This window comes from Xiphophorus couchianus, chromosome 6, assembly GCF_001444195.1.
Source record: "Xiphophorus couchianus chromosome 6, X_couchianus-1.0, whole genome shotgun sequence".
Classification (NCBI taxonomy): Eukaryota; Metazoa; Chordata; class Actinopteri; order Cyprinodontiformes; family Poeciliidae; genus Xiphophorus; species Xiphophorus couchianus.
In genome coordinates, this window is record NC_040233.1 from 9,874,800 (window position 1) to 10,314,441 (window position 439,642).

Genomic DNA, 439,642 nt, shown 5'->3' on the forward strand with positions numbered 1-439,642 from the left:
TGGTTCTTGTACAAAAACGGGCATAGTTTTCACTCTGGTGATTTTCTATGTATTATTATTAATGTCCTTTTTAATAAGGTCTACAAATATGTGACTTCATGCTGGATACATTCTATAACTTTATTCAGTAACGTCGGCTACTCATAAGTCGTTTCCTCGGAGGTACGTGAACGCATCACCAGTGTCCGCTATTTGCAGATTCTAAGCACTCGACTCTTATTGCTCCCGGCTCCTGATTGGCTGAGCCATTCAGAAAGGGGGCGTGTTTGTGTCCTGGTACCAGACTGCTCTGCAAGCAGCTAAAAGGAAGAGAGATTTCCCATCACACACACACACTTGTCTTTACAACATAAACACACTGCGAGGGACGAATTCACACGGTGAGTGGCTCATTTTCGCCTATAACTAAGATTCGAGGTGTGTCATCGCGTGTTTCGCGATGGCTGCGTGTATTCTCGCGCTGCGCCATTATCAATGAGTGATGCCATTCGAGCCACGGTTAAAGCGTGATTTAGGTCTCGCGATGCAGGGACGTTAATGTGGGCCTCGCATTTCTCTGATCAGGATGCGTGTATCCTTCTTAGACGTTTGCTGTTGTTGCTGGTTCTCATCCTAATGTAAGAAGATAGTGGGCGTGTGAGGAGGAGAGGGACAGGGGGTGGGGGTGGGGGGCTGTCTCATGCAGAGGTCCGTGGATTCGTGCCTCTTTGTTATGGTGGTGATGCCGCAGTCGGGATGGTACAAGACTGCCCCTGGAAAAAAAAAAAGAAAAATCCCGACGCTGTAGGAATAATGATGAATTCCCTTTATATCCATTCTTTGGTTCCTAGGAAGCGATTCATGAGTGTAGAAAGTGTTGTGACTTTGCTGCTCCCCCAACCCCCAATTTGCTTCTGCTACTGTAATATTCTTATATGGGACTACAGTAAGAGGCAGATTATAAACTATGGTGATTTGTTTACTGCTGCACACACGCCAAAGTCAGAGGCCTGTTACATAAAGGATTTTCCCCCCTGATGTTACAGCAGTAATAAGAACAGCCTGATTTTCTATAGAGAGTAAGCCGGCCATTATACAGTAATACTCCCATCCCCACTCTCTACAAACACACATATAGGCTACAGACATCTGCATGCACGCACACACTGTGTTTTCTCTGTGTTAATACTGCTTTATCCTTGCTCATATATTTTTCCTTTCTGAGTGTTTTTGTGCTCTGTTCGCTCTGTGGTTGACAAATAGTTAATGGCAATGTAAACTCAATAAATAAATAGCTCGTTTTGGTTCTGGTGACCCAGTTTGTATCTTTGCATTGCCATTTCTCCCCCTTGTACTTCCATTTTGTACCTATGCACTCTAAGCATGCTGAATCATTTTATTTTTTTTATCATAGTTAAGTATTTTTTTTAACAATTTTGGAGTTTCATATTCATAAAACCATCCAATCTAATGTCATATAAACTACTGTATATCAGAATCGCTATAATCCCATTAATTTTAGCTATGATCGCTTCTAACATGTCTCAGATTATGAGCTCAGATCAAACCAAAGTATATTATATACTGGAATAACAAAGCCATATGTCTTCATATGAAAAGAATATAAAGTTATTTTACATTTTTGGCATGAATGACTAAAACTGCAAAGGTGCAAAATGTGTTGCGTTGTAAAAACCTCCACCTACTACATCATCGACATTTTGCGTGGATACTAACAGGGCCAGCCGAAGGCCAAAGAAAACCAACTACAGGTCGCAAAGGGAAAACCCAAATTTCTATTCAAGTAGGTTAGGCAAATGTAACTTTGATTTACTGCACTATGGATTAATCAGTGGAAGGTATGGGTAAATGAGTAAAAACAAAATCCTTCTTACTATCTACCACATATTGTCTTCTGCTTATTAAAAATTGGACGGCAGATCCGGGAAGGGAAACGCACCCCTTTACGCAGCAGCACTTCTACTCTCCAGCTCATTCTCAGAGATGCAGGGGCATTCCCAGGCCAGAAGGAATATATAGTCCCCTGGAGGAGCTGCTCTACTTACAGCTCTCCCCAGATGAAGGAGGTTCCCACCTTTATCTCTAAAGTTGAGGCTGGCCACTCTTCAGATTTCAGCTGTGTCCGGGATCTCCTTCATTCAGTCTTGAGTCAAATATTATGATGAGTGAAATGAGAACTTTGTTTTCTGGGTCAGCTCTTTCTTAACCACAGTAGACCAGAGCAGCACCCTCATCACATTAGACACTGTCCCAGTCTGTCTCCCCTCCATTTAGCTTTCACTGCTTGAAGTAGAAACTTACCACCTTTATATCGTTCCTATGATTAATGCCAGTAAAATTGGGTGATCAAAGTTTTCATTGACTGTGTGGAACGTAGAGTAGCAGAGGATGCCCCCCATCCCACATGTGGATGTGTACTGCTGTTTAGCAGAAAGACTGTTTGGATATATCTCCAGTTGCAAAACATGGTAACAGCCATGGTATGAAAACTGAAGGAGTGTCGTCCATCACTCCAACTAAGGGAACTGTGTTTTCAAAAATAGCAGATAACCCAACTAAGTAAGCTGCTCAAATTGTTAGATTTACTTTACTCTTTAAAAAATGTAAATGTCTTAAGAGACATTTGCTAAGGTTGAAGCTGGCCACCCTCAGTATTTGTTTAATATTACCGCTTCAGTCAAAAATCAAAATGACCTTACGCAAATGTTATAGTTGACATTATTATAAATGTAGTAATAAATATTCAATGTACTTTTAGCTGTAGTAGGAGTCATTTTTGCTTTCTCTTTTAAATATGAGCAATAACAGCATATAGTATACATTTTGGTTTAAATTAATACATTGGGTATGTGAAACTCTGGTATTTTTTGCTTGGGTTTATAATATAAGGATCTCATAAAGGACCCCTGGCTCATCACAAGTAATCTAGGCAGACAAAACATATGATGCATAAAACTGAAAACATTTTATATTTATCAGTCTAAAGACTTTTTCTCTAAGTAATATTTTGTTGTTGAATAGGTTTCAGAAGCAATAGTTCACCTTTCTACATGGTACAATTACATATACTGTTAAAGTAATGAGAAACTACTTAAAATTATGCCAACATAATAAAATATATCAGACTTATATTTGACTAGCATTACAACAGTAATGCTTAGAACTAAAAATATTTATTACTTTCAACTTCCACACTTTAAAATCATTCAAAGTAACAAACACTTTGTTGTGTAACTGACATAACAACTGACTAAAGACTATGTTGGATGTGTCATGCAAAAACATTGATAAACAATTCTGATATAAAGGACATATTATGAGTTGATATATTTGATGTTAGTTGGAAGGCCAGCTAAACCAAATACTTGTTTGGTACCTACACAGCTTTGAACTGACACTGGATACTAAAAAATATGTTAAAGTAGAAATGTTTGTGTGTTTCATGAGAACAACCTTTCGTGTGGTGTGTTCAGAAGCACTTTACTGAAAATAGTTGATATAAATCTGGGGGAAAAACTGGAAGCACACTTGCATGGCTACACTATTATATAAAAAGGGTCTAATCTGGAGTTTGGTTTATCTTCTGAAAGCCTGACATAAGTAATATCTTCAGAAAAGTCTGTGGTCTGGGCAAGGATTCCAGTTGGGTGTTTATTCGGGGGTTTTCTTGTCATCTGACGAGCAGACCATTTGTCATTCTGTGTTATTCATTTTAGGTCTTCCAGTTAGTTTTCTGAATTGATTTGAGTCTGTGGTACTTTCTGTACTAGGCAGTTCTTCAATTTCTTACAATTATGTTCTTTGAATGTTGATTTGGATCACTGTCTTCTCCTTTTCACATCAGTGTCCCACAGTCAGACACTGAACACATCCAGTGAAATACTGGGAGTGAATTTAAACAGCATGGCTTACTTATCTCAACATTCAGCAGATTAAGTCTATTTGTTTCCAGCGTTGTTTCCCTTCAGCTGCCTTTAAAAGGAATCACAACTGATCTTTAGGGTTCTTCCTGGTGATAATGGTAGAATGGTACCAATTGATCCGTTACCAATAACTGCATCATCAAAGTAGGCAATCATTTAGGTTGATCCTGGAGCAGGTGGACAAAAGTGTTAGGTGTGACGTGTGGAAAAATGGTCACCAGCAAGAATGAAAGAAAATATGTACAAGACAGTGGTGAGACCAGCAATGTTGACTGGGTTAATGTCAAAGGGGAAAAGACGGGAGGCAGAACTAGAGGTCGCAGAACCCAAGATGTTGAGGTTTTCTTTGGGAGTGATGAGGAGAGATAGGATCAGGAGTTAATCAGAGGAACAGTTCAAAGGAGCTTTATGGATGTGGAGAAAGAAGACATGTTAGTTGGTGTGAGGGTGGAGGATGCAGAGTATGTTGCTAAATGGAGACCGGTAGCTGGTGAACCAAAACTATCTATTACACTTGTACTCTGTTACTAATTGAGCTCTTTTTTTGTTGGGTGATAGAATTTTAGAATTTCAGCTTCATCTGTCTTCATCATGTCTTTTAGAGTTGCTAATGCATTGTAGATTTTGGATTAACAGTGATGCATGTGCTGCCGTTACTCAGAAATCCATAGTGAATAAATTATTTAGACTTTAATTACTCGCTTTATACAAGTTTTAGATTTTACTCCGACATCTGCATGCTATAATTCTTATGTCCCTATGTGGCCCAACTAGTTACTGCTGCGACCAAAATGGTGGGCTTTTCAGATTTGTGTCATCACCTATACACAGATGTTTTTCTGATCTTTGCGTCTTAATGCTTTGATTGACCCTTTGGTTTTGAATTTGGATCATTTTGGGGTTTTGTTGTGTTTTGGTGTCCACTATTCCTAGCTTTTCATGTTCTCTCCTCTGTGCTGACATTCTAATTAATTTTTTGTGGTACATTTTTAGGCCCGAGCAGCAAAGCGCTGGCGAAGGCCTATTGAATTTGCAGGATTTCTCAATTCTTTTTTAAATTATTTTTCATTTTGATGTCGTATTTGAGCGAACTCGTCCTACAACTTTCGAGATCTAGGCTTCAAACTCAGTCAGCTCAGTCTTGAGGGTGTGAAGGTCAAAAGTTATCAAAGGAATTTTTGTACATCGAAGCATGTGGGCGTGGCAAAGCCTCAAATCTGACCATTTGCCATGAAACATCAAAGTGGAATAACTTCCCCACATAAGCTCACAGCTGCATCAAACTTTATTTGTATCATCACAGACCAGAGCTCATCACATTCACATGGTCAATTGGTGACATCAGTTTAGTCCCGCCCCCTTCCAACAGAAAGTCGCCTGTTGGAAGGAGCAGTTGGAACAGTCTTTCTTTCTGTTGGAAGAAAGACTGTTCTAAGTCATACATGCATTATCCTATTTGCAGTAAACTTGTTAGGCTTGACCTTTGTTAGCCTCTAAAGAGCCCAATAGCTATAAATTGCAATTCAGTTTGACTGCGCTTGTGCGTCGTCAGGGAGCGCTGCGGAAGACGTCAGTGTGTGTTGCCTGGTGGACGGCTGTGGGGACTGCGTGAGATCGTTGGCGGTGGCGAGAGCATGGCGTTGCTGGAACCCCCGCGGTTGCCATGAGGCCAGAGGCGCGCTTCGCTGCGAGGGCCTCCAACGCCGCTTGCGGCTTTAATTTAGTTTAAATTCTCACTAGTTCACTTGTCCTACCAATTACTTCCAGCAGTTAGAAGCAGGTCAGTTTCATTACTCCCTTGTCAGCTACCCTAGCTGTTTTCATTTCCTCTGTTGTGCTGTCTGCTGTGACCTATTATGTTTAGTTCTCCAAGATGTCCCCCTTCCTGTCTCAGTTTTGTAACAGTAACTTATTTTTGTGCCAATTAATTATTATTATTATTATTTTACTCCAGCATGAGACTGTTTTTCCTATCCCATCACATTCCTTGACAGGTTTTTCTTCTCAAATATAAATTGTCAAATTGCTACTGATATTGCTTACATTTGTACCTCTGATAATGGCAGTAAAGTTTGGGAATTAATATGTTTGATAAAATTGGATTTCAGATAAATAGGCTTGACCTCAGGAAAAACTACAACTCTTTTTGTAGTACTTTAATGCTCTGTGCATGAAAGAAACTATTCTTAATTCTATTATTTCTCACTGTTGTTTTTATAGATGATATATGGTACATTGCTTTGTGTGTTTGTGTTTATGTCAATATTCATATTTATATTTGACAGTTCAAGTAATTATACAACTTAATACAGATCCATTGGTGGTATTTCATACTTGAATAAGTAACTGGTTGTGACTCAGCTAGTTTTTTTACTTTTTTTTTTTTTTGACCATCAAATGCACAGCAGTAACAATGCAAGTTAAGAGTAAATGTGACCTTGCTGTGAACTAGTAGTTGACTAAATTGACCAAACAGAAACTTTGGTGGAAACATCAAAGGTCATGCTCTCCTGCTGACTGCAAGGCTGAAATTGCTATTAGAGCTGACATCAGACAGCGCAGCAGAATGAAGGATGGGTCAGTACAAAATGTCCCTCCATCAAATCCACTAATGCATTAAAACACGTTCCCTCTGTGCAGGACACAAGCAGGAGGTCTTCATTCAGAGTTGAAACCTTTTCTGTTATCAGAAGGAACCTTCTATGTGGAAACTTTAGGGTTATTCTAAAACAAAGGGATTTCACAGGGTTTGACTATTAGGAATATGCTATTTTAATTATTATAGATTAGCTTTAGTTAGATTAAAATTTTATTATGTTGTTTCTACAGTTACTCACTGCACTTATAATGAATTTAGTTTCGTTTGAGAGAGCTCTTATCTAACATATTTACCAGTTTTTATGTACATTCTCTCTAAGGGATCTGCTTTTGAATAGTTAGATATGATTTGGAGAACATCCAACATTACAAACAGTTCCCTCCCGCCTCCTCATGAATTTTCTCCTCACTGGGAATCTGTATCCAGAAGAGCTTAACTGTGATGCCAATTTCACCATCAACAGCAACATATCAGACCCAGAATCTCACACAGTATGGATAGGTTAGGTTAAATTTATCTATTATGGAGATGTTTCTTTTGTTTTCAGGTTTTCATCTCCCTGTGACTTTGTTTAATCTTAATGTGCAGTTTTGACTCTTTGGATCACTTTGCAAACACCGCCCCCCCACTCACCCCCACAGAAAACAGCCTCATTTGACAGATCTGTGGAGTTAGTAATTGGGTTGGTTGATGTGCTGACTGTCTGCACCTTTCTTTTCAATACTGATGTCCTAGATGTGCATTTATATGTATGTGTGATTGGTGTGTTGACACAGTGTGTTGTCAGCAGTAATCTAAACTGCTGCTAATCAGACACTGTGCATGGATGTGTGTGTGTGTGTGGGTGTGTCGGAGCCTGTGCACATCAAGAGGGAAACACACAGGAGCTGCTGAGTCACCATAGGGACTGGCTGGGCAGTCATCGCAGAATTTTGTTAACTGGTTAGACTCTAAACTCACTCACTCATTTATAAATGAAGTGGTTTGTTTTAATATTTTCCTTCCTTTATTTATTTTAGGCACTGTTTTACTATTATGCTATTTTTATCAAATAGCCTTTCTGCCTTGAAGAAGATATTAACAACAAATTGTTGTAAATTTCAGTAACAAGAACATTACATCAGAAATAAAGGCTGAATTAGAAATGTGAATGTTAGCAATTCAACTCCGCAACCAGTTTGATTTATTGATGGTAGTTATTTGTCTGACAGATTTACTGGATGCCAACCAATGTGTCGAAAGGATAAGTTTGAATTTTGAAAACAATTCTTAAGTGTATCTCAATAAATTAGAGCATTCATACATTTTGAAAATAACCATCCAGCAGGTAGTAAACATACTTTTCATTAGACCCACATTTCTGTATTAAATAGTCTAAGAAATTAAATGTTTTTATTGGATATTGACAGAAAATTAACATGAATCATTTATCTATTGAGATAAATCTAGTCACATATATCCTATGTCACTGCAAATATATGCAGTTTCAGTATTCTGTGTTATCTTATTACACATTTTATTCATTTGTCATACTAAAAAGTGCTACTCAGATATGTTTCTCTATACATTCAATCAACTTTACTTTTTGTTTTGTTTTTCTGTTTCTGTTTCTCTTCAAGTTGGTAGAATTTTCTTCAGGAGACAGAAAAGCAAATGGAGGGGAAAACCCACCTCATGCTGCAGCAAAAATAGGTTCTGTTTGTCGAGACAGAATATCTGATCCTCTCTAGAGAAAATCTCACAATTTGTTCACAGAAAATAGTGCTCACACAACTGAAGAAGCTCTTTTAGCACATGTTGCAATGTTGAAAGAAAAATCATAAATACAAAGTAGAAAACAGAATCTAGCTAGACAGAAGTTGTCAAAATAGTTGTGCTCACTGCTTGGTGGCAGAAACATGTAATCTAAACCCTTTTGTGCTCTATGAATGGAGATGGCGCTCAGCGGCATTTTTAGCCATCAACAAGCATCCTGATTTTAGGAACAGTTAGTTCCCGAGGGCCATTGACCTCTCCATTCATTGCTGTTACATCATTAGTGCAGCTTTTGGTATTGTAGGCCTACTGTGAATTATCACTGAGCTGGACTGTCCCGTACCTCTGCTGGAGAGCTATGCTGTTTCTCACTGAGTGAGGAGCTAAAATTATTGATTTTGTTTGTTTGTCTAGACAATAATTTCTTAAACTTAATAAATGCAACAGATGACCTTGATGAAAGTTATATTTTCGATAATGAAGTGTGGTGAACGTCCTCTTATTTTTCATCTCTTTGTGTGCATAGTTAGAAAATTGTATGCCCTGGATTCCTACATTGTCTGGAAAAGTATGAGAAAAGCAAAAGTACTGAATGTAGTATCAACCATCTTGTTTAAATCAAGAGTAGTCAGTAAGCTTATGCTACTTACGAAATGTTGTGCATTATATTTGTCACGGCCAAATGTTAGCGAAAACTTCAACGGAGTCCACACCTTCTTTGAAGCACCTTATTTGTTCGATGTACAAAGCAAATAGCGTAGAACAAGGGGCTTGTGTTTACCAGGTTACTCAATATGTGCGATGCCTGAATAAGCTTCAAACTTGGCTTCTCATCAAGTATAGTGACTATTTGCTAAAACAAAAGGGGTGACCTTTGGCAGACCTAGCCAGATCACTCTGGAAGGACTAAATGTAAATCCCTCTGGAATGCTTTGGGGTCCCCCAGAATGAGTTTGAGGTGTCGATGATAACTTGATCTCAGAAGTTGACAAAAACCATGAGAATTGACAAAGTACTGAAAAATCTGCCCTGCGATAGACTGGCGACTTGTCCAGGGTGTACCCCACGCCTCACTGGTGCCAGAGATAGTCACCAGCCCCCAGTGAGGCAACATGAGGATAAGCATGAATAGATGACAGAATTATATAATATCATCTCACAATATCACTAGTCTGTCAAGCCAGACGTTGATTCATTATTTTACCAATGATATCTGATCTAAATAAACTTGGCACAAAGTGGTCCGAAGTACTTTGTGGTGATAAAAAGCCAAACTATGTTTGAGGAAAAGATCAAATCCAACTCTCAGGCCACTGACTATGCTGTCTTATGAAACCCCTGCACTGAAGCGATAAATAATGCAGCAAAGAGAGCAACAGAGATCAGGAGGCACCATTTAGGATTGGCTCATTTTTATATTGGAACAGCACTGAGTAAATGCTGTATGTGTGATGAATGCATGGGAAGCAGGGGACTATAAAACTGTGAAGGATTAGGGGATAGATTATAGGGGAGCTAACCATCGATGAGAATTGTTGTGGAAAAATGTCTTTGTGTTTGAGACCCAGTGAATGACACAGGGAAAACACTGGTGTAGACAAAACTGATGGAAGACAGCGGGATGAAAGAGGCTCAAATTGAAAGTGAGAGCAGAAGTTGTGTGAGGTGTTCGCTGTGCATACCCCTATCTGTGAAACAATGGCCCACAGTCCTTCCTGAGGCCTGCTAACAGTCTACTGTATGTCTTCCTGCTGGCTGCTGGCCATGTGGTGTGTGTGTGTGTTACATTTGCAAGACAATGACAGCTTGTTTGCCTGCAGTGCAGATGGAGGGGTAAACAGAAGCAGGGAACAGAGAGAAACGGGGTTCTTGCAGTTAAGGTGTCAGGATGCAGGGTTCGTGGAATGGATGCTGATTAAAGGTACTGTATATTGAACTCTCCATTTGAGTTTTCTTGATTGCCTTCAAGCGGCTGTCAACTCAAAGTCAACACACAGTTAACAAACAGGACTAAACAGTGGCACGCATAGCTCAAAGTTGTACATTTTGTTTGGAAAAGGCGTTAAGTGTGCCAAAACTTTGAAAATATGAAACAAAAGCAAATATTGCCTTCAAACAACACAACGTGCACCAAAGTGTGTAAACTCTTCCAATCAATCGGCAAGCAAAACACGGCATTTGCTTGCCATTGTAGCCTGCTGTATTATATTACTTTCATGCCCATGCCTTTATCTAGGCTGCGTCAGACTTTTCTTCTTGCAAAAAATTGGATCCAGAATCAGAATGCTTTGATGCAATTTTTACTGATTCCATGGTGATTTCTGTTTGGTTACCATGGTTAAAACAATGGCGCTTGGACTGGTTGAAGGACATCTGTGTTCACTGTTTTGGCAAAAGGGTGTGGAAAATGTGTCGGTCCAATGAGAAAGAGTTAACATGTTTGCAAGAGGTTTCTTCTGCTCTCCTGACATAGTGATTATGAAAACTGAATGGATTTCTTTAAGCAGGTCATAGCAATCAAAAATAAAACCTTTATCAAGCAAGTGGTACAAGCTTTAGCCTAGTCATTGATGCTAAACACCAGTTTTACTTTCCCAAACTTGTGTGTCGTGCTAAACATGGATTATGTATATGCATAAAGCCTCCATATGAGGTTAGCGATAAACACGACAACAAAACACGAACAGTGAACATCAAATCGTATCAGCCTCCTCTTTTCAGCCAAATAGTACAACTTACAGAGAATTTCTTGAAACTGATTAAGGAGGTTCTGCTGCAGCACCACAAAGATGTAATATGCCATTGTTTTTGTATGATGCATGATTCGAGTGACTCATTCGGGGTCAAAGGTTAAGTTAGAGATTGGGCTTGTTATGGAGGTATTATGCTGTTGGAGGGAGTGGTGCACTTCACAAAATATCATCATGGAGAAGGAAGATTCTGCGTAAAGATTGGTAGCAACATCTCAAGACATCAGCCAGGGAGTTTATTTTTTGTCCTTACACAAGTCAAATAATTCTTTTGACTCTATTTATTAAGAAAAACTAAACCTGCAATTTGCCTGAACACTGTGTGAAATGTGCTCACTTGAATTAAGGGGAAAATCATTGGAATGAAGCAGCCACATGTAAATAGTAGCAGAAAGGAGACATGGAAGTAGCACAACACAAAGATGAATAAAGGTGATCACTTTCAAATTCCTGTTTTCTCCCCTGCTTCAGGAGTATGGACCTGAGTCTGCGAGATGCTCTGGGTGGAGGTGGAGGCGGGGCTCCAGCTGAGCCCCTGCTTAAGAGAGACTTTGTGGCTTCGCTGGAGAAGGAGAGCTACGACGACAAGGTGGGAGAGACCGTTTCTAAGACCGACTACAGACCCTTGGTGGCTGGAAAGGACACCAAGAGTGGTAAGTTGCCTTTAGTGTGCATGAAGAGCTGTGAGAATGAGCTGTGATCCTGTGCCCTCTGTGAAGCTTCACTTTGAATGAACGAACTGAGAATGAGGCGGCTTATAGGCTTTTAGGAAAGTCAGCTGTCCAGTTATTTTTGCATCACTCTGTTTTCCTTTTATCAAAAACTGGCTTCAGGCTTGACTGTGATTTCCTGCAAACGAGATTCAACATTGGTTTTATACCATGTAATTGAAATACGTTTTTTTAAAAGACACAATTGAACAGATGTTAAGGCTTGTAGAAATATAATTTTTTTTACATTTTTCTCTTGTTTTTAGTGGGATAAAATATAAACACATACATAAAGTGATACACGATCCACAAGTGATGCATTGTTTTCAATAGAAAATATAAATGGTATACATGCCCCTTTACTGTGAGGTCACTAAATAAATTGCAGTGCAGTCAATTGGCTTAAGAAGTGACTACATACTAGATATAATCTACTTGTGAGACATTTATATTTGAATGAGTTCGGTTGTTCTGACAAAACCTCAAAAGTCAGTCAATAAACAGCATAATGAAAACCAAGGAACTTGACCGACCTGGTGGAAAAAAGCTGTGGTGAGGCAGTTCAAGGTCAATGTTTTAAATCACAACCAATAAGTAATTTTTAAATGTTTCCTTTATTATGATGGGTGACTGAAAACTCCTGTACTTTCTGAAACTAGACAGATTTAGTGAAGTGAAGTTGAGTGCAAAAAGTGGCGTGACAGTGTAGAGAGATTTGTTGACAGTGGAGATGTCGTGCACTCTTGGTGTCGGAGTGAACAATGAAAAAGGTCCAACGCAACAAGAGAGAGCTGAGCTTGTATGTTAAGACTGAAGTGATATTGGAGTAAAGTGCAGGGTGAAGAGAAGGAAAACACGTAACATCGTGTTGCAACCGATGAGGATAATCACAGCTCTTACGGGGGGAGTTGTTCAAATATCAACAGGAAGAGGGTCCTAATAGACCGTCGCTGTTTGTATTCTGATGATTTCACATGGAGGTATGCTCTATTTATCAAATTTAAAGATATTACAGTTGACCCTTTTCTTGTTTTGCTGAGAAATATTTATTACTTTTTTTCATTACAAAATAACAAAATTATCTTGGTTTCTTGGCTGTTTTGGTAAACGACAGTAAGGTGGTAACATCACTCTAAATGCAGACTTTTTTAAAACATTAGCACCAGTTCTTGCTAGAATATCAAGCCAATCTAAAAAAATTTAAACTTCATTAAATATTCTCAGAAAATGTGTGTTATCTTAAATTTTTGGAAAATTGAATGCGACACTCTACTGTTGTTTTTGTTATCACATTATGAATCTAGCTATTGGTTTGATCGGTTTGTAGCAATGTGTTGCTTGAATCTCCATGTCAGTATAGATAAAGAAATCTCTTGTAATATTTTTTTAATGTGATTGTGAGTATGTCATAATCTTATTTTATTAAAAATGATCAGATAACATGGATGGACCTTACTTGACCTCTGCTTATCACATAGTTGGTTACATTCATGTTGTCTAACTATATAATCGAAGGATTACATGAAGAAACCAAACAGTGATGGATGATTGATAAAAGGAGACTATTCCCTGACATACCAAGGCACAGCTGGCATGACAGTGAACACATTGTCAGCCCCAGGAGCTGGTTTTTGGAAAGCAGGGTGTTTTTGTTATGTTGTGAGGACATGAATATGCTTATACAGTGACATTGCAGGAACTTGACTTGGTCAGGGGAAAACAACAACAACAAAAAATGTAACTGAGACTACTGGTTTATTTAAAGTCCTTCTTAGTAAAGAACATGTATGTCTCCTATTGCATAAAATGCACTGACCTTCATCAAGGGCATCGTCTTTGAATCTTAAAATAAATCCAGGGACACACGCAGCAATCCAATACACACCTGATGTGTCATATAGGCTACAATAAAGTCTTGAAATAATTAGATACCTTTAGTTGGACAATATGTTTATAGTGACATATTTTATGCATAAAGCTTAAAAATAAAATAAAATAATTTGTTACATTAAAATAAATTGGGAGACATGCCAAAAAGAAACCTTTTTGTTCTACCATCACAAATTTCAAGCTGGAGTTTGCTGAACTCTGGAGGTACCTTAACTTTATATGTAAGCTTTGATCAGATGAGATTTATTGATCATTTCAGCCACAAACACTCCAGCTGGGTGTGGCATGAAACAAAAAATGACTGTGGAAAAGCACTTCATGACCACTGTTAAATATGGTGTAAAGTCTGTTATGCTTCTCGCTCATTTTCTCCTCCATAGTTTCTGGACAATGCAAATAAGAATTTGGTGGAATTGTCTAAAACCTGAAACGGTGACAGTGGGTTTCTAAACAGAACAATAAAGTCAAATATATTGCCAAATCAATAAAGAAATGGTTCATGAGACATAAATCCAACTTTCTTTCTTTCATGGATGTTATAATCCCCAGGCCTAAATCCTATAGAAATCATGTGGGGCAAGCTAAACAGATGAGAGACGCAGAGAGAAGACCTAGAACTATCTCATAGTGTCCTCTAACCCTGTGAAATATTTCAGATGACAAAATGTTTTTCTAACGATAAAGGACTAATTTTAAATGATTGACTAAAGTCTAGCTTTCCCTCCCTCAACTTTCGCTACAAAGTTCCCTCCAGCTGGTGGAGGAAAGGCTTTTTCATTTTTCCCCTTTCTTTCAAGAAAGACAAATTAAAATAATCTTTTTCAGATATTTTGTCAATTTATTGCAAAAACATTTCAAGTCCTATGCAGAAGCGAAAGCATCAGCATCCATGACTTTTTAAGATGGTGCACTTTAAAAACAAGCTATGTGTATTTGACTACGCAGATAGCACAGCTAACTAGCCATCTAATATCAGCTTCTTGAATGTGTCGTACTCTGTAAGGAGCAGAACAACAAAATGTATTGTGTTCAGTGGGATAAGAGGATAATCAAAATAACTGAATACATGTGATAATCTTTATAATCAAAATGGTATGATACCCTGAGAATCCTTTTCCAGTGAATGTCGGGTCCCAACTGTTAACAGCGGCTCTTTTCCCCACAGAGTAAATGTACGCTATTTAAGAGGTTGGATTTTTTTTTTCTGTGTGCGATTATGCCTCTGTAATAAAAGATGAGTGATGAATTTATGTTACACATCTTTACCAGAAGGAGCCAACAGACATCTGTAAGTGTTATTGCAAAAAAAAGAAAAAGAAATGGAGAGAAAATGTCTAAAAATATTTTCATGCATAAAAACCTTTGAAGCCTAATTAGACTTGTTTTCTTATGTGGATGCTGTGTACATTTTAGTCCTTTTTTCTGCTCGAGTACCTTTCAAAGTTAGATTTATGACTTTGACATTAGAATCATATGTTGTTGTTTTTTTTCTGGAGTAGCAGCAGCAGCAGCAGCAGTATCCTGCAAGTAAAGTTTCAGCTGTCTGGGTTTGTTTCTGCTGTGCTGGGACGGACTCTCTTTTGCTGAGGCATGATGACACACTGCTGCTGTATATGGATGTGTTCGTGTTTCTTTTACAGTATGTACGTGTAGCACAGGTACGGGAGGACCTCGCTGCGTTGACAGGTCGAGCTCTGGTGTGCATGTTTTATGACACACTGCAGCAGCATGTGACTGCAGCACCGCGTGCAGCATTAGTACCAGCAGCAGTTCGGGTGAGGTCACGCAAATAAACACACACCTCGGCTGTCGCTGTAATTAGAGTGTGTGTTGGCTGAGTTCAGCAGATATAGTGAAGTAAAGATGATGTAAGTGAAGTTTTTTTTTTAGCACCTCTGTAGCAGACAGGATTGCTGACGGATGTGACATTTAAGCCAGTAGGACAAGGAGCGACTTTTTATCTGTTAGCCCAAATGGCTTTTGGTCTCAGCATTGTCTAAAACCTGAAATGTTGACAATGGGTTTCTAAACAGAACGATAAAGTCAAATATATTGCCAAATCAATAAAGAAATGGTTCATGAGACATAAATCCAACTTTCTTTCTTTCATGGATGTTATAATCCCTAGGCCTAAATCCTATAGAAATCATGTGGGGCAAGCTAAACAGATGAGAGACGCAGAGAGAAGACCTAGAACTAGGTCTCAGGTGTGACCTACATTCTCTGTGATTGAGGGAATCACAATTATATGGTAGGAACCAGGCAACAGTTTTGATTTTCTAATTTAAATACGATTTAAATATTCAGATATGGACTGTATTAAAAGACAATAGTGCCAGAAACATCTGGGCATTTCTAGATATGTTGCCGCTCTGAATCTTAAACCACAAAAAGTAAAAGCAAAAACAAAAACAGCTAAACTAAAAATAATGGGGAAAAGCCATGTATTACTGTAAGCTTTATCAATCTCAGTGGCCTGTATTTTACTTGGCCCTGTCTGCAAGTTAACTACTTAGTCCCTGCTACACTCTGCAGCTGTTAATGTGTTAAGATGAAAATTGTAGTGCCATGCAATCACAAAGAAGTCTGTGCTTGATAGCTCAGAGGGGAAGCGGTGGTCTCTGAGGTCTTAGTGTTTCCTCAGTCTGGCAGTCACAGTAACTGGATTGGCTTCATTAATTCAAAGGCCATGGGACTGCACAGCGATTACAGAGCATCTGGAATGGGCTGTTATAGAGTTAGCGCTGTCAAGAAACTGTCTACACCCAGACAAACAATAATTCATCTCAAGATCCATTTGTTTTCTGTTCTAGCTTTCTGTTTCTACTGTGATGTCCTCCCATTTCTCTTCATATTGAAGATTATCTCCCTCCATGTATCCTATCAAACAATAACAACCTAAAATTTAGCTTATTACCCATTTAGGCCCATATGAAGAGTCTCAGACTTACTATCTGGATCAGACCGCAGGGACTGAGCACATTTTTATTACTGGTCTTGACTCTGAACTCATCTGTATTAACAGCTGAGCATCAAATAATGAAAACCTTCAAGGTTTTTGCTTTGGATTATTACATTATTTCCTTTGCTCTCAGAAACAAGGTCATTCCACAAAAACTGCCTGGGTGAAAGTTATTAGCCTTTCTGATGCTGTTCGTCATTTTTATATCCGTTTATCTTGCAGGTATTTGCTGTAGCTTTTTACAAGCTTCTGACAGCTCAGTCTCCTTTAACAAATAGTTCAGCAATCTCAGATTTGATGGCCTTCTGGCTCGGAGCTTTGTCTTCAGTTCACGCCACAGATTTTCAGTGGAGTTGAAGTCAGGACTTTGTGCAGGTTAGTCAGTAGCTTTCACTCTGGTCTTCTGTGGGAAAGTCTTCATCAATGCGCTTTGGATTGTTATCATACTGGGAGAAAAAGCTACAACTCAGACCCAATTCTGCTACTGACTGCTTCAGGTTTTCTTTCAAAATCGTCAGTCTGTCTTGAAGGAGTCTTTTCTTCAGAAGAGTATTTTGTTTTTTGTCTGAAGCTTTGCAGTCCAGTCCAGTGCCTGTACCAGCTTGTCCCGTGTTTCTCTCTTGTAACGTTTCCTAATGATACTTCTGACTCCAGTTTGTGACAAAGTGATATATTTTCAATATCGTCAAATATAGTTTGAAGTCAGCTAACCACAGCTTTACAAAACCAGAGATAGGACATCAACTACTTTCAGTTTTTATAGTGTACATCATACTAACTTTGTAGCTTTGTTGTTCTGCCTCAATTAATAAAAATTATCAATTTGTAATGGCATGAATTCCCATGCTTGAAGAATGGCTTGAAGAAGTAGCTGTTTCTTCAAGGTGCAGAAGCTTTCATATCTCAATCTTCAATCAGTTTAATAGCATATAGTTTCTGTAGCTCTTCAAAACGTCCTGCTGCTCCAAAGACACAACAATTTTCACAGATTCAGTATTGCCACCTGGGTCCCTGGCTAAAAGGTCCCAAAAAATGTTGTTTGCAGACTGTTGCTTGTGTAGTACAGTCTTAGACCAAGTCTGTTACCTCACAACTCCCAAAAAACCTCATCCTTTAATAAGTTGTTTGCTGTTTACATGTCTGCCCACAGTGTCCAGACCTATAAAGCTGAACCCAGTTTTAGATTTACAGTTGTTGGATTCGCAAGATTTTCCTGCTCCTCCTCTTTAACCCCAGTCCTTCTCATTACTGTCTGCTTCCTACCAACCTGGCTGCTATCTATATATCCTTGCACTTTGACCCCACAGAGATGGAGCTCGCAGACAATATGTGTGTTTGTGATCTGCAATAAACTGGGGGCATGGATTGTGGCAGTAACAGGGGCAGAGGCAGTGTGATAGCACAGGAGCAATTTAATACGTTCTACTCTAGATTTTCAAGCTAAAATGTCAACATTTCCAAACTTATTTTGTATTAGTACCAGTCCAACCATCATAATGGGTTCGTGGTAAGTTATATTGCTAGCATACATGGACAGCTCTCCTTTCTACTGTACAATATGTTAAACTAAACACAAAAGCAAATATGAGAATATTTTCTGTTGCAAACATATTAGTTAAAATTGGACTAAACATTAATCTGTTTATTATATTTACAGTTTTATTCACTGGATGTTATTGTTTCCTAGTTAAAAAGCAAACAGGAAATGTAATAATAGCCTAAATATTCTCATAAGCATGTCAACAGTAAATCGCTCACCATGACCTTGTTGGAGAATCATGACTTGCATGTGAATGCAGTGTCAGCTGTTCTCTTGTCCTCTGGAAGCTGCACTCAGTGAACCAAATTACATATATGTTCATATCCCTCACAAAATACAATTCATCAATTCAAATGGAGCAACTTGGACAACATTTGAATACTGTGGTCTGAAGGAAAAAAATGTTATTTTACTCTGCAGCTCCACTCAGTTCCAGTAGCTGTTGCTTATTTTACTGAGTACCAAATTGGTGTATGTAAAAACGATGAAGGTGGAGCCCGAGATTAAATCTCTATTAATCGACTCTTGTCAACAAATTAGTGAAACTCAATCGCTAATTCAAAAGCAGCTCAACTACAAAGTAGTAGTTGGGTTAACTCAAGAACTCCTGAGTTAACCCAAGTTGAGATCAAATAAGACTTTAAAAGATAGATACATAAAAATGGTTTGTACTTGCATAGCACTAAATGCTTCACACTACAGTTATTTATTCACCCAGTCTTATGCTAATGCTACATTGTAGCATGTAGTAAACGACAGACTTTGGTCAACTTCTCATCCTAGTTTTTTTTAACAAGACTTGCAAGAAGTATGTAGTAATTATCAAAATGGAGGATCCTAAATAACCTTCTGTCCTTCAGGCTTCTAACTCACAGTTTATGTTTCATTCAACTCATGTGAAACGTATCAAGCAGAGTTTAATTTATGCAAGTGGAAGAGTTAATGGTGCAACACGTAGTGCTGAACTTCACTGATTTATTTTCCTCTGAACACTGTGGGAAGCCCAGCAAATTATTTGACTTTAAACCGGACAAAGATGTTTGTGTATTTTTTGTTTTTTTTCTGCTTGAAGAAGATTTGAAAGAGTCCCCTGATAAGTGATGCGGAAAGAACATAAAATCCATTCATCCACCTGTTTTCTGTACCTTAATCCCTGCAGGGTTGTGGGATGCTAGTGCCTATCCAGTCAGATGTACTATTTTTTAAACAAGAAGGTGTTTGACTAAGGTCTGCGGCTGGCTGGTGTCCTTGGATGACTGTCTGGGTTCAGACGGTGCCTGCACTCGAACAGTGTCTAAATATCTGACATGGAGGGAGAGAGAAAAGAAGAATCCTTCTAGCAAATTTCCAAAAATAAACTCCTCAGACACAAAGTCGTTGCTCCCCTCCCCCTGCACCTCCCTCCGGTAGTTTTTTTCTCACTGCAGTATCACCCTTTTTTGCCTAAATGTAATTGTTCCTTATTCAGTAGCATGTAGCATTATTTAAAAATGTTACAGCTTCAAAAAAAAGAAGAAAAAAACATAAGATTTTGTCATACATTTGTAATAATTGTGGAAATTCTGTTTCCATAAGATTACACAAAGTGTTTTATACTTCTCTGTAATCCTGTGATATATATTTTTTTTTCTTTTTTACTCAAAGTTCTCATAGCATGGCAATCTCATACCTGCAGATTCCTATCTAAGTTCAACCAAAGTGTTTCATGATAAGGTAATCATGGTAACAGTATAGCCATGAATGGAGCAATGGATTTCATGGATGAATGTGTAAATACTGTGATTTCATTTGTCCTCATTTTTTTTATTTAAAGAAAATTGAGGTTATTATTATTACTGCTCAGTGTTGCTCTCCTGTCACTGCTAAGACTGAAGAGAAATAGAAACATTTGTAAAACGTTTAATGCTAACTTAAGGCTTAATGGTTTTAAAATCCAGCACAAATAATTGTAACCCCAGGACTCCAATTTCAAGTTATCTTACATTGCATATAAGGAGAAAAAAGCAGGAAATTGCTTTAGTTTTGATCGATTCCAGTGAAAATGGACATAAAACAGGAAAATGTTGCTGTCGAATAGTAATGGAAGAAAACGATTGTGTTGTTTTCTGTCTTCAGTGACTTTGCAGTTTCAGTGTTCTCTACATGTTTCTCTCTGTGGGTGTGTGGGTGTGTGTGTGTGTGTGTGTGTGTGTTTCGATCCTTTGCACCTTCACTGGTGCTTGCTTCATGCTGAATTATTCAGGATGTATTTACAATTACACTGATGTGGTGCCCGGTACTAAAAATATGTGTCCTCGTTTCTAATGATAGAAAACAGCTTTAAAGCATTATGGTATGCGAAACCAGTCATGCTGTGTGTGCCTCTAAGGAAATGCTGTAATGTTCACTTACCTTAAATTACATTTCAGCACCATGGACAGATACATATGTCTCAGTTTACTTGGAAAAATTCTCTACTGTCCATAAGAAAGCTATATATTTCAACTTATGGCACAACTATGCTTCATCGACCTATCCTTATACAAATATAATGGCAGTTTGCCCTGCGCTGTTTATGTTACATATAAAGAAACCCCAAAATTCTGTTTAAAACACTTAGTGAAAGTGTTTGCATGCCCTTTTAGTTCTGAAACACTTTTGTAAATATCTTAATTGAGCAGATATTGTGCAAGATTTAATATTTATGAGAATCGTAGACAAATCATACAGTTTCACATTCTCAGAGGCCTGAGATGTTTGAGTTATGCAGATTTCACACAGCCAGCACTCTATATTTGAAATCAAATATTCATGTAGTGAAATTAACAGAATGTACTCTTGCAAGTGTTTGTTTTTTATTTTGATATGATGAAAATTTAAATGTGTAGACAACATATCTTTTGTCTCTGAAAGGATGTAAAGGACTGCATAATTCCAGTGTCTTCTACTTATTTATTTCATAACACCTTTTCCATGTGATTCCTCCAATCTAAATCCTTTAAAACCTTAAAAGGATTTTCTTTGATTTATGAAATGAGTGCAGCATTAAAGAAACTTGGAGAACATGAAGAATATTGCACTGGCTCCCTGATTTACCTCTGGAAATGACCTCAATTAGACTTTCAAGCTGATCTACTTCATCATTTTGACATAAATAGTAAATGATATCAATCATAACATCTGTGAACATTAAAAAAAGCATCAAAAGTAGTTATTTCTATGCATTTTAGGCTTAGTTTGATTATCATAGAATTGTAGTTTTGTGTATTGAGAACTTTATGTCTACTGATATTTTAAATCTGATTATTTATTTATGTTGGCGTTCTCTATTTTTTAGTGGCAGGTCTATTAGAACATTTCTGTTTTTTGGATTTGTACTAATAAATGTCAGTTGTACACTTGACAATATCTGGTAATTAATACTATTCTTCCTGGCTTTTAGATTTTAATCAAATTAACTTTTAAAGTGCTTAGTACGAAGTTCATTATTCTCTGTAATGGACCCGGGTGAGTTTCAACTCACGTTGTTTAGTTAACAGCGTTTTTATCGAGCTGCTCTATATGAGCTAATGGAGTCGGTGCAGCAAATTCTCCCCTTACTGTTAAATCATATCGTCCACAGCAGAGTTTAAAATGTGTGTATTTTTGATCTATGCCTCAGCGTATCTGTGTGTGTATCAATTCTCTAAGTCGCATCAGCTGACAGCACGCGTTACCAAGGGAACCGCTGATGCTGTCTTCCTCTTGTGCGTAACCATGGCTATGTCCCCTTCAGCGACGTGTTGTCTGCTCACCTCAATGTCAAGCGATGTACCATGCGCACACGCTCAGTGTGGAGAAGGTGGTTTTAGTGAAGCAGCAAACAGCTGACGGGGCGACGCATGAATATCTACCTGCAGAGTTCAGGCCGCCTCACTCGCTGTGTGAAGAGTTTTCAAATAAATATGAGATCTGGGTGAAGGATAAGTTACTCCAAACTAATCAGAGTTTATTTCTTAGAAGTGCTCTTGTAGCTTATGTCTGTTTAAATGATCCCATTATTCCACATTAGGCAGTGCTTGTAGAAAACCGTAAGGTCCAAAAATTCCTTATAATGTTTATCATTGCTGCATGCAAGTCTGTAAAGTCAAAAGTTTGGCACTAATCTTGAATTGACTTTCTTTAGGTTCTGGATTGATGTCTTCTATGATGTCCTCTGTTGGACGCCAGGACCCCCCAGGACAGCCCGCCTTCGGCTCTGACTACCTGTCCGGTGAGGGATTAGAAAGTTGACGCTCTCTGCACTGCTCATTCACTGAAACATAGCTGAGGAGATTAATATTAATGACGAAATATAATTAAGCTCTATTACACTTTTGATTTCAGATTTGTGTTTGAGGAATATTCATCAACAGTTTGCTTTTTTAGCAGAAATTAAATTTTGAATAGTCTGAATCCTCTTCTATCAAAAAGATATGGAGTTAGAAATGCACAACATATTGGCACCAACATCCGTATTAGCCGATATTAGTCGTGATAAATTAAACTGATATTAACAGTAGGTATTTATTTCCATCTTGTGGCCGTTTGTTTCTGGAGGTGGAGGGGAATCGATTGGTCATGTGGTATTTGTTGGTCATGTGACACTGATAGTGATGCAGCGCAAGATTGTGGGGAGTTTAACTGAAGCAGAGGAGCAGCGATGTTGACATGGTAGTAAAAATTACATGAGATTGGTCAAAATTGGTTATCGGCCAGATCAAATATTTTCATGACGGTGCATCCCTATGGAGTCCTTAGGTTGGTTCATTCAGCATTTATGTTAACAGTCATGGCTGATAATTCTGACAATAATTGTGCATTATTGTTAACAACTAATATGTTTACAGCATCTTCCAAAAGTATTCAGCTTTAAACATCTCTCATAGTACCTGTAATGAAGACATCTTCATTATTGGGACTATTTTTACTTAAATCACTGTATAGCACTTTTAAAAGTACTTTTTGCACTTTATTAACAAGCACTTTATTTAGCACTGCACTTTAAGCATAGATTTGCACATCAATAACAATTTGCACACAAGAAGTTTTAATTGTGTTTATTGAGTATTTTTAGAGATTAGCATGTAGCCTTTTGTTCTGGGCTCTGCACAGCTGCTCCTCATTGACGAGTGAGGTGGTTCCCTGTGGAGGGAGGATAATTGTTACTCAGAGCAATGAACTACTGGTGGGTAAAACTGAGCAAATGTGTTGTGCATAATCTGTTGGGTGTGGAGTGCTAATGTAGAGTGACTCACCTGTCTTTTCTGTGTCCTCTCCAGGGTGTCCAGACACCATATATAATTTCCGGGAGAGGCCATTGAAAAGTGTGGGGGGGAATTGTTTATGGGTTTTGTGGTGTTTCTTTATGGTGTAATGATAAAACATAAAATATTTATAAAAAGTAAATGGAAATGTTTGTATTTAGTAAAAGGTATTTTAATGAAATAGGTGGAGATTGATGAGTTGAGATTCTCCTGTGAATTAAAGGTGGTTTGGTCCGTCACAGCTGGAACTATTTAAGACTGCAGTTTCACCTGTGGAGTGTTGTTGATTTTGTGTGAAGAATAAACCACTGCTGTTTCCACCTGACTCTGCCTCAAAGCTTCATCCTCACTGTAAAATCCAACCGCAAAAGGCTGCCTTGTTACAGTGCCATCATCCAAAAACATAAGGTAGCTGCAAATCTAAAAGACTTGGAAGTTCAAACAGCTGAGGAGTTGCAGAGACCCATTGAGAAAAATATTGTATTGGGACATTATTACTGAAAATTATACATAAAATACTTCCAAATAAGAAGTATTGCAAGTGCTTCTTATTATTTCACATTCCAATAAGCTATATCGAAGTTTGTGTTTGTTACATGAGAAAATATGAAGTAGAATCCTTTTGCAGGGCACAACTTTATATTCCCATACATTTACTGTTCATGGAAATTATTACCTTGCAAAATCCCATATGTCACATTGAAACTGTTAACAGGCTGAGCGTAGCTTTTTAAAAGCACAGCTAACAGCACTTCAAGTGCAGTTCAGCAAGAACATATTGCCTGCTGAAATAGTGTGCTGTAAATACAAATCCATTTTCAGGCTGCTCCAGAAATTTCCCAGGTGGATTCTTCCAGGACTGAGGATTGTAAATGCAAAGCAGAGCACAGTGGTGTTTCTTTTTTTTTTTATACTGGAAGGATAAGGGAGAAGAAGGTTGAAAACTGAAAAAAAGCACATTTGTGAGCTTTAAAATGAAGCATGTATAGTTCTAATATATAGGAATACAATCATGTCTTCATTTGAAATGACATTCGCTCTGTCCGTTTGTTGGTATGTGCCATCATGTGCCGTTAATCTGTTTCACTTCAAACTGTTGGTTATGATTCAGTCTTTCTGTTGCTTCTCTCTTTGGCCCTCTGTCCCTATTGTTCTTCTTCCCATTTTGCTCGTCTCTGTCTCCCTCAGGTCCAGTGATGGGTGGGATGACAGGACAATGGAGCCTGAACAAGACAAAGGACAGCAGCATGCCTGATTCATTTCTAGGTCCACTTCACTTTTTTAACCCCTGCTTTAAATGACGGCTCCACCTGCGCTCTAATTTTACATTTCCTTGCAAAAGTATTCAGACCCCTTGAACTGTTGGACATTTTGTCATGTTAGAAACACAAACCTCACTTTGTGCTCAGATCAACAGAGCCGTTCTTCTTCTTTTAATAAAAAAAAAAAAAAAATACATAAAACTGTGGGAAACCATTTGCGTTCAGGTTTCCAGAGACAATATAATGTAGAACCTAATTTTGCAGTATTTCCAATTGCATGTTTTTGAAAGTAAGTTTTCAGTCAAGACTTGTGAGTTTAGTCCGACATAAATATTTTGCTCTGTTAGATTGAATGGAAAGCATCTCGCATATATTTTTTTGCATTAAAGTCAAGATATGCTAATTTTGCATTTCTATATCACATTAAAACACACATTTTGTGTTTGTAACATTCCAATATGTGGAAAAGTTTAAGGAATATGAACGCTTTTGCTACGCGCTGCATGTGATAATTTTATTGCACACGTTACGTACCAATTTCGTTCGAGGTTTTAGGGTTTCAACTTACCTGGACAATAATTTTAGGGGATTTTTAAGGTTTGAAAGATATTTTGCCACATGAACAACGTAGAGGGTGAAGGGCGCAAGTCAGAACCTTGTTGCAAGCCGCTGCTTTGCAATTGTTGCACTTGTGCACTGTTTACACTTCGCATCTGTGTATTGCTTCAGTCTCTGACCTGCCCATACGTATGTGGGTCACTGCATTACAGGTTCTATCTTTGTCCTAGAAATCTGCTGCTCCACACACATTCGTGCTTACCTTCTCTTTTATTTCTGTTTTTATAGCTTTCGTTTTCCCTCATGAATCTTCAAACGGATGCCTAAATAAAACATCAATCACCCCCTTTTGACATCTATCTTCGCTGTAGTTTTAAAATAAATGTCCATTTTATCAAACGACATGAGCATACATTGTGACTACATTGTCAAACATTTGCAGTTGAGGCTATTTCACATTTTCATTACAGAAAATGTGCGCTATCTCTAGCAGAGCTAGTCTAATGTAAATACAAATATTTACAATTATTCTTTTTAAAAAAAAATGTACACAATATCAACATATTACATTCACACAGTGTTTCTATAAAGGAGACAGAGTACAGAATTTGATATAACTCAGTAGTTTGTTGAGCTGATTTCTTTCAGCAATGACTTATTTTTGTCATCTGTAAGAGATTCACAGCCTGTCATTTTGTTTTAGATTGGTTCTGCAGCAATTTGTCACTACTGAGGCTGGTTCTACTGAATCATGGACTGTATTTGCTTTTTTTTGTCTTCAAAATTATTTGGATCGAAAGTGTGTATATGTGACTTTCATCAAGACTGTCTTTGTTTGCCTACTGACTGATAATCTGTTTCTGTGTCCTCTGTTTCTCCAGCAGGATTCTCTCAGTCTGGGATGGGTGGGACCATGGGGTCCGGCCTGCCACCATTCCAGACCACTATGACCTCTAGTCTGGGCCACACTGGGATTAGTCCTGCTATGGACACCCAGAAGAGCTCCGGCCTCTTTGGTGTGGAGAACAAAACCGCCACTAGCATCAGCGGAAGCAACACTTTCAAAACCAGCGATCCATTTTCGTCCGGTGGCCCAGGAATCCACTCAATGGATCCATCTGCAGGTATCAGAATGCTGCATGTGCGGCTGACTGGGGAATAAGGAATTGGAGGCATTTAGAAAGAGGATGGAGGCATGAAATACAGGGCCTTACAAACATATTCACACCCCTTTACTATTTATTCGTTTTACAACCACAAACCTGAATGTTTTTATTTTGAATTTGTGTGATTCTTTTGAGGTGTGTCTCAGGAAGCTTTGTCCATTCTTTTTTTAATTTAACATTGGGTCTATTGGCTTTTTTGGTTCGGGTTTGCGGCCATGTCTTTTTAGATTTGTTTGTGTTCCACACACTTTCTATTTTGAGGTGATGGATTAAAGAGAAATGTTCAAACATTGCTCTAATCTTCTTCATAACTTTAACCCTGACCTGTTATCTATTACCTTTTTGCTTTCTTATATTTTCTAACAAACCTCTTTCACCTTCACAGAACAGCTGGTTTTATTCTGAGACCAAATTACACTCAAGTGATCTCTGTTTAGCTGCTGGGTGACCTTTAAAATTTGCTGATGCTTGCCACATTTTACAGATTATTTTTTGTAAAAACCTTTAAAAAATTTGTTTCATTCCACCTTACAATTATGCTGTATTTTGTGCGGGTCTGTCACATAAAATCCCAAATAATTACATTGAAGTTTGTGGTTGTGTCGGTATGAGAAGAAGTTCAAAAGGTATGAACACTTTAGCAGGGCATTGTGTGTTAATTTGTTTAACCTTTTTGCAGGCTGGAAAATGACTCAGATTTAGGTTATTAAAGAACTTAAGATCAAAGCTCATTTCTCACACGCTGTAAATTTAAACTGACCGCAGTGAAAAGTGGAGCTGGCTGGGTCTGTGTTGCAGGGAAGGGACAGAAAAAAATCAGCTTGATCACACAGGGCAGGCTTTCAGCAGCAGAGGGCAGTCTTTTCTTCTTGTTTCCATTGTCACCGGAGCACCCTCAGCTCTGTTTCTCTAGTCTCTGTCTGGCTCACGGCTTTATGTTCTGTCTATTTGTCCAGCGACAGTAAGCAAGTTTTTACGTCTTTTTTTATTTTTTATTTGCTGCACAGCAAAGAAAAAGCAAATCTTCGTAATAGGGCTTGAAGGGGCCTTTAATTATACATTTTTAATGTGTAACATAATTAGTTGCTCGTTGATGAAACTAACAGCGGCGCGTCTGCTAATTTTGTTGTTGCCGAGCAACAAAAGCATATACTCAGGGGGGCGTACATCATGAAAGCTGCCATTTTTAGAACGGGGGAGAGAAGCCATGCAATGCCGCCAATACTGATTTCATCATCGAGGCCTGATTTTGAATTCCAGTCAGACTCGCCTGAATGTGTGTTTCACATTCAAATGAGCAGCTTTTTTTGTAGCTTAGCATCCATGATTTTGGATCACTTATTGTTGATGGATTAGTGAGACTCAGATATGCTTAAAAGAAATGTTAAATTGTTTCTCCCAAAAACCAAAATATGAGCAAGGGATCCAGCATGTGTTTACCCTGCGATTTTGTCACTGCAGCAGCATTGCTGGAGGTTTCTGCTTTAATGATCTTTTAATAAATGAGACGGGCAGCTCTGTTTGTTTCAGTCTAAAAATACCTTCCTATCCCCCATTAATTTTTCAGGAAGAGATTGAAGTGATATAACAACGTGCTGCTATTTTAAAACTCTGAGCTGGGCTGACTCGGCCCTCATGCAGAACACCTGCAGTCGTTGTGTGGAGTCGAATCTGTCGACGCTCCTAGTAAAGGCATGTAAAGCGTTAAAATGAAGTATTGTTTTGTCGATGTAATGTTTCATTACTAAAAAAAAACCTCGGCCTTTAATTTAAGACTTCTCTCCCATGTAGAGAATAAACAAATAAATAGTGTGTTTTTTATTTATTTATTTTTCTAATCAAAATTACTTGTAGCACAATTGTTAGTACCCGCCATTAGACTATTTGTTGCTGAAAAGTTTCTGGCTGGTCAAAGCAAATGGATCCGGTTAAAGATCTCATAGAGTTTAAATTGGAAGTGGTTGATCAGAAAATCTTACTTTGGCATGTTTTTATCTTTTCCTGCCATTCTGCTAATTGTGTTTGGGGGCAAAGTAAAAATAAGTTCTACTTTTGATTATTGATCTGACTATACGGCAAAGTTTATGTGAGTTTTTTTTTTTTTCTTAACATCAACACACACCTTATTGACTTGAATGGCATGTTCTAACATTTCCCATATTTGGCAGAGTTGCATTTGTTTAGCATCTCATTAGTACCCAGGAAAAACAGAAATCATAGACTGAAAAATTTAATTTCCTAGACATTTGGATTAGTTTGAAGTATAAATGTAAATTATGCGTCGGTTTAAAACAGGGGGGAAAGGGGTCCCAACAATTGTGCTGTTTTTTTTTCTGTTTAACACATCATTAATAAAGATGCAGATAAATTTGTCAAATTCTGTCAGAAACAGTACATCTTGAAATTAGGAATACTAAATCAAATATTTTACCTGAAAATGTAATGTAGGTTATTACATTGTGGATTTATTTGGAAGTTATGATCATATTATAGAAAAACAGGGTGAGGAAGAGTTTTTTTTTTCTCTTTGCAGTGCTGGACATAATATCAAAGAGCTTCATCATAAATCTTTTTGCTTGTAATTAATAACTGATAAGCTATCCCTCTCATACTGCAGACTTTTGCCTTTTAATCTAATATGGCTGTTTTTGAGTAAAAGTTGAATGTGAGGGTTTTAACTTTTGCAGGATTCTGAAAATAAATGTCCCCAACATGCAGCTGGTCATCTCATCATGCTCTACTCTTTGTGGTATTTCAGCTACTGGCAGATTTACCCACTGTGCTCCTGCGGCGCTACTCTGCATTCAACCTCAGCATGAACCCTCTTTTGCACACATTTTGAGCTTATCTCTTGGTTTTCTGAAGCAACAAGTGCTCAAACATTAATGTAATTTCTGGCAATTCACCAGAGTTCAAACTAGGAGGAGCACCCATTAAAAACCACATGACATTAACTATAGATGACGATATCCCAGCTGTCTGTTTATAGCAGATTGGAGCTTCACGTCACAGGGAGAAAATAGCAACTTCATTTAATTTACAATGTAGGAAAGGGAGGCAGATTTAAAGGGAAATGTGCTGTTTTCTAGTTTCACTAATATGTAGTGATGTAAGACCCTCTAAAGAGCAAGCTGGGAGCAGAACAATAAAACTGATCTAGAAACGTATTGTAGAAAAACTCAAACAAAGTACATTTTATACTTGCTGTATGTCTTATTTTTGATATTGGTCCAATCATATTTTTCTTTTTTTTTTTGCAAACCAGACCTGTAAATTGCTTATTACAAAATAAGAAATGTAATTTGAAAAAAAAAAATGCAAATAGATGCAGTGCCTTGTAAATAATAAAAAAAATAAATAACCACACTTATTTGGTTATTTATAAGTGTGGTTATAAATAACCACACTTATAACTTTTCAATTTTTTCACTTTGAAATCAGAAAAGTGTATTTTGATGAGTTTCTATGTGATAGACCAAAATAAAATGGTTTATATATACCATATATATATATTTTTTTTACAATTGAAACTGTGGTAAACATTTGTAATCGATCCTTTTTACTCTGATACCCCTAAATAAAATTCAGTACAGTAGGCTTCAGAAGTCACCTAAGTGGCAAATAGAGTCCACCGGTGCGTATTTTATTACGTATTAAACAAACCTCTGAGAGTCTAAGAGGTTTGTTGGAGAATATTAATGAGTTAACAGCATCATGAAGTCCAAAAAACACAACAGAGACTTCAAGCATAGAGATGTAGAGACATTTAGAAAAGGATTTGATTTCAAAACAAAAATCTTATTCCTAAGAACACTGTTTAATCCATCATTCAAAAATGTACCTGCCAAAACATGACTGTCCACCTAAACTGACCAATCACAGAGGAGTAATCAGAGAATCCATGGTGACACTTGAGGAGCTGCACAGAAACAACGAGAAGTTATATGCAGGGAACAAATATTTCTAAAAAGATGTTCTACTGTCACATGGGACCAAAAATGTAACTTTGTGGCTTACATGCAAAAGACTACTTCCTAGAGCTTCACCTTTCATCAGGACAGTGACCCTACACAGACAGCCAGAGCTTTCTCTTACGTCTCTTAATCCATGTTTCCTTTTCTGTTTCCTTCACAATTGGTTTATGTTGGACTGTCGAATGAAATCCCAGTAAAATACATTGAAGTTTCTGGCTGTATCGTGAAGAAACGCACACAAAAAAACTAATATGAATATTTTTGCAAGGCACTGATTCAAAAGATAAAACAGACAAATAAAGTCATGTATACTTTGCTTTGTCAAAGCCTGTATGTGTCCTCATTTTGTGGTTCTTTATACCATTCCTTTTGTTTGAGATGTCCTTTCAGTGTGTCCGTGTGTACATTGGTTGTTGTTATTCTTCAGACATGCATGCGTTTGATTTGATCATGCATGCTGCATCCTGTTTGCTATGAGCTTGATTTATTTGTCTTGTTCAGCTTGCTCATGGTCCCGTTGCTCCCAGTGTGCTTGGTTTGTTATGTTATCTGTGCCTGCTTGATTCACAGGAGCCGCTCGGTCCCTCGGATTGCAACAATGTTGTCTAAAAGAAAAGGATGAGTCACATCCAGAGTTTAGCTTAGCCAAATTTAATTATTCAGATGTTTAAAGCTACTCAATACAACACGATCTCTTTATTAATCATCTCAAAGTCATTGTTTAAAAGAAAATTGATTACTATCCTATACAGGTATTTGAACTGTCTATTTTGTTGGTCCAAAATTCACAGAGGAATATGAGGAACAACATCAACAGTGATTTTAGATGGACAATCGTTGCTGCCTGTCAGTCTGGGAAAAATTATTAGGCCATTTCTAAGTGATTTTAAGTCCTTTAAGGTACATTGAGAAAGATTATTTACAAGCTAAAAACATTTAAGAAGGTACTTAAGTTTCCCATGTATTGATGATGATCAACAAATTCACTCCTAGGCTTCTACAAAAGTAGAGATGCTTGGTTATGATGCACAGTCCCATAATCAGAAAAACGTCAATTAGAGTAGTCATAGCAACTGTCAAGCCAGGTGGTGAAGGGTTGATGATATGGGCCAGTTACATGGACACAGGAAATGTTTCTGTCATTGAGTTAACCACAACCTACTCTGCTAATTAGACTTTTGAATCAGACCTGAATTCATCTGTTTGAGGCTGAATATTGAGTGAATATTGAATATTAAGTAAGCAGAAGCTACGTTGTACAGAAAGGTCTGCTAGACTTGCTCTGTAATGACGTGAGAGCGTTCAGGTCATGTAGAAAACAACTACTTCAAGCTACTGAGTACTGAGTTCCCTGTCACTATTTTAACTACATATTGATCACCTATACATTTATGTAATATTTCCTAGGAGAAAAGAAAAAATTGTTGTTGAGATAAAAAAGTAAATTGGATGTGTTTAAATGAGACAATATCACCTACAACATCATCATAAATCCTTTTCCCAAACAGCAGTCGGACTATAGAAAGCATCAGTTACTTGGAGCTTTGTAGAAATATTTTGTAGTGAAATGTGTCCAATTCTAAGCATTGATGATTTGTGTTTAAAAAACAAAAATGCAGAAATTTGTTTCATATTTAAAACATCTACAACTACAACATTCTCAGACACAGATGGAGGCAGTTTGTCAGAGTTTGCTAAACGTTTTTTTTTTAGATTGTAGGCGACTAGTTGGCCTTATCCAGGCACTTGAATTGTAGATATAAGCACACTGAGCGGAGTCACATTGATTAGTTTTCCTAAAACTTGTTGTTAAAGTGAGCTTCACTCACTTCACTTTCGTTTAGTTTCAGATCCGATCCTCACAGGAAATAAAAATGTCTTTCGTATAAATGCTCACTTAACTACATCCAAGCACAAAAAGTAGAGCCATAAAGCCAATCTTATTATAACATTAAGTCATGCACCATTAACCCCGTTTGTCTTAGCATGCATCTTTTGTGAATTGATGTCAAGTGGACAGCTCTCATTGTATTTGACGGTGATCTTGGCCACAAACAAATACTTTTGTAGAGTAAATATATCCTGGACTAGACTGATCTTTACTTATTGCCTATGCTGTTCACATTTTTACCTTGTTTGATTCTTTTTGCTGGAAGAAAGAAACAGTACAGCTAAGACTAATCATAATGTAACTTTTAGAATATCGATAACATAATTTAATAGCTTTGTAGGTTAGGTGGGAAATTTTGGTTTTCCGTTTGTGCAAGATGTGGATCAAATTCAAAGTACTAAAGTTACACTCTCACTAGGTTGTACTTGGTGCGATGGGTGTTTTAAATATCTGCTCAAAGATGAAAATGGAATCAAATTTACTATAAATTTGCATTTAACTGACAGATGTGATACATGTCATTATCTAAGCACCTTTCAGATTTGTAGCGTAAAATATAAAAAAAAGTTTGGAAAAATATTTGTATTTCCAGATTGCATTCCTCATCTCTTTAAGTAAAAGTTATTTCCATCCATCCATCCATCCTTCCATCCATCCATCCATCCATCCATCTATCCATCAACTTTTATTACATGTATCTTGGTATTTTTTTTGTTTTGGTTCATTAATTTTTTTCTGTTTCTTTTTGCAAACTGAATTTTAAAGTGTTTTTTATTACAGAATGAAAAATTTCCTATGCAAAAAACAAACCATACTCAGCTAAATACAGTGCCTTATGAAAAATAGTCACACTCCTTGAATCAGTTTTTTTCTTCACATTTTGACATTACAATCAAAAAGGTGCATTTTGATGAGGTTTTATTTGATAGAACAACTTAGAGCAGCAGACACCTTTTTTATGAATAAAAATTTGGAAATGTGTTTTGTATTTGTAATCAATTCTCGTTACTATGATGCCCCTAAATAAAATTCAGTACAGCTGATTTCAGAGTCACCTTACCATTAAGTAGAGTCCACCTGTGTTTAAATTATGCAGTATTAATCCAGATATTCTGTGAAGCCCTGAGAAGTTTGATAGAGAACTTTAATGAATAACCAGCATCAAGAAGACCATCCATACATTCATCTTTCCATCCATCTTTTTCTTCAACATTTTTTGTTTGTCCCACATTTAAAGCCTGACCACTGTAGAAATATTTAACATATGTCATAATAAAAAATTTAATTAAAATTTTAAGCAAAATATTAGAAATTGGTGTTTGGAAAAGTGGGATCTCTGGCAACTTTGTAATGTGAGACTTTTTGCTAACCATTGCCTGTGTGGGATCTAGTATTCATAGGTATTACATTGGTTCTCAAGCTAATGTTCAACTTCTGCAAGAAAACAAATTGACAAATACAAACTCATGTGTTTGAAGCTGTCTGCTTGCAGTCAATTCACCCAAGATGCTTTAACTTGTACAGTTAAGTAAGTTAACATATTAGCCTTAGGATCATTAAAAATCAGTTCATTTAAGGTAGCCACAATCTGATGGCTGTTTAGCCTATATTTCTCTGACAGTATATGATTGGTTCCTCCTCTTATAAAACCCTCCCCCCTCGGCAGCTCCCGTCCTCTCTCCCAGTGGCTCAATGGACGACAGCAGTCCCACATCCTCCAACTCTGAGCCCCCCAGCCCAGAGAGAGTGGGGACAGGGGGAGAGACTGGCAAGCTGCGGCGGCGGAAGAAGAAGAGGAAGGGCAGCGATGAGGTCTACGACTTCTTGGATGAGCGGGAGAATAACACTGGCCGATCAGACAAGCACAGGATGCAGGAAGAAGAGGACGACAGAGATGAGGAGGAGAACTGGGAGCGGGAAATCAGAGAGAGTGGAGGAGGGGGTAGGGTAAAAGGCAGGAAGACCAAGAGTCGGGCAAGACTTCCAGAGGAGTGGGGCGCACCCCAGCAACCTGTCTCCCCCACACCGGCTACCGTTGCCCCAAGGTTTCCCCTTGACACAGCCCCTGAACAAATACCTACAAGTTTCACTAACTGCTCCCATGTTAGCCTTGTAGAAGATCCATCTCCACGTGCCTATGAACCCATGTGTGTAGTAGATTACCCTCTGTCTAATAAAGATGGGCCAAAGCCAAATGAAGAAAAAGTTTCAACCAGTAAGCCTGAGGCTAACAGTAGTTTTACCACTAATACTGCCACTAAAAGTGGGGATGTTAGTGAAAGTCTAGCGCTACTGACAGGGGACAATCTGAGCCCAGTCTCCCAGACCTTCTCTTTCCTTGATTCAGTCCTCCAGACTCCTCCAGGCTCTACCCCTGACTCTCAGACCACGACCCCCATCACCAACACCCCTTCTGTTGCCACTGCGTCTCTAACTAGGTCCATTCCTACGGAAACTGCCATGCCTGCTTTGCAACCTCCCTCTGCTTTCAACCCTTCTAAAAGCACTCCAGACCCTGCTTTGACTCCTTCCACCAACCCAACACCCCCAGCTCCTGCAACGGTTACATCAACCCTCAATGTCAATGCTGAGCCTTTTATCCCCTCAGGCACATTCATGTCCTCCACTGCTGCTTCTGCTGTTAGTTCAGCAACAGCAGCGTTACCAGGTACTCCTGCTCCCATGACCACCACCTCTGCTAGTCTGCTTTGTTCCTCCTCCGCTCCCTTTAAAAATGAAGCCACCCCCTCCTCATCATCAGACACTCCCCAAAAAGGTGTAGGCATGCCAGTTAGTTCACCCAATCTTTCTTCCTCCATCACCCGAGCAGTCCCTCCCTCCTTTCTTGCACACTCAGAGCACCAGGAGTCCTCGTCGACACAGCTTCCCCTTCTGGAAGGTTGGTGAACTACAGGAAAGATAAGAATGACCTTTGGGACTGATTTTAACAGAAGTGTTTATAATTATGCTAGGATAGTCGAAAGCAGTACTGTTTGTCTTTTCGTATGCATGGCTCTGTTTGTGGATTGAGCACCAGGCCTGTTTGGTGGTTGATCCTTTCCTCTTTGGATGTGTAATAGCCAGGGCCCGACAAATTGATCTTCTTGTATTAGTTTTCAATATATTCTTATTATTTAGGAAAAGAAAATCCTCAGTACACTGTTGGAAAGTGAAAATCGGACAGATATTGGAGTCCTGACATGACTTCTCCATACTGCTGGCATGCGTATGGGACAAATGTGTATGTAACAATATTTGTAGTAGTCGGGCCCTCAATAACCAACCCATAAGGGCGTAAACTCTCTTATTTGATGTTCCTCAGCCTGCTTATGTGTATAAGTTTACATGATCATAACAAGTGTATTACCTGACCTGCTGCTTCAGATAGCTGCTCTGCTTGTTCATGTGTCCACTGTTTCATCTGAATATCATCTGCCTGTCTAACCCCTCTGCCATTTCCTTTTTGTCCATAGATGCAAATACCTAACCTAAGTTCATGCATGGCAAAGTCAATTTGCTGTTGCCGTTTTTTAGTGTTCTGGACACTTAAATCTTAACTTACTGTTTAGTGACAAATTGGTGCTGTAAGAGAGCATTAATATGTCTTTATTGCCTTGCAAAAGTATTCATATCCATGAACCTTTCCACATTATGCCACACTACAACAACAAAATTCAGTGTATTTTATTGGGACCAATTCAAAGTTTCCGACGACTGTGAAGTGGAAGGGAAATGATACATGGTCCTCAAATTGTTTTTATAAAGAAAGAATTAAATGCACCCATTTTTCTCTCGCATCCAAGCTGGGTGGTGCTTTTTAATGGTCTGTCAAATCCCAATAAAATGGGTATGAATAACTTTGCATAGCTCCATGTAACTTTATTTATTAATCAACATAAACAGAGTATAACTTGAGAAAGCACAACTTGCACAATGCTTTACTAGTTTTTAGGCAGTTTTACTACAGACATGTCTCTTTTTTTCATGTTATTTTACAACCGATGATGAAGAAAAAGGAGCACAGTAATATTCACCTGTATGTGGAAGACTAGTGCATTGTTTTTTTACCTTGATGTTTGACCAGTCAACTCAGCTTTTATGTTAAAGTGTTAAACATTTTCTTTATTTGCATTCAGTTTATAGATTACATAAAATCTATAATATATGATTTTATCGGAATCATCAAAAAATTTCACCTAAGGTTTTCTGCTCTTGTTGATGTCATAGAATAGTGCAGCTCCTACAAATCTTATCATCCACACGCAAAATAAAAACTCTAAGATGATTATATTCTTGTGCTTCCATTATGTAGTTATGTAGTTTTCACCTGAGCATTCAAACTGAATCCAAGTATTGTACAGGAAAAAATATTATTGAATGCAGTTTTATTCTTTTTGTAAAAAGTTAAACCTAACTACAGTTCATCTAGGTAAATGCACATTTAATCTTGATTCTCATTTTCTTCACTGACATTTTAACAGACGTGTTTAAGGTTAAATAGTTACAAATCTCTTAAAGCTGCAGTATGTAACTTTTATTTAAAATAAAAAGTTATACTGTGATGTTTAGTATTTTGTGTAGTGGAATATGAGACGGATAATCTGAGGAAAAAATCTAGCTCCTCTGCCTCCTCCTACTATCTTCTGCAGAAATACACCGATCGGTCAGAAACAAGCAATCAGAGTCGGGAGAGGGGTCAATCACCCTCGTTTATGTGCTGCTCTCACCTCGTCCTTGCTCTCTAGCTTCACTATATCTCTATCCCCTCAACAAAGCCTGCCATGAATGCTCAGGCTAGTTAGCATGGCCATTGTTGACGGTGAATAGGCAGTTTTCCTGTAATGGCAAGTTGTTTCTCTGCCATTAACACATAGAGCATCATGTACAGCAGCTTGACTGACAGAATTAAGACCCTCCTCTTGACTTGGATTGGTTGTTTTTGACCAGGAGCGTTGTATTTCTGCAGATGGCAATAGGAGCGCTGGGAAAAGGTGGAGGAGCTTGATTTACTTCATTCTATACTGTCACGTTATAGTGACAGTTAACAAATATGTTAAAAACATATTGTTTTATTAAAATAACATACTGTGGCTTTAACTTGTAGTAAAACTTTAACTTCAAGACGTTTTATTACGTACTCCTACAGCTGACATACAGTATGTTGTGGTAGAAGCCTAACACTAGTTTATTCTTAAACATGACAGTGTTTTGTTTGATACAGTCAGGTTCATTCTGGGAGGACTAAAAATGTTTATTTTTTCTTTCTGTCTGCCCTCCCCACTCCCTTCTGTTTTTTTTCTCTTCATGACGCCGCCAACTACTTGCTTTCCATCTACAGGTAAGACGTGAGTTTGTCTGCAAATTTGAATATTGAAATTGAGAAGAGTACCGTAAAGTTTGAAAGTACTGTAAAGCATTTGAACAACGTGATAAGACTGAAAAATGTCTGAACTGATTAAGAACAGCTGACTCATATTTAATGATGGGTCAGAGAGTTTCTAAATTTGCTTTGTTTTAACATGTAAAGCTAATGTTGCACATTGTCTAAATCAGTGTCCTTTTAAGGAATTTGGCCTTTTCCTAGATAAGGAATTGATTTTGTCAAGATCAAAATCAGATATTATCTGATGTGAAAATGGTTTTAAAGTTGCTGCATTGTGAGGTGTGGCTAAAAGGATTTTCGCTCCCATTTATGAAATCACAGTTTTCAGAAAACTGTGATGCACTCTTTTATTCACAACTTTGAGTTTGTATGTACTTGTTTTTGTGAAATGGCTGACTGCTCCACTGAAAGATTCTGTTTATGCCGATTTTTTACTGAGTACATCAAAAGCTGTACTCAGTAATTTGGTTATTATCCTATAGTGCAATGGTAACTGTTTTTGAAAACGGGTACTCAAAAATGTAATAGTGAAATGCAGTGTTTTTGACTTAATGGTTTTGCAAAAACTAAATATTAAAATTATTTTCTTGTTGTTCACAAGACTATTTTCTCATTCATGGTTAGTTTTACGTTACTGAGTATTTCAAACACAGATCTCCTTGTAATGGATGTGAGTCCATTGTTATAATCATTGACATTGATATTAATTACACAGATAATGATTTAGTGTTACTGCACAATGTCATGTCTGGTGAAATTAGATTCCCTCTAATGCTTTTTAAAACAATCTGAGACATTATCTGAATGGTTCAAGCTGTCTGGTGTGATTGTTGGAGGACTGAAATGCTGTTTATCTAGAAAATGGAGGAGGATATCTGTTCAGTTTTAACACTTGAGGTTTGTAGTCTTGCATATGATTTAAATGAAAATGTGTTTTAACTGAAGACATCAACTTTTTTCTCAGCTGGAAGTTTTTAGGCCTAATCCTACCTAAGCATCGGTTGAACTGGTTAAAAAAACAATCAAACTAGGAATCGAGATCTAACTAGAGTGATCTGTGCTTTTCTTACTGACCATCTCATCTGAAAATCAGTGAAAAAAGTTGTTTGAATACTCTATTTTTATTCTCCCTCTCCATCAGTTGACTATTTATACACCTTTATCCCTTCCTTTTCTCTCAACTACATAATTGATGAGCACAACTGCTTTACCCCTGAGATGAGAAAGTGACTCCCAAGTGTTTTTTCTCATGCAAAAGTGTGTATGCTGCTTTGCAGGAGAAGACGTAATGGTCCTCTCTGCTGAGTAGTCTCTGTTCGGCTGTATATTGTCCTTGCATGTGTGTGGAAGGGCAACCTTGTTTTTCTGTACATTGTTTTGTCTTTAAAAGCCAGTCAGAGAAATTGAGATTAAGTGAAATCCATAAGATGGAACTCCACAGGGGACCAATGTGCGCTGTGGATGGCTGTGTAAAGTAGCAAACAGATCCTTACAGTGCAGTAAGTGTAAGCTGTAAAGCACGGAGGTTGTTGTTGACGCTCAGCCCTGCTCGTTGGCGCCATCTGGTGTTGGCCGGTGGAACTGCCGCTGTGGCTGTTCGCTGATGAAGATAAATGGCTTGAGATTCTCAACAAATTGACCCACAAGAAATATTCCAGATGTTTTGCCCTTGAATAGCAGACAGATACAAATGCTACATCAGGAAACTGAGGTTTCTGTTCAGAAAAAATAACTCCAGATTGTGCTTTTGATTTCAAAGGTAAATAAAATAAATTAAAATCCACTTCTACTGTGTGATGAGGTGTTGATTTTCTAAAGTCATTGTTTTAGATTTAATAAACAATTTGGAATTGATTGTCTGGAAGAATATCAAGCACAGTACTTCAGCAGAAATGCCATCATCAGAAAAGTATTCTCTCAGCAGACTGTCCTAAATCAGGGGTGCCCAAAGTGGGACCTCGAGGGCCGGCACCCTGCATGTATTAGTTCTCTCCCAGGTGGTAGTAACAACCTTCTCAGGATGTCAATGTTCTTCTTAGGCCTTCTAACGAGCCATCGTTTGATCCAGGTGCGTTAAACCAGGGAGAGAACTAAAACATGCAGGATGCCGGCCCTCGAGGACCCACTTTGGGCACCCCTGTCCTAGATAATGTTGTGGAAAAAAATTGGACTCAGGCAATTTCTAATTAAGACCTTATTTTAATCAATTATAGTATTTTTCTGAACTGAGCACCGTCCATGACGGACAGCTGCGTACTAGGTATCCTTCCTCCAAGCAGCTGCTAGTTTTATATATTTTACTTTCATTTATATAGAATAAATCTCTAGAAAATAAACTTGCATTTTCAAGAAAGACCTATTACTACATTCTTCATAACCATCATCGCTCCCAACAAAAGCATTAAAGTTTACATACCTGCTGATATTAGCGGTTTTTATTCACTTTCAATAACATTCCTGCTGTTACTTACACATACTTGTGTATGATGGGTATTTTTGTTTACCTAAAATACAAAGAAAGAACCACAGACAACGTTTGAGTTTTCAACCAAGCTTTTGCAAAAGGAGAAGACGCAGCGAACTGCTCCTCTGAACAGCTCACCATGTGTTCTGAAACTTTGCAGTAGAACTTGCCTTTTATTAACACAAAACAAAAGAAAGGGGGCTGGTGCTGATAAAATCAGCAGTCACTCAGGAACTAACGCATAACAAAAGGTAGATTTACACTAAGAAATCTCTATGTAGGGGGGCACACAGTATAAACCAGGGGTCCCCAAACTTTCTCCTGTGAGGGCCACATAACTTGTCCCTTCTCTGATGGGGGGCCGGGGTCAGTTTGTAACAGAAAAAGTGTGACGATTGTAAGAGTGCTAAACATAAAAATGTATTGTTTTTCAGAAAGCACAATCAAATAACCTTTTCTGGATTCTTCAGAGAACAAAAGTCAGGAAATAACACTATTTATGAAATAAATAATAACCAAATAACACTGGGTTCTCCACATAAAAAAAAGGGTTAGGGTCAATTATATGCATGTATAAAATAGTTACTAACTAATAGTTAATAATAAATAAAGTTCATTACTAAGGAACATTTTATTGCAAAAGTCCAACTTATCAAATAAAAATGCACATTTATGAAAATACTCTGGTATTGTTCAGGGGGCCGGACCAAATGTGGAGGCGGGCCGCATCTGGCCCGCGGGCCGTAGTTTGGGGACCACTGGTATAAACAAACACATGTTTACGATTAGGGAAAACTCATCAGAAAACCATCTTCAAAGAACTAGTTTTAAGGGTTAAAGAAAGGTTAGCCCTTTCTCACACACATGTTCACTTTAACCTATAAATGAACCTATAAATGTACTAGTAATACTACTAATGTAACAATGATAATAAAATTATCCTAACATGTTGTTTGCAGTTTTTTTCACCTATAACTCTTCTGGGGGTTTTTTAACACAAAAACACATTTGTACATTTCTTTCTTTAAATTACTCAGGTGCACTTTTCTTTTCACCTGAGTATGCTACGATACTTTTCTTTGTAAATTATTCTTATTTTTATATTTTTTATCTTTGTGTGAATATGCATGATTTCTCCTTGTCTTTCACTTGCTGCTGGTACACTTGAATTTCCTGTGTGGGACAATGAATCTATTTCTTCTACTTCTATTCATATTTTCATGTCTTGCTTATATTGATGAGATTTTATGCAGGCAAAGTACTTAAGGTGCTAAGCTAATGCTAGCTTGTTTACTAGCTTTTTATATGACTTGTTGATAGCTCCAATTAGCCATATGACAGAATGATAGGATTTACAGAAAACAAATTCTATCTTGTATTATAAAACTGTAAAACTAGAGACAGAACACCAACAGCACTTACTAGGAGAAGAGTTTAATCAGGTACTCTGATATTCATTGAAAAAGCATCAGTGGGGATACAGATCAGTTACTTTGAGTTTGATTTTACATCATTATTTGAATAATATTATGTATTCCAAAACAAGACTCTGTAACAGAACCAGTTTGCATGTCACTTCATATTTTAGTCTTAGAGACAGAATTGCAAATAGTTCATCACTGCATCTATCATGGCGTTTTATAGATGTAGAAGAAGTATCTAGATATCTTTAGGTCAGACTTCTGATCTCAGGGGTTGCTGCAGAAGAGTAACTATTTGGGAAATTGTTTCACTTACTATAGTAAAACAAAAAACTAAGCAGGTTATTTAAAGTAAAATGATATATCCAGTCAAGTAACTGATGGGTGTTTTAGTAATATTCCTGCACGTCATGCATTTTAAAATACCATAATGTATTATGAAAAAGATTTGTTGCTCTTCTGCACAGCAGAAATCAATCAACATTCAAGTTGGGTTTTATCACTTTGACATTGTAAATTGTGCTACAAGCAATCAGTTTTTGTTATTGTGTTTTCTGTATCAAATTGTTGCATGTGGGGCACGTTATAGAGACCAGATTAATTCCTCTACAGCTGGAGCTGTGCCGCAGTGAAATTTTAAGGGTGGATTATTTTTGCTTCTTGTCCTCCTTTTCTCCCTCTATCTTGTTACCTCCTTTTTTCCACGTTTCTTTTTCTGTCTGTACCTCCAACCCCCCCCCCCCCCCCCCCCCGATGCTGATGCAATTACAATTTTCCAACTAAGTTTAATCTGCTGTTTCTTTAACGTCAGGCTTCTGTTCCTTGATTCCTGTCCTGTCTTCCTTATCTCCTGTGTGGACCAAGCCACCTTTCTTACTCTTTCTTTTTCGCCCGCAGAATCGTCTCCTTCCCATCTCTCCATCCCCCTCCGCGTCTTTGCCCTTTATGTCTCCTCCATCCACCTCACGTCTTCCCCTCTCCCGCTCAGACTCCCTGTGTCGCTGCAGTACTGTAATAATCACCGCATCGACGAATTGGGTTTAGATCTCGCTGGGTAGGGGCAGGGGGCGGGAGGTTTGTTGGGTTGTTGGTGGACTAGGAGGGCGTCGTCAGGGAGATGTGGGAGGCGGTTGCCGTGGAAACAACGAGACTCTGCAAGTGAGGGTTGAGGAGGGGCGGGATGGTCGAGAAGGGTTGGACTGGGTGTGACAGGCAGTGAGCTCAGAGACTAAAAATAGACTCACTCTGACAAGATCCTCCACATCCCCACAGCCACCTCCCCCCTCCCACCCACAGTCTTGCTCACTCCTTCGCTCTGCCCAGCACCATGGGCAACCAGCTGTAGTGTCTCCTTTTTCTGTTTTCGTCCTTAGTCAGTCGATGCGATGCAATGCAATCTGTGACCTTCAAAGACGGGACTTTTTCTATTTTTTTTTACCGCAATTACACACCGCCTGAAGAGTAATTATTTGTGTGTGATGCATTTATTAGCTCTCTTTTTCTCTTAGCGTTTCCGGTATGTAATTTGTTGCTCAAAGTTTTAGAAGAAATCAACATTGCTCGAGTTGTCAGAGATATTTTGTATTGCATCTGGTCAGATGTAGCAGTGAATTGATAAGATTAATAGTAACATCAGCTAGTTCTCCTAATGTGTCTCTCACACGTTATCCTGTAAGATGAACTCCTGTAGAAGTGTGATTCATAACAAGAACAAATCTAACACGTGAAGGAGGCACAGTCAGTGTGGTTGTGTTGGTGCATGAACTGACTAATTAAAATAAGTGGAGGGGTCTTAGCACACATGGCTAACATGCATGACTAGCACGGCGCTGCAGAAAGGCTATGTGTGTGTGTTAATAATAGAGCTAATCTTATCTGTCAGCTGTGCTCCCAGCTCTGTGATGCTCTGTTTAATGGGACCACAGTGTTGATTTGAGCCGCAGTATTTAACATTATTGTTGCTGTTATAATCTTGAAGGCAATGTTACCTTTTAGATATAGCTAGCGAAGCATCTTTTGTTAGGATGTAGCATGCTAACACATGCTTTAAGACATTAACATTTTATATATAAGGTCATTTCAAGGTTGAGCCATTTCTTGTTGTGATTTATTCAGCTCCTGTTGGGATGTTATGTAATGGAACGGACAACACGTTTGACCTTGACTGGTAGAAAAGGCAGAAGATGTGTATTTGAAAAACGAGCCTTAAATGTCAACTTTGTAGTCTTATGATTTATCAAAGACAACATGTTCAGTCCTTTGATCACAGTTCATGCAGCATAAATTTAAAATGCAAATTCTTTTGTTTCTCTTTGTGGACATTTCCACAAACATATATATATATATTCTTCTTTTGAAAGAATTTGCTTGACTTTAAGCACGATTAATAGTTTATAACGATCTGTCCATGTTAGCTGTAGCCTCATAATATTGAACTACTTAAAGTCTCTCCAACTGAACGTTTGGCTGAATGACTTTTAAATGTTTCTGAAAAAATAAACCTACATTAAACATATTATCCTCTTGTCTTAACCTTAACCTACGGCGGGGCAGTCTCATAGGCAGGCTAGATTTGACAACTGAATTTGACTTTCCTCTTAAAAGAGCTGAGACATAACTTGAACCTGGTAAAAAAAAAAAAAAATACTTGTGAACATTTCTGGAGTCAACTAGCCCAAATGAGGTTGATGGAAATAGGGTGTAATATAAAACCTTCTGAACATGAAGTTAAAGCGTACATGACATTTGAATTTGTTTCCACAATTAATCAGTGAAGAGAAATAAACTGAAAACAGTGGTTAAGTACTTGGGCTTCAACTGTTTACAGGTACAAAATAAACTAACAATATGATTCTAATGCTGGCATAATTTGTTGGCTGAAAAGCTGGTAACAGACATCTTTACATTATGCCACTATTACTTTTAACAATAAAGCTTAACGCTTTGAAGCAAGAATATTTTTGATACAAAGGTGTGACACCCTTTCTCTCTAAGCAGCTGCAGTGAAACATGGAGCCATTTTTACATGCACAGCTCTCCATTAATATGGTGGCGCCTAAGTGTGTCAATAACATGTCCTAATTAGACATGATCCAAGATCCAGCTCCCCGCCCTGGATCTTTTCTGACCCAGTCAGATCCATCCTCGTAACAAACACACTTCCCTTCTAATTCCTCATAAGGTTGGACTACTTAAAATTTTATAAGATGCTCTTAGGAAATGATCTATTATTGTTTTTGGGTTTTTTTCTAAATTGTCCAGTGTTTCTAGTTTTAGAGGCATGTCTATATGAAGCATTTGGAAAATAAGCAAAAAAGCAACTGCAGTCTTAACGATTGGATATAATGCTTTTAACAGATAGAAGAAACCACTGCAGTGTTAATCATGTCAGAAAAGGGCTCTAAATCAGCCGGAGTATACATTAAAGGTCCCTGTCAGTTCCACATTTACCTACTGGCTTACATTCCAGCACAAATCCAGTTTGAAATGTTATTACTTAAAAAGTTTTACAGTATTTTACATGTGACATGATAAAATGGTAACCAGTTCTTTGTGTCTTTTAAATTTTATACTAGATTGCCTCCTCTTAAAAAAAAAAAAAAGCATCCTTGGGTCTAAGATTTAGGGCTTTTGCTTCTTAACCACCTAATTCCTTTGAACGTTCACACCAGCAGCCTCTGAGCCGGTTTTAACCTGCTAAATATCCATCCTGTCCTGTATTATGAAATCAAGCAACCCTCTAATGTCTTCCTCTTCCTGTCCGTGGCTCACTGTCCCTCTGTGATTACAGTGGGCAAATTGTTTATGGATGATTATGTAATGAGATTCATTCATTGTCAGTCATGCTTGACGAGCTGCTGCTCCTGGTGTTTCTGCTCAGTCCTGGGTGTATCGAGGGGAAAAAGTGGGAATGCTGCGAGACGGAGGAGAGATGATAGTGGAGTTTAAAAAGCCTTTTCTTTTATTGGGAAAAAAAGTCCTCTTTTCAAGAGTATGCTTATATCTGACTTCTTCTGAACTTACTCTTGGTCTTTTAACTTTTGCTTACATGTTCACTGGTTGTCTGAGTCCCCTGGCAAAAGTATACATCCCCCCTAACTTTTTATTTTTATTTTTCTTCATGCTATTAATAGAAATTTCAATTTATATTTTTAGACTTTGTGGAATAGACCAAGGTTGCGTACATATGTCAAGTGGGAAGAAAACAATGCAGAGTTTGCAAAATCTTTTTCGTACAGAAATATCTGAAGAGTGTTTTATGCATTTATTTTTAAGAAACAAGTGTGGAACTACAGCTAAAGGTTTTAGGAATTGTGTCTAAATCAGCCTTGAATGAAGACTAAGTGTTTTTTTCCATTCTTTGTGAGAAAACTCAACTGAACAGCAATTTTAGAACATTAATTTAGATTTTGACTGGGCCGTTTTCCACATGGCTCTGCAACTCCTCCCGATCTTTGCAGCCACGAACCTCTTGGCTGCAAAGATAATGAAGAAGGCTGTGGCTCATCTTGAAGAAGTTGTGTAATTGTCAGCAAAATAAAAGTAAAACAGACTTCACCCAACCTTATTTTCAGACGCAGAAAAAAGATTTCTAGCTATCGTTGGAAATGTGTTGCGTACAAAATGTGTTGTGAACAATGGTGTTATAATATATTCTCTGATAAATACTCACTTATGGATCTTTACTGAGAAAACATTAAAATATCAACCCAAAGCTTAGCAGTTTTTTGTTTGTTTTTCCCGTGAAGTTCACGTCTCTGTTTCAAACTATTGGTGGTAATACCTTTGATGCTAAGGATTTTAAATAGTAATTTATCTTTCCACCATACTGTTATGTACTCTAGAGGTGTAAATGTTTCAGCTGGACTGTGAGGATTTTAATTTTTTTATTTTTACTCTTAAACTGGCATTAAATCTTGGTAGCAGTATTAAAGAAAGGACAGGACTGACACAGGACCAGCAACTGTTTCTGGAACAAGACGAGACATTACTCTTCACTAATTATCTACAGTAAGACTATCAAGTAAGTAAGAATATCAAGTGTAAATAGATGACACTTTGGGTCTTTGCAATCCTCTAACAAGTTCAGTTCTTCTTAAAACAGCTGAGATTCCCTTGTGGTATTTTTGGGAGCAGCCAAAAGAAAATACGGTTTATTTTGTGAAAGAAAATGTTATCTTCCATGTGGTTGTACGGCTCTAAGCCTCTTGATCTGCGCCGACCACAGGCTCTTCATGATGCTGCGCGGCTTTGAAACCTCAGTAAAATTTCTTGACTATACCTGGATTTTTCAATTTGCACTTCCTTTGTGTATAATAATAGCGAAATACAAAACCTCCTGATGTTAGCCCCACTCACAAACACACACACACGATTTGTGTGTGCTAAGAACTAAAAATGTGTGCGATATGGAAAGAAAAGGGTGGAAGAGGAGACAGTTTGCTATCAGAGGCTCGTTAATCCTGCTTGAAAAGTTGGATTATAAATCCTGAGCAGAGTTTGTGAGATTATTAAACATAATTTAAAAACATTTGAGACACATTTAAACATGGAGGTTTGTCAGTATAAATCTAATTTTAAAAGGTGGAAATTGTCAGATTTTTTTTATTTATGTGCTTAGTTGTAACATGGAGTCCTCTTATTAGTTGCATATCTGCATATGGCCTTAAGCTTTTACTATTACACAACCAAATACATAAACAGTAAAATTGCTAAGATGTGAAAGTTTCTGAAATCAGTTGAACGTACTCCCAGTGTCTCCCACTGCAGATGTTGACCCAAATCTGTGTTCAAAAAAAGCTACAAAGTTTCCTTTTTGCTAATTTGGTGTCAGAGGATAAATCGGTAGTTTGTCATATTTAGAACATTTCTAAAACCTTCCAGTCATAAACCACCAGGATGTTTGCAAATATCATTTTTCATCCCATTAATGAAGAAACATGACACCCTTTGTAGGCTGGCAGTTTGTAGATAAACTTTGCTGCATAAACCTTTTGTCGAAGATCCTGTTTTTAGTTTCTGCTATTTATTCATTTAGAATAGAATAGAATAGAATTACTTTATTCATCCCAGCAGGGAAATTATTTCGCAGTCACAGCATAGAGACAAGACACACAACAACCACCACTGAGTAGCAATTGTAGACAAGATAAAATAAAAATAAAATATAACATGTTTTCAATATAAAAAGCAGCTTAGAGCAGTCCTTGCAAAGATTCAAAAATGCAGAAACAGTATGTATATGTACAGCAAGTGTGCCACAGTGCAGTTGTGCGAAATTGGACTGATTAGTGCAGAACAATGATTTAGCTTTTATTGTACAGTGAGATGGCATGTGGCAGGAAGGATTTCCTGTATCTGTCCCTACGACAGCGGAGCTGGAGCAGTCTATGTGAGAAGGTGCTCTGCTGTCTGTCCACTATGTGGTGGAGAGGCTGCTGTTTATTGTCCATAATAGACAGAACCTTCTTCATTTAGATTAAGACTGTTTGATGGTTGGATCATTAAGTGCATGTATTTAAACACTTTGCTCTAAAAAAAACCCCCATTTATTTCAAAGTTGAGAGTTTTTAAAACTTTATAATTTTATAAAAGCAAAAAAAGTCTCATGCAAATGTCTAACCAGTTATGGCTAAATTGTGAAACCCACCAGAATAATGTAGACTTTTTAATAGCAGCTAAAATGCTTTCTATTATTATCTTTTGCATGACCACTGTCTGGCTTGCCTATTAAGCACGCTATACACAGAAGTAAGAGGTAGCCGATTAATTATTAATCCAATGGATAAATCTTGATGCATCTTGTGTCCAAAATTTTGTCTTGGCTCACTCCAGTCTATAAAAGTCAACCTAAAACACTTACTCTTTTTTTTTAAATCCACTTTTTCCTTTCCTCGCTTCCAGCAATATATTCCTTTTGCATCTGCCCATGTTGCATGTTCACTTTTAATAGTTTTTGTCTGATTTGTTTTATTTAATTTTTTTTCCGCTTTAACATGTGGTTTGTTTTTTTGTAGCAAAACCAACATCCCATTTTAACGAGTCTATGCAGGGCTGGAACCCAATATTCTGATTGGTTTTTCAGACTTCAGGAGCGGTGCTTTATGAATGTCAGTGAGCATCAACAAAATGAGTCACAAGAATATAATTTTAAAATTCAGACTCTTCTCTAGTGCTTCTCTAATTGTACTGCCTCTGAGGAGTTTCTGAATCCTTTATTATTGTTATAAGGCTCTGTTACAAGGTTGTACGTTTGATTCCAGCTTTTTTCTGCCACAAGTCAATGTGCCCCTGTACAAAGGCACTTAACCTCAAATTCCCACTCACTTTGAGCGGTCAGTATGACTGGAAAAGCTCAATATAAGTTCAGTCCATTTCCTGAGTTAGGACACTGTTTACAATATTTTAATCACTCAGTTGAATATCTAAACTAGTCCAGGTTTTCCAGTTTTCCTCGTTAGTCCAGTTATCAAAGAATAGTTAACAAAATTCTTACATTTAATCAGTATACATAAATAAGGCATTTTGAAAAGTGACATTTGACTTGATTTTTTTTTCAGTATGTGACAATTTCACTGTTGGCAGAAGGAAAAAAGCAAGTGCTACGATTTGAATGACTTTATCGAGGGATAATTTGCCGAGGTTAGATGAGTGACTGACTCCTCCAAAACAGAAGTTTGTAGACATTACCTGATCTGTAACTGTCTTTATCATGATCATGATCCGAAGCAAGAACAGTGGTAAACCTAATATAGAGCAATAGATCTTTGCCCAAACCCAAATATTTTCTATACTTCTTTAGGTCATTTTGCAAAGAAGGCCCCAATATGCCACTTACTGCTCCAAGACATGACATCTACATGTAGCTCCATCACATCTTGAAGTGAGATGTCACAGCACATTTCCAGGCATCTGGTGGAGTCCATCCCTCAGTGGGTCAAAGTGGTTGTGGCAAAAAAAAACAATATCTGCTGTTGTTCATAGCTTAATGCCTAATCTGTGAGTATTTTACATTTTTATCCAAATGGAATAAACTTCTTTAGGAGTCAACAAAATGAGTCACAAGAACATTTTTTTATTCTTGCCTGAGTCAGTCAGTCAGGATTATAACAGTCTTCAGTTATGTCTTGCTAATCTCTCCTTGTGTCTCTCACTATGAATCAACATGTGAACAGTGGCTGTCACAAAGCAGCAGAGCAGCTGTGACAACCACAGATCAGTTGGTGTGTGTGTGTGCGTGTGTGGGCGTGTGTGCAAATGTGCTTCTGTTTTTGCCAATGGCATTGTGCGTGCGTTTGTGTATGTAACTGTGTACACACTTGTCTCTTAGTTTGTGTCTGCCTGAGCACGTTTGTCACCGGGGGCTGGATGCTGAAATTTAGCTCCAGCGAATGAGGGAATATTCAGGGTGGTCATGTGACTTTGTGATGTCAAAAAGAGAGAGAGAAAGAGAAAGAGAGAACAAGGTGCAATTTAGCCCCACAGCTGATCTGTGCAGCGCTCACAGAGAAGCTGAGACAACCAGACACAAACACACGCACACTTTCGCTTTTTCACTGCCATGCACTTCTTTCCTTTCGCCTGTAAGCACACATGCACTTTACATGCCTGACATCCATGCAGTTACACACACAAACAACTGCAAGGAATCACTCTAAAGTAGACAGGGGAGCATTTATTTTCTCTACTTCTCAAGATCACAACTGTTTGGTAAGTGAAGACTCCTCTGCCTCCTGGACAGCAGTAATAGGACACTTGAAGCAGAAGAAAGCAACTAAGGTCACAGGAAGAGGAATCAAAAAGGACAACCATAACTAAGGGAGCAGAAAAAGGCTGACAAGCAAACAGGTTGGAGAGAAGATCAACAGAGGAAGACCCACTGCAGTGCATGAGAATGTCTTTCCTTTCTGGCTCACCCTGGCAGCAGCCTGGCATTATTAATGGAAACAGTGGGTATGGACAACCTTCCAGCGGGTATCAGCAGCAGCAGCAGCATCAACAACAGCAGCACAAACCTCCCGGTACTCTCTCCAGTGCCAGCATCCCTGCCGTGATGGCCTCTTCTCCATTGTCACCGTCCAGTCCAGCTGCTCCCCGCCACGGTGACTGGCATTGCCAAGGCCAGATGGCACCAGGAGGAGCCACTGCCACAGCACAGACAGGATCCAGAATAACTTTGATGGAAGATGAGGGGAAATTAGGCCGAGGCAGCACTGAGGGGAATTCATCGGGGATGATGGCATCAGGAACCCCGAGCTTCACCACACCGTTGTTGAACATAGAGGATGACTGGTCTAGACCAGAAAGGCCAAAGGAAGATGGACTTAAGGTGGGAGTGGTTGGGGGTGTATTAGGGAGCGCAGGACAGAGCCCCAACAGCCCCCTGTCGTCACACTCCTCCCCAACTTCAACATCACCTTCCCCTTCTCTCTCACCAGGGAGAGTCTTTTCGAATTCTGTCCTTGATCCTAAGCCATTTGGACAGAGCGATCTCCAGCAAAATATGGACGGATTTTACCTTCAGGGATCACAAAAAGCTGTCCAAGGACACATCTTCTCACCGGTCTCAGAACATCAGGAAAAAATACCATTAAATCCATCCATCACCAGAGATACAGTTTCACATGAAGTAAAGAAAGAGGATGAGAGGATAACAACTGGAAGCTTGTTGAAAACTCTGAAGGAAGATTCTAATGCAAGTAAGCCTGGAAATCAAATACTCAAGCCATACTTAGGAAAGTCAGGTATAGAGATACCTGCTCCTTCTGTGTCTGAGCTAACAGGTAGCAAAGCTAGCACCGCGTTGCCCACAGGACATGCACCTGCATCTCTGTCTCCACCCAACAGAGCTGCTGGTAATGCAGGGCTGAGTGTTGTAGGAGGGTACAGGTCAGACAGAGAAAACTTAAGCCGTACTCAAACGGGAGCAGCAACATGTGTTCCACCAAAAAGCAATGTATCCGAGAAAAGAGTTGTAAGTCCTGGTCCGGAACGGGCTTTAAATCACCATGAGGATACAACAAACAGAGACACCAAAACAACGAGAGGTAATGACATCCCTCAGCGAACTGCAGTGAGACGTGCAATGTCTGACTGTTCACATCTATCTGTTCCCATGGTAATGGCCGGGGCATACCCTACTGGCATGGCCATCACACAAGTGATGGCACCCAGCACGCCAGATTTCATCCCAATGGGAACACCCTGCCATCCCAGACCCTCTTACCCTCATGTAGCTGTCCGTCGATCTCTCACGGTTACAGACGGTTCTGAAGGCTCTGCTTCAACGGCAACAATGATCTCAACTCCTTTAATGATGTCACCTGTGGTGCCATCTTCTCCTCCCCCTAAGAGACATCATGGGAGCTGTGAAACCAATGTTCTTCTTCCTGTTCCAACTCCTGTAGGAACACTGGCTAGAGGTACCCAGGACACTATGACAATAACCACCGGTAAGATATTTTTCTTGTTTGGTATGTGGCTGGGGTCAAATGAGAGACTAAAACATGAGCTAACATATTAGATATGAGAATATCCTCATGTTCACAAGTAACTTAATCTTTTAATGTCTGTTGCTGGTGTCAACCAATTAGAACTAGAACTATTATGATACTAATTTTAAAAGTTCAACTCTGACACTGCATAACCTTTTTCAATGTAGATGTCTACTGAGGAAATAACGGTCCTCCTAATGTTAATCAGAAAAACTTATTGTAATGTGTTAATCAGGAAAGAAACAGTAACTACTAGACAATTCAACTGTCTTTGGAAAGTCTCCCATTTCTGTGTTTTTTTAGTGATTTTGCTTCATATTTTCTTTGATCAGCCACAATCAGCAGGGTACATTGCCACTGGTTCTGACTTGTTTCTGCTTTCATTGGCAGCCTCAGTCTGGGTCCACTGTTTAACAGTGAAATGTGTGTTATTAAATTTTTAGCCATATTGGCTGCTAATTTTGTTATGACTTGGCAGATAAGTTATAGCATGACTTTGACTCTTCTTGTTTATCGCTTTTATATAAAGTATCTCCACACAATGCCTTTGCTGTTTTGAGGAGAAAGATTTTTCTTTGGATGTACTTGCCATGTCACCAGAGTTGAAAACTTCCAACAAAAGTTCATTGTTTTGATTCTCAGCCATGATTGTCTAGTTAGCCTCTCCTACAGAGGGGAGGAGCAAAGTGTCAGTGTTTCTGTAGCTCTGCTGTCCGTAGTTGAAATTTAAGCTAATCTTCTACAATTATCCTGTAAAATGACATGTACCTCAGACATAGGTTGGGATCTGTTTGCACTGCAGGCTCATTCGTCTGTTTGGCAAATGCATCGAACCCAAACTCATCAAAAGTAAAATTCACACAATAAAATGTTAAAAAATTAAAAGCAGGAAGATGAAGATTTGTTTCTGTTGTTTCCCTAAAACAAAAGTACAGATTGTTCTGTGAAGGCCATTACACTGAATGTAAAACAGCAAATAGAGTTTTTTTTTGTTGTATGAATGGGAAATCTGAATTCAAACAAGTGATCTGACTTTCATAACAAGAGATAAGTAGTTTTAATTTGTGATGTTTTGTAGATTGGTGTAGCCTTTCTAACAATCATGAACAGGGTTAAGTAAACAATAATTTCCATAAAGACATAGAAAATTAAAACCCCACTATTAATATTTTCTTTCCTGACAGGATCTTAACAAGTTAAATCAGTGGGAGTGCTGATTTTCCTTAGGGCTCGTGACATTGCTGTATTTCATTTAATTTGAGAATTGTCAAACAGTAAGTTAATTATGTTTTAATATTCTCTGGTGATGGCTGGGAAATTGTGTTAAAGCTCATGTTGAAATTAAAAGACTGAGATTTGCATCTTTAATATTATAAATCTAGTAACATGCATCAGTTTTCTTCATTTAAAACTGAAATGTGCTATTTCCATTTCCATTGTTTATTTTTGTATCTTCGGTCTCATGAAATCATCCAGAGCACGGTGTTCTGCTTTTCAGTCTACAGCCACCAGGAAAGCGGGGACATTGATTAGACATTGACTCAGACTGTACTCATTCAAATATAGAGCAGCTATTTCTAGCATTGTGTCTGTCTGCGTTTGTGTAGGCACTCTCGTGCGCGCGCGTTTATCTGTGCGTAGGTGAGCAGCGTTCACTGACGTGAATCTTACAGATTTTTAAAGGCAAACGCCTACATAGACACACAGAGTAAACATCACGTCCGTACTCTAAGATCATTCATCACCAAAAGGAAGTAACAGACTAATACACACATACAAAAGGTATGTATACAAAAAAGAAATAAAAAGAGTGGCAGACAGAGGTAATACCTTTGTCGCACAGGATTAGCCCCCACCTCACCACTGAGATGTTTTCTCGAATTTTGATTGGTTTTCAGGATGCGTTGCGTTTTGGTATCAATCAGAGCACCAGGGTGTCTTTCAGACAAGTCATTTTTCATATTCATTTCTCATTATATAGCCATATTTAATAGATTGCAATATATCTTATATATGTATATATACATATATTATGTTTTCAAGCATTTATTTCTGTTACTTACGATGATTTTATTCTTCCAGCAAGTTCATGTTCTAATTGACTGAATATGACCATACATCAGACACATTGTTTATAATTGTTTGTTTGGTTTTTGTGTGTTTTTTTTGTTTGTTTTGTTTTTTTGGGGGGTGGTTTTGGTGCTGGGGGTTAACGGCATGGTGGCTACCAAACAGGAGTCTAGGGTGTTATTGAGGTTCTACATTTTTCAAAATTTGCTCTCCACTTTTGACACAATCTGGCTCCTGTGTTGAAGGGTCAAGACTTTGTGATGCAGAAACCTGAACCTGTTGTAGAATTGTGCTTTACGTCTTCTGGTTGGTTTTGTTTTATATTAACTTATGCAAAAGGAGGAGCTTTTCCTGAGCAGCATTCATGCTAGAACCACTTCTGACGCAGTCGTTCATATCCTCATTTTTTCAGCTACACTGTGCGATTGATAAACCATGTATCTATCTTTGGTCTTATGTTTCTTATAAAATGAGGGCAGATGGCAAATCCAGACAAAAACAATCTGAGGGCACAAAGTTATAGCTCGTTGCTCGTGACCGTCTGCAGCTTGTTATTGTGCAGTTGGAGGAGAGTGAAGGTGAACTGCTCCAGGTGTAGCATCGGAGCCAAAAACAGGCCAACAGGAGGGGCGTCCGGCATGTTTGCACCCCTTTATTTCCTCAGAAAAAAAAAATCACAAATCCATAAATCAAAAATAATTGTATTCATTTAAAAAGGACACATTTAATGCTCTGATCATTAGCTTAAATGCAAAGCGAAACACTTTTCAGAGTGAAGTCTTGTCTGGGATTCTCTCACTATTCTCTGTGGTCAACAAACCCAGCAGCTGCACCATGGACTTATTGTACAGAATCTGGCCTTGCTTTCTTTTTGAAGATAAGAGCTCAATTTCTGCAGCTCTTATTGCATTTTGTGAGCAAAACTGCAGGCGTAGTTCGTCCCACATACAACAAAAGTGTCATGATCTGTGTTTTTCCTTGTTTATTTAGAGTTTTCTGTGTCGTTAAGTCTCTTCGTTGTCCTGTCCTCCCCTTGATTGTTCCCAGGTGTGTCTCGTCTCTGTGATTACCCTCCCGTGTATTTAACTCCACCTGTGTTCCTTGTTCGTCGTCGGGTCCTCGTCTATGTCTAGTCAGTTCGTCGTCAGTGTTTCCTTGTGCCTGCTGTTCGTTGTTTTGACTGGCTTTCCGTAATTAAAACATCATATTCATCATACCTGGGTCCGCTGCATCTGCCTCACCACCTCACACCACACCGCTTCATGACAGAAGGACCCGACCAGACCGAACGGTGAGGCTCGCTATTATGGACCCAGCTGGAGTGAGGTTCCCTCCGAAAAAGCAGAGCGGACCGAGGCGGAGATCCAGCAGGGAGGACAGGGAGCTAGCTGAAGCTCTCGCCGACCTGCAGCGGGAGCTTTTCCGGGGAACAAGGCTGGTGTTAGCACCCCCCGGGTACGGCCCCCGTCGATTCCTTCGTCCGGGAAGCCAGCGACCTGAGCCGCCGGTGGAACCGGCCCCTCGTCGCTTTCCGGAAACACCTCCTCCGCCGTCTACCCGGAGACAGCGACGTGAGCCGCCGGTGGACCCGGCCCCTCGTTGCATTCCGGGAACACCTCCTCCGCCGTCTACCCGGAGACAGCGACGTGAGCCGCCGGTGGACCCGGCCCCTCGTCGCTTTCCGGAAGCACCTCCTCCGCTGCGAGCTCGGAGACAGCGATGGGAGCCGCCGAGGGACCCGGCCCCTCGTCGCCTTCCGGAGCTGTCGCCCCCGCAGCCGGTTCCAAGGCTTCGCTGCGGCTCGCCCCCGCAGCCGTTTCCAAGGCTTCGCTGCGGCTCGCCCCCGGAGCCCGTTCCGAGGCTTCGCTGCGGCTCGCAGCCGCTTCCGAGGCTTCGCTGCGGCTCGCCCCCGCAGCCGTTTCCAAGGCTTCGCTGCGGCTCGCCCCCGGAGCCCGTTCCGAGGCTTCGCTGCGGCTCGCAGCCGCTTCCGAGGCTTCGCTGCGGCTCGCCCCCGCAGCCGTTTCCAAGGCTTCGCTGCGGCTCGCCCCCGGAGCCCGTTCCGAGGCTTCGCTGCGGCTCGCAGCCGCTTCCGAGGCTTCGCTGCGGCTCGCCCCCGCAGCCGTTTCCAAGGCTTCGCTGCGGCTCGCCCTCGGAGCCCGTTCCGAGGCTTCGCTGCGGCTCGCAGCCGCTTCCGAGGCTTCGCTGCGGCTCGCCCCCGCAGCCGCTTCCGAGGCTTCGCTGCGGTTCGCCCCCGCAGCCGGGACCGAGGCTCCGCTCCGGCTCACCTCCAGCCGGCGCACCCGAGGCCGAATCAGCCGGCGTTCCAGCCGGCGCACCCGAGGCCGAATCAGCCGGCGTTCCAGCCGGCGCACCCGAGGCCGAATCAGCCGGCGTTCCCGCCGAGACCCCGACTCCCGAGACTCTCTACGTTCCCTCCGAGACCCCGACTCCCGAGACCCCCTGTGTTCCGACCGAGACCCCCTGTGTTCCAACCGAGACCCTCTACGTTCCTTCCGGGACCCCGACTCCCGAGACCCTCTGCGTTCCTCCTGAGACCCTGACCCTCTGTGTTCCTCCTGAGACCCCGACTCCCTGTGTTCCTCCAGAGACTCCCTGCGTTCCTCCCGAGACCCCGACTCCCGAGACCCCCAGTGTTCCGACCGAGACTCCCTGCGTTCCTACCGAGACTCCCTGCGTTCCGACTCAGACTCCCAGCGTTCCACCCGAGACCCTGACCTCCAGCGTTCCACCCGAGACCCTGACCTCCAGCGTTCCACCCGAGACTCTGACCTCCAGCGTTCCACCCGAGACCCTGACCTCCAGCGTTCCTCCAGAGACCCTGACCTCCTGCGTTCCTCCAGAGACCCTGACCCTCTGCGTTCCCTCCGAGACCCTGACCCTCTGCGTTCCCTCCGAGACCCTGACCCTCTGCGTTCCCTCCGAGACCCTGACCCCCGAGACCTTGACTCCCGAGACCCCGAGGACCAAGACCCCCTGCGTTCCTCACAAGACTCCCAGTGTTCCGACTCAGACCCCCGGCGTTCCCACCGAGACCCCCTGTGCTCCACCAGAGACCCTGCCTCGGGGGGCTCATCATCGCCACCTCCCGGGCCGCGGACAGCCGCTGGACCGCCTCCTGGGGTCCCGCCTCTGTGGTTCCCGCCTTCAGCGCCGCGGACGGCCGCCGGACCGCCTCCGTGGTTCCCGCCTCCAGCCCCGCGGACGGCCGCCGGACCGCCTCCGTGGTTTCCGCCTCCAGCGCCGCGGACGGCCGCCGGACCGCCTCCGTGGTTCCCGCCTCCAGCGCCGCGGACGGCCGCCGGACCGCCTCCGTGGTTCCCGCCTCCAGCGCCGCGGACGGCCGCCGGACCGCCTCCGTGGTTCCCGCCTCCAGCCCCGCGGACGGCCGCCGGACCGCCTCGGTGGTTCCCGCCTCCAGCGCCGCGGACGGCCGCCGGACCGCCTCCGTGGTTCCCGCCTCCAGCGCCGCGGACGGCCGCCGGACCGCCTCCGTGGTTCCCGCCGCCGCGGACGACCGCCGGACCACCTCCGTGGTTCCCGCCTCCTTTGCCTCCGCCCACCCTGTGGGTAGTTTTTTGTTGTTTTTGGACTCTTGGCCCTTCTTGTTTTTCCGCCCACGATGGTGGGTTGTTTTTTTTTTTTTTTTTGTTGGTTTGGACTCTGGCCCGCCGTCCGGCACCCCTCCACCCACCCTTGCTGGGTTTTTTGGTTGTTTTTTTTTTTTTTCTTGGGCGTCTGGTAGCCGCCCTTGAGGGGGGGGTACTGTCATGATCTGTGTTTTTCCTTGTTTATTTAGAGTTTTCTGTGTCGTTAAGTCTCTTCGTTGTCCTGTCCTCCCCTTGATTGTTCCCAGGTGTGTCTCGTCTCTGTGATTACCCTCCCGTGTATTTAACTCCACCTGTGTTCCTTGTTCGTCGTCGGGTCCTCGTCTATGTCTAGTCAGTTCGTCGTCAGTGTTTCCTTGTGCCTGCTGTTCGTTGTTTTGACTGGCTTTCCGTAATTAAAACATCATATTCATCATACCTGGGTCCGCTGCATCTGCCTCACCACCTCACACCACACCGCTTCATGACAAAAAGAGCAATCGATGAATTGAGTTACGGTCAACTTGTTTTAACACATTGCCATTGACTTCATGTGCCACAATACAGATTGTTTCCTGCAAAAGCTTCAAAAGTTTTTCACCTTTTATGTTTCTTGCAACAAAGTCTAGACTTTGAAAACTGATCTGCTGTCAAAGTTGCTGTAAATAAATCTTATTTGTTGATAATATACAATTAACTTTTTTTTTAAGTTATATTTTGGATTTCAGGGAGAAGCAAATCTAACATAAAAATTCAGATTTTTAACAGTGACGCTGATACTTATTCAATTAGCAGGTGCTATTTCAGTAATGACATACTCACCCCCCACAGGATGTACAAATACAGCAGCTTTTCGAACTATTTAGAGACCTTGAATTTTTTTACATTCCGTCACATTATGACAAATTTCAATGTATTTGTGAAGTGGAAGGATATTTATACTTTTTACAAATAAAAAGCAAAATTTTTACAAATTCAGCATAATTTTTTTAGAACAACCAAACGTATCTTACAGCCCATTGCCTAAATCTGCCAGACTGCGAGTTAATTTGAAGTCCTCTCTATATCTTTTGCTCTCTCCCCCACAAACAGTTATTCCATCAGCAGCTGCAGCTGATTGCCGGCAGCTGTACGTTTTAGTCTGCAGTTTTTCAGTCTGCAGTTCAATGCCGGATGAGTCACTAGGCTGATGCTGTTGGGTGCAGTGGCACAGCACTAAAAATTACAATTTTGCAAGCAACAAATCACCAGTTTGCTAATCTGAAGTGTTGATATTCCAACCTCTGCTTTACAGGCTAACATTTTGAGGTACAGCTTGTGCAAATGAAGCAGACTGCATATATATTCAGAACAGATATAGCATTGTAACTCTGATTGTCAGTACGTTACCCATACATTATATATTTATAACACAATGTGAGATTTACGGGTTTGATTTTAAGATTTTAATTGATCTAAGTTAGTGTTAGTTGGGTTTTTTTGTCACATATCAGAACAATGCTTTGCACATTATCGGGTAAGACCAGATCATGATTTATGAGACCTTTTTGAACACAGTGTCAAGGAGGAAACGTAGCCAATGAGCTCAGAAAAGACAGTAGTTGCTACAAATCTGTTTGGCGGTGGTAATTTGCTGGAATTTGTTTTTGTTGCCTGACATGTCATTGTCTTTGACAGTCACCAGAGAGGATGTTCTAGACGTCCCTTTGCTGATTTCTGGTTTCACAGACCTGGACACAATGTGCTTGGATCACAGAAGGAGCTCTAGAAATGAAAGAGGGCCGTGGGGGTCGGAGGGCTCTGGCTGTTCCATTATGTCTTTGAAATCTCTTCTTATTTTTCTTTGCTGTTCTCTAAAGAAAATGGATTCTAATCACACATATTTCCTTTGTTAGACACCAAAACACTGCAGGGAGTCCTGATCATTAAAATTCATGAGACTACACTGCAGAGAGGGTTTAGGAAAGAGTAGGAGCAAGTTATGAGTTTTCATCGCACTAAGCTTAACGTTGCCATGTTGGAATTGGCTTCATTACAGCTACAGGGGAAGATGAAGAGGCAGGTCACTTATGCAGATTTTAAATGGCTTTAACTGAACACCAAGCGTGTGGCATTTGCTTTTCCATCGCCAGACAACGGCTGCACAGTTTCTTTTCTTTCCTCAGATTGAACACAGCCATGTTTGCTCACAGACTGAGCAGGCATGAAGGCACAGGTCAGAATAACACAATAAGTGTATGTCAAGTAATGACAGCAAGCAACAGGCTGCATGTGCTATCAGGTAGTCGTGAAGAAGACCGCAGCAAATGAAGACGAATCAAAGAAAGGAGAGAAAGGCAGGAATGATGCAGACGGTTGAGTTCAGATGGAGATGAAGGGACGCCGCATGCCGTGGCTTGGCCTGTCCACTCTCGGTTAGGTAACAGACATGTTGGCTGCCTCAAAGAGCGCTGGTGCTTTTCTAACCCTTTCTCTCCCAGCTGTCTGTCTTTAACCATCAGACTTATGTAAACATTGCGACTGAGTTTTTCTCCTTTTGATTATCACTTTGCTCCTTCCTTTTTTGTTTCTTCTCATCTCTCTAACCAGATATTTTTAAACTCTGCTCCTGTACCACTAAGTATGAGTAGAGTTTATTGGAAAATGACAAGGACCAAATTGTCTATCTGCATGCTTTCTACAGTGCTCCGAAAAAATCTATATATATTTCTCCCGTTTCAGGTTTCTCCTGTTGTTTCTTTATGTCGCACTTAAACATTTCAGGTCATCAAATTTGAAAAATCAAGAGTTCCCAAATGAAGACTTTATTAATTTAGTCAAACTGAACTGATAATTTTCAGAAAAGCAATATTTTGTGCAACTCATCCCGACAACGATCGAATCTTTTACATTGCTTTGGAGAAATGTTTTCACATTATTCTTTGCAGATTATTTTAATTCAGCCATACCAGCTGTTTAACTTTACAGTTTTTGAATCATATTGAAGTCCAAACTTAGACAACTCCTAGACTTAAAACAAACTTTTATATCTTGGTTACTTGTAATTATGTTTAGTCTTATCTTTTTCCCTTGTTTTGTCTTATTATAAATGTAAAAATTTTAATTAATTATGTCTGTATGTAAATTAATGTACACATTTGTGCTTGAAACCAAACAAAAATACTACAGATTTTGTGTGTCTGGAGTGAAGCTCACTCCAGAAATGTAATTTTAAATTGTTAAGGCCTTCGGCGGTGCATTGCCGGCATTGTTCGGATCTTGCTATTCAGCCCAGATGCACTTCAGCTTAATGCCATAAATTATTGCTGGACATTGATTTTAAGTATTTTTTAACGGAGAGCAGATTTCCAGTCTCCATTTGTTATCATCCTTAAGATGTTTCTTGGGAAATATGGGATGGAACTTTGCCTCGTTTCAGGTCATCAGTAGTTTTTGCATTGGATCCTCCCATGGAAGCCGTTTTCCCCCGTTCTCTTTCGTGATGTTGAAACATGAAGCTAAGTGAGGCCTGCTGTGCTCTGCATGTTGTTCTGGTTTGTTTTGTGACGAGTCATTGATGCATACTTAATGAAATGTTGGTGACTTTGTGACTGATGGTACCGGTGACCTTGTTTCTCATGTGCTCCTGAATTTCTTTAGAACCAAGCTTTATGTGTTGCATTTTGAGATATTTTAATCTACTTAATGTTGCTAGATGGGTTCTTTTGAAGATTTCTTGATTCTATAGGATTGTAGCACAGTGTTAAGGCTCGACAGTCGCTAGAAAAATTGAACCAGAAAAAACACAATCAGAATTAATTTGTGATTTATCAACAGCAGTAATTACCTTTTACAATTGTCCAAATTGCTTTCTTTTGCTCCCGCGTTATTATTAAGGATTATTAAGGTTTTTCATCCTTAATAAAAAGAGAAATAATAATTTATGTATAAAATACAGCCACATTCCTGGACTGTGATTGACAAGAAGCATCAGGATTTGAGCTTTATCAGAGACTCTCCAATATTTAACTGTGTGAGTTAAATATGTGCTACTCCTTACATTCAACTGTTTCTTCTCTACAACTTTTCACAGTTGGAGAGAAGATTTAATCTCTACAACTTTGAGGTTAGAAAGAGTTTAAAATAGATCTTTTTGGAGAATATTTCAAATGCAATGTGTTGTTCGCAGTTTGAATTAAAATAAATTTTTAAAAAGCTAGCATTTGAAATCCTGAAGTGAGCAGAGATGCTAAACCTCTGTGCCTCCCACACCGCCTACTGTCAGGACTGGGGATGACCGCGCTGACATGGATTTTGAGGAGACAGCCTGTCACCATTGTGCGCACTTACATAAGGCCGTGCATTAGACTAAATGGGTTGTCCTGTTTACCGAGCAGACCCAGAATCATCAGCTGCCACGACCTACATAGAATCTTCCACTTGGATGTTCAAATCTATAAATAACAGAAGTGCAGATGAAACCAGCAAGTGATGCGATGTGATACTTTTCTGTCGGTGAAAGATGTTTCACTTATCAGAACCGCGAGGCGAATGTGCTTTTGTTTAGTGAAGGAATTTATTCAGGCTTTCAGTTGTTCGATGCTTGAAGTGTTTGAGTTTTTTTGTTTGTGTTTTTGAGTGTGAACATATGTGCAAATGTAAGCATTAAAGAAAGCGAGAAAAAACTGCATAACCATGTCACTAAAGTCATTAGGGTATATTTAAAATAAGTTAGAGATAATACATCTTTACTCAAGTCAGAATGAAACACGTTCGAGTGGATTCATTTCTAGAACATGGATATTTATTCTGTGATATTATTGACTGTATCAAGGAAATTTAAATTAGGAATGTTTTCATTTCGATTGAACTGGATTTAAAATGTGTTTCTAAATAATCATTGACTAAGAAGCTTAAATACGTCAAACTGAATTTATGCTTAAAGCGCCTTTTTCATTTGAGATAAACTAAAATTGTGATGGACAAATTAACATAATTTCATTTTTAGCTTTGAATTTGACATACGTGAACATGTATCTTTAATAACACAGTGAATGTTAAACTTTTCTTCTTCTTTAATCGGTGCTCTTAACGGTCGAACAGTGAGAATGTGTGCTAAGCTTTTGTGATGGAAACCTGCATCCATTTATTCCACAAATCATGCATTAATTTCCTCCAGATCAGAGCAAGACTAACGAGTTCAAGACACCCCTTGCCAGACTTTGCTGCTTTTTCTGGCACAGTCCAAAAAAATCCTTACTACTTGTCTTTGCAGTTATCTGTAGCCGCTGCTGTCAAAACCTGCCAGTGCCACATGATCGGTGCTCTTGTAATTACAGAATTAGCATGTGAATGCACCCATTTCAATCAGCTTTTTACTTGTCTTACATGTCTCTTTTCTAATCAATTCTTTGGTGAGCTATTTTAGGACATTGTAAAATGTCACCCTCGTTTTTATCCTCTCAACCATTAGAAATGAAGTATTTTAAGCAGCAGCAAAACTCGCAAACTAATCAACTCAGCCTTCAGCTCGAAGCCTTTTGTTTATAAGCCAAACACAGGCCTGTTTGTGTCACGTAAATATCAGATTTCTTTGAAATATGACCACGATTTTAAATGCATTTCCTAAACAATAGATAATATATCTGCCCTTATTTGCAGATTAGAGAAAATGTTCACATATTACAAGTTTTACACTTGAAGTTTTCAACTTAAATTATTCATTTCTTTGTTTAATCAATTCCGAATCTCATTAACCTGAAATAATTTATATTCAACAACTTACATATTAATTTCCAGAGAATCTACCAGGATAAAGGAACAAAAAATATACAATGTATGTTAAAGCTTTAGGCATTTTTGTGGTAAAATGTCTAGTTTTGTTACTGTTGACTTCTGATTTCTAGCATGCTGCTTAATGTTTCGGGTCAAAACTGTCCAAAATGTGGACTTATTTATAATTTAATACAAACGTAACTGTTTGGTAACAATGGCTTTAGCAAGAAGATGTAAAGGGGTAAAGGTTAGCTTAAGTTTTATTTAACCCAATTTAGTTTATACCAGATCTGTTTTTTATTTACATTTTACAAGATATATTTTAAATTAGGTTGGTCCCGTTTTCTGAAATCTCTCTCAAAAACTTGGCATTTTACCAGCTAAACTGCATGTACTCAATGTATTTGGTATTATCAGCTATTTTCTCAAAGCTTACTTTATTAAATTAAAATTAGCCCAACTTTGACCACAGAACTCTTTCCTTGGCAGTGAAATCTGACAACAAGGAGAAGCAGGAGAAGATGGACATCATCTCCAGCAAGACGGACAGGATCAACAACTTGGACAAGAAGGAAAACAACACTGACAAGAACCAGAAGCCAGAGATGATCCTCAAAAGTGAGGAAAAGATGGAGAAGCTGAACGACAAGGCTAGCGAGAAGCCGGAGAAGGTGGACAAGCCGGAGAAGACCAACAAGGATGAAAAGAAGGAGGAGGATAAGAAGCTGGCTGAGAAGAAGGAAGAGAAGGGAGGAAAAGGCCCAGCCAAGTCTCCCACAGGCAACGGCAGCAAAACCGTGCCAAGCGCCGACAGCAAGAGCAAGGTGAGCGTCTGTAACACACCAACCCAAAGTGCCCTTCACACACACACACACGCCCACACACACCCCTACGCACGCCCTGGTCACAAACTCACATCAGTCAAGGTGGCAGCTGATCCAGTGGTAACAGAAATGCTCTTACCACTCCAAAGTAATCTTTGATCATGAAGATATTGAATGTGGGTGTTTTCTGGATGTGCTGTAGTGTGTGTGAGTCACACCTCAGGCCACTTTCCATATCATTTGCTCTCTGACGGTTGCTCAGTTCTTTTATTTGGTGCTTTTATAATTTACTGCTCATCACCTACACAAGGTGGGTTTCTGGTTGATCTTTTATAATCTTTTTTTTTTTTTTTCTTTACGGTTGCCATATGAACTCTGGCTATGCTGCCATATTTCTGTTGCTGCTGAGATTTCACCGCTGCATCCCCCCTCTCTTTGCCCCCCTTTATTTATTTTTCCCTTCCCTTCCCTTTTGGGTTTTATTTATTTATTTTTTGCTACTCTGCCTTTTTTTCCCCCCCCATTTGCATTCACAACCCAGCCTGATGTGGGTCCAACCAAACAAAACTCAGCCAAATCGCGTCCATCCACCCTTTCCACCAATGATGTGGCCAACTCTGCCAAACGCCCGTCCCCCACTGCAGCCAATAAAAAAAGCCCTGTGCCCAAGGCGACCACACCCACCACTGCAAAACGTCAGCCAATCACAGGCTCGACCAAGGCTGCCAAGGTGAGTTCAAATCCTTTGTGTCATATATGAAATGATACGACGAATCAATAAAACCTTCATGATGATAAACTGATCAGCATGTTTTTGCATGGTAAACTTTGGCATAGAGGAATAGTAAAACGTCTCAGTAACCAGCCATGCAGTGTCCACTCAAACTTTGTAAAAACTTTATAATCAGGACATTTCGCTTCTGCTTGAAAAAGCTCATAAAAGGTGTTTATTTTTTACTCACACAAAATCTCCCGTCTAATAAAACTTTAAAAGTGCTTCTTTTCCTGTGGGACGTCAGACATCATGGACCATCCCTCTGTCCCAAATCTCATTTCAAATTTCATAATATTAAAGCCTCATCCCACCTGCTTTTCTTCATGAATTTCAGGTGTGTGCCTTAACATTTTATTAACTTTCATCCTTTGTTTTACTCATTGCTGCCTGATTAGAATTTTATAGCCCTGTGTGCACACAGCAGGAAGCATGCGTACCAAAGAGGCAGAAATATACATTTATGTTCATACGGTCACACAAAAGGATTAACATCCTCAGAGGACGCTGTGCATGGAAGCTTAAAGGCCACTTATACTCAGCGCCTCAGTAGGAAATTATGCAAAAACCATGGCGAGTCTTTATCATGTTTAACTGAGATAGAAAAAATCCTCGACAGTAGAGCTAATTCACAAAGCCCTTGCTGTAGATTAAAACTCCTACCTCTGCTTGTTGCATTTGACTTCTGATCTTTTGCAATAACAATCAGTGTTGTTTAAAAATGTGCTAGCGAGTGGCATTTTGGAGAAATTTGAGTTTAACGGTGTTGAAGTTTGTTTTTGTATGACAAACTGCTCTACTTAGGAGTATAAATGGCTTAAAGGTTCTTAAGCACAAAATTTAACTTTTTAATGGAGAAAGAGAATATTACCTCTAAAGGTAAGAGCGTGGTCACTGCTGTGCTTTTGTGTGCTTGGCTGTCGGTGCGATTCAGCCCCTTGCTTAGATATATAAATGTCTCTGTGGGGTCTCATTATTGAAAATCTCCTTTCTCTCTTACTAAACATGGCTTTATCTGTGCTTTATGCTCAATGCAACAAATGACTTGGTGGCAAACCATTTAAATTGGTAAATAATACCAAATCTGCACATAGTTTCTACTGTTAATCAACTGCAGGCAATAAGTGAATCCTGTGGTTTCGTGTGTTTGGTAAACGACCTGAGTGAAGTGGCCCAGCCTCGACTGCCTGCTTTGAATTTCAGACTCCAGAAAATGGCGGCGCAGAGAAACGCCCACCCGTACCGAAGGCCACGCCCACTCCTCGGCAGGCCCCCAGTAAGAACGGCACCTCTGCAGCAGCTGCGAATAAAACCACAGGTATACACAGTGTCATCTCTGACAAGACATCTAGAGTTTCTATACTTCCTTCCACACAATTACTTTATAAAAACATTGTTGTCTCTGAGAGTCACTCTAAGAAAACCTCCAACTGTAACTGGAGCAATGAGTCACACTGGCACCCCTCAGGCAAAAAGCTCACCGCATTGCTATCACATGTTGCACTTTAGATTCAAGTGCAACCTTTCCTAGACACCGCACTCATATTTTTATCTGCACATCACAAACAGAATCTCACCTTTCTAAGAAAGGAAGCTGCGAATCAGTCAGGGACACGTTTGCGTCAAACTGCCATCTTTTTTTCCACCCCTCTTCTCAGCTAGCAAAAGTGACAAGAATGAGAACAAGACGGGGGAGGCCAAGAAACCCAAAACTACAAGTAAGAAAAGTAAAGTTTTATTTTTGGTTACAATAGTAAGAGCTATAGTAAGATGTTAAATAGCATAGTTGAGACTGAATGTGATTCTATATGTCCTATTTCACAGTCGTTAAAAGGTAATTCTCTTATCCCCTCCAGCGCGTCCTCGCCCCGCATCCACAGCCACTCCGGCTACCCCATCTGCCTCCACCAACGGTGAAGGTGCCGCCACCCATCGCCGCCGCGTCATCACGAAACCCCCGGTGCCCAAGCAGACCCCTCTAGAGAAGAAACCAGCGGCGCCTCGCCCTCCCCGAACCCCCCGACCCATCAATGCTCCGACGCCAGATCTGAAGAATGTGCGCTCCAAGATTGGATCCATCGACAACATCAAGTACCAGCCGGGAGGCGGGAAGGTAAGGGGAACAAAAAAGGGAGTCTGCACCTGAGAGAGGTTAATAAATAATTCAGAACAGAGATGTTCCTGTCAGGATTCCTGAAAGGCAGAACAAACAAGCTGGTAGTTTGTAATTCAAATAGCAGGCAGGTGCTACATTATAATAACATGGTTTGTATTCCAAAAGGCCTTTTCTGCTGTTTCTACATATTGCAGTAATATTACAATTACGTGGATATGTGTTGATCTTCTTCGATCAGGAAATGGCTATAAAAAGCAGCTTCTATATATGACTAGACATACTGTATGTGCCTAAATAATAATAATTAAAGAACTTTAATAAGACAACTGGAACGACAAACCAAGCTGGAAGAGGGACAGAAGTATTGCAAGTGAGGCAGATAAAATCTTCACAACTGCACTAAATTATGCAAATTATGCTTCTGACATACAGTGAAAATGGGTGTATATTTAAGAAACACTATTATATAAACTTCTAGAACTGATACAAAGGCCAAACACACACACACACACACCCCACACACACACACAGTAAAAGCTGGAGTGAGATGTTTTCGTAATGAGCTGCAAAGCTTGAATACAGAACCGAGTCCAGGCGTTGCGGATCGTATGGCTGAGAAAATAATAAGGGCTTCTGTTTTAATGCCACCCTTTGACCACCACTGTGTTCTGGTCTTAAAGTAACATCAATTAGCTGGTGCTAATCAGCATAGCTGGTCAGTCTTCTCTTTTAGGATTGTTTAATTAAATTTCATACGCCTCTGCTTGTATCTGTTGCTCTATAGTGTAGAATATTTACATCACAATAAAAGAAGCTTTGGCACTTATAAAGGAAACTCAGCCATAGTCGTGACAGTGGAACACATAAGATGTTCAAATAAATAAAATTTTAAAAAGTCACTCTTTCATTGAAAACCAAATCACATAAATCGTGTGATCCTTGAGTTAGTGGACTTTTTAAAAAAGTAATTACCATGATACCTTACAGTTTAATTAAGTGGTGGTGTAATTTCAGAACTAGATTGGGATTATTTTCTTTTGAGAATCATTTTTCAAACGGGGCTTTCTGAAACAGGTTCCATGATTATAATTGTTCTCATAATGAGGAGATAAGGAGCTATAAATCTCTCTGATAACATCTTTCTCTTTCCCGGCATCGGTCATCCGCCGCCCTTTTATTCCTTCATCTTTCTGCTGGCTTCCTCTGTCTGTCAGCTCCATTCAACATGCTCCATTATCGGTGTTCATCGGTGTCTAATTCTTTGATCCACTATGTTTCTCCCTCCCTGTGAGAGGCTATAGCACACATGGGCAGACACATGGGAAAACATTTAAACATGCACATGTTTAAATGCTCAAATGAAGACTAAGCAGGATTCCTTCCATGCCAAACACTTTGCCTGCACGTCAAATTTTGTCATGTGTCAGTGCCCTCACTGGGTTGTCTGTCTCTGTCTCTTTGGTGTTTGTGACTGTTTGTCTTGGGGAGAGAATTGTGTCACTTTGAATCATGGACATGATCCCCTTATCTGCTTGCCTTGCCTGGTGATATTCTGTCAGTGCAGCTCATCGTCGTTTGTCCATGTTCTCCAAGTTTTCTGTCACAGAACCGGGTCTTTTTGGCTACACTTCAAAGGTTTACAGTCACTGGTTGTGGCAATGCATGACGTACTAAGGCTAAACTTTTAATAATGCATTTGAAGCTTTCTTTTTTCAGAGTGGAATGGTACAATTTCAATGCTCTTATAAAAGGTATAAATTTCCCTCAAGAAGTTTCAGGCAAACAAAAGGTTATGGCATTATTCTAATTCATTTTTCATCACTCACCATGTTAAAATTGGTGGATATTATTAAAGTTAGTTTATTTGCATATAGCCCATGAACTTACAATGAGTTTTAAGATTTCGGCCATCCCACAGGCCTGATTTTAATCTGCCCAGTCTAAACCAGTTTTTATGTTTAGGATCACTGCCCTAACTGCACACACCGGAGTGTCTGAGCTTCACTACTTTGAGTTCTGTGTTTTGGGATGGGCAATGACTTGCAGTAATACAGAAATACATTTTTAGATTAAAGAATGTTATCTCACAAGATAAAACTGTGGTCTGTTTGAGTTATTGACTGATGTCAGAAATGTATCAGCCAAATGCCCAATATTTCTAAAAAAAAGTTTTTATCATGCAAAATTAAGGATTTTAGGGTTTTTGTTTTTATTTTTTATTTTTTGCTTTTACTACATAGTATTGTACAGTTCTAGGTGATGACAATGATGATTGATGTCTCCTCCCATCACCAGATAACTGATCTTTAGCTATTAATGAGATACATCAAACTCAAATTTATTCTTAACTCAATTGTCTGCTATCTTGGTGTTCTTTCATTGGAAGTAAAAGCAAAAATGAATTTCTTCTAATGTTTCATATTCAGGCATGGGAGACTTACAACATCAACTGTTCAAAGTGTTGAACTATTTTGTTTTAGTTAGTACAAAATCATTGTTGTATTCTTACAGATGTCTCTTCATATGTTTTTGCACTTCATTAAATTATGCAGTTCTTTATCCTTTTATTATACTGTGTATATATTTATGCCTTTACTTTTCCTGAAGATAGTGAAAGCTCATTTCAGCTCTTTTGTAGTTAAAGCATATCTACCCCCTGTGAAGCAGTTTCTTGTTATCTAACAGCACAGGAGCAAATGTTGTCCTTCTGTTCTCCTTAAAAGGTGCAGAGCTCTCTGTCAGATCAGTTCATGCGTCATTAACCTTCTTTTGCCTGGTCGTGCTGTGGAGCTGCAGGCCAGGATGCTGCAGTCTGTGGCTGGATGGAGCAGGGTTCACAAACCTGCTCACATCTGTCAAATCCTCCGCAGACCCACAGAGACGCCATCTGCACTCAATTTATCTAAGAGAACAGCAGGAGCACATCTCTTTTGGCGTCACTCCTTTTTATCTTCACTATGACCTCTTGTTTTCCCCACAATTATCAGGTGACCAATGTAATGTTAGATACATTTCTTTAAACTGTATTGGCCTCGGATTTTCAGGCAGATGTGTGTATTTTTACAGGAGCCCCGGGGGTGAATCCTCTGTCATCTTATTTTTTTTGTCAGACATGCTATTTGTTACCTTCCAAAATTAACCACTGCCCTGAATCACACTTACAAAAACGGTGTATACACCAAATGTTTCCCTGTTGTTCTTGTTTTTGTTTGTTCTAATTACCGTCCATCTGAGATTTAGTTGTTTTTTTTATCTCAATACTTTGGAATGGGACTGGTGGTGTTGTATTTGCTAAATTGCAGACCATTGTTGGGATGCCGCCTCATTCTTTGGCTGGTCTCATGCTCTTCTGTGCAGCTGTTTATACCGCCTTGGAAGAAATATTCACACACATTTGAATTTTTTCACATTTTGTCACATTATAACCTGAAACTTCCATCCTACCTTATTTAATGGGATTTTAGGTGACATAGCAACACAAACTCATAAATAAATACAACTTGTAGCAAAAAGGTGAGGATTTTGATTTGTTTAAGGATAAAAATCAGAAAAGTGTTGCGTGCAGTTTGTATTCAGCCTCCTTAAATCAGATACCCTTAAATAAAATCCAGTATATCCACCTGTTTTCAGTCCCCTTGTGTGTAAGTTACGGCCAGCTCGTTTATGAAGGCCTGCAAGGTTTATAAGCATCAAGTAACACGCCATGACAGCTTGTAAAGAAATTTAAAGATGAGTTTATGGCACACAGAATCTGGTTAGAAGTATTGGGAGATAAACCCAAGGTTAAGCTAAGAAAAAAAACTAGAGGCAGATTAAACTAAAAACTGAACACACAACAGGAAAATTTGACGTTTCTGTCCCAGACACTCTCCATTCGATTCAGCAGAATTAGATAAGGATGACAAAACCTGCAGTCATGAAATATCACCCCCCCAAAAAATGCAGTGATATTAAATACAGCAAATATAGCATATTTACAGTGACAGTTATTGAGACTGGAGGGTTGAATATATACTCTTACCACAGTATGTGCTAAATTCTGTTGTTCTGTCACATAAAATCCCATTAAAATCTTAATAAAACACAGATTAAAAAAAAGACCTGAAAAAGTCCAAATTATATGAATACTTCAGCAAGGCACTGAAATTGTTGCTTACCACTGATATGATTCAGTTTCAATAAATCTGAACTAACCTTCTGTTTTTTCATTGCTATCATTTTGAAGGCGCTCCATCTGCTTCAGTTTCTTACCATTTAAATATCTTCCCTGATCCATTTACACAGACTGTGTTTGTTTAAAATGTTTCATACATCCAGAGGTTCAGTCTGTGGACTAGATGTACTTGATTCATGTTGTGTTTCCTCCCACCCACTCCTTGATGTTCATTGGCTGTAACAACCCACACACACACACACGCCTGCACACACCGGATTTATCCAGCTGCTCTCCTTTTGATCCACCTCATGGCCCCATGCGGACGTTTGCTCCTCCACATCGTTGTGCTTTGGTGTGTGGTTGGTTGGAGGTTTTTATTGACTAGGGGCCTGGTTGTCTCCCCAGGTCTCCTCCACCCCGAACAACAAGACATCTGACCCCGCCACCCCCGCCGCCAAGGCCAGAGTGAGTTTCTGCCACCTCACACACCACTGCATTCTCCATAAAATGCCAATCATCCTATCTACATCCACTCAACACACACCACAACTTGATGTTCATATAAACATTACAAGCTAAATTTTGTTTTTGTTTTATGTCTGTGCTATTTCCACTGTTTGTTATTAGAGTTATATACTCCAGGAATGGATGAAAAAAATCTGAACTTAGTAGTAAAAGTGGTAGTTTTCATAATAGTAACACATTCTGCTGTCTTGTGTTTGTGTCGGACAGTGTTGAGCTTTATTTTGATTACTTTTAAGAAGTGAAATATACCGAAACTAATCAATCCCCTTTGCAGACTCTAAAGTCATCTTGTATTTTATCAACTTGATTTCTATAAGTCGAAGTAGTATTTATGATTTGGGCCCAGAGTCCAGACTGGAATCTGATGAAAAATTTGTGGAGAGAACTAAAGATTAGGGTGATGGCAAGGAGGCATTCTAAACTCAAAGACTTGAAAGATAAATCATCAGAATCCTAGTGGAAACATGCAAAAAGCTGCTACGAAGAGTTAGTTGTAAAGTTAATAAAACATTTTCTACCGACAAAGGTAGAAGTAATTCTTGATACAAATTTTTTAAATAAAATGTAAATAAAAAGGTTCTTTTTTAAATCATGTTTCTTTTGCATTATTTTATTATCTTTAACATATTGTTGATTTCATTGCACCACAACCAATGCCACACATCTAAGTCAACTAATTCAATTTTTCACACATCTGCATCCACTCACACTGTCTGCAGGACGACCATGTGACCCACATTGTTTGATGTGACATCTTGTATAAAATGGAGTCGTTCAAGATGTTTTCTCTGTTCTTCTGTTGTCTCCGGCTTTGCCTCCAGCGACGCCTGATTTAAGTGCAGACATGAATAAATATCTCTGTTTTTTCCTCCATTTTCTGTGCACTTGTGCACGTCAATCCTAAGAATAAAAAATGTTTCAAAATTTCACTTTTGATTAGCAGGCTAAAGGACATCTGCCAGCATGTCGAGCTGAAAATCTGAGACAGTGGCTTTGCTTCCCGTACTGTATGTCTGTGTTTTTTCTGAACCATTTCTTTCATCTCCCAGTTACAGTGACAGTGAAGACAGCTATCAACTTTGAAGGCAAAAAAAAAACAAACAAAAAAAACGCCTAAGAAATAAACAATGTGAATTCTGGGTTGTTTTTTGTGGACTTTTTACATTTACTGGCACAAATCTATTTTACTTGGATTTTATGTGACAGGCCAACACAGAGCAGTGCACAATAATGACAAGAAAGAATAATTGGGTTTAGCATATTTTTTTACAATAATAATCATAAGTGGGGTTTTTTTTTACGAATTCAACCAACCCTCCCACCCACTTTCATACTTTATAAAATCATCTTTTGCAGCAATTACAACAGCAATTAGTATGTCTGTACAAGCCTTGCACGTCTATAGACTTGCAGAATAGCACAAGCTCAGTCAGATTAGACAGCATGAGTGAAAATTAGTTCTCCGGTTTTACCACAGAAAATTAATGTGATTTAGAGTTGAGCTGTGCTTTGACCTGAATCATTAACAATCTCTGCTCCTGTCCCAGAGCTACAACAGAGCTGCTCTGTTGATGACTTAGGTGGATGTTCATTTCTTATTGTTTCATAGCCTAGCCCTGATTTTAAACGTCTCCACAGCTTGACTTTACTTTGTCTCACTAACGCTGCTTATTCACTGATTTTCTCTAACAAACATCAAACTCTGACAAAAGAGCCTCTCTCAAAACATCTGGACTTATACTGAAATTACGCACAGTTGGACTTTGTTTACTAAGTACTTGATTTCTGAAGAGATTTGATTGTAATTAGGGCTATCAGATCAGGAGAGGCTGAATACGAACGCACACCTCAATTTTTTTATGTTTTTTATGGTTTTATGTTTTGAAACCTTTTCAAACCATGCATCACTTTTTTTCCACTTCTTATACATTACTTTATTTTGGCCTGTCAGAGAAAATCCCTAAACAACATTGAAATATGTGGTTTTGACATCACAAAATGTGAAAACAATATTCAAGACACAAAGAACTTAGTAGGTACCATAATCTCTGTCCAAGAATTTAGTTTTTCACATCATCAAATTTAAAGTTTTGACTCGTTTTACCGCATGAAACGAACGAATAAGGTGACTGTGGGTTCAGGTGTCTTGCAATTGAAGGTTGTGGGATCAATTCCTCCTTTCACATTTGTCCCTGCTTGGGCAAGGCACTAAGCTGCCTGCTAATCTGTGTATCTTGTATCATTGTGTTTTTGAGTGCGAATGGGCGAATGTGGCTCTTGTGTAAATCACTTATAGCAGTTAGTATGACTGGAAAACCGCTGTAAAAGTTCAGTCCATTTACCATTTTAAACAGGCTTTGCCTTTCTTTAATGGTAGAAATGCTGTAGAATATTATCTTATTGCAGTCTCTATGATTGAAAGTTACAGTTTTAGTTTACGATTGCTCATAAACATTAAGGATTAAAAATGAACCGTAACACCACAGCAACTTGATTTGTCTGCTTGGAATTGATTATTTTTTATATTTTTTTTAGTGCAACATAAACGAGAAAAAACACAGCAGGAGAAGGTGTTTATCCCCAGCTGCTCCTGTGTGTGTATGCTCACGTGATTAGTGTATGTGTGCTGGCTGTGCTTAGTGAGTCATCCATCGCCTGTTCCACCTGCGTCATCATGTTGTGTTTTATCCAAGCGAAGGAGACGTAGACACAAAGAGATTGGAGGAACCCGCCTTACGTCTGCTGCTGGGCGTTTTTATTTCACACTACAAGCACAGAGGCAACAAATGAAACGTTTATCTTTATGTCGAATACGTAGTAGAGATTCATGTGATTCATTTCTGCCACCTTGCTTGGCTTTATTCTCAAACGTCTTTAGTCAATACTATTAATAAAGTGTCTCCTTTAACTCTAATTCATTGCCTACACTTGAGTCACCTCAGTGCACAACAAAAAAAGTGTTTCTTCTGTCATAATATACTTTTATTACTATTGAAGATGACGTGCTTCTTCTTGCCAACATCAAAAAATTTTGCAATTTGGAGCTAAATTTACTCCATTTTTACAGCGCAATAAATAATTTGTAGTTCAGAAGTTATTTTCTTAAGATTAGGATTTATTAAATAAAACCTTTTGAACATTTTGATCATGTGTTTATCAAGCAGCATCATATCCATGTTTCATTATTCTTGATTGAACCAGAAACACCTCCAAGCTTTGGAGTATTTCTTCTCACCTCATTTCAGACGACTTTGAATTTTCAGATGAGATATTCCCTTTAACCATGTGTAAAAATATAGTAGTTTTGCTGTGCTTACACACAAATGTAAAATGTATAACATAATTTAAAAGCTTTTACCGAAAAGCATCAAATCTTAGCACTTTCCTACTATAATGTATTGAATATCACAGTTAAATATATTGTATTTCTATTTTTATCTTGACATGGATTAATAAAAGACCAATAGCAGTTTTATCTAGTTTTTTTTGTTTGTTTTCTGTTGAGCAACATGTGTTTCAGATCATTTTAGCTACTTTATCAGTTGGGCTACCTGTTTGTTAGTCATCCAGCATTCAGCTGCTTTACAAATATGCCCAACAGAGTCTGTTTTAGTGTGTGTGTGGGTGTGTGTGTGTTTGCTTGAATTTATCTTTCTTGTAAGTGTAACAAAAGTGTAGGAGTCTTCTTTCAGCCATCTGATCAGCAGTGTGCAGCAGTAGAGTGGGTAGGGGGAGCAGTGAGAGTAAGCAGAATACAAAATCAAAAATCACCGTATTCATTAAATGTTCATCATGTTTCACCTTGAAGGTGAAGGACAGGTTTGCTTTGGAGGTCAGCCTCTTGTCTCAGGTTTTTTTTTTTCTTCTCAGCCAAACAAATGTGCATAGCAGCAGGTTGTTTAAAAAGAATCATGGGCACAAGCTACATTATAAAGTTTTGAAAGTTAGCAGCCTCGTCTGTCACTTTCTGTTTCTTTTGTTTTGAGAAGCACCAATTCTAAAATCACTGATTCTTTGTTTTTGCTGCATGTGCTCGGTCTCATTTTCTGTGCTGTTTTAATGTAGTTAATGCATTTTATGGAAGCACTCTTGTTATTCTGTCAGAACGCACCCCCCTTTACAGAAGCATTCCCTAAAATGTGCAATTAACAATGCTTTCAAGAACCACTGAGCTAACAGCAAAGCAACTGAATAACAGAATCTCTTCCATAGTTTTAGTACAAGTCTACTTTGTTTTTGGCCATCTAAAGCCGCCAGCTGATCTGCTCTTTTCTGCTGCTCCTTTCTTTCTTTTTCCTCTCCTTTTTTTTCTCTTCTTTTCTCTTCCTTTCTCTCTTTCTATCTGTCGCTTTTGTGTGTGTGTCCGCCTGCCTGTCTTTAGGTTCAGATAGTGCACAAAAAGCTGGACTTCAGCCACGTCACCTCCCGCTGTGGCTCCAAGGACAATATCAAACATGTCCCTGGAGGTGGCAATGTAAGTACTGCTGGAGCCAAGGGCAAGACTCTGGATCGGTTGGACGCATTTGCATCTCTCCTTTTTTTTATATACATATTATGCACAACCCTCACAGCTTGCTTTAAAGCCAAATTTTCAAAGAGATCCATTCACTCTGATGCAGAATGGACATTCTGGATCCGTCGATCTTCGCTGATTGGGTCTGATCTAGAAACTATTGGAGTATCCATCAGAGTGAGGAGGAAATTGAGTTCAGCTATAAAGCCGCCTTCTTCTATATCAAACGTTTAAATGAAACTGATCATCTTCAAAGTAGCCTGGAATTGAAGCATTGTAATTAGCACATCAGTGGCCCCCACTGTTTGCACTTTTGATTGATTTTACTTTTGAGCGTCCACCCCTCCGGTTGTTCTTCCCATCTGCTTTAAACACCTGCTGCACTATCCCATTGCATCTCTTGGCTGCTCTCAACAACGGCTTTGCCAGCTAAGGCTTGTGAATAAAACACCGAAGGTTTTATTGTATTAATATATATAGCGAGGATTTATGTACCAAGTCAGTCTAAAGATTTAGCAAGGCTAATTTTCCCTCTGTTAGACTATCTACCTGCACATATTGTGTTCCATTTTACATTGATTTATATAAATGTGTGCATGTTGTGATCATTTGATGCCTGAAAAAGAAATCCGAGTGTCTAAAATAAATCCAAATCCCACGGGAGGCCCACATTTCCTACAGTACCATAAATAAAAAGCAGCAAATGCATCATGATAGACACTTTTGTGAGACATATAAAAACAAAAAAAGAACATGACAAATAAAGTATGTTCAAAATGTTTCACTATGAAATTTAAGCTGAATGGTATTCTCCTGCATTTTGCATACATACAGTAAAAGCATGATGCTGACACCTCAAAAAGTACATGGGTTTTGCTGTAAAGCTGAGCGAACGCTAAAGTGCTACGTTCTGCGCTGGATCTGGTGATTTAATGGGCAGCATTTTGATTTGTGTTCTCCTCCAGGTGCAAATCTTGAATAAGAAGGTTGACCTGAGCAAGGTGACCTCAAAATGTGGCTCCAAGGACAACATCAAACATAAGCCAGGTTCAACTTTAAACTCTTCTGTTTTTCCTCCCTTTAAACTATTAACTGCCTCCATTGTGCTCTCACGGCCACATTTGTTTTCCTGCTTCAGGCGGTGGTGACGTGAAGATCGAATCCCACAAGGTCAACATCAAGGCCAAGTCTAAGATCGGATCCCTGGACAACGTGGGACCAGGCAGCGAGCAGACAAATGGACACAAGGTTAAATTTAAACACAGTCTGCAGTGTTGTTTTTTTCATAGACAGCTAAGATTCTCTGGTCCTGCTGACTCACTGTGCTGCTACTGCCTACCGCCACTAGGTGGTGTGAGAGTTTGAGAGTTGGCTGTGAGAAAAACTTCTTTTTTTTTTTTTTTTTTTCTGCCCACCTGTCTGTGTGTGTCCTTGTGCTCATCTATATTTGGTCGCAGGAGGAAAAAACAGGAGAGAAGACATCTTCCCCCGCAAGTGGCGCTCCACAACAAACAACTGCACCGGCAGGCGCTGCTAAGGAGAACGGCATGAAGGAGCCCACACCTTCTCCTTTCGGAGGGGACGGTCTAAAGGAGCCCCTTAGCATAGACAAACGCATCGCTGAGAAAAGTGGGTGCCAAATCCTACACAGTGCTCATTTTGGCAAAATTGAAAAAGCTTATTTGTGATTTTAACTTTTCAGTTGTTGCTTTATCTGCCAAGCTTTATTCTTGCACCACACAGTAATGTGACAGATGGCCTACACTCAGAGGAAAGAGGAGATAACAGCAGACTTCTTGTTTGTGGTTAACAACCCAGAACAAGGGTGTGTTTGAACACAGAGCTGAATCCTCTACTGTAGTGCCTTTCAAAAATCTTCATACTCATTCATATTTTTCACTGTATATCATGGTGCAACCCCTAATGTCACTGTACATTGTTTTTATTTTATCTGTTAGGCCAGCAGAAAGTAGTGCATATATTTCTTTGCAAGATAGCTGAAACGTGATGGAATGGAGAGCACATATGATCAGCATTTTTCTGGTGTTGCTACTCATTCTGATTGGATTTAGGTCACGGCTTTAACTAGCGTGTTCCAGCACATGAATTTGGTTTGATCTAAACTAGAGCTGGAAAATATTTGCTAATGAGAATAGGTGAACTTTTTGTCCTGGAGGTTAGGTACCAGAAATGAGCTTTACTAGCATAGAGAACTCCTCCAAGTCGGTCAGATATTGCCTACTATCTTGGAACCAGTGAGGAGTGGTTTTGGTTGTGGTTGCAATTCAGAAACCAAATGTGAGCAATTTGAAAAACTATCTTGGTTTTAAAGCATATTAAGTTAAGGTATAATTGCAAATGCATCCCGGAGTTTACTTTTTTATGTTTTTTTTTTTTCTTTGAACAGACCTACGTGGTGTACGTGCTCTGCTGCAGTGATAAAAATAGCCAACAAATGAAATTATGAGGAGACCTTCAGAGTAAAGATTAACAGGTCTTTGAAGATAAATTACTCTTCATTACTGCAACAGGCCACCAGACTGTGAGATCAAAGACAGCAGGAATCTTCTACCTCATGCTGGTATCAGACTTAGCTTATTTGATTTATGGCTGCAGCATTATTTTTCCTTATTCAACCTTTATTTTACCAGGACAATCCCACTGAGATTAAAACCCTATTTTCAAGTGAGTCCTGGCCAAGACGCAGGACTTTACCTGCCAGTGCCTTTCTATTGACCCCGGTACCATAAAAAAATTAACTTTTTGACCTGCCATTTCAATGAAACTCCACGAAACAGCAGCAAACTATTATCTACAGACCATCTATCCAGTATTTTTTAAGCTTGTCGTTGCCATTTCATCATCTCTCCAGATTCTGTGTTTCTTGTGTTTTCTGAGTCTGTTGTTTTTGTTTTTCTGCAGACTGAGTCCCTGTGAGCTCCAGATAGTGGTGGGACATGCATGACGCTCACTGACCTGCCAATCAACTGACCAACAAAATTACCACGGCACAGTCACTTCCCTCTGGCCCGGCCCTTCACCTCACCCACTGCAGCATCGAATCAACCGACTGCCTCTCAGTCTTTCTCTGAGGTCCGCCTGCCAGTGTCCTCCTACCGACCCTGATCTTTGACCTCTAAAAGCACCCGAGCTGACATTTTTCCCCGTAACCTACAAAGAAGACCACTTGTTGTTTGTCTACACAGCTCTTTGTGGGGTTCCACCAGCTTAATATCTTGTAACCACAGATATAGTTAAGTTTTACCCCTGTTCACAAAATCTAACAACCCAGACACAGAAAATACCCTTAAGCAGAGTCACCTACTTCAAATATTGTTCAACCTATGAGTCTCAGTGCTGACTTTTCTCGGATCTCCTTGAAAAGCCCTCACCTTCCAAAACTCCACTGATGTTCTAACCGTGTCAGTAGAACTGTACTTCACTTCCAGTTCAGTCCTTCAGATGTCACTACGTCTCATCTAGTCATTCTTATTGGTATTCAACAGCTCACACTATTTAACCACACTCATTATCATATGGTTAATATGGTTTATTCAGTGAAAAAAATAACTGCAGTAATGTTTTTAACTCCGTATTAAAATTTTCCTGATAGACTTGGTAGAAGTGGTTGCAGAGTACACCATGGAGTTTTAATCAACTTAGAAGTGTTCAAAATAAAGTTCAAAATAAAGTTCAATAGCTTATCTAGTGTATTTTTGTCAGACGTAGGCGGCACATTAGGATGAAAGAAGCACCAAGAAACCAGCTTATGACCAGAATCAACCTGTTTTTCATTTTGATTGTCCACTATAAGTCGGAAATTTAAAAAATGGATCTTTTTCGCGAACATACCATATTTAACAACTTTCTTCAGTGTCAATCTTTTTACTAAGAGAAGAAAACTTAAAGTTAGCTATTTTCACTAGAGATATGTTTAAAACTGTAGTCAGAGGGATGTGGGAAGCTCTTTAAAGGGAATCTATATTTTCTATGACATGCCAAGATGTGTCTGCGTGTTATTCAGGTTGCGAGAGAGTGATACTTTTCAAGCAGATAACAGTAAGGCCGAACATATGTATTCATAGTTGCCGTGTTTTATTCTTTCAAGCTTTCAAACTCGCTCTTTCAGTTAGACATTAGAAAATGTGATTACCTCAAAGTAATGTTGAAAGAGGAAGGATGGAGAATGTTTGAAGCTTCTCTGAGTGGTCTTGGCTTTAAATTGATTATACTGTTGTAAGTTAGGGTTGTAACAGGAAGACCTAGTCCCTTTGATTGTTACTTTAGGTTGCTTCCTTTTAAATCAACAAACATAAAGGAATTGGTATACTGTGTACTTCCTTTAACAGTAATTGCAGACAGTATCTATCGTCTGGTTATGGAAAATGACCTGGCAGAATTGATGTTATGATCTAGAAAACAAAGACCAGAAGCTTTTCCAGTGGCTGTCACAAGCATGTGTTAACCGCAAATACGCAATATTTAGAATAATTCTTGTGCCAAGTTGTACACAAAGATGAGTACTGAACAGTCTGGATATAATGCTTATGAAGATGCAGCAATCTTTAGTTAACAGTCGTTGTTTTTTTTTTACCGTATTAAGCATTTAATAGAGGTTGGTCTAGTTCGGTACATTTGAAAAGGCAAAAAGAAAAACAGATCTCCCACGCCAGACTCATTTAAGCACTTCCAGACATTCAGACATACAGTATATATTACTCTGTTCAACACATCTTTCTGCCTTTCTACTCATGACGCTAACCTTTTTATAGTCCACCACACTTTCCTGCACTCCTGTGAGACAGCTGCTACTCTGAGACTTGTCTGGTCTACAATCATTAGAGAAAAGCAGGCATACGGTCCCTTTTTTTCCTTATGAATCTGTTGCCCCTCCTGGTTATGTGCATCACCAGATTTGAGGGTTGAAAGCCCTCGCTGTAGGCAATGAACCACTAACACACTCGCATATATATCTATAGGATAAGTTCGCACACACATACACATCGGTGTGCCTGAGCACCGAACAGTCACACACTAAAAGCCACCACTTTGTGGTTGGGTAGTTCACACTAACATACTAATATTGTTGCAACAATGGTTTGTTTCATTGTCATTGTTGCATATTTTCCACACTGGCTTCCCATGTTGCAGCGTCTCTGTATCTCTTTCCTCTTCCTGTGTCTTTCTCCAGCTTTCTGACAGCAATACAGTAACATTATAAATGAAGGCTTCTTGTCACCTGTGCATTTACGTGACACAAAGACAGAAAGAGGACAGAGAACTGCTGAAGTGAACAGAAGTTCAGAGTTAGGAGACAGTTAATCTATAGGAAGAGCTACCTAATAACTAATAACATAGCATTCATGTTTAAAACTTTATGGTCATTTAGGGGTTTTCCTGTACACAATAAAATCCCACCGCTTACAGTGAGACTCAGAGGAGCAGATCGTTAGGTTTCAAGTTTTCTGCTGCTCTTCTTAGGACATATTTTACCCTGACATTTGTATTGTAAATAGATGACAAAAAAAAGTTTTTTGTTACATTTTTTTTTTTTGTGCAGCATGTTTGATTTACGTTGGATGCCGTTTAAATATACAGAATGTTCTTAAATCATACAACGCTGGACAGCAGGAACTGCCCAGCTCTAAAATGCAGCAGTATTTTAGTTAAGCAGATCCCAGAACAGCTCGTATATTTGAAGTTTTCTTTCTAAAATACTTCTCATTTTAAAACTAGGAGAAGCTAAAAGCAGTTTTGTTCACATCGCCACATTTATTATACACATACATTGATGCTTTTTGGAGCAGCTGGCTGGGTTGTTTTAAACATATTCCCTTAAAGTAAATTGCTGTACATTATTTCTAGTGCAGGCTCCCCTCGACACTGTGATGTGGCTTTGATTTAGGCCAAAACATTTCCAAAATGTGCTACGCGTCACAAATCAAACATGAGTAGGCTGTGTCCTTCCTGCTCACAGTGATTTCAAGGTTGGGATGGTCTCTGGTGAATACACTGAGGGATTTGCGACATCTCTGTGGCGTACTGTAGTTGTCAGATGTGTGAAGTGTTACTACTGCATTCATCCTGTAGAGAGCGCTGCTTAGCCTCTTGAACACTGATAGTCTGGCTCTGTGACTTTACAAAAAAAGCTAACTGACAAACATCCCCCACCAGATTCCCCTATACTGTACTTATTTAAGCTAGCGCTCTGTTATTGTGTCTGGAACACTAAATATTATCAGCACCACATGGCTCGTGTAAAGGTTCCTTACAGGGAAAAAAAAAAGGTTTTGTGCACTTTGAACACAGTCTTGTTCATTTCTTGATGCACTCAAGTGATATAACTGTACTCAAGTTGCTTTACTGTATATTGGTAAAATCTTGTCAGCTGTGTACTGTACGTCTGTGCTTCTGGGAACAAAACCGTCTTGGTAGTTTAGTGAAACTTACGGTGATCAAAGAGCAAGTGATCAAATAGTCAACAGTTAAGTCTAGAAAACTTACGAACAACATATAGGCGTATTTATTATCGTATCGTTCCTTCCAAACAAATCCCTCGAGTTGCCTGAAAGCAACACACGTCACATGACACATGCGTGGATCATATGTGAAAATAATAATAATGTGAACCTTTCTTTTGTTTTTTTTTTGGTTTGGTTTGGTTTTTTTCTTTGCAGGCAGAATAACTGAAATATCAAAGCACTTTGATAGATGTAGGTGCTGGACTGTGTATAGAGGAATAGGAGAAAGTTGTAGTGTTGTTGTGTCTCAGTAGCTCATTGTAAGAGTGCGCCGTCATATGAGGAGATGAGCTGCTGTTTAGTGGATTTTAGTGGAACTTGGGTTATCGGTGTTGTGCTGCTGGCTTTGATAGTCAAACACTCAGCTCTCCAGGCTGCCCCGATGATATTCTTGTCGACATTCTCCGGGATTTACATTCTGGCCAAACTGCAAGGTCACATTTACTGACTGGAATCGTATATTTTTTATCTTCTGCTCAAAAGGCTCAATGAACTTTGAGCCACCTTTCTTTAATATAGTTTACACTAGGATAGACGTAACAACAAGATGGGTTAACAAAATGTACGTTATTAGCAGAAGATAGTAGCTTTCAAACTTTATTTACACGCATAAAAACTGTAAATACTAAGTTTTCCATGTGCTGCCAAACTGACAGACATGTTCAAAAAGTTGTGCACCAACACTTGGACTCAGTTTGGTTTGTTTGTAATGGAAAAATAAAAAAAAATGTTGTTTTTTGTTAATCTAATGTATTAGCACAACATGACTGGTTTAAGGGTACAGTCAATATGCATTTAATATGACTGCCTTACATTTAATGTTTGGCAATAGTTGCACTTAAAGAAAAACTGTTTATCTAAAATCTTTTATAAACAGAGTACTGCAATCACTTTTAATTAACATGTTGCTATAATGTTTAAAAGTGCAAAATGTAAGAAATACATTGTTATTAGCTTACAAGCTAATACAACTTAGCCTGGTTACTAAGTCTCTACCAAATTCAAACATTTTCTTCCTTATTTACATTAACTTTGTTTTGACTGATATCGTAAGAAATTGTTCAATAAATGACTTGGTCAAATCAAGGGAAATTGGGAATATAAAATCAATATTTTTCAAAAGCAGGAGTGTTTTTGTCATTTTATCTTTTATTAAATAAATAATCTCTACATATTTATTGCACCAGACCACTAAAAATCTAATTCTATATAATACTTATTTGTAATGTATAGCTTTCAAACTGATGTTATTATTGCCAAAATCTACAGTTGAGGTGATCAGGAATGGTCCATTAAATCTACCAAGATTATAAAGATTTAATAGAATTGCATTACTTATTATTCAGTACAGCATCACTTAGTGAAAGATGATATGGGAAGAAGTTAATGTTGCTTTGCAGCTTGGACAAAAGGTAATAACCGGATTCACTCTAATATCAACTCACAATGGTTCCGAGTAGCCTTTTAACAACACCCTTCCACTAGTATCTCACACTGTCCCTTGTACATAATCAACACTGTGTTTTTATCACCCCAGAAGTATTTAATTAAAGTTAAAAACAACAGAAAAATGAAAAAAAAAAATCTTACGTTTTAACGGGATGTTGTGGATGTTGCCAGTTGAACATACCTGTTCATGTAAACCTGCAACAGCTTAGCTCAATAAAAGTGTTATTGTACGGGTGAAAGCATAAGTAAGGAAACATACTTTTTTTCCTTTTTCAGAGTCTGCCTTTTTTCTCCAAGAAAAGGGCTGATGAAGTTTCAAGAATGTTTTTTAAAATGTGTTCAACACATCTGAATATATGTGTGAGGTTGTCTCTGTTCTGTTTTCAGAAGATCGATTAAACACGACGACACTAATTACTGGTTTCAGGAAGTAGTGACGTAATCGGTGTGAAATGCACCGACGCGTACTGGCCTGATCTGTCTGATGTCTACCACAACAGAGTGAGAGTAATGAAAACCAAACTTTGTGTTTTGGCATGTAGTATGGACTCATGTCCTGTATTAGACCTCCCCTGAACTAACACAGTGACATAACTACCAACACAGGACTAAGTTAGGGCAAGTCTTGGACCAAATTGTTTCATCACCGTCAACAGAATTATGAAAAAATCTAAACCTAAAGTCCACGTTAAAAAAAAATTAGAGGTGAAATTGACATGTAGCATAACTGAATACGTAGTGTGTTGGTAGATATGTACCTGGAGCCCCAACCTGTCTCAGTCCTACAGAGGTTTGTCAACACTCCAGTACTGAAAAAGAAGCTGATTGTTTTATCTTTTATTCCACTCACAGCAACCACTGGCTGGCTGCTCAGTAAAACCAAAAATCTGATTAAACATCAAAAGCAGAGCTTTCACTTCACACTAAAAGCTGTGCTTCGGTCCCCTGCTCATCCTTAAAAACCAACCACAGACTTCATATTTTTCAACAGCAGACAAAGGAGCCTTCCTTTCAGTACTGCTGAGTGGACACTCTGTAGCGTGTGCTGTATTATTGTTTAGAGCACAACACCGTTGCAAGAGCATGCAGGAGACAACAAACCAGCAGTTGGTTGTTAGAAGCATCCGTCCCATTAGATAGCTCTCATCTCCCCCTTCAATTCTGAATATTTGGTATGAAAGAGATGTTCATTGTGTTTAATTGTTAACTAGTGATGTGAATATTAATCATAAAATAAAAAAGATGGGCAAGAAAACTCAGTGTTGTTGCTTCATTATTTCGTGACAAACTGGGTTTTAAAGACGAATGTGCAATTAATAACATCTAGATATGTAGTGAAGGCATAAGGGCATAAAAATTGTTAGTGTTTTTAAACACTAAGGAATTTAATTTAAATACTTGAACTGTTTAAATTAAATTTAGTTTTTTGTAAGCAAGAATTCATAATAAAAATATACGATCAAATCATTGTGACCATACACGAATAAATTCACTGGAATATCTGATGAAGTTTATTTGTCAGATTAAAAGTGATTTAATGACATATTAGACATACTTTTTATTCAGTCCACATTTCTGTACTTAAAATGTTTTGATTGGTCTGATGTAATATTCTGATTTATATGTTTTCATGATGTTTCACTGTGAGATGAGTTACTGAAATAAATTAACTTTTAAATAATGTTGTACCTGTACAAGCAGATTCCAATTCAGTTAAATTTTATAAGAGAAGTGTCCATCCTTTAGAGCTGCTTTGGACTTTCTAAAACAAACAAAACAAATCTGACAAGATTCTATAAAGCTTGATGGCAAAAGTTATTATGCATTTAGGTAGTTTAGTTTTATACTCGGGTAAAACATCACATTTTGAGATGACAAGGTCTGATACTGCTACATGTTTGTACCATAAGTAAAGTTACTGATTTTTAACTTGGGATTTTCTCTTTATACAAGACATTTGTCAGGCCTTTTAAAATTATTTCTCAGTGTTTTAGATAAACACCACTATTACAATAAAATACTTACCCAAAAGAATCCTTGCATTCACAGTCATAACTTCGTGCCACGTGTTTAATCTGCAAAGAGGCGCTTTGGAGAAAACTAGCGAAGAAGCTGATGAGATGCAGGTGTGTTGGGGAAACTGCGCCATCTTTCGGTCAAACATGGAACTAGCGGATGTGAAGATGGACGCATATGGTAGGTCTGAATTTTGGGGGTTGTTGTAGACACTGTACTTATTCAGCTGTAGATACTTTTTGAAATAATGATGTAGTTGTTGGAGTGAAGGCCGAATAGATTTACTTTATGTGATTCAAAGGCGCCGGCTAACACTTGAAGCCGTGTTAGCCGTTACTAGCTTGTGCAATAAAACTGTAGTGTATTTTAACGTCCAGAAATTTAGTCCAAACTTCTAGAGTGAACTTGCTGTTTTTCCACCAGATACATTAAAACAAAACAGGGAGGAAATTGACTTGCAGTGCTTTTCGTGCAGAAACGTGATGTTCCGCACATTTAGCTACAACACTTTTGACACGAAGCTGAAGTTGGTTTCCGATTGCAGCTTCCGATTCGGGGGAATGGCTTAACCCTTTCATGCATAGTGGTCACCAGTGATGGGATTTTCGGCTCCTTTTCGAGATGCGGCTATAATGGCTCTTCTTACTGTGGAGAGCCCGCTCTTTCGGCTCCCAAACGGCTCCCCATATATATTTTTGACGTTATTAATTAATTAATAGCTTAAACCTAATTTTATAATATTTTGTTTCATTATTGACATTGTTAAGCACTTATGATGAGTACAACTGGTGCATAACAATGCCTTATAAATAAACCTTTTATTATAACCAGTTAAATTATCACAAAATTGCACCACTTCCACAAAAATAACTTAAAATAAATTAAACAGTTAAATATAAATACAAACACTCACCACAATATGAAAAAAGCAGCTTCATAACAGAAAAGGTGCCACAATACAAATATCAAATAATATTCAGTGTTATGTGTGATTGGTCAGATGTGTGGAGCACAGGCTTGACATGAGGGCAGTGGACCGACCAAGGGAAAAAAACTCTCCGCTCTAGCACTGGCAAAAGAGCAAAACACGCAAGGAGAGGGAGAAGGGGGGGAGAGACAGCGAGGCACCGCAGGACAAAAAAAAACGATGTGGGGAAAAACGATCGGCTCTGGCACTTGCAGAGCACAAGCACGACAGGGAGGCGGAGAGACAGCGATATACTGTAGAAAAAAACCCGGCTCCCAAATAGGATCCTAAAACGGCTCCCATTGTGGAGCCGGTTCCAATCGTTCACTTCAAAGAGCCGGCTCTTAGAGCCGGTTCGTTAGCGACCGACACATCACTAGTGGTCACTACAGTGGACAGCTATCTAAAAGCCATTTTCTTGTGCTTCCTGTGGATTTTTATGTTATAAATGCACACAGACCACTGAAGTGGACACTAATGCATCATAAAATATACCATCAACTACTGGCCATCAGCTGCAAATGCAAGAAATTATTTTTGTTAAATACAATATGGCCGACAGACAAAAAAGCATGAGAACCGACCCGGTCCCTCCTTCTACTGTAGACGACTCTTGCACGTAAAAAAAATATTGTGACATCAGATAACCCCTAAGGAACAATACTACTGATGTATTTTTCAAATAACAACTTTGTATTTGGAGAAAATTACAATTGATCACATAAAAAAAAGAAAATTAAAAAAATATATTTTTACAAAAAAATTTTCCTACCTTTTTTTATGCCTTAAGAAAAAAAATTTTAAAAATGGAAAAAAAATTCTGACACAAAGGATCATTCATGCATGAAAGGGTTAAGGGCGAGTCCACCTAATTTTTCCACCACCTTCTACACATTTCATCTACTCTAGTTGAAAAGCTACACATAGACTTTTCAAACCTGGACTAGGTTATTGTCAACTAATAGCAGAATATTTAAAACCAAGTTTGTGATTTGTGAAGCCTTAAACTCATTTCAATAAACAATTCAGCACTTTTGATGCAACTGGAATTGCTCCAGTTCCACAACTAGGAAAAAAAGGATAAATGCTTTGAAACGGTTTGTGTTTTAAAATTGAACAAATTTGAAAATATTTTTCTTACCATATTTATAACATGCTAACAAATGACAAACTATTTGTTAGCATGTTTAAGTTGCTCGCTGTATAAGAAACTTTGGTCAGAACATAAAAAACTGAAATTTGGTGTATCATGGATACAGCCATGATACACCATATTTGTATTACAGTGAAATAAAACACTGCCTGCAGACAATGAGACTACAATGTAAATTTTCTTGGCAAATAGTGATGGTAACTCAATTTTCCACCATGTATTGACAGCAAGTTGAAATGGTCCCAAAAGTGAGCTGTCCCCTTTCTTCTACCCTTGCTCCTGATGGCTGGATGGCATGGCATTGCAACCTTGGGCTCAAAGATAACCTGTGAAATTCTTGCTGGCTGCCTTCCGAGCGCTGATGTTTCAGCTTACAGTTGAGGGTCAGTGTCTGACGCACAGCAGAGGGACAAAGCGTTCCTGTATTCAGATAAGCAGCAACAGGTGAGGGTTAAGGAATAGACAAGATGCAGTAATTCAAAAAAGGTCTCAAGGGATGAACATTGAAATTACATAAAATCCAGTTTATTTAGAGGGGTATTAGATTTTATTTATTTAATAAGGAGCTACTGTACTGACAACACTTTTGTCATAGTTCTATTTTTACCTAGTAATGATTTTTATTTTAAGTACAGTCAGTTGTTGCTGGTAGATGTTTCCACAATTTTGAGTTACCACAGGTGTGACATTTGGAATTTAATTAATTGTTAATTAATGTTCCATAATTAAATATACAACTGTTTCTGGGGTTTATCAGTAACACTGTGTAATGCACCTTTTACTGACTTTGGGTCTAAATAGTCTCTGAGGGAGAGAGTATTCAAAAGATAATCAGAATGTGGTCTAATATACTTATTGATTCCATGAATCTAATAGTTATAATAGTGTTATGGCAATATTTCTACATCCAAAGATCATATTCATTTGGTCTAAACTGATTCTACTTGATTCATTCAGCGAAAACTTTTTTTTGAGTAAATTATATTTGATTATACGTGTTTGTAAAAATCTATGACAAGTCATGTGCTTTTTTAAATCTATCTGGGCTGGAATTTAGGATTGAGAACTGGAGACTTAAACCAGGACAAAATGTCAAGCAACAACATCATATATACGGACAATGTTATAGTTCTGTAGTACATTTGTCATTACAGGAAGCAACTTGCCCAGTCTTACTATCTGGCTTGTCAAACAATATCAAACAAGTCACAGTAAAAGTAAATTGATTTCCTTTTGTTGAGAGGATATTGCTGATAGAGTGTTATCTTTCAAAGATTAGGAGGTCTATTGGATTTACAAAAGTTGCTCTAAATCTGGATGAAAACACAGCCGTTCACTTGTGGGTATTCATGCTCCTCCAGCTGAAAGTTGTCCTTCCTGTTATCCATAGGATGAATGTTAGTGTGTTAGAGTAGCCTTACTGATGTATAACTTGTGCCTGGGTTGTAAGTTTATAAATTGAAAGCTGGTGTCATATTGTACTTATCAGTACTATATGTTCCATACAGCCTGAGAAAACTCTGGTCACTCCAACAATTTGCCTGGCGTCTCAATATAGGATTGGCATAATGCAAAATTTTGCAAGTTATCTTTAGAACTTATTAAAACCTTGTTTGATCTTATGACTGGGAACTGGGTATTGCCTAGTTTGTGTCAAGCATATCCTGGTGAAAAGGGAGAGTCACAGATTCACCAAGTATACAATACACCTAAACATGACAGTTTGATAAACCAAGTTTCCGTGAATTTTTCCTACATTCACAACGGCTGCCTTTACTGCTTGTGTTTGTTCTTCGAAACAAAAGCTCCTGTTTCTCTACTCAAGATGTTTCAGAAAATTTAGTAATGACATCAGACTTGTATAGTGCTTTTCAACTGTCAAAGGATTCTCGGAGAAGCTTTACAAAAAAATCAGTCATTTCCATTCACACACTGATGATGGTAAGCTAATGGATTGTAGATTTTTTTTAATAGCAGAAGATGAAGTATCTTATGAAAATAAAAGAAGAAAGGATACATTTTGGGTGGATGTAGAAATATACAAGCAAATTGTAAAAGCTAACTTTATACTTAGTTTTTTTTTAACTGGGCATAAAGAGAATGGCCTGATTTTAATATCGCTGTCTGGACATGCCTCAAAATCTGCAGAGAAAGGAAACGAAATGCTGAAGCTTAAAAGGTAACCCAAACATTTCTGTTGAAACCTTCAAGCGTATCTGAGCTCCATTCGTGGGTGAGTCAGATTACTTTACTGCACCTTAGAGATACTGAGTTGCATTGAATTTATTAACCTTTTTGATGTATCATACCAAGAATCTTAAATTAATTAGATCAGAACTAGGGGACAAAAAGATAAATACTGTGAGCCAACTCTACAGACCTAAGTGGGTGTACTATCTGACTAGTAGTTTGAATTGATAGAAAATAGATAATTATTTCACTCAAGGAACTGTATTATTCTACAGAAAAAAACCTTGTTTCATCTAACTATTTTAAATTGTGACCATAGCCAAACATGTTTATTTAAAAATTGTACCACTAGACTGCCTCTGATGTGCCAACACTATCAGTAATCCATGCTGGGCCTTGCAAGTGTTTTTTTGTGCTTGCTTCCCCAACATATCCATAATGCACACTACATCTTTGCCTCAATGTAAACTTCTGAACTACTTGACTCTAATCTATTCCCAGCCTTAACATAGCAGATTGTCCTCCATGAAAGGTCCCCATTCCCAGCTGTCCAGAGTCCTTGTATCTCTGACTTCTGTGATCACAAGGGGAGATGTGAAGCACCTTGTCTCTCTTAATTTCGCAATCTATGACAACTGTGGTTTCAGATGAAGTTTCTATTGTTAGAATGCTTGTTATGTTCTGATGGTTACTTGAGGAGGTGTTGAATATGTGTCCCTGCCTCCATATGCCCTTCTGCTGTCTTGCCCATCTCCTTGACTCCACTTCAGTAATAAACTTGTCTGTGACTGCAGCATCACTGCATAAGCTCAGGTTTGAAATCTACTAAAGATTAAAGAAGTACCTTGGTGCTTGGGACTCAACGTTGCTTCAGAAATAAAAGTGAGAACAGGTAGGGCTCGATTGTTTTACATTTTAGATTTCTTAATTTGTGAAATGTCTAAGTATCATATGCTTGTTAAATCAATCTACTTTTTTGTTGTATCCTAGTTAAACTGATGCTTGTAATTCTACATCTCCTAAGTTAAGAATTGGTTACAGTTAATGAAAAATAGATATCTAAGAGCTTAAAGAAGTAGTCAAAAAGCATAATATGTTTCTAGGCAAAAATCTATGCCTTTCACAGATATTATCTAGGTTGTTTAAGAATGTAACACTTTCTAAACCTTTTGATTAAATGTTAAAAGCAATAATTTACTATGTGGACGGTTTGAAGAGCTACAGAGTCTAATTCCCTTATTTTTATGTGTTTTTCGATTGAAACATCAAAGACCGATACCATGAAGCAGCATGCATCAGAGGACTGGGACATCCTTCATACCAGCATCTCACTAACAGGTAACGCCATTAGGTACTGGGGATCATACTTGGAGCATATTTGCATTTGGTAAAAATTCAGTAGAGCTGATTTTTACAGTTTGTTCAGCTGGAGGACCTCAAGTAGTAAAGCTTTGATATTTAATAAAAATAGATCTTCTAGAATGGCTTAACTTTTTTTTATCCTCATGGAGTTAGTGGGTCCATCATTTGGTTCTGCTATTTTACTGCATTTCATCTTTTTATGTAACAATCGGCATGCCTGGATGTATGTTGATAATATGGTGCAACTACAAAACCTCCCAAATCCCTCTATTTTCCTGAGATAATGCAAAGGGTCATAGGAACTAAAACCAAGTCATCAATCCCATTGCTTTGTCACTGTTGGTGAGGTATCACTTGGCTTGACATTTAGTTAAACTTGGGAAAAAATCTCTCTACCTAAGACAAAGTATTTTGTTAATATTTAAAAATCCAGTGTTATTGCTTTTCTCTATGCACAAAGTTCACATTTTCTTTTTTATGATGTTGTGTAAAAAATGAGTCATCGCTAATGTCTTTATTTTATATGTCCTATGATCTAGATTGTGTACTAGTTCATCTGTTTTTAAGGTTTTGTTTGGGGTTTGGATGCTTTTTTTTTTTTTTTACTTATTCTAAGTATTGTTTGGTCGACATATCAACCTTTTATTCATTTGTGTTGCATAGAATACTATACTATGTACTTTACCAATGAAATGTTCAATAGTTCATAATTATTGCACAATATTGCATAATTTTAAGATAAATAAGATAACATTATGGACAAAATGTTGAAGTGCAGTTTTCCACATTTTTCAGCAACCCTAGCAAAGATGTATAAGAATTCTTAAAACAAAAAAATATAATGGTTTGGAGGAGAATGGTATTGATAATTTTGCTGCTTCCTCATAAGGAGCTTTGGAGACATTTTCTTACAGCCTTTAAAATCCTCTTCATTGTTTTGTTAAGTGGATGGGAATATTGGTAGTGAGATAAATCTCAAATAATTATTTGGTTAAAGCTTAAATTGTTTTAAACTTTTTAATTTCTGTACTGGCTGTGGACATGGGCTACTTTAGAAAACTAGTTATTCTCGTATTGCCGTTGTTTGTCCAATGAAGATCAACATTTATTTCAAAGGCATGTTCTCTTGTCTTTTCCATTTTGAGTGGCAAGGAGTAAATTACTTCTGTGTTACTACACAATTATTCCCCACAGAAACAGGATGTTGTGAACTTCTAATAAAATACTCAATACTAGTCAATTTTAAAAGGTAAAGCACCAGTAAAAATGCTTCACTATTTATTTTATAAAGTTGATATGGGTGCCAATAATCTTGACAGTCCAAAAACCCAGTTTTCGCATGATTTATTTTTCCTCAACTGAATGACAGTCATCATATTATGGGTTGAATTTTCATTAAATTTTCCATGAAAGTTTAGGCTGCTGCAATAAAATAATTTAGTTCTTACAAGGTTGCAAATAAATATGGAGAGTACTGAATTTATAATGTTTTTGATATTGTAGAATATTAGATAATTTATAGGTAGATTCAAATGTCATTAGAAAAGGATATAGTATTGTTGCTTCCTCAGATGATGCAGTAGATTACACTCTAGCTGCAGTATAACTGATGTATGAATATAATGGTGCCCCGTTACTACCATGTCAGAGTGACTTGAGTTTCTATATTTAGTTAAAACTAAGAAAATAATAAAAAATCATAGTACAATGCAAGTAGACAATAGGAATTAGGCTACACTGTAAAACTGTAAAATAATGTATTAAAACCCTATGAATCAATACAACCATAAATAAAATGTGTATAATATATGAATTTAACAATGGCAAAAGAGATGCCTTTGTCATTTAGTTTTTTGTAATTTGGTACTTGAAAGTGGAGGATCAAGAAACAGTCATGGCCCACTTTTAGATGCAAATTCATTTTATTCTACTGAACAAACTACATGCATAGGGAGACACCAGTAAGATAAGAAGTGCCTCAGAAGTAGGGTTTCATTCCATCTCCTTTACTCTTCATCGTGCCCTTTCTGAAAAAAAGAGAGAGAAATATATTCAAATAGTTACATAGCTATTTTATTTGTGATTCCTTTTTTACCTGTTAAATGTTCGCAACATTGCAACACATGCTTCAGTCTTGGACATGGTTTACTCAAACCTATTGTCTTTATACTTACAAGATTTTGTTGAGAAAGGTTCTTGCTACTATTTTAAGTCTCATTTAAACATCTGTATATAATAGTTTCGCACTGAATCTTTGGGTATTTTAACCTCAACACATCACTTAAATATTACAAATTCTAACTTGAACTAACCTTTGACCCCACATCGCGGCTCTTGGCACGTAGTTTGTTGACCTGAGACTCTGCGATATCAGCTCTTTCCTCAGCTTCATCAAGCTCATGTTGAATCTTGCGGAACTTGGTGAGATTATTGTTGGCCTGTTCCTCCTGTTTAGCAAAGTGACATATTCTGGTAAGTGTCACATGCTTTTAAGGTAATCATCACAAAAGTGTTTTTTAATCAACTGTAATAGAAGTTATTACAACTTTGCAAATTTATTGATATACTCTTGTTCCGGGTGAAATGTAATTGCATGAAGTCTAGGTGCTGTATTTTGCCTGTTATCTACTTCAGCTATGAAGCATTAATTACAGATTGTGGTGATTTATGAAACCGAAGTACTTACTGCCTCCTCTGCAGCTTTCTTGTAGGATTTGACTTTTAGCTGTAGTTTGTCCACCAGATCTTGCAGACGGGACAGATTCTTACGATCTTCCTCTGTCTGAAATAAATAAGAGAAACATTTTTTGTTTTTTTAAATTAAATGTTAAATAAAATGTTGGAGTGTCTTTAGGTCATACCTCAGTTTGTCAACTTAGAAGTAGAAGCAAGAAGTAAGTGATCAAGTAATCTCATGAGATGCTTTGGTGACTCCTTGTGATTAATTGTTCATGTCTGGAAAACTTGGTGGATTTGAAAGCCGTTTTTGGCATTTTGTTTGACTAACTTCAATGTGCCAATTCATATTTTGGTGTAGCATAAAGATGGGTACAATCTTAAGATAGTTGTGGACAGGTTTAGTGAAGTTATGTCCATTTGTTTGTTGTCTAACTGTTCTAACATTTCTTAAAAGAGAAAAAAAAACCATTTCCCTCACCTGATATGTCAGCTCTTTGATGCGTCGCTCATATTTGCGAATTCCCTTGATGGAGTCACTGGACCTTCTTTGTTCAGCCTCCACTTCATTTTCCAGTTCTTTGATCTATTGCAAAATTTTTAAAAATGGTGTTTATGAGGAAATTATATGAATCCAGGATGTCAAATATTGAACCAGAGAGATGATTTAGTTGTGTTTTATTCATCAAGAGATTTTTGAAATTACACTCACCCTGGCCTCGAGCTTCTGGATCTGCTTCTTGCCTCCCTTCATGGCGATCTGTTCAGCTTCATCCAGACGGTGCTGCAAATCTTTGATGGTCTGCTCCATGTTCTTCTTCATGCGCTCCAGGTGAGCGCTGGTGTCCTGCTCTTTCTTCAGCTCTTCTGCCATCATGGCAGCATCAGTGATGGCCTTCTTGGCCTTCTCTTCAGCATTTCTGCATTCCTGCACAGCCTCCTCCACTTCAGTTTGAAGCTGAGCAATATCACCCTCAAGCTTCTTCTTCTGGTTAATCAGGCTGGTGTTCTGTTCACATGTAAATTTAAAACTTTTAGAATCTTCAGTAATATTTATACAACTTGTGAAGAAATTTCTTTAAATTGTCTCACCTGTGAGTGCAGTAGCTGCACCCGCTCACTAACATCCAGCAGCTCTTGCTCAGCAAGTTTGCGGCTTCGTTCAGTTTGCTCTAAAGCACCCCTCAGTTCCTCTACTTCAGCCTGAAGCAAGTTGTTGCGTCTTTCAACAATGGCAAGGTTTTCCTTCATGTCATCATTGGCTCTCAAGGCGTCGTCAAGTTGGAGCTGGGCATCCTGAAATAGTGACATTTATGGTGAGGAAAATTGATGAATAACATTTATGGGTAAGAGCATGGAATGTGAAGATTGAAATTGCTAGAAGTTAATATGACTTTGCCTAACCAAGTAATGTTGCTTTTCAAACCATAATTAGGAGAAATAAGTCAGAACTGGTTCAGAGCAATAATATTATTTTCTAGATCTTGGCAAAATACAATGTCATTGGAATCTAATCTTGTAAATTGTTTGATTGCAGTTTTTCTAAATCAAACAATCTGGATTATTGAATTCACAAAAAACTACTGCTATAATGCAGACCTTAAGATGTGAATGAACCGATTTGAGTTGCTTCTGGGCCTCAGCCGCCTGCCTGTTGGCTTGGCTAAGCTGGATCTCCATCTCATTGAGGTCTCCCTCCATCTTCTTTTTCAGACGAAGGGCTTCATTCCTGCTGCGAGTTTCAGACTCAAGGGAGCTCTGAAGAGTATCCACCATCCGCTGTTGGTTTCGCTTTACTTGTTCCATCTCTTCCTCTTTCTCAGCCAGCTTCCGCTCAAAGTCCGCTTTTATTTGGTTCAACTCAAGCTGGACTCTGAGAATCTTTCCTTCCTCATGCTCCAGTGAGGCCTATAGAAACAAGATGAGTTGTTTGAAATAATTTTTTTACCAAATACCAAACACTAGAATATTTTAATTCTAGTAAACGTTTTGCTCTGCACTTTACCTCTGCTTCCTCAAGAGCGGTCTGTATCTCAGACTTTTCTTGTTCCAGCTGCTTCCGTATCTTCTCAAGCTCATGAATGTTCTTTCCTCCCTCACCAATTTGCTCAGTGAGATCAGATATTTCCTCTAAAATGTAATTGACACAATATGTTAATTCTACTTTGTAATGAATTTGTCTGATGTTTTATTGATGAACAACCAACCTTGTAAGTTCTTGTTCTCCCTTTTCATCGTCTCCAGATGTTCGAGAGACTCTTCATAAGAGTTTTTAAGTTTGAAGAGTTCGGTGCTCAGAGATCTGGCTTCTTTCTGAGAACTCTCCAACTCTGACTGAGACTCTTCGTATTTCTGTTTCCACTCAGACAAGACCTAAAAAAATGAGGAAGATGTAAGTATTTTCTCTTTAGGTGTGGTAAGTTCATACAGCAGTCTCTGTATTTTTCAACCTTGTCAAAGTTCCTTTGCTTCTTGTCCAGAGCAGCAGCAGCAGCATTAGACCTCTCCACATCCACCATGAGATCTTCAATCTCATTCTGCAGCCTGTGTTTGGTCTTCTCCAGAGAGGAGCACTTGGCATTCACTGCTTCAACAGCCTCCTCAGCCTCCTGCAGACGCTGAGCCAGCTTCTTCCTGGATTATTGAAGAATCCATGATTGGGATTGGCTGCTTTCAAACTTTTTAGAGTCACTGAAATTCAAATGTGCTGTACTCACTTGGCTTCCTCCAGTTCCTCGGTTCTCTGGATGGCATCAGTTTCGTACTTGGTTCTCCACTGAGCCACCTCAGAGTTGGCCTTGGACATGCTGCGCTGCAGTTCAGCCTTGGCTTCCTGCTCCTCCTCGTACTGCTCCCTGAGGAGGTCACAGTCATGGCGAGCAGACTGTACCGCATGGGCTAGTGCATTCTTGGCCTGAAAATAAAGCATATATAAGGATATAGTTACTGTCAATAAATCATCTTTATTTTATGGAGTCTCTTGGTTCCCACTTACCTTGATTTCCTCTTCCAGTTGTCTTTTGAGGTCTTCAATTTGTTGTGTGTACGACTGCTTTCCTCTGGTGAGTTGAGACACTAAGGAATCCTTTTCCTCAAGCTGCCTTATAAGTTCACCTGAGAATGAATTTAAAAATTAGGTTTTCAATTGATAAAGTTTATATATGCTATTCAAGAGGTTTAAAGTGCATGTTTATACCATTTTCAGTTTGAAGCTTAGCTTTCTGCATGGTGAAGTCATTGATGGTACGCTGTCCCTCTTCTGATTTGGTTTTATATTCATTCAGCTGATCCTCAAGAGACCGACACATTTTCTCCAAATTGTTCTGAAAGAAAGTAAATACAAGTATGAATAATCATCACTATGTGGGACAAGACAAGAGTAATATTTTCAGCCAACAAGAAAACATTGGGTTACTTAATATTGACCTTACCTTGGCCTTGACAATCTGCTCCATATTGGAGACCACATCATCCAGCTCCAGTCTAAGCTCGCTCTTCTCCTTCTCCAGCTTCTGCTTGACTCTCTGCAGGTTGTCGATCTGTTCTCCCAGGTCAGCAACAGTGTCGGATTGTTTCTTCCTGAGAGTGGCAGTGGTGGCTTCATGGTGCAGGGTGGCCTCTTCGAGGTCTCTGCGGAGTTTCTGGAGCTCGGCCTCCCTCTTCTTGTTCATCTCAATCTGGGCGGCTGTGGCTCCTCCAGCCTCCTCCAGTCTCTCACTGATCTCCTCTAACTCTCTAGCCAAGTCTGCTCTCTGCTTCTCCACCTTGGCTCGAGCAGCTCGTTCTGCTTCAAGCTCTTCCTCCAGCTCTTCAATACGGGCCTAGAACAAAAGGATTAAGGTTGCATATGCATTTAAAAACACACAGTCCTTGTTAATATTTTGTCTGGTGAGAAGTTTTACCTGTAGCTCCTTCAGTTTCTTCTGGAGCTGAGCACTCATTGCTTGTTCATCCTCTATTTTTCCATTGAGTTGGCTTATTTCAAAATCTTTCCTATGGATGATAAAAGGTACAAGGTATAAAATGATGCCTACTTAGAAAGTAGCTAGTGTTTTTCATATGGGCTTCTTACTTTTTCAGCCTCTCTTCAAGTTGCTGCTTGTCATTTTCTAAGTCCATGATACTTTCTTGAGCCAACTTTAAGTCTCCCTCAAGCTTTCGCTTGGCTCTCTCAAGGTCCATTCGTATTTTCTTCTCTTGTTCTAAGGATCCTTCAAGCTGCAAAGAGACAGGCAAATAATCATTTGTAGTCAAATAAACATAATACAGGATTCAGTTGTAGTGTTTTAGATCTTACATCGTCCACTTGCTGCTCCAGCTTCGTCTTGGCTTTGGTCAGAGTGTTGACTTTGTCTTCCTCACTCTGCAGGTCATCCAGGGTTTGTTGATGAGCTTCCTGTAAAGCTTTTTTCTCCTTTGTGAGCTTGGCGATGATTTCGTCCAAAGCAGCCATCTCCTCTGTCAGGTTCTTGACCTAGAGGCCAAAAGGTTTTCAGTGTGTACCAATGGTATTTGCCATGTGTTTTGGTGTAATTGTTGGTCATTGTGGTACCTTGTTCTCTGTAGCGTGTTTCTCTTTCTCCACCTTTGCCAGAGTTAGCTCTAAGTCGTCAATGTCCTTCTTTAACTCAGAGCATTCATCCTCCAGCTTCCTCTTCTTTGCAGTCAGTTCAGCATTCATCTCCTCCTCATCCTCCAGTCTTTCTGTCAACTCCTTGATTTTTGCTTCCAGTTGAATCTTACTCTTGATCAGACCCTCACACCGTTCCTCAGCATCAGACAGATTATCTTGCTCCTTTTGTCAAAAGAAATTAATATGCTTTACAGAATGGTTATCATAAATTATGTTCAGACATTAAAATGACAGTTTCAACATACAGTTTGGACTTGGAGCTGCAGGTCGTTCTTCTCTTGGAGAAGAGAGACCATTTTCTCCTCTAGTTCCTTCCTACGGGCTTCTGATTTTGCATAAGCCTCCTTGAGTTTGGTAAACTCCTCCTTCATGTTGGCCATCTCCTTCTCAGTCTCAGCTGATTTCAACAGAGGTTTGATCTTGAAGTACAACTTCATCCAGGGCCAATTCTTGACCCCCATGAAGGCACGGATGTTCCACTGAATCACAAGTAGTGCATCCCTGTGTGGATTGGAAATTGTACTTTTTAAGTTAACTTGATGACAGAATTGTGTCTGTAGCAATGTTTCCTTTATTATTATTATTATTATTATTGGGGTAATTAACCTTCGTTCAACAATCTTTTGGAATTCAACTCGAGCCAGAAGACCTCGTGAACGAGCTTGGATGCCAGTGATAATTAATGCCAGCCGATCATCTCTCATCTCCTCTAGTTGACCCAGAAGTCCAGCCTTGAAAAACACCTTTTAATAGATACAACAAAGGTTTAATCACTGATCTAAGCAGTGCATAGACTTCATGTTCTGTTAATACTTGACCTACTTTGGTGTGCCCAAGTTTGTACTGGTTGTGGTCTATATCCAAAGACCCCAACAATTTCTCAGCAGCTTTTTTGTTGTCAATAAATTGACCCTCAGGAATTGCATTGGGGTTTAAAATGCGATATCTTTAACAAAACAACAATGTGTCAGCATCAAATCTTTTGAATTAGATTTTTAATTTCTCTTCATCAAAAACAACAAACCTCTGCTTGAAGTCTCCATAGAGGATCCTGTTAGGGAAGCCTTTCCTACAGATCCTGATGCCTTCCAGAACACCATTGCAGCGCAGCTGGTGCATCACCAGAGGGTTCTCCATGGCCCCAGGAGTCTTGCTCTCGTTGGGGATGATGCAGCGTACAAAGTGTGGGTGGGTAGACCTTAGATTGGTCATCAACTTATTCAGGTTCTCCTGAATATTCCATAGACAACAAAGTTGAATACTCATTTTTCATATTTAAATGCAAGAATGAAAAGTAAATCCACTTGTTTCATGAAACAATGGAATAGAATCAAAGATAACAGGAAATGTAACAACCAAATAATACATAAGAAGGTAGAAACATATACAAACGGTTAAATAATAGAAGTAAAACTTATATAACAAGCAAATGTGCTAAAAATATTGCAAGTAAAGTATCTTAAGAGATTACTCCCACAAGAAGACTTGTTAGGGATTTGTCTGGGATATAATGTTGAAACTACATGTGCCTTTAATTCTCATTTCTAAAATTGAGGGAGAAAAGATTAGAATTTATATGTTTGTGTGGGTTGTATTTCTTTTATCAGTTTAAGCTGATAAACTGATAAATAAGCAGTGTACCTTTGAACTTGAAAATGGGTAAACAGCATTTACTGGTGTTAATATCATTACCAGAATGTTAGTATCAAGATAGAAATGTGTACATGATACACATTTACACATGCCTATAAAATAACATTTTTTGTGGAAATGTATGATAGCTATATTTCTTAACTGAAAATAACTGGACTACAAAACAGAATATACATGATGTTTATCAAATTTTGGTTGATGGAGAGAATATCTGATTAATACTATTAAAAGTGAATACAATTTAAAACGAGCCAGGGATAATCCTTCTGGATACATTTATAAAGTTTTTGTGAGTACACTGCAATATAAATTTAAAAAGTCTTACCCTGTGCAGAGCAGAAACAGTTTGGAAAGATGAACCTTTCTTTTTGCTTCCTCCTTTGCCCTTCCCTCCAGATTCTTGAGCTACATACAAATAATCAATTTTGTCATTAGAATAGCAATGTAAGGAGTTAGTGATGTTGTGGTAGCAATAAATGCTTTATATTGTGTCTGTTGAATGTTAATGTCCGCATACCTGAATCAGCTCCAGAATACCCAGCAAAAAGTATAGCCAAAAGCTTAACCGTTGACTTCTGGAAAAGACCAACAACTGTTTCATTCAGAGGATCCTTGTTCTTCACCAGCCAGTTGTTGATATTATAGTCAACAGTTCCAGCATAGTGAACCAGGGAGAAATGCGCCTCTGGTTTGCCTTTGACAACTCTAGGCTTCTGGAAGTTGTTTGATTTTCCCAGATGATTGTCATAAAGCTTAGCTTTAAATGTAGTATCGGAGGCTTTGGGAAACATGCACTCCTCCTCGAGGATGGACATGATACCCATGGGCTAAGTAGAACAGAAATACCAAAGTCACAATTTCACCAGAACAAACATGATAATTTATGATGAATGTCACTGAAAATAAACAATACAAATCACCTTTTCTATCAGGTCAATACAGGCCTGCAGATCCATGCCAAAGTCAATGAACTCCCACTCAATACCCTCTTTCTTGTACTCTTCCTGCTCCAGCACAAACATGTGATGGTTGAAAAATTGTTGCAGTTTTTCATTGGTGAAGTTGATGCACAGCTGCTCAAAAGTGTTGAACTAAAAAAGAAAACATATCTTTGTTGTTTCATTTAGATTACTTTTATAGATCTGTTTACTACTTGCAAATAAGATAACTTACATCAAAGATCTCAAACCCAGCAATATCCAGCACTCCAATGAAGTACTGGCGAGGCTGCTTGGTGTCAAGAGACTGATTAATTCTCACCACCATCCAGAGGAACATCTTCTCATAAACAGACTTAGAAAGTGCACCAACAGCATAGTACACCTTAACAAGGAAATTATGACGAACACTGTTAAAACCTAACGATACATTGCATATAAACCTAAATACACTCAAAGTTCTTTGTACTTACCTGGGCAACATTTTGTCCCTTGGTGACCCACTCATTCCCCACTTTGACTCTTGGGTGACAGAGACCTTTGATGAGGTCAGCAGAGTTCAGGCCCATCAGATATGCAACTTTGTCAGCATCTAGTGAAGTATAAAGAATATGATTATGTGTATAGAAATACACAGATCCATTGAGTAATAGTATATTGCTTTTAAATGGAAATTTTATTAAACTACATTTGATTTCACCAGATCAAAAGGACTGTTGAACAAAGAGACTGGAGCTTATGAATTTATTTTTGTAGTGACTTGACTGAAGAAGTTAAGATTGTATAATTATTGTTCCCTCTTGTGGTGTTAATATTTATTTGTTTTGAGCATTTTAAATCTAGTTATCCATAATGCAAATATACTATGATAGTTACCTTCAGTTCCATCTGCTTCTGCCTGCTCTTCTCTCTGCTTTTGCTTAAACTTCATGTTTCCAAAGTGCATGATGGCACCAGTCATTTTATAAATACTGTTCTTCTCTTCTTGAGTGAAGCCTAGCACATCAAAGGCATCCTAATCACACGTAACATTTGATATCCAGTTAGTTTTCATCAATTGTTTTTTCTGAATGCTGTTTCTGCTAATATTTTAAAAAGTCAGCTCACATCAGTAGCCATCAGCTCCTCAGAGTCATTGATGGAAGCTACTGTCGTCTCTCCTTGGGAGATGAATGCGTAATCGTAGGGGTTGTTGGTGATGAGTAGCATCTCTAGAAATTTAGGAAGTACGTTAATAGTAAAAAGTTTTTTTAGGTAAGACTGTTTAAAAATGCAAATACAGAAATCAGTTTGAGCAAAGTTCGCACAATTACCCAGAAGTTCAGGCTTTACTTGAGACAGGATCTGGTAGAAAATGTGGTAATCCCTCTCAGCTTTGAGCTGGTAGGTGACACGTGACTTTTCCAGAAGATCTGTTAGGAAAACAACCTATTATTCTCAGCAGAAATGGGCCATCACTGATGTAGTCATGGTATGTAGTATGTATGTAGTATGTAGTCACGGTACGTACAGGTTTCAATGTCAGCAGAGGCAAGCTTCCCTCTATTGTCGAAGTGGATTCTGATGAATTTACCCTAAAAGAAAAAGAGTTATTGAATTTCTTGACTTTATCACAGAAATTACTAATTCAAGATCCACAGTCACTTACAAATCTGGAGGAGTTGTCATTCCTGATGGTCTTGGCATTGCCAAAAGCCTCTAGAGCAGGGTTAGCCTGAATGATTTGATCCTCCAGGGTGCCCTGATTAAATCGAACAAAACCACAATATCCACTTTATATAAACGGAGTAAAAGCTTTATATTTTTTTCTGGGATTTAAAACAAGAAATTTAAAACAAACCTTTTTTTCACTTGCAGCATCTTTTTTACCAGTAGGCACAGCAGCAATGCTGGCAAAGTACTGAATGACACGCTTGGTGTTTACAGTCTTTCCAGCTCCAGATTCTCCGCTGTGTAAAAGATACAAGAAAGGTTTCCTGCCAAGATCTACAACTTAGTACCACTAAAGAAATATAAGGTTGCAGTCTGACTCACGTAATGAGGATTGACTGGTTTTCTCGATCTGTCAACAAGAAATTTTAGCAATAAAGTCAAAATTGCCATAAGGGATGTGTGAACAAAATAAGGGGTTTCTGTACCTGCCAGCATGTACTGGTAGGCATTATCAGAGATGGAGAAGATGTGAGGAGGAGCTTCACTCCTCTTCTTTCCCCTGTAGGCAACAACCACCTCTTGGTTGTAGACTGGCAGCCACTTGTAGGGGTTGACAGTCACACAGAACAGCCCAGAGTAGGTCTGCAGGTTAACAGGTAACAATAACATAAGATAATGAAATAATTGTCTTATTGAACATATCTAAAAGACTGCATTTCCCTGCAATGTTAGTTTGTACATTGAAGTTGAGCTTTCTTACATAGATCATCCATGCTGCGTATCGCTCTTTGAGGTTAAACAGCACAGCTGGCTCATGGAGGAAGGTGAACATCGCCATATCTTCAATTTTATCAAACTTTGGCGGGTTCTGAGGATGTACATCGCACTCCTTCACTGTGACAGTCTGTAAAAGGAAACAACAAAAACTTTGTTTTACATCTAAACTGAATCACCAGCATCAGAATAATATCTTTATTCCAGACATGTAAGAAGGTCCATAGTAAAAAGATAAAACAAACAAGATAAAAAATGTTAAAAGTAAGAATCAAACACCTCTATGGATTATTGATTTTACATATTTTAGTACTGAATATAAATTCTCTTGCCTTTCCAAATTCTGTTTCAGCAGTGACTTTGTCACCATCACGACTTTGGACGGTTGCTTTTACGTACTCAACCTCTGGATCAGGTACGAAGCACTCTCTCTTCATGTCAAAGGGGCGAGTCTGGGCCTCCAGACGCTCCTTATCCGATTTCCTTAGATAAGAAGCAGCAGCCCCAAATTCTGCCATGGCGGCATCACCCATGTTTCAACCTTTAGAAAAAAAAAACATCATCTACTATTTAAAATGCTTTTTAATGCATATTGCGATTACCCATTTGAGAATCAAGAAAAGAAATCAACAAAAATACTTTAACCCCAGAAATATTTAAATCTATTTTGAAAATAGTTAATAAAAAATACAGATCGGTGGCAAACTTTGTTTTACCAACATTTTTAGTAATTACCTTAACTTTTAAAAAAACCCATCATTTTTCCCTTTAATTGTAAATATAGCAATATGTGGGCATTCAAAGAATATCTCCATATAAGTATAGCCTTATATTGATTTTACTCTTAGTGTTAGATTACTGTCACTAAAATTAATTGATTTTACCTGAGCTTTACTTCAGACCTCCTGGATATGTGAAATCTTGCTGCTCCACAAATAAAAGACAGAACAAAAAAGATCACAATTCTGCAAAAGTGGAAACGGTAAGTTTGTAAAACAATAAGAGATTAGTTCTGCTTACAGACATTAATCACAGACATGGTTTAAAATTATTTTTAAGCCTAGCCTACTGTGCTGCTGGCCAGCCACAACAAAGCAGATTATTACTTGAGTGAATGTTCTTACCTCTTATTGTCAACCCTGTCAAGAGAATGATGGAACCAGTGACTCCCTTTGGGCTTTCTCTCCATTAATAAAGGTTGGAAGTCAACCAAATATGGGTATGAATATCAGAGAAATGGCATCCAGTTTGCTCGTCACAAAAGCATTCTCCAAACTGGGTTGAACCCACTGCTGCTATTTGTTGCTCTCACCTTGAACAAAAGACTTGTATGCCAGAGTGGACATGACAAAGAAAGAAAGAAAGAGAGAGGCAGGAGGTGGGGAAGCAAACTCTGACTGCTGAAGCATTTTGTCTCTCCTAGTGACTTGCATGTGTTATTGTTAGGTATTTTTAAATAATAATGAATGGTAAAGTAGTTTATTAATTTAAATGTATGTCTTGTTTAGGTTTTTCTGAATTTTTGTGCCTGGAAGGATATTCATTTGTTACTTGAACACCCATCTCTGACTAAAGGCCAGGAAGATGCATGGACATTGGGATATTATCTTTCTATCTGCAAGTTGAGAGAAACAAAACAAAGTAGAGCAACACAACTTGTGAAGCTTCACACTTTTTTGGATCTTAGATTGAATAATAGTCTCTTCAGTGATTGGTTATAAAATAGAAATGGAGAACAAAGAGCTGCAGCTGTTGTCTGCAAAGACACAAGACAAGGACAAGGTCACAGTTGTGAGGTCTCTTTATTATCACTCAACACTACTCGTAGTTAAGTCTACAATAGACATCCTCAGAGACAATACTGTCCCATTCAAGTTCATATTACATAAAGGGATACTGAACATGGTGATGCAATGTGTATCTCGTGAGTGGAGTGAGTCACTTTCTTCAAATGAAGGACAAATGGTGTTTATTTCCAAATTGCTATTCCTGCTGTGGTTACCCTAGATGGGTGGAGCATAGTGATGCTGAGTTCCTATAAATACTTGGGTGTCTTAATTGATGACTCCTTTACTTTTTAAAACTGAACAAGCTGAGACAGAAACTGGGTTTTTATTATCACAATATGTAGTACTTTTCTTTCAATACAAAAAAAACAAGCAATTTGTTGCTCCCATTTTTTGTTGGACTATCGTGACCTTTTGTATATGTGTGCATCTGCCCAGTGTCTTCACAAGAACAATGCAGTTTAACATTCTTACCGTTTAGAGGAAACTGCAACACCTTGACCGATCATTGTGAGTTATATTCTCTGGTGGGAAGGCCTTCCTTGAGTACCTGCAGGCTCCAAAATTGCTACGCTTTAAGTACAAGGCAATTCTTGGTGTTCTTCCAATGTATCTGTGTTAAGTGACACACAGATATACACAAAAGAGCATCAAGCAATACCCTTTATGTTTGAATGGTTGGTACTTGCTCTCTTTTCCGAATGTTTGCACCAAACTCATAAAAAAGGCATTTGCTTACAAACCTCCCAAAACATAAAACCAGCTGTAAAATGTCTTACATCTTGACAGCTTGATTTCTCCGATCAAGTCAGAAAACAATAGATTTCTCAAAAGTAGCTATTGTTTTCTGACAAATGTTATCAGCATTATAATCTCTTGTGAAACATTAATTACAAACAAAATCAGCAGTCAAGGTACTTTATAATTGAAAAATGTTTTATTATCCTGATTTTTATTTCTGCTTCTTTTAAATGCATTTGCTTATTTAAATAGGAAATTATTTATTTGTGACCTATAGTCCAGGCGCATACACAGAGAAGGCATTCAGAGACTGCCCTTGTGCTGCTTCTGTTGACATGGCATTGTTTTCTTCTTTTTATTCTTGAGCACAAAGATAACTTGTGAAATTCCTGCTGGCTGCCTTTGAGGGCTTGGTGGTTCAGAGGAGAGCTTGGGGACAGCTTGTGACGCAGGTTGCCAGGACAGTTTTTGTTTGTTGTTTGTCTTCTTATTGATCGGCAGCAACAATTGATTATAAGTAGCTAAAGGTATAAAACAGTATAATTTGCATATGTCATTTAATTTGGGATGATTTATCTTTACAAATTAGATTATAAATTAATCCACATTTAGCCCAGTGTTAGAATTGTTTGCAAGTTTAAGTGTGAAAATGAATCAAGAAAGACAAACTCAGATATGAACTTGCATTTATTTATGGCAAACAAAGCCCTTGGTGTTCAGAATTTCTTGGTTAGACAGAATTTAGCCAAAACTGATGAAATCTTTGTGAAAACATCTATCACAGTGGACATCACATCTTACTCCATCAGGCCATGTCCTGACTTGCCTTTGCACTTGGATTAACATCTCTGTTACTTGTCCCTCAGTCTATTCCAGGCTCTTGGAGAGAACACTTGTCCCTTCACTGAAGGTCTCATTCTCAGCTGTCCACAGCCTTTCTGTCTCTGACTTTTACTATCACATGAGCATCCCAAAGGAAGGTGTGAGACACCTTGCACCACTTAAGTTGAGGAATCTGAGCCAGCAAAGCTATTAGTAGTATTTGCTATTTGACCTTGTGAAAGGTCACTTCTAAGGGGAGTTGATTGTTCTCGTCCTTTTCTTTGCCTCACTCATTTAGACTATGGGCTTCTGAGTGGACTCAACCTGAATTCTGAATGTGTTCAGATGAGGAAAAGAACCAACATTTCATGAAATTATGGAAAGGTATTTATTTTTTATTTGTCTGATTACTAGTCTATATGATTCATGGTAAATGTCACTTGAATATACTTTGCAGTCATTAAATCACCTATGTTTTATTTTAATGTCTGATTTTTTTGTATGTATTGAGAAAGATCTTACAGGTGGGCAATTCGTTACCTGATGATTTGCCTTCACCAAGTAAGCTCCTGTACTGACACAACTGGGCCTTTTCTGGCACTGAAGATGCGTGCTCCTCTGAGAAAAAAAGTTCAATTAAGTAATACTAAGGTTGGTAGTTTTAACTTTTTTTTTATATGACATTTAACCATGTTTGTTTAATCTACTAAGATTGACAACAAAAGATTTCCCCCCAAAGATAATTTATTTAGAACCTAATGAAATTTAAAAAAAATGAATGGGTAAACATTTTATAGTGATAATGAAACATATGCATGTAAACTAATTACTACATTTATTGCTTTTCATTTCTTGCTCATAGTAGTGTTGTTTCACAGCCACTTTTGAGAACCGTTGTCTGTTAATGCTGAAATCTGTGGTGATGCGAGATTAATAACACTACTCTAATTGTAGTGTTAAAGTTAGAAACTACAAATACATTTTTTACTGGAGATTTAGCTCTGTTAAAAAATTTATGCAGCATACAAACAAATGTCTAAAACTGAAATAACCAGGAATTTAATTTCTAGTTTAATTACTCTTGTCCAAACCAGTGATCCCATGTGACATTTGTAAAAGCATGCAGCCATTGACGCTCCCAAATAAATCATTGGTCTCAATGAAGACAGCTGAAATCTACAGTGGGCTGTGTGTGTTAACACATATCATTTTTATTATTATTTCATGCCAATCTGCTTCAGTTCAAATAAATAACTTTTAAAGTATTTAATGCACTTCTTGCTATAGATCTGAAAATATTTTGTAGAATGGATTACTAACCTGCCTTCTACAACATCAGATCTATTAGTTACTTTAACTACAGATATATGAGGCAAATCTTCCCTCCTAAAATGCAGAGATTTGCAGCCACAAACCATTACAACAAAATCCCCAGAGTAGCAATTGCTAAATTGTTATAAGTAGACAAAACTTGTATGTTTGTCTATCTACTAATTTATTAATTTATGGGGCAAATCAGAGATTTAGTTTAAAACCTGAGCAATTCTCCCAGTTTTCGAACTATGGATCAGCAAATATATACATTTTTATTTTCTTATGAAAGTTGGATGATTGGTTTACTATCATTGGTTTACTACTGTTATCTAAACTAATATTTCTCAATGTAATTTACAATTGTAATATAGTTTCTGGCAGTACTTGTTCAGAAAAAAAGCATAGTAATACAAATAACTGATTGAAAGTAAGTAAGTGCATAAAAAAATAGGTGTATATTGTCAGGTATTTGCAGTGTTGTATGTTCTAATCAATATTCTAATGGTACAATAATGTTCTATAATTAGTTTATCCAGTCAGTCTGATTTATTGTATTAAGCTCACACATTTTTTTGAATTAAGTGTTTTTCTTCTGGTCAAAACTATAGGCAATAACAAGTCAAGAGGCTGTTTTAGATGCACATTTGATTTATTCTACTCAACACAATAGCATGCTTAGGGAGGCACCATTATATTAGCAACAGGTGTCTCGGACACTTTATTGTCTGGAGAAACTTTATTCTTCATCAAGTCCTTTCTGAAAAAAAGAGAACACAGGATAAGTGTTGAGTGGTGTTTGAACAAAGTATTAGAGGAGCTACAATGGACTACTTGGAGTAGAAAACAGATGTATAAAAAGACATGCAGCCCTTTTTTTTAATAATTCCATTTGTTTAATAAAAAAGTAATGAGCCAGATCATTTTTGTAGGGATTTTTTTTACTTTGTTCAAATTTAGAAGTTTACCAACAATGATATTTTTTAGCATTTGGTAGAAATTCCAAATACTAATTTTGGCATTTCTATAAATTCTATAACTTGGGTCAGATATTTTGGGTGTCTTTTCACAGGTTTCTCACAAATGTGTCATGCGACATTGTCCCATTACTCCTTACAGAACTGGTGTAACAGTTTCGTAAAGCCAGATGGCTCCCAAACACCTTTTCAACTCTGTTTTCTGTGACACACAGATGACACACTGTGTGTCATCTGACCACACCTAGATGCTTTTTTTTTTTTTTTGCTAACTGGCAGCAAGTTTGGTTCATTATTCTTTTCAAAGACCCATTTGTACTAAAAGTGTAACTTCCTTACTGATGACTTGAGATGTTGCTTTAATGTCTGCTTTTGTTCTGGTTTTGATGGGCACATTTCACATCAAACACATTCATAACCGCGATACAGAACCTATCTCTGTGTTGATAAGCATGATTACATAACATTTCTATTATGATTGTATTTGTATCAGATTGTTTGAACAAATGAATGCGGGTCTGAAGATTATATCATGGAATCAAATGAAATTTTAGATTGGTTGCAAACTAAACGTGATACACAATATTTCCTTTGAGAGATTAAAAACAACCACAGAGGTGTAAAAATAACTATTGTTGCTTGGTTGTTTCAGTTCAAAAAGTCGGAAATTATTTCAACAAGAGATTGTCAAGGTCAAACTTTTTGCTTTTTTTGTTTTTTGGATTGAAAATGAAAGCATTTTTATGCTCTGGACATCTTTAAAAACATATATTTGAAAAACAGTTACCATTTTTGTCTACATACAAACCTTTGACCCAGCATCACGGCTTTTGGCTCGTAACTTGTTGACTTGAGACTCTGCAATATCGGCTCTCTCTTCAGCCTCGTCTAACTCATGTTGAATCTTGCGGAACTTGGTGAGGTTGCTGTTGGCCTGTTCCTCCTGTTGGAAAAGCATCACATATTCCAGATAAGATAATTCCAGATGTGTATGACTGTTATATAATGATCCTATTTTGAAAGATCTATACTCACAGCTACTTCTGCAGACTTCTTATAGGATTTCACTTTGAGCTGAAGCTTGTCCACCAAGTCTTGGAGACGTGCCAGATTTTTACGGTCCTCTTCAGTCTAGGTTTAATAAAATAAGATGGACATTGGAAAAAAATACTTTTTTAGTTTATGAAAACTACTACACTGTAAAGGTGTGTTCTAGATTAATAGCTACCTGATAGGTAAGTTCCTTGATGCGTCTCTCATACTTTCTCACTCCTTTTATTGCATCGCTGGACTTCTTCTGTTCACTTTCCACCTCATTTTCAAGCTCCCTGACCTGCAGATTCCACAGCAAAAGTCATTAAACATCTTATTGGTTGAGATTCAGAAAACATTTGATTTGCTTGCTCAAACACTTTGCGTCGATGAGCCTTCCTCTACTTACCCTGGCCTCGAGCTTCTGGACCTGCTTCTTGCCTCCCTTCATGGCGATCTGTTCAGCTTCATCCAGACGGTGCTGCAAATCTTTGATGGTCTGCTCCATGTTCTTCTTCATGCGCTCCAGGTGAGCGCTGGTGTCCTGCTCTTTCTTCAGCTCCTCTGCCATCATGGCAGCATCAGTGATGGCCTTCTTGGCCTTCTCTTCAGCATTTCTGCATTCCTGCACAGCCTCCTCAACTTCAGTCTGTAGTTGAACAATATCACCCTCCAGCTTCTTCTTCTGGTTTATCAGGCTGGTGTTCTGCATGATTTCAAAATGAGATATTTATGAGGTATTAGTTCATGTAGGAAGTATTGTTACCTTTGAGATGTAGTCTCACCTGTGAGTGTAGTAGCTGCACCCGCTCACTAACATCCAACAGCTCTTGCTCAGCAAGTTTGCGGCTTCGTTCAGTTTGCTCTAAAGCGCCCCTCAGTTCCTCCAGTTCTGCCTGAAGCAGGTTGTTGCGTCTTTCAACAATGGCAAGGTTTTCCTTCATGTCGTCATTGCCTCGCAGAGCATCATCAAGTTGGAGTTGAGCATCCTATAAATGAATGTGAAACAATTTTTTTATCAGGTTTGATGTTTTTAAACTAGGGCAATACCACAATTACGTTTCCTATTACTTACTGACCTTAAGATGTGCATGAACAGACTTGAGTTGTTTCTGGGCCTCAGCCGCCTGCCTGTTGGCTTGGCTAAGCTGGATCTCCATCTCATTGAGGTCTCCCTCCATCTTCTTTTTCAGACGAAGGGCTTCATTCCTGCTGCGAGTTTCAGACTCAAGGGAGCTCTGAAGAGTATCCACCATCCGCTGTTGGTTTCGCTTTACTTGTTCCATCTCTTCCTCTTTCTCAGCCAGCTTCCGCTCAAAGTCCGCTTTTATTTGGTTCAACTCAAGCTGGACTCTGAGAATCTTTCCTTCCTCATGCTCCAGTGAGGCCTATAGAAACCGGATGAGTTGTTTGAAATAATTTTTTTACCAAATACCAAACACTAGAATATTTTAATTCTAGTAAACGTTTTGCTCTGCACTTTACCTCTGCTTCCTCAAGAGCGGTCTGTATCTCAGACTTTTCTTGTTCCAGCTGCTTCCGTATCTTCTCAAGCTCATGAATGTTCTTTCCTCCCTCACCAATTTGCTCAGTGAGATCAGATATTTCCTCTAAAATGTAATTGACACAATATGTTAATTCTACTTTGTAATGAATTTGTCTGATGTTTTATTGATGAACAACCAACCTTGTAAGTTCTTGTTCTCCCTTTTCATCGTCTCCAGATGTTCGAGAGACTCTTCATAAGAGTTTTTAAGTTTGAAGAGTTCGGTGCTCAGAGATCTGGCTTCTTTCTGAGAACTCTCCAACTCACACTGAGACTCTTCATACTTCTGTTTCCACTCAGACAAGACCTAAAAAAATGATGGAGATGTAAGTATTTTCTCTTTAGGTGTGGTAAGTTCATACAGCAGTCTCTGTATTTTTCAACCTTGTCAAAGTTCCTTTGCTTCTTGTCCAGAGCAGCAGCAGCAGCATTAGACCTCTCCACATCCACCATGAGATCTTCAATCTCATTCTGCAGCCTGTGTTTGGTCTTCTCCAGAGAGGAGCACTTGGCATTCACTGCTTCAACAGCCTCCTCAGCCTCCTGCAGACGCTGAGCCAGCTTCTTCCTGGATTATTGAAGAATCCAGGAATGAGATTGGCTGCTTTCAAAACTTTGTACAGTCACTGAAATTCAAATGTGCTGTACTCACTTGGCTTCTTCCAGTTCCTCGGTTCTCTGGATGGCATCAGTTTCATACTTGGTTCTCCACTGAGCCACCTCAGAGTTGGCCTTGGACATGCTGCGCTGCAGTTCAGCCTTGGCTTCCTGCTCCTCCTCGTACTGCTCCCTGAGGAGGTCACAGTCATGGCGAGCAGACTGTACCGCATGGGCTAATGCATTCTTGGCCTGAAAAAAAGCATATTAAAGGATATAGTTACTGTCAATAAATCATCTTTATTTTATGGAGTCTCTTGGTTCCCACTTACCTTGATTTCCTCTTCCAGTTGTCTTTTGAGGTCTTCAATTTGTTGTGTGTACGACTGCTTTCCTCTGGTGAGTTGAGACACTAAGGAATCCTTTTCCTCAAGCTGCCTTATAAGTTCACCTGAGAATGAATTTAAAAATTAGGTTTTCAATTGATAAAGTTTATATATGCTGTTCAAGAGGTTTAAAGTGCATGTTTATACCATTTTCAGTTTGAAGCTTAGCTTTCTGCATGGTGAAGTCATTGATGGTACGCTGTCCCTCTTCTGATTTGGTTTTATATTCATTCAGCTGATCCTCAAGAGACCGACACATTTTCTCCAAATTGTTCTGAAAGAAAGTAAATACAAGTATGAATAATCATCACTATGTGGGACAAGACAAGAGTAATATTTTCAGCCAACAACAAGAAAACATTGGGTTACTTAATATTTAGCTTACCTTGGCCTTGACAATCTGCTCCATATTGGAGACCACATCATCCAGCTCCAGTCTAAGCTCGCTCTTCTCCTTCTCCAGCTTCTGCTTGACTCTCTGCAGGTTGTCGATCTGTTCTCCCAGATCAGCAACAGTGTCGGATTGTTTCTTCCTGAGAGTGGCAGTGGTGGCTTCATGGTGCAGGGTGGCCTCTTCGAGGTCTCTGCGGAGTTTCTGGAACTCGGCCTCCCTCTTCTTGTTCATCTCAATCTGGGTGGCTGTGGCTCCTCCAGCCTCCTCCAGTCTCTCACTGATCTCCTCTAACTCTCTAGCCAAGTCTGCTCTCTGCTTCTCCACCTTGGCTCGAGCAGCTCGTTCTGCTTCAAGCTCTTCCTCCAGCTCTTCAATGCGGGCCTAGAACAAAAGGATTAAGGTTGCATATGCATTTAAAAACACACAGTCCTTGTTAATATTTTGTCTGGTGAGAAGTTTCACCTGTAGCTCCTTCAGTTTCTTCTGGAGCTGAGCACTCATTGCTTGTTCATCCTCTATTTTTCCATTGAGTTGGCTTATTTCAAAATCTTTCCTATGGATGATAAAAGGTACAATGTATAAAATGATGCCTACTTAGAAAGTAGCTAGTGTTTTTCATATGGGCTTCTTACTTTTTCAGCCTCTCTTCAAGTTGCTGCTTGTCATTTTCTAAGTCCATGATACTTTCTTGAGCCAACTTTAAGTCTCCCTCAAGCTTTCGCTTGGCTCTCTCAAGGTCCATTCGTATTTTCTTCTCTTGTTCTAAGGATCCTTCAAGCTGCAGAGAGACAGGCAAATAATCATTTGTAGTCAAATAAACATAATACAGGATTCAGTTGTAGTGTTTTAGATCTTACATCGTCCACTTGCTGCTCCAGCTTCGTCTTGGCTTTGGTCAGAGTGTTGACTTTGTCTTCCTCACTCTGCAGGTCATCCAGGGTTTGTTGATGAGCTTCCTGTAAAGCTTTTTTCTCCTTTGTGAGCTTGGCGATGATTTCGTCCAAAGCAGCCATCTCCTCTGTCAGGTTCTTGACCTAGAGGCCAAAAGGTTTTCAGTGTGTACCAATGGTATTTGCCATGTGTTTTGGTGTAATTGTTGGTCATTGTGGTACCTTGTTCTCTGTAGCGTGTTTCTCTTTCTCCACCTTTGCCAGAGTTAGCTCTAAGTCGTCAATGTCCTTCTTTAACTCAGAGCATTCATCCTCCAGCTTCCTCTTCTTTGCAGTCAGTTCAGCATTCATCTCCTCCTCATCCTCCAGTCTTTCTGTCAACTCCTTGATTTTTGCTTCCAGTTGAATCTTACTCTTGATCAGACCCTCACACCGTTCCTCAGCATCAGACAGATTATCTTGCTCCTTTTGTCAAAAGAAATTAATATGCTTTACAGAATGGTTATCATAAATTATGTTCAGACATTAAAATGACAGTTTCAACATACAGTTTGGACTTGGAGCTGCAGGTCGTTCTTCTCTTGGAGAAGAGAGACCATTTTCTCCTCTAGTTCCTTCCTACGGGCTTCTGATTTTGCATAAGCCTCCTTGAGTTTGGTAAACTCCTCCTTCATGTTGGCCATCTCCTTCTCAGTCTCAGCTGATTTCAACAGAGGTTTGATCTTGAAGTACAACTTCATCCAGGGCCAATTCTTGACCCCCATGAAGGCACGGATGTTCCACTGAATCACAAGTAGTGCATCCCTGTGTGCAACATTTTGTATTAACGCACTGCTGAAATGTTGTGAAACTATTACTATTTTATATTGCATTGCATATCTTTTATACTGCGCAATATTTGTTTCTCACTTTCTTCATATAAGTTATAACATTGTAAGTCCTTCTAAATCAGTTTATTTAAAATTAACATTTGTACTTGATTTTTATTACCTGCGTTCTACAATCTTCTGGAATTCTATTCTTGCAAGAACACCTCTTGATCTTGCCTGGATCCTCGTTATAATGAGAGCTAGACGGTCATCTCTCATCTCTTCCAGTAGACCGAGGAGCCCAGCTTTGAAGAACACCTAATTTATTTAAACATGTAGATACTTAGTCATGTATGGGAGTTTTCATGTTTAAGATTCTGGCTCATTTAAACTTTCTAAGTGTGTGATTAGGTGTGATCTCAATATCGGATCTAAATATAAAACAAAAAAATAAATCATTTGAATTGGCTAACTTTTACAGATATCTGACAAATGTTTACACAACATAGATTTACTTACCTTGGTGTGACCCAATTTATACTGGTTATGATCGATATCTAGGGAACCTAGAAGCTTCTCTGAAGCCTTCTTGTTATCGATAAACTGTCCCTCAGGTATGGCATTTGGGTTTAAGATGCGGTATCTAACAAAAGTAAAAGATCACTTGCGTAATTTCTTTGGAATAAAATGCTCAACTTCAACTACCACTCATATTGAGGTTTGTTAAATGGTATTCAAATATTTTGTAAAACCCAATGAACTTCAATTCAACAATAGAATTTATGAAGAAAGACATACTCAAAGAATATAAACAGTCTTGGACAAATAAAAGTTGGAAAAGAGTTTTTTAGGTCCTTTCACTTTGAAGCAACACGTACTTAATAAACTTTTTTGTAGACCAGTGTCTTTTGTAATCAACTAAGAGAAGTTTGATTTATGTAAATTATGTTCAAAATGCAATATTTGTAACAAATACATCCAAATATGGTCATTTTTGTTCTTTAGCATTTCTATGTCTGACTTCTAATCAACAGCAAACCTCTGCTTGAAGTCTCCATAGAGGATCCTGTTAGGGAAGCCTTTCCTACAGATCCTGATGCCTTCCAGGACACCGTTACAGCGCAGCTGGTGCATCACCAGAGGGTTCTCCATGGCCCCAGGAGTCTTGGTCTCATTGGGAATGATGCAGCGCACAAAGTGGGGGTGGGTAGACCTCAGGTTGGTCATCAACTTATTCAGGTTCTCCTGAAAGCACATATTTATTGTCAATAGGTTTCTCACATCCATGTAGATGGTGTCTTTTAGATATTTTATGACTGTTAAAATCAAAATAATCTTACCCTGTGCAGGGCAGACACAGTTTGGAAAGATGAACCTTTCTTTTTAGTCCCACCTTTGCCCTTTCCTCCAGATTCCTGAACTAAAAGTTATTAATACAGTATTAAATAGAAGGAATAATAAAAACCATATGTAGATATATTGTTTTCAAATGACCCAGTTGAAATAAAGCAAAAATGCACATTTCTGCATTTTCTCCATGTCATACTTATTACCTATCCACCCATTGTTTAAATTGGTGATCTCCATAGCAACTCACAATGTTCATGCTGACACAGAGGAACAAATATGCTAACATCTACTGCTGCCCAGACATTTATCAACAGTTTAGAGTACTTTATTTTTTGACTTTAAACTTTTTTTATGATTTATTTCATACCACATCTCCATGTTTTAGCACCATGAATGATGATGAATCAAACTATCATGTTTACATATATTTGGGTGCCTAAAGTTGAGTTAATATCATTTAGTTAGATTCGTTAGTTACCATATAATAATTTTGTTGTCTGATGGAATTCTGCGTGAATGGTCACATGACAAATACGTTTCACGTTTGAGTTTGATTCATTATTAAGATCTTTACAAGCAAAATGGAACCAAAAAACCGTATATGTCCTTATATAAAGGGTCATCTACTAGGCTCCCTTATTTAATAATAACATGTGTTTTAAAAGGAGTAACTCATACCTGACTAAATACATACCTGAATCAGCTCCTGCATAATTTGCAAAGAGAATACCAAGCAGCTTGAGTGTAGACTTCTGGTACAGCCCAACAACAGTCTCATTCAGAGGATCCTTGTTCTTCACCAGCCAATTGTTGATATTATAGTCAACAGTTCCAGCATAGTGAACCAGGGCAAAATGTGCCTCTGGTTTGCCTTTGACAATCCTGGGTTTCTGGAAGTTGTTTGATTTTCCCAGATGATTGTCATAAAGCTTAGCTTTAAATGTAGCATCAGAGGCTTTGGGAAACATGCACTCCTCCTCGAGGATGGACATGATACCCATGGGCTGAAAGGGTAATAAAAGTGGTTTGAAACACAAATGACCTTTTACTTTCTCCATATTTTTGATATTCTGATTCTCACCTTTTCAATCAGGTCAATACAGGCCTGCAGATCCATACCAAAGTCAATGAAAGTCCATTCAATTCCTTCTTTCTTGTATTCTTCCTGCTCCAGCACAAACATGTGGTGGTTGAAGAACTGTTGCAGTTTTTCATTGGTGAAGTTGATGCACAGCTGCTCGAAGGTGTTGAACTGGAGAGATATTGAGAGTAATTAAAAATGAACTCTTAGAATAAAAAACTCTGCAAGTATGCATTGATTCCTATCTAAACTCACATCAAAAATTTCAAACCCAGCAATGTCCAGCACTCCAATGAAGTACTGGCGAGGCTGCTTGGTGTCAAGAGACTGATTAATTCTCACCACCATCCAGAGGAACATCTTCTCATAAACTGCCTTAGACAGGGCTCCAACAGCATAGTACACCTCAATAAGGGCGTGACAAGGACATTTGTTAAAACTAAGTAATGTGTCATCAAATGATACTCATAAAGCTTATATGTCTTTACCTGGGCAACATTTTGTCCCTTGGTGACCCACTCATTCCCCACTTTGACCCTTGGGTGACAGAGACCTTTGATGAGGTCAGCAGAGTTCAGGCCCATCAGATACGCTGCTTTGTCAGCATCTTTGGAGAATTAAGGGCATTAATATTATTCAAGGCTACCATCATTGTTTGAGCTTGGTAACACATGTTGTGTCATTGACTGTAAACGGTTTAAAAAGTAGAAATGTCTTACCTTCGGTGCCATCAGCCTCTGCCTGCTCCTCTCTCTGCTTGTTCTTAAACTTCATGTTGCCATGATGCATAATAGCCCCAGTAAGCTTGTACATACTGTTTTTTTCTTCTTGAGTGAATCCCAGCACATCAAAAGCTTCCTGAGTAAGACATGTTACAGTGGTGAACTTTCTAGTTGACATTTAGTGTTGTTTAAAAAATGTTTGTCAGAATGCTCGTCTTACATCAGTAGCCATCAGCTCCTCAGAGTCATTGATGGAAGCTACTGTTGTCTCTCCTTGGGAGATGAATGCGTAATCATAGGGGTTGTTGGTGATGAGTAGCATCTCTACATTTACACAATTAAAATATAGTTATATCAGTAATGTTATACTTTAGAAAACATAATTGCTTTGAATATGTTGCCTACACTCACCCAGAAGTTCAGGCTTTACTTGAGACAGGATCTGGTAGAAAATGTGGTAATCCCTCTCAGCTCTGAGCTGGTAGGTGACACGTGACTTTTCCAGAAGATCTGTTGGGAAAACAACCTATTATTCTCAGCAGAAATGGGCCATCACTGCCTTGAAGTATGTAGTCAAGTTACGTACAGGTTTCAATGTCAGCAGAGGCAAGCTTTCCTCTATTGTCAAAGTGGATTCTGATGAACTTTCCCTAAAAGAAAAAAGAGTTATTGAATTTCTTGACTTTATCGCAGAAATTACTAATTCAAGATCCACAGTCACTTACAAATCTGGAGGAGTTGTCATTCCTGATGGTCTTGGCATTGCCAAAAGCCTCCAGAGCAGGGTTAGCCTGAATGATTTGATCCTCCAGGGTGCCCTGATGCCATCAAACAAACTCACAATTTCAAATTTAAAGCAGAATAAAAAGCTCTCGTTGACATCTGTGACATTCTGAATGCACTGCATTTTTCTGATGTATAATATGTAAATATTAATACAAAGTGTATTTAAATGTAAATATTCATATTAGTTGTGGGACTCGATTAAAATTTTTAATCGAGTTAAATACAGGGTCTGTAATTATTAATAAAAATGAATCATATTTTAATCAAAAACTATATATGGACCAAATAAGTAACATTTTCAATTCAGAACCCTTTATGCTGCTAAATGTTTGAATAAATAAATATATAATCTCACTGAGAAATATATTTATTGTTTTTAATCTTTTATGTCTGTTATTTAGGTTATTCAATCATCAGATTGGTGTAAAGTGCCATTGTACCCATTCAGCTTTCAAGTGTTTATGGAGTCATTGGTCATTCATGTATTAAAAAAAACAACTGTGTAGACTGTGAATGCTGACTTCAACGTCAGGGACATCTGTGCTTGCAACATGTCTTTCATTGAGATGATACTTTAGGCTTGAATAGCTTTGGTGATACATCAGCTCCTTTTTGCACAACTTGCAGTCAACAATAGTCTTTTCCAGCTTCAAAATTGTCTTTTGAAGCAAAAACTAATCTATTGGATTGCACATAAAAAAGCAATTTTTTGTATAAAAACTTCTAACACATTAAAATCTATCTCATTAATGAATTAAAACTAGTGCATTAAGTCCCAGCCCCAATATATATATATACACTGCTCAAAAAAATAAAGGGAACACTTAAACAACACAATATAACTCCAAGTAAATCAAACTTCTGTGAAATCAAACTGTCCACTTAGGAAGCAACACTGATTGACAATCAATTTCACCTGCTGTTGTGCAAATGGAACTTTGTACAGAACAAAGTATTCAATGAGAAAATTTCTTTCATTCAGATCTAGGATGTGTTATTTGAGTGTTCCCTTTATTTTTTTGAGCAGTGTATTTTTTTATTGCAGCAATTTTTAGCTAGAGCTTTTTAGTTGCAATTTTAAACAAACCTTCTTTTCACTTGCAGCATCTTTCTTCCCAACTCCAGGCGCAGCAGCAATGCTGGCAAAGTACTGAATGACACGCTTGGTGTTTACAGTCTTTCCAGCTCCAGATTCTCCGCTGTGTAAAAGATACAAGAAAGGTTTCCTGCCAAGATCTACAACTTAGTACCACTAAAGAAATATAAGGTTGCAGTCTGACTCACGTAATGAGGATTGACTGGTTTTCTCGATCTGTCAACAAGAAATTTTAGCAATAAAGTCAAAATTGCCATAAGGGATGTGTGAACAAAATAAGGGGTTTCTGTACCTGCCAGCATGTACTGGTAGGCATTATCAGAGATGGAGAAGATGTGAGGAGGAGCTTCACTCCTCTTCTTTCCCCTGTAGGCAACAACCACCTCTTGGTTGTAGACTGGCAGCCACTTGTAGGGGTTGACAGTCACACAGAACAGCCCAGAGTAGGTCTGCAGGTTAACAGGTAACAATAACATAAGATAATGAAATAATTGTCTTATTGAACATATCTAAAAGACTGCATTTCCCTGCAATGTTAGTTTGTACATTGAAGTTGAGCTTTCTTACATAGATCATCCATGCTGCGTATCGCTCTTTGAGGTTAAACAGCACAGCTGGCTCATGGAGGAAGGTGAACATCGCCATATCTTCAATTTTATCAAACTTTGGCGGGTTCTGAGGATGTACATCGCACTCCTTCACTGTGACAGTCTGTAAAAGGAAACAACAAAAACTTTGTTTTACATCTAAACTGAATCACCAGCATCAGAATAATATCTTTATTCCAGCCATGTAAGAAGGTCCATAGTAAAAAGATAAAACAAACAAGATAAAAAATGTTAAAAGTAAGAATCAAACACCTCTATGGATTATTGATTTTACATATTTTAGTACTGAATATAAATTCACTTGCCTTTCCAAATTCTGTTTCAGCAGTGACTTTGTCACCATCACGACTTTGGACGGTTGCTTTTACGTACTCAACCTCTGGATCAGGTACGAAGCACTCTCTCTTCATGTCAAAGGGGCGAGTCTGGGCCTCCAGACGCTCCCTGTCTGATTTCCTTAGGAAAGGAGCAGCAGTCCCAAATTCTGCCATGGCGGCATCACCCATGTTTCAACCTGGTTTAAAAAGTAGCCTTCTTTAGATTGTCAAAATTATGTTAAAAAGTTACTGTTGAATGTTTCTGTAAGGACTTGTTAAGACGGCAATTTTATTCTCTGACAGGATTAAAAATTGGATATCATATGTCAAGTTACAGGTTTAAAACTGATTAGTCATTTGAATTTATGATTATGTATTGCTGTCAGATCAGTTTATATATATATATATATATATATATATATATATATATTATATATATATAATATATATATATATATATATATATATATATATATTAGAGAATGCTCATTTTTAATTGCTTGACTTGTTTTGAAACAAGGAGTCAACAAGGAAAGTTGCCTCTAAAAACAATAATACAACTTAACTTTGAATTTCTAATTCATCTAATATAACAAAAAATGTATTTCAATCATATTGTCATCAATATTTTTCATTGTACAATAAAAATCCTTTTGTAGCCAAAGCTGGTTTTTACCTTGGGTGGATTAGACTCCAAAATAGCAGAATCAGTCAGAAAAAACAAAAACCAAATCAATTCATGCTAATAAAAATCACCATTTGTTATTCCAAATGAAAGATTTCACATTTATTTGAAGTTTTAACTAGGTTAAGAATCAAATTGTACCAAATAATGTTAACAATGTTTATCTTACCTTTAACTCTTAACCTGTAAGCACAGAAAATGCTCAGTGTCGTGTCGGACAGAAGCCGTATCTCCTTAAATAAAGCCTGTTGATCCGCCAAATATGGCATAAATATTTGGATAAAGATTGCACATAAAAAAAACGTCCTATTTGGGCAGGATGGACTGCTGCTATTTGTTGCTGTAACCTTGTGTCAAACAAGGCGAGGACAATACATGGTACAATGAAAGGGGAGGGCAAAAGGTGGGGATCAAGGACAGGGTTGATATCAAGTGACTCCTAATTTAATCATGTGAAATCATATTTAATTTCTTCATGCTATTATTATAGATTTATTGATGGTTTAATTAAAATGTTTTTATTTTGGAGTATAATTCTGTTGGTATAAATAATTTCTAAGATTCATTTAAATGGAATGTTTGCATGTTTCACCTTCTTGTAGCTTGGGTTTGTTTAAACCTGAAATCTAAATGTTATTTTCATCTTTTTTATTAACTTAATATGTTTTGCTAATATCTATTGGAGAAAAATATGAGATTTTATATCGAGTGTATCTTTTTAAATTCACAAATTTTTTAATAACAACATGCTGCAACTGTGAAAGTGGACTAAAATCAAGGAATCCCTCTACTTTCCTTCACTGTCTCTATTAGTGTGCTGAGTAGGCGTGTTTAAAACCTCACACAGAAGAATGATGGACAAGGAGGGTTAATGACAAAGATTAAGACCAATTTGTTCCTGAAACAATGTTTGTGGAAGAGATCTTGACTCGTTGTTAAGATTCCTAATCTAAAAGATAAACCTCAGCAAAGTAGAGCGGCATCCAAAGTCACTGCTGAGACAATGAAGAATTGCAGCTGCCATTGAGTGAAATCTCTGGTCAGAGACTTTAAATTATCACTCACCACTGTTCTGCCCCGCAAGGTCTACACCCTTTGTCTCATTGTATCATGGCATTGTTCCCTCTCCTTTGGCCTTGTGGACAAAGATAACCCTGTCAAATTCTTGTCTAGATTTTTCCTCTGTGACTGTGAAGGACAGCCTTTGAGGGCAGTGATAAAGTTGAACTGCAACTTTATGTCATGATAGATGTGAGGAAACAGGTGCACTGCACTGAAAACGCTCTCTCTGGCGAAGAGAGAACGTATTCATATTTCTTGCATTATTTTAAAAATTTTATTGCGTAATATTATTACAGTTCAACTAAATTAGTATTTCTTTTCTGTTTAAAAACTGAAACTCAATTAAGCAAGATTTAAACAATAAATCTTGCTTCTGGATTTCCCTCACAATTGGTGGGATTGACCTAAAAAGTAGTCACTTAATACAGCCTTCTTGTGTTTTGAATACAGGATATGATTTTATATGTTACATTATTTTTTGAATTAATAAATTGACTAAATATTGCTTTATGTTTTTCAAAAATTAAAATAGCACAAATTAATTTAATTGCACATGTGGAGTTTTATAGATGTGGACTGATATAAAAGGAAGAAGTAAGATGTTTAATGTAGCCTTCTTGTAGTTTGAATTTATGTAAGAACTTTTTTGGCCTTTACAAATGAGAATCCTTTCACCTGTTTAAGTGGGTAGGATTATTTAAAAAGTTTTGAAAGATAGAAATCTTCTGACTCCATCACACTTAGTTCTGTGTTGAAGTGTGATGCTTTGCGAGGCATCAGTAAACAATGCAAACGTCTTTAAGAATTTGATTTCATATTATTGGATTATCATTCCCAGCTGTTTCCATCCCATTGGAAATGTTAACTCATGTCACCCCACTGACTTTCATTCCAGCTTCAATCTATAACTCCTCTTAGGTGGGTCCAATTGTTCCTAAGCTGAAACAACAAATGGTGTCACCTCAAAATCCATCTGGATTTAATATTTGCCACAGTCCTTGAGCCTTTGTAAACATCGCTGTCCTATGTCTTAAGCAATTAACAAATTAAAGCTTGTAATACAATTGTAACAACATCTAAATGCTACTATGGACTCAGGGGGACATTTAAGCAAACATTAGAGAGATTTGTTTGTATTGCATGGATGACAAGATTCTTTTGTTGTCCTGTAATCTTTCTGTAGTTATTGAAAATCTGTGGAGGACGGAGCCATGTGAGATACAGATCAAGCACTCGGTGCCAACTTGCATCCATCTTCTGCCTCACTTCTTCATATGCTGACAGTCTCTCTGTGCCACTTTGTACAGCTACAAAACCCAAAGGAAGGTAAGCTGACATTTCCCGATAATGCTACTTAAGCATCTTGGCATACCTGCATGCTTTAAGTTTGATATTTTATTTATTAAGGTGATGTTCCCATTTTAACTAAAAATCTGTTTCCCAAAACAAAAATGTAGCTGATTGCTTACTAACTTGTTGCAGTAGTGATTGTTATTATGTTTGATTGGATGTTGCATTGTATGTCTTTCAATTAACATTAAAAAATACAGCACTATTTAATTAGCCCTTAAATAATTGACATATACTCTTACATTTTCAGAAATATAAATAGCTGAGTTAGAAGAGCATTACTTTGATTGTTTTACTGCAAGTGTTTTTTATTATTTTACCAGCATCATGAATTAATATGGATGGAATGATATACATTCCCTTTGTGCTAAAATTTAATGCCTAATAATACTACTATATATATATTTGCGTCACAAGACTTATTTAAAATTTGTTAGTGTTTAATCTCTTTATAAATAAAATCATTGTATTTTTTTTCATTCACAGTCCAGCTACATTATATGTATGTTTGTTACAGTACATCTAGTTGTCACAAAGATTTTCTGATCCATATGTCTGCAGCAGACGAAATCAGCATTGTATAAACATGTTGTACTGTATAAATGTAAAATGTTTTCAGTGCAAAATAAATGTATCAAATGTTTGGTTTTTTAAGGACGTATACTGGACCTTAGATGCTTGTATTATCTTCAGCTGGTTTAACGTATAATTTCGCCCCTTTTCTCTGTGAATGTAAACATTACTGGTATACAGGGAGAAAAATGAAGTGAAGTTACATCCCCAACTCACCATGGCTTTTATTTGCCCCAATGTTACTAACACTCCAGATCTTCTTTATATTACTCTGATAAAGGATGTACGCACCTGCAGACATGGTAAAAACAAAATACCCCCTCTCAAATCAAGAGATTTAATTCCTAGATATCCTGTTTTACGAGGTTCTGAAGCTACATTAATCTAGTATAAAGTGTACACGAACACACTCCACATCATTTTAAACAAAGAAAAAGCAAAAAAGTTTGTAACAAACACAAAGTACACTCCCAATTCTCTAGATACTTATAATTAGCCCTAAAATTTAAAGTTACGTTTATCTTTTTCCCATGAAAATAAGGAATAAGGATTATTTGGATCCTTATGTAACAGTAAATCTGTGCTTCATATTAATTAAATACTTTGGGGTTTTTTAGGGGGAAGTGTGTTTGGGGGACCCACTAGGCAGTCAGAAAATATCTGCAATACATCTTGTCAACACAAGGGGGCAGAATCTGACCACTTACTTCATGTCCCTTTTGTTTGTGAACATAGGGCATTTATTAGCTGTACAAAGATGGTAAATATTTACCTCTATTCAGATTGCTACATCCATTGTTTTGTCATAAACTGAAAATGGAAAATCTCTTGAGCTTCTTCTTGCTAGTCTTCCATAAAAGCCAAATTTGTGGAGGATATTACCTAACAATTTTCCAGTTACAGATTCTCCAGTTACCTTCTGCTCCTTGTTCCTTCTTTAATTATTGCCCAGCCTGTCAGTTTATGTCATGATCTTTAGGTCTTTAGGTTTTGACTTCTTTAATATTATTTAAAAGATCTTGTCTTATATAGTTAATTTCCCTCTGAACACATTTCTGTGGGTTCCTTGTTGTTAGTAAGGAATTGCCTTATTAGTTAATTCCTTTATGTTTAGTTTCTTAGCTCTGTCTTTTTGCCATTATGGATTTATTGGATCAATGTTAGTCTCATCCCCTGGGTTTGTACTGTATGTATTTGTTCTCCTCAACAGCCTCCCAATTAACTAATTACCACACGTGCTTTCAGTGTCATTCTCTCTTTCCTTTGTATATAAGCTCACAGGTCTTCATTGTTCTTTGCTCCCATTCCTCTTCCACTACTGCATGTCTTACTCATAACCATGACTTGGTAGTTCTCACTCTGTGAGATGCTCAAACCTTGGGACATTTTGTTCCTGGGTTACACAGCTTTCAACCTCTCAATAACTTTATCTTCAATATGTCAGCTGTTTACATTCGTATTCATGATGTTGGTTGTTTATTAATGTTTTCTGACAAACCTTGGATGTTAAATACGGAAATTAAATAATACACAAATCAACAGTATTTATTCAGTGACTCCTAAAAGCAATGGAATACACTGTTGGTGTAAAGTTCTCCAAATACATTAAAGATTGTGGCTTAAGCATAAAGTGCATACTCACTGGTCATTTCTATATTTTGTAGTTTAAATTATGCTATTGGTATTCTGTTGGTCAGAGTTGTCATTGAACATTTTTTTCTGCTGTAAACAATGAAAAAGGACTCATTTTGTTAATTTGAATGCATTTTGCTTTATTCTACAGTAACATTGCAGACAAGGGGGACATCACAGAAGATCCCAAAGGTCTTAGGTGGCCATCACTGTTTCATTCCTCATCTAGCCCTTTCTGTGATGAAGAATGACAGAAAGGGAACAATAAGTGATGGATTAGTAACTAAACATTGAGTAAATTCAGTAAGGGTTATACAAAATGGCCCACAGAGTTTGAAAAATATGTGTTGTAAAATAATCATAACATTGTTTTCGTTACTTTCTTTGTAACTGTAGAATGTCTTTTATTGAGGCACAATGTCTTAAGTATAAATTGTTTCACTGAAAATAATGTAAAAAGTAATGGGACTAGATAATGCAGATCATAATGAAAATAAATGAAATAAACACACAGTACTGAATAGAAGCAAATTTATGTTACACAATATCTTTTTAACAACATTTTCCACTGCTAATCTCAAGGGTAATAATTTAATCCGTCTAAATCAACTACCTTAACACATATGTGGATAAGTATACTAACACATTGAATGCTGTACTAACTGCATAAAAGCTATTAATGCAAAAAGACTAATGAAAAAAACAGTTGGACAGCTGCATAAAGTCCTGTCGCTGATTGTTTTCTGCTCTTTCTCATTTTGTTTTTACCACCATCTAACTCACTATCTAGCCAACACTCAGACCTGTACTTGAAAAGTAATCATCTAAAATATAATTAGCTCCACATCTAAACCAGATGTTTTCATACACTGTGTAAAAAGATTAATTTTCTCTCACTGTCTGACAATGAATCTGACTAAACTGTTTCTGGTTTTTGTCAGTTAGGTTAAACAAAATGATGTTTTTTTATTTAATAATAATGATAACTAGATTTTTTGAAACGTTTTTCTTTTTTATTATTACTTCTTTCAAAGTCAAAGCTTTACATGCCACAGGTTTAGTGCGCATTTAAACATTAGGAACGCCCAGGTGACCATATGGACTTTTGAAGTTCTAATTGGTTAGGTCACAACATTTTGTTCATCCAAATCATCCAAAAATATCTAACAGCATTATGTAATATACCCACAAGTGTGGTTTAGTCTTTGGTATGATTTCCAGATGCCTGTATTCATTTGTTCAGAGGACTACATATAAATATAAACACTTTCTAATGTTAATCCTTCATGTTGTTCAAAAAGAAGGCAGGTTCCAGAAAATGACTGAGAAGCCCTTTGGAAGGATTCCTGAAACATCTACCCAAAATGTAGAGTTTAAAGCCAGTCCCACCAAATAAAGGACGTTTATTTAAACTTTGGATCTTAAAGAAAATAAAATTCTGAGAAAAACGCATATATGTGTTATATTATTTTGGCATTTAGATGGTAGAAATTGTTCTGATAAACATAACTGATCTAAAACGGGAACAATTGAAGGTGATTTATTGTCAAAAACACTTAGAGAAAAACAATATTTTTTATGAGTTCAGATTTTAATGGCCCATGCTTGCTCCTGTTATGAAAGTACTTACTTCTACCATAAGTTCAATATAAACATTCTTTTTCTTAAAGTGTTACAAATAGCCAGATAAAATTCACTAACAAGAAAATCACAGAATAAAATGTATCTGTAAAACAGACTGGTCTGATTTATTTCGTTTGATTTTTTTTACACACTCATTCACAGGCTCACTCTATCACTATAATTAAAACTTGGCCACCTTGATAAATATCACTTAAATAATTGTTTTTGTTGATAATTACTGAAATAGATGTCAAAATATATTAAGTGGATGTTTTTGCATGTAGTTAAGGTATTTTATTTACACTGATTTCAAGGAAAAATGTCAGTATTTAACCACAGAGTCCATTTTTTACTAGTTCTTACCCTTAGTATTGAAACTGCAGAAGCTAGAAACACTGCATTCAGGAAAATAAACAAAAAGTGCATTGCCACATTGAATTATTTTTCGTGCTCAAATCTGGAGGAGTCTCTGACCTTTGACCCCACATCGCGGCTCTTGGCACGGAGCTTGTTGACCTGAGACTCAGCGATGTCAGCTCTCTCTTCAGCCTCGTCAAGCTCATGTTGCAGCTTGCGGAACTTGCTCATATGAGTGTTGGCTTGCTCCTCCTGCAAGATACAACAACATCGCACTCCTGAGCAAGCTCTTTAAGGTCTCTTTTGCAGAAAAACTGTCAAACACTGAAGCAATAAAGCACATGCTCGTCCTAAGTCTACCACATTTCTAGGAAATCCCAAACTTACAGATTCCTCAGCAGCTCTTTTATATGCCTTCACTTTAAGCTGCAGTTTGTCAACCAGATCCTGCAGACGTGCAACATTCTTGCGGTCCTCCTCGGTCTGCATAGATCATTGAATGGGAATGTAAAACAGGATTTATGAATACTACGTTCTCTTTAGTCTGATTCTTCTAGTCTGAATGTTTATAGTCTGATTCTTCCAGTAGATGGAACATATTTAAACTCTTTTAAGTTCAATTAAAAATGCTTGGTAAAGATGGATCCTTACTAATTGTACAAATATTTCCAACTTGAAATTTTACCTGGTATGTGAGCTCCTTGATGCGTCTCTCATATTTGCGCATTCCTTTTACTGCTTCTCCACTTTTCTTCTGCTCTGACTCCACTTCGTTCTCAAGCTCCCTCACCTGGACACATCAGGACAAAATATCTTTATTTTCTCTGTTGTATCAAGAGCAAAGGAGATAAGTGTTACACACGCAGCGTTTGTCCAGAGTGGAGAAATGCTGTAAATCTATAAAAAATGTTTTATCTAAATAACAGGTACATAAGGTTTCAGTCATAAATGGTTCTTTGTTTCAGCTCAAATTTGTAGTATATGTTCAGTGATTTCACTCACCCTGGCCTCAAGCTTCTGGACCTGCTTCTTGCCTCCCTTCATGGCGATCTGTTCAGCTTCATCCAGACGGTGCTGCAGATCTTTGATGGTCTGCTCCATGTTCTTCTTCATGCGCTCCAGGTGAGCGCTGGTGTCCTGCTCTTTCTTCAGCTCCTCTGCCATCATGGCAGCATCAGTGATGGCCTTCTTGGCCTTCTCTTCAGCATTTCTGCATTCCTGCAGCGCGTCCTCCACTTCAGATTGAAGCTGGACTGTATCCCCCTCCAGCTTCTTCTTCTGGTTTATCAGGCTGGTGTTCTGCATGGTTTCAAAATTAGATATTTGAGAGTTTGTGAAGCTGTTATTTTTTCATACATTGAGTGTTGTTACCTTTGAGATGTAGTCTCACCTGTGAGTGTAGTAGCTGCACCCGCTCACTAACATCCAACAGCTCTTGCTCAGCAAGTTTGCGGCTTCGTTCGGTTTGCTCTAAAGCGCCCCTCAGTTCCTCCAGTTCTGCCTGAAGCAGGTTGTTGCGTCTTTCAACAATGGCCATGTTCTCTTTAAGGTCATCATTGGCCCGAACCGCCTCATCCAGCTGAATTTGGCAATCCTTTACAGAATGGCATTAACCACATTAATGCATATAGATAGTTTAAGAGTAGAAAGTGAGCTTATTCTGTTTTAGTTTACCTTCAGATGTGCATGAACAGACTTGAGTTGTTTCTGGGACTCAGCCGCCTGCCTATTGGCTTGGCTAAGCTGGATCTCCATCTCATTGAGGTCTCCCTCCATCTTCTTTTTCAGACGAAGGGCTTCATTCCTGCTGCGGCACTCGGCCTCAAGAGAACTCTGCAGGGTGTCGATTGTCCTCTGCAGGTTCCTCTTGCACTGCTCCATTTCCTCATCTTTCTCAGCCAGTTTACGTTCAATATCAGCTTTGATTTGGTTGAATTCCAATTGGGCCCGTAAAATCTTGCCCTCTTCGTGTTCTAGGGAAGCCTGGTGGAAAGAAATGTACAGAGGTTTACAGCACATAATGACGTTCTTTTGAAATACCTTTTATCCCTTAACAAAGGTATATACCTCCGCTTCTTCAAGAGCAGACTGAATCTCACTCTTTTCTTGTTCCAGCTGTTTTCGAAGCTTTTCCAGCTCATGGATATTTTTTCCACTCTCACCAAGTTGCTCAGTGAGGTCAGAAATTTCCTCTGTGTGACACCAAGCAGAGTAAAAACATTGGGTGATATAATTACACACAGAACATTTTTTCAAACTTTTGCATGGCAAGCAGTACATCTTACCCTGCAGATTCTTGTTCTCCCTCTTCATGGTCTCCAGATGGTCCAGAGACTCTTCATAGGAGTTTTTAAGTTTGAAAAGCTCAGTGCTCAAAGCTCTTGCCTCTTTCTGGGAGCTTTCCAGCTCACACTGAGATTCTTCATATTTCTGCTTCCACTCAGACAAGACCTGCAGAGGAAAGACAGGTGAACAATAATCATTATTCTCTTTACTGGAAGAGAACTTGAAGCGTAATTTAGTCATATCCACCTTTCAACATTAGCTAGTCTACAAAGAAACCCTACATATATTGAATCTACTTCATGGTATGTAAACTAAAAGGACTTTACCTTGTCAAAGTTCCTTTGCTTCTTGTCCAGAGCAGCAGCAGCAGCATTAGACCTCTCCACATCCACCATGAGATCTTCAATCTCATTCTGCAGCCTGTGTTTGGTCTTCTCCAGAGAGGAGCATTTAGCATTCACTGCTTCAACAGCCTCCTCAGCCTCCTGCAGACGTTGAGCCAGCTTCTTCCTTGAGAAATTGTCATTAAAAGCATTTAATGAACCTGAAGTTTGATAAATAATGCATAAGAAAATGTAAGCACCAGTTGCAAGGTCATCCAACAGACAAACTTTTTGATCGTCTTACATCTTAGTAGGAACATAACACAAACAAAAAGCTGATCTGCTAGACGAAGTGAAATGTCTGTTTTAGTATTGTGTAATGGTTCTAGATTGAAGCTCAACGTCTTACTTGGCTTCCTCCAGTTCCTCGGTTCTCTGGATGGCATCAGTTTCGTACTTGGTTCTCCACTGAGCCACCTCAGTGTTGGCCTTGGACATGCTGCGCTGCAGTTCAGCCTTGGCCTCCTGCTCCTCCTCGTACTGCTCCCTGAGGAGGTCACAGTCATGGCGAGCAGACTGTACCGCATGGGCTAATGCATTCTTGGCCTGTTACCAAAAAGTAATTATGCAACATCCATCCATCCATCCATTTTCTGTTCACCCTTGTCCCTAATGGGGTCGGGAGGGTTGCTGGTGCCCATCTCCAGCTACGTTCCGGGCGAGAGGCGGGGTACGCCCCGGACAGGTCGCCAGTCTGTCGCAGGGCAACACAGAGACATACAGGACAAACAACCATGCACACACACACTCACACCTAGGGAGAATTTAGAGAAACCAATTGACCTGACAGTCATGTTTTTGGACTGTGGGAGGAAGCCGGAGTACCCGGAGAGAACCCACGCATGCACAGGGAGAACATGCAAACTCCATGCAGAAAGACCCCGGCCGGGAATCGAACCCAGGACCTTCTTGCTGCAAGGCAACAGTGCTACTAACTGCGCCACTGTGCAGCCCTAATTATGCAACATGTGAAAATTAAAGGCACTGGATAGTCTGTCAGGCCCAACCTTTCATTTACCTTTGTCTCCTCTTCAAGCTGCCTCTTCAGATCTTCAATCTGTTGAGTGTAGGACATTTTTCCTCTTGTCAGCTGAGACACTAATGAGTCCTTCTCCTCCAGCTGCCTAGAGAGTTCACCTAGGGTTTTTTTTTAAGTGGTAAAAATTGTGTTAATGTTTCTTTTGGAATTTGTACTGGACTATAAATTCTTTGAGCTTAAACATTATTCAGACAAAACATTTTTCTTTGTTTATTCACAAAGACACTGTACCATTTTCTGTTTGAAGTTTTGCTTTTTGCATGTTGAAGTCATTAATGCAGCGTTGCGCCTCTTCAAACTTGGTTTTATATTCGTTCATTTGATCTTCAAGAGTTCTGCAGGTTTTCTCAAGATTGATCTGAAATTTCAGAAATGAATACAAAATATAGCATCTATCTTTTGTATGTACCATTTTCATAAATGCATACGTGAGTAGCATTAGTTCACCTTGGTCTTCAGAATGTGCTCCATATTGGAGACCACATCATCCAGCTCCAGTCTAAGCTCGCTCTTCTCCTTCTCCAGCTTCTGCTTGACTCTCTGCAGGTTGTCGATCTGTTCTCCCAGGTCAGCAACAGTGTCGGCTTGTTTCTTCCTGAGAGTGGCAGTGGTGGCTTCATGGTGCAGGGTGGCCTCTTCGAGGTCTCTGCGGAGTTTCTGGAACTCGGCCTCCCTCTTCTTGTTCATCTCAATCTGGGCGGCTGTGCCTCCTCCAGCCTCCTCCAGTCTCTCACTGATCTCCTCTAACTCTCTAGCCAAGTCTGCTCTCTGCTTCTCCACCTTGGCTCGAGCAGCTCGTTCTGCTTCAAGCTCTTCCTCCAGCTCTTCAATGCGGGCCTGTTGGAGGATAATTCTTATGTTTACAGACTTTATTCATTGTTTTGCCTACTTTTCAAATGTGTTATGGTCTGTTGATTACTTGAAGTTCTTTCAGTTTCTTCTGAAGCTGAATGGCAATAGCTTGCTCATCCTCAATTTTGTTATTCAGTTGACTTAGTTCAAAGTCTTTCCTGTTTTGAAAAAGCAAAGTTATAAATCCACCATACTGGGTATATTTTTAGATTATTCTTTGTTTGGATCAAATAAATTGTTCAAATATTTCCTACTTTTTGAGACGCTCTTCAAGTTGTTGCTTGTCATTCTCAACGTCCATTAGACTTTCCTGGGTCAACTTTAAGTCTCCCTCCAGCTTTCTTTTTGCTCTCTCAAGGTCCAGTCTAATCTTCTTCTCTTGCTCAAGAGATCCCTCAAGCTGAAAATTATCAGAAAATTAGACAATAATCTTTGTTATACTAACAGATGTATACATTAGTTGGAATTCTGAACTAATTCGGAATTAGTTCCAATTAGTGGACCATTAAAGTCTCACATCGTCCACTTGCTGCTCCAGCTTTGCCTTGGCCTTGGTCAGAGTATTGACTTTGTCTTCCTCACTCTGTAGGTCATCCAGGGTTTGTTGGTGAGCTTCCTGTAAAGCTTTTTTCTCCTTGGTCAGCTTGGCAATGATTTCATCCAAAGCAGCCATCTCTTCAACAAGGTTTTTTACCTGTAAATTAAGCAAATAAGAAAATTAAGACTTGGATTATGGACTAAATAATTCCTGTTTGTTTTAACTTTAATAAAAAGTCACAATTCCGAACCTTGTTCTCTGTAGCGTGTTTCTCTTTCTCCACTTTTGCCAGAGTTAACTCCAAGTCATCAATGTCCTTCTTCAACTCAGAGCATTCATCCTCCAGCTTCCTCTTCTTAGCAGTCAGTTCAGCATTAATCTCCTCTTCATCCTCCAGTCTCTCAGAAAGCTCTTTGACTTTTGCTTCCATTTGAATTTTGTGTTTGATTAGCCCCTCACACCTCTCCTCTGCATCAGCAAGATTATCTTGCTCCTAAATGGTCATTATATTTATAAAATCGTTTGAGCAGAATCATTCAATATAAGTATGTTATGTCTTATTGAATACACGTGATGCTGGGAGACTTACAGCTTGGACTTGGAGCTGCAGGTCATTTTTCTCCTGGAGAAGAGAGACAGTTTTCTCCTCCAGCTCTTTTCTGCGAGCTTCAGATTTTGCATAGGCCTCTTTCAGTTTCAGGAATTCTTCCTTCATGTTGGCCATTTCCTTTTCTGCTTCAGCAGATCTCAGGAGAGGTTTGATCTTGAAGTACAACTTCATCCAGGGCCAATTCTTGACCCCCATGAAGGCGCGGATGTTCCACTGGATTACAAGTAGTGCATCCCTGTAAAAAATTAATTGCTGCTGTTATAGTAATTTTCAAAGTTGTGAAGTTCTTGTATTTTGTGTTATTTTAAAGGTCCCAATTCATACCTTCTTTCAACAATCTTCTGGAATTCAACTCTTGCAAGTAAACCTCTAGATCTCGCCTGGATTCCGGTGATAATGAGTGACAAGCGATCATCCCTCATCTCCTCCAGTTGACCAAGAAGACCAGCTTTAAAGAACACCTTTAGGGACATGGAACAAGATGTAACTATGTAACGATACCTGTACAATGGTACAGAGGAAAACGGTTGGAGAGACAACTCTGTCTTACAACCGTTTTAGTTATGACAGTTTGAAATTGTAAATCGAATACATGCCAAAATTGGAATAGGCTTAAGAGTGTAATCTTATACTTCAACTATATAATATATTAATATATATGGAATCACTACAAATCATTTTCTGCAGTCTATTGAAAGGTAAATACAACATTTGGTCTGTAGTTCTGACTTTTTAATGTTTTATTTACCTTAGTGTGCCCAAACTTGTACTGGTTATGATCGATATCAAGAGATCCAAGAAGTTTTTCAGCTCCTTTCCTGCTGTCAATGAACTGTCCCTCAGGGATGGCAGCAGGATTCAAGATACGATATCTGGGAAATTATATATTTGTTAGCAGGACATTGTAGAGTACAACTCCTGGGATGTACTAAGGTAATACCCTTTGGATGTACTGATGTAATACCTCTGCTTAAAGTCTCCATAGAGGATCCTGTTAGGGAAGCCTTTCCTACAGATCCTGATGCCTTCCAGGACACCGTTACAGCGCAGCTGGTGCATCACCAGAGGGTTCTCCATGGCCCCAGGAGTCTTGCTCTCGTTGGGGATGATGCAGCGTACAAAGTGAGGGTGGGTAGACCTCAGGTTGGTCATCAACTTATTCAGGTTCTCCTGTGCATGACATTAACTACAATGCTGAATATTTAGTCTGTGTTAACACCAAAATATCTGAGTTACTGAGTGGAAATCAGTTTTGACTCTCAGATATTGACTTTACTTACCCTGTGTAGGGCAGATACAGTTTGAAAGGATGATCCCTTCTTCTTGCTTCCTCCTCCTTTGCCACCTTTTCCACTTTCAACTATTTAGCATTACAAAAGTCTATACATTAGACTAATAAACACAGAAATAACTTCTTCAATCTTTGTTCTGAAGGTTGAGCTATAATGTCCCTTTACCTGAATCAGCTCCTGCATAATTTGCAAAGAGAATACCAAGCAGCTTGAGTGTAGACTTCTGGTACAGCCCAACAACAGTCTCATTCAGAGGATCCTTGTTCTTCACCAGCCAATTGTTGATATTATAGTCAACAGTTCCAGCATAGTGAACCAGGGCAAAATGTGCCTCTGGTTTGCCTTTGACAATCCTGGGTTTCTGGAAGTTGCTGGATTTTCCCAGATGATTGTCATAAAGCTTAGCTTTAAATGTAGCATCAGAGGCTTTGGGAAACATGCACTCCTCTTCGAGGATGGACATGATACCCATGGGCTGAAAGGGTAATAAAAGTGGTTTGAAACACAAATGACCTTTTACTTTCTCCATATTTTTGATATTCTGATTCTCACCTTTTCAATCAGGTCGATACAGGCCTGCAGATCCATACCAAAGTCAATGAAAGTCCATTCAATTCCTTCTTTCTTGTATTCTTCCTGCTCCAGCACAAACATGTGGTGGTTGAAAAACTGTTGCAGTTTTTCATTGGTGAAGTTGATGCACAGCTGCTCGAAGGTGTTGAACTGGAAGTTGACAACAATATTCTTTAGTACTCATCCTTCTTACCAGCATTGCTTTCCAGTTGTTGCACATATAGCAAAATTATATGAGCAGATGAATCTCACATCAAAGATCTCAAATCCAGCAATGTCCAGCACTCCAATAAAATACTGGCGAGGCTGCTTGGTGTCGAGTGAATGGTTGATTCTCACCACCATCCACAGGAACATCTTCTCATACACTGCTTTAGCCAGAGCTCCAACCGCATAATACACCTAATAATAAAGAAATGCAAACTTACAAAAACATAGTAATGTTCATATTCCAGTGTGCGTAGTCTATGCATGATATGTGACGTGTCTCCATATAAATAATAGAAGGTGACTTAGGTTGTTGTGCTTAATTCCTACCTGTTGAACATTTTGTCCCTTGGTGACCCACTCATTTCCTACTTTGACTCTTGGGTGACAGAGACCTTTGATGAGGTCAGCAGAGTTCAGGCCCATGAGGTAAGCTGATTTGTCAGCATCTAAAATTAAAAACATGAATTATAGTTTAATTAATATAATTTTCCTAACAGTTTACGAGTTTACAAATTATAGAACTCCTCTCTCACCTTCAGTGCCATCTGCCTCGGCCTGCTCTTCACGCTGCTTGTTCTTAAACTTCATGTTACCATAGTGCATTATGGCACCAGTCAGTTTGTAAATGCCATTCTTCTCCTCTTGAGTGAAGCCCAATACATCAAAGGCCTCCTGCATGAAAATGTTTTATGTTTTATTACCTATGGGACTAAGTATTTGCTGTATAATATTAAGCGTATATAATACCTGCTATAAAATGTAGTTACAGTACAATATTATGTGTCAAATATTCTAATTACTCTGTAAAGTAAGTCCTACTCACATCAGTTGCTATCAGCTCTTCTGCATCATTGATGGAGGCTACCGTCGTCTCTCCTTGGGAGATGAAGGCGTAGTCATAGGGGTTGTTTGTAATGAGGAGCATTTCTGTAAAGTAGGCCAAGAAGATGACTTATAACTACATTATGCAATGATGCAAAATCAATTTGTACTGATTTGAAAATCTGATGTTTTTATTTACCAAGCAGCTCAGGTTTCTTCTGAGACAGAATTTGATAGAAGATGTGGTAATCTCTTTCAGCCCTAAGCTGAAAGGTTACTCTGGACTTCTCTAGCAGATCTGTAAAGGCATTTGCATCATGTAGGTTGAATGAGTCATTTTTTTATGTAAAAGCAAACTTAAAGAAAAAGAAGGCACCACTTACATGTCTCAATATCAGCTGAAGCCAGCTTTCCACTGGCTGCAAAATGAATACGGATAAATTTTCCCTAAAATACAAGATGACAAGAAAAGTTATGTTGTGATTTATGCAGTGGGAGAAGAGTCATTACAGAGAGGAACTTACAAATCTGGAAGAGTTATCATTTCTGATGGTTTTTGCATTTCCAAAGGCCTCTAATGCCGGGTTGCATTGGATGATTTGATCCTCCAATGTACCCTACCAAAATGAAACTTACTGTTAAAGAAGTGAAAACGTGCGTCTAAGAGCTGACATTCTGCAATTTCAGAAGTATTACCTTTTTTTCAGAGCCTGTGTCCTTTTTCCCACCTCCAGCTGCAATGCTGGCAAAGTACTGAATGACTCTCTTGGTGTTAACAGTTTTCCCAGCACCAGATTCTCCACTGAAGACACAAAGTAAAAGGCTTTATTAGGTGGAAAAGATGGCATCCAACACTATTATTAATAACACAGATTCACATCCACTGTTATCAAACTAAAACGAACTAATCAATGTACTATATATTATACGGTTGCTTGTAAACATGTTCTTAGCCTTTTTTTAAAACATTTAATCATTTCACTTTCACAACCTTCTATGTATTTATCGGGATTTTGTGTGATAGACCAACAGAGAGTAGTGTATGTGAAGAGGGACAGGAAAGGAGAGGAAAATGTGAAAGGAAAATGTGAAAAGTGTGCCATACATTAGTACATTTGTTGGCAACCAACTGCATTCATTAGACACCTAATCAGTAAGTAAAGTTTGCCTCTGTATAAAAAAAATCTTGGTATAAATATAACTGGTCTGGATAAAACCTCCGAGGACTATTGAACAAACACCGACATGTTTTTGGAGGCGCTTAAAGCCGAGGTCATAAAACAATCCCAGGTTTGGACATCTCACAAAGCTCGATCCAGACCTCAATCCAAACTCTGAAAGAGCATAGCAGGGATGCAATCCTACCAAGACATGGTTGTCTATCTAAACTCACAGGCATGTTGAGAAGGGAGTTATTTAGAAGCAGCCAAGAGACCCATGGTAATTCCATGACAGCTGCAGAGATCCACAGCTCAGCTAAGAGATTTATTTGACAGGCTAGCAGGTAGTTGTGCTCTGTACAAATCTGGTATTTATAGAAGACTGTCAAGAAGACAGAAAGCTATAAGAGGTCATGTTGGTAGTTTGCTACAAGCCATTCAGAGGACATCATAAACATATCGTCAGTACAGACCAAAATTAAATGTTTTGTCCTGCATTCAAAGATATTGTGTACTGGAAAACTGACATCCCATCCTCACAGTTACACATGGTGGTAGCAGCATTATGTTATGGGATCAGGATCTGAGCATCTGATCAGAGTTGGAAAGCTGGATGGAGTGAGCTACAGTTGAGCTGTTTTCAGCAAACCATATCCATGTCATACAGTGGCCCAGTCAAAGTTCAACTGAAATTTAATTAAGGAATTTCTGGCAGGAGTTGAAAACTTATGTCTAGAGACAATCCATGCAATCTGATTGAGCGTGAGCTATTTTATGCTAAAGAACAAGCGAAAAGTCTGTAGCAGCTTTGCGAAAGGTGTAAAGCTGCTACAGACATATCCCAAAAGACTAGGAGCCTAAACTGTAGAGAAAGTTGGTTCTATATAGTATTGGTTAGTGGGAACTACATACTCCACCTTTCTGATTTTTAGTTGTTTTAAAATCTAGAAGGTCTATCACTGAAAATCCTTGTGAAATACAAAGAACGTTGTGCTTTATTGTTATTAGAATTTAAAAAGTTCAAGGTGTTTGAATGCTTGAGGAAGGTACTATGTTCCTTGCTAAAGATTCTTTACTCAAGATTCGGTACCAATCACATTTTTTTGGCAAAAATAAAGGCAGAAACAAGAGCAGAAAATCTACATTTTACCAAAGTTCTGACATGGTATTTTTGAGGATTCCAAATTAATTAACATACGTGATGAGAATGGACTGATTTTCTCTGTCTGAAAAAAGAGAAGAAATGATTACTGAAGGGCTTACTCTTTTTGACCCTCACTCAACTGAAAATGTGATGCTCATTGAAAATAAATGACCTGTAAGCATGTACTGGTAGGCATTGTCAGAGATGGAGAAGATGTGAGGAGGAGCTTCACTCCTCTTCTTTCCCCTGTAGGCAACGACCACCTCTTGGTTGTAGACTGGCAGCCACTTGTAGGGGTTGACAGTCACACAGAACAGCCCAGAGTAGGTCTGAGAGAATTTGAAATGGAACGTGAAACATTTTTTTTAATGATCTGAATTAGGATTGGTGTATAAAGGGGTGGAAAGTTAGCCTTTTTTCCACTTACATAGATCATCCATGCTGCGTATCGCTCTTTGAGGTTAAACAGCACAGCTGGCTCATGGAGGAAGGTGAACATCGCCATATCTTCAATTTTATCAAACTTTGGCGGGTTCTGAGGATGTATGTCACACTCCTTCACGGTGACAGTCTGAAAAATCAACAGTTTCTGTTAACAAGCTGCTTTCACTGGTGGAAAAAATAAGCTGCCTTTAAAGCAGCATCACTTCTGCGTACTGACCTTCCCTTTCGCTGTCTGAGCAGTGACTTTATCACTGTCACGACTTACGATGGAAGCCTTTACATATTCCTCATCGGGGTCAGGAACAAAACATTCCTTCTTCATGTCAAACGGACGGGTCTGGGCCTCCAGACGCTCCCTGTCTGACTTCCTCAGGTACGGGGCAGCTGCCCCAAATTCTTTCATGGCAGCATCACCCATCTTTCACCTGGGCAACTAAACAACAATTTCTCTTAATGCATCTTAACTGCTTGCGTGTTGCAGGTAAAGTAATTTTCTCTAATATATTTTATTGTTTTAAATTTTCTGATGTTCTTACCTTTTCGACCACTTCCTGGAATACTGAGGTGAAGAAGGCCCTGAGGGAAGAAAATACAAATGGGAAGAGATAACATCAGTAAGGTTTCCATATCTAGCTAAGTCTGGCCTTTTGTCTTCATACCTTACCTTGAGATAGAATGGTGACCTGTTGGGGGCTTCCCTGTGACTTCTCCTTTTAAATAAAACCCCTTTGCCTAATATGGAGGAGAGCTTTAGGGCCAGGAATGTTATTGTGTCTGTGTTTGGTTAGGGGGTTTAAGACGGGGGGGGGTTAATGAGTGGGAGAGCAGTCCAGAAATCAGCAGGTCAGGGTCTTATCAGAGATGGGGTCCCCGGTGAAGCCATATTAGGCACTGCATGTACTGCAGTGATTATTCATAAGTATCCCCAAGCAGCCAGAGACTAGAACTAAACCTTTAAATAGATACAGGGACTGATTTCCCATGTTTATCCCTTCCAAAATAACAGTTCTGCATAGAAACATTTATTTATTTATCAGAAGTTATTGTGAAAGGCCGAGATACGTATAAAAAAAGTGAAAACAGTTAATATTTAAGCAATAAAATATAACAAAGGCTAAATATTTATACAGTGTTTTTCTACTGGTTCCAAGTGTCACTGGTAAAAAAAAAATACTCTAAATAAATGTAAAAAATGTAAGTGATAAAGATTTTTGCAGAAAAGTAAATGTTGGTTTACAGTAAACTCTAAGTAACTGCCAAGCAACTCAGAATCACTTAAATTGCATAAATGAAATTGATTAAATACATTTTTTTAGCACGTATAATTAAAAAATAAAAATGAAAGTAAAAATAAACATTTTAAGAGTTGTAGCAGTGGGAAACAGTTTCATTGGTGACATCTGTTGCTATTAGGACAAATAATTCTGTACATGTTAATTACCGGTGTTGTTTTTGAAACACAAAGGAAGATGTACATTGTTTCTGGGGAAATACTTCAGTGAAATATCTCATTTATTGGTGTCCATTACTCTCAGGGCTTAAGTGGAGTCCCAGTGCGGGATGAGTCACACATTGTCTTTGGTTATTACAGAGTGGATGGACCTCATGGTAACAACAGCAGTCATCACGTAGTGAGTGAGTGGGTCTAAATAAAGAACATTATTCTGAAAGATTAACCAGACAACAAGAGCGATGCGGCACAGACAAAGGTCTGTCACAGGTGGACATGCTTTGGATTCTCTCAAAGGCAATAAATATGTCGAGCAGTGAGGAGCTGCAGCAACATGATGAGCTCCAGTGTCAAAGCAGGAGCCTGTTTGCATTATCACGGTGAATCTAGAAAAGCTGGCCTCTTAGTTACAGGCTTGTTGACATAGCATTGTGTTTTTTCGTGGACAAAGATAACTGTGCGAGATTCCCATGGAGAACCGCAGAGTGTGGAGAACAGTCAGGATCCAGCTTTTGTCTGCATGTAGGATCAGCTGTTTCTCTGGTGTTGGTCTGAAATGGCTCGAAACTGACAACCGAAGCCTCTTCTGATTCAATTCCAACATTTATGATAATTTATGCATCGATTCATCATTCATTACTTGGACTGCATAGCACATTTAGCTACTTTGAGCCATATCTGCAGCCTCTTCAAAGGTTAAGAGATAAAAGGAGGGTCAACGGCCGCTGACAAGTGCTGAGATTATTTCCATTGTGACAACTTCGCCGGGCCTGCTCCGACAGCTGGCGCCAGCGTGCCAAATGGAAGCGAGAGAGTTCATGCAGTCTGCTAGCAAGCAAAAATAACCCCAACATCACACATCTGATGTCTACCCTTTAAATAAGCACAATTTGATTTAAATCAACATGATTTAAATACTTTTTTTATGTCACGACAAATCTACACTGTCATCACTTGTGTCTAATTGAATAAAAACATTACAGGGTGGTGTGAAGAGCAGCTTGAATGTGTTTGTCCCCAACTGTAAACAGATACCTCATCAACCTTGTTATTTGTTAATTAAAAAAGTTATTTGTTAATTTAGGATTTCTATTATTTGTAAAATGGCAAAGAGTTCTGCCACTTAGACACTATATATCATTAACTTAGTGCAGACAATAAAAAAGGTTAATTATAAAAATCTAAAACCTTTTACTTCAGCTTTCAGTTCAACCCAAACTATCGTCTAGCTGCAGAGACACCAAACTGTTCCTTTTTGGGTTACTCCTTTATCAGTGTGAGCTCTGATATCCTGTTAATCTTACTGATAAGCCCTCCACACACACACACACACACACACACCCACACACACGCCCCTCCCCTGTGCTGTTTGTGGTTCGCCACTATGAGCAGAGGTGTAAATATGTCTTCATTAGCGGGTAGATACCTGCTTGTCAGCCAGAGGAGTTTAGGAGAGGACATGTAATGGGAGAAGACACAGGGCTTCCTGAGGTTCACCTGTCTGGGGTCTCCTCGCTCACCTCCTCCCCCTTTATATCATTGCAGAATTTCCCACTGAAACATCAGAGAGTCAGACATGAATAATGGCCAGAAAGCCTCTGGACAATCAGGCAGAATTAGCTTTTAAATCAGATAGAAGTCATCTTTGTTTCTATATGACTCCATAATTTTGAGCTCAAAATAAAAGGGGAGAAGTTGTGTATTTGGTTGTTAAAAATGTATTCAAGTTAAGGTTAATAAGGTTTAATTTATTGTTTCGCTTCTGCATACTTTCCTGTTCCTGTTGACTTATTTCTGGTACCTGGAAATAGATTATTTTGTACTGAATCCAAGAACTCCTGTCCAGTTCTTCGTAGGAGCATGCAGAATTTAGCTGTGATCCAGTGACCAGCTGCAAGTGATCATGTGTGAAATTATGGTGGATCTACGCATGAGCATCGGTTTATGGTTGACCTCTGCTCAAGCTTTTAGGCTTTGGTTGACTCTAATTTTAGAGCAGGACATTTGCTTTGTCTCTTAGCTATATCTGCACCACAGCTTTTCAGTTTTTAGTTCAGTTTTTCATTTTGCACTAAATCCCATGTCCCTGTTTTTTTTTCTGATTTACGTCTACACCTTGCCCTCCTGTTGCATCATCACCAAAACCTGGTTATAACTAATAAAAAGCTTACATACACACAGCATGTACATGAATGTTTTTATTAAATTTGAGCATTTTAGGATGCAACACAGGAAAAATCAACAACAGAAGCTCAAATATATGCAGACACCCACACAAATATTGCTTCTTGTCATTTATGTCTAGAGTTAATTTAAATGTGTTGGCTTTGGAGGAGGAACTTGGCTTTTATTCTTAATCCAAAAATGTCAAGTATGGTGGTGATATCATCGTGCTGTGGGTGATAATCTTTTATATTCATACTTAAAAACTAGACTACGTATGTAGATCTGGGAAAAGTATGACATGAAAAACTAGTACAAACCGTGGAATAGAGCCAGTGCATATACTTGAGATGGTATTTATCATTTAGATTATGTGTGAAATCAAGAAAATTAACAATTTATGGAAACAAACAAAAGCCCAACATAAATTCAGCATTCAGGCCTATAATAATGTTTAATTCAATCAATTTGTTTATTCATATCAAATAAAATTGAGCTGATATTGATCTTTGACTGGGTTGGTATTTATTATGTATATTATTTTTGCTGAATCAAATAAATAAAAACTGAATCAGGGGAATTTCAAGACTATGGACAACAAAGGCTATTTCTATTCTATTCTAACTCATAATTGTGTAAGAGAAAAACAAATTATCTTATTCTATGTTAAGTGGCTTCATACTGGGAGCTTTGTTTGCCATCCCACATATCAATTTCAGCATGTCTTATATCTAATTAAAAAATTACAAATTTGAAAAGTGCTTTCTAATTTCTCTTCAACATATTGTTCAGGATAAGATTCAAAAAGACATAACGACAAGAATGAGCATTTCTTAATGTGGTTTTATTAAGACTACAGCTTGTGAATAGTGACAGTGAAGGGGATCTACAGTACACAGCAGGCAGAAAGACGTCAGCAGACTCCAACGCTTCACTCCTCATCAAACCCTTTCTGTTGCAGCCCCGAAATTTGGAGATGGAGAAAAAGAGAAACAGCCATTTAGTATTCAGCGTAGTGTGGCATCAGCACACTCTAAGTGTGCATAGCACATGGAAGTTTTTTGATAAAATTTGCATGCTTCCTACCTTGGGGCCAGAGTCACGGCTCTTGACCCGCATCTTGTTGACTTGAGACTCGGCGATGTCAGCTCTCTCTTCAGCCTCGTCCAGCTCATGCTGCATCTTTCGGAACTTGGAAAGATGAACATTAGCCTGTTCCTCCTGGTTGAAAATAAAACAGGAAACAGAAATATTCATTGAAGAATTCATATAAATATTTTGACACATCTTCACACTTACAGCCTCCTCAGCAGATCTTTTGTAGGCTTTGACTTTCAGCTGCAGTTTGTCCACCAAATCTTGCAGTCGGGCGATATTTTTTCGATCTTCCTCGGTCTATAGATGATGAGAGACAATGTTAATATATCAAACTGCTGCTAAATGACCCTTGCATAGCATTGTTGGATACTGGATATTGCATTCAGCACACCTGATAGGTCAGCTCCTTGATGCGGCGCTCATATTTACGGACTCCTTTCACAGCTTCACTGCTTTTCTTCTGCTCCATTTCTACTTCGTTTTCTAGTTCCCGCACCTTAATAACATTTTGTGCATACCTTACATTTTCCAGTTTTTTGTTCGTTTGCAAATATACTATATATTTTCAGTACATATGTGCAAAAACGGATGTGCTCACCCTGGCCTCGAGCTTCTGGACCTGCTTCTTGCCTCCCTTCATGGCGATCTGTTCAGCTTCATCCAGACGGTGCTGCAGATCTTTGATGGTCTGCTCCATGTTCTTCTTCATGCGCTCCAGGTGAGCGCTGGTGTCCTGCTCTTTCTTCAGCTCTTCTGCCATCATGGCAGCATCAGTGATGGCCTTCTTGGCCTTCTCTTCAGCATTTCTGCATTCCTGCAGCGCGTCCTCCACTTCAGATTGAAGCTGGACTGTATCCCCCTCCAGCTTCTTCTTCTGGTTTATCAGGCTGGTGTTCTGCATGATTTCAAAATGAGATATTTATGAGGTATTAGTTCATGTAGGAAGTATTGTTACCTTTGAGATGTAGTCTCACCTGTGAGTGTAGTAGCTGCACCCGCTCACTAACATCCAACAGCTCTTGCTCAGCAAGTTTGCGGCTTCGTTCAGTTTGCTCTAAAGCGCCCCTCAGTTCCTCCAGTTCTGCCTGAAGCAGGTTGTTGCGTCTTTCAACAATGGCAAGGTTTTCCTTCATGTCATCATTGCCTCGCAGAGCATCATCAAGTTGGAGTTGAGCATCCTATAAATGAATGTGAAACAATTTTTTTATCAGGTTTGATGTTTTTAAACTAAGGCAATACCACAATTACGTTTCCTATTACTTACTGACCTTAAGATGTGCATGAACCGACTTGAGTTGTTTCTGGGACTCAGCCGCCTGCCTGTTGGCTTGGCTAAGCTGGATCTCCATCTCATTGAGGTCTCCCTCCATCTTCTTTTTCAGACGAAGGGCTTCATTCCTGCTGCGGCACTCGGCCTCAAGAGAACTCTGCAGGGTGTCGATTGTCCTCTGCAGGTTCCTCTTGCACTGCTCCATTTCCTCATCTTTCTCAGCCAGTTTACGCTCCATTTCACTCTTAATCTGGTTAAACTCAAGCTGAACTCTCAGTATCTTGCCTTCCTCGTGTTCAAGGGAACCCTTTGACACAGATCCGGACTCTGGTTTGAAATCTGACTTTTATTTTAAGCTATGTATTAACCTAAGTTGGTTATAATCTTACCTCTGCTTCCTCTAGGGCAGACTGAATCTCCCCTTTTTCCTGCTCCAGCTGCTTTCGAGCTTTCTCCAACTCATGGACTGTTTTCCCACCTTCACCAAGTTGCTCAGTGAGGTCCGAAATTTCCTCTGTTAATGAAAGTGCATCCATTCAGTTTTGCCTCGCCTATTTTACATTTGTAAGTTCTCATTCAGTGATGTATTACCTTGAAGGTTCTTGTTCTCCCTCTTCATGGTCTCCAGATGTTCAAGAGACTCTTCGTAGGAGTTTTTAAGTTTGAAGAGTTCAGTGCTCAATGATCTGGCTTCTTTCTGAGAGCTTTCCAGCTCACACTGAGATTCTTCATACTTCTGCTTCCACTCTGACAAGACCTGGACATTGAGATTCAAATCCAGATGTAAAATCTCATTCGACACATTACATTTTCTACTATTATACTTTTTCTTTGATAAAAGCAATATTAGGTGAAAATATGTTTTTTTTATCCAGATGTTATTTACAGTTTCATTATATAGCAGTTAAATATATCCAAATTAAACAATAATGCAGAAACAATGATGTATCGTATTGCTTGTTATGCATTTAACCAAAACATGTTGCTCATACCGTACCCTCCCCACTGCTTTCTGATATGCTTCATCTCATTCCTCATAACGGAGCCTACCACGAATGCACAAGCTAGTTAGCATTGCTACCAAAGATGGCCGATAAAAAGTTTTCCTATTATGTTAAGTTGTTTCTCTGCCATTAGCACATTTAGCAGTGAGTACACGAATGTGATTGGCAGCTAAGAGTCATGACTTGTTCTAGTTTTGTAAGCAATCTGGTTTTCTTACATATTGGTAAATAAATAATCACACACTAAATTATGTCATGTGCTTGTTAGTTTTCTCATACATGTGGTTATTATTTTAATGTGATGGTGGACCAAACTTGTTTGTGTGTTTTTAAAAGAAAATGTCTAACATACTTTGTCAAAATTCCTTTGCTTCTTGTCCAGAGCAGCAGCAACAGCATTAGACCTCTCCACATCCACCATGAGATCTTCAATCTCATTCTGCAGCCTGTGTTTGGTTTTCTCCAGAGAGGAGCACTTGGCATTCACTGCTTCAACAGCCTCCTCAGCCTCCTGCAGACGCTGAGCCAGCTTCTTCCTGGATTATTGAAGAATCCATGATTGGGATTGGCTGCTTTCAAACTTTTTACAGTCATTGAAATTCAAATGTGCTGTACTCACTTGGCTTCCTCCAGTTCCTCGGTTCTCTGGATGGCATCAGTTTCGTACTTGGTTCTCCACTGAGCCACCTCAGAGTTGGCCTTGGACATGCTGCGCTGCAGTTCAGCCTTGGCTTCCTGCTCCTCCTCGTACTGCTCCCTGAGGAGGTCACAGTCATGGCGAGCAGACTGTACCGCATGGGCTAGTGCATTCTTGGCCTGAGGTCAAGATAAATTATATATGGCTTAAGCTTTTTTTTTGTAAAATAAATTTTAAAAATCATTCATACTGTATTATCCAGAAATGATTTCACACCTTTATCTCTTCTTCCAGTTGTCGTTTTAGGTCTTCAAGCTGTTGATTGTAGGAATTTTTTCCTCTGGTGAGCTGAGAAATAAGTGATTCTTTCTCCTCCATTTGTCTTGAAAGCTCATCTGTAGATGTCAAAAATGTTCATATGTACACACCTCTTTATAGAAAACTATTAATTTTCTAAATGGAAAATAAGACTAACCATTCTCAGCTTGAAGTTTGGCTTTCTGGGTGGTGAAGTCATTGAGAGATCTTTGGTATTCATCACATTTTGTTCTGTATTCATTTGTTTGATCCTCTAAAGTTCTGCAAGTTTTCTCCAGGATAGTCTGAAAAGAAATGGTGCACATATCAGAGACCTTGCATAGTACTTTTTTGCTGAGGTTGTTGTTGTCTAGAAAGCTATCAGAACACCACACATACCTTAGACTTGACAATCTGCTCCATACTGGACACAACATCATCCAGCTCCAGTCTAAGCTCGCTCTTCTCCTTCTCCAGCTTCTGCTTGACTCTCTGCAGGTTGTCGATCTGTTCTCCCAGGTCAGCAACAGTGTCGGCTTGTTTCTTCCTGAGAGTGGCAGTGGTGGCTTCATGGTGCAGGGTGGCCTCTTCGAGGTCTCTGCGGAGTTTCTGGAACTCGGCCTCCCTCTTCTTGTTCATCTCAATCTGGGTGGCTGTGGCTCCTCCAGCCTCCTCCAGTCTCTCACTGATCTCCTCTAACTCTCTAGCCAAGTCTGCTCTCTGCTTCTCCACCTTGGCTCGAGCAGCTCGTTCTGCTTCAAGCTCTTCCTCTAGTTCCTCCACACGGGCCTACCATTGGAGTGGTGTAAATTTGTTGCATCAGTACTTTGTGAACTTGTGTAGAACCATAATAATGATCATGTAATGGCAAGGTTTTACCTGCAGCTCTTTTAACTTCTTCTGAAGTTGGCTGATTATAGCCAGGTCATCTTCCAGTTTGCTGTTCAGCTGACTGATTTCAAAGTCTTTCCTGCAGGATTTTTTCTTGTTAGTTTTAGGCTACAAAAACAGTGACCAATGGTGTTTTGTGAATAAACTCATTACATAATATTATAGTAGGTGTATACTTTTTCAGGCGCTCCTCCAGCTGCTGCTTATCATTTTCGAGATCCATTATGGACTCCTGGCTCAACTTTAAGTCTCCCTCCAGCTTCCTCTTTGCCCTCTCAAGATCCATCCTAATCTTCTTTTCTTGCTCAAGAGATCCTTCAAGCTAAAAACAAAGAAATAACTGTGTAACTGCTTAGCATTTTACAATGCAGTTTAGAATAGTGTCAAGTTACTGTATTTCAATTCTATTCATTGTCATCTTACATCGTCCACTTGCTGTTCCAGCTTTGTCTTGGCCTTGGTCAGAGTGTTGACTTTGTCTTCCTCACTCTGTAGGTCATCCAGGGTTTGTTGATGAGCTTCCTGTAAAGCTTTTTTCTCCTTTGTGAGCTTGGCGATGATTTCGTCCAAAGCAGCCATCTCCTCTGTCAGGTTCTTGACCTAGAGGCCAAAAGGTTTTCAGTGTGTACCAATGGTATTTGACATGTGTTTTGATGTAATGGTTGGTCATTGTGGTACCTTGTTCTCTGTAGCGTGTTTCTCTTTCTCCACCTTTGCCAGAGTTAGCTCTAAGTCATCAATATCCTTCTTTAACTCAGAGCATTCATCCTCCAGCTTCCTCTTCTTAGCGGTCAGCTCAGCATTAATCTCCTCCTCATCCTCCAGTCTTTCTGTCAGCTCTTTGATTTTTGATTCCAGTTGGATTTTGTTTTTGATCAGTCCCTCACATCGCTCCTCTGCATCGCAGAGATTATCTTGTTCCTGTCAAACATGAGTTATTAGTGGGGGAGGGGAGACTCAGCAACATCTTCAGAGAAAATTCAGAAATATTGTTATTCTTACAGTTTGGACTTGGAGCTGCAGGTCATTCTTCTCTTGGAGAAGGGAGACCATTTTTTCTTCCAGCTCTTTTCTGCGAGCTTCAGATTTTGCATAGGCCTCTTTCAGTTTCAGGAATTCTTCCTTCATGTTGGCCATCTCCTTTTCTGCTTCAGCAGATTTCAGGAGAGGTTTGATCTTGAAGAACAACTTCATCCAGGGCCAATTCTTGACCCCCATGAAGGCGCGGATGTTCCACTGGATTACCAATAGGGCATCTCTATTTTAAAATATATATATATTTCAAAACACTTTTATTGAAAATATGACCAGAAGCAGTTAACTGTAACGTGTAAAGAACATTGTAAGTTGTATGAAACAAACCTGCGCTCCACCATCTTCTGATACTCTACGCGAGACAAAAGACCACGAGACCTGGCTTGAATTGCAGTAATGATTTTGGAAAGACGCTCATCTCTCATCTCCTCGAGTAGACCCAGCAGTCCAGCCTTGAAGAACACCTAAATACGGCATTTAATTTTAAAAAGTTACCTATTATTGCCTGTCCGTGTCGTAATTCATATCTTTTGTTCCCTTTTGTCTTAGAAAACCCAGGCGGTACCTTAGTGTGCCCAAACTTGTACTGGTTATGATCGATATCAAGAGATCCAAGAAGTTTTTCGGCTCCCTTCCTGCTGTCAATGAACTGTCCCTCAGGGATGGCAGCAGGATTCAAGATACGATATCTAGGAAATCATATATTTGTTAGCAGGACATTGTAGAGAACAACTCCTGGGATGTACTGACGTAATACCTCTGCTTAAAGTCTCCATAGAGGATCCTGTTAGGGAAGCCTTTCCTACAGATCCTGATGCCTTCCAGGACACCGTTACAGCGCAGCTGGTGCATCACCAGAGGGTTCTCCATGGCCCCAGGAGTCTTGGTCTCATTGGGAATGATGCAGCGTACAAAGTGGGGGTGGGTAGACCTCAGGTTGGTCATCAACTTATTCAGGTTCTCCTATAATATGGATATGCAAAAATATATAGAATTTGGATTTTTAGCCATACATTTACAGGAAATTAAGTATACCGGAAGTGTGTATACTTTACCCTATGGAGAGCGGACACAGTCTGAAACGATGATCCTTTCTTCTTCTTTTCTTTTCTACCCTCACTGGCTTCAGACACTACTTTAATGTGAAATGTGTAGAGTTAGTATTTTACGTTAATGCAAGTATGCTACGCTTATCCATTTTCTACAAAGCAAAATACTAATGGTGGAATACCTGAATCAGCTCCTGCATAATTTGCAAAGAGAATACCAAGCAGCTTGAGTGTAGACTTCTGGTACAGCCCAACAACAGTCTCATTCAGAGGATCCTTGTTCTTCACCAGCCAATTGTTGATATTATAGTCAACAGTTCCAGCATAGTGAACCAGGGCAAAATGTGCCTCTGGTTTGCCTTTGACAATCCTGGGTTTCTGGAAGTTGTTTGATTTTCCCAGATGATTGTCATAAAGCTTAGCTTTAAATGTAGCATCAGAGGCTTTGGGAAACATGCACTCCTCTTCGAGGATGGACATGATACCCATGGGCTGAAAGGGTAATAAAAGTGGTTTGAAACACAAATGACCTTTTACTTTCTCCATATTTTTGATATTCTGATTCTCACCTTTTCAATCAGGTCAATACAGGCCTGCAGATCCATACCAAAGTCAATGAAAGTCCATTCAATTCCTTCTTTCTTGTATTCTTCCTGCTCCAGCACAAACATGTGGTGGTTGAAGAACTGTTGCAGTTTTTCATTGGTGAAGTTGATGCACAGCTGCTCAAAAGTGTTGAACTAAAAAGGAAAACATATATTTGTTGTTTCATTTAGATTACTTGTAGATCTGGTCATTATTTGCAAATAAGATAATTTACATCAAAGATCTCAAATCCAGCAATGTCCAGCACTCCAATGAAGTACTGGCGAGGCTGCTTTGTCTCCAGTGACTGGTTGATTCTTATGACCATCCAGAGGAACATCTTCTCATAAACAGCTTTGGACAAAGCTCCAACAGCATAGTACACCTGCGAAATTTACAGTCAGCCACATTTTAAAAAGAAAGCTTCAAGTTTAGTTTAGAGCATATTTGCCTCGGAGGATATAAAATGGAGATATTATATATAAACCCACAGATTAAACCATTTTAAGACTGTCTCTCTTCTTTTACCTGGGCAACATTTTGTCCCTTGGTGACCCACTCATTCCCCACTTTGACTCTTGGGTGACAGAGACCTTTGATGAGGTCAGCAGAGTTCAGGCCCATCAGATACGCTGATTTGTCAGCATCTAAGAGAAACACACAAACAGCAATGCTGAATACACATCAAGTTTCTGCATGTTTACAAATGTCAGAGTTCTTTTCTCACCCTCGGTGCCATCGGCCTCTGCTTGCTCCTCGCGAGCCCTTTGCTTAAACTTCATGTTGCCATAATGCATGATGGCACCAATGAGCTTGTACACAGAGTTTTTTTCTTCTTGAGTGAAGCCCAACACATCGAAGGCATTCTGAAGAAGAAAACAGTCACATCTCAGTAAACCACATATTATTCATCTAAATATTTTGCAACAAATGTAACATTTCCATTTAATTATGTTTCTTTTTCATAAACTAATGTCTAGTAAAGATGGAGAAACTTACGTCAGTTGCCATCAGTTCCTCTGCGTCATCTATGGAGGCCACTTGAGTTTCCCCCTGAGAGATGAATGCATAATCGTATGGATTGTTTGTGATCAGCAGCATCTCTGAGGATGAGATAGATCAATATAACATCAGGCAAAAAAACATTACAACATAATTAACTGCTTTTTCTACTGTACTGTGCTAACCCAGGATTTCGGGTTTCTTGTTGGAAAGAATCTGGTAGAAAATGTGATAATCTCGCTCGGCCCTGAGTTGGAAGGTCACACGAGATTTCTCCAGCAGGTCTTCAGACAACCAGAGAGAAGTCACAACCATGAAAAAAAAAAGAGACCGGCAAAATTTGTGGTTGTAAAAACCAAAAGGATACTTACATGTCTCGATATCAGCAGAAGCTAATTTTCCTCTGGTGTCGAAGTGAATTCGGATGAATTTACCCTGAACGGACAAAATAAAAAAAATATCAATTTGCAAAAAATGCTCCTGTCGGTTAGCTCCTTTTCCTCCCCCCTTCTGTTGCTACAGAATTTTTTCCCTCTTGTTCAACAAGAGGAAAAAAATTGTCTATTACCTAACTTAAGATAAATCAGGGCTTCAGAAATACAAAACAGTCACTGTGTTGAAACCAAACCTTTTACATGATTGGGACACTAAATAAATAACACAAAAATAATCAAGAATGCAAAGTGGGCACTCACAAATCTGGAGGAGTTGTCATTCCTGATGGTCTTAGCATTGCCAAAGGCCTCCAGAGCAGGGTTAGCCTGAATGATTTGATCCTCCAGGGTACCCTGTCAAACAAACACATTACAATTACTGAAAGATCCAACATGAACCTCTAACTACTTCCAATTGAATCAAGTGATGTTAAACTCAAAAAGATTCATTACATTTTAAAGTTTGCTTACATACTTCAGGGAGAAACGAAGGGTAGCTTTAGTTTATCCCTTTGCTCATATTACTTTTGCTTTGCCAGAAAAATGACTCAAGTTTTATTATTTTCCAGCTGCATTGAGCTCGGAAAAAGCTCGTCACATACCTTGTCTTTTGCATTGGGGTCTTTCTTAACACCTCCAGCTGCAATACTTGCAAAGTACTGGATGACTCTTTTGGTGTTCACAGTCTTTCCTGCACCAGATTCTCCTCTGTAGGAGCAGAGTTACACAGCAAAACAAATCCATTCCTGAATGCAGAATAAGATATTGATTTTAGATCATGTTCTACTACATTTAAGATGAAATGTATTTACATACGTGATCAGAATTGACTGGTTTTCACGGTCTGTCAAAAGGTTTTCGAAGAACATTTTTATCAGTGAGGACAACAAACCCCATTGAGAATGCTTTCTGTAGGACATTGATTGCCTTTACCTGCCAGCATGTACTGGTAGGCATTATCAGAGATGGAGAAGATGTGAGGAGGAGCTTCACTCCTCTTCTTTCCCCTGTAGGCAGCAACCACCTCTTGGTTGTAGACTGGCAGCCACTTGTAGGGGTTGACAGTCACACAGAACAGCCCAGAGTAGGTCTGAGAGATCATAGAAAATCACACTATTTCACCATCTTTTGGGTGGATAGAATTAAAACTTCCTGAGCCTTGCACTAATGAAAGTTTATTGTTTGTTGCTTACTCACATAGATCATCCACGCTGCGTAGCGCTCTTTGAGGTTAAACAGCACAGCTGGCTCATGGAGAAAGGTCAGCATGGCCATGTCCTCAATCTTGTCAAACTTGGGAGGGTTCTGTTGCAGAATGTCTGCCTCTTTGACAGTAACAGTCTGGAGCAAGGAAAGTTTAATACATTGGTCTTTTTATTTGTTTTCATACACCGGCTGGAAAATGAATTCATGTCCCTCAATTTGGTTTGTCTCCTTAATTGAGATCTTAGGGGATAAAGCAACACAGAACAGAGCATATTATAGTGATCCTTTGCATATTATGGCAAAGGATAGTGATGTATTGTTTTTTAAAAAAGAAAATCATTAAATAAATCTGAAAAATGTTGCATGCATTTTTATTGGCCCCCACAAATTAACTTATTTTGCCGCAATTAAGCTGAAAGTCTTTAGCTCGAGCTCTGTCTAATTGTCGAAGTGTTTGTGTCTAATTGTCGAAGTGTTTGTGTCTAATTGTCGAAGTGTTTGTGTCTAATTGTCGAAGTGTTTGTGTCTAATTGTCGAAGTATTTGTGTCTCATTGTCGAAGTGTTTGTGTCTCATTGTCGAAGTATTTGTGTCTCATTGTCGAAGTATTTGTGTCTCATTGTCGAAGTGTTTGTGTCTCATTGTCGAAGTATTTGTGTCTCATTGTCGAAGTGTTTGTGTCTCATTGTCGAAGTATTTGTGTCTCATTGTCGAAGTATTTGTGTCTCATTGTCGAAGTGTTTGTGTCTCATTGTCGAAGTATTTGTGTCTCATTGTCGAAGTGTTTGTGTCTCATTGTCGAAGTATTTGTGTCTCATTGTCGAAGTATTTGTGTCTCATTGTCGAAGTGTTTGTGTCTCATTGTCGAAGTATTTGTGTCTCATTGTCGAAGTATTTGTGTCTCATTGTCGAAGTGTTTGTGTCTCATTGTCGAAGTATTTGTGTCTCATTGTCGAAGTATTTGTGTCTCATTGTCGAAGTATTTGTGTCTCATTGTCGAAGTATTTGTGTCTCATTGTCGAAGTATTTGTGTCTCATTGTCGAAGTGTTTTTTGTCTCATTGTCGAAGTGTTTGCGAACATTGATTTTCAAGTTTTATACATAGAAACACGTAGAGTTTCTGTGTGACACATAAAATCACAATATCACAATCACATTTTAAAACCAAAAAATTTTAAAAACATAACGGGGTATTAATGCAGGCCACCATTCATGTAAACGATCTTTTACAGCCTCATTTTATTTTTGTAGAGCAAATAGAGAGTGAATGCCTGATGGCACCAGAGCGACACTAATTTGAATCTCATTCTCTATACTGAGCATGCACTGCTCACATCTACTAAGGACATGACATGTCATATCACTCACAGATTTGAACGCAGATAAACACTCTCACACACACACCCAGGAGTAAACCTAATGCCTTCTCAACAGCCCCAACTTCACTTCATTCCGTTTTGGTAAAATATCTCAGAAAACTCACTGACAGCTGTTTTTATTTACCAGCTGAATCACTGATGTTAAAGAGCGTATTATTTATAAAGTCTATGTATGCCTGATACGCTAAAGCACTCACCTTCCCATTCTGCGTCTCCACGGTGACCTTATCTCCTTCCCGGCTGACGACGGTTGCCTTCACGAACTCCTCCACCGAATCCGGGACGAAGCATTCCTTCTTGATGTCGAACAGGCGCGTGGAGGCCTCCATTCGCTCCTTCTCCGACTTCCTCAGGTACGGGGCCGCCGTCCCATACGCAGACATCTCTGCATCCCCCATGGCTGCAGTACTGTGGACACAAACGAAAGATTGAGAAGTACTTGTTTAGTGTTTGTAATCTATTCACAATTACATCTTTGTACAAGGGGTTTATTGACAATTTAGCATAGTAATGGGAAAATAGTCACATATTAGATTTTTTTTTAAATGATGTAATTACCATGATGAACGTGAGAAAGTATAATTTACCTGTGGGTTCAGCTCAGATGAAAGATGAGATCAAGTCTTAAGGCTGAAAATCACTGAAACATCTGCAGGAAATGGAAACATTTAAACATCTAGGCATTACTTCCTAAATGTATGAAATTATTTGAAATGATTTGACTTTCATCAGCCTCTTGTTCTATCATTATATATGTAATTGGTTAAAATGCATGTTTTTCACTTTGATGAAATATCAAATGAAAACCAACAGAAAGCCGCAGCAGTGGTTCATACTTACAGAGGGCAGGTGAAGATGAAGCATCTGCTGGGCCTGCAGGGGAGACGGGGATCAAATATATAACCCCAGATAACCCGCCTTACAAGGCCAAGGGCACCACCCTGACCCGATAACACCACACACACTCGTACACACTCATCGTTATCATCAGGTGCACAACTCAACACATACCACAGTGTCCCCACACACATACATGGACACCCTGTGGTAATCATCATCATTTCTGTCACTTTGTGACAGAGCTCGGCTTGGCTCTGCAGACGCCTGGCTGCCCTCTCCTCCCGTTCGGTTCTACCTTCTGTGTCCAAATAATTGTATTTTTCAGGGAAAAGAGCCAGGAACTTTCTGCTGCATAGCTCGCCCGTGACTCACCGCAGCATGCCATCGCTATCTGGGATTCGGCCGCACTTTTCCCTGTCACCTCTAGTCCGAAATACTCTTTTCAAGTGGGGACCGCTCACGAACAGAAACCAGGTTCCATGGCAGCGGGAGACATGAAGGGTTTAAACCTTGGTACAGAAAATTTGCAGAATATCACTTTATTACACTCAAATTTATTTCGTAGATTATTTTGACTATGTGGTTGATGGACAACTGTCTGGAAAAGTTAGATCTGAAGCCTTTTGCAGTTTGTAACAAGCATTTCTTGAAACCAGGACATCTTGTGCATTAATTTGTGAAGATCTATCACATGCAGTTCTAATAAATAATATTAAAATTGTGGCTTTTATGTCACAAAATGTGAAAAAAGTTTAATTAATTACCGTCAGAAGGGCCTTTTTTTGTTCATCTTTAATCCTCCTTACCTCACCTGATAATTGACGGGCCTCCCAGTTTCCTAACACGTTTGAGTGCATCTTCAACTAGTTGTCATGCACAGTTTATAATTGAAGTTAAGGCGAAATGACGAGGAGGGCCAACACAAATGCTTAAAGTAACCTTACCTCAAACATGACTGCGGAGAGCAATATTCAGGTAAGCTCTGAAATACGTAAGATTCGTGTTGCATTTTAGAGGTGTTGCATGAGTCTTTGTGTGGCCACAATACTGTGTCTATGAAACCCACAATTCTCTGCGGTGAAAGCTGTCAAGTGGAGGAAGAAGCGCTTAAAGGATTAGATTGTCTACATTTCTGGCGTGTGTGAAGATCCTGCCAGGAGGAAGACAGGACACTTCAGAAACCTCTTAAACAGGCTTCTGGAGGTCAAATGAGGTCTAAACATATCCCTGAAATACTCGGTGGGTGAAGAAATAAACCCTTCTTAGATAGAAGGGTTTTCCTCAAGGTTTCACCTTAAAACAAGCTACGTTGAGTAAAATTGCTTCTACTCACTGTTAATAAACACCACAGGAAGGAGGCTGGTTCTGTGTCCCATAGTAAATGTGTTTTGTTGAGAAATATATGAATCAACTCTAGAAGTAAAGAAACTACATTTTCTGACTGAAGCTGTTAGAGGGTGTGGTTATTACAGTGAAACATTTCCTGCACTGACATGCAATAAGGAAAAAGCCATCACTGAGTTCAACAAAGAAAGAGACAGATTACAGTTTTGAAATGCACTCGGCTGTCTGATGAGACTACACTAACTGATCTGCAACAAGAGAAGTGTGGCATAGTTAATGTAGACCTAATTTAGCCTAAAGTACTGGAGCTCATTTGTTTACCCACTAGATTTCTGTCATCTGCACTGTGGCCCCAGGAGATGAATTTACATGATGTCGCTTGCTGTCACTTTGTGCTAATTGGCTTTCCAATTACTCCTTGATTTACAGGGTTGGCTGTTCGTGTAAGTTAATACGTCTCTCACTGTAACATGTTCATCATTGCCAGGTTGTAAGCCTGTGGTGGTAGATCATACAGTATGTAGCAGGCAGTCCATCAGCAACCACTTTAGTGGCAGAATTATAATTACCTACTGAATTTCCCCTAGTAGATCACTAAAGTACAACTAAGACAGATGGACACACCTGGGAGAATAAGTTCAGGGTGATGAAAGTTTAAATTTGTCTGCAGCCAGATTCTTCTTACTAAAACAGGAAAAGTGTAGTAAGCACTTGCTTCAGACACACTTGAAGATAAATGTTTGGCCTCTGGATGGTGACAACTTCAGGGATTTGTTTTGTCTCATACAAGCGATTTGATTTATTGCTTTATTCTCCCAAATATGGAGCCCCAAGTAGACAAAAATCTGTACCTGAATCCAGTAGATTAAAGTTATATCTGTCAGGTTGATAATAGGATCTGAAAAATCGGATGATATTCAAAGGATTTATCATCAACTGCCTTTCAAAGCATTGGTTTATGGTTTGACTGAACCCTGCTGGACCCTGAACTCAGAAAAAATATTTTCTAAGATTTCCATTTGGTACAACTTTAATTTTTGAGGTGAAGGGTTTAATAATGGTGTAGGACCTACAGTAATGTTGTCTCTTATACTCCATGATTCTCCATGTTTGTTAGGCTCATGTTTAAAATGATGCCAGTCTCATTTGCCAAAATTAATTTGATAGGCATCAATCCAAAGGTTCTAAAATATTGCAAGAGAGTCAGTTTGAGGGAGAATTTTTTTTTTTAAATTACATTTCATTGGGCGGCACAGTGTTGACTTGCAGCAAGAAGGTTCTGGATTCGATTCCCGGCCCGGGGTCTTTCTGCATGGAGTTTGCATGTTCTCCCTGTGCATGCGTGGGTTCTCTCTGGGTACTCCGTCTTCCTCCCACAGTCCAAAAACATGACTGTTAGGTTAATTGGTCTCTCTAAATTCTCCCTAGGTGTGAATGTGTGTGTCCTGTCTGTCTCTGTGTTGCCCTGCGACAGACTGGCGATCTGTCCAGGGTGAATCCGCCTCTCACCCGGAACGTTAGCTGGAGATAGGCACCAGCACCTCCCAACCCCACTAAGGACAAGGGTGTTAGAAAATGGATGGATGGATGGATTTCATTTAAAATGGCACATAAACTTCTTGATAACCAATGCAAACACCTTTATGGACAGCACAATAAACAAAACCTTCTTGTAATTGTTCATTTTGATGAGCTTCAGGTTGTTGAAGTTGGAAGGCCAGCTTGCCATAACTTTACTCTTTGGGTTCCCCCTGCATATTCTCCATTAGTTGTAACTCAATGTTCATACTACAGTTCTTCTAATGAGAAGAAACATGTTTATAAAAGTGAAATACTACTTTAACCCTAAATCTTCCAAGGATATGTTGCTTGCACTGTGTAGACGTGCCGTGTGTTTATTTGTTTTATTTTTTGGTATGGTCAGGGAAAACGTGTCAACTTTATGCACTATTATTCTTTAGGAATTCAGCAGGTGGTCACTTGATTATGAATATTAATAGAGGTTTTGTTTGGGATCTTGAGTGACCTGACTGCCCTCTGCTGCAGACCGCACTGGCTGTGTTGTTGCTATGTGCTGGCCACGCTATCAGAGGCATTTTCCATCCGACAGCAGCTGAGGAGATAAAAGTTCATTTTTACCACAACTGCTTGGAGCCAGATGCCATCATGGAGGACGGCAAGACTCATTTGTGTTTAGCAGCACAGCTGTTCACTCCATACTCTCAATGTTGGATAGAAAGGTTGGTTTCAGTTATTTCTGCCTTGGAAAAGTACTCACTCCCCCTAAACCACGTGTGTCAAATTCAAGGCCCGGGGGCCAAATCTGGCCCGCCGTAGCTTTTTATGTGGCCCTCTAGACTCCAAATTATATCAATAAGTCCCCCGGGTTTTTCACAAATGCACAAAATCAACATATCCCTGTATTTTTTTCAAAAGTGGCCAAAAACATTGGGTTTAAGTGACTGCCGCCTCAGCCTTGCTTGATGTCAAGTTATAGTCTGTGATTTATATGGTGAGTAATAAAAAGTCACATTTAATGTCATACATTAGTGCAAATATTGTAAAGATTTCTTACAAATGTGTCTAAATTAGCTTCACAAAATCTGTGATTTTAATTGCAAAATAACAAGAACAATCACAAAATTCTGGACGGACTGATCAGCATGAAAACAGGATCATTATTATTTAATTTTAAGAAACACTTATTGAATGCTGAAACAAACAGCTACTTATTGATATTTCAACAGTTCAATGATTTTATACATTCTGGCACAACCGGCCCTTTAAGAACATTGAGATTTTTGATATGACAAAAAATGAAAATGAGTTTGACACCACCGCCCCCAAACATTTTAGCATTTTTTGCATATTGGTGCGTCATGACATCAGGCCTGTGTTTTGGGGGATTTTATGTGCTTGATGAACACAAAGTAGAACTTTCCACAGCTGAAAATGTGGAAGGAAAACTAGACATGTTTTGTTTGTTTTTGCATTTTAGAATAAAAATCTGAACGGTTTGGTGTAAGTATATTTCCGGCTCTCTTGAGCCCGTTACCTTGTAGAACCACCGTTCACTTTAATTGCAGCTGCAAGTCTTTAGAAATTTGCCTCTAACACAGGCTAAGTACAGTTAGCATAAAATGTAGCATAAAATAAATGTGTGCCACATTTTTCAGATTTTTATTTGTGAAAATTTTGAGAAGTATGTATTATTTTTGACACATTTAAGTTTGTAGTTGTGAAATGACAAAAGGTTAATGTACACTGGACTGACCATTTTTTCCTGAATTACCGTGCTAATCACGTTACCCAGCTCTGCAAATAGCATGTTTAGCATGAACACAGTAAAGCACATATTTGTCTGTCTTTTTTAAAGGGAAGAAGCACAAGGCGCTCAGCGTGGCCATCTATAGTCGTCCTTTCAGGCTTTTTGTTTGGATGATTATTAGCACAGCAGAGACAGACAGGCCAGCAGCTGTTTGGGCTGTCAGGCTAAGTTTTATGGAGGATTAGAGGTTAAATCCTACAGCTGACAGTTCCTCTGCCTGGAGGCCACACACAGACAGGCCCCGTTATGGAGCTGCCCAAAGAGAGCCAAAAGCAGAGGTGGGTGTGGAGCGCTTCCTGTTTCATTTTAATTGTATAATCAACATTTCTCCCCCTGAGGATGCTTTTTTGTTCTTTCTCTCTGTGTTGTTTTTTTCTGTGCATAAATTTGTCTCTGGATTTGTATATTAAATAAATCATGAACTATCAACCTGTTTACTGATAATTATTCTATTCTTTTCATCTTTTCCTATAGGGAAATCATTGCTCACCCCGAGTCTGGTTCTATTGGAGGTATATTCAGTTTTCAAGGGAATGATTGACTTTGTACCAATAATGTTTACTGTTCATCTTTATTTGCAAGATATTTTTAATATGAACTATGTTGTAGTTGTTGTTGTTGTAGAGATTAGATACAGGGCAAAGGGTTGTTTATGGAAGATCATAGTAAGGTTTGACGTTTGAAATAAACTGAAAACCACAAACATTTAGAATAAATTATAATACCGCAGTTTCTCCAGGAGGTGGCAGCACTTTGCCGCAACTGTCTTGGTAGAAAAGGAAACTTAAAAAAAAAAAAAAAATCAAATTTGCAGACTGAAGACATTAGTAAATTATTAATTGAACATTTTAGTAACATTAATATTAATAGTCCAGCTTGTTCACCATAAATTAAATTTGTATAAGATATGCAGACTTTTTCTCATTCATATTCACTACCTTCCCTTGTTTCCCTTTCCAGCCCAGCATTTTTTTTTTACTATAATGTAGTCTAATCTGTAAGACTGGATTTAATAGACTTTTTAAGAAATTTTTTAGTAAAGTCCCTTACGATAACATTTATTGGTGCTAAACCAACTGAATTGAATTGTAGTCCAACTAAGATGCCAGCAGATGTCGACAGCAGTACAGGAACCTGTGTTGGGCCTCAATAAGAGATCATTCAGGCTGAGAATGAACAAAAAACTAATAGCTCACCTTAAGTCACACTTATTACCCACCAATAATAATCAAAGTGTCTCAGTGCAAATATGTTCTTTCTTAAAAGATATTTCAACATATTCCATGCTTCATTTTACCAGATCTTCATGTCTTTTGGCAGTTTTCATGCATGGATGTGGCTAGTGAAACACAATTTAGATGACCAAAGAGATTACGGTTAATCCCAATTAATATATGAATGTCCGTAGCCAGGAGATTAAATTTTCACACAGTTTTACATTTGAGATTTTTGTTGTTCTTCTTTTTATTTACTCAAGTCATCTTAGTCTGATATTAAAATTTTGATCATCTGAAACATTTAGACATGACAAAAAGGATTAAAAAGAAAATTGTAAGGAGAAAATTACTTTTTCAAAGAACTGAAAGTGACTACAGTCATGCTTTAGCTCTTCATCACAAAATTTTGCAGATATGTCCTTGTTCTCCTGACTGTTTTTATGTAAAAGAAACAGATCTTAACCAGAAAGATGTCGGCATGTTGTTATAAACATGATACTGAACACGATCTCAGTGTTTCGTACTGGAAAGTATCACTTTTAATTCAACTATAGTTGAGTTGCTGCGACAGACTGGCGACCTGTCCAGGGTGTACCCCGCCTCTCGCCCGGAACGTAGCTGGAGATGGGCACCAGCAACCCTCCCGACCCCATTAGGGACAAGGGTGAACAGAAAATGGATGGATGGATGGATGGATATAGTTGAGTTGCAATAAAAAAAACTACAAGTGTCTCTTTCTGCATGATGACCAGCTGCTCAAATGCTTTTTGGAACTGAAGAAAGTGCTTTCATTACGGGACAAAGTTAGCATGCTAAGTTCCTCAGCATGCTGTCAGGAAACAGGAGAAAGTAGACATTCAACACGCAGGAAGCTGCTCCACATCTATTCCTGTCCTGGCAGCAAGAAAACAGAAAGTTATAGTGAGCATGGTGCAGCTGAGCCACACGTTTCAGAACTACGATCACAAAGAGACACTTGTAATTAACAACAGCACATCGAGGGAAACATGCAGCTGTAAAGTGTTGAGTTATATTTTATTAACAGTGCCTTGCAGATGTATTCATGTTGTGGTGGTGTGACTATAATCTTTATTATATTTGAATATAGAAAGTTATGTGAGAAATTAGAAGAAGGGAAAAGATGCATGGCTGTTAAAATGAAGAAGCTGAGGTGCAGCTGGGAATAAAGTTGCAACACTTCTGAGCTGTGCCACATATTCTCATTTGGATTTAAGGCTGGACTTTGACTAGGCCATTCTGGCATATTGATATGCAGAGTTAGGGTGATTTTTCTGCTGAGCTGTGTACAAGTTTTCTCTGAGGACTAGCATCCTGCATGTGGCTCCATTCATCTTCCCTTCTCCAGGTGACATAGAATATTTAGTTTTTTTCTGACACGCATAACATTTTATTTATTTATTTTTTTTTGCATTTCAGCCTAATTTGGTCTCTGAGGAGCTTTTCCTATGCTTGTAAAGTTCTCTACATTCCTTGTGTCAAAACTGGATTTCTTACAATGAAGGCACTCTTCCACGAAGGTCAGAGGTTAAGTGTGGACGACTATGCCTTTTGCTGATTATGCTCATTAGTCGATGAAATGAGGGAGAGGGAGACGTGCAGGGGAGAAAGGACGATAACCGTGAATTCTGTGTGTGTGTGATTGACAGAAACCGACTGCTGCAACAGCTGCGTATTAGAGCAGACAGTGCAAAGGTTGCTGCTATTAATACACATAAACCTAGGAGACACTGCATGTAATTTACCACATTCGTTTAATATCTTCTTAGCTAAGCTATCATCACTGCATCACATTATTTCTCCTTAATTTGACATTGTCAGAAATTGTCACATCTGTGCTATGTGACACATTTAGGTCTCAGGGTGTGTGTATATGTCAGACAGAGAAGATGCTGTGATGGTTTATGTTCAGCGGGCAAGGGTCAGCGTCAGAGAACAGCGGGACGGCTACAGTTACGATTGAAATAGAAAAGTATTCTGAATCTATAAAAGCAGTATGCCTGGGATGATAACAGAGGTACAAGATTAACATGTTGTGCGGAAACAAACAGGAGCAACCACAGAAAAAGCCAAACGTTCACAGGCACTCAGCTGCAGCTGAGGCCAACCACGTTGAGTCAACGGATGGGGTAAATTACATCTGAGTCAGCTCTGAAGATTGCTGGAGCGAAGACCACCGGGGCCAGGTTTCACAGCGGGCAGATATCTGGAGTCTAAGGAATGCTCAAAGCCAGTTGTCACTTCGTTCACGTTGTGCAGCAGACGCCACGCACACGGATGCAGGTTCACGGCCAACAACCAGAGACGTCCACTGTTTCCTATATGCAACCAGCAGCTTCGGATTTCCGCAGGATTGGCCGTCGAGGCAGCGAAGGATCTGATCTGGAGTTTTAAAACAGAAGCTCGCTTGGAGAAACGGATCAAGGGGGGGAGGGAGTTCCTTTCTGCATCCTTCTGGTCATGACTTGTTGTCTCTGTTTGCAACAAAGGTAAATCAAAGCGAGCGATGGTTTACATACATTGTATAGAACAGCATTAACATTAAAATATTGCACACTGGTGAATCTGATTGGATTTACTTATGCTAAGACTTATGCTGCCCTCCAATGCTGACTCTCCTGTTTTAGTTTGGGCCTGGACTCAGTGCTGGTGCTGCTTTCAGATGTTCCTCAACAAGGTGCTGGTGGTCCTGACAGACCTGGCTGCCAGGTTGCTTGGTAACAAGCTGTTCAGGCAGCATTTCCACCTGCTGCTCTCAGCTGTCCTGGTGTTCGGCCCTGCGCTGAGCCTCTGGGTTTCCCATCACAGCATCTTTGCCAGAAGAAGTCACTTCCTCTACAGGTAGGGCCACTTCCTGTTTAACCCCACCAGTTGTAATGTTGTTGTTTTCAATTTTCTCCATTTGTAGTTCTCATTGTTTTTATATATTATTAATGTTGTTCTCTTCTACCACGTGACTACACCGCCTTGCCAGACATATGAATTCACATTTTACTCTTTTTCACATTTTGTCATGTTACAGCCACCTGCTTCACTGTATTTAATCAGAATATGTGGTAGACCAACAAAAACTAGAACATCCTTCAACTACAAATACACTTGCGAGTCGTTTGGGATACGCCTACCATGCTTTGCACGTCGTCACCTTCCTAAAATAAGGGCCTAAGTTATTTTTTGCCATAAGTGATAACTTAGGCCATCAGTTTAGGGAGGTGACAATACGTAGGGACTATTCTTCTTTGCCGAGCAGATCAAACTCAGTCAAACTTCAAGTCTTGTTACTTAGGCCCAGATTTTGACTATGCCTTAGTTTTACGCACACTATCTGTGTGTTGTAGGAGTTTTGCTGCTGCCTCACTAATGTTTAAAGAAATGGGTCACTGAAAAGTGTCTACAGAACTTGATGAGAGGAGATGCAATCAAGTGTGCTCTATAGCAGGAAGACATCTAAAACATGCAGAGCAGTCAGTGCTGAGGACCAAGGTTGGGGACCATTGAAACTATGTAAGAAACATGTTATTATAGTTGAATAACACTATAATAGGTGGAGTGTATGGAGTGTGTTTACTAATTAAGTGACTTCAGAAGGCTTTTTGTTGCACGAGATTTTATTTAGGGTTATCAGATAAAAGCAGTCTGAATGCAACAATTTCAGATATTCGAAAACCGTTCATCTTTAACTTGCCCTTTTACAGTTATGTAGAAAATTATACTAGTCTTCTCAATAAAATAGACTGAAGTGTGCAGTTGTAATTTGACAAAATATACAAAGTTTAAGGGTCAGACTATTTTTACGAGCTACGAAGTTTTTATATTGCGTTTATGATAGTTTTAAATCTAGACACGTGAGAATCATCTGTTTTCCTTTTTTTTTTTTACAGATTTATGTTAAAGTTTAAAGATCCACCAATCTACCTATTAGTTCATTAATAGTGGAATAGAAGATGACAAAAGGTTTCCACTCTGTTAAAACTGAAACACTAATGCAAGTTAAAATGGCAAAGAATGATTTGTTTCCATTAGTTACAAGTGATGCTTCTGCTTTGTTGACTCGTACTTATCTGGAAATCCAGATTCTGTGTCTTCTGCATTTTTTTTGGAGTCTTGGGACAAAATTTTGCTCAATATGAACATTTTAAAAATACAAAGACAATAAAGTCTGCCTGGGTCTATTTTTCAAAATAACGTGTCAATATAAACTCAGTACTGGAGACTTAGATTTTATAAAACCCTCCTACAGACACCATCTGCTCCTCCTCTTTGTCCTCCAGGTTGTTCCTGCGCTCTGGTTGGGGCTGGACGTGCGTTTTTGTCGGGTCCTTCATCTTCCTCTTCTCCTTCTCCATCCGCCGCTCCGTCCTACACTCGCTCCGTCACCTCAGCAGGCTCGCCGTGGCTGGAGGGCTCTGGCTTTGTTTCTGCACACTGCTGGACCTCCTGGAGAACACCACAGGAAGCTGCTATGAACCTCTGCCCGCTGGTCCAGAGGTCACCGGTGGGCAGCCTCTGCTGGTGCTCAAAGAGGGGGAGAGCAAGTCCGAGTGCCTGAAAGCTGGGTTGGTGTGGCGAGGTTATGAGGTTTCAGAGGACGTCTTCCTTCTGTGTCTGTGCTGCCTGCTGCTGGCAGAGGAAACGTCAGTGTTTGGTCCGTATCTGAGGCTTGGGGGCGTCTCAGACGCCCCACTGAGGATCCTCTTTTTGCTCTGTGTTCTCCTTCTTGGACTGTGGATCTTCCTGCTGCTCTGTCTCTTAGCCTACTTCCCCCTGTTCCCCACTCAGCTGCTAGGAGGGGCGCTAGGCTGCCTCAGCTGGAGGGGACTGTATCAGGGCTGGTACCGCATGGGGCCCAGCTGGTACTGCCCAGGAAGGCCTGGTCAGGGACTGCTCAACATAAAGACCAGCAGCACTGGGGCAGAAGACACACTAAACCACAATCACTACAATTAACCGATAAAAACAGATTCAACGCTTTGAGCTTAAACATTAAAAGTCTTTAAATCTTCAACAAAAATTTGCCTGGAAAGTTTCGACATTTTCTTTCATTCTCTATGTGTAAACCTGTCATTACGTTGCATTGATGGTGCTTCAAACATTTTCCTTACATATGTTGCACAACTTAAATGGGATAAATTATGCAAAATTTGCATTTTGCACATTTTTTGTACTTTCATTTAGGTCTCAACTGCTTCCAGATAGAACCCACCAAGACATGTTTATGGCAATAAGTTAATATGATTTGGTGTCTGGAAAATGAGCCGTTTGAAAAACCTTCCGATTGTTAATTCACATTTAACGGGCACCGGGCTGTTACCTACCAACCCAAGAAGATCCACCATGTTTAGTCAGCGGGTTTTACTGTTGAACAATGGCTGCTGGAAAAGACAATATTCTGCCGTCAACTTACCATCCAGAAACCACTTATGCAGGAGGATCCATTTCTGTTTTTCAAGGATGAAAGTTTATACAATTGCGCATGTTTGCAGCCATTTTCATGTGAGAGTGTAAACATTGTTTGGGGGGCGTGGTCAGCAGCAGCTTATTTGGATATAAAGTGACAACAGACCCTAAAACAATTCTGAAAGCAGCTCAAAATAGACAGATCGGACTAAAATCTCAATATTAAAGAATTTGTGCAAAATGTAATGGACATATCTGAACCTGTTCAAGTAACAGATTTATTAAAAAGACATAAATAAGTATTAGAAGAGAAAAAAACCCATCATGTATGTTTGGATGTCAGTCAAATATTTTTGCATAGTAATTTTATAAAAGAAAAAAGCTGATAATGTTGGTGACATGACTTTGCGTTTACTTAAGATTGTGTGGTTTGGACCCCATTTAAAAAAATAACATCTTCATAAAAACAAAAATTAACCACTATGGTATTTAATAGTTTACTGATAAAACATCTTCAGAAAGACAATATATACAAAATATTATTCCACTATGCAGCAGAAAATAAAGGCTACCATCAGTTCAGCTGGTTCTTCACACAAACCTTACAGCTACATCTCAGAGATGCACACCATTCATCCAATCCATTTCATCTGGATGCTGAAAACATTTCCTATTCTTTTGGTAGCTCCATACTGCCACCTTCGTCCCACAATCCAGTTTAAAATTCAGCAAACCAACAGAGAGAGAAACATAAGAGTCCTTAAATAAAAACCCAAACAAAACTGATTTCTTATCTGCATAATGGGATCATTATGGAGACAATATGAAACTGAAAGAAACATTGAGTTTGGTGAACACTGGAACCTGATGTTTGTTCCTCGTTGACATTAATAGGTGAAATACCGCCACACAACATCCTCTGAGTGCCAGTCGGCTCCAGGTATTCTAGTTCTGCTGAACAGAGACCACCTGATCTTCACAGTATCCGTACTTCTTCACCAACTTCCCGTTTGTTACCAAAAGGCTGACAAATCTGATCCACTCAATGTCTGTTTGCAGTGTCTGCAGAGGAAGAAGAGTGACTGAATCTACGACCAGCCTTTCTTTGTAGGACACAGAGCTCTGGCCGGCGTGTTCTAAGATGTGTTTGCTGCGACACATTTTGGACGTATAAAAATGACTTAAAAAAAAGAACTGAAGAATTGGTTGATGGAAGAGACATCAGGAAAAGGTTGGGATAGGGGAGTCAACAGAGTCCAAAGGTTCCCACCGACAGTTCATCAAAGCGTCATAAAGCTCCTCACTGTGCTGCATAAAGTCCTTGTTCCACAGCTCCACGTCACATTCAGGGATGGGCTCTGGAATAAATCCCACCAAGATCATCAGAAAAGAATTATCCGCGCTGCTTCTCTTCCATAAAGGTTTAATAGACAGGTATTGTTTATGAGTTGAATCGTTTCCAGTAGAAATAATGATTATTCGAAAGCAATCAAGGGTTTTTACCTTCTGTGCTGTCATCATCAGCATCTTCAGCTTGCTCCTGGCCCTGCTGGACACAGACCCAGGATTAAAATAAAACTATTGTCACCGGACCACAAAAGAACAACTAAATGTTTCATCAGAATTCTAAAAATACATCAATACTAATCTGAATATATCAAATTTGCAACCAGGAAAACAGATTGTGCTTTTGTTTCTTCCGTTAGCATAACTGAGCGAATGCTATTGCTACCTACAGGCATTGTTGACAGTTAGCTCCAATACGTTTATATAACTATATTGTTGTAAGTTCATCAAATTACAGCCTATGTTTTAACAGGTTTATCCGTAAAATAGTTTGCAGTCAACTAAGTTGCACCAGTTGATCAGTTTGTATTTCTTTTACCTGTACAGCTCCTGTCATGTCGGTGGACATGGGAGGCATCCCCATGGGAGGCGGGGGCATCATGTGACCTGATGGGGGGTAACCATAAGCCCCATAGTTATAGTTGTAGCCGCTGTTGTAGCTGCTATTGTAGCCGCTGTTGTATCCACTGTTGTAGCCATAACCACTGCTGTTGTAGCCACTGTACTGGTCATAGCCCCCCCACTGAGGATAGTAACCGCCCTGACTTCCTGCTGCGTGGCTGCCGTAGTAACTGGACTGTGTCGGGTTGTAGCTACTGTAACTCTGAGTCTGGCCTCCTGGGTAGGTCGTCTTTTGGCTGAAAAACAACAACAAAAAAGTAGATTTGAAATATTGTCAATCTAAAACTGTCTGAACTGAATTATTCTGTAAAACTTAAAAATGCAGAAAGCCTTGACCTTAAGCTTTATTAATTATAGCAGTTTAAGTTTTACATTTGAATAGCTCCAGGTCAGTTCACCCCTGAGTATGTCAGTACTCGGGGGTCAGTTTGTCAGTATGTAGCACTTATTTCACTTATTAAATTACAATTTTATCTGTGAACAAACTATTTTCTGGTTAAACTATTAATTAATGAATTCAAGGCAAAATATTAAATCCTAAAATTATAATCTGGTCATAATTGACACCCCAGAGTTTTAACTACTTTCATAACCCTAAAATACATCTACAAAATTACAATTAAATGTTTTAATTCGATGTATTTAAAAAAAAAAGAAGAAAAAAGTACGACATAAATTTCTAAAATGAATATTGATATTTTTGTTTTTAAAATATCCTTTTTTTTCTCAATAACTCTTCATTTTGTAAGGCAACACTGTAACTAAAACTAGTACATCAAAAACAACAATATTTACAATACAGACTTCTAATAAGCAGCTAGCATTAGCTAACCAAATATTGACACAAAATGAAGAACCTGGACCTCAACATCTAAAAAAGCACTGATTGTTTTGCACAGAAATAATTGCAGTTGATCTGACTCCCTTCTGATTCTAACAGTCTGCAGGAAAGAATAAAAAATAAATCTATACACAAAGACCAAATTGATATCATAGGGTTACTACACGTGTTTCACTTAGACATTTCCTGAGCTCAGCTTTGCAGAGCTCCCAGGCCTGCATCTTAAAATATTTAAGATTCAAGTTAGAAATCTTGAGGAAATATTTCTACCCAGGACATGCTTTAAATTTGTAATCTGTAAAAACAAGAAACTGGAAAGAAAGATTAGGAGGCCAAAGGACAGAATGAAAAGGACAACAAGTAGGAAACAAACAAAAAATGGAGCTTGACATGAGGGTTTAAGGCTGGAGGGATGTATGGAAAAACTGAAAACGCCTCTATAGCAGATAAATTAATTTCACATTCCTCTTCTAAGCTTGCTTTCTGTTTTGTGCTTGCTTGTTGCGTCGTACCTTTTTGCCACAGCGATGCTGAGCCTCAGGGTTTTCCCCCCCAGCATGGTTCCCTGGCACTCCTCTATCGCCGCCTTCTGTTCGCTCTCGTCAGCAAACTTGACGAAGCCGTAGCCTCTGAAAAACCAGACCAAAGTTACGCCTCCTCTGCCCACCGGTTTGTGCCACATACTTGCCATGTATTAGCCACTTATGAGAAACAGAATATAATGGGTATTATTATGGTAGAACTGAAACTTGCTGTTTTACTTTTAACATGAGGTAGCATCACTTGAATTGTGAGTTGCTCTTGCTTAGCCTATATGGGGAAAACAATAGTTTTAGCATAAGACGGCAAGAAAACATTTCTTCAGCCTTTTTCGAAAACAGATGAAGATGCACTGGTGGTCAACGTCCAAAGCACTGCTATCCGAGTAACCAAGTTTAATAATAAAGCACAAAAAAAATTAATTAACAAATTAAAAACGCACAGAGTGATTGACGTACTTTGAATAGCCGTACTGGTCGGTGACTACTTTGGCTCCTTTGCAGGAAGGGTACTTCTTAAAGACCTGATGCAGCTGAAAGTCGTCCACTTCAGAGGCCAAGTCTCCCACAAACACTGAGAACTCCGGCCTGAAAGAGCAAAAAGGAAAAAAATAAATAAATAATTAAAATGTCTATTTGTGCACACATACTGGTGTGAGGAAGCACAAAGGACTTAGTGATTTATTCTAAACAATACTGTCAAGTAGCAAAATGTAGCTTCATGTTTGACAAATAAGCTGAGCTCAGGTTATATGTTTATGAGTGAACTACGAGAATGTTCTTAGTTTTAGAATAGCAGCTAAATTAATGAGGTGAATGGTCTGAATTACCTAGACAAAGACACACCCAGAAAGCAAGAAGGAAACCAAGTAGCTGAATTTAATCTTGATCATCCACGACAGTAGAACAGACAATTTAAAACCATAATCTTTTTCTGATCAGTAAACGCACCACAACTAACATAGACTAAAACAGATCTTGTAATCTATGTTTATGATGTCATTAGTGCTACATTACTTGTGTCCAGCCAACTTGCGCAATGTGTGCAAACACTAAGTTTGGACGTTGGAGCTATTTTGGGAATGAGGCTCGTCCTAAAGCCCTGGGAGAAGCTACTGTAACAACTGTTACAGTTGTTACAGATGCAACTGTGTTACATCTGAAGAAATGTAGAAGTATTACACAGACAGAAGGTGTGAAAGCAACCTCTAAAGGAAGGTAAAGGTATGATACACAAGTCAGATCTTACCCTGCTTCTGGACGTTTCCCATATGTGGCATAATTTAGCTTAAACTTCCTGGGCTGCAAGTGTGAAAAAAAAAAAAAAAGAACACAGACATTAAGGCAACCTCAAACACCAAAGACGTGTAGTATAGCACTGATAATGCTGGAAACAAAAAGTGGCATTATTATTGTTATTTAGATTTACATACCTCCACCACCCAGACCAGCCTTTAGCCCCTTCCTCAGTTAGTTCCTACCAGAGACTCTATGAACAGGGCAGCCCATAGCTTGGCCGGCCCACTGGGCCAACAGTACTTCAAACCAAGCAGTGCCAAGGAGCTCATAGCTCATAATGTCACGTCACACACCACATGAAACCGGCATCTTCAGGATGGGAACATTTGTTGCTTTACAGCAACAGGCCTTATTGTCCAGCATTTGTCACATAAAGCCACATAGACTATTAAAATGACACAGGTACTAGCGGGTTAAACTGATCAGAAATATTCAAATGTTCTACTACTATACAGATGTGCATTCATAAAACAAAGTACATCCGAGGCGGGCAGAGCTCCACTATCCACAATAAAAGAGTTAAGCACTGAAAAGGCCCAAATCTAACGCTGAGAAAAGGAAGATGGCAAGAAACTGTCAATATATTGATAACAATAGAGAAACATTTATTTCTGGTACGAGAGCTACTGAGGAAAATGTGAATATTTTGCTGCTAAATCAAACAGCTTACCGGGTTTGATCCTGGGACCAGTTTTCCGTTGAGTCTTTGTACGCAGCGGTCGACGCTCGCTTCATCTGCCAGCTCCACAAAACAGTAACCCGCAGAGCCACTGTGGAAAGACAGAAAACGAAATGAAAAAAGTGAAGCAAAAGGAAGGCAAGTGGATAAAAGAAAGGAAACGTTTGTTTTTACAGGCGGATGAAGCCGCTATGGGGAAGGAGCAAATGTGTAACTGAGAATAAGTTAAGAACAAGTTAACTTGATATTCAACAACAAGGTAAAAAAACTGCTTGCTAATTTAAAGGCTTTAACAACAAAATCATGTCTGATCAGTAGTGTACTGTATCACCTACCCTGTTATCCTGTGAGTGATGATCTTGACTCCCAACGGTGACTCTCCCATACCACTAAAGGCCTGCTTGACAAAGTTCTCATCCATATATGGGTCCAACTAGAAATAAATAAAAGAGGTAACTATATTACTGTCAAATAAAAATGTATGACTCGGGATAAGGTTGCGTGACATTTAGAAACAATCTTTACCAAATATTACTAAATAAAACGTTGCGGCTTTCAACAGGCTTTATTATTGTACATGTCAACAATCTGTAATCACTTGCATGATTTAAGCATGAATGCAGAAAACGTTTCACAAAGTTTTGCAAAACGTCCAATCCCTAGTATAGATAACAATGCATTGGCATGTTTTTAACCAAGGAAGGGAAAAATAAATGAATAAAGCACAGTTAATAAAGTAAGGCATTACTGTCATGAAGACACTAAACAGTAAGTAGCTCCTGTCCCTACTTTGTGTAAAAACAGCAAAGAAGCATCAGTGAACAAAGTATTCATAGTCCTAAAGTTAGTCATAGTTAGTCACTCATGTAATTTTGTTAATTTTATCGTACAGACTGTTCTTAAAAAAAAAAAAGACATTTAAATTTGCTGCAGCTATTTTTGACTTGAATAGTTCCACTTGGATAAAAGACGATACTTCACTCTACTAATAAACTATTTTCGGCCCCTCCAGAGTTATGAGATCTTTAACGCTTTACATGTCAGTCTTGTTTAACTGTTAGCTTATATTCAGCTAACGCTTCCAGCGGCATGACAAAGCGCTTATCCACAAGTTAAATATATTCACACTTTTATTAAACCGAACTTTTAGATAATTTAGGTTACCATTTAGTTCTAGAGAGGAGTTTTGAGCCATACATACTAAGCACTTCGGCGGAGGCATATCAGTCTTCATGGTTCGTCAAAGCTAACCAAGCTAGCTATATGCGCGGCTAAACTAACGTTGGTAAATAAAGCCAAAGATTAGGACTTACGTCACCCATCCACAGGCTGTTTTGCCTGTTAAACATCATTGAATGTATTACCGACGTGACACTGTAGAAGAAACTGTTGAGCGAAAACAGACAAAGTCCTCACTGCAGAAAATTGCGACCCACACGTCGACTGACTGTTTGTTTCCCTTAGAGGAGCGAAGGTTGCGCGGTGCTTCCGGTAGGAAGTTGTAGAACTAAATTTCAAAATAAAATGAAACTCACAAACTTTCATAGCAAAATTACTAACTAAATAGCTACTAAGAGCTACTAAATAGCTCAGACACTAATATGAAAAAGACGAGTAAACGGGTTTCAAAAATGTAAATAATGAAGCAGTTTCTTTTTATATATAAATATATGTTACTTACATTTGTTTATTTGGATCCTCATTAACCATTGCCGAAACAATGGCTACTTTTTCCTTGGATCCACATCATTAAAAAAAAATTATAGATTTGTTACAAAATCAGATACGCGCAATTATGAGCCATACCGCAGAAAAAGTCAGGTTTTGCGTTGAGCTAAACTTGAGCTAACCACTGAGTCTGTAATCTATTTGACAAGGAAGAGTTAAATATTATTTTGTAGGTTACTGTCACAGGAAAATGTTATCGTTATTGAAATATTTATGGAACGTTAACAAAGAATGTTTGGTCAAATTTTAAAATAATCAATTGAAATAATTTTTTGACAAATTAATTAATTTTTAACGTTTATTTTATTTATTTATTTATGGAAAATAATATAATTTAAATAAAAACAGGAGTAAATTACAGCTTATTTTTGTGATCCTTGAAACTCAGAAGGTTAAATAGATAAAAGGAGAAACAGGAGTATTAGGTCGGTTTACTGACTTTTAAACTCTGAATTTGATTAATCATAGAAAGTGCAATAACATAATTAACACAATTTTAAAGCTACTTTTGTTTATTTTTAAATAAGAAGGTCCCACCGAGATTTGAACTCGGATCGCTGGATTCAGAGTCCAGAGTGCTAACCATTACACCATGGAACCACACGCTGTCACTGACATGCGCTTCATGTTAGAGTTAAGGATGCGTTCAAGTACTTCTGGAGTTGTGGGAATGTGGCTTGATTCATATATTCAAACGTTTCCGCGTCGAAAAGCGGCGACCGTACTGAGGATAAAACTACTAACGAGTAAAATTCATGTGGAGGCCAGTAAAGAAGGGTCAAAAATCACACTTTGCTTTTACTTTTCCACAAAGAGGCACAATTTAAAGAGAAAGTAGCAAAATACAATGCAAACCAGGTTGATAATATAACACTCTCACAGCTGGAAAAAAAAATGCAGGTTATGTGCGTAAAAGTTATGGGGTTCCCCATTTGTTTTGTTTTGTTGTTTTTACAAACAAATGTAAGAAAAACAACTACAATAAAATAATCAAAAAGCATCACCTTCTGCGTGGTAACTTATGAATGGCCTTTAATGCAACACCAACTGACGCGGTAACCATGGCAGCTGCCATTCTCGGGACAGCAATGACATCAATACAGGACGAAATATTCAACAGCGTCCTCTCAGGAGACGTAGAAGACTTGCAGCAGGTTCTGGAAAGTTACGATGCTGCCGAAGAGTCAGAGGAGATCAATTTGTTTGGAAAAGTGGACGAGATGGGAAGAAATGCCCTTTTAGTCGCTTCCATGCTCGGAAAGAGCAGCGTTGTCCGTGAACTGGTGAAACATGGCGCCAAGTTGGACGAGCAAACCGTCAGAGGTGAGAGAGGGAATGAACTGGATCACGCACTGGGGTCTATTATTTCACTTTAAACCAACAATATGCTTCAGTTTAGTGCAGAGCATAACCAGATACCAAAAACACGTACAAGTTTGAATTCTTTGGCAGGATTGACCTTTATACATTTAATATTATACAGATAAGCCACCACCTTGTTATACTGCCGAGTTATTTTTTAGGATATACATCACTGCATCTTGCTGCTTGTTGGGGCCATCTGGACACAGTGCAGACTCTGCTTGAACTAGGAGCTGACTTAAAGGCCAAGACCTTCAGAGAGGAGACACCTCTGGACCTGGCCAAGAGATACTCCCAGACAGACTGCGTTGACCATCTCACACAGGCTGGTATGTGAGATCTACCTCAGCAATGTAGATTATATTGAGTGGAAATGACTTTAAATGATGTTTATCCCTGTCCAGAAAAGGAACTGGAAGATCTTATCGCTGCCGCAAATGATCCTACAGGTATTGTATTTATGTCGGTATCACAATATTTATTTATGTCCAGATTGTGCTTCAGGTTTATAACTTTTTAATGTATTCTGATTAATTATTTTTAATATTTTAATCTCTTCTGTAATGTTTCCTGGGTTTTTTTTGTTTTTTTTAACAGGCACAAAGGAGACTGATGCAGCAAGTCACCTCACCCCAAGATTAAAGCAAAGGAAAAGCACAGCTAAACGCTAAGTTTAGCTCCTAATTTTAAGAACATTAATTATAAACACAGTAAAATATTGGCATCTATCCATCCATTGTCTATACCTGCTTGCCCCTGCATAGTCACAGTGGGAGCTCCTAGCTCCAGTGGTCATTGGGTAAGAGGCGGAGTACACCCTGGACAGGCTGTCAGTCCATCACAGAGCAATACAGAAGAAACAGCGCAGGGACATTTTAGAGAGAGCAACTAATCTAACAGTCGTGTTTGTGGACTGTAGGAAAAAGCTTGAGTACCATGAGTACACACACATGCATGTAAATATATAAACAAGATGTTTACTAAAATATTTGCTTTGAACACACTTTAAAACAGCAAAGAAAAAATGTGATTACAGTTAAGAGTGCCTTTCATAATTATTCATCCACATTCAAGTTTGTCCCATTTTACCCACAAACTTTATTGTTGTACTTAAAAAAAACATATGGTTTTCTTTAAAAAAAAAAAAAAAAATCTGGAAAGTGTAGCAAACGTCTCTTGAGCCGATTTGTGTGAACATGACTGTTTAAATCTGGATAAGAGACATTTAACAAAAAGAAATCAGAGTAGACAGCTCTTCCTTTCATGCACACAGTTTATTGGAAATTCACAGAAGCAAAATGAATTACTCATGGAAGCTGTACATACCGTTTACCAAATGAGAAAAAAAAAAGTCAGACCAAAAGCCAGTCTACAGTCTTTTTTTAAAACCATAGGGTTGTCATTCACACTTTTACTTTTTTTATTTTAAGTTGAGGAACACATTAAAAGCCTGCATGATTTTTATATCTAGCTTTCATGCTGCTTAAAAGCAAAATAGTCAGCTCAAGCAGATTTGCAGGTTGATTTTTTTTATGTCATTTCTGTGGTTAATGTAAAATTTTACCATGTTATTGGAAGGAATAGAAGACACTATTGACAGAGATGAATTGTATTTACTTCAGCAGTAACTAAAGGTTGTTCTACTTTAGCTGATCAAAAACCCCCTTCATGTGCTCTGTATCGCTTCTACTTTGGCTTTTGCATTCTTTCAATGTGTAAATCACCCAACTTTAAAGAGAGCAAGTGAAACACTGGCAGAGAGGTAGACACAAAGGTATGAGATTCCTATAAACCCAGTAGCCATGCAAAAAACAAACTGAAAATGAGCACAGCTACTAAATCCCCCAAATCACATTAAAAACGACAGAAGTAGTGAACACCAGAAAATGTCTCTCCAACACCTTCCAGATATCCAACTACAACATGATGCAACTCCCAGTGTCTGGTTGGTAGGACTACTTGGAAAAAGACACAGAGGTACAGGTGGTGCTCCTTTGAGTAGTCCACGCTCACGGCTACAGATGGTCCACATGTTGTACGTCTGCGTTCAGAGGTTGTTTCAGTTCTAGTTTGTACTCTGCAACATCGCAACCTAGTAACAAAATCCCCAACTTGAAATTGTGGCGGCTTGATTGGAGGCTTAAACGTGTGCAGCCTTAAGGAAAGCCGAGCAGCAGTCTTCAGAGGTCAGGTATTCCAAACAATGATCTGTTTTGTTTTTCCACATTTATAAATGTATGGATTTTAAAAGATCTTTTTCATATCTAAAGTAGTACTCCCAAGCACGTCACAACACAGTGATGTGAAAAAGTGTTTCTTAAAGTACACATGCACGAGAGTCGCAAAGGGGTGTATCCAAAGTCACACCCCAAACAGTGTCCATGTTATTTTCACAGCAACTGATGGCGGCGAGCATTGCTGTCTGCATTACTGATGTAGCTTACAGCGGCAATGTGGTTTTGTCCAAGCAAAGGCACTGGAAACATAAAACTGAAATAGCCAACCCACTCCAGATCGTTCCTCACCTCTATCGACAAGTTGTCAAGCCTCGTCAACCAGTGGCAGACGAAACCGCTTCAATATTTAATTTCTGACCTAAACGGAGTTTAATCTACACATCAACACAAATGCTATCAAAACAAGGTAAACATGAAAAGATCCTTTAATAAATGTACCTTCTTCAGACACTCGGGTGAGATCTCTGCTGGTATTTTTCGACTGAACACAAAAAGTCAAAAGTGACTCAGGTACAACCGACACAGTGCTGAAAGACAAACAGTAGTCAAAGGAAACAGGGATTCATCAAGACCAAAAATCCAAACCATGCATGCATACTTCAGAGTTTTGAAGCCACTTGTAGGCAGAAATGAGGAAGTACTAATTTCTCTTTCCAACTAGGATCTGGTTTCTCTTACTGAAAAATCTTTCTGACTTTGACAAGTCTATTGCGTGGTTTCCAAGGTTTCTAAATCGAGAACCATCAAAACAAACTGTTTGGACTGGAGAAGTGCTGGGGCTAGGTAAAGGACTACTTCACTTCTTTTGCTGAATGAATTTTGAATAGATAAGTAAAAAGTACCCATTTTAAGCATTTATTGTGGCACAAATTCTGGTTATTAAAAGTGTTGAGTTATTAAGTTCAACATCAAATTCCTTCTTGTGTTATCACTGCCACTCCAACAGCTTTTGTTAGTTATTTTTTGCTTTAATAAAGGTTTTTAAACTGATTTGCTCAATTATCTGATAAACATGGAACCCTCAACACAAATCTGGTCGATCAGCTTCTCTCTTGGCCACAATATGGGACCTCTACTCATAATTAACTTATTCTCAATTAATCCATCTTAATATAATGTTAATAAAAGATAAAGGATTTAAATAAAATAATAAAAGGATTTCTTAACACAATAACCCATAAATTTACTCAAAATCCAAAGTTTTATTAGTTGCAGAGATGGGCTAATGTCTGATGCTCTCTGAAACATTCCTCTCTAAATAGTGTTATGCTCTTTTGAAATATGAAAAATAAAGACATCTACGATGGTGGAAGCAGAGGCCAAACTCCAGAGTTTCTCCTGCAATGTTCAGCTGTACGCTCCAGAGATTTTCACATTAAAGTTCCCCTGTTCTCCTGTGAAGGTGAAAGGAGGAGACATGGAAGGGTCCATTGTTTTCCTACAATTCCTTGTGAGCATGCGGTTTCACATAAGATGGATGAATGATGCATGTAGCTGTGGAGGAGCGTGAATCAAGAACCATTGTGGTAACCATGCTGGTCACAATCCTGTTCAGTGGGCCAGGTTTGTGTAGACAGCAAATCCCCGCCCAGCTTTCAAAAAAAAAAAAGAAAAGAAAAAAATAACATGAACGTTTGACCATAAACGTTTCATGTTTAATCATCTCTTCTTCATGTAAGCCTCAGCACAACATGCCGGAGCTGCCAATGGTTCTGTGGTTGTCTTTCAGTGCTTTGAAAGGTCCCAGTTTGGAAGTTTGGCCAGTATGTTCTTATGATCCACTTCAACACTGGCCACCAGTCCTCCTTCGTTCAAAGGAGTTCCACTGAAGTCGATGTTCTCCCCTTTCAGAGTGGTCATGTGGCCTCCTGTAAAGGAGATTAATGGTTATTAGACAGATAAGTGGAGAGTCTAAATGAATTTCACCCATATCAGAATTGTGAGGAAAAGACAAACGAGTTACATCAGCCAATGCGTTTCTGTTCTCTTTGTCAGTGTTCAAAAATATAACAAACTGGGTCATTTGTAAATTAATTGTGTGTTAGAATAAATCTGGTTCATATTCCAAACACAGGATATTTGACATTGGGTCAGGGAAATGTATTGCACGACTTATGATACATACAAAGAAGCTAGCTAGCTAGTAAGAATATATTAGCAGCTAGTTAGCGGTAGCCTCAACCATTTCAGAATGCAATGAAGATGTCCGAGTGTGACTCAAACAAGTCCCGCAAGGAAATAGAACAAACCATAGGACATAAGAGATTAAACAAGCCTGTCAAGACAACATTTAAACTAAGATTAACATATTAAAGGCCAACTTGCATTTAAAAAATAAATAAATTTAAGACATTTTAAGGCCTTACTTGTAGATACATGAATTCAAGACTTGCTAAGGATGCGGGTACACCCTGGATACATTCCCTACTGGGAAGAAATTTGAAACTAGAGTTTTCAGAGGGTTTAAGTATCTCATCCCTCTCAGTTGAAGCCACTGGTAATAATATAAAGAAGGTATAAAAGTTTGTGGAAAAAAAAGAAATAAAGAAATAGCTATGTTCTAACCAAGTGCGTTCAGTAGTGCGGCACCAGCGCAGATGTCCCATTTCTTAATGACGGTGATGTGGATGTAAACATCTGCTTCATCTATAGGCTCTGTCTGTCCTGAATGCATCTTCAACAGCGATAGCACCTTGTATCCTGTTAGACAAAAAAAACATACAACACTGTGGCTGAAATTCCTGGTAGCCTGTCTATTTAAAGAACCTTCTTAACACAAACTGCTGCTGTTTGCTTAAGGATTATAAAGAAAAATGACAATTCAATAACCCTACTTTAATCCAATTATTTGAGAAAGGCAGAAACTGTTTATATTGTGAGGAAAGACAAATGATACTGAATCAACACACTACACTAAGCCATACGTCCTTGAGTTGGTGACAGTGGCTCTCAGAAGTCTACACAACCTGTTTAAATAATTTGTTTTTCAAATTTAAAACTCAGAAAATGTTTTTTTTTTTTATTATTTGGGTTTTTACTGGCCGCATTGGCCACACCTGGAGGATATGCTGCGAAACTGCTGATTCTGTGAAAACAATTGTGCACCAGACACATGATGAAAAATTAAAGTATCTATGTTTGCAGTTATAGGAGTGCTTTTTAAAGCATGCCTAAGTGATTCATTAGCAGCCGTAGCAATACTTCAAGACCACATTAAATTGTGAAAAGAGTGTGAATTTGGAGATTGAAAAACACCAGCCTCACCATTTCCAAGTCCACTTCTGAATTTGTTTACATTGTCCAATCCAGGTAAACAGTGGACATTAAAAAATGTTTGACTTTGCACAAGACATACGAGTAGTCAATGATGCCTCCTACTTGCACCATATTAGCTTCCTCTTTTTCCCACAAAAACACAAAAGTTTTCCAAGGCTTATTTACATCTTTTTGCATATTTAAATAAAAGTGTTTCTGGTGATTCCCCCTGTGCACTCAATAGCACATTTACTGGAATCTCTAAATAAGATGTGCTTGGATACATGCATACTTCTTTTTCTAGTTCAGCTAATACCAGCCTTTAGTAGACAATCGACACAAATCTTGCGCAATAGGCTTCTGGTCATCGCAGCAGCAGGCAATGTGTTTTATGTTCCTTAAATGCCAAAATGAAAAGGACAAAGAATTATCTGCTCACCTGCGCCACCTGCTGGGATTATTGTTGTGCTGTTTCCAAAAGCAGAGTGAAGAAAGTTTTTTACTTCTCCAGAATGTGACCGTGACACAATCACTTTTGGCGAGTTGAGGTTGTAGGACGATCTGTACTCCATGTTTGTTCCCTGACCTACCATCGCCCAGGCTAAGGAGGCAATAATAGAGGCAGAAGCGGGGTAGAGAAAGAGAACAAGTACATATATTTGCATTTTTTTTCTAGCATAAAGTCACTTGAGATTACAATAAGGCTTTTTAAAAATAAGAAAATACATCCAAAGGGCGTACTTAGTCAAAGGTAGGGATAAAACATGTCTTCACGGATGCCCCAACTTACCAGTAAACCCTGTAAATGGCTGGTGTATGACACCAATGACTGGTTTACCCTCCAAAGCAACACACACCATAGTGGTCACATATTTCACCAATTTTTCTGTGGAAAGATAAAGTTACAGGGTAAGAGAGAAGACAGGCATTTGTGTCCAGCGTATCTGTTGCTGTAAGACTTGCTGCAACATTAGCATTAAAAATGCAACACTTGGGATAAATGAGCAAACTACTACTAATATATAATAATAACAACAATAATAATAATATATTTGAGACATTCTGTGCCGTTCTAATCACAAATAATTAGAATGACTCCAAGTTAATATACCAGTACTCAAAATTAATTAACAGAAACAATATAAAGAAAGGCCTGACGCACTTTTATGGTGCAGCAACATCAAATGTTTCATTTTTGACAAACTGATTTTTCCAGGTAGGGAGTATTTCTGAATAGAAATTATTTTTCTGAAACTATTAGAGTGACAGTGCTGGTTGTTCTCAGAGGCTGAAAAGCAAACTCTAGAACCAGTTCTACACAAGCATCTTGTTCAACACAGCTGGGGGGAAAAAAGGAGTATATGGGGTCATCGGACGACTCCACTGTTTTCCAAATACAAGCAAAACAAGGGATGATGAGGTAATAACGTTGGATTTGAATGAAATCCCAGAAATTGTGGTACCGACCCACCTGTGTATTCTTGAGTAGCATCCAATGGATCAATCCACACAGTGATGCTATCAGCAGAAACCTCCCTGCCTTTCTCCAGTTTCAGGATGCCATCAGGTATGTTCCTGCTCCAGGATACCGAATCTGGTTTGCTGTCACTTTCCTCGCTGTATACCTAAAGACAAAAACATTTGGGCATAATCACTTGGATATGGATATTTTCATTTCAACCACACACAACATCAAAGCATAGTTTATAATAATACATTTGCTCACAGTGATTTCAGGAAATGTGTTCTTTATTAGGTTATACATCTTCCGGTGCGACTGCAGGTCCCCCATAGTCAGAAGCTCTTTAGCTCCCTCCTTTGTTTCTCCCTTTGACTTCTCGTTGAGTGTGTTTTCTTTGCGTACTCTTTTCACCTAGACAGAAAGGAGCTACATGTTCAACCAGCAGATACAGCATGAAGAGAGAAATCAAAACGGAGTTAGGCGCCTAGATGTTGGGATTAGAAAAAAAAAGCGAGGCCAGTGGCAGCAGTGAGAGGAAGCCAGAGAGAACCCACAAATACACAGGGGAAGCCTTTTAAATCATTATCACTGATAATGTAATTAATATCAGGTACATTTAAACAGTTATTACAGTCTAGCTCCACTTGCATATAAAATGTTTCGACACAGTAGTCCATACACAATATGAAGAAAAGGTTTGTCTTTACCTCTTCCCCACCCAGCTGTGCAGCCTCCACAGAGACGGCTAACAGGTCTCTCAGGTCCACCTTTTTCCTCTGCCTGCAGACACAAGAAGACAGAAGAAAGGTTAATATCTGAATTTTAAAAAAAATGCTGTTTTAAAAGAAGATAATTGAAAATGTAATGTTTTGAAGCAGCAACAAAAACAATCTTTTTGAAATCTGTCCATCTCTTAGTATTCAGAAAAAAACTGAAACTATTTAAAAGTACAAAACAAAGACCACATTCACACTTGCCAGGTGCAGAGTCACTGTCAATTAAAGTGTGACACACTGTCCTGTCGACTGAAGTCTCTTCAACAAATGTAGCAAATGTCTGACAAGCAGGGCTGCAGTCGGATAGACTAAAGTGATCTGGGAATGAGTTTGCATGATCTCCCTGTGCATCTGGGTATTCCAGCTTCCTCCCACAGTCCAAAAACATGACTGTCAGGCAAACTGCTCTCTCTAAATTCTCCTTAGGTGTGAGTGTGTGTGTGCACGGTTGTTTGTCCTGTCTGTCTCTGTGTTGCCCTGTGACAGACTGGCGACCTGTCCAGGGTGTAGCCCCCTCTCGCCCGAAACGTTTGCTGGAGATAGGCACTAGCCTATCTGACGGTTTTCAACTAACCCCACTGGGGACAAGGGTGTTAAAAAATGGATGGATGGATATATATAGATCTATATATCTATATCTATATACACATAGATATAGATATATAGATAGATATATATTTCCCCCCCAAGTATCTATGTTTGCAAGCATCCAGACAGGTATGATTAAGCAAAAAACACCAGTTTTGATCTGTTGAAATCAGCGACATTAGGTAATACCTCAAAGAGAAAAGAAATAGAGAAGTAGAAAAGGCTCAAGTAGAAAGGACCTTCCCACTTTAGATTCAAATTATACATCATAACATCCGATGGACTTGCAATAAGAATTGCGTCAGATAATGTTACTTTACTGTACATAAAGAAAAAAATAATCCAACCTGAAATAGGACAGGTGGTTGGAGAAGACCCCGGCATACAGGTGGTAGATGACACCGACTCCCAGCAGGCAAAACACCGCCATACCGAGCGGTGACAGCCGGATACCCATCGGAGCCATTGTCATTGGACGTCACTCTGACGGTTTTCAACTAAATAAACGTGGGAACCAAAGAGAAGAGATGCTCTCCGAGTTTATCAGTGAATATAGCTGACGTGGCTGACCAGCACAAACACCGAGAAGAGCTTCAGCTTCACAGCCGTTGTGTGGCTTTGAGGCAAATATCTCCGGATACACACAAAGAAATGTCCCAAACACGATAATGAGAATTCTTTAAAAAAAAAGAAACCCCAGAGCTCTACCACCAACACAGGGTAATGTATACGAGCCGACTAGCCGTTCAGCATCGTCTGACCCTGGAAATGCGCCGAATAACTCAACGTCTCCGTCCGAAACGACATTCCGTTTCTTGGACGCAATTAAATGCAATTAAACGTCGCCGTCAACTAGCAGAAACAAGCCACGACTTCACTGCTCTGGAAGCGGAAAAAGAACAATCACATCTCTGTTCAATCATTTTTTTTTTTTCCTGAGCTACGGTCAAATACCCCGACACTTCCTGTTCCGGGTTGCCGTCGTCATAGAAACCGGAAATGTCTCCGTGCTGTACGTGAGAAAAACTACAGAAAACTACGAAACTACGCAGCCGAATGAAATGACACTTCCTAGTGGTGTCCGACATGTAATATATAAAACTTAAGGATACAAAAATAAAAACTAAGCAAACAATATGTAGGATACATACAGTGCCAATAAATACTATTCACTCTTGGATGTTTTACCTTTTTTATTGCTTTTGCAATTTAATCATGAACAACAAAACGTTTTATTTTTCTTTCAAAGAACAAACAAAAATCCATTCAAATGTGAAATATAAAACTGATTTCTCCCCCTCAAAAACAGACAAATGTAATATAAATAAACTAATATAAATAAATCAAAAATATTCTCTATCTGTAATGTGACTAACCTAATTCAACAGAGGCCCAGCCAGCTAGTAGTCTTAAAACGAGTGAAAAGAAGATTATCTGAGTGTAGTGACTGTGTCTCCAGTTACAATCAGTATTCTTGGCTACCATTACAGCATAATTGCACACCAAGCAAATTAGAGAAAAATGTTATGAAAAGGATTTTTCATTATTTGGAGAAAAAAATAATCAGTTTCAGATTTGGTGTTAAAGTCTTTTTGGAAATTTATTTTGTCAAAAAAAAAAGTTGATCATGATTGGTTTGTAAAAGCAATAAAAGCATAAACATCCAAAGTTATACTCTTATACGCCCTGTATATCTCTACACTGCAATTCTCTCTTTTTTTTTTTATAAAGTCAGGTTGTGATTATATGCAAGTAAGCTTATATTGTTTCAGAGCAGAGTAACAGACTACTCACACTGTAAGGTAATCATGTTAATGAGAGTATAAGTCATTAGGAACTTTACTCTTAAGTCTTTTTGGACTGGAATTACTCATGTATCTTTAACTCTTTGATCCCAAGAGTCTCTTGTACTTTAAAAAACAAACACTTTCACTGTCCCAATTAGGCCTTTTGAATGCTATTTTCTATTTTAAGACTTTCTTACCACAAGAGCTTTACTCTTATCGACAAGGTGGCAAACAGATCACTCAAACTGACACAGACAAGACACAGAGTCTTAAAGGAAAGATCCTGAAACAGTAACTTTGTCGATAAATTTCATTTTATGAAACAAAACAGACTCAGTAACAGTGAGAAACACCTAATAAGTTTTGATACGAGTTGAGTTGTTCCATCATAGTTCAGGTTTAGCTTTACACTCTGTCCTTATGGCATGATATTTTTTCATCCCTGAGTGTTCGGATACAGCCGTCGCATCATTTCTCTCTTAAATTCTCTTGTCTTTAATGTCCCTGCGGACCAAATGGACATTGTTCAGTCTATACGTCTCTCTCTGTGTCCTCATCAATGCTTTTATTTCTGATGTGCAGATCAGAAATTTAGGAAAACATCTCCTCAGATGTTGATTTGTCTTTATCAACATCTCACTTCCCTTCTCGTCCTCCATCGGTTGGCCATCTGACAGAAATGTGGTACGGCTTCAGCTCCTCCTCTGACACGGAATCAGGCGCGTGGCTCATGAGGTCATGACCCCGGAATGACTTAGGGAAGGCAATGACATCACGAATGCTGGAAGCTCTGACCAAAATAGAGACCAAGCGATCCAAACCTATGGGGGCATGATAAAGGAGTCAGCAAGCCAGCTGCAGCTAAAAAAGACAAAACTTTGCCTGTAAAAATATACAAAAAAAATGCTTTGGCAAACAAAACGTTCCTGAATTTAAACTGTTTCATTAAAAAACAAAAACCTTGGCAACTGTTCTATGCTTGAATTTATCTCCCGATTTAATAAAAATACCTGAATTTGGACTTCGCAAACATTCTTTGACTCTGTGTAATTTATTTTACATTGAGTCCTCCTGACTTCATATTAAATGAATTTCCCTAAAATTACTCCCTTTAACATCTCTTACATAGTGGAATATTCATAACATAACAGTTATGACCATATAAACTGCTAAAGATGATCATTTTTACCAGAGAGGCACAAATGATAAAGTTACATGACCAAATGATTTACTAACCTTTGGGAATTGCTATGTTGAACATTTGAATACAGAGATGTTATGTTTAGGTTATGTTATGACCAACTAAGACATATAATTACTCTGGTATAACATTTTCGACAAGAAAAAGAAACGATTTTTTCTGTCTTTTAGAGTCATTCTAATGAATGCTGAACATTTTTTGATTAATATCTAGATCACAAGGGCTAAAGTGTCTAATTGTAATGTAAAATTCAGCTTTTCCCATAATTTCTTATTACTGATTTCATTGTTTTATGCTGCTCAACTCTTTGTCCTGCTTTTAGTATATTAAATCAGTTGACGCAATCCAATGTTTATGATAGCCAAGATTCTTCTGACTTGGGGTCAAATGGCGCCCTCTGGTGGCTCTAATGTTAATCTCCAGGCATGAGCAGAGTTACCAAGAGCGATGCCTCCATGAGGTGGCGCTCCAGAGTCTAGAGCCTCCAGCAGATGGGAAAGGAGACCGGGATCCTCCTGTCAAAGGAAAAATTAAAAAGTAATTATAACATATATGAGCCGATATTAATTTCTCTCTTTATTAAGTAAGGAAAGCTAACCTTAAGGATGTTCTTTAAGACATGGAGCTGCTCTGAGGCTTTATGGATCCGAATGGAACCTCCTCCAATCTCACTGCCGTTCAGTACCAGGTCATAATGCTGCCCTCGCACCTACGAAACACCAAAACACCACACTGAGTATGGCCTGTGCAATATATTATTTTCCACAAGGGCAACTATTAAAAAAAGTCATATGAACACCTTGTGTGGCTCTGTGAAGAGCAACTCGCTATCCTCCGGTTGCGGAGCAGTGAAAGGATGATGAGCGGACTCCAACTCCTTGGGTTTGTCTTCTTTTGGTAAGAAAAGAGGGAAGTCCACGACCCACAGGAAGTTGAAAGCATCCGGGTCAAGAACCGAAAGGCCATGAGCTTCTAGGAGCTGCGCTGCCTTAAGGCGAAGGCTGCCGAGCATGGGGCGCTGACAGCAGGGCGAAGAGAAGTTTAAAAGAGCATTTTTAGTTGTTCAGTTTGTCTTAGAGCCAGGACCTTACCACAGCGTGGAGAGAGCCGGCCGCCAGTAGCAGCAGGTCTCCTGGTCCGGCTACAGTCTTCCTCAGCAGGTCCTCTGTGACGGAGACGGGCATCAGCTTCTTCAGGGGAGACTTTAACGTGCCGTCTTCTCTGACCAACACCAGACTCAGCTCCTTTACAGGAAAAAAAAATATTTAGAAAAAAAAGAGGCTTAATAATCCTTTGTGGATTTTTTATTGCAATGATTGACTTTAGATGAGGGAGTCGTTGATGGGGGGGGTAGCTTCTGGTGTTTGTCTTGTTAATGATTTGAATAGGAAATGCAGATTTGGAAAATGTTTTGGGGTCTCAAAGACTATCTAGGATTTAGTAACAATTGAAATCTAATCATTAAAAAGCTTTATTTGATAAAAACAAAAGGAGATATGAGCCTACCTGTCCAAATTGACTCTTGGCTGCTTGCTTCAGTTCCTCTAAATCTTTCCCAGTGAAAAGTTTCTTTCAGCAGACACAGAACAACCACAAATAAAAGCAAAAACGGCACAAATGACATATCAGCACACAAACATTGGTATTATAATAAAGCATGTCTTATTTGAATTAAATACATTCTCTGTAAGTTTTTCTTTATTGAACTAAATCCTGAACTGTGTAGCACAGAAGAGCATTTTAATAGTATAAATAATATAAATATTCATACAGCTCCACTGGGGACACGTATGGCCTGAACCGAGCCTTCTGATTGGCTGAGAGCTGATCTGAGGAATTCAATCTGAGTGGAGGAGAAAACGTCGCTGATGTCTGTCAGCTGGGAAAGAAAGAAGACAGAAAAAAATACATGAGAATAATATAAACACTTTCTTAATTACCTCAATCTTTCATCTGGTTAAACACAATTTAGGCTTGATTAAGTCACCTGCGCCCCAGATTCATGATAAATCCGAAATTCTGTAAATATGCAATTTATTGGTAATCCACGTTAAGGTTCGGTTCATCTAAGCCACAAGCACTCACCCACCTTCATGCCAAATCTAGTGTCCGGTTTGTCCACACCGTAGTCTCTCATCGCTTCATCATACGTCATCGTCTGGAAAGGGACCTTTAGAGAACCTTTCTCTGCTGGCCAGGAATACTGCAGCAAACCCTCCACCAGCGATAAAATGCCGGCCTGGTCCACAAAAGACATCTCTATGTCCACCTGGAGCGGTCAGCGAGAAGATCTGATAGGTTAGCAGCTCTTGTCAGCTACAGCTCCTTGCAAAATACTGAAATATTTCACGTTTTGTCACATTCAAACAGCAGATCTTTGGGTTTATTGTCCTAGGATTGTATGTGACACACTAACTCAATAATGTAGAGTAACTTGTAGAAGTGAAAGGAAAACAATACATTTGTGTGAGACGTTACAACAAGCAAACATTTGACACCTTCACAGAAAAGGCCGAGCATCAAACTGCTGCATCTCACCTGAGTGAACTCTGGCTGCCGGTCTGGTTTGGAGCCTTCGTCCCTGTAACATCGAGCCACCTGGAAGTACCTGATGACACCAGACAAAGAGTCGGTATTTTGTATTTATGAATTAGGAAGCAATTCAAGCACGGTGGGATTTTAACTTTACCCATCTTCCCCATTCTGTATTTTTATGAGATTTAACAAATACAAAAGGTATCTGAAGTAAAGCAAACTGCGGCTAAATTATAAATGCGCAAAAAAATAACAAAGCTGTTCATAAAATAAAGTAACTCGATAATTTCCTATTGTTGGCCAACTTTCAGTGAGAAATTTTCTCTTATCTAGCGAAGCATTGACTGCTTATTTAAATGTACAATAAGCTACATGTTAATGCGATTTAAATCAAGCTAAACATTTTCCTGTAAATCATTACAAAACCTTCTTCATGTTGATGTGATGCCTTTGCAAACAGATTTTTTTTTTTACAAGTAATTACAATTATTTTAAAGCAGCAAAAGCATTAACTCAAACCTCCTGTTTTTGATTGATGACTTAAGCTTGATTACTAATTATTTCCTTTATCCCATCAGCTGAGTTAGAACAGGCATCAACTGAAAGCGTGGGAACAGACGTCAAAGTCGGGGAACAACAATATTCAATTCTCCTTTCATCTGTGATTTTGGTTAAAGTTCTGCTAAATGTTGCACCGCTGCAAATAAAAAGTTCAATGTATCTGATTGAATGTGTGGGAACCAGCGGGGAGGTTTTCTTCCACATTAAAGGTGCAGTGAGCTGGTCACTCACCGGTCCACTCCAGCCACCATCAGCAGCTGCTTAAACTGCTGCGGACTCTGAGGCAGAGAGTAAAACAGGCCCGGCTCCCTGGAGGGGACGACGAACTCTTTGGCGCCCTGAAACAAAAACACGAGATTCTCAGTAACGCATCAGACACGTTTAGATATTAGTTTCAAAAAGTGACACGTACTTTTGCCACAACAACATTTCAAGCTTTTCGAAATGATTTGTTTTAAAGAAAAATATGCATTCCAGTCGAACTTTTATAACATTTCGCCAGGTTATGGCAACAAAAATGTCAGTGTATTTTTTTTTTTATTATTTATTTATTTTTTACCCCTCCAGGGGGTCTTTTTGTGGGCTCTAGTGTCCCTTATATGACAGTAGGCTGACAGGAAACAGGGAAGGAAAGGGGGAAGACATGCGGCAAATGTCGTCGGGTCCGGGAGTTGAACCCGCGGCGGCCGCGTCGAGGACTCAAGGCCTCCAAATATGGGTCTAGCTAACCCCTACGCCACCATGGCACGCCCAAAAGTCAGTGTATTTTGAGGGATTTTCTGAGCTACTCCAACACAAAGTATTGCAATTCACTAATAGTGAATCAGTAGGAAAATGATACGATAATACATACAAAGAAACATACAAAAAGCATAGTGTCCATTTGGATTAACCTCTCTCTACTCTCATACCTCCAATTGCAAGTTCCAAAATGAAACTTGTAGCCGACAACTAAAACTGAACCCCCAGAGCTGAAATAAGATGGTGGAGGCGTCGGGGTGAAGAGGATTTCCTTCAACAGGGATAGAGACTTAAAAATTGCTGTTCACAACCCTCCATCCAATCTGACCGCACTCAAGTTATTTTCCTTTAGGGCCCCGATTGTAATCAATTTTATGTTCAGATAAAACCACCCAAAAGAATCCACTGAAGATTTATGTTACACTATCAAAATGTGAACATTGAAGGGGCCTGAATATCTTTGTGAGGTGCTGCAATGATATACAAATGACACAGGATTTTTTAGAAGTTGTTCTTCTATGATTAAGAGAGGTGAGGACCTTCTTACCCCGGGTGTTCTTTTGAATAAAGTAGGTGTTTCAACATCCACAAAGCCTACATGAAGGAGAGGAAGAGAACAATAAAACTACACAGAATTGAGGTCAAATTTGAAAGAGAATAACTAAACAGAAACAAGTGAACTTCACTGTCCGTACCGTGCACATTACAGAGATACTCCCTCATCTTCATCACCAGCTGAGATCTCAGTCTGAGATTCTTCTGCATCTGCGACGACCTCAGATCCAGGTAGCGATACTGCATCCGCAACGACTCAGACTTCTGCACCACCCGACAGACACGACACATTTTGAAAAGTCACTCTAATAAAAGCTTACTCATTAGCTGAACGAGACGCTTACTTTGACAAAGTCCTTTATCTCAAAAGGCAGCTTCCGGCACGTGTTGAAGACTTCCGCATTTTCCGCCAGCACCTCTACGTCTCCTGTTGGCATCGCCTGGCGTAAACGCAACGAGATGAGAAGTCAGACCCATCCAGAGAAAAATGGCTGCTTTGATGCAGGTTTGCAGGATATATCTTAAAAAAACAACATTTCATCATCTAACTGTGCTGCTAATGAGCGCTGATTTCCTAAACGTTTTCTGCTTAGGGATTTGTGTTTATGACGCAGATTTTGTTAAAATCACTCTTAGTGCAAACACTCCTGCAGCCATTTGATACATTTAATCGATCTGTTTTTTAATGTTTATCTGGAAATCACGGTAAAACAGCAGTGACTGATGACAGCCAAAGGTGATATCACTAGAGGACTTAAATATTCTCTTCCTCCCAATCAACTCTCAGCAAAAAAATACATTAAATAAAAAGTGATATAAAGTACTTTTTTATTCAAAAACAGTATTTTTTAAAAGAATACTCAATTTCACTATAAAAAATATTACAAAAAAATGAATTTAACAAACAATATAACCTGATAACACGCTCAAACCTTGTTCTCCTGCCCGTCTGGCCTTCTTCTGACTGTTCCTGTAACCTTGACGACTGACTCCACAGAGAGATCACACAGCGCTGCTTTCATGCTGATGGCAGACTAAAATGGGAAAAAAAAAAATTACGTTTAGGGTGGGGCTTCTAATAATTTTTCAATTAATTCATACATTTTCTGTATTATTTATTTTTTCAGTGACATCAGCAACTTTTTACAGCTGGATTCAATTTCTTACGTCTTTCTGGGGGATTAGAACTTGAGTCAAACCGCTGAAATCTCGCAGGATGATAAACAGGTCTTGTCTGTGGTAAGCAGAGAGAAATTATTACATTTATTTCAAACACCTGATCAGTGAAATTGTCCAAAATAATTGTGTTAGAATAGAAGAACATTATTTATTGTCACTTGAGAAGTTTAATAACGGCTTCTAATTTTAGTTTAGATAAAATTTGTTGACATATTCAAATATTTGGTCTATTTCTGATCATTTTTTACTCTGTTCAGGTAAACATGAAGTGGAAATAAAAGCAACCAAAAAAAGCAAGGAACACATCAGAATCTAAAACAGAAAAACAAATCAATTTGATTTTTATTTTTGTTAAATTACTGATTGTGATCAGTAACAATGATAACAATCATTGACTGATGAAATTTTACCACCAATGACTTTGAAAAATGAACAAAAATGTGTGCCCCTTTTTAATTTCTTTTATTTCCAAAGAAAAATTTAGAGCTTTCTTTATACTTTCACTTCACAATAATGCACCGCTTTGTTCTGGAGTATCATATAAAGATCGCAAAAAAAATGAACTAATGTTAAGGCTGAAAAGGTTAAACAGTAAGAAAAAAAAGTCAAAAGTACACTGCATCTCAAGTAATGAAGAGCTAATAGAGAATAGAACCTGAGATATTGGACCCAGCCACACAGCGTGACCTTCTCTCCTACATGATGTGACCTCAGCTCTCCACAAGTGTGAGTCCTGAACGACAGGCTGCTGGGACCTGGCGACACGACAGTAAACAGCTTTCAGGAATTACCGTAAATTAACACAGTCAACCAATACCATAGTACGCCAACACTGTCATTATTCCATTATATCCATGAGTTAAGAAGTACCTGTGGTGGCAGAGGGAGGCCTGTGGAGTCTGTTGGAGCTGCTCAGCTGTCTGACTGCTGATCTACGCACCAGGTGTAGATCTACCTGTCTACCTGACGCTTGGTGATACCACGCAGCACGAGCTCTGGCTCCTGTAAGGACCCTCTGAAGCAAAAACCTGCATTTTGCTGCCATTTCTGACAAACCCAGGGACGAGTCAAGCCATACAGTCACCTATCTCAAACTATGGGAATCAACGAAGTCCCGTCGGAGTGTCTGTCTGTTTAAAGCAGGCTACAAATGGCTCCTCTTACATGGGGAAACCCGTTTGCGGACATTGTAATATCACATTAATAAACGCTGGAGGCTTAACGTGACGCAACTGCACGCTGCCGCCGTCACTTTTCTCTCCTGCCCCTAGTTCCGCGTTTCACTCGTCTCTTTCTCGGCGGGTTTCACCAGGTCTCTACTCGTGTGGTTGGGTTTATCTGACTCCCAGTCGGTACTTGAAAGTAGTTCCATTCATGTAAGAATCAGGCTACGTAAACGGAAGTAACGTCATGACGTAAGACTGAACTATTCAATCGACGAGATATTCGATGGAAGCACGGATTAGACTAAAAGTTTCACTCTTTAAACGAAAAAAAAAAGACTTCAGAATGATAAAACCGTATACATAATTACTACAGCAAACACAAAGATGGAAGTAAAAGTGATCAAAGAAAGAAAATAGAACACTTTCGTGTAATTTATTGATTAGATGAGGGAGTATTTTATTTATTGATTAGTTTATTAGTGTGTGCAAACTATGTTTGCACACACTAATGTGGGAAAAGCCTCAAAGGAGAAACAATTGTATTTTAGCACCTCAACAAAAGCCTATCATTTTATTTATTTATTTATTCATTCAAACGGTTAAATACTTTATTTTTTATTTTTACTTGATTCAAGAGGTTTGACACTTTTATAAGCAATTCCATAGGTATACACATGTAATATGACACCTGGCCACTGTCGAAAACGGAAAAGAAAAGAAAACATGCCACCCAAGTAGGAAAACTGAGAGTTGATATTCCTTTTTCAGGAATTTACCATAAGTGAGTACTAGCCTAAGCATCTTCATATCTACAGTCAGGAAAGTATTTTAGAACAACTGGAATTGTGACAAAGTAGGATGAAAATCATTCTTTTTCTATATTAGAAAAAAAAAACATTGTTAGAACATAAAATAAAATATAGGGAAAATCTTGATACCAGTAGGTAGTATTTAATGTACTTAGTTTTGAGAGGTATATATTTTTTTAAATGGCAGAAAATAAAAAAGCGAAATTCCTACGGTACAGCAAAAACAACAAAAAAAAAGCATTGAAGTCAGTTATTTAAGCGTACGGATGAGGGCGCTGACGTGTCAAATCCGAAACATTTGTCGAAGAAGAGGGAACTGAACACAGTTTGTTTTTTCTCTGCCACCTGGTCCTGTTTGCAGATCGAGCTGACATGTCAGGCAGCAGGATGATGAGAGCCATCAGAGTCAGTGAGTTTGGAGCTCCGTCTGTCCTCAGGCTCTGCTCCGACGTCCCGGTCCCTCAGCCGGGACACAGACAGGTGAGGCATCCCGCTCTGAAGGCGCAGTTCACTGGCGGACAGGTGGCCGGAAGTCTGGCCATAACCATAACAACCGCGGAGGAGCTGCAAAGAGGTTTCAAACATTATGATGTCTGACATGGCTCTTTGTTTTGTGCAAACGCAGGTCAAACCTCACCGATATGTTTGTTGTTGTAAAATTAAAGTCAGTCGAAACATCCTTTCAGCAGTTTGTCTTTCCTGCTATGGTTAATTATTGATAAATGTAACTGGATTTACGTCTCTTGGAGGATGGGGGTCAAAGTGCAAAACAAAAACAAAATTGTCATCATCCACTTGTTTGTATTCCGAAGAAAAGTGGGACGATGCCAATATTTTAAAATCAGGCCAGCTATCATACTACATTTCGCAATGCTTATTTAGATTTTCTTGGCAATAGTTTAGATAATATAACAAATTTCCCATCGTGACTTTGTCCAAATCATAATTTATTATCCTAATCTTTGTAAAGCCATACAATTAAGTCCATATTCATTCATACCTGGCAGATTAAAGTTTACAGTCTTTTACTATAAATCTGAATTTGTGAAGGAGCTAAAGATTAGGGTCATGGCAAGAAGACCCTCCTCTATCAGATGTTCAGATCTCACCCCAAAGCATAAATCATCAGTGGAAAGATGCTAAAAGCTGGTCAGTAATTATAAGGAGGGTTTGACTGATGTAATGCCAATAAAGATTTTTCCCTTGATTATTAGGGGAAGTGTAAATCATTTTTGTCATTTGTTCAAATCAATTGTAATTAGATAAACACGTTTGTTTTCACAATCAATTAGCAGTTGCTTTTTCTTTTGATAGATGCCTGTCTCATTTTCTATCAGAAGAAAACTTCTTGGTTGAATACAAATCATTTTAAATACATTTAGACTTTATTGTAGTCATTAAAGAAAAATGTGTATAATAGATTTGGGCAGGGGAAAAAAACCCAACTTGTATTAATTACAACTTATTTAGGATCTTTGTGATGCAGGTACTGATCCGTGTCCGTGCCTGTGGAGTGAACCCCGTGGAAACGTATATCCGATCCGGATCTTACGCCCGGAAGCCCACTCTGCCGTACACACCAGGCTCAGATGTAGCCGGAGTGGTGGATGCTGTCGGAGAGGGAGTCACTGCAGTAAAGGTCACAGTGAAACACACACTCCTCACAGCACACACAATTAAAGTCATGGAAAATGTAGGATATCCCACTACATAGTCTGTTCTTTATTAGAAATCTTTACCCTTTCTTATATTTTCTCTGGAAAAAATATGTACAACAACGTCAGCCTTGTTTTACACTAAACGTGTCAATGATTTGTTTTCTAGATGGAAAAACAAAAGTTAACACTCTACCCATTAATAGATAATTTTCCACCCTTAAAAATATCTTCACAGTTTCTTCACTGACAGCGGTCATCTCTTAGACCTTTACCAAATCGGCCCCAGAGACGGTCCACACATCAAGCAATTGTTTGTGTTTTCCAGGCAGGGGATCGCGTCTTCACCACCGCTGCTCAGTCCGGAGGTTACGCGGAGTATGCTGTAGCAGCGGACGACTGTGTCCACAAGCTGCCTGATGCACTAGACTTCACACAGGGAGCAGCCATAGGCATTCCTTACTTCACTGCCTACAGAGCCCTGGTTCACAAGTAAGACCTTCACAAGAGAGGAATTACTCAGAGTTTAAACCAAAGGTCTGCACATGTTACAATTATAAACCATCATACTGGGGGGAAAAACCTGGAAAGACCCTCCAGAAAACTGCGAAACATGGATTATAAAAGAATGTTAAAAACTTTAATAATCCATGTATTCTGCCACAGACACAAAGAAATGAAAATAAAAATTTTCACTTGTAATTCTTCAGCTTTCTAAGTCACTGCTGACAGATGACGAAAGAGTTCGTTGGCATGTTTTCACATCTTCTCTAAACTCTAATGTCTCTTTGGGCACATTTGACTATGTTCTGTGGAACTGTTTTTGCAGAACCATTTGTTCTGTACATAATGTTGCAAAAAAGAAAAATTCAGATCATAACTTTTAAAATAAGAAAGAAAGCGAGATTTCGGGCTGCAGGCATCTGAAAAAGAAGCCAGAAAAACTGAGAGTTTGGCAAACAAACCGGTACAGCGGTTTCTGCACATGGAGTAACACTGCCCTCTGGTGGAAAGTATCGTTACAGCATTATTCTGAAACCTCCACCTGCAGAAACCTTCAACATCTACATCTTTTGAATTCAGTTTAATTATATAATAGCGCCAATACACAACCGATAAACTACAAGTCAATCACACATACATCCTGTTCCTAATTTGATTTACTACAACAACCAAAAAAAATAAAAAAAATGTTCAAATTAGTTAGCCATGCCAATAAAAACTATTATCATAGAAGTTAATTCAGTATTAAGAGTTGCATAAAAAAATGAAATCACATTTTGTAGTTTCATCCAACCTTGGGAACATTTTGCAGGTTAGCTTTAGTTTTCGGTGTTTTGTTGTGTACTGCAGAGCTCACGCCAAAGCTGGAGAGACGGTCCTCATCCATGGAGCCAGTGGAGGGGTGAGAGCAGCTCCAGGTTTTCTGTGTGAATGTAACTGCGAGCTGTGGCTGTCAGTGAGGGCTGTTTGGTTCTGTGACAGAGGACAAGAAAGTCCAAGAATGCCTAAAACAGACAGAAAGACAACTCAGAATCTGAACTAAGATGCATCACATCTCATCATGTTGCAAAAGTTGCTCATGCAGTGCGGTGAAAAACGAAGCAAAAAGGTATGACTATTAATAGATTAATAATTTGGTTTGTACCATGTAACAGTTTCCATTGTCAAATTTTTAATTGTCAGGAAATATTACCACAAAATATAAAAGTTGAAAAGATCAGTTGCCTGTGCTGCATGAATCCTTTTTGAGTTGTGGTCAGGGGTCGCACAAAGTCAGCCCAAATGGACCCGGGCCACACTGTAGGTTTTTTTGTTTGTTTGTTTGTTTGAGAAGTGGAATAAATATTACTTGTCCTTATATTAGCCAGCTGTATTTCCTTCCAAGTTTTCAAGAAAAAGAAAAAGTCTTCATGATTTTTATTTATTTATTTTTACCTTTGTGATCAATTAAAAAGAAGCAAAGCAGAATTGTAGTTTTTTATCTTTAGCTTTTGTGCCTATAACCTGCTGACTTTAGCCATTTGTTGCTACTTTTAACTTTGGGTCAGCATATCACGAAGCATGAGCACGGAAATGAACGCATTTGTGTTTCTATTTTTACTGTTGCCATGCAGGTTGTAATGTGACGCTATAAAAATGTTTCTAATGCATCCAACAGGTGGGTGTGGCAGCGTGCCAGCTGTCCCGCGCTCTGGGCCTCAGGGTGCTGGGGACGGCGGGGACACCAGAAGGGATGAAGTTGGCCCTCGGCAACGGGGCGCACTGTGCTTTTAATCATCGAGAGGAGGGATACACAGACAGAATCATGGTACCGACATGAAGGAACGCCAACGGGAACTATTTCCCGGTTTCTTCTGGTTTTGCTTGTTTTGTCCTCACTTCGATTTTTCAGATCATTAAACGTTGTAGGTTCAGAAAAGCATGGCCTTAGGCACTGCTCCTTGCAGAATCGGTTTCATTGAGGCAGACTGGAGGGTTTTTCAGTATGAACATCCTGCTGAAGGTTATGCCGCAGCATCTAAATCTAAATCTTCCGCAGAGTCTTGGATCGTCAAAATGCAACATTTCGTTTTGGTCATCTGTGGTTCTGGCCTCGGTACTCGCTCATTTAATGCCTTCCCCCCCCAGTGTGCTTTTGATTGTTGAATCGTGATCTCTGATTGTCAATCATTCAAACTTTATTCATAGAGCACTTTTCATACACTTAATTGTATCACAAATAGTTTTACTGTGAAATTTATTAAATAAACGGAAACATATTTGTGACCTGGAGGAGTTGGCGATGGGTCCTCGATTAATTTTGGTCAGACACTGCTGGGAGGGTTCTCCACTCTTCCATGGTTTGCATTTGTGGGTAATGGTCCTTAATGTTCTTAGATTTTTTTATTTATCAATTGTCATTTACTTCTTGTTAAGTGATATTGTCATTTTTACAGGTCAGGCAGTAAGTGGGCCAATAAAGTGACTCAAACAAGCGATTAATCAAAGTTAATTCATAATTTAATGAAAAGAAAAACAATATTTTCATATATAGCCAAGTTGGTTTGTATCTTTTTTCTCTTAATAAATTAAATGATAACTGGAAAACCTTTATTTGCTCAGGTTGCTTTTGCCAGATATAAAAATTAGTTTGATGATCTGAAACACCTAAGTGTGGCGAAAAAAATAATAATAATAATCGTGTTTGAAGAGTCAAAAACATTTTTTTTTCTTTACTGCACTATAAGTGTTACAGAAACATTGGATTGGGTGTTTTGTTTGCTCCAGGAGGCCACAGACGGTCGAGGCGTGGATGTGATAGTGGAGATGCTTTCCAACGTCAACCTCGGCAAAGACCTCCAGCTGCTGGCGTACGGAGGACGAGTCACGGTCCGTACGACGTCAGTCTTCTTCGTCGGTGTTAAAAATCATTCTCTGATTGCTCTAAATATGGCCAACTTTACTTTGTGTGTGAGAGTGAGAGTTGGTTCTGCTCTTTCTCTCTCCTGGAGGTTGTCGGTTCAAGAGGCTCTATAGAGATCAACCCCAGAGACACCATGGCCAAAGAGAGCAGCATCATAGGAGTGACCCTTTTCTCCTCCACACCGGTACACAACAACGTCCTAACTAAAAGCTCCCACCCACCATCTAACAAGCTGCACTTCTCTTAGCAACACTGTGTACTCAGATCAGTAATGATTCCTCTGTCTGCCGTCAGGAGGAGAAGAGGGAGTGTGCAGCGCTGCTGTTTGCGGGGATGGAGGGCGGCTGGCTGCGGCCGGTCGTCGGCCCCCAGTACCCGCTGGAGAAGGCTGCCCAGGCTCACCATGACATCATCGAGAGTCCCGGGGCATCTGGGAAAATTGTCCTGACTATGTAATGTGTTGGATTTTATTTAGTTAATTAGGATTATATCCGCACGCAACTACTGACAATAAAACTACATCGGACTAATAAAAAACAACACCGTTTTAAAACGGAAATGTGGGTTTAATACTGGCTTAATGGTTATTTAAAAAAAAAGTTATTTTAATGTGACAAAAAAAGCCTAAACAAAATTCATATTCTACTTTATTGAATCACTTTGTGATTGCAACCTGCCAAAACGTAGAACAAATCAAGAGGTTTGAACACTTACAACAAGACACTTTTAACTTAAATTACATTTGATTGATGCTTTGATCATACAAGTTATTTTATCTCTGTTGGAAGCAGTCGTATACGCTGTAAATAGTGAATTAATAATAAATTAGACTAATAAAACAAACAGGCTTTCTGCAGATTTGTTCTGAACCTGTCACACACGACTGACGCTCAAAACAAGTCAGCATTTGGTGCAACGCTCAAGACTCTGACTCAGACAGGACACCTGTGTTTCTCAGGTGACATGAAGCTCTACTGAGCATGCTCAGAAGGTGACAAGGTAACCCAAGATCAACACACCGAACATGTTGAGGTCTCCGTGGCAACCGGTGGATGAAGGAAATTTGAGTTTTAATGCAGCTGTCAGACCTGCGTGTGTGTCGCACTCACGGAGCAGGATGGGGACGCGGCATGCCGAGCGTTCATCAGCAGGGAGGGAATTTTTGGGCTTTAATTAAAAAGGTAAGGACTTTGTATCTTCTTAAATGACGACCTGCAAAAATAACCTGAACACTGATCTTTATTGGCTTTGGTAATGGAGAAGATGGCTCACATGCACAAAGAAACTATTTCTTATATTTACATATCGTATTTATGAGCAGAAACCGCTTGTATTTTTAGGTCTAGTGCTCTATTTAGTTAAAAAAAACTGAAATGTTTCATGTTTTTTGGCTATATTGTCGATGTCACTGAGATCATGTTGGAGCCTCTTTAAATCTGACAGCTTGTAGCTAGAGTAAACCTAATCAACAAAAACTATTTTCAGGCTTTCAGAAAGTGAGCAAAACCTGAACGTTGCATTTGCTTCTAATCAAACTGCAGTTTTCAGCAGCTTCCATCAGAGCGCGATTTTAAGAACGTTGCAGTTTACGATACTTGAGTACTTGTTGACGTAAAGATTATTAACTGAGCAGGTTCTAGCACTTGTCTAATTGTTGGAAATCTTAATACTTTTAGTAAAGTGAAAAATAACTAATCAGCTAAATATAATTTGTTTTTATTTGATGAAAGATAAGAAATAAAATACTTTTTGGCTGAAATATGTCATCCAAGCTACCAAAGACCGGTAATTTTTCACTCTGATTTCAAATGTGAATTCACTTCCTGTTTGAGATTTGCTGAAAAAGGAAAGAAGACAAAAAAAAAACAGACAACTTTGCCTCCGGTGAGCTTTTGAAGTGCATTCAGGCAACATGAAGACAGGAAGTCGATTTTTAGATCCCCCAAAAACCCACAAGACTGAAAAACTTATAGAAAGGTCTGCATTACAGGAAATGACAAAAAAAAAAGTGGCAAAGCTGCAGAACAGCCGCCGAGCTCAGCCAAAACCGACTGTAGATGCCCACAAATAAAACTCGAACCAGATATTTGCATACAATTAAACCCCAAATTATTCATACCCTTGGCACATTTCTAAAGATTACTTTCATTCAAACTAAGAAGTTTGTTTCTGATAGAAAAGAAAAGATAAAGATAAGATAAAACAATATGGAAATAATTACTCCTTTCTCAATAACCAATGGGAAAATCTTTAGTGCCACTACAGCAAGCAAACCCTTCTTGTAATTGCTGACCAGCATTTTGCATTTTGGACGTTTTCACTGGTATTTTAATGTTTTAAACTTTGATGATGCGCTCTAGTTATTTGAGGTTGAAAGGCCTTCTTGACATCACCCTAATCTTTAACTCTTTCCACAGATTCTAGCAGATTCAGGTTCGGACTCTGGCTCAAAAACTGTGATAGAGGGTTGCTTCCAGTCAGAAGAAACACATTAGTCAAATAAAAGATTACTCTACAACCTGGAGCTGAAAGGGGTCTGTAGAAATTGGGGCTTAACTTTAAAAAAAAGAAAAAGAAAAAAATGGGGTGGTGTGCAGAGGACAAAAAAAAGATGATAATGATAAAACACAAATATAAAAATTGAAACAAAGATGTGAAAACAAGAACTGTACAACTCTGCAGCTTGAACCAAAAGTAAGGACCTCATAAAAAGTCAGCCTACAAAACCTCACAACAAAATATTCAAACTTAGATTAAAAAAAAAAGTTCTAATGTTCTTTTCATAAATAAAATGTGTCACGAAAAATTCTGGGATTTTTTTTTATGACCTTTTCCTTTTCCAGCTGCTTTCTAGTAAAGGAGACGGGCCTCAAAGATGTTTTTTTTTCTCTTTGGTTGGATTAGCGTTAAGCAACATAATCGTCTGATGTATCATTTTCTCTGTTTCCCTTTTCGAAACTGTCATGTTTTGGCAGCTTGCGCTGGATCAGCATCATGCTGAAAGCCTCCTTTTGGCGCCAAACTTTCAGACCAGGCATCGTCCTGTCAGTTTTTGCACATTCCCAGCTAAATCTAAAACTTGTCCCCTCAACATGTGGTATTTATCCTTTTCACAGCTCCTTAAAAAATAATCCTGCATGTGCACATCATGGTCAGAGCTATGCATTACAGAGTGTTTTTTATGACTCCCATCTGATGCACGTAACTATATTTTAGTCCTATTTTACCAATTAGACATACGGTAATTAACAACAGTTTCCTTCCCCCACCCACCATATTAGAAAATTATAGAGCTCGTAAACAGCTTTCTGAGTTTCTTTGGTATTTCCTCTACATGTGCAGCTGAGGTGCTGACAAGCAGATGTGGGCCCAGTCCGCGTTTCAGTTTAATCCTCTAATTGCTTGTTTACGCTTCCTTAACATAAATGGGCAGCAGATGACCACAATAGTGTGATGGGGCCATTTTCTTGTTCTTTTTTCCCCCCAGTAAACTAAGGTAGAACTTTAAGTATTTTCTAACTTAATTTTGCATGTTCCTATAATGACTCTTTTTCCAGGAATCTGGATAAACACATTTGAAATTTTTCTCTAATCTACCAGATTAAAAAAAAAGAAAGAAGTATGGCAAAATAAAAAGGCAAGAATCAAATTTAAAATACTTCAGTCCTCAAAGAGTAATGGAGGGTTAGGTTTACCTGATTTAAAGGATTATTATTTAGCTGCTCAACTGAGAGCCATAGCTCTATGGTTAGCAAAGGATCAAGAGACAATATGGGTATATATGGAGCAAAGAGCCTGCCCAAATCTGTCCCTAGAGTCACTGCCCTTTACAACAAGGAGGGTTCAAATCTCAAAATTCAAAATTGCTGGATTAAGGAAACGATTAACATTTGGTCAAGAATAAAAAATAAATTTAATTTTCCTGACTCTATATCAAAAATTGTAAAAATAGCGAAGATTCCAGATTTTACCCCAGCTACTATGGATACAGGGTTTGAGAGATGGACAAAATGGGGACTGGTATTTATAGCACAGCTTTTTAATGGATCAATAATGAAATCTTTTGAACAAATCCAAAGGGTAATCTACAAAAAACAGATTTTTACAGATACTTGCAACTTAGACATTATCTCCAGAATCATAGTGAATGGCAAAAAATCTCAACAGGTATGACCAAGACTGAAAATTTTTTATTATCGATAGCAAAAGGTGAATCAACAAAAGGCATGATCTCAAAACTATACAAAAGCCTGCAATATGAATCCAGTGTTAATAATAAGGAAATGAAGGAGAAGTGGGAACTGGAGGCTAATATAATAATAACAAATGAAGAGTGGGAAGAAACATTTAGATCTGGACACAAATTAACTAACAGCCCAACATGGAGGGAATTTGACTGGAAGGTTACGATGCGTTACTTTAACACCTCGGTTATCTAATTCTAATTCACTTCAATTCAGCTTAGTTCAATTCAAAAACACTTTATTTATCTTAAAAGGGAAATTAAATGTATTGACTCATATCATCCAAGCTCCTTCAAATAAGTTGTTAAGGACGGTGACGCTCTGGACAGGAAGTGACGCCAGGTAGCAGTCAGTGTCGCGTCAACGCTAAATAGGCTTCTGACTGCAGACTGTTGCTGTCTTTCTCTCATAACAGCACAAAATCGAGGCAGCAGAGATAATATTTCACAGTTACATGTCCTTGTTGACACTATCTGTTGCAGGCAAGCACTGCTGATCCGCGTCGTTTGCTTTGGCTGTTCCTCTTTAAGTCTCTGTTCGGCTGTACGGTCAGAAAGCCGGGCGAAGAGATGTTGGAGTCTGGGATGTGTCCCTTAAGCATTGCGCTTGACGGAAGACATGGTTTGAATTTTCTCTTTCTCTCTCTGCTCTTCGGTCCATGACGCCTCCTTGTTTACTCCTCTGGTGCCTCAGGTAATATTTGAGCTTCGAGATGGTAGTCAGCTGCTCCCAAGTTGTAAAAGCAGCGCACTGTTCCTACACTGTTATGCATCATAACAACTGTCTGAAAGGGGGGAAAAAAGGTAATAGTAAAAAGTTTTTCCAGTTGCACTGCATTAAAAACCAGAGGAAATAATGATTCAAACATGCAATGCCTCATCCAAGAAGAAAATAAAAATAAAATTAAGAACATAAGTCTACAAAAAGAACAAATTAGAATTGACGTAGCAGAGCAACTCCCACATGCTGCCGTCATGAGCGGCGTGCTTCGAGCAAAATGAAAATAAACGTATCCATGGAGAAACGACACGTTTTTAACCATTCACAAGCTTCTTTTGTGATTCTGATTTGGAACATCCAACTGTGTCCAAGTTGTAATCATCTGCATGTTTAATCTCATGTGAAGTTTGAGGATTTGGTAAAATGTCATCTTTATTATTCTAATCATTTGTGCCAAACACCTGTACTACAGGCGTCAAAGCTAAAACCACCACCGTGTTTGACAGCTGGACATCATGATGTTCTTATTCCTAATTTTGGTGAAATTACTCCATCTTTGTTTCCGTTGGCCTTAAAGCATTAAATTCAGAAAGCATTTCACCTGGAAATATCCATATACTGAGTTTTAAAGCGTGTATTTTTCTTACTCACCATCTCAGTCTATGTTGAAGTAAAACTTAGTGACCTCACTTTTTATGGTCACGTTCTCAGTTTACGATCAATTTGATCCTTAGTGGTTGCTAGTTTTTCCTTTTGGTTCAAAATGTATGAATTTTGCTTAAAAGTAAAATTTTGGCCAAAAACCAACCAATCTAAATGAAGACCAATCATAGTTTAGTCAAAGATGATGCCATGATTTTTAACTTGCTCAGTAATATTTAATATTAAATGGGTTTATGTCCATATTTGAGACTGAATGTATGATTTTAAAAATGTGTGGATGAGAGAAAATTCTTGTTAATTTAAAATTCAAAAACTTTTTAAAAGATTTAACACTTTTAAAAAAAATTAAATCCACTTAAATAATCTGTTTCATCCATTCACTATGAAATCCATGCCAACGGTGAATTTGTTAACCTCTGACTGACTCTGAGCCAGTAAAGCTGTTCAGGTTTTTATCGGAGGATCAAATACATTTCCTGTGGTGCGAAGATGCAAAGACGTTGCTCTGCGATAAAAGAAGCCACTTTTTCTTTCTGTGGTTGTTCTGATGGCCGATTCTGGTAAGAGTCTGTACTGCGACGTAACACAAACTTGTTTCATAACAGACGGCTCGAGGAAATACAGCCCGATAGCAAAGGTGCTTCAGCAGAAACCCGATAGGCCTCACTCTGCCCCAGTGTTTGGCTGTCAACCATCACTCAGCATCATGTTTGTCTGCCTAGCAATAAAACAGAAAGCTTCTCAGACTATACCCTCCTGCTTGAATGTTTAAATGCTTGATTTGAATATTCAAATCTTAGAAATGCATGCACAACTGCAGTATAACACACACAGAGAGAGTCCATGATGTCTGAAAACACAGAATGTCTGTATTTTCACACTTTTATTTCACAAATAAAAGCCTCAACTACATCATCTTCCATAGTTTAAGCAAATACTTTGTTGGTTTAAATCAGCTTTCATCATCGGGTTTGTTTTCAAGATATTCTGCACTCTTAGTTGTGCAAAGACGTCTTTTTAGCGTTTTCACAATGTATTTTCAGATTAAACACGATGGTCACAATAACGAAGCCGCATCGGATGACAGCCACGTGGAAGAGATGCTGCCTTATCATCATGTCGCATCTCCTGTAGCACACCATGACCTGTGAGAACTCTCAGTTGGCCCAGTGACTGCATTCCCAGCAAAATGTCATGAAGTTCTGCTGAAAAGAAAACAGATTTCTGAATTTGTGTCCAGGTGTTTTGCTGATGTTCCTGCTGCCAGTCGTCGAAGCCCAGCGTGTTCCAGCGTGTCCCGTTTCTTGTGCGGTCTGCTCTGAGGATGCAGTCATCTGTCAAAGGCTTGCTGACATCATTGGTACAATTCACACCATTTCTTTCGCAAGTGTCCTGCTGTTTTAGAGGAGTGTGTGGCTGCTACCGCTGTGTGTGTGTGTGTCGTTGAGCAGATGCTGCCAATTCGACCCAGGCTCTGCTGCTAACTGAGGGCTCCATCTCTGTGGTCCAGCCGGCCTCGCTGTCTGACCTCAGGAACATCACAGTTATAGGTCGGTACAAAACGTGGATGGGTTGGATGCACAGACCCTAGCTTGCAGAAACATTCACACTCTTTGAGCATGTTTCTTTTACATTTTGTCTCCCTGCAATCACAAACTTCAACGTGGGGGGATTTTACACGAGAGACAGAAGCCAGGTTATGCATAATTGTGAAGTGAAGGGAGAAATCATACCTGATTTGAGATTATTTCATGAATAAGCATCAGAAAAATGTGGAGACTTTTTGTTGTTGTTGTTGATGTTTTACTGGGACAAAAATACAGATAGAAATATGTTGATAATAGTGATAAGAAGTCCCACTAGCAAAACATAAGTTAGGACTTTAAACTGCGCACCATTTCCCATGCTGACTCACAGAGCTGGCAGCATCATGCTTTGGGGAGAAGAGAAGAGACAGAAGACTTGAAACATGGAAGATGTTCTCTTGTCCAGCAGGAAGGTGGCACTAAGCATACAACCAAAATCTATTCTTATATTAGAGTGATTCAGTTCAAATCCAGATCTTACTCTAACTGAGAATCTGTGCAAAAACTCAAAACTCTATATGTTCACAAGTGCTCATCAAGACCGACTGAATTTGATTTATATTACAAAGAAGTATAGAAACGACTATTTTCTCTACTTTGTGTTGATCTGTGACATTCAATACTTATGCAACTCATTCAAGCTTTTGCTTGTAGCATGACAAAATGTGATTCAAATACTTTTGTAGAGCTACGCATTACATTTGTGTACATCAGTAATACAGGATGCGTAAACCTTCACATCTGCAGGTCTGAGTAGCAACCACATCTCAGAGCTTAGTGAGGACGCCTTCAGAAACCTGCCTTTCCTCCACACTTTGCTGTTGGACCACAACCTCCTGACCAGCCAGGCTCTGCAGGGTGGAGCGCTGATCAATCTCAGCCAGCTGGAAGTTCTTGCCCTGGGCCACAATCACATCGACATGGTGCGTGTCTTCACGGCGCAAATCAAATATTTTATTTCATGGCGACTGAAAGCGAAGGCCCCGTCTTCTCGTTGGCTTTCATGACACATTGCAGAACTAAATCGTCAAAGCAGTAATGTGCTCCTCTTGCTGGTGTGCAGATCCAGGCTGGTTGGTTTACAGGCACAAAGGCTCTGCTCAGCCTGAAGCTGGAGGGAAACCTGGTCACCAGACTGAACCCTGGATCCTTTCCTCTGAACGACTTCAGGAGTCTGGAGACTCTGGATCTTTCGGATAATTTGATAGATTTTCTGGACAGAAACAGGTAACGCGATTTTTATTATATTAAAGTTCACCCAAGTTATATCATCTTACAGTACAGACCAAACGTTTGGACACACCTTTCTAATTCAATGGGTTTTCTTTATTTTCATGACTATTTATAAGGCAAAGAATTCCACTTATTAACCTGACAGGGCACACCTATGAAGTGAAAACCATTTCAGGTGACGACCTCTTGAAGCTCATCAAGAAAATGCAGAGTGTGTGCAAAGCAGTAATCACAGCAAAAGGTTGCTGCTTTGAAGAAACTAGAATATAAGGGGTATTTTCAGTTGTTTTACACTGTTTTGTTTAGTGCATATTTCCACATGTGTTATTCATAGTTTTGATGCCTTCAGTGTGAATCTACAATGTCAATAGTCATGAAAATAAAGGAAACTCATTGAATTAAAAGGTGTGTCCAAACTTTTGGTCTGTACTGTTATATGTCCGACATGTTGTGCTTTCAGCTTCCGAGGTCTGGTTAGCTTGAGGAGCCTGGATCTCTCCAGAAACCGTCTGAGTTCAGTTCCTCCAGAGGCTTTCTCCTATCTTGTGTGGCTGTCGAACCTGAACTTGGACCTCAATTCATGGAACTGCACGTGCGAGCTGCTGGAGCTGGCTGCCGTCCTGACGAGCTTCATTCAGGAGCCGGACAAGGTGCGCATGCGCCATGTCATCATGTAAACTCATTACCTGTAACAATAAAGATCTCAGGCCACAGGTTTCTTGAAAACTAGCATCTGTACTTCCACCTGTCCTACAGGCGCTGTATAATGGCCGTCGGATGATGTGTGTGAGTGCGGACAACCCGGCTGTGACCACGGTGCTGGAGCTGACTGAAGCCAACTGCGTGCCGTCCAATCAGAACATCACAGTGCAGATAGAGGCGAGAGGCAGCGTGGCGCCTCGGCAGTACGCTCGAGACCTGGCCATAGCTGCAGTCATCTGCTTCCTAGGTCAGAATATTTATCGGTGCAGGGAAGGAAAGCTGGTTCCCTTGTTGGTTCTCATACTGTGGTGCAACTCTTGACTGCTGGTACTTAGGCTGACTTTTTTGTGGTACTCAAACAGGTTTGAAATCTCTCAGAAAAGTGGTACTGGTACAAACTGCAGCAGCTTCTAGATTTCTAGAATTGTGCCACTCGTGGTGTTCAAATTTTGGACAATTATTCCCTCTGGTTTTGGATGCTGTTAATCTGCCAGGGTTTTTTTTCTAACTTCTTTTTTTTTAACCAAAGAGCAGAGAGAGAAGGAGGCAGTTCAAACCATCTCTTCTTTATTATGGGCAAGAGTCATATCCCCAACTTCAACGTCTCTTTTTCCCGGCTTCCAAACTATACAGCCAGGCAGAGATTTAAAAAATATCATCAATACATACCGGACAGGTAAACGATTTTGAACTGTGAAAGGAAGGTAGAGAATCCAGACAGACAAAACCAACCCATTCCTGGGGTAAACATGCAAACTCCCCACAGAAAAACCGAGGACCTTCTTCGTGTTGTTCAATGATCAATTCTCTCTTGTTTAAAAAATAGCTGGCCTGGTTCTTGGAAAGTGTAGTCTCTACTAAAGCAGTCCTTGCTGTAAAGAATTGAGAGCTGTGGTGTAAAATAATCCAAGACATAGTTGTCAGTGTCATACACAGTAAAACATCACATGCTCTAACAAATCTGAATCCCCCCGAAATTGTGGTTGTAAACATTTATTGTTTCCTGTTGTGTTTCTCTGCAGGAGGAGTCGCTTTGACCCTGCTTGCAGTCTTGATTTGTTACCACGTCTCTCAACGGAAGAAGAAGAAGAAGAAAGGAAGCCAAAGACCAAAGGAGGAACTGAACAAAGGCAGAACAACTGCTAACCATGTAGATCAACTCGGAGATCGGGAGAGGATGAGGGATTTTGTCTTGCAAGCCAACAGCAGTCAACAATGGAGCAAAGAGTCCATGACGCTGAATGAAAGGATGGATCACCACAGAGATACGTTTAAGTCCAGAGCTGAAGAAAATGGTAGCAATGTCCATTGCCCTCATTGCAACACTAATGGGAAGATGCCGGACCAAATGAGAAAGGGTAAGTGGTTAAACGGAGGACCTGAGGCTGGAGATGTCCAGGAGAGAAGGAAATTAAGGATGATGGTGGAAGAGGAGAGAAGGAGACAACAAAACTACAGCTGGAATGTCTCTAACAAAGTTCCTCCACACATCGCCGACTCATCTTTTCATCTGCTGAGAGAAACGTCAGACAATCTTCCACCCTACAAGGCTGACGGTGACATGGGCAACCCCAGGACTGATGAGGAATCGAAGAGCAGACGTTATGAGACTTCACACTGCAGGAATTGCCACAGGACCTTCAGACCTGAGGAGAATATGACACACAGGATGCCTCACTCCAACCAAATGGACATCTATGATTTCAATGGCAAGGTAAGGAGGGAGCTGTTTAGAAAGATGAACACAGAGCTAAAAAGAGAGACAAAAAATGTAAAGTTTGATCTGACACGTTCAAGAACTAATCGAGGCGAGGAAAGTCTGGAGGAGGAGGAGCAGGAGGAGGCAACTTCCAGAGGCAACGAGAAAAGCAGCGACAGGAGACACAAAGTCCAGTCCAGCCGTTTGATGAAGGTCAAATTGAACTTAAACCCCTTAAGAAAAAGCAAAGTCCATCCGAGAAAGAAAAATGAGCATGGCCACACCAAGAACACAAGCTCCAAGAGGAGTAAAGAGAAGAGACGGCATGGAAAAGGCGAAGAGGAGGAAGGAGAAGAGAAATCTGGTAAGAGAGCTAAGAGTAGCAGAGAGAAGAAGAGAAAGTCCTCCAAAACAGAGAAGGCAGACGAAGGAGAGCAAAAAAGCAGCACATCTAAAAGAGATAAAAGTGCAGAAGGTGACCAGAAAAAGAACCCAAACATCTCCCAGCCGCCTGACGGTGACACTGTCTCTGCACAAGACCTTCAGACTCTCCAGTACCAGAGTGCTGGACTGGCATTGGGTGGGGCTCAGCTGGCTTTCCAGCATCCCTTCTCCTTCAGTCCAGCTGACAGGACTCGTTCTACCAACCTTTCCTTGCTAAACTCACCTGGCTCACTGCTAACTGGAAGCACCCTGTCTCTTCAAGCAGGGAAGGCTTTGCTCAACACCATGTCCTCAGGATCCAATCCACTGCTCACCCATGGTCTTGTTAATCCCATTGCTCCTGGTGTAACACTCAGTGGGCTTAACATAGCTCCAGGTGGTGCCACAGAAAGCTTCGCTAGACTACCTGCAGTATCGACCAGGTCCTCAAATCCTCCTCTTCTAGCCAAGACGATACAAGTCAATCCTTTACAAGCAGGTGGAAACCCCCCAGCTCCATTTCTTACCTCAACATCTGATGGTTCTGTCCTGAGTTTAGCAAACCCAGCTAATGATCCAGTTGCATTGGGTTACAGCCAGATGCAGGTTGACAGTTCTGCATTTGTAGCAGCACCAAAGCTTGATCTAACTCACAGTCAAGACATTCAGACCGGAAAGGGACCGATTCAATCGACCACTGAGTCACAAGCCCCCTCTACTAAAGACGACCTCCCTGAACAGGATAAAGACGAGACTTTGGGGGATACCTCAGAAACTAGAGTGGAGAAAATGTCTGTCAATATGCCACCTGAGGGTGTGGCTCAAACTGAAGGACCTCAGGTAGGCGGATCAGAAGAACGTCTAAAGGCAGACAGTATGTCTGTAATGGATCAATCAGCTCCTAGTCTGTCCATACCAGATGAATCCTCCCCAGCTGCTGGAGGGGCGGCTCTCTTGCAGCAGGAGTACCTGTCAGAAGATGGAGGCTCCTCACCGAGGAGGAAGCTGAGGCTGGTTCTTCCAGAAAAAACATCAAACCGGCCGCCTACAGCTCTAGAGAGAAAAATCCTCTAGCAGCTCAGATCATTGCTTCCTTTTTAAATTTGGGTGTGTAAAGATCTGAGTAAAAAACAGCGAATGGAGGAAGTGCAGTTGATATTGATGAACTGCCCAAAAATATCCAATTGGTATTGGTGGGGGCAGGGGAAGAGAAACCAAACCTGTGATAAATATTTTTCGCCTTCCTGGCACTTGTTGAGAAAGTTTGAGATCCTAAAGTGTATGTGCTAAACGCAGAAAATGTTGGCCTTTGAGCGGAAGGGATAAGACCGAAACCATTACGGATGGTTGGCTGGCACGGCTTGTCCAGAGCTGCAGCTGTTGTGTGATCTACCTGCAGGGTAGGGGTACGTCCAAAACCAACTCGCTGTTTTTTACTACTTCTGTTTCTTCAAAATGTTTTCCACGGTCAACAATCAGCAACCTTTGCATTAAAGAAGAGGTTACAATTGTATGTTGATTATTCACATTTTATTAGTTATGTTTACATCTTTCTCTTTTATGTTTTCAGTATTCTTCTTCAGCACCCTCTGATAGGCCACATGTATTGTTCATCTTCTTGAATATTTAAGAATAGCTTTATCGTTGTTATTGTCGTATCCAGTTCAATAAATCATTGTTTTATAACCTGTCTCTACATTAAAGGCATTTTTTTGAATCACAAAGCACTGCTCATAAATGGAGAAGGTATTGCTGCTGCGTACAGGTGCAGTAAGGTTATGTACAAATATCCAGCTGCAGGCAGATAAAGGTATTGCCAACTATTCAGCAATAAACAACAGGAAACAATGTTTTGAAGTAATGACTGCACATCAGTGCAGCATCGACTTTATTCTCAAACACATTATTAGAATCTAAAAATAAGAAAATCTTCATGGTTGATGCCCAGAGTCCTTTCATCTGCCAAAATAAAACACATGAATACAAAGAGATATAGAGCAACAGAGAGATGCCTCTTTCCATTATCCTCAACACAAAAACAAACCGCAGTTTGATAAAAAATAAAAAATGAAAACACAGCCAACCCGGCAATAGTTACAGTTTTTTTGTTTTTTTTTAAATAGTCTCTGAGCACAGAGAAATAGAGATGATAAAAGAGACCATGCAAACCAGTCAGCCACTCTGCGGTCTTTATTAACACCTCACACTTTCTTGGATCCAAAGCCGTATTATCAACAGACATATGCCAGGAGGAGAAGCTGGCTTCATACAAAGGAGTACTTCTTTTATCAACAGGAAATGTTTAACATTTTATCATTTCAGGGACTAAAATATTTCAGATTTCTTCAAGAGAACAATGAAAGTTATTTCATCTTACACATTTATTCACATTTAGAGCCTGGATAAACAAGCAAAGAAATCTTTAAGGGGGCGGAGGGGCTCTTCTGTTTATCTTTAATAAAGCAACATAAACTGGGGTTTTAATCAATATCTTCCCTTTTCAGAGTCACCCAAACCTGTGGGAGTTCAGTCCACGCTGCTTGGACTCATCATTTAAGCTAAGAGTCCGAGGAGGGAAACACAATTGGAGTAATATTTGGTTTATATTGTTACGTTTTTAATGCTGTGCTCTTTTGGCTTTGACTGCAAAGAAAACACAGCGACTTTCAGCTCAAAGAAAAAAAACAAAGGCTGGCTTTAAATTTTTCCATTTAACCCATTATGTTACAGCAATTTACACATGGTCTACTACAGAACCTCCTGGCGCTGATTATAATCACCGTCCTCAGTAGAAACAAGAAACTAGGTATGAAAAGCTTCTGCGAAGACAGAAAATATTCAAATGTTGGGGGTATGTACACCAGTCCTCGTGGTTCACAGCACAGGATCTACCCACCTCTTTTCAGTCACTCGTTTTCAGCAGAAATGGGAACAATTACGCAGTGAGTGATACAGCCATTAATAGATGCTTATGCCACGTTGTAAACACTGCTATACTTTAAAGAGATAGTAGTAATATATACAAACTCATTCGGTTTTCTTCTGGTTGGGTTTTTTTTTTCTTCTTTTAAGTGCTGAATTCAAGTTTTAGTTCACACTTTGATGACAAGTCCGCTGCGAGTCCATTCGTGTTTGGAGATTTGATTGGGCGTTAGGTCAGAACCAGGCCCGACTCAGTGCTGGAGTTTCCGTTGTGGCAGCAGAAGGGTCCATATTTGGTGCCGTTTTGTCCCGAGATTAGCTCAGATACAAAGGCTTGTCTCTCTGAAGACTTCTGGAGGAAAACAAAGAGATCAATCATCAGCTAAGATTTATCTTTCTAAAGATAAGCGCTTACTGGTCTTTTTAAAGGTTGAAAATAAGCTTTAGAAATGAATGAACAAAAACTTATAAAATAATTTTGACAAAACCTTCTATTCAATTGCCTCCATAAAAGGTTAACATCGGTGAAAATGACAGAAGGGTAAAAAAAAAAATTTCTGGCTGTCTGAAGAAAAGTTGGTTTCACCATGAGAGGAAAATGTGACAAAGAGAAGTGGAAACATTGAACAAATGAAGCATGTGGGGTTCTGCTACCTCAAAAAAGTGAGAAACGGATTAATACAGCAGATCTCTGAGGAGTGATAAGAAGACTGTAACCATTCTCAAACATATAACAAGCCAAAATCCCATTTTTTGTAGATCGTTCTCTTGAAAAATCTGTCAAATTTCACCCAAGCAGGGGCGGAGCTAGAAGGTGGGATGTGGGTGCCCACTAAAGTTTGCTTTGGTTCCCTTTTTTTTCAGTTGTACAGCCATTTTCACTGTTTCCTTATTAGCTTCAATAAGTATTATTGGCTTTATAGTTGAAAATATTCAAAATGAAACTTGACCATCATAAAGGTTCAGGTTTGAAATGTGTTGTATGCCAATGATCCTGTGACAGGAGGTAACATTAAACTTACACAACTCTATATAAAGACACAAAGAGGCCTTTTCAGTGTTATTAAAACTGAGTACATTTATTTCATGCCTATTATGCTAGACATAGTTTCATACTTGGGACTTCTACACCTCTGAGGATGAAGAGACCTTAACCCACGGTAAACTGTGGTGTTGATACCAACCCATTGCCATGGTATTCAGTGCTCCAGTCCAAGGAAGGGTGGTGGTTCGGTGTGTGACGGCCCAGCTGGTGGTAGTCCACTGATGGAGACATTACTGCTCCACTATTCAGCATTGCTCCGCCCATTGACTGGTAGTCAGACTGGAGGGAAGGATGGTAGCCCTGGAATGAAACAGCAAAACAAAACAAGTGTGAGATGAGGTCCTTACATTTTTCTGCTCATGTATAAGTAAACACATGCCCCACCACAGGATTAAAATGGGAAACAAATTTAAGTACATAGCTTAAATATGCAATGCCATGCAATAGTGTTCACAGTTTTTGCACATTTTATGATGTTACAACGGTAAATGCCAACATATTTCAACTGGGATATAATAATAATAGTTAAGTGGAAGGGATACAGTTCATAAATGCAACTAGAAAGGTTTGGTGTTCATTTGTATTCAGTCCACGTGAATTACCAAGTCTTTCCAGTTCCAGCTGTTAAATTATTGTGTATGTATCTTCCAGCTTTGTACATCTGGAGACTTATTTTTTTTCCTCATAATTGTGAAAAACTCAAATTAAGATTGGATGAAGAATATTAATTTTCACGCTTTGCAACCAAGGGTTCCACAGAATAGTTGTAATATTAAAACTGAGGATGAATTACAAACATGGACACTATTTGCATAGGTCACTTCTAAAGGTAATTTGTTTTCACCAGATTTTATTTAGTTGCATCAGAGTCAAAAGAGCTAAATGCAAATGGTTGCCATACTTTTTAGATTTTTTTTACTGCGTCATTGAGCAGGTGTTCATCATCATCTTCTTAAGCCTGAATTAGTTCATAGCTGAAGTTTTATGTCAGCGGTTCTTAAAAACCTTCCGATTCAGAAAAGAGGCTTCCAGATGAACAGGGATGTAAACGTTCGCAACGTAAGCAGAGTGAAAAGAAGTCAAATCAATCACAGGTTCATCAGCGGCAATTACTGAGGTTTGAGCATCTTGCCGATTTCATCATATGTGAAGGAGGTGGGCGGAGTAAAAGGGAGGATGAAAATGCAGGAGGTGGAGCAGGAGACAGAGAAGGAGGTGAACATTTCTCCAACCTGAGGACACTCAGGAGAAACAGGGACGGAGAAACGAGGGTGTGCGACGACAACGTGCAGACGTCAGTGTTTGTGCGGGGAGGAGAAGGAGAGAGGGTGTGAAAGGGAAGTTAATCTGAGCGTTGTGAGTGAAAGAGGAGAAAGGGGAGGACAGCAGGTGGTTGAGTTCTCCCCCCGCTCTTGTCCCCCTCTCCTCCTCTAACTCACCTATTCATCTATTGTCGAGCAAATTCTTCTCCTTTACTCCTTCACAAAGACCCCATCTGCTTCCTTTGTCTCTCCCTCCCTCCCTTCCCCCAACAGTTCTCACTCTTCACCCAGAGTAAAAAAAATATATATATAAAAAAATTTGGAGCTTGGTCACTGTCTCTTCTTGTTTTTCCCTGTGTTTCCTTCCTTTTTTTATTTACTCTTTCTAAAACTGAGGAGATGGGGGATTATGAGAATCGGGGATTTAAAAGGGAACTAGAAAGTTGGTCCAATTGGAAGTAAGATTCAGTGTGTTTCAGTTCTCAATGTGACATACGGTAAGGTTATCTCCTTGAAACTGTCTTAATTAGGAAGAAATCTTCTAATGATCCCAAAATAATCAATGATAAGATATCAAAGAAACTGACTGACTTGCAGGGAAATAGGAGGAAATGTTGATGTCTGAGAAAAAGATCAGATAAAGCGAAACCCAAACGCTGCCACAATCATGTTTTTCTTTTCACTGCCAATACAAAACTGAAGTCAAACGGAGAAAAATGCTAATTACAAACAATATTAGTTCTTCAAGGTCCCAATTACTCCAGACTAAGCTTACCCTACAGCCTCCATGACCTTTTAGTTTGGCAAACCTGTAAAACTCCAAAGTCAAGGTAATAATTGTGCTTCTGCACTCTTAATACCTACCAAATGGGTAAGATTTTCCAGTTCTGTGTTCCTGGCAGTCCTACCACAAGGCTATCTGTGCTGATTTATTATCTGAACTAAGATTTTTGTCACAATGGAAGGGCTGTGCACCTCCACCGACTGACAAGGCATCGACTGAGGTGGTAAAACCACCAGGATGAAAAATCTAATGGCAATAGAACAAAATCCACAATCTGTGTTTTTCTGCCGACCACTTTGCGCGGATGTCACCAAACAATTGAACCTTGAAGTTGCTTCTTTTATGCATTTCGTTGCTACTGTTGTAGAACTGTTTTATAAACCCTATGAATCTCCTCCACCATCCTCCTCTAATCCCTAAATATGATGCCAGGCCTTCGCTTTAAGAGGCTGATAAACACATTTTCCATTTGAAGTATAGCCTGATAAGCTCACACATTCATCTGGTTATCAAGTCTATGCAATTGGGAGGTGTGTGCCCTTTTTAAAGGTTGTGAGTACATAGACGACAGAGTAGTAGCAGGATGAAAGACGCATATTGGCAGTTTCTTCAAGACGTACACGGAGTCCTGCCAGTCCACTGAATGCATCATGAGGTTGTAGTCTTGGGCTGATGCCACGGTGATTTATCTGACTAAACAATGCAGATGTGTGTGTGAGTGTGTGGGCCATGAGTTATGAATGATGCTACCAGGCTCCTCCACACAATACCAAGGACGTGTACATGTCGCCATCAGAGACCCAGAGCTAATGCGGAGTTCTAAATTCTTGATGCACTGATCCATTTTCTTCCATTATTTTGATTCCTGTTTTCTTATTTATCTCCACCAAATGCAAATCAAAGCAACAATTTGTTTATTTTTCCTGTAAGGCAACAGCAGGACGCATCTCCAGATAGGTCACACCAGGACGAGATTTTTTTCAAGCTAAACCTATTTGCAATTTTCAAGAGTTTTTTGACTGTAAAAATTTGCTAAGATGTTCGAGCAGAAATGTAACAACACCTGACCTAGAAAAACAAAGTGTTCTCATTGCGGCTGCTGAGTAAAAATGCATCTGTGTCACCGTGTGCACACAGGGCTTCTCTTTAAAGGAATTCCCGTCTCAAAAAGTCTTAATTAAGCAAGATTGATGGAAACAGAGAACGGTGATGGAAAGGAAGATGCTCAGAGTAATGATGCGTACTTTGGTGGTGGCTCCAACACCCTCAGCTTTACTGCTACCAAATCACCCTTTATGACTAACATCAAGTTTTTCTCTCTCTCTAAGATTCACTGTTGTTATCAAAGTTTTTATTATTTTAGAACACACATGTATACAACCTCTCCCAACCCCCCCGCCCCAAAATTTAAGATTCTAAGATTCACTGTTAACGATTTCCAGACAGCTGTTTGATCTGACCTGCTAAAACCTGTATCTCTGACGATGACGACACCACATAAAAAACTAAACAAAATGTCCTGCAGGTTTGTGATAAACGGTCCAGTCCAGATCTAACCAAAAATTTAGGTTATTTCAAGATTATCTTCATGAAAGTGTACTTAGTGTCACAAGCCTTTACCTAATTTCTATTAAATTTGTAAAAGTGCATCAAGTTACCTGCTTTTTGTTTTTGGTGCACTTACACAACAAAAACAGTAGTAAGTTTGTAGTTTTTATTAAAAAGACAAAAAAATAAAAAATTTTCAAACGCCGATCATGGAGCTGATCAAGCGAAAATCGTCTCATTTCGATCTTTTACTAATTAATTGGTGCGCCTCTGTTTGAAGGCGCATTGAATGCATGGTCAAAGGGCAGGTTTTTATTTTGCGTTTTCACTTCTCGTTCTAGTTTTAATCATGACAGAAACTCGGCACTGTGTTAAATGGGTCATTGTGTGAGTACGTCTAACATGTATGCAGAAAAATATTTCCACCGCATTTCGTTTAATTGGGTGGGCGAAGAAAACTCAGGGTTTAGTAACAGTGAGGCGTTTAAAAGCTAAGTCAAACAAATCGCAGAGATGCAAGACAATATCTGGGGGAAAAAAAGGTCTATGACAAATTCTGTCTGTGAGAGAGAGCAAGACTTAGAGAGTGTAACAGAAAGGCTAAACATTTTAATTCCCTGAATTATCTTTTTTGTATTACAACCACTGTGTGTCATGGGACTTATTGGATTCGAAAATGCATCATCTCTATTTAAATCATTATTGATTTCCTCCAAAAATGACACGGTCACATGGCAGATTATCATCTGAGCACTTTTCAGTTCTCGTTTTCGTCACAACAGAAACTCTGCATAGTGGTAAACGGGTCATGAAGGGATTAAGTTTAAGAAGTGGGTGCACATAGAAGTCTCTACAGTATGCATGCAACGTTTTTAATTTCAGATAGATCTGACTGTGAGCGAGTTTTTCCCCCAAACCTCATCAGCAATTCAAAAAACGACATCTGCAGTTTTTTGACCGATACTATTAACAAACACAACTAGTGAAATTTAAATAACAGGATAATTAATTAAAGAAAACGACAAAACGACACTTTCAGTGGGCCTGACCTGTGTGATTGCAGGGGAGTGTGTCATTCCCAGAGAGTGTCCACCGAGATGCTGGTGCTGATGGTGCGGGCTGTGCAGGCCGCCCAGGTGCGCCTGACTGTGGAGGGGGGGGCTGACCTGGAGAGGAGGGGTGGAGGCCGCCGCCACGTTCCCCAGGGACAGGGCTCCCTGGTGGGGGACGCTGGCCCGCGGCACCGTCCCTCTGGAGGACAGAGCCTGAAGTTGGGGATGGATCTGGTGGTGAGGAGGGGGTATGTGCGGGCCGAGGCCGGGGCTGGAGGAGTGGGAGGGGTGCGGGTACGACATGTACATGCCTGGGTGCTGGTGGGAAGGGAGAGAGTGGGGGTGGGAGGTGATTGAGCTGGGGGAAGCGTGCGGACCTGGGTGGCCGGGATACACTGAGGGTTTGGGTGTGAACATTGAGGTAGGTGAGGGGGAGGAGTTGGAGGCAGAGTGAGGGGCTTTCATCTCGGAGGGGTCACTGTAACTCTGCAGGAAAGAAAACAGGAAGATTTATGTCACACTTGAACAGGTACAGCATAGGTCTGTGGGCTACACAAAATGTGTTCATTACATTTTTCATAAAGTCATTCTTAGATAATGAAATTTTAGTCGGCTTATTTTGAGCTCCTATCAGAGTGAACTATTTTAGGGCTCTATAACTTTAAATGCAAATGAGCTGCTGCTGGCCACGCCCCCCAACTCAACATTTCCACTCACACACAAAAATGTCTGCAAACAAATGCACAATTATACAATTGTCCATCTTTGAAAAGCAGAAGTGGAGCCTCCTGCACAACCAGCAAGAATGCAGCGAGTGGTTTCTGAATGGTAAAAGAACAACAAAACACTTGTCTTTTCCAGCAGCCGTTGTACGGCGCATACAGTGGTAAAACCAGCTGATCAAACGTGCTGCAGCTCCTTGAGTTGCTAGGTGAGAGGCTGGCCTTGGCTGGGGTTGCTAGGTAACGGTGCAGTGCTTGTCAGTTGTGACTTAACAATCAAGAGGTTTATGAAACGGCTCAGATGTATGAAAAATGAAATGGAGACTGGAAATTAGCCACAGCAAGCTGTGAGTAAATGAATGGGTGTAATAACCTGTGAGACGAGGCTGGCTCTGTAGGCAGCCAGTTGTTTCAGATATTCTTTCTTAGCCGTTTCTGTCCTCTTCTTGTACACCTGAAACACAAACATCCACCAGAACCATGAGACCCAGTTCAACACATTAACATCATAAACAGCTTTAACTGAGCTACAGCTGTACATATCAGAATTACAATTGGATTCATTCACCACAATAACATAATACTCTTGTTTAAACATCAAAGGGCTTATTTCGTTAAACTGACATGTTAATAGCAGATTACTTTAATTATGCATTCCCAAAACACCCTCTGCAGTTCTTTGATTCTCGACACTTTCATTTCAGTTGATGTGTCACTTAAAGGAGCTTTGCCTGTGCAGCGATGACTGACAGTCCCACTGGTACTGTTGTAGTTTATGGTTTATGATATATTTTTTTTCAAAACTGTTGATTCCTGTCACAAACATCGTGTCGCTGCTCATTTCCCATCTCACGCAGTCTGCATTTGTTTCCCTTTCATGGTTGACAGAATAGGATAAACATGTTTTCTCTCACATTGATGCTGGCGGTTGTAAAAGGCACAATGAGACACAAGAAAAGTATCAAGCAGCTTCAGAAACATTTGAGTAACAGTGCTCCAACAGCATATGATGGTTGCTAAAAAATCTCTCAAACAGAGATTGGGAATTACCGAAGTTCAAGATGAAGTTCGAGCTTATTATTTTTTAAGAATGGGACAATAGATATTAATGAACATTTACATGTAAACACATTAAGTCACAACCAGGTGGCTAATCTCCATTTCTAATCCCACTGGGAGGTTGACGTTAAAACACAATAATCTATGTTTTGTGTTAATGGAATATGCTTTAACATTGTTTGTTTTTTTGCAATTTTATATCTTATCTTAAACTTCCATATCTAGTTTTAGGTTATGTTCATTTAAGATGAAAGCTGAATGTCAACTGGTGCATTCACAGTTTGTTATAAAACTTGAATTTAGAAATGTTTTGAGGTCAATATAGAATATAAACATTTCAGAGTAAGTAAACAGGCCTAGTGAGAGATTTGACAAAAAAAAGTATTCTGATTAAAATTGTATTGTTAATTATTGCAATGGCTATCCAATTCAATTCAAAAATACTTTTTCCCAAAAGGGAAATTAAATATTGCTGTAATTCAAATTCTTCAGAGTTACTGTAGATGTTGGTGGCTGTTGGCAAGAAAGATCTCCTGCAGCAGTCTGTATTACAGCGAATTTGAAGGAGCCTCTGACTGAAGACATTCCTATAATAAGCTATTATACCCGACTGAAGCGGAATCTAAAATCAGGCTAACAGAAAACATAAAGAAAAAAAAGTAATTAAAGAATAATGGTGTAATCATAAATACATCAATTTCAAGAAAAATCTGAAAACACTGAAGCTTTTTACTTCGATGTGTAAGTGATTCCAGTTCTTTGCTAGGTGGTGAAAAGGTTTAGTCCAGTAGAACAGCTCTACCTGTTTCTGCTCCTCTCCCAGGCCGTCCCACATGGAGGCCACGATCTTTGACACCTCTCCGAAGGTGGCGTTGGGGTTCTGAGCCTTGATGTTGGCCTGGGTGTCCCTGAAGAACAAGGCGTAGGCTGACACTGGCTTCACTGGCTCGTTGGGGTCCTTTCGCTTCTTCTTCTTTGGTGTTTTGGGTTTCTTCGAGATGTCCACTGCAGCAGGTCGCTTTTCCCCCTGCCGAAAAGAAACAGACTGACGGTTGTAAAGTGTCCAGACAAGAGGGCAAGCATGCATGCATCGTAATCTGAAGCAGAAATTCACCCGGAAAATAGAATAATGAAATTAAATTTTAAAAAATGGTTTTTATATATATATTTTTTTACCCCTCCAGGGGGTCTTTTTGTGGGCTCTAGTGTCCCTTATACGAAAGTAGGCTGACAGGAAAGGGGGAAGGAGACGGGGAAAGACATGCAGCAAAGATCGCCGGGTCCGGGAGTCGAATCCACGATGTCCGCGTCGACGACTCAAGGCCTCCAAACATGGGTGGCGCTATCCTCTACACCACCGCGGCACGCCCATTAAATAAAAGTTTTACAAAATAATTAATAATCATTTTTTTCTGTTAGCATAACCTTTCCTGTGACCTCTGCTGTACCGGTTTGATGCTATTAGTCAGCAGTGAAGATGAATCAAGGGGGAAATCCCATCTAGTCAGCAGAAGTGCTCAAGCAATTCACATTGGGTACAATTTTATCAGCGAACATTTCCATGATACCACAGCTACAGTGTCATGTCAGCAACAATTAGACGGCACTTAATCTCAGAAACACTTTGTTAGCATAAAGAACGCCTTACAGAACCAATAAATATTATTTTTCTAAAGTTGGAATCAGAAAATCAAAAGCCCTGCATAATTATTGTTCCTGGGTTTTTTATAATGCCATTTTACATTCCATAATTTTGTATAACATAACATAACAATTTTTTATTCATTTTTTAAATTATTATTATTTTCTCTGCATGGTCTCTGTGAGTATCAGTAACATGTTTGACTTTTTTGGGGGTTAAAATTGAAACCTACATTAGTTTTAAAAAAAACAAAACAAAACCTAATGACGTGATGACAGCTTTCGCAACTTAAACATAACTTTGTCAACCGAGACTGGAGTGTTTTGCTGCTGGCATGTTTATTGATTTAGTTTGCAACAAATCAATGTCCTTCTACAGTATAGGGAGATCTACAGCTTCCCATGAGGAGGAGGTTACTAGTGGAAAATGTCACAGGAGCGTTTTGATTATAAACGCCTAAACACACAGGAAGCCAGCTTCAGCTGCAGAAATCCAGCAGGTTTTCAGAGAACGCTGGATGTATGGGGATCACTTTGTTTTGACAGGTCTGTTTGCTTCTTGGCATCATGGGGTTTGTAGTTTTGCCACGGCGTTAAAATTACTGCAACTGCTTAGCCAAAACTGGAAACCATGGAAAGAACGAATGTTGCCAGTGCACTTCTGTGAAAAAGGAAGGAATTTATTGCAATGTCTAATATGTCTGCAAATTCACATCTTAAGGCTGAAACCTGGTTTTTACATTATTCAACTCTGTATGAATACTCCCCAGATTCATTTTGTCTAGTTTTGTAATTTATCACACTCTGTTTCACTCTTAAATTTAAAACATTTCTGTCACTGTTACATCTTTCATTTCCCAATAAACCAAAAGCGTAATACTGTTGTTAATTAACTACTTCCTCGGCACAAATCACCATTGCAACACCAAACTTTCTGACAGGGCGCCATTGTGGAGCTGGTTGATGAAACAGATAAAAACAGGCTGTGTTTATATTCTCTTGTTAATTAGCCAAACAGGCCAGTTTAAAGTTCACACCAGAATAGCTTAAGCTTCTGAAAAGTGGCAAAAACACAGGGGACGCATTTTTCAATATTTAATAAATGATAGTTAGATTTTATGTGGTAGAATAAGTCTTTTGTTAATGAATTCATACAAAATCTTTCAAAATCCACAACTTTTAACATCCTCCAGAAATAACTGTGACTGACTCCATGAATTGGTTATCTATAGTTTCAAGAAGCTGTTAGGTACAAGCAACACTTATCTCATCTTTTTATTAAAACATTAAAAATGAGCGCATGCAAGGTGTGTTATGGTAAGAATGATGCTTCTGTTTTGAGCCTGACTTGTGAGTTTCAACAGCTCGACACACACTTGGTAGTTTGTTACACAAGAACTTCAGCTTTTATTGGACCGAGGTTACGTTACCCATATATAGTTACCTTTTACAACATGGTAGTAATGTCAGAGTGCAGTGACACTGTGACGTTTCCTCTGAGTGACACGGAAAGGTTCACTAGTTGCAACACCATAAACTGCAGCTTTAAAATCAAGAGGGAAAAACTTGATGTGGCTGGAGCTTACCTTCACAAGAACCTTGAAGTCACAGGGAAAGAACCCTGAAATACTCTGTGGGTTAACCAAATTACTCTTAATTTAATTCCTAAATTAATAAATCGTGATTAATGATGTAGAGGGAAGCTGGCTGGTGGTCAGAGTGGAGACATACAGTATTTATCTTTGTTTGTTGTTGTGTCAGTAAACACATCTAACTAAGCACTAATATTAACAACACTCAGTGGTGAAGACATTACTACAGCTACAAAGACAAAGTTTCCTGATTTTAGTATCTGTGAGGTCTCTTAAAGTGAAGTTTGGGGAAGAATCTAAAGGGACACTTTCCCTGCTGCAGCAGTTTTAAAACTATGAAATTATTTGGATTTTGACCTTTCTGGAAGTCTCATAGGTGAGATAAGAATCTAATTGCTCTAATAAGCCAGGGGTGTCAAACTCATTTTCATTTGGACCATATCAAGGGCTAGCTGTGGCAGAATGTACAAAAAATATATCCATTAACAAACTGTTAAAATATTAATAAACAGCCGTCTCCTGCATTTCATCAGTACTTCTTAAAATTAAGTTTTTAAAAAAGCTCCAGCTGGCTGGATTTGGCCCCTAAAGGCCTTGAGTTTGACACAACACATAGAATGCGGTTTATATTGACTAAAGCTGCAAGAGTTGTGCTAATAAACATGCTAATTGCCAACATAAGTGGCTAAAGACAGCAGATGTCAACTACTATATGTCTTAAAATAGCAAAACCCTGGTTTACAGCAACTTCGATATACACACAGTGTGACGTCCCCTCTGGTGCAAATAAACACTCCAGATGACTAAGTAGAATTTTTTTTAAAAGGTCAGAAAAATTCATACCAGAAACTGGCTACAAGAGTGTGAAATTTAGCCTCTTTGCACGCAAACATTGTTTTTATAAAAATTTGTGAAAGAATGGGTTGCTATGAGGAAGTCAGTGAACTCCAGCGTTGATGCCACTGGCTCAGTACAGATATGTAAATGTAGAGGAGAGTTTAGGTGTTTAAGAGCGCTTGCTTTTATTTCCCATGAGTCATGAGGTAAGTCTCCCTTATTTTATGTTTTTACCATTTTACAGCACCTGAAACAAATTGCTCGATATTCTTCAGCAGTAATGGTTTCATTTCTCCAGAATATGAAGAGTCGGTGGGGTGCAGCGAGCTTGTTTCCATGTGAGACAGCGAACAGTAAGGGAGCCGATTTCTATCTAGTTGATATGCAGACAGAATGAGTCTGTTATGACACATAACATCATAAGTCCCTTCTGCCTACACACACATACACATACACACACTTGCAGCATAATAAAAAATGGTGGTTACATGTCTCACTGTTCACAGCTTATTGAGATATTATGAAATGACTCCCACAGGCAGCGGTTTCTCTGCTTCTGAGGAGTATGTGTGAGATTTGTTTTGTATGGGTTTTGGGTTTTTTTTTACCCTGAGTCCATCGTCGTTGTCGTCCTCATGGGCCGAGCTGGGAGGAGACGGAGTGGTGGATTTACTTCCAGGAGGTGAAGGGGAGTTATGGGTAGCAGGGTTCCCATTCATCCCCAGTTGGGATTGGTTGATTGTGGACAGCTGGTTTTGTTGGCTCAGGCCCGATTGGCTCCTGGGTCCAAGCGCCGCTTTGATTGGCTGCTGGCTGCTGGTGAATCGAGAGTCTGAGTTCACCATCTGCTGCATCTGAGCAAAGACAGGAAGCAGCTATCAGAGACGATTATTACATCTACGAGGCCTTGAAAAAGTATTCACACCTTTTAATTTAAGTTAAGTTTAGGTCGCAGCCACAAGTCTTAGAGCGTTTTATTAGGTTTTTATGTGACAGAAAGGAAAAGGATACGAGGCTGAATGTGCATTTTAACTCACGCTTAAATAAAACAGCAACAAACAGCATTTCAAAGTCACCTAGTTGGTAAATAGAGTCAAGCTGAGTGAAACTGAAGAAGGTTCTCTTATCAGATGACACCAGAACTGAACTATTGTGTTGAGGTGTTGTGGTAAACTAACACTGCTGATCAAGATCGAGATAAACCTTATTATCCCAAAGAACCTATTTGTTAGTTGTTTTTTGTTTTTTTACCAGCCGAGAACAAAAGTGAAGAAAATCAGAACACCATCGACGAAACGTTTTGTTTTCACACAACTGTGTATTTGCGTCCTGACAACACCGTGACTCATGGTGGTGGCAGCACCAGGATGTGGCAATGATTTTTCTCAGCAAAGACGTGGAAGTTACTCAGCATTAACATAAATATAATAACAAGCCATTTGTTTTTTTTATGACTGTAGTCTATTGTAGGGTGTAAAAGATGTGATTTAATAACTGTAAAAAAGGTAGGAGGAAAAAAACATGGTGTAACCCTTTTACCCAATTTTTACTAACTATTTATTTAAAACCGTTTTCTTTAAACAAAATAATTACCTTAGCACTACTTTTCTGTTTGAAATAGAGTAAGAAGAGGTGAAAAGAGCCAACAAATAAATTATATTACTCAAAATCAAAATGATCATATTTGGTTTTCTTATAACCAAATAAGATATGAATAATCTTATTTGAATAATCAAATAAGATATGAATAATCTTATTCTCCAAAATATGAATAAATCAGCAGCTAATAACCTTTTAAATTAAGCTTACTAGAGTCAAAAAACGTGCAAAATGCAAAAATATTTAAATGCTTTTTGAGACTTTCTTGGTTTTTAAAAAAGGCATGAAAGCAAACGAGTCACAGCTTTTCTCTTTGTTTGCAGTCAGTAGAAATCAAAACACAGTGACAGACACAAGCACGCAGGACTTGTTGATAAGTTCTCATGTTTTTGGTTATAAATTGTTGTGAATCAAATCCTTCTCAAGTGTCACACAAACCTTTCCTAGTTTGCTTTTAAATCTGGCCTAAGTCTTAGATTCTGTGCCGCGCTGAAAGAGAGTCAGAGGTGCATAACATGCTCATCATGTAACAGAACTAACTCTGAACCAGTCCGCCTCTTCTTGCCAGGGTCTGTGCAGCCGACCAGGATTCACTAATAATGAAATCTGATAGTAACCGTGGCAACAGGAAATACAGGTCTGAGGTAAAGGCAGGATGAGAAGTCATTTAAAACATCAATTCCCATTTTCCCACTCATGTGTAAGTACATCAATAGAGCTTTTTAAACCCCATTTGCCACACTCTGCAGAAGTGGCGACGTGTCTGGAGGAGACGCCGAGTCCACAGGTGCAGACTGAACAAATACGGACAAGTTTATTCTCCGCGCCCCCGAGGCCGAGGCAATTTATCAGAAAGATGTTTACTGCGGGATGTAAAGTAACCAGACAGCCCAGTTCTCACTTTTACTGTCACACCTGTGTCATGAATGCATAATGTTTTATTGGCTTTTAAAACAAAAGGTTTCAACAAAATTGAATGGCACCTTAAATAAATCTTGGGGAAAAGAAAAAGCAACAGGCTTGAAGTGATTTATATAGCTGTAAAACTATAAATAAACCTTTTATAATAATTTCAAATAAGACAAAGGTCATAATTTGTTGATACAGTTTACACATTGCAGTAGGTTTGCTAGATAAAATGCATCAGTGTCATAAAATCAACACAGGAGTTAAACATATATGAGGTTTGACGTCACCCTGAAGAAATGAGGACTTATGGGAAATGGTCCTCTTAAAAGCAATACATGTTAGGCTTTCACTGATGTTAAACAAAAGCACAACAATGACAATGTTTGATTTAATAGCTGTAGCACATAGTGCTGGATTTATTGCTAAATTATACAATTAAGTCGAGGAGTGAACTACTCCATAGCTGTTGTGTGTGAAATTATTTAAATTCTCTAGTTATGAATTCATCTAGTGTTATCAAAAATAATAAGAAAATAAAATCAGCTAATTATGCAGCGATTTTATAGCGTAATATTTTACTGATTCCAAAAGGTTTCAAGCTAAAATCAGAAGTCGTAAATATGTATCGTAGTAACCAAAGTTCATACCTTTAGTTGCAAAAGTACAAACTCCTTTATTATTTAACTTCTCCGTATTTGACATCAGATCGACTTGTGTGTAATTTAATATAAATGCGGCTGCTTTATGAATGCCTCTATATTGTTAGAAGACATTTGTGAACAAAAACATCAAGAAGACCAACCAACACCTCAGACAGGTCAGCGAGAAGTTGTGGAGGTGTAAAAGTGAGGTTAGGATATAAAACTTTTTAAACATTTTATATCTTGTAAACATGGAGGGAAAAAACAGTCTATGGGTGTGCAAATTGGTAGAGTTATACCCAATGTAATTGGAATAATGGTTCTAAAATGTATAAACCTGTATACACAGGTTTCCATAAACCTGCATCATTTTTGATGCTCCACAACATTTGTGTTGGTCTGTTACATCTAATCTGTAAAATAACCGTCAACCAAAACATAAAGTATGATTACAGTCTTCTTCAGACCTTTTACTGCTTACTTATTATATTTTAAAGCACAAACTGGTCAAATGGAAAACATTCACCCTTCAGTTCAGTTTTAAATAGCATTCTGTGAAGTCGAACGATCTCAATTTGAGTCAGTCTAGCGAGACTCTGTCCACTTCTCAGGAAAACAAAAGTTAACACCATCAGCCTCGGTGTGGGAACATTCATCATCACAAATAATGGATGATGGTGTGTATTTCGAGTTTCCTCTCAGTATAAGCATTGAATAATAACGGATGTGGCGGGCTGTGCCCCCTCTGGGGAACACGCTACCTGAACCCGGTTACTGGCAGTGGCCGCTGAACGCTGCCGCTGTGGTATTTAGATGGAACGCAGGGTGACATTTCTCGAACATGGGATGAGGTTTTAGGCTGCTGCAAATGCTGATGGAAATAGTACAGAATAGTATCTGTGGTTTGGCCCCTTCGAGAAAAACATTTATTCGTCACATGAGTTAAATTATTGAGAGAGGAAATGTCAAAAATATTGACAGCAAGAACAAAATATTCATATATTTACTGAAGTCATAGGACATTTGCTACAGTGGCTAAAATCATTTCTAAAGTATATTTTTGCGACTAAATATATTATCGATTTGAACAAACATGCAGGGTGAAATGACTCCTGGGAGGCAAAAATAAAAAATAAATAGAATTTAACCTCCCTGTTGACCTAAAGGAATAATCGATGGAAAAACCTGCTAGATTTCCCCTTTGAGGAGACCGGAGGGTTGGGGAGGTGACGGGAGAACCCCTGATGGGTAATGACTGAGTCATGTTGGGGTTAAAGCTCTGGGAGCAAACGGTGGCCGCACATTGTTACAAAATGTGTGGTTTGAGAAAGAATTTCAGTATGAGAACGTGTTCTTGCTTTCACTGAAAAAGCCCTGATTTTGTCACATGTGGACGCACGAGAACAGAAGCAGATATTCTAAACTTAAACGTAACTTAAAAATAATACGATTTGAATGTATTCAGTGAAACGAGATGCACAGTTCAAATGATTCAGCAGGGGAACGGTAGTCATTACCGAGGGGGGTTTCTACTAACACATGTATATAAAAAACGGCTAAATATGCGATTAAAAATAATAGTAAAAATAATAAAAACAAATCACTCTCCTATCTACGTTTGCAATATAATCAATAACTAAGAGGAGGAAAAATAATGCAATGAAACATTATTTCATATAGTACAAATATTACTATATTGCAATATAAGTAAATATTTTACAGATTTTCTACATGCTGTTTCACATTGTCAGAGAATATTTCATATTCTATATTTTGCAATTATTAAAACTCATATTTAAAATGGTGACATATAAGCCTGACACAATAAGCAATCAATCAATTAATCGCATAGTAAATTAAAATGAGCTCTATATCTATTTGGACAATAATTATTAAAGAGACGCTCCCCTTTAATATTATTGAAAAGTCGGCATTTTGAGAAACGCTGCAAACATTCGCCACGCAGTACGAAGTTAGTTTGCATTACCTGCCACTTCGGCCTGTTTTCTCTGTCTAAACTCACTGATTATATTTGTTTTTAAATGAAATTCTGATTGCACATTATTGTTGTTTTGTTAGTTTATTTTGGATATTTAAAATGTTTTCCAGTTCAAGTGGTAAATATTCCTTGGAACTTAAAGATTTTTCTTTGGCATGGTGCACTATTTATATGCATTTGTTACATAAAATGGTTTCAAGGTGTTATTTTTTATTGCAATAACTTCTCGGACAATTTATCGGCCAGCAAAATTTGTTGTCGTGACAGGGGCCTACTGACATCTGATACCATTAGTATCTTGTGGCAGATGATTAATGTTTAATGCTTCAGCAAGGCAATAAACCATTATTATGTGGAAATCCTCATTGAATTGCGTTATTATTTAGGGGCTCAACTAATAAAACTTTGATCTGGACATATATACAGTATATAGACAATTTACTCACCAAGAGATTTAGATTATAATTCTGGATTATAATTCTGAAATACTTTAGTCGCAAGCCCCCAAAAATTACTTTTTGTCAATTTCAAATACTGTTTCAAAAGCAAAAAAGGCCTTAAAACTAAAGAGAAGGTAATTATTATTATTGTTAGTTTTTTTATTTTCTTCAGAGATGATCTATTTTTGTTTATTTAGGTTATATTTCTTAACTTAAACATTTATATTTCCATTTAAACGTTTTTTTCCAAGCAGATGAAGAAATAATGAAGCTGCATATGACCTAAAAGGGTTTCCATTGTGTGTTTTTTTGTGTGTGTGTGACTTAGGAAAATATCCGAGTCAGAAGCTATAAACTAGAATTTATTACATCAAACTCGCCAGGACAAAACTACAGAAAGCTGTGAAGTAATCATTTCAGCAGCGGAAAAATAATAAAAACAAGTGAAGTCTACATTTCTGTATTAACTACAACTGAATACTCTTGCTCCTGTAGGAATAACACACACACACTCTCTTTGATTTGACTCTTTCTACCCACACCGATTAGGCTGAGCTCGGCATGGCTGCTAGGCAACAATAATTCATGGGCTGGCAGTAAATGTATGAAAATATAACAGTAGGGTCTGGAGACCGAAGCAGACAGAGAGAAAGTAGGACTGAGAATGCAAAATAAGACCTTCCTCTCAAATAATCAACTCCACTGCAAGACAAGCTGATGAAATCCAAGCAGCAGAAATGTCTAAAATGTCATTTTAAAAACTGTTTTTGTGTTTCGCAGCCGCTCTAACGCCAACCTCTTGCATTTTTCAAGCCGAGTCCCAATATTGCAGCAGCCACATTCAATATAGAGATCAAGGAAACAGAGTCAAGAACTGAAAGATCACGAGTGGGAGGTGAGAAGTTTCAATCTTCATAAAAACAGGAGCAATCTTTATTACTGACTTTGTAAACCTGAGAATCTGATCTGAGCAGAGTTTCAATGACAGAGAAGTCTCGGGCGTAGCTTTCATTTCTTTACTGTATGACAAAGACAGTCATAGCCTGAATGTCACCACTAAAAGCAAGATTTTCACTTTACCGTGAAACGAAGACTTAAAATACGAAGCAAATGTTTGACGGAGCGGCTGCTGTCATCGGCTTTCAAACAGAACAGCGCTCCCCCCAGGCTGCATGCTGCTACGTTGAATTTAAAAAAAAAGAAACTGTAAAAAGAATACAGTTTAACATCACCGGAGGCCGGAGGCTTAAATCTGACGACTCGCTGGGATTCTCATTGAGCTTTTAATGAGTGGAGTCAAAGAACATTTGACCACAAAACAGGGCGATCGCCGTCTCTAACGCGTCTGTTGTGTGTTAATGCGTTAGGGGAGCAGCAGGTGGCCAGTCTGAGTCGATCACAGAGTGAAATTGTTTCAGAGACAAATAAGAGAAACAAGGTCACAATCTCAAACTTTCTGTTGGATTTTACTGCTGGTGCTCAGCATGAATGGAAGGCACAGATGATCACAGTGCCAGACTTTGGATCAAAGGAGGAGATTCTCCTCAGAAATACACAAATAATAAAACAATTCATCAAAATCTGGTCATGGATTTTTCTAAACGGCAACAAAAACAATTGAAAGTTTCATTTGAAAAAGAGAAAAACCCGTTCTTTATTAACACAAACATCTACATTTGAGGTTTGTCTTCGCTTCTGTAGACATCCGAGAAATATACAGGATATAATCTATGCAGCCGATTAGGAAATTAGAGGAATTTAGAAAATATGTCTTTATTCTAAAAAACCCCCAAAAAACAAGCAAAATAGAAAATACAATTATTTTCATAATTTGCTTTTAGAGATAATGTTTTTAAAGGTTGAATAGAGAAGTCTAATTTATTTTAGATGCAATTGGCTTTAAACTAAAGGTTTACTCAGGAGAAAATTTTACCAGATTATCTTTTATTTATCACACACTTGAACATTAAACAATTGTTTGTTTGTTTTTTTAAGAACATTTAGTTCAGCCCTGCTACGCTGCTCACAAAGTGAATGCAAATATTGTTTATTATTCAGCAGTTGCTCTCCTGTTCCCTCCCACTGCAACCATCAGGAGAAAACCAAACTGCATGACTGAGCGGCAAACATCCTTCAAAACGCTGAGTAACAATGTTTTCAATATGTGCAGCTGACGTAATCGGTGTTATTTTTGCCATTTTAAGTGGGAATAAATGTAGGGTAACCTAATTTATTCCTCACCATAAATTACAATGTTTTATAACAACTGATAGAAGCAATAAAATACCTGAAAATATATTATAAATTGTTTTGACTGGCACAAGTTTCACTCCAGAGCGACTTGGAGTTCGGAAAATGCGATACTGTACATTACTTTTAGTTTTGTCAAAACTGCTTTCATGTATACAGTCATACATAGGAATGGATATGTGTGCATTTTACTTTAATTTTTGTGTTTTTACTATTTATTGCATGACTGTTGATGCTACTGGATTTGTGTCACCAAATATCTATAAATATATATTCAACAGATTAAAATATGAGCCAATGAGTACCTTTTGAAAATAACATTTATGCGGCTATTAACATATCTTTCAATCCTGTATCAAGATTATTTTTTTCAATTAGTGTGACGCAATATTATAATCTTAAATGTAATTTTTCCAAAAGATGCAAGCAGATAATCATCAGAATTACTGAACTTACTGAACTGAGTGAAAGAAACAAATCCATTTTTTAAAATACTCTAATTTATTGAACTTGACTGTATGTCCAATTATATTAGAAAAACACAAGTAGCTTGTCCTAGTTTTTTTTTTTAATTACCATTGTGCTTTTAATCTTTTTTCCATCACTTTTATTGCTATTGTAAAAAAAATCCAAAATATATCCTGATTAGTTTCCATGTTGCTCGTCAACAGAGTAAAACTCTGCGTGGATGAGGTTCTACTCACCACAGAAAGCGTGCTGGTCATAGGCCCACCGTCCGGGCTGAACGTCTCGCCGTCTTGGGCGGCTCCATCCTGGCCGACGGTCATGCCGCCCGGCAGGTGGTAGTGCCCTGCGGCTGAGCTGGGCGGCTCCATGGGCTGGTACGGTCTGGGGGACGCATCGTGAGGAAGGTGAGGGGGCAGCATGTGGTCTGGCAGAGTCGGCGGAGTGATGGGTGGGATGTTGAAATCCTCGTCACCGAAGCCGTTCATCGAATAGGACTATCGAGGGGGTGAAAAAAGACACATACAGTCAGAGCGACGAGTAACTCAGCCGTTTGTTTGGAGCGCATTAGTGAATCTTCACCGATCTGGGACAAAAAGTCTAACTCAGAGCTTGGCTGGATGGGCGATGTTGACTTCAGCAGAGTGACAACTTGGGAGAAAAATCAATGGGAATCACATAGAGGACCATAAGAGACAGAAGTGTCATGAAACATTACTGTCAGAGATAACGGATAAGAGAGATTGTAAAAACTGCCCATTATAATTACCTCCGAGAGTTTGAATTCAGCCTGAACTACTCTGCGCTCTTTCATCTAGTCACTCCTCTTCAGCCTGAGCTCCGTTCACACGCTAATCATCACTAATCACTTCAAATGACATATCCCGTCTTGGAAAAAAGGAAGACAAAAAAAAAACACAAACTGATTCTCACTCCGCTGCAGAGAAATTCGGTTATTTATACGCACCGACCAGTTTTGAACAGGAGAACAAAAAGAGAAGAGAAAATCGGGCGGGCCCTTGTTTAAAAAAGAAACATCAGAGATAATGTGACAAGCAGAAAAAAGAGCAGGAACGGTCGTGTATGCGATTTAGAGAGAGACACGAAGAAGGAAATGGAGTGAGAGAATCATGCAAGAGGAGAGGAAAGAAACACACAGTAGAAAAGAGAAAGAGAAGCCTTCTCATACTAATCTGACAGAGGAGATGGTTTATAGAGACTGACAGCCTTTTCTGCTTGGCTGGCCACACCAGTCTCTCCATCTCGCTTTCTTTTTGCCCCTCATCCCTCACCATCCTTCTACTTCAACCCCTCTTCTAATCTCATCCTCAGTTTCTCTTTCATGTCTCACTCTTTCCTTCTCCTCGACTCTTTGCCGCTCCGTGTCAAACCCCACATGCAGCGCTCGGTTGTAATTTGTATGACTTGTGAGCTGGCTGATGAGTTAGGGATTGAATGACGTGCGCGCGTGAACAGTTCATAATTCACAGCTGCTGAGCCAAAGGTCTTCTCAGAAAAGAGCAAAACAGGAGGACGTAGGACGCGGACGTCGACAAAAGTGCAAAATTTGAACTTTTCCATTTGTTTTCAACCAAACTTCAGTGTTTGTCGGGTATCGTAAATTAAATTCATTACACTTTACAGTTGCGAAGTGTAAGGAAATCAAAACTTGTTTCTTTTAGTTAGCAAAAAAGAAAGAAAGTGAAAAATCTGAAAAGTGCGGCATGCATCAGTATCAAGTTCCCCTGATTCAACACCTTCTAGCCCCGCCTACAGACATCTAGCTGCTGGGAATTTAGACGTCTGCCTTTCCAGCTTCACATTTTCAGTTTTTCCACTGATTCTCAGTTGAACTTTGACTATTCCACTCTTACATTGACATTGCAGTGCAATCTAAGACATTGCATTGAACCTTTGGTTGTATATTTAGGGTCACTGATGGAGTGGAAGATGAACTTCAACCTTAGCCTCAAGTCTTTTGCAACCCTGCAATGCCACATTATGTAATAATTTCATAATATGTAGTAATCTAATTAAATCTGGGTCTGAATATGCAACAATATGACCAAACGTTTGGAGTGTTCAGAGATTTAAATATGTATGATATGAAACATGATTATATTTATTAAGATCAATACAAACACTGGTTTGTAATCGTTGATAGCATAATGTGCCATTATTATATTAAAGAAAGAGTAACCGCCACATTTTGTTATAATCAGTGCAAAGTGTAATAATGTTATTACTTGCTTCTCTGATTTATGGTCTCTTTTCCTTTATTTCCTTCACATTTTTTCTCTAAAAAAACCCCTCTAAGGCTTAAATTATAGTCTAAGACTCCACAAAGTTCAGATTAATTTCTGTAAACATAAGAAAAAAAGACACGACTTATTTTGCTTCATAATAACTACTTTGTAAAAATCTATCACGTAGAAATCCCCACAATAAATAGGGGATAGTAGTGTAGATGTGACAAAATGTGACAATGATTTTGAGCAAAAATAACTATTAATGTGCAGTTTTATTACTCACTGAATAAATACACTAAATTTAAAACTCTGTTTTCATTTCTAGTATGAAATAACATTTATGCAATGAAAAGTTCATTGATTTTATCTAACAAATGGGTCCATAAACGTGGAGCAGAGGGTCTAAATTCAACCACAGTATATATTTCTATTCAACATCTTTAAATAGCTATAAATATGTTACAATTAAAAATTGCAGGGAAGTGCTGGCTTTGATGTCCCTATTTAATGTTTCACTTTGCTTCTGAAATCAGGTAATCAGCTAAATGTGATTCTAAGCATGGAAGTCGACAATAGACCTAAAGACCATCCTGATCTACGAACAAGTAAATCTTTCATACAGACCCCTGACTGAGCTCTACATAAATTATACTGGCTGTCTGTTTTCTGTCTGCCTCTTGCTCACCCTCCCTCTCCTTCCATCATTTCTTCAACTTCTGCATAAATTAATCCTCTTCCTTGCTCTCTCTCCGCTCCTCCATTCAAATTGGCACAAAAGCCTTTACTTGTGCACCAGGAGCCTCTAGAAAGACTAATGTAGTCAGGATTAAGTCCTTTCACACATGTTGTGTTTGCATTAAAACTGAACTTCTCACACCTCCGTGTTCACTCGGCACAATATGGGAAAGCACATATAGATATGAGTAATCAGACATGCCGGCTTTGAGACAAAGAGGGTGATTTACATGTATCTGCAGAGGGAATATGAGTCATCGCTTAAATGAGTGCAACTGCTGGTCATTAAATTATGCTTGATCAGAACTGCTTAAAATGGAAATTATAGTGTTTCTTAATACTGTAATTTCAAATGCATTGACATAATTTATGTGCGTTTCAAAAGAAGAGATGTTTGCTCGTATTTTAAACGTTTTGGAACAAATTTATAAAGTCCCAACAGAATGTAAAACTTTTTCTTTAAGTATAAATTTGTGAAGGGATTTAAATGGAAGCCTTAGCTGGATACGGTTTAATCATTTTTCGTAGAGCACAATAGTAAACAGTAATCCATCCATCTAGAAACTGGATAATGCTTTTACAGGAACTCAGCTACAACAGTTTCACTAATGTACATCCACATCGATCAATTCTGAGAGAATCTCAAATGTTTTTTTCATTTCATCAGAGAGTAAACAAAGACTCAGTTTTGCAGAGGCATAACTGAGCATGCTGGGTGGCGAACAAGGAGAAGGACAATCAGTTATGAAACCAAACTAATGAATCAAATAATAAAATACTATTTTTCAGGGATCAGATTCAAAGTATCAGATCAGAGTGTTTTGAAAAATGTTCAGAGTCGATGAATAAATTTAACTATGAGGTTGTTGGTGTGCTTGTCTGTGATTTTATTTTAGATGGCCCACGTGCAGCACAGCGCTGGACATATTTTTAATTCAGAACCTATCTACAGGTGCATAATAATGAGTTTTACCCACAAAATTTAAGTATGTTACACCTTGTACAATGATAGTCACAGTCAGAGATCGTATTGGCTGCTTCCCTGTGTGTTAGAGCTGCGCAGAGAGGAGCTGAAACACTACTCGCTAACTATTACAACATTCAAAGGCAGACACTAAGTTTATGAAGCAGCATAAATACTTTTTCTGTGAGAAAATATGAATCGAATGACAGAATCGAATTATCAACGAGTCATATTGAAATGGAGAGAACATGCTAATGTTGGCAAACCATTTCAGCCCCATTTTCAACCAGACCAACACTGTAGCTGTACGTGTTGAGTCAGATACGACTTCTTTACACACTTATAAAACCAACGCGGTGCAGCAGAAACTTATTGCTCCCATTTCAAAGAAACCTCATCAGAATGCATGGCATCACCAACTCTCAACAGTACAGGAACGTTTTCAATAGACACCTGGTGACTTCTGCCAGAAAACTGAAAACGGGTTGTCAAATGGGCAGCATATTGGTCCAAAACATATGGTCAAATGAGTTCAGAAAAGGTTCGCCAGGCACAAAATCCACCTTCTTCAATGATAATTACCTCACACAGACTTATATTAGGTGGGGAATCTGTGGGGTGAGATGAAGAGAAAACTGAAAAAAGGCCCAGAAGATTGTGAAAAGTGGATTCCTCTCACTTCATGGTCCAACCTTGCAAAATGGCTTAGATGGTGGTTGTACAAAGCATTAACAGGAAGGGTGCAAACAATTCCACCACTGCTTATTTAAGTAATAAATGTTGCTTAAAAGTTATAACTTTTTTTTTAAATGTTATAACTTTTAAGCAGTGTGAAATATTCAGTTTGAAATATTACCATGCCTACTTTAGCCGGAGTTCCAACAACTATGTTTGTATCTCTAATTGAACACCGGGACGAGTGTCTGAGTTTGTGCCGCTGAGTGTAAGATTTGAGCTATGAAAAAGCGCAGCTTCATAACATGGAAAACAACAGCAGACACAGTATGTGAGCTGCAGAGCTTTACGGAATCAGTCTGTCACTTTTGCCTCCTGAAGGCAAAGTACAAAATGTTACCACTTTAACACTTCTGTCACCTGCAGGCAAACAATGTTAAAGTGAAACTGTTTTTCTCTCTCTCTTAACCCTGACGGCTCTCTTCCTGCTAAGCTACAGTGATTAATGCAGCAAAGCTCCAACTCGAGAGGATAAATATATCTATGCAGAAATAATATTTAACTGATGGCTGCAAAATAATTTATTTACTGCCTTTCTTAGCCTTCCATTTTTAGATTGAAATTTAAATCTTATCTATTCAGCAGGGAGATGGCACAGGATGAAATTCAAGGTGCAACAAAGCTTACTGCTCAGTCTATGCAGACTGTGTAAAAGGCTTTTGTCTTCAAAGTGACACCTAAATAAAATCTAAAACTTTACCCAAGTTGGAGCCAGATAAAAGTTAACTGTGAATGCCACTGAAAAAAAGTAGGTGAGAGGAAGGTTTCTTGAAAGTCTACCTGATTTCCTGTGCAGCCGCATTGTGGATAGCGTAGGTTTCGACATGATATAAAACATAAAATAAAAAAGATTATATCTGGATTTTCAGGGTATTTTCATGACTAAACTCCAACTACAACATCTTCGGAAACAGAATCGCACGGCAGATTTTGCAGACGTAATGCTGGTGATGCAATCAATCTTCCATTAAGTCCTAAACTTTTGCTGCTTTAACTTTTTATTCCCCCAAAATGATTGCAGTTTGATTAAATCTGCAGGTTCAGAGCTGTGTCTGTGTTTTCATATCCGTGTGTGTGTGTGTCTGTGTGTGTGTGTGGGCATTCACCCAGGGCAGACGGTGGCTGTCGGCCATGTGCAGGTCCCTCCTCCACTGCTGCGATGCCGGGTTCGGCGGCGTCGCCTTGCCGATCGGGTGAGGGGGCTGCGGCACACGAAACTGTAGGAAGAATGACAAAGACAAACAAAGACCCAAGAGGGCCCAGGGTCAGGGGAGAGACCAGGGGTCAAACACAAAGGTCATGAAGAGGAGTAAAGAGACGCATTTCGCATGCAAAGCGCACACACACACACACACCGAGACACACACGGCCTCCTATTAAAAGATGGATAATATTGGCTTTAAATCTGCACTAACAGCTCTGAGTCTCATTCAGACAGTCAGAGGATGTAAACAAGCGTTCCCTACGCAGCTAATCCCTGAATAATATTACATACAAATACAGAAAGAGAAAACAGAAACAAGACCACAACAAACCAATCGCTCAGGCTGTCGTGAATGAGAGTGTGTTGTAATCTCTGTGCTTTCTCACAATCATAGTACTGCATCAACAGTACTATGATTATCATCTATCTGTCATCAACAGCATCCTTTGATGCTGTTGATGATTTCCTATTTGATGCAATCAAATGAGTGAATGTACCTGATTTGTCTACAGTTTAGTTTTAAAATGAGACGTATTCTGCCGTTCTAAAGCATTCATGCCCCTAAACTTAATTTAGATTTGGCCACTTTACAACTACTCATGTTAAATTTCTCTGTCAAAGAAAGACAAACACAAAGCAGTGCATTTTTCCAAATAGAAATCTATAAAGTGTAGCAAGCATTTATATTCAGTAACTTATTATTTTTGCCATATTGTATCCAGCTGCCTTCAGAAGTCACTTTGTCAGTAAACAGAGTCCACCTTTGTGTAATTTAATCTCATTTAATCTCGTATAAATCCTGCTGTTCTGTGAAGGTCTCACTGGACATCGTTACATGTGGTGGCAGCATGATACCGCGGGGATTGTGTGTCTGTAGCAAGGTCAGGGAATCTGGGAGAAAATATATTAGAGGCTTCAAAAGACATGAGACTTGAGCAGAAGTGGCCTAGTCAAATTCCAGACCTGTATCCAATTAAGAATCAGGAAGATATTTATAATTTTCTTTTAATTTCCCAATTATGCATCACTTTGTGTTGATTTCTAAGATGAAATGCCACAAAAAGACATTGATGTTTGTGGCTGTAACATAATAAAATGTGAAAAAGGCTCTATACTGAAAAGTCCTTGGCTGATTAATGCTTTCCAAATGACATACAGTCAGTAATGTTCGCTACAACAGACCTGGCCTTTGATTTTTACAAAAATGCGAACAGATGCTTTAAAAAAAAAAAAAAAAGCAGAACTGGAAATCTATAAGTTACGATGCCTTGGGTTCCCCCATATACTCTGATTTAGGGTTTTTAATCTTCGCTTATAACCAAGTCAAGTTTTATTTGCAAAGCAAATTTAAGCAAGAAGGCACTTCAGTTCAATCAGTTAAGTTTCAGCTTTTCCGTTTTAGAGGCATCCACTTTTAGGGAACCTGATTTTAATACTGAAACATGATCCGTTAGCAGATCAGCATCGAAATGGAGAAAATGGTGGAAAATATGAAATTGGGCCTTAATGATGTGTACAATGACTAAGATATAAAGGTCAAGGTGACTGAACATCTTTTTTCCTCTGAACAGGTTCACGTTTAGCATCTGTGTAGGGAACCACAGGAACACCCCTGCACATGTGCAGCCAGTCATTTACAGATCCTGTTTCTCACCTCTTTCTACACCTCACTTTACCTACAAAGTAACATGTTGCTTGAGCGGGGTCAAACTCACAGAAAGAACTTCTTCAATTGTTAACAGAGAAGAATAAAAGCTAAATGTTTAAAAAGTATACTATATTTTAGGATACTGTAAGTATAAATGAAGATTCAGTTTAATAATTTTAACTTTAACTTAACTGCTCAACATGTAGGTTTAAAATCAGTGCGGTGAAGCAATGCAGCAAATGTTGCAGGAAGGCAATATTTAGATTTTGCTACGTTTTTACAGAATTCTCTGCATCTTTGGTACTTTAAAAAAATGATAATAATCTAAAAACACACATGGTATGGTAAGACTGAACTAAATTATAACTCTCACATTGTAATAAAGGGATGAAACTTGACTAAAATAACTCATTGTTCCCCTCTCTGTTTTTCTTTTTTAACAGGGGCTGTCCTCTTTCTGTCTGCAGCCTCTGTATTTCAGCTTTGACACAGTTACATCTCTCCTTGCTGCATTAACGGGTAATAAAATGACAAACACTGGGCTCAGGCCGGACTCAAATCGAGCTCATTCTTCGTAACAACCTCTGACTTTATGGAAGAAACGGTACTTCAGTAATAAAGCCATAAATTCTCATTCCCCTCACTGCTCCCCATCTCCTTACAGAACAACACTATGAATAAAACATCAAATCATTTGGTTCTGTGCCGCACAATATTCTCTATATGCTTCTCTATGAATAATGTAGTGGCGGGGCTTATTAATATGGGCTTTTCCTCGGCGGTGAGGTAACTCTGCGCTAACAAACAAACGTCGTATTAGCTCTGATGTTAGGCTGCTGGAAGCTGGAATGTGAGCGCAGGTTACATTCGCAGCCGACTGAAAACGGCTCGCTGCACGGTGTAGCTCAGGGCTGTTGCCAAGTAATCTAACGGCAGCTGAGCTTTTCTGCGTCTGTCATCCCACAATAACTGCAACAACAGCAGCGTAGATCTACAACGGCCTGCGCACTTATTGCCACTCCTGGTAAAGACGTATAAAAAAACCTTAAAATTTCCATGTTGGGTCACAGTAGCATCATCTCATAATGAGGAAATCTGCAGCAGGTCTTGAACTGAAGGATTTCCTGACTGCGGTTGACGAATGCAAGATAAACACGAGTCCTCATCCACATGTGCTTGGCGTTATTACAATTGTTTTAAATCTTTGCAGTATTATTGTTATTATGAGTGAGTCGCTGCCATCTTGTAGCCAATTTACTACCTCTAAAAATGTTTAAGAATAATAAAGAGATCATTTTGACTCTAGTTTTGGGAAGTTGTGCAGCTAGAGAAATTTTTACTCTTCCTTTTTTCCTTTCAGACGGTTGTTATGATGCGAAACCATGGTAACGTCTCAAAGACTCAAATAATATCTGAACTACGACCCCAAATCACACAGGAGTTGAAAAGAAGGAGTCGTGGACGCAGGGAGAGGAGGAGGACGTTCATGTTAGGTTTTATCACGAAATCTTGACAAGAATTTTGATTTATCGTTGTATTTATAAATTTCAATCAATAACGTTTAAAAAAAAAACCAACACAAAACTGACAGTGTCATCTGAAATTATATTTTTACTATTTCAAATAGGAATGTTTTACCAGTAATTCTGTTTGTGGTGCTATGAATGTTGTGCCACTTAGTTACCTAAAAAAGTCGTAATAAGTAGTTTTTTTAATCATCATTTTTATTTTTTTTTATCACAATAGTAACCCAAAATATTGCAATAATATTCTAAGTCCATATCATCCATCCCTAGTTCATATATAAACGAGAACAAAGTCTCTCTGCTCGGCTTTCTAACTATAAGGCCAGACAGGGACTTAAGGAGAAGCGGCAAAAGCAAAGGAGGTGGATTAGCAGTGCTGACCAACAGCTGATGTTGTCCTCCAGAACATGTCAGATAGCAACAATGTCTTCAGTCAAAGTTCAGTCAGAGGCTGATATGAGTGACAACATTATTTAGTAATATATTCTTGAAATGAACTGAAGACCAAAACACATCTGGAAATGTGAATGGCATGTGCTCTTGTCTTTCCCATTTTGAAAAGTGGCTAAAAATTTATTTTATTGAATCTTATTTCTACCTAATGGAACTATGAAGTTTGAATATTCAGAGTATAAATGAAAAATTATTTTGCCACATTTAATTTAGACCTGTTAGAAGGGCCAATGTATGAAACAAACACTGATTAACAAAGGTATGTAGACATGCTGCAATAGTAGATTAATTTCTTTTTTAATTTCAGGGTTTTTCTTTTTTTATTACACAGAGTGCAGCAAAATGTGGATGCTGCTGTAGCTTTATGCCATGAAGTCTGCATTTTTCTAATGGAAATTTCCATCCATCTTCCTTGAGCAATTCATTATCATAAATTTCACAATATGTCTCATAGTGGGGTTTATAGCAGCACCAGCTACTGTTACTAGCTCAATTTATTATTCAATTAATTTTCAGATTAGTTTGTCATGTAATTTTGTTTACAGAGTTTCTGAAAGTGACTTTTTTGCACTGATTTACTCTCAAAAGCAATTTGTTTTCTACAATATGGGAGTTAAGAAAAACAAGCTTCTGATAGAGAATCTCTCTCTTGAGGTAGAGAGATGTGTGCACACATTCATAAATTCAAATGAGCATATAGTGTGTTTGAATTGTTTTTGGTATTTAAGTGTTCACCCTTAATAATCCAATAAAAATAAATAATTCTATAAGCCTCAGCCAAGGTGATAATTTTAACTTTTGTGGCGTATTGCGGCGACGTCAGATTGTGGTTTCTCGACACACGATACAGATACGGTTTCTTTCCACATGAAAGAAACCGTATCTGTTACTCTCCGCTTTTAAAAAATACTAGTCTCGCCATGTGTGCTGCATTCAACCAAAGCGTGATGTATTTTAAATCTAGATTGTGCACCACCCATTCAAACTCGCCCTGATCCTGCTGGCTCTTTGCGGGTGCAGAGGCGCAGCACAAAACTGAGCTGTTCCAAAACTGCGTGGTTGGTCAATCAGCAGAATCTACAGCTCAGAGCACACTGATGAACCGCTTCAGTGATTCAGTAATATCCAAACTTAAACAAAGACATCACTCCTCATGTACGGGTTCTTTTATCTATTTTTCTGACATACCCACAGAGTTCTGTGTGTGAGTCCTTTTTCAGGGTTTTAGAGATATCCAACAGTGAATTGAACAAAGATATGCAGCATCTTTTAAAAGTCTAAATTTTAGCCATTTCACACGGCAGCGCAGCAGCTCGCTCTCAGTGAAAGAAACAAGAGAGGTTAGAAATCGAAGCACATCGCTTTGCTTCAGGTGCCTCTGCCCGGGTGGAGTAAGTGGTATTGATTCATACCGCAGAATGGGGAGGAAGTTTGTTTATTGTAACTGGAAATAAGACCGAAAATAGCTAGAAGGGGAACTCTAAGGAGAAAGGACGCCTCATCAAACGTTCTTCAAGAAACAAAACTACACCGCAGATTAAGCTACATCAAGATGCGGATTAATCTGACTATGAATATTTACATAAATGCTGTTGACGTTGTTTTTTTACATTTTATTTTAAACAGGTTCAACCTGCACACTCTTCTGTAAAGCGGACAGCATACGTAATCAGGGTGTGTGTGATTGTTCCAAGAAGGAATGCAGCTCCTCTACAAATACTTTAAAATATAACAGCATGAAATGATGGCAAAGGAAAGAAACTGAGCTCACATCAGATTCCTGTTTTATGTTGATTTTAACGTCCTTTTCATGGCTCATAAATTATTACTAGTTATTGTCTAACATGCCTATAAGATTAGCGTTTGTTGTAGAAGCAATCTTGATCTCTGAGATCTCCTACAAAAATAAAAAGTGGGAACAAAAACATGTGGTGAGGCGTCATTTTCATATTACAGCGCTCGCCTGTGGAACTTTACCTTATATTAATATCTGTAGTTTCTTTTCCACTTTCAAAAAAACTTTGCATTGATTCGTTCTTTTTTTTCATTTCGTTTTGCTAGAAGGATTTTAAAACATATTCTTTTAAGAAATTAATTACGTGTTTAGTGTTGTTTACCTTATTGTTATTAGTGTTTTGTTTTTGTTGATGTTTGGTTTTTGTTGCCTCCTGTTTTTTATCTTATGCAAATCGTCCGGCATTGGCCTTGTTGTGTGTGAAAAGAGTCCGAAGAATAAAGACTAATTGATTCAGTGAGAATACCTGCAGGGGATTCTTTGTCTCTCCAAGTGAGGCTGGATTCTGAGACTTGAAAATTTCCATGACTTACTGACACATTTTTTTTTTCCATTCTGCACAAACCGAAGCGGAAAAACAAATTTACAAATTGTTGGTTCTTCCATAACTCTCTGATGCGATTAGGGCAAGAGAAGTAAACCACGTATATGCTTTTAATAAAATATTACAAAATTACTAATCATTCATTTTGTGCTATAAATTTGGGGATTAATACAGTTTAAAGAATAAAGCTACTATTTCTTAAGCCATGCATCTGCTCATAGGATGATAGGATACATATTTAATTTCAGTTTCAAACCTCAGATCACCTCTGCTTCAACTAGAAATTATGTCTGTATCAAAAATATTTAATCATATAAGCATACAGTACATACACTAGATCTGATGGTCTGTGTAAGGCTGCAATTGGATAGATTTTTTTATGGAAACAGTATTTTGTAATGTTTTATTTTGTTGTATTTTAACATAGTCGACCAATACACAAATATCAGAAAATCCTAATGTGACACGTTTGGTTTCATCAGCGCTGGGGATAATGTCACATCTCACTGAAGTGCTTTCTGGTTCCAAGTTAGGGAAACCAGTGGGATTTGCTAATCGATGTGGTGCTAATTACTGGAGGCTATGCGAGCCAATAATGTAATTATTACCTTTTTCTAAATTCAGAAACTAAAAGGGAAAACACTCATAAAGATGATGCGCAGGACTGTTTGTGCTGCTGTCAGAAGTGGTTATAAGCGCATCATATTTGCAACTTTTACGACCGCCGACAATCCTAGTCGAGTTCTGACTTCAAGGGGCATTGCTGTTGTTAAAATTTTGACTGGGAGCTCAGAAAATCCAGTTTTGGTTTATGATGCAGGCCTGAAACAGTTACTGCAATATTTTGGGTAATTTCTTTTCTACAGATTGAAAAAAAAGAGAGAGGAAAAACATAAAAATTGATTAGGAAAAACTAGTTTGATGCAGAAAAGGTTTCACATGTATCTAACCACCAATCAGTTGTAATCTGCATGTGTACGTTAAACCCGGTCTAACCAGGTGGCCCCTCTGAAATACAGACCTGCTGGGGGTTGTTGGAAAAAAAAAAATCCACCAGTAACTCAGGAAAGATCCGGATGCAGCTTAAACCAGACGCTTTTTGGAGCGCACGCCTTCTGGGGGTCACGCTTTGAAACAACCACACGTAGCGTCACAGACACCAACTAACCTGATTGGTGGAGGTGAAGTCGAGGCCTGCCTCTGGCATACCCAGGAACATGGTGTCCCCGTCCAGCTGGGGAGAACAAAAGCAAGAGAAACAATGTCAACAAACTGAAAAATCAAACACAGCAAACAGAAAGCAGCCAGCCTCCAGTGAGATGGAGGTAACAGATTAACTGGCAAGTAGTCAGAACCATTTTCTGTCTGCACTTCTTCTGATACTGAAGGCCCTCTTTTAGTCCGTGTGTGTCTTGAAAAAGGTTCATTTTATAAAATAGGTTTCATTTTTCAAACAAATTTAACTGATAAACAAAACCCCACAAAGGAGAGCGAAGCAGTACATAAAGTGCTCAATAAATTGTATGTCTAGTTGGATGTTTACCAAAAATCTCTTATTCAACAAAAAGACTGTTAAGTTTCACACCAGTCCTAGTTCTTCAATTTCTCTAGTGGCATGCAAAAATGTTTCTTAATCTGAACGACGCCATCTTGTTCAAAGGAGACACCACAGCGTTAAGTCAACTAGCTGGTAATTTAAAATAAAAGATTGGTTTTTTTTTCCAACGAGCCGAACATAAAAACATATTTGTTATAACTTACACGGGACATTTTTCTCAGTATAGAGCCTGACATTTACCAAACTTCCTCTATTACCAGAACCACACTTCCTCCCTTCCTTTCCATTTGTTTTAACTTGTCCAAAGCTATTAATGTCACGTGTTACAAGCAACCAACACACATTTAATGCTAGTCAGCTCATTAAGAGGTGTTAATGAACACAGTAGAAGAGTGTTTTAAACTAGAGATTCATTTCACCTTTTTCTTTACCTCATGTAATTCAACTGATTTCATACCAGCCATGCATCAACTCCTACCCACCTTGTGCATTTTTCATATCCATTTTGACATGTTAGTCATTTTCAATCTACTGCAAGGAAATTTAGTTATATGCATCAAAGTAACAGTATTTACCACCAGGAGGCCACTTAGACTTGTTTTAAATTGATTATTAGTCAAAATCTGCCATATTTCATGAGTCAGTTGGTCTACATGGGAATCAGAAACACTATCGATGAAAATATGCACTTATAATATCGACCTCGTTAAATTAAGTGAGATTGCCCCTAGGATGGACTGGTGTTCAGGACGTATCCTGCTTTTCGTCCAATGAAAGCTGGAGCGTAGTCTGGATGGATGTGAAATGTCCAATTTATTCGCATTATTTATGAAAATGCTAAAAAAAATGATACGCACACAATTGTTTTAGTAGACAGGCAGGAAATTGTTTGTTTATGGATTTCTGTTGATGTAGAAAAGGACAAAGGTAAAGTACAAAATGAACAGTTATTTGTGCTGTTTTAAAAACAACAGTAATATAATGATACAAAGAGGTAAGTAAATATATAGAAAAGGCAGCTTTGACGTTCTTATATGAGAACATAAAACCTTTTCACTGTTCTGCTCTTTATTCATAAGAAGCTGATTTTAGATTAGCAAATAGATGTTCGCCAGCAGCATCAAACCATTGTTATCTTAATATAAAGTATTCACACCATGACTCTGAGTTTTTCCCCACCAGAAATATTTCTGTCTTTTTGTACGTCACCTGAACAGAAGTGGTCAGAAGGGGCTGAGCTGCACTTTGCTGCTTCATGCTTCAAACAGAGAAGGCTTTATTCACTTTCTTCATGTTGGAAAACTATAGCAGTTTCTGAAAACTTTACATTTCAGAAACGTGGAATTTCCTGAACCAGCAACCTGACAGTGCTTGTTTAAAATATGAAACAAGAGGTCAGAGTCTCTACAGTCACTTAGGATGAGGACGGCTTGATTGGAAAGTAATCAAAAGACTTTACTTAAATATAACCAGTTTCTACCATCACTCACAATCTTAAAGTGACTTGTCACTACTTTAAAAGGTACCAAATGCCACAATCTATAAACAGCAGTATTACATTTATTGATTTTTACTCTTGAAGCCTAACTTCCAACCCAAAGAGAGGCCAAACAAATCCATATTTGCATGGTGAGCCAAATTCAAATAATTCGCGGTATCCTGGGTACATAATCATTGTTTCAGTTGACAAACACAAGAGGAACATTTGAACAGGTGGGCAGAAGCAAAGCACTGACTTGTGTACACACACACACACACGCCTACACACACACACACGTCTACACGCACACACACACTGGGGTGGACAGACAGGTGTAGCTGCCCTATCCATTCGCCAGCTGTTGGGTATTATGCAAACGAGGTGTAGAATTACAGAGCAAACAGAAAGCCAAAAGGAACAAACACACACTGTGATGGACAGGATGTTGGTTTGGAGCATTTACAGTTAAGTTTTAGCGCTCTACGCAGAACAGTGTCACATATCAATATAATAACAACAATAAGAGGAACACGCACATTTTCCATCCCTCTGAATCATTCTGCTCTCAGCGTGAACGTCTATACAGAGAGGGGAGGGAGGAGGAGAGCGTCTGACCTCAGTGTTGAATAACTTTCCTCCATTCACTACACTTTCAACAGAGCCAGTCACACAAGACTTCTAGCAGAAGATCGCACAAACCTTGTGGAAAAATAAAACACTAAGAAATCCTAAGTAAATAAAGTCTGCTTCTGATAAAATCTATGGCCCACGTACATGCTTTCAGAAATACCAATAAAGACCAAATCTTTAATATTTGGTATTTCTAAATCCCAATTCACACCACTTTTAAGTCCAAAATGTCCCAGTTATTTGGAGCTTTTGTTTACATTCCACGTTACAGTATGGCAATATTTCTAATGTTTTCAAAATGACAGACAAAAAGACAATTAATATCTGGCAATATTAGATTTAAATTTGTGGTATTGGTCTCTTTCTTTCTCTTTGCCATATGCAGGAAAAAAAACTTATGAAAAATGGCTCAAAAACAAACAAAAAAAGAAATAGTTAATGGATCAATGTTAGATTGAGATTTAAAGCTATGTGACCGCAGCAAAGTAGTTCTCCAACTTGACCAAGCTGCTGCTTTTTTCTGAAACACAAAAAACTTAACAACATATAGCTGCCGATGTTACAATACTCTCCTCTCCACAAGCCATCATAAATACCAAATGCTGAGCTTTTAAGGATTATTCTGTCATTTTATCTATATTATATATATTATCTAAAATTGAACAATACCTTCATTAAATCACTGATGGCCATGATTATACTCTGCTTCTCGTATCTTTATATTTCATCTTCCACTGTGTTTTAAACTAACACTAAAAGTATCATGAAGAACATGATACTCTGACTGCAGATCTCCTCAGTTAACTTTATAAGTACCATAAACTCAAGCTCTTAATCCCAGTCAGACTTGTTGCCGTTAAAGTCAGAAACAGTTTTGAGAAGCATCCAAAACAGTTTTTCTTTTTTTTTCCAAGTATCTGCTTCAAATACTCACTCACTTTGTGAATCCAAAGCAGGAAGATAGTAACATTACGTAGAATTTGTTTTATTTGTGTTATCATCCCGGTTTGCCCTCATTTAATCGCATGTTTTCCTGATATCATGCAGCTCTACTGTAAACTATCTTTGACTCTAATAAATGCTGTGTTGGGGATTGACGCTTTCCTTTTATAGGTCAATATGAGAGTCACATGGACTGATCATACACTACCGTATTTTACAGTATTACAGTATATAATAAGAAACTTTGAACAAAAAAAACTATTACATAACTCCTTATTGATTAATACAAGGATGACAAGCGGGTATAGATGGTAAAATCTGCTCCCACTTATAGTTTTAAAATGGTATTAATAAAGTGATGGTGGATTTATCATCATAAAGGAAACAAGATGTAGATTTCTTTCATCGGGAGAATATGATGGAAATGTTTGTTTTTGTTGTTTTTTTGCGGTTTTGAAACGAGTTTTGAAACTCGGCATGCCTCGATACCAGTAAGCGGCTCATGTCTGATCATTTCAGATTCAGTTTTTTCCCTGCTGCCTCATTTCCTGTGTAAGAATGTTACAGAGCTGGTAACAGAATGTGCCCAGAAAGAACTTTCAGTCCAGTAAGACCAGCATGAGCACATGCCCAAAGCTTCTTCAGAACCAGTTAAACCTGCACCTGATCGGGGCCAAAGGTCAACCTGGTAAACAAGAACAAGAAATCTGTCTGGAAGTCAGAATATGTTCACTTCTTGGGGACATACTGAACCAGAATCAGGCAACGGTGGCAAACATACGTGAAGCTCTTGCAATAAACGTTAAAAGGCCAGATATGGTTCTGAGCAGAAAAAATGAATAACAAGCAGCATTTAGTTCTTCCTTTCAAACATAGACGGAGGGAAACCCATGAACTTGAGCTATACACTTAATCACATTCAATTATGTAATTTCCCTAAATGTATTGGTAAAGAAAAATAGAAGCAGTTTCAGAGTCCCTTAATCAGATTGTATCAGGGTGAAATTAGAGTCATTTGCCGAGAGTAAACGAAATGGAAATGTGTTTGTGTAATCCCAGGGACAAATATAGGTCTCAACTCACAGTAAGAACCATCAGAGGAGAGGAGAGCAGAAAGAATGGGGACAGAGGAAAAAAAAGCCAGAAGAGAGAAACAGTGATGATTTCTTTTCAGTGAGCGCTCAGTGAGTGGAACCTATTACGTTCCTCATTAACTCAGAGGGACACGAGGACAGAGATGGATCTCAGTAGTTGTCACTTCCTTTAACTTTACATCTGCCCGCTCCACACTTTTGTTCGAATGACGAATCTAAAACCAGTACCGGTTTAAATATTAAAAGCTTTTTAATGTTGAAGCCTCACTGCTTTATGTCTTCTGTCATATCAGTTAAGTAAATGTTTTTCTCAAAGCACGTAGTTGGAAGTGCTGGCACCAGTCCTGCTTTAAAAAAAGGAAAAAATGCTATTTTAATAAAGTGTAGAGATTGCTCATTTTGGACTCTATATCTTTTATTGTTTTATGTTTATGTGTAATAGGATTAGACAAGATGAGTTCAACATACTGTCTTTTGTCTGCCTCTCTCGTCCATAAAAGACATTGCCAAAAGGACTGTTTGGAGAAGTGAATCAACTCTGTTTTACATTAACATGATATCGACTGATATCTGTGACGCATCAAGATTTCAAAAGTAACAGTAGTTGTGTTAACTAGGTGCAAGTTTTTGACTTTAAACACAATAAAATACAACTACAACGAATCCCCGACTATCTGTGGATTTTTCTGTGGGACATGACTCCAAATTATTTTTTTTTAAATTAATGGTTTTTTTAAATATATCTAAAATATTCAGTAGGAAATGCAGATTGGGAGACTGAAATACCTAGCCTCAATGCTACGTGGCAGGCTACAGGCAAAGCAGTCAATCTAGGAGCACCATAGGCCTGACTGGCTCTTCCTCTAGCCGTTAGCTCCTGTGGCAGTGGTAAGGCATTAATATGTATATTAATATTTGGTGTTTGAACTATTAGAATATAAGTGGTGGTAGAGAGAGTCACTAGTATGTGTGGAATGTTAGCTAATACTGGGGGAACACTTTATCTAAATTTTAACTTCAACAGATGCTAAAACCTAAACTCATATTAAGTGGAAGCTTCACCCTATTCAAATTATTGTAATTTTCTTTTCTACTAGCTAAGATATCAATTTCTAGTTATTTAGAGTAGATGCTAATGTCCCTAAACCTACTTCCCTCACAGCTTTCCCTCAAAGCTGAAAGCTGGGTCTTTTTCTTCCCCCCACTTACTTTCCCAGGCTCTGACAAACTCATTAATCCCATTTGTCACCTAAACTTACTCATATCCACAGTCACAGCAACAATTAAAAACTTTAAAACAGCTAAAGTTGTGACAATCAACCCTGGACACGAACACAAAGTTCGGTTCAGCTGGCAGAGACGCACAGAAACCAAAACGGCAGAGGAGGTAAAATGAAAGAAAAAAAAAATTCCACAACGGCTTTCTCCAACCTTTTGCACAAAATGGTGCAATTGTGCAGTAGCTTAGCTCTGGTCCAGTGAATACTTGGGAATTTCTTTCGGTGTCATTTGTACAACAAAACCCTTTCACATGGAAACATGATGTTGTTTTAAAAATCCTATGCAAATATATTATCAACAGTGATGCTAAATTGTAACATTTAGGCCTCTGTGGGCAAATACGGACATTTTCCTGCCAGACAATGTTTTACTTTATTTTAAACTTAAAATGAGGCAGCAGGTCAAAACTGAAGCAGCATTTTAGCTTGTTTTTGAGCATGCTGCAGTTTTTCAATAAAAACACGTGGCTTTGGGTGTTGTTCATTGTATATATGATTCAAAAATATACTTTGCATCCTTTAATTATTCATGAAAGAGCAACATTTTTATCAGTACTCACTTTGTATCAAATCTTTGAGCAAGAGGACTAAAAAAAGATTGCCTGTGTTTTGTAGTAAACCCGAATTACCTCTCCGCTCTCCCTCCCCATGCCTATCTCTTTCTCTCCCTCTCATATCTCTGCAGCTCACTCCATTTCTGTGTGTGTACGTCTGTATTTGTGTGGGTAAAGCAAAGGTTTGAATAACAAGCAGCCCGCTAAGTGGGTCAGGGTCGGAGGAAGGGGGAGAAAAAGAGGGAGAGAGAGACTATTAGGATGACAGACAAGGACAAAGGGGGGGAAAAGAGAGGAATACTGCATATCAAGGAAAAGAGGAGAGAGAGAACAGAAAAAGGAGGAGCCGCTGAGAAATGGAATGTGCAGTGAGTGAGAGATGGAGAAAGAGGTAAAGGGCGACTTTATGTGAGCAGAGTGATACAGAGTGAGACGATAGGATAAAAATGGAAAGAGTGTGATTTTACTCCATTTCCCAGAAACAAGACTGCGGTCTGGTTACCTCTTGAGCTAAATCAGGGTACTCAGAAAAGCTTTTAGAAAGGAGGAGAGAAAAAAAACTAATTAACGGACATATTATTCCATCAGAAAATGTTTCGATTGAGTCATATAATCTGAAATGAGAGGTAAGACGAGGAATTTCTATGTGGCCTCGCAGCTGAAAGCGTCTTCTTTAAAAGCACTAAAACAGACAATTAGAAGCTTGAAATAAATGAAGTTGTTAAATGACTTTGCAACATGTCAATCATGATAAAATGTCTTATAGGGGGAGAATATTTGCAGCACTTAACTTCCTTTTGCACCAGAGTGACAATTATGACATATTCCTAAATGTGTCCAAAATGCCTTGTTACTTTCAGCACTTTAAAGGTTTGGGTTATGTGTGGGACCGGGATCGGTGGATTTCCTCTGACTGAGTCGACAGAGGAAATGAATCAACACAGAAGACTGTACAATGAGGAATCGATGGGGAGAAAAAAGAAAAGAGTCATGAGTGGCTTTGTGAGTGTGGAAAAGGCAGATTCACCCAGCTGTGGTGGTTCAGTTCAGCAACTGTTTATCTGTCTTATCTTTGTCACCCTGACAACAATATAAACATGGTTTTATTGGCTAAATGTATCCACCCTGGCTGTAAATCTAGATTGGATGTGCGTGGGCAAACACTTTTCTGTATGTGCAGAGGGGAGGAGAAAAAAAAGGACGACATTTCTTAAAACGGAGCTTTAATCATGAGTTTAATTATTTTTGAGCTAACTAAGTGGTTCACATTTCAACAGTATGTTTACAGTGAAGCCCAATCTAATTTAGTTTTTGCTTCTTGCAGTACAACAAGTCTCTGTGATTTCCTCCCAATCCCCGCCCATGAAAATTAAAGTATAATGTTTATTATGACTGATAAAGGTCTGCTTAGTTTTGGTGGCAGCTTAAAGATCTTCTCTTATGCCACAATTAATCATCTACTCAGATGATCACAAATATGTTCAGATGGAAAACACACTCATACTGCTACTCAAGCCAGTATTTTACCAATTTAAGTCAAACAGTTTTCACCTATCAAGAGGAGAAATATTATAATCTGTTAGCAAAAGATGAAAGATTGTTCTTTGTGTTTGCTTAATTTTATCGGTTTTATTAGCTGGGATGGGGCAGATGCAATCCGGTATTGTTTTTGGACATGGACATTATTGGACTGGATGTCAGGCTGGTGGCACTGATCCATTCTCAGTGGCTCTGTGTTACCCCAAGTGACCCAAAGCCTAAAAAAAATATTGCATCTGTCCCAAGAAAGTGGCTGGGGCCTTTATTGGCTGTTTTTCAACTTATCAGAAACACAATACAATCCTTATCTTATCAGAGATAAGCATCCTGGGTGCTACCAGGAAATGCTCTTTGGTGTGGATGCTGTTACTGAAAAAAGGGGTTACTTTTAGTACCGCGAAGAGCTTAAAATGAAGTAGGAAGAACATGTGAGAAACGATTAAAAAAAACATATTCTTTTTGAGAATATGTGGTTCATTCAGGCTGTTAGAGAGCACAACCTTTCATTAGATAACAGGAAGGATGAGTGTATATAACTGGATAATGCTAGAGCGTATTTTTTAGCCTCTGTCTGGGAAAATGCTGAATTTGGGACTCTCAGTGGCACACAGAGAAAAAATACCTCCCAGCTATTTTGAGTTAATCAACTTGTAAAGCCCCTCATCTGGCAATGTGTGCTCGAGCTCCCAATGAATGTGTGTTTATTAAACCTGTTGAGCTGTGGTGCTCCAGATGTGCATTTCCCCCTCACAGTTAAGGTCAGGATTCACATTCACGACTGAATACACATGAAGCAGCTGTTCAGGTGCTAGCCTTGCCAACCATGCTAATCGCTAAAATAAAATGCTAAAGATGGTTTGAAGTGTCAAATCTGTTGTTTATTTTAAAATATTCTCAAAATGCTACAGTCACAGCGCTGTGACTGTAGCACTTGCCTAATATATTAAATGAAAAGAGTTTATGAAAAGTAATTGGAGTCAACTAAAATCAGAATAACAAAAAGCCTGAGATCAGAAACTAGCTACAAAATAAAAAGGAGACATTCAAGACTCTTACATATGGTATATAAACAATATTTCAAAAGTTTTTTTTTAATAAATTTTGACAGATTTACCAGGTTACTATTGTTTTGTGTGTGGACCAAGCAGACAATACCTGCTGGCTGCAGAGGTGAGAAGTCTCTGCATGGTCTTCTTTGGGTATAGTTTAGTGTTAAGATAAAGAAAATTGATTAAATCTATCTGCTATCTATGTTGCAAATATTTTGAACTTTTAAAGTTGTTCCTGTAAGTTGCTTTACTTTATTTATTGAAGCTTTAAACCTGTAAGGGAAATATATCAAATCTGGAAATGTTGGCAGCTTGTTGGAAGGCTTCGACACACCAACAGGGTCTAAAAAACACACCAAAGATGCAGAAAGATCATATTGTTTTTGCCGGATGGAGGATTCAATCTTCAAAGATCACACCACTCCGACAGGAAAACGAATGAGCACAACATCCATATTTTCAAAATAACTCACCAAGACATCCTACATCTTCTCAAGATACTAACTATGTCAATGAATATATGGGTATACTTATAGACATATACTGTCAAAATTCATAATTTATGGCTATGCATACACAAAATGTGCATTTCATCATAAAATGTATTAAGTCATGCTCTCTCGCTCAGGTCATAGTAGGAGCGACAGTCAAGGCAGACAAAGTGAGAGCAGTGGACAGTTTTTGTAAAAAAGTATGAGAACTATAGCATGTCATATAACAATATTCATTCTTTTTATTATTGGCTTTATTGAACAATCTTGCAATTCCCACACCCAGGCCATATAAAAAAATAGCCTCTCTTAGCAGAAGGTGAATTCAAATGATCATCCAGTAATTTTGTTTTAGCTGTTTTACCAACATTTTCACCCCCAATGAAGTCCTACTTACAGATAACGTTCTGAAGTCTGATTGTCCCCCTCTCCATTTCCATCCCGACAGACTGCAGCTCAGATTTAGCAACTCTACAACTAAGATGGATGTGAATAGGCAGAAAGCTTAATTTGTAATTATTAACACTGTAAGCATATTTGGTTTCACGTTATCAAGATCAGGTCAGAATCCAAATAAACAGGATCAGAGAAAATCTAATGCTAATTTTAGAAGGATTTGTCTTATGCAAAACAGAGTTACCTATTGTTTTGCACAAAACAAAGAAAACATTGGCACGAATCATCTTAACAGGAAAACTTCCACACCAATAAAATGCGCGTTTAACTGATATGGTATCATTATTTGAACAAGATAAGCTAACCTGATGTCTTCTGGGTATATTTTGGTCATCATATCGTTTTGAAAACAAAAAGTAAAGGTCAGCTTATTCCTCAAAGTAAGTTGTGTGTTCTTCTAATAGTTTGTCACTTGAAACATGTAAGTACAAAGAACTTGCTGAGTCTGAAATGCACTTCTTACAAGAGCATAAAGTTTAAGACTTAAAAAAAAAAAAATTTGTTTTTGAGGCATATTGTGTTTGATTGTCCCAGAGAACAAGCAGATAAATCAAAGAAGTGTGAAAGATAGTTTAAAATCCCAGATAGTTTAAAGGGCAAAAGGGTACAAGGAAACAGGCACAACTTTACAAACTCAAACTGTGGCAATGTTGTTTCAATCTATCCACAGCAATTAGCACTTCGCTACAACAGCTATGATGGCATGATTGAGAACAAAAGCCGAGTGCTAGAGGAAAACAGGCTCCAACTATTTCCGAATAACGTTGCTGGAACAGATCCAATCTTGTCCGCCACAAGTTAATTGAGCCAAGTCATTGTCACAAATACGGCGCACACAAACACAGAACAATGCGGAGATGATTGCGGCATGTGATTTGATTGCAATATGTTTGTTTTGGAACCAAAATCCTGATAATTAGTCTGTTCTGGCAGCGCACTGTCTCCGCCCATCTGTTCCATTTGGCACCCCTCCACCAACAAGGAGCCCCTCATCGCTCCGTCCCCGAGACTTAACCAACTGAAACGCTTTCACTCAAACCGGCACACAAGCAGCAGCTCTGAAGCTCTGAAAGCAAACCAATCACCAGCAAGCTGAAACGGGTGAGGGACGGGGAGATGAGTCTGGCGAGATTCTTTTTTTTTCGGTGGGAAAGACTGCCAACATGGACAGACGGACGGACAGATTGACTGGTTGTGTTCTGATAGATAATTAGATAAAATGCCGGCACTCTGGCTGGATAAAAACTTAAGGGGGGTACAGTAGAAACATGAGCAAAAAGCTGCTGGGCGAGAGTCACAGCAATGATAACTGTTGGTGTACAGTACAACTTCTACACTGATTCAGCTGAATAAATAAAAATATGACAGGAAGAATTACGGCAGTAGAGCCAACATGAAAACACCAATTACACAACACATTTACATATTAGTGTCTGGTGCATGGCATTTTAAAATCACTGACAAATCCACATTAATTCATTTTTTTTATAATCCTGACTGACAAAGATTGTTCCTTAAAAACGGTAATGCTTCCTTTCAGGTTTGGTGAGGAGTGCATTATTTTTTTCATTGCACAGGGGATTATCCTGTTTATGCCAAGGCTGCATGCCAGCAATCACAATATACAGTAAGTTAAGTCAGCCAACTCATGTGGAGGCAGATTTATTATTACATGAAAACACAGTGTGCTCCCCGCAGGTAAACACAAAGCGCGAGGAGAAATGGGTGTGATGACGATAATGTTCTGACACCCCCAAGGTGACTTTTGCTGGATCGACACATATTCTGCCTGTTTCAGTCTGAAGAAATGCTCCAGTTGCTGTCAGGTTACCTTGGGCTGACAGTCCAATTGATACAATTTCCCAAATCCCTTTCAATCACCTTATCATTTGTTATAGCTAAATTCTGCTGTGTGAGTGTGGTTGTGCTTTTCTGTGCTGCCCTGTGATGATCTGGCGACCTGTCCAGGGTGTAACCCACCTTTCACCAAATGATTGTTGAACATAAAATTGGTGTAGACATGTTTACTGGCATTTTAAAGCAGAGAAAATGACGCTAGAGTTCACCTTTTAAACTCTCTTTAGCATCCTATATTATAAATTGATAAGGACAGAAGTAGAAACTTTTAACCCAAGCTTCAGACTGTTTTCCCTAAATTATGTAGACATTTACCTGAGTTCAGAAATTCACAAAAGGGAGGAAAAAATCCTTCCTGTTACCTGCTGAAAGTATCACTCTCTCTCTCTTACAACCTTAATGAACCGCAGACACGTCTCAACATGTTGTAGTGATTTATTTTTAGGATCATCATTTGGCATTTGTCTGGTAGCACCTAAATAATTTTTTTAAAATAATAATAAAACAATTTGCTTGCAAAAAATATTTCCTGATCAATTTTTAAATAAAGTGCACCTCTTGCTTTGAAATAAGTATCTGAGGATGTTTTCACACCTGATTGTCTGGTAGTCTGAGTTAGATTGGAAAATTGCAAAATTTGTTAAATTTGTCACACTGCACTAAACTCTTTGAAAAATCAGTTCACCTCCTCACCTGTGGTGGCGCTGCACAAAGAACTACAGAGGGAAACAACACAAAAACCTCCAATAAAGACATGAGCGAAACGTCCTTCTTCATAAAATGTAAACAAATATTGAGTTGTGTCAGATGTTAGTGGTTAGAGGATTTCTCTTTTGTCATTAGAAACAAACCATGAGCCATTTCTCCCTCTAGCGGTAGCCTCTCATGTTTGTTTTAGTTGGGTTTACCCAGAATGCTCTGCACTATAGTTTACTTCCCGCTTCTGAAGCGGTCTCTGGTCCACTTGGCATTCATATATGTATTTGAACTGCGCCAGAGTCCGTTTCAACCAAACTGATGATTCGGAGTTTCGCATTTTTTTGGTTTACATCAGAGTTTGGTTGTGCATTCATGCCTCCAAATAATGGATAACATGCCTTCCATAGATTAAAATCAATTCATTTGTTAAATCACAGAAATGTTAAGTTACGTAAATTGGTATGTAATTCTTCAGATGACATTAAAAATGATTTTAAATGTTTCTACAGCCCACATTTAATCCACAAAATACAAGTTCCTCGTTTCTTGTAGGACGAGCTTTTCTTCTCCCCAACATTTTATTGTAAGCAAAGAACAAGACACCACGTTTAACTCTGAAATCACAATCACATCCAAAAGACAAGTAGCAGAAGATGGAAAAAATGTTCTGTTGTTGCAAAACGCTGAAGTGTTTTTAATAACATAAACTATAGCTCAGTTCTTTGAAATGATTATATAAACTATGGAACAGTGACACGGAAGAGCATAAACAACATCTGGACCCAGAAATCAAAGCTGCTTACAGGAATTTTCGGCATGATTCAGTTCAGAGTTATGTAGACCTTTTAAAGTGTCTCTTCAATACATCCATGCTTTGCTGTCAATGCCACCACTACCTCCCACTGTTTTTCTTGTAAAATAACTCAAGTCTGTTGGTGTAAACTGAAAAAATAGACAGAAAGCTCCACATGTTGAACAGATTGCCTTCCTTGACCGTTCCACACTGCGTTCAGTTGAACATTAAAGCCACGCCAGATACAAACACAGCAGAGGAACTAAAACGGTAATTTGCATGATTTCAAAACACCCTTTGTCTTCGGCGATTGTCATATGAAAGACCAGTGTATTTGAGTTTCCCGTGACTGTTGACCCACTCTAGTTCAGACACTTTAGTTTTTATTGCTGTTGCACCACTTCTCTTTACACCTCACTAAACAGTGAGATTTTGTAGAACTGTTTTCGGACCCGTCTGTTCAGTTCTGATGGCCTGTTCTCTCCTCGGTGTTCGCTCCTGTTCTGTATTTGCTTTAGAAATACCTCACCCAGCTTTCACAATCATTATGTTTACATTAGGCCCTCTACTTCTGCCTGTCCCTCTTCACTTCTTTTCCTACTTTCTGGGATTCCTTCTTCTTTTATTTCCTTCCACAAGTTAAGGGCAGCTACACGTTTACATGGCTGCACTCTTCATAGACATGACCTAAAGAAAATGTTTATATCAACTCATGATATAGCAAATGTAAAATCCATGTGTGGATTAAATCTAAGGTTCTTGTGAATCATATTCAAGATTCAATGCACCAGCGGACAGTCAGTGAGTGTCAAAGCCTATTTCTATATGTACATATTTGGTTTGTGTAAACTTTTCCATAGTTAAACAATGACCAGAAATACCCAGGTGACTCCAGACCTCAGAGAACAAACAAACAAACAAACAAAAAGTCAGATTTGTGTGAAGGATCCATAGAAGAATACAATCTGTCTACTGCCCACAACATGATAACAATGTCTATTGAAATTTGTCAATAAACATCAACTGGTTTCAACTATGACTACATGCTAAACAAATTATGCAAACAAGACTAAGGAAATAAGTTGGAGTGTGCCCTGAATGGAAGCGTTCCACCACATTATCCATATTAAAAGGTATAGTGATCATTATTACCATAACACATTCTCATAACTGTCTGTGCATGCTATTACTGTTGGGCAATTGAGCTGTAAAATGTAACACAGATTGATTAAGTGTCTGCTGTGCTAAAATCCACTTTAAATGTTGCATTTGCTAGCTATTACGCTGCATGAATTCAGAATTTGCATCTTTAAAGTATTCAACCTGTTGGATGAGTCTAACTGCAGTAGAAGGTCACAACTGGCACATATGGTGCCCAACATGCTGAAGGTCACAGAAAGAGTTCAAAATACCATAATGTTAAAAGAGAGCAAGATGTGAAAAAATGTTTAACAATAATATTGCAATTACAGGATTGCCCAATAGCAAGTAGCTCACTGGGCTGCAGATTTAATTTTCCACTCATTTGTAGAAATACTAATAATAATTGGTATTACAGTGACTCTGAAATTGTATAGCCATAACGTCTGACTGGATTTTATTCATTGTTTTCCTTTAGTTTAGGTGTTTTATCTGCTGCAGTTTTACCACACAAGTCCAACCATGGTGCAAAATGTGCACACATGACCTCATCATTCAACAACAGAGTTCAATGTTTCCTTCCTGCTTCCTGAGCTCAAGTTTTAGATTTGATGAAATGTTTTCTCGGGACTTTTTATTGCACCTAGTTTTGGTTCTACTCACTATCCGGGCCAGTCAAGTTTGATGAAAAATGAAACAATATTACCCCTGATCAAATCAAAATGTCTCTGAGTCACATCCTGCTTGTAGATTGGTTTCATTTGAGTTTACATAAAGAGACGAATAGCATTTAAATGTAAAAAACCCATAAATGGTTCAAAATAATATAACTTACAATAATTTAAAATTGTCAAAGTTTTGAGTTCTAAACAAGCTACAAGATGTTTTAAAGGACAGAAGTTCAACAATAAATTTGTTTCAACCAAGCTGCTAGCTGCACTGCATCATGGTCATAGTAGTTTTGTAATCAGGATGTAACCCTCCCGACCCCATTAGGGACAAGGGTGCACAGAAAATGGATGGATGGATGGAGGATGTAACCCTTAAGTTATCACGATCCACAACATCCAGAAAGAATGAATACCAATTTAATTTGTGGCCTATTCTGTGAGACATATTTAAGACGTATTAATGCCTAAAACTGAGTTACAGACTTTTAATGAGTTTTAAGACCCAGCAGTCGGCCTGAAAGTACAAACACTGCAAAGTGAAATGTTTATTCTGTACAGGGAGGAAGAGTTGTACAGCAGCACCAACAGGGAAAGAAAGGCTGCTTTAGGGTTTGAATCGCTGCATATAATCTTCATAACCAAATATATCCGTAGAGAATTAACTGTTAAAGTGGTTCTCGCTAATCCTATTCATCGGTATAAATTGTGATGACATTTTGCCTGTTCAGTAGTAACAGTGCATTGACTCTTTCCCTTTTTTTCCACCTCTGCTTTTACCTTTTCACATTAAACATCTGTCTCCGCAGCTCTCTAATTTAATGCTTCTTTTCTTCTTTCCTCTCATTTTGTTTCTCCTCTGCTTCCTATTTTCCTCTCTCACTTCCTGCCTTTCTTCCTTTTCTGCATTCTCTTCTTCTTTCTGTCCCTGCGTTCAGCCACAGAGTAATTTGATCTCGTCTATCAGGCCGACATTGCCGTGAATCAAAAGACACACAGAGAGAAATATAGTACAAACCTTGGTGGCCCTACCCCCCACTGCACACACACACGCACTCTCTCTCTCTCTCGGTCTCTCTTTCCCTCTCATCTACAACATCCCTACCCCCAACAACCCTCCGTATCTTTCTTCAGTCCCTACCCCCAACCACACCACACCGCTCGCTCACTCCACATCCCCAGCATCTACTGTCTATATCTCTGTTTCCCGTCTTCTGAAAGAAAAGTAGGTTTTCTAGCAGCAACACCTAACAAGAGTATAGCATCTTTTTTTTTTTAAAAAAAGGACCCTTTTATGTAAACAGAACACAACAAAATTGTTAATCGGTATGCTATGGTGCTGTTTTAATTCCTACCTGACCAACATAAACATAAGAAATATCAGGAAAGTAATTATTCCAACCTGTTGTGAACAGAGATGCTGTTTGAGGGTAACTGGATGAACAACCTCCCAATCACAATCTGTCATGGCTTAAACCAAGCACACCCTGTTAGCAAAGACACAGTCAGAAGAGCAGAAGTTGTTTTGTTTTTTTTCTGCAGAGAAGAGCCTTCAGTAATGTCTGAGTACAAATGCTGAGCCAATGTTGGTGACTTTTACACCTGAAAACTAATCAGGCCAAAGGAACGGTAACACTAAAACGAGCTAAAGTTGCAACGAGTTACGTTTTTTATGCTTAAATGATGGTAATTGTAATTGTACACTTTTACACTTCAACATAATTGTATCGGTATTAGTACAAATAGCTTTACAACTGATTCAACTCCCTTTTTCATCTTTTACTTAAAATAAAAATATACTTGTAATCTAGTAAAGCATCAGGTTTGGTTGGTTTAAATGACAGCCAAACTGCAGACTCACTCGGTAGTTGTTGCTTAAAACGTTAATAAAATAAAATGGTGATATTATGACACTTATATGAAGAGAGAGCCTGAGATTAATTTTTCTGAGTTATGTAGTTAAACATGACTGACCTTTGAAAACCGGAACATAACATTTACTGATTGAGAATAAAAAGTGCATCTGGAGTCTGAAAGAAAAAACGCAAGTGTCAATCATCAATCATCCTCCTTGTTTTCAGTGTTCATCCAGTGTGCCTTTAAAGCCTGTACAGACTTTTAGCACCTTTAAAGTGTGTGAGGTAAAGTTTCTTCTAAGGTGAGTGGGGAGAAATCTGCATGACGAAGACTCAGGGATGGATGAGAGCTCACATCAGCTGACAGCCAATCAACCACATAACTGAGGGACAGGCAGTCGGATTGTTCTTATTCTACCATGTCCATTTAGTCTAAGAAATATGAAACTGATACATATATAAACACTAGTTTGTGACAGAACGCTACTGATTTAAGCCAGAAGTGTCATTAAAGGTAGATTTCCTTCAACAACAAGTCCCAGGCAACCTTTATTCAATACATTTCAATAAACTGTAGACATGTAATCACTAAAGGCATCTTTTCACTGTAACTATTTTCCCTAGATCCTCCTTTTACCCTGTTCTTTTCCTAAGAAATAGATAAAAAATAATAATCTACTGGGCAGAGATTTATTCCAGAGACAAATGCCACAATAGGGAGGCACTTCTCCCCTTTACCAGAAACTTTTGGATAAAGTCTGAGTCACGTTAGCTTGAAATACTCTAAAGCTTTAGCAATTTTGCTGTGATTTAAAAATATTTAAAACAATCTTACTATCTTCACAACCATCTGCTGTGAAAGGCTAAAATCTTCATTTGAAGCCACCTTTTAGATTTTTCAATTCTACTACTTTGATTTGCAGATAAAAAAAAACATCTCTCAGGTTTTATTCATTAAATGTTTGTGAAATGATCCAACTTTTCTCTAAGTATGAAACGATTATAATACAGTTTTGCAGTGTAAACGCTGTGAAAGGATTCAAGTCTATAGTTAGAATGCCAGGTTTCAGAAATGTGTTTAGCATTTGTTTACTAAGTGACTCTTTAAAAGTTATAAATATAGTTGCTGTGATAGAATGATCGGTCATAGTTTGCTGGAAAACCACGGGTCTCTCTTCAGTAGACTCTTCTATGGTGGCAGGAGGTACCTGCTCAGTGTCTGCTGAGGTAATATCCCTGTTCAACAGTGGAAAACTCACAAAAACTGGTTAGTTCTGGCAAAAACATGTTCCGTACTTTGAGTTGAAACTCACGTTATCACCAAAACGGAGGCACTCTACCCGTTTTCTAAACAACAGTGACTCAGTCAGGTGCTGCATCAAAATTACAAAAACAGGAAAGTTCGATCTAACTAATAAGTTTTCAGTTTTATTTTTCAACTTAATGAAGACCTTGTCTCTCCAATTTAAGTTTTTATTTGTATTCTCACAATCTCTTTTTCTTAGTTTCATTTTAAATTGTATCTCTTTTCTTCTTTCATGCCTTATGATTCAGTTGGGCTTATTCATTTTGACTTCAGTATGTAATATCCACCATTTTGATCTAAGATTATAATCTGTCATATTCCATAAGAGTCAAGTGAAAATGGCGTATACAGTTAAATTAAATTATGTATAACATTTGAGCATGTCAAGTTAATTTAATTTCATAATTCATAGAAGAAATATTTAACAACAGAGCAAAAATATACTGATGTGCAATGGTTAAAGTGCAGGGGGAAAGAAAAGGTTTGTTTACATGTGCAAAATGGCAAAACGGGAACAAAAATACAATTTCTCAGAACTAGTTTCCAAAACTACGAAATGAGGGGATGACAGGAAAAAAAATTTAATTAATCCGCTGGCTCAACTCATCAGCTAAGACTAATTCAATAATCAAGCCATTCATTATTGTCAAATAAACATGGCATTTCCCAGACACTGAAAAATCATTCTGAGAGGCGTCTCTCAATACATACTCAAAACTAATATGAGATGAAGCTTGCATGTGCTGTGGGTCTGACACTGACCTTTGGCTCTTCTGTAGAGGGAAGTAGACAACAGAGTCTGCACCGAGCGCAAATCACCATGCTGCCATTTCCAGCATACATCACCACTTTTGAATTCAGCTAAAAGATTATAGGGCACGGTCTTTAACTCTTCTCACTTCTGCTTCTTACTATGCACCACATTCTTATAATTACGTCTGGTCTTTGTGGTAAACAAATTATGGATCTATTTTGAAGGTAGTTATGTGAAATAATTACTTGATTTGGGGGGGGGGGGTAAACAAAAGACACATCTGAGAGAGGACTGGACTGGTATAGCACTAAAATGTAGTTACATTCAGTGGCTGCATTAACTAAGAGGGGTCCCCAAAAAGCAATTAATTACCACTTAATTAAGAGAGGAAGACACACTAGAGAGAGGGGCAGGGGGGAATATAGGAAGAGGGTAACAGAAAGAACGTATTTATTTCCCCATAAAAATATGCCAAAAAGAAGCACAAACCTTGTTGGTCCCAAAAGCCGGGTCAGGGTAGGAGAGCTGCCCCAGCCTGGAGTGCTCTGAAGCGGACAGAGGCTGAGGAGGAGGCGGGTAAACTGTTACATCCATGACTAAAAATACATCCACGTCTCCTTCTCGTCTGCTCTTCCACTGTCTACTGCTTATTGCCAGTTACAAATAAAAACTTTAAAAAAGAGAACATAAATGGGGTTTAGTCCATTAGAAAGCGTCTTGAGAAAGTAGTTTTCAGGTTCTAGTCAGAAAAATAAGATGAGAATTTCTAAAGTTTAGGCTGGATGCGCTCCTCTCTACGCGCCGGCTCTCGTGCTCCTGTGCCTGCGCCTCAGAGGACCAAAGTTCTCGGTGAAAGCGCTTCTATCGCTGAAGCAAAGCGCTTCAGATAAACAGGAGGGCAGTTTTCCCTCCTTTTGTCAAAGTCCGGATCCTGCTGCGGTGCGCGTCGGGGACGGAGGACGTCGGTGAACCTGTCTGTCCCTGACTGGGACTCTGTTGGTCAATGTTACTCTGCTGCTGCGGACCAGTCATACAAAGAGCTCTCAAAGCAAGCTGCACGCGTTACGCACAGCAAAAAGGTACTGTGTTTATTAACAAAATAAAAGACAAGGTTTTGTTTCGACGAAAAGCACGAGCTTAAATGTGACAAATTGACTATTATTTACTATAAATACAATTAATACACTGACTAGGCCAAATAACTCATCTTACTTTTCCCATTTGCTAGAAAACTCAGCATCAGAAAGAAGGGCCTTATTTTGGTAATTATACAGTTTTCCTTTTGACTCCATCTTGACATCAGGAGTCTGGAGTAAACGGTAGCAGCTGCTCCCTCTAGAGGTAAAAGAGTGTAAAATCAATCTAGATTAACAATTTCAGAAATTTTTGTTTCTACTTTGGCTTGTTAGCTCAGTGCGTCTTATATTTTTTTCTTTATATGTAGCTGCATGTATTCATTAACTTTGTGAAAATGTGCAACTCTTTTATATACACACAATTTAAATGAAAGAAAAGCATGAAAGGAAAGCTGTCCCAGTATGTAATTTTTTTCAAATCTGGCTGCAATTACCCACTTTTGGTAAAATGGAGTACTGGTACAGGATGACTAAAATGTATTTATGTAACAATTTATGTTGAGTTTTCAACTTAAATTGGCAACCCTATTTCTATCATGGGAGAAGAAGTGGAGGTAAATGAGAAGCAGGGTTACCTCGGGGTTCACCTTGACAATACTGAGGTTGTCTGCAGACTTCACTTCTTGAGGAAGCTAAGGTTCTTTAATGTTTGTGTTTGTGCTGCATATGTTCTATTAGTTTGTTGCAGAGAGAGTTATCTATTCTGCCGTCAACTGCTGGGGCAGCAGCATCAGAACTGGGGACTTTAAAAAACCAACAGCAACCCAATAAAGCAGGTTGGTTCTGTTCTGGGGACGACTGTGGAAACTCTGGAGACGATGGAGCAAAGAATGATCCTTCATAAAATCAAAAAAAATTATGGACAACCTTTACCATCCTCTTCTTCAGACTGTCATACAACAACAGAGAGTCTTAAGTCAGAGGTTTCTTCTGCTGTTTCCACTATAGAACAGGCTGCTACAGGAGAGCCTTCCTGCGTCTGCATCCGCGACTATCCTTCGAAGAACCTTGGATAAGGAATGCTTCCACAACATTTAATGTAAATGTTAAATCGATAGTAACTAAATCGATAGTAACATAAGAGAACTGTGCATAATATTGTCAGGAAGCAGGAAGATTAAGTTAGCCACAGATAAATATGTAAAGATATTTTTGAAAATAAATAAATGAAAGCTGCAAGGTGAGCAAATAATTTGGTAATTAGCTCCCATCACAGTTTATGCACTCGGCATCGAAATTGGATTAGAAGTTTAGCGCTACAAAGTAAATTAGAATGCAGCAGAAGTTATCACAAGAAATTTTATATTTTTTTAATTCTAAAACTTAAAACTTAGTACGTCCAACATGTGTTTAGAAATTAAGTAGAAAGCCAATCCTTTAAAACGATACATGATGAATAAAATTCAATCGACTTATCTCATGAAGACTGTGCCGTTTGGCTGCACCTACAACAAACTCAATATGTATTTTAAAACAGACCGATGTTTCCATTAACTTCTAAACATGCCATAATGTAGATGAACATCTGGATGTTGGTTTTAGAAAGTCACTCAGCAACTCTCATTACCTAACACTGAAAGCTCTAAGTGGGAGGCGTGACATGCAAAAATCCCACCATCTACTGTAACCTGTAGTTTAGACAGTCGTTTATTGTGGTTGCTTAGTGAAACCTCACTGCTTGTGATCTTTCCACTCAGACCATAAAATAATAAGATCCTGCAGAAAAGAATTTTCCCAGGAGAAAATCTGCAGCCAAATTTAAACAGCAGATCTAAACTGAAAGCTATAGGTTAGCTTTTTTTATTATTATTTCTTTGTGTTTCAACTTCACTGACTACATGTACCAATTAAAATGAAAAGGAGGTTTTTGCATGTATGTAAGGGTTATGAGAAAATGTTCCAACTAACTTAAAGAAGTAGTGAAGAGGTCATCTTTTGTGAGCAAAACTTTATCTTTTGGAGACAGAATATTCAGTTCAAACCTCACACAGACAGTCTATTGTTTTGCCTTTGGCTGGGAAATCTTTAAATGCATTATGTACAAAAATATACATGTTCATGGACGCCTAGAAACAAAGAGACCCTCTGCTACCCACCCACGTCAGTATATACATAGACTATATAGTACACTTAGACAGATGGTCATGAATGCATAAGAAATAAAAGAAAAACATCTCAGTTCAAATACATAAAGTACATGCCTTTCCATTTCTAATTATGCTCTTAATGGTATCTCATGTGTCCACATATGCAAATATATATACATATATATATAAGTATATATATGGACAAAACAGATGTTTTTTCAAGCATTTTAATGGAAAAACATAAAAATACACGGAACAGCCTGAAGGGTTTAAAATCTCACAGCTCGGTGTCATAAACTGCGTTTTCTGCTTTACAGCGCACTCACACACACCCATATACATACGTACACACTACTAACAAACCCACACATACTTAGTGAACATACAGTCACCCATCCCCCCCCAAATACACACATACATATATGCACCCCTCCCCTCTGAAAAAGGCATAATTCACTTCCACATTCTCCTCCCCCACACAGTTCCTCTCCATAAAACTCCACAAATACACACACACATACACACTTCAAATACACATGAAACCACATTCACATGTGCACTAAACCCATCCTATACATACATGTTAAATATACGCTCGCTTAAACACGCACACAGTCACACACATAGCAACAGTGAAACGAGCGCAGATGCCTGCACACAACTGCAAACATACAAACGCTATTGCAAGCAAACACCCCAAAATGCATAAAGATGTAAAAACAGCAAACACACACACACACACACACACACCCTCACATCCTGCTTCTTGTTCTTTCTTTACCTCATACACTTCTCAGATTCCCATTCAGGAACTTTCCATCATATCTTAAGGGTGGAAATTGTAATGTGCTGTAGCATTTGAATGATGTGTGACTCTTCATGTTGGGGGATTACATTATAGATTCATAGCACAGCAATCCACCCTTGAGTGAAAACAGCCAGCCCTTCAGATTTTACAGCTTTCCTGGATGAAAGAGGGGATGCAAGAGATGGAAGGAAATCACCAGAAAGGAGTTCATTGGGAAAAGTGCTTGGGAGGAAAATGCATTATATTTAGGAAATAGAATGAGGTGGTTCTGAAATGGTGTGACCAGAGGCATCGTCTCTACAACGAGAAAACTTAGATTAAAGACCATCTTGGCTTCTTTAAGCTTCTAAATGTACTGCATGGTACTGTCCGTCTGTCTCTTTGTCTTTTGAAATTAGATTTGTATTTACCTATCGTCTTTTCTTCCAATATCTTGATTCAGAGTTGTTCTAATTAACAGATCCTCCTTGTTTTGGCTGTGCTCTCATGCAGCCTGAGATATTTAAATCAAGGATTTTCATTTCAACCTAAAGAGTTACATTCAGTTTAAATAACCAACCAATTTAAATCTAACACTCATCTTCATTCTTATTGCATTGATATGGCCTTGATTTTTTTTTTCCCCCACATTACAACCACAAACTTCGATGTATTTTATTTACTGGGATTTTATGTGAAGGACCGACACAAAGTAGTACAAAATTGTGAAAATGTAGGAAAGTTAAAACATAGTTTCAAAAAAAAAAATCTGTCAACTCTCTGTAAAAGTTTTCTGAGTTCTAAACTGAATACACATCTGTCTAATTACATGCTAGTGTAAATCCAGCTGCCCTGTTAATTCCCCAGAGGAGCGTTAGAGAACGTTAGTGTCCAAACAAGGATCATGAAGAACAATAAATACAGCAGACAGGTCAGAGAGAACGTTGTGAAGAAGCTAGAGGCAGAGCACTGCTCACATTGTGATATCTGAGAGTCTATTGACAAGACAGCTATTAGTTGATGCAGAAGCAGCAAAAAGAAAGTAAAAGTGGAGGAAGCTCCTCTGATCTAATTAGAAACAACAGAAACTCATAGATCTACAGAAAAAAATGGATATGTTCGGGGCGTGCTGTGGTGGCGCAGGGGGTTAGCACGCCCCACGTTTGGAGGCCTTAGTCCTCGACGCGGACGTCGCGGGTTCGACTCCCGGTCCCGACAACCTTTGCCGCATGTCTTCCCCCCTCTCCTCACCCTCCTTCCTGTCTGCCTACCGTCAAAAAAATACGAGCCACTAGCAAAAACTCTTCGGAGAAAAAAACGAAGAAAAAAAAATGGATATGTTAGACACTAACTCTGCAGATAACCTTGAATACATCATTTCAGTGGGAAATGATTGTATGTGGACATCGTCCACCTTCCAGCTGGACAGCAAACCCTGTAACTACAATGGAATGCTTTAGATCAACGCATATCCGAGTCGTGGAATGGCCTAGTCAAAGTTCAGATCAAAATCCGATTGAGAGTTTGAGTGGAGCTTGAAGATTTATGATTGTAGTTGTTCTCAATCCAAAGAAAGAACGTGAGCTAAATGTGGCAACTTTTCAGTTGTTAGATGTGAAGATCTGTTCTTTAAAATCAAAACAGGAAAGACGCAAGTAAATAAAATTATATTAATTACATTTTTAGGAGTTGTTTGGCACTACTGGCCTTTATTAAGCTAAAAAGGAAATTGGGTGAAGACATGCAGCAAATGGCTCAAACCAGGACAACCATACTGAGGACTGTGCCAATTGAGCCATGACTTTTTTAACACTCTTCTCTCTTTTTATGTAACTAACACACACGTTAAGATGGACGCACAGGCTTGTCCCATATCTGATGAATGCTTAGTCCACTGAATTAATTTGCACATCTTTAGCCTAGGCTTGATGCATCATTCAGAGCCATTTTATTCCTCCACCCAGTTTTACACCAAATCTCATTATTATTTCATATTGGACTACTTTATTATGCAATGCATTGGTCAGATTGAAGCACCGGTTTCTTCTTATCAGTAAAATATTGATGCCTGCATTTGATACACGTTCAGACCATGGATTTTGAGATTTATTGTGATAAAGCATGCTGAACCAACAGACGTAGACAAATCAAGAAGTTATGATTTCAAGACAATCTTTCAGGCAAATGTTCTTACAAAACTGCTTGGTAAGATGGTATGACTCTTTCTAAATCCTGTTTCTGTAAAACTGGATTTCATTTTTCATTTGAGCAAATATCTCCAAGATTATGGTTTATATTATGTAAATCTGAATTCCAGGAGACCATATTACATTAATGTGATCTGTTGTTTACAGCTGGCATCACACAAGGTTATTGGCAGTCACCGATCTCCCCATGTGACAACGTGGTTCAGCTTGTGTTTACCATTTATCCCATATTCTTATTTCTGATTCATTTTATATAGTGGGTCACAATGCTCTAATTCAAACATTGCTGTTGCACCTTAGCTTCACTCACCATCCCAGGTCTGTTTGCATTGCATTATGCTGCAATTTACATCTATGTATAGGTTTAAGTTAAAGCTAACACTTCTGGACCACTGGATGAATAAGTTTCTTTTCTTTCAATGTATATTTATGGTAAATTATTTGTTTTTTTCCTTGTTTACTCACCATTGTTTGCTCCTATCAGATGAAACAGCCTGAGCAGGTGGGAGGGGCCGGCCCAGCATTTCCTGTTTTAACTGCTGGATGATGTCACTGATTGCATCACAGTGCTCTAGGATGGACATCGGAGCCTAAAAACTGCTAAGCAATAAAATAAAATTTAAGAACCTGCAACTGGTGCTGTTATTGTTATTTTATTTTTATTTTTTTGTTCATCTGTTGGACCTTTTGACTACACTACCTCACACTCCAATCACAGCACTTAAAGTTGAAAGATTCATGGAACCAAATAAAAGTTTATCAAAATTTTCTAGTAGTTTTCTTCTGGTCTTCAGCTTTCCAGTACCTTGCACAAAATCCTGCTATTTTGTAAATCACTGTGCACAAAAAAGGGAATACAGTAAAACAATTCAACAACAGGTGAAGTTTGCACACCTCTTGGCTTACATGAAGTCATAAAAAGAAGCAGTGAAAGGTAAATGTTTTTGTCGTCTTCGCAGACATTTTACCAAATTAGAGGTTCTAATGAGCTGATGACTGATAATTTCCCAAGTCTTCATCACCCTGTGATCTGTGTCAGTTCTGATGTACTCTGTGTGCTCACACTTACTGTAGTTAAATTTTTTCCTCCCTGCTATTTAAAAATAAAGAAGTGGGGTACATCTATGAGAGGTTGGGGAGTTTTTCTTCACATTACAAGCTGCTGCAGAAGAATAAATGTAGCACAAAAACATATTTTTCACTACCACTCAGGGAGACTTGCTTAGAGTGATAGAAAAGCTACCAATGCATTTAAGCCAGAATATATTTGTGTTACTGTTTTAAAATTAATTTCTGCTGCCTGCTGGAGCATCAAGTCAGTCACAAATCGGCATACGTTTCCACCTCACTGTTCTGTAGCACATCCGAAAGCCAACAACGTGAAATATACGTGGTTCAGATGGATATCTTTTTTCTTCATTGTCTAGCTCCAAGTTTGATCTTAAAAATGAGAAATTAGAATTGCATAGTAAGAGCTAATCAGCGGCTGCTTTGAATAGAATGATATGACTCACTACACAAAGCAAAGGCAGTGCAAGGCCATATAAACTAAACTTGCCCTTCAGCTGCAAAAGGTTTTCTATTGATTGATTCCATGTATAATAAAATGTAAAGCAGGTGAGATTATGGCAGAAATTCTCATCACTTTTAAGATAAATGGCATTTTTTTAGGGAGCTGATCTGCATTTGATCATCTGTGGTTGAAAATGTGAAATAACCTAGATAGCTCAGGTCTGAGTTGATTAATCTGCCAGAGTTATTCTGAGGTAATCATCATTATTCTTTTTTTCTATCCTAATAAGGCTAAAACTATAGCATTTTTGACTTCAAAGATTCTTCAGAGGAGAAAATCCTTTATCTTTAATGAGAGGTGAACAAGAAGGACACTTTAGCTCTCTAAGGAAAACATCAAGGTCAGACTGAGGTTTTTGTGAATAAAAGTAGACAAAGACTTAAACAGTTGGAGTGCAAACACTACAAAGGTCCTGCTGCTCTCCAATGGAAAATGTAACCTCTCATATTTGCCATTTTAATTCCTGCATATGCACTGGTGTGAACTCTGTGAGCAAATTCAAGTAATTTGCTGGACATATAGAGTAGAAACTTCAAGCAAAAGTGTAAATCTCATCACACTAGTATTGATCGGATACCAACATTCACTTTGGTACCGATAGTATCAATATTCAGATCAATAAATATTGATCTAAATATTTATTTAGATCAATATTTAAAAGATATATTTAAAGGAAAGGATATTAATAGGATTCAATATCCTTTCCTCCACAGATCAGAGGGTGCAACAGAAAAATCTAAACTCTTCTGTAAAAGAAAAATAAAAAAACAAACAAAGCTGGAGCAAAACTTCAACATGGTAATGACTAAAAAACAAGGATTGACTGAAAATTAGGAAACAAGAAAGTGTTGTTAAAGCAAAGTCAAAGTCTATATCTTTTTTCATTAAGATACTGTGGAGTGCTATAAAAACAAATAGCACATGCAAATTAAATATAGAAATTCATAAAAACCCTCAAGCATCTCCCAGCTGAAAGTGATAAGTGTTGTAAACTGTCATCGCACCAGCATCAGAGACTGGTTCCATCATACCAGCATCAGAGACTGGTTCCATCGTACCAGTATCAAAGACTGGTTCCATCGTACCAGCATGAAAGACTGGTTCCATCGTACCAGCATCAAAGACTGGTTCCATCATACCAGCATCAGAGACTGGTTCCATCGTACCAGCATCAAAGACTGGTTCCATCGTACCAGCATGAAAGACTGGTTCCATCGTACCAGCATCAAAGACTGGTTCCATCATACCAGCATCAGAGACTGGTTCCATCGTACCAGCATCAAAGACTGGTTCCATCGTACCAGCATCAGAGACTGGTTCCATCGTACCAGCATCAAAGACTGGTTCCATTGTACCAGCAACAGAGACTGGTTCCATCATACCAGCATCAGAGACTGGTTCCATCGTACCAGCATCAAAGACTGGTTCCATCGTACCAGCATGAAAGACTGGTTCCATCGTACCAGCATCAAAGACTGGTTCCATCGTACCAGCATCAAAGACTGGTTCCATCGTACCAGCATCAGAGACTGGTTCCATCGTACCAGCATCAAAGACTGGTTCCATCGTACCAGCATGAAAGACTGGTTCCATCGTACCAGCATCAAAGACTGGTTCCATCGTACCAGCATCAAAGACTGGTTCCATCGTACCAGCATGAAAGACTGGTTCCATCGTACCAGCGTCAGAGACTGGTTTCATCATACCAGCATCAAAGACTGGTTCCATCATACCAGCGTCAGAGACTGGTTTCATCGTACCAGCATCAAAGACTGGTCCCATCATACCAGCATCAGAGACTGGTTCCATTATACCAACATCAAAGACTGGTCCCATCATACCAGCATCAGAGACTGGTTCCATCATACCAGCATCAAATACTGGTTCCGTCATACCAGCATCAGAGACTGGTTCCATCATACCAACATCAGAAACTGGTTCCATTATACCAACATCAAAGACTGGTTCCATCATACCAGTATCAGAGACTGGTTCCATCATACCAGCATCAAAGACTGGTTCCATCATACCAGCATCAGAGACTGGTTCCATTATACCAACATTAAAGACTGGTTCCATCATACCAGTATCAGAGACTGGTTCCATCATACCAGCATCAAAGACTGGTTCCATCATACCAGCATCAGAGACTGGTTCCATTATACCAACATTAAAGACTGGTTCCATCATACCAGTATCAGAGACTGGTTCCATCATACCAGCATCAAAGACTGGTTCCAGCATACCAGCATCAAAGACTTGTTCCATCGTACCAACATCAAAGACTGGTTCCATCATACCAGCATCAGAGACTGGTTCCATCATACCAGCATCAGAGACTGGTTCCATCATACCAGCATCAGAGACTGGTTCCATCGTACCAGCATCAGAGACTGGTTCCATCGTACCAGCATCAGAGACTTGTTCCATCATACCAGCATCAAAGACTGGTTCCATCATACCAGCATCAAAGACTGGTTCCATCGTACCAGCATCAAAGACTGGTTCCATCATACCAGTATCAGAGACTGGTTCCATCATACCAGCATCAAAGACTGGTTCCATCGTACCAGCATCAGAGACTGGTTCCATCATACCAGTATCAGAGACTGGTTCCATCATACCAGCATCAGAGACTGGTTCCATCATACCAGCATCAGAGACTGGTTCCATCATACCAGCATCAGAGACTCCATTATACATACCAGCATCAAAGACTGGTTCCATCATACCAGCATCAAAAACTGGTTCCACTCGAGGTGTTTCAACACAAACACAAGCTGTTGGTTACAGGGTGTCCTAAATTAGTTAGAAAATTAGTTAGAAAACTGATTTTTCTCAAGTATTTTCTTATTCATTTTAACAACGTTTTTACTGGAGTTGCACTGAGCAGTAGCTTGTATAATTGTATAATGAGCTCAGCAGATGCGCATTTCCACCAGGTGTTTGCTTATTGCTGCTGGCTATTCTGAAGGAGCTGAGTGGGGCAGTTGAGAGACAGGGCTGCTCTGTGAGGTGGAAGATTGGAAACTGCAGCTCCGAGGAGGAGCTTCGACCTCAAATGTGCTGCTAGGTACATGCAATCAGATGAATTGTTGCCATGGGAGATTAAAGGATTTCTCAATTAAGCATGACAAAAATCAAGGCAACATTCCAGTTATTTTATGTTGTTGTTTTTGAGGTAACTACAACATGATATAAAGCTCAAAAAAGTACATTTCACATAATGCTTCCCTTTTAAAAAAGTTTAAAGTTCCCCTTTAAAAGAGTTTTATTCAGAGTGTTTAATATTCGTGTGCAGAGGAGATATGTGTTAACCTCAATGATCACACCACGAATGGGGACTCAGAGAAAAGAAAGAAAAATATCAGGAGAGGGAAGGAAAAGAGATGGGCGTGTTGTTGACAGCCTGTCAGTTTGAATCAAGAACAATGTGAGGATGAGGTCTACTGCATTTTGACATTTAGTCTTATGTCTGCGCAAACACACACACACACACACGCCTACACAGTTGAAAAGTAAGGAGACTGCAAAGGGAATTAGAAAGCAGAATTAATTGTTAATGTGGCAGAGGACTCACTGAAGACGGCGATGATCTGAACACTGGTAGGAGAATTGGAAGTTTCACTAATAAAGCAAAGAAAATGCAGATTTAAGACTGAAACACAAAACCTGGCCAAATAGAATAGAATAGAGTAGAATAGAAGTGAAATACCCACTGTGAGGAAATTTAGGTATGCCATTTTAATCAACATAATCAGTTTATTTGCAAAAAAAAATAAACTAAAAAGTAAATCACCTCGGTGTTAAAATTTGTGTTATATGTCAGAATTATTACACATCATAGACGACATCAACTCTCATCTGTTAGAAAACAACAAATATAAATAATATTCATCTTGAAATATTTTGTCTTTCATTCCATTTTCTCTTACTGAATTGCTCCGAAGTAACCTGTTACAGATATAAATGCATGTTTTATATTACAGGACTATCTATCATGACACTGCTTACACCTACACACTCCCGTACGCAGGCAGACACAACGCCTGACTAGACTAACGCAATGACACGGAAAGATTGATTCAGACTCCTGAACAGGACATTTAATATCAAATAAAGCTCTAGGATTTGTTCATTCTGAGTCCCAAGAAGAATATCTGTTTGGACAATTTGCTATATTTGATAGTCTTTTTCTGTCCCTCCAAAAAACAAAACATTTTTTAATGAGTATTTGTTTGTTTGTTCATTATACCGTGATTATGCTGCATAACAGAGGCACAGAAAACAAAACCCATGCAAGGAGGGAAGCCCACAAACAGACAGGCAGAGGCAAACAGAAAGGGGAAAAGAGAAAGAGGGGGGAAAATAGAGAAAGAGTAAAAACAGGAAGAACTGCAGCGCAGCACATCAATCATTAGGATGATTATTATGGCAGTTGTCATGGCAACATTCTCCCATCCCCCCCTTTCTCTCCTTTCCTCTCTCCATCTATTTCTTTCTGTTTCACTCTCAAATCAATTCAAATGCACTTAAATGCCAGTGTGGGCACAACGGAGATGCAGTATGTGAAGAAGAGTGCAAAACAAAACAAAACAAAACAAACGGGGAACGAATGCAACTCAGGAGGACGAAAAAATAAAATAAAATATGTGCTTGATTTGAAATGTCATGGTATTTATTAAGACGTACAACGTGGAACAGTTTTAGGGTCTTCATTTTCAATGATGATGACTGATAATGGCAAAAAATGAAAATGAAGAAAAAGAAGTTTCCCCTAGTGAACTGTGACTCTTAGCTACTCTCAGCACTCCATTAACAGTAAGCAGACATGTTCAGTGTCTGTTCAGTCTGATCTGCTCCAACTAGACAGAGAGGCACTGCATGCTTACATGAGTCTTATCAGAAGCAGCATTCGGCTTCTATGCACCACAAATCTGGAACAAACTTTAAAGAAAACTGTAAAACAGCAGAAATACTGACTTTCTTTAAATCTCGACTAAAAACCCACCTGTTTTAGAGTTGTAATGGAAACGTAATCTATTACGAATTTAACGATGGCACTTGATTAAATGTATTGTTTCGATTGTTGATTCTATGTTGCATGACTTGTGTTGTTTTTATGTAAAGCACTTTGAAATGCCTTGTTGCTGAAATGTGCTATGCAAATAAATAAATCAAATTTGACAAAGTTTCTAACAGAGAGGCTGGAAAGCAACGTTCCAGGATCAGCGTGACAAAGACCTTCAAAACCTTGAAAATGGAGAAACACTCCATTCTTATCCAAACCAAGTTGAGTAGGTTGAAAATACAAAGAGCCTCACTTGATCTGCTGCTTCAAAAGCATGTGAATATTTCTCTCCAGGTTGTACAAACAAGCAGAAACTACTTTCTAAAATTCCACTACGAATGACGCCGTAAGTAAATGGATTCATGTCATTTTGGGGGAAATGAGTTGTGAAACGTACAGCTACAATTTTATTTATTTGGAATTAATAAAATAACATTTTGCAAAACCATTTTGCTTTTCAAAATGGCTCCTTCCTCGATAGATTTAGAACATCGCTTTTATTCCTCCATGCTGGACGTTTTTGCATGCTGCATCCTTCACAGCTTGTTTCATATTTACAATGCTTCCGAAAATATGTCTTCTTCACTTGTTTTGTTTTGGTTTTTGTCACGTCTTAAATGTTTCAGATCACGAAACACATTTTTAAAATCATATGAGAATAACCAGAGTAAATACAAAATAAATCTTTTTATTTTTATAAATAATTAATGTTTTTAACAGAAAGAAGCTAGACAAACCAAAAGGTTGCATCACTGTGGGGATATTTTTGAAACTTTTGTTGCATATTTGTTTTAACTCAAGCACAATGAGGGGTTCTCAAGAATGATCAGACTACTTTTGGTTAAGGCACAGTTTCCAGGTCAGATGTAGGTACAGACTTTGACTAGGTCACTCAAAAAAAATCTTCGTTTTTTTGCCATTCATAGGTGGAGCTCCTGCTCTGTTTGAGATTTTTGCTGAATTTTCTGTTTGAGAACAAAAGTCAAGGTCACATCAATTAAGGCAACTTGTCCTGGTCCTGATACAGCACAGTACGCCCAGACATCACTCTGCCACCACCTTGTTTGACTGTTGACATGATGTTCTTTTTTATAAAATGGTGTGAAAGGCGTACATGTAACATTAAAGCACACAAAAAAAATCCGACCTTGAACATACATATTTATACACAGATGTAAACGATTTATTATTCTGACCGTCACTGTTAAAAATGTCTTTACATGAAGTTGCATTGAATTAATATTCTAGAATTTCTCTCCAGAATGCCTTGCTGGTCTTTACATTTTTTTATGCCCTGCATTGATTCAAGGAACCTGATGCCAGATGCAGAGAAGCAGCCCAGAGCTTCAATATTTCACATTAGGGTTGTTTTCTTTGGTATGTTTAATTTTTGTGTCTGTGAACATAGAAGCTGTTGGGCTTCACCGAAAAGTTCCCGTTTTTTCTCAAGCGTTGTGGCTGGTCTATAATTTTCTTTCTACGCTCCAGGGACAAGTCTCTCTTTCGTTGCCTCTGGTCCATGATCAGTGTAATACACACCATGTCACCAAACAGCACAACGACTACTTGTCACCCCTTATGTAGGCAGACTCACTGATTACAAGCTTGAATGTTGTGTAATGCTAATTAGAGGACACATCTTAGTTTAAAGTGGTTATTATTTTTCAATGTTTTCTGTGCCATCGTTTTTGTTCAAACCTAGTTTTTTTTTTTTTATCTTTTCACTTTTGTTCGTTTAAGTTATTTCAGTGACCATTTGCGGGGTTTCAGTCATTACCAGGGGGTTGCAACAATGTTTTCCATGTTTGTAAGTCACATTATGTTGTTTCTGAACAAAGTAGCAGTTAGCATTAATTATCCAGATTGAATTTGAATTGCAGTTCATTTATTGGAGCTCCCTCAAATTCGGAAAATTAAAACATTATGTTATTTCTTCATTTGCCTATCAGTATAGTACGTAAATTAAAACAGTTTTGAGGTCTTGTACAGTATATACGTATGTATGTAAAGTTCAGTTACAAACCAAGCCAGCAGGGGGCCCTAAGCAGCTTCATATTTTCTTCCTCTTCCACTATGGCGTTGGCCCTGGATGCAATTACTAAAACGAATGTAAACACACGGCTAAAAATGTGAAAATTGGATGAGATTTGTATTTTCACCTGCAGGGAATACAGAAAGTAATGTAATTAAAAGATGAAATTAGAACAAGGTAAAGAGATAAAACTTTTTCCTTTGTTTTTTAGAACCTTCCTTAAAATTAGGCTTTTATAAACTTATGCCTGTCTTTGAATGAAGCCAACAATGATTTCAACACCCTTTGAAAAAAAAAAAAATTTCCCCACATGTTGCATCCGTTTTATTATAATAAATAAGATGATCTGATTGTCTCACGGTCACCACTGCGGTCTCAGACAGACAGGACGATAAGCTCCACCGTGTTTCTGTTTATCTTCTGTCAGTCTCCAGTGTTGTTGCCCCTCGCTTATTTAACATATAAAACTAACGTTGTAGCTATCGGTATCGTTACTGTTCAATGCATTTATACTGTTGTTGCACAGAATAACTAAAATAAAATAAAAGACTTAGTTTTCTGTGGGATGCGTTCTAACAGCAGATGGCGCTGTAGCTGCACAGATGAGAGTTTGTTGGGCTCAGCTTGCAAAGTAATCAATAACTTACACACAGTCTCTACCTATAGCTTACTGTAATAATATTTCAATAAACCGTTCTGTTGACATTACCTTCAATACTGCTGTGCTGTCATAATGACTTTTAGGGAGTTTTATTTAGACTTTTTTTGTGTGTATTTTTCGTGTATTTCTTTTCTATCTTTTTCCTGAGCCATCAGGATTTTGCAGTGTTGGATCAGAGGGAGTTGTTGGCAGAGATAATTACCTAGGAGGTCAGGCTGCTCTTTGATTTCTGTTATTTTTTATTTGAAGAACAAAATTGGTTTCATCCCGCAGCCTGTTCTAAATGGAGTGCAGCACAAGTAGGCTACATCATTTGTGATTTTTGACGGAACCGAAGGCTTCATCCAGAACACAAGGAAAATCTTTACATGTAAAAGTTTAGAGTCTTTGCATCTTAGATTTGCAGAGCTTTACTAAAGTTTAATTCGTCTTCAACGGTTTTTGCACAAACACCAACCAATTTTACATGGGAGCATAACTTGTAAAGCGGAAGAAAATTGAGCATTTTTAAAAATATAACTTTGATGTGTAAAGTGAATTCAGCCTTCTCTTTTCTGATTACCTAACATCCAGTTCAGTGCAATTAATATAGAAATCACATATTTAAAAAATTGAGCCCATATTTATTTTCAGTAATATAAGTCACAGTCTTAGAGGTATCAAAGCAAATGAGGTAAATGAAACTACTTATTTTCCTCTCAGTTAGTCTTTTCTTACTGTAATAACATATGACGCACCGTTTACAAAACAAAACATTTCAATGCTAAAAATCAGACTCTGTGACCTGCATCCATCCCTGTACGACCCCTGAACCCGGTTGTTCTGCGAGCAGCAGTGACATCCAGCCGAGGAGATCTGACACGATGCATGACTTTAACTAATGTTTGCTTCCGAGCAGACTAAACCACCACACCTTAATAAGTCCACCGAAGGGTTTGTGCAAATATTTGAGCAATCTTGAGAGTGTTTGACTTGAGGTGACAGCAAACTGAGCTGAACACCAAAGATGTACAAAACTATAATTGCAGTTTAACACTTAAACCTTCAGATTTGCTTGCAAACAATATGTCTGGGCAAAAAGAGCTATAGAAAAATGACACTGTGTTACTCTGAGAAAATAATACTAATTGCTACCTGTTTCTGCCCTGCTCTGGACTAATTCTAAAGATTTTTAACCAAAGACTCAACAAAGATTTATTTTAGAGCCACATATCTCGTCTGGAAATTGCAAAATCCACATCCTTATTATAAGCTTTAAGTTCTAGAAAGTTTATTTGCCATTATTCTGCGCTTTAAAATAGGAAATAATTGTCATTTTAGGTTTTTTTTCTTTGTTTAATAAAAGGAATGTTCTGCACCTTTAAGTTTCCCTATACTTGAGCAACCATCTACTCATGGATGTTACAAAGTGCTTAAAGATTCACTTGGAGACATTACAAGGCAGCGCAGTCTGAGTGCTTGGAAGAAAAATATAAAGGGAAAAGGGAAGACTGAACAATTCTGCACAACAGATTGTGAAGCCAATTGTATATTTATTTTTAAATGCAGTATAAAAATTTAAATCACTTTAGAACTGACCAAAGTCGGCCAACATATCTATTTCTGTACTTTAAATTTACAAAAACGTGAACAACAAGCTAGATAATCACAGTCGGTAGATGTTCTCTGTAAGATCTTGGAAAAGTTTTCTGGAGTAATATATTTCATTATAACACTTGCAAGTTTTGCTTCCCATACTTAGTTGCAGGCAAAAGGATGTCAACAAGTAGCAATAACGCATAAACTATAATCTCCACACCAATAAATACATGACCAGGTCATGACTGGGTGGATAGGCTGGTTGCTGGGGGATTAAAGGAAGCTGTGTGTTATTTAGGCTGCAGTTCAAAAGCAGAATACATATTTCAAGATGTGAAAAAGAAACGTTACCATCATTTTAATTGATGAGAGGAGAGGAGCAAAAAAAGAACAAGCTGCAGAGTCAAGAATGCACAAGTTTCATTTTTATTTTGACAATAAACCAAAACTTTGTGCAGTACACATTCATATAGACTCCATATAATAAAAAAAACAATCTGACTTAATTTTAACACTTTTTTCAAGTTAAACAGTGAAATACAGAAAGTATTCATTTGTTGTTTTCTTTTACAAATGCAACCCTTTATGTCCTAAATTTAAAACCACCGCCTGGATATTTTTTGTTTATTTTAATTGCACGCAGTTCTTTAAATGTCCTGTGAGTAAATATATTTGCCCATTTATCCATAACAACTGGAACTTTCCATATCTAGCATTTTCATAATTTACCGCCTATTAAAAGAGTCCCCCTCAGATTAATTTCCCTGCCAAGGACGGGAGTAAAATTACCATAATGGCTGGAAAGAGCAACGTTTCCCATTTTAAAAAACGTTGGAATTTTTCAGATAGCGCAAAGTGTGGCGGAATTACGGTACTATAAATTTGGCTGGATTGTCGCCGCTAAGTTTAGGACTTATAGGGTTACAAACATCCAAACTAGGAATTCATTTAGGAACCCTTCCCCAAATCGGACTCCTGTAGTTCTTACAGTGTCTTGATATCAACACCTGAAGCTCGCTGTGAGTCAAAAGACAACAACTGGTCTCTAACGCTAAAGAAAAACGTATTTCCCACGTCTGTTTAACTTGATTGGCCAGTTTTCATCTGGATGTCATTAGAAGTGTTTGCTTTGTGAATGGCATGTAAGATGCTCTTTTTGGGGGGCCATGTACAGACTCTTTTTTTTTAGTAAGTTGTAGTTTACTGTTTCTTTCCAGTCACAGTCATCGTTCCTATAAATCGTACCAGCTCCATTTGATGTATAGTACCTTAAAACAACCACATATTGTTTTCATATGTTAATTTGAAAGCAGTCATTTTTATTTCACTTGTATTTTAAAAGATGAAAGTGGTGTTGAATTCACTGCCAGAAGAAGGAAAATGAGCTGGAACATAGAACTTCAGAAGCCATTTATTCACAGTTTCCGTTTAAAACAGTTTTTTATATTTAAGTTTATTAATATTCATCTCATAAGAATGATAATAGTATTATTTTAAGTGGAGTATTAAAATATGCGTATTAAAATATGGAGAACAAGACAGGTTAGTGTGTGTTTTTCAGGCTTCTTGTTCGTCTGCGGACGATTCTTCATCCTGTTGTGACGACTGCGTTAACTCCTCATCATTTAGTCACAACACACATTCAGCACGCAGACACAATAACGCCCCAAACCGAATGTGTAACAAATACACACATGAACAGTCGATGTGAACAGCAAAACTACGGGGAGGAGTGAGAAACAATACAGAAAACGATGGCTGCACTTACATGTACTGACACACACACAAAGCCTGGAGTGAAGGCGGTGACACTAAAAGCTTTTTCATCCTCTTCTAGTTTGTCTTAGATCTGTTATCACATTAATTTCCCCTCTTTCTTCCTGTTTCCACTCCTCTGTTTTCTTCTCCTTCTGTAGAGAAAGAAAAACATGAATCTCATTAAAAGAAATCCAGATGTGCTTAATAGTCCTCCCGGGACCAACAGACGGAAAGAATGGAAAACCTTTACGGCCTTTTTTCTTTATGATTCCCGTGTAAGCAGCTTTTCAGTAGCAGTGTTGCTCATTTACCGAGGTGGAGAGGAAAAAAAAAAAACACAACTGGGGCAAACTAGTAAAAGGTTAATGGGGTTTGACCTCTGTGGGTGTTGCAAAAGGTAGGCAAAATTGAACATTTTTCATCTTTACATACAGCTTGCAGTCCAATCCAAACACAAAGCCTCTTTAAAAGCTTTACAGTGAAATGTACAGCATTATATAGCGCTTTTCTAGTCATACTGGCCACTTATAGCGCCTTACACTACAGCTACATTCACCCTGCCGCACTCAGTTGCACACATTCATTCACTGACAAACAAATTGACGACATGTGACTGGGGGAAGCTGGAATCAAACCTACAGCCTGCAAAGACAATAACCCTACAATGAACCCTCCCAAAAAAGGTGTTTACATGCAGTGTATAACGACTTACTGTAATCAGACTTAACATTTTCTGATTTAAATCAGTTAGGTTTCACAAAAATGTATTTCTTGTATATGAATGAATTACTTTAGTCAGTTCCAGAAGTTTATGCTATACAGCTCTGGAAAAAACTGAAGAGAGCCACTGCACTGAACCCCATTGAAAACCTCGTGGTCATGCCACCAAATATTGATTTCTCAACTCTTCCTGAGTTTAAATATTAGTATTGTTGTTTCTAAATACATATGAACTTGTTGCCCTTGCATTATTTGAGCTGCATCTTTTTCGTTACTTTGACCATTTCTCATTTTCTGCGAATATATACTAATTTTTTGCTTAGAATTTCGGAAACATTTTGCCAGTAGTTCATAGAATAAAAGAACAATGTTCATTTTATTCAAACATAAACCTATAAAAAGTCAAATCAGAGAAACTAATAATATTGCAGTAGTCTTAATCTTGTTTTCTAGAGCTGTATATTTCAATATCTTAACAATAATAATGTTAAGTCGAAATATCTTTAAACTGTACGGCTGTAACTGGTGATTTTAGGTGATCTTTTTCCACCTTTCTCACCTGGACTTTGGTCCATTACTCTTATAAGTCATGTTTGCAGGTCACTGTGCTCACAGACACATTTTCAATGGGCCTGCTTATTTTCAGTGGGACAGAGATCACAGCTTCATAATGGCTACTTCATAACATTGCCTTTGTTGTCCTCAAGCCACTTTGTAGCCAATTTGGTGCTGTGCTTAGGGTCATTGTCCACGTGGTAACCCTATTTGTACCAGAGCTTTAAATTCCTGGCTGACATGTTGAGAAATTGCTTCAATACATCCATATAATGTTCTTTGGTTATTATCCCATATATTTTGTAAAGTGGACCAGTCCCTTCTGCAGCAAACACCCGCTCAACACGAAGTTCCCAACCATTTACTTCACACCAGAGACGTTCTCGGGCTTCTAAACTCCCTGATTTAATCTCAGACGATAAAAAAAAAATCGTCCTATTTCTTTACTACAAAGCTACGGTAAGGTAAGGTAATTTTATTTACATAGCACATGTTCAGCAACAAGGCAGTTCAAAGTGCGAGATATCAAATTACAACTTTATTATGAAGTAACAATTGTATGAACTTTGTCAATGAGTTAGCCATCTTGCTAAAAGCATCAATAACATTAGAAAATGATGGATAGGAAAACTTTAAAGAGAGGATTCTTATTCACACAGCACATCCTCTCATCAGTGGGGAGTTCATATTGAGATTTATCGGCATGTGCAGCTTGTATCCATTGTTAGTCCCAGCATTTGCAAGTTAGCAGTAGGAAAACATCGCCTGTATGATGAAACCAGGATGTTTTGACCTCAGTTGTTCCACACCAGTTCTCCTCTACCTCATTCACAGGTGGGCTTGTGTTGCAGGGACTCACTTCAGTATCTGTTTTCACCCCTATAACAATAGCCCCCTTTTGTTCCTATCCATTCTGCTCCGTCTGCCTCCTCCTCTTTCAATCCTCTGGCATTCCCACCTCGCCTCATCTCAGAGCCCCTCTACCTTCCCCCTTTCAACACACGTCTCTGTTTTTCTGCTTACATCCAGCCCTTCTGTTTCCCCCAAATTAAATACAAACTACAGTGCAAGTTTATTACGACTGCTCTCCTGCATCCAGCTGTACCAGAGGGTCACGAAGAACTCTGCGCAGGTCAAATAAGCATTCATGGAAACCGTATTTTTGGAATCCACTTTCCTAAAATACTTTCCTTTTGAACTGCAAAGCATGCAATGAATTAAGGAGTACAGCAATTAAATAAGCAGGAGTAATGACCTATTAGAAAAGATAACAAAAATGAAAATTTTAGTCACAGTCTAACATTTGTGGGCTTCAAGCATAAACAGCTGATTTTTTAATATCTAGATGAAAAATCTTGCTCAGTGATGTAGAAGCCATATATAATTTGTGCCAATAGCTTTCGTTGTAATCACTACTGCGTATGTGATTTGAAGATTGCCGAAATTTGCTTGATTTCAGCACAATAACCCGAAGCACAAAAGGGAGTTCACCTTTGTGGTTTCTAAAAAGCCTGAGTTTTAAGCCATAACTCCTTCATAGCAGTTGTTTTTCAGGCAAGGCAGACTATGGTTTCTTTATAATTATCGTTTAAAACCTGACTTTTGTGTTTACTTGTTAAACTTGTCTAATATTTGAAAAAGAAACTGGATGACTTTTAATATTTAGATTTGAAAAAAAAGACAAGAAGACAAGAATAAAGGAGTCAAATATTTTTCAAGGCAGTGTAGCGTCTTAATTTTGGGATTTTTTCTAACAATTTTGTGATTTTTAACCCTCCAGGTTAAAAGTCTAGACTGATGGAATTAGGTATTTTTTAAAAATGTTTTTCTATTCCCCACCACTCTGCGTTTAGCTCTGCCGCAGTGCTGCTGAGCTAAATCTGAAGCCTCCTCTTTCACGGCGATGTATATAGGCTAGTCCCAGATTAGTAAGTGAACTGGGTTAGTTCTTCCAGGGCTTGATCTGCTGCCTCTGGGACAATGCACCTTCTTCCATTAAAAAACGTGTCTCCTGAGAGGAAATCTGCTGAGCACACTTATAACTCTGAGGATGGTGTTTTGGGACAAGTAAAACACATTCTGGGTTGGGGTGTCTTTCATAGCGAAAATGCTGCATAAGTTTCATATTTCTTGTTTGAGACAGACCAGATTGTCAAGGATAAAAGTTTGCATTTGCCTCTGCAATCGGGGACAGCTGATCTCTGTTACCTTCTATTTTTGTATGTGTAGGTCCCAGAGTTTCACTGAGATGGCACAGGAAAGTGAAAGTCACTGGAAGGCGGCGCGGACAATCCTGTCACTGAGCGGCTGGGTGGGGCGGAAGTTGTCCCCCAGCATCCCGTCGTTTCCTTCCAGCAGCTCCGCCCCCTTGATGTGCGACCGTAACCTCCGAAACTCCTCAATCTGCAAACAGAGAAGTGAAAAATAAAAACAAAAAAGGCCCCAAACTCATGTCCCTCAGTCCCTTACTGGGGGACAGTTCACTACAAGGTTCACTGCTACATCTGAGGGTATGATGTTGTTGGATTATTTTCTCTTTATAAAAGGTTTTATTTCTCCAAAACATTAATGTTTGAGACAATTCAAGTAGAAGGTGTGTAGGCGATGCATGTCTTATCTCTGGTCTGCTGAGGGAACAGTTTACGGTTTTGTCGTTCTTTGGCCAGAAAGTTTAAAAATCAAAGCCACAAGCAGAAAAAACCTGAAAATGCAACTTCCTTTTCATGTGAAATTGCTGCAGTTGCAGATTGCATCTCTTCTAGACACACGTAACAGAGAGAATGACCCACATCGCTAAAACAAACAGCAGTTCTTGAACTGCTGTGTAATTGGTTGGCTGTCGAAACTTTTACGGCGCCCTCTAAATGTGCAAAGGCTGTGGGCATGGCAACTGGTGTCTGGCATGTATGTGTACACATTCACTCTGCGCACACTCACTCTGCACACACAGAGTGAGTGTGTCTTGTAGCAATTGATAACAACAGGATGTTTGAAGTGCGTTTTCTAGGAAAGCAGGACTTGCTGGGGGTTTTTATGCTTTATTAGGTTCATCCAGTTAAAGCATGATGAGAAAACTTCACGCCACTAGATGAGTCTGTATGTTCAGTGCATTTCATTTTGCACACCTAACATTATTTGCAGTATTTTTGGCCAGATTATTCTGACAGTTGTTGAACCGGTAGTCTGTTGGTTTAGATCAGAGATGAAATCTGAGATAAATATGGGAAATGTGGAACAAGAAGCAATAAAAGGATAACTAAGGTTAACAGAAAATTAACAGTTCAGATGAAAGCACTGCGGTTTTGTAAACTAACATTTTTTATTTATGTTTTCCTCATTCTAATCTCATGGATTCCAGTAGAAAACCTTGATGATGAACGAAAGTGGATGATGTAGTTTGCTTGGAAAACAAGAAATGTCGACTAGGCAAGAAATGGAAGAAAAAATATATATCTACGTCATTGTTGCCTTTCTCCTGCATGATCAGACATTGAGCAAAAAGATAAATTATTTTTTATTTACAAATGAAGGGACACACACCAATTTTTGCTTTTCAAAATTTTAGGAACCGGTGAGCCCACACAAAAGACATGAAACATAAATACGTTTCATTACTGAACAACAACAACACAACTGGCCACTGCGGTGTTACTTACTGATGTCCACATGTCCAGATCTGTTTAACAACAATGGAAGTTGCCTTTATCAGAGTAAGTCAATCGCATTTATCCGTCCATGTCCGGATTTGCTGCAATCAGGAGCCACTAATAGCTCATTTGACCCCCTTCTAATTGTTCCATTATGCTGAACCGCAGGAGAAAACTGGCTCTTGTCAAGTGCTTCAGCTGACATGCTCATAGTCTAAATCCTTCTGTGTTGTTGTTGTTGTTGGCCAAAAAAAAAAAAAAAAATTATTACATTGTTCCTAATCTTCATTTTAAAACTCAGTGTGAAATGAAGTACAGAATTCTGTTCATGTCTTAAAGTATGGATGCACGCGTATTTGATTAAGTCAAAACAAACTGATTCATCGTCTTCAGATCTCGCCTGCTTTCTTTTCGCCCTGTGCACCCGCACCGCACACATGGCCTGAGGCAGGACTGGCAGAAAGACCTCTTAGTGAGAGCATTTCAAAGGGTTATCAAGCCAAAGTGTAGTCAAGATGAAAGACATAAATAAATGTCAGAGGGCTAGCACCTTTATCTATTACAACAACAAAAAAAACCTTTGGAAGAGAGCCACCAGTCAGGCAAAGGTTGAATTAAAGTTTAAATCAATCAAAGGCAACATGACAGACTTATGGATTGGTAGTGGGAGGAAAGGCTTCCTGCATGGAGCCGTTTGTGGAGAATGCCAGAAAACTGTGGTTCATGCTCCTGTAGAATAATATTAATCAAAGACGGATTGGGCAGTGTATATTTTGTTATAAAAAGCTGGAGAAAATAAATAAATATAGGAGGCTAGGTGAATCAGTCATTAGCTAGATGATTAGTCACACCTCTGATTTGTATTGCTGCAACCTTTATTTTCAATGTAAACAGTTTATGCTTTCTTCAATGTGATGGTGGTTTCAGACTGAGAGAGAGCCACTAAAGATGAAGAAAACCTTAAAAAAAGAAAGAAAACTTTTTTGCTTGTGGGAGAATCTAAATGTCTGACTCCATACCTGTAGCTGCGAGATGGTGAGGGGATAGCGGAAAAGTATCCAGGTCACTTTTTCACTACAAGGCGGTGTGGTCAGAGATCCTTCATACACCCAGTAGTCTCTCAGCAGCGGGTCTAATGATCACAAAGAGAACATTTAATCCTCAACTATACCGGGTCGAAATGCTGGCTTTTGCAAGAACTTAATAGGTTTCCCTCCTTTGCTCTTTTTAAATAAGAGCAAACAGACCTGACAGAATTTAACTCAAATGGGAATGAGGGATTGTTCTGTATTTATTAGGGGCTCAAGAGAGGCACAAACTACAAAACAAGTTAAAGTCTCAGGAATTTATCCACTGGCTTTAGTAGTGATAATAAAAGGGAGGAGAGGACCAACAGGAACATTTGACTTGATGAAACTATGACTTACAAAGAGAACATACTGCACTCTGATGTGGCAAAAATAATGAGTGCATCAGACATTCTGAAACCCTCTTTCCTTCTCAAAATACCAGTCAGATGTTTCGCCCTTCCTCCCCCCACGCTAGCACCGACTTTCCACCTGCTACATTAGAACAACAATAGTCATGTTTTGTCTGCAGATGTTATGTTGCTGTCCAATTTCCTTGAAACTTTGAGCACAAAACTCTGGTAGTTATTCTCCCTATTAACATATTTGCCACATCTTGTGGGTTTTGCATATGCTAATATTAGATTTATGTTTTCACTGACAAATGTTTGCTAGAACTATGTGCATGAGGGATTTAATGTAGATTGTAAACAACTTCCTACTTGACATTTTGTCACTTTTTGCAGTTTATAAAATGAAGAGAAACATTGCTGGCATTGCTAGAAGCAGCTAGCGCAACAAAAGAAAGCAAAGCTTACTGTTTCCCCAACTTGCGACTACACCCAAAATTTGTCCTGTCCAGTTTGACTCCTCCAAATATTGTTCTTCTTCTTGCAGCCAAATATAGCAAAATCTTTTTTTCCCAAGTGAGCAGAAACTGAAAATGCGCATTCTTGAAACGTAATCAATTACACATTTAATGATGGAACTTGACTTAATGTCATGGTCTGATTGTTGATTCTCTGTTGAGTCCCAGAGCGAAATTTCGTGAGAGGTGTACGGAGCCTGGTGCCAGAAGAAAAACGGCGAGTGACTGAGGGTCTTTGCGCGTAACACAAACCCTGTAAATTCTAGACACTAACAGGTACCATAGAATTGCACAAAAATCCGTGAGGGACGGCAGAGTCCCAGAGCGAAATTCTGTGAAAGAGGTACGGAGCCTTGTGCCAAAAGCCCATTAAAATGCTGTTTACATCGTTTTAAACTGTGTGATTGTGAGCGTGAGTGGGAATAAAAATAGCAATAAGTATTTTGTTCCATGTAACACAGTAGGAGTGTAACAGGTAAACCTTTTATGGATGCAAACTCGACTAAAAACCCACCTGTTTAGGATTGTATTTGAAATGTAATTAATTACTAATTTATTGATGGAACCTGACTTAATGTCGTGTTTTGATTGTTGATTCTATCTTGCATTGTGTTTCTGTGTTTGATATGATGTAAAGCACTTTGAAATGCCTTGCTGCTGAAATGTGCTATACAAATAAAATTTGATTGATTGATTGATTCTTGTTCATTAAAAAGGTGTCAGCTTTTGAGGTAGTGCTTCTTTCTTGACATCCTCTTAAGAAAGAAGCACTTTTCCATGTCACTGTGGAAACTGGTGGTTTAGCAGCTTCCACTTCATGGTAAAAGTTGTCCCAAAGCCACTTTCCTTTAATCTCATGGTCACATTTTTATTCAGATTATTGAAACATGGGAACAACTGTTTGCTCCAGTATGGCAGCAATCCCAAACACTTATTGATGTCATTCTTTTAAAATGGCTAGAACCTTCATCCAATTTTCAGAGCATTAAAATATGTCAGGAAACCAACCAGTTTAAATGAACTGTACTGACTCTGATAAGAAAATTATGCCAAAAGCTTACTGACGGCTACAAAAGGCATGCAGTCGAGGTCCACATTGCTTCATATCGGTGACTTTAGATGCATTTATTTGACCCTGTATGATTTTTATCTTGTACAGATCAGAGGGAATCAACAACTTTATTCTAGAATAATCTAAAAGGGATTTTTATGTTTTACTACAACAAACATTTATAAACCTGTTTTTCTATTCTACATGTCTCTAATTTACACGGGCAGCCTCCAGAAGAATCAGTGTTATTTTCCATATGCTATTCTGTTCGGCTGCTAAATCAAATATTTGAGTTAGCAAATATTTGAGTGTTGCTAGAAGATTTAGGGTTTTAACTTGAACATGACGATTTGAGATCTTACCAGGTAGAAGCGTGTTGGGGTTAAAACATGGGATTATCTTGTTCTTCCCCTAAAGAAAAGACAGTGGCAAAAAGAAGCAGTTACGTTCACGACACATCAACCCTCACGCCGCGATTCTGAATAAAATCTCTGCTGTTCGCCATCACACAGGCTTCACCTTGTACTGCAGGTCTTGTAGGACTTCAGTGATGGCCTTTAGACCCAGGTGCTCTTTGCCAATCTGATACAAAAAACACACGCATTTTGGGTTTCAGCACAGACTTATCACTGCTGCCGGTGGCTGTTTTCACAATGTCAGCTGCCTTTTTCAGCAGAGATAAGTCTATGTTCTGTTATCATGCAGGAAGAAAAAGCGGAAGATTAAAGAACAGACATTGTAGAAAACAGGATGTGTGAGACTGAGACCTCAGGAGGTCAGGAATGACTGGGTTCAAAAGAATGAGGTGTTTTCCTCGGGTACCGTCACTCATCACAGAGCCGAGCTGCCACTTCATAAGAGATCTTAGTCAGCTAGCATGAATCAGCAGGTGATATTTTTAAGCAATAATGAGTCTTATTCACCTCACTTGTAGTGGCTGTAATGGTGGTGCCTTATTTATGCATAACATGAGATTATCTATGTGCTAATTAATAATGTGCTGCAATTTATTAACCATATTACTGGACGAAAGAAGAATGATACTTAAATGCAAGCACTAATTTACGTTTCCTGAATAAAATATTCACTAAGACCTCTAGCCTCTTCAGAAAAAAACAAAGCTCTGATATGATCTGAGTTCCAGGTGTACTTACCTGGACAAAAAGTGCTATAATGAGGATTCCATTCTTCTTCCCCAAAGCATCTTCTAGTGAGTTAAAGAGAGTGCTGTTCCAGTGAATCAGATGGAGCTGAGGACAAAACAAAAAGACAATACAACATAAACTGCAACCTTAAGGGCGTTTCTAGTCGTTAACACGATGAGTGTGCAGGAAACATCAGATGCGTGTGATGAACTCCTCGTCTGGTTTACGTAAAACAAAGGCTGGCTGGAAACTGTGAAACTTTCCAAGTGAAAAGTCTAATGAACTGGACATACCCTGATTTCTCTGTAAAAAAACAAAAAAACAAATCTAATTTCACCAAAATTTGTTGGAAAAATTGCTTTTTTGGAATCCCATTGTGTGCTACACTTACAGCTAAAGCACAGTTTTTGAATACACTGTATAAAAAGAAGGTGACTTAGAATTACCAAAATGACTTACGCCAAATCGAGAAGCTTACAAGCACTGAGACATTTTGTGAACACCCAGATGATGATGCCGTCGCTTTGCAAGCTTCTGGTAGTTTAAGCGTGATCTCCACAGATGTGGTTCATCATTTGGGTTTATCTGCTCAAATAGTGGCATGCAAGTATAAAAATCAAGGTAATGTCCATCCATATTACAATTTAGTAACACTTTATGTGCCTACACATAAATATGGCATCATAAAATAGATGCCATCATGAGGAATATTCAAGCAACATTTTAAGACAACAGCCAGGAAGTTGAGCTTGTTGGGCACAAGTGGTGCAATGATTCTAAACATGCCATCAAAATTCATCCTGACAACAAAGATGATATCAATCCCGTTAGAAGTTATTTGGCAGAGATTTAAAGGTGCCTGTGAGCAAGGAAACCTACAATCAGTTAAACCAGTTCCTTCAGGAGGAATGGGCCAAAGCTGCAGCAAACCATCGTGAAAGTTTTTTTTTTAACAATATCTAAATAATTAGCCAGTAATTCTTTTGAATTTTACTCACTGTCGGAGTGAGTAAAATGCCTATGAGCTAAATTTGAATCAAGTTATTAAAAATGATCTAAAAACCTCTCTTTGGAATTATTCCTAACTGAGCTAAAACCAAATTACATTTCAGTTGGACTTTTACGAAGAGAAAGGGAATGTGTTTTTTAATGCAGTGTGTCTGAACATTTGGTTTCAACGTTGTCTGCTGCTTTCAGGGAAACCTGATTCTGCTCCCATGTCAGCTGGTTAATTTTCCATCCAGCATCTTCCTCTTGTAAGATAAGCTAATGGACAACATGAGGGCAACAATACTCACTCTCTGGAGACGACTGGCTGTGGACAGCCTGACGACAACTAAACAATTATCCATATTTATTTGTTTCTTCTTTTTTTCCTAAAATATATTAAATGGGACTTTTAAAAGCCAAAGCCTTATTTTCAATTGCATAACTCACAGCAGCCAAATCGAATATCAAGAGAAATAAAATATTCTCTAAACAGGCAGAAAGCATCACAGATGTTTGATACAGCGACCTCTAGTGGAACAAAGTATTAACTTAAACAAACTGAACACCACCAGGCCTAAAGTGATTTTTCTTAAATGGATATTGTAGATTTTACTTCAAATTGAGGTTCTGGGAGGTAGATATCTTAACCTGTGGTATAAAACTCGCTTTGATGGAACAGATTAATTTTCCTGGATTTCTTTTACATCTTCAGTTTGGGAAAGTCATGGATGCATATCGTGAGGCAATAAAAGCAAATTTTACATCATGATTCCTGGATAGACACACCCTTAAGGATCACTTTGTCTTTCACTCAGAGAGCTGTGTGTACTTTCAGAACATGTAGAAAAAAGAGGCAGGATTTATAACTTTGTAGTTTTTACCTGATCAACACACATAATATGTGTTGTAATTTTTCCTAAATTTGGTTGAGATCTGCATTCCAGTGCTCATGCGGGTTAAATGAAATCAAAATAGTTGCGCACCATGTTATCTTCCACATAAGAGCTGACTAAGATATGAACCTCTCAGATGTGTACGTGTGTAACGAATACATGAAGACTAGTGAGAATGACGTTCCACACACCCACTCTAACTTTGTCAGAGTGGGTGAGTGAAGTCATTTTTATGTTTTTATGGATCTTGCTAGGTCATCCAGGTTGCAAGCCATCTCTCTAATCTTCAAAACACACCTGATAAGGTTCTCTCTGTGGATTGAAGGCTTAATCTCGAGTTACAGAGGCTGCTGGCTGATATCTTACATTAAAAAAATCGGACAATGCCTGTGAGCTTTATGAGTCGCAAAAGGATTCGAAATATGAAAAAGGAGATCTGGAGATCCCTCCTTTTCTGTATTCCAAATAAATGATAGTCGCAAAGATCAGAGGAGTTACTTGTTTGGGCTCAAGCAGCTCCAATGTCATGCGTATAAGGATCAATGTCTGATCCGGAGGTATAAACACACAATGTTTTTCTTGGAGCAGGGTGTGTTGCTTGTCCTGTGTACCTCCATAGGGAAAGCCTTGAAGTTGACGGTGTGCTCTGATCCTCTCTGGTTCTCTTTGCCCCAGTGGAATCGAACCTCGTGAAGCTCATACTCATGATCACTAGGCAATGGACCCCCAGTAACCACTGACAAAAGCAAAGGAAACCACAATGAGGTCTAAGCAAGTGTAAACAGGAAGCAAAGGCATAATTGAACATGTAGAGAGCGACTCAGCAGGGGAGAAAATGGGTCATATGGGGTTGGACAGAGGTGATTTTGTTTTCTCTTGTAGCAAGTAACACCAATAAACCACAGAGACCAACACCGATACCTGAGCATGCTTCTTGCATTCTCTCAGCATGTCTCCTGGGACTGACCTGACTTGGACTTGAGAAGGATGTGGACAGTGTGCCCGTCGTTGATGACTTCACAGTCTCGACACACCACGTAGTTTGGTGTTAAGCCAGCATCCAGGAGGGAGGGGTCATACTGCGCTTCCCTTGAGTTGAGATTAATCGGAGACTGGTACTCGCCGTTGGCTGCTGGGAAATGGAGTCCCCATTCTACACCTATGAGTGAAAATCCACAGCAAACATACAGTATATGTTTCCATCCAAGTCTGATTCGTAAGCTTGAAAGATTGTCGTGCATAATGCGGTGCCTTGCAAATATACTTTCACCTTTTAACTGGATCTTATTTCATCCCATTGTATTTAATTGTGAAAAGCCAACGCGGTGAATAATGATACATTAGAATTAGAACAACAGAAAGTTTTGAAAGTGGTAATTGTATTGTTAGCAAACCATCTTTTGCTAAAATTACTCCTGCAGGTTTTGTGTGTTAAGTTCTTCTTGACTCCGATCTTGCTTTTATTCGTCATACTGAACAAATAATTAAAACAGGATGGTACCATCTAAAACACACAGCCAGAGTTCGTTCTATTCTCTCCTTTGCTAATACTGAGACCTGCTTTTATTTCCAGCCGTATAGACTATTGTAATGCCCTGCTTTCTGGTCTCCCTAAAAAATACCCTGAACAGCCTTCTCTGTTACAAAACTCTGCTGCTCGAGTGCTAACCAAGACTAGAAGGTCAGGCTCACATCACACCTGTTTTAAAATCATTGCATTGGCTCCCAGTACGTCTCAGGATTGATTTTATGATTCTCTTACTGGTTTTTAAACGGCTTAATGGTCTTGCACCATCTTACCTTGCAGAGCTGCTAATACCTTACGAACCTCTGCAGGCCCTGAGGTCCTCTGGCACCGGACTATTAACAAGCCCAAGAGTCAGAACACGCACTTATGGTGAGGCTTATTTCCAGTATTATGGCCCCCGTTAGTGAAACGGTCTGCCAGAGAACCTGAGGGCCGCAGAAAATGTTGCTGTATTTAAGAGACCCGTCTTTTTAACTGCATTTTCCATGCAGTTGTGTGTTTTCCCCTGTGGGGTTGGTGTGGGTAATTGTTTGTTTGAATTGATCTGTACAGTACTTTGAGCTGCTTTTAATATAAAGGGTGCTTTATAAGTAAAATTGATTGATTGATTGATTGAGGTCTTTATTAGTTTTTCTCATCTAGAGACAGAAACTTTTGCTCATTCCTCTTTACAAAATTGCTCAAGTTCAGTCAGATTGACTGCCACAAATTCTCTATTGTATTTAGTTCTAGATCTTAAATAGGCCATGCTAACACATGTGTTACCCTGATTCGCTCCGCTATAGCTCTGGTTGTGTGTTGTTTGCAGCCTCGAAGAGGATTTCTTCCAGGATCGGTATGTTTCTTGATCTTCCTAATGCAGTTTGTCATTTGAGACCTTCACAGAACAGCTGGGTTTATACTGAAGTTAAACTACACTGAGATGAGATCTAATTACTAATCAGGTGGCTGCTGAAGACAGTTGGTTCCACTAGATTTTGTTTGGAGGTAATAAGTTTAAAAAAAAGGTTGAACGTCAGAGTTTGGGGTTGTTGCGTCTGTGTGGTATGTGTTTTCCCTGGAGCGTGGGGGTGAGCTGGATGCTCTCTCACACCGATTCATCAAGCTTTAAAAGGTTACATCCTGGAAATACCGTATGTATTTCTGATGTATTTTATTCACAGAGACGAAAACCCACTGTTTTGACAGAGGATGTGGCAGTAGAGGTGATTCAAAATGGCACTACCTACTTATCTACTCATTTTATTGTTTGCATAAGTCATTTTTTCTGCCGTCCTTTCTCGTCAAGTTTGAAATTAGTTTCTTAGAATATTAAAACTGAAACCTGTGATGGAGTATTCTGATGGAAATGATGAATCGGGGTGGTTCTCTCTACTCTGTTTTTCATGTTTGGATTTGAAACAAAAAGTACTCTGAATACGTAAGACATGCTATGTCATTAAATATGTAAAATCCAAATCATTTAAACAACGGTCCAGCTGCATCGTCTTTATTTAGTCTTCCATCTGAAACCAAAAGGTGGTTTACCACCACATATTTGTGATTTAATGACTCTACTGGGTTACTAGGTGTTGAAGGAATGGCACTAAACCTATTCAAATACTTTGAGAAAAAAATAATAATGATAATGTTCCGTAATTAAAAAAAACAGGTTTCATTTAATGAATTCACCAATAGAATCCTTCAGATTGATTTAAATCAACTTTGTCTTATTCAAGAGTACGGTGATCCATGAAGAGCGCTGGTAAAAAAAAAAAAAAAAAGGAGTCTCACGTGAACACATAAATAAGTCTCTCCTTTAGTCAAAGTCAAATGTTTTTCAGTTGATTTTGTGGTGCTTCTGCTGTCTCTGTGCCTCCTGTGAGGTCCATCCAGCTTTCTGTTTTCTGAAACAGGACGTCTCACTGTAGTCACTGCTGTGACTGTGAGAGTGTTGAGATCTTGAAAATGAAACAGGTCATGGTTACAGAAACAGGGTCAGATTGTCCTACCTAATACAAGTAATCATAAAAAAAACATGCAAGCATGCATAAAGAGTATAAAGACTAAGATTTTGTACATATTTGTCTGTAGAGTATCAGATGGAATCTATTGCTTATGGATGCAAATTCATTATATTTACTCTGACTGAATGTGGAAGACGCCATGATACTCATCAGTGATACTCACAGTCTGGTTTCACTTCAGTTTTGAGAGCGACATCATCACACAGTGAGAGCAGAACACGTTGCAGTGAGTTTTTAGGAAGAGGAAACAATCACTTTAAAAAACTTTAGTCCCTCCAAAAGACAAGCCGAGTGAGTGTTTAGAGAGTTTAGAGAGTTTAGAGAGACATGTGCTTTTCTGCAGCAGGGACTGATGCCTTTCTCCTCACCATTGGAGAAAAGAGGGGAGGCTACCACATTCCCTCCTTCCTCAGCATCTAAAGCCATGACAACAGTTTTCTGAACACACACCGGGTTTCCTTGCAGCACTGAAAAGACTAAATTCACCCTGCATTCAACTCTGCAAGGCCCAGTAGAGACGATTTGACTTTCTTTCCTCTCATTTTGTCGTTTTAAGATCAGCCAGAGCTCCTTCTTTTACTTATATGCTTATGTCAAGATGTGGTTACAAACTTGCTAGCTTAGCCTGCCAGAAACTCGTTCCCACTGGATAAACAAAACACTAACAACCAGAACATCCTGACATGTGCCAAGAGAAAAAGCTGCATCAGTATTCAGTAAATGCCTTAGCATGAACAGTTATTGTTTCGGGTTTGTGTTTACACAGTAAAGCTCTCCACGTGGAAAATGGAGTGGAAAATATAAATCTGTTAAGTTTTACAAACAGTAAAATCTATTTTAACATTGTATTTCTTCACTTATGGATGAACTGAGTCTGTATAGATTTTACCTGATGACAAGCTTGTGTGAACTTACAGACGCATACAAATTCGTTAGCACTTCTGGTAAAGATGAACCCTAAAATAAATCTGTTTTTATTGTATAGCAACACAATTATAATATGAACATTTTGGGGGGAAATCCAACCTCTATTTGACTAAATTCACTCAAAGGGAAAAAATGAGAAAACATGAGAAAATACGTGTTTCTAGCTAAATTACTTTTGTTTCTGTGTTTTCTGCCACATATTTTGGATTAGTTTTATGCTGATCGACAATCCATTTTAAGAGATTCCCTCACGCCAAGCACTCAAACGAGGTTTTAAAGGTCTTCAGAAGAGAAACAGGCCGACACCATCATTCATCCTCCACCAAACCTAACAACAGCCATTAGGATTTTTCCACAAATTCATGCTCTGCTTCATACCAAATCCATCAACATTGTTGGTTGGTCAAAAGCTGAACCTTGCCTAAGCAAAGCACACAATTCCAATTTAAGTCCCTGGATAGTTTGTGCTGTGAAGGTAGAATTTCACTCCCAAATAACCAGTTAGCATGTAATCAGGGTCTAATGGTTTTCATAGAGGCTGAGAGGGCAAAAAGATTTTACCAGGGATGAAAACAAAAGTGTTTGTGTTGCTGCAGAAAAAAAAAATTATTTTGGTTTTCAACTCAGTCATGCAACTGTTCTTTAAAAAGTGTCTTGCTGCAGTTGTTTATTCCTAATTAACCCAGAATGTGAAAGCATGAAGTTTAATGGGTTCATATAGAATTCTTGTGGTATTTCCTTGTCAAACAGTCACATCTAATCCATGCATTGAAAGTGTTTCGCATCACTGGGCATACTTACAGGAACAGTCACAGAATTGCATCAGAGCTCATCCTTGGATGCTCAGTAAAAGCAACAAAAGAAGGAAGACAAAGTGAAACAAGACAAAAATGACGGTTTGCATATCTGTAAACTTTACTAAAATGACTGTTTCAAACTAGGAATCAAGTTGGTAGCAATTATGACAACGTCCACATTTCCTTTAACGATACAGAAAGGTTTGATCAGAGCTACAGTAGCTGCACGGTCTTGCCAAAGCTTGAATACACCTTGAACTTTTTCAGATGTTATTATGTTACAACTGCAAACCTCAGTGCAGATTGTTGGATTGTTGAGATTTTTTTTTTTTTTACTTACATAAAGTAGCACAAATTTATGAGGTGGAAGGAAAGTGATGGCTTTCAAAAAAAAAATGTAAGCAACATTTTAAAGTGTCGTGTGCATTTGTAGTCAGGCCCTGTGAGCTGATACTTCTTGCAAGTTGTTTGGGAAATATCTCTTCTGACTTTGCATATCCAGAGTTACATTTTTGCAAATGATTTTTTTTTTTGCAAAATACCTCAAGTTCAAACAAATTGTACGGAGTACATGTGAATAACACTTTTCAACATCTCATGCAAAATGTAAGCAGGATGTGTCAAATAGTTGTCCCGGTTGTATTTAGGGGCATCAGATAAGAGGGAGTTGAATACAAATGCATTCCACACTTTTCAGATTTCACAATTATACGAGGATTTGTGCACCACTACATCATGATTTGTGGTTGTAACATCATGAAATGTGGAGAAGTTCAAGAGATGTGAAAAGGTTTTTGCTAAGACACTCCCAGCTCTGTAAGAACAGTTGAAAAAAGTCTCACATTTCTCATCTTCTTCAGCCAAATGTAGTGCCTGACCTCAGAGACGACGTAAAGGAGGGGCCTAGCTATTTTACAACAACAAGCAATGTTGCAGAGGCCGTGCAAACTTCAAATGACATTTGAATTAATTAAGCATACATGAAGGCAACATCTTCACCTAAAAATCAGCAAGTGAAAATAAATGGAAACTTTTCAGAGTCTTCTGAAACGTGATTTAAGCTCCACCTTGTCGCCCCTCCGCACCCCCCTCCAGACTCTAACTCTCAGCATCCCATCGTGTGCACGCAGAGACCAGCCTACCTTCCTCATAGCCCCAGTCCAGCTCATCTTTCCCAGGGACATAGTCTGACTCCTCGTTCACGTTGTCGGCCATGGTGCCTTCCAGCTCCTTCGCTTTGGGTAGAAACAGATTCGTGTTCCCAGCTCTCTCAGTCACGCTGGTTTAAGTTCATTCACTTGCAGACAAAGTTAAGTCTCTTCAGCCTGCTGGGAAGATTCCTTCAAGTGTATTAACTTTCTTTTTTTCTTCTTCTTCCTTATAACTTTGTCTTTAGGTTGGTTGTTATCCTCTTTGTTATTCTTAAAAGTCTGTAATCCGCCTTCTTCCCTCTCTTTAGTTGTTGTCCACAAAGCCACCAATGGATGAGAGTGGAGCAGTCAGCCTGTTTCTCTTTCCACTGTGCTCCTCCTCCTCTCTCTCTCCTACTCTCTCTCTCTCTTTTTGCGCTGCTGTATCTCTTCCACCATTTCTTTTTTCCTTTCTCTCTCTGGTTCTCTGCAGGTGTGCCTGACCACTGTGGCTTTCCTCCACAGAAAGGCAGATAAGTGCAGCTTTAATGGGAAGCAAATGTTACTCATTGTTTCAAGCCATGTAGTCCAGCATTGTGTGTTGTATTGCCTTAACCTTACTGCTGTTTGGGGTCTCCTGGCAGTATTTTGTATGTCTGCATGTCGGAATGCAGGCAGGAAGGTCATGCTGGTGTTTCTCTTGGAGGCCACACACACCCACCCCTGGGTGAAGGAAACGGTAGAGAAAAATAGACAGAAAGCGGCAGAATGTACAGAATAAAAGCCCCGACTGTTCTCCCACCCTGATGACTTCAAGATGGACATAAAAAACAACCTAATTCTCAATAACTCAAACTTTAGCAGGGGTCTCGAATTACGTCTCAGGCTCCCTAATGTCCACCGTATTAAATTTACAAAAAGAAAACAGAAATGGGGCGTTGTACTTTTCTGTGCTCTTGTTTTCAGAAATATGTTTGAAAGTAAAACGTTGACTGTCCCTCTAGTTCTTTTCTCCTCTTCTTTCTTTTCCAATCCACATCCTGCAGGCTGATGATGTTAATTACCCTACATTCTTTATATGGAAGCTGTCCTTGGAGCTATCAAAATGAAGGCGAGCTCCCTTGTTTCCTTACAGTAGATCTAAAAACAGAACCTGAAGTACAAAACTGCACCCTGACTGAATGTGTCTTCTGCCCCACATATGTATAAATATATAGGGTTTTTATGTAGCATGAACGTTTATTGCCACACAGAGGAAGTGTGAAGCAACATGCATATAAGTGTGTGACCTCTATACTGAGTCAAATCTTTAAACAACTGAACACGTCTCCCCCTGCTGGCTAATTAACAGAATGCAAACCTTCTTTAAAAATGAATAAATTAAAACTAAAAGCTACACAATTAATTTATGGAAAGTCAACCATATTCCTTCCAGTTTATAGGCAGCATTTTACAGATTTGAGAATGGCTCTAATTAAAAAAAAAAAGAATTCAAGCTACTTTTCAAGACTTAATTCTGTATTTATATGTAATCTACAGTAAGATAGAAAAAATAAGATAAGAAAAACACAAGTAAAATAAGTATTTTGATTTCTCGCTGTTCTTTTTGATGTAATATTTGCACACACGATGGCATTCATAGATGTAAAAATAATTCCTCATGACAGACAATGTCTGTTATAATAGATTTAATCAGTGGGTTTTAATGATAAATTAAAAAAAAAAAAAAAAAAGACTGAATCCCCTGATGAGCGATGCTCTATTTCAGCAGGAAAAATTCAGTCCGATGTGGAATTAATTAAATTTTGTAGCCAGCAGAAGAGTTACCATGGAGCTTTTGGTCTGATTAGGGCGTGGAGCGTCTGACCAGCTGCCACCCCTGTCTGCCTCATTCTCCAAATATTTTGATACAACACAGGGATTTGTAAGGAATAAGAATTTATCTATACCTTTTACCAGTTTCTATAAAAGAAGAAAAAATACGTTTTTAGAAAGGCTTTGTATGAAAAATGTAGATTGAGCCTGACGTGCAAACGGTACCATGAAATCTTTGATCTTAAGATGTGGAAAATAACCTAAAATAAGTATATTGCAGTAGAATAAAGTCCAACTAAAAATGTGTTACAAATCCAACCTTCTTTCTTATGTTTATTAGGTGGTCTGCTCATAAAAGGGCTGTAGGTTTTAGCATGGATCACAAAGACACAGTTGCTCCATGCTGCCATCAAGTGGAATTACATGTAATTCAATATTTCTTTTAAATACAAAGAGCATACAGTATTTATCATTAATTGTAATATTATGCAAACGAGTTTGTTTGAAAAACACACATATAGTACTCCTTTTTCTCATTTCCCTCTTTCTTCTTGAAGTTTCTGCCTTCTTCCTGTCCAGTGTGTAGGCTGCCACAGGAGAAGTACGTAATTAATCTGAATGGGCTTTAACTGATCCCTATGGCTTCAGTTTTCAATATTTCGTTCATCTAGTCTTGACACAACAAGCTCATAAAAACAAATACAGATCAGATTTGTATTCTTGCGATCTACTGCTATCCATCAAGATTTAAAATGCTACTTTAACTTGCTTTGGAAATCTTTTTATTCTATTTGTCTGTTTTGTTGATCAACACAGAAAAAGAACTAAGTTGTTTCCTCTCGACAGGGACTGCAAAAAGAAAGAAAAATGAAAGGGTGAATCACCAAAATCTACTATAGTCGAGGTTCACGTTGAAAATACATATCTGGAAAAAATCAGGGAGCATTCACATGATAAAAACGATATGCTTTTTTTGTTGTTGTTGTTGTTGTTTGTTTTTTTTTCTTTACAAAATTATGCTATAACCTGATTGAAAAATCAGTTAATTCCAATATATACATGAGTTTGTATTTCACTAAATCATTCTTAATATATTTTAGGGAGCTCAGAAAAATAGTAGGCTGTTATAATGGGGGTCAACCTTTATCTGTGGAAACTTTTCCCACAAATAAAGTTTGGCAGCATTTTCATTTAAGGGTATTACAAAGCTGAGGATCTCCAAATACTTTGAATTGTAAATTTAAAAAGGCCCGTTTTTGCTTTCGTTTCTCTATATTTTTTCATTTCACTATGTTTTAATTTTGGGATTAAACTTTCCTTCACACACATCTCAAACCTTTCAGATGTAACTAAGGTTTAGTTCCAGGGGTGTGTCCAGAACGTTTTCAAAAGGTTTGACACATGTTTATGAAACAACAAAACCAAAATATGCTCAATAATTCTTATTTTATGCTGTCGTGAAATATAACGGAGCAGGACATTCAATATTTTTTTTTGCACGACTGTAAACAAAGTGGGGAGAGTCATAGTAAACAGTTAAGCTCGAGTATTCTCTCTTATATTCACATTCATATAAAATGTTTTGTACATGAACTGAGTGGCTCTCAAAATACAACAGACACGTTTGTGACACAAGCGAAAATATTATTTAGAGAGGAAAAAAAGGCATTAAAACGATTTTCTCTTGACTTAGTTACCATAGCAACCCGTAAATGGTGCCAAATAAGCTTCACAAATCTGTTTTACAAATCTGTTTACTATTTTATAACAACAGTTAAAGTTTACTTTAGACAATAATACAAAATTCAGAATGCTGGTGTATACATTTAAGCAGAATAAGAAGAGATGAATCGTTGAATGTTGTCTGATTCTTGAATGTCAACTTTTGTACGACGCATCGAAACACATCGTGACGTTTCCGAGGATACCATGAACATATCATTTTGTAGCGTGGCGAGGGCGGACCGTGTGACGTTGAGCCGAGGCTCTGGCTGTTTATTGTTCCTTCCTGAGCACCGATACAGAAAAAAAAAAACAGGCTAACAAGCTATCAGCCTCTCTTTTCTCACGGCTCTCGCTCGGTTTCACGAAGGTGTAACGGTTCAGACAACTGACTGCCACAACCAGGGGCAATGGCGTATGCGTATCTCTTCAAATACATCATCATCGGGGACACGGGTAAGCTGCAGTTAGCACTCAGTTAGCACCTAGCTACCAGTTAGCGATGTGTTTCCGCAGTGTTGGATAGTCCAATGACGTGGTAAAAGCAGAGACCCAAGGGGTGGGATGACAGCTCTAATTCTCTCTTATTAACATACCAGAACGTATCAGAAACACACTGACAGTGATAGATAAGTGAACACATGCTTTCCCCGTCACCACCGTACCGTTGTGGTTGTTCACGCCGGCAGATGTTTGGCCTTTTGTCCGTTTGCGTCGAGGGTGGGGGTGTTAGCATACCCGCTAACTGCTTAGCTTTTAGTAAATGTTCAGCACCAGCTGTCACGACAGCAAATTGTCATCATATTGCTTCTCAAAACAGACGAGAAAAGAACTGTGGTGTATATTTTTGTTCTATATTTACCACCGGTAACAGTTAAAATTAGCATTGGCACATAGGCCTAAAGCTAAAGCCACTGAAATGGCGTATAGACACTTCTAGTTTTTGATCACATTTATGTTCTTGATTTTAGCTTCTCTTTTCTCATTAAGAGATGGTTGTGCTTTGCGAGGCTGTTGAAGTTGTGTTTCATCCTAATTGGTTACCCCGTAATTATGAAGACAATCCTATCATCTGTTTAGTAATGGTGGGGGCTGTTGAGTTAGCTGCGCAAGTGCATTTTTAAATGTTGCAGCACCTTAAAGATGAAACGGTGTTGGGAAAACTGACTGGTCTGATAGCAGCTTCAAAGTACGATTTACTTTAGACAGCTCAGCATGTACTTTTTCACTGCAGCATCAAATTAAAGTAATAAAATTTAACAACACTGAAATAAGTTATAAACATGTTAAGGGCCCTACTGTAATTTCATCCAGTTAGATGACTGGTGATGGACACCATGTTTACTTGAAGATTATTGCAAAACAGCATCGTGCTGTGCTGGCTCTTGTCATTTCTAGTAATAAATGCTTCAGTGAGTTGTTGCCAAGGTCCCAGCTTAACTATGTGTTTGTCAGACCAAGATATATTTTCGCTGCTGAGTTTTATCTCCAGAAACAGGTTTTCTTTTATGAAAAGAGCAATTTATCGAAATAAAAAAAGCCCCAAATTCTTTTTCTTTCTGTTTTTAGTGTTCAGTATACTCTTTTTGACAGCGTTTCTTGAGAGCCAAGTTTACATTTTTAACCAGCTAACAGCCCATTATAGTTTTCTGCGATTGAGAGAGTCAGAACTGTCTAATAATAATAGTTTTATGCCCCACGCATGTGGTGTTTTATTGGTTTTATTAGTAAACACTTATTTAAAAAAATAAACCATATCCCAACACGAAACAATGTTGAATATCTAAATAGGTTACCGTGAGATTCTCACAGTACGATAGCCCTGGTTTAAAAATGTCATGACGTTAACGGATAAAGCTAAAACAAAAATGGATAATATGAGCTGCATGTCAAAGAAAAGAAAAAGAACAAAAAGTATTCTTGCAACAGCTGAAATCATTTAACATTGATTAGTAGAGTTGCAAGTAACACTTTTATTTTAAATTTGGACACATAGACTTCAAAAGTATAGAAAACCACAAAAGGTAAGGCTCTAAACTCTTTGAATGTTAAACTCTTTGAAATCTTGCTCTTTATGGAGTAATACAAATATGGCATGCTAATATTATCAGATTAAATAGTTTAAATATCTGCCCTGCTTGTAAATTTGCAAATGACTGTTTAATACATATGCCAGTGGTCAAATGGCTTTGTGTATTCTTAAAAAGTGATCTAATCTCCTAACTCGAATATTTTGATTTCTCTAGAAATATACTCAGCTGTAGCAGTTAGTTTTACATCGTAATATTTATATTTTGCATGATTTTGTCTTGCCATTTTACAAATGAGTTAAGATTCACATCTTAACACTCTCTGTTTTACCCATCGTCTCCACAGAGATTAGAGGTGTGCGAGTGGGGTGTTTCTGTCTGTGAGCTCTTTTCAGGAGTTGATGGAGAAAAAAATCACTTTATGTGCTAAATTTAAATTATCACTGAAATACAGAAAGTCACTAAAGTCTCCAGTCACTCCTTCGGCATTTACAGTCTCACCTTAACCGGCCTCACATCAGTGAGGCAGACTGTGTGTCATATGTTGTCCAACAGGATCAGTTAGAAATGCTGACCAAATTCCATCAGTTCACTCATCCAGTTATTTCTGATATGCAGCCGTCGTTAGGAGAATGAGCAAGACTCACTGCCAATCAGACTTCTTTTTTTAAAACACAGGAAGTAACTTCCTCAGACCTTTTCTAAAATGTGAAATCTGTTAATCAGCACTCAGCCAGGAAGGAGCATCATTTTGCCCTGGGTTTCTGGTGCATACAGGCATTTAGCAAACTTACTTATAGCACATTTTTTCTCCTTGCCATTCTTGTTTGGTAGCTAACATCAAACAAGCTACATGAGGAGAAATACCGTTCCTTGTGTATCACACACAAGTTAGGCCTCTATCCAGCGTGGCCGAGAGACTTTGCTCTGTTACATAAGGCAGCAACGAGGACATCCAGAAGTAAATAATTATAGATTGAGCTCTTATAGAGAAAAAACAGGCATTCTGTTCCAAGTGGGATGGCTGTGGGTTTTCAGGCCAGGCTTTCCAGAGATGTTATTGGCATAAAGATCCTTACTTCAGTAACAATTATAGATCCTTCAGTTTCCACATCCCGACTGTCGGGGTCTTTACGCAGCCAAAAATACCCCCGCCCCCCCACCCCAAGAAACAACAACAAATAAATAATAAATGGAACGTAAAACAGCTTCTTTGGACCAGAATTGGGCAGCAACAGGTGGGGGAGGGATGGTGCTACATTATTCTATGCTGAGAAAACTCGAAATCCCACGCTTTCTCTGGCGTCTGATCACAAGGATTTTTTTATGCATCTCCAACACTTTAATTTCTACCATTGTATGTTTTAAATTTGACTTTACAAAAATTCCCCACCATTCACTCACTAAGTATTTTGATAATTAGTACGTTCTTACTGTTTTACAGGTTTCCTTCGGATTTATTTCTGGTTATGACCCCCAGATTTTTTACAATGGAAACTCTCCTTGCCATCACCCTAATCTTTGCCTTTCTTCACAGATTCCTCATCAAATTCAATTCGGGACTCTAATCGTGCCATTTAGTTTGTAAAATTAAGATTACATTAAACCACAATGATTTTGAGCCTAACTGTACATGTGGCTAAGATTATTTTGTTATAATATAACTCTACTTTCCTAGATAAGAATGTGCAGAACTACTCATAGCCAATCTTTTGCTGAAACTGTTTTCATAAGAAAATATCAGCTAAACTAAATAATGTATAAACTAGAAGGAGATACATCTAAGCAGGGGAAACATTCCTATGAGACTTCTAATATTGTACAGGACTATTTTTAAGCTCCGTTTAGCAAGATGTCATTTTCCAAAGGGAAGTAGCTCACTTTCAAGAAGTGGAATTTTAAGCGAGTCATCCCTGTGGTTCACAGCTGTCATGTGATTTGACTTGCACTGCGGACTCTAATGGGCCAGCCTGTAAATCAGGAGGAATTTAGAATAATTTAATCTGAGAATACAACAGTTGAGAATAAATCTCTCGTTAAAAACTAGAATCAGACCCCGGAAATCTCCCGAGTTGTTTTGTTTTAAGAAAAGATTTGGTGTTTCAAAGGTGTTGAAGGGCGTCTTTGGTTTATGCTCAAGACTGAGGATGGGTTATATGGACTGACACCATGCTGGACTCCTCAGCAGGGATTGGGATGCAGTCTGCTGACCTTGCTAAGCTTCAGGTTACTTAGCAGAGCAGCAGCGGCGCATAGGTCGGTTGAAAACTGACACATCCAGGTAAATGCATGCACTTTTGATACACCTTTTCATTTAATAGGAAACCAAAGTTTGTTGTTTTTATCTGTCAACTGTGGGACCTCATCAAATATGGTGTATTCTGTAAATGGGACCAAATTAATTTAAAATTCCTCCTGTTGTTGTCAGACTGCAGCTCAGTTAGTTGATCTAAAATACGCCCAAATAATACTCCTATTAATCACCCGGCTTCTTTCATTTCCTTTTGTGTATGACATCAGTCAGCCACTGCTGAACTTTGTGTTTAACACTAATTAGCCTTCTAACATTCATATTGGATGGCACTGAAATGTTACACCTGCTGGATATAAGCATTTTATTTCAACTGAAAACTCTAGTGTCTGCAGTGTAACTTCTTCTAAATGGGGCATCTTTTATTTAAGTTATAAATGTATCATCATAAACGTCTCAGTTTGTGAATACCCACAAACAAAGCACTCGTGTCTAAATTTTACTCTATGCATTTGGACAGCTTGTAAGGATATTGGTCATAAAGAACTAGTTGCTATGACTACAGTTACAGTTCGTTTCAGAAACTGGAAAATCATATTAGCGGTGTCCCTGAGTGAAGAATGAATTTGTGCTTTACTTCAGTTTGCCACATACATGCTATGTGATATTTTATCATAGGTTGATGGAGACTCTTAACCCCAGATTCTCTTCAGGATCTTTTTCACTACTCCAGTTCCAGCGCTTTACTAAGAAACAGTTCTTTGTGTTTCCATTGCCCAAACTTTGGTCTACGCACTAAAAAAACCCCAGTCTACACACTAAAAAAACCCCAGTCTTATCCCACCACCAGTTTGCTCCTAGACCAGAGGAAATAACCTGTTCTCTTCAGGAGCTGGGGGCGGGCTCATGGGAAGAACAGCCAATCAAAACATTGTGAACTCCATGTTGAAAACTCCTTAGATTAGTTTTGCTTTTGATCAGCCCCACTTGAAAAAGGAAAAAATCAGATCAGATGTCAGTTCTTCTACAATAATGAAATGCTGGATTAGCATCAGAAAATAACAGGCTCATTTTCAAAATTACCCGCTTGCAGCAGATTATTTCCTCATGAAGAGTTATTTCAAACTCAGTCCTTTCTATTGATCTTTTATTTATCCTCAGATTTGAACAAATCTTGCTTTTGAAGTTGTTTAGCTACGATTTCCCAGCTGTTTTGGTGGACTAACTTGCTTTAACACACAAAGTGTTCTCCTGACATTTTGTGGACATGTTCCCTGAAAACCACAAGAACATTCTGGCGGTTTTAAAAAAAATCTTTGCCTACCATGATACCAGGCCATGTCTTGTCGTTCTTATTGGGTGTGTTAAACAAATCCTCCCTCGCCTGCTCCTGACATACCTCCTACAGGTCCAGTTGTAATAGTACTTATTTTAAGCTAAAACCTCCTTCAGAAGACTACAGTAAAGAACCAGCATATAATTTCCAAAGTGCTCCCTCCTGTTTGTCTGTATTTTCTCAGATTTTTCTTGTTTGTGTGGGTACAGTTAAAAGTATCTTCACGGTAAGCTGTGATGAGGTGTCATTACCACAGCTTGGTACCGGATGAAAGTGCTTTTATAGCAACATTACCTAGTTCCCCACTAATTGCTACTATGATTGTGACCACTTTCACCATTGTAGCCTGACAGGCTTTGATTGCAGGCTGCTGTAGACAGTTTGCCCTTACTTTCTGTAGCCTAGGCATCAAAGTTATTGCTGCCTGGCCAGAAAGGGAAAGTTGAATGGCGCTGGGATAATTTCATAAGCATTGTGGATGGTGGCAACATGGTAAGACGTTGCACAATTTAGAATAAAGTTCTCTGTTGCCATAATTCTAGCATTACTAGAAGAGAGTGCAAATAGCCACAGACCTCCCGTATAAGTGTGATAGAGCTGATGATGGTATGATTATTATACTTTTACCAAAGCCTCCTCATTTAGATCCTTCTGTCCGTTCGTTGTCATCACCCTGTCCCTGCCTAGCAACGCCACTGCCTGGCAGCGTAGATCCTTGGAAACCACAGAGGAGGTGCATCATGTTGCTTTGTCACCTTCTTGTGTGTCTCTCTTTTTCAATCTCATTAGCACTTCATCCACACCTTTTTTGGTGTCTTTTCACTTTGGCACTTTTTAATTTAGATAGTGCTTGTTTTCTAGAAGAGCTGTGTAGTATATTGAATTGTAGCAGTGAACCCAAAATGCGATATAGCATTCGTAAGCCTTTCTCAGATGCTGATATTTTGAATATTGGGAGTTGTGTATTAAATTTCTGTATGCTAATAGTATAATTGCACAGTTGAATTGATTTTATTATTCTTTTGAGCCCATCCATGAATCATAGTGTCTAAGATGTATATACCTTGGGAAAAGTGGTGGAAAAATGGTGATGCAACTAGTGAGAAAAGTGAGAACAAAAGTGGGTCAGTTCAGTTCAGTACACTGAAGTCCACTTTCTGAACTTGGAATTTGGTTCACTCTCAAATTTCTCATTATCTGTTTTACCTTTTTTTCCTTCTCCTCCTCATTTTTGTCCTTCCACTTAATTTTCTATTATTTAAATGCTAGGCTACACCACTCTGAACAGCCCACCTGTTCATCAGTTTGTTGTCTTACCCGCGAGGGGTGTCAGCATTGATACTGTGTAAACTTGATGTTTTATGAATGGGTATATAGGCCAAAACATAACAATTTTTTATTAAAACTTGGGTTGAAAATGTGAAATAAATAAACTTTTAAACTTACACACAGCATATCAGCTATCAAGATGTTGTGTGTACGGAAATGTCTTCAGAGTAACTACTTTTTAGTTGTTTGGGATGTTGTATAAGAAAAAAATACTGTCTTCTGTCAAAGCGACTGACCAGGATCAGAATGTGTTCAAAGACCTTAGTTTGCAACTTCTGTTTAACATCTGTAACGCTGCAGTTTACCATATTGAATAAATGACCTGACATGGGCATTTATTGATAGTTTTTTTACTCTGTCTTTCAAGTATTTAAGCAACATTCGGAGCTGAAATCATGAGTAGCAAAGTGTTAATCACTGCAGATTGATTAGTGCCTTTTCAACCAGGGGAAAAAACAGTGGTATCACATGTAGGATGTAACCAGCTGACCACTCAACTTACAAACAGTTAACAGTAGCAGGGAGCTGCATAACCTCCCTGCTGAGTTCATCTGAACTTTGTTCTCATGTTAAATATGCATGGATTTTATTTGTAAGCCTATATTTAAGTCACCCACAAACACTGATGTGCTCAGTCTTGTTGAAATGCTTTCTTTTGATGTACGTCTTTCCCCTTTTTTCTTTTGGTAGGTGTGGGAAAGTCATGTCTATTACTACAGTTCACAGACAAGCGGTTTCAGCCGGTTCACGACCTCACCATTGGTAAGAAAAGACATGAGTATATCCATTTAAGTCTTGTGATGAAATATTAAACACTAATTAAACACTAATTACACACACAAACACAGGCACTTTGCCAGAAATAACATTTTGTACTACACTAAAAAAAAATTATTATTTATCCTTCACACTGTAAAACTTACAATTACTTTTTCAAATTTAATATTTACATTTAAAATTCTAAGATCCCAAACATAATTTTGAATATTAAATTTAAAACTCAAACAACTTATTTGATTTGTACCTGTGTTATTAAGCAAATAGTCTTTAGAGAATTTCCTACTTTGAAAACATCTGTATGCATATCTGTTTGAGAAATTGTTGATGAAACCTATTTCTTGTCAACTCATTGCTGATCCCAGTTGTATCTGCATTATAAAGCATGCTTCAGTGCTTCACATTGTGCGTCTCAGAAGCACCACACCTTTGACACGTAAGCCCGGGAACCACGGCTCATTTTTCATAAAGAGTCTGCCCCTCCAATGCAAATAGATTTTCGTATGATCAGTCCAGAGCTGGGTCGGTCCCACTATTTATTTATTTAGCATGAATTGGGCGTGGCATTAAAAGGACAACGTTTGAATGAAAGCCGATCAAACCATTCTGAATAAAGAGGCTTTACTTTGTCTGGCATCTGAAGAAAAGTATTTAGATATCAGATATACATGCAGAAAAAAATTTTTTTTTAGAGTTCTTTGTGTCAGAATTTGTTTTTTTCTGTCTTCTCCGTTTGTTCCATATGATAACTCTCTTTTTAGTCTTTCTGTGTTGATCATGTATAAACCTTTTAAATAATTTATAAATGCATGCAGTTGATTAATTAATCAGAAGGTTTTAAACAAGTCTTTATCAAAGCGTGCTCAGTTCTTATTCCTCTGTGTTTTTATCCGTTTAGGTGTGGAGTTCGGCGCAAGGATGATCACTATAGATGGCAAACAGATCAAATTGCAAATCTGGGATACGGTAAATAATCTATTGACTGCGGTTCCATTTCCTCTTACTGTTGCTTCACATAAAGGCTGCTTTAAAGCCTTTATTTAGATATAATAATATGCTGCAAGGCTGCTTTAAAAATCTCTTAAATTAGGTGTTAAATATGACAGTAACGTCTTCCTTCAGGCTTCTATTTATAGATAAATATATATTTTATAACTTTTGAACAGTAAGGAATTGTATGTAGTATAGTTACGTCTAGGTGACATTGTCTGGCTCTGAAGCTATGAGTTTCTTTGTAAATTGTTTTTTGTATCTTCCTCCATTATCGTAAATAGCAGTTAGCATAGCTAGCATTATGAAAAACTCCATAGTAATGTGTATTTCTATAAAATTTAGATTCACAGTTTAATTCTGCAATTTCCAGCAGACTGTCAACATTTCCACCTTCAGCATATCTCTTTATAGAAAGAGACTGAGTGAAACAAAGGGCCAGATGGAGAAGCTTTGCTAAACTCCATTAAAATGTTTATAATCTACTGAAGGTTTAGCTCTACCTTGAAGTCCAAATCAACTGCAGACATACCATAGCAAATACAATTTCAATACAATTTTAAATGGCTTCTTACATCTCTGGGCTTCATCTGACTTCAGTTTAAACACCTTTTGAAACTGTTTAGCTTTGGGCCTTTTTTCCACACATGTTGCAGTGACCTGTTTGGAATTTAGTAGAGTCAAGTCACCAGCTGACCTCAGAAAATGTTGCTTTAATATTTTTGGTTGAATATATAATGTATAATGCTGGTGGTTTTCGCTTTCTGTTTTGTTGTTGGTCCTGAATCCAGTTTAAAGCCACATAACTTTGGTTGGCAACTTTCAAAGATGACAAAGTCCTGCCATTTACTGTGTTTGTTACTGTGCCCTGCTAGCTAAAACCTCCAGAAAGCTCATGTGTCCAGTGGTCACACATGCTGCGGTCATTCTGAATCTTTTTGACAGTTTATACATTTTTTCTTGATTTTCTCTTGATAACTCAAGACTCAAACTGCTTTCCCCGAGATTTACAAGATAGAAGAGAAATAAGATTCAGAATATGGTGTTAAGCCATAACATGCTAACACATTGTACGAGTTAAGGCTTTTAGCTACAAAATGCTCTTTAATTTGATGTTTTTACATAAGAGGAAGAAGGGTTGGATAGTTCTGATTTAAAACACCATTCTGAATATTAATATTACTCTTTAGGATAACGGTGTGTGCTAAGGGCTGTTGTGATTTTTCTCTTTAGGATAACGGTGTGTGCTAAGGGCTGCTGTGATTTTCCCTTTTAGTTGTCACCCCCTCACCCATTCATGGGAAAAATGTTAACTGTGAAGGAGCTAAGGGGTTAATGTCTTCCTGAATGCTGTAAGCACCTCTTTAAAGCTTCCTGAGTTGTTCTGAACCAAGCCATGTAGGGGCAGTGTATCATAAAAAATACAAAGAAAAGTGTCGTAAAAAGAAAGTGCTTTTTTACATGCAGTAAAACAGTCGACCAGCAGGTGGAGTTAGAACTCCATTTTTAAAAAAAAATCAACAGTGACGGGACCAGAGCAAAAAGGCCTGCAATGTATCTGTCCCAGCTCCTCTGGTGTCTCAGTCCTGCACGTTTGGTTCTTGCTAGACAACGACTGCTGTTCACCTGGCCGTCCAGGTACGGAGCAGTGAAAGCCGAACTGAAACCTGGCCAGGCTCGCCTTCTGCAATCATGCACCGTCACCAGAATGCGAACACAGAAGCCATTTGGATCATTGTGTGGGCTGCACTTGCCATATGAATAAGTGTGTGTGTTTCTGCACAAAGGCCTGTTGGCCAGATGGCAGACACACACAGTGTGTCTCTTACACTCTTATTTATCATTTATTCACTAATGGCATCACAGGCTGGTCGACTGCCCTCTGATTAACTTATCGACTCCTCATCAACCAACTAGTTTGACGTTTTGTTCGAAAGCCGAGTATTTTCATTGCTTTCTTGCTAGCTGGTTAGGTGACCGACTCTAAATCCCTCCCCCCCTCAACCTCCCTCTGTTTCTGGGAGACAAAACTAGCTGCCTGGTGCTCTGACTTGCTGAATGATTCATTGACTTGGTGTTGCTGCCTGTGTGTCTGTCTGGCTTTTCAGATGAGGTCAGAGCAGAGCAGGACTCGCAGCTGCTGGGATAGAGTGCTGTTTTGTTTTCCTCCGTGGCCCGGACGAACACAGACAACATTGTTAATGTACAACTGAACGGAGCCAAAGAATGAATAGACTTTGGAATGGGGGGGTGGGTGGATAGCTAGTAAGAATGCTGGATAATGACAAGAGGGATGGAAAGAGGGAAGATTCATAGAAGTGATGAGGGACTGCAGGAAGACAAAGGAAAGGTGAAACAATGAGGGGGGAATAATGGAAGAGGAAGTGAAAGTACAAGGTGACTCTGAGCAGGATGGGCTGTCAAGAATGACATGATGGCTACACGTCTGATCCGAAACTCTTCAGCGCTGCAGCCTATGCTATGTGACCTCCTTTGTTTAGCATAAATTGAGAAACTGGAAGGTCCTACATGCTCGCAGAGAGAAAGTAGTGACTCTGTGACGGGTGTATGGAGAGTGAAAGACAGATCTCCATTGTATCCAGTTACAGGCTCCGCTCTGTCTTCCTCAGTGCCTGAAAACCTGGAGCTGGACTTTACGCAGGGAGTTCCAAATGAATTTCGCTATTAAGTTAAATGTGATTAATCAGACGCGTTTTCAGCCCAGACAACAAAGCAGAGCATAAGCAGATGTGGATATTTTCAGCGTTTCATATTTTCTATCTGTTTAGCTAACATGTTTGTATGTGTGTGCAGGCCGGTCAGGAGTCGTTCCGGTCCATCACCAGGTCTTACTACAGAGGAGCAGCCGGAGCACTGCTAGTCTATGACATCACAAGGTAACCCAGCCAATCATGCACAATTAGGATGCATTCAGGAACACTGAAAAGGCTTGTTCTTCTATCTTTCAGCACAAGACCTATATACTGAAAGTCAGCTTTAAATAATAGCCTTTTCTGTGATGCATGAAAAAGGAATGATATGCATGTTCAGATAAGCTTACACTAGTCTGCATCTCAGTAGTAAAAGAAAAAAAACTTGACTGCAAGTGTGGCAACACAGACACCTTTCTTCCTTCCTGAAATCTCTTCTTTTTTTTTTCTCTTGTACAACCTTCTACTTGTACTCAATTTGTTATACCATCGAGTTCTCTCCACCCTGCTGCTATTGCAAACATGTCTGAACTGGCTGCTACTGCTCAACTTTATGTTTAGTGAACATCTACAGCACCTTATCTAAATGCATGAAATGAGTCATACGACTTTCTGTTGAGCAATGTTATGATCCTAACCTCTTGTTTTTGCTGCCACTTTATCCTGTCGGCAACGTGGGCTTTTGCCATTAGTTTGAGATAAACCAGTTTTGCATTTGAAGTGAAAAACATGATTAAAGCTGGATAAAAATGTTGTCTTTTTTAATAATGGAGGACATAAATTTGATGGCCTGTTGTTCATTTGTTGTTCAAATGTATTGAAAAAACATTTCCATCATTTGCATTTAGAGTTTCAAATAAAATTTTAGTTGAAACTCTAAATGCAAATGATGGAAATGTTTTTTTCAATATAAATAAACAGAATTTTACTCCTTTTTCTGCCTTTCCTTAGAAAGGGAAAAGGAAATTAATATTCCTTTGGAATATTAATGGTTCATTTAAGAGTCAACCTGGACTTTATTTCTTGGATATAATCTTTATTTAGTTTAATTAAACTTTTTTTTTTTTTTTTATGTTTACCCAATTCCTGAAAAATGCCATCTTAAGCCATTTCACAAGGCATACAGGTATAGTTCGGGTCAGTCTAAATTTAGTCCAGATCAATCCAAAACATATAATCAGTTTTTTTTATAGATTCATGTAGCTAAATATCATATGCAAAGTAAAAGGAGGAAATAACATAATTTCACTCGTTAAAACTGTGCCCCCTGGACATCCTATTTATGAAAAGGACAAGGTAAAGAATGCAGCCCTGAGGAACATTAGATGACAATCTGCAGTTCAGTCTAACGCCACCAGAACAGGTTGGTTCTCTGAATCCGCTGGTAAATCCACATTCTTAGGAATTTTTCAAAGAACGTTTAATTTTCAAGTGATGCTTGAATAATCTTCGCTACACATCAAGCTCTTGTCTTTAATTTCCTGTTTTTTGTTTGCACCGTGCAGAACATGTAAAAGCCTTCAAATAGGAAGGAACAACTGCTGATGCATGTTCTGGTGCAATGCAATAATGGTCTAATGCAATAAACTTCCTGCATAACTGTTTGCATATGCCTGCTATCAAAAACACCAAAGCAGTAGTTTCTCAGGGGAACCCGATCTCAAATTAGACAGAAGACAGTTTAAATGTTTCTATTGAAACCATCAGAAGACGACAAGCTGAGCCTTTTCTTTCTCTTAAATGTTTCAAGCAATAAAAGAGGAAGTGATACATCACCTAACAGTTTTCAAGAGAAAGTGATATCTGTCACTTCTTAAATTGGGGTCTGTGTGAATGTGTGTGTGTATATATATATATATATATAACAGCAAATTATCGGTATGTTACGTTTCCAGTTTCACAGTGCAGTCAGAGAAAAACTAAAAATCTGTGCTTGCTCAACAGAAGGGACACCTTCAACCACTTGACGACCTGGTTAGAGGACGCCCGCCAACATTCCAACTCCAATATGGTCATCATGCTCATTGGCAACAAAAGGTAGAGTTATTCCTTTCTTCCACAGTGAAGGGTACATACTGGCCTACTTAAAGCTGGACCATCAGCAATGTGTGGCAGCGATCACCAATGTTTGAAAATATTCTATTGTGAAAAGGAATGCCTTCATATTCTTTTGGTGCTCTCCTCTTACAGGTGTGTCTAGACTAAAATGTGCACAGTAAGAAAGTTTGGCATTCAATTGTATTTTTTCTATATGTTTTTCTCTCTCTGTACGCAAGTATTTGTAATTTAACACCATGTGAGGTAAAGTTAAAATCAAGCGAGCTGCCAGGCAAATTTGAATGTGAAATTTCACTTTTGCTCGAGACATAAGCTGGTAATAATGGCAGTTGCTGACTTTTCTGGAGGTTTCATGATGCTCTAAGTGGAAAATATAGATTATTTTCATCATTAAACTTACATAGCGATATCAGTCAGCTAAAAACAAAGCACACAACTGTAAGAAAGTTGTTTTAAATCAAAAGTCTGGGAGCACTTTATCAGCACCACTTTATTGTAAAGAAATGTCCAGATTTTTCTTAGAGCAGATAAATACAAATGCACACCACACCTTTAAGATTTTTATTCATAAAACAAAAAAAAATCTCATTTGCCATCCACTTCACAACATGCACTGCTTTGTAAGTAAATTGCGCTCCTTGTGGTTGCAGCGTGACAAAATTTTGAGAACTTCTAGGCGATTGAGTAATTTGTTCATTGTAGACATTTTAGATGTAAATAGAGCTAAAAAGATGTTTTTGATATTTTAGGATGATTTTACCTGAAATCGTTGTTTGTTTTTTCAGCGATCTTGAGTCGAGGAGAGAGGTGAAAAAAGAGGAAGGTGAATCTTTCGCCAGAGAACACGGCCTCATATTTATGGAGACCTCAGCCAAGACTGCCTCTAATGTAGAGGAGGTAATTACACACGCTCACTAGCAATTGATGATGGCCGCTGTAATGACTGGATTAAGGTTACCAGCTTACCTGAACCTGAGTTCGGAACGGCTTTAAACACCACCTGTCATCATGAAATATATGCCGCTCCATACAGGTCAACGCTAATGCCAAACAGCCCTTTTCCCTGCAGACAAATAAATCTCAGGCCACACCACAATTTCACAGCCATTATCTGTTCTTTCACAGTTGTTGGTGCTGCCTGTTGACATCTGTAGCTGGAATTAGAGCTCTGTTTGTCTGCAGCAGAGAGCACTTATTGAAGGATTTCTCTGAAGACTTGGAGTAAATCTGTAAAAATGGCTCAGATTTTTTTTTATATTTTAAATCAGGCAGTCATCAAACCCTCTTGTGGTTCTTTTGGTTGGGGATGGAAAATTGTTGGCGAGACATTAACTACTGGGTATTGGCACATTAAAGGCTATGTTTTCTGAGACATCTAATCGAATCAAATTACCCATTGTTTTAGTTTTGGCATATATTCTCATTTTAAGATGCTTAACAGGACGTTTGAGACCATATTTGAAAAAAGTAGCATGGTCCCGGACGTAGGCTGTTTTGACTGTGCCCTGTGGTTGTGCTTCTCATACGTAAATGTACGACCAGGTCACCGAAATAAGGCAAATCAGAAATCCCTAAATGCTCCTTTAACCAACTGGATGAAAACATCTTCTCTCCACTGAACTATAAAAACAATTTGGAGCAAATAATAACTCGTCAAAATCATTTTAATATACAGGTTTTGATTATGGACTCAGATACTTTATTTTCAGATTCCAATTTGGATTTTGATGATCATTTATCCCTATTTATGTATTAAAGCATACCACATCTCCATCTCCAATTTGTACTACACTGTAAAGTGTACCAAAGTACAGTATTTTGACTGAGTTATAGACAAAAATAGAAGTCGCTATTAGTTTCCCTGTGTTTAATAAACAGGGGGGGAAAAGATTTTGATCTCCCAACCACTGATCAAGGTGAAATTGGCAGATCATATCTCTGGCTGATTGATTGGTGCATCGCTACCTCAAATAAGTGTGATTAAAAAAAAGTTTTAGATGCGATGATTCATTGCATTTAATGTCCTGTCCTTTTTAGGGTTAACCTGTCATTTGATCGTTGCACATTTAGTCGATGTCCATGTTTTAGAGCTGCAGCAGGGTGGGTGACAGAGATGGAGCCTAACCCTGCATGGATCACGTTAACGTTTTGAACTGCAGTTAGCACGCTGAATGCATGGCTCCGCCCTGCATACAGACACACCCCTAGTGTTGTTGCAGTGAATGCGAGGCCTGCTCCTCTGGGACCCCCTTCTCACTTATCCAGTCACATAACTAATCCCATCCTACACAGCACAGCATGCCACCCAGAGGCACATCACACACACACCCGCACACACACACACTCTTTCTCTGTGTTTTTAGATTTTTTAACCTCGTCCCTCTCCAACCTTCTCTTGACCAGTCTATATCATACAAACGCTCACACCCACAACGCTGTTGAGCTGCGCTCTTCTGGGGTTAAGATTTGGGGGGAGGGGTATAAGTGTGTGTGTGTGGTATGATTAATTTGTCTCATTAGTGTCCTCTGAATCCTCCTGATGCCTCTCCTCTCCTCCCTTCCCTTCATCTCTCCTCGCTCCATCCCTTCTCATCCCTCGACGTCCATCATTTGCTCTTTACCTCTCATACTTCACCTCCCCCTTCACACTCGTCATCGCTTTTTTTTTTTTTTTTTGCCATCCCCCTCTCCTGTCTCCACCCCTCCTCCGGCGCGGCTTCCGTCCTTTCCTCATTTATGTCTTCCTGCCCTCTTCCATTCATTTCTTTCTTCTTCCTTCCTTCCCCCATCATCTCTCCTCCTATTTTCCAGCAGTATATCAACCAGTTAAAGTTCATACATATTCATAACTTCCACCCCACCTTTCCTCAGCGACACCCAGCAGCCAATCAGTGTGCAGAGTTTGTCGTCAGGGTCTGTGGGTGGACACTGGGGTCTTTAGAGACAGACAGAGAGATCCTGCTAGCATGCTTTCATCGTCTCATCTCTCTGCCCTCTCCTAAATCCTTCATAAAGATCCTCTCACCAACCACTGCTCACTTCCCCTCTTGCTCTTCATTTCTCTCTTCTCCTGTGCTTTCCCGTTATTTCTTCTGTAGAGTATTTTCTTATTAGTTCTTAGTTTAACCCTCGTCTCACCTCGTCATCATTCCCCAATAGAGAGATATGAAGGAACAAGAGGTGTAGTGATGTGAGGAGAGAAGGAAGGAGTGCAGGAGGGAGCAGGACATCATAGAGTATAGAGAGCACCCTTGGGCTCAGTCTATTTTTGACAGGTGCCAGAGAGGAATTCAGAACACATTTTTTGTTTCTCAGCACAGTTTTTTTTTTGCATGTTACATATGTGCTGAGTGAAACAGTCTGCAAGCCTCATAGTGTGGAATAGCAGCTGAAGTCGCTCAGATAGTTTATCCCAGTTATTGCTCTCCAGTTGAAATCCCCCAATCGTAACTCATAAGATACTTCCCCTGGAGACAGAAGCATCGATACCTGTAGTCATAGGGCAGTCGCTCTGGGATCTTTAATTCCACTTTATTGAATCAACTTTGATCCTCTGAATTGTTTGTAACGGCGTGTGTGGGTGTGTGTGTGGAGAAGAAAGATGGATTCTGTGCTAATCCATGCTTGAATTTTACTCCTGATCTACACAAACGTCCGACTGTATTCTCTAACAAGATCCTCCTTCATAATACCTACACTTCTAAGAACGTTGGAGGCGCTTGAATAGCATCCGTTAAGAAATGCTATACTTTAAAACTGAATTGATGTCTTGTGCTGGTAAAATCTGAACAAACATCCTTTATAAGCAGAAGACAAAACAGACAAGTGTTTAAAAAGTCCCTGTCTTCTGATTAGCTGTATTCTGTCTCCTGTGAGAACACATTTTACACAACGTAACTGTTTATTCTTGGCAGAAGTCCAGCTAGATTTGACATATGAAAGATTTGTATCTTTTAATACATATCTCCAAAGCTAATCTGTTCACTGCTACATATTTGTGGGACATATACAATTATTCCTTGACAACTCTGCATGTAAACCGCACACATCTACCACTGCTATGAAATTGCCTCAACTGGTAATTATTATTAATACTAGCATTATGTAATCTCCTGCCATACTATTCATATTCTCTGTCTATACTCATGAAGATTTACTCACCTCTGCATGCTGTGTGCTTGAAGTGGCTATAGCTGACATCAGTCCAACCTGCGTTTTGAATAATCCAGCTAATCATTTGACCACATGGAGGCACAGCCTTCCTCCTCAGGTTGTCATGGTTAAGTATGGAAAGTAAAAACATAGGAGGAGACACTGATGCCTTAGGAAAAAGTACCATTATCCTTCCAGGCGCAGTAAAAGACGATAAAACCTTTCGTCCCAATACACCCACACTATGCAAAATGGTGACACATATAAAGCTACAGACATACTTTATAGACATGACAGCATGTGTCTTCATGCTCAGAGCCACCAAAAGACTTTCAAAGATGGTGAAGTAAAATAATTCCTTGATGATCTGCTTGGTTTTGCAGACTTTAAAGTTTGTTTGTTTTTGTTTTTAATGTAGTGTACTTGCTCAACAAGATTCTTTTCTAGCATGCCTTGTAAAAGACTTGCATCCACATTAAGGACAAATTAGCCTATTTCAATAATGGGGACTAATTGGAGTCTATTAAACCAACTAGATGTAATTGCAGTAGTTGTTGGTGTTTTATGACTCCAGATTAATTTGCCTCCTTTGCTAATTCTTCTGTTTCCATGTATTTAAACCTTTACAGATGTTTTTTTTAATTATTATTTATTTTCTAGGTTTGTGATTCTAAATAGTAATTTTTTACTCTATTTGTGATTATGACACACGATAGATTATGACCCCTGTTCAAACCAAAAACCTCAGAGTGACACCCCACTTGTAAATGACACTTATCGGATTCGTAAAACTAAATTTTCTTTTTTACGGCAGGCTATCAACCAATTAAAGGTTAGTTTAACATTTTAATTGTATAACGGGGTGCAGCACATCTCCAAGGGGAACACAGATTGAGGCAGGATCAGTAGAAAATGTCCGGTGACTGGGGCTGTTTACCTGGAATTGACCAGAGCTAGAAGGCTACAAAACAGCGGAAGTGGGAAATGACCAGCATCTGTTTCTACTTACCTTCGGTCTTCTTACGAAGCTAGCAGAACCATTTGTTGTTTCACTGCACACTCACCACGATTGTTTTATCTCTTTTTTGAATAGGTGCTAGAAAAGTTGTGAATCTGTCCTTTATTAAAATCACATTTTTCCCATTTGAGTTTCTTAAGACTACATTTTACTGGATTTTAGAAGGCTGCGGGATTTCAGTTTTTTTGTTGTTGTTGTTTTATCCAAAACGTTTTCCCACTCTTCTCGTTTTTGAAGTTATTATCTGGGGAAAACAATGCCAGTCATTTTGTGGCCTTACAAAAAGTTTTCTGTAATCTGATGAGTGCAAATGAAAAGGCTCAGAGCACACACACACACACACGCACGCACATGCACAAACATCAACAACACATGCATGTGCTCTCACAACACCGGTTGGGGTTTATTATTGTCTGCAGGGTGTGTTTTTCCACATGCAGAGCTCTTGAATGTTCCGCAGCTAACCAGGAAGTCTGCATTACTTTACGGACAGTTGCCACACCCGGATGAAATGTTCAGCAAAGCAGTTTACACATTCCGTTGTAAAAGGGTGGTTTTACTGTAAAAAAAAAAAAAAACAGTTTTGGGAGTCAATAAGGAGATTTCTAACAAGGCTATTGGAAGCCTGGTAGAAATCAGAAGTCAAGAGTGGTGAAATTAACACCCTTGCCAGATACTGAAACGCCCACCAAATAATTTTGTAAGGCAACCATGTTTAAAAAGAAAATTCCCAAAGAGCTGTGCGGGCTTATTTCTACGCGCAAATATGAATCAAATCTCTCCGCTTCATCTGTCTCGCTTCCTGTCTCCGTCTCAGGCTTTCATCAACACAGCCAAGGAGATCTATGAGAAGATCCAGGAGGGCGTGTTTGATATCAACAACGAGGTAAAGCACACTAAAACCCCTCTGTTTTTCTGTCTTTTTTTTAAGCTTCTGGGTTCTTGTCCTCTTTTTTTCAGGGCCTTTCTTCCTCTCTTTTCCAGTCTTTGTTCTGTTCCCTTTTTCGCTTGAGCGTGGATTTCCAGCTGTGTGTGTGGTTTGCCACGCTCCCTCTAGCCTCCAAAAAAAAAAACAAAAGAGGTGGAAAGGGGGGGAAGAAAACCCTCTCCTTCCTTTGACTCCAGCCAAGCAAAACTCCCTGTGTTCCTCCTTTCCTCTGCTCTATTTTCCACTTCCACTCTTCACTCCTTAGTCTCTCCCTCTCTCTTCCTTTTTCTCTCTCTTTTTCGCTCTCTTGGCATATTGCCAGCTCATAAATTCCTCACGTCCCACAAGGTCTCGGTCATTCAGCAAGAAAACAAACACTCACTCAGCCAGTCAGCCTGTAAGCTGCCTGTCAGCCCAGTCACTGTCAGCCAAATTTCTATCTATGGAACAGCAAAGGAAGCAGAAAAGTTTAGTTGTGCAGCCAGTCATTGAGCTGAAATGTTAATCCGATTACTTCCACATGAAGATGGTCGGACCAAGAGCAAACTGCGAGTTGGACAAATTAAGGGTGTGCAATATATGTCCGACTTGCGTCTGCTTACATCCAATAATTAATGCCCCACTATGGAACGAAAGTGCTGACGATAGCAGGACCCCTTGATCAGAAAGGAGGTCATATAGACAACCCACTCTCACCTCAACTGAGAGCGCAGTTAATTTTTTTTAATTCGTCTTTTGACTGTGAGAAAGCAGTTGTTCAGGAACACACACGCACACATATACATATATATATGTGCTTTGCTGCTAAGCCTAATCTCCCCACTTCCTCATTCTTTCCATTCTTTCAGCCGTGGCCTGTTATCGTTATGTTGTTTTCAGTTTTCAGGCATTAAAGATGTCTGCTTACAGCCTTTTGTAGACGTCGGCGTTAAAAGCAGAACATCTGCGGTTGTTTCTAAAACAGAACTTCCTAAAAGCGCTAATGTATAGACCCGGCCTTTTCCCCTTATGTTACATCACTGTAAAGCATTGTTGCATGCTACCCGTACTGTCTCTGCTTTTGCACACCCCTTCAGCAAAGAGTGGACGACTGACTCACGTCGCGCCACTTCTTTCATCGCCGTTGCCTTAAATCTTTTCTGGTTGTTGTCAGGTATTTATAAAGAAGGAAAGAATTCACCGCCATACTCCCTTCAGTCCTTTTTGAATCACTGCATGATTTATTAAAATTTTCACATAAGTGGTTACACTCTTGGTTTGATAATTAGTCATCAAGATGGCAATCTCTGCAACCTGTTAAGTACACAGTATAGTTTCTGTCCCTATGTTATCTGGTTACATAAGTCATGATGGCGCTCGTGCGCATATGGACCCAGAACGTAAATACAGACTTTACTTGATTGTAGAGAGAGAACTTAAAACCCGGTTCCTATGTCTAAAAAATGATGGAATCATTTTCCATGTCTGCATAATTTTGTGTAAAAAAAATTATATGAGTCATAAATACTCATTTAAAAATAGAGAGAAGGCCCCTTTCACTACTCTTTTGATTTCTGGTCAACTTTATATCTGAGTTTAGACTTCACTTAGGGTTCTTATAGTGAGGATGATTAAGGGCCGGTCAAATGCCAAACAATGCTCTGAAAGAGCCTTTTTTTTTCACTAAAGGAATTGCCACAATAGAGATTTAGCTGCTGAAAATTGTCTGTAATCTTCATTTTTTTCACTACTGGTGCTGAATTAATCTAAATCTATTATCTCTTTCTAAATGCAAAAAGTTAAATAACAGATATTTTTGCATTACAATCTCCATTGTTATGGTCACTGGTCGGTTTGAAAATAATTTTCCAACTACTTCTGGAATTTATTGTAGAAATCAAACAACAAACCTCAAAATGTCATACCTTTTTCTTTTTCTCGATTTCACAATGTTTCCATTGGCTGCCTCTCCAAAACCTCTAGAGGTTTTCGTAGTTTATGGTTTTTCTTATGAGCTTTAATGTTACGTTGGGAATCTCAAACAGCAACTAAAAATTTGAAGTCATGTACTTTTTTATTTACTCTGATCAATAACTGTAGTACAAACACTGACTACATGTTTGATTGTGAGACACTTTGTGGTAGCTCTGGATCGTAATCCTTAAACTTCAACAACTCCACAGCATCAGGCTAGAAATAAAACAAAACATAAAATTGTATTGAATATTCAGATTATAATATTGATTGCCACCCCTAAGCTTAAGCTTTAGCATCCAAGCCTCTCTTTTTTTTTTTTACCAGAGGTGAGCTTTAGACTATAAAAATCTTATAATCACTCCCATCTTTGACCTCTTCTAGAGCTCCACCACCTGCTGTCTTGCTGAGTCTTTACAATCACATGATTTATGTTACGACAGCGTCATCTGCATAGATTTGACACTGAACGTCTGTACAGCTTTTAGGCAGATCGTTGATATACCAATGCAACATCAGTGGCCCCAAATTGGAACCTTGTGGTACACCCATTTTACAGCTTTGAAAACTACTGTCTTTAGGCCTTCCAGTCTGCAACAGCCAACACATGCTAGCTATCGTTGGTAATAAATAGACCCGTGTGAATGTATTGACTGCTTCCACATGTGTCTCGGACTGTATTCGGCCCCTCAGCCAGCGAATGCAGGTGTTGGGCAGAGAGTGCTGGGGTGAGCCACTCGGTGTTTTTGTTATTAGTAACAGTCAGACGGAGGCCGGCCGGCCAAACCACATCAGCTGACTGAGCTCCGAGAGAGAGAAAGGGAAGCCCCACCAGAAATGTTGGCAGCCGCTACGAGAAAACACACACATGGCCTTAGCTCAATAAATGTGATTTAAAGGCATACAGTGTTTCCCAGAGGCTCCACTGCTACCGAGTGTAGGAGGAGAGTTGCACTGGGAGGGAGAGATAAATATATACAGACGGAGAGAGCAAGCGAGGCTACAGCCACACAGGGGGAGAGAGAGAGAGAGCTGATGAAACGCAGAGGGAAAGTGAGCACTACAGCTCAGAGAGATGAAAGTGTCTCCCTACCACCCACCTGCCTGCCTCCTTCTCAGTTACTCCTCTTTTATTTGTGCTGTTCTTTTTTATCCTGTTGTCCTTGAGTGCTGCTGCTGGTGTTTCCTCTGCCTTTGTGCAGCGCAGCAGCACCTGTTGCTCCCTCTATGATGTGATCTAATAGAAAGCCCCGCAGGCCCTGTGTGCCGTTAATCTCACCTTGAAAGCCATATCAAGCGGTTATTCAAACGTCTTTCGATTTTAGTTGGTGAATGTGATTGCACGTTTATGTCTGTGCTTTCAATTAGCATATTCCCTCGTCATGGTTAACGCATTGTGAGATTGCTTCTTTTTTCTTTCTTATTTTTTTCTAAGTTGCCAGTGAAGTTATGAAATGGTAGAGAGTAAATGCAATGGGAGCTCTTATATAAGCTCAGCTTCTGCCCAAATAAGACTAAACTTTATTTGAAATCTAGTGTTTCTGGAACTATTTAACTTAACTCTGTGTGCCTCGTAAGACTTACAATTATTTTAGTAATTTATTAATCGGATTTAAAAAAATGGCACTTTCTAAAAAATTTTCAATTAACAGCTTGAGCCTTTTTTATGCAATATTAGAAATACATTAAAAGAAGCAAATAAACAAATCAATTCCTTTTCTAATTAAAAAAATTAACGTTTTATTGCTTAAACTGCTATACAATGTCATTCCTTTACTACTGAGCTAAATCTACACCACTTCAGGAGTTTGGCTAAAACATTTAGACAAAAGTGCAAAATGTATATTTTTATATGTAAATATTTTCTACAGTTTTGTCTTGATTACTGGTTTCTTTTTTCCACCAAATGAGCTTTTTCATGTATATCTTCCAGTTAATGATGAGTCGATTCCTAAATTAGTTGACTATTATTTCAATAATTAATTAATCACAATTAATACTATTAATTGTTTGAGCCTTAATGTGCTGTATGGGTGTGTTTTTGAATAAATAAATGTGGGTGACTCAATCTGATTCTGCACCATTTTCAAGACGCTCGAATCCCATCGACCATAGATTAACACACATCGTTGAATTAGTGAGAAAAGGTTGAATTTGACGCGTGCTTGACCTAAAGTTGCCAATCTTCCTTTTCACCCAGGTTTAAGATAACCTGCAGCTAATTTAAACTTGTCCAGATTATTTGACACTCAGATGAGTAGAACAAGATCCATCTGGATTTCTATTTAGAGCCAGTCCATTCGTATTAAACCGCTACATTTTTAGTTATTGGTTTCACATCCTGTATTGTTTTAAAAAATACCTGTACTGTTTTATTATTGAACCACTACTTGTGTTTTTTTTTACTTTCGAGATTTGACAGAAAGTAATTTGCATAAAAGAAAGGTAATACAGCAGTCATTGTGAAATGTTATGTAGGGATCCTTTCCTTCAGCTTGGAAAGGGAATCTGGTCAAAGTTAATGGGAACATGAATGGAGCTGAATACAGAACAGCGCTCGAAGAAAACATGGCAGAGGCTGCAGAAGACTTGAGCTCTGGTGGGAGGTTCAACCTTCAGTGGGAAACGGCTTAATAAGCTTACATGAAAGTTTTAAAGCATATTTATTTCTTCAAATTACTTTTTTTTTTCCATCAAAGTTCCACCTCAAATCAGATTGAGAAAATGTCTTCTACGTCACAAATATTCCTCACTTCCTTATTTTATCAAGGAACTGTTTATACAAGTTTTAATTTTTTATTTTCCCCCTATGTTTTTCTCTCCACACAGGCTAATGGTATTAAGATCGGACCCCAGCATCCCACCACCAACTCCCCACTGTCCACTAGCCAGGGAGGCCAACATGCCGGAGGCGGCTGCTGCTGAAGTCCCACAACACACCGCCTCCTCCAGCCCTAGCCCTTCTTCTTCCTCCTCCTCCTCCTCGCCCTCTCCAACCCTCCGTCGCGTTTCTACAGAACTGTCCAGGCCCACTAACAGTTTAACTTCTCTCTCTCTACCGCTTCATCCATCCATGTGTGCATCCTGAGTGTCTTAAGCATCCTTGTATGAAGACAGAGTCGGCTTCACCTGCAGATTTACACATTTATTTCAGACGTTTTCTACTTTATTTTGGATGGATACAAACGATTTTAAGCATTCGAGTAAAAACACAAACCTAAGGCAGCCATTTAATTCATACATTTCCTCTCGATTCACGTGGATGTTGGTATATTGAAACTGAAACTGACGAAGAGCTGCCATTGGCTGCGGTGAGCTGACCTTGTTAGAACTGAGCAGTCAGGAAAAAGAAAAGCAAAAAAAAAAAACAGGCACCATGTTGTGTCTATATAGACAACCTTAAGCATTTTTAAAGGCAAGACATGATGGCAGGACATGTTTCTGCATGCTGAGTCAGATTTCATGCTGTGCCTGTGAGTGTAGGGACAGCACAAATATTCCAGGATGTTAGTTTGTGATGTGTGGGAGGCGTTCAAGTCGCTCTGTATTATTTGTATAAAAAAAAGAGAGAAAAAGAAAGATGCAAATCATGTCATTTTTGTCCATGCTTTCCCCTCATTATCTTTGTCATGTTACTTTGTAGTCCTGCAGTCTTTGTGTCCTCTTTGTCAGCTCACACATGGTTTTTCTTTTTTTTTTTTTGTATTTCATAAACACTAAAAAAAAAACTTGTTGAAAAAGTGTTTTAAAACGCCTGGGTAGAGAATAATAGACCAAACTGTTGAGTGCGAACATCGATCCTTTTGGAACAGCAGAAGAGTCGAGCGGGAAAGTTTAAAAAAGGAAACAAACGTTAAGGGTAGTCGAGCGATGGATGCCATTATGAAGTCGAGACAAAAAAGAAAAACGAATGGAAAAATAAATAGACTTTTTTTTTTATATGTATTTATCGGGCGCATTTCTGTGTATATATGGCTCTTTAGGTTTCTGTAGCTGAGTTGGCTGTTGCAGATGAAGCGTGGCATGTTGTTGTGGTCTAGTTAAAAGTCTTAGCCAGGATCGTGGAAAGACGCTTCTCAGGGCCTTCAAAACAGCTTTTTACCATTTCAAACTATTCTCATTTAAACCCAAAGGAGCTCAGCCGCCCTGGTGCATTAGGGTTGGAAGTGCCCTTTCTTTTTAAATGACAAGTATGAATGATAACAGGCTGTTAACAGGACCAAGCAAAGGTATTCTGAGTCCCTCGTGGGGGGACTTTGACTCGGTCTGAAAATGTCAAGAGCATCTCCCTTATAAGCGAGCTAAGATTTCCACCCTGAATTAGCTGCCAGATGTGTAACGTGTGCTGCTTAGAGCTTGATCGATGACTGCTGCAGTGTTTTTTTTTGTTTTGTTTTGTTTTTTTCATGCTTTAAAATCGAAAATGTAATCAGCCCCGTTTTCTGCTTCTACGGCCACTCGTTGATGCTCCATTCCCCCCTTTTTACGTTCTTGCACTTTTTTCTTTCACAGACTGTGCAGTACCTACTTTTAATGCCAAAATATTGTGTTTACTTGTGTTTTATCAATATTAAAGTGGGCTGGTGCAAGACATCTCCTCTGCCCCTCCGTAGTCTGACCTGAAATCAGCTGTCTGCCTTAACGTCGACACTCCCTCCTCCTTCCCCCCCCCGAGAGACCTGGACAGCTGCGAAAATGAGCGACCCTTTATCTGCAGTAAGGCATTTCACCACTAACGAGTTAGCTGGCGCTGCGCATAGACGCACACGTTGGGAGATTGATCTAGAAAGAGGCCTGGTTTTAAATTTTTTTGTGTGTGTGTATGAATTGGGGCATTTGAAACAAATCTTTCCTTTCTTATCCCCTCCAAGCGCGCACACATGTACACAGGCTGCATACAGTATATGTATGCATGCGTAGATGAAGTATACATATTTTCCTGTCTATCTAACCGAGCTGTGTAGTTTTTTTGTTTTGTTTTGTTTTTTTTGTCTTCTCTCTCCAAGCTAACCGTGTAACTTTTCGGTTTCACATCAGTGCGAGTGAGTCCGTTTTCCTTGGCAGTGTGCTCCTCTCTAATATTAGTTTATTTTTGAAATTCTTTGGTATATTCAAATGGTTATTAATCTTATTCTGATGCTGATTATCCTTTGTAAACCGACATGTAGTGTGCGCGCGTGAGTGTACGTGTGAACCCACCGTGGTTACAGGAGGAGGATCAAGCCAAACCTGATGTATCTATCTACCCACCTACTTATCTATCTATGGATTGATCTATCTTATGTATGTGGTCCTCCTTTCTCTCTCTCTCTCTCTCTCTCGGTCTTACCTCTTCTTCCTCCTTCCCCTCAAAGTTATTTGCTGTGTTTGTTCTTTGGAAAAAATAAAACCTAAAAAAAAGAAAAAATGAAAATGCTATCACAATAAACTATAATAAAACATTCTAAACTCTAAACATGTCATTTTGATGGTTTTGTGAATTTTTTTTTTTTTTAAAATAAAAGCCTGTAGTTGTGCTTTCTGAATCCCCCTCCCCTCTGTCCATTAAGCTGCAAGCTTTCCACATGGTTTCTGGCTGATTTAGTCATTAAAATGTGGAGGAAATGACTTGTGCACTCTCGGAAATGTGCTGTTTGACCTTCAGCCGTCATGGAGGATGTATTCCCCGATGAGGGTCGGTCAGAGTGAGAGACTGCTTAATGAATGAAACATTTTCAGACATGTATGTTGCCCGGAAATGCTTCCTCGATCTGTGAGAATGCCCTTTTGTTTGCGACACGTTTACAGCGTCGCCAGTTCAGTTCAGGTTTAGTGTGAACCTTCATGACTCACGCAGATCTTGTCAGACTTTTATACCAATCATGGGGATGAATATCATTAATATGGGGTTTAAATCGATGATTTTGACTGGTTCTTTTTCTTGGGTGGGGCGATTATACAACATATCAGTTGAGAGATTTCCAAAGCAAACATTGGTTCCACATGTTTGAATTGATTGTGGAGTATTTCTAATCAATCAGGATCTTAATAAAACCCACTCAAATACAAGCCTACGTCCCATTAACATTTAGTTACATGTCACCTAGCAAGCGGCTACTGAACTTTTGACTTAATTTTGGCTGCATATTTACAAACTAAGCCATAAAGGTTCAATCCAGTCAAAAACAGAAATACGTTTTCACACAATGTCACAGTCCATCCTGGAGCAAACATCAGTATGAGTTGACCAAGGGGGAAAAAACATTTTGTATCTGCTGGGACTTGAATTGAATTGCAACGCTTGTAGTAAAAAATAAAAGTCAATAGGGATGAAGCAGTCAAATCTTGGTGGCAATGTATAAAGTGGGCTGAAGCAATTCATAAAAGAAAAATCAGATTGCGTCTTAGTCGATTTTAAGATTTTACATCGTAAAAGAACATTTAAGTGTGCAGTAATTATTTCCTTTAAGGTGTAGAAAGTGTTCTCTCCTAAAGCGTCTCTTGCTCGTCAGTTTTTGCCAGCCCAGCAGCCAATTTTGTCAGGAGAAAAGGAGAGACAAGCGTCCACAATAAAAGCAATGCTGGATGAAATCCACTTGACCTCTGTGGCCTGCAGTATCCTGACATTGTTCATTCATGCCAACTGTTGCACTGTCATGATTTGCAGGAACCTTTAAGTGGAGCACCGCCTTTATTAATGGCCTCTTACCCTTGCAGCTGGAAAGGCTAAGATGAAATTAATACTGTTACTAGCAGCTGCAGATCGTAATTGTTCCTTTTAATTCATGATTGCCCAGCGATAAGAAAAACTGATGGGAGGTGAGTCCTTATGAATACTATCAGTTATAAGCTGCAAGAAATGCCTTTTTGGAGGGTTTTTAATTAACCTTGTATAATAATGTCCAAATAATGATTCCTGGACTAGCTACGTGGTCCTTCCAACTTCGATAAACAATGAACATTTGACCATGAAGGAATGGCTGTTGATTTAACAGTAACATTCAGTGACACTAACAATTCATAACATCTGAAAACATCACATTTAATGTGTTCCTTTTCCAAGACACAAGTATGTACATGACTCTGCTAGCCCATAAATAGGTTATAGTTATTTGTCTATGGGTTATCCTGAAGATTTCATAATTTGAACTGGATTTATCATGATTTAGGTGCTAATGTGTGCATGCTAATATACGCTAGGTAGACTTTAGCATAGCTAAAGTGCCAGCATATTTTTTTTTTCCTTTTCATTGTATGAAATGTGGCTAATGTATGGTGGTTGTTATTTAAATTATTAAAATCAGCTCTATCAAACAGAGCTGAAGATTGAAGACCGATTAAGTGAAACTGAAATAAGCTTAATCTATATAGTACGATTTTCCCACATTTGCGTAAAGTCATCCTTTGCAGAGAAGTTATAAAAAATATGAAGAACCTCATTGTACAAAGGTATCAGTCAGGAAAGGGATATAAAAAGTCCAGTGCAGGCATCAATAATTGGAAAAAATGTGATACAACTCTGACATTTCTTAAGCTGGACATTTTTCCAACATGTCTGTAAAAACAAGGTGGAAACTGCCAAGAGGCAAACAGAAACACCGAAGGAGCTGCAGGAATTTCCAACTGGACTGGTTCTGTTCTGTATGTGAGGCGATCTCTTGTATTCTTCACGTTTGTAGGCTAAGGAGTATGGCAATAAGAATGAAGCATTTTCTTTCAAAGAAAACATTGAAACCTCATTAGCTTAGCCTGATTTATAGACAACTGTGTAAGGCTGACCTCGTTTTACACCGAGACTTGCATGAAGATGTTGATTTACATGCTGCAGGTGAAAATACTCTGCAAAGTTCTGGAAAACTAGGAAAAGGTACATTTAAAACAAAAAACAAATTTATTGTTCAATAACATGATATAAGTCCAGGGATTCTAGTTCCCAGTGCAGTGAAAACGTTTTACTCCCTTGTCGATTTTCTTCAATTGATGTAGATAATGATTAAATATTTTTAAACTATCAAAGGACTATTAATATCTGAGTAATTACAAAAAATCTGCTTTCAAATTTTGATTTTGTTTCTCCAAAGAAAAAATCTATCCAAACTAGCATGACCTTGTGCGAAAAAGTAGTGATCTACTCTACCTGCTTATTCCTAAAACCTTTTCAGCTTGTCAATCAAATTTAAGTTCAGACTTGAACTAGGCCACTTGAAAACCTTTACTTTGAACCACTGTCCTGCATCGTAGCCCCACATATGCATGAGCTCAATGTCACAAACTGATGGCTGGACATTCTTCATCAGGGTTTTCTGCTGGACAGCAAAATACATTAATTATCATAAATTGTCCAGATCCTGAAGCAGCAAAACATTGCCAAACCACTGCAGTGCCTCCACCACAATGTTTGACCATGTTTTACCACTTCATTTACTGTTTGGGTTTTTCAACAGATGTAGCAAGACACGCACGCATCTTTGAAAAGTTCCTCTTTTGTCTCATTAATCCTGAGAATATATTCCTAAAAGTCCCAGAGATGCTAACGTTTAGCAGAGGTGAGACTAGCTTTTGTGTTGCTTCTGGTTTGCCAATGGTTTTGTACATTTATAAGATCCTTTTTTAAAAAAAAATTATTATGTTTTAACTCAATACTTTCTGTTGACTATCTAGCTAAGTACAAAGCAATCTTACTAGGACATTCTTATGAAATTTTATATACTTTGCAAAAAGAAGGAAGTTAAAAAGTAGACAGACATGAGAGTTAGGACAGGCTGTGTATCAGAGAGAAAGTGCATGCGTATGTGTGTGGTGATGTGCTCGTACGTGTCTTTCCTAAGGCTAGATTAATAGGATAAGCAAATTAAAGATTGTGTCACGGTCACGGAAATCAGCTTACTGCAGGTCCCTCATATTTTTTGCAATACACCATCATCATTTCATCACTTTAGATTGGTCAAACACAATAAGAAAATTCACGGTGTACTTCAAACAGGGTGGTGCCACTTCTGCTCCAGTCAATGAGGAAAGGGCGTTCTTTCAATCTCCACTGGTTCTTTGATAGTATTCAATATCGATACTTTGCTAGAGTCTGTTTGCTATTAATGAATCGTGGTTCTGTGACATTATATCTAAAAAGTAAATAAGTAAATGTGATGAATTTAGACACTGGTGTTCTAGTCTCTGTGTCAAGAAAGAAAAAAAAACTTCATCAGAGGACTATGCCCACTGACACGGTTGTGTTAGGGAGTGTGTGTTAAAATTGCTGAGTAAATCTCCCAATTTGAGAAGAAAAGTCTTGTATTTAAAACTTGATGAAGTGTTCTGTTGACTTTACTTTAAATCTAATCTGGCTTTATATGCGTTTCCTTTTTTTTCTCCTTCTCTGGTTCAAATAGCATTCCAGTTCTTCTGCTGTCTGCTAACGCAAATTCAAATGGCATGTTGAGAGACTTTATTGCAGGTGTGGTTTATATTTTGTGCGAAACTACTAAACCTCACCGGTGGAAGAAATTGGTGCCTAACCCTAACCCTGAGGCATCTCCACCTGGTCCTTTTTTATTTGAGTCTGTCTCAGTGTTTACCTCTCTCTTTGTCTCTGTTTTTTTATTTTTTATCTCTCTCTCTTTGTCTCTGTTCTCGACTGGATTTTTGGCTCCTGTAAGTAAAAACAATTTTACTCCACATAGGATGACACTACCATCACCATCATGTATGTGTAAAAAAACACGCTGAGTCCCAAGGTGCCCCCAGTTTTGTCTGAGTTTAAGTCTCCTCTGCTCTCTCTCTGGTGTTTCAGAAGAACGTCTCCTCAGGGTGCCGCTGCTATTGTCATGCTTGACTGATGGATGTTGCATATTCTGTTAACTTGCTGATCCAAACTGAAAAGTTTAGTGTTTAATTGAATGTTATTTTAACAAATTACCACTTTAAAAAAACTGTTTTGTTTTACTTTGAAGGGAACTGTGTGGGGATAGATGAGAATCATTACAAAACGTGGGAAAACTTGAAAGGGTCGGAAAACTTTCTGAATGATCTGAGTGCAGTGGTGTTTCCCAACATACGGAAATGAACTTTGATATGTAAAATTGCTGTAGTTTCCCCTTAAGGTCAACCTTTCCATACATAATTAATGCACATGTGGAAAACCAATACAAAATCAATATTCTGTTTTTGATTGTTTTTAATTGTTAACCTACCTATAAATGTAAGCTATGGGTTTAGTGAAATATTTACAGTGCGATGTACTTATGTTGGTAAGAGAGACATAGGCCTGTTTCAGGTTATTGTAAATGTGGTTTACTGACATAATCTGAAAACCAACATTCAGCTGAGGTTTACCACTGTAATTTCTAAAACAACATTGAAAGCTATAGTAGCACTTTTAATTGTAAAAGAAAAAAAAATTGCTTAAGTGCAATAAAATAATATACCGTATATGGAGCACAGAAAATGGTAAAAATATTTAGATTTTCTGATAAATTCATATAAATGTAATTAATGCTTAAAACGGTTTTCTGTGTGCCAGAAGTTCGTATGATATGGTTAATGTGAATAAACAGTTAAATAATAATCTCCTCCAACACCTAGGCACCGCAAGATGAAGGCCAATGCATTTATTTTGCATCCCCAAGCTGGAGCTCAGATAGAGCGTCAATCGGGCACGGCAGGGTCAGTGACCGCGCACGCCGCCTGTTTATCGCTATGAGAGGTCCTCGGGAGCGCGCCCCCCCTGGCCGAGGAAGGTGAGCGAAGCTAGTGTCTGGAGGGGAGGACTCGGGAGCGCGGCCAGCCGAGGGATCGATCGGATTAAACTCGATTTGAGTGAAATTAACACAAAGGAGAGAAGAGCAACGCACACTAGTCGGCGAGGTCGCGGATGCGAGATACGCCGGAGAAATATTTCCTGAAAAACAGAGAAACTTGAACTTTTTCCCCCTCTGTTTATTTATATTTCGAACTGAAAAAGGACCACGGTGGATTTTTTTTTTTCCAAGCAAGCGGAGATAGTACCGTACTAACGAGGAGTTGATTTGATAAAAGGCTGAAGTGACCGAGCTTGTTGGGTAAGCTAACAAAATGCCTCTTTTTTTTATTAAGTGCATTTACATTTTTTTCCCCGAACACACTGTTTCATGAATGGGGTGGAAATTCAGTGTACGGCGGTTTTGAATTAAAACAGTTTATATTGTCGTTGAATAGTAAGTTTTCCATACTTTTCAACGCAATCGGACTCTTTAAAGCACGGTGCGCCTGTGTTTCCGAACCCGACGGGCATTTCCTTCAGGGCTAACTCGCAGGAACGGCTATTTTCGATGACTGCTCGTTTACTCGGCGTCTGTTTTATCATCTCCTTTTACACATAAAGTCATTGAAGGTCCATGAAGCTGCCATGCCTACATGCTAACAATAGCAAGTTTAGCTTTGCCACCCGCTGCATCGCTCACACACTCAGCGGTCCCATTAGTTAGTTGAAAAGTGGAAAGAAATATTCCCAGGACGGCACAGAGGGCTCATGTGTGCCCGAATCAGTTCACCTGACAACTTTATGGATTTTCTATGCTGAGGTGTTGACTTAATTCAGTTTTAAATCGCAAGCGTTAGCTCCGTTAGCTAATTGTGTTGAAGCTTCCAGGAGACACGAGGTGGCTCGATCGTAGAGGTGAGTCACTGCTGCTGCTGAATGAGCGGAGCTCTCCGAGGGAGATTCCCAGCGGACAACACTTGGCACAGAGAGCCAAACACGCTTCCTGCGAGTTTAAGGAAACATTTCTACATAAAAGTTCTAAAACACAACTATATATTTTCTCAGTAGCTGTTGTTTGTGGGAGAACCGGGCAGCAAGAAGTGTTTGTAGTAGTCGCTTGTTTTATTGGACGGAAGGGACGGAGGAGAGGAGGGGGGAAAGCTGTGAGGCCAGGCGGTCACTCCATATACCGTGTTTTTTTAAAAAAAAAAAACATTTTTCCTGCCATACTTTACATTTAAAAATATTATTAAATTGACCAGGAGAGATCAGTGTCTCTGTGTCGGGCTCTAGGGTGGAGGGTAAAGAGTTTTAAAGAGGCATAACCCGAGATGAGCGAAGCATTCCCTGGTCAGGAACGACGTGCGAAATATCGCTGATAGGCTAATTAGCCGTGCTAGCCGTTGGAGGTTGGCCCAGTGCTAGGACACAGAAGTTCAGCTAGCCTGTTAGCCCAGCTCCCATCCTTATTGTGTACAAACGAGGACCACTTATTAGCCCCCCGGAGTTAGCGCCTAACCATCTCGGGGCGGTTATGTGTCGGTTTGTCGAAGTACAACTTCAGGCATCTTCTACCTCACTTTTTTTTTTCTTTTGCCGATGTTGATAGTCTAATAGACACGGAGTATCCTACTTTTTTTAACGGGAGCTTTTGTAACGAGCTTGTTTGTTACATTGTGTCCGGCGACACAAGTTTAGTAACCGTTACGGCTACACTTGTTACTCGGTGTGGACACGGAGGAAAACGCAGCCCAAAACACCTGCCAGTGCTTCTTCGCTTCATCTTTGTTGCAACAGCTTATTTGCGGAGGGGGGGGGAAAAAACAACAAAACTTTTGACATTATTGCCTAACCCAATTTCACTGCTCTGTTTGTGTTTGTTGCGTTATTCTGCCATCTTTCTTCTGTAATCGGTCAACTTGCATAATGGTCACTCCCGCTGTCACGCAACTAGGGCAGCGCTAAAATTTTAGGGGGGGGGAAATAGAAAAAATATTGTTGCGCAGCAGTTTTATTCAGTGTGTTTTAAGCATCCATATTTGTGGTACGTTATTTTTTTTTTGCCAGAGAGCCTGGAGCCGCTGCTACCCCCTCCACCTTGTCTCTGTGAGCCAAGATGGCAGCTAGTCATGTTTAACGGGCCACAGAGGGAGAGATAAGAGGCCCCCCGACCACACACACATACACACAGCACACAACAGATGTTCGGTAGTATTTCGTCTCTTCCCTATTGTATTCCTCTTTTCTTGTGGCTTAAAAATTCTCTCTCTTTTAGTGACAAAAGTTGGTTTGTGACTGACTTACCTTGGAGTGATTTGAGACTTGAAAAGGGTTGTCCCCTTATAATTAGGCTTTTTGGTAGTTGCCTTCTCTGTTTGTTGGAATTAAAAATCAACAACTAAACACTTTCTGGTATACTTTGTAGTTTGAACATAATGGTTTTATATCTTTTAAACTATTTTATTTTGAGTAATTTCTGCTATCTCCATCGATCCACTTGCAGCATGTTATTCTTTACAGTCAGAGTTTTTTCCATTTATTTGTTTAATTAAAACACACATAAGTTTGAATGTAAAATCGGCAGGTCAGTGCTCAAAATAAAAGAAAACTGGAAACTGGTATTGAAAAGGCCGAACTGGCCTCAATCTACAACACAGAAAACGGAAAATATGCAACAGTTTTTACACTAAAATTAAAGACTTGCTCGCTTTCTCTCATCTTTGCTTCAAAATGTATGCGTCCTTAACCTTTGCTGGGTTTTTATTAAACTCAAAGCAAGTGCATGCTACAACGTTATAGCCTGAGAAGAAGTGGAGTTGTTAATTTTTGATGTTTATCAAATACGAAGCAAACTGATTTTCCAACCTAATTTACATAACCTCATCTATACACCAACAGCCATCTATTGTCAGAATGTCTGATTTGAATGTTTCCACTTAACACAGGAATATAGTTTTGTATGGTGTAACGGCCTTCTTCAGTTTGGGAAGAACACAAAGAAAGTTTAGACCGGATGACCATCAGTTTGTCATGTTTTTGAAGGAGCTGCTCCCTGTAGTTCTGACCTATGAATCATTTGTGCGATCAGTGTTGATTAGCTGAAAGATTTCCATGTTTTGAAGAGTAAATGTAAATTCTCAAACTAGCAAAGCGAGCCGGTGAGGAGATAAAATGATAGGTTGGTATTTAAGGACAGTAAGTAAAAAGAATGTTCTTGAAGTAGATGAAGGACAAATTGGTGTGATACACAGCAGATATTATCTTAAAATATCTGAAAATGTTCATTTTCAGATATTTTACATGACTACATGAGTTAGTAGTGTGTTTTATTCATGAATGTCCCATTAGTTGTATATTCCATGGTAAAGTATTTTCACGTTTCTGTCTAAAAATGTTTAGTTTAATTGTTTTTCTTCATTCTAGAGTATCAGTTTGGCACTTTGTCCTTTGTTTTCTTCCTATGGTCTTGGATTGTAGTCATCCTTCTTGATCGTGAAAAATAAGCCTTTGCCTATAACCCTGCCACGTTCAGTTCATGCTTTATGCTAACATGTAATGTTGACAGTAACTCAATGTTTGCGAATGTAGAAAGAAATGTGAATAAAAGACCAAAATCTCAGAGAGATTATGGTCTCCGTGGTTCAGTAGGAAGTTTTTAAATTAGGTGTTCCTGTAATCCTTTTACCATTTCATTGCCAAGGGTTTTTTCTTTTTTTTATGTTGAATTTGATGCGTTAGCACCCAGTCCAACGCTTTGTTTAAACGGCTGTCAAAGTTGATTCTTTCAAAATTGGTGAAATATAAGCAGTTCCTTTTTTTTGTGAGCAGCACTTAAGAGTTTAATACACTTCTGCAGCCTCTCGGTGTGAAGGAAAGTGATGTGGCTAAATGTACTAACCATGTGTGGTTATTTTTCAGATCGTCAGACTGATTATGTGGTTTTAGTATTACATTAACAAGAACTCTTTCACTGACATTGGGGTAAAACAATTACAACACAATTATTCAACTTCACATCATTTTAGGGGCTGACAGATATCGGAAAAGATTTTATATCTTGAAAATTTTGACATTGTACTTCCGTGATGGAGTGTAGCTGTCTTTAATTTTGGTTGGAGTTGTTTTCTTGAGGGAATGTTTGCATTTAGTAGTTGTGGGCCATCCAGGAAAGGAGTATCAAGCAGATGGTTGATGTACTCTGCTGTCAGGTGGAAAGAATAAATTCATTTTGCTGCCTCAACTGAACTCAGCTGAAGTTGGCAGCAAGATATTGGTAAGATGGACAGCCAGAAATCATTAAAGACGGATCCCTGAATCCGTATTCTTCATATTGCCACCGTTTCTACACTTAGCTGAGTTTAAGAAAATGTGAAAAGGGTTTCCACTCAAGACTTTGCATAGGAATTTCCTCTTTAAAAAAATCTTGTTCTTTAGGGTGTTGGTAGGGACTTCTGGTTTTCTTTGAGGTCTGAGCCGCTGATTCTCATTTTTACCAACTTCAGTCTTTTAATTTTCTTCCCATATGTACAATAATTCAAGAACGTTGCTTTATGTTCTTTGGAGATATCGGTTTTTAATCCAGCAAAAAGTAAAAAAGTTACAAGTTTATTCTCATTCATACATCAAAATATATGTATGCATCTAATTTATATTGAAGCACAACCATGATGGGTTAAAAAAATGAAAAGATAAAAACAATTAGCTAAAATAAGATGGTTTTTACTGCAGCAGCTGAGCTGCACATTAATGGAGAATTAGGCCGTAAATTGATGCATCCTCGGCTCTCTGTGCAGTTCGGGTGTTTTTGTGAGTTGGTAACAAAGATCCTACTTTCTGAGAGCCTGCTGTCTTCATGGACCGACTGGAAGAGCAAGTTGGAATCTGTTCACAGCCTTTCTAGCAACTCTGTGCTTCTGACACCGCTCTTGAAGTTGAAGTTGTAAGACTGCTGGCAGGAGAATAATGAGCAGGTGTTTTCTACGGCAGTGGTTTGCTCTGTCATCAACCAACAGCTGCTTGCGTGTTAGAAAGTTTTCAGACCTTGTTGGGGCAGAGTTATGTCGTCACCGCAGGTTTTTTCCGCCTCCCAAAGTTTTTTTAGGGTACAGATTTGTTCCCGATTCGGTTTGAAAGTAATTAGAAAAGCGTCGTCCTCTCCCTCCGGGAACGGGGAGAAAAATACAATTTCGTGTCGGATGTCACAGGTTTTCAGCCCTATTGCGGAGCGTGTCGTGCAGTCTGTAGGTCAGGTAGCAGCAGGTGGTGTGGTGGAGTGGTCACTTCAGTGCTTAAAGGCCAGTGTTGGTTGAGCCAGATGACTGGTGTTTGTTAGGGTGGCCATTTTGTCTCCCATCATCATCGTGTGTCGTAGACAGCAGCCCTTTTGGGAGGGAATGGAAGTAGTGCTGTTGTTTGCCTCCATCTCTTTCATCTTTGCCATCTATTGCTCCACCTCCACCCACCCACTCCTCTGCCCAAGCATGAGCCCCCCCCCCCCCCCTCCCTTCCTCCCTCTCTCCTTCTCTTCATTGTCACCCTTTCCATCTCTTTTTCTCTCCATCTTTGCCTGCCTGTCGTTTTTCTCCCCTCCCCACTCTCCCTTCCCCTATCCCTCCAGTCATATCATTTCCAGCCAAAAGGTTAGCGGGGAGCTTTAGCACCATGGTGACATTCAAAACCGAGTGTCATCACTGTCTCTCCTGCTCTCTCATCCTCCTCCCTCACCTGTCTCCTTTTCTGCCCCCTCTTCCTCCGTTCCTGCCTCCCCCTCCCCTACCCTCCCCCTGCAGCGAGGGCCTTCTGGACCAAGTGCTGTGCCTAGAAGAGAGGCTGGCGTAAATACAGCTCTGAAGTGTTTGTGTGTGTGTGGGTTGGACGTGTTTTCTAGGCCAGTCAAGTACATCTCTGACCCATATGCGTGCGTGCATTTTAATCCTGTCTTTTGACCTCAACCAGTCTGGATCTTGAGCGTATTCTCTGTCTTTCCTGACCACCAGCCTTCCTTGTGCTGGGATGCGAAAGGCGAACTCAAGGACGCTCCACTTGAAAATACGTGGGAGGTTTGTGTCGTCAGCTGCTGATGAATCCCATCACTAAAAAACGGTGTGAGCGCTATGAGGATCTCATCAGTTCTCCGGCTCTTTCTGGGGTTTAATAGCTCTGTTGTGGCGTCCGCACACCCCTCTTCTGTCTCGCTGTGTTATCTGTCATGGTTTCCATCAAGTGATTCACATGCCCGATGAAAGGTTAAGTGCTGCTTGCTTGTGGAATCAACATCTAGTTAGTGGAGATGGATCTGGAAGGTCAGAGAGGAGAAAGATGGGTGGTAAAAGAATATGTTAAGCAAAGGTGCTCGGTCTTTAAACAAAGCTCCTGCACGGTCTTGAGAAGTCTGGAACTTGTTTTTACTGTTTTCAAAGTTTTTCAGGGTGTTTTCACACCTGATAGTCAAATAGACTCAGTTTGATTGAAACATCAATATTTGTTATATTTTCAGCTGGTGCAGTTTGATTTCATCCCAAACCCTGCGAAAAAGCTGTCCTCTACCTCACCTCTGGTGGCGCTTCACCAAGAACCACTGAAGAAAATTACATGAAAACCTATGAAGAGGACACTGAGTGCAACCTTTTTCTTGACACTAAAATGGCAGATTTTAGTGGTTGTAGAGATTCTGTTTTGTTCTTGGCAGAAGACCTCAAGCGATTTATCCCACTAATGCCAGACTTTGTTTTGTTTGCATACCCTGAATGCCCTGCGCTGTAGTGGGCTTCCTCCTTTTGAGCCATCTCTGGTTTGCTTGGCATTCACATATGCATTTGAACTGCACAAAAGTTCACGTCAACCAAACCAAAACCTAGGTTTGTAGTGGGCCCAAAGTTCCACTACGCGTTCACACCTCTCCAAACAAATTGGACTTTCTCGGCAAATGAACTGGAGTTTGTTTAAAGTGGACTAAACAGGCTGGTGTGAATGCACCATAAGAATAGAAAGATGATGAAGCTTTTCTTATTTTAAGATGAAGGTTCAAGTTTCTGGAGGCTGAAGGACTGTTTCAACTGATTTATGTTTAGATGGTGAACCTTACCTTCACCATCTAAACACTTTTGAGTCCCTACTCTACTCCTGCAGATGACTACATTTAAAAAAAAAAAATTAAAATCTGCATTTTTAAAAAATTTTTGGTCTTTAAATTAGAGATGCCACAGTCAACTGGCTAGAGGTCAGACTGGATCTGTCCTTCGTTACTTCAGATCAGAGATCCTGTAAAATCATTTTTCATTGAGTGCATCAAAACTCTTCAATTTTCAGATTAGTAACTTATGCCACAGCTGTATGTGCTTTGATTATTTATTTTTTTTCCAGAAAAAATCAGATAAAGGTTTCAGACATATGCTTTGATGCACAGCTCAGAGTAATTTAACAGTTGCTTAACTTTCTGTTGCCTCCATAAAAGATCCTTCATCACATTGTTTTTCTCTTCTGTACAGTTCTTTCAGACAATTAAAAAAGAAAAAAAAACGTATTCGATCAAAATCCAAATTGGCAGGTCAGAATTCAAAGAAGTTAACATTAGCCAGTAAAAAGCCTGACCTTTCTTAATATTTTCATGATGGGCTTTATCACGTCAAAACTCCAAACAGGTTTATAATGTCCTAAAATCAGGACAGAGAAACAAAAATCAAGTCCAAAGTGTGGAGTCTTGTAGGAACGCTTAGAACTTTCTTCCACATTTCCTTTTTTAATCATTTGATTTTATTTTTGTTTCATGTATTAAATGTTGGTTCAATCCAATACTCAAGATGAGCCAAAATGTCCGCAGCTTGATTTTTATCCCACATATACTGGAGCCCCGGATCTCATACAGGATGCTGAAAGGGGCGTTTGTCCCAGGGGAGAAGTTAGCCCACATCTTTAAAGCAACTACCCTGGAGGTTAATTGGTTGTTAGCAGTCAGATGGGTGGAGCTTAAGAAAAAACTGACCAATCTCTGGGGAGTCACTCCAGATTGGCTTTTCCCATTGGTCTAAAAGAAAACATCAATAGCAGCAGTGATTGATGAGGGGGGGGGAGGAGGAGTGATGGTAGCATGGGCTGTGTTCAGCGTTTGCTCGTTCATAGATGAGTGCTTTAGTGGTTTCACTTTTATGGGAATTTCCTCATTAAAATCACTTCGTTGAAGGTTTAGATTGATTCATATTTTATGTAAAAATGAAAATCTAGAAAGAGGATTAGGAAAGTCCTACCTCTCGTGTTTGTTCAGCAGAAACGTTTCCAAACCTTCTTATGACTTGATCTGAAACGGGATACTCAGCCCCCTTTTCTGCAAAGATTCACAGGCAGGGAGGAATCCTGTACGTCTTGAAAGGCCCCTCAGTCTTTGAACCTTTTGAACAAAGTGGTAGGGTTTCCCCCGAAGCCTACAACCTGGGACCGCAGGCAATGTGAAGTCATTTTCATCGATGAGCAGCAATTTCCCCTTCACCTGCAGCTTTGTGATCTCTGATCCTCAGTTAGGTTGACAGGTCCCACACAGAGTTTCTGATCAAAACCAAAAGAACATGGTTGGATTATTCACACAAATCAAAACCATGCTGCAACATTTCAGTTTATTTTTGGGGATAAAGTGTTTAAAGATGAGATGGAAAAATTTAATTTTAGATTAAGCATTCTTGATAATAGGTAATTCTTGCATTCAGATGAGTAGCTGTAGATAGTTAAAGCAGTGGTCCAGACATAATGCTGCATCTCATCTAGACATTTTATTGCACTTAACCTGAAAAATCTTCACATAATTGTGTTATATTAAAACCTTTCAGAATAGTTAAATCTTCCATGTATGCATCTTTTTCTGAAGACTAACACCAGATCACAGCATCTTAAACTACATGAGGAAGAAGTTACTGATCAGTGTTCTGTAATATAAGCTTCTCCTGTATTGGAGGCCATAAAAAATTGTGTTTCTTATTTTTTGCTTATTTTTATTGCTTGACAAACATAAAAAAGGAAATTTTCATGATTAGTGTGCTGGTTAGTCAGAATTTGGTTAGTTCATCTCTGCTTTCCGTTCTCCTTAGCATTACAATTGCCTCACCCTTTTCCAAGCTTGAACGGATGTGCAGGCCTCGACATTATCAGATGCATTTTGACAGTAAATCACAATCAAAGCTTGAGAAAACTTCAACTTGCCTTTTGATCCGCTCCAATTCAAAGTCTAAAGCATGGAAGACATGTCAACTCTGAACTGAATTATTCTATTCTAGTTTATTCTAGTTTTCTAATATAGAAACTATGGAAGAAAGTAATTTTTGTGGTTTATTTTTTTTATATTGCACAAAGATACTGCAAAACTACTTGTCACTAATTGGACATAGAACTTATTCTTTTCAGCAAAGTTCGGGCTACGTTTATCCCCCCCACATTCGATACCAAAAAGGTCTGTGACGGCAATCTGAACTGCTGCCACCTTAATGCTGTGCTGTAGGTGGAGTATCGGGAAGAGTAGGAGCTTCTTAAAGAGACAAAGGCCCAATTTCAAGGTGTCAGATGTGGCTGTGATGCAAAGTAAATTTTCTTTTTAAGTCATTTTTAATTATAGACAGCATTTTTATGACTGAATGTGTCATAGCTACTTGATTGTGGTATAAAATGACAATATTTGCCTAAACAATGTATACCTTCCTTTAAATTTCCAACAGTAAAAAATTTTGTGCATACTACAATCAAACTTAATTTGAAACATGCCTCATTGAATTCAATTGAAGCCTGCTATATAGCCGATTTGTTTTTGTTTTGGAATCTCAGCAATAAGTAAAAACAATTTTTTCTCGATCATGAACAGCAAATATGTTAGCTCTTCAAATAGGACTTATTAAGCCGCTTAAGAATGGGGAATATCTAAATTGTTGGGAAAAACATGACATTTAGAATTAGCTGTACTGAGAATTTAAAAAAGGGGGGAGAGGAGGGTCTCAGCATATTACTAAAACCACATGGGTCAAATCAGGTTTGTAAAAATAGCTCACTACTTGATACTGTATTTAACCCCAATTCCTACTGTAAGCTGTTTCTGTAAGAATATTAGCTGATCCACACGTTGAGGTGATTAAAGTGAGTTTTCTGTTTATTTTGTCACATTTGGTGCAGTTCTCTTCCCAAACTATAGGGGTTGCTACTGTAAATAAACAATCCCGTTTCACAGCAGAAACAGTGGTGGAAGAAGAGCATGTTCCGAAATCATTCATAAACATTTAATGCGAACAAATAGGATCTTACACATAATGAATCTAAAACATTTTTCAAAACTATGCGTTGTGTGTGTAATGGATTCAAGCACATGTGACTGAAACTTAATGAGTCTATTAATCTTCACATTCCTAATTTAGATGCTGGAGGAAAACATTTTCAGTGGCAGCCTGTTGTCGAGTAAATGTTTTTATAGATTAAGATCCACATTTATGCGCTGAAATGAGTTTGATCCTAATATTTTCTGAATCTTAATCAGTTTCAGCTTTCAAACAAGCAAAAGCGTAGCCTGAAGCTCTGTGCAGAAATATGTGGAGTGATGTTCACCTCTTCTTTGCCTACATATTTCAAAGTACTTGTTTCTGAAAGGTTTAAATGTTTGATTCCGTGTTTCTTTTTTTCTCCATCAGTTTCAGGACTTTAACATGAGAACCAGAACTAATATAAGGTGGTAAAACAGGTTTTGCCTGATGCCGTTTGCTTTTAGTTTGCTTACTTCAACACACTTGCTTAAAGAAGTGATTTCCAGAGACTACAGAGTCAGTTTCGGAAACCACATAACAGGTTCTTAAGCTCAGTGAGCACGTGCACAACTAAACATACACGCGCGTACACACACACACACACATTTTGTGTCTCTGTCTCTCCCTGTGCTAGCAGGTTTCTTGGCCACCCCCTGTGGCCTACTTCTCTCCCTGTCTGTCCGTCTCTGCGTCCTCTGGGATCGGGCCGAGAGTCGGCCAGTGGTTTTTCCTACCACATGGTAAAGGCAGGGAACAGATTGGATAAACACAGCCCTTTCCTGCTGACCCACCCCCTCCCCCAAACACATACACACACACTGTCTATTAACAAAGCAGCCGTGCGTAAAATAACCAGATTTTTTCTAGCTTCACTGCTTCTTTCGTTCTTTTTCTGTTCTCTCTCTCTTGATCTCTCCCCCAACTTCGGCCCTCCCCACCTCCTCTTCTCTCTTCCTTCCTTCCTTCCGGGCCTCAAATCCCTGCCCCAAACACACGGCCTTGCATCCCCTCACTTGAGCGTAATTACACACGCAGCTAGCCAGCTCCTGCATGCTGTCCTCCATTTGGGAACAAAGGTATAAATTATGGTGGCTTAGATCCTGGTGGTAATGGGAGGTGGGTGGGTGCACACGTGTCCTCCAGAGGAAGAGGGGGGATCACTCACTTTTTTTTCTTCTTTTCTCAGGTGTTGAATCTGCCTGGCTGCCGTTGTACTTTGTTTCTTGGGCTTTGGTTTGTTTGTCTGTCTGCGTCTCAGAGGAAACATGGTGTTGTTGACATGGCAGAGCCTGTAGTAAAGCCTGGAGGCTACAGACAGTTTAGCTGCCAAACTGTCGACGGCGCAGACAAGACTGCATTGAGTCGCTGTTAGCTAATCTCCCTCCCCTTTTTCCTTCCTTCACCACAGACTAACGCTGCATACGCCAGTTTTCTTTTCACTGCTTTTTGGTGAAGTACCACATTCCACTTGAGTAAAGACAGAAATATCTCAAGTACCTTTAAAAGTAAGAATTCACTATGGCAGTGCTTCCGTCTGACTCTGGGTAAAGAGCGACAGCTTCATGCAAAGCAGTTCACAACATTCCTCAGGCTTACAAACATTATAATTAACATAGAGCAGGAATGAGGAAAGGTGTGTCATGTACAGGTTTTTTACTCCTGCAAAGGTTTCCAGCAGCTGATGTCGCCGATATGGCTTCATTCAGCCTCACCAGCTTCTTCTCCTGGCGCAGAGTTCAGTTTGGCTGGAAGCTGAACTCTGTGGTACAGTGCATTTATGTGCAATAATTGGAGGTTGGCGACCTGAACTTAAAGTTTTATCATGCTATTTTGTGGTGCTATTGTGATAACAATAAAAGTGGCAATATTTATTTCTTCTTTTTTTTTTTTACTAACTTTATGGCTGTGACTGCATGGCTCAGCAGTCATAACTCCACAAACACAAATACAACTCTTGAAAAACATTCTCATTTGTAATACGCCTCGGTAGGATGCCAGTCACATAAAGAAATGTTAATTATATTTTGAAATTTATAGATATTTATTGATACAACTTTATTAAACAAATAGTAAAAATACGTAAAAATAACAACCCCCACCGCACGAACAGTCTTATTGTTTGTAAACATCAATAGGAATTTATCATGAGGAGAAATCAAAACCTTATGAGATTCATCACAATAAATGAGAAACGATACGATAAATTATCACCCATTGTGAAAATTGCAACTTTAAATCTACTAGATAAAATGCATTTTGAAGATCCATTTACACTGAAGTAAATGCATCCTTCAAGAAATGACAGGAGAAAGCCTTTTCACTGAGGTCTGCTGTAGTGTTTTCATATTGACTTTCTTCTAAATGAAGGTCTGTGTCTCATTCACTACAGTGGAAGACGTTGTGATGCTGCTAGCTGCCAGGGAGGCCATTCATTTGCACTATGCTGGCAGTGATATTCTGTGGTTTCGGCTTGGCTGAACGGGTGGCCTCGATAATTGTGGTTTCACAGATCTGCTCGGTCTGTGAATTTTTGAGCCCGGGTGCTGATTGCCAGATTATTTCTCAACTCGACTACAAGTGTTCTCAAATGATCTGGTTGTTTATTTCTGTTTTTTGGGGGGAGCGGATGGGAACTGACTGAATAATACAGTCCATTGTGGGTGGAAGTATTCACACTCTTTAAGCCATTTCATATTTTGTTGCATTTCAGCCAAAAATTTGAAAGCTGGTTAGTTTATGGGAGGGTAGATGGAGCTAGATTCAGGACAATTCTGAAATTAAACCTATTAGACGCTGCGAAACGGTTCACCTACAGTGAGAATAATGATCCAGCCAGAACTACGTTGGAATGGTTTTAGCAGTCGGCAACCTTTACAATCTTTAGAGACAGTTTTTGCTCTTATTTTTAATTAATAAAACTGTCTAGAGCCATAAAACGCATATGACCCTTTTGAAAACAGCAAACTTATTTACTGTATAAGTAGGTTTATAATTAAATAAAGATTCTTGTCTAATTTTACATACAAGAACAAAGAAAACAAACTTTTATAACAAAACAGTAAAGCCATTTACTTAATTGAAACTTTCCAAATTTGTGGAAAATGAAGAAATTACATTTAATTAGTAGCCTAATTACAAAAGAACTGAGCAAAATAATAACATATTGTCATTGTTAGACGCTTTTACTCTGGAATAAACAGCCGATCAGAATAAAGATGTCATGTAAACATCGCAGTCAAAATATTCTGATTGGACTCGGCTCGATCAAAGTGAAATTGCAATCTGAATGATGGGAGGTTTATGCTAATTGATGATCTGAGCAAGGTTCATGTAAACACTAAGGGTGTAGTCTTTTGGCTGATCGCAGATTACTGATCATGCCTGTCATTCCAATTCCGATTTTGGCCGATATCTTTTTTTTTTTTTTTCTTTTGTCTGAAATGTTGCTAAATATAGCAAGAAAGGCACTGAACTGACAACAGTGGGATGACTGTTAACTGCAAACTTACAGACTTGACCTAGCGGGTGGATCAGACCTCTCAAACCCCAAGCAAAAGGCGACAGGTGGACAAGATCAGCTTTATAAGTTATCAGCCAATCACAGATCTCCCAAATTTAAGGAAATGTATCTTCCAACCAATTTATCAGTGCACATTTAGTGAACAGTAGTGCTGATTGTGGTGAATTGACCACAATCAGACACATGCGCACACAAGCGCATGTGTGTGCTATGCCAATGTGATGTTTTTGTCTGTTTTTAAATAAATGTGAATTTTAGTCCAGTTCAACTTGTACATATTATTTTTTTGTCTTCATAACTTATTCGACTGATGCATCTAACAGGCTGGAAAATATTGGTAGTTATATACCTATATAAATGATGCATTCGGATAATTTTTCTTTTTCAATCCAAATGCATTTCAATCCGATAAGAAATTTTGCGACTGTAAGCATAACTAGTGTCTCACCTTTGTGGAAATTGTATGCAAATATAGCCTTAAAATGCTTTTAAAAATGCTAAAAGTAGCCATTTTTATATTTACACTTAAATATATTGTCAAAGTTATGAAGAACCACTGTGGTGGACACAAAGAATCACATTGGACTCCAGAGCGGCAGGTTGCCTAACCCTGGTTTAGGTTAAAACAATGGGCCAGCTGAAGTTGAGCTTTAAAATTTAATCCAACGAAGCATCTGCACCACGACCTGAACTTTGCTGCTCACAAGCAATCTTCTTTCAGTCTGACTGAGCTTGAGCTGTTGAGCAAAAATTTTGGTCCTTATATGTTCGAAGCTGGTAGAAACGGCTGCCAGAGAAGGGTTGGGGCGGTAGTTGCACTGAAATGTGGTTGTACAAAGTATTGACTAAGAGGCGATGAATCGGTATCGAAACCACAGAATATCACAGCGCGCCACACTTTTCAGTTTGTAAAATAACGGTTATCATTTTACTTCCATATTCTCCCGTCTGTTGGTCCATCTCCGAATTTGCCCATAAAGGTTGTGGTAACGTGACAAGAGTAGTGAAAGAAGTTCTAGCAGTATGAATACTTTTTATTTAAATATTCTCACTCAACCAGTGACGGAGCTGAAAATCTTTCCATATTCCCTGTTTGTGCTTTGAAGGGGAAACTGCTGCCACTTCAAGGTCAAAGTCCTGCTACAGAATCTCCAGTTTTATTTTGGGACAAAGTTTGCTTGCAGTAACAACACACAGAAACTCAGAGGAAAATCCTTTCCCACCACACAGAAACTGTTCAGCTGCCCAAATTGGTTACTTAGTGTCTTTTAGTAATAGTCTTTTCTTTTTTCTTTTTTTTTTTTTAGCAATAAGGGTTATAAATTCAGTCATTCTGGGTTTTGTTTGCATTTTGCAACATGATTTTAATCACTTAGGCAATTGCGAAGTTGCAGAAAGCACTTCTTAAGCCCACATGATTATCTAGAGGTTGATTTAAAACTTTTCCTGAAGTTTTGTTTGTGGTTTTTATGTGCATTTTTGGTCCTTTTTTATACCTTTTAAGCAGTTCATTCAGTTCATTTTTGTTGGCTCCAGCATGTCTTGAATACTAATCTGTGGGATTAGTTTAATAAACAATTTGGTTAACCATGCACAGGCTGTCACCTCTGAAAAAATAAAACACCATTCCATCGGCCAGCGGAGCCAAATTACTCCCAGCCCTCTGTTGTGCTAGAGCCTCTCTTTCTGTCGCTGGACAGATAGGAATTTGAAGAGGCTGTTGCACTCGGTAACACACACTCTGCAGTCATTAAACCTCCACATTGTCTTATTGAAATTCTTGCTCGCGAGTCCAAATGAACAACCACAAATAAGTGTGTCCAGTCCCTGCTGGCATTGTGGAGTATCCTAAAACGGCATCATTAAATAACTGATGGCGGCGTCCAAACTCGTATTTTTCGTGCTTAACGAAGCAAAAACTTGATTAATTGTGACAAACAGGCAGGCGCTTACTCGATGGATCACGCTTCCATTCTGCAGAACCTGTTTGGTAAATAGGTGATAGAGAAGAGGAGAAAAGCCGCCAGTTAGAAGCGTTTTAATTGTCCTCATTAGAGACTACTTCTTTCTTTTTTTCTCTCTTTTTTTGACAGTGAAGGTTGTTAATGTTTTGCCAATTGTGTAAGTTAATTACTTAAACCATCTCTAGAGTATCAACATCTTGGTTAATCACTTAATTGAATCTTGCAGATGCACATGTTGGAAAGTTATTTATTTTAATGCTGTTGCTCTGGTTGTAATAGATTTCCTTTGATAAAGCATTTATTTTTCTAATTGACACTGTACAACAGGCTGTCATTGTTGCAGTTTTTTTGGGGTTAATCACTTGAAAGACGTAATTCTGAACTTTGCTTGCTTTTGAGGTGTTTTACTTCCAGCAGACGTCAAAACAAGTGAGTGTCTGGATGTCTATAAATACTGTTACCAACCCAGTTCTGAAACGCAATCAGTCCTTGACTAATGTGAGATGGTGTTGGTACCAATCGGATTAGAGATGGACTCATTATGAAGCATTCATAATCATAGCTCTTTTATAACAGTGTTAGTAAAGGATGTAGGTCTTCCTCCACTGTTTTTATTAGTAAAATTTCAGAATAAAAGGGGGGGGGAAAGACTGGACGAGATGTTTTTAGTGAGTTAATGATGTGTCACCAGCTGAGGAAAATCAAGCTGTTCTTTTCTAACCAATTAAGATCTCACTGTAGAGCCAGAACTGGTTAGCTACTGGAACCATTTGGTTGGAAACGCAATGTGAGGCCTCCAACAATGATTCTCAAGGCTAAAGTTGGGATTGGAATCAGAGTTTAGATTGGGCCTAAAAATCCAACCCAGCCCAATCTGACCCAATTAACATAAAATATTGGCCTGATGCCAAAGTAAACCCGGCTCGTTATTTTAGTTAAGCTTTTATGGCTTTCGTTTTTAGACCATAATTTAACTCTTCTAATGTAACTCTTCCTGTTTCTGGCTTTTAACGGCTTCCAGCTCCATCTTGCCTTTTGTTGTAAACACAGGATGAGTCGGGTGCAAATCATCTGGAATGTGTAATTGATGGGAGCAGAGCTGGGGACATTTATTGTGTATTGCGCTGCACTTGTTGCAGGCTAATGAACGTTGGCTCTTTTCACTCTTTCCTCAACAGCTACCCCTCCATTTATACTATAAGAAGTAGATCAACACAACTTAATATTGTGTATTCTCGTTTGACAGGCTTATTAAGCGTGCCGCAGCTCAGCCTGATCCAACCATCAAGCAAACAACTTTGGCCCGAATTTCGGTTTGGGTCGGGCTCGGGCCATAAATCTAGACTCTAATTGCAATGAGAGCTCCAACAGACCAGATGTAGTTGGAGCGACCTGTTCTCATAATAACGATCTTGGATGTTAATCTTGTTTATCAAGTTTTTGGTAGAATTGGGAAACTAAGCAATCATAAAATGTCTTTGATCATTTTTACCCACACAATTCGCCACTTCTAAGAAGTACAATAAAGTCTAATCAAAGATTTTAAATGACGTAAAAACAAAGTTGCAGCAATGTTAACAGTAGCAGCACCGTATCTCGATCTGCAGTCTTTGCAATTGCAAAGGACTGCGTGGATGCAGTGTCTGGTAGACGGTTGCATTTCAAATGCCATACATGAAGCCCTGGATGCTGGTGTATTTAACCAGTTAGAGAGACCTTCACTGCCCTTGAGGCACAAACCTGCTTTAGATTTGAATTAATGACACGCTGAAGCTCAAGGAGAGTGGTGAGGTCATCGGGATGATGGAAGTGAAAGAGAAGACTGAGCAAAATGTGGGTTAATTAATATGGAGATTGTCATTGCAATATTCAACAATAGTATCGCAATGGCACGAGTTCCCAATATCAGACAGCCCTGTATGTGTATGGCACGGCTGCGTTAATAAATCCATCCATCCCTGCTTAATTATTGCAGGGGTGGGGGAAGGCTGGTGCCTGTCTGTAGCAGGCAGATCAGACGGATTGCCAGCCCATTCCATAGCAACGCTACGATAAACAACCATGCACTTTAAAGGGAAAAAAAAATCTCCATTCAGTCAAACATGCATCCAAAGAGAATATAAGCTCCACACAGAAAGGTCCCAGCTATAATTTCCACCCAGGACCTTCTTGTTGCTAGGCAAGCCCCTCCATTAATATAAATTGCTTAATTTAGTGCTCATAAATCCGAGTCTGACTTGAGTACCGTTTTGCTGTTACATCCTCTTATTGTGTTTTATGGCTCTCAACAGGTTGTCTGTATTAAATAAATCAAAAAATGGCTCCTGTTTTAACATCCAGTCCTACCAGAGCGATCAGAATGCTATTTAGCTTGAGTTATGATAGCAACAGATATAGAGATCTTATTCGTCTGGAGTCACGTTTCCAAAAATGAAGGGAGAGGAAACCTTGCAGTTGGGATGTGCTGGAGCCGATGTGCAGCTACAGGTATCTGTAAGAAAGGAGAAAAAAAAAAAGCACTTTTCAGCTGCAAGGTTCAACATGGAGCCGATTATCGGCTGTACCAAGTAGTTTGCAGAGGTAGAAAGTCTGCGCTTCCTCATCTTGAGCTGTGGCTTCAAGATAAATCTACAACGGGTTCAGGTTGGCTGGCAGCACTGAAGCAGAAAGTTAGGTCAGATTAGAAAAATTTTGTTTTTTGTTTTTTTGGGGTTTTTTTTTTTTTTACTTTTTCCCCTGCGGTGGTCAGATCGGACGTGACGTAGCATCGCCTCGACCCGTCCACACGTGTGCTTTTGGCAGGTGGAGCAGAAGGACGCACAAAGGGCTAAACGCTTCATCCTCTGAGATTTTACATCTGAACTGGCACGTTGACCAGTCACTTAATTCGCTGTGCAATGACAGCTGGACCTTGGTGCCAAGGTGTGCACGTGTTTGCATGTTTCTGTTTACTGCCAAAATAAAAAAGAGACAAGAGCTAAAGTTTAACCTGAGGTGGTGGAGGAAGTGGTAAAGAAAACAAATCAGAAAGGGAGGCGAGGACTTGTCTTTTTTTTTTGTTTGTTTTTTTTTTCTCTCTTTTTTTTCTACGTGGCCAAACTAAGTTTCACAGAGGAACTGACGACCAACTCCAGAAAGGATGACATTCATGCGAGCAATTATTGATGCAAGCTCTGTCCAGGCTGCAGTCGAGCTTTATCCTCGTGGGCACACTAACAGGTCAGACAAAAACACGAGGAACCTCAGCAGAGCCAATAATCTCTTGCTTTCCTTCTTTTAACTAACGCTATGGTCTGATTAAATCATTCATTGCATTTGTGTGCACACACACAGATACATGCACTGCAGCCTCTGAGTGCTTGTATAGCTACATTTATCTTTTATTGTATAATTCATGGTATAAAGTAGTGTGCTTCTGACACAGCTGACAGGAAATCGGTTGCCTTCATAGTAGCTTGCTGCAAAAGGATGTGAAATTACACTCAATTACTCTCACCTGCCGCACACACAGACACGTGGTGAAACTTTTCTTGTCCTTCCTGTAGTGATTGAATTGCAGCCTTTCAGCTGCAGCGCACACCATAATCTAGCTGTGCGCACCACTCCAACAGCTGATTCTCTGCTTGAACTTTGAGTTGCTGTCGGAAAGTTGTTTTTTTTAATAATAAAACTTCCAAAGTCTTTTTTTTTTTTTACCTTTTTAAACAGTATTTTAAAATTGTCAGTGTAGTTTTTGTAAGCGCTTATAATTACAAACGGTATTTTTGATGGAAAACATGAAACAGTGACATGCCTTTTAATTTATACCAAAGTTTCTTGCACTTGGGCTAAGTTGTGTTTTGATTTTTTACTGAAGACTTAAATTTGTTTTAGATAAAATTTTAAGGAAATAGTTTTCATTAAGGGTTCACTGTGCTGCTACTCACCTTGCAAGTACTGTAATTCACGATAGAAAGTTAGTCTCTCCAAAAGAAATCTCGAATGACACCTTTTGGGTTTAATTTTTTCTTCAGCTTTGTATGAAATTAAACTGTTGAGTTATATCATTATTGTCCATTACATTTGTGATTGTTATATTTTCGGTAGGCAGCTTATTTGAATCTTGATAAGGCAGCATTTCTGCTTTCACTACACTTTAACCAGCACTGATTGTGTAGATCTTGCTGAAGCCTTGCCATTGTTTGCATGATGGGAACCACCATGCTACACATGGGTGCAAATGACCAGCAGAGAATCTTATTCATCAAAAAGGGGGAATTACACAGTCATGGCAGGGAAAAATCTAAGACGGTGTACTTACTTATTTAGATCTCCTTAGTCTGCGAAGGTTGATGTTGTTACATTTGTGATCAAGCAGTCAAGCTCACTTCTGCAGATTAGATCTCTGAAAATTTTCTACCAAGGCTTTTGCACTAATTTACTTTTTAAAAAGGTTCATAGCTTCATATTTTGCTCAAATTCTCCAGTTTTTGCTTAATTTTTTTTGTACAAACCCAGCAAGCCCATACCTATATCTTGACTCATTTTAAAGTAATTAAGTCTGTCTTTACTCTGATTCTATGCTAAACATGTAGGAACTGGTTTGTGAATTTAGTTCATGTTGAAGATAGGACTTTATTCAAATGTTGAATCTCTAGTCTCGTGGTTTGTTGTTGAGGTGAAAGTAAAGTTGATCCGCTTTGTATGTTTTTAGTCTTTGAACAGAGTTTCTCTATTTACAACCTTATTTATTATTATACTTTCCATGCAATCAACTCTTCTTATTACCCTAAACAGTATGATTATATAGTTTTGAAAAATTATTTTCCACTTTAAATAATGGCTTTAGAAATAAGTGTCTGTTAGTCTAATGTCATAACCAGGTTAAAAATGTATGTAATTATTCAGTGATTGAATCTGTCCTTGTACAAAGACCTTAACAAACCTGTTAGTGTCTGTCTCAAATCTGAAGTGTTTCTCCCAGCTGAGCATTTGACCCAGCACTATGAGCCCAAAGCATAGATGGAATACCTATACAGAAGAAGCCCTTCGTTATTGAGGTCTGTTGGAACAATTCTGGAGTCAACCTGATGACTCAGCAATGAGAAACTTCCCACATACCTGAGACGGTGGCCTCAGTACAGGAACATATTGTGACTGATGGATCACCATGTTGTGTTGGGTTACTTTTTCTGTTGGTAATCTGTTAAGCAAATCGAGGCCCAATATCACGAATGAAGTAAAATGATGAATATTATATTGTGCAAGTATATGATCAGTGGCATTTTTCTGAGAAAAGAAGGGGGAAGACACTATAGCCTCTGTATGTGATACACCTTTCTTACCTCTACAACACACAGGGCCCCAATTGCATTAATTTTAATTAATCCTATTTCGATATATTGCAAGATATGTTACTTCTTCATGAGCCACATGGAATTTGCTTTATTTTGTCTTTCTTGGAATCGGGGGCTGGGGAGGGGAGGAAAATAACTTAACCCATATCAGCTGACTTGTATTTGGGCAATTCAGTTTTGTGGGTCGAAGGGGTGATGTAGCAATGATGACGTGTTTGGTCAACTAGCTAACATTAAAATTAAAAACAAGACTCGAATATCATTTCAGATGAGAATGGCAAGAATGTGAGATACATCATCAAAATTCGAAGCTCCTGCTCAGGCAGTAACGGGACGGCTAAACTGAGTTTGTCCACCAACATCTATGCCACGTGACACTCCGTCATCCAGGGCTCAGACTGATGATAATCACTCTGTGACTTTTAGCATTTTGGACAATGCCATCATTACTGTTCATTGTGAGTCTTTGCTGACATGATACTCTGTCCAACCTCGCTAAATATTACATTATGTGAAATACAAGGTCATATATTATCCAACAATTGTCATGCTCCAAATAGTCCTTTATGGCATCAGTACTTCACGCTAATGCAGCAATGACGATATATCCACCAAAAACTGCCAGCTTCATTTTTCAAAACTCACAGCTTTGTGGAATGTCTCTGTATTGAGAGATTTGATAGAAATGTTTTGTGGAAGAGGCTACTATCACCATAACTTTGTCAACTTTGGTACCAGAGTGTTTCCCAGGCCTGGTTGTCGGTGACCACTACCCTTCATGTTAGATGTATCCTTATTCTACCTCACCATATTCAAATGATAGCATGACTATTGAAGTGAAGCAGAAGCCTGTTAATCACCCATTCATTTAAGTCAGGTGTGTGAGGAGACATCAAAAACTTCCAGGACAGTGGTTCATGAGGAGCAGTGTTGGGAATCAACACTCTACAATGTTTCTTTTTTTATTTTGGCTGAGTGATCTAAAACATAAGAACCATTTCTCTTGTTTATTAAATAGATGCATTGTAATTACTTTATGGTTGTATTTTTATCTGTAGAAATGTCTCTGGTAAGCTATAAAAGCTGCAGAACTCTGCAACCTGGATCTTGGAGAAAAATGTTCATTTTGGACAAAATCATTTGAGCCTAGAAACATTAACATCTATATTGTGCTATTTGTACAATGTACAGTTGTGATATTATCTTGCCATGTCAATATTGGTTCCAATTAACGCACATTCTCCATCTATTTGATCCCATCACTTTCTGTGAGCTTTAGCATCCCACTCACCATCATCTACATTATGTATTTTGGTTTTATGGTTGAACCAGAAATAGCATTGAAGTGCAGAGTCGGAATGCTAGGCACTTGATATGTTGTTGACATCCAAATCCTGCGCCTAAATATTCCTTTGTGATATTGATATTGTGCACATTAATTTTGCAGTAGCATTTCCTAAGTTACTGTAAACACTATTGTCTGGTGTCCATAATTTCATGAAATGAATATGGAGATAAAACTGGTACGGGCCACTTCCCAGCCCTCCTCCATTCTTTTCCTAACTATCATTTTGTGCACACATAAGAAAAAAATATTCGGTTCAACTTAACCTGATACTGCCACATGTTGGAAAGCATTTCACAAAAACTAAAATCAACGACATATATGACTCTTGGTTTTTATTTCTGCCAGATTGAGCTCCTCTTCTTCCAGGCAAAATAAAACTTGTTGAATGTTGGATTTACTACACTTCAGAATTTGGAAAGGACTTATGCATTCGGGTTAGTGAAGCTTTCTTTTGAAGCAATGTCAATATATGATATCTGTGCGTGTCTTTGGATATCTTTCAGTTACTGTGCATATAAAATCAAACGGGACTTGTTGTGGTAGATTGTTTTGGGTTCATGAAGTAATGCTGGAAAAGACTTGTTCATTCTGTTTACACAACAGAAGTAAAAGCTCATACCTGGCACTGTAAAATCCTCAAGGAGAATCCTTTTTTTTCTTCTTTTTTTTTTAGCTCTGACATCTCAGGCTGATGTAATGTAGCTTACTGAATTAGCCTGTTTGAACGTTTAAATGAGTTGAAAGAATAAAGGTACTCAAATGTGTGTCTGACTTAGTTAGATTAACCGCCTTCTAATAAATTTCAAGCCTTATTGAAATAGTGACACTACTTAAAAATTTAATAGCATCAAGTTTCTTCCTTTGTCTTCTTAGGAATTTGAGAGATTTTGCATTGTTATTGAGCACCTTTTTATTTTTGGCCAATTCAAACATTAAAATATGTCAGCAGACATGAGAGACAAGCTTAGTTGTTAGCTTTCTGCTAGCACTTCTCTAAAACAGCTACCTCAGAATAACTCTGTGCTGCTGCAACACATAATGTGAGAGAATGGATTTTGTACGGGGGCATAATTACATTCAGGCACATTATATTTATCGATAAGGGAAACTTTACTAATGTTTGCCCACTCTGTTTGGGGAAATAATGAGGGTTTGGTCCCTGATACCTGCTGCGCTCTGTAATGAACCCATAAGTGGCTGAGGGGAAAAAAATGGTGGGTGGGAGGGAAGATTTGTGGAGGAAGAAAGAAACGAGGTGCAAGGGGGAGGGAAACCGTAGCAGCGGTACAAGTTGGCTTGGGTGTTGTTTTTGCACCGCATAGAAGCAACAAGCAAACCTCCCCCCACCTCCTCCTTGTCCTGCTCTCTACTACTCAAACTCACTGATGCATGTTTCAATCCACCTACCCTCGCCCTCTCGCTCACGCAGAATGGGATGTTGCGTGGGCTACCGAATCAGTAGGATGACAATTAAATTCATACTGGTCGTTCTAATTTTAACACGGCTTATTTTTCACCAACGTATATGTCCTGAGTGCGTTTCCCTGTTTGCTTTCTAGGAGAAGTGGGGGTCTTAAACTTAAAAAAAAAAAAAAAGCAAGCAGGTGGTTAGCTCTGTTGTCTTGAAACATCTGCCTGAATAGTTATTGAATGGGCTGCCATGCGAGTAGCTAAATAGTGACTGACTGGTTTACGTAAAGTCTGTCTGCCCCGGTGGCTGGCTGATTCCTAGCTGGATGGCAGCTGCTGCTGTTCAAACAGAGCTGCATCTGCTCGGCCCTTTGTTCTAACGCACACTGATAAAAAAGAAACACACACACTTGGTGACTCCAAGTGTGTGTTAGCAAAGAAAAGAAGTTCCTTTGTTTAGTTGTGAATTGGAGTTTGGGGGGCAGGGTGCGGGGACGCTAATGCGAAATGAGTCTCTCTTCTGGTGTGGAGGTTATATATATATATATTTCTTTTTTCCATCTCTTTCCCCCTGTTGTTGTGGTTACATATAATTAAGTTTTTCTTTAAGGTTGTTTGGTCATCTTTGAAACTTCTAGGGTTCGAAAAATTAGAAAGTGTTCAGAGTGAATTCTTTAAAATACCTCATAAGTGAACTTTATTAGTATACATTTTAGCAATAAGACAGTTCAGAGTACTTTACGCCATAAAAACATAATACTTCAACAAATTATGAAAGAAGCAATGAACATTGCATTTTGTCAAATCATCATCAAATATATTGTTGTACCTGTTGCTATGAATCCTGTTATTATGAATCGAAGGCAACTCTAAACTTTTTTTTTAAAGGAGCTCAGTGTTTTTGGCTGTTTTTGCAGTTTTCTGGGAGTTTGTTGAAAATTTGAGGAGAATAGAACCTGAATACTGCAACTTCATGTTTGGTTTCATGTAAGGAAAGTCCTTTAGAGAAATGCTACATTGTCAATTTTAAATTTAAATTTAAAACATGATTTGATTTTATTTAAGATCACTTTAATCATGTTCCAAACCTTTTGGCAAGTAGCAATATTTACCAAAAAATGATTTTATCAGTCTGTGAAAGATCAGACCAAAGGAAATGGCTGGATTTCCTTTGATGGGCTGTGATTGGTAATCTGCAGGTGGAATACTAAAACACACAAAGCGAAAACCTACAGCTGCTCTTTGCTGTTATGAATATTTCCACTAACGTCTTATTTTCTTTTTCTGTTTCTCCAGGAACCTTAATGAGGACGATGGAGTGGAACACTTCAAATTAGTGGTTAGCTCTTCACTTCACAGCACACCTCCCATCTGTGGGCCCACCACCCAGCCATGGCGGACCCAGGGATGTTGAGCCTCTTTGGTGACGATGCAGGGTTGTTCTCAGACGAATTGGATAGTTTGGGAGACTGCTTCCCCCAGCAGTCAGCGGCTGGCCCAGCCAACCCACTCGCCCCACCCACAAACCCATCTCTGAACCACGAGCACCAGGGAACCAGGGCTTACCACCAAGGGATGCTTCACGGCACTGGGACCGGACCGGGGCAGTCCAAACTGGGGCAGATGTATGAGCACAGCCCGTATACAGGCTACGATCAAGCGGGTGCCCCCGGAGGACGGATGATGGCCCAGAACGGTCCCAGCCAGGGCTCGCCGACTGTGAACACGGCCATGAACGGCATGACCTCCCACTACCACAACACCCCAGCTAACTCTAGCAACACTCACCACGGGTACCAGGGTGATGCTGGGGCAGCAGGAGGAGGCGGGGGCGGAGTTTGGGGCCCACAGCAGCAGAGCAGATCTGTGTATCAGCAGGCTTCAGCACCATCAGGGGCTGGTCCCAACCAGATGGGAAGCTACCAAATGTCTCAAGGCAACTACGCTGGCATGCAAGGTCCTCCTACATCCGGTGCAGCGCGCATGAATCAACACTACCCTTCACAGAGCATGGCCCCCGTTCCAGCTCAGGACCCATCTCACTACTTAGGACATGTTGGGATGGGGGGGGTCCAGATGAGACAGCCTCAGCCGCAGCCCCAGAACTATCCCAACATGGGCCACGCACCTCGATACCCACACTCCCCTTCTAGACAACCTCCACACCAGCACCAACAGGGCATGCCGCCATTCGGGGGTGCTCAGTACCCTGGCTATCAGCCCCAATATGCTGCCATGGGGCCTGGGATGGGCCAGGGGGCTAATGCTAACGTCAGCGCTAACGCCAGCCAGGCCATGGGACCAGGGCAGCTGGGCCAGAGGTTCAACCAGGGAGTGAGCTCAGCACCGGGGCAACAGGGACAACGATACCCCTCTGTTCCACCCCACCAACCCCACTCTGCCTCAATGCAGCAGCAGGCAGGGCAGCAAGGCCAGCCTATGCATCCCCTAAACCACCCCCCGAATCTTCCCCAACCTCCAAACCAATCCCAATCCCACCTTACCGCCCCAGCTCAGGGATCTTACCCCTCCCCGTCGTCTATGTCCCCAATGCGGGTTCTGGGAACCCCAACTCCTCCTCCCCAGCAAGGAAGACCCCCCAGCGCAGGACTAGCCGGGCCTCCGGATGTCGCAGGATACACAGCAATGCATTCTCCGCCCAGCGCTATGGCCCATGCACAGAGAACTCCCCAGACCTCCCTATCTGCAGCACACCCACAACACCAGCATCCCCACAACATGCCTCCCAGTGCAGGGCAAATTTATCCTGGCATGGGGCCTCAGCGTGGACCACAAATCGGGCCGACTCGGCTCCAGCAACCACAAGGTAAGCAGCCGCCAAACTTCATATTTACACTCATGCACCAACTGTAGAGTCTAAATACAAAACAAGGCTGGTGAAGTTTCTTTTTATTAAACAGATGGTTGAGAACATTTGGCACCATGTTGGTTCCGGTGAGAGTTTCTGTTCACGTTCATTTTGTTAAGGCGGTGGAAATAAGGAAACATTGCTGGTATCTTTAGAAACAACGCACAGATTTAATGGATTAACTTTTTTAATTTTTTTTCCAAAGCTCAGTGCTCTGATCAAAGAGTCAGAAGGTGCTATATTTTGGGGAGTTGTGGGATCTTGCTTAGGATCAAAGATGAGGCTTGTAGAAATTTTACAAGATTTTGCATGTTTTCTTCCAACTTTTTCCAAATGTTTCCTATATTCTTTGCAGATACTTTAACTGGTTATATTTTTAAGTCATTGAAATATATAATTTTCTTTTTATATATGTGTCCGTTCCAGGACATAAGGGAGAAAAGACCAAGACAGGACGAATTACATTCTGACCATACACACATAAAACCTGCTTTACAAGAGGAAAAAAAAAAGTCTGTCCTTTACAGACAAACTTTGGTGCCTCAGTCACTCAGAGGTCCTTTAAAAATGCTCAAAAAGAGACAATAGCCTTCATTTTCAGGCCATTCTGTGAGGGTAACCTAGCTCTTCATGGCACTTTGGTGCAGAAACCAAGAAAACATGTTTGAGCCAATGACTGTAACCCTCTGAAATGTCTAGATGAGTGTTCAACTGAAAAAACTAAAGTTGTGAAGGTTGGTGACCCAAAATGGCCTTGCAGATTAAAATATGAATGGATAAGTCTAACCATCCAACACAAATCTATAGTGATGTTTGTGTCTGTTGAAATTTGTGATGAATCTTAAACCTCCATGATATATAATGGTGGTTTTAAGATGAAAGATGCATATAAACTACATTGTAACAAGTAAAGGTTTAAATGTAGCTGCAACAAGAAAAAAGGCCAAGTTTCTACTGGGATACGAAGTCTTAAAATAATTTTTTTTTTTTTTTTCCCCATAAACAAGGGTTTTTATTTTAATGGACCAAGAGAACATCTTGGGACCACAGATTTTAACCTTATTTTGACTTTTTGATTAATGCAGATTGATTATTTGAAAGGGATTGATATATTGCAATGTATCAATGCCTCGTTATGCAAGTTGACAAAACAGTCCAACAATGGCTTAAATCTCAAAACTTTGTGAGTCTTTAATTGTATCACCAAAGCCAGCAAAGAAGTAAATCTTGTACCATCAAGTCTGAAGAAAGCCCAGAAATTTGCAGTAGGAGACAAATTCAACATTTAAAATCTAAAAAACAGTGAAAGAATATGACCCAGATTTTGTATGGACTCTGTCCAAAGGTTATCTGTGTCATCAGAATAAAAATGAAACGTTTACTGGAACCATTCCTGTTGCGAGGTAATAAATGGGAGTGGTACTAAGACTGAGCCCTGAGGAACTCCTATAACTGTATTGCTGTCACCACTATAATAATCCTTCATCTTTGGTTTCTCTTTCCAGGGCCTCACGAAGCCTCAGTCAGCCAGGGGGTGGACCAGCGTCTGCTCCAGGCCCAGCAGCAGGCCTCTCGAGGTGGGCAGCCCATGCCGTCTGCTCCTATGGGGTTCCAGGGTCCGCCTATTGGTCAACACGGAGCCCCTGCCCCTAACCAGGGCTTAGCTCCACCTGCCCAGAACACTCAGACGCAGCACACGCATCTGCCCCCACACCCCCACCACCTGCAAAGCACGCCCCCTCCTCCCAGCCAGGCCTCCCACCCATGGGCACCTCAGCCATCTGCCCCCCACCCACTCTCCTCACCCCCTCTTACCCCACAGAAAGTGCCTCACATACAGGTGAGTCTCCATCAAACGAACACTTTGATGTGGTAGCGAAGCTGCGAGTGTGAGAGAGATCAAGACTATGCGCATTTGTTTTTGTGTGTGGGTGTTTTTCATGTGAATGTTTATTTTTCATGTGGGTGGGGAAATTGTGTGTATGTTTTTGGAGTCTAAGGGAAGTGTGTGCGCATGTTCATAAACGTGTGTGTGTGTGTGTACATGACATTTGAGAACGCAGCGGTGTATCGGGTACTGGATCATTGGGGTTTTGTGTGTGTTTTTGCCCTTTGTGTGTGCCGGTGTCTGCCCTGTGTGTGGTTGTATTTCCGTGTGTGTGTATGGGGAGGGGGGGAATGGATTCTTGCAGCTGTTTGCTTCCTGTGAGCTGCATATCCTGAGACACGTGTGCAACACACACACATGCACACAGGCACGCGCACAGAGGCGCCACCAGAATAATCTCTCCTCGCTCTTGGTCCCACTCTCCCCCCTCCCCACCTTCTATAGAGGAAACCTCCCTTCCTGTCTCCCCCCCTTCCTCGTCTCCTCTCTTTCCGCTCTCTCTCCACTTGTCTGTCTTTCTCACTGTTTGTCTTATCCACTTCAGGGATATCATCACTGACCTAATGCTGTGTAGTGAGAAGTACAGAGAGATGGGCAGAAAAGGCAGATGGTTTATAAGATAAAATAAATGTCTGGTAAGATTTTAGAAGGTTGTAAAATTGGCTGTGAAACTGAGGTGAAAGAGTGATACAACTTGATTTCACTGCTGGAATCTTCTCCAGGAACCAGGGCAGCTTTTTGGCGGCATTCTCCTCCTACAGGAACCAGGGCCAGTAGTAGAAATGTATCCCAGACTACTGCTCTGGTTGAGTGATGGTAGTAGAATAATAATTTTATTTATATAGTACTTTTTCAGCAACAAGGCAGATCAAAGTGCTAGTACTTTTCGTATCTTCATACAAAGGGTGTAAATGAGCCTTCTCCCTGTTTAACCTCGTTGAATATTCATATTTCAATATGAAATAACTTCAAATTATGTAAAAGCATTATTTGGTGTGTTTTTTTTTTCTACCAACCTGCAAACACAGTAACTTATGTTAAATATGACAGTTTTAAGGAAATTACATTCAAATACTTTAAAGAAGCAGTTAACCTTGGTGTATTTATGTATTCAACATAAACACAGTTAAACTTACATTACCGAAAAGCAGCATTTTATCTCAACAGGAGCCCATTTTTCTCTCTTCCGTACATTGAAAATGGCATTAAGATTTCCCATTTTCTCAGTCTGTAGCGATCTTCTTTAGCATTTAAATCACAACTGCTACCAAGGAATCCTGTTAATGCTGTTGGTCTGACTTCATTGTTTTCACTGTAAACCTGCAGTTTTAACAGATTTACATCCTATAATAGCTGTAGTTCATCTCATATGTATTAAGTTGTTGAAGAGGCAACATATTTTCGCAGGAGGAATGCAATCATCTCACCATTAGTTCTAGTTTCCATAAACAGCCCAGATTTTGGACGTCACTTTGAAATATGCACACTTGGTGAAATAGAAACTTCAGAGACACGGGGTCCCAAATCCTCCAAAAGTCTTCAACGGGTCTTAAATTCATGTGTCTAAATTAAGGCCTTAAAATGTCTTAAATCCATTTTGAAAGAGCAGCTTTGCCAAATAGTATCACCTTCCTAAAATGATGTCCTAAGACATTTATTGCAAAAAAAAAGTCATTTTGGCAAAAAAAACCCAAACAAACTCACCACCTCCTTTTTTTTAATTTATTTATGTATTGCAGCAAAAGATCCTTAAATTTTGTCAATAGAAGACTATTTAATCTGATGTATTATATGGGAGTTTGTTCACTCGTGGGACTTTTCTGTCAGGCAAAAGTTTGAGTCACACTCATTGCATTCTGTGACTCAAGAGGGCTGAAGCTACCGCTAACTAGCTGCTAACATACCTCATTAGCCGTCTAACCTTTTTGCGTGGGAAAGATCAAATATATCGCCAGTTGGCTGGATGACATTTGTACATTTCTGAGGAGATATCGGTCTTGAATTTTATTCATAATGGTCTTAAGAAGTCTTACATTTGAATTGTCGAAACATGCAGAATCTGACAGATTCACTTCCATGGGGAAAATATTTTGGGAAGACACAAATGCATGTGATGAGGAGCACAGGATCCTTAGCAAAAGAGAGGAGGGCTGGTGGGGAGAAGTTCTCATTTCCAATAGTCACATTTGTGTGTTGGAGTCGCCTACGTCACGTGCCCCTCGCCTTCCATTAGCTTGTTTTGTTGCTCAAAGCCCCCTTTCTCCACTGACCCATTCATGCACAATAGCAGCCCTGTGGCCACACAAACACAGAGCTAGTCCCCTCTTTCTCTTCCGTCTGCTTCCCTACCCTCGCCTAGCGCTCCCCATCTCCAAGACGGCGTTTGCCGCGTTCCGTGGTTGACATTTCAGCCGTCACACTTAATTTATCCAGGACTCCTGACCTAGATGCCAGGTTGACTGGTGAGCCCCACTTCTCGCCTGGGCGCGCCGCGTGCTCCGTCCCGACTTAAGCTGCCGGCCCCCGCTTCCCCTGTTGATACACACATACACAAGCATTGATGGTTTGGTCCAGAATAGGATGGTGAATTGCCTTGAGAAAAAGGAGAGCCTCACTAGAGGAGTTTAGGAGGAGGTGTGTGTGGCACAGAAAGGGAGTTCATCTCATGATGCACTTGTTAGAAAGAGCTACACACACACACACACACACCAAGCTGGTCGGTCAGTCAGTCAGTCAGTCATGATGACTGCATGTCTGGTACTCTAAGCTCCATCTGTTCACTAAGCATGGTTATTACAAACGCACGCGCACACACGCACGCGGGCCTTCGTCAGCATCTCAAGGTCACAGCTCCGGCAGAATGCTGTGCTGTGACCTTTATTCTACAACTCGCACACACATACACACACAATGTTGCGTGCAGCACTCCGGTTGACATATAACATGCTTGTCTCGCCCCTCCCCCCATACTCATCTCACAGTCAGAGAGCTGCTATGCTATTTAGCTCGCTAAGATTCTCCAGCTTCATGCAAACGCTTTTCTGCGTAGAGGCACATCTTGTTCTGATTTTCTGTTTTTCTCAAATTAATTTACTCATTCTGCTAGTTTTGTTGAGAGTTTCAGCAAATTAAAGCAAATTGTGCTCTGGATTCCTCCTCCTGTGTGTGTTCTCTCTAAATGTCATGTTTGCTCTTTCTAAAACAATGTGTTCAACAAAATAAATGGCGCTGTGAATATCCGCAGTAGATCGCTTTAACTGAATCTTGTTATGAGGTGCACTTGAGCAGCTGGACACAAAATTTCCAATTTCATCATGTTTTTGTTAGTAATTTTAGATCACCTGCTAGGCTGGGGGGGAGCTTTAATATGTATTGAACAGGAAATGCAGTGAAGTGGATGGAGTACTACCTAGAATTTATCCAGGACCTTATTTCCCCCCGCCCCCTCCCCAACATACATATTGGAGAGCTGCACATAATGTTTTAATAAAAAATATTGGAAGCTTGTGATTGCTATTTATTCTGTAAACATACGTCTCACTTTATTTTTCCGACTGGTAAAACATTTGGAGGTCAAATCTTCAAAAAGGAAAGGACAACAATTGCGGAGACATTCAACCAATCAAGTTTAAACTTTGCTATAAATGTAGATGATCAAAATTAGTGTTGCAGCCAGTCTACGTCTTTACATCTTGTAACTAGCAGTGCCTGACAACTCTTTAAAGGGCTTGCAAGCTTGTATGCGTTATAAGTCCTCTCCAGGATTAAAGAGTGTTTAACCCACATTTGGTGCATGAATCTAACTTAATGATGGGGTGTGTGAGATTTTCAGTGAGGCGTCCCCTCCTTCACATCTCTAGTTGATGGTTATAATTAACAATTTATACCTGGATGGCAAGCCTGTGTCATCTGCCCACTAACGTCTGCTAGGTTATTGCTTGCAGCCCAGACCACACTGACTGCAGTGATAATACTCCCTATCAAATTGTGCCACTAAACATTCCCCAAAGAAACTACGGGGTAAGATCATGACTGTTGTTGTTTTCTTTTCACTTTTTGCAGTTCAAGTTTAAATCAACTAATAGAGCACACTTCAACGGGTTTACATTTGCTCCACTGATACTGCTGGGTTTCTAGTGACGGTGCATATTTTCATTAAATACAATTAGAACAGGTTTTCTAGGTTCACCCATTAGGATACTTCATACCTCGGGGAAAACAAGAACACAGAACTACAAAAATACTCTGAGAAATCACATTTTTCCCTCTTTTCTTTCTTCTACATTGAGGAGAAAGCATATAATTCAGTGCATTACTGCCTCTTAAGACGCTGTAGCAAAAACTGCAAATATATAAGTGAGTACTATTGGACAACAAATAAAGAAAAAAAGTGTGATGAATACATGATACATGGGTCCTATCAGCTCATCTGCTTTCAAGCATCTCATCAGCATGAAGCTGTAGCAAACCAGCATGAAGCAAACCTTTAATGATAAAATCCATACTAGATGATTCCACAAAATGGTTTTAATACACAATTTGTGTTTTTTTTAACTTATTTGTAAAAACAAGCAATATACTGTATATCCTAATATTTTGTCTTGTCTTGTGAGCAGAAGATGCTGTCAAAGCACTATTAATATTAACAATTATATATTTTTTGTGATAAACTGCCCTTTGTGTTTCTACCAATTCAATGTATCATGTAATTAACCTGTAAACACAACAATACTTCTCCATGCGGTCGATGTCGTTTATAGCCATTCTTAAAAGTGTTGCAGTTTGTATGATGAGCTTAGTAGTTACACCAGGTGTTTGCTCTGCCAGACTGCTGCCGCTAGTCTAGAGGAGCTTTGTATGAGCAGTTGTCATTAAAGATGTCAAAGAAGATTCCAGGACTCCCAAAACATGGATGAATTGGTCTAAGCAGCAATGGAATGTGTTTGAGCGAATGACATAACATGATATAAATCTTTTTAAAAAGTTGGATTTTGCATTACACCTCCTAACGTCCTTTAATAGAAATTATTTTTTCCAAACATTAGTCTTGGTGTTTGCTACACAACTAACTTTTTAAAGCAAATTCGGAATATACATAATTAAATATCCCATTTATAAAAGGCCTTTGTTAGCCAAATGTGTGTTTGGATTCCTTAAAATGATGCATTAGATTGGAGCATTAGACAGTCTGGTTTATGCCAGTGTTTTTTTATCTGAGCAATGAAAGCTTTTGTTACAGCTTTTAGCTTCATAAATGGCAGTCGTCACTATATATAAGGTATTTAATGCTAGGGAGAAAGTCCACCTGATGCTGTACAGCATTTCCTGGCGGCATGGTAATGGGAGACCTTTGGACTTTATAAGATAGCCAAATGATGCGCTTGCTTTATCATCCCAGATGCAGCAAAGTTTTGACTACAGCTGAAACTATTTTGCTTTTGTTCCCCCTGGACATGGTTTATTAAATAGGTAAGTTGTTTGACAGAATATTTAAGCAATATAGATGCAATATAACAAAACAGAAGTCAGCAGATGTCAAAAAAGTCTATAATTAGACAATAGATGGTTTTCATGACCCGTACCGTAGTTACACTTTAGCATCTCTGGTGTTTAGTTTGAATCTTTTCTTCAGTTCTTTCTTTTTCAACTTGTTTTGGACGATATAATGGCCCTATTTTGGTTGGAGATGCTTTGAAATGTCGACATGTTAAATTCATACTGCAGAACACCAAACCTGACGCAGCAGTGTGTGTGTGTGTGTGCGTGCGTGCACGCCATTGTGTACACACCGTGCATCTCTATTGTCATTCCTGTGATTGATTACCTAAGAAGTTTGGCAGGAGGACAGATTTATCTCTTGGCACTGCATCTCACCATCTCTCTCTCTCTCTTTTTCCGCTACCGTTTCTCTATCCCTCACTCCTCCGGTTTACCCTCCCTTCCCCCAGATTTGTGCGTCTAAATGGCTCAGTTTACGTGTGTGTCAGCAGGTGTTTGTGGGGGGGGTTGTGTGATGTGTGACCTTGCAGCACTTCTGGGGTTGTGTGTACATTAGCATTCTTCTGATGGAAGTGAACTTTCAGCGATGGCATCCCAACTCTTTTCTCCTCCATGTGAATAAACTATAGTGTATGTGTGTGTGTAGAGAGAGAAACTTGCTGATGCTCACACACGCGTAAAGGAAAAAGAAAAGCGCACGTGTTATACATGCACACCAACGGACTCTCAAAGGCATAGTGTCTCTGGCTGTGCTACGGCGCGCGCACACACATTCTCCCTCGCTGTGCCTTTTTGAAGTATGGAGATAATTTATTCGTGTCATGATGCCTGATTTCCCATCTGCTACTGGGACCCTGAGCAGCTGGAGAGAGAGAAAGCGGGAGGGAGGCTGGGAGGGAGAGAAGAGAAGGAGGGGGGAGGAGAGGCAGCTGGAGAGGCTCCCAACAGCTGGTAACCAGTTTCCTGTCACCGAAAGCTTACTTGGGAGCAAAGAGGAGGTGCAGGAAGAAGGAGCACCGAGATTAGTCTACAGGAGAGAGGAAAAATGAGGTGTCAGCCAGTTTGTTTACTAAGGTTAGCCTGCTGGAGGACGAGGCGGGGGGGCAGAGGGGGGAAGGAGGCGGAAACTGTAGCAACAGGGAGTCGAGGATGGGGAGGAGATGGCAGCCGTGCTCATGGATGGATAGAAAGATGATCCCCTTTTACCCCTCTGCTCTGTTGGCTGCCATTACTGACGGACTCAACCGCCACCTTTCAATCCATCAGTATTGACTGACAGGCTGGTTTGACAAACTGGTGTTGAAGCAGAACAAAAGCAGGAGGCTGGGATCAGATTGTCACAGTTTGGTGCAATAGTTTCTCTGGAAAAGGAAAATGAATCATTTAAATTCTATGTTTTGATATTGGTATCCAATCAGCAGACACACTTGGTAGAGTATTTGTTAGACTATCATGGTGTATTCAGTCATGATTGTTTAATTTTTGTCAAAATTCAAAGTGACTGCTTTGCTGACTTAATATTGCAAATTTATGTCATGGAGGCTAAGAATATAAAGTAGACGAAATGACCCAGTTTCAACTCATATTTCTGTATTTTTAGTCTGAAAGAATAAATATTTTTTTGTAGTTATCAGTGAATGAAACTTTGCTAAACCAGCATTTACAATTATGTCTTACTTTCTTTGAGCATTTCATAATTTTTCACTTAAAACGGTTATAATTTGCATGTCTTTTCTGAAATTGGCTTTTTATGGTCAAGTGAATCATTTATTTTTTTGCCATTTAAAGTTTCTAAACTATTAAATGTGATTTTTTCCCCCCCCTCTTCCTTGCACAGCATTCCCCCTCAGACCTGTCAGGTGATGCCTCAATGATGGTTACCGACAGGCCGACGGTTGGTGCCGGAGCCCCCAGCCAGCCTATCAGCACAGAGAAGCCTACTGATCAGGAGACCAAGCCAAAAAAGAAGAAGAAAAAGAAAGCTAAAGCGGTGGAAGAAAAAGAAGATGGAGGCAAGAAACAAGCGAGAGAAGGAGGAGATGAAGACGTAAAGTCTGAGTTTCCTGCAGCAGGAAGCAATGCAAGTGAACAGCTTATTGGCACAGGAGCTGTTGAAGGGAGTTTGCCCCCACCGGAGGAGAAGAAGAAGCGGAAAAAGAAACCAAAGGAGAAGACGGAGGGCAAGGAGCCCAAAGAGCCCAAGACCCCGAAGACCCCCAAAACACCTAAGACTCCCAAAGAGCCCAAGGAGCCCAAGGAGAAGAAAGCCAAGAGCACCACACCCAAGGCCAAGACTCCCAAGAAAACCAGGTAGAAACACCTGAAATTACTTATAAAGATAATATCCAGTGGTTTATTGTTTTTCCCAACAATTGAAACACAGTAGAATTTAGCAAAATGCAATTTTTCAGAAGTGTACTGAAGAAAACACAGCTAACTCTCCGTTGTGGTTATTTGGGTTAATTACATCACCAGAATTGAGCTGATCAGATGGCTTTAGCGTACACACACGCACACGCACACACATTGTGGCGACGAGAAACATTTACATATTCCGACCTAGATTCTCAAGCATTCCACTTTCATTGCAGTTGCACAGACTTCACCCTCATGTGTTTGAGCCAGTTTGTTCCAAATGACTCTGAAACCATGATTTATGGGTCGCTGAAGCAAACGGTGATGACGGGTATCATGTCCAGAACTTTAGCTAGGACCAAACTGTTTATATTCCCTTTGCTTTTAGACTGACCCGTTCAGACTGCTTTGGTTGTTCTCATCTACAGCTTCCCAGCTTCCACACAACTGGAAAAACTGAAATAAAACTAATTGGTTGCTTTCTGGCTTGTGTGTGTGATGGCATTTGAGAGAATTTTGGATGGGAAATGTTTCTTGATTGCAAACCATTTGCAACATTGTGAAAAACTGATAATGAAATTTTGTGTATGTGACAAAATTATTTTCACATAAATGCTAAAAGTCCAGGTGGTACCTTTAACTGAAACTGTCTGTGTGCAACTTCCTCTACAATTGTTTTATTATACTATACAATTCTCAAATTCCTAAAATGTATTTGGGTTTATTACTAGGTTGTTATATTTTTGGTTCCGCATAAACTCAAACTGCTTTCAGTAAAAATGACTGAGAAAATACATTCCGTTTTTATTTCAGCTTCTCTCAATTCCACTCGTCATAATTCCAGATAGTCTGAGAGGCGAGGTTGATTTGATGCATCAGAGAAAATCTTCATGCGTTTACATTGAAAGCCCTAAGTGACTTCATACACATAAACACAAGCTCGTCCACACACATGCACACGCCGTATCCATCACTCATGTGACCGACCAGGGGGAACTGAAAGGGTCACAACCTCTGAGCTGTGAACTGTAGCACACAGTGTTTATGTGGGTGTGACTCTCTGATCACAGAGACTGGCGAAGCATGGAGCGAGGGCTCTGTGACGGATCCGAGTATCAGTCATATTCATACATCGCTGTGTCAGACACCGAGCTGTGCGGCTGGAACTTCAGGTGGAAGGTGAAGCTCTGCTCTGGGTCGTGCCTGTCACCCTCCCTGGATGTGTCGCAGACAGACTCAGTGACACTTGTTGTAAACCTTTTAAATGTTCATTATCCTTTCAGAGTAAATCTCTGTGGTTTATGAGCTGTGCAATTATTTCGGAGACTCGAGTAGGAGTTTCTGGTGGTGGATTAACACACATTTTGGATTCTGTGGAGCATTTCTGCCAGCAGGAGAGTGTATGTGGGATTGAGTCAAAATAAACCACAGTGTGTGTTCATTATAACGAAGGAACATGTTACTTAATGGCTCCCTCTATTTGAACAATAGAGTTTTATGGCACAGATCAGTTGGATACGTTGGGCTCTGAATTCACACCTCCTAGTCGGATAAATTCACTGATGGTGTGGTCCAACTCACTTTAAATATAGCATATTTAGTTCTCCTAGATGTTGACTGATTAAAGAAAGTGTTAAGAGAAGGATGGTTAAAGCAGGATAGAGATTTTCTTGACTGAACATGTAATTCTTATCAGTTTTTATCAATATTACCTCTGTTTGAGTATTTACTTTGTGCTCTCTGGTCTTATCTCTGCCTTCTCTCACTTTTTCTAATAGCTGTTATCACATCCCTCTTTTTACTTTCTGAGGCAGCAAACGTTAAGCACTGTTGTTTCCTATAGGTATCGATTACTCTGTCTGGATATGGATATTTTTTCTGCTGTAAAGAAACTGTTTACCAGCTGATGATTTTTATTTTGATTGGTTCTGCCCAACTGGTCAGAAATGGAAAAATCCAACCATTACCATACTGATAAATTTCTCATGCTTAAGCACTATGAGGCCGCACTCTGAACAACACTCTTTGGTATGGAAACAACAGTTTATTGTTTTCATTACCAGTAAAGGATTGAAAATGAAGTCAGATTAGGCTTGAAGAACAAACATGGGGTTTAAAAGAAAACTACTTTCCATATGTTTCTTCAGACTTTGAGAGAGCATGACATTTGGGAGATAATAGGAAGGCTGAACACCGTACTCCAGACTAGCGGCAGCAGCAGTTGGTAATCACCTGGTGGAACTGTGCATCTTCTGATCTCATTATACAAACTACTTCTCAGTTCAATGCTCCTTAGAACATAAACGGCATAATGAGGATTGTTGTGATGACATGCTGAAGGCGAAGCGTAGGAAAGAGCAGGAGCTTCTTAAAGAGACAGAGGCCCAATTGCTAATCATCAAATTACAAAGTCAAATTTATTTTATGTTTGATTTTTGTAGCATTTTTCATAATGAAGGGTAGCATAGTTACTTAATTGTGCTATAAAATTGAAGCTTGAAGCCAACTTCTGGAGCTTTTTGACTAAATCGTTTCCTCCACGTTAAAATGTTTGGGACCCATTGCTAAAGGAAATGCACAAGAAAACTGCTGTATTTGCCATGCAGACTGGGCTAACGATGCTAATTGCTGGCATATGATGCTAAAGACAGTTTAAAATTGCATCTCTAGTTTTTTTGGTCTTTTGAAAATAGCTTTTTGTATTTATAAATACTTTCTAGCTGTAGGAATACTAAAAGGTTCAGTATTATTCTTCCAAGAGTAAAAGTAAATTTGGCCAATATCACCACTGGGATTTCAAAGCTCTACAAAACCCAAATGTTGGAAATCGGCCTCAAAACTCTGATTTCCGGATCTCTGATTTTTGCACTTTGTCTCATAAAGTCCATAATCTAACGAGTAGTGCAGAACTGTAGAGGGCTTCGGGGTGTTTTGCGAGGCTCAGCACATCATTGTGAAGGTGGAAACTTGATCGGACTGAGGAATGTGTCAGGACGCGCCCCCCCATCCCGCTCTCGCCCCACGTCCTTCAGTCTCTCTCATCTCTCTTTCCTCTAGGCCTCTTTTTTTATCCCTGGTGAAGGAGGAGGGCCGCAGCAGCAGGCAGGGGGTCAGCGCTGGGGGAGGTTTGGTGGGTGTGTGAATGCGTGCACACGCCGGCCACTAGAAGAGAGCAGGGGCATGGAGGTGGGGCAGATGAGTGGGCTGGACTTTTGTGTGCACATGCATGTCTTGAGGGGGGGAAGGGAAGGGGGAGTCGTTGGTAATCTTTGTGGCAGAAAATGGCGTCTAATGATAATGAGGACCATGCTGCTGACCACTCCACAGCCCCAGCTGTGTGTGTGTGTGTGAGGGAGGGAGGGCAGAGGAAATGTGGGGGTGGGGAGTCCATTCTCAGCCCTGTGTGTGTTGGTAAACTAAACTGGCTCTTATCTGTTGTCAGGCTTTCCTCCATCTTGAGTGGTGGCCTGGAGCTCCCAGGTTAATTTAGCATAATAATGGCTGCTGGCCATTCACTCCTTTTCTAAAATGGTGGACCTCTGCAATAACCCATTTATCTCCTGTTTTATTCCTTCCTTTCCCAAAGCAATCCCTTCCTGATGGGGCTCGTCATCTCTTCCTCTGCGTCATCTGCTTTTTGTAATTGAAGTCAAGGACTTGCATAACACTTGATCAATACAGCATAATTCTTTTGTTTTGTTTTTTGGGAAGAAATTTGGCATGGCTTTTATGAACTTGACTTCATTAGTCATAGCTCATTCTCCATAAACAAGCCTTCCAGTCTTTTAACAAGTGTCTTTTTAATGACAAAACATCATTTAAAAGTTTTACATGTTAATTGCCATTAAGTAGAGATATTTTCTTAGCTGTTCTTAGCAGCAGGACTTCCTTCCCAAATCTGATAATGTCCTTAAAAGCCTCATTTACTGCATCTTAAAGCCATAACACAAAACCTTTTTCTATTAAAAAAAAAAGTTTTTGGGTGCTGCCAGCATTCATGTTCCATTAGATTTTTGGGCAGGCAATATCTGCTGCAAACCTCAAGTTTTTTTTCTCTCTCTCTCTTTTTGTCACACCACACTGCAGTATGTTGTTTTTTTCTCTCTGTTTGCTGTATTTGCATTTCTCTATGAACAAATAAACCGCCGTAGAGCAGACGGAAGGCTTAACTTTGAGTGTAAACGGGATGTTGGGCTGTGCTGTAAAACCATCTGAGCACAGGCTGCTTTTTGGGTTTCACTACCATTTATTGACATGTTTGTGGCATTCTCAGAAGTCACACTTTGTCAGCAAAGCGTTTGCAGAATAAGTTGGGGCAACAACAGTTTGCACACCAGGCAGTTCATTTTATATAGGCCCCTTTGCAGACTTTGAAATTGGGATAATGGTGTGTACGTGAGTGTTCTCATTTTTCTTTTTTTATGAGCATGTTCAGTTGCATTTTGGTAATTTATGCTGTATTTGTTACTGACTTTTCATGTTAGGATTGAATTTTGCTGAATATCTCAAAAAACATGCAAATTTATTAACTCCACCTAATAACATGTGCTTCTGACTAACTCGGGAGAAACTTTTTTAAAAATGAACGACAGCTAACTATAATCCACCGGTGCTTGTTTTTTTTTTTTTTTTTTTTTTTTTACTGCAAGCTGTAAAGGAGGAATGGGCTGGTGTGAGATTCTCACACTAAAACTTTGAGTAAAAAATACACATCTCTCCATTGTCTATATATATATATATATATATATATATATATATATATATATATATATATATATATATAGGCCTGTCGCGATAAACGATAAATCAATTAATCGTACGATGAATTAAAACTATCGATGTCATTTTAATTATCGGCATTATCGTCTCTTCCGGCCTTTTTCTCTTTCTGTTAATGACACCGAATGAAAAAAGGCTCAACTCCGGTGCTCTCCACTGACTCCGCCCTTCCTCATTTCCTTAGTGTAATGCCCAGCTGATTGTCGGCTCATTTTCAAAACCTGACAAATCACACATTAGTCGACAGAAATCCTAGGTATAACGGTTCGATCGGGTTCGTTCCTGCCGTGTGGTTTCCAACAATGGGCACAAAATAATTGCTACAAGTCCAGTGAACTAATTTTAAAACCAGGCATTAATCAATGCTTTACTACAATCTACCTGCAATGCATGTGGCTAGTGTCAGCGTAAAGTCCTGACTGAATGAAAATCATTATAACCTATTTACGTCACGTTAACGAAGAACAGCTGAAATTGCGGTAGCAATTTCGCTCCAACTCCTCCCCTTGTCATTTCTATATTCTTTGCATGTTGAATCAACATTAATGTTGTTTCCACGTATCATCTCCGAAGGTTGCGCCGTGCCAGCTGTTTGGGATTCCCCGACGTAATTTCCCCTCAGAAAACACTAAGGAGAATCCACGCTTTCTGATTGGCTGTCTGTCACATTCAACAGGCTGCGTTAAAGCTCCCAGTGGGGAAAACCCCTGATTTGGATCGGAGCGGCAACGACGATCTACCATAACACACCACACAATCTTAGAAAGACCAACGTTTTAAGATTGTTGTAAGGGGAAAAATAGGAGCAAAAAATAGTGTAGTTTGAACTATTGCATCAGGTAGTCGATGTGCCCATTTTCTCTATTTAAATCTAATTATTACTGAAGGGCAACATTGTATACACACTTCATAATGTGCACTCTTTTGGTTGAATGCAGTATTTATTTCCACTTTGGCTTTATGTTGTGTAGTTTTTTTTTCTGTTACATTTTTTGTTAATGGAGACTGAGAATCCATTTTATTTTTGTTTTTGGTTGTTTTGTTTATCAGTTCCAGTGTTTAGTGTTCTTTTGAAAATAAAGTGTATCTATCTTTGGCAGGAAATCGCATGCATTATTACGTCATTTCCATTAAATCAGTGTAAAAAGATCTTCAAACAATATTATCGTTTATTGCAATAATTTTTGAGACAATTAATCGTTCAGCAAAATTTGCTATCGTGACAGGCCTATATATATATATATATATATATATATATATATATATATGTTGTTGTTTTTTATGTATATGTTTTTTATGTATATAATGTATTTTGATTAACAATACAAAAATTACTCATTGCAATTATCATTTTATTTATACTACCTATGCCACCTGCAGTATAACAATGTTACCTTAAGAGCGATGAGTTGTACTCTATAATTTTCTCTGTCCCAAGCAGCAGAATAGATGTTAAAAGTTTAATTTTATGGTTAAGGTTTGCGAGAGATTTTTTCAGTGCAAAATTAAGAAAAAACAAAACAAATCAGTTTTCAAATGGTATACATGCCATGCTGCTGTTGCAGCCAGATAATGTTACTTTAAAGAAAGCTAACTACAAGAAAAAAAATATTTTTTTCCTATTTGTAGTAAAATTTCATTGTAAGCGACTAATATTCAAGTTTTTGTTGAAGTTATGAGCAGATGAAGATATGCTCTTTCTACGTTTTCTTTTATGCTAATTTGATCTTGCTTCTAAACATTTGCCTTGTAGTGCAGGTTCTGTCCAACACTTTTCCTCTGCATCTTAATAAAAACACCTTAAGTCATAAAAACATTTTAATGAAAAAGTTTAGCAGCAAAATTGTGACGTTCTAAAACCCGTGTATATCTTGGCACCGGTAACTGGCACATGCCTACTACTATTTTTTTAAGTAAGGAAATTCCTGGTTCATTAACTCATTATGGCAAAAAAAACCCCAAAACACTATCAAATTTGATTTAAAACGCACAACAAAGGGTGTTCTCAGTTGTGCACTTTACTGATGCTCTAAGCTGTCCAGGAGTGGGTGTGAGCGATGCGGCGAGAATCAGGTGGTTTACTTGTCCAGTCAGCTAACTGCTCTCCTCTGACCTTGCCTTTCCTCTCCATCCTCATTTTCCCCCCTGCTCCCTCCATCACACCGCCTCCGTCTACCTCTCTCTGAGGAAGCACATCTATAAATAACACCACTCTCAGCTGCCACACCCTTCCCTCTGCGCGTATGTTTGTGTGTGCAGGGATGATTTGTTTGCAATACACAAAGAAGTCCGACCTGCACGCAGGCACCTTGCGTTGTGCATCTCTGTAGACATGAATGCGCACACACAGCACTTTCTGAACATGCAGAGATGTTTGCATGCGCGTTGCCTACTGACCCCTCTTTATGTCTTTTTTTTTTTATTGTAAAGAGGAAGGGCCATAGAGGCTTGGTGCTATGACTCATCACAGCAGCAGGTGTCCCTTACACCCCCGACCCCCTTTGCTGTTGTCTTTTTCCTGTCTCCATCACTCTCTGTATTTAACTCAGAAGCTCCTGTTCCTATTTTGCACTGTCCAGGTCTGAAAGCATCATCTCAGCTTCCTTGTTGATAGTTCCTATAGTGCGCCATAGCAGACTAGGATGTGTGAATGGCCTTGCTACACACCTACTTCAGGGTGAATGAGACACATTTGAGAAAGTAGAAAAAGGAGAAACTGTCATTTAAGATAAGATAAGATAAATCTTTATTGTCATTGTCACAAGAACAACGAAATTCAAAAGGTGCCATCAGTCAGTGCACATGCCCAAAAACAAAAATAACTGTCTCACAATTCACACACAACGCAAGAATCAACAAACTGGCAAAAAAAAAAAAAAAAAAAATTTCATTGTAAAATTTCATTTGGAAAAATGTATATTTTTCCACTGCTAATTTGTTTCTTGTGACTCAACCATTACAAAATTTCTATCAAAAGTTGAGTTTTTTATGTCAGATTGATTTGTTATTGATCCATTGTCTCTTTTTTTGGCATCATTTATTTGATTAGCTAAAAAGAAAAAGATTATTGTACTCGCTATGATATAAAGACAAAGTCACATAAAATAAGCTCAATAAACTTCATAGAAATAACATGAGGAGCCTCCAACAATATGGGAGGAGTGCTCCAGTGACCTAAGCTCCCCTCACTGTCTTCTGCAGGGCCTTATCATTAGAAAGCCACACTAGCTGTATTTCCATTACAAATGTACACAAAACTTTATCAATATTCTGCTAAAGTTAAATAAAACACAATTTCATAATTGAGTTGTTTCCATTAAATAAAGCACAATTAAAACACGTGAATAAATTTGTTCAGGTCATTAAAAACATGCTACCACATTTCCTGTCATCTTCTTTGTCTTTTCTGCCAGAAGTAACATGCGGGTGTTGATCACATGATACGTGATGCAAAAAACATGTTTCCATTGCAGTTTATGCACTAATTTGGATACAGTGGAAAAACCAACTCATCTTAGCACAAAATTTCTTCAAAAACTGGAGTTTATTTTCTTTTTAAAATCGGCTTGTTTTCAGTGAGTGCAATTAGATGGTTAATGGAAACTTAGCCAACGAGATACAGCACTGCCATTCGGTTCACATAAAATTTTTGTGTGTTCTTTATAAGTTAGAACTTATTTTAAATTATCTCACTTTTTTAAGTTAATTTAATGTACTTTTAGAAAGGTACATTAAACATTGTAACTTGTTTGTAAAATGTTATGAGCAGTGACTCGAAGTTTCCTACTTCTATTGGGCTTCTACGTTTCCAGTAGTGAGTAAAATTTCACTGACATAATTGCCTGTATAAAATAAGATTTAACAAGTTTCATCCCCAAAAACTGTGGAAGCACTTAGCTTAAAATTTAAACCGTATCTGCAATTTTGTGCAGTAAGTGGGTTGAAAAAGCAAGTCAGCCGGTTTATTTGGGCTTGTTAAAAAATGCTTACAGAGCTGGGTGAGTCTGACCTGAAAGGCTTTCTGTGTCATCTTCACTGCCAGTAGAAAGTATAAAAGCAGAAATTAGGACTATAACATGCTATTGAAGTTTAATATAGACATATAATTTATATCAGAACTAAGACACAATTCATGTTTGGATCTTAAATAAATTCTAAATCTCAAATCTAGTGACTGTAAGACCTTGCTTAAGCGATTTACATGCTTTGTTTATAATTTTCTTAAAATGTAAGATCATGCTTTTCTGTTGGAACCAAAACATGTTTAAGGTGGCACATTTGAGAAAAAGAAAGTTGCTGAATTCCACTTTATTGTCCCGATTTGATTCATTGATTGCGAAAGGCTCTTAGTGGTGAAAGATTGGTGTGAAGAGGGCTGAAGAGATGCTCCGAGCCGAGAGGTGATGTTGCAGTTAGGAAGTGAGGCCATGAAGACGCTAGGAGGAAGAGAGGGGAGAAGGCAGCCAAGTGGAGAAGTCTGTGTGTGAGTGTGTGTGTGTGTGTGGCCAGATGGCTCCAGCGTGTGGCGACCAGCCAGAGGAACAGGTGCAGGTCACATGACCAGCCGTTACCACGGAGATGGTGATTGCTCTTGGCGTGAGGATGAAAGGAGAAGGGCCCCAGGGACAGAGAGGGGGTGAGAGATAGAGAGAGGGGAGAGAGCAGGAGGAAGGAGGAGAGGCGGTGGAGGAGAGCGATCCTGGCGTACAGTTCTGCAGAGGGCAGACTCAGCCCAGAAAAAACCACACACACACACACACACACAGTTTTAACGTCAGTTTGGGAGGAGGTTAGTTGGACAATTGTTTCCGTCTGGCCTAAAGATATAATGTAGCATTTGTATTGTAATGGAAATCGGCCCTTTTTATCCAAACTCTGCTGGTTCTATCTGGGATCCAGTTCCATGTTTTTGGAGAAACATGTTTTAATCCCAAGTGTGAGCAACTTTATAAAATCGTTCAGCCATGTTAATTTTTTTAAATAATTTTGAATCTTCAGGAATGCTCTACAAATATAATTTTTTGCGTTTAAATCTAGTCAGCGCAACAAATATTGTAGATAATGGTGTGGAAAGTTTTAGTTTATTGTTCAAGAACTTTTTTAGCAGCACCAAGTTCTGAAATAATAAATATTGTTTTTTCTATAATTTCTCTTCTGATTTTTACTCTCACATGAATAGCGAGCACCAATGCTGTAAAATGTTCACTTGAAAATGTCACACTTCATTTTTCAATTACATTGCACACACATTGTAGTTGAAAAATGTGTGTGCAATGTATAGTTTTTTGGGGGGTTTTACCTTGAAGTATTTTGTTGATTGCTTTAAAAAATTAAGCCTCTTTTCTAAAATTCTGGAACTACAGAAGCCGAAGCTTCTGTAGTTCTGGTGGTGGAGATGTTTCATCAGATCTGCTTCTTTCAGGAGGACACAGACTTGCCATATTTTCATTTGGAAAATAAATATGTTCTAATGAGATTAGTGGCTTTATCAACCGCCCTTTATATTATATACATATATATCTAATTAGGACATTGAATACCATAAAACTTTAAAGTAAACTCATACATACAAAGCTAACGTATATCAGAAAATTAACACACAGGAGCCTAAACAGTGTTAAGTAAATTAAGTAAACAATTTGAACAATGACTAAATATTAGATCACAATCAAAGCACACTGTTTTACTTTTACTCTCTGGCTTTTGAAACATACTATGAAAACGGGAACTTAATGTGCAATACTGCAACAGCAAGAGCTCCTTCACCCAAATTTTATTTGCATGTGTGGACGTAGCATCTGATCTACTGACTTGCCAAAGCATTTTTGGTCACTAATGCCTCGTTTCCACCAAGTGGTACGGTTCGGTATTCTACTTTATGGTCCAGCGTACTCCAGAAATCGTTTCCACCGCCAGTTACAGTGGATTCTCACTGGACAAGCGAGATTAAACTCAAACACTTCAGGTTGCAATAAAACAAACTACAAATCATCTTGACAGTGAAACATTTTTGTGTAACTTTTTTTTTCATTCATCCATACCGCTTCCTGCGTCCCCCCTGCAATGGCACTGCGACCCCACACTTTGGGAACCACTTTACTAGCTTAACGACAAAACAAACGTAACACAGCAGTGTATCTTGTGCTTATCGCAAGCAGTGACATTTATCTGTCCACCAGCCGATGGACTGTTTGACACCAGTACCTCCACCCTAACTGTACCGCACCAGGATGATGCGTTACAGTTAAAATAATGTAGGAAAGTGCATCGAGCCCTTTCATACCGCTCTGTCTAAACGAAGCATTAGAAGACATGTATCGGCTAATAGAGTTGTATGGAAACTTGGGCAGTGAAGTTGTTTTTGTCACAACTTCACACATGCTGCAGTGATAAAAAGCTTATCCTCCACATGTCAAGATGATCCTATCTGCAGTGAAAAATGAGGCAGAAGTCATGTGGAGTTGGACCGTACTGTACCGTGTAATAGAAAATCAGCATTGCAGAAATGCACGTCTACCTAATAAGGCTGGCATTGTTCTAAAAACGGCAGGAATACACACGAGTGATGAATTGCAAATTTGCCCTTAAACGTGGCCGATCAGACTCGGGATTAAAGCAATAAAGGACAGACTGTGAGCAAGTTGGCTTCCTGCGAGCGGCGCATAAGAACACGGAGACATGCTGTACGAGAGACAGCGGAGGGATGCTGAGTGTCCTCTCACCTCTGTGGTGTTACTGCACACACACTCGCAGATGGAGCCAGCTCCTCTTCCTCTCCATGCCAGAGATTAGTGGAGGCCTGGGGAGAGCTTGGCTCCGCCCACCTCCTCTCTCAGGGGCCTCTCTCTCTGTCTGCCTGTCTGTCTCTCTGGACCCCCCTCTTGCTTCCTCTTCGTGCCTGTATCTCTCCATCTTGCTCCCATGCCTCCATGCAGTCTTTCATCATATTAACCCCCTGTGTGCCAGAGCCTGAGGCACACTAATGATTTCTAAATGGGTAAATCAAACATGGCGATTGCCCTGGGACAGACAGATACACACAAAAATACACACACACACACATACATGAAGGTTTGGTTGTCTTTTACTGAGGTAGTCTTACAAAGAATGAGTTTTGATGTATTTTGACCCTTTTTCAAATCCTGCTGCTTACATGTTTTCAATCGTTTATTCCCACAGCAGTAAAAAGGTGGACTCAGAGGGCGGGGCCAGCGCTGCTAAGAAGGACGCCAAGAGGAAGAGAGAGCTGTCAGTCGGTGACGATGTGGAGGTGAAGTCTCCACTGCCCTCTCCTCCTGAAGAGGAGGATGATGATGGTGTGCAGGTAGGCAAGAGACGGGGTGCGTACAGGTGCTTGAAATCCTTAAACGCTTGAATTTCAATTGGGTGTTTTCAACATTTGGAAAGTGTTTTATTTCTGTGTAAAGTCCTTGAAAGTGCTTGATATTCAAACTGCACAGTTTTGAATTAAAGTGAAATCTAACACTTGGTTCAAAGCCTAATTTTGGAAAATGTTATTTACGATATTTTTATACACCTAATAAAAACATACTTTTTTCTCACCGTCAGAAGTTAAATCAGACTAAACTTTTCTTGTTTATTTTTGGAATTAGCAAACATATTTTTATTTTCTAAATGCCAGCAAATATAAGTATTTGCTGGCAATATTGTGTTTAAGCATGTAGAATACTATTACAAGACATTATTAATAGCAGTAATAAATTACATAACAGTTTTTTTTCTTTATTCATTTGTTTTGTTTACATCTCCAAAGTGTAGTGTTGGAAATGTTTTAAAACTTACCTTGAAAATTGCTTGAATTTTACTGTAGGAAAAGTTTACAAATCCTGAAAAATATCCTGAAAAATGTTGTGAGATTTGACAATTTAGGAAGTGAGGAGAAAATACAAATTCACAACTCTAATAACCACACCAAGGCTATTTCAGGAAGCCCAGCTAAAAAAGCAGAAGGCCATCAAACCACTTCTGATCACTCATGGTCACAGCTTGTAGAGAAGGCGCTGAGCCAGTGAACGTTTGTGTTGTAAACCAGCCTTGTTGACAGACCCATGGGCCAACCGCGCAAATCAGGTTGTCGCCATCCTCCGTCAGCAACTTTTTAGCCAGTGATGTATTTTGGAAACATTTTGCTTCAGAAATACTATTTAGCCTCTTTACTATCAAACCCCGGTAGCGTGCGCCATGATGCACTCCTTTATAAATGCCTGCTTAAAATGTGAAGTGCTAATTAGAGGAACAAAAGCAAGCTGTTGCATCCCCTCCTCACACTGAGATTTATGAGTAAATCTTACTGTTGCCCATGAAGAGTCCTGGTTTTCAACAGAAAAAATGTACTTTAGCAGCTGTGTTGCTAATATGTTCCCTAAAGTCTCAGATTGGTGTTTTCCTTTTTTCTTTTTATGACAAGATTTTAGGCATTAAAATAATCAGCTTTTTGCTGACTTAAGTGGATAGGCATTATGAAAATGAAGACTGTTTTTTGGGGGGAAAAGTGAATTAATTAAACTAAATGCTGAGCCATGTGTTTAAAAAATATTTGAATTTCTACCTTGAAAACTCAAATGCATTGTATTAATATTTTAAGAAACCGACACACCGTTAACAATTGTTAAGTGCAAGGTTTTGAAAATGTTTTTTCATTAAAGCGTGGCAGTGGCTTGTGTTCAGTTTCACTGCTTTATAGACCAAAAAGTTCAGTCTTGCTATCTGACCAAAGCATCTGTTTGCTGCTGCAAACAGAATTTCTTGGCACTTTCTTTTAGCTTTTTTGATTCTCTCAGTTCAGCCAGAAGTTCAGCAGTTGTGCCAGACTTTACCCTTATTTGGATGAGCAAATGAGCAGAGGCCAGGCAGGTGTTGAAAACCTGATGGGTTGTTTTATAACGTAGCCCTTAATTAAAGTGCCTTTCTTTTCCTCCTGACATATCTGCTGGGTTTCTTCATCTATCTAAAAGTATCAGTTGGATACACAATTTTTATTAGTGGAAAACCTTAAACAGTATTTTTCCTTTAAATTTTAATCATGCATCACTTTAACTTTGTCAGTCACATGAAATCCTAATGAAAACCATCAAATCTTGCGGATGTGATGTGACAAAATGTAATTAAGGTCAAAGGGTGTGAATGTTTATGTAAGACAATGTCAGTCCTCGTTGATCATTTAAATGCTGATGTGTTTCTTCCTTCCAGAAGCGCCGTTCGAGTCGGCAGGTGAAGAGGAAGAGGTACACAGAGGACCTGGAGTTCAGGATCTCTGAGGACGATGACAGCGGAGACGATTCACCAACACCAAAATCTCCCTCATCCTCCTCACAACAACAGGTGAGGCCTGGAATTGGTTCATCTTGCTTCACTATAACTTTTTACTCACCAAAGATTAAAGTTTTCTTTTTACCTCAGCGTTCACATGAAGTTAGCTTTCCATACAACTACTTCCATTCACAAAGCAAATATTTGTAGAGTTTTCTTTTGCTAATCTACAACAAAAATGTAATTGTTCTCTTGCTTTAGGATCTGACTGAGGCTGAAGGGCCTGTTGTGGAGAAGATCATGGGTATGCGCAGCGCCAAGAAGCAAGTACGTACAATACATTTCAAAAAGTATTCACTCCCTTCCCCTTTGAAACAATTAAGTCAGGTGTTTCAGCCACTGTAGTAGCCATGGGGGCTTAATACCAAGCAGCTAGGCATGCAAACTGCTTCTACAGAAACAGGTGACAGAATGTATCACTCTGACAGAATGTGTCACTCTGAGTTTGGTCGCTTCTAGTTTTTAAACATCACAAAGTGAACTATTGGTGTTAATATATTAAAGTATGTTAACAGCAACTCACCAGCATTCAGCAGAGTCCATATCTGCAGACCTCCAAAGTCTGTGGCCTTCAGATTAGCTCAAGATCAGTGATTAGAGAGCTTCATGGAATGAGTCATGTAAACTTTTCTATCCCCAAGGGGCAATTTGTTGTGCAGACAGTAGTGAAGACATAAAAAACGCCTACAAAAAGTTACAAAAAACATAAGTGGACTTGGCTAATAGCAGCTGGAATAAAAGATTCTTTTCAGTCTCTTGGTCTTCTAATATGGCTTTGTGTGTCTCCAAAAGGGAGCACTCTTCTCCCAAAGGCTGGCATGGATCTGCCAAAAATGATCCTGGCCTTCTTCAAAGACCTGGAACTATAGAGGTCACCCAGGTCTTTAAGAGATATGCCAGCAATTTTGCTACAAACCTCATTTTGGATGGAAAATGCCAACAGGTAAAAGTATTTCCATGGCCAAGCAGCTGCATCCAAGCCTTACATCACCAATTGGAATGCAAAGAGTCGGAACCGCGGGTGTGAACTAAAGCACGCCGCCGCTGAACTCTAGAGCCTTTGGAGGAGTGTTCCCCGGAGGGCCAAATCATGCCTTTCTGTCTCGCAATGCCATGCATGAGTCTGAGTTTGGCTGCAGCCAGGAGAGCTGTATTTAGTTTCATGTTCTCGACTCTGGGGGAACAGTTGTTAGTTGGCCACTTCCTGTTACGATATTATGGCATATCTTTGCACAAAGCAGGGTCCATGAACACAAGGGAGTTGACTGCAGCAGAACCGAACTGAAGAGCTGCAAAGGGTGTGCTGACATCACATTGAATTATATGAATTAAGACCTGTGTGTCACTAAAATGTGTGTAAGGGGAGTGAATATTTTATACCATATAGCTCATCTCACAGACGGTGACACGCAGATGCGTGCGCGGACATGACTCAGACCGGCCTGAGTCATGGTTTACGTCATGCGAGTAGTCGCTCCACAGCTGGCCTAAGGAGATTACACACACGCGCACAGTCAGACATATGCCCTCACACACTGCTAAGTCGGCCCATATTCACTTTGTAAGCAGATACAAGGGTTCTTGTAATTCAATATGTGTGTTTCTGATTGACTGCGTGTGTGTCGGCCCTGCTTTGTTTTATGCGCCTTAACTAAGGAAAAGTCGTCGCTCAGCCAACACACACACTCACTCACCAGCCAATTGTGCTTTGCCAGCCAACTCCCAGTGGGGGGACTCTCCACCCACCCACACCCACACACATACACACACCCTTTCTCACAGCTCCATTCAGAGTTGACCCCAGGCTTGGCACACAGCCAAAACCACAACGCTAGCTAAGCCAGACGCCAAGCTAGTGTTTCCTCAGGCAGTGTGTGCGCGCGTGTGTGATTGATGATTCATGGCATTACAGTAGTAGTGGTAGTACAATGATTGTGTGTGTGTGTGCCTGCTGCGGCTACGTTAAAGTGAATGAGTCAGAACAACTTAAGACCTACTAGGTTTTCTTCTTTCACAAGTGTGAGAATAAAGTGTTTGTTTTTTTTTACTCAAAAATTTCAATTTGAATTTGTTTTTTTACAGTAAAACACCTAAATGTATTCTTCAGTTTGACTAATTGTTATCAAAAGGTCCCAGATGTGCAAGACTGACAACAGAAACTGAACCTTTCACTTAGTCCAACCTCCCTAACTGATAGTTGGTGTGAAACGGTTTCCAGGCTATTCGTTCGCCCACTTTACCATTTTAGCCACATGTTGTATAACAATGACAAACCACTTCTGCTCTTTCACCATTCTGCTGCTATATTTGCTGTGATTATTAACCTTTCTTATTCTTTTCCTCCTTTTCAGCTGGAGTCGGGCGAGGAAGTGGAGGTGGAGGAGTTCTACGTCAAGTTCAAGGGCTTGTACGTTGTAACTTGAGTTTTTTTCTCGGCTCTCTACCTCTTTTGTCTTTCACAGCAAGGATTCCTCTTTTTTTAGACCCGTTCTCTCTACACACACACACCAGGGCGTCCATTGGTCTATTAGTGTGAAAAGCTCGGGACATTGTGCCTGAAAAGCCGTATTCAATTTTCTTTTATGCGCCAATCGCTCCTATTTTGGTTTCAGATCTATTCTAGCATCAATAACATAAGTGGTAGCAGCGCAGTCTCTGCATGCCATCGTATTGCTAAATGCATGATATTCCTGTCATGCTGGCCTTTTGTGTCAAGGTTACCGTTTGGCTGAGACGGAAAAAAAAAAAAAATAATTACACATCGACGGTAGATTTGAACATTTCTTTACAAATCTGAGAAGCAAAGTTAAATAGTGGTGTGGGGTCTTAATCTTTCAGAAATCAAACTAAATAAAAAAATATTTATATTGTAAATGCTACAACACATAAAAATCAGTACTAGAAATGGAAACAATCCCTCATATTTCTTGACGTTTGTTTCAGCACCACAATTCTTTTGAAAGAACTTTAGCCCATAGGAATGGTCTGACAGAATTTTTTTGTTTTTGTTTAAACACTGATGTACCTTGAATCTGTCCATTCTTACACAGTATATGCGAAAATGACCCCCGTCTTTGAACGGCACATGTTGCAGAATCTTCATAAAGTAATGACAAATGAAACAGGACATAATCAACAGGTTGTGCTGCATAAAAAATGTTTAAACCAACATCTCTCATTGTAAAACTTGTAGCCCGACTGGTTGCACAGCACATCTGTGACTCAAAGGCGTGATGCTTTTGTAACAAAGTCTGCGTACGCTTTTATATGTTGACTTTTGCAGCACTTATCTTTTTTTATCTTTCACTTTTACACTTCCTGCGCTAACACCACAGCAGCTTACTGCCTCGTCCCATCAGAAACAACACCAGGTGTTTCAGTACCAGCAAAAATGGTTTCCCTTTTATCAAATTAATAGTAAAATTTTGTTGCAAACAATTAAATTTGATCAGTATACTTGTCAACAAAGTATAAGTAACCATTGTTTGTACTTTAGTGTAATATTTTGTGCAATCTTGTCCTATAATAAGTGTTTGTAATTGCCTGAATTTATTCTTATCAGTCTTGGTCAGAATAATTTCTGTTTCATAACACTTTCAAACTTCACCTGAAGAGAAGGGAATGTTAAAGATGCTGCCTGTGATCGCCCCAGCTAGTTCCCTGTGGTGTTTGCTTGAATGAATTTCTTCACTGCAAAAGCACAAAATCTTACCAAGTATTTTTGAAAAGAAGCAGGAGATTGTTTTAAGTCAATAATTCCGTAATATTGGCGAAAACGTATTAGTATTAGTTCTGGCAGATAATAATCAGGAATTATTAACTTAAAACAAGCTCCTACATCTTGCTGAAAATTTAGTTATAAGTTAGTTTTGTCTTATTTCAAGTGGGCCAACATATTTGCGCTAGGAACTAGATCCAAAAATACTTACTAACACTTAGTGTACTTGCAGCATTGCTCTGAAAGAACGGAGCTGAAGTGCGTGTTTTGTTTCAGTTCATACCTGCACTGTCGCTGGTCGGAACTGGAGGAGCTGGAGAAGGACAAGAGAATCCACCAGAAGATAAAGAGGTTTAAAGCCAAGCAGCTACTTAACAACTTCATCACTGAGGTAGGAGCAGAGATCTGCCACCTCGTCATCACTTACTGCTGGAAACCATCTGCACCCAAAAGGCTTTTTAAGTCAATATTTAAAATTAGAGGTGCAACTAACAACTATTTTAGTAATCTATTATTCTGATGATGTCAGGGGAAAAATGGACACATTCTGCAAAATCTTTAACCACTTAAGTCATTTTTATACAACATTAGAAATATATTAAAAGATGCAATTAAGCAAATAATTCAATTCCTTTTTTGAAAAAATAAGAAAATAAACATGTTATTACCTGAAATGCAGTAGCATAGCATTCCCTAAGTGTACACTTGTAGGAAAAGATAGCAGAGGGTGCTTAGTGGGAGATTTTATTTTTTTTATTTTTATTTATGTATTTTTTTTACAAAAATAGAACCATGTGAAGATAAAAATACCACAGACAAAGAAAGTTTATTTACCTTAAATACAAAATGTACATATTGTTTGTACAGTTTTTACTTGCTGCTCTGAGTATGTTGTTCTTTCAGCAAATGGCAAAATGGTATCGTTTGCTGCATGTCCCAGCCAACAATTAATTGATTACTAGATTAGTTGACGATTATTTAAATGATCGATTACTCATGATTAATTTGTTAACCATAACAGCCTTCTTTGATATTTGATGTTTTATTTTCTTCTTGGAGATTAAATAACTTGGTTCATTCCTAATTACAGTGTAAATCTCCTCTTCCTGTCTCGCAGATGGATGATGAGCCTTTTAACCCGGACTATGTGGAGGTGGACCGAGTCCTGGATGTTTCAGAGAGCACAGATGAAAATGGAGAGGTACTTTGCTCCCTTTTCTTGGTTTTCTCATTCCTTGTTTTTTCTCAACACAAAATTTATTTATTTTAAATTTTTTAAAGTTCACCAAACCCGTTTCTCCATCTAGATTGTCACCTTATATTTGGTGAAATGGTGCAGTTTGCCTTATGAAGACGCCACCTGGGAGCTAAAGACGGACATCGACCAATCTAAGATAGATGAATACGAACGCATCGCAGCGCGCGAACCCAACACTAACCGAGTGGTGAGTAGAAGCTCTCCGGGCGCCGTCCGGCTCCCAGCCTCCTCCCGGTGGGCGTGCCGATGCGTTTCTGTGTGTGTTGGCCGGCTGCCTCCTCCTCTAGATTTACGGCTCCTTTAACTGGTTTCCACAGGGCCACGTTCTTGTGGTCGTACGCTCTCAGCACACACGCTGATGAACACACGCCCTGCTCTTGTGGCCAGGCCAAACCACTAACAGTATGTTTAATGCTTAACAGAGGGAGCTGGCTGGCTGACTGTGGTGTTTTTTCCTCTATCCCTCTTTCTGCTCCCGTGTCCATCTTTTCAACGACTGTCTTGTTTTCCCTTAAGGAAGATATTAGAAATGCTCCATCATGCAGTGGAGGGGGATTTATTTAACCTCTAGTTATTGTCAGACAGCAGCTATTGCAGTAGACTTTCATTTCCCTCTGAGGAGGAACTTCAGAATGTAAACTATTGCTCTACAGTGGTTTCTGTAACCCATGAAGAAAAGTCCCAAATGAACTTAAAAATTAGTTTTTTTTACAGTTTCATCTGGAACAATTGGGAATTTGGGGGACTTTTTAAGATATGTAGAGTTATGGAAAAAAGGTGAAAGCATTTACAGAGTTAATTCCCCAAAATGATCAATATCCATCCATTTGTTTGATCATCCAACTTTTATTTTTCTGTCCATTTAATTATCATACCACACTTTTTTCCTCAACTTCCTTCTACCTCCAACCATCTTATCATTAGTGCATTTGTTTTAGTCCACCCGTCTATCCTTCCATCTATTCAAACATCTTTACCCTTTGTCTTTTCCTGCTTTTTGGTTTTCAGGTTCCATATTTATCCTGTTTAGAAATGCTGTATATAAATAAAATATAGATATTCTTATTGCAAATAGACTCAAAGACAGAATATGAAATGCGTATAAGAACACGATAAAATTATTGTACAGTAAGGTTAAAATTTCAACATAAGTACAGCGTAATTATAAAAAAATACTCCAGTCCAAAGGAATATGTAACCGAGGTGGTTAATTAAAAATATAGGAAATGTACAAATTTACTGTAAATCGAAAGTAAATGTCTATATTTTTAGTTTTAAAATGGCCTCCATCCAGCCATGCATCAACCTGTTACAGTGAATGCTCCAGATTGTGTAGTTGTGTACTGTTTGACAAGCTTGCAGCTCGTTTTTCTCTCCGTGTCGACTATCTGGATCATGTGTCGTCGTATCACATACAGATAGCGCAAATCGACCCAACTCACCTCCTCGCTGTTTGAACATAAAGCTATCTTCGTCTTGATTTTCCAGAAAGGATCTTCTTACCGAAAGCAATGAAGATGCATAACTAACACTTTCCTGCATATTTAAAACCGAGACGCTAATAAAAGCATCACACAGGAACAGCTGAGTGGCTTGGATGGGGATCATTTGTAACGTACGTCCAAAAGCAGGAGAAGTTGCTCATTAAAGCTGAAAAAGTGAGCTTTAAACCCTGCAGCCCCAACTTCAGGAGCCTCGCCCTGATAATTCACCGGGGATTAATGAGCCTCTCTGCGCTTTAACGACCTCGTATCATTTCTACTTGTGTCAAGGATCGGCCTTCTGCAGCCGACTGGAAAAAGCTGGAGAGCTCCAGAGAATACAGGAATGGCAATGCACTCAGGGAATACCAGCTCGAAGGCCTCAACTGGCTGACTTTCAACTGGTACAACTTGTAAGTGACTATTAATTGTGTTATCCAGGATGAATCTCCTAACCGGTGCTCTGTCCTGTGCATGAAATAGCACTTCATTAAGTCGACTTAAGTGGACATTAAAGTTAACATTAAGTGTCTCTGTTCGATCTTGCTGTTTAAGTTTCCCCACTGGCGCCATCCAGGAGTAAAATATACTCTCCAATTGTATGTTGAGAGTCTTTTAGGGAGGCACGCTTGAGGGAATTGAATTAAAGATTACAAATGGTGCGTTTGAGTCTGTCATCTGTTTGAAAATGAATACCGCAGTTGGATTTTCAGGACTATCTGACACATATTTAAGAAATATGGTCAAGCTGCAGAGGAAGACAGACTTTTCCAGAGATGCATTACCAAGTATTTTTCCAACGTGTCCCGCATGTTTTTTGCATTAGATCACTACAGTGGAAGGCAAACTTACAAACTCCACTGGAAAATTGGCGAGGCTAGACCAGAATGAGGGCAAAATCTTTTATTTTATGAAGACAGGTCTTGAAAATTCACGGAATTTAACATCAGGGCCTCAGTGTACACAGAGCACCTACGTCGAAAGCAGGAGAAATTCTTACAGTTCAGTGACACTAAATACAAAGAATCTAAAATCCATCTGTTTTTGACTTTTCATCCTGTCCACATCACCGTCATCCGCAGACGTAACTGTATCCTGGCAGACGAGATGGGGCTCGGGAAGACCATCCAGTCCATTACATTCCTCTATGAGATATACATAAAGAGCATTGAGGGGCCATTCCTGATCATCGCTCCTCTCTCCACCATCCCTAACTGGGAGAGAGAGTTCAGGACCTGGACGGAGCTCAATGTGGTGGTCTACCATGGCAGCCAGGCCAGCCGGAAAACCATCCAGGCCTATGAGATGTACTACAGAGACGCACAGGTAAAAAAAAAAGGCCTTGTCAGGACTCTACTTTTCCTACTCATTCTCTCTCCCAGTCAAATTACGTTCACAGTTTAAAAGAGTTGCTAATAAGAAGAATTTATGAACTTGCATTTATGAACTTATTTTTCACTCTTTTGTAATGACCTAATTTTTCTTCTGCCTTGTTTTTGACTAGTAATTATAATTTCCATTTCGAAAGGTGAGACACATAAAATAAAATGAACAGTAATACTAGATATTAGTTGTACAGTTGCATAAAGCATTTTGGGCTTTGAATAGTAATAGCTGAAAGTCTCACTTTTTAGTTTTAACTGCAGTAGAATTAACTGCAGTAATGTTTCTGTCAATAAATTATTTTAAGGAAACTCGGTTTGTTTTACAGGTAGTTTTCATGCCCAGATGTGGCTTTGCTGTGGTATTAATGTTGTTCTGTCCTTCCAGTTTGTGTTATGTTTCATGTTGTTTTTTTGGCAGCCACACGTCTTTTATATTATTGATATTTGGTAGTGGCTGTCTGTTTTAGAGAGGTGCAACCCTAAATGTTTAATTTTTGTGCCGTTTTGAAGTTGAACTTTATTGAACGCAGTGTAATAAAAGAATAAATAGTTACACACAAAGAAAATAAATTAAAACAAAAGCAATCAAAACAAATGCGAACACTGGTAAAGTATATTTACACATTCAAAGGAGTGGGTAGAAGTATGGACTTATTTTTAAACCCACCCCTCTCACATCTATATCATAATTCGATAAATTATTATTCAAATTAACTTGGTTTTAACATTCCTTTAGTATTTTTATATCCATATCTAACTAGTACAGTTCATTTATAATTGCATGCCATTATAAGAAAGCTTCATTTTCAACATGTTAAAGTTCTTTCTAAATCAATATACCATAATTAAGTAATATTTGACAACTTTAAATAGTAACAATAACATTGATCATAGCGGTATCAGCAGTAATTATTTCTCCTATTGATATGCAGTGATCATCTTCTTAAATGACATTCTAAACTGTATTTATATTTGGACATTGCTTGACTTCCAAGCTCGAAGTACATATAAAAGAAAATACTATTAAAAAAATCCTAAGATTTTTAGGTTCTCTGTCTATAAAGCATATCTGCCCTTTTAAGGAGATGTCAGCAGCTATTATTAGCCCTGATGTTTTATCCGTTAACTGTGTCCATGTGAGAAGTGGGATGTGCAGGAGGCCTATTATAAACAAGACCTTTTTGCATGGATCGGTCAGCACATCTGAACACCCCCTCAGTGCTCAAATATTGAGCTAGCTGAGGATGAACACTGCTCCTTGGCCACTTAAGCTCTTTACAGTCCTGTAGCTGTAAGCTGTTATACTGTAAGCTCTCATTGTACAATGCTGCAAACATCTCTCGGCATAACCTCCGCCACAGCGAGTCCCCGAAGAAAATAAGCTGTAGGAGCAGCGCGCTCGCTGGCTGCTCATTCTAATCCTGCCTGAGGTAATCCTCCAGGTCGTGAAGACGGCACCTTGTGTTCTTTTCTCCCATCCGCTGTATCCTCCGCAGACTGGAGACACCAGAGACATTTCTATGCAAACATGCATGTGCAGGCTTCAACATAAATTAGCGTTTTGTAGAATCTAAACGAAGGGAAGTTGAGGGCAAAATGGCAACACAGAACTGATGCTGCTTTGCTGGTTTTAAAAAGATGCCGTGGAACGATAACTATACGGAACCTGCAATTGAATTGTGAAGGCTTGTACACTTTTAGTATTTTTTTTTTTTTTTTCATTTTTGGTTCAAATATGGGAGGAAAAAAATATAGAAAATACCAGACATAAGCTGAGATTTCATATTATTTCCAGTCTAACAACTCAGTGCTTTGTCTGAAATGGAGTAGTAGAAGTAAAGTTTTAATTAAAGCCTTCCTCAAAGTCCTTCGACTGCTTTTCTGCAGGCCTCAGTGGCTAACCTAACTTTTAAAACTACTCCCATGTTCTGGTATTTATTTAAGAGATCCAATTGTTTTTGGATGTGAGTTTTAAAGCCCTGAGTCATTTTCCACAATACAATGCTTCGTAAAAGTTTTTATGCCCCTCAAACGAGTGGAATTTCACCTTCCAGTTAAACAACAACACTAAGCATGCAACCAGAGCTACTAGGTAATAGTTTAAATTAAAGAATATTAACTCTGGAATGGTGTGGTCAAATTTGCTTCTCAACTTTGACTGGGCCATCAAATTGGGAATGTGTGGTGAAATTTTCTATCTTTACACTTTGTAAAACTGGTAGACACATAATCCAAATTACGTTCAGCTGCAAATATTGACACAGAGGGACTGAAGTAAAATGTATGTCAGATATTTTGCACATTTATTAACGCAATAGTCTGCCACAATCTGTCACATAAAATCTCAATAAGCAGAAGTTTGTGATTGTAATGTGATAGTTTTGTGAAACGATTCAAGGTGCTGGTCATCCCATTTTAAAAGATGTAATGTAGGAGGGGTTTTAAATAGCACTCGAGTAAAATTTATTGAGTTGGGTTGAGGCACAGGATCCAATTTATCTTTGTTTAAATTTTATAAAATATGTAGACAGATTTGTTCAAAATACTTGCTTCACAGTGTTGCTTGGCTTTTTACTTGTAGATTGATGATTCTGTGTGACCATATTTCAGGAATCAATATTGAATGAGGGTTACTTATTCGTCTCAGCACCCTTCATTATTGTCCTCGTTCTCCTTTGCACATTTCTCCAGGGTAAGATAATAAAAGGTGTGTATCGGTTCCATGCTGTCATCACAACATTTGAGATGATCCTTGCCGACTGTCCGGAGCTGCGCAGCATCCCATGGCGCTGCGTGGTGATCGACGAAGCCCACCGCCTCAAAAACCGAAACTGCAAGCTGCTGGAGGGGCTCAAAATGATGGATATGGTGAGTGGATGTCATTTTTTTTAGACGTACTGAGAGTTAGAAAGAGGAAGACTCGTTTTTAATTAGCCCAGTGTTTCGACTTTGCTAATGTAATCTCTTTTTCCCATCTTTCCAGGATTTCAAGTCCTGCAGACGCTTCCTGCTTTTTAATTTTAGAAATGCTAAATTTGTATATCCTTTCTCTGCTTTGTCCTCCAGGAGCACAAAGTCCTGTTGACAGGAACTCCTCTTCAGAACACAGTGGAGGAGCTCTTCAGCTTACTCAACTTCCTGGAACCAGAGAGATTCCCGTCTGAACAGACTTTCATGACTGAATTTGGAGACTTGAAGACTGAAGAACAGGTAACTGGAGCTAACCAGTCCAGCGCTGTGAACATGAAGGAAAATATCTCTAAGCCTCCCATAAGTTACCTGTTAAATAACATTGCTCTTTGCATATATTAGGTCCAAAAACTTCAAGGTATTTTGAAGCCCATGATGCTTAGAAGACTGAAGGAGGATGTGGAGAAGAACCTGGCCCCCAAAGAAGAAACCATTATAGAGGTAAAGGACTTGCCCTCAAAGAGCTTTCTCTTATAGGAAAGCTTCTCAAGTGGAGAAATGAAATAAGCTGATCGATTTGTTGTTGTTAGGTGGAGTTGACCAACATCCAGAAGAAATACTATCGGGCCATTCTGGAGAAAAACTTCTCCTTCCTGTCCAAAGGAGGCGCAGGAGGAAGTGGATCAGCTAGTGTGCCCAACCTCCTCAACACCATGATGGAGCTGAGGAAATGCTGCAACCACCCCTACCTCATAAATGGTGCTTGCTCTGTCCCATAATGGATGGATAGTGCTGTAAATTGGCCCAGAATGCCGTTTATGATGATTGTCTTTTCCTGTTTGCCGTCTAGGAGCGGAGGAGAAGATCATCGAGGAGTTCAGGGATTCCCACGGCGGCAGGATTGATGTGCCTGAAATGGCCCTCCAAGCTATGATCCAGGCAGCTGGGAAGCTAGTGCTCATCGACAAGCTGCTGCCCAAACTAAAAGCCGGAGGACACAGGGTGTTGATTTTCAGTCAGATGGTCCGCTGCCTGGACATTCTGGAGGACTACCTCATCCAGAGACGGTGAGCAGGGAGACAAACTTGTTTCTAGCTTGTTTGATGCAGGTTTCTTTGTTACTAAGGGTTTTAATGCGGAAGTATCATGTATTTTTCAGGCACATGTCGCCATTTTATAGCATAATCAAGTTTAAAATAAAAAATGCTGTATATCAGCCTAGTGCATGATAAATTTAAGTGAACTCAATAATTTCCAGTCTATTTTTTTGAAGGGCGTTTTTGTTTACAGAAACATCATAATTACTTTTATTTATTGTTTAGGTTGTGTGTGGTTTTCATTTCCTTTTTTGTTTATTGTTTTTGGTCATGTTTTGTTTTGGATATTTAAAATCACTTCTCAAAATTACAGTTTATCAATCTTTGAAAGGGCAAACTTACATTATTATGCCATTATCAATATATATTACTTTAAAATGATCTCAAAACATTATTATCTTTTCTCTCAATAATTTCTAGGACAATTTATTGTCCAGCAAAATTTGCTGTCGTGGCAGGCCCAGTTGCATGCATCAAACATGATTTAAATGAAATTTGGCTTCGCAATTTGACACCTAGAAATTGACCTCTGTCTCTTTAAGAAGCTACTGCTCTGTCTGACACTCCACAAATATATCTCGTCTTCCTGGTAAAGCAAGAAACTGCCAGAACAACTTGTGGGTTGGGTAGAGATTTAGCAATAGTCAAGATCTGCTTTATTAAATATTAACTGATTGTGGACAAATGTCCTCACATCAAGAATTTGTCTAATTTTTACCAGCCTTTCCTTGAAAGAACTTCTATAACATGGAAATTTGATTTCCTGTATGTTAAAAAAAGTACAACTTTGTGTTAAAGTGAATGGAAGTAAAACTGACAGAGGACTGTCAGACATCCTGTTATTGTTTGAACTTATTTCATTCCTTTTTTTCACAGCTATCCATATGAACGGATAGACGGCCGCGTTCGGGGGAACCTGCGACAGGCGGCCATCGACAGGTTTTCCAGACCAGATTCGGACCGATTTGTCTTCCTTCTCTGTACCAGAGCCGGTGGGCTTGGCATCAACTTAACCGCAGCGGATACATGCATCATCTTCGACTCTGACTGGAACCCTCAGAATGACCTTCAGGTATACACCCCATGCTGCCACTGGGTCGCTTTTCATTGCATCTGGCGTTTTTGATACTTTTAAGAATAGAATTCCTTTGCGGAGTGGATCTTCAGTGGAAAAATAGCAATTTAGGTACTTTCTATGTTCAAATGGGTATAAATGGGAAAGCATAGCATGAAAACATTTGTTTTTCTAGATTTTCTGTCTATTGTTTAAATTCATCCGATAATTAGCTGTCCAACCACCTAATTATTTGGTAACTGTCCATCTGTCAGTTAGTTCATCCATTTATCCTTTCCTGCAACCATTCATTTCTGTTCATCCGCTTTTCCCAATTATCCATCCCGACTGTTTGCCAATCTGTTCACTCACCAGACAATTTATTTAGTCTTCTGATTGGTAGGAACATGTCCCACTGAAAACAGCATGAAAATAAACATGTAAACTAGGAAAAAAATACTCTCAAAATTCTCCACCAGGCTCAGGCGAGATGTCATCGTATCGGCCAGTCCAAGTCGGTGAAGATCTACCGCCTGATCACCAGGAACAGCTACGAGCGGGAGATGTTTGACAAGGCCAGTCTGAAGCTCGGGCTCGACAAGGCCGTCCTCCAGAGCATGAGTGGCCGAGAGAACGCCAACAGCGGGGTGAGTCGCAGTGGATCCTCTCACACCCGTACCATCCTGGCCAAAAGGTCTAATTTCAGAATCTGACATGTTTTTGACCATCTTTTGATTATTCTCTCTAATTAAAACTCCTTGTCCAGGTTCAGCAGTTGTCTAAGAAAGAGATTGAAGACCTACTGAGAAAAGGTGCCTATGGCGCTTTGATGGACGAAGAAGACGAAGGCTCGAAATTCTGCGAGGAAGACATCGACCAGATCCTCCAGAGACGAACCCACACCATCACTATCGAGTCGGAGGGGAAAGGCTCCACGTTTGCTAAGGTGAAATTCCTTTAATTTGTTTTATTTTTGCTTTCTCTCACACAGCGCCTGTTCTCTCTGTGTGCGAAGCCGAGTATGTCATAATTACACAAACATGTTTTCATCTGCCTGCAGGCCAGTTTTGTTGCAACAGGAAACCGAACAGACATTTCTCTGGAGGATCCAGACTTCTGGCAGAAATGGGCCAAGAAAGCAGAGCTGGACATGGACGCCATCAACGGCCGGGTACGACGCCAACAGACCGCATCCTCCTGTTGAAACGTTTCTGTGTCAAAGTCTTTGTTGTTAGATTCTAGAGAAATTCTGGGGTGACCAAAGGTTTTTTTCCATTCCAACCACTGCCTCCACCTGCTGCTGTGCACTGCTGGTCAGCAGGAAGAAGGCAACTACACTTTTCTCTAAAAAGAGACAGATTTGGGAGTTTTAAATAAACCATTAGCTGTCAGCATGGAAAGTGAAAGAGCTCCACTGATCAAAATGACTATTTTAAACAGGTGTTTAGTCTTAACATTTGCTTTGTCAAATCAAAATAATAAATATTATAGACGACTGCAACTGTAATAACCAATGTTGGCTTATTGTAGCAGCCGTAGTAAAAAAGCTATTGAGCTACCTTTCTCTATTGAATCATTTATTTTCTTTAACAAATAGGCATTTTTTCAGAAAATTCACACATTTAATACACTCAAAAAGGGTACATTTTTACTTTACACCTTAATTATAAAATGTGTGGTTAATATGCTACGTCCACTATGAACAAAATAAACAAAATTAAGCCTTTTGAAGTAATCAAGAATAGCCTCCAATTCTGTCTTGAGTGCTTCTTTAAGGGAAACTATTTGTTTCAATTACAAGCTTTATTTAAAATGTAATCATGTAGACTATAGTTTATATACAATTGTTTATCTGGTTGAAATTATAATTTTGTTAAAATAATAAGAAGGTAGACAGTATGTGACTAAAATTAATCTAATAAATTTTGTCTTTTGGACAAATTCTGCATATTAACACACATGAACACAGCATTAATCAGTCTTTATCAAAGACTTATTCAGGAGTAGACATAGTTATATATCAGATGTAATCACCAGTAATAAAAAAAAAAACAAGTTTTTTTTTTCCTTTCCGATTGGTTCACTGTGTGTGATAACTTCAGCTGCTCATATATTTTTTTTATTTTGTTTCTGTAATGTTAATCAAACCTTACAGGGTGTCTGTTTGCCTGTTTATCTTGTTTACTTCTCACTGGGTTGGCCTTTGAAACCTTTAAAACAACTTTATAGCTTTATACTCAATTAAGCATGAATCAGATTCTTTGTTCCCTGTCAGAGTGATAAGCAAAATTTCCCTGCCACCAGGAAACTCCTGGTAAACACAGCAGTTTGGAGGAAAGCATTTCTCTTTTGGTTAAAATGTTTCATTAATTAAATGTAATAACAATAACAAAAACCTATATTTAACTGGATAATGAAACTCGTTGAGAACTACAATCTCTTTTCAAGAGGGATCTGGCAAGATGGCAGCACCGCTTACAACATTTACATTCAATCAGAGAAAAGATCAACTAAAAGTACTGATCCTGACTGCCAGTTGTAGACTAGTTATTGCTGCTTTATAGTTCTATTTTTTTCTCCTTAAACCCTATCAATCATTTTCAAAATATTTATATTAAACTGATATGTAGATGCGCTGGAATCACAAATGTGGTATTTTTTTTCTCAAGTCCTCATAAGATCACATGGTAAAGACAGATTGTCAAACAGCATAAACACACTGCTGTGCATCTCCTTGCGATAAAGCAGGGTCACGTTGGTAAATTTTGCGTGCTCTCACCACACACTAGGAGGACGTGTGTGTGTGTGTGAGATGGCCTGGGAGCAGGAGACAGCCAGGACAGGAGGGAAGCACACACAGAGAGAGGAAGAGGGAGATTAATATTGACAGTTGGGAATCTCCTCTCTTCCTTAATTACCCATGTTTCCCTGCTCTCGTGTGTGTGTTTGAGCGAGCGAGGGAGAGTAAGCTGCTTAGCTCCACTTAACAGAGCGCAGATGCCTTGAGGCTACAGAGATATCACTTAGGCTTGTGCTCACACATGCACACACAGAAACAAGGCCTCCGCTACCTTCTTCCACGCTGGCTTGCACGTTCTGCTAACCAGAGTCTTTATATTCCTGCTTTATATCGTTTTCTGCTTTTCTTTTTCTTTTTTCTCTGTGTATTTCTCACTTCTCTTGTTGAGGGCCCTCCACTGAAACACTTAATCCACCACTGCGAGCGTGAATCCAGGCCATTCCCTGGGGGATTTCTTATTGTGTGACGTTAAAATGGAAATGACTGCAGCTCTGTGATAATTGTGGGACTAACTACGGCCCTGTTTGCACATATTAATGGGGCTGCTAGGGAGTGAAAAATCTAATTAATTGAACAAAAATGTAATTCATTAGACAACATAATTACTGCCAGTTTATGTTTGAGCTAGACGGCAAATTTCCCCGATATCAGCAATGAAGAGCAGAGCCAAATATCCAATTAATCAGATTCAGAGCTGAAGATGCCATGTTTTTGCAGCATTTACAATCGTTAGGGCAGTACAAGGAACTTACAAATGGGTCATTTCAGAGGGGTGCAACAGAAGGCGCTATGCATAATGTTGTGGTTGGACTTTTAGTCCGTCTGAAATAAAACCCAGAGTCTTTTCTAGAACAAGGTGGTGGCAGAATAAAAACATATGTAGGCTTAAGAAATGCGTAACTGAAAGTACTGTCCTGATTTTATGTGCAGAACACTCTGGTGATCGACACGCCCAGGGTGAGGAAGCAGACGCGGCACTACAGCAGCGTGAAAGAGGACGAAATGCTCGAGTTCTCTGAGCTGGAGAGCGACGACGACGAGCCTAGCAAGCCGTCTTCCAAACAACGACGGCCTCAAGACAAAACCCAGGGATATCCCCGGTCCGAGTGCTTCAGGGTGGAGAAGAACCTGCTCGTCTACGGGTCAGTCACTTTTTAAAAATGTTTTTGTTCTGAGGCCTAAAAAATGGACCGAACTGCTGTTGTCTAAACAAAGGGAAACTATAAGAAACCGATAATAAAGTGCTGGCGACATTTACTGATACAGTTGTTCAAAAAAATTTTAGAAACGTGTGTCTTTTTATTTCAACAATTTTAATTGTTGATACTTTGTTTCAACTTTTACCTTTTGAATAGTCTCGCTTCTTCCATGATTTCTTCTTGCCTTCCCGATCACTGGGAGGCAGCAATGTAAATATGGGCAGTCGTTCTGCCTTGTGGCCGTTGGGTAAAAGAAAAGGCGTGTCTGTGTCATCTCATTTATAATAGCCATAAACATAAAAGTTCATAGAAGCAGTGATCAACCTAAAAAAGTCAAATGTTCATAAATGCTGCTGCATTTATTATAAATGGGCTGTTTCAGGTTCCAGTAACTGTGACCCAGTTGTGAGCAATCATTACTTTCTTTTAACCAACTGAATAAATGAGTAAAAAATTAAAGGTTGAATTAAAAAGGTTTTTCATTGTAAAACAAAGGTTGCAGTACAATATTAATTAAATTTATGGCTTTTTATACCTCTTTATACCAATGTGCACAGTTTTATTGCCTCCCCCTGTAATCTAACTTAGTCTAGTGACTCACATAATATGGGCGAGGTATTTACATATGTTTATTCTCTCACACCTCCACCTTTTATAGAGAAGTCCCCCCCAAATTTCCCTCTGCATACCTATTTTCCCCTTGTGGTTTTCAGAAATCTCCCAAAAAAAACATTACATTTTCTTCCGAGACACTTCTGGGTGTATTTAGATTAGATCAGGGCTGCTTGATTTTAGGAAAATATGCGATTGCAGTGATGACGTCAATTACAATTAACCCACATTTCCCCGACATTTTCTCCTCCTTTGCCATTACACTCTGAGTACAATGGAAAGCTGTACACCAGGAACTTAAGATTAAAAGTAGTTGCAGTCCATTCAACTGCGAAATATATTATTGTTGTGCATCAGGGGAATGCATGACGCCAACCAGAAATTGCAGTGAAACAGATTAAGACATTGCACATATGGATGTTGATTTAAAAACAATAAAATGATAAATCTTAGTGTGACAGAATCATCTGAACTAAAACTCATTCAGCATGTAGCATCACAGTGTCCTACACGCAGCCTAGCTGACATACTTACTGCAGATTCTAATTATCTGGTGAGCCCTTCCATTTTCATGGCTCACTTGCTTGGTGTGTGTGTAAAAGAACGAACAGTGATGCTAGTGAGACATCAGCATTGTTATTGTTACAGTCTAGTCTTGTGGCCCGGGCCTGTAGGACACAAAAACACACTGTCTGAGTAGGCCCGTCATCTCGGTTCAGCCATGTTTTTTATATATATATATATATATATATATATATTCCTCATCTCTTTCCTTTGGCCTCCCCCTCCATTTTCTAGAAAAAGACAGACTCACATGCTTCAGTGAATATTGAGAAGCAGCAGTAAAAAGAAATATGAAAGAGGAAAACGGGAGGAAATCCATGTCAGCCAGTGGGTCTTTAGTTAGTGGGGGGAGATGGGCTGTGATCCATGAAAACACACACTCAGAGGGATGTTTGGGTGGGACTAGTTGGGCTGCCAGTAGTGGTTAAGTCAGCAGACTGGTGAAATGCGTGGTGTGGGATCCAAGCAGTGATAGAAGGCTGGGCTGAGAGAAAGACGAGCGGATGTAGAGCAAATCAGGTGGATGCTTGTAAATATTCATGATGGATGAGGGTCATGTTGACTTCCAGTAGATCCCAGTATTACGAAAGAAAAATTACATTTCTTCCTGTTTATCTTAAATTTCCATTCAGGAGCCAGTAAATTATTCTGATTTATAGTGCATTTATAGTCGTTTTTTTGTTGTTTTTTTATAATAATTTATTGCCGGTTCTTGCAACTGTGACTCACTGGCAGTTTGTCTTCCCATGCGTCTCTTTAGTTGGGGTAGGTGGAGTGACATCCTCGCTCACGGCCGCTTCAAGCGTCCCCTGAAGGAGGCGGACGTGGAGACGATCTGCAGGGCTCTCCTGGCCTACTGTCTGCTGCATTACCGTGGCGACGAGAACATCAAGAGCTTCATCTGGGACCTGATCACTCCAAGTGAAGATGGCACCACCAGGACGCTGACGAATCACTCTGGTAAGATGTGCAATCCTGCCGGTTTCAACATGTAGCGCTGGGTTTTTATTGGACTTAAACAGCAAAGAGAAACATTTCTATAGCAATCAGTTCTTTGAAAGGGAGATGAGCCGAACCAGCAGTATAAAGTTAGAACTAAAACGCTGACGTTAAAAGAAGACATTAAAAATATCTACCATTTTTTACTGCCTACACTTTGCATAGCATTGCACATCAGTCAGGACTGTTGTTTTTTTTATTATCCAGATTCAAAAATAAATCTGAAAATATTTGCTAATAAAAGTTTCATCATAAAAAAATAACAGAAAAGTTCTCATAAATGACAATTTGGCTCACTAGATGCTTCTGAACCTTTCCCAGGTCTCTCTACCCCCGTTCCCAGGGGCAGGAAGGGGAAGAAGGGCAAGATGACTACTCCTCCTCCTCAGACGCCACGAGCTGATTGGCTGGCCACCTGCAACCCTGACCATTTACTGCAGGAGGACAGCTACAAGAGGCACTTGAAACATCACTGTAACAAGTAAGCCTTTGTTAAATATAGAATGTTATTTTAAACTATTTTAACAACCCATCCGGCTGCCAGTTGATGGAGAATAAATATGCTTCATAAATGCGGCAAGGATTTAGGTGGCAGATGTTTTGGTTTCAGTATGTGCATCTAAAACTTTTTAAAAAAATTTTTTTAAAAGGCTTACACACACACATACACTTCTGTGGTCAGATTTCTCCCCTGTTGTCAGGGAGATATGCTTCTTTGCCCTCCAAATTCAGTTCCAAGATATTCTTTTTTTTTTTTTTCCCCTTCTTGACAGGGAAGTTTCTGTGTGTGCGCGTGTGTGTGTGTGTGTGTGTGTGTGTATGTCTGGCTGAGTGCCAGCCCAGGTGCTAGGCAGGCAGACCTGTTGGAAGTGGGTAAAAGACGCTCACAAACACAGACACACACATACACACACTTGGGGGTGATTATGTGGTGCCATCTGCTAGGCTGGAGCACAGCGTTGTGTGGCTAATCAGGCCTGGCACATTGATGGATGAGCACACACAGCCTGCCAACAAACACACACACGCTCTGCAACTTGTTATGCCATTGATGCACACACACACACACACACACACACACACATACCCGAACGCACGGAGAATGAGGTGCAAAGGCCTGTCTTCATCACCCCCTCCTCTTCAGCTCCTCTCCAAACTTTCTGCTCCCTTCCTTCCAGCACCGCTCCATCCTCTCAGCCTCTGCCCCTCTTGTCTTTTGCTCCCAACACCGCTTCTTGCTGGTGACAAATCTGGTGACAAATGTTTACAGTGAAGCAAATCTCCCAGATAGCGAGCTGCGTTCCCAGTGTCACGAGATCATATCTGACTCTCGCTGCCGACTGCCTGGAGTGATTCATTTCTCTTTTCCGGAGGAAATGCTCGGAGCGATCTGCGATGCTGAACATCTGTAATTTGTGTCCAGAGAGAGAGACGGAGAGAGAGAGAGGACGATTCGTTTGATGACAGTAGCAGAACACTGATGTGCAGAAGGAAGTGTGTCAGATTCTCCATCTGAGAGTTGAAATGTCAAAAACATAATTATCACATACTGTAATTGGGCGCTGTAAAATTTCAATACCTTGCAAAAGTATTCCACCTGCCACCCCTGGAATACGTCTGTCACATTACCACCGCAAACTATAGCGTAGCTTGTCAGGAGGTGAGGTGCTGGGGGGCCAACGCAAGCTAGTGCATGACTGTGAAGTGGAAGTTTTCTGCAGTTTTTACAAATAAAATTATGCCTGACATGCATTGCATTCAACCCCCTTCCCTCTGATGCACCTAAATAACGTATAGTATATAGTATCTATTTTCCTAGTTGTTGTTCACTACGACCTTTTTAACTGGAATATACCATATTTTGTATCAAGTTCAAATTTGCTCTATTTTATCCAACTAGGCATCAAAAGCAACAAAGGGGAAAAGTGGGTTCCCTGTGCAGTTTTTTCTTTGTTGTCATGTAGTTACCACTTAAATACACTTTAAACTAGTTAAAAACATCAATATGGTTAATCTGCTGTCTGGAAATGTGAAAAAAAGAATATTTGGTATATTTTAGTTAGAAATAGGAAAATAAAATGTGGCATTTGTATTTAAAAACACAGTTGTGTGATTCTGCCTCCTTGTCAAATCCATCCATCTGTTTGTGGTATTTATGGCTTCATTGTGTTTTTAGATTGACTGCTGTGGAAAGCTCTGCCTTAAACTCATAGAAAACTTCTATGTTCATGTTTTTAGTATGATAAAAAGCAGTACAAACTCTGGAAATTGCCTGGAATCCCACATAATTAATTCACTTTGCTAAATTAAATACAAGATAATTAACTGTGAAATTGTCACAAGCCAACAGAGCTTGACTCAGCTAATAACTCTGGAAAAGAGATTCTTTTTAAGTCATTTTTTTCTCTCTCTCTCTCTCTCCATTTTCTAGGGTTCTGCTGAGAGTCCGGATGTTGTATTATCTGCGACAGGAAGTCATCGGTGACCAAGCTGAGCGCATTCTGGAAGGAGCCGACTCCAGGTTGGTGAACTCCTTATGTCAGCTTTCTTTCACCTCACAGAGAAGTTAAGCATAACCTGAAGTTCCAGTTTCGAAGCCGTAAATAACCTAAAAGGTGTTATTATAGTATTATAACCGTCCTTTGCATCCATGTCGTTCCTCACCTTGTGTGTGGAATGACATCCTGATGTTACCTGACGAAGAAAAAGACGTCATACCGCTGCTGCAGAGGAATTTTCCTAGAATTCAAAAGGCAGTTTAAAAGCTAATGGAGAGGCTCTATAGCTCACATGAAGTCGAGAAGCGGATATTTTTAAGAACAAGTGATGAATTATTACTAAAGTGTATTTCAGTGTGTGCTACTGGCCTCTTTGGCAGATGGCTTCCTATTCTGATGACACAAAACACATTTTATCTGGAAAAAATAAGCTTTTTATTACCATTTGACCTATTTAGAAGTTTGTTTGTTTTTCTTTTTTGGTCCAATATGGCAGCAAGCGCAGCAGTGCAATGGTCCAGATGTAAATGTTAGAGGAAATGCTTCCTTCACCTCCTCCTGACGACTCCTCCCCTGCTTTATCCGTCTTTTCCTCACTTTACATTTTCCTTGCCATCTGTCCATTTCTTTCTTCCAGCAGTGCTCTTTAGTCTCATCTCCCATCCCCCTTTTGCCCCGCCACCCAGATGTGAATGCATTTATAATGGGGAGCATGTGCACTCAAAGTTGCTTCTCTCCCACCTCCTTTTTTTTCTTCCCCCCTCTCCCTTCCTCCACGCTCAATGGCTACTGTGACAGACCCGAATGTGTGTGCGTTTGTCAGCGCGTGCCAGACAAGAGCATACGGGGTGCCATCGTGCCAACATATGCCAGGGGGATTTAGCATGCCAGTCTTGGCGCGCTCACGTTTGGTGTGTGTTTTGCCAAGGCCAGGCATGCTGCTGTTTGCAGAGATAAGGGACCGTTTCCCTGGTTTCTTCTCTCCTCCTGTCACCCTCAGTCTTTCTGCTCCTATTGTGTTTCATACCCTTTCTCTCCAGAAATGGCTGGATATACAATTCACTTCTCACAATGGAGGATATTTGTGCAATTATTCTGTGTTTAAGCATCAAAAAAAAAAAAGTTTAATTGCGTGCATGGTCAAAACCAGATGGTCTTGATTGGACTCATAGAGCAGTGGTTTTCATAACGAGCACCACTTCGGAAAAGAAAAAGTAATTTTCCACCATCTTGTCTGGCATTTTAAAACTAACAACAAAATGTGGCCTTTTTCAAATGTTTTAAGTGATGAAATAAACTCTGCATGGTTGCTTGGATGTCTTTGAAAACGTGTTTCCTTCATTTTCTCAGAATTTGAAATATTCTATTTTGAAGTTTGGAATGATGTAACAAAATTTGTAGCAATAGCTGCAGTAAGTAATATATACTTTAGACAATTTTTTGTTTTATTTATTATATTATGTGATGCCATTTCTAAACCAAAGCTGAGTTTTGAAGTGACTGGAAGAACATTACTTTTTCTTTTATAGAGTTACATTTTAGCTTTATATTGCAGTTGTATTTAGAAGGAAATGCAGTGTGAGGGGCTTAAACTTCTTAAAAACATACATTTTATGATAATTGAGAACTTTTTAAATGGGTTCAAAATGGATTCATTATAAGATTTGATAGCAGCTTCTGATTCCTGGTTTTTGTAAAGCTTCAACCTGATAACTCAGATTGTAGCATTTTCCATTTTTTCTTTATGAACTGCTACATGAGAACTAAGATAGTTAAAAGATTTTCTTTTTTTTTCCTTTTATCACAACAGACTGAGTTTGAAAGTTAAAAAAAATAGCAAACATGTAATATCAGTAGTAAAACAACAAATTGTATATTTGTTTTTTTAATAAATCACCCTACATGTTGCATATTCTTGTATATAGGGACCGTTTTTTTGTTAACTTTTAATGTGTCACTCCCATAAAAGTGTGGTTTTTAGACGTTTCCTTTTCTGGATGAATATGCTAAACTGATTTCATACTGAAGGACCCACTAATAGCTCAGGCTGATAATAATGTGCTGTCGTCTCTGTTCCTCAGCGTGTTGGATATCTGGATCCCTCAGCCGTTCCACGCTGAGGTCCCAGCTGACTGGTGGGACACGGAGGCTGACAAGTCCCTGCTCATCGGCGTCTTCAAACATGGTAACGGAAACACGCACACATACACAACTGCACACTTGGATAATGTCAACACCTTCACACACACTCAGACACTCCAGTGGCTTCCAGCAGAGTAAGCATCACGCAAGCAGCTACACACACCGGGCGAGCGCTCATACCACCCGCTTGTCCTGCCACCAGTTGATTGGTGTTGCTATGGGGACGGCGGTACGCAGCTGGCAGGCTCGGAGTGCAGTTGGGAGGGTGATTGATGGCTGTTTTCACCACTGGCTGCACAAAACACACACAGTTACAGGTGTTGACTTCCAAACAAAGTTTACCTCAGCATTTCACTATCAAATTCTTTACCCTCAGGTTTTTGTTATTTTAAATATCTGAAAATGTTGCGTTAAACTATTACCGACCAATAGGTGTGGACCCGGTTAATGCGTTCAGAGTTGATTTGCTTTATATAGAGGCCCTCATTCATATTAATTTGGAATAATTGTCATAATTTTTCCATCATTGCCGCCTTCTATGATTCAATTAGGACACATACACACGCACAAGCACACACAGCGCAACACAAAAGGTCTCACCCGTAGTTAATCATAATCCTTATTCACTAGGGAGGCCCTTCAGGGGGACTAACACACGCATACTCACCCAGCTTTGTGCGCAGACACCAAACAACGCTCGGCACACACATACAGAAGAGTGATGGCCTATAAAGGCCCCGATGATTAACGTTTGGCTGCGGGCACGGAGCTGCGAGAGTGAGACGGAGCGACGGTTAGGAGCGCTGCCTTACATCTTCCTAATGGAAATTTGATGGAGAGAGAGAAGGAGAGAGAGAGAGATGAATGAAAGGTTAAAGAGATGGCGTGGCTGTTTTCCTGAGCTCCTCCTCCTCCTGTCCTCTCCCTCCTTCTTTTTCCTCCTTCACATTTTGCTCCCATTCCTTCCGCTTCTTTTTTTCTCTCTCCTTTTCTCTCCCTCTCCTGTACTTCCTGATGCGTCTCAGTAGGATCTGCACGTTCCAATCTTTTCTGCCTGAATGCTCCTAACGGACAAACACGCAGAGTTTATCACACTCAGTAGCTCACTTTCACAGGACTCCATAACACACACACACACACACACTTTACTCCTCTTCCTGCTCATTCCCTCTCTCCCTCCCTCTCCTCTCTCTGACACAAATAAGCACCTGCAGGCTCACTTGGATCGGTGCGCGCACATACAGGCCAGAGGCGAGTGTGTGCACACGCGCATGCACACAGGCTGTGTATTGTCAGCAGCTGGCTCCTGGGGTCTGCCCTTCTGCTGCTGTTTTTGTCTGTTCCTTCATTTAATATGGACGCTCTGTGTGCATGCGTTTGCCTGCACAGCTTTCCGTCTGTTGAACACTTAAGCTAGAAAGCACAACTTATATCCAGCCTTTCTCCCGAGAGTTTGCCTTCAGCCTTGGTTAAAATGAACCTTTTTAGTTTCTCTGAAGTGAACCGGTATCCAGACCACAGCTTCTCCCACACCTTCCGACCTGTGTTCCTGGCATTCATATACATATCATCCTTCAGGCTATGAGAAGTACAACTCCATGCGTGCCGACCCTGCCCTGTGCTTCTTGGAGCGAGTGGGCATGCCAGACGCCAAAGCGATCGCCGCTGAACAGAGGGGCTCTGACATGATGGCAGATGGCATTGAGGGGTAAGACAGCTGACCAAAAGACAGGCCTGCTCTCACAAAAGCTTATTTAGTGCTTCTTTTTGTGAGTTTTGTTACTATTTTTTTTATTTTGCATAGACTGAACGTGACACTTTGTATTGTACTAGCGTCTGATGTTTTCTCCTGTGTAGTAAAAAATTAATTAGGGTAGGCATTTATCGTGATAAATTTCTAAGAATTTAGATTTATTGTTGGTACAATAAATTCCAATTATTGTTTGTCGGCATTGTAGTATTTTCTCCATTGTTTGTTCAATGCGAGCGTCAATAAATATGAAAATGTGATTAAATGCAGTTTCTGTGAACAAGTCATACTTTTTTATGTGACTGGTGTTCTAAAGAATTATATTATAAAACTGTTTATGTTTTTCCAGAGCAGTATTTTACAGTTATTTAAAAAAGAAGTAATAAATAGTTATCGTTATCACAATAATACCACAAAATATTGCTATAAAATTTTAAGTTCATATCGCCCACCCCTAACATTAATGATATCTTGTCATTAGATCGACTCCTTGTTTAAATTTTAAGTTAATTTCTTGGTTATTTCTTTACATCTTTAGTGAGGATGAGGATCCAGAGTATAAACCGATACGTATGCCATTTAAAGACGACCTGGACGATTTCACCAACTCTCCCCTGGATGACAAAGATGATGCAGTTGAAGGCGAGACTGAAGGTAATTTATACCGGTGGAAATCATGATGAGAAAACAATAATATTGGCCAAAGGTTTGATAAAATTTTAAGGATTTGCTTAATGTGTTCCAACTCATCACTTTTAAAGGGGCGGAGTTAGGATTTTTGAAGTTAGGTTCTGGTAAAAGGAGTCAATATCTAACCTGCAGTAGATGACTGTTTTGACATCTTAAATTCATATTAGTTGGTCCCAGAGGCCGACGCTGCCATCTAGTCTAAAACAATGTGTTCCTATAAAAGGCAATAAGTGTGACTGGTGCATGTCTATATAATTGTTTTATGAGTTTGCCTGGTTTATATATAATTCACTGAGAAGAAGGTTAATGTGCTTAAAACAGAAATGGCACTGAAATGGGCACCAATCCTAAAACAGTTCCTAACTCGAGGGATTTTATAGACTAGCCATCAGCTTCTGCATCCAAATAATACGGATTCATCCTAAATGAAAACTTTAAGGTCTTTCTGTGAGTAAGAAATTAATATTAATTAATAGAACCGAATATAACAATAAAAAAACCATTAATTTGTAATAAATTAGCTCAGGGTACTAAACAATTGGCAGAAGAACAATTCAGCATTTTCCAACAAAACACATCATCAAACCTGCAAAAGTTAGCAATTTTTTACAGCCCACAAATGTCACTTTATGTGTCCCATATGTCCCAGTTTGTTACAGTTACTGGACTAAGCTGTCCAAACGGGAGCCAAATCCATCAAACCTGGAACAAAATACAAGCCGACATAAAATATCAGTGTTTTATTAGCTGCCTGTATCCAGCAGAGGCATATCAGGGGATTTTATGAAAACAGTTTAAACACATCAAGTTTTATTCCTTTCCTTGCAGTTAAATCAGGTGAGAATGGCCAAAACGTGCCGTCTGTGGGCGGAGCTTCTGGCTCCAGCGAGCGACTGTATTGGCCAGCAGCCTCGGCCCTGACGGCCAGGCTTCGCCGTCTGATCACGGCCTACCAGCGCTCCAACCGCAGAGAGCAGCTCCGTCAGGAGGCACTCAACAGACCCGACGGTCGCCGACGACGACGCAGGGAGTTCCTGCCTTCCATCCCCATGGTTCCTGAAACGGGGGGCGCTACCACATACATCCAGGATGGCACGGGGGTGTTCATGACAGACGGAAGCCCATATTTGGCTAAAGGAAGAGCTTATTTTGCCAAAGGTGGTCAGTTTCTGCCAGAGGCTTCGCCAGTGATGACGGCCAACTCCCTGATGTCTGATGGATCCCTGTATTATAGAGAGAGGAGACAAAGGTACTGTTGTGTTCAACAAATACACTGCATAGAGTTTTAAAATGAATCTGATCATATTAACACCTTATGGGTATTTGTTTTTATCTTTTTTCAGGTGGACGCGTCGTGAGGAGGCAGACTTCTACCGCGTTGTGTCCACCTTTGGAGTCGTGTTTGATACGCAGCGTCAAAAGTTTGATTGGACCCAGTTCAGAGCGTTTGCCCGGCTGGACAAAAAAACAGATGAGAGTTTGGAGAAATATTACTACTCATTCATTGCCATGTGCAAACGGGTATGCAGGATGCAGGTCAAGACCGAGACAGGTAAAAGGAACAAGCAGTGAAAGTTTTACTGATCATAATGCAGGGTTTCCCTCAGTATATTATAGGCCTGGTGGGCCACCAGGCTTTGCTTGTGTCTCCACCAGGCTTAGCATTGCTCATTTAAGTAAGGTTTTTTTTTATATATATATATTTGCATTTTTTTAAGACTTTATAGTTGGTGTTCAGATATTAATCTTCCAATCTTTTAATAACACATAATTATCAGTAATATTTAAAAATTTTCTGTCGGCACTAAACATTTTTTAACCCAAAAATGCAGCGGGGCGTTGGATGAATGACTGCCGAGTGCCCCAACCACCAGGCTTAGCAAGTTTTCTGGGGGAAACCTTAATGACACAAAATACAGAAGTGGTTTACTCTTTTCTCACACTACAACTGAAAAGTTGGGTTTATCTGAAACATCTGTGCCATACGGTTGTGTTAGACCTGTTTGCTTTGATAGCTGTTGTGATTTAAACTCGACGGACCCAAAATGTGTGAGCACACGAACAGGAAATCAGCCAACACAGAACAATCAGAGTTTACTTATTTTATTCTTTTTAGCGCTAAAAAGAAAGAGACGCTTACCCTTACAGTCTTATGTGGATGTCAAGTGTAAAGGCCCGAATCTATACAGCATCTGCTCAAACACGGAAGACACCTTGCTTATATCCTAAAGTCCACCTCCTGGTCTGCTGGTGTGTTACGTCACTGCCTAGTGGTCAGACGATGAGCTAAAGTTAAGTTTCGTTTCTACAGAAAGTGTCCGTATGAAACAAAAGGCTTTTGTGCAGAATCTTTGTGTCCGTAGTTGTGTGTGCGTGCATGTATGGTGCGTGTCTGGAGTAAACGTCTCAACATAGCACTTAAAAAAAATTAGAGTAAGACATTTTCGGTCTTCAGAAGTATCAAAAAGAGTTGACTTGTGCATAAATGAGTAGAAGTCAAGACGTTAATTTCATTATCCAAAAATGGAAAACGGCACATGGCACAACCGCAACATAACCGTCCACCTACCATGGCAAGTTGTTCACATTTCTGGCCTTTATGGAAGAGTAGCAAGAAGAAAACCACTAAAGTCACGTTAAAGACGGCACAAGGAGAATGAATTAAAAAATTAACCTTTTTGGACAACATGCCGAACGTGCGGCTTTTCTCGTCACCATGAACACACGATTCTCAAGGTGAAACACTGTTGGCAGCATTGTGCTGTCGGGATGCTTTTCTTCTGCAGAGACAGGGAAGCGGGTCACAGTTAATAGGAAGATGGATGGAGTTAAGTCCAGGAAAATCCTGGAGGAAAACCTGTTAGAGGCTGCTAACAACTTGAGCTTCCAGCAGAACGACACTCGATATACAGCAATAGAAACGTTTAGATCAAAACATTTTTATATGTTAAAATGGTCAAACTCTAGATCTAAATCTTAATAAGAATCCATGGCAGGACTTTTATATTGTTGTTCAAGCTCTCCACCCAATCTGACTGAACTTGAGGTGTTTTTATTAGTGGTGGGACTTTATTTTTAGTAGTTAATCGCAGGTTCTGTAATTAAGTGCAATTAATTGCTTTTATGTACATGAACAACAAAGATATTTATAGATTTTAATCTGCTATTCAATGAGTATTTCAGAAATCCCTGATCATTTGGGCAACTTAAAAAAAAAAAAAACTTTAGTAATGTGGGCTGTCGGCGCTGACATTTCCAGATTTCTCTTCTGCATCAAATTTACAGGCGTATCAGAAACGAGCAAATACGAAGGTTTCCCCTGGAAAAAAATAAATACTTGTGACAAAGAAATTGAAATTTTTAATGTGTTAAAATCTATGTAATAATCAAAATTAACACGGTAAAGTCCCAGCCCTGTTTTTTATGCACAATAATGGGCAGGAGGCATTAATCTAAAGATGTAAAAAGTTTAAAGACTAAATTTGATTCTGCAAAGTATTGACTCAGGGTGGCTGATTATAAATTCCCTTTGAAATTTCACATATATTTGTAAAATATGTTGAAATCATTGCATCATTCTCCTTATGATTTATAATTAAGCTCCTCTTTGTTCCTAAACGCCGCCATTTGTGTTTATAATGAGACAAACTGTGAAAAGGAAAAGGGAATTATTTTTGCAAGACATTACATGTTTGTTTCTCTTAAGCTCAGCTTGTGATTTTTTATTTTTATTTTTTTTTTCCCCCTCAGAACTCCCAGACCCGACCCTGATCATCGACCCAATCACCGAGGAGCGCGCCTCTCGCACCCTATACCGCATCGAGCTGCTGCGCCGCATCCGAGAGCAGGTCCTCCCTCACCCGCTGCTGTCTGAGCGCCTCAAGTTCTGCCAGCCGTCTCCCGACCTGCCCGAGTGGTGGGAGTGCGGGCGCCACGACCGTGACCTCCTCCTGGGGGCCTCGAAGCACGGCGTCAGCCGTACGGATTATCACATCCTCAACGACCCCACCTTGGGCTTCCTGGAGGCCCACCAGCGCTTCACCAGTCAGCGAGGCGCCGTCGGCATCGGCTCTCTTGGAGAACTCGGCAAAGTCGGGATGGGGATCGCAGAAGCGGCCTCTGCGCCACTTCTCACGACTGCAGAGCTGGAGAGTGCCGCAGCCGCTGCCGAAATGGCCGTGGACGCAGCTGAAGAGGAGGAAGAAGGGAAGGCTGTAAAAATGGAAGAAGAGAAAACAGAAGTGGAAGTAAAAATGGAAACAGAGGAGGAAGATTCCAGCAACATTCCATGTATGAAGACTGAACCCCTTGAGCAAAAGAGAAACCAGGACAATGCTGATGAAGGGAAAGAAGAGGCAGCTGCTTCACTCATGAAGGTCACAGCTGAAGACGTTTTGCCAGAGGTTGAGAAAGACGATGATGAAGCGAAACCAGAAAGCCAGACGACAAATAACCAAGATCACGACATGACAGAAGAAAAGATCAGCACAAGCCCTGAATATTACCTAAGCAATGAGATAGACGTTGGCGCTGAGCTCCCAGAATCCTCTGCTGAAGCACAACTTGGCCCCAAGACTGCAGAGGAGGAAGATGGCGAGGAGAAGGAGACTTCTGAATGTCTTAAATCTCCAAAGTCTGCTGAAACCGAGAAAAGCCCTGAGGAAGAGGAGGAGGAGGAGAGGCTGGATGAAGATGACAAATCGGAGAAGTCCTCTCAGGCTGAAGGTATTTCAATATCCTTTATTTACTTTGATTTTGCTGCATTTCTTTCCCCCCGCCGCCCCATCTCTCTTCTGACCCCAACACCCAGCTACAGGCCTATTTCTGGTGTTTCCCCTTGTGACTCGTCAGTGTCTTAATGAGCATCAGCTCCAAGAAAAGAGAATAAAATGAGTTTGGATCCCTTGATAACAATTTAAAAGATCTTTTTTTAAATGAAGGCTTCCGAATGTGACTTTGTTTCTCTCCTCACAGCGAGCGCAGGGCAGAAGAACTTCGACGAGGAGAGCATCGCTTCTCTGAGCACATCCGTACGGGACGAGACCCGAGACGAGTTCTGTCCCGACGACCTGCAGGAAACGTCTGTGCTGCACACCCTGCAGGACCGTGCCTACGCCTTCTCTTTCTGGCCTAAGGTACGTCTACAACAAGAGCCTCCACAAATATATTGCTTATTTTGCTGCCATAGAACTCAAATGTTTCAGAATTGGTCAACCTGCAGGGGCATTTGTGGCCCTCTGCAGGACTTTGGGCGACCCCACCGACCTGCAAACATAGGTGGTTGATGCAGATCTTATGCTTTCTTTTTTATCTTTTATTACAACATTTTTACATATAAATAACTTCATCTTGTATGTACGTTAGTTGCAAAAAATATATTATATATTTATTATCAATGTTTTTGCGTTCATATCATTTTTGGAGTTATGAGAACCACAATCATGGACCGACTTCTTCTGAAAAGCAAATCAAGCAGCCGAAATGACAAAAACTAACTCAAAAAAATAATAATTGTGGATCTGTCTTGTACCAATGTAATCTGCTAAACTTGTTTTTTTCTGTTTTCTACCAAAAGAAACCCCCAAAACTATAATTTTGTTCTTTTCCATAAAATTTTCATGTTTTTTAAGTTCATTATTGAGCAAATAGAATAAAAACGGTGCCAAAAAGCTTTTTTTGTATATTTTATATAAATCTAACATTTTTGTGGTCAAACATGCTTCTAGCATAAGGATTTTGTCCCTTATGGCAAAAAGTTTGGACACCACTGGCTTAAATTAATTAAGCCAATACTGAGTCTTTCTAGTTGAATTGTTTGGTACGTAATGTCTGAAAATGGTTTACTTTTTAAAAGATGTTGACTCCCTGCAGCCAGAAACATCCTAACAAACAAACTTGCCTCTCCTTTCCGTCCAGGACCGCGTGATGATCAACAGGCTGGATAACATCTGCGAGGCTGTCCTGAAGGGCAAGTGGCCCGTCAACAGACGGCACGTCTTCGACTTCCCTGGCAACCTCTTGCCCGGTCACGGCTCCGCGGCAACCGCAGCCGCCGTAGCCATGGTGAGCGAGAGCCCGCTGCAGAGACGGAGCCTTGCCGAGCTGACGATGGCCGGCATCCACACGCCGTACAGCGGGAGCGAAGACAAAACGCTGTCTCCGCAGGTTCATGTGAGTGTTGATGCGAATGACACCCTGAGTTTGGCAGGTTGCTTCTGTTGATCGCTAACCGTTGGAAGTGTTGTGTTCAGGACGACGCTCTGAGCCTGACGGTGCCTCGACAGAGGAGGAGGAGAAGGAAAAAGATTGAGATCGAGGCAGAGAGAGCGGCGAAGAGGCGGAACCTGATGGAGATGGTTGCTCAGCTAAGGGAAAGCCACGCCGCCGCAGAGTCTCAGAACCAGGCCATTGACCTCACTAAGGTGCTCACAGGAAGTCCTTGTTCAGTTTCCCCACAAGCTGCTAGATGGTTTCATGGTGATTTACAGAAACTCTTCCATCAGGGCGTGCACCACCACTACAAAGCTTCTCCGTCATTGGCCGGCTTCCCCAGTGCCTTGATGACGAACCCTTCCCTCAAGGCCCAGATGGATTTGCTTCAGCAAGTCCCGCCTTCCGGACACAGAGCCAACGGTTCGTTGGACGCCGACCTGCCCATCACGAAGAGGAGGCGGGGCCGCAGGAAAAATGTGGAGGGCCTGGAGCTGCTGTTCATGGGCAACAAGAGAGCAGCCGGGGTACGTGCAACAGTTAAAGAGGACGCATTATGCTCAATTCACATCTTGCACATTTTTGTACTTCCATTTTGGGTATTCTGTCACTTCCGATACCAATGAAGACATCTGAAGTTTAGCATCTGATTCAGGATTGACTTCATTTATTTATTTTTTTAACACAGACATTAACCAGCACCAGTACACGCTAATAGCTTCACAAGCTTGGCCAAACATCTAAATACAACACAACTTCCTTTGTTCAGTCTGTGCAATTATGATTAATTGCACAGACAAAGTAAAATAAATAAATAAGAAAGAAACTGACAAAAACAAAAAGTTGACTAAAATAAACTACAGCAAAGCTTTTTGCAAATGGCTGAGAAAGTTCAATTAGGAATGTAATCTAAATATAATGTAAAATGAATAAGAAAGCATGATGTCACAGCACAAAGCATAGAACTAGACTAAGTAGATCTGCCCTTGTTGGTCAGGTACATTGCCACCGATACCTGATCTAGAATTTTTTTCAATATCAAGACCGATACAAATATTAATATCTGATTGGTGCATCTCTACTCTCTACTGCTTCTAAAAACAAACCATGTGGTATTTTTGGATTTAAAGAGACAGAACCCTAAAGCAGCTCATTCTGAAAGGAGCTCAAAATACCAGACTAAAATCTCATTATCTAAGAATGATTTGGTGCTAAAAATGTAACAATTGTTTCGGATATCCTATAGAACTAACCTAACCTGTTCAAGTAAGCGTACTAGGTCACCTTTAAAGATGTTTTATGTGCTCAGGTTTCTTCAAGCCGCGTTAAACTAATCCTTCATCATTTCCAGGATGATTCCGATGGGACAAAGATTTCAGGAGTGGAGGCGGTCCAGGAAGCGCCCCAGCCCCACAGACCGATCAGCGTCCCAGAGCAGAGCCCCAACGCCCGCTCTCTGGCCTCAGGCAGCCTGGAGGAGGAGGAGACGCCCGTCTCCAGCAAAGACCTGGGAGAGTGGCTGAGACAGCATCCCACATACACCATGGACATGACTGGATTCACACCAGTAAACGCTCTTCATTCATACGACGCTCATTTATTCATCGTTTCACTGACGTTTTTCTGTTCTTTAATTTTGCTGTGCTTCACACCTCACCTCTCTGTTCTCGTTTCTAGAAGAGCGAGGAGTTGCTGTTATCTCAGTTCTCCAAGCCCAAGCAGAAGCGCCATCGCTGTCGAAACCCCAACAAGATCGACATAAACACGCTGACCGGAGACGAGAGAGTCCCTGTGGTCAACAGACGGAATGGACGCAAGGTAAACGTCCATTTTGACATGAGTCTCAGAAACAACAGGAGAAAGTACAGCAATACGAAAAAGTCAAATTATGATTAATTTGTTACTTTTGAGGCCATTTATGTTTAGTTTTTGTCATAAGTTCTATGAATTTAGTTTTTCCTGTAGGCAGTTAGAATGTACTTAAGTTGACATAACCAACATAAAGTTTTACAAAGAATCTACTTGGTAGTGCATTCAAGAAACAATACAATAAAGCTTGTGGTTGAAACTTATTAACTTTGTAAAGGACAGAATAAAGCAGAGGAGGGTTCTGAGGAACAAACGCCTCGTCAAGGTGACGATTGGTTGATCACTTCTCCTTCCTGGTTTTTAGATGGGTGGGGCCATGGCTCCACCAATGAAGGAGCTCCCCAGGTGGTTATTGGAGAACCCCGAGTTCTCCATCGCTCCTGATTGGACAGACATCGTCAAACAGTCGGTGAGTGTCTCCTCTGTATCGACTCTGCTGTGGTTTCCCTCTAGTCGCCTTCTAACCACAGACCTCCTCTCAGGGTTTCCTCCCGGAAGCCATGTTTGACCGCCTTTTGACCGGCCCTGTTGTCAGAGAGGAAGGCGTTCGTCGTCGAGGGCGGCGACCCAAATCGGAAATAGTGAAGGCGGCCGCCGCCGCTCAGGCCGCGGCGGCAGCGCAGGCTGCACAGGCGTCGCTGGCGTCAGCCGCTTCCTCTGCAGGTACAGCTCTGCTCCGGACGGAGACGGATCTGATCTGGGCTCAGTTTAACTCCACTTGTGTCCCGCAGGGGGAATCAACCCGCTGCTGCTCAGCAGCCTGTTCGGAGGGATGGACCTGTCGTCTCTCCAGAGCCTTCAGTCGCTCCAGTTGGCTGCTGGTCTGATGGCCTTCCCGCCACCTGCTGACCCCAAACAGTCCACCGCCAACGCCGCCGCCGCCTCCATGCTGCCCCTCATGATCCCCAGCATGGGAGGGCTTCCCAATATGGCCGCCGCCATTCCCAACATGTTCAGCCTTGGAGGAATATTTGGAGGTAACCTGGCTGCCACCGCTGCTTCCGGAAACACCAACGGGACGCTGGAGGGAGACGGAGGCAACGGGGAGGAGACGGCAAAGAGGGAGAAGGAGGCGAGAGAAGACGGAGACGAGATGGGAGAGGAAGATGATGAAGAAGAGGAGACGGCGGAGGGAGAGGAGGAGGGCGTGAAAAAGACCAAGAAGAGGAAGATGGAGGAAGAGGTTGAAAAAAAGGAGAAACCTGTCGGCGATGCGTCCGGTGCTCCCAAGATGGCGGCCGCCGAGGCTCCAGCAGAGGTTTCCATCAATGGGGACACAGCCGCCCTCCTGGCCGCCGCCGGTATGTCGGCCAACTCCCTGGCGTTCAACCCTTTCCTGCTGTCCACTATGGCGCCCAGCCTCCTCTACCCCTCCATGTTCCTCCCGCCGGGCCTGGCCGGCCTCAGCCTGCCCGGCTTCCCCACCGCCTCCCTCGCCGAGCTGCAGAGCGCCATGGCCGGGGCGCTGGGCGACAGCGCCTCCACCCCGAACCCGCCGAGAGACGCCGAGGGGGAGAAGAGGGACGACGGGAAGGCTGTGGACGACGAGGAGGAAGAGGAAGAGGAGGAGGGAGAGGAGACGGACTCGGCGGAGCAGAAAGAGGAAGGAGTGACGGGCGGAGGAATGCCGGAGGAGTCGGCGGCGTCTCCCCAGAACGGAACGAGTGACTGAAGCGGGAAAACGTAAAAAAAAAAAACAAAAAAAAAAACTGACTGGCCTTGAACACTTCCTCCCTCTGTTGCACGTTTTCACGCCTCCAACAGAAATATCCAAACTATTACAAACTTTTTGTTTTTCCTTTGAGCTTTTGTTGACGTTTTCTATTTCACGTTTTTGTCGTTTAACCAGGTGTATTTACTATGCGTCAGAGAGGACAAGATGTGTTTGTATTAAGTTAAATCTCTCTGATCGATAGTGTAGTCAGGGAAAAGTCCTTAGCCGAGCTCGGCTCTCCTTCAAAGACTGTTTCCTTCTCTCCGGTCGGTGCGCGCCGTCAACTCTGTACCCACCTCTTGTTTGTTTTGTTTTTTTTTGGTTTGTTTTGTTTTTCTTTTTTCCACAAAATAGGACTTCACATGTTTCCAATAGTACTATTATTCTAATTAATATTATTGTTGCTGCTTTCAGCTCTCGAGTCATTTATGCCTCTCTCTCCTTTTGTCTGGACCGATATGTTGTTGCCGGCAGCGTCTCATCCAAACCAGAAGAAGAAGCTCCTGCTGCTTCTTCTGACGTCAGTTCTCAAAAAAAAAAAAAGAAAGAAAAACAGCATTACAGCTCATCCTGCTGTCTGTCTGATAAAGCTGCTGCAAAATGAATCGATAGAGATGCTCTGTTTTAGAGCAGATGTTGTTTTAAGTTCTCACATATCAGACCAGTAAGACACTGATGAGGAAATCAAACCAGACTCTCTCCGTCTCTCGACCATCCAGGCGTATACTTGATGAAGAGCAGCACACACTTTCAGGAGGCTACCACTACACACTAACCCCTCGTAGGTCATATGACTGTTTCTCCTGTTGTTTTGTTTTTTTTCCCCCCTTTTTCCTCGTTTTGACTGTTTGTCTGCACGCTGAATCGATACTGTTAAACCCAGTCCCACACTGAAAACCAGTCTGGAGTCTTTCCTACTGCCACATCCGATTGGTGTCTCTCTCCTTTTGGAGGCGGCTGCTTTTTTTTTTTTTTTTGGTTCTGTTTTGTTTTGTCTTTTCCGGGGTTGCCGGGCGGGCTGGGTCCTGCTGCCGGTCAGGCCTTCTGATTGGTCCGCTTCATGCTGCCAAAACCCAGCCACCACCACCACCCCTGTTCACAAGAGGGGCCTTCGTGAATGAATTTGGAGCGGCGGTCCAAGCAGGGATGCAACGTTTCAGGTCGATTCGTTAAAGAGGTCGTTGCGTTATTTCCCGGTCGCTGCCCCGTCGAAATGTAGTTTTAATCTTCCTCCACATCCCGGTAGTTCCAGACCAAGTGCTGCTCCCCTGTGGCGATCTCCTTCTTTAAAGACTGTTTGCTTTAGTCACACACACTGACACCAGGCCTGGCCACAAACAGGACTGAGACAGGACTTTTCAAAGTTTCTACATGTAGTTCAACTCTGCTCGCTAAGTTAAGTTTATAAGTACTTGAAAGCACGAGTGGTGCTTAATTTATTTCCCCCTCTCCTCCAACAACCCTCAAAGGCCAGTTCTAGTGTCTGAGAAGAATAAAGTGCTGCAAGTGGTTCCAATATTTAAAAGTACATTTTAAAAACGACAAGCGCTGGGCCAGGGAGACAAGTGAGTCGGAGGTCTTCGTCCCGCCGCCTCCCCCCTCCACCTACACCACCACCCCCCTCCGTCACAAAGATCCTCGTTCTCCTCTCTAACGCTGAGACAGCAATAACCGAGGCAGCTTTTGAATGTTCCAACATCACTCTCCCAACACGCTCACCCTATGAATAACCACAAGTGTCGTATGAGTAGAGAAGCAAACTGTAAATGAGGACAAAATAAGTACTGCAATCAATTTTTTTGTCTCACTCTTTTCCTGTTGATGCACTGGTGTTAAAGAGTAAAGTTAATCAGGTACCTTTATTACTTAGCTACTTTTCTTGAAAACAAAGGACATTTTGTTACTTTTAGCCAGCAAGCTGAAGAGCATTACCTCAAAATTCTTATCTAGCCTTGAAGTTTACAGACATACCATGTAAATGTTTTTTTTTTCCTTTTTTCTTTTTTGGTTTGTGTAATTTTTTTCTTTTTTGTTTTGTTTTTTTGAGACATCATGTATGATGACTTGTAGCTATGATGCTTTTAATAAAAGTGAATCATGATATTCGCCTAGGAAACCAACTCTCTGCCTTTATCTCATTATTTACAGCAAACAAACCTGAGCGAAATACATGGCATATACATGCATGTTGGAAAGAAAACGGAATAGGGTTCAGCAATTATTTAAGGCTAAACCCTTAAATAATTGCCGTTGCTGTAAAAGGTATTGAAGTTTAATAATTAAAGGGCAAACAAAACATCTTGTGTTTTTGGGGGGTTTTTTTCCACATTTCCCCACCTTACTGATGTGTTTTCCAGCTGAATTGTGCAGAATAATTGGCGCTGCACGTGTGGAATTTGTTTTTTATTATTTAGTTAAATTTTTACACCACAAATCTGGCACTTTTACAGGGTGGGGACATTTTTGAGAGCCACTGTGAATAAATTTCAATAAATTTTATGTTTCTGCAGGGTCATAAAAAGTCTGCTTTCAGGCTTTTAAGATCTCTCAAATATTCACAGAACAAGCCATTGTGTTTGGAAATATTTTGAGCCTTAAATGTGAATATCTTTGCTTATTTAAAGGAAATAAGGAGGTATATTATAACAAAACAGCTTTATATTTAATAATTTATCTTCTGACATTGCATCTTTACCACAAATGGCTTGAAAATATGGCTTACATCAGTTTCAGGGAACAGAGCAGAATGTTTTAAACCTAGCCCAAAAAACACAATGGAGTGGATTAGCTTAAAACTAGTTGTTACTGTAAATGGTATTAAAGTTTAATAATTAAAGGGCAAAGAAAGTCCAAAGGTGTTTGGCTTATAGTACGGTAGTCGGGAAGAGCCAGCCAACGTTACAAAATGTTAAACACTTTTCTAATTTTTATGTATATTTATTTATTAGCTCTCAGTAAATGAGTGACATTGGTGTTGCTTTTTGTCCTGATTCCCATCAGATTGGAGTTTGATCTTCAGGTCTGGTCGCAGGGGTTTTAGGTTGATTTAGCCTCATACTTAAACCGAAGCTGTTTCTCCAAGTTACCCACGGTTTGTGCTGAAGTCAGTGATCTTCTTCAATATTTTATTAGAAAACACTGTCACAGAAGAGCTCCATATAACGCTGGGTTAAAAAGGATAAACGTTATGGACGAGCTCCTAAATTTGCATTGGTTCCAAACCATCCGTTATCCAAATATGTTTTCTGCATGACGGGGAAAGGGAGTAAAAAAAACTTGTTTGTGATGAGGAAATAAAACACTGTTTTCCCTCTAGCAGCTAAAAATATCGGCTTGGCTTTTTGTCGATTGGTATCAGAAAAGTGTAAATTATTGAGCTATTGTGGCTGCAGGTATTGCACAAATTTACCAACATATAGCTTAATGGCCAATAAAACTAGAAGTCTAGCCTAAGCTGCTTTTGATTCCAGTTAAATTTGAAGTGCAAAACTGCCGAAATCATAAAAAATAGTTGATTTTGACACATCAACCTGCATGTCAGGCCTCAAAGTGAAAGCTTCGCTGGCCATATTTACACAGAAACTCATCCATCTTTTTAAAATAAAGTTTTCTGTATAAAGGTTTTAACAGCTAGTTCAGGAAGAGCAGAGCACAAAGTGGCTCTTTATTGTCTTACGATAACAAAAATCTGGAAAACATCAGAGAAGTTTATGCAAAAATGATTGTGTGAACCCTTTAAACTTCCATGTTTGCTTTGGGCCTCTGTTTACACAGCCAGCTATGACTGTTCAGACAGTGCATGGAGTTAGAAGGCCGTGCGCCATCGGTGACCTTCCTGTGTGAAACTCACCCAGAACAGAGGATGTGAAAGATTTCCAAGAAGAGGAACTGATTTAAAAGTAAAATAGTGGGGGAGAAAAAGCAAAAACACAAAGTTTCCGTAAAGCTTTCTGACTGATTTTCACACTACTTTACTTTTCTCTCAGGCAGCAGCAGTTTTGCACAGAAAGATCACAGAGGAGTCTTCAAAGGCTCATAAAAAAAGCATTTGCATAAACTGTGATGATTAGAGTTCCCACACATCCCTTAAAATATGGAACCTTCCCAAATTTGGTGATTAAATGGTGCACAACTTTTTAAATCAATTTGGGATGCGTTACGTTGCATACTTCCTGGACTGATTTGTTTTGGTCTAAGGCTCGGTGAGACTGGTGTGGTATTTCATTCACTTATTTTGGAACCTTGTATGGACAGTTAGCATCTCTTTTGGAATTTTATTATTTATTTATTTATTTTAAACTCACATTTATTATTTATTTATTTATTTATTATTCAGTCATATTAGTAATGGACATCATAAAGTAAACAATTGTGGCTATAAATGTTTTTTCACTTCATAATTTTTATTGCTAATAAAGAATCCAAATACTTTCTTGAGACTATGATTATTATAAACCGCAGCAGGTGAATCACTTTGCAAATGGCCACTTTCTTTATTTTTCAGATTTAAAAAATGTCAACACCAGTTGCTAATTACTTTATGAAGCCTTGTTGGTTGGTTTATGGCTCTTCGAATCAGGATTTGTGTTAAATGAAGGTACCAAGAGCGAATAACGCTGTCCCTTTAAGATGTTGGAAAACCTGAATTGTTGAAGAATCGCAACAAGTGGGTCATTTAAAAGGTGTCAGGCTTTTGTTTTTACCCTAGAGGTTTGCAGAGTTCGTGTCTCGTCAAGGCGCTGGCACCTGTGATTCGCTCGGCCACATTTAAAGGTACGAGCCTGGAGGATTACATAATATGACCTTTCCAACACACCAGAAGTTCAAATTCACCACGGGAAAGTCAGCCGTGGCATGAAACACAATGAATTTAGCCACAGAAAATTCCCCCAAAAGCAAAAAATTCTTAGAGCGAGACTGAGTGAAGACAGACGCCCAGTTTGAATAAAACCAAATGATCTGGTCTGATGCTGATGTTGCGGTTGTTTTTATTTATGACGTGTCTGCAGGAAACAGGAGCTGCAAGTGACTCCAAAGGTTGAAGCTGAGGTGAAATAACTTCCCAGGAAATAATCACTCACTGTGCCCTGTGTGCGTGCGTGCGTGGGGGTGTGTTGATTGAGTGTGTGTGTGTGTGTGTGTGTGTGTGTGTGTGTGGACATGTATGTAGCAGTCCATCCAGGCTGTCAGAGATGGCATTTCTCCCACTGGAGCTGCTGACAACCAACAAACTGACAGGCAAACCTCATAGTGTGTGTGTGTGTGTTATTAAATGGGTCAATACAGGCAAACCTCATAGTGTGTGTGTGTGTGTTATTAAATGGGTCAATACTGATCCATTTCTGCCTAATATACCACACAACAACCAGTTTTAAACTAATACATTGAGTTTACTCCCCAAACGTGTTTTTAATAACAGAAAACAAAAACTGGGCTTTGGTTCACAAGTTTAGTATTTTAGGTTCAGGTGGTTTTAACTTGAACAATGTTTCTTTTTTGCTTTCTCCAGTTTCTGCGCGAATTAGTAAAAGTAATGAAAGGCGTGTTTTAGTCACGAAGTTAACAAACTGGACTAAATATGTCAATCGGGTGTCCTCACATAGACGGAGAAATGTAAGGTGTTTGAATGGAGGTGTGTTTATTTTAGCAGGCAGGAGAGACTCGGATGTGTGTGTGTGTGTGTGCGTGTGTGTGTGACAGACGTCTGGCCTAATCGCCTTGCAGGAGGAAGTGGGACGTGAAATCTACCAGCCGCCCCATACCACTCTCTCTCTCTCACACACACACACACACACACACACACACACACACACACACACACACACACACACACACACAGTGAAACCCAGCATGCATTCTCGTCTCCTACCCTCATTTCTCCTTCCAGGAATCTGAATCTGGTCGGATTTACCAGTTTTCTGTCGGCCTTTGTTCGGTTGCTGCATGTGAAAATGCAAATTGTAACATAACACTGCAATAATCTTTTTATTGGAAGAATAAAATCATTTCCAACATTTATATTGATTATGCATAAAGTCAGATGAAACACATGGTTAAGCAGGGATTGTTGGATGAGTCTTCAGCAGCTCTGTCAACACGCTCTGTCTTTCTTGACTGCTCACCACTTCAGAGCGTTCTGCCAGGCTCTGCTCTGCCAGCTAACTTGTAAATTAATGAGCTCAGATTAGTGAATATCCAGCCTTATTGTGCAACACTAAGCTGCAGTGCGGATGATAATCCAGATATCACTTTCGGGGAGAGGCACTGAGTCATATTGTGCACCGGACTGATCCCACACATAAATACATCTTAAAATAAACACATTTGTAATACGATGAATGGAGTATTGTTAAATTGAAAGCAAATAAGATTTTCTGCCTGGAAAAATACGAATACAAAAAGTGATGCTATGGAAAGATTTCACAGAGCTTTGTTTCATTCCAGTTCAATTCATCTCATCTCTTGGTGACTCTGAAGGAGCTGCAGAGATCAGGGGAGAGAACAAAAACAACTATACCCTTTAAACTCACATTTCATCATGTTATTTTAAACTCACATTTATTAATTTTTTTGTCATTGAACATCATAGAGTAGTACATGGTAGTGAAGTGAAATAAAAATCAAAATAGTGAGGCGTGCATTTTTAACAACACTTGCTAGAAAGTTCTTTCGAGCTGCATTTTCTAGCCAGTGTGTCTTGGCTTTTTTTTTCTACAATAGTTTAAGCTTCATCAGATTGAATGGGAAGTAATCTCTGCCCTTTCTGAAGAAATCACCAAAGCATGATGCTACCACCACCATACCTCACTCTTGGATTGGGGTGTCCGTGGCATATAGATTGCAGTATTCTTCCACCATTATACATAAATGGTACGTAAAATATACGTACCGTATATTTGCCATTTTTCTTACACAACGACTTTGTGTTTATAGCAACATTTGTGTGTCCTGTTAACCTGGATCCAGCTACAGTTTGGTGGAGACCCAAATAATGTACCCTTGATATTCAAATAAAACCTTTATTTCATTTTATGGTTATTAAATATGATTTAATATTCAGCTTCAGCAGGAGAGGTTAATGTAAAGGGACCACAAAGGCAATCTGCTCAGCTTGGGTCACCACAAAAATAGGAATATAGGCATGTGTGTGTGTGTGTGTGTGTGTGTGTGTCTGTTTCTCCTGTCCAGATGAATCTCTCTCCACTCGGCTGGATGTGTCACTTCCTGCTCTCTGCGGTTGTCATGGAGAGGCCAGGGCTCCAGCGATAAAGAGCCATCTGCCGTCGGCATGACCACCTACAGGCCAGCCGCACGCCCAGTCATCGCAACTGTGATTGATAGCCCCCAGAGAGTGACAGAGCGCAGCGAGAACAGGATAAAAAGAGAGGAGCAAGTCAGAGGGAGGAGCAGCGGGGGAGGAGAGGAGGAGAGAGGAAGAGACAGGTCCAGATGTCCCCCTTGTTTGCTCGGGGGTTTTATGTCTCTCTCTCCTGTTTCCAAGGGAGACAAATGGCAGAAATGTGGCACCGAGAGCCACTGATTCAATTACCGATCCGCACACATACACAGATACACTTACACGAGTACCTTTGCGAGGACACTTGCATTTTGGAGTTGAGGTCACAATTTAGAAGCGGATCCCCAGTCATCAAATTTGTATTGTGAGACAACGTGAGAAAGTTTTCTTAAACTAGAGATTCAAAGCATCAAGCAGATCCCAATGAACACGGCTCTAATGTAGAAACACACAAATACGCTGAAGATACTGGAACTACAGCTCACATCCTCTCGTTTAAAAGATGTTTGTTATAATCTAAATGTTTATTGACAAGTAAGCCCTTCTCTAGATGTTTGTCAGCCGCTTAAGGAGTTAATCAGAACCAACAGGCCTTTTTAAGTACTTTTTTTAAAGGTTAAAGTTCCTGAAAACTTTAAACTTTATGTTAAAGATGCAATGTTTCTACATTGTAGCTTTCAGCTCTTCCCAAACAGTTTCAGCTCTTAAACAAGTTTCAGTCCAGATTATTTGTAAATCCCACTATGCTAACTGGTTTCCTCTGAGTCTGAGATGACTTGACAAATCTGCTGCTTGACTGATTTAGGGTTAGTTTCTGACGCTAGGACAGCCGACAAAGGCCTGTGTAATCTGTTAGCATATGCTAATTACAATTACAGGATTCACACTGCATTTTCACAGGAAATGCACATTTTTCAAGTTGTTCTTATGCCTTATTTGGATACCACCTTTCACGTTTGTTCACAGGTGCTTCCCAGTCAAGTTCTGCTTCATTATATTCAGATTTTTATTACCTGTAAAGTTAAATTTACTTCTAGAGTATCAATGCTCAAATTGTTTGTTTCTCATTTGGCTCACATGTCAAAAGTCTACATTTTTAGTTTCGTCAGTTGAAACACCTGAAGTCAGAGCCGTATAATGTCGGTTATTCATTGTTTGATGCTCATTAATGTTTACCTAATTATTGACTTTATTTGGTTAGTTTACTGAGTAACTGTAGACCTGTTCATAGCTCTATCTGTCACCAATTTGCATATTCTGTTAAACACGTCTGTCTGTCTAGAACCTCACGTCCGTCTCTGGTTGCTTCAGTAAAACTTTTTTGGATCTGACAAGCGATCCCATGCTAGACGTTTGCTGGTCTTTTTTCAGCAGCTCCCTTTTTTTTTTCATTCAGAGGAGAACGATGGGGACAAACAACGTCCCAGCAGGGTTAGTTAGTAGCAGCTTGTTTTCACTTGTTCCGCTGCAGGAAGAAGGACCGGTGCGCTTTACAAAACAGACGCCATCATTAGGAAGGAAACGGCACCTGGAATGTGAAAACTGAAGATACATTATGATACATCAACAAGCATGGGCACAAACTGGTCTTTCAAATGGACTTTGTCCCTAAACGCACCACCAAATTATATACTGACAGACAATAAAGTCTGTGTTTTGGAGTGGCCGTTACAGGCCCTCCTGAGTGTTGTAACCCTACATTCTTTTGTCTTCAGCTGATGCAGAGAAAGGCTTTTAAGTGTAAACTTATATTTGTTCAAGTGGAATAAGGCTAATATTTATGTAAAGCATTGCCAGCTTCTTAAAGGATTAAAAAAAGGATTTGTTTTATTTTAGCTTTAGTTTATGTTCAAGCGTTTGAAGCATTCATGAACCTTAAAAACTCAGTTTTAGGAAAGCACAGTGGAGGCACCTTGTTGCAGAATCAGAAAATGCAACACCTTTGGAAGCTGTTTGCGCTTATTTCCTTCATTTCTTTGAAGTGGTTTTTTCTCTCACGTTACCCAGTAAGTAGCTGGTCGTGCAATCTGCCATCAAACAAAGGAAGAGAGTGAGAAGTGCCTGTCGGTTTGACGCGGCTTCAGTTCAGTTTCTGCAGCTTGTTTTTAAACCCGTCGAATCCTTCAATTTGAACACAGCCTCAACCAAACAAAGTGGACCTAAATACGTCTATTGGACGCCGCGCATTAGACGCATGCAGTGTCTCTGCGTTTTTGCTGTCAACATGATTAAAATGTTGCTTCTATGTCAGTCTCAGTGGGACAGAAAGCTCAATGTCAGTCAAAGCACTTAAACACCACTTAAGTTTCACTTATGGGAATTGCCAGTGAGAACCAGCTCTATGAGACAGTTACTTGATTGGGGTTGTAAAAAAAACTCACAGGAACCATAATGCAAGCATCTAACGGTGGCATGGACTGGTCTTATATCGAAGCAAGGCCTCTGAAATAGTGAGAGATGGTGGGATAACACTTGTTAGTGGTCTGACAAAATACCTGCTTATATGAGGTTGCAGTATGGTTGGGTCTTATTCTGCAAATAAAGGTAAAAGGTAATTTTATGTATATAGCACATATTCAGCAACAAGGCAGTACGAAGTGCTTTACAGGAATTAAAAGGAAATACAAACAAAATAACAAACCAAAGGAAAGAGCAAGAGAGGAAAAAGCTAATAATAATAATAATAATAATAATAATAATGTTGATCCAAAGTAAATAAACTAGATACTCCTATTCAGGGTTGATAGATAAGTATAAGTAAGTATCCCAAATAAATATGTGAAAGGTTACAAAAGCTAAATTAAGTGGATTCTTTCCAAACAGCTTAAATTCTCTAGATTACAATGTGATTGGCAGAAAACAACAGTCCGATGTGTCAGCAGTTAAACCAGTTGGTATAAAATGCCTTTCAAAAGTATGAACATCGCTGAACTTCTGCTTTGATTCACGTTACAAACAAACACTTCAGTTGTTTTTAATGGGAATGAAATTATATGTTTGTACTGTATTCTGGCATCCTGGATCAGTCCTTCGTTTCTTCTTCTCCACTCGGCTCCTCCAGACTAGCAGCAGCAGCAATTAGCAAACACCTGGTGGAACGACTTAATGGAGAAGCGTCGCTGTGATAACATTCTCAATGAGGGTCAGAAAGAGCAGGTGCTTCTAAAAGAGACAGAGGCCCAATTTCAAGGTGTCAAATTGTGAAGTCAAATTTCTTTTAAGTCATGTTTGAAATATACAGAAACACAGTTACTAGATGGCGCTATAAAATGGCTCTGTATTCCCCAAAATACGTAAGGTGAGCAGTCATGTTTTGATAGAGTTGCAGTATTTCCATTTTCAGATGATTGTGCTCTATGAGATGTTCAAAGTTTAGGATTTAGTTGTTTAACTTCTCCACATCTCGTTCCCTGACCTGTCTGCTGTGCTCCTCGGACTTTGCGCTGCTCTTTGATCACTAGTGTTCTGCAAAAAAAAAAAAACAACTCTGAGGCCTTCACAGAACGTCACACTTTCATTTGGACAATAATCCAACCTTGAATCCTTTTTCTCCCATAATACAATTATGCACTATTTTATGTTGCTCTGTCCCAGTGAAACACACTGAAGTTGTGAAAGAATCTGTAATCGCTTAGACGTTATGAATACGTCTGCAATCAGCTCTACCTGTCAGACACCACTGATCAGGCAGCTAAAATGTGACTGGAGCATCTTCTCCTGGAGCCGCTCAGCTGTGGCAAGGGCCAGGATTTCCTTGTGATGACCTCTGGCATTTTGAGGAGACTCAAGGCGCTCTCAGCAGTATTGCTGCGTTATTAATTTCAGATTACGGCTCAAGCAGGGAGGAGCGTCACATGGCTGCAGCCAGTCTTGTTATGCGCTATATGTGTAACTGCTGCCATGTGTGTATCTGGATCTGATCAATATGATTAATTTCTAATTTATTTCAGGGGCCGATCCCATTTCATCCCATTCAGTTCATCTCCTCATCTAAATCAATAGAGATATGAATCAGGCCTGTGTGGTCTGCAGAGGAAAAATCCATTTCTATGGCAGGAGATAGGAGATCCTCACAGGGCTAGTGTGTGTCTGCGGAGTGTATAAATGTGTGTGTGAGAGGGAGGGACCAGTGAAATACGAGCCAGGGTGTCTGGGGTCCATCCATTTCCAGCTGCGGCTGCTGATGGCACCGTGTCCGCCTATCATATCACTTAATGACTCTGAAGTCATCACTTACCTCATCCTGACATCAGGTATCGATTGGCTGGCCGACAGAGCGCTGATGGATGGATGAGGGGACGGACAGACGGATGAAAAGACAGATGGACTGACGGATTGCTGGCCGAAGAAGGCGCTAATCTCATTAATACAAAATGTTCATTACATATGACCCGGTCTTTGAATGCAGCAGGCAGGGTAATAAATTATAAAGAAATGTCACATGCACAAGAGGCAGTTTGCATTATTGCACCAAATATGATGAGTTCATGGTCCTGCAGGGCGGCTCTCCCCAAATACAAATGGACGGTATTATGAAGGAGATAAATGTAAACATAAACTAAAAATCTAAGAAAAAAACAGATTTTTTTTTTACAGTTCCTTCTTCTGAATTCTACAATATCAACATTCAGCTAAAGATGATTTATTCTGAAAGATTAAGACATAAAACAGCCACTTTATCCACCTGATACTTTGCATGTTTTATTCTTTTTCTTTTTCTTTCTTGCACCATTATGTCTGATTTCAGCAGACATGATTTTTCTGTTTATTCAGAGCAAACAGAAGTATAATACCAAAAGTACTCTTGGAAATATTTAGATTTTGATATCGCATTACTGACAAAAATATACTGCATGGTATAAACAGCAGTAAAAAAAGAGGAAGAAAAAAGAAATAGGACATTCCAGAACAGGATGTGGATATTTTCATATAAACACTTGGAGATTCAAGTATCAGAAATAGATTATATCAACAGTACAATCAACATGATAATAATATTGCTAAATAACGAGGCATTTAGAAAAAAAAGATTGTAGCAGCTGATGAGTCCTTTTCACCGGTTGCAAGACGTTCCAAAACAATTTGAAATCACAGTCTTCAAGTGGAGGACACTAACATCTGGCAACAAGTCTGACTGTCCAACCCTGAAAGCAAAACCGCAGCATGCTGAATGAAGTCAAAAAAACCTCATTATCACCAGGTTCTGGAGTTCTGGTGCTGTTGGTACGGAGACGCATGCCTGTGCAACTTATATTTACCTTTCAAGTGTTAAAGGTGTTATGTGCTTTCCATTTTGACATAGTTTCTTTCCAATCTGTCAACTTCAGTTGTTGGGAAGATGCAATAAAAACTAAACATGATCACTGAGGAGTAGCTCGTATCATGAGTTCAGCTGGTGCGCAGTTGCACCAGGTGTTTGCTAATAGCTGCCGGCTAGTCTGAAGGAGCTGAATGGGGGAGGAGTCATGAGGGAGGGCCGCTTTGTGAGGTGGAAGCTTGGAAACTGCGTCTCGAAGGCAGAGCTAAATCCACCCAGGTGTTTGTACACCTGGTTGCCATGGGAGATTAAAAGATTTCTCAAACATCCATGAAAGAAAGCAACACCCCAGGTTTGTTTTTGATAAGGGGATGACATCATAACATGATGTAAAGCTAAAGCTGAAGTTGATTTGGCAATAACACTGCCCCTTTAAAAGCCCCAAAAGAGATTCAGTGAGACTGGAAATAAGAAACATCCACACCACTTGAGAGTTTATCAGAAAACCAGCAGAGGTCCAAAAGAACCTTTTTTCCCCCCCATCTACAGAAACCATAAAGTAGGATGATGAAAGAGTAGCAGAAAGACCACATATGAGTCCCTCCCTGTTAAACCACAGTACAAAAGCAAATGTTCATCTAAAGGAAGCCATCTTTGGAGTCCGGGCTGGTCTAGTTTGTGTGGAAAGCCTTGAACTTTCCCCACTTATTCTCCATTTCAACATAACTCTCTATAGTCACAGATGCTGAATTCTACTGTTAGAAATGTCACATCTTCTGATTTTATTATGACAAATTAGGACACAGTCAGACTGCATTAGTTGGGACAGAATAACAACCCATAACAGGGTCAGTGAGGCCTGAAACAGAAACATAAGCCTGTGCTGTGTGAAACCTGAATGGGATTATTGTCCTTCAACACTTAAAAGCACATGAGCCGAACGATAATTAGGCTTTAATGAACGTCATGTGATCTGTTAATTTCCAGATCTGCTTTCTGTCTCCCTGTTTACTACAGTGAGGACTGTCTCCGTTTGATCGATGGCGTTGTATTGTTTTCCAGATCTCGGTCTGCGAGAAGAAAGGAGGCTTTCCATCATGTTTACTACACAACGAGGCAGCAGAGGAGCTAACCTGCTCACTGCTGCTCCTCCAACACCAGGCTGGGTCTTAATGGAGCATTGTTGGTGGTGGAGGGAGGGAGGGGGTCACATCATCACAAACACTGATGTAGCTGTCACCCATGGATAAGGCCTGTACATGTTCTGTGTGTGTGTGTGTGTGTGTGTGTGTGTGTGTGTGTTTATGTTGGGGCGGCTGCTCTCTTTTCATTCCCCCTGACTAATGACCTCCGCCCGCTTCCCCCTCCCTCTCTCTGCCCTCTCTCCCGCTCCATCAAGGACTGTGTGAGTGAGGAAAATGAAGGCCCTGCGGGGGAGGGGAAGAGATCTGAGGATCATCTGCATCACTGAGCACACACACAACATGGAGGGGGAGAAGGGGGGCCGTGAGGTCATCAGAGAGGAGAAACGCTATTGGTCACATAAAACCTTCCTTTCTTCCTTACTTACATCCACCCATCCATCCGTTTGCTCGTTCGTTCGTTTGCTCGTTCGTTCGTTCGTTCGTTCGTTCGTTCGTTCGTTCGTTCGTTCCAATCTTTACTATCTGATAAAGAGTGAATACAAAAGGTCATTTTGCTATTGGTTATTTCATGTATTAAGGAAAAGCTATTCAAACCAGCATGGCCTCATGTAATAAAGTAATTTCCCCCTAATCCTAACTGGTTGGTTAGGATTAACCAAAAGCATTTGAGATAACTGGTAAAGACCTGTGGAGGAACTTTGACCCACTTTTCTTTGCAGAACTGAACTGATTCAGAGACACAATTAGCTTGATTTCTGTGTGTGTTGGCATTTCTCACCTTGTAATTTAAAATTGTCCAATACAAACTATGTGGTGGTGACCCACTGCTCCTTATGAGGCCCAATAAGAAGAAATGTATTTATTTATTTTTTTGGGATTAGGTTTAGGATTAGGGCGTGAATTGAGTTTCGGTCAGGTTTGGGGTTAGGCAGGTGGATTCTGGGTAAAAGTCTGATTGATCTCAAAATCACAGACTGACTGCTGCAAATCCTCCTTCAGGATTTTCTGGTAGAAAGCAGAACTTATGATTCCATCAATTACGGTAGATCAATCAGGTTCGGAAGACGCCTTTTCATAGCAGTGTGTTGCTGTAGTTGCTGCATTTTGCCAGTAAAATGTGTCTGTCTTTTTTGTTCCTCCCTTTAAGCGAATGGATCATGAATATTATGGCAGGAAATTATCCCAAACAGCTCAGCAGGAGTCCGGCCTCTT

The 439,642-nt window shown here is 39.3% G+C and overlaps 16 protein-coding genes, 3 long non-coding RNA genes and 1 other non-coding gene across 37 annotated transcripts; 8 read left to right on the forward strand and 12 right to left on the reverse strand.

Moving 5' to 3' along the window:
• Nucleotides 1-253: 253 nt before the first annotated feature.
• LOC114146419 (microtubule-associated protein 4-like) lies at nucleotides 254-85,565 on the forward strand. Of its 7 annotated transcripts, none has more exons than XM_028020426.1 (17): nucleotides 254-380; nucleotides 11,499-11,680; nucleotides 22,274-22,360; nucleotides 24,582-24,659; nucleotides 26,095-26,337; nucleotides 33,911-35,143; nucleotides 63,924-64,258; nucleotides 64,800-64,988; nucleotides 66,234-66,348; nucleotides 66,689-66,748; nucleotides 66,887-67,143; nucleotides 71,708-71,767; nucleotides 76,209-76,301; nucleotides 77,306-77,387; nucleotides 77,479-77,588; nucleotides 77,798-77,969; nucleotides 79,263-85,565. In XM_028020426.1, exons 2-17 carry the CDS (start codon nucleotides 11,503-11,505, stop codon nucleotides 79,265-79,267), a joined length of 3,297 nt encoding a protein of 1,098 aa, XP_027876227.1. In that variant the 5' UTR covers nucleotides 254-380; nucleotides 11,499-11,502; the 3' UTR covers nucleotides 79,268-85,565. The 7 variants fall into 7 exon arrangements, with proteins under 7 accessions (XP_027876227.1, XP_027876228.1, XP_027876230.1 ...); XM_028020427.1 differs by having other exon boundaries at nucleotides 26,098-26,337; XM_028020429.1 differs by lacking the exon at nucleotides 76,209-76,301.
• LOC114146421 (uncharacterized) lies at nucleotides 5,336-30,659 on the reverse strand. The gene is made up of 3 exons (XR_003595895.1): nucleotides 30,648-30,659; nucleotides 29,902-29,909; nucleotides 5,336-5,655 (listed from the first exon to the last, which is right to left on the reverse strand). It is a non-coding gene; the product is annotated as an uncharacterized LOC114146421 (long non-coding RNA).
• Nucleotides 85,566-91,357: 5,792 nt separating the features above from the next.
• On the forward strand, nucleotides 91,358-128,617 carry LOC114146208 (uncharacterized). 4 transcript variants are annotated; one of them, XR_003595863.1, is made up of 7 exons: nucleotides 91,358-91,528; nucleotides 91,908-91,974; nucleotides 107,974-108,059; nucleotides 108,187-108,326; nucleotides 116,652-116,835; nucleotides 124,508-124,650; nucleotides 127,031-128,617. It is a non-coding gene; the product is annotated as an uncharacterized LOC114146208 (long non-coding RNA). The 4 variants fall into 4 exon arrangements; XR_003595862.1 differs by having other exon boundaries at nucleotides 91,360-91,528; nucleotides 108,191-108,326; XR_003595864.1 differs by having other exon boundaries at nucleotides 91,360-91,528; nucleotides 108,191-108,326; nucleotides 116,652-116,820.
• LOC114146203 (myosin-7-like) lies at nucleotides 93,900-105,544 on the reverse strand. Of its 2 annotated transcripts, XM_028020072.1 has the most exons (39): nucleotides 105,450-105,544; nucleotides 105,210-105,249; nucleotides 104,658-104,866; nucleotides 104,312-104,455; nucleotides 104,037-104,193; nucleotides 103,933-103,960; nucleotides 103,739-103,847; nucleotides 103,547-103,639; nucleotides 103,409-103,472; nucleotides 103,212-103,310; nucleotides 103,006-103,109; nucleotides 102,775-102,913; nucleotides 102,372-102,490; nucleotides 102,134-102,283; nucleotides 101,881-102,051; nucleotides 101,478-101,787; nucleotides 101,286-101,365; nucleotides 100,332-100,537; nucleotides 100,130-100,253; nucleotides 99,914-100,050; nucleotides 99,553-99,808; nucleotides 99,227-99,469; nucleotides 98,972-99,148; nucleotides 98,747-98,892; nucleotides 98,577-98,667; nucleotides 98,106-98,495; nucleotides 97,871-97,997; nucleotides 97,670-97,788; nucleotides 97,392-97,588; nucleotides 97,125-97,308; nucleotides 96,882-97,047; nucleotides 96,680-96,804; nucleotides 96,274-96,582; nucleotides 95,767-95,970; nucleotides 95,387-95,683; nucleotides 95,156-95,260; nucleotides 94,685-94,780; nucleotides 94,311-94,445; nucleotides 93,900-94,025 (listed from the first exon to the last, which is right to left on the reverse strand). In XM_028020072.1, the coding sequence occupies exons 3-39, from the start codon at nucleotides 104,856-104,858 to the stop codon at nucleotides 94,005-94,007; spliced, it is 5,823 nt and encodes a 1,940-aa protein (XP_027875873.1). In that variant the 5' UTR covers nucleotides 104,859-104,866; nucleotides 105,210-105,249; nucleotides 105,450-105,544; the 3' UTR covers nucleotides 93,900-94,004. The 2 variants fall into 2 exon arrangements, with proteins under 2 accessions (XP_027875873.1, XP_027875874.1); XM_028020073.1 differs by lacking the exons at nucleotides 104,312-104,455; nucleotides 104,658-104,866; nucleotides 105,210-105,249; nucleotides 105,450-105,544 and having other exon boundaries at nucleotides 103,547-103,641; nucleotides 103,740-103,847; nucleotides 104,037-104,125.
• On the reverse strand, nucleotides 109,620-121,774 carry LOC114146202 (myosin-7). Its single transcript, XM_028020071.1, has 37 exons — nucleotides 121,566-121,774; nucleotides 121,220-121,363; nucleotides 120,945-121,101; nucleotides 120,841-120,868; nucleotides 120,644-120,755; nucleotides 119,496-119,588; nucleotides 119,357-119,420; nucleotides 119,182-119,280; nucleotides 118,991-119,094; nucleotides 118,768-118,906; nucleotides 118,537-118,655; nucleotides 118,304-118,453; nucleotides 118,049-118,219; nucleotides 117,662-117,971; nucleotides 116,958-117,037; nucleotides 116,657-116,862; nucleotides 116,137-116,260; nucleotides 115,799-115,935; nucleotides 115,357-115,612; nucleotides 115,031-115,273; nucleotides 114,776-114,952; nucleotides 114,551-114,696; nucleotides 114,381-114,471; nucleotides 113,910-114,299; nucleotides 113,672-113,798; nucleotides 113,471-113,589; nucleotides 113,194-113,390; nucleotides 112,926-113,109; nucleotides 112,683-112,848; nucleotides 112,481-112,605; nucleotides 112,075-112,383; nucleotides 111,781-111,984; nucleotides 111,405-111,701; nucleotides 111,192-111,296; nucleotides 110,999-111,094; nucleotides 110,772-110,906; nucleotides 109,620-109,746 (listed from the first exon to the last, which is right to left on the reverse strand). Exons 1-37 carry the CDS (start codon nucleotides 121,764-121,766, stop codon nucleotides 109,726-109,728), a joined length of 5,826 nt encoding a protein of 1,941 aa, XP_027875872.1. The 5' UTR covers nucleotides 121,767-121,774; the 3' UTR covers nucleotides 109,620-109,725.
• Nucleotides 126,777-140,962, reverse strand: LOC114146201 (myosin-7-like). Of its 2 annotated transcripts, none has more exons than XM_028020069.1 (39): nucleotides 140,877-140,962; nucleotides 140,749-140,788; nucleotides 140,430-140,645; nucleotides 140,196-140,339; nucleotides 139,941-140,097; nucleotides 139,823-139,850; nucleotides 138,161-138,266; nucleotides 137,989-138,081; nucleotides 137,848-137,911; nucleotides 137,664-137,762; nucleotides 137,466-137,569; nucleotides 137,176-137,314; nucleotides 136,970-137,088; nucleotides 136,685-136,834; nucleotides 136,412-136,582; nucleotides 136,025-136,334; nucleotides 135,848-135,927; nucleotides 135,532-135,737; nucleotides 135,316-135,439; nucleotides 134,892-135,028; nucleotides 134,547-134,802; nucleotides 134,208-134,450; nucleotides 133,937-134,113; nucleotides 133,674-133,819; nucleotides 133,487-133,577; nucleotides 133,015-133,404; nucleotides 132,799-132,925; nucleotides 132,547-132,665; nucleotides 131,878-132,074; nucleotides 131,472-131,655; nucleotides 131,145-131,310; nucleotides 130,927-131,051; nucleotides 130,534-130,842; nucleotides 130,250-130,453; nucleotides 129,862-130,158; nucleotides 129,545-129,649; nucleotides 129,247-129,342; nucleotides 128,977-129,111; nucleotides 126,777-127,114 (listed from the first exon to the last, which is right to left on the reverse strand). In XM_028020069.1, exons 3-39 carry the CDS (start codon nucleotides 140,628-140,630, stop codon nucleotides 127,094-127,096), a joined length of 5,820 nt encoding a protein of 1,939 aa, XP_027875870.1. In that variant the 5' UTR covers nucleotides 140,631-140,645; nucleotides 140,749-140,788; nucleotides 140,877-140,962; the 3' UTR covers nucleotides 126,777-127,093. The 2 variants fall into 2 exon arrangements, with proteins under 2 accessions (XP_027875870.1, XP_027875869.1); XM_028020068.1 differs by having other exon boundaries at nucleotides 128,932-129,111.
• Nucleotides 140,963-144,651: 3,689 nt separating this feature from the next.
• Nucleotides 144,652-156,611, reverse strand: LOC114146204 (myosin-7). Its single transcript, XM_028020074.1, has 39 exons — nucleotides 156,552-156,611; nucleotides 156,299-156,360; nucleotides 155,909-156,119; nucleotides 154,325-154,468; nucleotides 154,061-154,217; nucleotides 153,944-153,971; nucleotides 153,730-153,835; nucleotides 153,389-153,481; nucleotides 153,065-153,128; nucleotides 152,879-152,977; nucleotides 152,691-152,794; nucleotides 152,419-152,557; nucleotides 152,220-152,338; nucleotides 151,927-152,076; nucleotides 151,676-151,846; nucleotides 151,289-151,598; nucleotides 151,113-151,192; nucleotides 150,815-151,020; nucleotides 150,623-150,746; nucleotides 150,385-150,521; nucleotides 150,025-150,280; nucleotides 149,701-149,943; nucleotides 149,446-149,622; nucleotides 149,199-149,344; nucleotides 149,011-149,101; nucleotides 148,531-148,920; nucleotides 148,310-148,436; nucleotides 148,111-148,229; nucleotides 147,817-148,013; nucleotides 147,550-147,733; nucleotides 146,785-146,950; nucleotides 146,583-146,707; nucleotides 146,192-146,500; nucleotides 145,898-146,101; nucleotides 145,522-145,818; nucleotides 145,315-145,419; nucleotides 145,125-145,220; nucleotides 144,912-145,046; nucleotides 144,652-144,777 (listed from the first exon to the last, which is right to left on the reverse strand). The coding sequence occupies exons 3-39, from the start codon at nucleotides 156,107-156,109 to the stop codon at nucleotides 144,757-144,759; spliced, it is 5,820 nt and encodes a 1,939-aa protein (XP_027875875.1). The 5' UTR covers nucleotides 156,110-156,119; nucleotides 156,299-156,360; nucleotides 156,552-156,611; the 3' UTR covers nucleotides 144,652-144,756.
• Nucleotides 156,612-163,145: 6,534 nt separating this feature from the next.
• On the forward strand, nucleotides 163,146-168,471 carry fitm1l (fat storage inducing transmembrane protein 1, like). 2 transcript variants are annotated; one of them, XM_028020078.1, is made up of 3 exons: nucleotides 163,146-164,947; nucleotides 165,121-165,299; nucleotides 166,730-168,471. In XM_028020078.1, exons 2-3 carry the CDS (start codon nucleotides 165,121-165,123, stop codon nucleotides 167,403-167,405), a joined length of 855 nt encoding a protein of 284 aa, XP_027875879.1. In that variant the 5' UTR covers nucleotides 163,146-164,947; the 3' UTR covers nucleotides 167,406-168,471. The 2 variants fall into 2 exon arrangements, with proteins under 2 accessions (XP_027875879.1, XP_027875878.1); XM_028020077.1 differs by having other exon boundaries at nucleotides 163,148-164,947; nucleotides 165,086-165,299.
• trnau1apb (tRNA selenocysteine 1 associated protein 1b) lies at nucleotides 168,339-174,674 on the reverse strand. 2 transcript variants are annotated; one of them, XM_028020076.1, is made up of 9 exons: nucleotides 174,495-174,674; nucleotides 173,517-173,614; nucleotides 173,173-173,272; nucleotides 172,453-172,505; nucleotides 171,663-171,791; nucleotides 171,177-171,293; nucleotides 169,741-170,059; nucleotides 169,359-169,401; nucleotides 168,339-169,213 (listed from the first exon to the last, which is right to left on the reverse strand). In XM_028020076.1, the coding sequence occupies exons 1-9, from the start codon at nucleotides 174,531-174,533 to the stop codon at nucleotides 169,077-169,079; spliced, it is 1,035 nt and encodes a 344-aa protein (XP_027875877.1). In that variant the 5' UTR covers nucleotides 174,534-174,674; the 3' UTR covers nucleotides 168,339-169,076. The 2 variants fall into 2 exon arrangements, with proteins under 2 accessions (XP_027875877.1, XP_027875876.1); XM_028020075.1 differs by having other exon boundaries at nucleotides 169,359-169,404.
• A 763-nt stretch (nucleotides 174,675-175,437) lies between these two features.
• On the reverse strand, nucleotides 175,438-175,509 carry trnaq-cug (transfer RNA glutamine (anticodon CUG)). Its single transcript has one exon. It is a non-coding gene; the product is annotated as a tRNA-Gln (tRNA).
• A 440-nt stretch (nucleotides 175,510-175,949) lies between these two features.
• LOC114146718 (ankyrin repeat domain-containing protein 45) lies at nucleotides 175,950-177,216 on the forward strand. The gene is made up of 4 exons (XM_028021015.1): nucleotides 175,950-176,232; nucleotides 176,502-176,600; nucleotides 176,676-176,720; nucleotides 176,869-177,216. Exons 1-4 carry the CDS (start codon nucleotides 175,971-175,973, stop codon nucleotides 176,940-176,942), a joined length of 480 nt encoding a protein of 159 aa, XP_027876816.1. The 5' UTR covers nucleotides 175,950-175,970; the 3' UTR covers nucleotides 176,943-177,216.
• A 310-nt stretch (nucleotides 177,217-177,526) lies between these two features.
• bpnt2 (3'(2'), 5'-bisphosphate nucleotidase 2) lies at nucleotides 177,527-185,557 on the reverse strand. Its single transcript, XM_028021014.1, has 8 exons — nucleotides 184,937-185,557; nucleotides 183,933-184,005; nucleotides 183,490-183,636; nucleotides 183,235-183,388; nucleotides 182,554-182,649; nucleotides 182,203-182,364; nucleotides 181,074-181,208; nucleotides 177,527-180,376 (listed from the first exon to the last, which is right to left on the reverse strand). Exons 1-8 carry the CDS (start codon nucleotides 185,059-185,061, stop codon nucleotides 180,234-180,236), a joined length of 1,035 nt encoding a protein of 344 aa, XP_027876815.1. The 5' UTR covers nucleotides 185,062-185,557; the 3' UTR covers nucleotides 177,527-180,233.
• Nucleotides 185,558-186,671: 1,114 nt separating this feature from the next.
• On the reverse strand, nucleotides 186,672-194,547 carry dars2 (aspartyl-tRNA synthetase 2, mitochondrial). The gene is made up of 17 exons (XM_028021713.1): nucleotides 194,019-194,547; nucleotides 193,804-193,903; nucleotides 193,137-193,203; nucleotides 192,902-193,003; nucleotides 192,314-192,409; nucleotides 192,110-192,233; nucleotides 191,962-192,008; nucleotides 190,905-191,011; nucleotides 190,116-190,185; nucleotides 189,667-189,846; nucleotides 189,349-189,456; nucleotides 189,084-189,146; nucleotides 188,669-188,821; nucleotides 188,377-188,595; nucleotides 188,176-188,286; nucleotides 188,017-188,092; nucleotides 186,672-187,197 (listed from the first exon to the last, which is right to left on the reverse strand). Exons 1-17 carry the CDS (start codon nucleotides 194,191-194,193, stop codon nucleotides 187,013-187,015), a joined length of 1,983 nt encoding a protein of 660 aa, XP_027877514.1. The 5' UTR covers nucleotides 194,194-194,547; the 3' UTR covers nucleotides 186,672-187,012.
• Nucleotides 194,548-195,416: 869 nt separating this feature from the next.
• Nucleotides 195,417-200,737, forward strand: cryz (crystallin, zeta (quinone reductase)). Its single transcript, XM_028021678.1, has 8 exons — nucleotides 195,417-195,603; nucleotides 196,610-196,762; nucleotides 197,107-197,270; nucleotides 198,132-198,183; nucleotides 198,940-199,089; nucleotides 200,049-200,150; nucleotides 200,273-200,368; nucleotides 200,479-200,737. The coding sequence occupies exons 1-8, from the start codon at nucleotides 195,496-195,498 to the stop codon at nucleotides 200,638-200,640; spliced, it is 987 nt and encodes a 328-aa protein (XP_027877479.1). The 5' UTR covers nucleotides 195,417-195,495; the 3' UTR covers nucleotides 200,641-200,737.
• A 161-nt stretch (nucleotides 200,738-200,898) lies between these two features.
• Nucleotides 200,899-213,144, forward strand: lrrc53 (leucine rich repeat containing 53). Of its 2 annotated transcripts, XM_028021677.1 has the most exons (9): nucleotides 200,899-201,365; nucleotides 206,855-206,958; nucleotides 207,052-207,171; nucleotides 207,263-207,361; nucleotides 208,145-208,320; nucleotides 208,461-208,624; nucleotides 209,091-209,280; nucleotides 209,387-209,579; nucleotides 210,355-213,144. In XM_028021677.1, the coding sequence occupies exons 2-9, from the start codon at nucleotides 206,952-206,954 to the stop codon at nucleotides 212,526-212,528; spliced, it is 3,123 nt and encodes a 1,040-aa protein (XP_027877478.1). In that variant the 5' UTR covers nucleotides 200,899-201,365; nucleotides 206,855-206,951; the 3' UTR covers nucleotides 212,529-213,144. The 2 variants fall into 2 exon arrangements, with proteins under 2 accessions (XP_027877478.1, XP_027877477.1); XM_028021676.1 differs by having other exon boundaries at nucleotides 200,899-206,958.
• Nucleotides 213,145-213,304: 160 nt separating this feature from the next.
• On the reverse strand, nucleotides 213,305-267,254 carry tox (thymocyte selection-associated high mobility group box). Of its 2 annotated transcripts, none has more exons than XM_028021531.1 (10): nucleotides 266,710-267,254; nucleotides 247,243-247,308; nucleotides 240,011-240,121; nucleotides 234,461-234,718; nucleotides 226,527-226,772; nucleotides 222,651-222,875; nucleotides 221,163-221,243; nucleotides 220,065-220,553; nucleotides 215,561-215,721; nucleotides 213,305-214,725 (listed from the first exon to the last, which is right to left on the reverse strand). In XM_028021531.1, exons 1-10 carry the CDS (start codon nucleotides 266,812-266,814, stop codon nucleotides 214,692-214,694), a joined length of 1,776 nt encoding a protein of 591 aa, XP_027877332.1. In that variant the 5' UTR covers nucleotides 266,815-267,254; the 3' UTR covers nucleotides 213,305-214,691. The 2 variants fall into 2 exon arrangements, with proteins under 2 accessions (XP_027877332.1, XP_027877331.1); XM_028021530.1 differs by having other exon boundaries at nucleotides 213,305-214,728; nucleotides 266,710-267,253.
• A 16,501-nt stretch (nucleotides 267,255-283,755) lies between these two features.
• Nucleotides 283,756-302,831, reverse strand: ca8 (carbonic anhydrase VIII). Of its 3 annotated transcripts, none has more exons than XM_028021654.1 (9): nucleotides 302,447-302,831; nucleotides 297,014-297,199; nucleotides 296,658-296,782; nucleotides 294,173-294,268; nucleotides 293,538-293,600; nucleotides 293,381-293,429; nucleotides 291,052-291,164; nucleotides 288,594-288,788; nucleotides 283,756-285,262 (listed from the first exon to the last, which is right to left on the reverse strand). In XM_028021654.1, the coding sequence occupies exons 1-8, from the start codon at nucleotides 302,517-302,519 to the stop codon at nucleotides 288,654-288,656; spliced, it is 840 nt and encodes a 279-aa protein (XP_027877455.1). In that variant the 5' UTR covers nucleotides 302,520-302,831; the 3' UTR covers nucleotides 283,756-285,262; nucleotides 288,594-288,653. The 3 variants fall into 3 exon arrangements, with proteins under 3 accessions (XP_027877455.1, XP_027877454.1, XP_027877456.1); XM_028021653.1 differs by having other exon boundaries at nucleotides 297,014-297,205; nucleotides 302,447-302,829; XM_028021655.1 differs by lacking the exon at nucleotides 302,447-302,831 and adding an exon at nucleotides 301,309-302,397 and having other exon boundaries at nucleotides 297,014-297,205.
• A 3,347-nt stretch (nucleotides 302,832-306,178) lies between these two features.
• rab2a (RAB2A, member RAS oncogene family) lies at nucleotides 306,179-332,966 on the forward strand. Its single transcript, XM_028020639.1, has 8 exons — nucleotides 306,179-306,427; nucleotides 313,608-313,679; nucleotides 314,593-314,660; nucleotides 317,499-317,581; nucleotides 319,340-319,432; nucleotides 320,239-320,350; nucleotides 325,441-325,509; nucleotides 330,334-332,966. The coding sequence occupies exons 1-8, from the start codon at nucleotides 306,382-306,384 to the stop codon at nucleotides 330,427-330,429; spliced, it is 639 nt and encodes a 212-aa protein (XP_027876440.1). The 5' UTR covers nucleotides 306,179-306,381; the 3' UTR covers nucleotides 330,430-332,966.
• Nucleotides 332,967-338,194: 5,228 nt separating this feature from the next.
• On the forward strand, nucleotides 338,195-426,851 carry chd7 (chromodomain helicase DNA binding protein 7). The gene is made up of 41 exons (XM_028020067.1): nucleotides 338,195-338,537; nucleotides 363,358-364,888; nucleotides 366,436-366,770; nucleotides 374,155-374,627; nucleotides 386,631-386,775; nucleotides 388,662-388,793; nucleotides 388,983-389,048; nucleotides 391,133-391,188; nucleotides 392,776-392,890; nucleotides 393,617-393,700; nucleotides 393,807-393,944; nucleotides 395,530-395,651; nucleotides 396,321-396,564; nucleotides 399,315-399,491; nucleotides 399,690-399,833; nucleotides 399,936-400,034; nucleotides 400,124-400,292; nucleotides 400,384-400,600; nucleotides 401,507-401,702; nucleotides 402,164-402,331; nucleotides 402,451-402,630; nucleotides 402,745-402,855; nucleotides 405,415-405,626; nucleotides 407,620-407,819; nucleotides 408,180-408,339; nucleotides 410,290-410,379; nucleotides 412,438-412,541; nucleotides 414,077-414,206; nucleotides 414,787-414,902; nucleotides 415,767-416,187; nucleotides 416,282-416,490; nucleotides 418,689-419,663; nucleotides 419,913-420,073; nucleotides 420,855-421,109; nucleotides 421,190-421,360; nucleotides 421,442-421,675; nucleotides 422,500-422,715; nucleotides 422,826-422,966; nucleotides 423,322-423,426; nucleotides 423,500-423,680; nucleotides 423,749-426,851. Exons 2-41 carry the CDS (start codon nucleotides 363,454-363,456, stop codon nucleotides 424,687-424,689), a joined length of 9,828 nt encoding a protein of 3,275 aa, XP_027875868.1. The 5' UTR covers nucleotides 338,195-338,537; nucleotides 363,358-363,453; the 3' UTR covers nucleotides 424,690-426,851.
• On the reverse strand, nucleotides 342,673-357,299 carry LOC114146200 (uncharacterized). Its single transcript, XR_003595861.1, has 3 exons — nucleotides 356,415-357,299; nucleotides 346,462-346,756; nucleotides 342,673-344,513 (listed from the first exon to the last, which is right to left on the reverse strand). It is a non-coding gene; the product is annotated as an uncharacterized LOC114146200 (long non-coding RNA).
• Nucleotides 426,852-439,642: the final 12,791 nt, after the last annotated feature.

Coding starts and splice junctions, on each gene's coding strand:
- LOC114146419 (XM_028020426.1), top strand. CDS start 11,503: ATGGACCTGAGTCTGCGAGATGCTCTGGGTGGAGGTGGAGGCGGGGCT. Junction 22,361..24,581: donor CGGCTCTGACTACCTGTCCG/GTGAGGGATTAG, acceptor TGTCTCCCTCAG/GTCCAGTGATGGGTGGGATG. Junction 71,768..76,208: donor CCCCCGCCGCCAAGGCCAGA/GTGAGTTTCTGC, acceptor GCCTGTCTTTAG/GTTCAGATAGTGCACAAAAA.
- LOC114146203 (XM_028020072.1), bottom strand. CDS start 104,858: ATGGGTGATGCCGCCATGGCAGAATTTGGGGCTGCTGCTTCTTATCTA. Junction 101,788..101,880: donor GTATTGACCTGATAGAAAAG/GTGATTTGTATT, acceptor TGTTCTACTTAG/CCCATGGGTATCATGTCCAT. Junction 98,668..98,746: donor CTTGAAGAGAGGCTGAAAAA/GTAAGAAGCCCA, acceptor TATCATCCATAG/GAAAGATTTTGAAATAAGCC.
- LOC114146202 (XM_028020071.1), bottom strand. CDS start 121,766: ATGGGTGATGCCGCCATGGCAGAATTTGGGACTGCTGCTCCTTTCCTA. Junction 121,102..121,219: donor ACGCAGCATGGATGATCTAT/GTAAGAAAGCTC, acceptor GTTAACCTGCAG/ACCTACTCTGGGCTGTTCTG. Junction 114,697..114,775: donor TGGAGCAGCAAGTGGACGAT/GTAAGATCTAAA, acceptor GTCTCTCTGCAG/CTTGAAGGATCCTTAGAACA.
- LOC114146201 (XM_028020068.1), bottom strand. CDS start 140,630: ATGGGTGATGCTGCCATGAAAGAATTTGGGGCAGCTGCCCCGTACCTG. Junction 138,082..138,160: donor ACACAGGCTCTGAAAAAAAG/GTAATACTTCTG, acceptor TCATTTTGGTAG/GGTACATTGGAGGATCAAAT. Junction 134,451..134,546: donor TGCAGCTCCAAGTCCAAGCT/GTAAGTCTCCCA, acceptor ATGACCATTTAG/GAGCAAGATAATCTTGCTGA.
- LOC114146204 (XM_028020074.1), bottom strand. CDS start 156,109: ATGGGGGATGCAGAGATGTCTGCGTATGGGACGGCGGCCCCGTACCTG. Junction 151,193..151,288: donor TTATGCAGGAGCTGATTCAG/GTATTCCACCAT, acceptor TTCACATTAAAG/TAGTGTCTGAAGCCAGTGAG. Junction 145,420..145,521: donor TCCAGAAGCTCGAGGCCAGG/GTGAGCACATCC, acceptor AATGTTATTAAG/GTGCGGGAACTAGAAAACGA.
- fitm1l (XM_028020078.1), top strand. CDS start 165,121: ATGTTCCTCAACAAGGTGCTGGTGGTCCTGACAGACCTGGCTGCCAGG. Junction 165,300..166,729: donor AGAAGTCACTTCCTCTACAG/GTAGGGCCACTT, acceptor TTTGTCCTCCAG/GTTGTTCCTGCGCTCTGGTT.
- trnau1apb (XM_028020075.1), bottom strand. CDS start 174,533: ATGATGTTTAACAGGCAAAACAGCCTGTGGATGGGTGAC. Junction 173,273..173,516: donor ATCACTCACAGGATAACAGG/GTAGGTGATACA, acceptor GTCTTTCCACAG/TGGCTCTGCGGGTTACTGTT. Junction 170,060..171,176: donor AGCATCGCTGTGGCAAAAAG/GTACGACGCAAC, acceptor GTTGTTTTTCAG/CCAAAAGACGACCTACCCAG.
- LOC114146718 (XM_028021015.1), top strand. CDS start 175,971: ATGGCAGCTGCCATTCTCGGGACAGCAATGACATCAATACAGGACGAA. Junction 176,601..176,675: donor TGACCATCTCACACAGGCTG/GTATGTGAGATC, acceptor ATCCCTGTCCAG/AAAAGGAACTGGAAGATCTT. Junction 176,721..176,868: donor TGCCGCAAATGATCCTACAG/GTATTGTATTTA, acceptor TTTTTTTAACAG/GCACAAAGGAGACTGATGCA.
- bpnt2 (XM_028021014.1), bottom strand. CDS start 185,061: ATGACAATGGCTCCGATGGGTATCCGGCTGTCACCGCTCGGTATGGCG. Junction 183,637..183,932: donor CACAGCTGGGTGGGGAAGAG/GTAAAGACAAAC, acceptor CTTTCTGTCTAG/GTGAAAAGAGTACGCAAAGA. Junction 181,209..182,202: donor AATCCCAGCAGGTGGCGCAG/GTGAGCAGATAA, acceptor TTTGTCTAACAG/GATACAAGGTGCTATCGCTG.
- dars2 (XM_028021713.1), bottom strand. CDS start 194,193: ATGGCAGCAAAATGCAGGTTTTTGCTTCAGAGGGTCCTTACAGGAGCC. Junction 190,186..190,904: donor ATGGTGGCTGGAGTGGACCG/GTGAGTGACCAG, acceptor TGGTGTCATCAG/GTACTTCCAGGTGGCTCGAT. Junction 188,822..189,083: donor CCAAGAGTCAATTTGGACAG/GTAGGCTCATAT, acceptor TTTCCTGTAAAG/GAGCTGAGTCTGGTGTTGGT.
- cryz (XM_028021678.1), top strand. CDS start 195,496: ATGTCAGGCAGCAGGATGATGAGAGCCATCAGAGTCAGTGAGTTTGGA. Junction 197,271..198,131: donor TACAGAGCCCTGGTTCACAA/GTAAGACCTTCA, acceptor TGTGTACTGCAG/AGCTCACGCCAAAGCTGGAG. Junction 200,151..200,272: donor CGTACGGAGGACGAGTCACG/GTCCGTACGACG, acceptor TCTCTCCTGGAG/GTTGTCGGTTCAAGAGGCTC.
- lrrc53 (XM_028021676.1), top strand. Junction 207,172..207,262: donor AAGGCTTGCTGACATCATTG/GTACAATTCACA, acceptor GTCGTTGAGCAG/ATGCTGCCAATTCGACCCAG. Junction 207,362..208,144: donor CAGGAACATCACAGTTATAG/GTCGGTACAAAA, acceptor TCACATCTGCAG/GTCTGAGTAGCAACCACATC.
- tox (XM_028021530.1), bottom strand. CDS start 266,814: ATGGATGTAACAGTTTACCCGCCTCCTCCTCAGCCTCTGTCCGCTTCA. Junction 234,719..240,010: donor ACAGCCACCGTCTGCCCTGG/GTGAATGCCCAC, acceptor CCCCCTCGATAG/TCCTATTCGATGAACGGCTT. Junction 220,554..221,162: donor GAGCCAGCCTCGTCTCACAG/GTTATTACACCC, acceptor TCTTTCCTGCAG/AGTTACAGTGACCCCTCCGA.
- ca8 (XM_028021653.1), bottom strand. CDS start 302,519: ATGGCCGACAACGTGAACGAGGAGTCAGACTATGTCCCTGGGAAAGAT. Junction 297,206..302,446: donor GGACTGGGGCTATGAGGAAG/GTAGGCTGGTCT, acceptor TTTCACTCATAG/GTGTAGAATGGGGACTCCAT. Junction 288,789..291,051: donor TCACCATCTCGCAGCTACAG/GTATGGAGTCAG, acceptor CTCTGTTTGCAG/ATTGAGGAGTTTCGGAGGTT.
- rab2a (XM_028020639.1), top strand. CDS start 306,382: ATGGCGTATGCGTATCTCTTCAAATACATCATCATCGGGGACACGG. Junction 306,428..313,607: donor CATCATCATCGGGGACACGG/GTAAGCTGCAGT, acceptor TTCTTTTGGTAG/GTGTGGGAAAGTCATGTCTA. Junction 320,351..325,440: donor CTGCCTCTAATGTAGAGGAG/GTAATTACACAC, acceptor TCTCCGTCTCAG/GCTTTCATCAACACAGCCAA.
- chd7 (XM_028020067.1), top strand. CDS start 363,454: ATGGCGGACCCAGGGATGTTGAGCCTCTTTGGTGACGATGCAGGGTTG. Junction 374,628..386,630: donor AAGACTCCCAAGAAAACCAG/GTAGAAACACCT, acceptor TTATTCCCACAG/CAGTAAAAAGGTGGACTCAG. Junction 416,188..416,281: donor TATAGAGAGAGGAGACAAAG/GTACTGTTGTGT, acceptor ATCTTTTTTCAG/GTGGACGCGTCGTGAGGAGG.